This window comes from Typopeltis vanoorti, chromosome 25, assembly GCF_054136105.1.
Source record: "Typopeltis vanoorti isolate ZY-2024b chromosome 25, IOZ_Tvanoo_1.0, whole genome shotgun sequence".
Lineage (NCBI taxonomy): Eukaryota > Metazoa > Arthropoda > Arachnida > Uropygi > Thelyphonidae > Typopeltis > Typopeltis vanoorti.
Window position 1 is genome coordinate 20,674,041 of NC_143573.1, and position 428,460 is coordinate 21,102,500.

Genomic DNA, 428,460 nt, shown 5'->3' on the forward strand with positions numbered 1-428,460 from the left:
TAGTACCATGAGTGGACTAAGAATTTTTCCCCCTCTTTCTCTTATTAATTCATTTCATTTTATTAATGCAAATAATTTCATTGTTCGGTATTCTCATACCGGACAATGAAATTCATCTCTCACCTAAAGACAATCACAAATGCCCATGGCATGATTCAAACCTACAGCCTGTTTGTCAGTTGGAGAGCAGATAATCTAATCACTTGGCTAACTAGTTCAGCATCTTATTTTATCATTTACCATAAAAAAGTAAATGATAAATTTATTACACGAATGTAATTTTATATTTTTATTTTAAGCCAATCTAAATGATGGGAAAATTGCACTTCTGTGCAACTATTTAAGGATTAAATAAAATTTATTCGAAAAAAATTATAGCTAGAATTAAAGTATAACTATAGATATTTCACTGGCTGCTTTTCTCATATTAATAAGAAAATAAGCTGCAGCTAAGAAAATGCCAATTATTTTGCACTGCAATTTCATAAACTAATTTTAGTCTCTGAAAAGTGAAATTTGTGAATAATGAAACTAATGATCCTCCAAAACAGTTCACTCAAGTGCGTAAATCAACAGTTATTTAATGTCCTGATTTTGTAAAGTAACACTTTTCTTAAAAACTTTCTTCTCATGGTGCAGTCATATAAAGTTCATGGTTTATAGTTAATTATTCCTGTACATCATACTTTGAGTCCTTTGCTAATCAGGAAGGCTTCTTGGTTAGGTTCTCGAGTAAGGAAGTCTTTCAACATATCTGATGCATCCTATAAATATTAAAGAAAAAGTAATAAAACAAAATTTTTATCAATCAGTTCTTTCAAATATATACCTGTTTAATCTATATAAAAGTAGCTAGTTGATGCAGCAAAATGTGCTACAAAATGGCACTATTACTTCAATTCTAAGAATACATTTCTCTATACTATACCAGAATTATGACATATGGTTGATGTGTCATAATTTTGTTATCACCAGAAGCAGTAACAAAGCGGCTAATAGTAATCTCCATGTTTTAAGAAAATATTAAAAGTGATGAAGTTGTATTTCCTTTACGAATGCATGATCTGCAATGAAATAAGTGGTTTTGACAAAAGAAATTCTGCCCTGATTAGTCAATCATATGAGATTTTATAAAACAAGAAGCTATATAGAGTTCGCCCTAGAATTTAGACTGTTAGAAAGGTGACATTACCCCCCCCCACACACACACACACCCTATCTTATATGGAAAGCTAATGAAATATGGCATATTTACAAGACCTTACTTCTTACATTTTTCACAATGACATAATTATGAATCAATTTGAACAAAGTGAATTAGCTCCATATTCTACACATTATATGAAGGTTATTTTAGGGAATTTGCTTATGCTCTATACAGAACACTCCTAAACAAATATGGGTGTGAAAAGTCTAAGAGATTGTCATACTTCATTTAAATCAACAAAGAATCTTTGACTGTGACCAGAGAATGTAGTAAAAATATTAAAATAATTGCTTGAAATTCTGTGTTCTTATTCAATTGTTTAACCTTATCTTTATTCTACAAAATGCCCTAATCACTCTAGACAAAATACAGCATTAAAGTATAAATGTTTTACCTATTATTTTGTTAATAAGTCAGCAGAAGTCATTTATTAAGTTGTTCTAAGTGACAGAACTGTCGATAAGGTTTTAAGGAGGATGTTGAAACAAATCTGGAGATATAAACAAGTTGCTGTTTATATTTCCAAAAAAGAAACAACTTTAACTTTCTTCTTGGGTCAGCTGTCCTCCATAATGACCTGAAATATTCATGTAATTTTCTCTCTATTCAAACCTTTGGCAGGACCACAGTCACAAATAAGACTCATTCGCTGTCCAATTTCCCACTACGCTCATTATTTTCGATTACTGCTGTCCAAATATTGTATCATGTAGTTATTTATCAAGTTTCTTAGCTGCTTTTTCTCTTGGTAACATAACACCCAATTATATAAAGCAGTTTTTCATTAATTTATCTGCTCACTCCACTTCTTTTTAATTGATACTTCTACTGATAATGCATATTTTCAGTTCCACTAAGTTTGAGGTCATTTCAGCGACTGGCTTTTCATTTGTCCTAGTTTCCTGATGAAAACAGCACAACATTGTTTAAGTAGACAATGGCCCATCATGTCGTACCATCGTATTTATTTATGGTTTCAGCCAATACAGATTATGAATTGTCTAAGTCCTTTTCCAGACCATCCTTGTTCATTCAAGTGATTGGTCAGATTTATAGGACAGAAAAGGTAATACTGTGCCATTAACAAAGTAACAGCAGTAAGCAAGGTATTAACATAAATAAAAAGCTAATTAATCTTATGTACAAGTATAGGATTTCTGTATTAAATTTCAGATATCCCACAAATTAAAAAAATAAATGAATTGAATTTAAGTTAAAAAGTTAATAATATGGTACTTGTGGAGCTGTTGATTAAATGTTTATTTTTGTATGGCATCCTGCTTAGATATTAGATATTAATGTATAATTATAATTTGGTATGAGCTGTCAAGTTTTGAAAGGTTTGTGCTCTCTGTATGTAGACAAACATTGTTTATGAAATATGTTGTCAATTATAAGAGTAGCAAAAATTAATGATGTATTCATGTTGCATGGATGATTAAATGAGCTTACTTCAGTACAGAAAAGATTGTGAAAGGAAGGAATGTTCTCAACACTACTTGTTTCATTTTAAAATGATAATTAACTAAACTTTCTTAAAATACAATATCATTTTCAAGCCCAGCTGAAAGCAGTAATGGTAACGCACAAGAGTGAACTAGAACAGAAGTTGTTCTAATATATTTCCAAGCATGCACAAAACTGTAAAGTACATTATGGAACATTACTAAGTTTTCAGCTGTTGGGAGTAGGAAAGATACACAGAAGGAGGAAAACTATTGAACTTCTGTGCTTTCAACATATGAAGACAAATTAGAAGAAAAGTTAGAAATGGAATGCCGAGAATAATGCTTGTATAAAGAGATAAGTGGGAAGTTTTTTTTTAGTAGTCATTGATTCATATAGGATTTATTTCAGTTAAAGCTGAAAAGAAACTTTATTGATTTCTAGTTCACATAGAAATGTGCACTGTAAAGTTTCTCTTATTTAATATTCTCAGTCTGATTAGTGATTTCTAACAGTTCATATGATTTTATTTATTTCTTCAGATACTTTCATATACGAGGGCTGTTCAATAAGTAATAAGACTAATTTTACTGTCCCGAAACCACTCATCACAATATTAATTTCTGTGGAATAAAGAAATATTGCTGTCTGTATTAACAAAAGAGGTTGATAGATGGCATATACGAGCTGATGTGCCAGAGTGTCACGTGACTAAATGCAAGCTTGTTTCGGCGCGCCTAAGAGCCACGACCAGTCGTTGAAATGGAAGTGTCCTTGGAACAGCGTTATGCGATTAAATTTTGTGCGCGTTTGCAAAAATCGACATCAGACACTTTTAACATGATATGCAAAACTTTCCACGATGAAGCAATGTCGAGGGCTAAAAATACAGTCTCGAGAACTCAGTTCCAACTATTGTAATACTACAGTGAATTTTCCTCACAATTGCTGTAAGTTTTGCTAGTTGTGAGAGGAGATTTTCTAAATAAAACTGATTAAGAATTGCCTACATTACTATGAAACAGAATTCGATGATTTTGCTAATAGAAAAGCAAGAAAAATAACATTTCTGAATGTTGAAATTAAAGTTTTACTTCAAAAATAAACACAGTGTTTTCATTTATTTCCCTATAAGTCATTTTGACTTTTTGTAGTATTTTTGATATGTATTGAGAGGGGCAGCAAACGCTCTAGCTACACCACTCGTTATAGTTGCTCTCATATAGAGAGCAGCCTTAGTTTTAATCATGTCAGTCCTCCTGTGTGAATTCAAGAAGGAATATAAACTTCTTTAAGAAGTAAGAAAGACAATGAAATTCCACAAGTTTTTACCATATAGGATAACTATTGGCTTATATAACTGAAGGGAAGCTTGTGTGGTTAAAGTGCTTCTAACGTTTGGAGTTTGATTTGAAGATAGTTAATAGTTGATTTGATGTATATATATATTTGTTGGAAGTTTATTTTTCACTTGGTTAGACTATAATAAATTTAGTTTAATCCTTTATCGAGGTGTGAGCAAACAAAGTTTGCACCTGAAAGTATCTTCAGGACTGAGGTAAGGTAGTACAACACCGGGTAACTCGTTGCAAAGGTGGAGCAAGCTAACATCACTCCTATCTCAGTGTCTCCCATAATGCAAAACACATCTCCTTGCAGATATGTCTAATGTTATGCATTAAGGGGAGGGCCACTACTCAGACTAGTTTCGCCCTTTATTGAGGTCTCTTCAGTCAGAGCCAGGCCCGAGTGTCGATACCAGGCAGAAGCATTAGCAGGTCATCTCCTCCTATAGGAGCTGCCAAACGGTGTGCCACCTTTGTGGTGTGGCCCTCCCCTTAATGCATAACATACATATCCGCAAGGAGACGTGTTTTGCATTATGGGAGATACTGAGATAGGAGTGATGTTATCTTGCTCCACCTTTGCAACGAGTTGCCTGTTGTTGTACTACCTTACCTCAGTCCTGAAGATACTTTCAGGCACAAACTTTGTTTGCTCACACCTGGATAAAGGATTAAACTAAATTTATTATAGTCTAACCAAGTCAAAAATAACCTTTCAACATCTTTCTCTGAATCCAGAGTAATTTAATAAAAAGGCGGCACACCGTTTGGCAACTCGTATAGGTAGAGTTGAACTTGCTATTGCTTCTGCCTAGTATCTCCATGTCTGGGCCTTGCTCCCACTGAAGAGACCTCAATAAAAGTCTAAACTAGTCTGGGTAGTGGCCCTTCCCTTAATGCATAACATTATACATATCTGCAAGGAGATGTCTTTTGCATTATGGGAGATACTGAGATAGGAGTGATGTTAGCTTGCTCTACCTTTGCAACAAGTTGCCTGGTGTTGTACCACCTTACCCCAGTCCTGAAGATACTTTCAGGTGCAAACTTTGTTTGCTCACACTTGGATAAAGGATTAAACTAAATTTATTATATATATTTGTGTTCTTTTGCAAATTAAATATTTTTATTTTGGTTATGAGATGTTTGAAGACTCAATCTTTTAATGGGTACATGGTTATTGGATTACATGTGAGATTTCCTGGAATATGAATCTGTGTACAAGCTAGAGTTGAAGTATAGTTACTGTTTTCTTTTTATTCTGAATTTATGAGTTTAAACCAGAGTGTGAGGCAGTAAGTAAAAATACATACCCCCCCCACACACAAGGCAAAACTTTTTGCTAACATTGAAAGGATAGTAGAGGTTGCTGTTTTGGAGAGTGTGGTGATTTGTGGTAGCACATGGTTTCTTGAATGTGAAGGAGGAGTATAGTGTACTCATCAGCAAAGCTGTGTATTGGGTTTATAGTTGCCTGAAGTAGGTCACTGATATACAGAAAGAAGAGAGTAGTAGAGAGGACAGAGCCTTGTGGAACCTTAGCATTAGGTGCACAGTTATAGGATAAGGAACTCTCAACTATTACAGAATACAATTTGCTTAAAAAAAAAATTAAATAAAACAGCTCCCTGGTTTTCCATGTCGACATGAAACTCCTCCCTTTCCCCACAGGTACATATGGCCATCATCCACATTACCACTAGCTCTCCTTTTAGGTAACAGGTAAAATCTGATTTGCTCTGATGATAATGCTCTCACTATAGAGAATAACTAATACCTTCTTAACCAATGGATAAAATCTCAAGCAGATCAACACACACTAAAGCCTTTCTCTTTGCTTCTCTTCAAGAATTTGAACAGGGTAAATGTGTATTGATAGTGCTCATTCATATAATATTTTTGGTGAAATATTTGAGGGATTTAGTGTGTGTGTGTGTGTGAAAGAACTATTGGAGTACGTTTTTATTTTAGTCACTTTATAAATAAATTATTCAAGGGAACCGGTGGTAAACAAGTTAGCAGCTGCTAACTTGTTTACTACTGGTTCCCTTGAATAATTTCATCTTTCAAGGGTTTTCATCAGATGTGAACTTTGGCTTCATTCACCTTGTGAAGTACAAAGCATGTTGAAGGTATTCCTTGGATTACATGAATAGCAGGTCATTGAATAGTGTGATTGGATCAGGAAAATGCACAGAATGCATTTTTAATAAAGGTGGATGAATTGTTGTATACAAACAAACAACTGAGTGAAAGTAGTAAAATGTGGAGTAGCAACATGTAAACAGGAAAAAAGTTGCAAAAGAATGGGAGTGCTCTTGTGAAGTAAGTAATCGAATACAGGTATGTATGTATGTATTGTAAACAACTCAGAGGGAGAGAAAGAGAGGAGAATGAAAGAATATACATAGAATTATAGGAGAGATCCACCCTGTAGAAATGGAAACTGGTAAACAAAGAGAAGAAAGTCAAAGAAAGCAAAACAGTAAAAAGAGAGAAGAATGGTAACAGCATTGATGTGAAAATGACTGAGGATATTAGAAGTAAATTGGAGCCACTGAGAAAGATTCAAATAGCACACTGAGATAGATGACTGGGAGAGGGGTCTAGATGTTGAAAGCATAATAAGGAAAATGCTGGTAAAAGAGAACATCAAGATGAATGTGGGTAGTATAAGGTCAGAAAGCAGCATGGTGTATGTAAACTTCATATAGTGAAATAATGTTAAGACAGGCCAGTGCTGAAGAAGTGTATGGGGGTGGAAAACAAAAGAGGGTCATGAGACTGTGGAAAAGAGAGGAGAGAATGTGCAGAAGAAATGATTAGAACAAATGATTAATAAGGAAGTGTGAATGAGGTAGCATGGCATTTGGACATGTTGCCAAGATACAACAGCAGGGTTGAGAAAGCCAATGATTATGAAGAGCAAGATGTGTTGGAAGAGTGCACTTAAGTATGTGGATAGATGGTATAAATTTGAAGGTAAGAGAGAGAGAAGGAAGTTTACTGAAGAGAATATTAAATATGACATAAATGGATATACATAAAAATGTATACAAATGCAGCACATGCACAGATGGGATATCAAGGATGCCCCATCTGATATTATGTCTCTAGAAAAGTTTAAGGTTTTGTGGGGGATAACCGTAATCGGCATTCTCCTGGTAGATGTTGAATGAAATAATTTTTCTGATTGTGCTACTGGTGCTGCTTCAAGGAGATCTCCTAAATACAGTTTCATTACAGATTTTGAAAATCCTGCCAACGCTTCCAAATGAAGAAGGGTGACATTTTTCCAATTTGACATTCATCTGTTGAGGGTATGTTTAAAAACCATGGTGTATTTTTTCCAGCTTCCGATGTTTTTTTTTTTCCTTACTGTGGTTTGCAGTGGTTGATTTCAGGATCCATAGATAGAATTATGGATTCTGAACCTGGTCAGGGATTGTTGAGGGGCCCTAATAAACAAGTTGATGAAAAATTATTAAATTTCAGGAAGAGCTTGATTCAGTGCTAGTGATCTCTACCCACCACGGACCCACACATGCATGCATGCATACTCTCCAGTAAGCCCACTCAGGAATGGAATGCTAGGGCTACTCCAGATGCTATATGGGCACCACACCTGTTTCCCAGACTATGGGGGAAGGAGACCCATTGAAACACCCTTGACTCTTGCAGACAAGTGCACTAGGCTAGCTGATCCTGGCTGGGGCATCCAAGACCACCCATCTTGCCAAAGTAGTGTGAGATTACAAGAATTTCCCCTTTCTGGATGTCTATGGGTACACAATGCATGGGAAACATGGCAGCAAGGCATTATATCTCATAGATGGTGGTCTGGAACATAGGATAATAAAAAGGACTCAGGAGAACTATAGCAAAGAATAGAGGAAGAAAAGTAAAGAAAATGAATAAGAATGAAAAAGCACAGTACCATCGCTGAGATTTCTCCCTCCACCTAGAACAGATGGCTCACATGTAGGGTAAGATATGAGAACAGGTAACATGACCGAGACATAAAAGTTAGTCAGAGAAGACTATCGGGCACGTAAATGAGAGATATGGCATTGAGTAACATAAGGTGTGAGAATGAGAGATGATCCCAGGAAAATGTATGAATCAAACAGGAAACAAAGGATTTTTTGCACAGCAAGTGGCAAATGAGTGAAGATGTTACTAGAATGGGTGATGAATCTTAGTCAATATGTTGGGACCTCACCTTCTAGGCATTAGCGAGACCTGGTTATCAGAATCAGACATACTAATTGGTATCGAGTGTAAAGGGTACACTATTTTTAGGAAAGATAGAGAGGATAGGGAAGGGGGGTGTGACTTGAATCCAGATAGAGTTCAGACCTATGATTATAGTACTACTACTAACAGTATTCCAGGTGGCAGTGAGTTTGAAGCCATCTGATGTGAGATGGAATCTAACAAGATCAATTATATAGTGGGGTATTGTTACAGACCTGGTGGATTGGTTCACAGTGATGAAGAAATCATCATGGGAGACTTTAATTAAGTTAAGGGGATAATAAATCCCGTATTATTTTACAGCCGGGTACGAAACTCAGAGATTGAAATCTAAGAGTTTCATGCCGAAGAACTATAGGCGAGTCTAAGCGTAAGTCATCACTTGGGTAGTACAACACTATGGCAACTCATGTCAAAGGTGGAGCAAGCTCCGTCATTATCCTTAATATTTTCTCATAATGTAAAACGCAACTCCTAGGAGATGTATTACTGTTTTACATTATGAGGAGAGGTCACTACCCAGACCGGTTTCGACCTTTATTGAGGTCTCATCAGTGAGTAGGTAGACCTGAAATACCAAGGTTTAAGTGAACCAAACTTACATATATACAGGGTGTTCGGGATAAATTTGACATATTTATAATTAATTATATTTTTCCGTAAGTTACATGTATTAACACACACTTCTCTTCATTTAAAAGTTTGGACCCTTCTTCATTCATATACAAGATGTCAGAAAGGATGGATAGCTGGAACCCACCTGAATCATGGAAGAGAATAACTTGTATCATGATTCGTGCCCACCATCAAAATAAGGATATTACGACTGCTGCCCAATGCTCCCTGAATACAGTAAAAACAATCAGGCATGAACTAGAGACTTGCAATGGTGACTACGAGGATGTAGCAAGAAGAAAGATCCCTAGCAGACGATCTGATTGCGTTCGTACAGCAGAATTCCTCGCAAATCTGCAGGAACAGGTGTTGAAGAACCCTGGCATTGGAATTCGGGCTTTGTTCGTGGAGTTGCTAACTGTAGTCAAGCCCTGGATAACAAGGGTAGCCAATGGTAGGCCGTATGTATGGCAGCAGGATTTGGCCCCTTGCCACACCTCTGGGAAAAGTCAAAAATGGTTGTCTGAAAATTTCTACGACTTCACCAGTCCAAATGTTTGGCCTCCAAACTCCCCAGACCTTAACCCCATGGATTATTTTGTATGGGGCGCAGTTGAAAAAGACACCAATCGCACTTCCAGTAATACAAAAGCCCAGTTAATGGATAAAATTAAAACAGTTTTTGCGGCCCTTCCCAGGGAGACTGTAGCATCAGCTTGTTCGAGGTTCCGAAGCAGAATTGAAGCTGTGATCGATGCTAATGGTGGTTATTTTGAGTAAATCTTGTTGATAGTATTGTAATTAACTCTGCCTGTAATGTTTTTTTGTCAATTCATTAAATTTAATAGATACAAAGAAGATTTTCTTTTTCCTTACGAAACTGTCAAATTTATCCCGAACACCCTGTATATACCCTTACTAACGAATTGCCAGACCGGTGTACTCATATATTATTATTACTACAATAAAGAGCCAAGAGGCTATTTTTTCAGCGATATAAATTAAGTTAAGGGGATAATAAATCCCATATTATTTTACAGCGGGTACGAGACTTTAATTATCTAAATATTGACTGGGTAGCAGTAAAATCTCATGAAAAAAAAGGAAAATGTATATATTGATCTATTGCAGGGCAACTTCCTCAAGCAGCATGAGATAGTAGGAACTTGAGGTCAAAGAGTGTTAGATTTGATTATAGTGTCAGAGGGTGTTTCAGTTAAAGATATAACTATTCTGCCTATGGTTGGTGACAGTAATCATGCGGTACTCACTTGAGAAGTGACTAAGCTTATGAATGTTCCATTCAGAAAACGTTATATTGTGACCAATTGAGGAGTATCCTGAGTTCAGTGGAATGGGCTCAGTTGCTGGATGCGAAGAATATCGACAGTACATGGGAAGCATTTAAACAATACTTAAATGATGCAATACCAGAATATGTCCCAAGAGTTCGAAGAATAAATAGGGTGGGAGTCAAATAGATGTGTAATCTTATTAAGCAAGAGATTCATAAGAAGAGGATTGGAAGGAATACCATGTGCATAAGGATGAGGTCCATTATGAATATTATAAGCAGCTGGCTAGAACAGTCACAAATGTTGAAAGGAAAGCAAAGTCTGAGTATGAAAAGAAACTGGCTCTGTGTGCTAAAGTATCAAGAATTCTATTGATATTCTACAAGTAAAAGAAAGAATGAATATGAAAGAATAATTCTCTTCTGTATGCAGAAGATGTTCACCTAATGAGTGCCCATTTTGTTAAAAGCTATCAATCTGGCATAGAGGTAGCAGTGAGCTTAATGCTCACTGCTACTCTTCACTGGATGAAGAAACTCAGATGTATGAGGACGAGGGTATTACAGCTGTTGCACAAACTGAATAAGAATTTAGCAACAGGTACTGATGGATTATTAGCAGCACGTATGCTAAAAGAGTATTCAGCTGAACTGGCTGTTCGTTTGGCCAGGCTGTTTACTTGTGAAAGGGTTTTACAGGATTTCAGTTAATAGAATTTTTCAATTTATGGAAGGTGGAGAAAGTACAAGCGGGCATTCTTGGAATGCTGAGAATGAATGCCGGTAAGAAGGCAGCAAGGGCTAGATTTTTCTCTCATAGGGTGGTGTGTGATTGGAATCGATTGCCATTGAATGTTGTAAGTGAAAGCAGTGTGAATGAATTCAAAAATAAGTATGATAGCTGGTGCATGTAGTATGTGGCCTCCCTTGATGATTCCCAACTCCCTGGAGGTCTCTCTTAATAATAATATAATATTTCAAGACAAAGTATGAATGTGTGTTGTGGTTTGCAGGAGTTTGGCCTGCTGCAATGCGTCTTCTGACCCCATGGAGGCCTATAATACTAAAAATATATAATCATTCCATATGTCTGTGGAACTTCTGAAAAGGTAGCAAAAAATCCTAAAAACAAACAATATATATATATATATAATCTGAAGAATACCATTAGAACACACAAAAAATTCGCTGCATAAAATAAAATCAATTCCTACTACCACCACTACTCTTTCCTGTTATTTATAAAGTGCCCTGGAGGTGCAATCTTTTATACGTGCTTTTATGTTCAGAAATTATAATTCTTACAGGATAGCCAACATTTAAATTTCAGAGCATAAAAAGGATACTATGAGTCTATAAATGAGCACAAAATGTATTCATTATTAAAAGTGAGTCATCTATGAATAATAAGTGAAAAGGGCAAAAGAGTATGTCAGAGGTGTTACATGAGAACTGGTGATATGCATATTATTAGGGAGACAGCAGTGTAGTGAATGTTTGTAAAAAAAGTGCAAAAATATGTGTAGAGACAATAACAAGAGGAATACAGAAATAAGAGAATGTGATGTGAATTAGAAGAAAATTAAAATGAAAGAGATGATGAAAAATGAGGAGAATAGCATGATGGCTTTGAGTGAAACAATGTTTATACAGAGTCCTTCACACAAAAAAGTAAGAAAAGCATTAATGAGCAAAAAACAGTGAGGAGACAATACAGTTTGGTGATCCATCCCAGAAGCATGTTTGATGAGTGTAAGATGAAATCCTGGTGTGAAGAGTAAAGATATTATTAACAATGTCAGCTTTCAAAAAGGAAAGGTAAAGGAGTTAATAATTTTGGCTGTAACAAATCATTTAAATTGCAAAAATATGGAATGTGTGAAGATATGAAAGAGTAACGTAAAGAATCAAAAAAGTAAAGTATGGGAGTAAACTATAAATCTTTTGCTAAGGCATGATGGGAGTGAATGGAGAATGTAAATGAGTGAATACATAGATGGTGTAGGAGGAATGTATTCAGTTTTTAGATGTTTACAGTGACTTTGATGGATGCATGCAGGATTTAATGCCAGGTGGATTATGAATTGGGAAAAGTTATGTTTGGCAAGAGAATGGACATGTAAAAACCAAGGAAACCAGGGCTATTAAAAAGGAATGCAGGTGAGCATATACATAGGCTCTCAGGAAAGATCATAGAATGTTGAATGCAATTTCTTTTAAGTCTCAAATCTAAATGAGGCATTCTTTAAAAGATTCAAGGGTTTGCTCCTGTGGTTATTGTGATGTATGAATACTAATGCAAGAAGTATCAGGAACATAAGTGAACAGTTATTGCTATTGATCATCTTAAATTGGCCAAAATTATAGGTATTAGTGAGATTTGGTTGATAAATGGCAGATATTGTTACAGGAAGGACAGGACAGGACAGAAGGAGGGGTTCTATTAATGATAGAAGTGCAATCTGCACCTAGCAAATGTGGCTCAGTAAGATTATACAGAGGGAGGTAACACATTTGATGCTATTTGGTGTGAGGTAAAAGTCAACTAGACAAAAATATACAGTTAGTTGTTGTTATAAACTGTGTGTGTGTGGGAGGGGGGGCATAAGGAGATATGGATGATATACATTGACAAATTGGCTCAATGAGCAAAGGCTAAGCGATCACTAAGTAATAAGTAACAGACTTCAACTATGGTAAACACCAATTCCAAGGAGGAAAGGGCACATGACAAAAAGGAAATGGAATGCTAAGGAACTGACCATGCTATTTAACTTGACTATTTAATAAAAGTCTTGCAACAGGATAAGTTCACAGAGAGTGGAAGGAGGGTAAGAAATGTGCTATTGCATAAGAGAGAGGGGGGGGGGGGAGGGTGGATTGGAGGTATTAAACCAGTTTCTATTTCTTCTGTGGTTGTCAATATTTTGGAAAAATCTGTAAGAATTTGTATATAGATTTAGGCAATATTATTTATGCAAGGATTCATGGATTCATTAAAGGGTGCTCTTGTTTTCGTAAACTGGTTACTTTTACAATAGAGCAACAAGAGCTGTGGATGAGGATAAGGCACACACACTCATTATTTTGGATTTTTCAAAGACATTTGAGAGATTGCCACATAAGAAGTTGGTATTCAAGTTGCAACATATGGGCTTGGATATGTTGCAGCTTAAATACCAACCTGTTATGTGGAAATCTGTCAAATGGTTTTGAAAAATCCAAAATAATGAGTGTGTGCCTTATCCTTATCCACTGCTCTCGTTACTATTCTCTTTTTCAGGTAATATCTTGAAAGTAGCAGAATAAGCTACATTTCTGGCTTTTCTTACCACTTGTACTATAATCTTCTTCTACTGAATCAGTCTTACAACTGGTAGCTCAGCAGCATTTCCTTCCATTCTTCTCTTCTGTTTGCTTTCCTCTTTATTTCATAGCATGTTTTTAGTCCAGTGCTCATATTTGGCTAGCCAAATATGAGGAATCTGAAGATCCAACTATTGCTAAGGAGCTCATATCAACCCTGGATAAAAACAGAAAGGAAAGATGGATCTCAACCATCAATGAACTCAATTTCGTTACGTCTAGTTGGAGAAGCTGGTCACTTCTGAGAAAATTAGGCAGAGCAGAGCCAACAACACACAAAACAACAGAGATAACTCCTGATCAAATGGCTAACCATTTATTGAAAACCTCCAAGATTCATCCCAGCTCTACCAGGAAAATTGCTGTACTAGCTTTCACCAGATAAATCCTGAGGATGGAACCCGAGTTTCCTGAACTCGTACACCCAGTATCTTGGGAAGAGGTACAAATAGCCTTAAAACTTACCAAGAATGGCAAAGCTGCAGGAGTGGATGGTATACTCCCTGAGTTTCTAAAACATCTTGGTCAACATGGCCAAACATGGCTGGCTGCCCTTTTCTCAGAAATCATCATGACTGGTAAACTACCAAAGCTGTGGCGGGAAGCCAAAATAATTGCCGTGCCCAAACCAGGGAAAGATCCAAATGATGTGAAAAACCTGCGACCTATTTCCTTGCTTTGCACTACCTTTAAACTCTTTGAAAGAATTCTCCTTAAAAGAATTTCACCACTCATCAAAAGAGCACTCCCAACTGAACAGGAAGAAGTTGCTGTGACCAGTTCCTGGCCCTGACAACTCAAATTGAAGCAAGCTTCCAGAAGAAACTTAAATCTGGAGCCACTTTCATTGACCTAATCTGCTTATGACACTGTCTGGATTAGGAGCCTCCTCCTAAAACTAGGAAATATTATAAAGTGTAAAAAAACTTTACAACTTTTTGATTCTATTCTCTCCAACAGAAAGATCCGGGTCCATATTGGAGGAAAAAAGAGCAGGACCAGATTCCTTCACAACGGTCTTCCTCGAGGCTCTGTGTTATCCCCTATATTTTTTAACATCTACGTGTATAATTTACCTCATACCAGATCAAGCAAGTATATGTATGACGATGACCTAGCGATCTTACATCAATCCACCTCCTTTACCAACCTAGAATCAACTTTGAATACAGACCTGAACACCCTGGAAGAGTACTTTAAGCAGTGGTACTTGAAGCCAAATCCAACGAAAACAGTGTCCTCAGTATTCCACCTGTACAATGGAGAGGCGAATTAACAACTCAACCTTTCTTTCTGTGGAAAAATGGTAGAACACGAGCCTCACTCAAAATACCTTGGGGTGAGCCTGGATAGAAGCCTAACCTATAAAAGGCGCATCATCAACCTCTCCAATAAAATTAAAACAAGAAATAATATCATTTCAAGGCTTGCTGGAACAACCTGGGGTTGTGATGCAGAAGTCCTAAGGTCACCTGCACTAGCCCTCACATTCTCTGCAGCAGAATATTGTGCCCCTCTGGGAAAGAAGTACACACACTAACATTATAGACACCCAGCTAAACTCTACCATGCGTACGATTAGCGGGACAGTGAGAAGCACCCCTCTCTCCTGGCTGCCTGTTCTATCTAACATTGCTCCACAACACATATGGAGAAGACAAGCCTCGATTAAGGAATTTAATAAAGCAGTGAACAACCCACTCCTGCCTGTACATCAGACTCTCATAAACCCACCTAGTCTATGCCTCAAATCTAGAAAGCCTCTCTGGTCCATGGACGAATTCTCTTCAGCTGTGCTGCCATCAATATCTGACATACAGAGAGAACACTGGTCCAACAATCTACCAACAAACGGCTTCCTAGTAGAAGATCCCTGTGCTCTGCAGCCTGGTTTTGATCTTCCTAGGAAGATTTGGTCATCAATAAACAGGATCAGAACTAGTCAGGGCAGATGTGGCTACCTTGTACATAAATGGGGGCTGTCAGATCACCCTTATTGTGATTGTTCTCCTGTGACTCAGACGATTACTCATATTGTAAATGCCCAAGGTGCCAATTTCATGGTGGTGGCCTACAGGACATCCACAAAGTGATGGATGAGGTCTTAAATTGGCTTTCCAGCCTGGACCTTGACCTGTAGTTGTGGCAGTGGTTATGGAGGAAACAGAAGATCACAGTCCCGTCTCACCACAAAGACGTTATTCTCGTAGTCACTCTCATAGTCCTTGTCATGGTATCAACAGAACTCTTCATGTTAGAAGATGATGTAATGTGAAATGGACCCTCTCTAATGGATCAAGTTTTCTCACACAAGACACAACTGCTCTCTAATTAAACCTAGGATACAGCTACATTTATGTTGTGAGAACATGCAGTCTTGTCATACTTGTTACAGTAGGACGATAATTGCCCCTGGCTTGATTATGACAATTTACTTTTGCTTTATTTAAAAAAAAAAAAAAAAAGGGAAAGACTTAGAAAGCTGGTTTTGCCTTTTATGTAATGAACTTATATGTTAAGATTTTCATCATCGTTTGTTGCTGGAAATTGTGATTGAACTCTTCACTTACCAGTTTCATGTAGCCATAAGCATAAATAAATAAATAAGTCCAGTGCTTTGTTTTATTTGATCAAAGTATCTTTTCCTTGGTATTTCTCTCTTTCCTTTGATTTTGCCTTCTAATATTCTTCTTGTCAGAATTTCATATCGTAAGATATGTCCAATCCATCTGTCTCTTCCTGTTATTGTCTTTATTAGTGTTCTGAGTTCATTTACTTCCTTAAGCACTTCTTAGTTACATTTTTTGTCTGTCCATTTTATCTTTTGCATTCATCTCCAACACCACATTTCAAATGCCTCCAGTCTTCTAATATCTCCTGTTCCCATTGTCCATGTTTCGCTGCCATAAAGTGCTATACCCCATTTAGAAGTTTTTTCCTTAGTTGTAGGCTAAGTTTCCTTTTAATACCTTTTCCATTTTATTAAATTGGTTTTTTTGCTATGCCTATTCTTGGTTTTTTACTATGGTATTTCATTTATTGTTTTGATTAATTTTTTTAGTCTTCTGCTTTTTGCTATGAATGCAATATCATCTGCAAATCTGAAACAAAATATTTCTTCTCCACCAATCTTTATGCCACTGCTTGTTTTTTCTTTAACGTCTCTGATGGCCTTTTCAATATATATGTTGAAGAGCAAGGGTGGTAATATGCACCCTTGTCTTACTCCACATCTAATATGTATGGTTTCTTTCTTATTTGTTCTTATGTATCCCATTTGTCTTGCATATATCTGTTTGATTACTCTTCTATCATTATAGTCAATGTGAATTTTCTTCATAATATTCCACATCATCTTCAATTAACTATGTCAAATGGTTTTTCTAAATCCATGAAGCATATATATGTTTTTTGGTTTAGCTCCATTCTTTTTTCAATTATCATTCTCAGGCTTAGTAATGATTCTCTTGTTCCTTTTCCTTTCCTGAATCCATATTAGTTTTCCTCTTATATATATTCGATTTTGTATTATTTTTAATAGGATTTTGCTAATGCATGTAATTAGGGCTATTGTTTTGTGTTGGTTACATTGGAGAGCATTTGCTTTCTTGGGGATTGGTATTATCATATTACTCCCATTATCAGGGATTTTGTGAAGACTTCTGGGAGATCTTCATTTTCATATATTTTAGCTATTAGCTCAAATATATCATTTTTTGTTTCCTCATCCAGATTTTGAAGAGATTCACTTGGGATGTTATCAATTCCTGGACTTTTGGCTTAAGTTTCTAAGTGTTTTTTCAAACTCTTCTTTTATTATTGAAGGTCCACTATTGTCTTCAGCTTCTGTGTCATTTTCTTCCTGTTCATCTCCTCGCTACAAGTGTTCAAGATATTTTTTCCATTCTTGTAATATTTCTTCAGAATAAATAATTAGTTTACCATTCTCATCTATTAAGGCATTATTATGTGTGGCCTTTTTCAGTTTGTTGCTGATTTTTTGTTATAAGATGTTTCTAGATTTCCTTTATTAAACAGTTCTTCTGTCTTCTTACATTATTCATAGGTATTCTTCTTTTGTTTGCTTACATTTTCTTGTTATCAGATTTTTTAATTTCTTGTATTTTTCTTTGTGTTCTACTTTTTCTGTATTCTTCTATATTCTCCTTTCCTCCATTAAATCTAATATTTCTTCAGTTATTCATGCTTTTCTTATATTTTGCTTTTCTCTTTCTAGTATTTTGTTGTATTTTCTCTTTCTAGTGTTTCTAGTATTTTGCATTTTCCATTGCATTTTCTTGTGTTAGTTTTTTGGTAGTTTCCTGTTTTGATGTTTTCATTTTTTAGTTTCAATAAGTTGATTTTTGTGTGTTTTTTTTTTGGTGGTTTTTTGAATTATAATTGTGTTTTCATTAATACAAGGTTGTGGTCACTATCAATATTTGCTCCTGGGAAGGCTTTACTAAATTTGACTCTTGGTTTTTAAATCTTGCTTTAACCATTATATAATCAATTTGGTATCTATTTGTGTCTCGGGGTGCCTTCCAGGTGCATCTTCTTTTGTGTGTTTGGAATACTGTGTTTGTGATTATTAATGCCTTCTGTTTGCAGAAATCTACCAGATGTTGTCGTCTATTGTTTCTCTGTCCAAAGCCAAATTTTCCTACAGTATTATCCTCCTTTCCTTCTCCTACAATTGCGTTCCAATCTCCATTATTATTGTGTTGTCTGTTTGTTTGAATATGTTTCATATATCTTCAGTTTGCTCATACATTTCAGCTATTTCTACATCTTTGTGTCCAGTGGTAGGCATATAGACCATTATAATGTTCAGGTTTACTGGTTCAGATTGGATGCTAATTGCAACGATTCTGTCACCGTGTTTGATCGTTGTGGTTACTTTTTTGCCTAAGTGTTTCTTGAGTATTACTGCTACCCCTGCTTTTCCTCTCTCTCTTCCTGAGAATATTATCCTGTAGTCATCGCTCCAGAAATCACCTTGATCTTGTCATCTTGTTTCAGATATTCTCAGTATGTCTATATAAAGCCTCTTCATTTCCTTTTTGATGTTTTTAAGTTTTTCCATTTCTAATAGGGTTTTCCCATTCCATGTTCTCATGTTTGTATAACTTTTTTCCTTCTTTCTGTCTGTATCAGGGTTTCGCTGGTTTACGACCTGAGAAGCATGATTTCTTTCCCTGCTGGGCATGATTCCTCTCATGGAGACTCCATTGCCAATCTCATTCTGATTGTTTCTAGTTTCCATGCTGCTTTTTCTAGGATAGTTTTCCCTTGCTTCCCACATCGCAGAGTTATAACCCTTAGTCCTATAAATTGGTATGGCTTGTAAGTTTCTGGCTATGAGCCTTTCTAACATCAGTTGTCTTCAGCCGCTATCGGCTTAAGCTGCATAAAATAGTTCCTTAAATGTTTTATGTTAGCACATCGTGTGGTACTTTGTATATAATTATTTTACTACTTCCAAGAATTATATGTTTCATACCATTAAACTGTTACAGGGAACTTATTTTTGGAAAATGCAATTATCTATCATGTGGTCTCCGACAACCACCAACTTCACTCTAAACATGGCGACGATGGATGGTGTTGGCACTTGTATTCTCACTTGTGATAGTCCTAATTTAGTAACGTATCCTAAATGCAATCCTCTGAAAAGCACATCACACTAAATGTTTACACTGATTTACGATAAATCCTGATGAAACAGTGGGCAACATCATGAAACAAACAGCAGAACTGACAGGTGTAAGCAAGACAGCAGTATATGCATAAAGAAGGAACTGACCACAACGGGACAACTACGTACACCGGGGAAGAAGAGGCCTAGAGCTAGGACTACACACACGCTCGGTGAAATACGCCGACATTTTGCTGTCAGCAATTCATCAGAAAGTGCACAATTTCTTCCGAAAGAAAAATTGCTACGATATATAAGGTAATGGCTGCTGTAAATGATGATCTCCCTCACATTTCATTAACAACAACTTACTGGTTGTTAAAGGACCTTGGTTTTGTTTATGCCACAAGAAAGCAATCGTCAGCATTACTTGAGAGGGAAGATATAAATTTTATGGCATCACCGGTATTTGCGTTCTATCAGGAAATATTGTCGCGAGGGATGAAAAATTTATTTTACAGACGAAATCTGGGTGAATGCCAGTCACACCTGCACTAAAGTTCCCCAGAACCTGACAGTAAAAAGTGCTCGTCAAGCATTTTCGTTGGGCTTAACAACAGGACTGAAAGAACCGAGTGGAAAGTGGTCTCATAATCATAATGCACGCTGGCAGTGAAGACGGATTTGTACCGGGGACCCTTGAAATTTTATAAACAAGATTACCAAGTTCGATCTCATTTCACTCAGAACTCATGTTTAAATAAATGGAACATACTGTAATAAGAAATCCCAAGGATATATGAATCACTACTGCTTCCAGAGCATTATTAAGCTGGACATGTTGGAAAGGAATATGACTGCCTAATAGGATAGCTACTGCAACAACTACAAGCAGGACTATTTTCTGCTCTGTCCATATAAACAACAGTCAAATGCATTAAGGTGAGGGTTCTCACAGTGTTTTAAATGAATTTCCTGCAGACACAAACAAAAGAGAGTGTTTCTGGATTTGTACATTGTTCGATTTCTGATATGTTGAGGGTTTACCTTTGTCAGGCGTATATTTATCTATTGATTTAGAGAAGAATGGATGACTAATGTTCCTCTCATTATTTTATAAAATGTTTATATAGGTGAAATGATAATTTCACCTATATAACTGTCATCTTCTCAGCATAAGAGAATTTCGGGACAGGTGTTGTGGTGGTGGCTATATTTTTGTTTGCATCCTGATATGATATTTTGCTCTGTTTTTACATTTTGTATTTCTTTTTTGTCCTTCAACTTATGATATGCCAGGGAGTAGGCTGGATGATCTCTCCTCCTGACAGTTAACACCCTTAGATTTTTTTCGCAAAGCAGGATTTATTATCATGTAGTTTACTATCACATCAGGCACAGGTGGTGGAGTCATGACAGGCAATTCGAGCAAGCCAGTATTTCTGACATTTAAAGCATTTTAGCAGATTAGGCTGTGCATCCCTAAGTTGAGATACTTGCTTTTACAGATGTTTACAGAGGTTTAGGTGTATCAATGTTGCATACATGCTGTTTCCACAACTATATCACCAAAACATAGTTTCTTAACTGTTTCAGGAGCTTTTTCATCTGTAGTCAAGGGATAAGAAACAATGGTACATTTATACTGGTGTATAGGAGACGTACTGCAACGCCATTGAATTTTGCAGCAAATTCACAAGCTGACTGATCATGGCTATGTCATCCAAGATCACCTACCCTACAGAAGCAGAGATCAAAGTAGAGCAAGACTATCAGGATTCCTCCTTGTGACTGTATATGGATCACACTGCATAGCAAACATGGAGATAGGACACTGAATTCTAGTGATAAGGTCTGGAAGACGGGATAGTAAAAGACATAAGAATGGAGTGAAGAATATTATAGCAACAACAAAGTCAAAGAACTAGAAGAATGAAAAGGGCTAGTACCATCACATGGAGATTTTCTCCACCACAAACACATGCCCCATGTAGAAGTCAGTCCTGCAAAAGCAAAAAGCACATAAGTTGGCAAATGCCATAAAAGAATACAAAGAAAAATGTAAGAATCTAAGCTATGTGTAAAAGTATCTAAACAAAAATAATGGGAGGATCTCGGTAAGAACAGAGAAAATAAATATCAGAAGTGTGGCAAAATGTTCTGGAGGCTACGAAAAAGCTCAGAAATGGATGAAAGAGTACTGCAAAAAGAATTGATGATGATGGAGGTGACATGAAATCTGAAGGTAAAGATATCCTGGATGTCCGAAGTAATTATTCTGAAAGAAGCAGTGACAGAACAGTAGCAGAACATATTCAAAAAGAATGCAAATAGGTGAACATATCAATACTTGAAGCAGAAAAAGCTATCAGAAGTATGTGAAAAAAGTACATCTTGAGTAGAGGATATTCAACCAGAAATGATGAAATACTATTATTAATGAGAGACACATCCAGAAGGTCAATGACTCATTGAGGGAAGCCACATACTACATGCACGACTCTGTGATTAGCCCTCCCCCCTTCTTAGTGGCATTCATTCTAAGCTTTCAAGTATGTCCTCTTGTCCTTTCCCTACCCTCTATAAAATGAAAAATTCTATCAACTGAATTCCTTATGACCCTTTCATAAGTTTGTATGCCTCAATCATATCACCTCTCTTTTTCTTGTTTGCTAGTGTCTGCAGTCCACAAATTCTCAATCTCTATTCATAAGATAGCAACAACAGTATTCCACAATCCTGATATCATTTTTAACACTCTCCTTTGTACTCTCTCCCCAATGTATCAGAATCACGACAGAAGCCAGCAGATCAGACCAGACCTCTGCACAACAGTCTCCAAGTGAAGTCTTATCAAAGTCTTGTAAAGAAGCGAAATAACATCCTTATCTTTACATGTTAAAGTTCATTTCTGTATTGCAATTATCTTTTGAGTTGTATTTGCAATCTTTGGTACATGGCCTCTGAATTTCAACATGCTATCTACTAACGCTACAATATCATATACTGATCAATTTGTTCTATCATAATCCCACCAATATAACACTACATTGGATATCTAATCATGCCAAAGTGCATGACTTTGCATTTGCTGACACTGAACTGACATCCCTTTTCGAAAGCCCACAATTCCAGCATATTCAAATCATTCTGATTACCATACCTCTCTTTGCTTCAACAGCAAACAGTTGTATATCACCTGTCAAATCCTTCCCAATATAATTAATGTACAGATTGAATAATAGAGGACCAAGGACTGATCCTTGAGGCACACCTGGTTACTTTGAATCTTGCAGATTCACATCACCCCATATACCACTTTTTGATATGTCAGTTGGCCATCCTCTTATACACACTAATCTTTTATAATCTAAACACATAATCTCAAATTTATGCAACAGTCTTCCATGCTGTATTCTGCCAAAAACCCTTATCAAAATCTAAATTATTCCCCTTGTCTAGCTCAATGGAAACATTATTATAGAATGTGAACAAGTTGCTAAAACATGACCTTCTCTTAGTAAATCCCAAGCTGTTCATTGCAAAGTAGAGATTCTCTGTCAACCTATTTCTGGATGCAAACCCTAACCATTTTTTTCCAAAATTTTCACCACCACTCCTGAGATACTGATTGGTCAATATTGGCTACGTTGGTCTTTTAACTAACCTTGTGCAATGGGATTACCATACAGTCTTTCCATTCCTGCAGAATCTTCCCTGTTCTGAGACTCAAATTATATAGCCAAATCAAAGACATAGTGAGTTGAACACACTCTTTTAGCACTTATGATGATATCCCATCAGTCCTATTGCTGAATTCTTATTCAGTTTGTGCAACAGCTCTAATAACTCCTCATCATATACCTGTGTTTCTGCAGAAGAGGTAATAGTGAACTCAATGTTGCATATAGTAAGTTGATAGCTTTTAGCAAAATATGCACTCATTAGGTGAACAACTTCTTTTGCATCTGTCACCCTCACACATCTGCATTCAGAAGAGTTATTGTTTCATATTCGTTCTTTCTTTTACTTGCAGCATATCGACAGAATTCTTGTGGATTGTCTTTAGCTTGCAGAGCCAGTTTCTTTTCATACCCAAACTTAGCTTTCTGTACAACAGTTAGGACTCTTCTAGCCTACTGCTTATAATTTTCATAATGGACATCATCCTGATATAGGAAATGGCTTAAAGGGAGATATTCAGTTGTTTGTCAATGATGCAAAGTTGGGTAGCGCAATAAAAAATCAAGCTGATGTTGAGAGTTTGCAGGATGATTTAAATAAGCTGGTGAAATGGGCAAAAGGTTATGGGTGTCAGTTCAATGTGGAAAAGTGTAAAGTTATGCATTTTGGGATTAAAAGATTACCAGCTGTGTACTACATCGATGGAACGGTACTCCAAGAGATTGATGAGACTAGAGACTTAGGGGTGTTGGTGGATAGGGAGATGAAGTTCAGGGGATACATTGCTAAGATGTCCAAGATTGCACATAGGATTACTTGGTTATTGAGGAACACGCTAACATCCAGAGATAAAGAGGTTATTATTCCCCTTTATAAAGCATTGATACTTTCACATTTGGATTACTGTGCTCAGGTCTGGTCACCTGGATTGATTCCTTGGAGATGAGGAAGTTGTGGAGAGGGTTCAGAAGAGAGTGACTAAGTTGGTGAGTGATGTAAAAAATGCTCCATACATTGATAGATTGCGAGCTTGTGGATTGCAGAGGTTGGTTGATGGGTGGAGAAGAGGGGATATGATAGAAACATTTAAATTACTAAAAGGTTTTTATAAGATTGATGCAGGGGAAATCTTTCAGCTGTGTGATAGTGATGGAAGAACAAGAGATCATCCCTGGAAATTAATGAAAAGTGTGGTTAACAAGGGTGTGAGAACAAGGTTTTTCGCCTGGAGGGTGGTGAATGAGTGGAATGCATTGCCTGTCTCAGTTGAGAGTTCTTTGTCTGTAAATGAATTCAGAAGAGATATGATAGATATTGTTTTGATAGTTTTGGTTTCCTGCGATGAGTCTACTGACTCCATGGAGATACCCGTAATAATAATCCTTATGCAAACAGTATTCCTTTCACATCATCTGTTTCTTATGAATCTCTTGCTTAATAAAATTACACATCCATTTGACTCCTACCCTATTTATTCTTCAAACCCTCGGGACACATTCTGATATTGCATCATTTAAGTATTTTTTAAATGCTTCCAATGAACTGTTGATATTCTTCCCATCCAGCAACCGATACCATTCCACTGAACTCAGTATATTCTCAAATCGTCATAATTTCCTGCTTTGTAGTTCAGCATGCAACCTTTTCTGAATGGAACATTCATAAACTTAGTCACTTCCCAAGTGAGTACTGCATGGTCACTGTTACCAACTGCAGGCAGAATAGTTGTTTCTTTAAATGAAACACCCTCTGACACTATAATGAAATCTAACACTCTTTGACCTTGAGTTCCTTCTATCACATGCCGGCTTGATGAAATTGTCCCGCAAGAGCTCAATAACTTCCGTTTCATTCTTTTCATGAGATTTTCCTGCTATTCGATCAATATTTGTATAATTAAAGTCTCCATTATGATTACTCTTTTTGTGTCATTCATCTCTATTTGGTAATGAATTTCTTCATCACTAGCAGCCGATCCACCAGGTCTGTGACAGCACCACACTATGTAATTGATCTCGTTAGATACCACCTCACACCAGATGGCTTCCAATTTATCACCAGATGAAATACTGTTACTAATACTACAATCATAGGTCTCAACACTAACTGGATTCAAGTCATCCGATATCATTAGCAGCACACCTTCTCCTCTCTTATCTTGTCTATCCTTCCTAACAATACTGTACCCTTTATAATTGATACCAGTCAGTATGTCTGATTTTGATAGCCATGTGTCACTATTGCCTACAATCTGAGGTCCCAACATGTTGACCAAGGCAAAAAAACTCTACTCCTTTGTTTTTGATATTCCTAGCATTTTTATATAGATATAAGCTATCTGCATGTTCTTTTGTATACTCTTGTCTGTAGTCTGCATGACACAGTTGGACAACTTGCATAGCTCTATTCTTCTCTAGTGTAGACATCTTTGCACATGTTTGATGGATCTGAACCAGATGAACAGAAAGTCAAAATCATTTTCTCCTTGTAATCATTTCCATGATAATGCCCATTCCCATCATTAGCATAATTATAAAAACATTATTGCTCTTACACTCATGTTCTCACCATTCCTCCCATTATAATTTAGTTTCCCTAACTCTCTGTGTTATGTCTCCTACAAGTTTTTAGTTTTTCCTGCCTCCTGATACCAAACACATTCAGGTGTAGACCATCCTTCTTATACAAATGTAATCTTCCTCAAACTCTTTCCACACATGCAAAAACTGGCATCCATTAATTCTACACAGCCTACAGATTGAACTGTTTGCCATCGCAGCCCTTCTTAATTCATTTCTATCATACCGAGGTAATATACTCATTTATTTTCACTTTCTCACTCTTTACTCTCACCTCTTCCAATAATCCTTTTATGTCCTCTCTCATACTGATCTTATCACTGGTTAAATCATTAGTACCTACTACAATTACAATCTCATTTACTTTTCTTTTCTGTTTTTGAATTGCATGTGTTATATTTTTAATTTTGCTCCTAGAAAATTTGATGCCATAATCCGCTCATCAACAGCATGCCTTATGATATAGTCATTATACCAAATAAGATCAGTCTTTTTACAAATAACGTTACTTACTTACTTACCTGATTCCGTGCTTTGTTGTTTCTTATTTGTCTACTTAATTTTCTTTTACTCCCTATGTTCATTCAAATGCCTCTAGGCTCTCTGCAATTCCTTCTTCATCTTTCTGATAATCTGCTTTAATTTCACTATTTTGGAGCCTTCTTGTTCTCAACTTCGTTGCTTTTCTTATACTATAAAACACTGATTTTCTAAGGAAAAAACACAATGAAACAGATAAAACTGCCACTTTTACATGATAATTGGAGCAGAGTTCTTCCAGTTTCTATCTATAAAAGGGTAGAACAAAACAATGTGAGAATTACAGAGGAATTCTATCTACTAAGTGAACACTTAGTAGATAGAATTGAACACTTAGTTTAACTACAAAGTGTTCAAGATAAGATTTATGCAAGGATACGTGAGAGGGCTAAGAAAAATTGTGAAAGAGAAGCTTGAAGAACATGCTGAGCTCAAGAGAATTCGAGGTTGTCAAGTTCTGAGTTTCGTGACAAACATTTGGGAAACCACAGGATTATAACAAATATCTGTACCTAAGTTTTGTTAATCTGGAAAAGCATATGACAGAAAAATATTTTTAAAATGATACAATTATATGTGGCAAATAAAATATTAAACTCAACAATAGATAGCCTTTATTAAGTCAGCCATTAGAAGTGAAGGATAGGAAGATTTGATGTAAACTCAGGTGTACAACAAAGGTGCATATTTATCTTCACTCTTATTCATCATCTATATGGAACACATTGTAAAAGAAAGTGGTATTAACCTGATATTGGAGATAGCAAACTTAGCTCTTTGCTTTATACAGATGAATGATGCTATACTCCTAAACAAAGCCAGTGCATGATTCCAGGATTCTTTAACTGAATAACAACTGTAACAAATTTGGCATGAAAAACAAACAAAACAAGTAAAATCTTTCAGATATTAATTAGGTAGTTTTAGTGAAGATGAGAAATTAAATTTGGAAATTGACAAAATAATGAGCAAAGCTAGTATGGTAAGTGGCTGGTTGAATAAAATCATATGGTAGCAAAAACACTAAACTAGCTGTATACAAGTGTGTTCAAACCAATTTCATCTTATGGATCTTTATTGCTAGAAATAAAGCACTTGATCAAAGACTAGAGACCACAGAAATGAGAGTTCACAACAAATTTCTTCAAACTACAAGTGTCCATTAGTGTCAGTTTCTTTGTTAGGCCTTTTCTGAAAACATAGAACTACCTCTTTGCTTCCATTGGATCCTTTTTTAAATTCCTGGTTAGCATACAATTTTTCAATCATTCCTCCTGTTTCATTGATTCATTCCTGAGAAAAATTAGAGAGTGACCAGATGGCATCAATGGCAGAATCATATTAATAATGAAGCTATTAGGAAGGAATATGACATTGCTAGCATTCGATAATAATGTGTGAGAAGAGATAATCCAAGGTGGTATGCTCACTTAAACAAAATGGAAAGGTTAGCAAAAACAGGTGTTTGACAACACCAAAGACAGCAGGAAAAAGGCCCAGAAGAAGACCAAAATCTAGGTGCACTGATTTAGTCAGAAATACCCTAGAAGATGAAAATATTAGATATTAACAATGGAGCACTAAGTTGGAGGAAAATTTTTGAAAGGAGATTAGTAATAATATAAAGATAACCATGTACTACTGTCAGAGTATCCCGTATACTGTTATTTTTTTATTATCAATCCGTCAGCTGCTCCAGTTATTTTAAAAAAATCGTCAGCTGTGCCAAGTTTGTTATATCTCTGTAAAGAGATTGTATTACACTCATTGTTAAGTAATTACACAAGAGTTCAATCCGATTGGTGCAATGCCTTAACTCTATTTTTTTTAGAATTCAAAAAATTGACTTGAGATCAAATAAAAAAAAATATATATTTAATGAAACTGAAACATTATATATATTTTAAATAAAATTAAATAAATAACTACACTTTAGAGACTCTCCTTATCTTAAGAGAATAAAATTATTCACTCTCTGACTCATTCCATTATGAGTTTGTTGAACATATACTTAATGAATGAATATTTTTGTTTTTCACAACAAATTTCTTCAAACAATAAATGTTCATTAGAATCAATTTCTTTGTTAGGCCTTTTCTGAAAAACGTAGAACTACCTCTTCACTTCCATGGGATCCTTTTTTTTTTAATTTCTTAGTTAGCATACATATTTTTCAATCATTCCTCCTGTTTCAATGGAATATAAATATTCTTATCTCTCGCAGTTTAATATGACACAAATTACCAATTTTCTTTACCAGATAAACCCGTTTTTTCCAGTTTCTTCTATTATTTCATACACAACATATCTAAGTAGATATCTTCATGTTAAGCCACTTTACAGTTTCAGATTTTACTAATTTCCATCACTTTTTCAAATAGAATAAATAGATCTAGCATCCTTCAGTCAAAAGATGAAACTTTCGTATAGTGTTTCTTTGAATATTGAATTAAAATGTCTACTTAAATATCTTTTTTTATTTACTAATCACTTGTTGACTGTCTTAACTCTTCCAATTTAAAGATTCACAATGCTATGATTCCTTTACAGAATCATCTATTAATATTCTCCCAACTGTCATGTTTTCTTAAAAACTTCCTAAAAAATTAAATTCCCTGGTCACCATTCTCAAATTTCCATTTTCTCTCTGTTTATTTTCCTCCATTTCCTAGGTACTGAACACGCTCTCTGACAGATGTCAATCATCCATCGACCTCCTCAGTATGCATGCACACTTCGTGTAAATGGCAAGTGAGAAATTAGATAGTAATGGCTGACAAGTCTTCATTAGTGTAAAGAGAATGTCTTCACAAAGAACAAAAGATATCTCAACACTTAATAATTATGAAATACATTAAGATGATTGAAATTATCACAACTATCAGAATCTAGTAAGTACATCAAATCTCAAATGCTTTACAATTCATTTTAACATATCAATATCAGGCACATCATAAGTGCAGATCATGTGTGTTATGAAACCAAAACTAATAATATACGAACATAGAGAAACAGCTGTAAAAATATTCATAATTCTAAATTATGACTATTTTTACATTATTTCTTGAGGTTACATATCAGGAAATTGGTGGTGATGACGATATACAGTCAAATCCACTTTCTATTTAAAACCAGCTGTAATGATATATATATATATATATATATGTGTGTGTGTGTGTACAAACCAGGATACTAACCTTGGAACCACCAGGCTTTAGAATTTTGTCTCTATATTCTTCACCAATATCAGCATTCATTACTCCACTCTTCTTGAAACGAGAATAAAACATGTCCATACTGAAGACTTCACTCCACTAAAAAACATAACAGCATATATGTATATATATATATATATATATATGAATTATCTTATCATCTACTTTATTTTGTTATCATGGAAAGTATTAATAACATATATAAAAACCATCCAAGAGAAAAGTGCATTTCAACCTAATCTTGGTCCTGATTGTCTTTATATGCAGATATTTTTACTGCAACTGTTACAAACAAAAACTTGGGAATAACCTGGCCAGTTCACAAGCATCCTTAAAAATAAGGTCATTCATTATCAAACGAGTGCATGCTCAGCATCTATAATTTGGTAGGATGAAATTTTAGGTGCACCATACAGATTCATATCATTTTGCATAATTATAATAATATGTCACTTAATAATAATAATAATATTAAGTGACACCTCCAAGGAGTCCAAAGACTCATTGAGGGAGGACACCTACTCTATAGCTCTCTGTCTCTACCAACTCAACCCACCAACATCATCATCAACACCAAGGCCATCTACTGCTCACCATCACCGATTCACAGACATTCACAAATATCCATGTCCACAGAAGGATTCGAACCCACAGCCTTTTCACCGGAGAGTGGATATGTTAACTACTTGTTCGACCAGGCCAATATGAAAGTTGTTTATTTCAAACTAATTTGAAACAGCTTGATAACTTTGGTAGATAACAGGAAATACCACATGTCACCAAAATCCAGGTGTCCTAAGTGATGCATATAAACCAAACAGAGATGGGCAGATAAAGAGTTCTTATATGCTAATACAATGTTGTAAATGCATACTAATAATACAATAAAACCATCACAGAGGGCTGCTTAAGAATAAGATAGATTCCAGGAAGGACACCTTTCTCATTTGAAACTTATGAAAACCATTTAAAACTCTCCACAGACTATGGAGAATTTCAAATTGGCTTCTGATCTAGCTCTGATCTCCATCTTCCTGTGATTTTGTCCCATTAACCAGGTATCCACCTGGATACCTAGACAACTCACAGATATGATGGTACAACACAAAATATTATGTCATCTGAGGCACAGTCCAAGCAAACCTTCCTGTGATTTTGTCCCATTAACCAGGTATCTACCTGGATACTAAATAACTACTCACAGATATGATGGTACAACACAATAAAATATTATGTCATCTGAGGCATAGTCCAAGTAAACGAGAATGAAAACACCTGCTGTTTTCATCATGAAACTAGAACAAACAATGAAAAATCAGCTACTGGAATTCTCAGAATCAACAGAAATTAAGACATCAGTATCAGTGTAATCGGTATTACTTAAAAAGAAGTAAAAAAAGATTTGGTCTCCCAGGTTCCAAGGGGATAAAGAAGCTGTGGAAAGGATGCAAAGAAGAGTTACAAAGATTATATCTGGATTATGGGATTTAGATTATGTGGACAGACTGTGAGTATGTGGATTGCAGACTGGTTAACAGGAGAAAGAGGGGTGATATGATAGAGGTGTATAAACTTTTGAATGGGTGTTATAGCATTTTCATTATATGGAAGGCGGGAAGAGAACACGTGGACATCCATGGAAGTTAAGTTTGTTCACAGTCAAGAAAGGGGTAAGAACTAGGTTTTTCTCCCAGAGAGCAGTGAGTGAGTGGAATAATTTGCCCTTAGGAGTAGTGAGTGCATCTAGTGTAAATGAATTTAAGGGAAGGTATGATAGCTGGGTTGGGTTATTTACAGCCTCCCTCGATGAGTCCTTGACTCCCTGGAGGTCTCAGATAATAATGCTAATAATAATAATATAGTAATGTTTTCAGAAAATCAGAAGCAAAGTATCTTATAGATTCTGCTATAATTTTTTGTTCATTAATCTTTTGCCTAAAGACTTAACATGAAGATGTGCAAAAATTTACATAGAAAGAATATACATGAAATAAAAAAAAAGTCTTATTTTATTATTGGTGATAATCAAGATACAAGAGTATACATGGGATTTAAAACAACAATGATCACCATTTAGTTTGCAAAAGGATAAAAATAAGTATCAAATTGAACAATATGTGCAAAAGTTTTAAAAGAAGGTCTATCAGTTTTCAGAATTAAACTACAGAATTCAAATGCACAGATATTTGGGGAGAAAATGAAAATGAACACTGCTTTCAGCTAGGGAAATATATATCAAAACATGCTGAACTTAAAAAATTATAGTAGTAGTCTTGGAAAAGAAAAAAGCACACAAAGCTCCTGGAAAATAATAAATTTTGTTTATCTATATAATTATAGATAAACAAAAGTTTATCTATAATTATACAGAGTTGTGAGAAGAATATAGAATATAAATATCATGAACATGGCAAAATGTTCTAGAAGGTATTGAAAAAGCTTAGAAAAAGGGAAAAGAATACTGCTCAATTATCAGGACTGATAAAGGTGATGACACATAAAAACTCAAGATAATAGTATTCTGAATGTACAGTGATCTCTTAATTATTTGATCTTGAAATAAATTAACTTAACTAAGCTTTAAATGGGTTACCCTTTCAGCCATATTCTGATATAGTACCATATTAGTCTATCTTCAGCTGACTGGCCCTTCAAATAATCCAATCAGCAAGCTGATTTCCTGCTGTGGTCGGAAAATTGAGAGATTGCTCTACTTCAAGAGAAAGTTAAGTGAGATAAACAGCAACCAATTTTACATCATAGCATTCAAAAATATGTTAGTATAGCAAACTAGAATGTGAAGAAGAAAGGTTAGCAAAACAAGAGTTCAATGCCAGAATTGGAAGAAAAAAAGATCCATCCAGAGGATGACTAAAATGTAAAATTCGACATAACTTGAGACTAGACACAAAATATTAATTTGAAAGAAAACTGCTGTAAAAAAGCTAGTAAATGCACTTAATTATCCTACATTCTATAGGCCAGATACAGACTTAATAATATTACCTTCTGTAATATATCCTCATACCCTTGTAAAAAAAACCAGCTGACAAATCTGCACTCAACTACTTCATGTGGCTTGATCAAGGCCTTATACAAGGGAACCATAACCTCTTTGCTTCCTCCTCATCACTGCCAAAATCCATTGTGATGTTCTTATAATTTTAGCAATGTGACTCCTAAACTTATAGAGTCTGTCTACCATCATTCCCAGTTGTCTCATCTCTTCAGCCTTCAAAAATTCCCCATTAATTGTATACTCTGCATACCTTGCCTACCACCATTAAACTAATAGCTCCAATCACTTGCCCACTCACATAGTCTACTGAGACATTCTTGCAAGGCTACATCTGCTTTGCTCCTAACAGTTCTTCCAAACTTTACATTATCAGAAGACAGCTGCATCTCTCCAGTTAAGCCAGTCCCAATATCATTAACATACAAGTTTAACACTAACTGCCTCAAACTCCAGTATCGCTTTGATCACTCCTCCATGCATCTGTTGATACCTGTCTAACAGCTAATCCCCCATACAACTCACTAGTATCTTTCATAGTTAGGTATTTATGGAGATACAACACACGTGTTAAAATAATTACTTTACTTAATATTAGGAAAGTAACATTCGACATATCGCCTCTGTATTGAGGTCATCATCAGGAAAATAGATATGCATAAGAACCAAGCTACATGCTACTGCATTACAAAGGTAAAATGAATCTAACTGTTCATTAATCTTTTGCCTAGCCTGACCTCTTGTGGAAAAACTAAATTAATAATATTAAATTTTAAAAAAAAATTAATTAAAAAAAATCAGATAAGTATAAAAATAAATTAAAAACAGAACTATTAAACATTTCTAAAGTCCTCCCATATTGAGATTTTCTTCTGGGCTTGTTCAGGTTGCTATAAGGGTTGAAGATGGGTCCTCCACATTCTTGGAATGATTAATCTGTCATTTTTGTTCAGGTTTGGATGGTGTTTTAGCATTTCACAGGCTTCTTTAATTTTCTTCAAACCAGGTTTTGGTGCGATGTAGAGACTTGGTGCCTTTCCAGTCAATTCTATGGTATGTTTGGAGTGCGTGGTCTGATAGGCCTGTTTTACCATAATGGAGGTATTTGATGTGTGTTTGTGTTTGTCTTTTATGATTAGGATCATGCATCTCGTTTCCCCTATGCAGGGTAGGTTACATGTACATTGGATTTCGTAAATCCCTGGGTGGCCAGATATGAAAGAGGATCTTTAGAAGAACTGAGTAAATTTTTTAATTTTGTCAGGGGTTTGAAGGTAGTCTTGATGTTGTATTCTGTCTATTTTTTCTGAAATGTCTCTAATAGGGTATGAATAAGCATTTTTTGTTTTTAGTAGTATTTTTGTTGAGGATCTTGTGAACAGTTTTTTTTTTATTGTAGCCATTTTTTACAAATGTATGGTTAATGATTTTGAATTCTTGGTTTAGAGCTTGTTCATTTGAGCAATTTGTTAATGCTCTGTGTTTGAGGGTGCTTATGACTCCCAATTTTGACGATTAGGCATTTTACCTTTAATCTCATTCCTATATCTTGTTAATATGAAATTCCTCATTCTTCATCTTCTGAGATTCAGTAGGAATTATTTCTGCTTTACTAATCTTATAACCTGAACATTCAATTTTCTTTAAAAAGAACTGACATTTTGAACATTTCATCAATAAATTTGCTTCATCTAATCTAGAAAGAACTTTCAACAAGATTTTTTTATGAAATATTAGGTCTTTGAGTATACAAGCAAATCATCTTGAAAACAAATAACTCCTTTAGCTAATATATCTGATAGAACAGAATTCATCGGTGACTGAAAAGACATGGCTGAACTTCTAGCTCCTTGAGAAAGTCTACATAATTAGTGCTTTAGCCATCTTGTTGTGAAGACAAAATATTTTCTGTCTTCTTCTTTAAAGGAATCTAGAAATAGCCAGAGTTCAGATCTAGTTTAGTGAAATACTCTGCTCCTTCTAATAATGCTTCAGTATTACATAGAGGAAAATTAATGGGTTTTTGTAACTTTATCTCTCAGATCTAAAACAAATTTCAAACTTCCATTAGGTTTTTCTATCAGAATAAAAGGACTATTCCATTTTGAGTTACTCTTTTCTATAATTCCTGCCCTTTTCATACTCCTGTATAAACAGTTGTAAATTCTCCATGTATTTCATTAGTTTGATATTGTTTTTCATAAATAGGTGTCTGAGTAGTAAGTTGTACAGAATGTTCAACTGTGTTAGTACAAGACAGACACAACATCTTCTATGAAGACATTAGGAAATAACTGAAAAGCAGACTCAAAGAATGTATTAATTAATTTCTTTTCATTTACCATAATTGCCAACTTCACTGCATTTTCTACTATGACTTCTTTTATTCTTATTCAATCTTCCTTTTCATTCCCATTTATTGCTTCAATTTCAAGTGATTCATTTTGTTCAACTTTAGAGCATACACTTAAATCTTGCATCTTGTGAATAGATTGCTTATTAAGATTATATTCCAATCCACAAAGAGAAATAGTGCCATCCAAGAAATTACAGGCAAACTGATATCTCTTTAGAAAATCAAGACCAAGAATAACCTGTATATTAGAAGTCTCAGGAAGAACAATTAATTCATGAGACACATTCAGAGGAAAACATGGAATGTGAAACAATACATCTATCTTCTTAGAAGTAGAAATTTCAGTATCAAAGATACCTGTTAACTTAATCGGATAATTTTATAACATCAGGAATTAAGTCCCTAATTTTATTAAAGAGTAACTAAGAAATAATAGAAATATGTGCTCCTGTATCTAACAGAATTTCACAAGGCACATCCTCAATAAACCCCTGTAAAACAGTTAAAGGTTTATCATTACAATACCAGGTTGATAATTTAAATTACAAACTAACTTATTATTTTGAGCTAAACTATTTATAGGTTAATTTGTTGTTACTAACACTATATCTGAATCATATTTCATTCCAACATTTGAATTCATCTTATCTTTAAATTTTTTCCTTCTAGAATCAAGCTTTCTCCTACTAAAAGCTTTTAGATATTTGACCTAATTTGTTACAATTATAACATTTAGGAATAAACTTTTCCTTCACTACTTCTTTATAATTAGATTCAGCATCATCATCATCATCATCATCATCATCAAATTCCTGCCATGTGCCCTCAAGGGGTGTACAGGATATGACAGTACTACATGAAAAAATTACATCATTACTAACTTCCTATCTACAATTTTCCTCCAAATCAGTCTGTTACTTGTCAAGACTCCAACATTATCAGATCTTATATTTCTATCATCTAAGGCACTTTGTACCGTAACAATCCACCTATATCTTGGTCTTCTTCTGGGTCGTTTAACTGCCAACCTGGCAGAGAACACTTGTTTTGCTAATCTTTCCTCTCCCATTCTATTTAAGTGACCATACCATCTGAGATTAGCTCTGCTAATGCATTCCTGGATGCTGACAATGTCAAGTTCTTTCCTAATATCCTCATTTTTAATATGATATTGCCATTGATGCCATCTGTTCACGCCTCTAATCTTTCTCAGGACTCTCATATCTGCGGTCTCTAGTCTTTGGTCAAGTGTTTTACTTCTGACCCAGCTCTCAGATCCATAAGTTAAAATTGGTTTGAACACAGTCTTGTATACAGCTAATTTAGTGTTCCGACTAATTTCTTTCTTATTCCATATGAATTTATTCAATTGACTTCCCACGAAACCAGCTTTGCTGATTCTGTTGTCTATTTCTATATTTAGTTTACCATCTTCAGTAAAAATTGTGCCTAAGTAGCTGAAATGTTTTACTTGTTCCACAGGTTCTCCATTCACAGCACGGTTGACATTTTCAATGATTCTGCCTATTTTCATTGTCTTTGTCTTTTTATTGCTGACCTTCATACCATATCTATTACAACAGCTATTCAATTTAGTCAGAGAATCTTGCAGACTTGTAGCGGATTTATTTAGAAGTATAACATCATCCGCATAAAGCATAGAGCTGACATTAACATCTCCAATTTTGATATCAGGTTTAATACCACATTCCTTCATAATGTGATCCATATAGATAATGAATAACAGAGGGGATAATGTACATCCTTGTCTCACACCAGATTTAACATTAAACCATCTTCCTGTACTTCCTTCAATTCTAACTGCTGACTCACAACTCAAATAAAGACTAAGTATTGCTTGATATAATGCCCCATTGACACCATATAACTGCAGCGTATTGAATAGCTTCTCTCTTGGCACCTTGTCATATGCCTTTTCCAAATCGACAAAACTTAAATACAGATCTTTGTTATATTCCCATGCTTTCTCGACTATTTGTCGTAAAGTGAAAATCTGATCCTGACAGCCTCTATTTGGCCTGAATCCAGCTTGTTCTTCACCAAGCTTTTCTTCCACAATTCTTCTCAACCGTTTCTCAAGTATACTTGCATAGATCTTGCCAGGAACACTCAGTAGGGAAATACCTCTGTAATTCTCACATTCAGTTTTATTTCCCTTTTTATATATGGGTACTATGAGAGCTCTACTCCAATCATCGGGAATTCGTCCCTCTGTCCAGGCTTTCTGAACTATGCAGTGCAGCCACTGTAAGACTATTATACCACCATACTTCAGCATTTCTGGTCAAATATCATCTACTCCTGCTGCCTTTCCACATTTCAAGCCTTTGATGGCTTTTTCTACTTCAAGTATGGATATGTATTCCTGACTGCATGCCTGGTCAGTGTTTTTTTTATCACTATGCTGTCATCACTGCTTGTTTCATTTAGCAGTTTTTCAAAGTAATTACTCCATACTTCAAAGATATCTTTTTCTCCTGTTTTCATTACACCTTTATCATCTCTAATTCCTTTTACAGCACTCTTTCCTCCATTCCTAAGCTTCTTCAACAACCTCCAGAATATTTTGCCACCTTCTTGATATTTATTTTCTATATTCTTGCCAAAGTCCTCCCATGACTTTTGTTTAGCTAGTTTTACACACTGTTTAGCTTTCTTACATTTGTCTCTGTATTCTGTAAGAGTAAAAGCTGACTTATTTGCCAGGAACTTTTGATATGCTTTCTTCTTTTCCTTCACTGCCTCTTTAACTTCCTGTGTCCACCAGGGAGTTCTGATTTTTTTATCCTTGCACACAACCTCACCACATGCCTCTCTGGCAGAATCAATCAATGTTTCCTTCAGAGTTTGCCACTGCATCTCCAAGGTTTGATTCCTGTTCTCAAACTCTTTCATTTTCTTTTCAATAATATTTCTGTATTTTAGTCTACAGTTCACATCTGAGAGCTGCTCAACTTTTATTTGCTTTAAAACTTTCTTACATGTCATTCTTTTCAATATGAAATTCAATTTTATCCTGCTCAAGACTAAATAGTGATCACTTCCAATTTCAAATCCTCTGTACACTCTGGTGTCCTGCACCTGGGAGAAAACATCACTATCAACAATAACATAGTCAATGAGACTTTTCTTATTCCTAGCCTCTTCTCTCCATGTGAATTTGTGCACATTTTTATGTTGGAACATGGTGTTAGTAATAACCAGTCCATGTCCTGAGCAGAAATCCAACAGATATTTGCCATTATTATTAGCTTTGCTCTTTTCTCCAAATTTTCCCAAAATATTTTTGTATGTCTCACAATCATTTCCTGCTCTACTATTTAGATCCCCAACAAGGACCAACATTTCCTTTTTCATTGTGTCAGTTGCTTTTTCTAAAGCCTCAAAAAATTCCTCCACTTCTACCTCAGTAGAACCTTCTGTGGGACCATAGGCACAAATAAGTCAAATTGTCCAGTTCCCCATTCTCATATTTGCCCACATTACTCTACTTGAGACTGACTGCCATTCAAGAAGATTAGCCTCGTATTTTGTGTTGAATACTATGGCTACTCCTTCTTTTCCTTGATTGTCATTGCCTGAATATAACATTTTGTATTTATTGCTCAGAAAGATCTCACCAGTTTTGGTCTTTTTTGTTTCAGTCACCCCTATTATGTCGATCTGGTACTTATCTAATTCCTCAGCTAGCTCCATTTCTTTGCCATTCAGGCTTCTTACGTTGATAGTACCGATCTTTAACTCTGGTGATGTTGAGTTGGGGTTTGTTTTCAGATTTGTTCCAGTAACTGACTTTTCGCTGTTCGCCCTGGTTCCCTGGCGAAAACAACGGGGGCCTTGTTTAACCGGGCGACGCCCCAGCCGGCATGAAATTTTGTCATGTTGTACCATCATTCTATATTTTGGTTTAACCAATAAGAATACAATTTGGTCAGCTAAATCCAAAATTGCCAGCCCATCCTTGTTCGTTCAGTATCAAAGTAGATACCCAACAGGGTGCGCCACGAGAAGGTGAGGATTGGACATTAGGTCAGAAGCCCTGTCGGTTCTCCGCATTCCTTTAAAGGCTATGTGGAGGTCTCCTCTCAGCATCATTAAACATTTTATCTGATTTACCAGGGGAGTTACTTAAATTCTGCTAACATTTTAAATAGCCTTTCTAATATTGTTTTTTTCCATCTATCCATCTTTCTATCTCCTCTTTAATAAAAGCTTTAAGGGTTTCTAAATATGAGATTCTTTGCATTTAACTTCAGAATTATTATCTGCACTAATCTCCATAGTTTGATCTGAATCCTCAAATTTTTCTTAACATTTTTCTCCTTTTTAATTAATTTAGGATTTTGACTATTACAGGTTACGTTACTTGCAGCAGAACTTTTATGTTCGAAAGAATATATTTGCTTGGGGTTTGAAGATTGGTATATATCTCTATGCCTTCCCTCTCTTTACCTAACTACTTTATAACATTCTTCTAAATTTTTAATTTTTTCTCCATAAGCCACTTCCTTTAATTCATCTTTTAGACCTACTCTAAACTGATGAAATAGTGACCATTCTAAATGGGATTTCTCATCTGCTGAGACACTTAACTTACGAGCTATGCTTAATCTATTATAATACTCCAAAACTATTTCTTTATTATCTTGAATACACCGATCTAACTTCCATAAGTTTGAACTTACATCCCTAACTTTTGAATATTCCGAGATTAATAAACTCTTAAATGTACTATAATCTATAGTATCTCTTAATACAGATGAAGTATTCAAGAAAGTTTTTGTCTTCAACAGTAAGTTATTTCTCAGAATAATGAACAAGTGAAATTCAGATCATTTCCCTATCTCTTTAAGCTTCTCTACATATTTAAAATATGATTCGACATATTGTCCTGACAGAATTCATAAAGGTATTTTGCATTTTCTGTTTTTACAAGAATATTTTAAAGGAGCCTCTGTAGCTTAGTCGGTACAGACGAAGCTCTTTGGTCAGAAAGACCTGGGTTCAATTCCCATCAGCGATGTGAGGAACCTTCATCTGGTCTATTTCGAAGAAAGGCGAGTTAGCTGGTCTCATACAGTGGTGGCGGTGGGGGACACCTGCCGGAAACTCGGTTTTTTTTTAATCCCAGACAATAATAGGCCAACTGGCCTCCTGAACATACCAGGGGGGGATATGGCTAATCATCTTATCCTCGCATTGGTTACGGTTTAGAAGCACTTAGGACAGCTCTGTAATAGGCCAATAGGCCTAGTACAAAAAAGGAAGAAGCAAAATGTATGTTGTTTACCTTGGAAAAGGAAAACAACAACAGTTTCTCTTTGATAGACCCTCTGATTACATGCCAGCTGGATGATCCCTTGCTTTCTCTGTTTACAGAAAACCTACACATACGGGTAAATACATTCACCAGCAGTCCCTCCCAATAATATGGGATTATAAAAACCCTATATAACAGGGCAAAATTAATCAGTTCAGATAACAATGCCATAACTACTGAACTTAACCATATCCTCAATACCTTCTTAGCCAATGGCTACAACCCCGAAAAATATTTAAACCAGTTAAACAACAACCCCCACCTCTCCCTTCATAACAGAGATTACTCTAAATCTATCACAATTTCATATATCCAGGGTACATCCAAAAAAACTAATAAAAACCCTAAGAAAATATGACCAAATTGGCATTTCATATCTGCTCCACCAAAGACCAGCCATTTCCCCTAGATCCACCTGGAGTATAACAGGTCCCTTGCAGTTGCAAACTGTCCTAGTACTTGATGTAGGATATCTGAACACAAGGACTACAAAGTTCCACCAATACAGCCACCCAGCACTTGATGACCATGCATTGGACACTTGCCACAGAAGATGCTGGAAGGCCACTTTATTACACCACAGCAAGTACAAGTGTGAAAGATTATTTCTTGAATCAGCCTCAGCCTTGAAAAACTTCCCAAATCATAACAAATTTGGGTGCATGAGACTGTCCCAAATTTGGGAAGCTTACATTCTAAGATCGTCATCCCAATTTAGCCTGCTAGGAGGGAACCTTTAGGACTCTAGGACCGACTTCAGTTGCCTTTCTTCAGCTTTATTTGCTTAGTGTGAGTGCCTGTATGCACATATCACTGTTTTGTGATCCCTGAAGATGGCAATGTAACATAGCCAAAATATTAGTTATCAAAGATTTTATAATTAATAATTTAGTTTGCATTGTCATTTCCTAAAAAATTAGAAGTATGATTCATTTTAATTAATACATGATCCCAAGTATGGATTTGGAACTTTCAATCAACAGAAGAGATCTTGCTTATGTCACTTCTCTTTGGACAAATGCACCGGAAGTTTGGGTGATCTCAAAATAGTTACCCTTCATGTTACTAAGGCATATGATCAGTTTTTGGCATGAAGACCTATTAAATAAGTTTCCATCATTGCTTACAGTGGTAGAAGAATCTTTATTCTTACTTTTCAACTATAAATGAGGTCCCAAATGATGTTCTATTTTTTCAAGGTACAACTTTACCTCCAAAGAGTTACAAACTATGTGCAAAAACTGACAGAATACCAACTTCTACAACCTGAAGTTTGAATCTTCAAACTATCTTTCAGCGTTGTTATTATAACTATTAATTTCATTGCTCATAAAACTTGATCCTGTTTTATTTATTTCAAAAACCTTTTCTTTCAGTCTTGCTTTCTGACAACTCTGGATAAGATGGGAGATGAGATTTATCTTCTTGGGATAACTCAAAATTCAATGTTTCTTGGCATTTAACATACTACAAATACGACCTCCTGATCATCAAATATAAGATTTTCTGTTTTGTTCAAGGTACTACTTTACCTCCAAAGAGTTACAAAATATGTGCAATTTCAAATCTGTTCAACCATTGAATACTGTTCACAATTGGAACACTGAAGAGAGCAAGAGGGTTGATCAATGAACAATCTCTCACCAATACATTTCGCTCTCTTCCTTTCTCTCTCTCTCTCTCTCTCTCTCACACACACACACACACACACAGAGGCAATGTTGCAATCCAATATGGGGAAATACAGGAATAACCTAGATAACAATGAACAATGCTCACACATGTAATTTCAGCTAAAAAGGTCCATAAGTCACTGTCCAAAGGTTATCATAATAACCAGCAGCTACAGTATCAGTGGCATGTCAAATGGACACTAGTAACAGGAGGGAAGTGTTTATTCAGATAAGTTTTGGTTCCTGTTGCACCATGCAAATGATGGTGCATATATTGTGCAAATAACATGAGTTGACTGCCCCCTTGTGGATAGTCAAGGGGGTCTGGTCTGGGGGTCTGGAAGAAATATTACATGCACCATGCATGTTCCCAAGTAGCGAGATGGAGCTCTCCAGATGTGTCATATGATCATGAATTGAATCTTGAAGAGATAGTATATTCACTAACTCTTCACTCAAATGAACACCTGTGGGATGTTCATTTGGGTTTTGGATCATGCTGCAGGATGGAAAAAATGCTGCTCCACTTCCATTCATGTTAATGGAAGGTCTTGTAGGTATCATGAGGCATCTACAAAAGCCAATGCAAAGGTAGGTATAGTCAACTCTCCATGTAGTGCAGTCTAACATAATACTAAACAAATAGTCATAATTCAATGTAATGTTAGTGTATTAAAACTGTGGGTCTATTAAATTAGAAACCTTGTTTTAGAGACCAAACAGTTTTCTTTCTTTTTCCATCTTTCCTTCATATCCTAATTTACTGGGAGTCTGAAGCTATCACTTCAGACTCCCAGTAAACAAGATAGTAATTGCAGCATACCTTTTTCAAATAATAAAATTTTTTATTTTTATTATTTGTTAATGTCATACAGTTTTATTATGATCTAGGTTTAGACAGTCTAAAAACATAAAACAAACTAGCAAATAATGTGCTACTTACAGACTTATTTAAATTTTCAGTTTTTACAAAAAAAATTTTTTTTAAAAAAAGAAGAGATATTATTACTAGATATCCATAGTACTGAGCATCATATCCTCCAGCTAGATGGCCAAAGTGAGCAGCAAAATTTGTTCCATCTGAAGGCATGACACCTAACAAGTCAGAATGTATTTTTTCAAATACCTTCTGAGTGTTTGCCTAAAATAAATGAAAACAATAATGTTATACATTTCAACAACAGTTTATTTAAAATGATGAAATTAGAGCAATTTTTCATGATTTTATGATAAAAAGAGAAATACCATGAGGAATAGTATTCTTGCATACAAAATGGATGTTTGTGTACATGTATATGTGTTAGAGTTGTACTTGTTTTCTTTGATGTCCACAAAGATACCATGGCTTAAAAGAATTAATTGATATCAGAGATATCAAGTAGGACAATATGAACATGCTGTACTGGAAAAATTAGGACTGTTAATTTAAAGGTACTACCTGGATGGTAAAGGAAACTTGGATAGGCCTAATAATAAAGTCCGAAAACAGAAATGAAGAATGGAAATATTATTATTATGTGACACCTCCAAGAACTCAGCAAGAGGGTACTCTACAACTCTCCATCTCCACCATTTAATCTACTAACTACACAAAACTGCTGCTACCATAATCATCTACACACAATGCAATCTACTACCCACCACCACTAGTATTTTTTGTTCTGTAAATACTAACTCTGTGTGCAATTTCAAATCTGTTCAACCACTGAATACTGTTCACAATTGAAGTAGTGCCTATAAAAGCACATTAAAATACTTGACTCAGTACCTAAGAGAGCAAAAATAAATATGTTAGATCTAAGCAAACCTGTCTAAATAGGTTATATAGTAAAAGCTGCTGCTTTTATTTATTTATTTTTTAACAACGCACTCAGGTGTGTATATTCCATGTAAGGCAGCAATGTTTGTGAATCCTATTCTGGATGGGTCTGTATAGTTTCTTGCATATACAAAACAACATCATCATTATTATACAGTATGACTCTTAGAAATAATTGGAAGTTGCAATATGATGGGATACTTACCTGGCACCCACTGTGTAAAGAACAGTCACTACTAACTATCCTTACTGCAATCCTTACTATTAAATTTCCTATCAGACACTTTTTATCTTTCATCAAACTTCCATGTATTTTATGTATAACCACTCTATCTCTTATTTCTTAACAATATGAAAACGTTGACTATGTTATGACTTTCCTATTTGTCTTTATGATGTCTAATTAAGGCAAAACTCAGCAAAAAAGTAATAAACATAACATCCAAAAAAATGCAATATAAGTTTCAAATTTTGAAGTGATGCCACTTTAAGTATCAGACATGTATTGTCCAGACAGTAACATCAATATAAAATCTGGTGGTTTTATTTATTGTACCACTTTTAGGATAGTAATTCAATAAAATAGAAAATATTTTACATAAAAATCTTAAAATGTCTTAAGAAAATCTAAAAACTAATCTTTAGCTATTGCTTACAAAATTGTACAACTATTCTCTATCTCAACAATCTCATGTTCTTCAAACCTCTAAAACTTCATCATCATTGCTTTCAAACAGATGTGTGATCTGGTAATCTGTAAACTTAGAGTTTCATCATAAAAGTCAGTGACAGGGTTTTCATCGATATCACTAATGGGTGTCTGTTCGTCTCAGATAGTATCATCTTCTGTATTGTCCACTGCAGTGGAGATACAGCATTAAGTGAAATTTTGTCACAATAATTAGGGGATCCAATACAGCTCAAACATCAAGGATCCAAGGATGTCTTCCTGTTGTGTCATTTTGTTTGCTGAGCTTGTGTTGAAAGTTTAGTGCATCCACTTTGACAAGTTCACAAAATATCTCCCAAAAATCATGTCATACACTGGAATCCCCAGGAACTCCACTTGCTATATAGAAAATAGGACCAACTCAATTTTCCTGCCTAGTAAACTACCTTCAGTTCACTAAGTGGTGATGCCTGTATCTGAGTAACCTCCCTTAGTGATGGTTAAAAAGTGAGATTACCAAAACAAGTCTTAAATTACAAACCATTAGGAAAAAGAAAACCGGGACGTTCTCTTAAGAGATTCAACGATGACTTCTAAGGCCAGAACAGTCCACTCTAGGCCTAAATCCTTGACAAGCATGATGATGATCATTATATTAAGATCTTCTGGAGTGTTTGAAAAATTTATGATATCACCTGCATATCTGAGGTGTGTTAAGTTTGTTATTAATTTTTATACCAAGGTTTGTCCAGTTTATATTATTAAATATTTCTTGAAGGACTGCTGTAAAGATTTTGGGTGATAGAGAGTATTCTTGTCAGACACCTTTTTCAATTGATATTTTATTGCTACTTGTGTGAAGTTGGATTGTTGAAGTGTGGTATATTATGAGGAGGTCCGTATATTGTCCAGAAATGATTGCATTATTAGTTTTGATGGAATCAAATGCTTTTTCACAATCAATAAAGGTTAAACTGAGAGGCAATTGGTTTTTTTCTGCATTTTCTATTATTTTTTGTACTGCATGAATATGATCAATTGTGTTAAAGCCTTTACAGAATCTTGCTTGTTGATTTGAGTCTAGAAGAGGGGTTAACCTGTTGGTTTGTTATTACTTTTGTGAGAATTCTGTACAGATTAGAGAGAATACTAATTGGTCTATAGCTCTTTACTTCTTCTTTGTCTCCTTTTTTTTAAATAACAGTATCAGAGTAGCATTTCTCCAGTTTTCTCTTCTAGGCATAAATTTAGTAAGTTTATGACATGGTGAATTATGTTGTTTCCTCCCCATTTAATACCTCTCCATTTAGTTATTCACCAGGATATTTTCCATTTGTTTTAATGCTTGTTTTATTTCATCTGAAGTGAATGGGGAGATGAATTTCATACGTGATGGGGAAGAGTTATTTATATTTGATTTATCTATTGAAGAATCACTATAGAGTTCTTTATAAAATTCTTCTAGTCTGCTTAGGATTTGTTCTTTGTTCCTTATTGTAGTTCCATTCTTATTTTTTATTGCAGTTATTTGACTTTTACCAACTGATAAATGTTTTCTTAGTATTTTCATATTTTTGTTTCCAGTTGTTTCTTTTATTTTTGTAGTGTTATAAGATCTTATTTCATTTCTCATCTTTTTTTAGTAGTTGTAAGGTTTCCTCTGAAAGTTTATGGTCTTTTTTGTTGTTTGTTGCTTTTGAATTCGTTGGCTGCTGAGATTATTACTTCCGTTAGGTTTTTGCTTATTTTATTTATGTCTTCTTAAATATATTTATTAAGTCTAGTTTTTGATCGAGTTTTTCTTCATAATCTTTCTTCTTGTTTTCAATAGGTTTTAAGTCAAACTTCTTGATTTTTTGTTGTTCAACCATTTTATGCTTTCCAATTTGGGGTTTATTTTAATTTTGGCTCTCACCAGTCAGTGGTCACTTCCTGTTTTTATTTGATTTAGTACTGAAGTATCTTTAACTATTTCTTTATTATTACACAGTATATAATCTATGTCATTTTTTATTTCTCCATTTGGACTTCTCCATGTCCATTTTCTTTCTGGGGCTTTCTTAAAAAATGTATTCATAATGTAAATCTTGTTTAAATAAATTTATAAGGAATAAGAGAGAAATTTGATATTCATGATGTGCGGATGTGAGGAACCTTTATCTGGTCTCTTTCAACTAAAGGTGAGTTAGCCGTTCTCATACTGGGGTACAGGGTTTTTTCACCTGGAAACTCAGGTTTTACATCCCTCAGAACAGGCAAACCGTCCCTGTAAACACATGCACGGATTATAGTCATGAATACTTACGACAATATGTGGAAGAGATAGGGTCCTCACCACATGTCGTTACGCCCGTAGTTAACAATGAGTCACATCATGGTAGTCAACCTCCTAGATAGGAGACGGCACATGAATGGATGGATGAAGAGAGAAATTAGTCAAAACACTAAATTAGCTGTATAAAAGACAGTGTTCAAACCAATTTTGATACAGTATAAAGTGCCTTAGAAGACAGCAATATAAGATCTGATAATGTTGGAGTCTTGACAGGTAACAGATTGATTTGGAGGAAAATTGTAGATAGGAGGTTAGTAATGATGTAAGTTTTTCATGTAGTACTATCATATCCTGTACATCCATTGAGAATACATATCAGGAATTTGATGATGATGATGATGGTGGTACATGTTATCCAAGTGTAGGAAAAGAAAGTCTCCCCACTTTGTTGTGTGAGATATCGCTAAGACTAGACCACTTTGTATATAGAGGCTGCTTTATATTGCGGGATCTCAGACAACCAATGTGAAGTCTATAAGTGGAGTTAAGTCAAGTCTAGTCTTGAAGATAATTTACATGCGATCTTTGTCTGCCTACTCTTTCTTGGATAGAAGATTAACCACGCTACTGCCCAAGATGTCTATAGATGTCAAAATTATCATGGATACGAAGTGCACATTAAAATTTTAATACCTTTTATATTACATTGAAATATGTGATGGATACGAAGCGTATGAGGATGCATATTTGAACCATAATGGCCGGTAAGGGGTTAAACAACAATATAATTTTATATCAAATATAATATACTCTGTAGCCATGTGAAAAAAACTTTCTACAGCTCTCTCTGATTCAGAGTATGTTAATAATAATTATCAACTTATTATTAACATACTCACAATGTTAATAATAATTATCAACTTATTGTTAACATACTCTGAATGTTAATAATAAGTATGTTAATATTATTATTAACATTCAGAGTATGTTAATAATAAGTTGATACATCTTTTTACTTATTGTTATGGAAAATATACGAATTCTGCAGTAACTAACTTTTGCCTGCCTTCCATTGACAAGACTTTTATAAAGGTGAAAACTAGTCTTGTTAGTGACCTTTCCTTTAATGAATAGCAATACATATGCTCAAAACTAAGTGTTTTGGATTATCAGATATTGAGACAACTGATGTAAGATCAACAGCCTCTATATACAAGTAGTCTAGTCATGAGGACACTTCATTATCAAACTTCGTTTGCCAACTGGATAAAGGAATAGACAAGAATATAATTTCTTATCAAGCATAATTTATTCTGTAACCAAATGAAAAAACTTTCTAGAACTAAACAAAGAATAAAATAAAGATAAGGTACATGATCTCATGGTATTATTATAATTAAAAATATTTAACATTAAATACATAAATATGTTTTTGCTTTAAAATGCAATAGATGAATAAACCCTACTTACTGAATCACTAGTATGAATAATATGGTCAAACATTCCAAGGACAATCTGACGTAAGTTGTGGTAGCCAGCATTAGCCAAACGAGAACGGATCAAAGCTTCTAGCGTATGATCTGGCAATGGACTGCTATCTCTGTAATGAGCTGACATACGCTTCAGAGGTACTGGTTCCCAACACCAATTTTCCAGCATCTGAGATGGTGCTTCCACAAAGTCTCGCTCTACATTAGTACCACTAAAAATAAAGAAAAAAAATTTTTAAATTTAGGTAAATATATATATTGTTAATAAAGTCAAACAAAAACACATGAAATAAACATATTGTGAATAATATAATCAATCACTTTAAATTATACTTGCCAATAAATTACATGTGCCTTAATACATTATACAAGTAAGCAAGTAATCAAAGTTTGTGCATGAAGTATCTTCACAACTACATCACTTTTACATTCTTGGCAAGCGTAATTTATTTTGTACCAAGTTGTAAAAGTGTTGTAAAAAACTTTCTACAACAATCATTGTTTCATGCTTTGCTAGGATTGTTACTGGATGTTTTTTCTGTATGGTCTACAAGCCAATACAGTAAAGAAAAGAATTATGTAAAAAATTAATAAAAAATACTAAATATATAAGTAATAAAAAAAAGTAGAAGAAAAATCTTTAGCCCACCTACGGTATTAATGTACTTTTGTTTACATCAGCCACATAAAAACTTGGATCTGAACAGAGCAATTGAATTAGATCTGTAAGGTACTGAAGAGAATTATCAGTAGCTTTGATTTGGATGTTCAAATTGAGGAACAGTACGAGCACAGTTCCTAATGGGTGGAAGGAAATTATTCCATTATACAATGATAGAGCTAGGAGAGAAGCAACAAATTATAGAAAATCATTATAATTAAAATGGCCATTAAGGTGTTGGAAAGGCTTTACATTCAGAAGTGAGTGAGTCAGAATATGGATGAGAGTGTGACTAACAATAGGCATCAATGAGTAACATGGAGGTGTTGAATCTGAGAGAAAGAGAGTGATTAGTGGAGTAATTACTAGAGATATTTGTACTGAGCCATTATTATTTAACTTGCAAATTAATGATATTACACCGGATAACATACAATTTGCCTATGAAATGAAAATAGTGATTCTTTACTAATTTTGATGTGCTGAGCACGAAAGTGACAATAAAATCTGCTGAATGGTTCTTGTTAAAAGAGACTCAGTCTGCACTGTGTACATAGATATCATTAGGCAACGCTGTATTTCAATCTCCTGACTGCAACATACGCATCAGCCAATCATTGCATTATTGGAAAATGCAATGTAATTGAGTCATGACATCAATGTTGTAAGATGATGTAATCATTAGTATAAAATGAATTCTCATATGGTGAGCAAGTGTTAGTGCAACTTTCTGGGTTACACTATCATTTACTCCTGTGTCAATAAGTACTACACAAATGATCTCTGCAGTAAATCCAGCAGTAGTGATGCATTGTACTTGTGTTGATAGTGCAAATAACTTTTGTTACATTTGCAAGCTAGAAAAAGGCCATCACTCTGTTAATAAAAGAAGGAGTATCAGCTTTATTTCGGATGTAAGATCGAGGCCCAGGACAAGGCCTGGCCCCACACATATGCAGCAGTACTTGTGCAAAACTTCAGAAGTGGCTGAAAGGCAGTAAAGTGTCGATATTGTTTGCTGTTCCTATGGTTTGGAGGGAGCCAAGCAATCCTGCAAATGGCTGCTACCACCTGTTTTGGAGGCATCACGAGGAAAAGAAGTGGACAAGAGCATACCTAAATATGCCATCTGCTCTCTGACCAGTTCCACATGGCAAAGGACTTCCCGTTCCTGAAAGAATTTTTCATTGATTCAGAAGACAATGAGGATGGAGACAAACCGATTACAGGTTCTTCTGAGCTTTCAATGTCTAATGATGATCCATATGTCGGCCACAGTGCGTTATTTGTGCCACACATTCTCACACAAGAACTGAGCAATCTTGTTCGCAATCTGAGCTGTCCATGGCCAAAGCAGAGTTACTGGAATGAAGACGTCTACAATGGAATCTTCTCAAGGAAAATGTCCAAGTGGTTTCATTTTGCATTCGTCACAAGCAGTTTGCACACCTACTTCTGAAAGAAGATGACCTTGGGTTCTGTTATGATGAAAGCCCTTTGAATCAAACATGACCCACATGTGTGGCAACTATTCACAGACTCGTAAAAATTGAGTCTCAAAATTGTGTTGCTGCATAATGGAAATCAGCTTCCATCCGTTCCAGTTGGACATGCTGTCCACATGAAAGAAACCTATGACAACCTAAAACAGCTGTTGGACTGTCTTCAATAGCAAGTACGGCTGGCATCTCTGTGGTGACTTGAATGTAGTGTCTGTGTTGATGGGTCTGCAGCTGAGATATACGAAGTACTGTTGTTTTTGTGTGAATGGGACAGCTGAGCAAGGACTTCGTACTAAGTGAAGAGAGACTGGCCTGTGAGGAAATCTCTGAAAGTTGGAGAGAAGAATGCGTAACACCGAGCACTAGCAGAAACGCACAAAATTCAGCTACTACTGCGGCACATCAAGCTTCAATTGGTAAAAAACTTTGTAAAAGTCATGGATCAGCTCTCAAGTACCTGGCTGACAAATTCCTTTGCCTTGGTGAAGTGAATATTAAAGAGGTAGTTTTTGTGGGTCTTCGGATCCAAGAGCTCTTTGTTGATGAGAAAAAAGATTGGAAGGCATTTCATCTGGTGTCAACTTCCTCAGAAATGTCAAGGAAGAAAACTACAAGGAATTGGTTGAGGACTTGTCTCTGTATCACAAACTTGGTTACAATATGTCCTTAAAAATACACTTGCTCCATTCCCACTTGGATTTCTTCTCCAACAACTGTGGCATGAGTACCGATTAGCACGGTGAACTTTCCATCAAGAAATTGGCAATGATACCAGGGAAAGTGGCCCACTTCCATGTTGGCTGACTACTGTTGGACACTCGCTAGTGATGATCCTGAGCAGCCATACAAGCAACAGGCAAAGCAATGTCAATCATAGAAGCAGACATTTACCAGTATATATGATAAGTACATATTACTCGATTATATAAGAAACTATTATGAATCTCTCACAAACCTAGCCAATTTTGCATTTTCATTGTCATATTCGTGTTGAACACCTTGAAATCTATAAGAAATTATTAAATTAACCTGGGGGGACACAACTTTTGTAAAATTTTGTTGTCCAGTGCTAACTGCTGATGATGCTAAGTTAGAAATGGTAATAAGGGAGGGGTTTTTTTTTTTTTTTTTGTCGAGGAATCTGTAGACACAACAAACTGGTTCTATGTAAAGTGCCAACGAATGTCCACTCAATATTTCCAAGTGTTCTTATCACTTGGCCATTTCCAGCTTCTGGTGATCTTGTGAAAACAGGCTCTGCATCTCACTCAGCCTCTGCTTTCAGCATTTGTAATTTCATGCTGGTAAGTTCCCGTATGTTGTTCATCAACTCTTCTGCTATGTTCCTATTCTTTTCATGCCCTAAACATTTCTTAATATAGTCACTGTTTTCAGTGATTCATCTGATCACATATGAGCACTTAGAAGTCAAGGGCAACAAGTAATATTTTGAAAAAAAAACTGAGTTAATTACAGGAACGGTAATTTAAGTAAAAGATAATTTGGTGACTAAGAGATATATAACTGTGGGCCTGACAGGTGCGACATCTAGCCAAGCATAGAAAAACCATTCAAGAAATAGCTCCTGTGCGTGGAGGCTAAAGGGTATGCTGCATTTGTATTCCTTGGCATTCAAACGAGGGTAGAATAGTCTGCAGCACTTTGTGTTTTTAGGGTTGTTTCTTGGTGATTCTATAGTGATTTAATGTAATCACTGCTTTTTTTTTATATTTTATTTATTTTTTTATAAGTGTTAGGTAATTAATTCATTAATACTGAGACAAGTCTTGCAAGATGTCTGATCCAGAAGATTAGACTTCCGAGGTTAAACTCTGAGCTTAACCTCGGTGGCAAGTACAACTCTTTAGCTACTTTATTTTCTGTTTCTCTGTATAGTAAAATAAGCCTGTTAGAAATGTCTTATACTGTATTTATTATGTAAAATGATTCCACAAATGGACTAATATAATCTGATGAGGTCATATAAAGATAGTAACTAAAGTTATTACTTCTTCAGTAATATTTATTGTTTTTTTTTTCCAAGTTTTATCAAAATCATTGTGTTTGGCCTTTGCAGACAGTAAGCTTAGTGCTAGTATATTTCGAGAATCTGTCTACAGTAGACTCATGTTAGGTCTACCTATAATAGAACTTATTTCTTTTTTGTTTCAGATTCCAATAATTCTGCAACTCACAGGCCTGAGCAAGAAACTGGTATTGCTGAACTTAAAGAAGGAAACTCCTGCAGCACAAGTTGGTAAAAAGAAGTAAGAAGAGTGGTCAGTTGAGTGATAGAGCAAAGAGAGCAAGAAATGAACGGAAACAGTACATGAACAGGAAGAGAAAAGTTATGAAAAGAAGTTGGGGAGTGCCACCATTGATGCAGATATAGATGTAACGAGAATGCTAATGAAAAAAAGTTGCAGAAAATCTCTGCTGATTATTGGAAACTGGAATCTTCAAACAGCTTTTATAAACTCAGCAATAACTGTAGAAAAACCTGAAAGGAAGATGAAAAAAGCAATTTGTAGAAGAGTATGTAAAAAATTTTTTCTTTTCAACTCTTCATCTAAGCAATAAATGGGTCACTAATGTCATCAATAAGAAAAAGTCTGCTTCAGGATCAGGTGACCTCTTTTGTTTTTTGAAGACAAAAGAACCAGGTTGCATTTTGAAATTCATTCCTAGTTTGTACCAACACACACACACACACACACACACACACACACACAGAAATTGACCATGAGTCCCTTGCCTCAGAGCATTCCTTTATGGAATGTGGCCAAGATTTTGGGTCAATTGAGAAATGCTAAAAAAGTGAAAAACAACAAAGAGATTTCTGTGCCAGAGCACTAGTGAGGTGCTGTTGTTGATAAATCCAGTTGAAAGTTTATGGTCATTCTGATGAAAGACTTTTGTCACTCTAGATGGGCTTTAGCCATTTTTCAAAAATGCTCTAAAATGCAGTGGCTTTAATTTTAAAAAAAGAACACCATTTCACCCTGTTTTAAAAAGAAACAGTCAGTGAAAATATAGAAGATCTCATACAACTTGATATGAAGGCAGCTAAGTATGGGAAAGAACATTGCACTTCCCTTTCTCTTCTGGTCTACAAAAATGAGTGACCAAAGCTACAGTACCTAAAATAAAAGAATCAGCAGGAGCTTCTCCCATATGTCCCTGCCAAATCTTCCCCACTGTGATGGGCCTGGAAAATGAAAAAAGAAAATGATGAACTTGACAATAATGAACCAATTCAAATTTATGAAAGTGATTCAAAACAGCAAAGGTGTGTAAACTATATTTTTGGCTTCGAGAGTGGGGAATGAGTGGAATGGATTGTCAGAACAGTTGATTTTCCTAACAGTGAATGAGTTTAATGAACAGTATGAGAGATGCTGTGTGTATAAAGATTAGCGTGCATCTCCCGTGATGAGTCATCTGACTCCATGGAGATGCGTGATGTTAAAAATAAAAAATAATAATCATGAATTCAATCCACAGGTCAAGCCATCCATTAATCAGTTCTGCAATATGGAAGTTTTAAAGTGCATTGCAAGTATAACAGAAATAGCTCCCCCAACCCTCATTAAAAGGGGGGGAAATAGCTGATATGTACCCTCAACAGATGATCAGGCTACTATAACAAAATGACATCATTAAGTTCACATTATTAATAATCTCCAATTAACAATTTCCCTCCAAATTGGTCTAATACTTATCAGCACTCTGATATTATTTCTTATTCCATATAAATTTATTCAATTACCTTCCCACCATTGCTTATTCTGTGGTCGATTTACAAATTTAATTCACAATCTTCACTAAAAACTGTGTCTAAATAGCTAAAACATTATACTTGTTCTATAGGTTGTCCATTGAGAATGCAACTGAAGGTTTCTATGTTTCTGCCTATTTTCTTCGTATTGATGATTTTTGTGCAAAATTTGTTGCAGATGTAATTCAATTTAGTTAGAGAATCCTGGGGACTTACACTGGATCTGTTTAGGACTACAATATCATCTGCATAAAGCAAAGAGCTAAGTTTGACATGTCCAATTCTAATATCAGGTTTAATGCCACTTTCTTTCATAATGAGATCCATATAAATATTGAATAAGAGTGGAGATAATGTCCATCCTTGTCTTAATCTTAATTTTACAAACCATCTTCCTGCATATCCTTTATAAATATAAATTAAAGATACTGAGAAATTATACTCTTAGTTTCACCCTTTATCCAAGCATAAGCAAACAAAGTTTGCACATAAATTAACTTCATAATAGGGCAACTCATATATAAGGGGGACTTCACATCAATTGCCTTAGTATCCCATAATGCAATGCACATATCCTTACAGATATGTATAATGCTATGCATTATGGGAAGGGACACTATCCAGACCAGTTTCGACCTTTATTGAGGTCACATCAGTGGGTCTGGCTCCCACTGATGAGACCTCAATAATGGTCAAAACTGGTCTGGATAGTGTCCGTTTCCATAGCATTATACATATCTGTAAGGATATGTGCGTTGCATTATGGAATACTAAGGCAAGTGATGTGAAGGGTAGCCTCTATATATGAGCTGCCCAGTCCTGAAAATATTTCAGGTGCAAACTTTGCTTACACTTGGATAAAATAGTGCAACCAAGAATATAATTTCTTGGCACCTTTAATTATACTATAACCAAGTGGAAAAACTTCCAACAACTATCTCTAATCCAGAGTATTTTAATAATAAGGTGTGACACCTTTTGGCTACTGTATATGCAGATATGATTTCTGCATTATTTCAACCTTGGCACCACACCTATGGGTTTGGTTCCCACTAATGAGACATCAATAAAGGTCAAAACCGGAGATAATGTCCATCTGTTCCCATAGTGACCCTTCCCATAATGCACAGCATTATACTTGTCCATAAGGAGATGTGCTATCATATGGGATACTGAGGCAAGTGATGTGAAGTTACTTCATACACAAACTTTGTTTTCTTACACTTGGATAAAGGATTAAACCAAGAATATAATTTCTTGGCATTTTAATTTAAAATATATAATTGATTGCAGCTATAAATTAGGGAGGTATAAGGGAAAGAGATGACATGCATTGGCAAATTAACACAATGAGAGCAGGTCAAATAATTATTATGGGGACACAGATTGAAAAGAGGAATGGTCACTGAGAAGGAAGGAAATGGAATTTATATAGCTGCTAATAGATAAGGAAAAATTTTGGAGGGAGTATAAAGAAAAGATGTTCACCATTAGTACTGCAAGGCACAGACAAGAAGAGTCACCTGTATGGTAAGGAAGCTTGCTGGTTGGTTGATTTATTGGCATGGCAGCAGCAAAGGTGATGCTATGCCACAGCAGTACACAAGGTCAAAGGTTTCAACAATACATAAATAGTCAAAGATAAATTAGTAAATAATATATATGTACAAAAATTAAGTAAAGCAATGCAGTATCCACATATAAATAAAATTACTGCAATAGACAAGGTCAACGGCTACAGCAGTACATAAATAGTCAAAGATAAATTAGTAAATAATATATGTATGTATAAAAATTAAGCAATGAAGTAACTACATATAGGTAAATAAAATTACAGTCAAATATGCTTGCACAAGTTATTTCTTTGTAAAAATTTAAACACATCATGCAATTTGTCTGAGTCTGATAACATCTGCATGAGCATGGCTTGGACAGATAGGTAAAAATTTCATTCCTCTTTCATGTAAAGTGCTGGCACTCCACCAGAATAAGACAAATAGTAAGATGTGCATTGCATTTTTCACACAGAGGTAGGTCATCAACCCTCTGTAAATAAGAATGTGTCAGATGACTGTGACCTATAAGGAGTGTAGCAAGAACAACTTGCTCTCTTCTCTTTCTATGTTGACTACAATACCAATGCTTAATTTCAGGCTTAATGACATAATTTGCTTGTAAATGCTTCCTACCTGGATGACTGGCATTGGGCAATTAGCTCTGATCTTATAAAATGCTTGTAGTCTATAGATGGTGCTGTTAAAAACAGTATGCTGAAAAAGTATGAGCTGATCTAGCAGCTGCATATGAAGTCTTATTTTCCCCTTAATTCCAATGTGGCTGGGAATCCAGCACAACCAAAAATCAAAATTAAGGGTTTTCATTTTATACAACAAGTGTAACACCTCACACAGGCACTGGATATAATTATACATAAGAGGGGAGAGGAGATAATCTGTAATAAGAGTCTGTATAAATGACACATTTTTGGCAGAAGTGTTCTTTTATGTGCATAAGCGCAAGGTGAATGGCATACAACTCTGCTGTATAACTACTACAATCTGGTGGAATATGGTTGAAAGTAGTAATATCAGGAAACACAACAGTACAGCCTACAGATACCTCTGATCTCGAATCACCAGTAAAGATAGGTAAGAGATCAAAGTCAGACTGCTCTGTGTCCATTAAACAACTGCAGGTAGACAGGTGATGGAGTATGAGACTTCTGTAGTTGACAAAGTGAGAGGTTGTAGGATGGAGTTCAAACCTTCCATGGAGAGAAGCTGTTATGTTTGGTGTAGCCAATGTTGTCAACATTCATGCCAACAGCTTGCCTAGTCTCTTTAACATGCATACCAAAAGGACAATGTGTAATATTGAGTTTCCCAATGCAGAGAAAAGAGACTAGTTGTTGTTGTAGGATAACCTGGAACATACTTTATCTTTAGAGCATAATTAAGAGACAACTGTTCTGGTCTAAGTGATAAAGCCACTTCATTTGAATCATTATAAAGACTTCGAGTATTCAATGTATGAATGGCATCAGTAGCTATCCATACACCTTGATGATGGATGGGATCCAACCATAACAGGTTATTCTGCCTTGAAAAACCATAGAATTGAAGCCCATAATCCAGCTTTGAACATATAAATGCACAATAAAAACGAAGCAATGAAGACTGATCTGCACCCCATTCAGTAGAGGATAGAGTGTGAAGAAGATTCGATGCTCTCTTGCACTTTTCTCTTAGTTGACGGATGGGTGCAAGGAATAAAAGTTTTGTGTCAAAGATGAGTCCAAAGAACTTGGCTTCTTTTGCTAGTGAAATAATGGTTTCTCCCATTCAGAATTCAGGTGGAGAGTGCATTTTTGATAGAAGTATACACAAACACTTTTTTCTGTTGAAAACCTGGACTCATTACTAAGTGTCCATAGAGAAACATGATCAATTTCTTGCTGAGGTTGTCTTTCAATTACCCTCATGTTATAAGAGTGATACGAGGGTGGTCTGAAAATTTCTCGGCCTCGACCATAGATGGCAATACTATCGGCAAGATTTTTTTTTTTTTCTAAGTTGGTACATCTGTCATTAGCATCCATGTGAAATTACAAGTCATTCTATCAAGTAGTTTGTTTTATACAGCTGTCTGAAGCAAAAGTGTTGTCTGTATCACTTGAAATGGATATCGTGCAGTTATAAAATTCTTCATAAAAGAAGGTTTAAACGCCAAAGAAATTCATTCGAAGTTGATAAAAGTTTATGGGCACTCTTCTCCTTTGTTTTCAAAAATTAAGAAATGGACTGCCGAGTTTAAATGTTGCCATACCAGCCTTGATGATGATGCACGTGAAGGACGTCCAAAAAGTGTAACAACACCAGAAATCATTGATCAAGTGCACGATATGGTATTGAATGACCGGCGAGTCAAAGTGCATGAAATTGCTGAGACTATAGGCATTTCAAAAGAACATGTAGGATATAGTTTACATTGAAGAATTGCAAATGAAAAAGCTTTGCACAAGATCGGTGCCACTCTTGCTCACAGCAGATCAAAAACACACTTGCATGAAAATCTCTGAACAGTGCTTGGAGTGTTTTAACAAGAATAAAACTGATTTTGTGCATCGATTTATTACTATGGATGAGAACTGGATTCACCATTACACATCAGAATGCAAACAGCAGTCAGAACAGTGGCAGAAGCTGGTTATTCAGCACCAAAGAAGACAAAGTCGGTTCCATCAGCAGGAAAGGTCATGGCATCAGTGTTTTGGAATGCTAAAGGCATTTTGTTTATTAATTATCTTGAAAAGGGTAAAACAATAACCAGGGAATATTATTCCTATCTTTTATCCAGACTAGATAAAAAACTTTGTCAGAAAAGACCCAGTTTGCAGAAGAAAAAAATCATCTTTCATCAGGACAATGCACCTTCCCACAAAGGTGTTTTGGTAATGGGAAAATTAAGGGATCTGCACTATGATTTGTTGGAACATCCACCCTGTTCCCCAGGTTTGGCTCTCTCTGACTTCTATCTCTTTCCAAAACTAAAACTCTTCCTCGCTTGTCAGCGTTTTTCTTCGAATCAAGAGGTGATTGCAGATGTAGAGGGGTATTTTGCAGATCTTACTGATAACCACTACAAAGACAAGATAATGGCACTGAAACATTGTTGGAATAAATGTATTAGCTTTAGGGGAGATTATGTTGAAAAATAAATATAATTTTGAAATTATAAATTTGTTTTTTCATTGTTAGGTCCAGAACTTTTCAGACCACCCATATAGTAAATTGTGAAATCAGCAACATATAATAAAGTGTTGTATAAAGTGGGAGGAAGATGTTCAGTGATTGAGTTAACTTTGATAGTAAAAAGTATCACACTTAAGACAGAGCCTTGTGAAACATCTCGTTCTTGATGATTTGGCCAAGATAGCAGACTTCCCACTCTGACTTAGAAAATTCATTCAGACAGAAAGTTTTTAATAAATACAGGAAGGTGTCCCCTGAGACCTAAGTTATAGAGGTCTTTTAATATGCCATATCTCCAGGCTGTGTCATAAGCTATTTCCATGTCAAAGAAAACTGAAATCAGCTGATCTTGCTTCCAGAATGCATCTCTTATATGAATTTCTAAACTGACCAAATGGTCTAAAGTTGAAGAATGTCCATGAAAAGCCACATTATGTATTGCAGAGAAGACTGTTGTTTTCTAAATACCAGAGAAGTTTGGCATTAGCCATTTTCTCTAATATCTTACAAAGACAGCTGGTCAGAGCAATAGGTCAATAATCATTTGCTTGTGTTGGATCCTTTCCTGGTTTTTCCTAACTTATGCCAAGAATCCATAAACTCTTTCTCTGCAAGCATTTTGTTCTATATTAAGAGAAGGAGATCCACAGGAGATGATGGTAGATGTTTTAATCATTTCATAATGGATGTCATCAGACCTACTACACTATGGTAAGACAGTAAAAGAGCTCTTTTTTTAGTTCCTCCTTAACAAATGATTGATTGTATGGCTCAAGCCCAATGGTAGAAAAATTTAACCATTGTTTCTCTTGCTGCTCTTTCAACATTAAAAATTCAGGAGGATATGAAGCTGTTGCTGTGATTCTGGAAAAATTTTTTCCTAAAGCCCAAAAGTCTGCAATAGTTTTGCGATCAGAACAGCACATCCATTATGGTGTACGTAGACAAATGGTGTGTTCTATATCAACGTTTCGTTTTCCGGATTTTATTCCATACAATTTGACCTTGTCTATTTGCATTGGCACTACTCCACAGAGTATTGTGGCCATTAAAGTCACGCATAAGAAGTATGGGTTCAGGCAGTTTCAAGATTAGGTTATCGAGATAGATTTTATTTAACCCACTACTGCTTCCTGAGCAGTATTAAGCTAGACATGAATGAAAGGAGTATGACTGCCCACTAGGATAGCTACTCCTCCATGAGCAGGATCACCTCCAGTTCTGTCCTTGCATACAACAGTGAAATCCTTAAGGTAGGGTCCTCACTGGGTCTAAAGTATGGTTCCTATAGACAGAAAGAGAAAAGTTTCTGTTTCTGCAGCAAAATCTTGATATCAATATTCTGGCATAATTTTTTGACAAATGCGTTCTTATCAAATGGAACCATTTTTTTGAGTTGTCTCTTGGAGTAATACCATAGGTCATGCCATTGATGCATTCAACAGAGATGCATTCACGATCATAAAGTTCAGGCATGATGAAATTATCAGATGGTGGAATAGACACACGTGTTTGAAATGCTGTTTACATTTTTGTAGCTGCCATGTTTTCAGCATAAGAGGATCTCAGAACAGGTGTAGTGGTGGTTAACTTCCTTTTTACATCCTGATATGATACATTTTGTTCTGTTTTAATTTACTCCAATGATATACATTGGAGTGAAATGGACGATCCCCTGAGAGTTTACATACTCGTATTTACTTTTTTTGCAGAGCAAGATTTGTTATCATGCTCTTTGCTACTACATCAGGCACAGGTGGGAGAGCCATGACAAGCAGTTTGACATGCCTATATTTCTGATATTTACAGCATATTAGGGATGAAGTATGATCTAACATGTTGAGATACCCTGCTTTTACAGATATTAAGACTTAGGTGTATCAAAAGTAAGGATGATGTTCGTGGTTACAACCAGATGACCATCCCTACGTATCAGGATGTGCCTCACACCTGTCACTCCCTGATCTTCTTCAAGCTCTCAACATATCTCCTCATCAGAAACATCATGGAAATCATATTCCAATATCACTCCTCTAAAAGAATTGTGTTTTATGAGGTGTTACTGTGACTGGTATTCCACCCGCTGATGTTGTTCTCAGCAGTTTCTCGGAATGTTGTAGGCATGATGTTTCCACAAGGATATCACCAAAACGTAATTTCTTAACAGTTTTGGGATATCCTGTCAGTCCTTCTTAACCCTTTTGAATAAAGAATGGTAACATTTTCCCTATTGCCTTTTCACCTGTTGCATGGATGATCAGAAATACTGGTTCATTTATACTATTATCATATATCTTTTGTTTCTTAATTCTGTTACCATGTTATCAGTACTTAGTTGGGATATCATTAGGACCCCTGAAACATCTGAGGATGAAGAATTCACTCACTCGAGTTTTTGGTTTGACACCAAAGTATCCCACCTGCCACATACTTTGCTCTGGGTATTTTGTGTGGCAAAATAATTTCTACCTGCAAAAAGAAGTACAGCCACGGACTCACCACTTCCCTCCCTATAGTTAACTTTTACATGGAAGACCTCGAGCAAGAAGCTCTAGGTTCAGCAAGCCTAAAGCACAAAGTCTGGCTCAGATATGTTGAAATTTTTGCCATTTGGACTCATGGCCGCAAAACATTAAATACTTTCCTAAGTCACTTGAATAAACAACACAAACATATCCAATTTACCATCGAGTCTTGAAAACAATAATTTTTTTGCCTTTCAAGACCCACTTATTACATGTCTTGCCTCAGGATGTCTTTCATTCATGGTCTACTGCAAACCAATACACACATGTCAATACATACACAAAAATTCATACCACCATTCATCACAAAAACTAGGGGTTATCGGCACCCTCAAACAGTGAGCCTAACAATTTGCCCCAATGAGCAGGTGCTGAAGGAGGAATATGAAATTATTAGCAAATGTTTATAAAAAAAATGGCTACAACAAAACAGTTCACAAGATCCTGCACAATAATACCATTAAAATCAAGAATGCCATAACTATACCATATATTACAGGAATATTGGTGACAAATAGATAGAACACCACATAAATACAACATTAAGGCAACCTTCGAACCTCCTGCAAAATTAAAAAGTATATTCTGTTCATCCAAAGATCCCATTGCCTACCCTGCCTTCCCAGGAGTTTTCAAAATTCCATGCATCTGCAACCTACAGGGTGCACCATTCTAAAAAGATAAGACAAACACAAATGCCACATTAAATTCTCCACTATAATAAAACATGCCTGTCAGACCATGCACTTCAAACATGTCACAGAATCAACTGGAAAGTCACTAAGTCCCTACACTGCCAAAACTTGATTTGAAAAAGTTCAAGGAAGTTTATGAAATGCTAAAACATCATCTGAATTTCAACAAAAATGATGGATAAGTAATCCCAAGAATTTGGAGACCTCATCTGCATACTATATGGCATTTAGAACATGATGGCAGAACTGAACCCCAACACAAGAAAACCTTAATATAAGAGGACTGTAGAGATGTGTTTAATGTAGTTCCAATATAAAACTTTTTATTTATTTTTATATTTTTTATCATCAGTAGGGTTTCCCCCCCCAGTTTAACCTGGGGTTTTTCATCCCGCAAAGAAGGCAAACCGGCCTTGAGAACTCAACACTACAGGACATAGGCTACACCGGGGCATAGGGCTGACTACCTTATCCTGTGAACGGTTTGAGTTCTGATGATTAATAAACCCTCGACACCACAAGGTAAAAGAGGGTATAAAGAAGATGAGATGAGATTATGTGTAGAAATATTTTATTTTGTTAATTAATTAATTTTTATTTATTATTATTGTTCTTTCTTTTTTTTTCATATCAGAGATTAGGATAGGGTAAAATGATAAAGCACTTAGATTTATTTTACTTTTGTGTAGTGTCATGTAGCTTGTGTCCAGTGCATATGTATGTTTTTCTGATGACCTCGATACAAGGGGAAAATGTCAAGTGTTATTTTGAAAATTTTAAGTAAAATAATTACTCTAACTAGCCATATGATTACATATCATATCAGCCTGTGTAATCGAGAAATTAGAGAATGTGCAAAGAAATTAGCATCTCCTCTGTCCATGATGCTTAAATTTAAGCCTCAGTTCTTGGAAGGTGCTAATGAATTGAAAGAGGGCAAAAGTCTCCTTTATGCAGTGGGACTGCATAAAGGAGACTCCAAGACAGATGTAGCAATTATAGGACAATCAGTCTCAGGAATATGATACTTTATAAGGGGGGAAGAGACATAGCTTTGTGAAAGATATGCCTTGTCTTAGTAATTTGCTTGCTTCTTATAATCAAGTGGCAATGGAGTCGAAAAAAGAAATGGCTACTCAGTGATATTGCTGGACTTTGCAAAGGCATCTGACAGGATTACACACACAGAACTCTGCTGCATAAACTGAAGGAAATGGATGTGAAGCTGGTGATTTTCACTTAGGTATGTAGAAAATTCACCAAAAACAATTTACTGAAAGATTTTATTGAAAACATGATTAATCAAATAAATGACTAATCGAAAAACAATTCATGAAACAATAGTGAATCAAAACAAAAATGCAGTTCATCAAAAGGCAGATCCTAAAAATAAAAAAATAAAAAAAAAAAAAGACAACAATCGAAAATCAAATTGAAACCTCAATTTATCAAAGGGTAATTCATTGAAAACCAAGAATTCAGTACAACTAAAAATCATCAAATCAACAGTTCAAAAAAATGAATTATAAGGAGCAGATTGAAGTCTTTATCAAAAATAGCATTGTTTATTACTGGATTGGTATAAATGGGATAGTGTTGAAGCTTATGTACATATTATTTACCTCGTTTATTTTATATGGATGTATGTCAAGTTTGTTTTTTTTAAGAAATATTCGTTTTAGTCTATATTATGTCCTATGTATTTCAACATTTAGGTATATACTGTATATATACCTAAATGTTGAACTTAAACTACACCTCATCAACAACTTTCCACTTGTCCTGGGACATACTCAGGAGCTATTTGGAGTTACAGAGGAAGAAGGTAAGACTGCATGGGTTGTGTATTATGTCTATAACAGTGGCAGCTCGTGGCGTGAAATCGTGGGGGTGCTGCAACTTTCAAAATATACATACATACATACATACTTACAGTGTGTAAGTGTATATGTGTTTGGATAAAATATCAAAATGATGGTAAAAATTTTTAAAAAATTAAACATGAAAAAATATTGTTTATTTATAAAAAATATTGATGAAATTATACAGTTTGGTATAATTCAAAATTATTTAAAAATAAAATATATTGTTTATTATCAATAAAATTATACAGTTTAATATAATTCAAAATTACTTAAAAATAAAATCCATTATCATAATCCCAATAATGTTCTAAAATAAAAACTATAACAAATGTTATGTCTTTAATTGTAATGTCCAAATATTTAAAGGGGTGCTTAAGGGTCAAAGCTGTATAACTGAGAGGAGACCTCCACATAGCCTTTAAAGGAATGCAGAGAACCGACCAGGGCTTCTGACCTAATGTCCAATCCTCACCTTCTCGTGGTGCACCCTGTTGGGTATCTACTTTGATACTGAACGAACGAGGATGGGCTGGCAATTTGGGATTTAGCCGACCAAATTGTATTCTTATTGGTTAAACCAAAATAAAAAATGATGGTGGTACAACATGACAAAATTTCATGCCGGCTGGGGCATTGCTCGGTTAAACAAGGCCCCCATTGTTTTCGCCAGGGAACCAGAGCGAACAGCAAAAAGTCAGCTACTGGAACAAATCTGAAAACAAACCCCAACTCAACATCACCAGAGTTAAAGATCGGTACTATCAACGTAAGAAGCCTGAATGGCAAAGAAATGGAGCTAGCTGAGGAATTAGATAAACACCAGATCGACATAATAGGGGTGACTGAAACAAAAAAGACCAAAACTGGTGAGATCTTTCTGAGCAATAAATACAAAATGTTATATTCAGGCAATAACAATCAAGGAAAAGAAGGAGTAGCCATAGTATTCAACACAAAATACGAGGCTAATCTTCTTGAATGACAGTCAGTCTCAAGTAGAGTAATGTGGGCAAATATGAGAATGGGGAACTGGACAATGAGACTTATTTGTGCCTATGGTCCCACAGAAGGTTCTACTAAGGTAGAAGTAGAGGAATTTTTTGAGGCTTTAGAAAAAGCAACTGACACAATGAAAAAGGAAAAGTTGGTCCTTGTTGGGGATCTAAATAGTAGAGTAGGAAATGATTGTGAGACATACAAAAATATTTTGGGAAAATTTGGAGAAAAGAGCAAAGCTAATAATAATGGCAAATATCTGTTGGATTTCTGCTCAGGACATGGACTGGTTATTACTAACACCATGTTCCAACATAAAAATGTACACAAATTCACATGGAGAGAAGAGGCTAGGAATAAGAAAAGTCTCATTGACTATGTTATTGTTGATAGTGATGTTTTCTCCCTGGTGCAGGACACCAGAGTGTACAGAGGATTTGAAATTGGAAGTGATCACTATTTAGTCTTGAGCAGGATAAAATTGAATTTCATATTGAAAAGAATAACATGTAAGAAAGTTTTAAAGCGAATAAAAGTTGAGCAGCTCTCAGATGTAAACTGTAGACTAAAATACAGAAATATTATTGAAAAGAAAATGAAAGAGTTTGAGAACAGGAATCAAACCTTGGAGATTCAGTGGCAAACTCTGAAGAAAACATTGATTGATTCTGCCAGAGAGGCATGTGGTGAGATTGTCTGCAAGGATAAAAAAAAATCAGAACTCCCTGGTGGACACAGGAAGTTAAAGAGGCAGTGAAGGAAAAGAAGAAAGCATATCAAAAGTTCCTGGCAAATAAGTCAGCTTTTACTCTTACAGAATACAGAGACAAATGTAAGAAAGCTAAACAGTGTGTAAAACTAGCTAAACAAAAGTCATGGGAGGACTTTGGCAAGAATATAGAAAATAAATATCAAGAAGGTGGCAAAATATTCTGGAGGTTGTTGAAGAAGCTTAGGAATGGAGGAAAGAGTGCTGTAAAAGGAATTAGAGATGATAAAGGTGAAATGAAAACAGGAGAAAAAGATATCCTTGAAGTATAGAGTAATTACTTTGAAAAACTGCTAAATGAAACAAGCAGTGATGACAGCACAGTGATAAAAAACACTGACCAGGCATGCAGTCAGGAATACATATCCATACTTGAAGTAGAAAAAGCCATCAAAGGCTTGAAATGTGGAAAGGCAGCAGGAGTAGATGATATTCGACCAGAAATGCTGAAGTATGGTGGTATAAGAGTCTTACAGTGGCTGCACTGCATAGTTCAGAAAGCCTGGACAGAGGGACGAATTCCCGATGATTGGAGTAGAGCTCTCATAGTACCCATATATAAAAAGGGAAATAAAACTGCATGTGAGAATTACAGAGGTATTTCCCTACTGAGTGTTCCTGGCAAGATCTATGCAAGTATACTTGAGAAACGGTTGAGAAGAATTGTGGAAGAAAAGCTTGGTGAAGAACAAGCTGGATTCAGGCCAAATAGAGGCTGTCAGGATCAGATCTTCACTTTACGACAAATAGTCGAGAAAGCATGGGAATATAACAAAGATCTGTATTTAAGTTTTGTCGATTTGGAAAAGGCATATGACAAGGTGCCAAGAGAGAGAAGCTATTCAATACATTGCAGTTATATGGTGTCAATGGGGCAATATATCAAGCAATACTTAGTCTTTATTTGAGTTGTAAGTCAGCAGTGAGAATTGAAGGAAGTACAGGAAGATGGTTTAATGTTAAATCTGGTGTGAGACAAGGATGTACATTATCCCCTCTGTTATTCATTATCTATATGGATCACATTATGAAGGAATGTGGTATTAAACCTGATATCAAAATTGGAGATGTTAATGTCAGCTCTTTGCTTTATGCGGATGATGTCATACTTCTAAATAAATCCGCTACAAGTCTGCAAGATTCTCTGACTAAATTGAATAGCTGTTGTAATAGATATGGTATGAAGGTCAGCAATAAAAAGACAAAGACAATGAAAATAGGCAGAATCATTGAAAATGTCAACTGTGTTGTGAATGGAGAACCTGTGGAACAAGTAAAACATTTCAGCTACTTAGGCACAATTTTTACTGAAGATGGTAAACTAAATATAGAAATAGACAACAGAATCAGCAAAGCTGGTATGGTGGGAAGTCAATTGAATAAATTCATATGGAATAAGAAAGAAATTAGTCGGAACACTAAATTAGCTGTATACAAGACTGTGTTCAAACCAATTTTAACTTATGGATCTGAGAGCTGGGTCAGAAGTAAAACACTTGACCAAAGACTAGAGACCGCAGATATGAGAGTCCTGAGAAAGATTAGAGGCGTGAACAGATGGCATCAATGGCAATATCATATTAAAAATGAGGATATTAGGAAAGAACTTGACATTGTCAGCATCCAGGAATGCGTTAGCAGAGCTAATCTCAGATGGTATGGTCACTTAAATAGAATGGGAGAGGAAAGATTAGCGAAACAAGTGTTCTTTGCCAGGTTGGCAGGAAAACGACCCAGAGGAAGACCAAGATATAGGTGGATTGATACGGTACAAAGTGCCTTAGACGATAGAAATATAAGATCTGATAATGTTGGAGTCTTGACAAGTAACAGACTGATTTGGAGGAAAATTGTAGATAGGAAGTTAGTAATGATGTAATTTTTTCATGTAGTACTGTCATATCCTGTACACCCCTTGAGGGTACATGGCAGGAATTTGATGATGATGATGATGATGATGATGAAATATTTAAAGAGCGGAGTAAACAAGATAAGCACTACGAACACTCTACTACTGGCACAAACTGCATATAAACAACAGTGGAACTGCATGACAGACAGTACCGCATTACGCTAATAGCTCACATCTCACTATGACACGCATATGCTTGCACGCGTAGCAAATACTAGCAATATGACACTGTGGTAAACACGGTGCTGCTGGTGTCCTTCGCCCTCCTAAGTGCTACAAGATGGATTTTTATTATTTTTTATTCAAAATAAGAGAATTGTATAGGATTGTTGATGATAAAATTAAATATTACAAGCAAATATAAATAAATTAATAAATATATTTATACATCGAGAAAAATTGGGGGTGCTGCAGTTCTGCAGTGCCTATGCACAAGCTGCCCCTGGTCTATAAACTGCACGTGCTCTTCTGGTAAGTTTGCCTGTGTTGTGGGATGAAAGTTCTCAGGAGAAAAAACATTACTGTCTCTGTATTGCACCCAGAAGTTAAGGCTATAATGCCATCTTCTCCCAGAGTAAAAAACATCCTTTTAATCTTCATACAAAACAGCTTTATTAACAGTTTTGGTTTTAAACTGAACTAATGACTTCAGAAGTTGCATTATGTATATAAATTTGCATCATGTATTATAAAGTGACAGAAATATTAAACATGCTCTTCACTCAATGCCCGTAGAAACATCAAAATGATTGTTCTATTTGAATTTATGATTTCACGCTACTAGAAACATTAGTCTTTATTTTATTATTATTATGATTAAAATCTTTAAATATGGTAATCAAATGAAATCATCTTCATTACACCTTGGTTCAAGGATACATTGTGGTTGGTCGGTGAATTGAGAGCTTGTGTAAAACTGGTGAACTTGTCAATTTTACAGTGTTTTTCCCTTAGAAAATTAGTTTTGTAGTATATTAGTGTAGATTTTAGTGTTTTATAACATATCTTTATTAAGCAATTTCAATAAGTATAAGTTAAAAATGGCACCAAAAATGCACAAGAAACGTAATGCTAAGAAGAGCAGCGCAGGTGAGAACAAGAAGGCTAGCCCTGCTAACAAGGTTATTAGAGATAAAAAGGTTATTGAAAATGAATTAACATCAAAAATAGAAAAATTTAAGCAGATCATCAGAGAGACAACACAGGAATTACAAAATATCAAAAAGCATTTAAATGAACATAGGGAGGAAAAGAAAATTAAGCAGCAAAATAAGAAACAACAAAGCATGGAAACAGGTAAGTCATGAAGTAACAGAAATCAGGTAAGTGAAGTTGTTGTTAGTAAAAAGAAGGATGTTATTTGGTATGGTGACTGTGTAAAACTCGATGTAGCTTAAAAATACCAAAGCGCTTTACATCGATTTTTACAGAGGTCAAGCCTCATGAGAACTGTTACAAAAATAACTTTGTTTGTCTCTATGTAATTTTTGCTAAATATTTAATGTAAATAACCCTATGGGAATTAATTGTATTTACCGTTTTAACTAAAGTTTCTAGAATGTCAAAAACAAAAGCAATGCCTTGCCATCGGAACTTTTTATAATGTATAATAGCTATGTATAAGAGCACAAGAAAGTTGTTTACGATTAAATGCGTGAGAAAGTTGTTTGTAAGTTCTGCGCATGAACACCTTCAAAGCTAGTATCAAAGAGGTGTGCTAGTTTCAGAGAAGTTTCTGCTGCCCAACAAGACAAAGAAAAAAGAGCGCATGGAGGAGAAGAAAGGATGGGCTGGCCTTAACAAAAGGATCAAGAAGAACTGCCAATTTCTTCGGGGTTTATTCTTGGAAGCTGAGAATGAATGTCGCTAAAAATGGGGTGAGGGCTAGATTTTTCTCTCATAGTGTGGTGCGTGATTGGAAAGGATTGACATTGGATGTTGTGAACAAGCAGTGTGAATGAATTGAAGAATAAGTACTTGGGACTTGGGCTCAAGGTTATATGGTGAGTGGTCGGTGTAATTTAGCGCTCGTGTAAAATTGGTGATTTTTGGTGTTTTTTGTGTGTTTTCCCTTAGAAAATTGGTTTTATAGTATATTAGAACGATTTTCGTGTTTTTAGAGTGTTTTGTGTGTCTTTATAACATACTTTATTGGGGCTGTCGCCGCTAGAGGGATTCATAGTGTGTAGTGTTCGTGAAAGCTCCGGATAAGATAAGTATTATTTTCAGTTATCGTTGATAAATTTATTTAATATTGCATAGTTTTGTTTGCCTTGCGTCTCTTAGTGCATCTTTTTGTGTGTTTTTGGTGTGTTATAATTTATAATTTGATAAAATACACTGCAAGTAAGTATGGCTCCAGTACTAGCTGTAAAATGTACACTTTGCGGAGTATGGTCGGAGTGTGGTTAGATGATAATAAAGGAGTGAATGTGTGTGGAAAATGTAGGGAGAATGAGAAATTGAAGAGTATTTCGGATCGTGAGTGTGATATTTTTGTCAAACTTCAGAATGAAGAAAATAGGGATATGACAAGAAACGGTGAGGTTGTACCAGAGAATTGTGAGAGTGTGAATGTAGAAAGTATGAATGATAGTATTAATGGTTTTACTGAGAATAAAAAAGATGAGATAGACGCAATGAGTGAGATCGCGTTGTTGAATGGTGCGATACAAAGGGCAAAACAGCAGCTAGAGCATATGAGCAAAAGTCGACTGAATGAACCAGCCAATAATAAAAAGTATGACAGGAAAAATAGATGTATGAGTGTGAACATGAACAAAATGAAGGATAGAGTGCTGTATGGAGACTTGTTAGTACGAAGTGTGATAGTAGAGGATTTGACAAAATCGTACCAACCTGGTGCGACCAAAAAGGATGTAACTGAGTCTATTAGAGAGCAAAAGGAAAGGGTGAAAGAAATGATTGTTGTGGCAGTTACGAATGATTTGAAAGGAGACAAAATGGAAATGATAGAAGACCTGAATGAATTGTTTGAGGTAGCAAAAGAAAAGAGTGAGAGAGTTAGAATGATTAGTCTTTTGCCACGGTATGACAGTAAAATTTTTAAAAGGAGGGCCATAATTGCGAATGACTTTATGCGTGGGTTATGTATGACGAGTGGTGTGGAATTTGTGGACATGTGGAGTGAGTTCGATGGGCGAAAGGATCTATATAAGATGGATGGCTTGCATTTGAATGGTTATGGTGTAAGAAGACTTGAGAAAGTGTTGCTGAATGTGGTGGATGTGCAAATTCAGGGAAACTAGATTTATTAGGGGGGGGAGTAGATATACAGTCCTTAGGGAGGCAGTTGAATGTAAGAATGAATATAATATGCCCGAGCAAATAAGGACAACAAATCAGAGTGAGATAGTTAATGTAAGGCATCAAGGCAGGGTTGGTGCTAATGGGGGTCTTAAATTCATGTACACTAATGCTAGGAGTATTAGGAACAAGAAGGAAGAGTTTTTGGCCACGGTTGGCACTTCCAGACCACAGGTTATTGGTATTAGTGAAACATGGCTGACTGTAGATGATATAGCTAGTGGGATTGAATGTGATGGGTATAGTGTGTTCAGGAATGACAGGGAGAATAAAATGGGGGGAGGAGTATTGTTGATGATAGCTGATGAGTTGCAGCCAAGGAGATTAGAAGTTGAATTGCAGGATAGAGAAAAGAGCACATTTGAGGCCATTTGGTGTGAGATTGTGGCTAGCAGAACTAAATATACAATTGGGTGCTGTTATAGACCAGGTGATGGAAAAGATGGTGGTGACAGTATGCACAAGCAAATAGAAGAAATGAGTGGAAGGAGGGTGATTATTATGGGAGATTTCAACTATGGTCGCATTGATTGGAGTGAGGAGAGGACACACGGGAGGAAGGAATTGGATTTTATGCGGTTATTAAGGGATAACTATCTGCAACAGCATGTAATGGAAAATACTAGGGGTCAGAGAGTGCTTGACCTAGTAATTACATCTGAGGATTTGGCTGTAACAAATATTGCCACCAATCGGTGAGAGTGATCATAGGGTCTTGACTTGGGAGGTGACTAAAGGTGTAGAATTTTCAATTAAGACAGGGTACATGTGGAATTATCGGGCTGGAAAGTATGACAAGCTTAGGATTTTGATTGGTTCAGTGCCATGGCATGTACAACTGCAAGGACTAGAAGTCGATAGTGCATGGGAGGTAGTTAAGAAGTGTTTGCATGAAGCAATGGCTGACTGCATACCTAGAGTCCGAATAATAAATCAACTAGGGGTTAAATGGATGAATAACACCATTAAGCTTGAGCTGCAAAAAAAGAAACAACTATGGAGGGAATTTAAGGAGAAAGGTGACCGGCAGGCACACGAACAGTATAAAGCACAGGCCAGAAGGGTAACAAGTGTGGTAAGAAAAGCAAAAAAGGATTACGAAAGAACATTGGCCATGCAGGCTAAAGAGAATCCTAAACAGTTTTTTAGATATGTAACACGTAAAAGGAAAAATGTACATGGCAGAATGATTTTAAAGAATGCCGATGGTAGGGAGGTAACTGAATCAGTTGATATAGTTGAGTTACTGAGTGAGCACTTTGCAAGAATATATCATCCAGGTGGTGACATTGCAGAAACGAATGTACCAGTAGATTATACGGGAATTGTGGTGAATGAAGTGGAGGTGAGTAGTCTATTGCATAACCTCAATGTCAATACATCTGTGGGATTGGATGGTATACCAGTTCGTGTAGTACGAGAAACAGCTAAAGAATTGTCAGTACCCTTGACCATTTTGTTTAATTTGAGTCTCGGGTCTAGGTTAGTCCCGAGCGGGTGGAAGGAGGGGAAAATAGTTCCACTGCATAAAGGTGGTTCCAAGACTGCTGTTGTAAATTACCGACCGATTAGCATATCAGGAATCATTGTCAAGGTCTTAGAGAAATTAGTCAAGAAAGAATACAGGATTGGATAGATGAAAATGGGATATTGTATGGGGGACAACATGGTTTTGTGAAGGGTAGATCATGCATCAACTTGCTCACGTTTCATAACACAGTGACGGCTGAACTGGATAGGGGTAATGGGTTTACAGTAATACTACTGGACCTTGCCAAGGCTTTTGATAGGATACCACATAGAACCCTAATCAGTAAACTGGAGCAGATGGGGATAGATATAGGGGTGGTGAGATGGATAGGAGGGTGGTTGAAGGAGAGATACCAGAGAGTGGTTTATTCAGGAGTGGAGTCTAAAAGACGGCTTGTGACTAGTGGAGTGCCACAGAGCTCTGTTCTTGGACCACTGCTTTTCAATTTGTTCATTAATGATATAGGGAAAGGATTTGAGAGGAAGTGTTCACTTGTTTGCTGATGATGCAAAGTTGGGTAGAGCAATTATGAGTGCACAGGATGTCAAAATTTTACAGAATGATTTGGATAGTTTGGAGGACTGGGCTAGGAAAAATGGATGTCAATTTAATGTGCCAAAGTGTAAAGTTATGCACTTTGGGGTGAAAAGAATAGCAGCAGTATATTGCATTGGTGGAACCGTACTCCAGGAGATTGATGAGGCCAGGGATTTGGGAGTGTTGGTAGATAGGGAATTGAAGTTTAGGGGGCACATTGCAAAAGTGACTAAAACAGCTCACCAAATCACTTGGCTTCTGAAAAATACTTTAACATGCAGAGACAAACAAGTCGTTGTTCCTCTGTATCGTGCCTTGATAAGACCCCATCTGGATTACTGTGCCCAGTTATGGACACCAGGGTTTCTTTGTGATGGGGAGGAAGTGGAGAGGATCCAGAGACGAGTGACCAAGATGATAGCAGATCTGTGGAATGAACCTTATGAGAATGTTTAAGATTTGTGGGTTGCAGAGATTGGACAATAGGCGAAGGAGGGGTGATATGATTGAAACATTCAAATTACTGAAGGGTTTCTATAAGATTGATCCAGAAGATATTTTTGAAAATATGACTGGTGGTGGGAAGACTAGGGGCCATGAATGGAAGCTGGGCAAGAGCGTGGTTGACAAAGACCTAATTGAAATCACAACATACTTTTATCAAAACACAATTGTAATCAACGGCACCAAAACACAGATGTTAATAATACACAAACCGAGAATAATGCATCCCGCACCACTATAGATACACCGTCACACATACCGCTGCATTAACAACAAAAAAACCTGCCAATGTCCCGAAGTCAAACCTGTAACACATACAAAATTCTCTTGATCTTTACATATATTGCCAACTTAAATGGACAAAACATGTTAGAGCTAGGTTTTTTACTTGGAGAGTAGTGAATGAGTGGAATAAGCTTCCAGAGTCTGTTGTGGGTGCTACGAGCGTGAATGAGTTTAAGGCAAGGTATGATAGATACTGTGTGAATGAAGAATAGTTCTTCTGTTAGGGCCTCCCTCGATGAGTCTGTCGACTCCTTGGAGTTGCCTGGAACAATAATAATAATAATAAAGTATTATAGCTGGTGTGTGTAGTATGTGGCCTCCCTCGATGAGTCCCTAACTCACTGGAGGTCTCTCTTAATATGGGGAATAAGGGGAATATTGCCTGCAGGTGACCTACAAGTTACCTGCAGTGGTGTACAATAGGCTCGGGTCTTGGCTCTCTGTTGTTTATTTTGTACATTAATGATATAGGAAATGATTTGGCAAAAATATTCAGTTGTTTGTGATTGATCCAAAACTGGGAAGAGTAACAGTTAATGAAGGTGATGTAGGGATCCTGAAGGATAACTTAAATTGACTGCCAGTATGTGCAAAGTAAAACAGCTACCAGTTTAATGTGGTCATATGTAATATGATGCACTCTGGGAGAGACTGCAAGCAGAGTACTGTACTAATGCAACTGAAATGTGAGAAAATGATGAGAAGGCCAGGTATTAGCAGACATACTGCAAAGGAGGCTGAAGCAGTACATCACATTATGCATTTTTTGAAAACAAACTGAAAAAACAGGAATACGGAAGTTACTGTTTCCCTTTATAAGGCCACATCTGGACTATTGTGCAGAGATCTCATGACATCGTTTCTGTGTGGATAAAGAAGTGGCAGAGAGGATCCAGAGGCAAGTGACAAAGATTGTGGTGGGTCTATACAATGCGTGCTATGAGAACAAACTGAACATCTATTGGCTTCGAAAACTAGCTGATAGGAGAAAAAAAAAAAAAAAAGGGGGTGATTAAGGTTCAAAGCTATATAACTGAGAGGAGACCTCCACATAGCCTTTAAAGGAATGTGGAGAACCGACCAGGGCTTCTGACCTAATGTCCAATCCTCACCTTCTCGTTGTGCACCCTGTTGGATATCCACCTGGATACTGAACGAACGAGGATGGGCTGGCAATTTGAGATTTAGCCGACCAAATTGTATTCTTATTGACTTAAACCAAAATACAAAATGATGGTACAGCATGACAAAATTTCATGCCGGCTGGGACATCGCCTAGTTAAACAATGCCCCTGTTGTTTTTGCCAGAGAACCAGGGCGAACAGCGAAAAGTCAGCTACTGGAACAAATCTGAAAACACACCCCAACTCAACATCACCAGAATTAAAGATCAGTATTATCAACATAAGAAGCCTGAATGGCAAAAGAAATGGAGCTAGCTGAGAAATTAGATAAGTACCAGATCGACATAATAGGGGTGAATGAAACAAAAAAGACAAACACTGATGAGATCTTTCTGAGCAATAAATACAAAATGTTATATTCAGGCAATGACAATCAAGGAAAAGAAGGAGTAGTCATAGTAGTCAACACTAAATATGAGGCTAATCTTCTTGAATGGCAGGCAGTCTCAATTAGAGTGATGTGGGCAAATATGAGAATGGGGAACTGGACAATGAGACTTATTTGTGCCTATGGTACCACAGAAGGTTCTACTAAGGTAGAAGTGGAGGGATTTTTTGATGCTTCAGAAAAAGCAACGGACACAAAGAAAAAGGAAAAGTTGGTCCTTGTTGGGGATCTAAATAGTAGAGTAGGAAATGATTGTCAGACATACAAAAATATTTTGGGAAAATTTGGAGAAAAGAGCAAAGCAAATAATAATGACAAATACCTGTTGGATTTCTGCTCAGGACATAGACGGGTTATTACTAATACCATTTTCTAACATAAAAATGTGCACAAATGTGCACATTAAGAGATAGGCAAAGAATAAGAAAAGTCTCATTGACTATGTTATTGTTGATAGTGATATTTTCTCCCTGGTGCAGGACACCAGAGTGTACAGAGGATTTGAAATTGGAAGTGATCACTATTTAGTCTTGAGCAGGATAAAATTGAATTTCATATTGAAAAGAATAACATGTAAGAAAGTTTTAAAGCGAATAAAAGTTGAGCAGCTCTCAGATGTGAACTGTAAACTAAAATACACAAAGATTATTGAAGAAAAATGAAAGAGTTTGAGAACAGGAATCAAATTCCATGGAGATTCAGTGGCAAGCCTTGAAGAAAACACTGATTGATTCAGCCAGAGAGGTATGTGGTGAGGTTGTCTGCAAGGATAGAAAAATCAGAACTCCATAGTGGACACAAGAAGTTAAAGAGGCAGTGAAGGAAAAGAAGAAAGCATATCAAAAGCTCCTGGCAAACAAGTCAGCTTGTGCTCTTAGAGAATACAGAGACAAATGTAAGAAAGCAAAACACTGTGTAAAACTAGCTAAACAAAAGTCATGGGATGACTTTGCAAGAATATAGAAAATAAATATCAAGAAGATGGTAAGATATTCTTGAGGTTGTTGAAGAAGCTTAGAAATGGAGGAAAGAGTGCTGTAAAAGGAGTTAGAGATGATAAAGGTGACATGAAAATGGGAGAAAAAGATATCCTTGAAGTATGGAGTAATTACTTTGAAAAATTGCTAAATGAAACAAAAAGTAATAGCACTTTGGTAAAAAACACTCAAAAGGCATGCAATCAGGAATACATACCATACTTGAAGTAGAAAAAGCCATCAAAGGCCTGATATGTGGAAAGGCAGCAGGCATAGATGATATTAGACCAGAAATACTGAAGTATGGTGGTATAAAAGTCATACAGTGGTACACTGCATAGCCCAGAAAGCCTGGACAGAGGGACGAATTCCCAATGATTGGAGTAGAGCTCTCATAGTACCCATATTTAAAAAGGGAAATAAAACTGAATGAGAGAATTAGAGAGGTATTTCCCTAGTGAGTGTTCCTGGCAAGATCTATGCAAGTATAATTGAGAAACGGTTACGAAGAATTGTTGAAGGAAAGCTTGGTGAAGAACAAGCTAGATTCAGGCAAAATAGAGGCTGTCAGGATCAGATCTTTAATTTACACCAAATAGTTGAGAAAGCATGGGAATATAACAAAGATCTATATTTACGTTTTGTCGTGGAAAAGGCATATGACAAGGTGCCAAGAGAGAAGCTATTCAATATGCTACAGTTATATGGTGTCAATGGGGCATTATATCAAGCAACACTTAGTCTTTATCATCATCATCATCATCAAATTCCTGCCATGTACCCACAAGGGGTGTACAGGATATGACAGTACTACATGAAAAAATTATATCATTACCAACTTCCTATCTACAATTTTCCTCCAAATCAGTCTGTTACTTGTCAAGACTCCAACATTATCAGATCTTATATTTCTATCGTCTAAGGCACTTTGTACCGTATCAATCCACCTATATCTTGATCTTCCTCTGGGTCATTTTGCTGCCAAACTGGCGGAGAGCACTTGTTTTGCTAATCTTTCCTCGCCCATTCCGTTCAAGTGACCATACCACCTGAGATTAGCTCTGCTAACGCATTCCTGGATGCAGACAATGTCAAGTACTTTCCTAATATCCTCGTTTTTAATATGATATTGCCACTGAAGTATGCCATCTGTTCATGCCTATACTCTTTCTCAGGACTCTCATATCTGTGGTCTCTAGTCTTTGGTCAAGTGTTTTACTTCTGACCCAGCTCTCAGATCCATAAGTTAAAACTGGTTTGAACACTGCTTTGTATACAGCTAATTTAGTATTCCGACTAATTTCTCTCTTATTCCATATGAATTTATTCAATTGACTTCCCACCATACCAGCTTTGCTGATTCTGTTGTCTATTTCTATATTTAATTTACCATCTTCAGTAAAAATCGTGCCTAAGTAGTTGAAATGTTTTACTTGTTCCACAGGTTCTCCATTCACACCACAGTTGACATTTTCAATGATTCTGCCTATTTTCATTGTCTTTGTCTTTTTATTGCTGACCTTCATACCATATCTATTACAACAGCTATTCAATTTAGTCAGAGAATCTTGCAGACTTGTAGCGGATTTATTTAGAAGTATAATATCATCCGCATAAAGCTTAGATTAACATCTCCAATTTTGATATGTTTAATACCACTTTCCTTCATAATGTGATCCATATAGATAATGAATAACAGAGGGGATAATGTACATCCTTGTCTCACACCAGATTTAACATTAAACCATCTTCCTGTACTTCCTTCAATTCTCACTGCTGACTTACAACTCAAATAAAGACTAAGTATTGCTTGACATATTGCCCCATTGACACCATATAACTGCAATGTATTGAATAGCTTCTCTCTCTTGGCACTTTGTCATATGCCTTTTCCAGATCGACAAAACTTAAATACAGATCTTTGTTATATTCCCATGATTTCTCCACTATTTGTCATAAAGTGAAGATCTGATCCTGACAGCCTCTATTTGGCCTGAATCCAGCTTCACCAAGCTTTTCTGCCACAATTCTTCTCAACCGTTTCTCAAGTATACTTGCATAGATTTTGCCAGGAACACTCAGTAGGGAAATACCTCTGTAATTCTCACATTCAGTTTTATTTCCCTTTTTATATATGGGTACTATGAGAGCTCTACTCCAATCATCAGGAATTCGTCCCTCTGTCCAGGCTTTCTGAACTATGCAGTGCAGCCACTGTAAGACTCTTATACCACCATACTTCAGCATTTCTGGTCGAATATCATCTACTCCTGCTGCCTTTCCACATTTCAAGCCTTTGAGGCCTTTTTCTACTTCAAGCATGGATATGTATTCCTGACTGCATGCCTGGTCAGTGTTTTTTAACACCGTGCTGTCATCACAGCTTGTTTCATTTAGCAGTTTTTCAAAGTAATTACTCCATACTTCAAGGATATCTTTTTCTCCAGTTATCATGTCACCTTTATCATCTCTAATTCCTTTTACAACACTCTTCCTCCATTCCTAAGCTTCTTCAACAACCTCCTGAATATTTTGCCACCTTCTTGATATTTATTTTCTATATTCTTGCCAAAGTCCTCCCATGACTTTTGTTTAGCTAGTTTTACACAGTGTTTAGCATTCTTGTATTTGTCTCTATATTCTCTAAGAGCACAAGCAGACTTATTTGACAGGAACTTTTGATATGCTTTCTTCTTTTCCTTCACTGCCTCTTTAACTTCCTGTGTCCACCAGGGAGTTCTGATTTTTTTTTATCCTTGCAGACAATCTCACCACATGCCTCTCTGGCAGAATCAATCAATGTTTTCTTCAGAGTTTGCCACTGAATCTCCAAGGTTTGATTCCTGTTCTCAAACTCTTTCATTTTTTCTTCAATAATCTTTGTGTATTTTAGTCTACAGTTCACATCTGAGAGCTGCTCAACTTTTATTCGCTTTAAAACTTTCTTACATGTTATTCTTTTCAATATGAAATTCAATTTTATCCTGCTCAAGACTAAATAGTGATCACTTGCAATTTCAAATCCTCTGTAAACTCTGGTGTCCTGCACCAGGGAGAAAATATCACTATCAACAATAACATAGTCAATGAGACTTTTCTTACTCCTTGCCTCTTCTCTCCATTTGAATTTGTGCACATTTTTATGTTGGAACATGGTGTTAGTAATAACCAGTCCATGTTCTGAGCAGAAATCCAACAGATATTTGACATTATTATTAGCTTCGCTCTTTTCTCCAAATTTTCCCAAAATATTTTTGCATGTCTGACAATCATTTCCTACTCTGCTATTTAGATCCCCAACAAGGACCAACTTTTCCTTTATCATTGTGTCAGTTGCTTTTTCTAAAGTCTCAAAAAATTCCTCCACTTCTACCTTAGTAGAACCTTCTGTGGGACCATAGGCACAAATAAGTCTCATTGTCCAGTTCCCTATTCTCATATTTGCCCACATTACTCTACTTGAGACTGACTGCCATTCAAGAAGATTAGTATCGTATTTTGTGTTGAATACTATGGCTACTCCTTCTTTTCCTTGATTATCATTGCCTGAATATAACATTTTGTATTTATTGCTCAGAAAGATCTCACCAGTTTTGGTCTTTTTTGTTTTAGTCACCCCTATTATGTCGATCTGGTACTTATCTAATTCCTCAGCTAGCTTCATTTCTTTGCCATTCAGGCTTCTTACGTTGATAGTACCGATCTTTAACTCTGGTGATGTTGAGTTGGGGTTTGTTTTCAGATTTGTTCCAGTAGCTGACTTTTTGCTGTTCGCCCTGGATCCCTGGCGAAAACAACTTGGGCCTTGTTTAACTGGGCGACGCCCCAGCCGGCATGAAATTTTGTCATGTTGTACCATTATTTATTTATTTTGGTTTAACATAAGAATACAATTTGGTCGGCTAAATCCCAAATTGCCAGCCCATCCTCGTTCGTTCAGTATCCAAGTAGATACCCAACAGGGTGCACCACGAGAAGGTGAGGATTGGACATTAGGTCATAAGCCCTGGGCGGTTCTCCGCATTCCTTTAAAGGCTATGTGGAGTCTCCTCTCAGTTATACAGCTTTGACCCTTAAGCACCCCACTTAGTCTTTATTTGAGTTGTTAGTCAGCAGTTGAAGTACATGAAGATGGTTTAATGTTAAATCTGGTGTGAGACAAGGATGTACATTATCTTCTCTGTTATTCATTATATATATGGATCACATTATGAAGGGAAGTGGTATTAAACATGATATCAAAATTGGAGATGTTAATGTGCTCTTTGCTTCATGTGGATGATGTTATACTTCTAAATAAATCTGCTATAAGTCTGCAAGATTCTTTGACTAAATTGAATAACTGTTGTAATTGATATGATATAAAGGTGAGCAATAAAAAGACAAATACATTGAAAATAGGCAGAAACGTTGAAAAGGTCAACTGTGTTGTGAAAGGAGAACCTGTGGAACAAGTAAAACATTTCAGCTACCTAGGCACGATTTTTAGTGAAGATGGTAAATTAAATATGAAAATAGACAATAGAATCAACAAAGTTGATATGGCTGGAAGTCAGTTGAATAAATTCATATGGAATAAGAGAGAAATTAGTTGGAACACTAAATTAGCTGTATACAAAACAGTGTTCAAACCAATTTTAACTTATGGATCTGAGAGCTGGGTCAGAAATAAAACACTTGACCATAGACTAGAGACCGCAGATATCAGAGTCCTGCGAAAGATTAGAGGAGTGAACAGATGGCATCAATATCATATTAAAAATGAAGATATTAGGAAAGAACTTGACATTGTCAGCATCCAGGAATGTATTAGCAGAGCTAATGTAAGGTGGTACTTAAACAGAATGGGCGAGGAAAGATTAACAAAACAAGTTTTCTCTGCCAGGTTGGCAGTAAAACGACCCAGAGGAAGAACAAGATATAGGTGGATTGATACTGTACAAAGTTCCTTCGATGATAGAAATATAAGATCTGATAATGTTGGAGTCTTGACAAGTAACTGACTAATTTGGAGAAAAATTGTAGATAGGAAGTTAGTAATGATGTAAATTTTTCATGTAGTACTATCGTATCCTGTACACCCCTTGAGGGTACATGGCAGGAATTTGATTATGATGATGAGGAGGAGAAAAAAAAAAAAAAGAGAAATGTGACAGAAGCATATAAGTTATTAAAGTGGTTTTATAGGCTTGATAACAAAGACTTTTTTTCAGTACATGGGAAAGTAGGAAAAGGAGGGGATCACCGATGGAAATTGTGCAAAAGTGTGATTGGCAAGGGTGTTAAAAACTAAATATTTTACTAAGAGTGCAGTGAATGGATGGAATGGAGCCAGAGGTGGTTGTGTGTGCTTCATCAGTGAATGAGTTCAACAAGAGGTATGATGAGTATTATGTGAATAATGGTTCTCCCACAGTAAGTCTTTTGACACATGGAAATAGCTGTATAACAATAATAATAACAACAATTACATTAATTAGGTAATGGTCTTATATCAAGCTTTGTTCTTCATCAAAAATCTTGAGCATGTTGATCTCAGATATGATGTGCTGTTTTAAACAGGCATTTAACTGATGAACTATTTAACTATTAGCACTGAATAGTAATGGAATTAATCATAAATTCCATTGGCTTATATGTACTAAATACCTTTTTTTTTGTTATCCTAATTAATTAATTATTATTCTCCTGAGTATGTGGAGAATACTACAAAGTATCTGAAACTAAAACTAATCAAGAGTTTTTACAGCTAAAAATTCTTACAGTTAGCAGTTTCAAAGGATATTCCATATCAGAATTCACCAGAAACGTAATAACCAATAAATTTCAAGAAGTCTCCATGAGTGTTATCACATTCACTTTGTGCATGATCTATTAGCTAATCTGTAAAACTGCTTTACTCAATGCAATATATTATCAGAATATTGTTTTACTATTTATTACATCCAGAAATAATCTTCTCATGTCATTATAATATCAGTATTTATCAAGTAATATTGGCACAAATGTGGTTCTATGAAAAATCTATTTTTATTTGAAAGAAATATAATGCATACTTAAAATATGAAGTACTAATCTTACTTGAAGTGAGAAAAATCTGCCTGGGCACAAATCTGATGCATAACATGTCCAAATTCATGAAAGAATGTCACCACCTACCATAACAAAAATAAATACAGAAATGCTCAGCATTTTAAATCAATCTATGTAGAATGTTCCTTCGCCAATACTAATTAAAAATGCTTAAATGAATATGGATTTCAAACTTGTTACTTTTATAACAGTGTATACAGTTCTTATATTATGATATAATTAACTCTCACTGTAAGTGACTCTGTAATGACTAACACATTCATTAATCACCACTGTAAATGTAGAACATTTATTGTAATGAATTTTCTATACAACAGAATTTCACAATTTGAGCTAGGACTTTTCTGTAGTTTGCAAAAAACATCAACGTGTTGGCAATAATAACATTTGCTATAGTGAGGGCAGACTGCAATTTAGAAGACTTTCTCCTCATTATCTGAAATTTCCAGCTTAATATTAAAATAAAAGGCCACCCAAAATACATTTCATTGTGATCATCAAATTCCTGATATGTACTCTCCTGTACACCCCTTGAGAGTACATATCAAATTCCTGATATGTACTCTCAAGGGGTGTACAGGATATTATGAAGGATAGTACTACATGAAGACCTTACATCATTACTAACTTCCTATCAACAATTTTCTTCCAAATCAATCTGTTATCTGTCAAGACTCCAACGTTATAAGATCTTATATTTCTGCCTTCTAAGGCACTTTTTACTATATCAATCCACCTTAAATCACTTAAACAGATTGGGAGAGGAAAGATTAGCAAAACAAGTGTTCTCTGCCAGTTGTCAGGAAATGACCCAGAGGACACTTGTTTTGCTAATCTTTCCTCTCCCAATCTGTTTAAGTGATCATACCACCTGAGTCTAGCTCTGCTAACACATTCCTGGATGCTAACAATGTCAAGTTTTTTTTCTAATATCCTTGTTTTTAATATGATATTGCCATTGATGCAATCTAATCATGTCCCTAATCTTTCTAAGAACTCTCATATATGCAGTCTCTAGTATTTGGTGAAGTGTTTTTTTTTCTAACCAAGCTCTCAGATCCATAAGTTAAAATTGGTTTGAACACTGTCCTGTATACAGCTAATTTAGTGTTTTGACTAATTTCTCTCTTATTCCATATAAATTTATTCAGTTGACTTCTTACCATACCAGCTTTGTTGATTCTGTTGTCTATTTCCATATTTAATTTACCATTTTCACTAAAAATCATGCCTAAGTAGCTGAAATGTTTTACTTGTTTTATAGGTTCTCCATTTTTTATTCAGGTCAGGGAATTCAATTCAATTCCCTGACTAAATTCAATTTAGGCAGGGAATCTTGCAGACTTGCAGTTGGATTTATTTAAAAGTATAACATCAACGGAAGGCACTCCACTATAACATCTAACCATCTCCCCTATTACTTAAGTCTCTTACTATACACAACTACCATCTACTGCCCATTCCACCAACAGTATTTTTTGTTTGTAAATCGCATGTTTTCTGATGACTGATTTGCCTGTATGCAGGATGAAAAACCCAGTTTCCTGGAGGAAAAACCTTGCTACCTACATATGAGATCAGTTAACTCAACTTTGATTGAAAAAGCCCATATAAATATTCCTCTCATCATTACAAAATTGAACTCAGGCTTTTTTAAATTGAGGGGCACAATATTCTGTCATTCTTCCAATTGCAATATGGAGGCACTATGTGATGTGGTATACTGATTTCTCTATACCAGTCCACAGTGACACATTGCTTTCTAGTGATAGTAGTATCACTAAAAATTAGAAGCTTTTTTGCTATTCCCCCACCATTTTATGTATTAGCTCCCCACATCTGAATACAATCCAGATTTATAATACAATCATTTAGAACTAAAAACTGTATAACTTTATTCATATTAATATGTCTAGAACCAAAATGATAACATTATGGCAGAGGAAGGAACATTCCACTAGGTACAAATATAGGAACAAAGGGAAAACAACATGCAATAAAAATGGATACAAACTTATAATAACTTAAATTACTAACACTTTTTTCAAGTATAAAGACTGCCACAAATTCACTTGGAAAACAAGAAACTTAAAAAGTATAATAGATTATATAATATCTAATAGGAAAACAGCTAATATGATACTAGATAGCTGGGTATTTAGAAGTGCAGAAATAGAATCTGATCATTATCTCTTACAAGGAAAATTAAGAATACTCCCAAGATGGTTTAAAATTAACCAAATCAGTGCTCAGAGAAATCTCCATAGAGTTCAACTCTTTAATAATAAAAGTATCAACTATCTTTATTCACAAAGAAAGAATGGAAAACTTGGGTAAATAAAAGAAAATGATGATATAGAGATAGAATGGAATAATTTTTAAAAATGTATTAATAAATGCAGCAACAAAATGCCTTGGAACAAAAAAGTAAATGGAAGAAGAGAAATTAAGTAAGAAACTGAGTTGAAAACATTGAAGCAATAATCAAAGATAAGAAAGAAGCATATAAACAATGGATAAACATAAAATCACTAGAAGAAAAAATTAATTATAAATACAAGAGCAATAACAAAAGAAAGCATGTTGAAAAAAGAACAGAGAAACATGGGATAATTCATAACAAAATTGGAAAGAGATCTCACAGTGAAGAGCCCAAATGCATACAAAATTCTAAGGAATATTAAAAAAGAGGTAAAAGAAAAAGTGAAACTTGAAATAATCAAAGAGAAAACCTGGCTGGACTTTTTCCAAAGCTAATGGCAAGATAATAAAGAATCTAAAACTGACATAATGCTTACTACTAACTATACAGTGGAAGAAATAACATTATAAGAAATCCAATAAGCAATGCAGCAAAGCAAATCAGGAAAATCCCCTTGAGAAGATGAAGTAAATATAGAGCTTATAAAATATGCAGGCATCCTATTCATCAAACAACTTTCAAAATTATTTAGCAACATCTGGCAGGAAGGAAAAATCCCAGAAAGTTGGAATAAGGCAATTACCATCCCAATATATAAAAAAAGGCAATAAGTGCACCTGTGAAAATACAGAGGAATAAGGAAAGGACGATCATGCATTGACCCAGCTTTTACATAAAAAAATCTTAATGGAAAAACATTACGAATACAACAGAAATTTACACAGTATTTGTAGACTACCAGAAAGTCTTTGACATAATCTTAAGGAACAAACTGTGGACCATACTGAAGAATCCAAACATTCCAAATCAGCTGCTTGTTGAAATAACTAACATGTATCAGAATAGCCAAATAGCTGTAGGAATCAATGAAAAAGTTAAAGAATAGAAATCAATAAACAGAGGGATCCGTCAAGAATGTTCAATGTGACCACTGTTATTTAATACCTATATAGATCAAATAGTAAAGAAATGGAAGGAAAATATAAAACCAGCATTTAAAGTGGATCATGGAACTATACTTAATAAGATGATCAAATAATCATAGCAAGAAGTGAAGATGAACTCCAAAAATCAATATATGCCTTAAACATAAGTGAAAAAAAAAAATTGGAATGCAAATATCAACAGACAAAACAAAAATCATAGTTTTTAAAGGACCATATCAGTCAGAAGTAAAATGATGATTGAAAATGAAATTGTAGAACAAATTAACTGCTTCAGATACCTTGAATATGCTGTATCATATATACTGTTAAATTGTGAATGAAATTATTTTGTATGTTTTAATTCTTCATTCACATTTAACATAATCCACCATGTTATAAGCAAGACTTGTAAATATCATTTGTTGTTAGTCTATTACTTATAAATTATTATTCATATACTTGGAGTCTAGTAAATTTAAACGTATATTATATGAACTGTGATATATATATTTTTTTTATTAACATTACTGAAAGAGAAAGTAATTTTATGTAATTCTTCTGAATGCATTTGATTGGCTGTTGTCAAGGAAAAGGAGTTAATTTTAGATAGTACGTGCATGGAGCGTGAGCTATGTATTCGAAGGGAGAAGGAGTTGATATGAGCTGAACTGGCTAGAACCGGATTTTAGTGGGAAGAATGGAGGTATTTTTATTGGAAAATGAAAGTAAACAAGGGAGAAGCATTCAGGACAGCAAGGAGTAAAGTAACGGCGCAGCAAAGGGATTTGGATATGCTGTAAATAGATTAGGAAGGAACCGGGAAATTAATAGGCAATTAGGAATATTTATAGGGAATTCTAAAATTACGACAAATTCCAATTTTTTTTTAGGAAAGCTGAATTTAATGCATAGAAGAAAACAAGGAATAAGTAGATTACCTAAAATGAGTGAATCAAGAGTTGTGAAGCTCTATGCTTAATATTTCAGTTATATAGTGAAGATTCCTTTTGAATAGTGATACTTCAAAGTGATAGTTAACTTCAGTTTTAAGTGTGCCTATAGTGAATCCGATGTGCAAAGGATATAACTCGGTAAGAGCAGTCCATTTTTTTATATTTCAGCGTGAAGAAATAAGAGTTAGCTCCGCCTAATATATCTTAACATTAACTGTGGCATTCTACTAAAATTAGCCGAAGTATGGAGCTTTAAAGTGTTTGTTGACTAAGAGAGAATTAGAGAGTTCTACTATAAGAGTATTTACTGTAAGATTCTGTAACATTGAACTGTGTGAACCATTTTAATTATTCGGAAGAATGTAGAATTGACAGCTGGATGTCTAATGCCTAATGTTTTATGTTTGTTATGAATACCTGAACGAAGTTGATTTACATTATCTTGTTTTCAAAGTTATACTTAATGTACATGTTATATAACCCTGCATTAAATGTTTTGTTTTATTGATTCTAATTTGGTATTTGCCTGATTCTCCTTCATTGCACCGCTCATGAAAAAATATCGGACCTTGCGGAAGCCTTAAATGATAATATTAACCTCGGTCTGTATAAAGCGAGATTGAAAAAGTTAATTGATGATTGATTCCTCTATATTATATAGACTAGTCTGAATATAGGGTGCCGCAGGATAATATAAATTTCTCTATATTCAGATCAGTATCATTCAGCATCTAACAAATAAAAACGGATAATTTAAATAAGAATAACATTCCAACAAGATAGCGGATTCAACGCCAGGATGTACGATCCAACAATACAAAAGAACAGACGTTGACATCAAAATTTCAAAGTACTCATTGGGACAAAAGCAGCAGTACAGAAATACATAAAGGCCTAAAAATAAAGTCAGTACTGAACAAAGTATAACGAATGAAGTGTATTGAACATATCAAAAGAATGGACAGTTCAAGATTACCCAAAAAAATACTCCGATACCACCCAGTTGGAGGATACAGAAGTCAGGGACGAACAAAGAAAATATGGAAAGAGACCGGATACAGGCCAAACTTTGCTCTTCTCTTTAAATTTTTCCAATAAATTCAATTTGTCTGGTAATCATTTCCTACTGTGCTGTTTACATCATCAACAAGGACCGACTCTTTCATTGTGTTAACCACTTTCTCCATTGCCTCAAAAAATTCCTTCACTTCTTTCTTAGTAGAATCTACTGAGGGACAAAGTCTGCAAGATTCCTTGACTAAATTGAATAACTGTTGTAATAAATTTGGTATGAAAATCAGCAATAACAACACAAAGAAAATGAAAATAGGCAGAGACATTGAAAATATCAACTGCATCGTGAATGGAGAACCTATAGAACAAGCAAAATATTTTAGCTACTTAGGCACAATTTTTAGTAAAGATTGTAAATTAAATATGGAAAGACAACAGAATCAACAAAGCTGGTATGGTAGGAAATCAACTGAATAAATTTATATGGAATAAGAGAGAAATTAGTCAAAACATAAATTAGCTGTATACAAGACTGTGTTCAAACCAATTTTAACTTATGGATCTGACAGCTGAGTTAGAAATAAAACACTTGGTCAAAGTCTGGAGACCCCTGATATGAGAGTTCAGAAAAGGATTAGTGGAGTCAACAGATGGTATCAATGGCAGTATCACATTAAAAATGAGGACATTAGGAAAGAACTTGCTTGTTAATATTCAGGAATGTGTTAGAAGAACTAATCTCAAGCAGCATGGCTGCTTAAACAGAATGGGAGAGGAAAAAAAGATTAGCAAAACAAGTGTACTTTGCTAGGTTGGCAGGGAGAAGACCCAGAGGAAGACCAAGTAGATAGATTGATACAGTAAAAAGTCTTAAAAGAGAAAAATATTAGATCTCATAATACTGGAATCTTGATAGATAACAGTTTAATTTGGAGGAAAATTGTTGATCAGAAGATAGTAATGTTGTAACTTTTCATGTAGTACTATCATATTATCCTGCACATGCACATTGAGGGTAGATATCAGGAATTTGATGATGATAATCCCAGCTCTGTACTGGGATCATCATCTGGGGCACTCCTTTCATCATCCTGTATTAATTCCACTCTACCATACACAACTCTCTGATATCTGTCTATCAGCCACCACCCTCATCCATGCCATCAGCCTCATATCCATTCCCATTTGCTCCAACTTATGTCATAGTTCTCCATGCAGTATTCTGTCAGATGCCTTTGCAAAGTCCAGCAGTATCATGGTGTAGCAATTTTCTTTATCCAATTCTGCTGTTACCTTATTATAAAATATGAATAAATTACTGAGGTAGGACCTACCTTTTAGAAAACCCTGCTGATATAGAGTATCATATTCCTATCCACCCATTCCTGAATTTTACTTGGTGGTTAAAGTCTCAAATTGCTCTTAAAGTCTTAAAGATTAAATTAGTGGTTAAATTGGTCTTTTGTAACTTGCTATTTCTGTCTGCCTTTATGTAATGGAATCTTACCCTCTTTCCAGTTCCTTGAAACCTTGCAAGAGCCAAGGTTTAGATTAAACAAATTCTTCAGAGGTGCTGCAAGTCCACTTGCACATTCTAGTAGTATCAAGCAGACATACTATGCAGGCCCAGTGCTGTATTCACAATATTTTTCAATATACTGAGTACCTCCAGTTCATCTACCTCAATACTCATATCAGTCTTTGTCAGCTCAGTAACTGCAAAGTCATCACCTGGATGATATACCCTTGCAAAGCGATCACTTAGTAACTGAATTATTTCTTCTGCTTCTGTCACTTTTCTACCATCAGCACTGAGTAAATTTATCTTTCTGTAATCATTCTTTCTTGTACTTGCAACATAGCAAAAAAACTTCTGGATTTTGGATTGGTCTGCTAGTTAATTTTCTCTCAAAATCTGATTTAGTCTTCCTTATCATACTAGTTACCATTCTTGCTTGTGATTTATACTGCTCATGGGCATGCTGATCACCTTGTTGTTTATATTCCTTCCAAAATACTTTATTTTTTGGTAGTGTCTGCTTTATATTGCTAGTCATCCACTTAATCCATACTCAGTTTATCCTCCTGACTCTGGGTATGCGCTCTGATAATACCTCACTCAAACAATTCTTGCCTGCATCCCATGCACTAATGACATTCATTACATATAATATCATTTGTCATAGCACTCTCCAAGTTGCCTCCTAAGTTTGTCATAATCGCCATTTTTGCAGTTCCGCACAAACCCTTTCATGACTGAAATTTCTATATTTGAGCAACCTCCCAGACAAGACTGCATGGTCACATCCCCGATCAGAGGTAGAGTTACTACTGCAGTTATAGATAGATCTTCTTAACACATGCTAATATCAGATCAAACATGCTCAAACTCCTGGTTCCTTTCTGCATGTGCTGTTTCAGATAATTATCCCTAGTCTATCTCACACCAGACAGCTTTAAACGAACAATTTCTATCAAATCTACAATCTTCTACAAACTTCTATATAATACCCCCTCCTCCTGTCCTATTTCTTCTATCTTCTCTGAAAATACATTTTTCTCTGGCAACCAGGTCTCACTGATGCCAATAATTTTGGGTCAAGTTGAGCTGACTAATGCTAAAATCTCCTCTCCTTTATTTCTGATACTTCAGGCATTCATGTATCTACATTTCAACATCCCTTTGGATTCACAGTTACCCTTACATAATGTCATTACCTGCCCATTCCAATTTGAAACCTGGGAACTGCCCTCATCTCTTCATAATCATTCCTACACTCATATTTATCTATCCCAGGAGTGGCTTCTCTGTATAGTCATTCACGCATTCACACTCATTTTTCCCAGGGGTAGATAGACACATGCTTGTTTGCTCCCCCCCCCCCAAATCTCCAGTTTCCCTGGTTTTGCACTTCCAACCTCTTACTGAAGAACAATTTCTCCAAGCTCCTAACTTCAAACCATTGAAGTGCAGTCTATCAAATTCACTCCACACATCTATAAACTGCACACCTCTGCTCCTGCATAATCTCCTCATTGACAATCATGACCCTTCATCTCAATTCTGTCCTATCATACCGAGGTAGCAGACCCACAATCTTTACTTTCTTACTCTTCATTTTTGCTTCTTCTAACAACTCTTTCACATCTTCTCTCATTACATATTTCTCAAATTTCACATCACTCATACCTGTCAGAACAATTAACTTGTTTGCTTCTTTCTCCCGCAAACTTAAAGCTTCACTATCATCCTTTATCTTCGCACCTGGAAAACATGCTTTCATCACATTCTCATTAAGTATACTTCTTATCATCAAATTCCCATACAATACTATCTCTTATCTCTCAGTTTCTTGCACTTTTATGTTTTTTCCCAATTCACTCTTTCTTTCATTCTCCATCCTTCTGAACCAAACACCAACTGTTTCTCCAGTTGTTCTAGATCACCATGGATCACCACTATTATTCTGGATTACCATGAGTCATAAGATTCAACATGCAAAACTCATCTTAGACAACACAAAGGCACTATCTGCATTTATAGTCAATGACTTCCATGGTCCAATCACCTTCCAAGCAAAAAAGCCATCTGTCATCCTCATACTCACCACCTCTTTTGTAACTTCCTGGGATGGCCTCTTGAACTTGCCCCTCCTCCTTTTTTCTACTATATGAAAAATCTCCATGTCTGCAATTACTTCTCAACCGTTTAAATGTCTCAATCATGTCATCCATTGTCTTCTAACTACCAAATTCTGTTGACAGTATGCTCTCAGTCTATCATCCTAACACTGAAGAGTCCTAATATCATTTTGGTTATCTGCCTCTATACCTTCTCCAGGGTTAGTTTATCCTCTTCAAATCACAGTGACCACATATAGACAAAACAGTCCAGATATGGCCTGATCAGGGATTTATGCAATAAATCTCTACTAGTCAAAGTTCATCTTTGTATTGCAGAACTCCTCTGGGATGTCTTTGCCACTTTTGTAATGTGTCCTAAACTCCAAATTTTTATTGACAATTATCCCAATATCTTTTGCCTCATCCACTTCCTCTAGTATAGATCCACCAAACGAGTACATAGCCTCCCATCTGTGGATCCCAAATTTCAAGACCTTAGATTTAAATTTTCAAGCTTATTCAAATCCTCTTGAAGAGCAATACATCAGCACTATTACTAATACCCCTCTCAAACTTCACATCATCTGCAAATAACTAAGTATCTCCCTAAAATCCAGTCACAATATCATCAACATTAAAAAATGTTAAAAAGCAACAATTCTTGTGGAACAAAACTTGTGACCTTCCTTTTCCTTGAATATAGCTCCCCCATACACAACTCTGATATTTATCACATGGCAATTTCCAATCCACTTCAATAATCTGATATCTAATAATGTGTTACTTTAAATATCAACTTATGTGGTACCCTATGAAATGTCTTTGCAAAATCTCACAAAATGGCAGCATGTGCCTTGTTCTCATCAGCCACTCATCACTTTATTTAAAAGGAAAGCAAATTACTGAAACTAGAGCACTACTCAACAAATCAACAAACCAATACTGATTTTCACAGATAATATTACTCTCATTGTCCTAATCTTTACCAAAATCTTAACAACCATATAAGAAATACAAACTGGTCTATATTTGATGCCTGCATTCTACCACCACCATCACTAATGTGTAACAGCAATATATTACCCTCCTTCCACTCATTGGGCACTTTTCCAGTAGCCAGGCTCTCAATGAACAGCCAGGTCAATGGAGCTATCAGTTCCATAACACATTCTCTCAAAACATGCAGTGAAATCCTATCCAGTCCTGCTGTTTTATTAAATTCCAGAGTATGTAATATTTGAAACACATTCTCCACCAATTCTAAGCCTTCAATCCTTCCCATCCCTCCAAGAATAAAACCTGCTTTTAAGATGAAATGCCACAATAAACCAATCACTAAACAGATCTGCTTATCTGCACTGGTCACTTTATCTCCTTTTCCATCTAATAGGGTGATTCATTCACAATCACCTCTCCTTCTACTGGCCACACAACAAAAGTATTCCTTGGACTGTAGAGCTAATTTCTCCTCATATTCCATTTTTTGCCTTCCTTACCATATTAACCCTTATAGTTTGCAACTGCTCTCCACCCATCCATTTTTATATTCTTTCACCTCTTTTCCATCTACAGTTCCTGTTTAATTTTGTTAGTCATTCATCCACTTTACACAAATCATTTTATCTTTTTCACTTGAGGCATGTATTTGATATTGATAAATATTTCTTCACTAGCCTCTTTGTTTCAGTAACACCTATTATGTTGATGTGGTACTCAATTCTTTTGTGAGTTCCATTTCTTTTCCATTAATGCTGAAGATGACTGAGTTTGTTCCAGTAGCCGACTATTTGTTACTCACCCTGGTTCCCTAATGAAAACAGAGGGTGTGTGTGTGTGGGGGGGACTTGTTTAACTGGGTTTAAACCCCAGCCAGCATGAAATTCTGTCATGTTGTACCATAATTTTATTTTGGTTTAAGCCAAGTAGAATACAATTTGGTCAGCTAAATTCCAAACAGCCAGCCCATCCCATTTTGTTCAGTATCCATATAGATACCTACTAAATGGATGCACCATAAAAAGGTAAGAAATGGACATTAGATCAGAAGCTCCGTTGTTTTGTCCACATTCCTTAAAAGATTATCTGAAGGTCTCCTCCAAGTTATCTAGTTTTGACCCTTAAGTGACTCCAGACAATTCTATTTTATACTTATATTTGCCCTTACAGTGATCTAAGCACAAAATAATATAAATAGATATGCAAAGAAAAATGCCAAATTGAAATAATTATCACTGCATACATCTATTCAGGATGAACATAACATAAAATACATAACAGCAACGATTTGGTTAGCTAACACAGTAAACTGATATAAGATGTTTCTGTTAGTGATTCAGAATTACCAGTGGTAATTCTGAATCACTGAGTTACAGAAACTGTTAGGCCAAATTTCCCTGTCAATACAATGACAGTGGTATGTTCTTATTAAGTCACTGAGAAAGACATTATTGTATTTTTCAAAACAGTTCAATGTGGTGGCTTCTAAAATTGCATTTAGGTGCCATTCATGAACAGGCTTACTTGTTCGTGAATGGCACCCAAATGCAATTTTAGAAGCCTTTTTATGAACATTTTAGAGATCATGTTATCTCACATCACTTCCTACTCCAAGATGGTCTTGGAGAACATATTCCCCTTACCCCAATTCTCGACAGGAATATCTGAAAGACAAATGCATAAAAAATACAGCTAATGAAGAAAGCATACTTGTTTTCATCAGAATTATCTCTAACATACTATACAGAGCAGTTTCCAATTTTAATCAACTACAAATGGTATTGGATGACTGTTGTTCATATACAAAACATGTCTTCCATTAATAGTTTATTTGCCTAACTAACTTACTAGTTAAAAAGTTCAGTGCTCATTCCTATACATCAACATATAGAATAAATCATTATACACTGTTTTTGAGTGGACATGTTTTTGATGTTGGGGAATATCAGCAGACAGAGTATGGGTGTAGCAACATGCATTAGAGGGAAAAAAAAATTTTTTTTTTCCACTATTAGGCTGTGCTCTCCATGAGCAGGATACAGCATCAAACATGATTCAAACTATCTTGCTTCCCTTCAAGTTTCATTTAATAAATACACACAGGCATTCTACACACTTCTTTTCAAGAAATAACTATCATCACATCTTTCCACATTCAAAATCATTCTTCCTCTGCACATTTTAATAAGCAACAGATGATGGAAGTGTTAGATATTTGAATCTGGCCACATGAAGGAATAAGCAATTAAAAATAAATTAAGGAATTGTCTTGTGACTGCTGCACAATAAGACAATAAAAGATGTAGTTTGAAAACTACAAACTGAGCTGAGGAAAGGAAAGAGCAAGAAGAATAGTATGTCAAGAAATGGTTAAGGGATGGCACACTGACTTGAAAGTGCATGTGTGCATAATCCCCCCCCCCCTATAATTCATGATATTATGATCAAATACAATTTTTGGTAATATTTACCTCATTATGGTCCAATAGTGAGGGTTTCTCAGCAGTTGGTTTACTAAAGTTGGCTACCATGGCAGCCACAGAAACTTGTCTGCTGCCATCTGGAAGTAAGCAACCAGGCTGAAAAGTTAAAGGGAAAATGAGAGCAGAAAAGTTTCTTTATAAAGTCAGAAAATAATATTCAAATTCAGAAATATCTAATATTACATTTAAAATATGTAAATACTGTAATGCGAACTATATGCTAATTCAAAATCAAAAATTTTGTTCTAATATACTATTTCAAAACGTTATTTAAAAAAAGTTAAATTTATTTTTATTAACATGTACTTCCTTTGCATATGTATGTTTGCCCCCCTCCCCTCCATTAAGTTATATCATTGCAATACTTTTTTGAATACCAAATGCAGTTAACTTTACAATAATTAGCCTTAAATATTCCTTACAATGGAATAAAATGGTATATTTATTTATTATCGATATTTGTTTCATACTATCAACAGTGACACTAATTCTGATTAATACACAAGCAACATAGACGGCCTGGTTGGCCGAGTGGTTAGCATATCCGCTCTCCAGCCAAAAGGCTGCGGATTTGAATCCTGCTGTGGGCATGGATGTTTGCGATTGTCTGTGAAAATACTAGTGGTGGTGGTTGGCAGTAGATGGTGAAGGTAGTTACGGTTGGTGGATTGATGAAGACGAAGAGTTGTAGAATAGCCGCCCTCCCTTGATGAGCCTTTTGGACTCCCTGGAAGGGTTACGTAATAATAATAATTATTATTATAATTTTGAGAGCCTGTGTAGCTCAGTGGAAATGGTGTTTGCACTCCTCAGCACTAAACCTCCCAAAGATTGACTTAAGTCAAGTCTAGTCGCCGACTAGAGGAATCTTTTCTAAGCCTTTTTAAGGAGCTTGTGTAGCTCAGTAGAAGTGGCATTTGCACTCTACGATGCTTAACCACACGAAGAAAGACTATAAGTTCGAGTCTAGTCGCCGACTGGAGGAACATTTTCTAAATCTTTTAAACACCTCCGTAGCCCAATTGGAAGAATAACGGTATGTTGCGCCCTTCAATTATAAAAGGCCTAAGTTCAATTCCTGTCATGATGGGAGGAATCTTTATATGGACTTTTTCAATTGAAGCTGAGTTAGCCGATCTCATATGGAGGAAGCAGGGTTTTCCCTCCCGGAAACTCAGTTTTTTTTATCCCACACAGACAAATCGACCCGTCAGAACACACGCAATTTACAGACAAAAATACTAGTTGTGGTGGTGTTGAGCAGTAGATGGCAGTGATGTGGATGATTGGTAGTAGAGGTTCAGTGTAGTGGTGGAGACAGAGAATTATACAGTAGGTGTCCTCCTGTGATTAGTCTTCGGACTCCTTGGAGGTATCACGAATAATAATAAGAAGAAGAATAACAATGATAACATGGTCACATTCAGAGAGCAAAAACTTATTTTCCTTTCTTGGATATAACATGAATAAAACTGAGATGATATATTGATATAGTTCTTTTATATATTATAGAATGAAAGATGTTTATAACGTATACATCTGAACTTAGTGGTTATTTTTTTATGTTATCACTTGCCTTGGAAAGAGATTTCAGTTTTGTTCAAGCCCAGTTTGTGATTGGAACAACTTCATTAAGTATTTTTCAGTCAGGGCTAAGTTAACCAGCATAAGATGGAATAGCAGGATTTTTCCTGCTGGTAATGTACGTTTTTGACAAAACATAAAAATCTGTGTGTGTGAACACAGAAATGATTACCCAGACATGCTGAATAGGTATTACATGTTTCTGAAAATGATGATGATGCTACTAATTAAAAATCTGTCCCTTCTCTAGTCAATGCCAGGTAAAGTGGAGCATCAGTTCTTTCTCCACAGTCCTCCATAATTACTAATATCCTCTGTTTGATATATACATACTGCTATCCTCTATCTTTATTGCCTTGCCACTGACTTCATCTCCTGTAGGACATCTTCCATTTCTAATGCCCAAATTCTTAGCATTTAGGCATTAATATATGACCAAACTCTTTTTTTGCCCAGACTTGCCTATCATGGAGTTCTTAGCTTTAGCTAGCACTGTATAGTAAATTTAACATCAAACACTTTGCTTGCCTGGTCTATGCATCAGCTCATCTATATAATTTCATATTTATAATATTTCATGACATCTAACTATTTGCAATTTTTGATACTTTCCCCATCAAGAGATATGTAAGTTTTTATCAATATTTTGACATATTGCTTTATTATTTCATTCTGCATTTAGAAACTTTTTAATTTTTCTGTCATTCAGACTCCACATTCCATGTCATCTACAAATATCTACTTCTTAGACCCTATATTACTAAAATTGATGATTTCGGCAATCTTTCATGAGCAACATTCACATTACAAAAAAAATAAATAAATAATAAAGACGGACATATACAACATGACTGATTAACACCAAAGTAAACTAAAGATTATTACTTACAGTAATGACACTTATGTCATGTGTATTTCTGTGTTTCTCTGAATCCTGACTTTTCTATATATGCAGAGTACTTCATTAAGTGCAAATATTTGCATCTAATGAAGTCCTTTAAAAGAATGATGAAACCATTAGTGCTATTAAAGTTAACAGTTGGCATTAACAAGCCATATAAACAAAACCCCATGTCCAACTATTACTGGGAAAGCCCAGTAATAGTTGGACATGGGGTTTTGTTTACAGTGGTGCCTTGGTTAACGATGGCAATCTGTTCCAGGATTACCGTCATTAACCAAAACCGTCGTTATCCAAGGAGCGATTCCTCATAAGATTTAATTGAAAATTGATTGATTTGTTCCGGCTCCTCTCCACAACCATAGTACATATTAAAAATGCAGATAAAATTCATTTTAAATGTCATAAAAATATGGTAAATATCATTTATTTATTATACAGTATATGTATTTGCTACAAAAAAATTAACATTAATAAAATGAATTGTTCATGAAGACAGTTTTTAATCATCAATCCTCACCAGAAGGACAATTGGGCTCACTTCAGAGTTTTTTGACAAATGGACCTGAAAAAAAACATGTCTAGGGTTGTTTGCTTCTGCCTCTTTTTTAAAATGTTTCTAAAAAACTGCATGGACTTTTCATTAAATAGATCTGCAGTTCTGATAACCTCAGATTTGTTTGGATTCCATTTCATAGCAACATTTTGAACTTCCTCCCACTTTGCCAAAACATTTTTGATTTCATCAGTCGTAATTTGTTCTTTCTCTCTATCCTCATCTTCAGATGAAATTTCCATTTCCTTTTCTTCACACTGCTGCTTGAAAAGTTCTTTTAGCTCGTCAGTAGTCGGTTGTCGGTCATGCATCTCCAATAATTCTTCACCATCTTCTTCCAAGTTAAGATCATGAGCAGTTGCCACAACATCCTTTACCTATTTGTGTCCTTCATCTGAAGTTTCTTCATTACCAAAGGAAGGACACAGTTTCCTCCATGCTGCTTTGAGACATTTCATTGCTACTTCTTGTCAAGCCTTTACAATTAACCTAATTGCTATGACAATGTTGAATTCCTCCTTCCAAAATTTTCTTAGGGTTATGTTGGTAGCCTCACACATTTCAAAGCACCTGGTAAAAAGTGTCCTTGTGTAAAGTTTTTTAAAATTTGCAATTATCAGCTGATCCATAGGTTGAATCAGAGATGTAGTCTTAGGAGGAAGAAAAATCACCTTGATAAAATCTAATTCCTCTGGTAGCTCTTCTTGTATGCCCGTTGGATGGCCAGGTGTGTTATCCAAGGTTAAAATGGCTTTTAGAGGCAGATTGTTTTGCTCAAGATAGGCGTTGACAGTTGGTCCAAACACTTCGCGAATCCAGTCTCTAAATTCTATTCTTGTGACCCAGGCTTTACTGTTAGACTTCCACAAAAACCGAGATTGGATTTAGAGACAAAGAACTTTTTAAATGCTCGGGGATTCTCTGAGTGGTAGATTAACATTGGTTTTATCTTGCAGTCTCCACTTGCATTTCCTGCTAAAAGCAATGTTAACCTATCATTCATTGGTTTATGCTCAGGAAGTGTTTTTTCTTCTTTTGTGATAAATGTCCTGTTAGGCATTTTCTTCCAAAATAACCCAGTCTCATCACAATTGAAGACTTCTTGAAGTAGGTATTCTCCTTCTTCTATAATTCTTGTAAAGCTATTGACAAATTTATCTGCTGCTGCTGTGTCAGCACTAGCTGCCTCTCCGTGTCTGACCACACTATGAATTCCTGTTTTTTTTTTTATAAAGTTGTCAAACCAACCTCTACTACATTTGAAATCATCATCATCTACCTCAGAACTTGATCCCGAAGTCTTATTTTTCAAATCTTGATAAATCTCTTTAGCTTTCTGACAGATTTCATTTTGAGATGTAGTATTTCCCGGCATTTCTCTTTCTTTGATCCAAATTAGTAATAGATTTTCCATTTGCTCAAAAAGAAGCCCTCTGAATTCCACCCTGAAGTTCCCTTAGCAACCTTAACTACCATAAGTTCTTCTTTCTTAGCCAAAATGGTTGATATTGTAGAATGATTGGTTTCATATATTCGAGTTAGCTGCATAACTTTAACACCTTCATGATGTTTTGCTATTATTTCTTTCTTCTGTTCAATAGAGAAAATTTTTCTGTTTTTTTTTCCCTCACTAGCTCCCATTTTGTCGCACGGTGAAAAAAATTCACTCTATGAAAAAAAGATATGCAAAATACGGTATTATTACAAATTGTACAACACTAAGACAAGGAATACAAAGAACATCTCGTCACCTGAAAATAAAAGTAAAAGTTCAAAAAAAAACTTTTTGAAATAAAAGTTAACAGTTAAATTAGAAAAATTTTTGACTTAGTGCATTTTGCTTGTAGGGTGATGATATTAGATACAGCACTTACCATAACATACACTGATTACCAGCATATAGATACAACGATTATTATACAGATGAGATTTGATTTTGCCTTTTGATGGCAAACGAACAATGACACACACCTTCCGATTTATTCTCTATATGAACCAACACAAAAAATAAATGTTTAACATACTCATTTTCATCATAAAACACATTTATAATCACACATTTTAAATAAAGCACAGTACACTACAAGAAAAGAAACAATAAATGGAAAACGTAAACAGTTGGCTATGATGGGTCAAACATATCTGAGCTTCACAGCTATGCCGCGTGGCTGTTCTCTATTCGACAATGTCTTCCCGCACAAGGCTGAGTGCAATCAAAAAATTCCGGTATTTTAGATCTGACAGAGGTTCACATAATCGAGAATGAATATGACCATGTTGCCACCAATTGGTGAGAGTGATCATAAGATCTTGACCTGGGAGGTGGCTAAATGTGTGGAATTTTCAATTAAGACAGGATACATGTGAAATTATCGGGCTGGTAAATAGGACAAGCTTCGGAGATTGCTTGGTTCAGTGCTATGGCATATAAAACTGCAAGGGCTGGATGTTGATAGTGCATGGGAGTGGTTAAGGAGCGTTTGCAGGAGGTAATGGTCGACTGTATACCTACAGTCGACCATTACCGAATTTAACTCCTACTTGATTTACCGAATAGTAAATCAAGTAGGAGTTAAATGGATGAATAACACTATTAAGCTTGAGCTGCAAATCATCCAGGTGGAGACATTGTAGTAACGAGAGAGGCAAACACTTATATGGGAACTGAGATAAATGAAATTTAGATGTATAGCATATTTAAAGAACCTTAATGTTAATACTGCTATTGGATTAGATGGTATACTAGCTTGAGTTTTATGTGAAGGTGCTGGGAAATTGTTAATGTTTTTGACCACATTGTTTAATTTAAGTCTCGGCTCTGGGTTAGACCCAAGGGGATGAAAAGAGGGGAAAAAATTTCCATTGCACAAAGGAATTTGCTCCAAGACTGATGAGCAAATTACTGATCAATTGGCATATCAGGAATTATTGTAAAGGTAATGGAGAAGTTGGTCAAGAGCAAAATACAGGAATGGATAGATAGAAATGGGATACTGTATTGAGGACTAACATGGTTTTGTGAAGGGTAGGTCATGCCTCAGTAACTTGCTGGCATTTTATAATACAGTGACAGCTGGACTTTTCAAAAGCCTTTGATAGGATACCATATAGAATTATAATCAATAAACTGCAGCACATGTGGATGGATATAGAATTAGCAAATTGGATAAGAGGGTGGTTGATGGACAGATATCAGAGAGTAGTATACTCAGGAGTGGAATCCAGAAGGCTTGTGACTAGTGGCCATGACATAGGGCTCTGTTCTTGGGCCACTACTATTTAATTTGTACTTTAATGATATAGGAGAGAATCTGAGAGAAACTATTCAGTTGTTTGTCAATGTAACACTGGATAGAACAATAGTTAATACAGAAGATGTTAAAATTTTCCAGGATGATTTAAATAGACTGGTAATCTGGGCAAAGGAGAATGGATGTCAATTTAATGTGGAAAAGTGTAAGGCTATGTATTTTGGGGTGAAAAGATTACCAGCTGTATATCACATTGATAGAACTGTATCCCATGAAATTGACGAAGCCAGAAATTTGGGAGTGTTAGTGGACAGGGAGTTAAAGTTTAGAGGGCACATGGTAAAAGTGGCTAAAGCAGCTCATCAGATTACCTTGATAAGATCTCATTTTGACTAATGCACTCAGATCTGGTTACCTGGGTTTCTTAGCAATGAAGAAGAGGAGGAGAGGATCCAGAGGCGAGTGACCAATATGTAGCAGGTTTATGGACTGAACTTTATAAGAACAGGTTGAAGATTTGAGAGCTACAGAAATTGGTTGACAGATTTGGAAAAGGGATGACATGATTGAGACACAAATTACTGAAGAGTTTTTACAAGATTAATACGGAAGAAAATAAGTGCCATCCTTGGAAACTGAGCAGGAGAATAGTTATCAAGGGTGTTAGAAGAGATTTTGCTTGGAGAGTGGTGAATAAGTGCAATATGTTGCGAGTCTGTTGTGGGTGCCATGACTGTGAATGAGTTCAAAGCAAAGTATGATACTGTGCAAATGTTGGATAGTGCTTAGCATGGTGTTTAGGGCTTTCCTCAATGAGTTTAAAGACTCCATGGAGTAAGTAGCCTGTAATGATAATAATAAAAATAGACCTAAAACAATTTGCTCCAATGTAAGTTCTCAGGCAATAATTATAAATTATTACCAATCCACTTATAAGCAATGGCTATAGCAAAGAGGCCAACAAATTATTCACAAAACTACATCTAAAAATGGAAATAATATAAAAAAAAAATCAGCTAACGCCTTTTTATTCCCGTATACGGGGAGTAGGCGAGGCCATTTAGCCCTATCTAACTTTTTTATTTCCTGGTTTTTCCTCCTGGAAATAATATAGATTACACAAAAACCATTGCTATTTCAAGAATTAAAGGGCTATTAGAAAAAAATAAATAAAAGCTACACCATTACAACCTTAATGCTACTTTTAAACCCTATAAAAAAAAAAAAAAACTTTTCCTAGAAACCCTGCCCCCAAGCCCACCGATAATGGGATATACCAAATTTGGTGTAGATGTAACTTACCTTATATTGGTGAAACTGGATGCACAATTCCAATCCCTTAAAAAAAAAAAGAACATAAACAAGACATCATGTTTAACAATTCTAGTAAATCAGGTCTCACACCATACCGAATTACTGGAGAGGTACTTAATCCTTATATCATACAAAAACCTGGTCTGAACACAAATTAAAGGAAGTCTGAAATTTTGATCAACCATACTAATTTAAACAAAAAAAATTGTTTTTTTGTTTAATGGCACACATTCAATGGCACGCATTCAGCCTACATAACTACTGTGTCCAAATCCTCCCGCACACCCTCATTTTATGATTCTAAGCAATAATTTCAACTCTTATTTAATATACGAGGGCTATTCAATAAGTAATAAGACTAATTTTACTGTCGTGAAACCACTCATCACAATATTAATTTCTGTGGAATAAAGAAATGTTGCTGTATGTATTAACAAAAGAGGTTGATAGATGGTGTATACGGGCTGATGTGCCAGAGTGGCACGTGACTAAACGCAAGTGCTTATCGGCGTGCCTACGAAGTGCGACCAGTCTTCGAAATGGAAGCGTCCTTGGAACAGCGTTATGCGATTAAATTTTGTGTGCGTTTGCAAAAATTGGCATCGGACACTTTTAACATGATACGCAAAGCTTTCCACGATGAAGCAATGTCGAGGGCAAGTGTTTTTCGCTGGCATAAAACTTTTAAGGAAGGAAGGCAAAATGTGGAAGATCTTGAACGTGAGGGAAGACCTTCAACGTCCATCACAGAGACAATGATCAACACAGCAGCGATTATCATCAAGGAGGATCACAGAATTACAGTATGCCAGCTGCATGTTGTCCTGAATATTTCTGTGGGAAGTGTTCACTCAATCATGGCTGAACATTTGGGACTGAAACATGTTTGCGCCTGATGGATTCCCAAACTCTTGACACCGGAGCAAATGCAGCATCGAGTGGATGTGTGCACAGAATGGAAAGAAAGACTGAAACAAGAAGGCGACAACTTCTTAAAACATATCATTACAGCAGATGAAGCTTGGGTGTATCACTATGACCCTACAATGAAACAACAAAGCAGTGAATGGAAGCATCCATCTTCGCCTACCCTCAAGAAAGCAAAAACTGTAAAATCGGCTAGTAAAGTTATGACCATAATGTTTTTTTGACTACGAAGGCATTGTTTACCAACACGCTGTAGAACCCGGAAATACTGTAAACGGCTCATACTATACAGATGTTTTACGGACAATGGTACAGCATGTCAAAAGGAAGCGTCGATTGCTGAAGAATGGCTTCTTATTGCATCACGATAATGCAAGGCCACATATTGTTACACCTGATATCTTAAGAATGTAGAATTCTCAGCTATCATGGTGTAACATGAAGAGAAATAAATTAAAAACCCCGCAAAAAGGAAATATTCTTGCATCCAATAAAATATAAAGGTGTTTGGTTGAACTAACTAACAAAAAGAAAGAATATATTAATGTTGTAATATGATACAAAAGAGAAAATTTAACTAAATAAGACAGAAAAGGATTATTCATAAAAGATGGTATGTGAGAGGCTAGAGATTAAAATATTAAGTAAATTCATAGAGAAAATTTGCAAGGGGATTAAGTTAGAGGCTAGCACAAGAAAAACAACAGAAAATCGCTTAGGGCCGATTCCCGGATTGAGACATTGTTTGGCTCGCCGACCAAAGGACGTTTGGCAGAAAAACGCCACCCTAATTGGTCGGCGAAGTAAAATCAAGAAGGGGGCAGAGAAAAGAAGTTAAAAAAGGTGCCATTAGGAGAGCAGGTATAAAAGGGTTGGAAACCCCCCCACGAGGCTTTTTGGTTTTTGTTGGTTCTGTTCCTCAGGAGTTCTCTATGAGCTCGGTGGCATAGGTTTCACGCGGTTTTCCTGAGTGGAGATTGGGGTTATATCTCCGTCGTCACAACATGGAAACAAAAGTGAGCGGGATTTCGATTCCGGATTTCCTATGTAAGAAGCGAAGAATGTCATAGAGTCAAAGAAAAGGAAACATATTCTTTATGTTTCAATTTCAGTGACAACCAAGAGAAAGGGAAAGCTATAAAGATATCGATATCCACGTCGCGAGTCCTACAGCCGTCATATAGATGATTCAAAGTGTGTCCTGAATTACGAAAGTTTAAGACCGTGTAAGCATAGTTCAACTCCAAAAGGAACGTAGGAGTAGCAGATTATCGGAGAGGTTATACCAAGCTAGTTCAATCAGAAGAAGGTAAAGACCCATATGAAAAACTCAAGAAAGAAAGGTACTGTAAAATATATCTAATGTTAACTAAAATTTGTCTGTAATAAGTATCATTATTCTAATACAGAACTGTTGAAGTGACCAAGGAAAATTTATACTAGGACTTTAGTATCTGACAGAATATATTAAAAGTAAGCTGGCTAGTGTTAATGTTATGTGAATAATTAAGTGTCCTGAGAATTTTGCATGTCTATTGTAATGTATAGGAAAGTTAAAATGTCATAGTTGTGTGTTAGTGCAGAAAAAGGTTTAGTTAATTTGAATAGTTAAATAGTGAGAATTAATCTTATTTGTCCATGTCAAATGAATTTACGTGTTGAATGTGAATGGCGGCATGATCGTAATACTAGTTATGTGTTAGTGCAGTAAATGGTTTAGTTAATCTACTTAAGTTTGAATAGTTAAATAGTGTGAATTAATCTTATTTGTCCATGTCAAGTGAATTTATGTGTTGAATTGTTATGGCGGCATGATCGTAAGACTCCTTATAGGATCATAGCCTAATTACTTGTAATAAGCTAATGTTAGTTTGTAAGTATTTAGTTTAGCATTAAATTGAGTAATCACAAAAATTGAATTGTACCATGTTAAGGAATTTAATAAACCTTTGTTCAATGATAAAAGAGTTGTCTGAAATTGCTGTCCAATGCACCACTTGAAAAATACGAACCTAATCACGTGGGAAATTAATGTGTTAAGAAACGAGATAAAGTGTCATGACTGCAACATTGTTTCACTTTCAGACATATTTTAGTTCTTTCTCCTTGTTTTTGTACATAATATCTCAAACTAAATATCAAATAAGGCGCAGTATAAATACAAATATTAGGGGTACTAAGGGGAGAAATAACTTAAGTATTAGTAAATTTTTTGGTGATATCTCGTGCGTAGATAATAGTTGAACATAGCTAAGCAGAATTTCTCTAATTGGAATAAAAATCATAAATTGGGACACAACAATATTGCTCGTTGTGTAGTGGATGTTTTGCAGAAGAACAACATAGATATCCTACCACACCCTCCATACAGTCCTGATCACGCACCGTGCGATTTCTGGCTGTTTCCTCAGCTCAAGAAACCACTAAGAGGCTGCCATTTCGAAAGCAACAAAGCATGTGTAAAAGCTGCAGAGGCGATTTTTGAAAGAACTCTCAAAAAACGGACTTTCACATGTGTTTAAGAAGTGGACGCAACGTTGGGACAAATGCATTGCGTCTCACGGTAGTTACTTCGAAAAAGACCATGTAAATGATGACGATTAAAGGTAATCTGTTTTCTGTATAAATATAGTCTTATAACTTATCGAACAGCCTATGTATTAGCCACCATCAATACTGTTTGTTTTAATTTATATGTGGGTAATCTCTAGCCAAACAAATAATCAGTACAATCAATCTGCAGATTAATGACAGTGGGAAGGATTCGACAGAAGACATACATCTAGTTGCTGATGATGCAAAGATAGGTAAAGTAGTCAGGAATGCGGCTGATATGCAGTACTTGCAGAATGATTTGAATAGGTTGGAATTGTGAGGAATGGAAAATGGATGTCAGTTCAATGTTAGTAAATGAAAAGTCTGTACTTTGGCACAATTAGATATCCAATGCCATATTATATTGGTGGGATTATGCTAGAAGAAACTAATGAGGCTAGGATCTTGGAGTGTTAGTAGATAGAAAGTTGATGTTCATTGGCCATGTGGCAAAGGTTGCAAATACAACTCAAAAGATAATTGCAATGCTGAAAGGAACTTTGACATGTAAAGATAAGAATGCCTTTTTGACTAATTACAGGGCCTTGATAAGACTCACTTGACTACTGCATGCAGATCTGATCTTCTGGTTAACACTGTGGTTCTGACACAGTGGAGAGAACGCAAAGGTGTGTGTTAAAAAAATGATATCAAGATTCTACATGATTTGTAGACAGCAGACACTAGCAAATAGGAAAAACAGGGGTGATTTGATTGAGACTTACAAACGTCTGAAAGGGTCATACAGGATTTCAGCTGATGGAATTGTTTTATTTTATGGAAGGTGGATAAAGGACAAGAGGGCACTGTTGAAAGCTGAGAAAGGGATGAGATCTAGAGTTTTTTCTTGTAGAGTGGTGCATGATTGGAATGGATTGTCACTGGAAGTTGTGTGCATGCAAGCAGTGTGAAAGAGTTGAAGAACAAGTACAATAGCTGACTTGTGTAGTATGTGACCACCCTCAATGAGTCCCCGACTACTTGGAGGTCTATCTTAATAATAACAATACTCTAGCTTTCATATAGTTGTTTTTTTCCATATCAGGGCAGTAGTGTGTTTTTAGCATACTATGCATACTTTAATGCAGCTTGTTTCTTTGCATATGTGTGTAATCACATCAATATGCGGAGTATATATGATATGGTTAAAGTGATAAATCTGGTTATTATTAATAATTATTGATTAAAGTGAATAATTAGTATTATTCACTTTAACCGGTTAAAGTAAATAATTCCTAGAGGAGTCTGTTAAATGTAATAAAACCATGTTTATAGGTTTTGTATATCATCATCATCATTATCAAATTCCTGCCATGTACCCTCAAGGGGTGTACAGGATATGATAGTACTACATGAAAAAAATTACATCATTACTAACTTCCTATCTACAATTTTCCTTCAAATCAGTCTGTTACTTGTCAAGACTACAACATTATCAGATCTTATATTTCTATCGTCTAAGGCACTTTGTACCATTTCAATCCACCTATACCTTGGTCTTACTCTAGGTCGTTTTGCTGCCAACCTGGCAGAGAACACTTGTTTTGCTAATCTTTCTTCGCCCATTCTGTTTAAGTGACCATACCACCTGAGATTAGCTCTGTGAACGCATTCCTGGATGCTGACAATGTCAAGTTCTTTCCTAATATCCTCGTTTTTAATATGATGATGCCACCTATAATTTTCTCAGGACTCTCATATCTGCAGTCTCTAGTCTTTGGTCAAGTGTTTTATTTCTGACCCAGCTCTCAGATCCATAAGTTAAAACTGGTTTGAACACCGTCTTGTTTACAGCTAATTTAGTTTTCCGACTAATTTCTCTCTTATTCCATATGCATTGATTCAATTGACTTCCAAATAAAACAGCTTTGCTGATTCTGTTGTCTATTTCTATACTTAATTTACCATCTTCACTAAAAATCGTGCCTAAGTAGCTGAAATGTTTTACTTGTTCCACAGGTTTCCATTCACAACACAGTTGACATTTTCAATGATTCTGCCTATTTTCATTGTCTTTGTCTTTTTAATGCTGACCTTCATACCATATCTATTACAACAGTTATTCAATTTAGTCAGAGAATCTTGCTGACTTGTAGTGGATTTATTGATAAGTATAACATCATCCGCATAAAGCAAAGTGCTGACATTAACGTCTCCAATTTTGATATCATGTTTAATACCACTTTCCTTCATGATGTGATCGATATAGATAATGAATAACAGAGGGGATAATCTACTTCCTTGTCTCACACCAGATTTAACATTAAACCATCTTCCTGTACTTCCTTCAATTCTAACTGCTGACTTACAACTCAAATAAAGACTAAGTATTGCTTGATATAATGCCCCATCGACACCATATAACTGTAACGTATTGAACAGCTTCTCTCTTGGCACCTTGTCATATACCTTTTCCAGATCTACAAAACTCAAATAGAGATCTCTATTATATTCCCATTCTTTCTCGACTATTTGTCGTAAAGTGAAGATCTGATCCTGACAGCCTCTATTTGGCCTGAATCCACCTTGTTCTTCACCAAGCTTTCCTTCAACAATTCTTCTTAACCATTTCTCAATTATACTTGCATAGATCTTGCCAGGAATACTCACTACGGAAATACCTCTGTAATTCTCACATTCAGTTTTATTTCCCTTTTTAAATATGGGTACTATGAAAGCTCTACTCCAATCATCAGGAATTCATCCCTCTGTCCAGGCTTTCTGAACTATGCAGTGCAGCCACTGTAAGACTCTTATACCCCCATACTTCAATTTCTGGTCGAATATCATCTACTCCTGCTGCCTTTCCACATTTCAAGCCTTTCATGGCTTTTTCTACTTCAAGTATGGATATGTATTCCTGGCTGCATACCTGGTCAGTGTTTTTTACCACTGTGCTGTCATCACTGCTTGTTTCATTTAGCAGTTTTTCAAAGTAATTACTCCATACTTCAAGGATATCTTTTTCTCCTGTTTTCATGTCACCTTTATTATCTCTAACTCCTTTTACAGCACTCTTTCCTCCATTCCTAAGCTTCTTCAACAACCTCCAGAACATTTTGCCACCTTCTTGATATTTATTTTCTATATTCTTGCCAAAGTCCTCCCATGACTTTTGTTTAGCTAGTTTTACACAGTGTTTTGCATTCTTGCATTTGTCTCTGTATTCTCTAAGACACAAGCTGACTTATTTGACAGGAACTTTTGATATGCTTTCTTCTTTTCCTTCACTGCCTCTTTAACTTCCTATGTCCACCATGGAGTTCTAATTTTTGTATCCTTGCAGACAACTTCACCACATACCTCTCTAGCTGAATCAATCAGGGCTTTCTTCAAGGCTTTCCACTGAATCTCCATGGAATTTGATTCCTGTTCTCAAACTCTTTCATTTTTTCTTTAATAATCTTCGTGTATTTTAGTCTACAGTTCACATCTGAGAGCTGCTCAACTTTTATTTGCTTTAAAACTTTCTTACATGTCATTCTTTGCAACATGAAATTCAATTTTATCCTACTCAAGACTAAATAGTGATCACTTCCAATTTCAAATCCTCTGTACACTCTGGTGTCCTGCACCAGGGAGAAAACATCACTATCAACAATAACATAGCAATGAGACTTTTCTTATTCCTTGCCTCTTCTCTCCATGTGAATTTGTGCACATTTTTAGGTTGGAACATGGTGTTAGTAATAACCAGTCCATGTCCTGAGCAGAAATCCAACAGATATTTGCCATTATTATTAGCTTTGCTCTTTTCTCCAAATTTTCCCAAAATATTTTTGTATGTCTCACAATCATTTCCTACTCTGCTATTTAGATCCCCAACAAGGACCAACTTTTCCTTTTTCATTGTCTCAGTTGCTTTTTCTAAAGCTTCAAAAAATTCCTCCACTTCTACCTTAGTAGAACCTTCTGTGGGACCATAGGCACAAATAAGTCTCATTGTCCAGTTCCCCATTCTCATATTTTCCCACATTACTCTACTTGAGACTGACTGCCATTTAAGAAGATTAGCCTCATATTTTGTGGCTACTCCTTCTTTTCCTTGATTGTCATTGCCTGAATATAACATTTTGTATTTATTGCTCAGAAAGATCTCACCAGTTTTGGTCTTTTTTGTTTTCTCATCCCTATTATGTCGATCTGGTACTTATCTAATTCCTCAGCTAGTTCCATTTCTTTGCCATTCAGGCTTCTTACGTTGATAGTACCGATCTTTAACTCTGGTGATGTTGACTTGGGGTTTGTTTTCAGATTTGTTCCAGTAGCTGACTTTTTGTTGTTCGCCCTGGTTCCCTGGCGAAAACAACGGGGAGTGGGGCCTTGTTTAACTGGGCGACACCTCAGCCGGCATGAAATTTTGTCATGTTGTACCATCATTTTTTATTTTGGTTTGACCAATAGGAATAAAATTTGGTCGGCTAAATCCCAAATTGCCAGCCCATCCTCGTTCGTTCAGTATCCAAGTAGATACCCAACAGGGTGTACCACGAGAAGGTGAGGATTGGACATTAGGTCAGAAGCCCTGGTCGGTTCTCCGCATTCCTTTAAAGGCTATGTGGAGGTCTCTTCTCAGTTATACAGCTTTGATCCTAACAGCTTAGGTTAGGTAAGTTAAGGTCAGTTTATAATGAAAAAAGTAAGGAAAGTACTTCTTTCGCACTCAGTGAAAGCAGAAATCGTTATAAACTAACCTAACCTTTATTGGTTAGGTTAGTTTATGTTAGGTTAGATTAATTTATAATGAAAAAAGTAAGGAAAGCACTTCTTTTGCACTCAGTATAATCAGAAATTATCATAAACTAACCTAACCTTTATTATTTGGAAATCATTATAAACTAACCTAACCTTTATTGGTTAGGTTAGTTTATAATGAAAAAAGTAAGGACAGTACTTCTTTTGGGTTAGTTTATAATGATTTCTGATTATCAACTAACCTAACCTAACCTAAACTAACCTGGATGTCGCATGTCGAACCAGAGTGTAGTCATAGTTTGTCGTGGGCAGATTAATGGGGATGAAAGATAACATTGTCGTGGGCTGAGCTTAATGATTGCGGGTAGATAAATGGGGATTACAAATAAAAGTTGTTGTGGGCAGATGAATTGGGATAATAAATAAATCAGAGAACTGATCAGTGTTTTTCTCCATTGATGAGGAAAGAGGTACAGTAACGCCGTTTATCTATTTTCCTCATTCATCTGCCAACAACAACTTATTTGTTATCCCCATTTATCTGCCCGCAATCATTAAGCTCGGCACACAACAACGTTTATCTTTCATCCCCATGAATCTGCCCATGTCAAACTACGACTACACTCTGGTTCAACATGCGACATCCAGGTTAGGTTAGGTTAGGTTATAATGATTTCTGATTTCACTGAGTGCAAAAGAAGTACTTTCTTTACTTTTTTCATTATAACCTAACCAATAAAGGTTAGGTTAGTTTAGATTATAATGATTTCCAACTGATAAAGGTTAGGTTAGTTTATAATGATTTCTGATTTCATTGAGTGCAAAAGAAGTACTTTCCTTACTTTTTTCATTATAAACTAACCTAACCTGTTATAATTTCTACTGAGAATGAAAACCTATATATAAAACCTATAACATGTTTTTATTACATTTAACAGACTCCTCTAGGAATTATTCACTTTAACCTGTTAAAGTGATTAATTCTTGTAAATTATTCACTTTAACCGGTAATTATTAATAATAACCGGATTTATCATTTTAACCGTAACATATATACAAGGTCATACACAGAAAAAACAAGAATGTGCCTGTATCTCTTTTTATTTAACAAATTGAGAAAATCAACTACGATCTCCTTCAAAATAATTCCCTTCTGAGTTGACATACAGCTACATACGATGCTGCCAACATTCAAAGCAATTCTGCTTATCATTTTCTGAAAGGCTTTTGAGGATCTCCGTCGTTTTTGCTTTCACATCTTCTACTGACAAAAAATGGTTCCTTTGAGCATAAACTTGATCTTTGGGAAGAGGTAGAAGTCGTAGGGAGCCAGGTCTGGCAAATAGGGTGGGTGCTCAAGCACAGTGATGTTGTGATTAACTAAAAACTGCATCACAGACTAAGCATTGTTGGCTGGCATGTTGTCTTGGTGCAATCCAAAATATCCAACCGTTTTTCCACAATTCTGTCATTTCCTTCTCACGTGTTCGTGTAATTTCATTAAGACTTCAAGGTAATACTGCTGATTTACCATCTGGCCACTGGGAACCCACTTTGCCATTACAATACTCTGGATATTGAAGAAAACAATCAACATGGCCTTGAACTTCGAATGACTCATAAATGCTTTTCTGGTCTTGAATATGTTGCTGACTTCCACTACGTTTGTCACTTGGTTTCCAGATCATATGTAAATATCCAAGTTTCATCACAAGTAATTACCAAATCCAACAAATCTGATTCATCCTTAATGCATTGCAAAAGGTCCAATCAAGGTTCCTTGCGACATTCCTTTTGTTCATCTGACAACACTTTTGGAACCATTTTGCACAAACCTTTTTCATGTTCAATTCTTCCCTTAAACTGCATCGAATACCTTCCCCGTCCAAATGAACTTTCTCAGCTATACCTCGAACAACAAACCTTCTGTCTTTTCAAATCACATCTCCACTTTTTTAATGTTGTTATTAGTAATTGTCGTGTGTGGGCAGTCTGGGAGATCATCACCTTTCATGCTTTCTCTGCCTTCCGAATATCATTTGTGCCATTCAAAAATGAGTGCACAAGATGCACTCTTTTCATCATAAGCCTCAATCAATAATTGAAAAGTTTCCGATGTGGATTTATTCAATTTCACATGAAACTTGATGTTAACTTGCTGTTCACTCTTGCACTCCAACATTTTCTGAACAAGGGTAAGAAAACTATACTTGAACATGCATCCACTCATACTGAATAAAGCGATGGAGTTGAGCCTTGACACGGTGACAGGTTAGAACATACTCTATAACCATCTCTTTGTCTCTCCCCTCCCACTCGCCATTACCAAGCTATAGAGTTAATCTCATTTTTTTCATGTCGGACCTCTGTGTGTGTGCATGCGCGAGTGTATGCATGCAGCAACAATTCATTTCAAAGGAAACATCTCTACTGTGGAAATACAGAGAGGTATAAGACAGGGTGACACAATCTCCTCAAAAAAAAAGAAGAATTATTCAAACTTCTTGATTGGAAAGGTCTGAAGACAAATGGAAGATATTTAAGCCATTTATGGTTTTCAGATGACATAGTTATCTTGACTTCAACCACACATGAATTACAGACTCATATCCATAACTCCAAATTGCTAGCAAAACAGCTGGCCTAGAGATAACCCTAAAGAAGACCCAAGTTATGTTCAACAGCTATGTCCAACCAGAAATAATAAAAATTGATAATGAAGAAATTAAACAAGTAGACCGTTACATATACTTAGGACAACAGATATTAATGGAGCAAAATATCATGGATGAAATTAAAAGATGCACGGTGCTTGGGTGGAAAGCATTTGGAAAATTACATTCAATATTCAAAAGCAAATTACCATTATGCCTGAAGAGAAAAGTTTTTAACCAATGTATTCTTCCTATATTAAGATATAGCTGTGAAACATGGACAGTAAATGCAAATGAAATTCAGAAATTAAGGTGCCCTCCCTCGATGAGTCTTTGGCCTCCCTGGAAGTGTCGTGTAATAATAATAATAATAATAATAATAATAATAACGGGATTACTTTTAGCGGCATCACAGTCGCCATTTTATAGTAGTTCAAATAGCATTTGCTGGTGCTGTAGAATTATTTCTGTATCATGGGATTATTTTATTCTCAGCCTTATGACTGAAAGGTTTTTTTACTTATAATCAAATGCAGAGTTAGTCTTTTTCCCACTTGAGATAATGGTACCAATTCCTCCAAGAGTGCGAACTCTAGGAATTGAAATTGCCATATGTGAAGAAGCGAGACAGGTAACTATGGTTTTAAAAGAGATGGTCAGTGCAAACAAGATTTATTCTTTTACCCCTTATGGAGGAGGGAAATATTTAACTATAGTTAAAGATGTGGAAACAAGGGACAAACTATTACAGGGTTTTACTTTCGAAGGCAGCACATTATTCCTGTTACAGGAATAATCGGGAGCCAGGTATAAACAGTAAAAATTGAAAGATTTCCAATGAAACATATAGAGAACAGTAATGAAATTCTTATACAGACATTTTTGAAATGGGGCAAGATTAGAAGTAAACAAAAGGGTTTATCAAGTGAAGATCCAAATTGGTTTTCTGGTGATGTTACCTTCACAATGGATATGAAGATGCCTATACGAAATTTTGTCAACATCAGTACAATCTGAATTATGGTAAATTATCCCGGAGTACAACGGCAATGCCTGCGTTGTGGTTTATATGATCACTTGAGTGGTAACTGCCCCAAATCTAAATGTTTCAACTGCATAGAGATTAGACATGTCACTAATAAGTGCCTCAAACCATGTCAGAAATGCGAAAGTTCTGAACCCCGCATTAACACCTGTCCGTTTAGAACTTTTGTGGAAAGAGTGCTGGTAGAGCCAATTAGGACACCATATATATCAGAGAGGCATAATGAAGAGCTCCCAGATTTTCATTCTAATAAAGACGGCACTTTTAAACAAACTACATGCAACCAAATCAGCTAGAAATTATCCCCGAAATTCCAGATCTGCGGGAGCAACTTTTCCAGTCAAATACTGACAGAACATCAGTTGAAATTACCAATAATGAACCTCATATAATAACTGAACAGGTACAAAATGAAATGCAAAAACATGCAACTGTTCTACAAGGAGAAACTGGAGAAGAAACAGAAAATAAAGTAAGACAACTGAAAGAACTTATTATGCAGACAAGGTGATCAAAAAAGAAAGATGAATTAATAAAAAAAATTGAAGATAAACAAAAAAAAAATTAAAAAAGGAACTACATCTAAAAGAAAAAGAAGTAGTAAAAAATATAAAGATGGAGAAGGCCGTTGGTCATCAAATGAAAACTCTTCAGGCTCAGAAGTAGTTATGGATTAAGAAGAACCAACTTGTGCTAATAAAGAGAAAGCAAGGGACACAATTAAAGAAAATACAATAAAGTTTACTGATTCAAAGTTTTCTCAGTACAGTTATCACCTACATGAAAAGAAAATAACCAGCTTTGAAATCAAGAATGATAGGCATGAAATTGAAATAATGGAATGCGACTGTAAAAAACTGGAAAACAGTTTACAAGAAGCAGGTTACACAACTGCTCCTTCATAGACTGAAGACCTCATCAGGTTCATTGAAAATTTAGAAGTTAAAGACTTACCAGTTACACTTCAATAATCATAGCATCTCCTTTCTGCATTGCCTCATTAAATGTATGAGGATTCCACAGGCAAATTAAACAAGAAATTATATGGAAACTTATGCTATGCCATAATATCAGGTTTCTGTTTCTCCAAGAAAAATACTTTTTCAGATATAAAGATATAAAAAGTTTAACAGATAGATATCCACTTCTTTCTTATTGGAGCTTTGGAAGATTTAACAGGGCTAGCGTAAGAGTTCTTATTCTTGGCCCTCCCTCTTTGGGTCATTCTGGAATATCCAAAGGGATGCAGAAGGGAGAATCTTGACAATAGATTAGAAATACTGTGGATGTGTAATAAGGTTTATAAATGTTTATGCTACAACCAGTAGAACAGTTAGACAAAAATTCTTCCAGGAATTGGAGCCATATTTATATGGTGTCCACCACATCATGCAGCTGGAGACTGGAATTGTATTGAAAACCCCACATTAGACAAAACAGTAGGACATCCCAGGAGTCGAAAAGCGGGATATGCACAGTCAAAAACATGTCTCGACAATGGAATTGTCGAGACATGACATATGGAGGATTAACAATCCTAATTTCCAGGCATACATGTATATGAATCAAAGTATTGGACTCATATTGATTGAATTTATATCTCTTCTTCCCTTATAAATAGGATAATTCAGATAAAACATCTTGACATCAGCATGTCAGATCATAATCCAGTTCTCTCTTCTGGACCATGAAGACTTCCACCAAATTTCCCATTAACCTTTACAACTAAATTCCAGACCCTCTGTTCAAATTGGAATATGTGGTTAAAATTCAAAGAAACAGTAAAGCAGAATATGATGGAATGGGGAAAGGAACAGGCTTTCCTCAAAAGGAAAACGTTGAAGGACCTGTATAAAGAGAGAAGCTGGTTCGTAACAAACCAACGCAATGGTACCGAATGTAATAACATCATTAGAAACATTAACATAGAGATAGAACTGGAAAGGCAGAAACAAGTAGAAGAAAGAAATTTTAAGATAAGAATACAGCAGCACTTAGCAGATAGCCCTTCAGCTGCATTCTTCAATAGACAAGTCACAAAATTTCGCAAAGAAAGGACCATCATTCAAATCTGCGTTGATGGAAAAGACATGTCCACCACTCAAGACATCCTCGACTCCTTTCAAAAACACCAAAAATCTGTTTGAAAAAAATAGTACTACTGTTGGAAATTATAACTCTCGGAACATTAATGGCTTTCCTGTTCATATCCAAGATGGACTTGACAGACCCATTACAGCATCGGAAGTTTCCACAGCCTATAAAGAATACCAAACAAGAAAATCACCAGGCCCTGAGGTCTAGGGACAGAACTTTATCACGAGGTCTGGGATTTTATTCTTCCCATTTTAGTTACACTATTTAATTCCTTTCTCTCATTAGGACACATACCAAGTGAATTTGTAGCAAGCCATACTGTCCTCATTCCTAAACCTAATAGAGATCACACCTCAATCAGCAGCTGGAGACCTATTTCTCTATCTAATACTGACTACAAGATATTTTTCCACATTATCAATATCATACCCAAGATGGACTCAAAGTGGGAATGAGATACATAATTAAAAGCACACAAGTGTATGGAGTACCAGGTCAAGCAGTAGAATTTAATCTATTTCTGCTACGTGATCTAATCCGCATAGTTAACACGAAAAAGCAATCCATGGCAGTGCTATCAGCAGACCTTACTCAAGCAATTTGATAATGTCCAGCATTTCTTTCTATTCCACATCCTCCAGCAAATCGGTGTAGGTAAAAAACTGCTATCTGTTATCAAAGGGGCCTATTCCAATTCAACCACCCGTTTCCTAGTTAATGGGTTCCTGTAATTGATACCAAAATCTTGCAGCTGTTGACACGAAAAAAAGTTTGCACAGAGAAGGCATGAGATACTCCCAATGGTTATCCCTATTTTTATTTTATTCCTTCGAAAATGTACTATAAGCCACTCTGAAGGAATAATATGTCATTCTGTGTGTTATAAAAACAACTTAAAAATTCGTCTTTCAAGAGGAACTGGAAAGAGTATTTCAGTTCCTCTTATATTTTATTCCTTCGAAAATATACTATTAGACATTTCGAAAGAACAATATATCATTCTGTTTATAAAAACAACTTAAAAAATTCGCCTTCAAGATTTTCAACTGGAAAGAGTACAGTCAGGTAATATTCCTTTCTGCCCAGAAATAAGCTGTAAGCTAACGGAGATTACTAACCCCCACTGAGAAACAGAACAATAGAACATGCCCAGTAGGCAACACACTAAAGAGCTTCAAGCAATATCTGAATATTTTACAGGTAGAAATTTTTGTTTGGTTTTTCCATCTTTCTTTATTCTGATATTGCATTTGTAGGATGACAGTGATTTTAAATATTAATTTCCCCTATTACCTATCCCATAAACTATCCCATAATTTCCTGATTTATAATAATCAGGAAATAATATGTATATTTTCTGATTTAAAATTTGCTAATTTATAATAATCACCACCTAGTTTCTGTATCAAAAAATTAAAGTTATGTGGAACAATAACGAATTAAATAAAAAATATAAAAAATAGAGAAAAATAACGAATTAAATAAAAAATATATCTATGTTTCATAACAGTTTTCGGGGGTGCGATAGTGATGCAGTGTGAGATTGGGGGGGGGGGGGGGGGGTTTGAACTATCAAAGGTGAAATAAAGTTCAATTCTATTGTAAAAATATGGAAATGAAATTTCATTTGATGCATGTGCATACACATATTTTGAATGATAGAATATAAGCAAAAGTATCACTTACTTTAAAAATTGGAGCATAATATCTGAATTGTGCAGAAAATATATACATATAAATTTAAATCATAACTGTTAATTTCATTTTGTAATGATGACCAATTATACAGGGAAACGAAGAAAGTGAAAGTGCAAAGAACTGTAGATTACTATATAAAGAAAAAAATTTAGTGATATGATTAATGAATTTCATGTTATTCTCTATAAAGCAAAGTTGATCAAGCGCATGCTAAAGGAAATCTGTGAAGCATTATTTGATTTTGAACAAAAATAAAAATAATCTGGAACTTTGGCAGCTGGTTTTCTTTTCTTTAAAAAATAATATTTCAAATAATTATCGTGAATTAATTTCTTCAAGAACAAAGAAAATGTTTTGTCGAGTAAGCGATTAGAAAAAAATTAGCACAAAAAAATTTAAAATGAAATTGGTTCTCCAAGGTAAGGCAATATTCAAGTGAAGAAATTATGCAAGGATCTTTATTTTGTCAGGGCATTAAAATTGTATTGTACAATAAAAAGAGAAAACAAAAATATAATTTATATATTTTTAGTCTATCCAATATAACTAACATCCAGTTACCCAGCATAGAACAAGGAATTGCGTTTCTTGTTATAGGCAACTGAGATGCAGCTATGAACATGAGATAATCTGATTAAGTGTTCTCTTCAGTGTGAGGGTTTATCACACCTTCTAAATGGCATCACGGCCAAATTGCACTTCTTATCCATGTTCTTTCAACAGATGGGCTGAATTATATCCAGATTTAGCTGAACGTCTATAGATGTCCTAGCCGTTTGGGAGGTTAAACCAGGTATATAATTTCTTGGTATCTTTAATTTATAAATTAATATGGTTAAAAAATTAGTTCTCTAACAATGACTGATTCTTAAAGAATTACCAGAGCAGCTTACCTGTAGTTCAAACATAGCAGCATGTCCATACTTTCCCTCACGTGGAAAAAGATCAAGAAAGAAGTATCCCAGCAGCTGTTTTGTGCTTGCATCATTCACACTAAACTGAAATTACAAGAATTATGGAAAGGAAAGAAGCAAAGTAAATGTAATCTATAAACAAACATACAGCTATGCCAATAAGTCTTAACAAGATTTCAACAAAGTTTCATCTTCATAAAAGAATAAACATACTAATATTCAATAATAAATTTAGTTTAATCCTCTATCCAAGTGTGAGCAAACAAAGTTTGTGCCTGAAAATATCTTCAGGACTGAATACGGTGTTGTATTACCTTACTAGGGTAAGGTAGTAAAACACCGGGCAACTCGTAGCAAAGGTGGACCAAGCTAACATCACTCCTATCCCAGTATTTCCCATAATGCAAAACACATCTCCTTGCAGATATGTATAATGTTATGCATTAAGGGATTGGCCACTACCCAGACTAGTTTCAACCTTTATTGAGGTCTCTTCAGTGGGAGCCAGGCCCAGAGGTGGAGATACCAGGCAGAATCAATAGCAAGATCATCCTTACCTATAGGAGTTGCCAAAAGGTGTGCCACCTTTTTTTATTAAATTACTCTGGATTTAGAGAAAGATGTTGAAAGTTTATTTTACACTTGGTTAGACTATAGTAAATTTAGTTTAATCCTTTATCCAAGTGTGAGCAAACAAAAGTTTGCGTCTGAAAATATCTTCAGGACTGAATATGGTGTTGTACTACCTTACTGGGGTAAGATAGTACAACACCATGCAACTCATAGCAAAGGTGAACCAAGCTAACATCACTCCTATCCCAGTATCTCCCATAATGCAAAACACATCTCCTTGTGGATATGTATAATGTTATGCATTAAGGGATTGGCCACTACCCAGACTAGTTTCGACCTTTATTGAGGTCTCTTCAGTGACCTCGCTATTGCTTCTGCCTGGTATCTCCATCTCTGGGCCTGGCTCCACACTCAATAAAGGTCGAAACTAGTCTGGGTAGTGGCCAATCCCTTAATGCATAACATTATACATATCCGCAAGGAGATGTGTTTTGCATTATGGGAGATACTGGGATAGGAGTGATGTTAGCTTGGTTCACCTTTGCTATGAGTTGCATGGTGTTGTACTATTTTACCCCAGTAAGGTAGTACAACACCATATTCAGTCCTGAAGATATTTTCAGATGCAAACTTTTGTTTGCTCACACTTGGATAAAGGATTAAACTAAATTTATTATAGTCTAACCAAGTGAAAAATAAACTTTCAATACTAATATTCAGTTCATTAATGCTGAACAAATGTTGTACACACACACACACACACACACACACACACACACACACACACACACACACACACACACACACACACACACACACACACAGGGATTTGGGAGTAGTTGTAGTAGATAAAGAGCAGAAGTTTAGAAGGCATATTGCTAAAGTAGCCAGGATAACTCACAGGATTACTTGATTATTGAAGAATACACTAACAAACAGAGATAAGGAAATTATCATTCCGCTTCATAAAGCCTTGATATGAACACATCTGGATTACTATTCTCAGGTCTAGTCACACCTGGGTTTTGGAAGAGGTGGAGAGGATCCAAAGGTGAGTGACCAAGATGGTGAGTGGTATGTGACTGCAACAGTTGGTAGATATGTGGGAAAAAAAAGAAAAAAAAAAAAGGGGGATGAGAAAAACATTAAAGTTACTTATAGGCTTTTGTAGGACTGATGCAGGAGAAATCTTTCAACACTTGCTAGAACAAGAGGTCATCCCTGGAAGTTAGCAAGGAATAGATTTTTTGCTTGAAGAGTAGTGAATGAATGGGATGGGTTGCCTGAGTCAGTTGTGAGTGCTTTGTCTGTTAATAGTTTCAAGGAGGTATGACAGATATTGTGATGTTAGATTGGATCTCCCACATTGAGTCTTAGGACTCCATGGAGGTGCCCATGTAATAATAAAAATAATCAAAGAAAAAACATGGCTGGACTTTTAAAACAAGAAGGCAATGAAACTAATATAATGCTAACTACACAATGGAAGAAATAACATTACAAGAAATTCAACAAACAACAGAGCAAAGTAAATCAGGAAAATCTCCTGGTGAAGAAAATGAATAAATATAGAGCTTATTAAATATGCAGGCATCTTGTTTTTGCCAGACAACTTTTAAAATTATTTAATAATATCTGGCAGCAAGGAAAAATCTCCAGAAGTTGGAATAAAGCCATTATCATCCCAGTATATAAAAAAGATAAGTGCAACCCTGTAAAATACAGATGAATAAGTCTCCTAAATAATGGTTATCGTCATCATCATTTATTCATGCATGAATAGGAAAATATATACAGAAATATTTATATAGCAAAAAACTCGTGCAGATAAAGTCTACTGGATGAAAATGAGCTAAGTTACTCTATTTTGGTAAATGTTAGATTGTTCATTAGCCTCATCTTGAAAAAGAAGTTTCCTTATGTATTGCCAAAATGGTCTTACTCTTCCTTTGTATCTCACTTGGCTTCTAGAGAGCAAGAGCACTAAACTAGAGTGAAGGTGAATGTCTAAGATGGTGTTCCAACCTTCTCAGTTGACTTTTTTTAATTGTTTTTCTCAGAGTTATTTTGTTGGCTTTCTTCAAGAATGACAGTATTAGGAATGTGATCTTGTCATATATATCCTAGTATTGTTCATATTGTCTCAAACCTATTAATGATATAAACTGCTCGTTGAGTAGTGATGTTCCATGTCTGGGGACCATATGTAAATATAGCTTAACTGGTGATTTTGTACAGATGAATTTTGCTATGTGTGGTGATGAGATTGGATTTCCAGATATCAGTTAGACTTTTATGGAATTAAAGAGTTTTGTGCTTTCTTTTCAATATGTCTATTAGAATATCGATGTAGGAACCAAAGTACTCAATATCATTTACTTCTTCAAGAATGTGGTTATTTAGCCTAATATTTCCTTCTATTCTGTTCTTGAGGACTTTAGTTCTGCTGTTGACAGCCAACCCAATCAGTGCTTCATTTTTACATAAATTATCCAAGTGGTTTTCGGCAGTCTGGATGTTAGAATCAATCAGTACAAAACATCTGTGAAATGGAAAATGATTATGTGGGTTTGTGCTACTGAATCTTCGAGAGTTACTATGGACCTATTTCCTGTAAGTCTGAATACACAACCAAGTGTAATAATAAAAAAGATATGTGGAAAAGAGTCTTCATGAAGAACTCCAGTGGAAATAGGAAAGTTCTCTCATCTCTCCATTAACATTACTCTTGCATTAATCTTGCATAATTCTGGTTCAGTTCTGCTATTGCTTCGATTTTTGTAAGTTTTTCCACTTGGTTATATTATAAATCATGCATGCCAAGAAATTATACTCTTGGTTTCACCCTTTATTCAAACATAAGCAAACAAAGTTTGCACATGAAGGAACTTCATGATAGGGCAACTCATATATAGAGGGTAATGACTTCACATCAGTTGCCTTAGTATCCTATGATGCAATGCACACATATCCTTACAGACATGTATAATGCTACTGCATTTGTGAAGGGACACTATCCAGACTGGTTTCAACCCTGTTTGTGGTCTCATCAGTGGGAGTCAGACTTAAAATTGATACCAAAGTTGAAGTAATGTAGAAGTCATATTCCCATACACAAATAGCCAAAACCTGATTATTAAAATACACTGGATTAGAGATGGATGTTGAAAGTTTTTCCACTTGGTTATACTATAAATTAAAGATGCCAAGAAATTATATTCTTGGTTTCACCATTTTATCCAAGTGTAAGCAAACAAAGTTTGCAAACACAGTTGTCCTGTCATGAAGTTACTTCATGCACAAACTTTGTTTGCTTACACTTGAATAAAGGATGAAACAAATAATATAATTTCTCAGCATTTTAATATCTATTGCTTTGATTATTTTCAAATATATGCCATAATAATTGAGGATTTTAAACATCCTTGGTCTATTAATTGAATCTATCCCGTGTGCCTGTCAGGGATTGAAGTTAATGAACATGAATTGCATGAAATGAGTAATCTATGAAGTTTATGATGAGGTTTTTATCTCTTACTCCTAACAACCTTCTAAGGCAGTAGATGTGTTCAACAGTGCTTCTGTCTTTCAAGAAAGCTGCTAGATTTTTAACTAGAAGAGGTGTTACATATTTTGGTTTGGTTCGTAAGCATCCTGTTGTACAATTTCAGTGAGGTAGTCAATAGTGTTACTATGATGTAATATTCTGGGTTATTTAGCTTTACTATTTTTGGTATTGGTATTATTAGCCCTTCTATCCATTGTGATGGAATGATGATGTAGCTATGGCTGCATTACAGATATTTATTAACTGCTCTTTTCAAAGAGCAGTTGATAAATATCTGCAAAGAAAAGGCAAAGCTCTTTTCAGCCATGTTTAATAACCTCTACTGTTATACCATCCAGTCCAGGTGCATTCTCATTCTTTTGGGTTTTTAGTGCAGTTTCAAATTCTTGCAACATAAAATTTACACATACTGTTACATTTTTTTTGGGGGGGGGGGTTCAAGGCTATCTGGTGAAAGGATGTGCTGTTAGGAAGTTCCTGAAAGATCAAAAGATCAGTGATTTGTGTTGATTTATTGAGTGTTTTTTATATCAATTGGTATATTTCTAGTATATCATTGTAGTTTTTTAGTGTATTTATTGTACTACAGCATTTAATAACATAATTGTCAGTCTAATTTAATCATTTTGTGAGTGGTTTTGTAAAATTGGCGATTTTTATCTATTTTATTGTATTTTTTCATTTTTTAGAGTATTTCATCTCTTTATAAGATTTTTATTGTGATATTGTTGGCATAGCACCAACATAACAAACAATGGCGGCAAAGACCACATTGTCCGGCGATTTGTATTTGCAGGATTTTATTCAGTGCTGTGTGTGTGAAATGTATTCGCTGATAAACTTAAAGAATATGTGGAAGAAAACTAAAACTGGAGAGAGAGAGAGAAAAAAAATATACATTAAGTGTTTCAAAAATGAGTGTCCGTTAGGTGACAAGAATGCAGCAAGTACCAATGGTAAGATGGAAAATGATGGTATTAATGTCGAATGGGTGGCAATGAAAACAGAGAATATCGAAATGGACATTAATAAAGAAATAGCATGCTTAAATGTTATCCTTCATAGAACAAAACGCGAAATTAAAAAATTACATTGGCAGCAAGAGATCAGCAGGCTGAAAATAGAAAGAAGCAGGTGGTCCAAAGGAATGAAAACGATAACTGAACAAACAAGAAAAACAAGTTAAGAAAAAAAATTATGTATGGAGACTCAATGATCAATTTGTGACAAAATCCTGTTTCCCAGGTGCAAAAATTCACGATTTAGCCATGTTATCCAAAAAGGTAAGTCAAAGGAAATGATTGTCTTGGTTAGTACAAGTGATATGAGAGGCAAGAAGATTTCTATGAGAAAGGATGTAAAGGAGTTGTTAGAAGAGGCAAAACTGAAGAATGAGAAGATGAAGATCGTAAGTTTCCTACCACACTATGACTGAGGTGAACTGAGGAGGAGGGTGTTGGTAGCCAATGAAATTATACATAGATTGTGCAGAAGGAATGATGCAGGATTTTTTGATCTGTGGTCTGTGTTTGAGGGAAAGAAGGATTTGTACAATGCTGATGGACTACATCTAAATGAATTTGGTGTTAGGTGTCTGGAAGGAGGTTTGTTCACTGAGAATGCTGAAGAGCAAATTCAGGAAAACTTAAGCAATTAGGGCAGAAGCAAGAAAGTTTGTGCAAATGCACCTATGAGGTGAGTGAGTGTGAGAGTGACCAAGTGTGGAATCTAGTCTCTCAAGCAAAAATATTGAATAGGGTTGTCGGCTCAGGAAGTAAAAGTGGCTGGAGAACTAAAGGGATGTTGCAGTTTCTATATACTGATGCCAGAAGTATCAGGAAAAAGAGTGAGGAGTTTCTGGCACTGGATAGTCCAACCTCGCCAAAAGTTATAGGCGTTAGTGAGACTTGGCTAACAGCAGATGATGTAGTTACAGGGATAAAATGTGAAGGGTTTAGATTGTCAGGGAAGAAAGAGAATATAGGGTGCAGGAATAGTACTGCTGATAATAGCAGATGAATTGCAGCCAAAAAGAACCAGAGACAAGTTGGAGGGTGGTTGTTCATTTGAGACAATCTGGTGTAAGTTAAGGCCAGTAAAACAAAATATACAGTTGGGTGTTGCTATAGGCCAGGGAGTTCCACAGATCATTTGGAATACATGCATTGTCAAATGAATACAGGACAATTGATTATTATGGGAACTTCAACTATGGAGATATAGACTGGAAGGAAGAAAGATCAAATGGTAGTAAGGAAATAGAATTTATACACCTGCTAAGAGATAATTACTTAATGCAGCATGTGATGGAGGAGACTAGGGGTGGAGGAGTATCGGACCTGGTCATAAGATCAGAAGAGCTATCTATAACCAAGGTGCCCACATTGCCTCTGAATGGTGAAAGTGACCATATGGTGTTGACTTGGAAGATTGTAAAACACGAAGAACATTCTGTCAAGAACGGGTATATATGGAACTACAAGGCTGGTGATTATGACAAGTTTGGGAAGAAGTTTAAATCTATGCCATGACATAAAACACTGCAAGGATGTTAGTAGTGCAGAGGATATAGTTAAGGATCGTCTAGAGCAGGTGTGGCAACTTCATTCTATACGAGGGCCAATATATGATGAGTAGCAGCATCACGGGCCACACACTTTTAGACAGAACTTAAATATAAATAAACTGCATTTTTTCAAGACAATAGTTATATGTATTGAATTACTATATTTGTTAAATCATTTTACTACTGGGAGAACAATATAAAATACTTGAAACTGAGTCTCTGAAACTGTTCACTATAACCAGAGCAGAGCAAGTGACTTTCAATGATGCATTACTCTGGAGCGCATCGAAATCTACCACTCCCACTACTACAACTCGCACAGAAACAGCCGATTTTATAAATTGAGTAATCTTTTTAAAGCAATATCGATTCTGTGTTGAGAATATAAATTGTTTCTGTCATCAGAAATAATGAATATAACTAGTATATCAATCAGAAAATCTGCAGTCAAAACTAATGGCTAAATTGATAATACACATAATTTAATATAGTTTTTTATCCTGCCACGGGCCTGCTGTTGGCCACCTATGATCTAGAGGAAGCAGTATTAAATTGTATAACTAGGGTAAGCAGGGTTAATCAGATAGGAGTTAGATTGATAAGTAATATCATTAAGCATGAGCTGCAGAAGGCTAAGGCAAGAAAGGTAACCAACATGGTAAAGAAGGCAAAATCAGATTATGAGAAGAATCTTGCCAAGAAGGCCAAAGGAAATCCCAAAGAGTACTTTCATTATGTGGCAAGTAAGAGGAAGAATGACTATGGAAGTTTAAACTTAATGAGTGATGGTGGTCACATGGAGACAGAAGTGGATAAAATAGTTGATTTACTGAGTGACCACTTCGCAAGGCAATATCATCCTAGTGAGGTTATTGCTTTAACCTATGTGACAGACACTAATGTGGGAACAGAGGTTGATGAATTGGAGGTTCTTAGGATACTGCAGAATCTCAACGTAAATACAGCTGTGGGATTAGATGGGATATCAGCTAGGGTTTTGCAAGAATGTGCAAGGGAACTGTCAATGCCTCTGATGAGGCTCTTTATGTCTCAGCTCTGATAGAGTTCCAAATGAGTGGAAAGAGGACAAAATAATTCTCTTGCATAAGATAATTTCTAAGACTGCAGTAGCAAAAAAAGTATAGACCAATCAGTACCTCAGCAGTGGTGATAAAAGTATTAGAAAAATTTGATCAAAAAGAGAAATCAAGAATGGGTAGATAAAAATGTGATACTGTATGAATGTTAACATGGCTTCCTGAAGCCATGTTGTAAATGTAGAAAAAGTAAATTACTAAGGCCATGCCTTAGTAATTTACTAACTCTTTTTATAATAGAGTAACAGTAGAGTTGGATAAAAGAATGGCTATACAGTGATTCTGCAAATCCATCTGTTAAAATATCACATGGAACTCTTTTATGCAAATTAGAACAAATGGGGATGGATATGACACTAGTAAAGTGGATAAGAGGGTGGCTGTTGGGCAGATCTCAAAAAATGGTGGTTCAGTGCTGGGACCATTGCTATTTTTTTATTTTTTTAAAATAAATGATATAGAAAATAACCCGAAAGAAATATTCAGTAGTTTGCTGATGATGCGAAATTAGGTACAGTAATAGTAAATAGGCAGTCATTACAGGCAAAAGATAATGGTTATCAGTTTAATGTGGAGAAATGTAAAGTTATGCACTTTGGGATAAATAAATTACAATCCATGTATTACATTGATGGCACTGTACTCCAGGAAACAGATGAAGCTAGAGATCTAGCAGTAGTGTTAGACAGAGAGTTAAAGTTTACAGGACATATTGCTAAGGTAGCCCATAAGATTACTTGGCTATTGAAGAACACATTAACAAATAGAGATAAGGAAATTGTTATTCCTGTTTATAAGGCCTTGATACACCCACATCTGGATTACTGTATTCAAGTCTTATCCCCGGAGTTTCTTGTGGATGAGGAAGTGGCAGAGATGGTTCAGAGATGAGTGACCAAGATGGTGAATGGCCTGTGGAATGTTCCCTATGAGAATAGATTGAAGGTGTGTGGATTGCAGTAGTTGGTTGATAGGAGAAAAAGAGGAGATATGATAGAAACATCTAAGTTGCTTAAAGGGTTTTATAGGATAGATGCAAGGAAAATGTTTCAGCACTTGATTAGAGGGACCAAAATAAGGGGTTATCCCTGGAAGTTGAATAAATGTGTGGTTAATAAGGTGTAAGAACTACATTTTTTGCTTGGAGAGTTATGAATGAATGGAATGGGTTACCAGAGTCAGTTGTGAGTGCTTAGTCTGTTGAAGGGTTCAAGGAGAAGTAAGATATATTATGTGGATATATTGGGTCTCCAATGATGAGTCTTTGGATTCCATGGAGATGCCTGTATAATAATAATAATTGTAGAAATATTATTAGTTTTTACTACTCTTAAGGTACCAAAAAATTATCACAATAGGGCAGTGTCTAAAGCTCAAGTTGAAGTTGTTACTACCGAAGAGAACATTTGCCCTGATCAGTAAAAGTGTTGCTGCAGTGATGATAATTTATCCGAGGATAATCTGACATTGAATATATTCTGATTAAAGCAAATTAGTACAAAATCAAACTAGAAAATTAAAAAAAGTGGAAAAACGTTTGAAACTTACACATGATAAGAAAAAGGATCAGAACAAGAAGAGGCAGGAAAACCCTGAACTTGATACTCATAATATTAATAACAAAGTAAGTCAATTAAAATCTAAGAAAAAAGATGTGATATGGTAGGTGATTCAATCTTAAAATTTGAGCTTGCTCAGGAAGTCACTACTTCTAGTTACCTAGGGGCAAAAATTAAAGATGTGACAAATGTAATCATAAAACAGAAAAGAAAAGAAAAGTAAAAGAGATGGTAGTTCTTGCAGGCCATATAGTATGAGAGAGGATGTGAAAGGTCTGTTGGAAGAAAAGAAAAAGAAATGTGAGAGAGAAAAAATTGTGTGTTACCCAGATATAACAGTACCGAGCTAAGAAGGAGGGCAATGATAGTAAATGATCCATGCAGAGGCTGTGGAGGAAATGGATGTGAGTTTTTAGATGTGGGGAGTGCGTTTGATGGCAGAAAAGAATTGTATAAGAGGGATGGCCTGCATTTGATTTCAGTTGGAATCAGGAGCATGGAAAAATTACATATTGGTATGAGACCTAATACAGAGTCAGGGAAACTAGATTATCAAGGGGGGAAAATGTGTGTGTGCAAGTTCAGCTATGGTATATGCAAAAAAAGGGTGAAAAAATATGCTTTGGGTTCAGTATATCTGTGGAGAGAAAAGAGAAAGTTCTACAACAAGGCCAAATAGATTGCATATCTAATTATAAGAATAGGCTAGGTTGCAATTTGTTATGTGTATACATAAATGCCAGGAGCATTAGAAACAAAAAGGGTTTTTGTTCACTGCTTTATCAAATATGATGTGGCCTAAGAATGTTGGCATTCAGATATGGTGATCAAAATTAGATATGGTAACTGAGATTGAATGTAATGGGTATACTATTTTTAGGAATGAAAGAAGAGGTAGGAGAAGAGGGAGAATACTACTAATGATATTAGATGACTTAAGTCCAGTTAGGATAGAAACACAAGACAACAATGGTAGTAACAATGTCCCATGTAGAAGTGGGTTCGAGGCTATCTGATGTGAAGTGGAGGCTAACAAAATGAAATATATGGTAAGGTGTTGCTATAGACCCAGCAGCTCAGTTGCAGGGGACAAAGAAATGTATAGCCAATTTAGCCTTATGGGTACTAAACAAGTGATCGTTATGGGTGACTTTAATTATCCAAAATTGATTGGGTAGAAGAGAAATCTCATGATAAGAATGAAGAGGAATTTATTGAATTGTTGCGAGACAACTTTCTCAAGCAGCATGTGAAAGAAGGAGCACAAGGTCAAAGAGTGTCAGATTTGTTCCTAGTGTCAAAAGGGGTCTCTGTTAAGAATATGACTATTTTACCACCAATTCGTGACATCGATAATGTTGTGCTTTCTAGGAAAATATCTAATTATATTGATGTTCCCATTACAATAGGTTACATGCTGAACTACAAAGTTGGAAATTATCACCAACTTAGGAGAATACTATATATTTGGTCCCATGGTATCAGTTACTGAATAGGATAAATGTCAGCAATGCATGGAAATCTCTGAAACAATGCTTAAATGAGGTGATATCTGAATGCATCCTTAGTGTTCGAAGAATAAATAGGTTGGGAGTGAAATGGATGTGCAACCTTATTAAGTGAGAGATCCACAAGAAGAAGATGATGTGGTAAGAATATCATGAGAATAAGAGCGAGAGGAGTTATGAAATATATAAAGTGTTGGCCAGAAAAGTAACCAGTATTATGTATTATTGTGAGGAAAGCTCAACTGGAATATGAAAAGAAATTGACTATGCACGCTAAAGGCAATCCAAAAGAATTTTAGCATTATGCTGCAAGCAAAAGAATGAATGTGGAATAATAACTTAATTGAATGCAGATGATACTCTAGCATCAATACCTAATGGGATTATTCAATCAATGAGTTCTCGCATTGCTAAGATAGATCAACCAGGTGTATGTAACATGGCGCACAGTGCTAATGCTACGCTGAATGAAGAGTTAGAGGTGCATGAAAATGAGGTTGAAGAGCTGTTGCATAACTTGGATAAAATTTGTCAATAGGGACAGATGGAATATCAGCATGCTCACTAAAGTAATGTTCCACCGAATTGGCTAGGCATTTCACATGTTTGTATAACTTGAGTCTCAGCTCAGGAATGATACCACAGGAATGGAAGTGTTAAATTCTGAATGAAACTGAAATTAAATCCATTTATGTTTCATTCAGATTTAACATGCAATAACATTCCCACGGCCAATATTGGTATATCAGAAGAAATAAAGCTAATTGTAATTTATAAGCAACATTAGTAATTTAAGTAAAACTTGTCTATGCATCATGTTGTAAATAATTATTGTAAATTTTCTAATGTTTAAACTACATGGATTTTGTGCAAATACTTGTGTACTGCCGGGAGAAAGATAATTGGATTAGATAGTGATGGCCTGAAACTAAACACATGCACCAAGTAGGACGTGCACGCGGGTTCCCTCCATAAAGCATGCTAGGGGAGAGTGTGGCGCTAGGTGCTGGAAAAAGTAAGGTGTCGTGGGAAAAGGGAGAGAGCAGGATGACATAGGGAAGAAGCATCAAGCGTGTGATTTAAAAAGCGTAGCGGCGCTAGTTCGGGGCTTCCCCCCCACCCCTGAATTGGAGCGGTCATCGAGATGAAGGTCGTTGAAGCACGCTGAAGTGTCTATGGCAAGTTCGCCAGTCAATGAATAACACAGCAGATCGGAGCTCCCGATCACCATGGAGATCGATAAGCCATGCCAAGACAGTCGACCTGAGAGCCAGATTTACCTTTTTGTGGAGATGTGTCTAGTCCGAGTTCATCAGTCGAATAGTGCAGATGAAATCAATTAAGAGAAGGATCAAGGAAATGAAATTCTGTCGAGATGAATGTGAAGGTCAAACAATTCCCCAGCCTTTGGTAATGTAGAATTTTGATCTGTTATACAATTGTATTGAGGGGAACAACCTGTAATTGTAAAAAGGACTTTAGGTTTATAATGTTTCGATTAATGAAAGGACTTTAGAGATTATGCTTTAGAGGATATGATTTCGCTGTTACGCCGAATAAGGTGCCTATTATGGATTTTTTTCATAACATAGACAGGGGTATTCGATCCTTATCCCAAAAAACAGCCAACAGATTACGTTTTGAATGTGCACAAATTCTTTTTCATGCCAAGCCTCCTCGTCCTAATCTTTCTTACTCTGAATTTAAAGCATTGAAATCACTGAAGAATAACAATAATTTAATAATTACGAAAGCTGATAAGGGGAAGGCTGTAGTGATTCAAGATAGGAAGGAATATGAGAGAAAAATGTCTCTTTTACTTCGCGACTATTCAACTTATAGGCCTCTTACATCGGATCCTACCCGGAGTCAATTGAAGAGACTTAATTCTCTTATAGATAATGTATCTACATGGAATGAAGATCAAAAGAAAAAACTTAAAACCTTCTTCGGTCGTCCACCTAGATTGTATGGTCTTCCAAAAGTTCATAAACCAGGCATTCCGTTAAGACCAGTCGTAGATTGTATAGGTTGCCCAACTTACAAAATCTCAAAATTTTTATCTAATTTACTCTCCTCTTCAACTAGAAGAACTGATACTTATATAAAAATTACTTTGGATTTTAAAAATAAAATTTCAGATCTTCATTTGGACTTTTCTGATATCATGATCAGTTTAGATGTTGTTTCTTTATTTACAAATGTGCCTCTTTCGGAAAGTATTGAATTACTACAACAGGAATTTCCTTCAGACATTGTAAACTTATTTGATTTTGTAATAAATTCTGGTTATTTTTCTTTTAAAAATAAGTTATATCAACAAATTGAAGGAACAGCAATGGGTAATCCTCTCTCTCCTGCTATCTCCAATTTCTTTATGGAACATTTTGAACAACGTATCTTTGACAATATTTCTCCCAGACCTACTCATTGGTTCAGATATGTCGATGACATTTTTGCTGTATGGAATGGCTCTTCTGATGAACTTCAACAATTTCTCAATAAGTTAAACGCATTTCATCCTAGGATCAAGTTTACCCTAGAAGTAGAATCAAATAAGCAGTTAGCCTTTTTAGATCTTCTAATTCTTCGCCAACCAGATGGTAACCTACATTTCTCAGTTTATAGAAAGAAGACTCATACAGGCCATTATATCCATGCGGAATCTCATCACCATCCCAGTCAAAAGGCAGGAACTATTAAAACACTGGTTCATCGGGCCCACTCCTTTTGTTCTACAGACGATCTTTTACAGAAAGAAATACGATATATAACTTCTTCCTTTCTATCTAATGGCTATAAGAATTGCTTCATTAAAAGAACTTTGAGTAGATTTAATATGTCTCCCTCTTCAAACACAGAGGAAATAACGCGCATTACCATCCCTTATATACAAGGCATCAGTGAACGTATAGCAAAAATTTTAAAACCACTGAATATTTTTGTTGCCTTTCGACCTTTTAGAAAAATCTCCACCTTTCTCGCTTCTCCAAAGGACAAGCTTCCACATCTCAATCATCCAGGTGTCTACCAGATTCCGTGCTCTTGTGGATTATGTTATTTCGGACAAACGGGAAGATCTGCCTCCATTCGGCTAGAAGAACACCAATCTTATATTGAATACTTTAAACCTGAAAAGTCTGCACTTGCAGAACATGCCATCTTCACTAGACACAGAGTTCATTGGAAAAAGACAAGAGTTCTTCACAAAAGTCAGTTTCTCATGGAACGCCTTTATAAAGAAGCATGTGAAACTCTACTTCATTCTCCTAACTTAAACAGATCCGACGGCTTACGTCTGTCCCCTTTATGGGAGATAGTACTTTACAAATCAGCTAATCTTTCCTAACTTTTTATTGTATTAATTTTTTTTTTTTTTTTTTTTTTTTTTTTTTTTTTTTTTTTAAGGAAAGTTATTGACCTTTTTAGTTATCTTACACCAGCTACTTAGGTGGCGCTTTTTGGAATTGTCAGTTAATGTTTAATTTTTGTGCCTAATTGTACTGAAGATGCCTGTGACACACGGGCGAAAATTATACCATTAAATAATTTTTCTACGTGAGTTTTTCCGTTATATTTTTATGTATAGTTATGGATCTGAGAGCTGGGTCAGAAGTAAAACACTTGACCAAAGACTAGAGACCGCAGATATGAGAGTCCTGAGAAAGATTAGAGGCGTGAACAGATGTCATCAATGGCAATATCATATTAAAAATGAGGATATTAGGAAAGAACTTGACATTGTCAGCATCCAGGAATGCGTTAGCAGAGCTAATCTCAGGTGGTATGGTCACTTAAATAGAATGGGAGAGGAAAGATTAGCAAAACAAGTGTTCTCTGCCAGGTTGGCAGGAAAACGACCCAGAGGAAGACCAAGATATAGGTGGATTGATACGGTCCAAAGTGCCTTAGACGATAGAAATATAAGATCTGATAATGTTGGAGTCTTGACAAGTAACAGACTGATTTGGAGGAAAACTGTAGATAGGAAGTTAGTAATGATGTAATTTTTTCATGTAGTACTGTCATATCCTGTACACCCCTTGAGGGTACATGGCAGGAATTTGATGATGATGATGAATTTAAGAGAACACATGAAAGCTGGTTTGGGTGATTTATAGCCTCCTCTGATAAGTCCTTGACTCCTTAGAAGTCTCATATAATAATAATAATGGGAAGTTCTTTTTAGATTATCATTTCTGATAAAGCATTTGTAGTGAAGTTCACTGATGAATTATTTAATAGTTTTTCGACATGGTTCTTATACACTAGGAGTTTGTTTTCTTCTTCAGTTATCTTGCCATTTTTAGTTTTTATAATTAGTCATTTGGGCTTCCTTTCTTTGGTGCATAAGGAATCTGGTACATTTCTTTGGTTTTATGGGTATTTTAATATAGTTCTAATTTTTGACAGATAGCATAGATATGGGTTTCATTTTCATTTTGAAAGGTCATATATATATGCTAAATCCTTTAGTTCTTTTAAACAAATAGGTAAACTGTGTGTCCTCTGATTCCTGTGTTGCTGCTTAATATCACTGTGTTTCTTTATAAGTTCTTCTAGAAGATAAAATTTGTGAAGAACAAAATGGCTTCCAAAAAGTATGATCACGTACTGACCAGCTTTTACATTAAAAATCTTAATGGAGAAGCATTGTGAATTCAATATAGAAATACACATTGCATCTGTAGATTACCAAAAAGCCTTTGTCAAAATTTTAAAGAACAAACTGTGGACAATTCTCATTTCAAATCTGCTGGTTGTAGCAATAACTAACATGCATCAAAATAACGGAATAGCTGTAAGAATCAATGAAAAAATTACAGAATAGAAATCAATAAACAGAGTAGTCCGTCAAGGATATCCAATATCACCATTCTTACGAGGGTGGCCTGAAAAGTTCTTGGCCTAGCAATGAAAAAAAGAATTTATAATTTCAAAATTATTTTTATTTTTCAACATAATCTCCCTTAAGAGTAATATATTTATTCCAGCGATGCTCCAGGCCATTATCCCATCATGTAGTATTTCTCAGTAAGATCTGCAAAATACCCCTCTACAGCTGCAATCACCTCTTGATTCGAAGAAAAATGCTGAGCAGCGAGGAAGAGTTTTAGTTTTGGGAAGAAATAGAAGTCAGAGGGAGCCAAACCTGGGGAATAGGGTGGATGTTCCAATAATTCATTGCCAAAACACCTTTGTGGGCAGGTGCATTGTCCTGATGAAAGATGATTTTTTTCTTCTGCAAACTGGGTCTTTTCTCACAAAGTTTTTCATCTGGTATGGTTAAAAGATCGGAATAATATTCCCTGGTTATTGTTTTACCCTTTTCAAGATAACTAATATATAAAATGCCTTTAGCATCCCCAAAAACCAATGCCATGACCTTTCCTGCTGATGGAACTGACTTTGTCTTCTTTGTTGCTGAACAACTGGCTTCTGTCCACTGTTTTGACTGTTGTTTGGATTCTGGTGTGTAATGGTGAATCCGAGTCCCATCCATAATAATAAATCAATGCACAAAATCAGTTTTATTCTTGTTAGAACGTTCCAAGCACTGTTCAGAGATTTTTGCGAGTGCATTTTTGATCTGCCGTGAGCAAACACGGCACTCATCTTGCACAAAGCTTTTTCATTTGCAATTCTTCATGTAAAATATATCCTACACGTTCTTTTGAAATGCCTATAGTCTCAATTTCATATACTTTGATTTGCAGGTCATCCAATACCATATTGAGCATTTGATCAATGATTTCTGGTGTTGTTACGCTTTTAGAACGTCCTTCAAAGTGGATCATTTCAAGGCTGGTACGGCCACATTTAAACTCGGTAGCTCATTTCTTAATTGTCAAAAAAGAAGGAGAAGAGTGCCCATAAACTTTTATGAACTTCGAATGAATTTCTTTTGGCATTAGACCTTTTACAAAGAATTTTATAACTGCATGATACTCAATTTTATCCATTTCAAGGGATATAGACAACACTTTTGCTTCAGACAGCTGTATAAAACAAACTACTTAATAGAATGACTTGCGATTTCACATGGATGCTTATGACAGATGTACCAACTTAGAAAAAAAAATCTTGCCAATAGTGTTGCCATCTATGGTCGAGGTCGAGAACTTTTCAGACCACCCTCGTATGTAATACCCATATAGATAAACAGTGGAGAAATTGAAGAAAAATATAAAACCAGCATTTAAACTTGGTTGTGGAACTATAGTTAATAACCTTATTTGCAAGTGACCAAACGATCATATGAAGAAGTGAAGATAAAATTCCAGAGATAATGCATTTCTTAAACATCATCATCAATTTTCTGATATATACCCTAAAGGATGTCCAGGCTACTATGACAGCACTACATCATTAAATTTACATTATCATTAATTTCCTATCCACAATTTTCACCAAATTAGTCTATTACTTGAAAACTTAAGTCTGTGGTTTAGCAGTTCTGTGAGAAGTTTTTGGCATTGAGACCACATTATGATGAAAATAAAGAGGTTTAGTAAAAATAAGAAATTAAAACCCAAGAAGTTTCTTAAGTTGTAAGACTTACATCATCAGGGGTACTGGTACGAAAAATAAGTTTTACACAACAAAAGACTATAAACAATTAATTACACATATTAGATGTTATGATACCTTTACAACTGTTATATACAAATGAGAAACCAAAATAAAAATGGTAAATTCATTGCTGTATGCATGTTGTAACCTGCTAGTTGTTGCTATCATGTCCTGTAGCATCATGTGTCTCATATCTTAGGTCCATGGCAGTTAAATTTTTGATGAAAGCAGACCATACTTAATGTAAAATTAAGCCCTGATTTTTATTGCAATGTATAGGGATCGCATTTGCAAATGGTTCTTTCAACTTTCTTGTAAAATGATTATGATCAATATATATGACAATTTTGTTTGTTGCCAAACAACTTGATGGCCTGTAGTAGTTGTGTGGAATGCCAAGTCTGATTTATGTATTCTTTGTTCGATGTCATTTACATGTTCAGACATGCACATCTCTTCTGATCTTCCTGTCTGGCTTATATAACAAATGCCACAAGAGCAATAAATCTCATAAATGCCCGGTTTTTTTTTTCATGAGGTGATGTGGAGGTTGTGGATATGTGGAGATTTTTTGTAAAGGTAAAAAAGCCACTTTTACATTGTACTTGCAGAGCAATGTAGCCGTTTTGTCTGTAGCATTCTTGATATAAGGTAGCATGATTGCATTCTTGAAATCTTGTTTAAGTAAGAGAATTGCAGGAGATGTATTAAGAATTTTTTTGATTGTCTTGGGTTCAAAACCATTAAGTGCAAGGTTCTGTTTCAGGTAGTGCAGTTCTTTATTCCTTTTAATTGGCATGTTTGATATATTATATGCCCTATCTCATAAAGTTTTAATTATAAATATCTTTTGTAATGGTTGGTAGTGCGAAGCGGCATTTAAAAATCTTCCTGTTGTAGTAGCTTTTCGGTATATGAAAAAAAGGATAACTTTTTTCCTCTTCGTTTACTTCAACAAGGATATCACCAGCATTTTCTCTCTTTACTGTATCTGTCTATATGTGGGATGAAACCCTACTACTTCTATATGAAATTAGCAAACTCACCTTAGGTAATCATCGTATTATAGAGAGAGACCTGACAAATAACAGATCAACTGAAAACAGCTCATATAAAGATTCCTCTTATGATGAGAACCAAACTTTGGTATTTTCCAGTCAAAAAGCACTATGTCCCATTATTCTTCCAAAAAAAATAAATAAATAAATAAAATAAAATAATAATAAATAAATAAAAATACTATGTAAGAGCTGATCTCAGGTTGCAGATGATATTTTTTTTACTTCTCTTTTCCTAGTGTGAGACCATCATTACTTATTGACGGTCTGTTGAGTCTTGAAAAAAAAGGACTATATTTAGTCTCTAAAGCAGGATTCCCATATTGTCAAATCCTTAGGTAATCACCGTATTATAGAGAGAGAGAGACCTGACAAATAACAAATCAATTGGAAGAAAGCTGTTAACAAGAAAATAGTCATGAATTAATAATTCATAGATAGTCTAGTCAGAAATAGTCATAGGACTAGCATAATATCTGGTACAACCCATGAGTGTATTGACCAAAAACTGATGATGGAGATGTGTTTCCTCTAAATGCTAAGTGTATCCTAGAAAAATGCATGGGCCTGTGTGTGTAAAGTAATTGAGTAATCTTTAAATCTAAATAATTTATAGTCGACTCTCACCATAGCAAACTGAGATAGAAACCACAGAAATAATTTCTTTCTTTCTTTTTTTTTTTTATGATAGTTGTTTTAGCTAATTTTTAGCACATCATTGAACTACAGAGATTTGGTTTCAGTAGGTTTTTACAATAAGCAAGTTTGCTTCAGTGAGAACTATTTCCCTGCTCATATTTTACATATATTAATTACATAAAAATTGTTATCAAGGGTTGCTGTTCAATGATATTTCAGCAACCATTGATAACAATTTTTACATAATAACGAGCTACAAACCAAAAGGTTGAAGAAACAGAAGCAAACCAATGAAATGCTGTGCAGCAACAAAAAACAGGCCACCTGGCCTAGATTCATGAAAGTTGGAAGAAGATGACCAAGGGTTGCTTTATGTTTGCACCCTCAGTTTAATACTCATCTATTAACATCCACACATAATTAAAGGAAAGTTTGTGTATGCTGCCATACTGCTGATCAAGATTATGATGATTAAATTCTATTTTGATACTCATTAATTATATGTGAAAAGTAAAGATTTACTCTGATTAATTAAATGATCATTCGTCCTCATTCACAGTATTTTAATTTTAGTGAATTTTAACATAACAATTAACCATGGTTAATGGTTGCTAATACATTTCTCTGTTTATTCCACATATGAACTGTTTTATGAAACTCCAATTGTGCTTTTTGCATATATTTAAACTGAATCTTAACTCATACTGATTATGCAAAAATAAGAAGAATATATAACAGATGTATTTTAATTAGAACAGATAGCCTAGATATTTTAAGTTATAGATATAAGCAATGCCCATTAATCTCCTAACAAGAGTAAATATGGCTTTTCACAATAAACAGCAGGAATCCAAGACATTATCTGAAGAGACTACAACAGAGAAATAAACAGTACACACACAAGAAATAACAGATGTGATTAAATACAGTAGCTTCAAAAGTTTAATTATGAGGGCATTCTAGACAGGCTGTTAAAAAATAGACACTAGTTGTTATATAGTACAAATTTATCTGAACTTACTTTCTTCTTATATTTTTTTAAATTCAAAAGCAGATTTTGGAATATATTCTTACCATCTGAACATCAACATGCCAAACAGGAGGATTCGCAATTTCAGCAAATTCTAAGCCAAGGAGTTCCTAAAATCATAATGTCATCTTATTAAAATTAAGTTTATATATATATATATATATATATATATTTTAGTGAAGAAAACATATATTAACCAAATAGACTTATTTAGATTAATATATGTCTTGATAATATTTGGTGATCAAGACCAATATTTTGTCTTGATCACCAAATGCATTTTTATGGGAATGAAGAAATATAATAAGCATGTGCATATAAGGCACACCAGCAGAAAGTCTAACATAGACTGACCAAAAAAGGTAGATTCCTACAGTCCTAACTGGTACTGTTTATGGGTACAGTGATGGAATCTTGCTGAGAGTCTCAAAATGATGGTTTCCCAGATTTTTGGTAATGTAATGTAATGCAGCAGAATTTGTTTATGTTTAGAGAATTGTGTAGTATGGAAAAGATTGACATCAACTGGGTTTATATTGGTCGAAGTATTTATTTGATACTAAGTAAAAAATACCGACAAGTTTCGCCAACTTAACTTTTTAGCTTTTTCAGGGTGAATAAAATAGATACAAAACAACTTAAAACACTAAAACTGTCCATGAAGGAATGAAATGAATACAATCATATTTTTTACAAATACAGAAGAACGCATACATCACACACATGGAGCACGTATGATGTCAACTCTGGTGTGCTTAGAGATCTTATGATGGTCTTCCAAATATCAGTCAGAATTAATCCTTGGTGGTTTCTATTGAGGTTATGTTTAGAACGGATAACTTTTATGGCTTCTTTTATGATTTGGGAGCGGAAATCTTCCTCTAAATAGGACATGGAGCTTTTGTCCCATTGTATGATATGGTTTGTCCTTGAGAAATGATGTGCTAACCCTGAATTGTCTTCTCTGTTGTTGTTTACATCTCCTACATGTTCTTTTTTTCTGATTTTCAAACTTCTAGAGATCTGACCAATATAGTTTAAACCGCATGAACAGGGGATGTTATAGACACTGGCTTATTTGAAGAAAGCAAGACTGTCCTTTGGAGATCTTAAAAGTTGGCAGACAGTCTTTAAAAGTCACTCGTATTTCATGTGGCTTGAGGAGTGTGTAGTGCTGTGGAAGATTCCAGAAACAGTTTCTCTGATTTATATATACTTCTGAATAAGAAGTAGGTCCCCCCCCCCCCACTGGATCTGGTGATCTATGGGCTGCCAACCCAGAATGGCTGTAGTGCAGATGATGAACATAGTTTTCGTATTCTTCTAGACGAATATTACCTCTTTTCAGTTTGTCTGAAGTATATAAAGTTGCAGGAACAAGGGACACTGAAAACACTAGGAGCATATAGATGATGAGAGGATCTTATGGTGAGTGGATTCATCATCAGTGGATTTTAACTAACAAGCACTTAAGTGTCCATAGCCTTCCAAGTACCCATGGATTTCCCAACCATAATACAAGGATAAGGTGGTTATCCCTATGCCTCTAAGTATTCTTGTCTGTAAATTGTGTGTTCTACTGGCAGGTTTGTTCTGAGGGACAAAAAACCCAGGTTTTCGGTTGAAAAACTGCCCACCTCTGAATGAGACTGGCTAACTCACCTTTCTTTGAAAGAGACCACATAAAGGTTCCTCACACCACTGATGGGAACTGAACCCAGGTCTTTCCGATCAAAGAGCTTCGTCTATACTGACTGAGCTATGGAGGCTCTATGGTGAGTGGATAAATGTAGCTAATTTTTAGCATGGCTTGAATGAGGTCAGTATGTTTTGCCTTTTATGAATGCATCCAATTTTTTTATGAGGTGCCTCAGATGTAGGGAATTGCAATGTACTTTTTGTGTTTTGGAAGTTTTTTTTCTGGGGGAGGGGGCAGGAGATACTGAGGTTAGCTCTATCTGCTAAGGTTTTGATAACTCTATCTTTCGCTGGAAGGAGTGGGAGTGTGACAGATGATGGATATACCTTCCATTATGTGGAGGTTTTCTGCAGACTGAAAAGGATAAGGATCTGTGGTAAAAGAGATCCTTGGGTGTTGGATGTCAAAATGTGTTAAAAAACATTTTTAATATATCCTTGCCATGCCATATGGAGAACACCATCAATGTATCACAACCATACGTGGCTTTGAGAGGAGCAGATTTAGAGCTATATTTTCAAAATATTTCATGATGACTAGTTGTAGTGGGGGAGGGGTAACATTGCCATGATCCTTCAAATGCTTTCCCCTGCCAAGTAAAATAGAGTGGATGGCATAATGCCAACATGTTGGGGGGCTACATCAAAGCTGCTACAGCTGAGGTTTTGTCATTCACAAACTAAGATCTTGGAGTACTACAGTCCTAATTATTATGACTTGTTTGAACAAAAAATTTACATTTGTAATTTTAAGGCCATGATGGCCTTAAAATTGCAAGAATAGTTGATTAAAATATTTCACATACACAACCCTTTAAATTTCCACTCATGCCAGGTTTTGGTATGATGTAAGGAACAGGTGCACTTCCAGTCAATTCTCCCCGACTAACATACCAAGTGAGGATCAGAAAAACCAGATACAGTCATCTCTCAGCTTATGTCCGGATTCTGTTCCATCTGGCAGGACGTAAGTCGATACATTAAATCAACAGAGTTATAGGGGTTAGGGACTTAACCGTAATAAGTATACTGTCATTTAAATTTTTAAACCTTATTATAAACTGTACTGTGTGTTACTGCCACTATAAAACAGGAGAATAATCACCCAAATCTTCCTCCACAATCACATCTTCATTACCATTCTTGTGTGAACGATCAAGCTGTAGCTCTTCTGGTGTAACCTTTGTTTTTTTGATGAAAATGTCCAATGCACTTTCTTTATTCCCTTTCTTCTTTTCATCATAAATTTGTTCATAGCAAGCAAACACATCATGTACTTTCGTTTCTATTATTAAGTAGTATTCAACATTGGGGTCCATGTCTTCAGCCATTTTGAGAACATCGCTAACTGCAAAGAACATTTCTGCAAGACCCTTCACTGTAAATCATTTAACGACCTCTTCCTGTTTCTCTTTTATCTCTTCCATTTCTCATTTTCATCGTCAACTCTTCAAGGGAACTTTCTATGAATTGAATTATGTCGGCATCATTCACTTCGAGATTCAGATTGTTTGCTATGCCCACTATTACAAACTTCCAAAATCTGCATAAACCTTTTTAATATCTTTTTCCATACGTCACTCATACATTGAGAGTTCACTTCATCCCAAGCCACAGCAATATTTTTAATAGCATAATAAATACTGAATGTTTTCCAGAATTGCATGAGAGTCTGGTCATTTCCTTCAGTAGCAGAAATGGCTTGTGAAAAAGTTCTCTATAGATAATTAGCCTTAAACACTGCAAGAACTCCCTGATCCATCAGTTGGATCAATGAAGTAGTGTTTGGAGGGAGAAGCATGACCTTGAACTTAGTGAATATCACCACTATAAGACGTATAAAATGGATGACCTCGAGCATTATCTAGAATTAATAAAATTTTAAATTCTATATTTTTTTTCACACAATAGCTTTTTATTTCACTTGCATAATAGTTAAGGCATTCTCAAACAATTTTTGAGTCATCTACGACTCAAAAATTGATCGTAGATGACTCAAATCTACGACTATTGCTCTGATAATGAACTGGGAGTATGCTTCTAATGTTTTTGAAGATTTATGGATCCTCAGTGTGCCATATCACAAATGGCTTCAGTTTAAATCCAGCCACATTACCCGTAACAGAATCATAATATGGGCATTAAGAGCTTTGAAACTAGGTATAGATTTTAGCTTTTTGTGGATGAATATCCGCTCGGGCATATTTTTCCAAAACAAGGAAGTCTCATGCATATTAAATATTTGCTATAGCAAATAATTTTCCTCCATAATAATTTTATTCAATTTTTCCACAAACTCCTTGGCACCCTTCTCAGCACTTGCAGATTTACATACATTTTCACATTATGCAGTGCAAAACACTGCTTGAATCTCATGAACCAACCGGAAGAAGCGTTGAATTTGTAGTCATAATCGGGTTCTGCTTTCTCCTTCAACATGTTGAAGAGACTTAGTGCCTTAGCAGTTATGGTCACAGTGAGGGATATGCACTTTTGGTCCAGGTCCTCTATCCATGATGCAAGTAGCACTTCCATATCACCGATAGGACCTTGCCGTTGCTTCGTCACTATCATTGATTTAATGAAAGCAGATCCTTTCATAGCCTCTAAGATTTTATCCTTATTTTTCAAAATGGTCGTCACTGTAGAATGAGACCATTCGAAGTCATGTGCAATCACACTGACGGGCTTACCATGTTGCTTTATAACTTGCCACTGCATTTCAAGATCAATTGCTCGCCTCTTTTTCTGTGATTCTTCACTAGATTTTTTGATTGTGCATGCAGGGGCCATGTTGCACAAAACATCACGAAATATTTAACAATAAATACACGAATAACCCATTTCTCAAACAAAAAATCAACAGAGGAACTGTTGAAGACATGTGCCGACTGCTGAGGGATGTTGCCACTGTGCATGCTTTACCTTACGCTCACATGCGTCTTGTTCAAAAGTATAGCTGAAAATGTTATTTATTCCCTCATGGGATCCGGACGTATCTTCAAAAGAAAGTAACTCGTATGGACGAGTCGAGGGATGATTGTATATCACAACAGTTATTAAATTTAATGTGTTAAGTCCCTTTTTGTGTGGCAAGATACAGGTGCACTGAATATAATATACTCCAGGTTGGAAGATTAAAGATTTTAATGATTTTTAATTATGAAGGAGGTTTAAAGGTGGCATTAAGGTTGTAAATGAGTAGTATTTTTTCTGATAACTCTTTAATGTATCGAATGCTAAGGTTTTATTGTAATATATTTTTAAGTACAGTCTTATGAAGAATTCTGTTGGTAGTATTTTTGCTGTAGCCATTTTATAGGAGAGTACTGCTGACAATCTGTAATTCATGCTTAAGCACTTGTGCATTGATGCAAATCTTTATAGCTGTTTTTTGGTGTGTTAATGACACTTAGTGTTTGTGTTGGATGGTCGTGGTAGTGACGGTAGGAGTTTGTGTGTGTATACATGTACTGGTCGGTATGCTGGTATGTGTAGATTTGTGGTGAACAGTGAGGGATAGACTGCCAGAGAGAAGATAAGTGACGAGTGTATCCAGATGTGGAAGTGTGTTTTGACTCAATTTCAATAGAGAATTGTATGCGCCTGTGTTGTTTATTCAGGTGGCTGAGAAAAGTGTCTGAAGTTCAGTGGTCATGGAGGCAGATAATAAAAATATCGTCAACATACCTAAGTCAAACTTTGGATTTTAAAGTAAAGTAATCTAGAATACATTTCTCAAAAGCTACCTTGTAAAAGTTGCCAATAGAAGAGGATAATGGCAAGCACATGGCAGTTTCTTCTTTTTTGTAGGTAAGCAATTATTTTGACATACAAAATAGCCAGAATGCAGTACATGAATAAAGAGGGCCATGATATCTCAGAGAAATTTACCTCTAAAAGATTTGTATTGAAAGATTTGTGAAAAAAGACAGATACATCAGACATGACTATATTACATCAATTTTAGACAAATTATGGAGACTATAACTAGTCATCATCTGGAGTAAACACACACACATTAAAAACTGAATGACTAGAAACAGAAAAGGAAAAAAAAAATTTAATAGCACAACTAGTTTCTGCCTTCTTCAGGTGTACATTAAAAAAGAAATAACCAGTAAAAACATAGAGGAAATAACTGTAAACACCATGAAAAGTTAGTGTATATATTTCAACGTTGAAGTCTGTACGTTCAAAACTATTTTCTCATTGGCTTCATTGTTGGGCATATGCATGCTTATAGCATCTCGTGAACGCCAGTATTGGATCGTAGCACAATGACAGTCTCAAAGGTTGTAACTCAGGTTGTTGTTGAGATGTAGTGGGTTGAGAATGATTTCTTTAGATTCTATTATCTTCCTTTCTAATTCATCATAGCAACAGAAAATGTTATTAGACTTGTCCCATAAAACTGTATGGCTAAGGTTTTCTTCATTAGAATTGGCTGAGAACAGAACATGACTCGACAGAGCACTGGCTTGTATTCTCCCGTAACTGAAGTTTCTCTTATGTTCTTCAATGCGTAACTTGGTCGATTTCTCTGTTTGGCTAAAGTATGGTATATTACAGTTGCACTAAATCTGGTAAACACCGGGATATTTAAGGTTGTGATGTCTAGGTTTCGGACGGCTCACTAAGGAGCGAAAGGGGTGTAAATAAAGTTCTTATGTTGCATTTCCTAGAACATCTAAATAACCAACATCCAAATATAAAATTTACGGCTGAGTTTTAAGCTAATAGTTCTACTCCTTTTTTGGACATGGCCAATTTGGGTGAGACAGAGCTTATGTATGGTATAGAAATGTCACCTTTCACACTATTGGTCTCTTCATTATGGCGAGGGGTGGATTTAATAGGAATTTGTCAATTGTTTTTTGTGAATAACCATTCAGTTAAAAAGTAGTTCTGAGAAAAGTTCTTTATTAAGTTCTATCTCATCATCAAGAAGAAAGTGAGCACGATGTCCTAGTGTAGAAATGATTCAAAATGTTTGAGGAGGATAATGATGGGATTGACCGTGGAGATATCTGTTGGTGTGGGTAGGTTTACTGTAAATCGAGATTTTTAATTTCTCCGAGAAATGGATCAGTTTAATGTCCAAAACAGGAAGAGAACCATTAGCTTAAAACTCAGCCATTCATGGCCATGGCTTCAAATCAGGAAAATGTCATCAATATATCTTTTCCAAATTCTTGGTTTTTAAAGGATAAGAGAAGATGGCTTTAACTTCCAGATCTTCTAAATAGATGTTCGCAAGTACAGGTGATAACAGATTACCCATTGCAAGACTATAATTTTGTTTATAGATGGTATCCTGAAACTTGAAAGTGTCTTGAGTGGATGCAATGAGTAAGTAAGTAAGGCCATGATCTTTTTAGATAATTTATCTTTGAGTAGTAAAAGAACTTCATCTGTAGGAACATTGGTAAATAAGGAGACCATGTCAAAACTTGCCATCATTTCATCTTCCTTAATAATAATATATTTCGACATGATATAAAATCTGCAGAGTTTTTAATAAAAGATGATGACTTATGGAAAAGCATTTGAGAGATTTAGCCAGATATTTGGAAAGGTTATATGATGGAGAGTCAATTCCTTCTACGATAGGTCGAAGTTCTTTTGTGGTATTTTCCTTATGAATTTTAGGTAGTCCATATAATCGTGGAATTAGTGGATGGAGAGAATGAAGAGAAAGAAACATATGCCTAAGTAGTTCAAAGGTAATTCTCAATAGATTGTTGGTCCGGTTGTGGAGTTCATGGGTGGGATCTCTCTCGAGGATCGAGTAAATGTCATTCCGTAACAATTCCATCATCTCGTTGTGATACTCATCAATGTTAAGAACAACTGTGGTGTTTCCTTTATCCGTGGGAAGAATAATCATATTTTTGTTGTTTTGTAACTTCTTAATAGCCTGCCGTTCCGATGAAGAGTTGTTGTCTGTAGGGGGTTTGCTGTTATTGATGATGAAAATGGATTCAATGAGAAGTAGGTTAGCTTCTTGGGTAGGAAGAAAGGAGGTAGGTTTTTCGATCTTTGTAAGTAATAATTCTTTTGGAATAAATCTAAGAGATAAAACAAAATTTAAACCCTTGCTGAGGACACTTTTATCTGCATTGGAAAGATTATAACTTGATTTGTTAATTACAACTTTGTTGGGTTGGAGGTTTTGACATAGTCTCCTTATTTACCAATGATCCTACAGACGAAGTTCTTTTTACTACTCAAAGATCTCCATGGTCAATCCCATCATTATCCTCCTCAAAAGTTTGGAATCGTTTCTTCACTAGGACATTGTACTCGCTCTCTTCTTGATAATGAGATAGAACTTAATAAAGAAATAAATTTTCTCAGAACTACTTTTCAACTGAATGGCTATTCACAAAAAAAAAATTGACAAATTCCTATTAAATTCACCCGCTCGCCATAATGAATTGACCAATAGTGTGAAAGGAAATATTTCCATATGATATACATAAGCTTTGTCTCACCCATATTGGCCAAGGTTCTTAGGAAATACAACATAAGAACTTCATTTACACCCCTTCCAGAAAATCTGCTCTTTAGTGAGTCATCCGAAACCTAGACATCACAACCTTAAATATCCCGGTGATTACCAAATTTGGTGCAACTGTAATATACCATACTTTGGCCAAACAGAGAAATCAATTGAGTTACGCATTGAAGAACATAAGAGAGAGACGTCAGTTACAGGAGAACACGAGCCAGTGCTCTGTCGAGTCATGTTCTGTTCTCGGCCAATTCTAATGAAGAAAACCTTAGCCATACAGTTCTATGAGACAACTCTAATAACATTTTCCATTGCTACGATGAATTAGAAAGATAATAGAATCTAAAGAAATCATTCTCAACCCCCTACATCTCAAGAACAACCTTTCAGACTGTCATTGTGCCACGATCCAATACTGGCGTTCACGAGATGCTATACACATGCATAAACCCAACAATGATGCCAACGAGAGAACAGTTTTGAATGCACAGACTTCAATGCTTCAACATTGAAATATATACACTAACTTTTTGTGGTGTTTATAGTTATTTCCTTTGTTATTACTGGTTATTTCTTTTTTAATATGCACCTGAAGAAGGATGATACAAGCTGAAACTAGTTGTGCTATTAAACTTTGTTTTCACTTTTCTTGTCGGTTTCTAGTCATTCAATTTTTAAAAGATGTATATCAACCGAGTAAATCAATCTTCCTACATATATATACAGTCATATCCTGAAGTTATGGTAGATGGGACCAACAAAAAGTGCATAAGTCGAATTCGCATACCTTGGGTATAATTTTGCATACAAACATACAAAATATTAGTTAATTGGGACTATAGGTTTGCAAAAACACCTATATTTTTTTAAGAAATATAATCATAATTGTAATTTTTCGTACATAAAAAAAAAAAAGAAAATTATTTCGATGTCAATGGTTTCATAAAATCTAATAGATTCGTCTGACGGCATAATGTCTTTTTCTTGTCATGCAAAATTTCTTCATAACAAGCTAATGATTTTTTTATTCCTTACCTTGTGGCTACAATTCGTTCCTCATTAGAATCTATGTCCTCCAAAATCTGTAAACCTTCCTTTTATGATTGTTCTTACTATGGATTTCTGTAGATCAAACTTCTTTGCTAGCTCACAAATTTTCATTCCACCTTCAAAATCCTTAATAATGTTGAGTTCTGTTTCCAAAGTCAATGTTGAAAGTTTATTTTTCCCTTGGTTAGACTATAATAAATTTAGTTTAATCCTTTATCCAAGTGTGTGCAAACAACGTTTGCACCTGAAACTGGAGTAAAGTAGTACTATAGGTAAAGATGACCTGCCTTGTATCTCCACCTCTGGGCCTGGCTCCCACTGAAGAGATCTCAATAAAGGTCGAAACTAGTCTGGGTAGTGGCCCTTCCCTTAATGCAAAACATCGTACATATCTGCAAGGAGATGTGTTTTGCATTATGGGAGATACTGAGATAGATGTGTTGGTAGCTTGCTCCACCTTTGCAGGGAGTTGCCCAGTGTTGTACCACTTTACTCCAGTCCTGAAGATACTTTCAGGCGCAAACTTTGTTTGCATGCACTTGGATAAAGGATTAAACTAAATTTATTATAGTCTAACCAAGTGAAAAATAAACTTTCAACATCTTTCTCTAAATCCAAAATAATTTAATAAAAAGGTGGCACACTGTTTGGCAACTCCTATAGGTAAAGATGACCTTCCATTGCTTCTGCCTTGTATATCCACCTCTGGACCTGGCTCCCACTGAAGAGACCTCAATAAAGATTGAAATTAGTCTGGGTAGTAGCCCTTCCCTTAATGCAAAACATTATACATATCTGCAAAGAGATGTGTTTTGCATTATGGGAGATACTGAGATAGATGTGTTGGTAGCTTGCTCCACCTTTGCAGGGAGTTGCCCGGTGTTGTACCACTTTACTCCAGTCCTGAAGATACTTTCAGGCGCAAACTTTGTTTGCACACACTTGGATAAAGGATTAAACAAAATTTATTATATTCCAAAGTCAATGTTTTTCTTTTCTTGCTAGCTGTAGAAGAATTAGACTTGCTTCCTTTGGACAAATTATTATTTTTTATGTGATAAAATTTTTATCAAGAACATAACATTAAATAATCGCAAGGGTTTGTAAACTATAAAAATCGTGTATGAATGGAGACTGCACGAAACATGTCAGTGCTTGTTCACAGCATGTGCGACACTGGCGAATGCGGCCATCGCCAGAAAAATACGACTAGTGGTGATGTGTGAAGCGGGACGGGAATACGTACATATAAGAAACCGCGTAACTCCGGATTCGCGTAAGTCGGGGTATGACTGTGTATATATACATATATATATATATATATATAGACAAGCTATATTGCATTTCAGTATATCAAAGAGAATGATTTGATCAACAGCTTTCTACTAACCTGACCTCTAGTGAAAAAATAAAAATAAAATAATAAATAAATAAAATAACTACATCAAAGCTATATTCTATTTCTAACATCATCAGAAGACAATTTCATATAGATAGTTTTATTATAGCAAAAGTGGCATCTTAATTTACCCATTAATTTGACCATTGATCAAATCAAAATGTAATATAGCTTGTCTCTGTGTGTGTGTATATATATATATATATAGGGTGTTCGGGATAAATTTGACATATTTATAATTAATTATATTTTTCCGTAAGTTACATGTATTAACACACACTTCTCTTCATTTAAAAGTTTGGACCCTTCTTCATTCATATACAAGATGTCAGAAAGGATGGATAGCTGGAACCCACCTGAATCATGGAAGAGAATAACTTGTATCATGATGATTCGTGCCCGCCATCAAAATAAGGATATTACGACTGCTGCCCGATGCTCCCTGAATACAGTAAAAACAATCAGGCATGAACTAGAGACTTGCAATGGTGACTACGAGGATGTAGCAAGAAGAAAGATCCGTAGCAGACGATCTGATTGCGTTCGTACAGCAGAATTCCTCGCAAATCTGCAGGAACAGGTGTTGAAGAACCCTGGCATTGGAATTCGGGCTTTGTTCGTGGAGTTGCTAACTGTAGTCAAGCCCTGGATAACAAGGGTAGCCAATGGTAGGCCGTATGTATGGCAGCAGGATTCGGCCCCTTGCCACACCTCTGGGAAAAGTCAAAAATGGTTGTCTGAAAATTTCTACGACTTCACCAGTCCAAATGTTTGGCCTCCAAACTCCCCAGACCTTAACCCCATGGATTATTTTGTATGGGGCGCAGTTGAAAAAGACACCAATCGCACTTCCAGTAATACAAAAGCCCAGTTAATGGATAAAATTAAAACAGTTTTTGCGGCCCTTCCCAGGGAGACTGTAGCATCAGCTTGTTCGAGGTTCCAAAGCAGAATTGAAGCTGTGATCGATGCTAATGGTGGTTATTTTGAGTAAATCTTGTTGATAGTATTGTAATTAACTCTGCCTGTAATGTTTTTTTGTCAATTCATTAAATTTAATAGATACAAAGAAGATTTTCTTTTTCCTTACGAAACTGTCAAATTTATCCCGAACACCCTGTATATGTGTGTGTGTATACTCCATGTGATGACTTTAATATGAAGGTCGAAACATCAGGAAATTAAAGTAATTATTTCTAACATGGCTGTAGTCTTCGCAATTTGTTTGAAAATGTTGATCACTGTGTAACACTCTAAAGAAAAGGATGCCTAATACATCATTTTTGTTGAGTGTGATGTTCTTAATTTTGTTTACCAGATATTGTGTTTATACAGGAGAGAGACTGATCAACCAACTCCCTAACACTAGTTTCTTGGCTAGGTGGTAATTAGAGCTTTTGATATACCTTCAACCACTGGCCAAAGAGGTGCATTCTTCTTGAATGTCTTAGGAAGATCATAAATGCTAGGGGAGTGAACACAGCATATAAGTAGTTTTAGAACCATTTAGTCCTTATTTAGTAATTATTTTTAGTCCAACTGTCCTAGTCATAGGACAGTTGGACTAAATGATGACACCTGTTATAGGTGTCATCATTTGTTAATAACAAACCCTAGCCCTTATTTTAATTATTGATTAGACTACCACTATTGCTGAGTCATTAAAGGTTAATAGAATGACTCTGGCCATATAAAACAGGACTGTAGTTTTGATGCAGTTTTCCTTTGCCAGAGATTAGGCCAGTAAAGTAATGGCTGACAGAGAAAGACAGAGTGCATGCATATCCCAGATGATGATGTTAATATGAAAGTCAGGAAATTTAAGTCATCACTTTCAAAACAACAGTAATCACCATCATTTCAGCAAAATAAATGTTGATCACCATGTAATATTAAAATAAAGCCTTACTATGGTAAACCACCACAGATATTTAAAACCCAAATATCCCCACTTCATCCAATAGCTAAAAGCATAAAGAGAGTCTCGTTCACCGACTTGCCAGACACTTAGCAGAAATTATGTGATGACAGTGAGTCCCCCTCACAGCCAATTTCTCTAAATTAGAATACCAAAGGAACAAACCATTCAACACTGCTATACTCAAACCAATAGTGTCTATGTTGTAGATGACATGTTTGCTATTTAGCTACATGGGCAGGACACATAAGATACTTTTTAGTACATACATTCAACAGCCAAAATCCAAAAAAGACTCATATCAGAAAAATAAACTAGCAACTGGCTTCTCGTCCTAGATACAACTCCTTACATGTTCTCTACACTAATTCCACATCCTGAATGGCTCATTATCTTTTTTGTTTAAAGGAAACCTACACATACTGAAAAATACTTACATAAGCAGTCATACTATAATCCATTCCAATAGTACTTATCCTCTTCATGCCCCATGGCACATAAGGCCAAGATCTAATTTTTTTTTTCAGTTACTTATTTGTCTCTTCTGTAAATAATTCTGTTGCTCACCAGCAAGTTTTCTTTTTTTTTTCTGCCAAGTCAGTTTAGGTATTCCTTTTCCTTTTTTCTTCTGGGATCATATCAAAACTACCCTTGAAATTTCACCCCTGCCCATTCTCAGCACGTCTCATCAAATTCTATCTGCATCTTTTTATTTCATTGGTGGTACTTTTATTTTTTATTTTTATTAGTTATTATTTGCACTGTCTAGTCATAAAATTCAGAATTTATGTGGCAAGGGAGGAAGAATGACTATGGCAAGAAAATTTAATGAGTGCAGATGGTAGAGAGGTAACAGAAGCACAAGAAATTATTGAGCTACTGAGTTATCATTTTGAAAAAGTATATCATTCAAGTGAAGATATTGTAATGCTAGAAGTGAGGCTGATGTGAGAACAGAGGCTGATGAACTGGAGATACTTAGGATATTGCAGAACCTGAATGCAAATACAGCTGTGGGACTAGAGATGGGATATCAGCTCATTTTAAGAGAATGTGCAGGGGAACTGGTGATGACTTTGACTAGACTATTTAATTCTCACCTCTGACAAAGGCTGAAGAGACTAGAAAGAAGGAAAAATAATAATAGGCATAAAGGAGGATCTAAATTTGTGGAGTGGTGATAAAAATAATCATAATAATAATAATAATGAGTTAACACCTTTTGGAGAATGAGTGGACAGTTCAATCTCCACCAGTAGCCAATCAGAGATAGCTTGCCCATGTCTATCACTAATTATAGGTGGCCACCGATGAAGAGACCAGCAAACAAGTGCTGCCATCTCTTGGTACCTAACCCTAACAGGATATGTTACTGTTTGAAATAATGTGGGTTCTATGGTCGATTTTCTTAAGTTTACAGGATGAAAAACCTGCTTGCCCATGCCAGAGATCGACTAACTCGGGAACCGATCGAAAAAAGGTTTAGATTAAGTTCCTCCAGTTGGAGACTAGACTTGAACTATAAGTCTATCTTCAGGTGGCCTAGCGCAGAAGATGCAAGTGCCACTTCCACTGAGCTACACAGTAATGGAAAAGTTGATCAAAAAGAAAATTCATGAATGGGTGGATATAAGATTATGATACTTTATGAGAGGCAGTACAGTTTTGTGAAGGGTTGGGTCATGCCTTAATAATCTATTAACTTTTTATAATAAAGTGACAACTGAGTTAGATACAAGGAATTGCTAAACAATGATACTGGTGGATTATGCAAAGTATTTTGATAAGATATCACAGGGAATACTGTTATGTAAGCTGCAACAAATGCAGATAGATATGAAACAAGTGATATGGATGAAAGAATGGCTGATGGACAGATCCAAAAAATAGTACATGGTGGAGCAGAATCCAGGAGAAGACAGGTGATTAGTGGCGGGCCACAGGGCTCTGTGTATGAACCACTGCTGTTTAATTTGTACATAAATGACATAGGAAATAATTTGAAAAGAGATATTCAGTTGTTTGCTGATGTTGCAAAGTTGGGTAGAGTAATAGTTAATCAAGGTTATGCAGAGAGCGTGCCAAATGATCTGAACAGACTGACAGCATAGGCAAAACATAATGGATATTAATTTAATGTTGAAAAATCTAAAGTTATGCAATTTGGGATACAAAGATTACAAGCTGTATATCACATTCAGGGAAATGTACTCCAGGGTTTGGGGGATAGCAGTAGATAGAGAGTTGAAGTTTAGTGGGTATATTGTTAAAGTAGCCAGGGTAGTTCACAAGATTATGTGATTATTGAAGAATACACTAATAAACAGAGATAAGGGAATTATTATTCCTCTTTATAAAGTCTTGATATGACCACATGGATTACTGTGGTAAGGTCACATAGGTTTCGTGCGAATGAGGAAGTGGTGAAGAGGATCCAGAGGGAAGTGACCAAGATGCGAGGTGTGTGTGTGTGTGTGTGTGTGGAATGCTTCCTAATAGGACAGATTGACGGTTCATGGATTGCAAAAGTTGATTGATAGGTGAAAAAAAACGGGGAGGGGGGATATGATAATAACATTCAAGATAATTAAAGGATTTTATAGAACTGATGCAAGGAAAATGTTTTAGCACTCAGCTACAAGAGGCAGAACAAGAGGTCATCCCTGGAAGTTAATTAAAAGTATGGTTAGCAAGGGTGTGAAGATTATATTTTTATTTGGAGAGTGGTGAATGAATGCACTAGCTTGCCTGAATCAGCTGTGAGTGCTTTGTCTGTTAATGGTTTCAAGGAAAATGCAATAGATTTTGTGTTGATAAGTTGGGTCTCCAATGATGAGTCATGACTCCATGGAGTTGCCTGTGCAATAATAATAATAATAATTTGTAAGTTGAGGAAAAAATCATCATCATCATCATCATATTCCTGATATGTACCCTCAAGGGATATGATAGTACTACATGAAAAATTTACATCATTACTAACTTCCTATCTACAATTTTCCTCCAAATCAATCTGTTAACTGTCAAGACTGGAACATTATCAGATCTTAAATTTCTGTCTTCTTTTTACTGTATCAATTCACCTATACCTTGGTCTTCCTCTGGGTCTTTTTCCTGCCAATCTGGCAGAGAAAACTTATTTTGCTAATCTTTCCTCTCCCATTCTATTTAATTGACCATACCACCTGAGATTAGCTCTTCTAACACATTCCTGGATGCTAACAATGTCAAGTTCTTTCCTAATATCCTCGTTTTTAATATAATATTGCCTTGATGCCATCTGTTCACGCTCTAATCTTTCTCAGGAATCTCATATCTGCTGTCTCCAGTCTTTGGTCAAGTGTTTTATTTCTAACCCAGCTCTTAGATCCATAAGTTAAAGTTGGTTTGAACACTGTTTTGCATACAGCTAATTTAGTATTTTGACTAATTTCTCTCTTATTCCATATAAATTTATTCAGTTGACTTCATACCATACCAGCTTTGTTGAATATATTGTCTATTTCCATATTTAATGTACCATCTTCACTAAAAATTGTGCCTAAGTAGCTGAAATGTTCTATAGGTTCTCCATTCACAATGCAGTTGATATTTTCACTGTCTTTGTCTTGTTACTGCTCACATTCATACCATATCTATTACAACAATTATTCAATTTAGTCAGATAATCTTGCAGACTTGTAGCTGATTTATTTAGAAGTATAACATCACCTGCATAAAGCCAAGAGTCAACATTAATATTTCCAATTTTGATAGCAGGGTTAATACCACTAATGTGATCCATATAAATAATGAATAACAGAGGGGATAATGTACATCCTTGTCTGACACCAGATTTAACATTAAACCATCTTCCTGTACTTCTTTCAATTGTAACTGCTGACTTAAACTCAAATAAACACTGAGTATTGCTTGATATAATGCCCACTGATACAACTGTAGCATTTTGAATAGCTTCTCTCTTGGCACCTTGTCATATGCTTTGTCCAGATCTACAAAACTTATATACAGATCTTTGTTATATTCCCATGACTTCTCAACTATTTGTTGTAAAGTGAAAATCTGATCCTAGCAGCCTCTGTCTGGCCTGAATCCAGTTTGTTCTTCACCAAGCTTCTCTTATACAATCCTTCTCAAGTATACTCGCATAAATCTTATCAGGAACACAGAGTAGGGAAATATCTCTAATTCTCACATTCAGTTTTATTTCCCTTTTTATATATGGATACTATGAGAGCTGTACTCCAATCATCTGGAGTAGAGCTCCTGGAATTTGTCCCTCTGTTCAGGCCTTCTGAACTATTCAGTGCAGCCACTGTAAGACTTTTATACCTCCATACTTGAGCATTTCTGGTCGAATATCATATACTCCAGCTGCCTTTCCACATTTGAGGCTTTTGATGGCTTTTTCTACTTCAAGTATGGATATGTATTCCTGATTGCATGCCTGGTCTGTGTTTTTTACCACAGTGTTTTTTTACCATTGTCACTGATTGTTTCATTTAGTAACTTTTCGAAGTAATTACTCCATACTTCAAGGATATTTTTTTGTCTAGTTTTCATGTCATCTTTATCATATCTAATTCTTTTTACAGCACTCTTTCCTCCATTTCTGAGCTTCTTCACAACTTCCAGAATATCTTGCCTTCTTGATATTTATTTTCTTATGTTCTTACGAAAGTCTTTCCATGACTTTTGTTTAGCTAGTTTTACAGTGTTTAGCTTTCTTACATTTGTCTCTGTATTCTCTAAGAGCACAAGCTGACTTACTTGCCAGTAACTTTTGATATGCTTTCTTCTTTTCTTTCACTGCCTCTTTAACTTCTTGTGTCCACCATAGAGTTCTGATTTGTTGAGAAAAAAAATAATAATAATAATATTTTACACAAACACTTTGAAAACTATTTAATTTAGGTTCTTGCCACTTTTTTGTCAATTTCCATATCTGATTAAAATAACAATACAGCTGTAATAATGCTAATGAGATCTTTATTTTGATTTTATCATAATATTTGAATGATTTTCATATATTATTCAATTTTCTGAAAGTAGCATTTGCTTTGTCAATATCTCTGTGCAACATTCACATTCAACATTATGGGAAGTCAGGAGAGGCAAACTAAACAGGAGAAGTTGATTCAAGTCTGAGGAAGCAGGTAAACAGATCTCGATCTGGTTACCTTAAACAATTCGTTGACTGGCTAGTTGAAACTGCAATTCATTGTGATCTTGAGTGACTCTGGGTTTGAGACTTTTCCATAGATAAGTATACCTGATGGTTAGTAGATTTTCCCTTTTTTTCTCCTTTATTAATCTCAGTAATTTTATTTCCTTCTCTTAACTTAGAATTTATGATTACATTACCAACTTCAAATATGCGATCCTCAGTAGGGAAGCCTAGAGTTCAAGCAGATGTTCACACAGTTCACAAGTTTTTATGAATTCTTGCAATGTTATGACTAAACCAACTGCAAATTGAGCCTGAGTGGCTAAGAGCCACCCTAGACACTGACAACAGACCAGAGCCCAGAGACTTTACACTAACATACAGCCTCAGATTAAACCCAAGAAACAGCCAAACAATACAATGTGTTGGCACTGGCATTGGCAGGGAAAAAAACAATGCAAGAAACATCTATTGAAACCCCTCTAAAAAAATAAGAACAAATATAAGGAAAGAGTTCCTCTGGTAATTCGTGGTCATCTTAACTTGTTTCTTAACTTGGACCAAGTTAAGAAACAATAAACAGAAGTGGTCACAGTCCTCAAAAGCCATGGTGTGGGAGGGGATCAAATATAGCCAGAGATGGAAGACGACTACCATGCACTCAATTAAAGTTTTGAACAATAACAATGTCTACCACACATTCAGAGGATAGAGGATCTAGGTAATCCTTTACTTGTCTTAGGTGGGTAGAAATGTTGTTCAGAGGTTTGTGTCATTTCAGGAGGGAACCTTGTTTATCTGTTGTGCTTTTGATGTAAGGAAAAGATATAGTGTATGTGTAGTCTAGTTTGGGGGGAGGGAAGATTTGTTGTTCTTTTTAAGGAGTTTGGCTATGGGTGTTTTTTTTTTTTTTGTATCCATTTTGTTGGAATGATGTGAATAGAATCTGTTGTTCCAGGTGCAGTGCTTGTCCTGAGTGCACAATTCTCTCTGACCTGGAGTTTTGAAAATTCCAAGCTTCTGGATAGGGTGGTGGTGTGAAGTGGCATGTAGGCATCTTCCTTTCTGTCTGTGTGTGTGTGTGTGTGCATGCGTGCTTATCATAAACAGAGTGTATGGGGTACCCATCTGCTTGCCTTATAACTAAAGAAATATCCAAGAAGGCAACAGTCTCTTCTTTTTCTTCTTCTACAGTGAAACTAATAGAAGGATGGATATTATTGAGGAAATGTACAAAGTCAGACAGCGCCCGTAGGCCATGTGGCCAAATAGCAAAGACATTATCTTTATACAGATAACCCCAGTCTAACATGGCATTCCTACAACACATTCTCGCTCTAACACGGTTCGAGAATTGGAGAAATCCCCGTACAACACGGGATGTGATGAGAGATTTTAAGAGCAAGCACCATCTCATTCGATATTTTTCATTGCAGAGTGTATGTCGTGTCAGATTTGCATACAGAATTTTAGAATTTTAAACTTATTTTAAGACTTTCACTGTTTTCTTCTTTTACTATATGCATACATAGATTAAAAATTTTCGGGTATGTATTATTGAATCTTTTTTTTTAAGAAGTGTTAATTTTTTTTTTTTTTGTGAATTAATCTGTAGCCCTGAACAATGTCTGCCGGAAGTTAAAAAGTATCTCTTAAAAGACATTTCATCTCGCTAGAATTAAAAATACAGATTTTGGATCATCTTAAAAAGGGGGAAAAAGTATTATATTGTTGGATCCTATTTCGTCTTAACCTATACTTTGATCCGTCAATTTGTCACTACGATGTTCTTAAACAAAAAAAAAAATAAGTTGCTAGTTGATTTCTAATCCAAATATAGAGAAAATTTGTATTTATTGGCTGCGCCACTCTATATCTAAATTAGTCCAAGAATTAAAGTAAAACTAACTCTCAACTATTTCCCTTTTATGTGCTGTTATTATGTATACAGGCAGAGTTTATTTAACTTATTTAATCCACTCGCTTTGGTTCGATTATTTTATGAATGGTGCAGTAAAAGAGATTCAGGCAAAGTACAACTTTAGATCAACAAAACAAACATTTAATATAGGCTTACAAATTATACACTTTAGTTTAAGTCACTGAATAAGGTATTACAAACATTTTAGCTCATCTGGTAATATAGTCATATAATTTCAGGCAATGGTTAATCTGTTGTCTGAAATACAGCTTTCACAAAATTCAATTAACTATTTGAAAAAGTTCAATGTTATAAGTTCATTAGTAACCAACTACATTAATATCTTATAGTTACTTAAGTTTCAAATACAATATAAGGGTGGCAACACTTCTTCACAAGTATACACTCTTAAATCCACACTCCAGATATTCTCCGCAAAAGTTACTGTTAATGTAGGGATATTTTAGGAAGAAACACACACATATCTCCGCATAGGAGTAACGAAGTTGGTTAATTCTTACTGGTAAATTTCCTTGTTCATCTACTTATGTACAGACACTTTTTATAACTGTATTCACTTAAAACAATTAACAGCACTCATTAAAAACAAATCCTCATAGTAATAACTGAATAAATTAATGGTCGCAATTCATATAGTTAAAGGTTCTTGCTTGGAGCAAAACGCTTGTACTATCTTTGACATCACTTGACCAATTCAGTATTCTACCAATAACTCATGAACTAAGGTAACACGTAGTAATTCTTTAACTTGAAGTTTTTATGCACAGTTGCCTATTCTTCCAGCATTTAATTAATCTTTTAGGCACTCTATCTCTTAGCACAGCTATCGTTTAAATTTAACCTTGCTGCCTCTACTTATTCTCTTTACTCCGTGCTATTCTTCAAGTTTCTGTGTGCCCCTGAAAGGTCGGTCCTGAATCAAAATCCCAACAAAATTATCGCTAGTCATCCAGTTGCTACTTTGCCATCTTCCGTTGCTTTATTGTTCTGCAACTTACTAGCTAACTCGCTCCTCGAAGTAGACCTTAGCAAGCTACTTGACTGACTCGCCGACTCACTGTTATCTCTCTACTCGCTATTATCTCACTCTGATTCCCCGAATGAATCGTTTTTTCTGTTCTTTGCTTACATATCCCTTCTTCCCGCCGAAATTATTCTCGTGCTCTCTTCTACTAAAATCCTTTCCAGCCCTTCAATACCGATCTGTCACGCTCTGTTCTAAACTCACGCTCACTATCTTACATATGTCTCCATGACAACTAAAACAAAATATAATAAAACTGAGGCATTGCACAACATTATACCGCTACATACAGGAACAAATAAGGAATATTTACATTTCAATTAATATGCAGTTAAAATGTTGAATACAAATTCTTATAATATTAACATAGCAATAAATAAAATAAACTTAATAATATTTTAATACAGAGTCTTTTCACTATTATTATATATCCTTGATTAATTAATTATTAATAGAACTTAAAGGTAGTTACATGAGTATTAATTTATAAACAAGTGATTTACATTAAATAATAATTACAAGTCTAGCTTATGTGATGGAAGATCATGTTGGATTCTGAAGCAAATATTAATTACTCAAATCTCTATATATTCAGAATCCAACAATATGTTGCAAAATCCTTGGATTTAAATGAAGCAACAATCTGGACCATACAGAAAAATGAACAGAAAATTAGAGCTTCTGTTGCTGCAGGTTATTCTATCTCTGCAAATATGACAGCTCGTCCCAGAGCACCAATACTTGAAAAAATGGAAAAAGCTCTTAATGTTTGGATTGATGACTGCTCAATAAAAGCGGATCCCACTGAACACCAATGTTATTAAACATAAAGCTTTAAAAAATTTACAACTACTCAAAAGAAAATGGAGAATCTGCTATTAACCTCCCACTTTGTTGCTCGCAAAGGTTAGGTCAGCCGTTTTAGAAAACGGTTTTCATTACAAAATATAGAATACAAGGAGAAAGTGCATCAGCTGATAATGAAGCTGCCAAAACTTATCCAAGGAATTGCAAAAAATTATTGAACAGGGTGGATATACAACAAATCAGGTTTTTAATGCCGACGAGATGAGCCATTGGTAGAAAAAAATGCCCAAAAGAACATTTATTTCAAAAAATGAAAAAGCTGCACCAGGTTTTAAAGCATCAAAAGACCATGTAACATTACTTATGTGCAGTAACACTTCAGGCGATCACATGGTAAAAACCCATGCTAGTTTATAAATCCCTCAATTCTCATGCAATGAAAAACCTAAATAAAAGTGTTTTACCGGTGTATTAGATGGAAAATAAGAAACGTGTAGAAAAGCTTATGTGTTCGTCATTCATGTTGTTTAATTTTGATGGTATATATATAAGAACACAGAATTATAAGTAAATAATTATTTATTGACTTATTGCTGATATTTCGCAGGCGTTATAACCAGCATCTTCAGAGCACAAAAACACAGTATGCAAGACTACAACAACATGGTGTAGCAAAGGGACTAGTTTAATAAAATCGTAGCAACAACATAAAGACTAAAGTCCTAATTAGGCACCCTTTATCTAAACAATATACATATATATTGTTTAGATAAATATATAGCAATAACACAAAGACTGAAGTCCTAAAAAAAAAACAGAGAGAGAGAGAAAGCAGGCACTAGTTATGTCTTAAGATGACTGTCTCTCAAATCTTAGGAAAATTTATACGCACAGCCATATTTGTTGAGATTCGGAGTATGTTTCAGGGCTTCTGTTGCTTCTAAGAACAATCTCCGTAAAAGCTTATGTGCAGTACTTTGGTTTTCTTCTAGTTGATCCTGTGTGCAGGGTGTATCCAAAGCATGGTCTGCTAGGCCATGCCCGACTTGCCATAGTGATAGTGCCGGATGTATCTTTTATGTTCACTGATGCAGATGTCCACAGTTCTTCCTGTTTGAACGTACTAGGCTTGATCACATGAGCAGGGTACTTCGTAGACTACTGGATGTGATAAAGGAGGGATGCTGTCCTTGGGTGAACAGGCGAGAGTTGCTAATTTGACACACGGTCTTAAATATCAGCAATAAGTCAATAAATAATTATTTACTTATAATTCTATGTTCTGATATATACCATCAAAATTAACAACTGCGCACTGTATTCAGACTGTGTGTCAAATTAGCAACTCTCATCTGTTCACCCAAGGACAGCATTCCTCCTTTATCACATCCAGGAGTCTACGAAATACCCTGCTCGTGTGATCAAGCCTACTACGGTCAAACAGGATCCACATCAGTGAACATAAAAGATACATCCAGCACTATCACTATGGCAAGTTGGGCATAGCAGACCATGCTTTGGATACCCCTGCACACAGAAAACAAAAATCCTGCACAGAAGCTTTTACAAGTCAGAGAGATTGTTCTTAGAAGCAACAGAGCCCTGAAACTTACTCTGAATCTCAACAAATATGGCTGTATAAATTTGCCTAAGATTTGGGAGACAGTCATCTTAAGACATAACTAGGACCTGCTTCTCTCTCGTTTTTTTTTTCAGGACTTCAGTCTTTGTGTTATTGCTACAATATATATATATACACACACACATACATTTTTTTTTTTTTTAGATAGAAGGAACCTAATTAGGACTTTAGTCTTTGTGTTGTTGCTACAATTTTGTTAAACTAATCCTTTTGTTACACCATGTTGTTATAGTCTCGCGTACTATGACAAACCGTGTTTTCGTGCTCTGAAGATGCTGGTTATAACACCAGCGAAATATCAGCAATAAGTCAATAAATAATTATTTACTTATAATTCTGTGTTCTGATATATACCATCAAAATTATATATATATATATATATATATATATATATATATATATATATATTAAACAACAAAATTAAACAACATGGCAAATAAGAAAGCTTGGGTAACTACCGATTTATTTAAAAAATGGTTACTAACTGTTTTGTACCAAGTGTGGAAAACTACTTAAAGCAGAAAAATCTAGATTTTAAAGTTCTACTGATATAGGATAATGCACCCAGCCATTCAAAAGATTTAAATCACCCAAATGTCAAAATAATTTTCTTACCACCAAATACAAGTTCATTACTTCAACAATTAGGTCAGAGAATTATAATTACTTTTAAAACTAATTACATCAGGAAATTGTTGCAATGGGTTTTGAATAAAGTCGATGATGAATCTATTGAAGTCATGGAGGCATGGAAACTTTTTACAATTTTGGACTGTATTAATCTCATAACTTCATCCATCAAAGAAATAAAACCGACAATGTTAAATGCCTGTTGGTAAAATAATATGGCCAGAGTCAGTTCAAAGAGAAAATCTAATCAAGCCAGCAGAAAACAGAATGGATGCAATAATTGAACTTGCTAAGTCTCTAGGAGGGGAAGGTTTTGATGATATGAATGTCAAAGATATTCAAGAATTACTGGTGGAAGAAGAGACCGATGAAGCAAATTTGGTGGAAATGGCATCTGGAATAAACCAAATTAATTCAGAGGACGATAGCACAGATGGAAATGATGAAGTTAAACATTTTACTGTAAAAAGCATAAAGAAAGGCCTAGACTTAGCCAAAGAATTGGAGTTATATTTTCTAAATGAAGATCCTTCCATTGAAAGAAGCACAAAATTTAAGAGAGAACTTCACAAGTGCTTAGCTCCATACAACAATGATGACAAAGAAAACATTATGTATTATGTAAACATTATGTAATAATATTAATATGTAATACTTTTGATCAATTATTGTTTTAATAAACATACATTTCTCTCAGTTATAAAAAGAAAGTAGTATAGTTTTTTTTTAACTTTTGGAACCTAATCCTGTGTTTTGTACTAGTTCTATGTTTCATACAACATGAATTCGCATAATATGGCATTTTTTAGGAACCTAACGACAGTGTTATATGGAGGTTACCTGTACCTCAATAATACTTTGGGCTTGATTGGGGGGGAGGGAGCAAAATTAAGTGCCAAAGGTTCAAATGATTCTATGTATAGCAATGGGGAGTGAAAGTGAGGAGCTTATTTCTATCTTCAATTTATTTAAAGAGCTGGTTGTTCCAAATAAAATATCCTGATTTAAGGCAGTATTAAAAGAGTATGGAAATGTCAGGGGGGGGAGGGGTTGGATAGAAGAAGCAGTGTATTGTCTACTGAAATGTTTCCTTTGATGTGTCCACAACACATCAAAGCTTACTAAGGGATCATTCTTCTCTAATTGAAGTTTTTGCATAGTGCTTTTAAAGTATGTGGAGTTTTTAATATAAGACAATATCTTGCCAATGTGTTTGTTGAGCTCAGATGCCAAGTGTTTTGCCAGTTTATAGGTGGGACAACCAGCTCTTTAAACAAATTGAAGGTGTAGCAATAGGTTCCCCACTTTCAACCCCATTATAAAACTCATACATGGAATCATTTGAATCTTTGGCACTTAATTCTGCCCCTTCCCCCCTCAAGCCCAAAGTATGGTTGAAGGTATGCTGAAAAGTTGTAATAATCACTATGAAGGAATTAGAGGTAGAACCATGTAACTTCCACATTATTCTACATATTCCCCGCGAAGTGTTATACACTTGTCACAATGTTGTTGGATCATTTGCAATCCTCTGAGAAAAAAGTCTTTCCCTTGTTGCAAAAAAAAATAGTCATTTCTGTTCTACGTGTTTATCAGAACTTTCAAGCCCCCCCCCCTCATATAGACAACGTCTGCCACTTGGTTCACATGTGCCGTCTAACTTTGTACATTTCCTCAATAATATCCATCCTCATATTAGTTTCACTGTAGAAGAAGAAAAGGAGAGCTTGCCTTCTTGGATACTTTAGTTACAAACCAAGCAGATAGGTCCCTCATACATTCAGTTTACCACCACAAGCACACATGCATGTGTGTGTGAATGTGTGCGCACGCACGCACACACACACACAAACTGTTCCCTCCTGAAACGACACACAATCAGAAATGTATGCAAACCTCTAAACAACATATCTAAAAAGAACTTTCTTAATTTGATGTGTACAGCATCCCCTGGCAGTGGATGCCGTTCATCCTATTGGTCTGAAATAAAACTCAATATTTCAGACCAATAGGATGAACAACTTTAGTCAGGAGAAAAGAACACAAAAAATATATCCGGAATGGAGAACCAAAAAGTGGACTATTTCAACATGCCATAGAGAAAGACAACTTTATAAGATGGAAGGAAGTCAGGCTACTTTACAAATCCTGGTTAAAATCTGAGAGACTGTTCCTGGAAGCAGCACAAGTTCTACAAAATCTGGTTAACTGTAACAGAATGGATGGTAAGCTTTTAAGCAGATTGTGGCACATAGACTTATCTACCTATCAGCATTAACAACAGGAATCACCACAAAGAGTGTCACTGTTGTCCTGCATGCCACTGTCCTTGTTATCCAGGTCATTTTAGTTTGCCTTCACTGCTTGTGTAGTGTTAAAATGCCTCTGATAATGCTAGCTTAAACTAGCAAAATGTCAGCTGTAAATAATTAATTTAAATGGTAAATTATTTGTTTACATTCAAGTATCTACATAGTTTGATGTTTCAGAAACTTCAACATGAATAAGAGCAACAATTAAAGAAATCTAAAATGGAATTAAGGAGTTAAGGAATTTGGAATGAGGGGTGTGCTTAAGGTTTAAAACTTATAATTGAGAGGAGACCTACACATAGCCTTTAAAGGAATGCAGAGAACCGACCAGGGCTTCTGACCTAATGTCCAATCCTCACCTTCTTGTTGCGCACCTTATTAGGTATCTACCTGGATACCGAACGTGGATGGGCTGGCAATTTAGGATTTAGCCAACCAAATTGTCTTCTTCTTCTTGGCTTAAACCATAAATAAAATTATACAACATGACAGAATTAAGGCGTTTTCAAGCTTTAAATGAGCATTATTTAAAAAGAGCTTTCTTAGTTTGATGCAAATGATTTGTTTATAAGGCTTTACTGGCTTTTTTTTTTTTTTGACAGATTTTATGTCCGGTATACAATTTGATGGTCTCCTTAATTTTAACAGTTATAGATGATATCAACAGCAACTAAGCACAAGTGTATTATGTAAACGGGATTTCATTTATTTTATTTTTTCCCAAATGCAGCTTACCAAATCTTCTAACAGATTTCCAATGCCACAGAAGTTAGCAACTAGCCATTTTAAAGAATAGGCATATTACATTTATCAAGGTTAACACATGTACAAAAAAATTGGTTTTATTATTATTATAACTCCAGTAAACTGCCATTCCAATCTTAACTGCTCTGACTGCATGTCATTCTCAACATGTTGGGAAGTATCTGCCTTTATTACCATTAATTATCCATAATTAATTTTTTTTTTAACATTGACAAAGTTATCTAATTTTGAATTATAGAAGATATCCATTTTGTTCTTTTGAACTCTAATAGTGCATAACTCAGTTGCATCCAAGACATGAGCCAGTAAGCACATGCTACATGACTTGTATCTTGTGATTCATGTTTTGCATGTAGTTAAATAATCTCTTTCTTCTCTGATGATGATGTCCATGTAACACTGGATAAAATATATCAGAGTTTTAATAAATTATATTTTTCTATACATGTGTTAACTGTCATATATATATATATATATATATATAATGTCTAGTACACATGTTCCTGTGGAATGTCTAATCCCAACTTTCATTTCTTTTCTGAGAAATCAGATGTTATCTTAATGTGGATATGAACCCTAGAAAAAGAGTAGACTAAAATGGAAATAACTAAATTACATGAAATAAGTCTCACAGCTTTGAATACAATTATAAAGTAAGAAAATGACACACAGAAATCATGTAGCAAGTATTAAATTTCATCTCACATAAAAATATAATATGGCCGAAAAGGGGCAACAGTGCAAAGGCTGGTGCATACATATACCATCTAATTCCAATAGCTAGCACAATTAAGGCAACAAATACAAGACAAACATACATCTAATATTACAGGGCAATGTTGTCCCAGGTGAGGAACCTGATCCAATGCAAAACAATTTTCCAACAAGGTCTCCAAACAAGTCAAGCAATTTATTTTATTGTGGATCACATATGCAAAAGGTTGGAACCTATCAAACACTAGAACTATGGGTAGGCTAAAGGCTAAACAAACACTCTTGACTCCAATCTACTACGTCATTTTTTTTATTATTAGACACCTCCAGGGAGTCCAAAGACTCATCGAGGGAGAGTGTGCCAACAACATCGAACGATTGGTCCCCTTCCAAATACTAACCTCGCTCAAACTTACTTAACTGAGCCATTAGTAGTAGAGGCTCTACCAATCGACCAACCTTTGCCGGCTAGAGATCAAACATGGATTTTTTTCAAGCCACTTCAAGCCTCCATTGGATGCATCATACCTATTAACATGATTTGAACTCAAGACTTGTTAGTTAGGGAGTAAGAAAAATGGCAGTAAATGTTTAGAGAGCAGCCAGATAATTCCATAGATCTAAATCTAACAGAAACTTCTGGGAAATCTGTAAAGAAAACTCAAAGAATGAATTGTGCTACTAAAGACAAACCTGCTAGAGTTGACTTGTATTATGGCTGAAACAGATAAGACATATTCATATTATGTCTGCTAATATGAATATTCCCATACCAGTCTGCATTTTTGTAGAATGAAAATTCCAAGTGTTCAGGAGGAAAAATCTTGAAACTCCTATCACCTCAGTATGAAACCAGCTAACTCACTCACTTCTGGGTTGAAAATCACTTATATGTTGCATACTAAATAGGAATCAAACTCAGATCTTTCCTGCCAAAGGACTATGTAACAATGTCCTTGCAACTAAAGCTAAGCAATAATGCACACATGATTCCTAAATGGAAAAACAACTACATCCACAAAAGGATAAAGAAGACAAAATATTAAAGAATGAAATGTAAAATATACTATATTTCTGGAAAAATTTTAAATTATGTGCATTATCTGCCTTAATTATATATGATAAAGAATTTTTTTTCCTCTCCCAATCCTCAAAGAATGCTGCCAGCATAGTTAGGTGACAAGGGTGTTTGAAGATGTCTTTAGGTGGTAAGTGAATTTTATTAGTCACTGTGAATCCACCACCCTGCTTACTGGAGGCCTGAAGATGCTTAAAGTTCTGTGTTGTAGAACAGAGTTTCTGGACTATCTAATTCGTAATCCCAAGGTACTAATGCACACCAGGTTGGTTACATTTCATGGGTAGGATGCCCATTAAAAAAAGTGAGTATTGCTTTCAATATGAATCCATTTTTCTTGCTTCCTTAATCATTACATCTCAATCCCAGCATTTTCCAACTTGGAAATACTACGGAATAAAATTAACTGTTTACACTTCATTTACACTCACCCTTGAGAATTCCATGCTATCCTAGCTGTATGAGAGCTATCAACCTAGATGGGTGATTGGATAGCATCTCTGTTCTGAAACCAGTAAGATATGGTGTGACACCATCACCTGACTTATTGGAAATCTCAAGTGAAATGGAAAATGATGGAATGGAAATTGAATGCAAACTGTGATCCAGAAAACAATGTCCTTCAGAGTTGATGGACATTGTGCAAAATGATTATAAGAGTGTGCAAGAAATCAAAGAAATTCCTAATACATATTACAAAATTGTAGCAAAAATTTGTTCACTGTTTTTGGTTTCTGATTTCATTAATATAATCTAATGATTTAATAACTAATAAGAATCTAGTTTTTTAATTTTATTATTGTCCCTTTTACTTTTTTTTTTTTTAATAATAATATTTCCACTTCAATAACAATCTGAAAACAGTCGTCTTTCTTTATTAGTAATGATGCAGAACTCACTACAAAAATCAAGTTTTACTGAAGTTATGAATGAAATTACTCATTTTAAAAATTTCAATATTTTAAACTGAAGAAATTTCCTTTGGTAAACTGATGGAATGCTACACCAAACTTCTATATTTAGAAGAGTAAAAAACTATAGTAGAAATATTTTAAAAATTAAATACCTGATAAATATCTAGCAAACCTCTGGTGACAACAGGAAGAGGAAAATATTCTCTCAGTCTACTTTGGTCCACTGAATACTTTAATTCTTCTACCATTGTTGTATAATACCGCAAATCCCAGAAATCCAGTTTATTGTTAAAAGTCAATGTTAACTTCTCACACTAAAAGAAACAAGTCAATTATAACAATTTTATGAATGTGAAAAGAGAAGAAAACAATTTTATTTAAATAGTTCTGTTTTTCATTCAGGCACATTCATGAAATATAAAATAACAACCAACTTTTAATTTTTATATGATATAATAATTAATAGTGATACTATCACAGCAAGATACACTAAGTTACATGTGATTTTTTTCTCAAATTATTGCTGAATCAACTAACCATATGGGGCCAATGTATTTATGCCTGCCAATTGCATTCTTTCTTCTGGCCCATTTACTTGTTCTGCAGAAAAAAAAAAAAAAAAAAATTTGACCACCACCATATGAAACTTTATAAAGGCTTTTCAACTGAACTCACCTTCATTTGAAATGCACTCATAAAGGTTCGTTGCAACCTAGATGGGAGATTAAACATGCATGTATACCCATATGCATAATGCTTATGACTGCTCACAAGATTATAGAAGATAACAAACATAAATATAGATGTAAAAAAAACCTTACACCAGTTTAATAAATCTAATAAGTCAAATAGTTAACAAATTAGACTGTTTATTAAGAAGAATTATAAAATTATGATTTTAGCAATGCAACATTTATTAATAACAACCTGTCTTAGCACTTGTCCCCCCATCCTCTGATTATTTTACATTAGATTAAAGGCTAAGCATGAGATAAAAGGATCCTCTGTTGATACTAGGTGATTTTCTATTATTATGCTCTTATTCAATAAACTATAGGACATTTCTGTTGGGATTAGGTGATCTGGAATGATGGTTGAATGGTCGGTGGTTTACTGGCACAAGAACAATAAATGTCAATACCATGCCAAACTAATGGTTATAGCAGCATTTAAACTAATAATAAACAGTAATAAAGAGTAAATGATATGTAGAGTAAATTAGTAAATAATGCGTTATGTAGAAAAAGCATTTTTTTTAAAAAAATTAACTTAAGCAATGCAGTATCAACACATAAATAGAATTTATAATCAAATGCTTTTGTATAAATTGCTTATTTGTAAAAAAGTCAAAAACTAAATGCAATATTTTTTTAAACATCTGATCCACACATGAAAGGCCACAAGACCTATAGCACATTAGTGCTGCGTGGGTGTGGGCAAGGGGAATAGAAGAGAGGAGGAGTCTGTTGAGAGAAGTGCTGACACTCCACCAGAGCATGGCAAACAGCGACAAAAGTGTTGCATTCATGTATAGGTGGGTCATCAATCTTCAATCGATAAGAACGTGTAGAATGACTGTGACCTACGCAGACCCTGCTGATTCCCAATGTTTCATTTATGGTCTGGTCACTTTATATGTCAGTGTTTCCTGCCATGATGATTGTCATTGGTTATTTCGTTCTGATTTTATAAACTGTCTGTAGTCTGTATACAGGACTGACAAACTGTACATGGAAAAAGTATGAGCTGATCTAGCAGCTGCACCCAGTCTCATTTTAATTCCAATGTGGCTGGTGATCTAATACAAGTAAATATCAAAATTAAGGATTTTCATTTTGTACAACAGTTGTAGAATCTCACATAGCACTGGATGAGAATTGTACAAAGGAAAGGAGATGGCTTGTAAAGAAATCCATGAATCAGTATGAAACATATTTTTAGTAACAGTTTTTCTTTTATATGTAAAAATGCAAGTCGGATGGCATGCAGCTCAATGTATAATTACTGCATTTAAGGGGGGACAAACTGGAGATAATATGTCAGGAAACAGCAGCACAATAATAAACATCTCAGATTTTGAGACTTTTGGTTGTGCTGTCAGTACAGACAGGTAAGAAATCAGAGTGCTCTGCTCTGTGCACAATTTAAATGACTGCAGATAAATAAATGATGGAGTATGAGACTTCCCTAGCTGACACCGTGATACGTCGCATTGATGAGTGCAAATCTGCTGAGAAGGAATTCAGTTATATTCAGTGCAGTGAATGCCGTCCACATTCATGCCAAGAGCTTGCATAATCTCTTTCACAAGCATACTGAATGAGTGAATGACAGTCTAATGTGTATGATACTGAGTTTCCCAATGCATGGGGGGAAAATAAAATAAAATAATAGTCCACATAGGATGTTTTGGAATAAACTTTATTTTCAGGGCACAGTAGTTAAGAGACAACTGTTTCCATCAAAGTGAAAGGAGCAGATTATTTGCTTTCATGGAAAAGGGTGATGTGTACAACACACCAGTAGCTATATGTATACCCTGATGATGAATAGGATCCAGCCATCTACCTTGCAGAACAATAAACTTAGAACCCATAATCAAGTTTTAATAGAACAAGTGCATGATAAAGTAAAGCAAGGAACATCAAGATGCATCCCATTCTGCAGGGCATATCATGCAGGATATTCAATGTCCTTTTGCATTTTTCTCTAAATGGATGCATGCACAAGACGAGAAAAAAAGATTCCAATGAGCCTGATCAATTTTCCATAAATGTACTTCAAATACAGAAGGTAGTTGACTAACCCCAGGTCTCTACACACACACACACAGCAAGACCACGATTAACGCTAATTTGAAATAACGTGGTTTTCTCCGAACCCTAAAAAAAAGCGCTAAATATTCCACAATTAAATTAATATTCCACAAGTGCATGATAAAGTAAAGCAAGGAACATCAAGATGCATCCCATTCTGCAGGGCATATCATGCAGGATATTCAATGTCCTTTTGCATTTTTCTCTAAATCGATGCATGCACAAGACGAGAAAAAAAGATTCCAATGAGCCTGATCAATTTTCCATAAATGTACTTCAAATACAGAAGGTAATTGACTAACCCCAGGTCTCTACACACACACACACACACACACACACACACACACACACACACACACACACACACACAGCAAGACCACGATTAATGCTAATTTGAAATAACGTGGTTTTCTCCGAACCCTAAAAAAAAGCGCTAAATATTCCACAATTAAATATAATGCAGTTCTATGGAAGCTTAAGAAAGCACTAAATTTACACTGATTCAATTTATCGCTATATTTCCTTTCATTCATATATAATACAATTGTTCTCAAACCTGAACCAATTGGCGAAAGGTGACGGATTCGTCATAGCACTGTAATTCCCCTAAACCCTAAATTTATGTTTGTCCCATGCATTTGTTTTCCCCATACATTGTGTGGTTGTTCACTGACAGTGAAACAGTGTCTATGCTATCAGTATGATTTGAAGTGCCACATAAAACATTATTTATGCACTATAATCATCAATATTATTGACCAAGAAAATCAACAAAAATTCTATCTGTTCATTAAAAATTAATCATTACTGTCATTTTTTAAATTATTCAAAATGAGTGGGTGTAAAGATGATAAAACAAAATTGATATGTAAAAGCATTTCACTCGACATTAAAATGCAGGTGCTGAGGCGATTAGAAAAAGGTGAATGTCAAGTTGACATTGAAGCCACTTTAAATTTATCTACTTCTACCATACAGACGATTTAAAAAAAAAACAAGGACAAAATTAAGCGTTCAGTAACCACAACATCTTCTGCAACAAAGGTAACCCAATCCAGAAGCAATGTTTTAGAGGAAACGGAGAAATGTCTTTCCATTTGGGATTGATGATGAAACTGAACGCAACATGCCATTAAGTCATGCAATAATCATGGATAGATTTTTTTAAATCTATCGAATTGGTTCGATAGATTTAAAAAACTCCAACAATTGCTTAATGAGCAATTGTTGGAGAGAAAAAGATAATGACAAATGATACTAGACGACTTCATCACTAAAAAATCAACAATTTCAGAACAGCTAGAACCTTCAACAGCACAAATATAAACTTTGTTTTATTTTTGTGTCTATATACATACAGTATTTCAGTATGTATGTATATGTGTTATGTATAGTTTGCAAGTTAATATAAAAATTACTTAAAATTAAAGTAAAACTTGTTTATTCTTGGTTGCATTCCCCTATTCCTATTTACTATGTGTTAAAATGACCTCGTTTAATGCTGTTTTGTTTAGCGCTTTGTCTTCTAGGAACGCATCCTGAGTGTTAATCGGGGTATTACTGTATATGTTAACAGTGTGTGTGTAAATACAACATATCAAATAAAATTTTATTAAAACATGGTGGCTCTTCTACTCAATCACTCACATACATACATTCAAAACCTTAACAAACTAGGTCAAGACTGTTCTGAGATTAGTTACAAAATGTCTGCAAAAGCAGAAGTTAACACATTTCAGTAAGAGAATCAGACACCACCAAAATCAGGTGTGGGAAAATCTTGGCTAATTTTGCTCTTGAAACTACAAGCATGTCTTCCACGTCAATTCTTAAGTATTTTGAGTTAATGAATGGTCTGTAAGGGAAACAGCAGCAACAAATCTCCTTACACATAACTATATAAGAAAACACAATACATGCCTATATCTTCAAACATGCCTTAATGCAAGCAGTATCTATTCAAAGTATGTATCAAAAACATTAATAGTTTATTTCATGTGCTCCAATTATCCAATTTATAAATACAGGTATCCCTTGCTTAACGCAGCCAAATTAATTGCAACAATCCCTTGACATACGCAGCAAGAGTTTTAATTAACGCGCCTTTAAATTTACCAAGATTCCACCAAATACGACATCATTGCTACAACCCATGGACATGAGCTTCAACTTTCAAAGTCTATTTTCTTAAAAAGACATTCGCAAAGTCAGTAGAAACAACAACAGGAGAAAATGCAATTATGCTCCAAGAATTTCGGAAAAATTTTAACATTAAACATGCAGTTGAAAACATTCATGACTCTGGGAGCAAGTGTCTTCTAGCTGCATGAGAGCTGTATGGAAAAAACTTTTGCCGGAATGTGCTAATGACTTAGGTAGTTTTCAAAATCCTGTGAACAACGTGGTTGAAGAAATCGTTGCAATTGATGAAGACGACGTTTTTGATGGTGTTGATGCAGAAGATGTTAAAAAATTATTGGATTCAAATTCAAAAGATTTCAGTGACAACGATCTTCTTGAAATTGAACAATAACACGCATATAAAGACAACGAACAAACGGAATGTGAAGATGAGGCTCCAAAGGAGATAACAATTGAAGAACTGGATGGAATATTTCAGTTTAGAATCGCTTAAGCAGCAAGTAATGGATACAGATCCAGATGTTAATCGAAGAATGCCTGTTTGCCGAGGTCTAGAGAGTCATTTTGCTTATTATCGTAGAACTTATGCTGATAGGAAAAAACTAAAACTGCTCAAATGACTCTTGATAACTTTTTTTTAATAAAAAATTGCAGTAACTAATGTAGGTACAAACATTTAGTTTGCATTCATTGTTTATCTTTCCTAAAAGAGTACCATATAAACCAAACTATTAATACAGTAATCGATCATGGACAAATTGTAATTTTACCATTGATTATTATATTCGATTAACGTGACTTTGATATACGCGGTAACATTGAGGGATTAATTAATCACGTTAATCAAGGGATACCTGTATTTCGCATTGGACATTCACCTAGTGAATGTGTAAAAAGGAAAATGGTATAGTTGTATTACTAAATCACTTAAGGAATTGGCAACGTAGAATATAAATTAAATTACACTTTAATAAATATTTCTGATATTTCGGCAACGTCGTGTTGCCATCTTCAAAAGGAACTTACAAAAAAGGCACGTGCACGTAGGCACTACAACACAGTAACTGAGAATGAAGTGATGAAGCTATTGTTCTCCTAAAAGTCCTGATGGTGCCCCCTAGCAGGCTAAGTAGGTGTTCTTGGCTGTTGGGCTGAAGGTCTGCTGATGTAAGCCTCCCAAATTTGGGGCAGTCTCATACAACCAAATTTGTTGAGGTTTGGAGAGTTTCTGAGGGCCGAGGCTCTTTCGAATTTGTATTTACTACGGTGTATTACTGTAGCTTTCATCCACCATATTCTGTGCCGTGTATCCAGAGCATGGTCTGCATGACCAGAATGGCTGTACTTGTGAAAACGGATGTAGTCCTTGTGTTCAGAAATTCTGATATTCGCTGTCTTGCCTGTTTGGCCAAAGTAACACAGTTTACAGCTGCAAGGGACCTGGTATACACCAGGTAGGTCTAGGGGAAGTGGTTGGTCTTTAGTGGAGCGGATAAGGGATGACAATTTTCTGTATGGTCTGTAACAGGAGGTCAAGTCATGTTTTTTTAAGATTTTGGTAATAATTTTTTCTGAGATGCCTCAGATGTAGGGAATGGTGATGGATTTAGAGTAATCCTTGTTGTGGAGGGGGGGGGGGGGGTGTGGTTTGTAGGTTTCAATATTTTGGGGATTTTTTTGGGGGGGGGGGTAGCCATTGGCTGAGAGAGTGTTGAGGATGTGATTTAGTTCAGTGTTTAAGGCCATGTCATTAGAATAGATTAGTTTTGCCATGTTGTATAGTGTTTTCACCACTTCATATTGTTGTGAGGGGAGTGGGGGGTAATTGTTGGTGAATGTACCTGCTTGTATGGGTGGGTTTTCTATAAACTGAGAAAACCAAGGTTCCATAGACTGGCGGGTGACTAGTGTGTCTAGGAAAAGGAGACTGTTGTTTTCCTCTTTTTCCAGGGTGAACTTGATTCTGGTGTTGGTTGCTTAAGTGTGTTAAGAAGGAGAGGAGTGTATCAGAGCCATGTGGCTGGTTTTTGTGGGGCAGAGGCTAAGACTTTTTCTTCAAAGGTCTCCATGCTCTCCAAACCTCAAGAAATTTGGTTGTATGAGACTGCCCCAAATTTGGGAGGCTTACATCAGCAGACCTTCAGCCCAATGGCCAAGAACACCTACTTAGCCTGCTAGAGGGCATCATCAGGGCTTTTAGGAGAACAATAGCTTCATCACTTCATTCTCAGTTACTGTGTTGTAGTGCCTTTTTTTTTGTAAGTTCCTTTTGAAGATGACAACATGATGTTGCCGAAATATCGGAAATATTTATTAAGTGTAATTTAATTTATATTCGTATCTATGTTGTCAATTCCTTAAGTGATTTAGTAATGCATAACCAACGTATAAGCCTGTCTACGGTATAGTTGTAGGTGACTCAGTTGTTTTGTGTGTCTCTTCGTATCTGTTGAGATAGCTATGGTTTATGTACTTGGTAGGGAAGTTTGTTGAGAACTCCCTTGATAAACTTGAGGGTAAAAGAATCATTCTCATAAAGAGAAAGAGAATTCAACACCAGAGCTCTCCATCTGCCATGGAGTCACATATGGATGCCTATTACTGGCAAGCAATGGCTGCACTCAGAAGTGGAGTGCTAGAACTACCCTGGATGCATTAGCACCATAGCAAGCCTTGGAGCCCTTGGCCCATGGGGAAGAAGAATTAATGTAATGCCATTGACTCTTGCAAGCAAACCCATTAGATAAATGATCATAGCTGGGCTATCCAGGTCCACCCACCTTGCCAAAGTAAGGAACAAAATAGAACACGACTACCAGTATCCCCGCTTTCCAGATGGCCATCTAGAAAGGACAGTAGAAAATACTCAGGAAAAGCAAAGCAAAAAACATGAGAAGAAAATAACAGACAAAGGTGAAAAATTAAAAGGGCCACTACCATCAATGTGAGGTACCTTCCACCATGAACAAATGCATTTATATGGAGGAGGTGGGTAATCATGACAGACTAAAGCTCCAGCATAAAAAACTTACATTACTTTAAAAATATGAAGAGGTTTGCAAGACAATGACTTTAAATTGCTGTGATCTTGTTTTGAATTACTAGGACAGCTGATCTGAGAATACTGAAAAATCAACACTGTCAAGCTCTATAAGTCCATTCTCTTTACAACCAAAACAATATCCCAAACATAATATAATGCATCTCTTAGGTGTTATAATAGTCTTTCCTACCCTAGAAAGTGTTGTTTTTCTTCCCCTTCAACTTAGTCTTTAATCAAAAAAGCAATCTGTTCCCTTACTGACAGTCAGCAAGCATATTAATTAATAAAGATAATAATTACAACTACATCCCCCCCACCCCCCAACACACACACAAAAAAAAAATTCTCAATGAACAAGTTTGTTAATTAATGATCAAGAGGAACGGTTAAAAAATCAATCCATCTCTCCCAATTCTCAGGTCTGAATTTTGATAATTTCATGACATAGTCTTTTCAATAAAATGCCCTAATTAACACAGGAGAATGTAAGCTTTCTATAAGACTTTCTTTGCCACATTGGCCATATCAAAAGAATATTAAAATATGCTGACAGCAAAATCATATTTTAAAGATTTTTTTTTATTGTCGTTGTTAATATTCTGGTCTCAGTTCATTTCTAAATTGTTATAAAACCGAAGGACATTTTCTGGCACTTTCTTTTGGAAGTCCTAAATGTATTGCATAATCAGCATTTTTATTCAGCATATAGGAATTATGAGAGAGTGTGGGCTTTTTGCCTTGCAAATTTTGGTATTAGAGTAATAAACAGTGGTTCATCATCCACTTTCCTAGGGTTGACCATTTGAAAAGCTGTTGAAAATGTGAAAGCTTTCCTCCAGTCTTCCAGATTCAAGAAAAGCATCCACATTTTCATCAATGCATAAATCCAGTAAATAATTTATGCACTTAGAGAAGCTACCACCCTGCAAAAAAGCATCAGAAGCACCAATAACACTTTAGTAATAATAAATCAATTTACCATATTTTTCACCTCATAAGACACACCATTGTATTGGATGTATCACATTTTTCATGTTGAATATTTTGGGAGAAAAAAAAATTCTCTGTATAAGATGCATGAATTATGCATCAAATTTTTCATGTAAATATTAATTTTTTTATTTCAAATTTTAATACATGTATTATCTATCCATTTATTAGATAAAAAAACAAAATATTCTTAAAAAAATCATCTAATCATTAAAAAACTAACATGATAATGCAGGCATGCATAAATCGTTTCTCTTTGTAAATCTAAAGCACCATGATGGCAACACTGATGTTATTTCTTTCTGTTGCCAATATTTCTGCTCACTGAATAACCACTTTGTAGATGCACAGCAAATCGATCTTCTTTGATCCATTATCCAAGTGTTTAATTTTCAATTTCTGGCTATTTTACCAGTTTTCTGAGGAGATTGTGCTTGTTTAGAATTTACTTCTATTCCTGCTCTTGTTTTCTCCAAATTCATATCATATTTTTCTGTAGGCAGAGGCCCAAAGTGCTGCAATGCTGCCCTATTGCCATTTTTTTGTGTATTCAATCACACTATGCTTAAACACAATCGCATAACTATGCCTGTACTTCGTAGAATCCATGGGTTATAAAAAAAAATTAAACATAATGTATTGATTACTAGATTAAATGCGACCGTTGACCATTAACGACCGTGCAATTATTCAAACTGATTCTGCATTACTGACAAGCGATGACACACCGAAACTGTGCATACATAAAAAACACAGTGGTTTATAAGATGCATTAAGCTTATAGGGTGTGTCCTAATTTTCAGATAAATATTAGGTGCAAAAAAGTGCATCATATAAGGTGAAAAATATGGTGATTCAAGAAAAAAAATTCAAAGAAGTTTAAATCTTAATATATATACCCAATTCTCCATTTATACATTTTTCTGGAACCAAGTAGATTGGTTCCAGAAAAAATCATGTAAAGGAAAACTGTGTAAAAAAGAATACAGTGCACATGAAAAAATAGAAGAATGGTTCCAGATGCGAAAATCCGATAGGAACAATAAGTTATTTTCAAACACACACACACACACAGTCATCCCTCAACTTACGTTGGGGTTCCGTTACATCCAGCAGGATGGAAGTTGATACGTTAAATCAGGTTTATAGGGGTTAGGGACTTAACCATAATTAGTATACTGTCATTTTAATTTTTAAACCTTATAAAACTGTACTGTGCGTTACTGCCACTATAAAACAGGAGAATAATTACACAAATCTTCCTCCACAATGAGATCTTCATTACCTTCCCTATGTGAAGGACCAGGCTGCAGCTCTTCTGGTGTAACCCTTGTTTTTTGATTAAAATGCCCAATGTGCATTGCTTATTCCTCTTCTTCTTATACCATAAATTTGTTTATAGCAAACAAATGCATTATGCGCTTTCAACATTGTGGTCCAGGTCTTCAACCATTTTGAGAACATCACAAACTACAGAGAACATTTCTGCAACATTTCACTGTAAATTGTTTAACTACCTCTTCTTGTTTCTCTTTTTCCTCTTCCATTTCTCATTCTTCCTCTTCTGCAACACGTTGTTCCTCCAGTTCCACCAATTCTTCTTTGATCAACTCTTCATGGGCACACTCTATGAGTTGAATTATGTTATCATCATTCACTTTGAGATTCCGATCGTTTGCTAGGCCCACTGTTTCTTCACTCAATTTACAAAGGTCTTCATTTTTTTCAAAACTTCCAAAGTCGTGCACAAACCTTTTTAATGTCTTTTTCCATATGCCACTCATACACTGAGAGGTCACTTCACTCCAAGCCAGAGCAATATTTTTAATAGCATGATTAATATTGAATTCTTTGCAGAATTGCATGAGAGTCTGATCATTTCCTTCAGTGGCAGAAATGGTCACAGATAATAAGCCTTAAACACTGCAAGAACTCCCTGATCCATCGGTTCATCACCAGAGTTAAAGATCGGTACTATCAACAAAAGAAGCCTGAATGGCAAAGAAATGGAGCTAGCTGAGGAATTAGATAACTACCAGATCGTTATAGGGGTGACTGAAACAAAAAAGACAAAAATTGGTGAGATCTTTCTGAGCAATACATACAAAATGTTATATTCAGGCAATGACAATCAAAGAAAAGAAGGAGTAGCCATAGTATTCAACACAAAATACAAGGGTAATCTTCTTGAATGGCAGTCAGTCTCAAGTAGAGTAATGTGGGCAAATATGAGAATGGGGAACTGGACAATGAGACTTATTTGTGCCTATGGTCCCACAGAATGTTCTATTAAGGTAGAAGTGGAGGAATGTTTTGAGGCTTTAGAAAAAGCAATTGACACAATGAAAAAAGAAAAGTTGGTCCTTGTTGGGGATCTAAATAGCAGAGTAGGAAATGATTGTTAGACATACAAAAATATTTTGGGAAAATCTGGAGAAAAGAGCAAAGCTAATTATAATGGCAAATATCTGTTGGATTTCTGCTCAGGACATGGACTGGTTATTACTAACACCATGTTCCAACATAAAAATGTGCACAAATTCACATGGAGAGAAGAGGCAAGGAATAAGAAAAGTCTCATTGACTATGTTATTGTTGATAGTGATGTTTTCTTCCTGGTGCAGGACACCAGAGTGTACAGAGGATTTGAAATTGGAAGTGATCACTATATTGTCTTGAGCAGGATAAAATTAAATTTCATATTGAGAAGAATAACATGTAAGAAAGTTTTAAAGCGAATAAAAGTTGATCAGCTCTCAGATGTGAACTGTAGACTAAAATACACAAAGATTATTAAAGAAAAAATGAGAGTTTGAGAACAGGAATCAAACCTTGCAGATTCAGTGGCAAGCCTTGAAGAAAGCCCTGATTGATTCAGCTAGAGAGGCATGTGGTGAAGTTGTCTGCAAGGATAGAAAAATTAGAACTCCATGGTGGACATAGGAAGTTAAAAAGGCAGTGAAGGAAAAGAAGAAAGCATATCAAAAGTTCCTGGCAAATAAGTCAGCTTGTACTCTTAGAGAATACAGAGACAAATGCAAGAATGCTAAACACTATGTAAAACTAGCTAAACAAAAGTCATGGGAGGACTTTGGCAAGAATATAGAAAATAAATATCAAGAAGGTGGCAAAATATTCTGGAGGTTGTTGTTGAAGAAGCTTAGGAATGGAGGAAAGAGTGCTGTAAAAAGAGTTAGAGATGATAAAGGTGACATGAAAACGGAAGAAAAAGATATTCTTGAAGTATGGAGTAATTACTTTGAAAAACTGCTAAATGAAACAAGCAGTGATGACAGCACACTGGTAAAAAAACACTGACCAGGCATGCAGTCAGGAATACATATCCATACTTGAAGTAGAAAAACCCATCAAAGGCTTAAAATGTGGAAAGGCAGCAGGAGTAGATGATATTCGACCAGAAATGCTGAAGTATGGTGGTATAAAAGTCTTACAGTGGCTGCACTGCATAGTTCAGAAAGCCTGGACATAGGGACGAATTCCCGATGATTGGAGTATAGCTCTCATAGTATCCATATATAAAAAAGGAAATAAAACTGAATGTGAGAATTACAGAGGCATTTTCTTACTAAGTGTTCCTGGCACGATCTATGCAAGTATACTTGAGAAACGATTGAGAAGAATTGTAGAAGAAAAGCTGGGTGAAGAACAAGCTGAATTCAGGTCAAATAGAGGCTGTCAGGATCAGATCTTCACTTTACGACAAATAGTCGAGAAAGCATGGGAATATAACAAAGATCTGTATTTAAGTTTTGTCGATTTGGAAAAGGCATATGACAAGGTGCCAAGAGAAAAGCTATTCAATGCGCTACAGTTATATGGTGTCAATGGGCATTATATCAAGCAATACTTTGTCTTTATTTGAGTTGTAAGTCAGCAGTTAGAATTGAAGTACAGGAAGATGGTTTAATGTTAAATCTGATGTGAGATAAGGATGTACATTATCCCCTCTGTTATTCATCATTTATATGGATTACATTATGAAGGAAAGTGGTATTAAACATGATATCAAAATTGGAGATGTTAATGTCAGCTCTTTGCTTTATGCAGATGATGTTATACTTCTAAATAAATCTGCTACAAGTCTGCAAGATTCTCTGACTAAATTGAATAACTGTTGTAATAGATATGGTATGAAGGTCAGCAATAAAAAGACAAAGACAATGAAAATAGGCAGAATCAATGAAAATGTCAACTGTTTTGTGAATGGAGAACCTGTGGAACAAGTAAAACATTTCAGCTACTTAGGCACGATTTTTAGTGAAAATGGGTAAATTCAGTATAGGAATAGACAACAGAATCAGCAAAGCTGGTATGGTGGGAAGTCAATTGAATAAATTCATATGGAATAAGAGAAAAATTAGTCGGAACGCTAAATTAGCTGTAGACAAGACAGTGTTCAAACCAGTTTTAACTTATGGATTTGAGACCTGGGTCAGAAGTAAAACACTTGACCAAAGATTAGAGACCGCAGATATAAGAGTCCTGAGAAAGATTATAGGCATGAACAAATAGCATCAATGGCAATATCATATTAAAAACGAGGATATTAGGAAAGAACTTGACATTGTCAGCATCCAGGAATGCGTTAGCAGAGCTAATCTCAGGTGGTATGGTCTCTTAAACAGAATGGGTGAAGAAAGATTAGCAAAACAAGCGTTCTCTGCCAGGTTGGCAGCAAAATGACCCAGAGGAAGACCAAGATATAGGTGGATTGATACGGTACAAAGTGCCTTAGACGATAGAAATATAAGATCTGATAATGTTGGAGTCTTGACAAGTAACAGACTGATTTGGAGGAAAATTGTAGATAGGAAGTTAGTAATGATGTAATTTTTTTCATGTAGTACTATCATATCCTGTACACCCCTTGAGGGTATATCGCAGGAATTTGATGATGATGATGATGATGAGAATTGTAAGTACTGTGTTTAAGAGCTTTGAAACCAGGCATAGAATTTAGCTTTTTGTGGATGAATGTCCGCCTGGGCATGTTTTCCAAAACAAGGAGTCTCATTCATATTCCCCACAACTTCCTTGGCAGCCTTCTTACTGGCACTTGCAGATTCACAATACATTTTCACATTATGTAGCACAAAACGCTGCTTGAATTTCATGAATCAACTGGAAGAAGTGCTGAATTCATAGTCGTAATCAGGCCCTGCTTTCTACTTCAACATGTTGAAGAGACTTAGTGCCTTAGCAGTTATGGTCCTAGTGCTAAGGAGTATGGACATTTGGTTCAGGTCTTCTATCCAAGATACAAGTAGCTTTTCCATATTGCTAATAGAACCTTGTTGCTTTGTCACTATTGATTTAATGGAAGCAGATCCTTTCACAGTCTGTACAATTTTATCCTTATTTTTCAAAATGATTGTTACTGTAGAATGAGACCATCTGAAGTCATGTGCGATCACATTGATGGGATTACCAGCTTCATGTTGCAACTTGCAACTTCGTTTCTTGATCAATTGCTCTCCTCTTTTTATGCGATTCTTCACCAAGTTTTTCGATTGGCCATGTTGCACAAAATATTGCGAAATATTTATCGATAAATACGCAAATAACCTATTTCTCAAGCACAAAATCAACAGAGGTACTGTTGAAGGTACGTGCCGACTGCCAATTGAGGTTGCTGCTGAATGCACTGTTGCTAAATAGAAATCATTTTATTTTATGCTCACTTGCATAAAATACACATTTTCAACTATACTTGTAAGTATAGTTGAAAATGTTATTTATGGCAGTGGTTCTCAAACTTTTTACCTCTGAGAGCCCCACCTGACAAGAGAAAACACTGTCCCCCCCCTTGCCGCCACCAGTTTTATTTATCAAAATAGAAGTCATACTAAGTTTGACGTTTTATTTAGTATATTTTGTGTTTCTACATACTGTTTAACAGTTTTTGACAGAAAATAATTAAAGTATCACAATATTAGGCCTAAAATAAAAATTAGTTTTTAACATGTGCAATTAATCAAAATATGTATTGAAATGAAACAATATTTAACTAACAAGCATTTAATTTTTCTCTGTAAAAATAATCAAACATTTAAATGTCAAAGTCTAATATGATGGATGGGCCTGCTTTTGAGAACAAAGTTTATCAAAACGTGGTGTAATATCAGAAATGACTACTCTTTAGTGGTCATTTCTGATAGTTCTTTAGTAATATTTCGTCTTGAACGATACTTTGACTTCATAGCTGCCAAAGCAGAAAAGCCTTTCTCGCATAAATAAGTTGTTGCGAAAGGAATAAGGATCTTCAATGCTTTCTGGCTCAAAGTTGGGAATTCCTTGCCAATATGTATCCAGAACTCTGACAAAAACAATTCCATAAATTTACTTTTCAGCGAAGTATCACTAGTATGATCGATGAGTTGTTCTTGCTCATTTACGTTCAGAGATGATGGCCCAGGTGCATTTTCGAATGTGTTTTTAATCCAATAAAATTCATCAAAATCATCACAAAAGTATTTTTCGAAATGAACTTTCGACATTATGAGATGATCAAGTAGGCAGCTTTTTATCTCCATTGGAAGCACTGGATTATCAGTGTCTTGTACCATCGATACTAGAGTAGGGAACATGTCTAGCATGTCGCTTTCCACACTGTCTCCAGAGCTCTAATTTTCTCATGAATGCCTTAACTTTGTTATTCCAAGAAAGTACAGTTGCCTCATTCCCTTGAAGTGAAGTGTTGAGAATATTCAGTTTCTCAAATATATCTGTGAGGTAAGCCGCTTTCAATAAAAAATCCTTATTGCTGAAACTGTCTCCCAGTGAGACAGTTTCAGCAATAAGGTTTTCCCATTTAAAAAAGAAAGCACCTCATGTCTCAACTCAAACATTCTCTTTAATACCTTGCCTCTTGAAAACCAGCGAGCATCACTAAAAAACAACAAAGCCGTGTTCGGCACTCATTTCCTCACATAGCATTTTAAAAAGTCTAAACTTCAGAGGATTTCTCTTGATAACATTGATGGTTTTTACAATAGTCTGCGGCACTTCATGAAGAGGTGGACTGAGTTCTTTAGCTGCCAGAGCCTCCTAATGTATCATGCAGTGAGTATATACTGCTTCGGGAGCAACAGCTTTAATTTTTGCTTGTAATCCAGCATGGACTCCAGACATTGAACAAGCTCCATTTGTACATGTGCCAGTGCACTTATCCCATGACATATCATTTGCATTAAAGAAAGCATTAATCATGTCAAAAAGACTTTGAGCTGTTGTTGTTTTCAAGACAGGCTCACAGAAAAGCAATTCCTCTCACATATTACACTCATCAACAAAATGAATGTACGCAATGAAATGAGCATCTTGATGAATATCAGTCACTTCGTCCACTTGAAGTGCAAAGCAGTTGTTATGCAACTTCTCAATTAACTGCTGACGTAAATCGTCAGAAATATCTGAAATTCTTCTACAAACTCTGTCATTAGAGAGGGGAACATTTTTCAATTGTTGAGCAGAAGAGTCACCCAACATTGCTGATACCATGTCAGTCACTGCTAGTAAAATCAGCGTTTCTGCAATTGTATGTGGTTTCTTACATTTAGCAATTCTATGAGAAACCTGATAAGAGGCTAAAAGGGTCTTGGAAATCACATTTGTAGTTTTAGTAAAGTTCTGTTCGGTGGACTTCAAGCCACTAACCTTTCTAACAAAAAAATCTTTTGGTTTATTTGTAAATTCAGGATGTTTGGTTTTAAAATGTCTCTTTAATTTGTTAGGTTTCATACTATCTGCAGCTAAAATACTTAACAGATTACACATTGCGGACATTCTTCATCATTGATTACAGTTTTCGTAAAGCCTAGTGATAAATAGTTCTCATCGTACCTTCTTGTTTTCACACTCCAAGTAGCTTCTTTTCCACCACTAGTTGAAGGAGCACTGGTATCTTCATTTCTATCACTATTCAGGAAATGCTTCATGATCAATTGTTCATAATCAAGTCAACTTTAAGAGGTAAACAAATCAGCACAATTGCACTGAAACAAGTGCCAATGAGATGTCATTAAGTTGCTGCTTTCAGCTGCGCATGTATAGTGATGCATGGAAGAGGATGCAGCCACTGCCGAACTATCAACACTGTCTCTGGCACACACATTTTATAAGTGCGAGTGAAGAAAATAATTATTAGTTATTTTGAAATTCGTGATAACTGAAACCTGTATCATCAAAATTTTTTCTTTCTGTATTTTTATTTGTTGTTATTTTTATAACTGATTTAGGGCAGTTTTAATTTTTATCTGTAGGAAAGTATGCCGTGCGCCCCCTTTCAAGCTATTCCCCCCCTCCCTGGTTGCACCCCCATAGTTTGAGAACCACTGCCTTATGGGATCACGGATGTATCTTTGAGCAGACATAAGTCGAGGGATGACTGTGTGTATATATATATATGTGCATCTCTTAAAGAAAATAGTGTGTCACTAATAAAAGAGAAATTCGTACAGGTCCAAATACACCCATGCATATAGTTATTAGTTAAATTTTATTTGTCGTCACTTTCTGACAGCAGCCGCATTCTTTTGTGTGAGACTGGAATTAAATCACTTCTATCACTTGAAACTTTGGCCATCTTGTTCATACTGCAATGCCGAAGCATTTTCTTAGGTAAAAGGAACTAAATTAGCAATAATTTCCAATAATTCTGAAGGTTGATTTTTTTTTACCATGAACTCTGTAATTAATGGTTGAAATCCTGTTTTGACTAGATCTTCGCATAATTCTTCACATAGCACAATACATGACTTCGGTTCACGTTTAAACTTGTTTAAACATGAACTGAAAATGACTTTGCAATTTTACTAGCCAATTGAAGCCCTTCTTTAGTTAATCCTGTAGTGAGTAGAATCTCTTCATCATCGTCACTTTTTCTTTTATCGAGATTCTCAAGGACAGCTTCTATTATTTCATCATCACTAACAGCCTTGTCAACTATCAATTCTTCAATATCTTTTTGGATTGCAGATGAGAAATCATCAAATCCTTCTCTGCTAACTGCATGTGCTAATCTGATGATATTGGGATATTCAGATGTATTACAAAGGTAAAGGGTTTTTCTTTTTCACACATTCTGGCCAAGTAGCTTTCCAGCATGCATTTAAAGTTGATAGTTTCAATTCCGATAATGTCAACTTATCAAGTTTGATGTAATCCAAAATAGAAAATTTCTTCCACACATCAGTGACTGTCAGTAAATTATCCTTATCTAGTTTATCCAAAACGTATTGGGATATTCTTCTTATGTAGTAAGTTTTGAAGGTAGCGATCACACCCTGGTCTAGTGGTTGTATTAAGGATGTTTTATTAGGTTGCAGAAAACAAAATTTCACATTTGGATGTTCTAAAAGAGGATGGCCAGGCACATTATCTATAATCAAAAAGTCCAGATTTTTTTCTATCAAATAGCATTTAACTTCTGGAACAAAACATTCACAGAACTATTCATTAAAAATTTCTTTTGTAACCTAACCTTTTTTATTCGTCTTCCAGTGCACTGGCAACTTGTTAAAATCCACACCTTTTATTGCCCTCGGTCTTAGGGATCAATTAATGAGTAATGGTTTTAATATACGATCTCCTGAAGCATTGCTGCAAAATAATAGTCGCACAATCCTTAGCTGCTTTAAAGCCACCAACACTTTTTTGTGATTTCGCTGTATAAGTTCTACTTGGCATTTGTCTACATTCTGTAGCGTAGAGTAATCCCTGATATTTAAAACATTGAGGGAGTTCTCCAAAATTCAAGTATATATGTACCGTACTAGGGAATGATAATTATAATGGAAATACCCTTTCTAACAGAACTGAATTCAAACAGAAATTTTAAAAATAAGTGCCATTTGAACAGACAGTGTTAAATCAAAATATACAGTGTAAAAATAGAATTGCTTTTGTTTTCTAAACAGTGTTATTTCAAAATCATGTAAAAAAAAAGCCATGTAAAAAAGAGAATGAACTGTGTGTGTGTGTATAATATTTAGTAAGTAGATAAAGCACAAAGATTAAGGATTAAAATGGTGAATATGCAATTACAATTCCTAATAAATGAAATTTTTACTTTGGTTAATGCTCAGAAATCTAGTAAACAAGCATGCCAAATATATAGATTGTGAATATTATTTTTAAATATATCTAACTTTGTTAGAAAATTTTAAATCAAAAATTTATTAGAAATGTTGCTTTTCAATTGAAGATGAGTTAGCTAGTCTCATACAGAGGCAGCAATGTTTTTTCTCCTGGAAACTCAGGTTTTTCATTCCACGACAAGCCAAACTAACCAAAACAACACACATGCAATTTACACAAAAAAATATATATTTAGGCATAAGACTAACCACTTTATCCTAAAATTATGGTTCAGAAAGCCATGGATACTTGACAAATCTGAAGGGCCTGTTTAAGTACTGCTATTTATTTATTGTATTATTATTAGAAATGCTTTCTGATACTCTTAGAATTAACATCATAGTACAAAAATAAAGCAACTTTACCTCTTTGTTTTTTAGTTCTAAAAGATAATTTTTTTCATCAGCCCAAAGAGGTTCCAGCTTTTTTGCTAATTCTTTTAAAAACCTGGATACATTATCTGCTGACTTTGCCATACGAAGATCTGTGATATAGGCAGCATGTGTTGGAAAACCTAAAAGTTCTGCTTGCTACAGAGGAAGAGAGAAATTACAAATATAGAAATTATAAATTATAGAAAAAATATTAAAATATTAAACAGAAAAGTATTTTGTTAATCATAGTCAACCTTGGTAATAACAGATCATCTATATTGGCTCATAATAGATGATCTGTTATCATCAAGGTTGACATAAGCCAAAATATCATGACCACCTACTACTTTTTGGGACTCCTTTGACAACAACTAGTTGTTGGCATTAACTCCAATAAACCATGGAAGGTGTTCTAAGATATTCGAACCTACTATACAAGATAACATTCCAGAGGTTAGTGAATGAGCAAGGCAATGATGTTGACGCTGATGCTGCATGGCCAAGAAATCAAACAAACAAACACACACACACACACATGCACAGAACTTGGATACAGTCTTCAAACCATGCTTGAACAATGTGAGCCTTGTGACATGAGGTATTGTCTTGCTGAATGAGTTCAAATCCAATGGCCACATTGTTACCATGTATGGCAATACCTAGTCCAAAACAATCCCCAGGAAAGAAATGGTGGTCAAGGTGTGTTCAGTAGGAATGAAAGAAACCAGGAATATCCATAAGAACAATTCCCATACCAGGATACCGCTAGCACAAGATTGTCTCCAGCAAATGTGCAGTCTGCTTGACTGGAAACCAGCTGAGTAGTCACATAATATTGTGACTCATGTGTTCTGATTTTTCTATTTCCTTGTTCTGCTAAACTGTTTTATAGCAGTTACTTTGGTTGTATTAATTCTGGTTATAACAGATCTATAGTTAGGATGAAATTCAGCACTATTCTCTAAAATAAATTTATTTCTATGTTTATTATGCACAGGTCGTAACCATTACATTATGGTGCAGTACTGGTATAGAGAAATTATGATTTTCATCCCATGCACTGTAAAGTTTTGCAATATATGATAATTCTGCAATTAGTCTGCATGGAAAGAGAGTGTCAAAAAAAAAAAAAAAATGAGATCAAGAAAGAATCGTTAATTATTCCAAGTCAACAGGATTTGCTACTGCTGCAACAGAATAAGTTTTGAGAGATCATTTTACAGATTAACCCCAGCTCTGATTCTAATGAAAACAAATACACTTTTATTATTTATATTCCAGATAAAATTAACTTTAAGTATGCATCCACTGATGGTAATCCAAATAGTCTGATGAAAAATCAGTAAGAAACAGGTGAAATTATTCAACACTTATATGGATCAAATTTTGAAGGAAAGTGGCAATACAATAAAAATGACATCAAAATTGGAGATTTCTACCTCAGCTCTACTCTATGAAGATGATACTATACTCATAAATAAATCTCATAGAAGTCTGTAGGATTCCTTAACAAAACTGAATAACTGCTATAACAAATTTGGTATGAAAATAAGCAATAAAAAGACCAAGACTATCAAAATAGCAATACCAATGAAAACATCAAGTTCTGATGGGAATCTATAGAACAAGTGAAACATTTCAGAAATTCAGACACAATATTTCATGAATTTGGCAAATTAAACATGGAAATAAACAGAATAAGGAAAGCTGTTATGGAAGTGAATCAGTGAATAAATTTAGTCAGTGTGCAAACCAATTTTAATTTCTATTTTGACAGCTGAGTTAGACATATACACTTCATCAATGACAAGAGATCACAAAGGTTTTTTCTGAGAAAAATTATGAGCGAACATGTTGCATCAGTAGGCAGCAGAATCATATTAAAAATGAAGATATTAGGATCTTGATATTGTTAGAAATCAGAAATGTGTAAGTAGAGCTAACCTCATGTAGTATGATGATGATTATTTATACAGGCACTCCATGGAATCAAAAGGCTCATCTCATGTGAGACCCACTCTATCCATTAACACAATACTTATCATATATCTCCTTAAACCTTCACTGCTGTGGTGCTCACAACCACATCTTGCAATCCATTCCACTCATTCACCACTCTCCAAGTAAATAGCCTAGTCCACACACCCTTACCAACCACACTCTTAGACAACTTCCAAGTGTGATCCCTTGTTTTCCCCCTACTCTCCATGTAATGAAAAATTTTTTATGTCAATGTTATAGTATCCCTTTAGTAACTTATATGTTTATATCATTAATCCCCTCTCCTCTGCCTGTCAGCTAAATTCTGCAACCCACACACCCTCATAGGGAATATTCCACAGACTTGACCCAGCTTGGTCACTCATCTCTGAATCCTCTCCACCACCTGATCCCCAAGAAATGCAGGTGACCAAATCTCTGAAGAGTAGTAAACATGTGGCTAAATCTTAGTCTTACAAAAAGGGAAAATAACCTTCTTATCTTTACTCATCATGTGTTCTTCAGCATCCAAGTAATCCACTGGGCTATTTTACCAACTCTTGCAATATGTCCTCTGAAATTAAAATCTCTATCCAACATTGCCCTCAGGTCACTAGCCTCATCAATTTCCTATGCACTAGTACCATCAATCTGATATAGTGTGTAATCTTTTCATAACAAAGTGAGTTACCTTACATTTTAGAACAGTGAATTGACAACCACTGTCTTTTGCCCACACTGCCAATTTATGTAAATCATTCTGAAAGATATCTACATCACCTTTATCAACTATTGCCTCCCTAGTTTTGTATCATTGGCAAATAACTGAATATCCCCTTCAAATCTTTTGTTATATTATTATTGTACAAATTAAAAAGTTATTGTTCTAGTACACAGCCTTGGGGCACTCCACTGTCATCCTCATTTACTTTGGTTCCACTCAACCATACACCACCCTCAAATGTCTATCTGCCTCCCCCCCCCCTCACAATTCATGCCATTAGCCTCTCATATCCATTCCCATTTGCTCCAACTTATGTCATAGTTTTCCATTATTCAGCATTCTGTCAGATGTAATTCTTTTGCCAATTGCATTTCTTTTCTACTGACATTTCCAACAATGATGATGCCTATCTTCAATTCTTCGGATGCTAAGTTTGAGTTTGTATAAATAGCTGACTTTTCCCTGTCTCCATGATGAAAATAGCAGGATGTTTGTTTAACTGAACAATGCCTTGGCTAACATGCCTTTCCTTCATGTTGCTTTACATTAAGGCAATACAGAATACAATATGACAATAAGTCCTAAATCCCCATTTGTTTAGTATCTCAGTGGATATCCACGAAGGGACACACCACAAGAAGGTAAGGAGCAGACCTCATGTCAGAAGTCCCAGTTGGTTGTATCTTTATAGTTTAAATTTAAAAATTGCATATCAATGCTGATGATAGAAAGAATTTCTACATCATTTCAAAAGTTTTGATCTACAGTATAATTAAAAATAAATCAATTTTTTGTTTATTTATTGAGATAACACATTTATTTAGATTATGTTAGATATAGTATTAGGGACAGTGCTGCATAACTAGTCTTATTTTTTTTAATTTTATTTATTTATTTATTTATTTTATTTTTTTGTAAATCATACTCAGAGATCATAAACCTATAATAAGTTTGTATCATGGGTAATTCACAAACTTTTCTCTAGAGACCAAACAAATAAACTTTTTCGAGCCTCCAATTTATAGCACAACATGCAACACTGCCACCACCCTGCATAAGGGTGGTGGTCACATGTTGTGCTATGAATCATTTGCCAGACAGCTAAACCTGCTTTGGCTATCACAATTTTACAAAAAGTATAGGTCCTGCATAACATACCTGATATCTTACCAAGGAAAGAGATGACTGAAGGCAATCATGAAAACGGTGCATCTTGTAACATGATTTTTTTTTTTTTAACAGTGACATCATTCATCATCACAACAAATGAATTTAGAGCCATTTATGGCTAAGTACTGTAAATATATAATTGTTTAGCTTAATTTTTCTAATAAATTTCATTCAAAGAGAAAACATTGCCTATAAAAGCAGCTGAAACCAAAATTGAGTGATGATTTTAGCACACATCCTAAGCATCAAATTTCCTTTAATTACAACCAGCAAGAGAAAAGTTATGGTTTTAAACAATTTTAAAATGTTATACTGAAATTGCATACACAAATAGTTTTGAAATGAAAACTCGGATGGTGTGACAAATTCTTGTGCAGATTCTAATTAGCAAATTTCAATAACTCTGAGCTGAGAAAACTTTTGCATGGACAAGTATACAGACAAAATCAATCGCATATGCCGATACGCAATTTGCAAAATGCTCTTTTATATAATTTAGTAAAATAAGGTTTTACTATATATTACATTAAAAGTTGCTTAATTTAAACTAAAATTTGAATTTTGGGGATAGATTTTAGCGCAGATCTTAAATTCCAATTCCCTTCAAAATCTATCCAACCAAAGAAATTTGGCTAACAACATGCATATAAATAGACAAACAATGCTAATAGCTACCGTATATTTTCACGTATAATGCGATCCATATAATGGGAACTAGAAATTTTGTTTGAAAACTAGCCCTAAAATGCCATGTCCACGTATAATGTGATCTGTTAATCTTGTTCACTAACATTATAAATAAAACAATATGAATTAACGAAAGAAATATTTATTTTAAAACAAAATGTCAAAATCCTTTAAATTCTTCTTCATCTTTTGAGTCATCAAACATTTCATTTATAAATTCATCTATAGGCATTGCATTATCAGTGTAGCAGTTGTCGTCATCGTCATCATGCTCTCCATTTTGTTGTGCATCATCCTCGCTTTCGTATATGACGTCATCTTCGGATCCATCCATTGAATGACTTATTCCACATTTAAGAAATGAGCATTGAATCATTTCAGATGGTATCGAATTCCAAGTTTCTTTAACCCAGCTGGTGACTAGAGTGATCTCAGGCTTCTGAAAATTTCCACTCTTTGTCATCTTCACCAAACCAGATGACATCCATTCTCTCCATTTTTCACGTAAGTGATCTTTAAACGGCTTAATCAAGCTGACATCAAGCGGCTGCAAAACGGAAGTTAGACCACCAGGTATGACTGCTACGTCTGTACGTAGCTCATGTGCTTTCTCTTTGCTTGCCTCCATTAAATGCGCCCAGAACATATCCCAGACTAGCATGCTTTGTTGACGTAACAAGCTGCCTGGGCATATGTTCCATACTTGATCCAGTGACAACTGTACACCTTCTTCATCCATCCAACCTTTCTGATTGGCACGAACAAAGACACCTGGTGGAAATTTCATATGCTTCGGAAGTCTTCCTTTTAGATATCACTGTCGGCTTTAATTTGGTTCCGTCTGCTATGCATGCTAGAACAACAGTAAAATGCGTTTTTTCCATGTCCCATTGTTTTTACAAGGACAATCTTTTCACCAACTGAGTTTACTGTTCAATTCCCAGGCATATCAAAGTACATGGGCTTCTCATCCATATTGCCTATTTGGGAAAGTTCATATCCGTGACACTTCCGTAATTTTATGATAAATTTATGGAAGGACTCCACTTTTTCTTCAAGCTGCTTTGGTAACTTCTGCGCAATTTGTGTTCGGTGTCGTAATGTTAATGCTTTGCGTTCCATAAATCTGTTGCACCACCCAAGCGAAGCAAGAAAAGATGAAATACCTGGTGTATCCTTGAATTTACCATTCTTGAGATGTAGAGCTCGAAAACGAATTGCATTTCTTGTTACTATAATGCCATCTTGTCGTTGCATCAAAATCCATTCATTTAGCTCTTCTTCGAGTTCTGAAAAGGATGCTACATCTCCACGATGGGCACATTTCGTTTTGGGAATTTTTTCAAGACTGTCTTTTTGCTTACACCAAAGTCTAATATTACTCTCTGCTACACCAAATTCTCTCATAGCAACACTGTTATTATGTTCTTCTGCAAACTGCGCAACACGCAATTTAAATCCTGCTTCAAAAGATGAACATTTACATTTCTGTTGGCTCATTTTCAGGCTAGGTTTGTTTAATGAATAATATTTAAAATGAACTGTGGTTAAACTGATATAACTGTGCTAATTAGCACTACTTACATTACTGGCTTTATGCGCAGATATGATGTGCACTCGGTTGCCGAATGTGAGTGGGTCAAGTAGATTTGGTTGCATAGGCATTAGGTAATATATATTGTGTGTGCAAGTCTAATAAGATGTTATATTTTTTAAGATCTGCATATAATGCGAACCCCTAACTTTAGACCATAAATTTTAACCATAATTTTTTAGCATTATACGCGATAATATACAGTAATATGCACTTAAAAATATCTTTTTTTTTTTTTTTTTTACATCTATATCTTACCTTCTGTCGCAAACTCACTAATTCTTCAAGTATTGGTGTGTTCTCATTCATACATCTATAAATATAAAATTAATTCTTAACATACAAAAAACTAGTAATTAATCTTTCTGAAATATGACAATCTATCAAATACCATAAACTTGAATGAGAATGCTGAGAATGATATAACACTAATCTCAGAATCTCTTGACCAATCAGCAAAATGTTAAGTAAATAATTAGTGAACTGGTATTCTACTTATTACAAAAGTGCAACAAGGATGTATCCAGCATCTACCAAACCACCATATCTTTCCCCATTTGGAGAAGTGAAAGTAGCTAGGTAAATGAAAACAAAGACGGATTGGTAGCTTTAAGCAAGGAGAGAGAGAAACTTCCTAATTATTGTTTACATAGCCATTGTACCTATTAATTCCACTGGAAAATGAATGTTGTATTTTGGCAACACATTCTTGACCCTATTGCTATTCTTTTTTGTCTTATTCGGCAATTCTTTAATATTATTTCATACTTACATACATTCAGTGGATAAAACATTATAGATATCTACTTAATAGTAAGTTGGTCCTCTTCTAGCATGAACAGTTTGTACTCTCTCCAAGGCATTGACTTCACCAGATGATGGAGGTAATTCCAGCAATGCCTGTTGAAGCATTGTACACAACTATGCCTTAGACGTCCATCCGAAATACATGGATCATATGTCTCGCTCTATGGCATTGCAGAGAGATTCAATCAGATTTAAATCCAACCTTGGAAGTCACTGAAGGTCCCAAACTCAGATGACTGTGAGCCCAGTGGGGCAGCGCATTGTCCTGCTGAAATAACAGGCCATTGGCTGCAGGATGCGCAAAGGTAATAAAAGTGTGTAGATGATCAGCCAGCACATTCTGGTAGCTCGCAGCATTTAAGGACCTCTCCAGACACACTAAGGGACCTAATGTGTCACATGAAAAGGCTGCCCAAACCATCACAGAGCCAAACTGGCACAACAGGACCACAGCCTCATGCTGTTGATGCCACACCTGCACCCTCCCATCAGCTCGGTACAACTGATAACAGGATTCATCAGACAACACGACCCTGGTTCACTCTGCAAAGGTCTACTTTTGATTGTCCCAACATCAAGAGAGGCGCAATGCCCAATGACAAGTAGTCAACAGTGGTACACCATACCATTAGCTCGCTGATGCTGCTTGGACCTCCGACACTGAAATTGCAGGGCAATGCTACCATTGCCCTGCAGTTGGTCTGTATGAACCCAGACAGTATATGTCAATCCCAGTTATCGATGCTGTGTGGTCAGTCATCACTTGCCCGCAGGGAACTGGTACATCCATTGATGGTATACTCGCAATAGACCCTTGATATGGTTGCCCTTGAGAACCCTAGGGTTATTACTACTCGAACGATAGAATGACCTATCTGTCTTGCACTGATAATACGTCCACAATCAAAGTTGGGTAAATCTGGAAGTCCTAAGACTGCCAGATTTACCAATGTTCATCAATTGCAATACTGTTGAAACATACCCAGACCAATAGTCTGGGTATGTTTCATACCCAGATTTATATATACTTTGACCAGGCTGTTTAATATGAGTCTCGGAACAGGGAAGATTCTGCAGGAATGGAAAGAATGTATGGTAATTCCATTGCACAAGGGTGGTGCAAAGACCAATGTATCCAACTATCAACCAATTAGTATCTCAGGAGTGATGGTGAAGACTTTGGAATGGCTTACATTCAGAAATGGGTGACAGTGAATCTCTACTTTTGCAATGTGCAGCATGGGTTTACTAAGAGAAGATCATGTTTTAGCAACTTGCTCACATTCTATAATAATATTACCATTGAACCAGACAAGGGAAATGGATACACCATGATACTTGTAAATTTTGATAAGGCTTCTGACAGAATCATTCATTGGTAGATTGTTCGTAAATTAAAGAATATGGAATTGGATTATAGAATATTGGTGTGGATAACAGGATGGCTGACTGACATATCAAAAAATTGTATATGGGGATGTGATTCTGAAAGATTTAAGGTAACCAGTGGTGTACCACAAGGATCAGTGGCTGGTCCACTGTTATTCCATCTATACAATAATGATATTCAGAAAGATTTGACAAGTGACATACAGCTATTTGCTGACGATGCAAAGATAGTTAGGGTAATAAGGAATGCTGCAGATATGCAGTACTTGAAAATGATTTGAATAGGCTGGAATTGTGGTATGGGAAAATGGATGTCATTTCAATGTCAGTATATGTAAAATCATTCATTTTGGCATGATTAGATATCCAATGTCTTATTTATATTGGTGAGATTATGCTAGAAGAAACTGATGAGAATAGGGATCTTGGAATGTTAGTAGATAGGAAGTTGAAATTCAGGGTCATGTAGCAAAGATTGCAATACAATTCCAAAGATAATTGCAATGCTGAAACAAATATTCACATGTAGTGCATGTTTGTGCAGGATAAGGATGTCATTTTGCCTCTTTAAAAGGCCTTGATAAGACCTCACTTGGACTATTGTGCACAGGTCTGGTCTCCTGGTTTCTGTTGCGATTCTGATATATTGGAGAGAATGCAAAGGAGTGTGTTAAAAATGATATCAGAATTATGGAATATTGATTAAAGACAGAGTGAGAATTTGTAGACTGCAGACACTACCAAACAAGAGAAAGAAGGGTAATATGAATATGATTGAGACTTACAAAAGCCGTTCAGCAAAGGATAGTATATAGGACAGCAGTCAACCGGACCATCACATATCTTCAAAGCTTTCAGGACTGTACATGTTTCTACAAATTTGTGAGTAAATTCTAACTTCTGAAAAGATCATACAGGATTTCAATTGATGAAATTTTTCAATTTATGGAGGGTGGGAAAGGAAGGACAAGAGGGTGTAAAATTCGATGCGGTGAAATTTTATTAAAAATTTCTGACAACGATTTTACAGAGATCACAAATCATGTGAAAGGAACAAGGTTGTACATTACTGTATATTAACGGTGAAATACTGATTGTAAACTTGTAAAGGTAACTGGCTAAAGAATGAAATAGAATTGTTCATAAATTATAAAAAAATATTGTAAAGGTTAGAATTACACATTAAGTTGATTTAACACGTTCGCTGCCACGCTACTTTGGCATGGTCTGTTCCCCTACGCCGAGCAGTTTTCCTTCTTCAAGGTCAGTACGATAATCTCGTTACCGGAGGTAAACGTCCTACGAGTATACTCGTAGTTGGCTTGTACGGAGCATATACGGTCTATGAGAATACACAGTTTTGATGCTAGCCCCACAAGCCAAGCATTTTGGCTTCTTCATGGTCACTACAATAATCTCGTTCCCGGCGGTAAGCGTCCTACGAGTATACTCGTAGCTGGCTTGTGAAGCAGGTTCACCTACTACGAGTATACTCGTAGTTGGCAGCGAACGTGTTAATATTAAGTTCTGATGTGAAGTTGTAAGGGCAACAGAATGTAAAAGTATTTCTGACCCAAGTTAAGAGGATTAGACAAGATTATGTTGGCGACTTGATAGTGAACAAAGGTAATGAAGGTCATTCAGAAGTGGATGGTCATCATTACCGCCAAAACTGAAGGTCGAGACAACAGTGACGTCAGTTATTTACAGAAGATTCAGTGGTTTCTGACCTTAAAACAAGGAACCTCGGAATTGTATAAAAGAGGTCTTGAGAACCTCTTGAAAGGAGGGGGAGTTTTTCGTCTTGCTGCAGTTCGCTGGCTTGCTCGGACCTCTCTTTCGTCGGATTGTGACCCCTAGGCACAGTGAAAACCAGGAGAGGTTGATCATTCTACAATATGTATTTTCAGTAATGGAACGTGCCACATGCGACGAGATACATGGCGTCTACAGTAGATACAGAACTGATGGTGAGTTATGCCACAATTTCCGGAAGAGGACTATACCAAGACGACCGAACAAAAGCCATTCAGCGAAGGATAGTATACAGGACAGCAATCAACAGGACCACCACATATCTTCAAAGCTAGTAGGACTGTATATGTTTCTAGGAATTTGTGAGTAAATTCTGTTGTATTAATGCTGAGGTAATGAGTAAGAATTGTATGTCTGCTGAACGTAGCTTTGTTAAAATAGTTGTATAAGTTGCTATAAGAAATAATTGAGGCTGAGAATTAGCCAGTATATATAATGAGAAGAATGTTAGCCAAAGACAAGTAACAGCCAATAATTGCCTAGATTTTGTAGAGGACCAAGTTAATCATGTATTGTGAATAGCAGGTCTAAGTTGTAAGGTTACGATTTGAGCTCAAGATAGGTATCAGAGAGAAATTGTTTAATTGTGTATCATATTGTAAAGTTGCCTAAGGTAAAATAAACATTGATTTAGATCATTGGGAAGGATGAAATGAGTAGACAGCTAGAATGAGAAAAACATTATCACTCAGATAAAGAACCGAATAAGGACTGTTCTGCAAGAATGAATTCTATGGACAAAAGCTTGTTGAAAGTACCTAGGAGAATGTAAAGTTGCTCCTGAACAATTCAAGTAATATGTTCTTGTTCTTTATCCAGTTGTGTTAATGTCCTTTTTTTTATGACATGTCAATGGACTGTTATGTATAGTGAAACTAAATTAATGTTGAATGAGCACATGCTTGTTACGTCTAAGTGTTTATTAGTAGAAATAGCTTCTAATTTGTAATTAGACTATGAAGTGGATAATGAGAAAGAATTGTTAGTATATTTACGACTAAGCTTATGATTAATTACTTAGAATTTACTATGATCAGTCTTTTCTTGTGCCTATGTTTATAGTTCAATTAAACGAGCTTCTTTAAATATTGTAAAACAATACAATGTTGCTGCATGAACAGTGCACTAATTCCCCCCCCCCCAAAAAAAAATACGAACCTGAGAGTATCTAGCCAACAAAGGGTAAAGATTTGAGTTTATGTTCTTTATAAGTTTAAGCCATGACTGATGCAAGAATACTGGTTAGATAAAAAGGGAATAACTTTTATTTTGTTATAGTTTCAAAATATCACATATTCACTCATTTAATTAACTGGCACAGTTGATAAATAAACAAGTTAAATAAGAGTGAGGGAATGAGAGGGAGACGAAGTAAGATAATAAAATAAAAAGTTACAATAAATGGTGCAGATAAAATACAGTGGTATCTCGCTAATCTGAACTAATAAAAACCGTGCTCATTCGGATTAGCAAATTCTCTCCCAAGAGACAACAATAACTAGCATTTAAGACAAAAATAATCAGATTCTAATGGTACATCAATTTAATTTTGTAAATAAATGAAGTAACTGAGAGGAAAAAAGCTATTGTACTGTAATGTAAAACTTAAAAAATAATACAGTACACAAGTTTATTTTAGCAAAAAATTTAGTTTGTATGTACCTGTATTGTTGAGGATTCTGATTTAATAAAATTGCACAGTTCAGTATATAACTTAATTTGCATAAAATATATCACTTTCTTGTACACAACACAAAAAAAGTTTCACAAAATAACACAAAAAATTTTTTTTATTTCTTTGTAAAAAAAAAGCACTGATTTTCTTTTGTTTATTGGAAGCCAAACTTTTTTTGAATGCTTCTTCTCGGAGCTGCATTAGCAATAAAATTTTGTGGAATGGCATATCATTCTGCTTAGCCCATTCTATACACATATTAAAACTGTCAACAGCCTCTTCATGTTTTACTTTTTTTTTCCTTTGAGTTCATCATCGTCATTGTCTTCTAATTCAATCTGTAGTGTCATATTTATAATTTCAGCAATTGATTTGATTTCGAATTCACTTTTGGTTCTACTTGTAATCCATTCCGTAACATCTGTTCGTGAAATTTCAACATCTGGATTTATATTTTTAACCAAATTATGCACGTTTTGAATTTCCTCTTTTTTGTGTATCACCATAGTTATCTTGGTAAATTCTAGAAGGTCACAGTTTTTTTCAATGATGCTCAAATTGCTTCAGGTTCAGCGGCTTCCCAAGGTGTAGTACTACCTTACCGCAGTCCTGAAGATATTTTCAGGTGCAAGCTCTGTTTGCTCACACTTGGATAAAGGATTTAACTAAATTTAGCATTGTATTATGTTCTGATCCACTGGTTGCAACAATGGAGTACAGTTTGTAGGCAAAAACATACCGTAAAATTTCCGTCCTCACTAATCGATTCATTTGCCGGAGGATGTCCAGGACAGTTATTCATTAATAAAAGTGCTTTCTGTTCTAAATTCTGGGATTTTAAATTAGTTTTAACAGACAGTACGAAATCATTGTGAAACCAGTATGAAAAAAGTTCGATATTCATCCATCTTTTACGTTGACTTCGGTACAAAACCGGAAGGCAGCAGTTCTTAAATAGTGTTGGGTATTTTAATTTTCCAATCATAAGTAACTTTAATTTATGTTTTCCTGAGGCATTTGCACAAGGCATTATCATGACACACTCTTTGGATATTTTTCGACTGGGTGCTGAGGCTTCATTTCTGTTTTCTCTAACAATCTCGAACAAAGACCACTTTCATCTGCATTATAAATTTGATCATCGGTTAAATTTAATTCAAGAACTTTTTCTAAAAAAGCTTTTTGGAATGGTTCTATGGCAGAAACGTCACTAGACAGTTTTTCCCTATATTAATAGATACAAACTACCGTGGCTTTTCTTAAATTTTTCTAGCCAACCATCTTTCTTGAAGAAACCACGTGTAAACAGCAAAATCAAGTAAAGAAAAATCACTTGTTTTCAGAGTTTGTCTCTTGCTTGGTCCTTCTTCTGTGGTTGAAACATAAGTTAAAATTCTGTCTTTTTTTTTTTTTTTCCACGTCACTGATTATAGATTTGCCGACATTGTATTCAGTAGCAAGTAGTACGGCCGCTTCACCCTTTTCTAGACGCTGAATTATTTTACACTTATCCGACAATGATACATGTTTTCTTTTGGTAGGCTTCGACCCAGTAGCCATTTTAAAGAAATAAATTTTAATGTTAAAAACAGTAAAATAAAAAATGAAGTTAATAAACAATAAAACTCACTTTTAAAATTTATCTGAAAAATAAAATTGCACTTACTAAAACAATCGATAATCATTCACTGAAACTTATGAAAACACAAAACAATAAACGACAACATTTCATTTCAATAACCAAAGAAAAACTGAGCGTTATATACAACCAGGCTTTAGGCTAAGTCGTTGTTGAAGGGACGTAAAGATACACAAACATTATGCAATAGTGGTGAATCAGTTCATTAACAACAGCAGTGATTTAGGCCGACAATACAGTACGTACTGTTCAGTATAAAAAAGCAGAAGTAAACACACAACAAATCAAAATAGGCCTACAGTATAACTGTACAACTGACAGTATGAAAAAAATACTGCACTGTAATAATAATAAAATAAATAATAATAGTTAAAATAATAATTATTAAATAAAAATAATAGTACACAAAATAATATGTAATAAATAAAACTTTTTTTCCCTTTCAAACTGCAGTTAGGGTTACTGGAGGGTTCGGATTACCAAGATACCACTGTAGTTATAACAGTGTGGCAGAAAGAAAGGCTGATGGCCATGAATGTGTGTGAATGTCAATTGAAAACTGGACATGTGAAAAAAGAAATAGAATTGCTGAGAAAGGGGAGATGGAAGGAATGAAAACTAAGTTGAGGAGGTGAAGAGACAAGGAGGCGCTTGAGAGGTTAGCTAGTGTGAGAAGAATGAGAGTAGGTGTAAGAGAAGGGCGTGAAACGGAAAAAAGAAGAAAGTGGAGAAAGTTGAGTGTGTGGAAGCAAGAGACAGGGAAAGTAGGAGGGAGGGTGGAAGGGGGGGGGGAGATGGAGAGAGAGAGAGAGAGAGAGAGAGAGAGAGAGAGAGAGAGAGAGAAAGGAAGCAGAAAGAGTCAGGGATGCCAAGCCAATGAGAGTTGTTCATAGATTATGTGAAGCTTGGGAGGGTTATTAGTAATAGTGCTGATGTTTTGGTTCTGCAAGAGAATTTGAGTAAGTGGGAAAGGTGGGCAAATGAATGGGGATTCAGTTTAATGCAATTAAATGTAAGATTTTGAAATATGGATTCCATAGATGGGATGTTTCATACTCACTTGATAGAGTTATACTGTAAGAAGAGGAGGAAGCACAGGATAATCGTTGATAGTAATTTGAAGTTCAGAGGACATACTGCAAAGGTTGGGAAGATATCTCAGAGAATTGCTGCAATATCAAGGAGGACATTGACAACAAGAGATAAAAAGGGTCATGGTCCTATCTGTATACTGCTCTGATCAGACCACATCTAGATTTCTGTGCTCAGATCTGGTCACGAGATCAAGACTGCACAATCTTGATTAATAGAATATAATAGAAGGATAACCAGAGAGCATGCAAAAATGCTGACTTGGGTGGATAGAAGAGAAGGGAGGGGGGGGGGATATTATTGAGACACTTAAGCATTTGAAGAGTTATTATTAGATTAACACTGAGAAGATGTTTTATATGGTCACAAGACTCATCCCATGATGAGTCTTGTGACTTTATGGATGTTAATAAAATAAGAAAAATAATAAAGAAGTGCCCTAAAACATAAGAAATTTAATTAAACATATAATTAAGAAAAGAGAGATTCCCAATAAAATGGGAAAAAAAAGAGTGAGACAAATCTAAATCCAAAACCTATCATGGAATATACTTAATTGATTAGAATCAAGGCTAAACTATGATGAACAACAAGGATTTCATGGGAGAAAGTCATCCACAGATGCCAGGTTTGTTATAAAGTACAGAACAGAAAAAAACAATAGAATTTAACAAACCAATATTCAATAACCAATAGTCAATGTGTTTCATTGATTTAGAAAGGGCTTTTGATAGAATCAGATTATAGTCTTTAGTCTTAACAATCAAAGATATATACACAGAAAAATTAACGAATAATAAATGTAAAAAGCATTCTATGAGGAAGGATGTAAAAAAGTTGTTAAAATAAGCAAAACTGAAGAGCAAGAAGGTGAAGATTATAAGTCTCCTGCCATATGATAGAGGCAAACTGAGGAGGAGGGCATTGATAGCAAATGAATCGATACATAGGTTGTGCAGAAGGAATGATGTAGGATTTGTGGATCTGTGTGTTGTTTGACGGAAAGAAGGATTTATATAATGCTGATGGACTGCATTTAAATGGTTTTTAGTGTCAGATGTCTAGAGAGCTTTATTCACCAAGCATGCTGAAGTGCAAATTCAGGAAAACTTAAGCAATTAGGGTGGAAGCAAGTGAGTATGTATGAAAGCACCCAGAATATCTAGTCTCTCAAGCAAAAATATTGAACAGGGTAGTCAATTCAGGAAGTAAAGGTGGATGGAGGCCTAAAGGGATGCTGCAGTTTCTATATACTAATACCAGAAATATCAGTAACAAGAGGGAGGAGTTTTGGCATTGGTTAGTGCAACCTTGCCAAAAAGTTATAGGCATTAGTGAGACTTGACTAATAACAGATAATGTAGTTAATTTTTTATATAACGAAACCTGTGGTGAATTCATCACTAAAAACACACGTAATAACCACAGTAATGACTATTTAATTCGTAAACATTTCATCCCAAGTATCTTGGGACATCATCAGTACAGTAGTTCAAGCAATACTAGGAATAACATACAGTTAGGGCACATGATTACAATGGAATCTCAATATGCATGCAGTAATGTGTTATAGAAGTAAATTAAATATAACTGAAAAAAATAAAATAAATAAATAAATAAATAATAAATTAAAAATAAAATAAAAAATATATATAAAGATTATTTTACACAATTTTGTACGACAATTTCCCATACTTTAGGAATAGTAAGAACATCGTTGTGGTTTAAATTTGGTCTGTGTAATAGGGCTTCAGCACTTTCTTTATATAAATGTTCATATTTATATAAAGATCTGTGTAAAAGTTTCGACTTCTCCCAATGGATCCTATGGTTTAGATTTTCAACTCTGTGTTGGGAGAGACCAGATTTCTGCTGTTTGAAAAGACAAATGTGGTCTTGATGTTCCGAGATGCGTTTCTGAACAGACCTACCTGTCTGACCAAACTAAGACAATTTGCAGGAGCATGGGATTTCATAAACACCAGGTAACATCAGAGGTGAGAATTTGTCCTTAGGAGAAGGTAACAAGTTATAGATTTGGTTGATAGGTTTGTAAGTAGATGCAAAATTGTATTTCTTCATAATTTTTGAAAGACGTTCGGAGATGCCTTTGATGTAAGGTAAGGGAAACCTATGGACTTCTTCTTGTCTGGGTTGATGTGTGGAAAGGTGACTGATGATTTTTTGAGTTGTTTTAAGATTATATCCATTTAGTATAGCTGTATTTTTGATTATTTCTAGTTCTTGGTTTAGAGAATCTATAGAGGAGCACAATTTGTGTGCTCTGAAAACTACTGATTTAATGATGCCAAATTTCTGAGATGGATGATGAGCAGAAGAATTGTGAATGTAGCGACCTGAAAACGTAGGCTTGCGATAGACAGACGTGATGGAACCGTCTTCTTTTCTTTGAATATGTAAATCCAGAAAGGAGATACCCTGTGGAGATTATTTTTCTAGCATAAAGTTGATGCGAGGATGAAGAAGGTTTATTTTATCTAGAAACAGTTGTAATTCCTGTTTGGGATGATCCCAGACTGCAAATACATCGTCGACATATCGTAACCAAATTTTTCATTTTTTCTTCAAGATCTTCAAGAAAAAATATTCACTTTTGATCATTAAGCATGAGATGCAGAAGAAGAAAATGCTGTTGAGGGTATATAAGGAGAAATGTGACCACCAAACTCATGATCAGTACAAGGTTTAGGAAAGAGAGAGACCAAATCAGATTATGAGAAGAATCTAGCTGAGCAGGCAAGATTATTTTGTTCTGAGTTCTTTTGTTATGCAGCAAGTAAAATGAATAATGACTATGGAAGATTAACCTTAATGAGTGATGATGGCCACGAGGTTACAGAAGTAGATAAAATAGCTGGGTTACTGAGTGATCATTTTGTAAAGGTATCTCATCCAAGTAAGGTTACTGCTGTAACATGTGACATACACTGATGTGGAAAGAGAGGTGGATGAATTGGAGGCTCTAAGATATTGCAGAATCTCAATGTAAATACAGCTGTGGGATTAGATGGGATATCAGCTCAGATTTTGCAGCCCAGAGCCTAGTACTGGTAATGACTAGGCTTTTTAATTTAAGTCTTGGCTCTGGTAGAGTTTCAGGGTGTGAAAAGAGGGCAAATTATTTTCTTGCATAAAGGAGGTTCTAAGAATGCAGGCGAAAATTATAGACCAATTAGTATCTCAGGTGAGGTGGTAAAACTACTGGAAAAATTGGTCAAAAAAAGAATTGAATAATGGATGGATAAAAATATGATACTGTATGAGGAATAACATGGCTTTATGAAGGATCGGTTATGCTTTAGTAATTTACTAACTTTTAATAATAGAGTAACAGCCAAGTTGGATAAAGGAAATAGCTACACAATCATTCTTGCTGGGTTTTGCAAAGTCATTTGACAGAATACCACATGGAATTCTGTTATGCAAATTAGAACAAATGGGGATGGATGTGACACTGGTTATGTGGATAAGACGGTGGCTGCTGGACAGTTATCAAAACGTGTTATATGGAGGGGAAGAATCAAGGCAAAAACAGGTGACTAGTGATGTGCTGCAAGGTTCAGTGCTGGGACCACTACTGTTTAATTTGTACATAAATGATATAGGAAATAACCTGAAAATAGATATTCAATTATTTGCTGATAATGCAAAATTAGGTAGAATAATGGTTGATCAAGTTGATGTGGAAAGCTTGCAAGACAATTTAAATAGGCTGTCAGTAATTGGACAAAAGATAATGGGTGTCATTTTAATGTGGAGAAATATAAAGTTATGAATTTTGGGATAAATAGATTACAAGCCGTGTATAACATTGATGGAAGTGTACGCCAGAGAATAAATGGAGCTAGAGATTTAGATGTAGTAGTAGACAGAGAATTAGATGACATGTTGCTCAGGTAGCTCATAATAGGTGTCAAGATGTAAATTACTTGGCTATTGAAGAACACACTAACAAGTACAGATAAGGAAGTTGTTATTCCTCTTTATAAGGCCTTGATACATTCACATCTGGACTACTGTGCTCAAATCAAGACTACTGTGCTGAGTTTCTTGGGGATGAGGAAGCTGTGGAGAGGATTCCGAGGCATGTGACCAATGTTCCCTATGAGGATAGATTGAAGAAGTGGGTTGCAGAAGTTGGTTGATAAAGAGGAAAAGAAGGGATATGAAAGAAACATTTAAGTTACTTAAAGGGTTTTACAGGATTGATGCAGGGGAAATGTTTTGGCACTATCAGAGTCAGTTATGAGTGCTTAATCTGTTAGTGGGTAGGATAGATTGTGTGGATATTTTAGGTCTCCTTCTATAAGTCTTCAAGACTGCATGGAAGTGCCCATACAATAATAATAAGATATCACAACACAAATACACAAAAAAAATTCCTGTAAGGAATTTTTTTTGTGTATTTGTAAGGAAAGAATCAGGCAAGGCAATTCTTTAAGACCATGCTTATTTAACCTAATTATAGACAAAATAATAACACAATTTAAGAAACAGAAATTAAACAGAATAAAAATCAACAAAATAAATAAACAAACAAACATCTGGTTAGATATTCAGATGATGTAATATTAATTGCAGGAAATGAAGACTTCCAAAAGTAATTATTCAAATTCTAATAGATATGCAGCAGTTTTAACATGAAAATATCAACAGTGAAATCAAAAACAATGGTAACTGCAAAAGAACCAAAAGATGTAAATTAGAACTAAATAGAAAAATACTGGAACAATTAATGAAATTTAATTACCTATGAATAACCATGAACAGTGAAAATATAACACAAAATGAAAAAAGAACAATTCCTGAAGGTTAATAACATATCAGGATGTCCAAATGCAACTATATATATATATATATATATATATATATATATATATATATATAAAGATCTAGCAAAAGAATAAAAGAAAGAATATATCAATCAGTATTCCAACCAATTACGGACTCATGTATGTGAAACAAAAATAAAAACATCAAAAATAAAATAGAAAAACACATAATGGGAAATGGAAACATTAAGAAAATTGTTATTATTATGTGACACCTCCAGGAAGTACAAGGACTCATCATGGGAGGCCACACTACTCTACTTTTATAAAACAAAACCAAAAACAGTTTGTTTAAAAAACAAAATTTGAGCGAGTAAAAAATGAAAAGAATTATGAAGAATGTCAGTTATAACCCATTAACAACTGGACAAAAAAAAAAAAGAGAAAATCAGAAAATTGACCCCAAATAACAATTAAACTAGCACAAAAACTGAAAATGAAATACAATTAAACCAGTAAACCAGTTGGTAGACCAAGAAAATGATGAACAGAAAGAGTTTGCATTGGTGTTGTAGATGCAACAGCTGAAGAAGCAAGAAAAGAAGACAATATTTGGAATGATTAAACTATTTTCTCTTTGGTATTTAAAAGTATGAACACTCAATTTTCTTAATTGTTAAAGATATAAAATTGCTTTTATATATTTAATTAAAAATAGTGAAAGGGAAAGAATTATCGTTAGCAATATACACATCTAGGATCAAATTATGTGCTCTGTTTTGAGTTTAATTCATTACCACTCACAGTCAATATGACAACTATCATAGTGAAGAGATATGCATTTATATTGGTGTGGTCTACATGACTATCAAGAACACACAGCATTTTTTTTTTATGTTTTCAAGCCACTTTAGGCCTCCAGAAAACAGTAAGGTTACCCTAACCACTCAGCCAACCAAGCTAGCAAGTTTGCTGTCATGTGTGGTATGCTGAAGCACTCATCAAATTTCTAATATAGTACTACTACTTCCAATCACATTTCCAGCAGGAAATGTGATTGGAAGGAAACAAAAAAGGAGGAAACAAAACTGTGCTATCAGCCTACACTAACACAAAAAGATGGGTTACAGGTGTCCCACAAATCATTACATTTAGTCTCTACAGCAGGGTTCCTTGATTATGTAAAAAAAAAAAAAAATTAATAATAAAAAGAATCCTCAGCCAACCCACTAATTATAGGTTTATAATTTTTCATTGGGTGGGTGTCACAATGCTGGTAACACTAATCTCCAAGAGCTTTCTTATACTACCCCTACACCACAACAATAGTAATTATATACCAATTATAAAAAAATTTAAAAAAATTATGCTAACATATAATAAAAAAATTCACAAACTTAATTCAACTAACATACCACCAAAATATATGGCTAAATGATAATAAAAAATTTCTTAGCATCAACTCGTTAAAGTTTGCTATTGATTTGTCACTGCTTGTGACATTGGTAATGACTGCTTCACCCAAAATAAATTGTGAGCAACATTACGGTCAATGTAAATCTGCATATGAGCCAAACAGAAACCACATCAGGGCAAAGAGAAATCTCTGCAATGCTTGTTTTTATTAAGATGTGGATTTTTTTTTTTTTTGTTAATTTTGTATTCGGGCATCTATTTTAAGCGTCAGAATATTTTCTGGTTCTCATTGAAGTCTTCCCATGACTTTTGTTTAGTTAATTTTACATAGTGCTTCACTTTTATTAAAATGTTTCTAGGTATTCTCTCAGAGCACAAACTGACTTATATTGCATGAACTTTCAAATATACGTTCTTCTTTTTCTTTAAAATGTCTAATTAATTCCTGAATCCACCATGGAGGTTCTGTTTTTCTATCCCTGCAATAAACCTCGCCACATGATTCTCTGGCTGAATCAATCGATGTTTTCTTTAGGGTCAGCCAGTGAATCTCCAAGGTTTGATTCTTGTTTTTAAACTCCTTCATTTTTCTTGAATAATATTTGTGCATTTGAGTCTACAGTCCACCTCTGCAAGCTGTTATACTTTGATTCATTTCAAAACTTTCTTAAACTCTTTTCTTTTCAATAGGATATTAAACTTTATCCAGCTCAAAACTAAATGGTGATCACTTATATTTCAAATCTGCTGGACACTCTTGTGTCCTGAACCAGCATGAAGATATTGTTTTGATAACCAAAACGTGAACTATGGAAGTTGTACCCACATAATTAGCACAACACATCTGCAGAACTGAAAGGCAACACAGGATCAGTTATACAGGAGACTAAAGGGAGACAAAATACATGCACATATAGACTTAAAATACCAACGATAAATAAACAATAATCCCACTGTCTTCACACAAGTTTTATCTAGCTTCAAAGCTGGTTAGTTATTAAGCCACACTATAATCTTATTACTACAATTAACTTCCAGGTCACATTACCTTAACCAATATCATCTACAGTACATTGTCCCTGTACTTTACCTTTTAAATATTATTTACTCCTACGAGAATGAGTTTCATTCCTATTTATATACACTTCACTCTCTTTGTGCATATCATAATATTTTTGTCTTAGTCCCCATCTATCAGTATTCTTTACAATTATTTATCTAAAAATGAATTTTTCACTGTATCATGCAGTGCATTAGGTAACATCCTATACTAAACTAAAAGTATAATATATGTATTTTTATATATATTATACTTTTAGTATAATTATATATTATAGAAAAAGTAGATATTTAAAACAAAAAAAAAAGTTTTTTTTTTTTGTTTTAAATATCTACTTTTTCTGAGTTGAATGCGAATTGTATATATTGTAAATAATATTTATGTTGATACTTTATGAAACTTCGTGGAAAAAAAAAGTAATATATATACATATATACACACAGTTGATGCTTGAACAACATCGGTTTGAAACATGTGGGTCCACTTATACACTAATTTTTTTTTCAATAAATATATTGGAAAATTTTTGGAGATTTGTGACAATATGAACCACAAAAAGTTAGGTATGTCATGAATGTATAAAATATATGTAGATACCGGTCTATTTTATCATTTACCAGCATGAAATATACACAAATCTATTATAAAAAGTTAAAATTTATTTGAACTTGCCAACATAAACACTTACAGACTGTACATGGTGCCATTTGCAGTCGAGAGTAAACAAATGTAAAGATGCAGTATTAAATCATAACTACATAAAATTAACTGCAGTACATACCATACTATTGTAATAATTTCATAGCCACTTCCTGTTGCTATGGCAGTGAGCTCAATGTTGTGAGTATCCACTTAAAACACCGTATGGTAATAATCATCTCCATATGAGCAGTTTATCACTCCAGTAAATTGCATATCACAGTTTATCTCTACAGTAAATTGCATATCACAGTAAAAAGCAATATCTCATGGTCCTTTCCTTTAGTGTTACGTGGTGATCAGCATTCATTTTACACAAATTATGGACTCTACAACCGTGTTATAAATAATTTTTTTAATTTCCAGACATTTTGACCTTCATATTAATAGCCCTCTTCACAAATGTCCCAATAAATGACACAATACTTCTATATCAGGACAAATTTCTTCCCGATATCACAGAGATACATTGACGATGTTTTTGCTATTTGGCCGCATGGCTGTCAGACACTACACTTTCCTCAGGCACCTAAACAAACACAAACGCATACAATTCACAATCGAGATTGAAAGCAGAACACACCTCCATTTCTAGATACACTTGTCACAAGTCTTCCTTCTGGCATTGTTTACTGGAAACTGACACATACTGGCTAATATATACACAAAAACTCCTACCACCACCAACAAAAAAAAACTAAGTGTCATTAATACACTTAAAAACAGAGCTTTGAAGATTTGCTCCAATGAACAAGCACTTAAAGCTGAATTAAAAGTTATCAGCAATACCTTCCTAAAAAATGGTCACAGCCAAAATACTACGACAAAATTATGTACAAGACCTCACTTAAAAACAAAAATAAACAAGACTATAATAAAACTGCAACCATTCCATACATTAAAGGGATATCAGACAAAATAAACAGAATACTACAAAAATACAACCTTAAGGCCACCTTCAAACCTCCTGCAAAATTAAAGAACTTACTCAACACATCCAAGGATCCACTCACTCCACTGGCCCACAATGGGGTATACCGTATTCATCGCACCTGTAATTTGCCCTATATAGGGGAAACAGGATGCACAATTTCTATCAGCAAAAAGGAATATAAACAACATATTAAATATAATAACTATGGTCAATCTGGTCTTTCTGATCATGCCCTGAACACTTTACACAGAACTGACTGGAAAAGCACACCCACTGTTTACATCACACCAAAACATGGTATGAATGTAAATTTAAGGAGGCCTGTGAGATTCGTATCACCCTAATCTTAACAATAATGATGGTCTAAAAATCCCAAAACATATGGAAGGGACATATTCTACCCACTTAACCTTTCTCCTTAAGAGTTAACTGTAAATAGAACCATAGGTAATCCAGGATACTAAATCTAATATAACAATTGTTATGTTAAATTAGGACATTATTTTCACTGTAACAAAACTATCCATGTAGTTAATTTATTTTATTTCATTTATTTATTGTAATTTTATTTTAATTTCACTAGAGGTCAGGACAATACAATGACCATTGATCAAATGATTGTCTCATCCGCATACTATGTTAAATGCAATTTAGCTTGTCTCTGTATGTACATGTCTATACTCCAGATGATGACCTTAATATGAAGGTTGAAACGTCAGGAAATTAAAATAATTATTTATAACATGGTTGCAGAGTCCATAATTTGTGTAAAACGAATTTCATGGTTCTCACGTATTTTTCACCATGTTTAGAGCAATCCCTTGAATAACATCATGGGACCCATACGAAGTGCCTAGCAATGCTGGAAGTGCTTCCAACAAGCAGAGAAATGTCATGACATTAAAAGAAAAAGTTGAATTGCTTGATATGTACCAGAGTGAGGTCTGCAGCTGCAGATGCCAGTCATTTCAAAATAAATGAATCTAGCACAGATTTTTATTTTAGACAAATTATGGACTCTACAACCGTGTTATAAATAACTATTTTAATTTCCCGATGTTTCGACCTTTATATTAAGGCCATCATCTGGAGTATACACATATATACAGAGACAAGTTGAATTACGTTTCACACAATATGCTAAAGAGAAAATGATTTGATCATTGGTTATTCTACTGGCATGACCAATAGTGAAAATAAAATAAAATAAAATAAACAAATCAAAATAAAAATTAATTACTTAAAAAAAAAAAAAAAACTACAACAAAGCTATATTCTATTTAAGATAGCATCAGAGAAACATTCTTTCATATGGATAGTTTTATTACAGTAACAATGATGTCCTAATTTAACATGACAATTGTTATATTAGATTTAAGATTCTGGATTACCTACAATCCTATTCATAGTTAGCTCTTAGGCTTTATTAAGCCCAAGAGCTTATTATTATTATTAATAAAACCCTTGATACCGCAAGGTAAAAGAGGGTAAAAAATGTCAAGAAAACAGGAGAAGCACCTTCTGCCAACCAAGAGGCAGCAGACGAATTCCCAGGTGCCATTAAGAAAATCACTGAAGAGAAAGGATATCTGCTTGAACAGCCTTTTAATGCACAAAGGACATTTATTAGTAAGGAAGAGAAGTGAGGACCAGGATTTAAGGCAGGAAAGGATAGGCTAACTATACTGTTTTGTGCAAATGCAGTCAAGTTTATGATCAGGACTGCCCTTATCTATAAAGCTGCTAACCCCCCCACCAAGCCTTGAAGGGAAAAAATAAACAGCAGCTGCCAGTTTTTTGGTTGTACAACAAAGAAGGCCTGGATAACAAGAACTGTTTTTCTGGATTGGTTCCATCGATGCTTTGTCCCTGAAGTCGGGAAGTACCTTGCCAGTAAGGGACTGCCTTTTAAAGTTCTTTTGATATTGGACAATGTCCCTAGCCACCCAGAACCCCATCAGTTCAACACCGAAGGCATCAAAGTGGTCTACTTTCCCCTCAAACATGTCTCTAATTCAGCCTCTAGATCAGGGGTCATAAGGCCTTTAGGGCTCATACTTACACGCAGTACTCTATGGAAAGGATTGTTAATGCTATGAAAGAGAACCCTGATAAAGAGAACATAATGAATATCAGGAAAGATCACACCATTGCAGATGCCATCGTTGTTATAAAAAAAGCTGTGAAAGCCATCAAAGTCAGAAACAATAAATTCCAGCTGGAGAAAACTATCTAGATGTTGTACATGACTTCATAGAATTTATTACTATTATTATTATTATTACTATTATTACGGGCAACTCCAGTATCAATCAATTTACGACAGTATCAATCAAGGGGAAATTATGAAAGAGATTGTGGATATGGCAAAAAAGGTTGAGGATACAAACATAATGAAAATGCATAAAATCTTACATAAAAAGAAGAAACACAATAAATAGATAAAATATAGATGAAAATTGATCGCCTCTTTATTTTTGAGTATTGTACAGATCGTTGATTTCGCCCCAAACTGCATAGCAAGATCCGAGACACGAACGGCATTTCGTGTTTGGATATGATTTCTTTTTTCATCTCTATCGTGGTTCTAACAACTTTTCTTTTCGCTTTGTTGCTATCACTATCCTTCTTCGAGCGTATGCTGGCTTATTTAATAATTATTTATAGAAAAAAAACAACAAAACACAAAGAAAATCAAGAAAACTCGCTGCAAATTTGAGCAGGTGTCTGCACTGAACGAAGGTTGCTGCGTAACTGACGCTTTCCCACCTTACAGAGCACGTGGTTGCCTTTTGCCTGTTCGGGAACCGAAATTCTGTGCGGAAACTGGGGCGTTTTTTGTTCAGAAAATATGTTTGGGAACCGAATTGTTCAAGAACAGAGGCATTCGACAACCGAGGTTCCACTGTACCCTGATGATGGATGGAATCCAACTATCATAGGTTACTCTGTCTTGCAGAACTATAGACTTGGGACCCATAATCCAGCTTTGAACATATAAGTGCATGATAAAGATGGAGCAATGAAGCTCAATCAGCACCCCACTCAGTAGAGGATAGAGTGAGAAGGAGGTTCAAAGTTCTTTTGCACTTTTCTGTCAAAGATGAGTCCCAAGAACTTGGTTTCTGTAGCTACTGGAATAGCAGTATGTCCCATTCTTAGTTCAGGATCTGGGTGATGACTGCGTTTTCGACAGAAGTGTACACAGACACTTTTTTCTGTTGAAAACCTAAATCCATTATTAAGAGCCCACAGAGAGACATGATCAATTGCTTGCTGAAGTTGTCTTTCAATTACCCTCATGTTACGTGAGTGACAGTAAATTGTGAAGTCATCAACATATGGAGCATTGTTTACAGTGGGAGGAAGCTGTTCAATGATTGAGTTAATTTTAATAGCAAAAAAGGTCACACTTAAGACAGAGCCTTGGGGAACACCCTGTTCTTGAAGATATGGTCGAGATAGCGTATTTCCACTCTGACTTGGAAAGTTCACCTGGACATAAAGTTTTTAATAAATATAGGGAGGTGTCCTTTGAGATCTAGGTTATAGAGATCTTTTAATATGCCATATCTCCAGGCTGTATCATAAGCTTTTTCTATGTCAAAAAAAACTGAGATAAGATGTTCTTGCTTCAGAAATGCATCTCTTATACGAGTTTCTAAATGAACGAAATGGTCTAAAGTTGATCAATGTCTATGGAAACCACATTGTGTACTGGAAAGAAGATTGTTGCTTTCTAAATACCAGAGAAGTCCGGCATTAACAATTTTCTCTAGTATCTTACAAAGACAGCTGGTCAGAGCAATGGGTCGGTAATTATTTGCTTGTGTTTGGTCTTTTCCTGGTTTTGGGATAGCAATGACAATTGACTTATGCCAAGAATTTAGAAATTCTTCCTCTGCAAGTATTCTATTGTATAATAAGAGAAGAAGATCCATAGAGAATGATGGTAGATGTTTTATCATTTCATAATGATGTCATCAGGCCCTACTGCACTAGGGTGAGATTGTAGGAGAGCTCTTTTTAGTTCTTCCTTAACAAATGGCTGAAAAATGTTGGTAGAAAAATTAAGCTTTTGTTTCTCTTGCTGCTCTTTCAGTATTAAAAATTCAGGAGAATATGAAGCTGTTGCTGAGATTCTAGCAAAAGTTTCTCCCAAAGTACCTACAATAGCGTTGGGATCAGCAATAACACTTCCATTATGGTCTAAGGTAGACAAACAATGTGTTCTATATTTGCCTTTCATTTTCTGATTTTATCCCATACAATTTTTGGACTAATCTACCCTGTGATACTGGTCATTGATTAATTGATGTAGTAAATTGGATCATGATTGTTTTTGACTCTGACGTCTTAAATAACGTGCTTTGGCTCGAGCATGGTTGAAAGCTACTAAGTTTGATGTGGTGGGTATCTCCAAAATATGCCCCAAGCTCTGTATTGATAACAGTAGGCTATTGGCAGTTACGTTTTCTGGGGAGTCAAGTGTCATACATGGATTTTTGACTGCACAGGGGATGATGCCTCTAACCCCCACATTGTTCAACGGTCAACTATATGCACACACACACACATATATATACATACAGCATATACAACATATATGATATATATATATATATATATATATATATATATATATATATATATAGGGTAGATTGCATGATTACAATTTATATATATATAAACTGTAATCATGTAATGTACACCCTGTGTAACTGAACTATAAACTATAATTGGTAAACTATTACAGTGATTGTAATGGGGAGGGGGCATTCTCATTTGCCTATAATTAGCATTGTAGGCAAAGAATAATGATTGCCAGTTTAATGTTGCAAAACGTAAGGTCATGAGGTCATGCACTTCAGGTTGAAAAGATTGCATAATCTGTATCACACTGATGATACTGGATTGCAGGAAATAGAAGAGGCTTATGGATAATACTGGACAAAGAGTTGAAGTTCAGAGGGCATATTGCAAAAGTTAAGATAGCTCAAAGGATTATTTGGATGTTGAAAAAGAGGCTAACAAGTATAAAAATAAGGAAGTTATTATCCCTCTTCATAAGGATATGATTCATCCACATCTTCACTGCTGTGCACAGATTTGGCCACCTGGGTTTCTTGAGGGATCAGGAGGTGGCAGAGAGGTTTCATGGATGAATGACCAAGCTGGTGACAGGTCTATGGAATGCTTCTTATGAGGACAGGTAGAAGGTGTGTAGCTTACAAAGTTTAGATAATAGGAACAAAAGAGAGGACATGATAGGGTCTTATAATTAAAGTGATTTTATAAAACTGATGCAGAAGAAATTTTTCAATATATGACAAATAGTCGGAGAACTATGGGTTATCTGTGAACGTTGTGCAAGAGTGTGGTTAGTAAGAGTGGGCAGACTAGATTTTTTGCATGGAGAGTGGTAAACGAGCGGAATGAATTGTCAGAATCAGTAGTGAGTGCTCTGACAGAGTTAATGAGTTTAAGAAGATAAATGTTAATGTGATATCATCTTCAACTCTTCTTTGTACTCTCCATACTATATCTGCATCATCTCAGAAACCTGGAAACTAGATGTGCGCACAACAGTCCAGATGAGGTCATATCATTGTAAAGAGGCAAAATGACTTTCTTGTCATTACACTTTCCCTACTCAAAAACATGTAAAGTTGGGGGATGTGCATTCTTCCACAGTGAAAAACCTATAAACGATTTAATTTTTAAGTTACACTTTTAATTATTATTATTATCAACATTTGACCTCCATGGAGTCAGAGACTCATCGTAGGAGGTACTCACTATTGCATACAATGCTCATCCAACGCATCTTAAACTGATTCAATGTGTCCACATCCACAACACACTCAGGCAATGCATTCCACTCACCAACCACCATTTCGGGATAAATGTAATTATTAGTAGTAATGGAGATTACCAGCTTGTCGCTTAGATGAATATCAATTAAATATACAATATTAGTTAAACTAAATGTTTTCTTGAAATCTCCTTTGCTCACACCCTCCTTATACAGTTTCCAGCAATGGCCTGTTGTTCTACTCCCCTCTCCCATTCTATGAAAAATCTCTTCCATGTCTACCTGATAACAACCCCTGACCAGCTTATATGTCTCAATCATATCCCCCTCTTCCTCGTACTCCACATTCCAAAGACCACTGATTACCTTTGTTAATCTTCTCTGTGCCCTTTCCAACATATCCTTGTTACCATGAAAACCTGGCGACCAAATCTGTGCACAATAATCCATATGAGGCCTGATCAAGGCCTTATACAATGGAATCATAACCTCTCTATTTCTGCATGTCAGGGTTCTCCGCATCATTGCCATTATTCGATATGATGTCTTCACAACTTGTGCAATGTGGCCCCTGAATTTCAGTCCTTGTCCACCATCATTCCTAGATGTCTCATCTCCTCTGCTTCTGTTAAAGTTCCTCCACCAAGTGTATACTTTGCATCCCATTGTTGCTTACCAAATCTCAAAACCTTACACTTGGCAACATTGAATTGACAGTTACACTTACCTGCCCATTCTTGCAATCTATTCAAGTCCTCTTGTAAGGCATTAACACCAGCCTGACTGTGCATTGCTCTCCCCAGTTTTGCATCATCTGCAAACAATTGGATATTACTAGTTAAACCAAACCCAATATCATTAACATACAAATTGAACAACAATGGCCCTAAAACTGACCCTTGCGGCACACCACTGGTGACCCTTCTCTTTTGATATACTGCACCCCCATATACAACTTTCTGATACCTATCTGACAGCCAGTCACTGATCCAACACAGAAGTCTGTTATCCAATCCCATTTGTTTCAATTTATTTAAGAGCTTGTCATGTGGCAATCTATCAAAAGCCTTTGCAAAATCCGAGTACACCCACTGTATATGCATCTCCTCTGTCCAAGGTATTTGTCACCTTGTTATAGTACATAAGTAAGTTAGTGAAACATGTTAACAAATCTATGCTGATAACCACAGAAAATACTGCTGTTATCAACCCATTTCTGTATCCTACTTCTCACCAATCCCTCCAGGACCTTCACCACAACTCCAGATATACACAGACCAGACTTATCACCGCCTTTATGCAGCGGAACAATTTTACCCTCCTTCCACTCCCTTGGAACCTGTGCTGTTGCAAAACTCTTATTAAACAGGCATGCCAATTCTACTGCCAGTTCCCTGGAACATTCCCTTAAGATGTGTGGTGATATGCCATCAAATCCTATTGCCTTATTTCCTCAAATACCTCCTGCTCACTCACAATTAAGCTATCCTTTCCTATGTCCTCTACACTTAAGTTCTTCATGATTCCACCCTGATCAGGATGAAACACACTTATAAATTGATCACTGAATACCTCAACAATGTCTTCTGCAGCAGTTGCCATTCTACCACTTTCATCCCTTAACTTCACCTTTCCATGATCATTTTTCCTTCTACTTGCCATCTAAAAAATTCTCTAGTGTTTTTCTTAGCCTGATTTGCAATTTCTGCTCATACTCTACTTTTGTTTTCCTTACTAATTGAGTTACTCTCCTGGCTTGTTTTTTATATTCTTCATGTGACTGATTACAATTATTCATCTTATACTTCCTCCAAAGTACTTTCTTTTTCCAGATTTCATGCTTAAGCTCCACGTTCATCCATTTTCTACTTACCTTATTCAGCCTTTTGGCCTTTGGGATACATTCGTACATTGATGCTGTTATGTATTTCTTTGTAAGTTCCCATGCAGCATTTATTTCCTTACCGCTCAACTCCTCGATCCATGTTATAGCGCCTCCTAATTTTGTCATAATCACCAGCCTCATAATTCCACGTGTATCCTTTCCTTGCAAAAGCCTGCATATGACTACCTACACCACAGATGATTACTGTTACTTCATGATCACTTTCACCAACTTGAGGAAAATGTGAAACCCCTCTAACAATTACATCCTCTGATGAAATGATCAGATCTAGAACTCTTGATACTCGCATGCCTTCTTTTACGTGCTGCCTGAGATAGTTATCTCTCAAGAACTCGAGAAATTCACTTTCCTTATTCTCTTCATTCTAATCTATATTGCCATAATTAAAATCACCCATAATAATTATCCTTCCTTTTTTCACTAATCCAAGTTGTTTATACATTTCTTCATCACCACCTTCCACATTCCCAGGCCTATGGGAACGTCCAACTAAATATGTCTCCCTCTCAACCTCCACATTACACCACACCGCCTCATAACCATTGTCGCTATTTCCCCCTTTCATGTCTACCTTATGTAGACTTAATTCCCCTGCTATCATCAGCAGCAGCACTCTTCCTCCTTCCTGTCCTTTCTATCCTCACAAAAAATACTGTACCCTTCCATTTCTATTCCCATTATGATATCATCTTCATTCAACCATGTTTCACTTATTCCAATGATTTGGGGGCGAATAAACTCAATCACTGAAATCATTTCATCCCCTTTATTTCTGATACTTTTGGCATTTGTAAACAAACACAACAATTCATTTTTAGGTCTATAGCCAGTCCTAATCAAGCCATATGTTGGTTGTGATTTCCCCACTACACCTTCCAAATCACCTTTATCGCTGCTTACCACATATACCTGCAGTCTCCACTTCTCCACCCACATTGCAATATACTTCATCTTCACATTCACTGCCACTTTCAACATTCACTCTCTCTATGCCATGTCTCCCTGTCCACCCAAGCTCCCTCATTTCCCTGTTCCTCTTATATGTTTTGCTTAAACTCAATACTCCCTTTATCATGCATCAACTGGCCCCCCTTTCCCAGCATTGTATCACATCTAGCTTTTGTTCCAATGCTATGGACTAGCACATTTTCCTGCACTTTCAGTAGTACTAACACTTAAAAGCCATTATTAATCTATTAAATTCACTATATTCATTAAAATTGATTACAGTATTATCAATTTAATTAAAAACTGATGCCCATAAAATGTTACAATCAGCACAAGATATTAATTTACATCATAATCTATTAAAATTCATTAATAGCAGCAATTCATAATTAAATTTACACAATTATAGACCATTAATAAAATACATATGAAATACTGTATTAGCAAACTGAAGTCATAATGAATAAAACATGTGACCAAATAGCTGGACATAGAAGAGACAATGACTCTTCTATGAGAAAGATTCCATAGATATTGCATTAAAGATTAGTCATCAGCTGGATTTGCTCTTGCTTGAATCATTTACCAGATTTTTTTCACACGTTCCTAAGCATGTAACTTTGATTTGGGCATGCAAATAATATAAAAATGACTAAATATTAGGTTGCATAAGTTTGAATCCACATAGGCATAGGACTTTCAATTATCTTTAAAAAAGTTTAAACAATTATTGACATTCTTATGAATAACTGTTAAAACACTTTCTTGTACAGTCCTAAGGAATTTTATTATTATCCAACATACTGGCAAAAAAATGCATAACAAGTAATTTTCATGCAGGTAGGTTCCTTTTAATTTGAATGGAGGGTATGTATAAAATCCATCATTCTGAATTCAGCAATCCCAAATCAACTATTAGGATCAAAGTGGTAGAAACAAAAAAACTACACTACAACACTTACTGAGTATTGAATGCATGTTCCAACTGTCTCCTTGTCTCGGGATTTTTGGCTTTCCGCATAATTGGAAAATAATGTGGATATTTTAACGTAACAATCCTTTTTCCAGATTCAGCCTAATAAATAAGGATAGATGTTAAACTTTTTTTAAATTAAATAATTTTTATGACAAATATAGCAGAGAAACTTTTGTAGACATTACATTGATGTTAAATAAACCAAATTCAAATTTTTTATGTTAAGAAGTAATGACTGCTGAAAGAATTACTACTCCAATACTTACTGCCATCAATTTTCTTTTACCAATCCTAATAATGTTATTTTTCAGTGCTTGGGCACATGTTTCTATACACACCTATATAGCATATAGGTGTACATTTTATGGAAGTAACAAGCCTCTATATACCAATGAAATAAGTGGCCAACTGCAAGTAATGCATTAAGGCCAAATCATGAGTTTCAGCTGTTTCAATTTTTACCATTTTGCCTGCAATTTTTAATTGATTTTGATACTCAATTTACATTCCATGCTTAAATCAGTAAATTTTGTTCAGTTCTGGACTTTTAAAACACTACCTCCAATGAACTGAAACATCCTTAAATAAGAGTGAGCCATCCTTTTATCAAATGGAATTAGAGTCATGAATAGAGAATCATCCATCGAATGCTCTAATGGCTAAAAAAGCCATGAGTCTTAAGCATCAGCAATGCATTATATTCCCTGATTTTCTGCTACCACCACTGATTTATCTAGTCACATTTTCTTTGTACACTTGCTATGATTCCATGCTATACCTTTTTCTTTAAAGATTTATTTGGATCTTCTGCCTGAAAATTTCTTATTGATTAGAATCTGGATTTCACCCAGCATTTTCATCAAACCAATCTCGTATTCCTTAGATTGGTAGTCAACTGTTTCTTTGCAGGTAACAAAGATAGCAGATTACACTGCCAGCAATATGCTACTCAACAGTCAAGACATTGATGGAAATAGCTACCCTTTCTGGGATGTTTCAGTGCATGAACAGTAAATCTGAATCTATGTGGTGTTAATCTCAATCCCTTGCAGATACAATCTTGATAATCTGACAGTCATCAGTAATGACTGTGGATTTCATAAGGACTTTATTATAATCATAAGCTTGACAACATAATCAAGTACTAGTAACCCAAAGCCTGTTATACTTAATACAGTTTCCACAATATTTTAAACCTAAGTATACTGATGATGAAAATCATGTTCAGCATACTGCATTATGGTGAATCAAACCCAACTCTGGGCAAGAACAGGTTTATGCAAAACTACAAAGATGGTGATTACGACAAACTTAGGTGGCAGCTTGGAAGAACAGTGGCACTGCATAAGAAGGTAAGAGGAATGAATGCCAGCAGTGCATGGGAAATAGTAATGAATTGTTTGAGAGAGAGGCAGTATCAAGACTGCAACTCAGTGTTAGGAAGATAAACTGGGTATTGATTAAGTGGATGAGTAGCAATATAAAGCAGGAGCTGGGGGGGGGGGGGAACATTGTGGAAGGAATATAAACCAAACTGTGATCACATGGCTTACGAGCAATACAAAGCACAGGCAACAAAGATATTTAATATGATAGGGAGGGCTAAATCAGATCGAGAGAAAATTTAGATATGCACGAAAAGTAAATTCAAAAGAGTTTTTGTGCTATCTAGCAAATAACAGAAAGATGATTATGAAAGGATAATTTTGCCTAGTGCTGATTATATGAAAATGACAGAAACAGAAGAAATAGTTGAATTATGAAGTGGTCACTTTGCAAGGGTATATTATCCAGATGGAGGTAGGTGAACTGGAGGTACTCAGTATATTGAAAAATATCAATGTGAATACAGCAGTGGGCCTGTACAATATGTCAGTTTGCATGCTATGATGAGAATCTGCAAGAGAACTGGTGGTGCCTCTAAAGAAGTTGTTTAAAGTCTCAACTCTGGCAAGGTCCAAGGGGAGGGGAAAGAGGATAAGATAGTTCCATTACATAAAGGTGGTTCCAAGACAGAGGTAGCAAATGATGGAAAAATTAGTATCTCTTGAAGTGTGGTTGAAGTACTGAAAAGTTGGTTAAAGATAAAATTTAGCAATGGGTGAATAGGAATATGATACTCTATAGAGGGCAGCATGGCTTTGTAAAAAAGTAGGTCCTGCCTTAGAAATTTATTAACATTTTATAATAAGACAACAGCAGAATCGGATAAAGGAAATGGCTAAATCATGATACTGTTGGACTTTGCAAAAGCAACTGAGAATGGATATGAGGCTGGTGGCATGTGGAGGGGGAGTAGACAGACACTAGAGGGTGGTGTAGGGCAGAATTTCTATTCTTCCCTACACCACCTACAATAACAATATGCAAATGAGAGTGAGAAAATTTGTATATTAATGGCATATAGTGGAAGATTTAAGGGGAATTATTCAGTTGCTTGGGAGGGAGGATATTCAGTTATTTGTTGATGATGCAAAAGTGGGGAGGGCAATAGTTGATAAAGGTGATGTGGATATCATTCAGGATGATTTAAATAAATTGGCAGTGTGGTCAAAGGACAATGGCCATAAATTTAACGTTGCAAATGTAAGGTAAGGCACTTTGGAACGAAAAGATTACATACTTTGTATTATACAGTTGGTACTGGATTACAAAAAATTTATGAGATTAGTGATTTGGTGGTGATGGTGAATCATCATCAGTTGCATCAGTCTTGGGACTGGAAGCTCAGCAGCAAGGTTTGAATTTTAGAGGACATACTGCAAAAAGTTGTCAAAATAGCTCAAATGATTATTTGGATGTATAACATGCTGACAATTAAAAATATGGATGTTACTATCCCTCTTTATAAGGCTTTAAAGATTCAGGCACATTTTGACTACTGTGCACAGATTTGGTCAACTAGGTTTCTTGGAGATCAGGAGGTAGTGGAGAGGATTCAGAGATGAATCACAAAGCTGGTGATAGGTCTATGAAATGCTCCCTATGAGAATAAATTGAACGAGTGTGTAGATTGCAGTTTAGTTGACAAGTTTATGAGAAGAGAAACTTAAGTTTCTAAAGGGATTCTATAAGACTGACACAAAGGAAATTTGTGAATACATGAGAAGCAGATAGAAAACAAAGGGTCATTCCCTAGAAGTGGTGAAAGAGTGTGTAGACTGGGTTCATTGGTAAATGACAGAAATGGATTGCCAGAGGTAGTTGTGAGTAACACAATGGTGAATGAGTTTAAGAAGAGGTAAAATGGGTATTGTGTGACTAATGGTTAGTGTGGGTTTTCCAAAATGAGTCTTCTGATTTCATAGAGATATCCATATAACATAATAATAAAATTCTAACAATAAGATCACCAAGAAGATTCATTTATTTGGTTTTGGGATGTTGAACAACATAATGTCCAATTTGGCATAAAAATCTTCTTTGGGTATTATTTCTGGGAAAATTCTGATGTTACTCCTCTAAGAAAATATTATTTTTATGACTATTTAGCCTATTTTTGTTTAGGAGTACTCCTCTTTTATAATGTCATTGACTTTTACTCAAATTCAGGGCATTACTGATGTTTTATATGGATAGATATATGGAGAATATACAGAAAGAAAAAACCGGACATACCTTTGTGGGATGTTGCTGGCTGTCTTCTTTTTCAGTGGCATCCAGGTGTATGGCGATATACATTCATTGTTGAAGGAAGGAAGTATGACTTGAACGGAAGGGAGGGGTTGGAAAAGTGGGGTTTGAGAGATTTGGAGAATTACTAGTGAGGCAAGAGGTATGCAAACTTTTTTTGATAAACCCAGGTTTTTTTATATTTTTTAAATTACTAAAAGGTGGGTAGAGAATACTCTACCCACTTTTAGAAATTTAAAATTTTAGAGGAAGGAGAAGGATATAGGATAAGATCAGGGGGTGGGAGGACAGGGTGTAAGCCATTTTGACAGTGCGCCATCTTTAGAGCTCATGGGGGAAGTGAAGGCTAGGTCATGCTGGCTTGGCATATCTGTGTTGTATTCTACTGGTCGAAGTCGTGACTTAATTTTTATGTTATGGAGCTTCCAACTCTCGGAGTAGGGCCGGTGGACGTTTATTGAGTTTTTGTCACATTTCATGGCCATCATTTCTGATATTCTAAGCATTGTTTCATTTTCCTGTATGTCTATTATTATTATGGTCTTGTCGATTTGCAGGGTATGTTTCTGTTCAAGGGCATGGACAATGTTCTGGGGATGTCTACGCAACTTTGCTATACACTAATGTAGATGTCCCCAGAGCATTAGACATCGTATGCACACTTCTCACAGATGACCACGCCCTAGGTGCACAAACAAAATTAACGTCCAGTGATATCATATCTCCCATAATGCAAAGCACATCTCCTTGCGGACATGTATAATACTATGCATTAAGGGAAGGGCCACTACCCAGGCCGGTTTCGACCCTTATTGAGGTCTCGTCAGTGGGAGCCAGACCAGAAGTGGTGATACTAAGGCAGAAGCAATGGATTCTTATTTACCTATACAAGTTGCCAAAAGGTGTACCACCTTATTATTAAATTACTCTGGATTTAGAGAAAGATGCTGGAAGTTTCTGTTCCACTTGGTTAGACTATAATAAATTTAGTTCAATCCTTTATCCAAGTGTAAGCAAACAAAGTTTGCACCTGAAGTATTGCACCAAACTAGTAATTTCAGCAAACTTCTTTAAATATAACAATAACTTTTATATCCAAATGTTTGGACTCCCTATGGGCCCAAATATCAGCGAACAATTAGCTGAATTATTCCTATCACACATAGAATTACACCTACTCAGCCATTAAGTGTGTGTATGTGTGTGTGTGTAATTTATGTAACCTTTGCACCTAATTTCATAACTCACTCTATATTCAATAACTCTTAAGCTCTAAGAGCATGTTCTGCTATTCACTTAGCTGTGACCAAGGTGCAATTTGTACATGCATGATATATGATATGTCAATTTTGAATTCGGTATTTTATCAACCTATTTTATTCTCTCTTTTCTTTTCTTTTTTAATACAATGACAATATCATATTAAAAACGAGGATATTAGGAAAGAACTTGGCATTGCAAGAATCCAGGCATGCATTAGCAGAGCTATTCTCAGGTGGTATGATTCACTTAAACAGAATGGGAGAGGACAGATTAGCAAAACAAGTGCCAGGGTGGCACTTGTTTTGCTAATCAACCAGGTTCTGCCAGGTTGACAGGAAAAAAGAACCCAGAGGAAGACCAAGATATAGGTGGATTGATATAGTAAAAAGTGCCTTAGAAGACAGAAATATAAGATCTGATAATGTTGGAATCTTGACAGGTGACAGACTGATTTGGAGGAAAACTGTAGATAGGGAGTTAGTAATGATGTAGTACTATCATATCCTGTACACCCCTTGAGGGTATATATCAGGAATTTGATGATGATTTTATTCTCTCTCTGAAAATGTCCTTGTAACAAGGAAGAAATATATAGGATCAAATTAATTAAATTTACATGTTTTACAATTCAGAAATTGTGTTAACTGACAATTGTTTCACATATACAGCTTTCATCTTTCAAATGAGGTATGCCAAAATCAGCTCTGGTTTCAACTGTTGTTAAAAGACAACGAACAAAAGAGTGCTAGTGCATTATTGACTACATACCAATACTGCTCAATTAAATTTTTTAAAAAATGTAAGAATTATTATTATTATAGACTATTATTATTATTATTATAGGGAGAGTGTGCCAACAGCATCGAACCATTGATCCCGTCCAACTACTAACTGCGCTCAAACTTGCTTAAGCTATTAGTAGCAGAGGCTCTACCAATCGACCAACCTGTGCTGGCGATAGTGATATAAACATGCTGCTGACATTAGTGGATATTTTAGGTTTATATGATAAATTACAGCTGCCAAGAAATTATATTCTTGATTTCATCCTTTAGCCAAGTGTAAGCAAACAGTGTTTGAACAGGGAGTAACTTCACGACTGGGCTACTTGTATACAGAGGCAATGGCTTCACATCAGTTGCCTTAGTATACCATAATGCAAGGTACACATCCTTATGGACAAGTATAATGCTATGAATTATGGGAAGGGTCACTATCCAGATCAGTTTTGACATTTACTGAGGTGAAAAAGTAAAAGGGTGCTCATTGTAGGCCTAGAGTAGTTACTATAGGGTGCAATAGAGCCTGACAGTATTAGGAGAAAGAAAAAACAGATAGATAGTATGTGAGATAGAAAAAAGGCTCAGCTCTTTTATATTATCATATAGCCAAAAGCTATAAGTTGCCATTTTTCACCAATCTCATGCAGGTTGACAGATACCCAGGTGTCATTAGCCTTATCTGAGTTAACAGCCTTGAGTTGGCCTTCTCTACTTAGGATTGCTCTCCAGTCAATCCCTAAAAATTAAACATAAGACCACACTGAACTAAGAGGATGGAACCATTTAAAAAAACCTCTCCTAGTTAAATGAGACAGAATTTTATCTCCCCATGAGAAATATTGCATAATGTGGGTGGTCTACACCACCTAGCAAAAAAATTGATATCTCCCAGAATGCTTCTTTCTAAATACCAAAATTGTCTGACTGAACAATAAAATTTCACACAACACAATATTATAAAGCATTTGGATGTCATATTGCTGATTTTCAAATACATGTTTCTTTCTAATCTTCCTTAAATAGTATTTTAATTCATTAATTATAAAAATTAAAATTCTCTTACCATTGCTGAGAGGTGATGGGTACTGAAAAAAAAAAAAAAACTGTTCTGTTGTAAGTAATGGAATGACAAACACATTGTGTAATCTGTTCCAAGAATGAATGTTCTACTGTTTCCAATCAATAATGGTTGTCACTGACTGTATCTCCAATGTTAAAGTACCTCCATTCAATGGTATTGACTAGAGGGTGAGAATATGCAGTTCTTCAAGCAAGATCCTTGGAACTTCATTAAGTTATCAACCAAAGTGTTGTTGTCAGTACCCAACTGTGGAAATTCGCAGCAAAAGAGATTAAAGATTTCTTAATACCAAATTTTACTATTTTTTAATGGAAGGAATGTCAATATACCAGAGTGTTGTAAGTCTCAGAGTTAAGCATAAAATGTTGTAGTATACAGGAACAATCTCAGCCTTTGAACTTTTATAATAATTTACTCATAACTGGAGTAAATTAGTAAACTGGAGGTTTGCATGTGTGTGATTGGTCTGCAATATTTTATTGGATTTTTGAAGCTTTATTGCTTAAATAGCAGAATTTTAAGACTGGAAGCCCAAACCCTTCATGCTTGTTTGATAGTTGTAAAAATTCCTTTTTAACTTCTTGGTATCAGCTGGACCAAAAAAAAAATTACATAGATTGACTATATAATTGTTTTTCTTCAGCTTCTCTGATGTCTGTAATATTTATTATGTAGAAGTGAACAGGGAAGATTATAGTTTTGAGAACTATGACTTTAGGAGAAAAAAAAAAAGTAGCCCTATCTTCCAGTCTTCTAAGGTTTCGATGTCCTTGTATATACGAGGGTGGTCTGATGCCTCGATCTTTGCCATAGATCAGTGCTTCCCAAACTTCTGGATGTCAGGGCCCCCTTTGCAAAAATTTAAATGTTTCATGCCCCCCCCTCAAAAAAAATCGTAATAGAGAGATATATTATTATAATATTTATTGTATTTATATTCAATACAAAATATACACAGCGAATATTGCAAAAATCAAATGCATATATTACATTTTTTGCCTCTTACCGTTTTTGGTTCTGAAGACGATGCGGGCTGTTCTGGTAAAATATGAAATACTGTCCTTTTTTTTTTGAGTCTGTTTCTTCTTCTGATTGTTCGCGGGAATTTTTTTTTATTTTTTATCAGCCACTTATACATCTCAGGGTTAAATTTTTTAACATAGAATAGATCAAATAATATCACCACTTGCCGATACTGGCACACCACAGACTGATAACATGAAATTAGTGAATATTACCTGAATAAGGGAATCCCCGGACCAGGAACATTTTTCCCTTTTGTGACTTTTCTCCCTTTACGGTAATTAAGCCTAACGCGAAACAGACAGCAAAGACAGGTTATTAAAATGTGCATACGATTGGTGCGGTATTAACAAAAGATCGCGCAACCGAAAGATAAAAGCATAGCTGACAATTGAGTTGAAATGCTCTCTTCAACCGAATTCCATATGTGAAACTGCCATAACATTCATTATATATATTACTTAGTTTTAACACTTTTACGAATTTTAACACGTTCGGCTGAATTTTATTGCTGCCCTGGGAAAACGAATTCACACACATCTAATTAATAACAATAGTTTTTAGTTAGATACTGTGTTTGCCCATGCAACATATGGTTTTGTTTCAGTCTATACAGCATAGTTTCTGTATGAGGGGACATGTGATTCATTAATTAGTGTGTTTTTATCCAAGTTGTCTCTAATTGCACTATTTGTTGAGAAATATATTACACAGACTCCTCATACCTTATTCACTGGCATAATAAAAGTACTTGTTTTTATTGCCTCTGCAGTATAGTGGCTGTTAGGGAGGGCGTGTTGTTTACCACTGCAAGCGAGTTACTATCTCCTTACATGAACTTGTTTAAGCTTTTTTTCATGCGTGAAGTATATGCGAAACTTTTATTGGTAACAGAAAACTAGCTCGGATGACAGTGATAATATAAAACGAGTTTTGATATGTATATAAAGTCGATATCAACAGTCCCTGATTACGAACGCGTGATGAAAGGGACAGGAAGATTTGGAGCTTCCCTGGAGCATTCGAAGTAAATACAATTAACCACTGCTTTGAAATGAAACATATGAATAAGCAATATTTACTAATATTCATTAAGCACCGAAATATGCAGGAAGCAAAGTTTGTGAACCAACACCAATGTGTGAATTTTTCCATTAAAATATAAAAAATAACAAAAAAGAAATAATAAAAAGTTAAATATGTTTATTTTACAATAAAAAAAATCTACTTAGCCTTAAAATATTTAAAAATTTTTTTCATTATTTCACAGTGCCGAAGGGGGCTGCGGCCAACAGTTTGGGAAGCGCTGCCATAGATGACAAAACTATCAGCAAGGTTTTTTTTTTATAAGTTGGTACATCTGTCATAAACATCCATGTGATATTGAAAGTCATTCTGTCAAGTAGTTTATTTTATACAGCTGTCTGAAGCAAAAGTGTTGTCTGTATCCCTTGAAATAGATAAAATTGAGTATTGTGCGGTTATAAAATTCTTTGTAATTTAACGCCAAAAGAAATTCATTCGAAGTTCATAAAGTTTCTAGGCACTCTTCTCCTTCATTTTCGACAATTAAAAAATGGGCTGCCGAGTTTAAACATGGCCGTTTCAGCCTTGAAGATGATCCACGTAGGGATGTCCAAAAAGTGTAACAACACAGGAACTCATTGATCAAGTGCACGATAAGGTATTGGATGACCGGCGAGTCAAAGTGCGTGAAATTGCTGAGACTATACGCATTTCACACCAGAATCCAAACAGCAGTCAATACAGTGGACAGAAGTCAGTTATTCAGCACCAAAGAAGACAAAGTCAGTTCCATCAGCAGGAAAGGTCATGGCATCGGTGTTTTGGGATGCTAAAGGCATTTTGTTTATTAATTATCTTGAAAAGGTTAAAACAATAACCAGGGAATATTATTCCGATCTTTTAACCAGACTAGACGAAAAAATTTGTGAAAAATGACCCAGTGTGCAGAAGAAAAAAATCATCTTTCATCAGGACAATGCACCTACCCACAAAGGTGTTTTGGCAATGGGAAAATTAAGGGATCTGCACTATGAATTGTTGGAACACCCACCCTATCCCCCAGATTTGGCACCCTCTGACTTCTATCTTTTCTCAAAACTAAAACTCTTCATCACTGGTCAGCGTTTTTCTTCAAATCAATAAGTGATTGCAGCTGTAGAGGGGTATTTTGCAGAGCTTACTGAGCACCACTACAGGAATGGGATGATGGCATGGAGCATCGCTGGAATAAATGTATTACTCTTAAGGGAGATTATGTTGAAAATAAAAATAATTTTGAAATTATAAATTTGTTTTTTCATTGTAGGCCTAGAACTTTTCAGACCACCCTCGTAAGTTCTGGAACTGATAATATTGGGTGAGTGGAGAAAGGAATTCTAAGTATAATAAGGGGTTTCTCTCTTAGGAGTTAATCCAAAAGCAATGCATCCAAGATCCCACTTTCCAAAAACTTTGAATTTTATCTTGTCTGCATTAGTAGTTAACCCACTGATCATGCTGAATTTTTCCAAAATATCAAGATACGTATGTAATCATTATCCTTCAAAGTACCCAGTACATCATCGGCATATGCTAATACCTTATTTTCCTTCATAGTTGAAGGAACTGTTATTCCTTGCACAGCACGTGTAATGTTGACTTCCTGTAAGAAAGGTTGAAGCAATGCAAAGAGCAATAGACTAAGAGACCTTGCTTGACTCCTTTTTTTCATTTTGCCCAAGTCTGACAGGAACCCATTAACTAGGAGGCAAGTATTTGAATTGGCATAGGCTCCTTTGATAACAGATAGCAGCTTTTAACCCGCCAATTTGCCAGAGGATGTGGAACAGAAAGGGATGCCGGACATTATCAAATGCTTGAGTAATGTTTACTGATAGCACTGCCATCGATTGCATTTTCTTATTAACTAAGTGGAGTAGATCACATAGCAGAAACAGATTAAATTCTACTGTTCAGCCTGGAACTCCATACACCTGTGTGCTTTTAATTATGTATCTCATTCCCACTTTGAGCCTGTTATTGATAAGGCAGAAAAATATCTTGTAGTCAGTATTAGATAGTGAAATAGGTCTCCAGCTGCTGATTAAGGCAGGATCTCTATTAGGTTTTGGAATGAGGATGGTGTGGCTTGCTACAAATTCACTTGGTTTGTGTCCTGATGAGAGAAAAGAATTAAACAGTATAACTAGAATGGGAAGAATAAAATCCCAAGCCTCACAGTAAAGTTCTATCCTTAGACTATTAGGTCCCGGGGGTTTTCTTGTCTGGCATGTTTTATAGGCTGCAATTAACTTTAGATGCTGTGCTACATTCAATACCAATTCACTGGCTTGCTACGAACTAGCTTATCTCTTCATACAAGTCTTTCAACATTTTTCTTTTGAGGAAAGCCTGTTCCTTTCCCCATTCAATCATATTCTGTTTTACTGCTTGTTTGAATTTTAACCACATATCTCAGTTCCAGGTAACATTATTTCAATTTGAACAGGAGGGTTGGAATTTAGTTGAAAAGATCAACAGAAAATTTGATGGAAGTCTCCGTGGTCCAGAACTGATCTCTATTTGTTCTATGCAGTGGAATTTAAGTAGAACTGGATTATGATCTGACATGTTGATGTCAAGATCTGAATATCCTATTTATAAGGGAAGAGGAGATATAAATTCACTCTAGACAGGTACCAATATCTCGATTCATGTACATGTAAGTCTGGAGATTAGGATTGCAAATCCTCCATATGTCTATTAGTTGAGTGTCAAGACATGTTTTTAACTGTGCATATCCCACTTTTCCACTCCTGGGGTGTCCTCCTAATGTGGGGTTTTCAATGCAATTCAGTCTCCAGCAGCTATGATGTAGTGGGTACCGTATAAATATGGTCCCAATTCCTGGAAGAATTTTCATCTAACTGTTCCATTGGATAGAGCATAAACATTTATGAACCCTATTACACATCCACAGTATTTCCAGTCTACTGCCAAGATTCTCCCTTCTGCATCCCTTTGGATATTACAGAATGACTCAAGGAGGGGGACAAGAATAAGAACTCCTACTCCAGCCCTATTAAATCTTCCAAAACTCCAATGAGAAAAAAGTGGATATCTATTTATTATATATTTAGTTTAATCCTTCATCCAAGTGTAAGCAAACAAATTTTGCGCCTGAAGTATCTTCAGGACTGGGGCAACTCGTGGCAAAGGTGGACTGACTTCACATCACTTGCCTTAGTATCCTATAATGCAAAGCATATCTCCTTGCAGACATGTATAATGCTATGCATTATGGGAAGGGTCACTACCCAGACTGGTTTCCGTTTAAATGGGGGTTACCTCTCCAAAAACTCGTGTGATCACTCAGATCACCCAACAGTGAGTAACCTGAGTAATCATTTAACTTAACGTTGGCCCCACCCACAAATGCTCCATTTGAGCTATTATAAAATGGTGGTCATGATCCTACCAAAAGTAATCCCATAATGTAGATATTAACAGCACTACCAGCAATCTTAATATTTACTTTAAAAAAAAAAAAAAAAACAGCGCTAGTGGAGGCAAAACAACCACTAGCACCAGTAAAATAAAATCAAAGTGAAAAACAAACAAAAGAGAACTAAAGTACTTGTTTTTCTGAAATCAAATATATCATCAGTCCTTATATAAGGACTGGCTTAAAGGGGCGAAGCAATATTGCTTTTCATATTCCCCATTGTCTGTAGAGGACAGTGTAAGGAGAAGGTGTTATTGAGCTATAAAGCTCTGATCATGGCAAGAGGGTAACAGCAATAGCAGCGCCTCAGTTAGAACTTCATTGGCTACAGCATTGCCATGCATTACCCTCCAAGGGTACCAATTTTAGTCGCCTCGTACGACATGCATTAGCTACACTGGTGCTATTCTTATCCCGGCAACCACACGGGGGGATATATCATCAATAGGAGTCAGATCCAGAAGTCATATTTCCATATACAAGTAGCCAAAAGGTGTCAAACCTTATTACTAAAATACTCTAGATTAGAGATAGGTGTTGTAAGTTTTATCACTTGGTTATACTATAAATTACAGATGCAAGAAATTATATTCTTGGTTTCATCCTTTATCCAAGTGTAAGCAAACAAAGTTTGCAGATGGAGTAACTTCATTACTGGGCTACTTGTATATAGAGGCAAATGACTTCACATCAATTGCCTTAGTATCCCAATAATGCAAAGCACACATCCTTATGGACAAGTGTAATGCTATGCATTATGGGAAGTTTATATGAGTTGAGTGCATTTGCACTGGTAATGGTTTCAAGTATCAGTAACTCTGAACAATGTAAACAATACTTTTGGATCTTTCTAATAAAGGAGTGATTGGATGAAATGATGGATCAAATAATAAAGCAAGGTTGAATAAGCACTTCTATTTGAGAAGATGTTTTTATGTTTCTCTTCACTTCTGTCATGATATTGAAGACAGCTACTTTACATCTCTCCATCTAAATAATCAGATAGCTATTTCTGTTTGTTTTTTCCAGAGACTATTAAGCTTATGTAATACTACTCCTAAACAAATATTGTGTTCTTCCTCAAGTATGCTCTCCTCACTTGTTACTTTTGGAGTCATGACTTAAGCTTATCTAATCTTCATTTCCATTTTCAGCCTCAAGAGCAATTCTGTTTGGCAGGCAAGGGCTAAAATAGAAAGAATTTGTTTATATTCTTTTAGAACAGCTGGAAGATATAGTCCTTGGGAATACTTCATGGAGAAAGCTATTCCAGAAAGAAGACAAAAGAAGCAGATTAGATACAATTATAGATGTAACTGATTTTATTGGGCGTTTTCATTTCTGCTTTGTTTTATAGCAACTTACACCCACTGCTATCAGTAGAATACAATGCACATCCAGCTCAAAATATTTTAACTACCATTAAACTCAACTATGTAATTCCCCATAAACAGAAATATAGGGGGATATATATAATATCACAAATTACATTTGTGATATTCTATACATGTGTGTCCTATAAATTGCTGGGTGTAGTAAATAATGTGACCCTATAACCTGAAGACAAGCATATTTGCATTTATTATCATCAAATGTTATGCTTTCGCACAGGCCTACACATTTTACTGCGTAAGCTTCCGTAACCGATAATCCCGTGGAATAGGTTGGTTGCTCCTTATTCCCGGTAGTATCCCATGTCTGTCAAGGTGTGTGTTCATGGGGCCGGTTTGCCTGCTTTGCAGGAGGAAAAACCCTAGGATAAACTGGAGAAAAAACTCTGCTGTCCACACCCAAGACTGACTAACCTGGCTATGGCTGAGGAAGATCCTTAAGCTCCTCATGTCACCAACGGGAATCGAACCTAGGACACTCCTTCCCCAGCCATGTGGTTGCGAAGCACGTAACCACTAGGCTAACCGCGTGGACTGCATTTATTATAGACATAATTAAAAAAAAAAAAAAACTCATGAGAAAGGGAAAGGGGTTTGCTTGCAAAATATAAATAACTACCTAATAATAAACAGTATAGCTATATTCTGTATAGCTGTGCATATCCATTGGTCACTCAGCAACTACAGGGAGAAGCTAATCCAATGAACTAATGATGTCGATCAGATGATTCATCTAGGTGTGGCAGGAATATGTGGGTTGATGGATTAGCAGATTATCTTCTTTTAAGCTTCTCCACTTGTCAGCAGCTGCCTGTTCTCAAACTCCACACTATAGGATTACTCCATCCCTCATCTCATACACCTCTTTTCTCCATCACTCTCAACAATGATTCCTTTCCATGTAGCCCTTGGTCTTTCTCTTTTTTCTCCTTCCAGGGGTTGACCAGTTCATAATTCTCAATGACGATCATTCTTTTCTCATTCTCTGGACCTGTCCATACCATTTCAAAGCACATGCCTCTATCATCTCCACAACAGGCTGTTCAACTATTATCTCTAATTGAATATATGTATTCCTCAGACGATCCATACGGGTGGCTCTCATACTTTGTCTGAAGTAATCCATTTCCACAACTTCTACTTGTCTCCTCTAGCTGTTAGTCCTACACTCCCATCAATAGGTCATTATACTCTCCATAACCATATGATATGGCATCTTCTTAGTTTTCCTTGAGATTTTATGATTCCATAAAACACTATTCATGGTTCTAATAGCTGTTCGTGCCTGTTCTTCAAAACGCTAGGTCCACTTCACACCAGCTGGACTTATCCATCATAAAGCCAAGAAGACATTCACTGATTTCATAGTTCCCACCTGTATCTTAAGATCTGTTGAACTATCACCTCTAACTACTAAGTACTTAGTTTTTTTTCATGTTAACTTGCAGGCTCCAATGTTTATATATAACCAACAGTTTTCTCATCCGGTATTCTCCATCCTCCTTGTCCCGTGCAAGACTCACCTGATCATCAGTGAAAAGAAGAGAATGTAGGGCTTGTTTGCCTATGGGTGCACTGATTCCACAGCATTGCCTGTTCCAATCCTCCAAGGCCACATCCAAGTAGATGTTAAACCTCATGCTAATAATAAATTCCTCTATAAGTTTGTTACCAATCTTTATACCAGACCTACATTCCTGGTCACCCCTTTGAACTGTCTCCACTATTCCTGCTTTCTTCAATATCTGCCATGCTGTCTTTCTTTGGACAGTATTATAAGCTTTCTCCAGATCTACAAAAATCAAATGGAGTACTTTATCCTTAGTAATCATTTTTTTGGATATATCCCATAAATAAAATATATATTATCCATGCCAGATCTTCCTACTGTAAAATCAGACCGTTTCTCCGATATTACTGAAGGCATCTTAAATTCATTTCTGTCCTTAACGATTTGACTAAATATCCTGAAAGCTGAACACATGACACTTATTCCTCTATAATTTTTAGGGTCTTTCTTATTGCGCTTCTCATGGATGGATGATATATATATGGCAAGTCCCATTCATAAGGATGCTTGAACAGCCCACATCACCTCCTCTAATGTCACTTCAAATGTCTTTTCTCCTTACAATAACCTCTCTTCTCCTTAATATTCCATTCTATCTTCATATAATAAACCTTCATAATATCTCTTAAAATCTTGAAAGGAAATGATCTTCTCGAGATGTATAAGTGGATTGTACCTAGCACTCAAATTGAGAGGTCTTGGAAGACAATGTATCCCACTAGGTGTTCAATTTCACTGCATTTTCTCTCCAAATTTCTTCTTTAACCAGTCTTTTCACTTGACTTCTTAATATTGTTGTACTCCTCTCACTCTCTCTCTCTCTCTTCCCAAAGGATTTTTCCTGCTTAACCATCTACTATTTGCACTCTTCTCTACTATCTTCTCCTTCACTTACTGTCTCATCCATTCTATATTTCCTCACCTCTTACCTTACCTTCCAAAGGTCTCAATGTCTCAGATCTCAGCAATTTCATGTACATATTACTTTAAATGGTCATACAACTCAGATGCAGATCTCCCATCTGGTTAAATTCAATTTCTGTTCAAAGACTTCATATACATAAATCCCATATACTATCATCTTGTAGCAATCCTATTTTGTAATTGGGGATCTCAATAACTCTACCATCATCATGTGATATCTATGGCCTCCTAGATGTAACAGGATACACAATCTTATTTATTACCATATAATGATCTGTCCCACCTTCAACTCAACAGAATGCTCTCGCATCTCACACTACTGCTATTCGCTCCTATTTAGCTATCACCAAATCAATTACTGACTTTGAACCTCTAGATGGTTGGATCCATGTAAACTTATGTATAACTGTGTTGATAATATCCATTTAGTACCTGAATCAACCTGTGTTCACTGTCATTAGCATGATCTTCTCGATAACATCCCACGCCACAATTAGCACTTTGCCCGACTTGCCTATTAAAGTGTTCTAACACTCATAATCTCTTGCATCACTTGCTGATTCAATCATTTCTCTGAGACCTTCAAAATGTTCATCCTTTTCATCAAGTGAAGTATCGTCACATGGGGCATAAATTCCAATAAATAAAATTTCCAGTCTATGTATTTCAAGATTTACTTTTATAAACCTTTTCATTTACTTCTTCCATTTGCTTTTTTTTATAAAAATAGATAGCATATATAAGATATATAAGAACACGTGAAATCGCTGGCTGCTGAGATTATTACTTTCGTTAATTTTTTTTTGCTTATTTTATTTATGTCTTCTTCAAATATATTTATTAAGTCTAGTTTTTGATTGAGTTTTTCTTCGTAATTCTTCTTTTTGTTTTCAATGGTTTTAAGTCAAAACTTCTTGATTTTTTGTTGTTTAGCTATTTTATTTTTTCCAATTTGGGGTTTATTTTAATTTTGGCTCTCACCAGTCAGTGGTCACTTTCTGTTTTTACTTGATTTAGTACTGAGGTATCTTGAACTATTTCTTTATTATTACACAGTATATCAACCTATTTCATTTTTTATTTTTCCATGTCCATTTTCTTTTGGAGACTTTCTTAATAAATGTATTCATAATGTAAATCTTGTTACTGATAGAGAATTCTGTAAGAGCCATTTCTGAGTTGCTTCTTCTTTTTTTTTTTTTTTTTTGAAAACAAAAAGAAGGATTACAAAGAAAAACCCAATCGAAACTAGACTTAATAAATATATCTGAAGAAGACATAAATAAAATAAACAAAACCTAACAGAAGTAATGAAAGCAGCCAATGAATTCAAAAGCAACAAACAACAAAAAGACCATAAACTTAGAGGAAACCTTACAACTACTAAAAAAGAGACAAACTATGAAACAAGACAAAAACTTAACTTCTAAAATAGAATATGCAGAACAATAAGGAAAAAGATGAGAAATGAAATAAGATTTTATAACAGTACAAAAATAAAAGAAACAATTGAAAACAATAAAAATATGAAAATACTAGGAAAACATTTATCAGTTGGTAAAAGTCAAATAATTGCAATAAAAGATAAGAATGGAACTACAATGAGAAACCAAGAATAAATCTTAAGTAAACTAGAAGAATTTTATAAAGAACTCCAGTGATCCTTCAATAAATAAATCACATATAAATAACTCTTCCCCATCACATATGGAATTCATTCCCCATTCACCTCAGATCAAATAAAACAATCATTAAAACAAATGAAAAATGCCCTGGTGAAGACCTAATTCACATAGAATTAATTAAATGGGGAGGAAACAACATAATTCACCATGTCACAAACTTACTAAATCTAGGCCAAGAAGAGGGAAAGATACCAGAAAACTGGAAAAATGCTATTCTGATACTGTTATTTAAAAAAAAAGAAATAAAGAACTATAGACCAATTAGTATTCTCTCTAATCTGTACAAAATTATCACAAAAGTAATAATAAACAGGTTAACTCCTCTTCTAGACTCAAATCAACCTGCAGGACAATCAGCATTCCATAAAGTCTTTAACACAATCGATCATGTTCATGCAGTAAAACAAATAATAGAAAAAAACAAAAGAAAACCAATTGCCTCTCTTTTTAGCCTTTATCGATTATGAAAAAGCAATTGATTCCATCAAAACTAATGCAATAATCAAAGCACTCCAGAATCAGCGAGTTCCTGGAGAATATATGGACCTCCTCCAGGAAATATACCCCACTGCAACAGCAACAATCCAACTTCACATGAGCAGCCAGGACCACATTTACCATTAGATGCATGAGTCGCAAGCAGGGGGCCTCACTCTCTATGGGGCCACATTTTAAAACCTTACTCCTCACAAAGAATAATAAAAAAAAAGCAGTGTAGTTATAGTTGCAAAATAAAATACTTATTTTTAAATATTAAATTCATAATATAAAAATTAGAGGCCGCTTGCTTCCATTTGAAATACATTGTTCTTTCCTTAGAATATAAAACTAACAGGAACTCCTGTAATCCATAAAATTCATGTATTTAAGCATACCATTTCTTTGCTGGACATGTATACACGTCCAGCAAACCTGGATAATATTCTGTCCACCTGTTGAAAGAACATGGATAAGAAGTGAAGTCTGACAGTCCATTAGAAGGGACAATAATCCTTCACGTTGAAAAGAACACTTAACTAGATTACCTGGCGTACATAGTAGCCATGTTCAGTTCCCTACAGCAAGAAATACAGCTGCTTGCAGTTTGCTTGGTAACCGGAATCTAAGTTATATCAGACTAAATACCTATGAGTTATATTCATTTTTGCTGCTTGTTTTTATCATATAGTTATAGTTTTTAATGCCAGAGCAAAATAAGAAATCCTTTTATACTTTCTTCACTTCATATTGTATCACTTTGGAAGATCAATGTCACTATCAATTTTTTTGCTAAGTATTTTAATCGCCAATACATTTTAAAATTCTCCCACAACTTGATTGAAGATAATTATTTTTGTCAAACGATTATTTTATAAATTCACGAAAATCCGAATCTAAAAATTAATACAGCCTCCATCTGTTCCAAATTAAGTTTTCTTTTTTATTTATAATCTTAGTTCGAAGGTTAGTTCAGACTGTGCAAAGGTTCGCACTTTTAAATTTTACTTTATAGAGAATCATACGTAAATCTTGAATCATATCATGTAATGCATAATTTTTATAACGTAATCTGTAGGTTTTTGCATTTCAACTTTGTTGGTTTCCCTCTAATCACTCACTACAAATAAACAGCAGTTATGAAGTCAACTGTTATGTACATATTTTCAGCTAACTTCGATATTATGCGGCAGTTTTGAAGTAGCGATATTTTCCCTACAGTTTATCTTTCGAAACATGTAGGTGCATGCGTCAAAATGAAATTTCATTTCCAAAATTTTCATAACAGAATTAATTCGCCTTTAATGGCTAACTTTTTTTTTTTTTTTTTTTTTTTTTTTTTAATGGCTAACTCTGCACCCTCCCAAAATTATCACCACACACCACACACACACACAAAAAAAAATACTGCTAGATAACATATATGCACTTTCTTTTTGTTTGAATTTGTTATTTTTCCAAAGTAATTGTACCAGAGAACTTTTAATATTCCGATACTGAAATTAAATTGTGATTATTATAAATTAGCAAATTTGGTATATTTTTTCATTTATATTATTTTCTGATAAGTATAAATCATTAAATTATGTAATATTGGGGAAATTAATATTTAAAAAACAGTTTCATCCTACAAAAGCAATATCAGAATAAAATGTTTTGAACTGTTGGATCATGAATGAGGCCTGCCGTTACTAGCCAGACTTTCATTCAGGATCCAACAAGAACAGAGCCTAAATCAAAAGATACCTGTACTGCTGGTGCAAATTGTACTATATATAAAAAGAAAGGGGGGGGGTAAAGTGTATCATGTAAATATTAAATGAGTGCATATCTGTTTACCCAAAGAGGGAACTGTAGGTTATGTTGTATGTGATATGTCAAGGAAAAGGGAGATATATGAATTTGTAGTGAGGAGACATATTTCATGACCAACCCAAGAATAGGCTGTGTGAAACAGTACATACTTCAGTGGTGACTAAGGGCCCTGAGGTACCTTGGCAAACTCATTAGTGATCCTTACAAGCAAGGTTTGCAAAAAGAGACAAACGTGGACAATTCTCTGGGAGGAGCTCTCTCATGCGTTCAAGTGCAACGTCATCGAAACAACCATGACTGAAAGCTGCAGTACAATAGGAGTTAGTGGTCGAAAAAAAAAAGAGGAGAGTGGAGGGAACGTAAAGAAGGAAGGAAAAAAGAGGAATGTGATCGAAGCACGGAGGAAGCGTCGGCCGTAGAACAAAGGGGTGCCAGTGTGGACGGTCGGATGAAGTTCAACGAAAACCTCAAGTGCAGACCGACAAAGAAGCTCAGGACCAAGTGGAACCTCAACCATGATGTCCTTCTAGAAGGGTTCATAAGTCCTGGAGATGCATGGCGAAAAATTCCCACCAACAGCAAAATTCCAGTGCGCATTGACCCAAAAGGGAGAGCGCTCCACAAAGTGAATCAAGTCCAACCAGGGTTTGCACGTGACTCGCACGTGGTGACAAAGTGTGACTATATGCTGCATCAAATGGTAACGTAAAACTTTGCTATATCTAAAATATGTTAATGTTGAAAGGGGAAGCAGCTAAGACTATTTGTCAGAATTGGAACTTATAGAAACCTTGGACTGGTAGTCCGAAGACCCATGTCATGTGATCTTCACATCGTGCATATGTGTGTCACTTTAGCGATCTCTCCAGTGATCCATGTTCAGATAACTGATAATATATGCTTATATCTATAACATTCTTAGAAAATAGCAATCTTGTCCTGTTTGAAATTATCAGTATTACCATGTAGAGCATTTAAATTTTGAAATAACAATTAACTGATTAAATGATTTATGTTTTATGTATCCTAATCTTGTAAAAATTAAACTTTGTGTTTCTTGTTAAATCCTGGTCACTGAATTGTGTTTGACAACGACATTGCCACTCACCAACATACGAACTGTGATAAAAGGGGAAGAGTATCTAAATAAATTTAGTAAGGCTAGGAGAGGGCACGACTGCAAAATCCCTGAACCCGTATACACCGTTCTACCTGACTTGGGTCAAGAAAGATAAACGTCGGATTCAGGAAGGGCCCACGACATTCAAGGGGTGACTCTAACTGGCGCAGAACAAAGAAATTTGTTAGAGTCCGTGATCCGAGGGAGCTTTGGATCCCAGATCACAGGAAAGCATGCTAATAGGCCATATACAAGGCGCAGAACGAATATTCCAGAGTGGTGATGTAACAGAACATCTGTAAAGCAATCAGAAAGGTGAAAAATATATGGAATAATAAAATAAAATAAATTTCTGTGTGGATTCGGCTATTGTTAGGGACTTTTTAGTGCGTCTACTGGACGTGTTTGTTTCTCACTTTCTCAATAATTTTCGTTAGCTTACGGACTGTTACTTGAGCAGAAAGGAATAGGTCTATAACCCTCTCCTCCCCCCATCCCAAAAAAAAAACATAAATGATTATGTAATACATATGCACCTTTTCTTTTAAATAATTCAAATCTTTTTTTTTTCAAGATAATTGTATGCAATTATTTATAATTTTTTGATAATAAAAATGAAACTGATCACTATAAATTAAGAAATCATTTTGGTATAACTGTTGTATCAGCTTGTAAAAGATATGTCAGCTATGGAAATATTATGGAAATGTTGACTTTTATTTTCAATAAACTAAAAAAAAATGCTTATTTTTGAGGTCTCATAATAATGTTGCTCTTAGGGCCTCCAAAAGTATAAATGCGGTCCTGCGAGCAGCAATAAAATATCAATTGAAAAAGGTGTCTGACAAGGAGACTATTACCCAAAATCTTTACAGCAGTCCTTCAGGAAATATTTAATAATATAAACTGAACAAACCTTGGTATAAAAATTAATAACAGAAACTTAACACATCTAAGATATGCAGATGATATAATTTTTGAAAACACTCCAGAAGACCTTAATATAATAATAGAAGACCTATATCATGAAAGCAGTAAAGTTGACCTAAAACAGAGAAAAAATCACATTTAATCCTTTTGTAACAAAAAAAACATAATAGAAAACAATTTCTTGGAAAGAGTCTTGTCATATACATATTTAGATCATCTCATTGATCTAAACTGTCGACTCCAAAAGGAAATAAATAGAAGAGTTCCAACTTGCCTGGAATGCATTCAAAAAATTGAAAAGCATTTTTCAAAACAATGATGTTCCAGTCTGTTTAAACAGGAAGATATTTAACCAGTGTATACTTCCAGTCATCGCATATGGTTGTGAAATTTGGTCTCTAACAAAAGCACTGACAAATAATCTAGCAATAAATCAAAGAAAAATGGAGAGGCTAATGCTAGGCATCACATTAAAAGACAAGAAGCAAAATACCTGGATAAGATGCCAGACTTATATCACCAACATCATTCATCACTACAAGCGAGTAAAATGGAAACGGGCTGGACATATATCCAGAAGAGAAGATGAGCGTTGAACCACCATACTAATGAACTGGATTCCAAAAGAAGGGAAATGAGGTTAAGGACGTCCTAAAAGAAAGTGGAGTGATGAATTGTGAAATTTTGTTGGGAAAAATTGGTCTACTATTGCCAAGAACAGAGAAAGGAACTGGAGGAAGCATTCGTCCAGCAGTGGACAGAAAATGGCTGAAAAGAAGAAGATTCAGGAGGTCACTCCACTCGAAGCTCATATGTTGGTCTGCTATGCAATATAACACTATAACTATTTGTATTTTTTATTCCCTTTAATTTATTTTATGTTTCTGTTATTGCTGCTATATTAATTTTTTTTGTTTTTAGTTGTTTTAATAATTCCATTTCCTTTGTTATGCTTCTTACATTCCACATGGCTACTTTTAAAATGGGCATGATTTCTAATCTATTACCTTTATCTTTTCCTGGTCATAATCCATTTCTGTCTGATGAATTTCAAGAAAATCCAATAGTGTTTCCTTTCTTTCTAACATTTAGAGCAATATTATTTTTTACCCAGACAGGAAGTTGACCTGTGGTAGATCTTCCAACCTGTTGGAACAGGATTTGATTTTAGAGCTGCCTTCACTTAAGCATGTCAATGACCAAGGCTAAAGAGCCATATCTACCAAATCCAGGAATTACGTCAGAAAATATTGACTTTTGACTATTATTGAAAAACACAGAGTGAGAGAATGGGGTGGGAGATGTGAGCTGTGTTAGTGTTATTAATCAGTATATAGTATGGCTTGTTATTGCGAATTGTGCTACATTTTTTCAGTTTGATACAAGTGTCCTTCAGTAGTGTTGTTATTAGAGGTTATTTTTTTTGTTGTTGTTTATATTGTGTTTTGCTGCAGTTTCATTCTTATCGAGAAGATAAGGTCAGAGTCTGACGTGTTCAGAGATAGCAGAGAAGAAAAAGATAAGTTTTCGTTATTTTTATTCGAGTTTTCTGCTTTAAATAATACAACAGGGGTGCTTAAGGGTCAAAGCTGTATAACTGAGAGGAGACCTCCACATAGCCTTTAAAGGAATGCGGAGAACCGACCAGGGCTTCTGACCTAATGTCCAATCCTCACCTTCTCGTGGTGCACCCTGTTGGGTATCTACTTTGATACTGAACGAACGAGGATGGGCTGGCAATTTGGGATTTAGCCGACCAAATTGTATTCTTATTGGTTAAACCAAAATATAGAATGATGGTACAACATGACAAAATTTCATGCCGGCTGGGGCGTCGCCCGGTTAAACAAGGCCCCCGTTGTTTTCGCCAGGGAACCAGGGCGAACAGCGAAAAGTCAGCTACTGGAACAAATCTGAAAACAAACCCCAACTCAACATCACCAGAGTTAAAGATCAATACTATCAACGTAAGAAGCCTGAATGGCAAAGAAATGGAGCTAGCTGAGGAATTAGATAAGTACCAGATCGACATAATAGGGGTGACTGAAACAAAAAAGACCAAAACTGGTGAGATCTTTCTGAGCAATAAATACAAAATGTTATATTCAGGCAATAACAATCAAGGAAAAGAAGGAGTAGCCATAGTATTCAACACAAAATACGAGGCTAATCTTCTTAAATGGCAGTCAGTCTCAAGTAGAGTAATGTGGGCAAATATGAGAATGGGGAACTGGACAATGAGACTTATTTGTGCCTATGGTCCCACAGAAGGTTCTACTAAGGTAGAAGTGGAGGAATGTTTTGAGGCTTTAGAAAAAGCAACTGACACAATGAAAAAGGAAAAGTTGGTCCTTGTTGGGGATCTAAATAGTAGAGTAGGAAATGATTGTGAGACATACAAAAATATTTTGGGAAAATTTGGAGAAAAGAGCAAAGCTAATAATAATGGCAAATATCTGTTGGATTTCTGCTCAGGATATGGACTGGTTATTACTAACACCATGTTCCAACATAAAAATGTGCACAAATTCACATGGAGAGAAGAGGCTAGGAATAAGAAAAGTCTCATTGACTATGTTATTGTTGATAGTGATGTTTTCTCCCTGGTGCAGGACACCAGAGTGTACAGAGGATTTGAAATTGGAAGTGATCACTATTTAGACTTGAGCAGGATAAAATTGAATTTCATATTGAAAAGAATAATATGTAAGAAAGTTTTAAAGCGAATAAAAGTTGAGCAGCTCTCAGATGTAAACCGTAGACTAAAATACAGAAATATTATTGAAATGAAAGAGTTTGAGAACAGGAATCAAACCTTGGAGATTCAGTGGCAAACTCTGAAGGAAACATTGATTGATTCTGCCAGAGAGGCATGTGGTGAGGTTGTGTGCAATGATAAAAAAATCAGAACTCCCTGGTGGACACAGGAAGTTAAAGAGGCAGTGAAGGAAAAGAAGAAAGCATATCAAAAGTTCCTGGCAAATAAGTCAGCTTTTACTCTTACAGAATACAGAGACAAATGTAAGAAAGCGAAACAGTGTGTAAAACTAGCTAAACAAAAGTCATGGGAGGACTTTGGCAAGAATATAGAAAATAAATATCAAGAAGGTGGCAAAATATTCTGGAGGTTGTGAAGAAGCTTAGGAATGGAGGAAAGAGTGCTGTAAAAGGAATTAGAGATGATAAAGGTGAAATGAAAACAGGAGAAAAAGATATCCTTGAACTATGGAGTAATTACTTTGAAAAACTGCTAAATGAAAGAAGCAGTGATGACAGCATAGTGATAAAAAACACTGACCAGGCATGCAGTCAGGAATACATATCCATACTAGAAGTAGAAAAAGCCATCAAAGGCTTGAAATGTGGAAAGACAGCAGGAGTAGATGATATTCGACCAGAAATGCTGAAGTATGATGGTATAAAAGTCTTACAGTGGCTGCACTGCATAGTTCAGAAAGCCTAGACAGAGGGACGAATTCCCAATGATTAGAGTAGAGCTCTCATAGTACCCATATATAAAAAGGGAAATACAACTGAATGTGAGAATTACAGAGGTATTTCCCTACTGAGTGTTCCTGGCAAGATCTATGCAAGTATACTTGAGAAACGATTGAGAAGAATTGTAGAAGAAAAGCTGGGTGAAGAACAAGCTGAATTCAGGTCAAATAGAGGCTGTCAGGATCAGATCTTCACTTTACGACAAATAGTCGAGAAAGCATGGGAATATAACAAAGATCTGTATTTAAGTTTTGTCGATTTGGAAAAGGCATATGACAAGGTGCCAAGAGAGAAGCTATTCAATACGCTGCAGTTATATGGTGTCAATGGGGCATTATATCAAGCAATACTTAGTCTTTATTTGAGATGTGAGTCAGCAGTTAGAATTGAAGGAAGTACAGGAAGATGGTTTAATGTTAAATCTGGTGTGAGACAAGGATGTACATTATCCCCTCTGTTATTCATTATCTATATGGATCACATTATGAAGGAATGTGGTATTAAACATGATATCAAAATTGGAGATGTTAATGTCAGCTCTTTGCTTTATGCGGATGATGTTATACTTCTAAATAAATCCGCTACAAGTCTGCAAGATTCTCTGACTAAATTGAATAGCTGTTGTAATAGATATGGTATGAAGGTCAGCAATAAAAAGACAAAGACAATGAAAATAGGCAGAATCATTGAAAATGTCAACTGTGTTGTGAATGGAGAACCTGTGGAACAAGTAAAACATTTCAGCTACTTAGGCACAATTTTTACTGAAGATGGTAAACTAAATATAGAAATAGACAACAGAATCAGCAAAGCTGGTATTGTGGGAAGTCAATTGAATAAATTCATATGGAATAAGAAAGAAATTAGTCAGAACACTAAATTAGCTGTATACAAGACTGTTCAAACCAATTTTAACTTATGGATCTGAGAGCTGGGTCAGAAGTAAAACACTTGACCAAAGACTAGAGACCGCAGATATGAGAGTCTTGAGAAAGATTAGAGGCGTGAACAGATGGCATCAATGGCAATATCATATTAAAAATGAGGATATTAGGAAAGAACTTGACATTGTCAGCATCCAGGAATGCGTTAGCAGAGCTAATCTCAGATGGTATGGTCACTTAAATAGAATGGGAGAGGAAAGATTAGCAAAACAAGTGTTCTCTGCCAGGTTGACAGAAAAACGACCCAGAGGAAGACCAAGATATAGGTGGATTGATACGGTACAAAGTGCCTTAGACGATAGAAATATAAGATCTGATAATGTTGGAGTCTTGACAAGTAACAGACTGATTTGGAGGAAAATTGTAGATAGGAAGTTAGTAATGATGTAATTTTTTCATGTAGTACTGTCATATCCTGTACACCCCTTGAGGGTACATGGCAGGAATTTGATGATGATGATGATGAATAATACAACATAGAGCAATTTGCAGTTGGGGAAATTCTATGTAGAAACAAAATTTTTTAGTATAGTTGTAGTAGTTCTTTACGCACTATTTGAATGATGGCTGCAGCTCAGTTTACTAATGGCTTGTCACCAAGTCCTCCCCCATTTAAGGACTACATTTTGCATAGCATACTATGGGAGTTTGTGGTATTCAGTGCTTGTGGCATGTATGTATCCCAGCAGTTGGATATGTGGCAGGTGAGAGATCAGGGAGTGCATATATGAGGATAATGAAGGAAATGGAAAGAACTTTGCGAGTTGGAGATTAGTATAACAGATCTCAGCAGTGCTGCATCAGAGACAAGATAATACCAAAGAGAGACAAGTAGTGTGATACAGGGTGAGGATAACAAGTGAAATGTAAATGAAAAAATAAAAGTGGGCAGTGTGGAAAGGTTGAATCCTTGTGAAGTTTTTGGAGATGGTCTTAGTTGAGAAAATGAATGGCGAGCAAGAGTGGGAAGCTTGCAGAGAGAGAGAAGTGTGCTGAAAGAGGAGGTGGAATGTCTCAGGATTGAGTTGAGAAGCGTGAAAGAAGAGATTAAGCAAATGGAAGTGATGAATACAAAGAGAATCAGAGTAGGAGTGAGAGAGTTATGGGAATGATAGAAGGAGAGAGAGAGAGAGTGCTGGAACCAGGGCTAGACAGATGCCAGGCAGCAGGTAAGTAGGAGAATAAAGAAAGAAAGTGCTAGAAGAGAGAGAGAGAGATGCAGGTGAGCAAGGAAGGAACAGAATGGTAAGAGGTGTGATGTATGGAGACTTGAGGATCCCTGGTGTGCAAGATAGAATGTCTGAGGAGTGTGTTTGGCTGGAGGAATGATAGAAAGTGTGGCTATGACAATTAAGCGAAGTGAAAAGCTGGATGAGATGATCAAGATGTGGGCATGAATGACTTGAGAGGTAGTGTGAATCAGGTGGCAAAAGATCTGAAGTTCATGCTTGAGGTTGTATAGAAGAAGACTCAGACAGGAAAAATAGTGTGTGTGTGTGTTGCCCAGGTATGATAATGACGAGCAAAGGGCAAGAAGATTAATAATAAATGGTATGATATCCAGAATGTGTCAGAAGAGAGGCTTGGAATACCTAGGTGCTTACAGGCCATTTGAGAACAGAAAGGAACTATATGTGGGAGACCGTTTGCATTTGAATAAGGAAAGCTGTAGGCATCTGGAGAGATAGAGATTGCTGTTCTCTGAACGAGTCAGTATATCAATGTAAGGAAACTAGAATTATCAGGGTGGATGGTATCAGGGATGACCTCTTGTGGGAATATATACTTCGGAGAAGGTGGAATACATCAGGTAATGCTGAATCCAGCAGGTTTGGAAGGGATAATGATAGGTACAGAAACAGTGACATTTTTATTCTTTATACCGATGCCAGGAGTATCCAGAATAAAAGAGATGAATTGGTGATGCTAATAGCATCAGCTTGTCCAAAGATTATTGGGATCTTCGAGAAGTGATTGGGAAAATGATATACTAACAGGAATAGAAGTAGCAGGGTACAGCATTTTTCAACAGGATAGGAAGGGAAAACGCGTGGAGTACAGTTTATGATAAGTGATGACTTATGTCTTCTCAGAGTGGAGGATTTGGAAGGCATTGGCACTAATGGTTTTGAAAGCATATGGTGTGAGGTAGAACTGGGAAAGACAGGATATTTAGTGGGGTGTTCCTATAAGCCAGGGAGCATAGAGTGTAAGGAGCAAGAAATATCTAGGCAGTTGAACTTGGTAAGTGCAAGAAGAATGATTGTTATGGGAGATTTTAACTATAGCAGTATAAATTGGGAAGAGGAAACTAAATGTAGTAATAAGGGAATAGAATTTCTAGAATTCTTGAGGAACAAATGTCTTAGGCAACATGTAGTAGAAGGAACACGAGGTTTCAAGAGTTTAGGATTTGGTCATAGAATCAAAAGAGCTGATTATAACTGAGATGACATCTCTGTCCCCAGTTGGAGAGAGTGACCATATGGTTTTGACTTACAAGTTGAATAGATATGCAGGAGAATCAAAGAGAAAGGAATGTATGTGGAATTATAAGGCAGGTGATTATAATAGTCTTAGATATCAACTTGCTGGGAAACACAAATCTGGGAAAAAGAAATTTTTGAAAGTTTTTTTTTTAAACCTCAGCAATACCATAGCTATTTGAATTTATTAATATATTCGTGTTTTAAGAGGTGAAGAGAAAAAGGTAAGGGAATATGCAGTGGGAGGTGATAGACATGTTGCTCATACAGCAGGCATCCATTCTTAACAGCCCCCCCCCCCCCCCCCCAAGCACACATAGCTTCTCTATGATCATGATCTAGCAATGATTTTTTTTTTTAACTGATCCCATACATGAGAGGTCACGGGACATATAGGCACATCAGTGCCTGTATGGGGTGCAGGTGAGGACTGAGACAGAAGGTTGTTTTTATGAAGAGGTGCAGGTTGTAACTGTTTCGGAATACTTCTTGAGGAAGGCTGTTCCAGGGGACAGAGGTGAAGGGAATAAAAGAGGATGAATAGAAGCAAGTTCAGTGTTTGTAGTTGCACAGTAAAGGGGTGATGAGCAACTGCAGTTTTTGTATTAATAAGGTGCAACAGAACTTTTTTCTTTTATTTTGACAAACAACACAAACGCACACAGTTCACAAATGAGATTGAAAAACATAACACACTTCCGTTTCTAGATACACTTGTCACACGTCTTCCCTCTGGCAATCTTTCCTTCACTGTTTACCGGAAACCGATACATACGGGACAATATATACACATAAATTCCTACCACCACCCAACACAAAAACTAGATATCATCAACGCTCTAAAAAACAGGCTCAGAAGATCTGTTCCAGTGAACAGGCACTGAAAGACAAATTTAAAATTATCAGCATACTTTCAAAAAAGACAGATACAGCCAAAACACTATTAACAAAATTCTCTACAAAACCTCAATGAAATACAAAGACAAACCAGACGACAGTAAAACTATAACCATTTCCTACATTAGAGGAATATCACACAAAATAAACAGAGTACAACACAAATACAACCTCAAAGCCACCTTTAAACCTCCTGCAAAATTAAAAAGCTTACTCAACTCATCCAAAGACCCACTCCCTCTGCTAGCCCACCCTGGAGTGTACCTATTTATTGTACTTGCAACATACCATATATAGGAGAAACAGGACGCACAATTCCTATCAGACAAAAGGAACATAAATGACACATTAAATATAATAATTATGGTGAAGCTGGCATTTCGGATCATGCCCTGAATACCTTACACAGAATTGACTGGAAAAGCACTAAATGTCTACATCACACTAAAACATGGTACGAACAGAAATTTAAGGAAGCCTGTGAGATCATTATCAACCACCCCAATGGAAGGCATATATTTGACCCATGGAACCTTCCTCCTAGGAACAACTATAAACAGGACTGTAGAAAATCCAGTATCTTAAATAACAATTGTAATACTAAAAATAGGACATCATTGTTTCTGAAAGAAAACCATCGGTATCAATCTTTTTTCAAAATTCCAAAAAGCATGACACCTTATATATTACAATCCCCTACCTGTGGAATGTCACAGCGCAACCAAGCGCCGAAACGGATAATCCATATTTTTTGAATTAATCCAATTTTTAACAGGGACTCTTTCCTTTCCAACTGTCCATTTTTTAACATGGAAGTCTATGGGCGACCGCTGTGCACGTCGTGATGCGTTAGCAGGCGCCTCGTCCTCATTCGCGAACGGAAGTAATGTCACCGGAAGGGGGATGAAGCGGATGTTACATCAGGCAGACGTCACAATGACGCACCGATGTGTAGAGGAGGATAGCTTCTCGCTAATGGAATAATTGCGCCCACCGATTTTGAAATGAACATTCCTTTACCAGAGGAACTGAAGTTACATAGGATATAAAGAAAACAGCTATAACAAATAACAAGCATTTTTGCTGGATGTCACCACAGATGAAACCTGTTAGAGAATCTGACGTATCTTTCATAATATTAGGGGGCGCTGGAAGGGCATATACGGCGGAACTAAATATATCCCATGCACGATGCAATGTTGTCGGTTGAATAGTAGTCGATAACACTTAACAAGCATAAGCAGCACTGAGGAGAATATAAATAAAGCATACCAGAAATGAAGTAAAAATGAGTTGGGTATTCGTTTCGTGTTTGCTATCACCACACAAACGCTATCATAACTCCATATTTTTGGCTACTGTTAAGGTTCCGTCACTGGCGGGAAAATGCAGCCGAACATAGTATCCGCCATACGCAGACAACATCGGTGCGATTGCTGGATGTCATGGGTTGTATGGTATCATCGGTTTCCATACAATGGACAATTCTTAAATACATACATACAGATCCAAACATAACCAATACAAGCAGCACATACTAAGTAAGAGAGGACAAAGTTAGATTTTTTTACAAAACGAATGCGCACATATCATGAACAGAAAGAAACTCCCTGAAGCAGCAACCACCATGTGGATGAAGATGGCCAGTAAATACAATAGCTGTGGTAAGATGGTGCTTTTGGTCATCGTTTTCGCAGGCGATTTATATAGCAGCATTTACAGAGCGATGAACATGATATATTGTTAATATCACATTTTAATCTACGAAGTGCTTATTTAATAGTTACATTTGAAATTAGGAATTCGTGCATTAAATATGTCTGTGATCGTTCTTCTATATATATATATATATACTCTATAATATAAAATGATAATTAAAATAAAGTGATATTACATCCCATTTTGTTCCACTACAAAACTTTCGTATTATATCTAGGTCTACCTACTCACTGATGAGATCTCAGTAAAGGTCGAAATCAATCTGGGTAGTGACCTTCTCTCATAATGAAAAACAGTAATACAGCTCCTAGGAGCTGGGCGACACATTACTTGGGTAAAAACCAAGAACAGTGAACGGAGCCTCCTCCACCCTTACTATGAGTTGCCTCTGTGTTGCACTACCAGGTGGACTATGAGTTGCCCTGGTGTTGTACTATCCAGGTATTTGTTTCATATCAGTTCATATTAAAATTTAAAAAAATAATCACTAATAACTAAAAATAATAACTATTCAGGTTTGCTGGACGTGTATATATGTCCTATGCTTTTTTTTATTGTTCTCTGTGAGTAGTAAGGTTTTCTATGTGCCTCCCATAGAGAGTGAGGCCCCCAGCTTGCACATCATGCGCCTAATGGCAAATGCAGCCATGAATATATATATATATACATATATATAAATAATGATCTTCTATGTATATATATAGAACGATGATATATATGAAAACTCCTTTCGAATGCGGCCATTAATATATATATATATATATATAAATAATGATCTTCTATGTATATATATAGAACGATGATATATATGAAAACTCCGTAGATATGGAGAAAATATATGAGCGATATTCTGCACAGACTGATTCAGAATTTATGCTAATTATGAATATTTCCAATTAACCCTTCCCCCCCCTCTCTCTCTCTCTCTCTCCCATGAATTATAAAGAACTACTCTAATTTTCTACTGAAAGTTTTCACTAGACAGTCATCAATATCTATTTTTTCATTTTAACGTTTATTAAAATAAGAATATTGTTGTATTCGGCGAATTCCAGCGTATTTCTTTGTGGGTGTGTGTTGACATTCTTCCCAGTTAAAAAAATAAAATATATAATAATAAACAAATTCAGTAGTGGAGTGTCAGTTTTTTTCTTAAAAAATTCAAATACTGACAATGTTTCTGCGACTGGAAATAAATTTTTATATTTTCATCATCACAAACACTAGACAATTTTCTCTTCCCAGGAAACACTTTGGTCTCCGAAATACTTGACAATAATGTTCTCAGTTGGAGGTAAAGGATAAAAGCTTAGATTACTCTCAATGCTATTGAGAAAGAATGGTTGTATTCATTCAGAAGTCGCACTAAACAGCCTCAAGCAGTTTCGAATTAATTCATCTATATTGATTGTAGATGCAATTTCATGCTCTATAGATATTATTATTATTAGACCAGTGAGGTGTTCCTGCGCCATCGTAGAGCGAGTGTAATTTTTTTTTTAAGTTTTAATTTTGAGAAACTCGGGGGGAAAATTGCGAAATTATGTAGGATCATCAGCGAGCAGCAGGATGGCTGGACTTATTTAATTTTTTGGTTTTTTAATTAGTAATCAAGGTTTTTACCATTTTTTTTTCAAAGGTTGTAATTTTTCCCCGAAATATGTAGCAAAATCTGGCTCCCAGAAGTTCGCCTAATGGTAAAACCGGACCTTTGCATAAGAATCCAGCTTTTCTCTTTTTTTGTGGGGGAAGGACCCACCTATTAATCTGCTGATGTTAAAAAAAATTTATTTTCAGTATCGTTCATAACACAGTTGTTACGAACGAAAAGCGCTTAGGTTAGGGAGCATACTCATGCATTTTATTGTACTAAAAGTACATAGCTATTTCAAAAATTGCTACCGTTCTTAACTAGCTGAAATATCTTTTAAAAATATGCGGACATTTCTTGTTTGTACTGATATGTCAGATAAAGATGATGATAATAATAATGATAAGAAAAGATGCGGTACTTTCATTGAGTGGAGATTATCAGAATGAAGTAATTTATAATGTACTTTCTTTGTGTGATTTTAGAAAAGTGCACATCATTATTTTCTGGCTATTACTGTCAACTGAACATCAGAAATCACGGAAATGACTAACTATAGTGGATTTGTAATGGTTTTGACCTCCTGACTTAGAAGAGTGAACCTGTGTTACTTTGGATTTCCTCAATTAGGAAATTCAAGCTAATATTTTGGTGATTTCCAAGATAGATGTATGCTTACAGCTTCAGATATACTGCTGCTGTTTGAGAACAACTCTTTTCATATATTTAGTAACTCTTTCCGCTTTTATGAACAAGATATGTTAAATTGCATTACATTCCAAAATCAAGGATAATTTTAAAATATCGCAAAATTATGTTCATTGTTTTTCAAATGAACTCGCAGTTGAAAAACGAAACCAACTTTTATTTATTGCGGAGTGGGTTCATTTCTGTAATAATAATGAAATTCTCGGTTCTTTGTAAAGTAAATTTTCGTGAGTGGAAGCAACATAAATAAATATATATAGGAGGAAATTATATATATAATATATATTTATATATATCTACCCTACATCTTGGTGAGCTTTGACGTGGTAGCACTCTTTATCAACATTCCGACACAAGACGTTCTCCATATTTTAAAGAACAAAAATTCAAATAAAATGTTCTCTCTACTATCTCACTGTGTAAACTCTGACTATTTTGAATTCGAAGGTAAACTTTATAAACAGGACAAAGGATTAGCTATAGGAAGCCCCCTCTCTCCTATATTAGCCAACATTTTTTTTCGAGGATTTTGAACAAAAGGCAATCTCCTCTTTTAGTTTAAAACCAAGAATTTGGCTTAGATATGTGGACGATATATTCCTCATATGGGAGCATGGCATTGAGAATCTTCACAGTTCCTTGATGTTAAACTCACCAAGATGCCTGAACCAATAAAAGTCTCTATATTTAGAAAGCCAACACACACGGACAGATATTTGCATGCGTCCTCACATCACCATCCAGCGCAAAAGTTGGGTATTATATCAACTCTTGCGAATCGTGCAAGATCTGTACTGTCAGATGAAGAAGAACTAAAAAAAAGAACTACAACATCTTAAATGGACCTTTAAAAGCAATGGCTACTCTTTAAAAAGTATCAACAAACAATTATCCCACCATCAACGTAGAGACACAGAACGACTCCAAAGGTTATATCTCTTTGCCATATATCAGCACACTATCCAAAAAACTGAGTAGAATCTTAAAGAAATTCAACATACAAACGTGCTTCTTGACTCTTCCAAAAATAAGATCAAGTTTCAGAAACTATAAACAACCTCACAACCTTCTACAATTTCCAGGTGTATACAAGGTCACATGTGGGTGCAGAAAACCTTACTATGGCCAAACGGAGAAATCCATCCTCCTACGTCTCGAGGAACACCAGAGAGACATTGCTTATAAGAGAACCAGAGCTACTGCCTTATCAGGCCACGTCCTGTTTTCAATAAACACGAACAACGAAAGCCACCAACATGAAGTAAATTGGACAACAACTTCAAGCCTACACATTTGCCATGATGAGGTAGAACCCCACATTGTAGAGTCAAAAGAAATCACCTTGGACCCTCTTCATATGAACAATAATCTCAGCTATAATTTGCCTGACTCTTTCAGCTTTACTATCAGATACTGGAGATCGCATGGTTCCACACATGCACAAGTATACAACAATAGAACTTTAACATGGACTATAGCACAAGTTCATAATAACTATAATTTACAGTCGAATATCATAACTTTATAATTGTATAGCTTTAGAGTGTCTCAATGTTTGTTTCAGTGTCTTTTAATATCTTTCTATGTTCTTAACGCCTGATGAAGTCAATCTCGACGAAACATGTTGCGTTTGCAAATAAATCTCAATTTGTTATAATTCTCAGGTTTATAGTCAGTTTATATTAAAAATGAACATCTACCCTATATATATAAAATGATAAGCTTTTTATGTAACGCTTTTCTGTCACATTTTTTGTCAAGTTATTTGAAAAGTTTTGAAACTCAGGGGCTACCCTGAGTGTCGGGTCTTCAAAATTCGAGTCATCAGAATTCAAGGAGAACCGGCCTACCCGTCCGGAACTCGGGGAGGGTGCCGGGGAGGGCAGTCCCCTCTTTCGAAGACCCGACACTCAAGGGCTACCCTGAGTGTAGAGTCTTCAAAATTCGAGTTATCAGAATTAAAGGGGAACTGGTCTACCAGTCCGGAACTCGGGGGCTGAGAGCCAGTGGGGCAGAGCCCCTAGTCAATATATGTATATGTAAGTGTAGAATTAATTCAGTTCCAACTTTATCGCACAATTATTAAGATTTATTCACCTCTAGCTTTGATTTTTTTAAGTTGCAGTAATAAGCATAATTATTCCAGTTTTAGTTAAAACTTAGAGGCAATAAATAGTAACTTGCTATGATTGCTAATATCAGCTTTGTACTCGACATTTTACCCTGAAATTAGAATAGAATCTTGATGCACAAAAAAAAAACCGAAAAATCAATTTAATTTATAAATAATAATTAATACAAATAACGGCAGCACACAAAAAACCTGTTGTCTCTGGATTAAACTGCTAATTTTGGATTAATAAGTCACTCAGTGTTTGGTCAACGCAAGTCAAACATTTACTAAGAGAAAATTTCCAGAGAAGGAGATTGGAATTTAGTAATATTGATAAGAACAATAGTCTAAAAGTCCAGGTAATCCAGAAGTGAAAACCATATATGACAAAATGAAACTAGTTTATTTAAGTAAAAACACAAAAATACAACCAATATATCTTAGAGTTCATAATTAAAAGGACTAATAATAATAACAGATTTCTACAGATGCGTCTCATCTTGTTTTGGTATTCAAGTTATTCTGAAGCATTATGAATTTTGCTATTTTATTATTATGCCGCTAATATTTCTTCAAATGAGTCACTTTTTACAACAAAACTGGCTATGTTAAGTTATGTCTAATATTTCTCTTCGCAAATATACTCAAAATCCCTTTAACCTAATTAAAACGTAGAATGCTGTTGAAACTTCATCAGCATTTTATCTGTTCAACTGCAATCTCCCCCCCACCGTTAACGGATTATTGTCTTTATGTGCACTGTGTTACTTGGAATTTCTTTATTGCCCTACGATATTTGACATTTTTTGCTGCACAATTTGTTGTGTCTCTTCCCAAAATAAAAACGAATTTCACATGTGCAAAAATAAATAATCAATATGTTTGTTTGCATTGGAAAGATTATGTCAAATATTTATAATTTTTAAATAACATTTATTGAAATAAATATGACATTTTGCTTTCTTTCCTTGCAAAATAAGATTATATGGGTCTCACATTTCAATTTTAGGAACGATTTTTTTTTTATGAACAATAAATGGTGTTAAACTGCATTACTCGGGGTTTCTGATTGCGAGTCTTTTTAATATCAAAAATTTATATCCAATGGTATTTTATTCACAGACTCTTCACTTTTGTCTTTTGCTTAAAACTGCAAGAGTTTTTTTTATATATTTTTTTAGGATCTGCATTACTATAATATAATATCCAGTGTAACCACTGTAGATATGCTGAAAATATAATATGAAGGATATCCTATACGAAATGATTAAAAAATTATGTCATTTTGAAGATTTTCTACTGCATCTACCTCCCTTCTCCTCTCCTGGAACTCAATTACATAACTACTTTATAAATTTCTACTGGTTTGAAAACTTTCAGACAGAATTCGAAATCTGTTACTTCAGTTTACCGTTTTGACAAAAAAATAAAAATAAATAAATGAAATAAAATAAAGCAATAATATTGTTGTGCCGTCGAAGCTTCTAATTCTGTACTATTTCTTTGCAATATGAAATCAGTTGTTCAGTGGTCTGCTGAAACTTCAGTAGTGTTATTTTTGCTATTTATTTTTTTAATTCTAAATATTACTACATGTTCGAAATACTCCATAATAATCCTCTTAGCTTGAGGAAAAGCTAAACTTAGATTACTCTCACAGCTATTGAGAAAGACAAGAGAGAAAGCTTTCCCCAGAAATCACACTAAATTGCCTGGCAGTAGTGCAGAATACATCAAGAATGTCTTGTTTCGTTTTCCATTGTTGATTACAGACATCCTAACTTACATATCTTTTACAGGCTGATACTACAGTTATACCAAAATGATTTCTTAATTTATAGTGATCAGTTTCATTATCGAAAAATTATAATTTGATACAATTATCTTGAAAAAAAAAAGATTTGAATTATTTAAAAGAAAAAGGCGCATATGTATTACATAATAATTTATGTTTTTTTTTTGCGGGGGGGGGTTCTGCTCGAGTAACAGTCCGTAAGCTAACGAAAATTATTGAGAAAGTGAGAAACGAACATGTCCAGTAGACGAACTCAAAAGTCCCTAACAATAGCCGAATACACACAGAAATTTATTTTATTTTATTATTATATTTTTCGCCTTTCTGATTGCTTTACAGATGTTCAAAACATTTTATTTATTCTGATGTTGCTTTTGTAGGATGAAACTCTTTTTTAAACATCAATTTCCCCAATATTACATAATTTAATGATTTATACTTATCAGGAAATAACATAAATGAAAAAAAAATATACAAAATTTGCTAATTTACAATAGTCACAATATAATAATCACAATTTAATTTCGGTTTCGGAATATTAAAAGTGTGTGTGTGTGGTGATAATTTTGGGAGGGGGGAGTTAGCCATTAAAGGCGAATTAATTCTGTTATGAAAATTTTGGAAATAATTTCATTTTGACGCATGCACCTACACATGTTTCGAAAGATGAACTGTAGAGAAAATATCGCTACCTCAAAACTGCCGTTTATTTCGATTTGAAGTGAGCGATTAGGAGGAAACCAAGAAAGTTGAAATGCAAAAACCTACAGATTACATTATAAAAATTATGCATTACATGATATGATTCAAGATTTACGTATGATATGATTCTCTATAAAGCAAAATTTAAAAGTGCGGACATTCGCGCAATCTGAGAACTAACCTTCGAACTAAGATTATGAATAAAAAAGGATTTTCATGAATTTATAAAATAATCGTTTGACAAAAATAATTATCTTCAATCAAGTCCTGCAAGAATTTTAAAATGTATTGACGATTAAAATAATTAGCAAAAAAAAAAAAATTGATAGTGACATTAATCTTCCATAGTGATACAATATGAAGTGAAGAATATATGAAAGGATTTCTTATTTTGCACTGGCATTAAAAACTATAATTATGCGATAAAAACAAGCAGCAAAAATGAATATAACTCAGGTATATAGTCTGATATACTGGCCGCGTATGGTGACATATACCGTAAAGAGCAAACATGCCGCGTGTGCTCGACCGAATATGCACGCAAAACCACAGCCACATAGGAAGACCACGGCCGCTATGCTAGCCGCCGACCGAGAGAGAGACTAGCGTCGGCCGCAAGCGACTGATCGTAACCAGAGGCACATAGGGAGACCACGCCGCTATGCTAGTCTCCGACGGAGAGAGAGATACTAGCATCAGCGTGACGTCAATCTGATGTAACTTCCGTTTCATCCCCCTTCCGGTGACATCATTTCCGATAGCAAACGAAGACAAGGTGCCCGCTAACGCATTAATGCATCCGCTGTGGTCTCCCATAGGCTACCATGTTAAAGAACCAGCCGTTTGAAAGGAAAGAGTCCGATTTTCGAAATGGATTAATTCCCAAACCTGAAATGAGCCCCAATTTCAGCAAGTTGCACTATTCTCACTGAAAGGTAACAAATTGCATGACATGCTAATATCGGAATTTAGATTCGAGACAATCTTTCTCATGCTTTGTTATGCTTTATCTTTTTTTTTAATGAGGCATAATCAGATGCTTCTCCAGCTTTCTTTGAGTTTTGAAAGAAGGACTTGACTTAGCCTTTTCCTGCAATTTAGACTTCAATATTATGAGCAGTAGCTCATCAGACTATTTTCCTCAGTTTTTAATAGCCTCAGTTGAGCTAAAGAAAGCTTCAATGTTTTCAGAGTTTTCTCCACTAAAACTCTCTACAGCTAAGTTTATTATACATTTCATCAATTCTTCAAATTGCAGGCAAGCTGCTGAGTCACCACTAGAAGTAGCCATATTAATCATTTAGGCAAAATACAAAAATGATCGTCTGAAGAAAAACTATATATATATACTTTCTCATTTAAAATAATGAAACTCCAAAAATCTTGGCATAAGACTGCACCATTGTTAGTTTTTTTTTTAGCGAGTTTCTTTTTTTACATATTTATATATTTATTTTCCTCAGGTTTTACAGGTTCTTTCTCCAGGGCTATGTATTTGGTGTTTTTTCACAGTACAACATACATGAAAACTAAGTTTTCTTTTTGTGTATTTTGTTGTGAGAGAGAGAGAGAGAGAGAGAGAGTGTGTGTGTGTGTGTGTGTGTGTGTGTGTGTGTGTGTGTGTGTGTGTGTGTGTGTGTGTGTGTGTGTGTGTGTGTGTGTGTGTAAAATATTAGCATATCTTAGTCAGACATATCAAATTTGAATCGCCTTGAAGAATCTTGATCTGGTTCCAAAGAATGCTGTGTCTAGTATCAGTGGATGGGAAACAAGGTCAGACTTATCACATTCTGAAAATGTGATGTAGTCTTGATGTTCCTGGATTCTAATCTTAGAAGAATGGCACCAGTCTATCCAAAGCAACAAAGCTAGCACAAACAGAGCACTTGATAAACATCTGACAAGAAAGACGTAATTTCTCCTTGTAGATGACAGAAAAGAAGCCAGCTTCCAAACTCATTTGAACCAAGTGTATAGATCGGGGTTTCCCAAACTGTGAGGTGTACCTCCCTTGGAAAGGTACAGACACAGTCCACCAGAGGTGTGAAGAATCTTTTAGTTGTACATTGTTACAATAAATCCACCTTTCCCAAAATACTAGTTTCAAATGAGTAACATGGTGGTGGTGGAGGAAGAACAAACATTGTTTTGGCTTACAGCTAACTTGTCAAAGTCAAACACTTACAAATCAGTTTGGATTTGATGGATGATGCTGATCATCCATCAAATCAGGAAAAACTAAGCAAAATTTCGTTAATCAAAAGATTAACCAAAGATTATCTTGATAAATTCTGGTGTTCCCAAAATGGCTGTATACTTAGTTTTGGCAAGTAATGCTAATTTAGTGTTAATCCATTTGTACAACCTAACTACGTGAATTTGGATTTTCAACATTAGTCAGTGCAAAGACAAAGTTCAGAAATCGACTGAATGCCAGACATGTTATTCACCTAGCACTGTCAAAGACTGTTCCTCAATTTTCTGTCCTAACTGGTTGAAAGCAAAAAAATTCATCTCATTAAAGTGGTTATGAAGAACTATATAATTATTTTATAATTGTTTATGATAAATAATTATTTTTGTTTCATTTCAACATTTTAATTTTTATATCTTTATTAAAAGATAAGGTTCACTGAATTGTTTTCATTGTTTATTTGTTCATTTCAGTGTTTGAATTTTTAGGAGAGGTGTGTACATTAAGATTACACTAAAGAGAGATGTGTGAAGGCAAAAAGTTGGGAAACCTCTGATACAGATTGTACTTGTGAAGAATCCATGCTGTTTGTTCAGATGTTTCCATACCCTACTCTGGCTGAGGGATGATTACTGGCAATAATTTTCCAAAGATGGAAGACTGTTGTATTCACGTTCAACAGTGAATGTGATACCCGAGTGCAATTAGTGGGACGAAATTGCAAAGATATTAACAAAATGAAGCAAGATATAAGGGGAAAATGGCGTGGAAGAGTTGGTTTTCTAGATGTTCCATAAAATAATCAGGGAAAGTTGGTGAGACAGGACTATACATCACCATTCCTTCAAATCTGTTTGAATAACTCATTTTGCCACATAAAGCAACCTGAACTCAATTTAAACAAGTAACTTGCCTGAACATCTAGAAAACAAACTCTTCCATACTATTTTCCCTCCATCTTGTATCTGACTTCATTTTGTTGATATGTATCTGAATTGGACCAATTGTAATTTGGTCCAATTCAGATACAAAATTACTAACATTTCTGGATAAAATAAACTTCTTGTAATCCCAAACCAAATTTACTATTGAATGTGAATCCAACAGCAGTCTTACCTTTTTGGATATTATTGATTCTTAATCATACAGGTAGTATTGAATTATCTTCACATCATTACAGAAGATAGGTATTATCAAGTCTTGTACAAAGAACCCCTGGATAAGTGCCGTATTCATGTCATCTTTGTTACTTTGGACAGACTTTCGTGTATAGTGAAACCTGTGGAGTATTCATAACTATAAAATAACATGTATGCCACAGTAGATAACTTTTTAATATGTAAATATTTCATCTTAAGTATAATAAGACATCTTCAGTACAATTATCGAACAATGATAGGAACTAAATTCAAAAAAACATTAGCATACATGTTTAAATTGGAATCCCTCTATGTATACAGCACCGGATTTATGGATTAAACCTAATTGGACTGTGTGTATATATATATGCACATTACAAAATTGTAAAATTCAGCCAAAAACATCCCAATAAAAAAAGAATGGTAGTCCATGAATTACAAAAGAAACCCTAGAACTAATTGAAAAAAGGAAACAAATTAAAACAACAGATTAGCAAAACCCAAATTACCTGAACCTGAATAAAGCTATTAAGAAATCTTGTCAAAAAGAGATAAAAACAGCTATATCCAAAACATCTGTAAAGAAATAGAAAGACACTCCAACTCTAATGAAACGACAGATTTATTCAAGAAGGTTAAAGACATAATCAAAAAATTCAAAGACATAGCCAAAAGATGGAAACAGTATTGTACCAAGATTTACAAGGACCCAACTATTCAACAAGAAGACAAAGGAGGCTATCAAAAACATGGAAACAGAACCGGAGATCCTCAGAAGTGAAGTAGAACAAGCAATCAAAAAATTAAGGAATAACAAAGCTCCAATTCCTGATTCAATATCAGCTGAGATGCTGAAAAACCTTGGAGAGAATGCAGTCAATTGGATACATGATTTAAACAACAAAATTTGGAAGATGGCCAAATGATTGGACTAATTCCACCATTATCCCAATCTACAAAAAAGGCAATTACAACAAATGTGAAAACTACCACACCATTGTCCTTATCTCACATACTAGCAAGATTTTACTACACATTATTAATGAAAGATTACAAAATTTTATAGACTCAAATCTCAGAAGAACAAGCAGGATTCTGAAAAGGTCAAGGAACTAGAGATCATATATCTAATATCAGACAAATAATCAAAAAAGCAAGGGAATTCAACTTAAGTCTTTATCTATGCTTTATGGATTATTCCAAGGCCATTGACTCTATGAGAGGGGATATTTTTACGTGATATCATGCAAGAATTGGGAATACCAAACCATCTAGTAACCCTCATAAAGAACTCAACAGTAAGAATTGAAAACTCAGTATCCTCTGCATTCCAATTTGAAAAAGGATCAAAACGAAGATGCATACTCTCACCATTACTATTCAACCTTTACAGCAAAACTATAATTAAAAGATCTCTAGAAAAGTGGAAGAGGCATTAAAATAGGTGGCCAAACAATCACTAACCTATGATACTCAGATGACACAGTGATAATAGCCACAAATGAACAGGAATTAAGATCCATCCTAAATCAATTAGAATGGGAAAGCTTAAGCCATGGTTTACGAATAAATAAAGATAAAACCAAAATAATGATTTTAAACAGTGCAGAAGAGAGAGATATAGAAAGAACTGAAACTTGATAATTTCAACTACCATGGAGTGATCATAGCAAAAAAAGATGGATGTAAAAAAAAGAGATAAGAAGAATAGCAATAGCTAAAAAAGTGATGATTGATTTAACTGAAGATATGGAAAGACAAGCACATCTCCAAAAAGGCCAAAATTAAGCTAGTAGAAACCTTAGTTTTTTCAATGTTTCTCTATGCTTCCGAGTCTTGGAAAATGACAAAAGATGATAGAAGAATTGAGGTGTTTGAGTTCTCGTGCTGGAGATGAATGTTAAGATTGTACTGGACAGAAAAACGAACAAACAAAAGTATCCTAGAAGAACTGAATATCCACACAAGCCTGACAAACATAATTGACAAGAGACCTGTGCAATATTTTGGACACATGCAGAAGGGAAGGCAACTGCCTGGAAAAAATAATCATCCAGGGTAAACTGTGGAGAAAACAAAAAAAGAGAGAACCCCCCCCCCCCCCCAACAGATGGATTGACCAAATATCAAGAATCACTGGACTTAAACTAGAACAAACGATAAGAAAGGCAGAGGGGAAAAAGAAATGGTGAAGCTTCATCTGGAAGGTCATGAGTCCTCAGACATGAGGAGATTCAATATATATATATATATATATATTTATAAAATTAAAATTTAACTGACTAGAACCCGAGAAAGTATAACAAAAAACTTGAATAAATCACAATAGTTTCATCAGTGTTCTGACTTCTTCAGGTGAGTAAGAAATAACATAAGATTTATAAAAATAACAAGGTAAGAAACATGGACTTTCCAACTTAATAAAAAGAAGCAGAATAGTAACAGCCATATTTGAATAGGTGACCACGTGCTACTGTTGGCATGAGTTGAATGTGTGTGTGCCAGCTAATTTTATAGCGTCAGTATTGGATTATTGCGCTATGGGAATCAGGCAAATTGTAGCTTAGATTGTTGTTCAAGTGTGAAGGGTCCAGAACTATTTCTTTGGATTCTATAATTCATCTTTCCAATTCATCCTTGCATATATATAAATTGGTTGTGCGGTCCCAATCAACTTGGTGGCCGTTCTTCGAGGTTAGAGTTTGCGGAGAAGAGAACATGACTGGAAAGGGCGCTCGCTCGTGTTCTGCTGTAGGAGATATCACGTCTATGTTCCTCAAGATGAAGTGAAATAGATTAATCTGTCTGGCCAAAATAGGGTTGACCACAGTCTCACATAACTTTATAAACACCAGGAAAATGCAGTTGGTTGTGTTTTGGTCGACACAGAAAAGAACGAAGTTTTGGCAGAGTAGTATAGTCGGTCTTTATGTTGAATTTCTTCGTAATCCTAGATAGCTTCATAATCCTTTATAATTATATATATATATATATATATATAACAGATAAATTTCTTTTATTCACTTGAGGATAACAATTTCCCAGACTCTTGAAATAAGCTGTAAACACATGCTACATAATTCATACCTTATGATTCATGTTTTGAATGCAAATGAACTGATCTTCTCTCCTCTTGGAAATTGTTATCTTCAAGTGTATAAAATATATATATATATATATATTTTTTTTTAACAGCCCAATTAGCTCCTCATCATCATCATCAAATTCCTGCCATGTACCCTCAAGGGATGTACAGGATATGACAGTACTACATGAAAAAATTACATCATTACTAACTTCCTATCTACAATTTTCCTCCAAATCAGTCTGTTACTTGTCAAGACTCCAACATTATCAGATCTTATATTTCTATCGTCTAAGGCACTTTGTACCGTATCAATCCACCTATATTTTGGTCTTCCTCTGGGTTGTTTTCCTGCCAACCTGGCAGAGAACACTTGTTTTGCTAATCTTTCCTCGCACATTCTATTTAAGTGACCATACCACCTGAGATTAGCTCTGCTAACGCATTCCTGGATGCTGACAATGTCAAGTTCCTAATATCCTCATTTTTAATATGATATTGCCATTGATGCCATCTGTTCACGCCTCTAATCTTTCTCAGGACTCTCATATCTGCGGTCTCTAGTCTTTGGTCAAGTGTTTTACTTCTGACCCAGCTCTCAGATCCATAAGTTAAAACTGGTTTGAACACTGTCTTGTATACAGCTAATTTAGTGTTCCGACTAATTTCTCTCTTATTGCATATGAATTTATTCAATTGACTTCCCACCATACCAGCTTTGCTAATTCTGTTGTCTATTTCTTTATTTAATTTACCATCTTCAGTAAAAATCGTGCCTAAGTAGCTGAAATGTTTTACTTGTTCCACAGGTTCTCCATTCACAACAAAGTTAACATTTTCAATGATTCTGCCTATTTTCATTGTCTTTGTCTTTTTATTGCTGACCTTCATACCATATCTAATACAACAGCTATTCAATTTATTCAGAGAATCTTGCAGACTTGTGGCGGATTTATTTAGAAGTATAACATCATCCGCATAATGCAAAGAGCTGACATTAACATCTCCAATTTTGATATCACGTTTAATACCACTTTCCTTCATAATGTGATCCATATAGATAATGAATAACAGAGGGGATAATGTACATCCTTGTCTCACACCAGATTTAACAATAAACCATCTTCCTGTACTTCCTTCAATTCTAACTGCTGACTTACAACTCAAATAAAGACTAAGTATTGCTTGATATAATGCCCCATTGACACCATATAACTGCAGCGTATTGAATAGCTTCTCTCTTGGCACCTTGTCATATGCCTTTTCCAAATCGACAAAACTGAAATACAGATCTTTGTTATATTCCAATGCTTTCTCGACTATTTGTCGTAAAGTGAAGATCTGATCCTGACAGCCTCTATTTGGCCTGAATCCAGCTTGTTCTTCACCAAGCTTTTCTTCCACAATTCTTCTCAACTGTTTCTCAAGTATACTTGCATAGATCTTGCCAGGAACACTCAGTAGGGAAATACCTCTGTAATTCTCACATTCAGTTGTATTTCCCTTTTTATATATGGGTACTATGAGAGCTCTACTCTAATCATTGGGAATTCGTCCCTCTGTCTAGGCTTTCTGAACTATGCAGTGCAGCCACTGTAAGACTTTTATACCATCATACTTCAGCATTTCTGGTCGAATATCATCTACTCCTGCTGTCTTTCCACATTTCAAGCCTTTGATGGCTTTTTCTACTTCTAGTATGGATATGTATTCCTGACTGCATGCCTGGTCAGTGTTTTTTATCACTATGCTGTCATCACTGCTTCTTTCATTTAGCAGTTTTTCAAAGTAATTACTCCATACTTCAAGGATATCTTTTTCTCCTGTTTTCATGTCACCTTTATCATCTCTAACTCCATTTACAGCACTCTTTCCTCCATTCCTAAGCTTCTTCAACAACCTCCAGAATATTTTGCCACCTTCTTGATATTTATTTTCTATATTCTTGCCAAAGTCCTCTCATGACTTTTGTTTAGCTAGTTTTACACACTGTTCAGCTTTCTTACATTTGTCTCTGTATTCTGTAAGAGTAAAAGCTGACTTATTTGCCTGGAACTTTTGATATCCTTTCTTCTTTTCCTTCACTGCCTCTTTAACTTCCTGTGTCCACCAGGGAGTTCTGATTTTTTTATCCTTGCACACAACCTCACCACATGCCTCTCTGGCAGAATCAATCAATGTTTTTTTCAGAGTTTGCCACTGAATCTCCAAGGTTTGATTCCTGTTCTCAAACTTTTTCATTTTCTTTTCAATAATCTTTGTGTATTTTAGTCTACAGTTCACATCTGAGGGCTGCTCAACTTTTATTCGCTTTAAAACTTTCTTACATGTTATTCTTTTCAACATGAAATTCAATTTTATCCTGCTCAAGACTAAATAGTGATCACTTCCAATTTCAAATCCTCTGTACACTCTGGTGTCCTGCACCAGGGAGAAAATATCACTATCAACAATAACATAGTCAATGAGACTTTTCTTATTCCTAGCCTCTTCTCTCCATGTGAATTTGTGCACATTTTTATGTTGGAACATGGTGTTAGTAATAACCAGTCCATGTCCTGAGCAGAAATCCAACAGATATTTGCCATTATTATTAGCTTTGCTCTTTTCTCCAAATTTTCCCAAAATATTTTTGTATGTCTCACAATCATTTCCTACTCTGCTATTTAGATCCCCAACAAGGACCAACTTTTCTTTTTTCATTGTGTCAGTTGCTTTTTCTAAAGCGTCAAAAAATTCTTCCACTTCCACCTTAGTAGAACCTTCTGTGGGACCATAGGCACAAATAAGTCTCATTGTCCAGTTCCCTATTCTCATATTTGCCCACATTACTCTACTTGAGACTGACTGCCATTCAAGAAGATTAGCCTCGTATTTTGTGTTGAATACAATGGCTAGAAGGATTCCAATTTAAGCATGCATGCTAATGATTTTTTGAATTTAGTTCCTATTGTTGTGTAATTTTATACTGAAGATGTCTTTTGATACGTAAGATGAAATGTTTACATATTAAAAGGTTATCTACTGTGCATATGTGTTATTTTAGTTTTGGACGGACTGGATGTTCTGCTAAGATTGGAATCTGATAAGTATAGCCTTGCTTCCTATGCTATTGAAACAGCATTTTTCATTACAGCCAATTCAAATGTGACTGTTCCTTGAGATGTGTGAAACCTAACCACATCATCTGAACATCAACTAATCTGATTGTATGCTTATTTCAAAGTTCTGGGAAATGACTGCCATTAACTGTTCATAATTTTTTTTTTTTTTAAATATTGATTAGGTTATTTAATTTTTAATTATAGAAACTAAATCTATAAAATAAAAACTCCTTTGAACTCATCATTATCATCAAATTTCTGACATGTACCATCAAAGGGTGTACAGGATATGATAGTACTACATGAAAAACTTACATCACCACCAACTGCCTATCTACAATTTTCCTCCAAATCAATCTGTTACCTATCAAGACTCCAACATTATCAGATCTTATATTTCTGTCTTCTAAAGAATTTTTTATTGTATCAATTTACCTATAACTTGGTCTTCCTCTGGGTCTTTTTCCTGCCAACCTGGCAGGGAACACTTGTTTGGTTAATCTTTCCTCTCCCATTCTGTTTAAGTGACCGTACCATCTGAGATTAGCTCTGCTAACACATTCATGGATGTTGACAATGTCAAGTTGTATCCTAATATTCTTGTTTTTAATATGATATTGTCATTGATGCAATCTGTTCACGCCCCATCTTTCTCAGGACTCTCGTATCTGCAGTCTCTTGTCTGGTCAAATGTTTTATTTCTAACCCAGCTCTCAGGTCCATAAGTTAAAATTGGCTTGAACACTGTGTTGTATACAGATAATTTAGTGTTTTGACTAATTTCTCTCTTATTCCATATATAAATTTTTTCAGTTGACTTTCTACCATACCAGCTTTGTTGATTCTGTTGTCTATTTCCATATTTAATTTACCATCTTCACTAAAAATCATGCCTAAGTAGCTGAAATGTTTTACTTGTTGTATAGGTTCTCCATTCACAATGCAGTTGATATTTTCAATGCATCTGCATTGAAATACCACTTTCTTGTTTTCATTGTCTTTGTCTTGTTATTGCTGACCTTAATATCTTGGTCAACTTATATGTATGTTGTAATATCTATTACAATAGTTATTCAATTTATTCAGGGAATCTTGCTGGATTTATTTAGAAGTATAACATCATCTGCATAAAGTAAAGCTCTGAGATTAACATTTCCAATTTTGATATCAGGTTTAATATCACTTTCCTTCATAATGTGATTCATACAGATAATGAATAACAGAGGAGATAATGTACATCCTTGTCTGACACTAGATTGAACATTATACCACATTCCTGTACTTCCTTCAATTCTAACTGCTGACTTACAACTCAAATAAAGACTAAGTATTGCTTGATTGGCACCATATAACTGTAGCATTTTGAATAGCTTTTCTTGTTGGCACCTTGTCATATGCCTTTTGCATATCTACAAAACTTAAATACAGATCTAAATTATATTCCCATGATTACTCAACTATTTGTCGTAAAGTGAAAATCTGATCCTGACAGCCTCTATTTGGCCTAAATCCAGCTTGTTCTTCACCAAGCTTCCCTTCCACAATCCTTCTCAACTGTTTCTCAGTATACTTGCATAAATCTTACCAGGAACTTTTACTTACTATTATAATAACGGAATTAACTCATGTAAAATATTCTTTATTCATAGAATTTTTGCCTGAATATCATAGGCATCATCAGTACAAAGGCTAATTAAACAATAACTGCTATATTCACAAAGCGCCACCAAGTAGCTAAGGTTATTCCTAAATTTATTTAAAAAAAAAAAAAAAATTATATATAATACATAAGTGTATACAATTATAAGTTAGGAAACATTTGCTGATTTATAGAGTACTATCTCCCACAAGGGAGAAAGACGTAGACCATCGGATCTGTTTAGGTTAGTGTAGTGAAGTAACATTTCACATGTTTCTTTGTAAAGCCGTTACATTAGGAACCAACGCTTGTGAATGACTTTTGTCTCGTTCCACTGAACTCTATGTCCAGTGTTGATGGCATGCTCTGCAAGTCCAGACTGTTCAGGTTCAAGGTACTGAATATACGACTTGTGTTCTTCTAACCTGATCTGAGCAGATCTTCCTGTTTGTCCAAAATATAACCCAAAAGAGCAGGGAATCTGGTAGACACCTGGATAGCTGAGATGTGGGAGCTTGTCCTTTGGAGACGTGAGGCATGTAGAGATTTTTCTGATGGGTCAAAAGGCCACACAAATATTTAGTGGTTTAAACACTTTAATTATGCGTTCGCTAATGCCTTGCACATAGGGGATAGGTATAAGCATAGTTTCTTCTGTATTTGAAGAGGATGCTGAAGCATGCCTACTTAAAGCTCTTTTTATGAAGAAATTCTTATAACCATTGGATATGAAGGAGGAATTAATATGTTGTAATTCTTGTTGTAATTCTTTTTGTAATAGTTCTTCTGAAGAACAAAAGGAGTGGGCTCTATGAACTAGTGTTTTTATAGTACCTGCCTTTTGACTGGGATGGTGATGTGATTCAGCATGAATGTACTGGCCTGTATGAGTCTCCTTCCTATAGACTGAGAATTGTAGGTTACTATCTGGTTGACGAAGAATTAAAAGCAGTTAGCCTAGAAAGGCTAACTGCTTATTTACTTGTGAATAAGGTAGTGAACCTACCTTGAACCTGAACAGTCTGGACTTGCAGAGTATGCTATCAACACTAGACAACGAATTCAGTGGAACAAGACAAAAGTCATTCACAAAAGTCAGTTCCTAATGGAACAGCTTTACAAAGAAACGTGAAACCCCTAACCTAAACAGATCCGATGATCTACTTCTTTCTCCATGTGGGAGATAGTACTCTATAAATCAGCAAATGTTTCCTAACTTGTAATTGTATACACACACACACATGTATATATATATATATATATATATATATATATATATAAACCATTTTTTTTTTTTTTAATAAATTTAGGAAATTTAATCTTAGCTACTTAGGTGGCATTTTGTGAATATAGCATTAATTAGCCTTTGTACTTGTACTGATGATGTCTGTGATACTCAGGTGAAAATTCTACGAATAAAGAATATTTTACATGAGTTAATTCTGTTATTATAATAGTAAGTAATATGTCTACTCACGGTATTTCCTTACTGAAACTTATCAGGAACACACAGTAGGGAAATGTCTCTGTAATTCTCACATTCAGTTTTATTTCTCTTTTTATATATGGGTTCTATGAGAGCTCTATTCCAATCATCTGGAATTCATCCCTCTGTCCATGCCTTCTGAACTATGCAGTGCAGCCACTGTAAGACTTTTATACTTCCATGCTTGAGCATGGTCGAATATCATCTACTCCAGCTGCCTTTCCACATTTCAGGCTTTTGATGGCTTTTTCTACTTCAAGTATGGATATGCATTCCTGATTGCATCTATTGAGCATTTTTTACCACTGTGCTATCATCACTGCTTGTTTCATTTAGCAATTTTTCAAAGTAATTACTCCATACATCAAGGATATCTTTTTCTCCAGTTTTTGTCACCTTTATCATCTCTATGCAATATCTTGCCGCCTTCTGTCCATTAAGCTGGTACCAAGACATAAGCTGTAAGCACATGCTTCCTAACTCATATCTTATGATTCATATTTTGAATGCAATTGAACTGATCTTCTCTCCTCTCTGATGATGAAGTACTTAATAAATTCTATATTTTTCTAAACGTTAGCCATATAAGTGTTTAATAATGTGTCAATTGTTTCTGTAGTGGGTTGGGGTTAGTTGAGGACTCCTGATGAACCTGAAAATGAAATACTCATCCTCAAAAAAAAAACAAAGCAGAATTCAGCAACAGAGCTTTCCACCCACCACACACCTGGATGCTCATTATGTAGCAAGCCATGATAGTACTTGTGTGAAACTTGTATGAAAGTAAGTGAAACAGCAGGGCTACCTTAGATGTCAAACTGGCACCACAAAAAAATCTTCGGTTTCCCCAGGCTATGGAAAATTATTGGATTTTTACTACACCGTTTGTTTTCCTTTGTAGACAAGCCTGCTGGCTAAATGAATGTGATCAGGCCATCAAACCCAACCATCTTGCTGATATGGGAGACAAGAACAAGTCAAAGAAGTGCGAGATCAGCAGGATCCCTCATTCTGGATGTCCACAGATCACACAAGAATGGCAGATATAGAAGGACATGGCTCTTTCTATGTCCACCAACTAAAAATGAATATGGAAAGTAAAGAATAGAAACAAATGAAAATTAAAATGGCCAGTACTATTAAAGTCCACTACACAAACACACACAAAAAAAAAGGTGCCTATATACATGTACGGCTTAGTATTAACATAAAAAAGGACAGTTTCTCTGATTTCTAGGAGGAATGAAAAGGTTTAAAAATTTCCTCACATTGAGAGGTTTCGACATTCAATCTTAATTCTTTTAAATAATGAGACATGAATGTCTTCCAAAAATATCTGAAATATCCATTAAAATTCATAGAGGGTACTGAAAAATATCTGAAAGTGTTATTCGGTTTCCAAGTGCACAATATGTCAATACCACAACATCATGACACACATTTTATTCCCATCCCAGGTGGGAAAATAAAATACAGGATAATAAAAAGAAGAAATAATTATAATGTCCTGTAAGGATACATACAATATAAAAAAAAAAACACCATCACACACATGATTAACATTCTCACACAGACTTACATTTAAATTGTAGTATTTATCAACATGCATTAGTTATCTGAATGTGAACTATCTTTAATTATAAAACATTTAAAATGTCTTCTTAATACTGTCCATTTATGTTAGAATAATACATGTGCAATAATTTTTGTTGTTGTTCAAAATTTAGTTAAAATATACAAAAAAAAAAAATTATACCTTTGTTAATGTGTTGATAAAATCTTCAGGAAGACCATCTAATTCATCATCTGTAAATTCTAGTGTAGTATTTTCTTCATTAAGATTTTTATTGAATTGTATACATAAATCATTTGCTCTGCTCTTTAAAGATTTTATCTGGTCTTGAATATCCTTTGGAAGATGAAGACCTTAAAAAAATTATTTGTTTCATATGCATATGTAAATTTGTAGTTTAATGCCAAAACTTTTAACACATTTTCTATTAAAAATTAGGAAAAAAAATTAAAACAAATTATCAGATGATTGGCCAGAGAATTTAAAAAAAGTTGAGAAACATTTAAAGAAATTTAGAATAAGAAAAACCACTAAAACAAAAAGCAGTAGGAAAACACTGAAATTGGTAAGAATAATAACAAGATAAACATTTAAAATATACAAAAAAAGAAGTAATATGGTATAGTGATTCGATCATGAAAATTGTTTTTGGAGACAAAATCACTACTTCGAGTTTCTTGGGGGTGAAAATTAAAAATGTGATAAATGCAACAGATAAAGAAAAGAGATGTCAGTGATTACTAGAACTAACGATTTAGTAGAGACAAATATAATATGAGAGAAGATATGAAAGGACTGCTGGAGGTGAGAAAGTGCTGGTTTATTAATGAGATATGACAATACCAAGTTAAGATGGAGGGCTATGATAGCAAATGATTCAATACACAGGCTGTGTAGAAGAAATGGGTGAGAGTTTTTGGATATGTGGAGCGAGTTTAATAGAAAAACCACGTATAAGAGAGATGGCCTGCACTTGAATGGATTTGCCATCAGGAGCCTAAAGAAATTATTTACTGAGGTTGGATCTAATGAATAGAGTTGAGAAAAAATAGATCATGGGAGGAATAGAGAGAGAGGAAAAAAAAAGTGTAAGTTCAGCTATGGTATGTAATATGATAATGATATGAATGTCACTGAGCATGTTTATTTATCTGGTAAAGAGATGGAAATGCATGATTTAGAGTGTACTGGGGAGAGAAAACAGAAAGTTTCCCAACTGGGCAAAACAGACTGTAAATGTAAGTATAAGAAAAAGACAGGTGGTAACTGATAACCAAGTACCACAAATACCTGCCAGGAGCAATCAGGAACAAAGGGGTTGAGTTTACTGCTTTGGTGAATACACTATAGACTAAGATTGTTGGCATTAGTGAACCTGGCTAACAGAATGTTTTAACTGAGATCAAGTACAAAGAGTATAGTATTTTTAGGAAGAACAGACATGGCAAGGTGGAGAGGGGCGATATTACTAATATCTGATGATTTGAGTCCAGGCAGGGCAAAAATAAATGAAAGCAATAATAGGTCTCACGTAGCAGTGAGTTTGAGGCTATCTGATGCAAAGGAGAGGCTAACAAAACAAAATATATGGTGGATTTTGCTAAACACTTGGTGAGTCAGATGGTGGGGAAAATGAAATGTTAAAATTATCCTCATGGGTACTAAGTAAGTAATATGTAAAATAAATTATCTGTTGATACCTTGATTAGGCAGCAGAGAAAATTTATGATAAGAATGATGGAGAATTTATTGATTTGTTGCAAGAAAACTTTCTCATGGAGCATGTGAAAGGAGGAACTTTAGCCAAAGAGTATTAGATCTGACGATAGCATCATAGATTTGATCTGAAGTAGCAAACTGTACAGATGTTCCAATTAGGACCGGTTACAGTTGCTGAACTAAAAAGATAAAAAATCAAGACAAACTCAGGAGAACGGCATCTCTGTTCCCATAGTAACAGTTACTGAATGGAAAAGATATCAAATCAAAGATATCTGATATCGTGGGAAGCTTTGAACAGCTGCTTAAATAAGACAGTATCTAAATGTGTTGAGAGCTTGAAGAACAAATATGTGAAATGGATGTGTAATCTTATTAAGTAAGATATCAATTAGAAGCAAATGATGTGGAAGGAATATTATGAGATATGAGAATAAGAGTGAGAAGTGTTATGAAATAAACAGCTTGCAAAAGAAGTCAACAGACACCATAATATGAGGAACAAACAGCCACAGTGCCCACCTTAATAAGATGTAGGACCTCCTTTCACTGCAATAACTGTAGCAATCCTATGGAGCATACTTTCCACAATCATACAATAATGATCGATGGGAATTTTGGATCATTCTTCCTGTAGGCATGTAATGAGGTCCTGAACTGTCATGGGGTAGACATCCCTTAACCTCATCAAACACTCCGATTCATCCCACAGATGTTTAATAGAGTTGAGATCAGGGCTCTGTGGTGGTCAGTCAAGTGTTGTGACGTTCATGTCCACAAACCACAGAATTACAGTAGCAGCCTTATGATAAAGTGCATTTTCTTGCTGAAAGAGACAATAGTCAGTTCTATAGAAAGGCCCAAAGTAGGAAGCATTGCATTATCAGAATGTTCAGAAACCTCTTGGAATTTGATATTCATGGCATCGCTAATGGTGGTCTGAGGCCAAAGCAGGAAAAATAGGACCATAACATCACACAACCACCACATCCAAATTTCATAGTTTAGGTTACACATTCTAGTAAGAGACATTCACTGGGCATCTTCCACACACACATTCATTTGTGTGATAGCAGGTGTAGTGTGATTTCTAATTCAATAACAGCTTTCCATGATTCCACGTCTCACTGAACATGCTCTTTGCACCACTAAGGACAATGCTACATGTGATTCAGGTAATGGGGGGCTTGCATATTGTGGTCCTACCATGGAAAGCCATGTTGTGAGCCTCGGTTTTGAATGTTATTATTATTATTACATCATACCTCCAGGGAGTCCAAAGACTCATCAAGGGAGGGCATCTACTCTACAACTCTTCGTCTCACTACTCCACCAACCTTCATCAGCTAACACCAACGTCATCTACCGCCGACTATCACCACTAGTACTTTCACAGACAATCACAACATCCATGCCCAAGGCGGGATTCGAACCTGCAGCCCTTTGGCTGGAGAGCGGATACGCTAACCACTCAGCCAACCAGGCTGGCAAATGTTTTTATGCAGATTCATGGTTTACTCCCCACATATCATGTTCAAGTTGATGTTCAGAATTCTGCATTCAACATCACCAGACAAATGGCAGTTTTTACATATTATCCTTCATAACACTTTATGGTCATATTTGGTGAGTGTAGTGCAGTGGTTCTTAACCTTTTTACTGGCCCATACCCCAGTGAACATCAATTTAACATTAAACGTGTGGGCAGACTTTACAATGGAACTGGAAGCTAATAACTGCCCTTCCTGGATACACTTATCACACGTCTTCCAGATGGTTCCTTATCATTTTCAGTTTTTAGAAAACCCATACATACAGGGAGATACTTACACAAACAATCACACCATCATCCTTCTCAACAATATGGCATTTTAAAAACGCTAACCCATAGAACGAGAGCAATCTGTTCCAATGACAATGCTCTTGCTGTTGAACTGGCTCACTTATGCCACACCTTCTTGGCCAATGGCTATAATCCACATAAGACAAACAAAATACTAAACGCTCCTAAGAAACCCCTCCCACCATCCACCACAGAGAACTACAACAAAACAGTCACCATCCCATACATTAAAGCCACATCCGAAAAGATTTCAAGTATTCTTAATAAACATAAACTACGCACTACATTCAGACCATGTAGCAAATTAGCAACCCTTCTCTGCTCACCCAAGGACAGCATTCCCCCTTTATCACATCCAGGAGTCTACCAAGTACCCTGCTCATGTAATCAAGCCTACTACGGTCAAACAGGAAGAACAGTGAACATCCGCATCAGCGAACACAAAAGATACATCCGGAATTATCACTATGGCAAGTCGGGCCTAGCAGACCATGCTCTGGATACCCCCTGCACACAGGATCAACTGGAAAAACACAAAAGTATTACACAGAAGCTCTTACAAATCGGGGAGATTGTTCTTAGAGGTAACAGAAGCCCTGAAACACACTCTAAATCTCAACAAATATGGCTGTATTAACTTGCCTAAGATCTGGGAGGCAGTTATCTTAAGAAAAAACTAGTGCCTTTTTTTTTTTTTTTTTAGGACTCTAGTCTTATGTGATAGCTGCAATTTTTTTTTTTTTTCAGATAGAGGGCGCCAAAAATCAGAACTCTGTCTTTGTGTTGCTGCTGCAATTTTGTTTAACTATTCCGTTGATTACACCATGTTGTTATAGTCTCGCTTTTGTGACAAACTGTGTTTTTGTGCTCTGAAGATGCTGGTTATAACACCAGCAAAATATCAGCAATAAGTTAATAAATTAATTATTTACTTAGTTTCTGTGTTCTGATATATACCGTTAAAAAATAAACAACACGTTCAATTTACATTCTTGCATCCTTGAAAAATGTGTTTTTTATTTGTTAGAAAAGAAAATTTATTGCAAAACAATTTACTGAAAAATACATATGTATCAACATAAAATCAAAATAACATATCAATTTTTAGTGACTAATTTGTTGTTGCTTTTTTATAATAATATTTTGAAAGCGAGGTTCCTTTTTTGAAAGGGCTACGTGTACATATCATCATTTGCATTTAAGCGATTTCAGGTTTTTGTTTTTTTGTATGCAAAAAAAATTTGACTGTTCAGTCTAAAAGAATTTTATCACTGTGATGCAAGTTAAAGAAAGAATAAGAATAACTTTACTGAATGCAGAAAGCTCCCTTGTGTCAGAAGCAGATGCAATTGTTTAAATAATGAGTGCTCACTTCACATGCCACACAGTGCTATGTCATATCCACTACAGTGAATGAAGAGATAGAAGCACATGGGAATGATGTTCAGAGCTGCTGCATAACCTGGATAAGAATTTGGCAATAGGAACAGATTGGACATTAGCATGTATGCTAAGAAAATGTTCAGCCAAACAGGCTTGCTGTGATTTTATAACTTGTGTCTCAGCTTAGGAAAGTTACCACAGAAATAGAAATAATGTATGTAGTCCCATTTTACAAGGATGGTGCAAATACTGATGTGTCCAACTGCTGACATATTAGTATCATGTCACTGAAGTGTTGAAGATTTTAGAGAAGTCGGTAAGAACTTTATACAGAAATGAGTTGACACAAGTTGCACTTTTGCAAGGAACAGAATGGGTTTACTCCCTACATATAAAAGGCAGGTCATGTTTTAGCAATCTGCTCATATTTTATAATAATGTTATAGGTTAGTGGATAAAGGAGATGGATAACATGAAAGGATGCTGCATAAATTGGAGAATATGAGATTGAAATATAAACTACTGACTTTGATAAGTAAGTGAAGAGACATCGGCATAAAAGGTGACCAATGGTGTACTCCACAGGAATCAATCCTTGGACCATTACTGTTCAATTGATACATTAATGACATTGGAAACAATCTGACAGGAGATATTCAAATGTCTGCTGATGATGCAAAGATAGGCAATCTGGGATGCTACTGATATCCAACACTTATAGAATGATCTGAATATGGAAATGTGAGCAAATAATAATGATTGTCAATTCAATGTTAGGAAGCATAAAGTTATACACTTTGGTGTGATAAAATTTACAACAGCATATTATATTGGTGAGATTATGTTACAAGAAATCAATGAGACTAAGGATCTCGACTACAGTGGATATGAATTTGAAGGTCAAAAGGACACATTGTAAAAATTGCAAATACAATCCAGATGATAACTGTAATGTTGAAACAAACAAACATTGATATACAAGGATAAGGAAGCCATTTTACCTCTTTACAAGGCCTCAATACAACTACGTCAGGAATACTAGAGCACAGCTGGTCTCCTGAGTCTCCAGAGGATAAACAAGCTGTAGAATGGATGTAAAGAAGAGTTACAAAGATTACATCAGGATTATGGAATGTAGGTTATAAGAACAGATGAGAGCGAAATATAGACGCTGATAAAAATTAGAAAGATGACAGAGGACTATAAACTTCTGAATGGGTTATAAGATATTGTCTGATAAAATTTTTCACTATATGGAAGATAGGGAGAGGACAAAGTGATATTCATTGAAGTTAAGTTTGTGTGTGGTTCAGAAAGGAGTAAGAGCTAGATTTTTCTCTCACAGAGTAGTGAATAAGTAGAACACGTTGTCTGTTGAAGTGGCAAATGCATCTAATGTGAATGAATTTAAGAGAAAGTATTACAGCTGGTGTGGGTAATGTATGGCCTCTCTCAATGAGACTTTGATTCCCTAGTAAGGTCTCAAGTAACAAGAATAATGAGAAGAAAAAGAATTACACTAAGCAGTTCACCCAGCTGACCTACCTTGAAAAATCCTTAATAGTTCCTCACATTTTGGAAGATATTCCAACCTAGGTCTTTCAACCAAAAGTCAAATGTTGCATTCATTTAAGTGCCAACACAATGGAGGATAACAATGGGTGACTAGGGATTAAATGAACCAGTAGAGAGTAAACATGGTATCCAATAAGCATGGTTTATCAGAGGTGTAAGTTTGAAGATCACCTTGCTTATAAGGATACTATTTTAAAAAATATCATAATATATTCTTGCACTATTAAAAATAAATAAACAGTGACCCCTTCAAAACCTTCATAAACAATTATGCTACAGTGAAACCTAAACCTGCAACCTGTAAAAGATAAAGCAAAGATGCTACTCATTCAGATTAAGGTGCTAAGTGTATGCTGTACATATATTGCATGAAACTTGAAATATGGAACTCAGATTTCAAGTTCTGTACATTTGATTGGTGCTGCCAATTTTGGAGGATTTCCAATTATTGTTGCAGAACAGGAGGCCTACACCTGTATTTCAAAGTGAGCCTTTTATAAAAACCTATAGTTAAACTACCCACTGGGAAACAAAAACCAGATAAATGAACTACCTGTAATTTTCACTAAATGCATTTCATAACATTTAACATAAAATAACACACAAGATCAATTAAGTGAATAAGCTTATTCACTTAAAAGATGCATCAAATTTTGATATTTATAACAGATGTCTATCCGAATGATCCAGCAGTTTTCAATGGGATTTTAACCTACGGGATGCATTAACCATGGAAATAGATGAAATCTGTAAAATGTTTTTCAAGAACTGCAAAACTGTGGTGGTATTATCTAAAAACAGTCAGAATTGCAATGAAACTTTCACTTAAACCACTCACTATTATCAAATGTATTTACAAGGAACAAAAGGTCCCACAACACAGCTCTACCATCTCACATATCTTGATGCCTCTCACCACGATTCCCCCCCCCCACACACACACACACTAATGTTCATTCAGCGATTTAATTCTTCAGCTCCATGCACCACTAGCCAAATTTCCGTGATGCTATGTGAAATAAAAGTTTCAGCTGCCTGAAACAAAAAATTCCCAATAAAACTGTGGCAATGCTGGTGTTTTCAAATTCTTTTCACTAAAAATGAGAGGATCTTTTCCATGTCTGTTTGAAATTTCAGAAATTATTCAAAAATTCAAAACTAGAACAGTTAATCTTATTTCACTATGTTGAGCTAAGCTAATAAAGGGAACGAATATCACAAACTGTCCGTAAACAAGAGAGGAAGAAAGGATAATATATATGGATATGCGTAAAAGTGCAATAATCAGACAGCATTAATGACACTATATCAAAATTCTATTAGCATTCAACATTTGTCAACTCAATTCTTTCTTCTAATACTATCTCCTACACTTAAGTTCAAAGTTCATTTCATCTGATTATGCCACTCTTTATGATCTGATTTTGTTTTATTATCATACTAATATATGAAACATAGCAATTAGCAGGTCAGGGAGTTTGCCTGCATATGCATTCTTTGGAACTCTCAGCCAAAGAATGCATGCAGGCAAACAATAAACAGGTCTGTGCCAGGACTTCCAGTGCCTTCACACCACTGTACTAGCTCCTATGTACCCATATGCCAATTCAACCAAGAGAAAGCAAGGGAATACTTTGGTAGACTCCTGATGGAAAACAAGTGATACTGAAATAAGGCTTTCAAAAAATCTGTAGACTTGAATGAAAATAATAAAATAAAAATAATGAAAATGAATTAAAATAAATGAAAACTAGAGGACCAACACCTGGCTATGAACCAGTAACATCAATAGATTATTCCAACCATTCACATCTCAAACATCAGCACAGTAAATGTGTATAAATCACAAAATACTGGATATTTCCTCCAGTAATATTATCAAATATCCTGAAATATATTCTTGGGTGATTTCATGAAACACCACAATCTCTGAAGTTACTGTATTCCACCTTCTGGTTCTGCCTAGTGGCAACAAGACTACTGCTTGATTGTGCTTTACATGATTATTAAATCATTCCATTCATCCATCCATCAGTGGTGCTATGACCATGACCTTCCATTCTTCTATTCTTGGACTTCTCAACCATAACTTAAGGATAAGGTGGTTAGTCCTATGCCTCCTGGTGTGTCCTATGTCTGTAGATGCGTGTGTTCACGAGGCAGGTTTGCCTGTTCGGGAATGAAAAGCCTGAGTTTCCAGATGGAAAAAACCCCCTACCTCCATATGAGACTGGCTATCTCACCTTTCATCAAAAGAGATCAGATAAAGATTCTTCGCTTCACAGATGGGAATCAAACCCAGGTCTTTCTGACCAAAGGGCTTCGTCTATACTGAATGCGCTACAGAGGCTGATTAAATCATTAACCAAACAATACTGTAAAGTGCTTGAATATTGTCCTCATAGTCAACATACTCTTTAAAAATCAGGAATTCAAACATCAGCCATATGATCACTTTCAAAACCAAGACAGATGCATACTGACCACAAATAATGAACACAAGAGATGACCAATCAAGCAGCCAAGCACTGTACTTCTTAAAAAAAAGTGTGTGTGAGAAAGAGTAGATACACCATGTCTCTAAACCTTACATTCCTTGAACAATAAATCAAGTGAAGACAACATAAATAATTGATTTTCCTCACTCTGCAGGAAAGTGCATCTTTACATCTCACTAAAGTGAGAAAATCTTTACTAGGATAACAAAATCATGCTTAAAAGAATTAAGACAATATTCCTAGAAGATTGCTCATTCTCAACTTTTCACTATCCAAGAAATTAGAGTAGACCTAGAAGATACATTATTATCATCATCCAGTTTCTGATAAGTATCCTGGAGAAGACAGGATATTATGATAGTTCCATATGAATGCTTACATCATTATCAACTTTCTTATTAACAATTTTCATCCAAATTAATCTAATTAATAAACTAATTAATCTATCTACAATATGGTCAGATAGATATTATATTTCAATCTTCTAAGGTATGTGTCTTACTGTATCAATTAACCTAGAACTTCCTCTCAGTCTTTTTCTGCCATCCTAGCAAAAAAAACTTTTGCTAACCTTTCCACACACCTTGGATTAGCTCTGCCAACAGATTCCTAAAAGCTAACAATGTCAAGTTCTTTCTCAACGTCCTCATTTTTAATATGAAACTGTCATTGATGTCATCCATTAAGTCTCCTAATTTTTCTCAGAACTCTCATCTGTGATCTTCAGTCTCTGCCATACTAGCTTTGCTAATTCTGTTTCCCCATACATCCTGCATGAGAAAACAGAATTAGGACAGACTAGTACTGAATTTACATAAGAATATGACATCCTCTGTATAAAGAGTTTAATATATATCCATTTTTGATGTCAAATTATACAAAAAAGTAATCAAATAAGGGCACATGGAATTCACCCTGAGTTCTTAAAATTTTGCAGTCCTAATGCCATGTAAGAACTTGCAAAATTCCCCTCAGAAATCTTGATATCCTATTCAATATCCAACCAATTCAAAAAGATCATATCTATAATAAAATCTGGTAAAGAGTCAGAATTACTGCAAATTATCACTTCTGAATGTAAATTACAAATTGACTTTTATTATGTAATATGATTTCAAGATATAATAACCTCCTAAGCAGGTGGATTTAAGACAAAGAAGGAATGCTAAAACCAAGTCCTAACAACATATACAGAATCTAAGTAAAAAAAAAATCTGAAAACAGTAGATCTGAAAATTCTCGATCATACTGAAGCTTATGATGCTGTGTGGATACAAAGTCTTCTAATCTAATTCCTGAAAATACTTATTCTTAAACTTACAAACCTAAATAATCAATTACAGATATTTTGGTTTTCAGTAACAGGTTTTCCTGGACCAATAAAAGAGAAGACTGCAAGATAAAAGAGATTCTGCAAGGGTCAAGATTCTGATCCAATATTATTTAAATGACTACTATGTTCTTCTAGTTACAGTTTCCTAATTATTCACATGTATCATTGTATTGGCAATTGAACAAATTTTTACTCTTCGGAATTAGTATATTGACTGCAGATATTCACAAATGCTAAAAGACTACTCCGCCAGAGACTCAATAAACAAGAGATATCAACCTTTATTCAAACAAACTATCACCTGAATGCTACATTTAGAAACCAACTTCTAAAATAGAAAAAAGAATCCAAAATACTGAGGTACATTCTGGACAGGATATAACTTTCAAGGAATTTATTAAAAATTAAAGAAATGAAAATATAGACATTTGAACAGCATACTACAGATGCATTGACTGTTTTGCTGGTACTATACAATGGTATTTGTATTGTACCATTAAAAGCAACTTTCACTAAAGAAAACTCATAGCAATCACAGGAACGGTTTTTTATAGTGCAGTTTGCTACAGTGTATTTCCTTTATTGTAGTACAGCATGTGTTTGAGACTTTTATCAGTCATTTACTGGAACACTCAGATCCACTAAGTGAGTGGGTCTCACTGTTCCAGTAAAATGTCTGACCTATGAACCACCATGTAGACAAAGACTTAACCAATCAATGGAAGAAAATTATAAATAACACTGCCCATTATCGTACTGAGACTAATGAAGATCCGAAATCCCACAATAAGACTGGTAGGACTCAACATCATGAACAATAATTAAGTATTGTACTGTCAGCAGATTCCATTCATGTTTTTGCTCTTTTTTTTTTTTTAATGCATTCTCTTCCACAATCTTTCTCAATCTCCTTTCAAGTAAGCTTGCAGAAATCTTGCCTGGAACACTTAGAGAAATTCTTCTGTCATTCTCACATTAAGTTTTATTTCTTTTTTAGAGATGGGTACTATGAGAGAGCTCTACTCCAATCAGTGGGAATTCGACCATCCGTCCCGGCTCTCTGAATTATGCAATGTAGCAACTGCAAAACTTTTATACCTCCATACTTAAGACTTTCTGGTAGAATATAATCTATTCCAGCTGCTTTTCTACATTTCAAGTTTTTGACGGCTTAAAGAAAACTGAAAGTGAGGCTGTTCCCAACAATGTTTCTAAATCAATGTATATTTTTTAAATTCCTAGTTGATTGTTTCTGGATCGCTTAAGGGTCAAAAGCCAAATGACTGGGAGGAGACCTCCACATTGCCTTTCAGGAATGCAGACAACCAACTGGGACTTCTGACCTAATGTTCAATCCTCACCTTCATGTGGTGCACCCTGGTAGTAGGTATTGACTGGATACTGAACAAACAAGGATGGGCTGGCAATTTGGGACTTAATTGACCAAATTGTATTTATTATTGGCTTAAGCCACAAATGCATATGATGGAAAAACATGATGATGATGATATATATATATATATATATATATATATATATAAACTTTTATTTTGTTATTATTATTTTTTTTTTTGGCATATTTGTATTGTGAAATGTAAGATAATGTGGCCAAGAGTTAATAAAAATGTAAATAATTATTTAGAGTACATACTATTAGTGCTTACTGTTGTTAACATCAAGCAGAGCAGTTCCAAAATTGAAACTAATTTCTTCTCTGCATGGAGGAATTTTAGATGCATAGTATAAAAAATGCTGAAGAAAAGAATAAATAAAAAAACTTCAGCGAAATTTTTAGAAGTTATTTACCTCCAGACAAAAGCACATGTTAAATGTGATATCAGCAAGTAAAGAACCCATATGTAGCTGATGGTAATCACATGACATCACACCGGTCTGCAGCTCTCCAAAAAGTTTCTCCTATTCCTAAGATAGATTCCCATTTTCTCTCTGATTCTTTACATACATTCACCAGTTTCCCAGCTTGATTCATTCCTCTAACATTCCAGGTGGCAATTCTCATGAGGTTGTCTTTTCCTGCAGTAGCATATTTCACATCTCCAACCTGACAGGCCACTGGATCACATTGATGGCAAGTTAGATCGCATGGCATACTTCTTTTGCTTCTGTATCTGTCCATAATACAACACTGGGGCTAATACTGCACAGGGGTCCCCAAGAACCAAGTGTAGAGGAATAAGTTCCCTATTTCATCAGCCGTCCATTTTGGATCAGTCATTGTTCAGGACTGCCTATTCTGGAGCAGACGCTCCTGAGTCTTTTTAACTAGAATTTCCACATATATTGCCTTATGATACTACTCATACCCAATTTACCCTCTGACCTTGGGTATATACTTTGCTTACTCCAGATACTCCTTGACTACCTCCCATGCACTGGGAACATCCTTATTTCCACATATTTTGCTACCTCCCATATAAAGATCTCATGTTGGAGGCTTAATGGATTTTTTAACAACACTCAAAAAGAATTAAAATAGACTTTAATACTTCCTATATTTCGTCCTAGTCACTAGGACATCTACGGGGATTACAAAAAAATTAATGTAACATATGCACAAATAACAAACAATACTAAGCCCAACCACGTGGGTGACACTAAAGTCCTATCTAGCTAGGACCTAGATAGGACTTTAGTGTCACCCACGTGGTTGGGCTTAGTATTGTTTGTTATTTGTGCATATGTTACATTAATTTTTTTGTAATCCCCGTAGATGTCCTAGTGACTAGGACGAAATATAGGAAGTATTAAAGTCTATTTTAATTCTTTTTGAGTGTTGTTAAAAAATCCATTAAGCCTCCAACATGATGTCCTCACAGCACTTAAGCCTCTTCACACGTATCCCATATAAAGACTATACAATCACTTTTCCCAACCAGAAGGAATGTAGCCGCCTTAGTTATGGATCAGTGTTCTAATAAAACATGCTTATATTCCGAGTCCCCCTTACCATCACATTCTGTTTAAATGTAATAATCTCTCAGTAAGTGTATAAATGGCATTTCCTTCCTGTCATGTAGTCTTTCCTCCTTCCAATCTATGTCTCCACAGTTGAAGTCCCTCATAATAATTAATTGACTTGCACTCAATGTTCTAATCTGCTGATGCATATCTTCAACATAATCCCTGGCACCCCCTAGCCTATAGCAGCACTTCAGGCAAATTGCAAAATGAAGATTAAAAAATGTGTGTAATAATACTTCACCTAATCATTTAACATATGAAGATAAATATATATGCACATATAGAAACTTTGAAAGTTTTGAAAACTAACTGGAGAACTTATGAGAATACAATTTTCAACAGTAGAGTTGGCTTAGCTTGCACTACTTAAAAAATGCATGCTGCCAAGGCATCTGTATATTCACTTTTTATTAGTTCCTTTGATTAAGGTTTCAATGGTCTGACAGCTGTTTCGAACTGCTGGTTCTCATTGGAGATCAAGCAGGAGTAAAATGACAAGAATCCTCATTCAATACCAAACCAATTCTGTTTCAGAGAACTGTATTTTTCATAAGTGAACAGCTGTCAGTACTTAAGAATAATCAAGAAGAGCCTAATTGTATTCATTTCAGCACTGTCGAATAAACAGATTAATCCATATATCATGAACAACTTAAAAAACTAGAAAAGTTTCTTTAATAGTGCAAGATAAGGCAACTCCAAAGTGGAGATTTGCATTCTCATAAACTCTCTTTTTTTTTTATTCGAGATAACTACCGTCATCAATGACTTGTGCATGTTATTCACATGCCTAGGAAATATCAGATAATTCTGACTACTGTTCAAAATGTGTGTAATAATACTTTAGTTGACTAAAGTATTATTACACATCTTTCTCATAGTGGCTATTCTAAAAAGACAAACTGCATATGCTGTTTGTCCTCTAGGCAATTCAAAATCACTATCTAGTTTTGATTTCTTCTAACCAACACTCACATAGCCTCGTTCATCCATGGTCTGGCACTGTAAGAATAACTTCATGATTTTTATGCCACATTTCCTTGTCTAGAACAAAACTATTTAGTAATTCAGCATTAAACAAGAAAATGACTAATAGTTAACATGCCTGTTCCTTGAAATAAAGAATACTTTCCTAATTAGCATAACATCCAACTTTTTTCTTATCATAAATCTTAGCATGAATATATGCCACATTTCCTTGTCTAGAACAAAATTATTTAGTAATTCAGCATTAAACAAGAAAATGACTAATAGTTAACATGCCTGTTCCTTGAAACAAAGAATACTTTCCTAATTAGCATACCACCCATAACATCCAACTTTTTTCTTATCATAAATCTTAGCATGAAAACTACAACAATTATGAAGAATGTATTTTATAGCCTCTTGTTTAATAACTATATCATGAAGTACTTGACTATCATCAAAAGGCAATAGAGAAGCAGCTGCAACTCATTCTTATCCTATGAAGGTTTTCATTTGATAGTCCTTGAGAAAACTTTTTCTCTAAGTTTTCTTGATAGAACAATAAGTATTTGGGTGATCTTCATCTATTAATATTTTCTTCAAGCTATCTCCATGTGCTATTAAATCCTTTTACTAAAGTAGTATTTTTTATCCTATTACAAAAAACTGTAAGATGTTTGTTTAGATGTTGTGATCTTGTATCCTGATGTTCACTGGAGAAAATCTCTATTATCCTCAGCAATACTAATGTTCTTCTTTCTAATTTTTCTGCCTCATTCATTTTGGATTTAACATCTAACAATACCAAACTTCAAAGGTTCAAATATTTGTTTCTCCTAAATCTGTTTATGCATTGTTTGCTTTCTTTAGAACTCTATTTACTCTAGGGAAGAAAAAGGTAAGCTATTTTGGTGAAGGAGCAGACCCTTTAATGACTAGGCTAAAAAGTTAAATTTAATAAGATTTTTATTGAAAGATATAAATTAACATACCTGAATAGAAGTCTTGAATGTAAAGATGGTAAAAATTTGACCAAAGACTTAATTAGAGCCAAAACAATATGCAATTAAAAGTGGTAAACAGCAGATAGTGACAACCGAGTCAGAAAATACATTAAGTTAAACTGAATGATTGAAAGTTAACTCTGAAAAGATAAATTACATAAAATTTTAGATTTTGAATGAACTGAGAATAAAAAAAATCTGTTATATACACAGCAAACCAGCAACAAACATGATGGGTACTGGCTATTTTGTTATGTTAAAACATCATCAGATGAGAAAAAAACAGAGAATAACAGAGAAAATAACTGTGGACAAACTGCATGGTTTTTTTGTACATATTAGGAAGAGTTTGGTTTGTTTGAGAGTACAGGGGAGTAATTTATTTTGTTTAACTGCCGTGAAGGGGATAGTAAATAGGATCTTTTTGTCCACAGCACATTGGGTGGTTCTTATTGCTAGAATTCAAAAAAATGTAATTTGGATTTATTTCTTGGAAATCGATAATGATAATCTTCTCGAGTTCAAGGGTAAGTTTCGATTGTATTGCATGCAAGAATATTTCAGTAGCAGAATTTGTTATTTCTGGTACCCCCCCTCCCCAGTGAAGGAAAGCAGATAGTCAGGTATGGGATTATGACAATCTTGATAATGTTCAATTAAGCAGAACTTGATAGAACAAATGGTGGAACCAATATACAGGTGTTGCATCCTGACTTGCAGTTAAACTTATAAACTACATTATGGCATAGTAATATGTCAGCCTGAGTTATTGTGGTTCTATGTTTTAGTGAATTTTGTAGTTGTTAGTAGTGAAAACAATTCTGTAATTTGAATATCTGAATTCATTTTATAACTTTATGGATGTTTTGGATATATGGGAATTTTAAAGCTATATATGGTGTTAATGTGCATCTTTGAGAAGACAACCATGATTTTGGGCTGAGTGAACAGTGTAGTCTAAGAGTTGCTTAGGATAGTATCGTGAGATGAAGATATCTTTCAGATGAGTAATTTCTTGGTTTAAAGCAGTATCAGAAGAGGAATATTTGTAGGCATTTTTAGCCTGGTCATTAAAGGATCTGCTCCTTCACCAAAATAGCTTAGCTTTTTCTTCCATACTGTTAACATTTTAGAAGCATCGCAAAGCACGTGTCCTTACGGACATGTATAAGGATATGGGCTTTGTATTATGGGATACTAAGGCAAGTGATGTGAAGTCATTAGCCTCTATATATGAGTTGCACAGTAATGAAGTTACTTCATATGCAAACTGTATGCTTACAATTGGATAAAGGCTTAAACCAAGAATATAATTTCTTGACATCTCTAATTTATAGTATAACCAAGTGGAAAAACTTTCAACTTGTAAAGGAGCTTTTCCTCTAAATCCTGATATTAATTAATACTGGTGACAAGATCAAGCATAAGTCAGTACATTTCTTTTCATACCATTCTAGAAATATATTTCTCTGATTTCATAAAAATCTTTTGGAAACCTGGTGGCCTGCCAAAGTTGAGTCATGAAAGTTCACCAGTTTATCATATTTTTAGCAACTAAAATCTTAATCTCCAAATTTACCATTATTCTTTTGCTTAATCAAGAATAATAAGCCTTCTTCATCAACATATTATTTCTATCAATATGGAATGCAAGATCGATATACTCCTTTATTATAGATCCTATTACATTTCTTAGTATTAGGTCTCTGGGGCTTTAATGATTCTATGCTTACCTCAATACCTGAAAAATTAGAGACAGTTGTTAGTGATGGTATGCACTTCATTAAATGTTAACACTCAGAAAATTCTATTTATTTATTTTTTTTCTTCTAGGGTCTTCTGTTCAATACCTTTAGTTCCTAAAGACACAGGCAAACAATCTTCTACATTCTTACCTCCAAGAATAAGATATATCTATACCATATTCCTGTATTTATAAAGCCCATTTAATTAGTCTTTGATTTTCACCTGCCATGTTAGCTAAGGAGGGATCATGATGATCAGACTTTAATGCATGATGTTAACTTAAAAGCAAATATCTAAACTTTCTTGAAGAAATAATTATCGCCAGTGCTTCCTTCTCAACAGACGAATAATTTAATTAAGAACTGAAAAGTCTCTACTAACACAGGCTATCTGTCTAAATAAGTTGCCATTTGCTCCAAGACTAAAGAAACACAGTCACAGGAAACATTTGCAGACAAAAATGTGTTGCCAAATCTTGGATGTCCTAACAGTGCAGCTTATGATAAGGCAGCTTGTAAAGATCAAAACACCTCTTGTTCTACATTACCTTATTTGAATCTTGCCCCTTTTAAGTGCATTAAAGGTTTAGATCTGTAATGAATTTTCTATAGAAATTTATCATTCCACATACCTTCAATACTTGCCTTACTGTTTTTGAAGGTTGTGAATCCAAAACTGCTTTAATTTGATTCAAAGGATGTTATTCCATCTGTATTAATTACAGGTATTTAACTTACTTTAAGAAACATCTGCATATTGAACATTTTAAAGAAGATTTGCTTCTCCTTGTTTACTTAGGATTGCAAAAAGAATGTTAAAATGGTCTTCAGTCACTTTTGAATAAATAAGAACATCATCTGGAAAAACAAGAACTCTTTCCCTAAATGGTCAGCCAACAAAAAAAGTTCATTGTTCATTAGACTGAAAGGGCATAGCAGAATTTCTTGCACCATGTGTTGCACCAAATTCTAGCTTTACAGAAATTCTGTAAAGCTAGAATTTCTAGCTTCTTGCAGCAAAAGCAAAATATTTTCTATCTACTTTTTGTTAATGGAATTTGAAAATAACTTGAATCTAGAGCAAGAAGTTTATTTTCTGCTCCAAAAAAGTTATTTTGAAAAAAGAGAAAATCAAGGCTTGGTAATGGTATTGATAGCTCTGAATAATTCCCAATTGGTTTTTCATTTAAAATAACAGGACTTTTCCATTAAGAATTAGAATTTTCTATTATCTCTGCTTTTTCATAATCACCTAGTAGCCCTTCCCTTAATGCATAACATTATACATATCTGCAAGGAGATGTGTTTTGCATTATGGGAGATACTGAGATAGGGGTGATGTTAGCTTGGTCCACCTTTGCTATAAGTTGCCCGGTGTTGTACTACCTTATACTACCTTACCCCAGTCCTGAAGATATTGTCAGGCGGATAAAGGATTAAACTAAATTTATTATAGTCTAACCAAGTGAAAAATAAACTTTCGGCATTCTCAAAAGAAACATCAAAACCTTGTTTTCCTTCAACACACTCAGATCTTCTAAGATATTACTAGAATTCTGTGACTAAAAATTTTTTTTCAAGACTAAATTCTAAGCCACATATTACTGCACCAATTACATAATCAGATTTAAAACCATATTTCTCAAGAAAATCTGAACCAAGTGTAACATGAAGTATCAGCAGTACCATGAGATACTCATAACGAATCATAAAGAGGAAAAGAAGGGGCTTGGATATAGAGATTTACAACCTTTATAGCATATAATTCTGAGTCAAAGATTCACCAGATAACATCATTTAGTATGAAATCTTTTGTTATCATCATATTACTGATATGCACCCACAAGGGATGGACAGGATATTATGATAGTACTACATGAAAGTTACAGCATCACTAACTTGCAATCAACAATTTTCCTTGAAATTAATCTGTCATATGTCAAGACTCCAACATTGTCAGATCTTATATTTCTGAGTTCTAAGGCACTTTTTATTGTATCAATTGACCGACATCTTGGTCTTCCTTTGGGGCTTTTTCCTGCAAACCTGGCAAAGAACACTTGCTCTGATAATCCTACCTTTCTTGTTCTGTTTAAGTGACCATATCACCTGAGATTAGTTTTGTTAATATATTTCTGAATGCCAGCAATGGCAAGTTCTTTCCTAACATCCTCATATATACTACAATACCAAAATTTATGGCATCTGTTCACTTCCCTAATCTTTCTCAGAACTCTCATATTTGTGGTCTCCAGTCTTTGATCAAGTGTTTTATTTCTAACCCAGCTCTTAGATCCATAAATTAAAACTGGTTTGACACCGTTTTGTATAAAGCTAAATTAGTGATGACTAATTTCTCTCTTATTCCATATAAAATTATTCAACTAACTTCATACTGTTTAGAGATAATTATTTAATCTCTGTTAAGAGAAGATCTCTGTTCAACTGCGCCATTTGTTTAAACAGGATAATATTATTAATTTTTATTCAATCTATCCTCAGTTTTATGAGATTTTCTCTATAACGATTATTTCTATTTTCGAGTGTTTTTATTTATATGCACAAGGGTTTAATTCTGATTGGTGCAATGACTTTTAACTGTTCCTTTCATAATCTGAAAAAATCACTGACTCAAGACATACAAAATATGCACATTTAATAAAACAAAAACAATATATACACTTCAAATAAAATTACATAACCACAAAATTAATTGGATCCAAGGCCTTTTAAGATAAACTTACACTTAAGAGATCACCCATTTTCCAACTCATTCTATTACTGATTTGTTTAACATATACTTCATCACATCCACTAGACTAAACACTTTGTTTACACAATAACAAAATGTTCATAGCCAGTTTCTCTGTTAAGGCCCTTTTCTGAAGATATAAGATTCTCTTCTTCTTTTCATAGGATCCTTTCTCATTTACTTTCATGTAGCACATATTAATTCTTCCTGACTCTGAAGTGTAGATATTCTGAATTCACCAAAGTATAATTACTCTCACTTCATGCAATTCAATTCTGCTAAATTTTGTGCCAGCAAAAGCTTTCTTCTACTGCTTTATTTAAGTTGCTAAATTCTGTCTCCTTTTCCAGTAGAAATAACAGTTAGATCTGGCATCCTTAAGACAGATGAAATTTTCCAATCAGAGCTTCCTCGAGCATTCCTTTAGAACATCAATAGCAATATCTTCTTTTATTTACCAATACTTATTGACAGTCTCCCACTAAAAACTCACAGTTCTACGATTCCTTTTTCGGAATATACTATTAATTTTCCTCCAACTGTCACATAAAAAAAAAACTTAATTTCCTCAGAACCCAAATATCAGCTGGCCTGCATTCGCTTTTCTTCCCCAACGCTCTGTTTTCTCCGTTTACCTCGATACTGAATGCTCTCTCTGTCAGCTGTCAATCCCACATCAAACTCCTCGGTGAGCATGCGCACTCAATGAAAGTGGCAAGCGAGACATTAAGTATAATGACTGACACATTGTCTCCGTTAGCGACAAGAGAATGTCTTCATAAAACACAACACTTAATATTTGAAAAACTACAATTATCCAAATTCAGTAAGTACATGAATTTTTTAAATGCTTTACATTTCACTTTGACAAAAATAACATCGATAACGGGCTCGTCGCAAGTGCCGACAATGTGTGTTATGAAACCAAAACTAATAAACGTACTAACATTAACAATTTGTAAAAATATTCAGAATTTTAAATTATGATTATTTTTACAATACCATACCAACTTTACTAATTCTGTTGTCTATTTCCATATTTAATTTGCCATCGTCACTAAAAATGCCTAAATAGCTGAAATGTTTTACTTGTTCTACAGGTTCACCATTTAGAATACAGTTGATGTTTTCAATGTTTCTACCTATTTTCATTGCTTATCTTTTTATTGCTGATTTATAACATCATCAGCATAAAGTTAAGGCTAAGATTAACATTGCCAATTTTGATATTGCATTTAATACAACACCACTTTCCTTCATAATGTAATCATATAGATCATCATCATCAAATTCCTGATATGTACCCTCAAGGGGAGTACAGGATATGATAGTACTACATAAAAACTCACATCATTACTAACTTCCTATCTACAATTTTCCTCCAAATTAATCTATTACCTGTCAAGACTCCAACATTATCAGATCTTAAGATCTTATATTTCTATCTTCTAAGGCACTTTTTACTGTATCAATCCACCTATATCTTGGTCTTCCTCTGGGTCTTTTTCCTTCCAACCTGACAGAGAACACTTGTTTTGCTAATCTTTCCTCTTCTGTTCTATATAATGTGACCAAAAAACCCAAGATTAGCTCTGCTACACTTTCCTGGATGCTAACAATGTCAAGTTCTTTCTTAATATCCTCGTTTTTAATATGATATTGCCATCGATGCCATCTGTTCATACCCCAAATTTCTCAGGATTCTCATATCTGCTGTCTACACTCTTTGGTCAAGTGTTTTATTTCTAACCCAGCTCTCAGATCCATAAGTTAAAGTTGGTTTGAACACTGTCTTGTATACAGCTAATTTAGTGTTTTGACTAAATTCATATAGGTAATGAATAACAGTGGAGATAACCTGCACCCTTGTCACACATCTGATTTAACATCAAACCATCTTCCTGTATCTCCTTCAATATTAACTGCTGATTACTATGTAATGCTTGATACAGTGTCCTATTTACACCATATAACTATAGCGTTTTGAGGAGCTTTCCTCTTGGCATCTTGTCATATACCTTTTCCAGATCTATGAAACTTAAATACAAATCTGTTATATTCCAAAGACTTCTCAACTATTTGTCTTAAAATGAAAATCTGATCCTGACAACCTCTATTTGGCTTGATTCTTCGAGCTTCAATCTTCCGCTCTATAATTTTCCTTAGCTGCTTCTCAAGTCTCATCTCATCTTCCTTTTCCCTCTTTTTACCTTGTGGTGTTGAGAGTTAGTTAATCATCGGACCTGAAACCGTTCGCAGGATAAGGTGGTCAGCTCTACGCCCCAGTGTATCCTATGTCCGTAATATTGAGTTCTCAAGGCTGGTTTGCCTGCTTTGCAGGATGAAAAACCCCAGGATAAACTGGGGAAAAAACCCTACTGTCCACGCCCAAAGCCGGCTAACTTGGCTATGGCTGAGGAAGATCCTTACACTCCTCACGTCACCGACAGGAATCAAACTTAGGACACTCCTTCCTCAGGCATATGGTTGCAAAGCACACAGCCACTAGGCTAACCGCATGGACAATTTTGTTTCTCAAGTATACATGTATAAATCTTACCAGGAGAATTCCAATGGGAGAATTACGGAGAAACATCTTTGTAATTGTCACATTCAGTTTTATTTCCCTTTTTATAGATGAGACTATGAGAGCTCTAAACTATCATATGAAATTTGACTCTCTGACAAGCCTTTTGAATGATACACTGAAGCCACTGTAAAACCTTTAAACCTACATATTTGAGTACTGATGGTCAAATTTCATCTATTCCAGCTGCCTTTTCACCTTTCAGGTTTCTGATGGATTTTTCTACTTTAAGTATGGATATGTATTCCTGTTGAGACTTTGCCAATGCGCTGACACTTCTTACTTCATTTAGCAATCTTTCAAAATAATTACACTAGACATCTAAAATATCTTTATTATCAGTTTTCATGACAACCTTTATCATCTAATTCCTTTTACGGTACTCTTTCCTCCTTTTCTAAGCTTTTTCAATAGTGTCCAGAATTTTGCCACCTTCTTGATATTTATTTTGTATGTTCTTACTAAAGTCTTTCTATGATGTTTAGTTAGTTTTCCACAGAGCTTTGCTTTCATACATTTTTCTCTGTATTCTCAAAGAGAATAAGCTGACTTGCATCTTAGAAACTTTGATATGCTTTCTTCTTTTCCTTGACTGCATCTTTAACTTCAGAGTCCACCATGGAGTTAAGATTTTTCTATCTTGCAAACTACCTCACCACATGCCTTTCTAGCTGCATCAGTCAATGTTTTCTTCAGGGTTTGCACAATGAATCTCCAAAGTTTTGTTCTCTTTGTGAAACTCTTTCATTTTTCTTGAATAATGTTTGCATATCTGAGTCTACAGTTCACTTTTGAAAGCTACTCAACTTTTATTCATTTTAAAACTTTCTTAAACATTCTTCTTTTCAATACGAAATTCAGTTTTATTCTGCTCAAAACTAAATAGTGATCATACTCCATTGAAATTTACTTATTTCAAATCCTCTATATAGTCTTGTGTCCTGAACCAATGGTGAAACATCGCTATCAACTATAACACAGACAATGGGATTTCTTATTTCTTGCACCTTTTCTCTATGTGAATTTGTGCACATTTTTATGTTGGAACATGGTGTTAATAATAACTAGTCAATGTCCTCAACAGAAATCCAGCAGGCATTCCGCTACTATTAACTTTGCAATTTTATCCAAATTGTCCCAAAACATTTCTATATGTCTAGTAATCATTTCCTGATCTGCCATTGAGATCTTCAATGCATATCAGCTTTTCCATGTTTGTTGTGTAAGCTTCCTTCTCTAATGCCTCGAAAAATTCCCCCATTTCTTCCTTATTAGTAGTAGTACCTTCTGTGGGACCATATAGAAAAATAAGTCTCATTGTCTAGTTCCCAATCCGATATTTGTCCATATCACTCTACTTGATATTGCCTGCCATTCAAGAAGATTATCCTCGTATTTAGTGTTGAATACTATAGCTACTTTTTTTCCAAGATAAATCTTATTGTATGAATATAACATTTTGCATTTGTTGCTTAGAAGACAACAAATTATAGTAGCTATAGTATTCACTAATAAATATGAAGATAAACTTCTTGAATGACAGCCAATATCACACTTCTGTTAATATTCGGTTTCCAGTCAATATCAGGTTTCTCTTCATGAGTTGACCTAAACTTCTAGCCTTTCCTGGAACAAATACACCACGTACATTGCCTTCTCAGCTTCCAGAAATAAAAAATTTGGTGTCTTCTTCCACACCCCATTTTTCAGCTATACAAATGTCCAATCTTAGAATACTCTTTTTACATTTGGAAGAGTGCATCAAAAGCTTCTCTAAAAATGCCTGATGCTATCCAGAAAAGAAGAATCCACTTAACAGCTAATCTCTCTCTCTTTATAGATTCCCTTTGATCACTTTCTCACTAACACTCATGTTTCTGCATCATGTTTTTTCTATATGTATTTTCACAGGTGCTGTTCACCAAACTGGTCTGTGACATTTCTCTGTTTTCTTTTAAAGAAGAAAAAACACAAGCAGCTGCTAGTCAACATTCCTACACAATTCACCATCCAACTTATCAAACCAACTTTTTAATCCTCCTCTTTTATTCCACCTATCTGTTCTTTGCAACAGCTTTCCCCATACCATTTTATGCAAAGAAGATAGCTTCCAATTATTCAAGAAACAGCACAAGATTTCTGTTTTTCCATGACCAACTTTTCTATGACTGAAAGTACTAAAAAATTGAGAAGTTAATACTTAAACTGTTCATCTCAAAAGTGACTTAACCAGAAAAAAAGATGGTATATATCAATAAGCAAATGTTATTACCATACTCGAGAAGATGTCAATGATGGAGAGAATGGAACCAACAGTAGAAATTACAAGAATCTAAGCAGACAAATGTTAAAAAAAAAAATAATAAATAAGGTAGTGAGTTTGCAAGGAACTTTGCTGCAATTAAGAATTAAAATATACAAAATCAGGTAGCTTTAAGCTGGGAATATTTTAATGTGTTGCAAGGTTTATAGTATTTAGAATATCAGGTGTGAGAGAGAAGGGCACTTTATGTCTGACCAGGTAAGAGCAAAACAATGAGGCACTCTTGTGTTAGTAGGAAGTTTATATAAATTAAATATATAATATTCGTTTAAAAATATTAAAATATCTTACCATTTCTCTTTCCCAACTTTATTAATCTTTCTAAAAACCTCTTTGCTTCAGGTTTCATATCACAATTTTTCTTCTGCAATATAAGCAACTTGTCAAATACATCCTGCCTCATACTGAAACAAGAAAGTAGAAGTACATTGCTTGTGTCACATTATCTCCTTAATTTACTTGCAATTTAACTGCCAGTTATAAGAGTAATTTCAAAATTTCTGCACGCTGTTTAGGAATGGCCAGTGGAATAATGTAATAGTTTCCACCTTACATCAGTTGTAATCCAGAAACTTAGTAAAAATATTCAGTATTCATTTTCTGTTTCTAGAATTCTTGTTCTACAAAACATGACAGTAAAATGGAACAAGAATCTGACCCAGATTGGATATCATGCAATGACCAGCATCTGCTCATTAAAACTGAAACTTTAGAGTGGGGAAAAAAATGAACAGTGATTCACAATGCTTCATGTGAAGTTTTTAGAGATAGTGCACAGATTGCAGCGTGCATTACAGTGAGCACCTCACTTTTGTTAAGGTTGGACAAGGATTAACCATCCAACTAGCCATGAGGTGTATACAAATCAAGGCTTCCATGGATGCGAAGTGCATTTTAAAATTATAATACTTGATATCACATTGAAATATATGATGGATATGAAGTGTATGAGAGTGATCTATTTTATCCATATTCATGTCGATGTGATTAAAGGTGATCCAAGAAGCAGAATGCCACTGACATATAAGGATGATGTGTCAGCAGTTATCATCAACAGCCTACTGGAAGATACTGGCACAAAATGTAATGAAAGTGATTCTGTTTTCAGAATTCTGACTGAAATTTTGAATAAAAGAAAAGTTGCTGCTAAGTGGATTAACACCAGCTGACAGAAGAAAAACAAGAACTTGCAATTCTCTTGCAAGTTCTTGCAAATGAAACATCACTGAGATATTCTGAAAATATGTTGGTGCAATAATCAAAGATCAAGTTAATGATGATAATGGTTTAAGAAAATAATGAAGCCATAATAACACATCAAGTACCTACAGGGTTGCATGTGATGACAGCAGCATACCAGAGGAAATTTCTTCAACATTTTGTGTCCAAAACTGGCAGCAAAAGTTTCAACGTGTTCATGGCATATCATTTTGCATGACATTGTGAGACCACGTTTTTTCATGTGATGAATCTGATCTCATGGAAAAGTATAAATGGTAAGTTATTTACTCCCACAATATACCCTCTATCCAAAAAGAAACCAAACTTTTCGAGAATAGAAGAAACTAGCGGTGCCACCTGTTGTATCTTTTTGTTGTCGAAAGCGGCAACCTTCATTAGCATTGTGAAAACCATTTATGACATTTGTTTCATTAGCAGCCGAGTTATAGTGCCAAGAGTGACAGGGTGTTTTGACAAACGGTCGGAAATTGAGTTTCAAACAGAGAGCTGCGATTGACTTTTGTGTTAAACTTTGTAAAAGTTTTACTGAAACGCATCAAATGCTTCAAAAAGCATACTGTGATGAATGCTTATCCCGTACTCAAGTTTACGAGTGGTTTAAGTGATTTCAAAGTGGTCATGAGATGCTCGAGGACGACGAAAAGCCAGGCCATCCAAAAACTGGACTGAGCGAAGTTAACATCCAAAAAGTGCATGACATCAAAGAAACCCAAAATCGTCCGTGAGATTGATTGAAGATGAATTGGGGATTCAAAAATCAACTGTAAACAACATTTTGACTGAGAGTTTGGCCCTTAGTAAATTGAATTCGCAATTTGTTCCCCCCCAAGTTGACCGATGACCAAAAAATGTATCAAATTGAATGTTGCAAGGACCTCATTAAACCTGCTCATAAGGACTCAAATTTCCTTGAAACAATCATTACTGGTGACGAAATGTGGTGTTTTGAGTATGAGCCTGAAACAAAACGCCAGAGTGCTGAGTGGAGACCACCAGAAGAGGGGCATCTGAATAAAAGTCGCTTGGAGAAATCAAAAGTAAAGACAATGCTGATTTGTTTCTACAATTCCAAGGGAATTATCCACAAAGAATTCATTCCACCTGGCCAAACAGTCAATGGTGGGTTTTATCTTGAAGCGATTGATAGCAAGAATTCACTGCGTACGGCATGAATATTATCGTGATGCAGGCAGCTGGTCACTTTTGCACGATAATGCACCATCTCATCGTTCGAGCATTGTGACACAGTTTTTCAGCAAAAACAAAGCTTGTGTGTTGGATCACTCTCCATATTCACCTGATTTAGCACCCTGTGACTTCTTTCTCTTCCCCCGACTTCATTTGCCGATGAAAGGAAAGCGATAAGACACCATTGAAAACGTTCAAGCGGCAGTAACCATGACCCTCAACAGTATCCCAATAAACTATATAAAAAAACTCATTTAACGAATTAATTGACCATGCCAAATGCTGTATCGAAGCTGAGGGAGAGTATATTGATTGAAATAAATGATTTGAATACTTATAATTGTCCTGTGTTTTATTTTCTATCAAAAGTTCAGTTTCTTTTTGGACAGAGGGTGTAGAGTCCTGGCATGACTATTGTGGGAGTCCACTTATCAGTGTTACTGAAGTCTTTCCCCATGAGGTGGCTCTTTCAAATTAAGGAACATATTGAGGCTAAACTTCAGAAGAGATTATTCTGAAGCACCCTGTAACTTCTTTCTCTTCCCTATAAATGCATTTTATGAAATAAATGTTTGGTTTTACAACAGAAGTATAATGTGCATAAGTTTTGAAATATCACTCACAATAATGAAATTTTGGGGATAATGGTTAAGATAAATTGCATCTGTATCATTACGTGTGCAATCACTACAAAATTCACATGATAAGAACAAGAGAGAAATGACTCAAGAATTTAAAAAGTAACATTTAATGTAAGCAACAACTATATATAATATCAATATTATATAACAAGATATCACCCTTTGATCTCCTTCCTGAAGCACTAGAAACAGGTTCATAATTATCATAATTGGTACTATTAATACAATTTTGATCCAAAGGTATAGCATAATCTAGCTTGTAAAAGATTTTAATCAGTTAATTATTGAGATTTCAACAAAGCTTAACTGACTGTTAAATCTGAAGAGATCTAAAAACACATTTCTCTCTCTTTCAATGACCTCTCACAAAAAAGTAATGTATTCCATTGATTACAATATTTAAATTTTTATTACCAAAACAAGTTTTTTTTTCTCTCTGCAACTAGTTTCTCACACATTTTAGTGTGCACTTCTCAATAAAATGTTTGCACAAGAATTTTTACACACACACACACACACACACACATGCACAAATTCAAGATTAAAAATGTCTGAAACATTAATGGAATGCAATGTTAAAAAGTACCATTAAACAATGTAATGTCTATATTACATTTCACTTAGGATTTTTTTTAAAGGGACATTAAGTGAAAACAGACCACATAATGTCAGCATATGTATGAGGATCATATCTGAGAGGCAAAATTTAATGTGCATAATATATTTCAGAATAATTCAGAAACTTAAAACTTTTAACCCTAACCCCATCCTACTGGAGTGATGGCATTCAAAATTAAACAAATGAAACATCTATCCGAAACTCCAAAATCAACAGTAGTTCCCTTACATAAAAACTACCCAAATACTTAGCTTAACTGTGGTTGCACCTATCCTTACCAAACTAAAAATTCTGTATACTTTAAATTTTATCTCTCTGATATCATCCTCAAAGATAATGATATATGGACAGTTTGCAAGCCACCATTATTAATGACTGTTGCTCTAAAAAACTCAGAACTAGTTTTTTTCCCTCTTCATATATCTGCTGTAATTAGGTGGGAGGTAAATTTCACTGCCTGGAATAAAAAAAATTCCACTGTCCTGCCTGTTGAAGACCTGAAGTGGATCGAAAAAGTTCCATGTTTGGTCTATAGAGCTTGGTCTATAGACCAAGTAAAACTGAAGAGACCTCAATAAAGGTCGAAACTAGTCTGGGTAGTGGCCCTTCCCTTAATGCATAACATTAGACATATCCGCAAGGAGATGTGTTTTGCATTAAGGGAGATACTGAGGCAGGAGTGTTGGTAGCTTGCTACACCTTTGCAACGAGTTGACCTGGTGTTGTATCACCTTGCCCTAGTCCTGAAGATACTTTCAGGCGCAAACTTAGTTTGCTCACACTTGGATAAATGGATTAAACTAAATTTATTATACTCTAACCAAGTGAAAAATAAACTTTCAACATCTTTCTCTAAATCCAGAGTAATTTATTAAAAAAGGGTGGCACACCATTTGGCAACTCCTATAGGTAGAGATGACCTACGAATGCTTCTGCCTAGTATCTCAGCTTGTCTCAGCTTGGGCCTGGCTCCCACTGAAGAGACCTCAATAAAGGTCGAAACTAGTCTGGGTAGTGGCTCTTCCCTTAATGCATAACATTAGACATATCCGCAAGGAGATGTGTTTTGCATTAAGGGAGATACTGAGGCAGGAGTGTTGGTATCTTGCTACACCTTTGCAACGAGTTGACCTGGTGTTGTATCACCTTGCCCTAGTCCTGAAGATACTTTCATACTTTCAGGCGCAAACTTAGTTTGCTCACACTTGGATAAATGGATTAAACTAAATTTATTATACTCTAACCAAGTGAAAAATAAACTTTCAACAGAGTAGCTATAGTATTCAACACTACAATGCTAATCTTCTTGAATGGCAGGCAATATCAAGTCGAGTCATCTGGACAAATATCAGAATGAGGAACTGGACAATGAGACTTATTTGTGCCTATGGTCCCACAGAATGGTCTACTAAGGCAGAAGTGGAGGATTTTTTTTTGAGGCTTTAGAGAAAGCAACTGACATAATGAAAAATTAAAAGTTGGTCATTGTTGGGGATTTGAAATTCCCAGAGGATCTAAATAGAAGACTAGGAAATGATTGCCAGACATACAAAAAGATTTTGAGAAAATTTAGAGAAAAGAGCAAAGCTAATAATAGTGGCAAATACTTGTTGGATTTCTGCTCGGTGTTAGTAATAACCATAAACTGGTTATTACTAACACAATGTTCCAACATAAAAATATGCACAAATTCACATGGAGAGAAGAGGCAAGGAATAAGAAAAGTCTCATTGACTATATTATTGTTGATAATAGTGTTTTCTCACTGGTGCAGGACACTAGAGTGCAGAGGATTTGAAATTGGAAGTGATCACCATTAAGTTTTGAGCAGGATAAAATTGAATTTCATATTGAATAGAAGAACATATAAGAAAGTTTTAATGCAAATAAAAGTTGAGCAACTCTCAGAGTGAACTGTAGACTAAAACACAAACATTATTCAAGAGAAAATGAAAAAGTTTGAGAACAGGAATCAAACCTTGGAGATTCAGTGGCAAATCCTTATGAACAAATAGGTACGAATGATTTTACAGAGGACAAAGAGCACATCAGAATGGATATCAGAAGGCTGCTTAGACGGATAAAAGAGAATAGTGTGACAGGAAGGGTAGTAAGTGTGTTGCCTAGGTATGACTGAGATGAGGTGGAGAGCAAGGATTATGAATGATATGTTGGCTGAAATTAAAAAATATAAACATAAATAGATTGAACATGTTCAAAGAATGAAAATAGAAAGATTACCAAAACAAGCCTTAAAGTACAAGCCATTAGGAAAAGGAAAACCAGGACGTCCTCTTAAACGATTCAACGATGACTTCTACGGCCAGAACAGGCCACGCTAGGCCTAAATCCTTGATATGCATGATGATGATGATGGCTGAAATGTGCGAGGAGTGGGGAGAACAGTTTGTTAATGTGTAGAATGAGTTTGAACGACGAAGTGAACTGTATGGGAGCGATGGACTGCATTTGAGTGGTTATGCTGTGAGTCACTTGGAGAGACTGCTGCTGGAAGGTCTAGAGAGAATGAATCAGATCGAGTGGGAAGTGACGTGGAAGAGCAGGAGAGTAAGTCAGGAGAGATTGAAGAGGTGGTTATTAATGGAAAAGTGAGTGGCATGAGTATAGAAAATCAGAGAATGGGTGTGCAAGAAGAACAGGGAAACAGGGAGGCTCAGGGGTATACAGCATGAGAAAGGTGGATGCTCCAAGGGGATGTGAGAGCATGTGTAGGCAGGAAAGGAATGGGATGACCTGGAATCAAGAGGAAACAATGGGAATTGAAAAGGGTTCTAAAATGAATAAGCAGAAAGGGAAATGCCCCCAGTCGGGCATGGAGAGATCACATCGAATGAGTGATATCAGTGGAATTAGCTGTACATCCAGAAATGAGCTGTTGTGTTTGTATACAAATGCTAGAAGTATAAGAAACAAGGCAGATGAAATGGTTGCACCAATTGCATCTGTTCACCCAAAGATTGTTGGAATAAGTGAGACATTCGGCTAAGAAAGAGAGTTTCTTATTCAGCTAAGAAATAACCTGGGATTCAATATCCACTTAATTTGAATAAATTTACTTCGCCGAAGTGAAGCCTATTGGCTCTTTATCTCAGTAACTTGGTTGGATGTTGTTATAGAACAACTAATGTGGATGGTGGTGATAATGAAATGTATGATCAAATTAGCCAAGCAAATAAGGAAAGGATGATCATTATGGGCGATTTTAATTATGGCAAAATAGACTGAAATGATGAGATAGCAACTGAAAGTAAAGAAAATGAGTTTCTTGAGGGATAACTACCTCAGACAGTATGTAACAGAGAGCATGCGAGGATTGATGGTCTTGGATTTGGTCATCTCATCAGAGGATGTAATTATAAATGAGGTGTCAAATCATCCACCAATTGGTGAGAGTGACCATGAGGTGATTGCCAGCAGTGTGAGGACCTCTGTGAGAAAAGGGTATATGCGGAACTGTAAGGGGGGGGGGTGATCATGAAGAGCTCAAGAGACAGCTTGCAGGTGTAGCATGGAATGAGGAGTTAGCTGGAAAAGAGATGAATGCAGCTTGGGGAATTTTCAAAAACTATCTAGTAGATGCAATGTCTAAATGTATTCCAAGGGCGAGAAGGTTAAATAAGGTAGGTGTGAAATGGGTGAATAAAGAGATTAAGCATGCGATACAGAGTAAAAGGGCATTATGGAGGCAGCATAAGAGAAGTGGAAATAACCAATTCCATTAGGTTTACAAGGACCAGGCAAGGCGGGTGACTTGGTTGGTGGGAGTAGTAAAGTGAGGTATGAACAGCAGTTAGCTAATGAAGCCAAAAAGAATCCTAAGGAGTTCTTTCGATATGTAGCCAGCAAAAGAAAGAATGATTATGGAAGGATGACATTGATTGGAGAAAATGGTATATAAAGACAGCTGTTGCGGAATGTGTGGTGGAGATACTTAATGAGCAGTTCATAAAGGTCTTTCAATCTTGTCAATGTGACTTCATGAAGAGATTGAGAGCAGTTGATGATGGGGAGGAGAGACTGACTGTAAGTGAGCAAGAGGTGTATGGGGAGTTGAGCAAACTAGATGTTAATAAGGCTGTGGGACTTGATAATATATCACCATTTATTCTGAAAGAATGTGCCAGGGAGTTGACGCCAGTCTTGACATATTTTTTTAATATAAGTCTTGCACTCGGTCAAGTTCCTAAGGAATGGAAGGAAGGCAAGATTGTGCCACTTCATAAAGGAGGTGATCGAATTCAAGCATCAAACTATAGGCCAATCTGTGTGTCAGATGTTGTGGTTAAGTTGTTGCAGAAGCTTGTGAGAACTAGGATCCAGAATTAGGTTGATAACAATGGTATTATCTTTGATGAACAGCATGGATTTGCTAAAGGGAGGTCATATTTTAGTAATTTACTTACTTATTACAATAAAGTGACTGCTTCCTTGGACAGAGGAGAAGGATACACAGTAATATACTTGGATTTCGCAAAGGCTTTTGATAGATTACCACATGATAAGTTGACAGTCAAACTAGAGCAGATGGAGTTGGATATTAGATTAGTGCATTGGATTGGAGACTGGCTATCTGATAGGTATCAACAAGTTCTGTATGGGGGAGTGATATCCAGAAAAAGGAAAGTCACTAGTGGAGTGCCTCAGGGGTTTGTTTTAGGGCCATTACTGTTTAACTTGTATATTAATGATATTGGTGAAGATTTGGATGGAGATAGTCAGTTGTTTGCAGATGATGCAAAGTTAGGTTGAACCATGAAGAGTAGAGAAGATGTTGTGGCCTTAAAGATTTAAATAAATTGAGTGATTGGGCATGGAAATGTGAGTTCAATGTTACAAAATTTAAGGTTTTAAAATTTGGAAAACAAAAATGAGTTGCATAATTTATGCTTGGTGAGGATATATTGTTGAAGGTGGAGGAAATAAGAGATCTGGGGGTGATACTGGATAAGGATCTGAAATTTAGGGGACACATAGCCAAAATTGTGAAGACAACACAAAGGCTTCTGGGAATGATGTAAAGGAAACTGACTTGTAGAAGTAGGGAAATTCTTGTTCTGTTGTATAAGGCTTTGATTAGGCCACACATGGACTATTGAGCCCAGATTTGGTCACCTGGTTTTCAGAAGGATAAAGAGATATTGGAAAGGGTCCAAAGGCAACTGACTAAGGTAGTTTCTAACTCTCTGGAATGTTGAGTATGAGGAAAGATTGAGAAGATGTAATTTGCAGAGTGTGGTGGACAGGAAGAAGAGGGGAGATATGATAGAGACCTACAAGTTCGGAAGGGATTGTTATAGGATCAATGCTGGAGAAGTTCTACAGAAAATAGTGGGAGAACAAAAGGTCATCCCTGGAAACTGTATAAAGAGGATGTGAGTAGGGGAGTGCAAAGCATGTTTTTTTCATGCAGAGTTGTGAATGATTGGAATACCTTGCCCGAGAGTGTGGTGTCTGCAAGGGGTTTCAGTGTGTTTAAGACACGGTATGATGATCTGTGTGTGTGATAAAAGGACCTCCCAGATGAGTCTTTGACTCCATGAGGTCTTGGGGTAATAATAATAATAATCCTGAAGAAAATATTAACTGATTAAGCTAGAGAGGGATGGGGTGAGGTTGTGTGCAGATAGAAAAATCAGAACACCACAGGGACACGGGAAGTTAAAGAGGCATGAAGGAAAAGAAGAAAGCATATCAAAAGTTCCTGGCAAATAAGTCAGCTTGTGCTCTTAGAGAATATACAGAGACAAATGTAAGAAAATTAAACACTGGCTAAACAAAAAAAAAGTAAAACTAGCTAAACAAAAGTCATGGGAAGACTTTGGTAAGAACACAGAAAATAAATATCAAGAAGATGGCAAAATATTCTGGAGGCTGATGAAAAAGCTCAAAAATGGAGGAAAGAGTGCTGTAAAAGGAATTAGAGATTATAAAGGTGACATGAAAACTGGAGAAAAAGGTATCTTTGATGTATGGAGTAATTACTGTGAAAAATTGATAAATGAAACAATCAGTGACAGTACAGTGGTAAAAAAACACTGAACAGACATGCAATCAGGAATACATATCTATACTTGAAGTAGAAAAAGCCATCAAAAGCTTGAAATGTGGAAAGGCAGCTGAAATAGATGATATTTGAACAGAAATGCTCAAGTTATATATATATATATACCTCTGTTGAAGTTGAGTAGATCTTCATGAACTCCAGTAATGTAATGGTAAGGTAGAGGAAAGAATGATGGTATTAATTTATATATATATATATATATATCTACTTTATAATATAAAATGATAAGCTTTTTTTGTAATGTTTTTGTGTCACGTTTTTTGAAACGTTTTGAAACTCAGGGGCTACCCTGAGTGTCGAGTCTTCAAAATTCGAGTCATCAGAATTCAAGGAGAAATGGCCTTCCAGCCCGCAACTCGGGGGGGGGGGGGGGGGAGCTTTCCAGTTTTCAAAATTCGAGTCATTAGAATTTAAGGAGAACCGGCCTACCAGTCTGGAACTCGGGGGGGGGACCCCTAATATTATATATATATTTAATGCCACTGTTCTGTCCTCTACCTTACCAGCACACACACTCTACCAATAATTGTCAGGACACTCCTGTTATTTGAAGTTATGGAATATTCCAGGTTTGTTAATAACATAAAAAACATTGTACAGATAGTAAGAAACAGTATTTCATCTTAGCAGTCTAAAATATAAAATATTAGCAGTCTATAATAGGAGGTATGGCAATACGTGAACTCGGTGATTTTGAGAGAGGTGTCATAGTGGGCTGTCACATTGGTGGCATGTCTATACATGTCATTGCCACTCCATCTGAGTGGCAATGGCATCCACCTGCCAATTTGTTCATGGAAAAATCTAACTAGCATTGAAATTAGTAAGGATGTTATGAAGAATGTCATGCAGATCAAAATTTAAGATAGCGCAGAAGTTTATATTCTGGATGTTTTGATGATTTTTGTGGTACAAGGCATGTCAAATGAAAGAGGAATGCAGTGTAGTGTCATCAGCAACACTGTGTATTGGATTTTCAGTCAACTGGAGAAGGATGATCTTCTCAAGTCATCCTTCTCTAAATTCAACGAATAGGTAAATGAAGTCTTGTGGAATACTGACATTAGGTATAAGGCTTGAAAAGCTCTCTCTGGATGCACAATGTATGCAATATGCATCCACACAGAGAGAGAGAGAGAGAGATTTGGCAACCCAGTTACCAAAATCAGAACACAAACCATTTGCCAAATCAAATGAAGTGTCACATAGATATCAAGAGACCACTTCAGATTCCCCAAACTTTTCAATGGCATACGTCCAAAAGAGGGTACTATAAACAAGAAAATCCCTGACATGTTGATTCTTCCACTGTTGATCAAAAGTGATAGAATTCATACTGCCTATCAGTTATTAGATGAAAGAATTAATGGTAGTGTAGTAGTTGAGTGCTAATGGTTTTCTCCATTACTTTAGAAATAATTTAAAATTGGATAGTAATTAGATGGCAAAGATTTGTCCCTTTCTTAGAAAAAGATATGGATTAATTTCTAAGCTGCTGGATAGAACACCTGCACATCTGAGCACAAATCAGTGCAACTGTCATTAGGACTAAGAGACTTTTTGGTATCTAGTTTGGACAACTCATTTGATATATTTCTGGTGAAAAATCAAAAAGCAGATTAAATGTATCTGGAAAAGAAAGGGCATTTTCCAAGAAGTAATCAACAGTAGATTGTGGTGAGAATTAGCTCACATTCTTATTGTTATGTGAACAAATTGTCTAAGATCACCGGTGATAGCAAATGTCTCAACATCTCAATCTGCTTGATCAGTATAGTTGGATAAAGAAAGTCATATGGAGTAATGTTAAAATGTTTATTACTTCATTAATAGGAAAGATGGACTGGAAAAAATGAATCTTAAAACAAAGGAAATCAAAAAGTTTCAAATGGCTAGTGGCATTAGAAGAGCAACAGAGAAAGCATGTGAATCTGATAGAATGAAGAAGAGATTTTTAGCCAGTAAAGATCAAGAGGAGGTTCTAAATTGGAATCTATGACATTCTATGACATGGTTTGAGATGAAATGATTCAAAGAAAGAATGAAAATTGTGAAAACTACAGTGATTAGTGCATGAAGAAGTTGAAATCTGAGTTGTGTGCAGTTTTGCAAACTTTATGTAAAAATGAACACTGAGATTGGAACTAAGACTGCACCTATCTGTGAAGTGAATCTGGAAGAATTTGAGTGGTTTATCTTTAGCTGCATATAATCTATCTCTTTGCTTGACTTTTTTGTAGTGGTTGTTTTGAGTTTAGTCAAAAATAGGAGAAGCATCAAATATATAATAACAGCTTCTTTACTAAACCATACATGGATAATTTCGCCCAACTTCTCTGCAAATCATGGCCTTGGAACAGTGTCACACATATACCACTACTTGGTAGCAATATTGTTATTATTTGATTAAATCTAGCAGCTGGTCTGTGGAATAACCATTAAAAAACTTAAAATGCTGGGTCTCTCCATGATGTCTGAGAAAATTCTGAAAGCATCATTCATGTTGCCTTCAAAGAGAAATGGTGGTGGTAGTGGGGAATAATTGGAAATCTGCTCAAAGATGTAAACATGGTTTATGGCTTCTTGAAGTGTCTACCACTTGAAGTATAAATGTCTGACACTTCCTCTGAGGGGCATGGATAGTAACATAACATTTCCTGCCTATGTTGGTTCACTCCTAGATTGTTTCTTCTAATTTGATGGTCTAATACATATTGGCTGAAAGATTTTTTTTTCTTTTTTAAATATCTGACACACAAAAGGTCATACAAGATCTACATGCATATCAATGCCATGTGTGGGCAAAATACATCCGAGACTTCTAACATGCACACCATTTGAAGGTGTAGGTAGTTTATTTGTTTGCTGTAGACCAACCACTTCATCAAAGACCAGCATCCACCACATAATGGTAACTAGTATCCAGTGGTATCCTCTCACAGTATATTCTTTCCATTATTTTGGCAACTCCTCCTGTACCAGAAATCCAGGTTTTTCATCCAGACAAAACAAGCAAGCCAGCTAACATGAAACATAATTAAGAGGCATAATTTCATCACTTCCATTAGTATTTTACATTTCAGAGGCCTGGCTCTGCTTGACTATCTCCCAGAAGAATGTCTCTAGCTTATTTATTTATTTAGTTTATACAAACAAGTACATAATAATGAATGATATGGGTATACAACAATGCAATTGAGAAATGCAGCTTTCTACACCTTATATCCAATTCCCACCATGCTCATCTGTAAGTCTAGACTAGTTTTTCTTCCTAACTGCTCATATTTAATAGAACAGAACTGAAATAGTATCTTTTATATCAAAACAGTTATGAACTTACTTGATTTCTACATCAAAAGCTTGCAATTTGCGATCAGCTTCTGTACTTGCATCTCGTAAAGATTTATCTGGTACTACTTGCTGAGGAAAATCAAGCAGGTATCTTTCTGATGTATATTCACATTCAACATCAGCTAAAGTCTGAAAAATAAATCAAAAGATCAGTATAGAATTTTAATATTTTGTATTTAACTCTTAAAAAATATATATTAAAAAAAAAAAAAACTGCATGTGATGTACAAAGCACAGGCAACAAAGCGCAATGTATAACACTGATTTCTGCATCCTAACATAGTCAAAACATGCAATACATAGTCTCTCCTGTGACTGCTGTAGCCTGTTTCCACATAGTGATGATAGAGCTTTCACAGCGAGTACTGCTGCAATTACTGCAATAAATCATTAGACAGGAGATATCCATTATTCTTAAAAACATGCACATATATAGTCTTGGGAATGCTATCAGGCCTTTACTCTCAATTAGATTAGCATATATACAGTCCAGTAGCTACCATCTTTATCCTCTCACACTATATTCCTTCCATTATTTTGGCAATTCCTTCTGCTACCAGAAATCCAGGTTTTTCATCCAGCCAAAACAAACAGGCCAGCTAACAGATGGAACATAATTAAGAGACATAATATGCTAACCTCAGAGTTATAGCTGCTTCAGACATAATTTCAACAAACCCTTCTCCAATACCATGAAAAGTAAGATACATAACAACTGCAACTTGTTGGATAGGAAAATATCCCCCCACAAAAAAATACTAAAGCAACAAAAATTCACATACATTTTGATTACTACAGCAAGATTATTAATGTTGAATACTGTCTTAATACAAAAATAAATAATAACCTACCATTTATACAACCTTCAAAATGTTTTATCAATTCATCAACCCCTGCATGTCAATTGACATCTGGTGCTGTACCATCTAATTGTAATTCAATTTTCTGATCATTCGATTATATTAGAAGCAAACTGCCTTCTCAATTGAGTCAGATAAACTGTAGATTACTGTATTTATTATTGGTCTTCTCCATAGACTTATTGTGGAAGACCCATAGCAAGTACCACCTCCTTGAACTCATTGACAGAAGATGCACTCACTATTCCTAGCAGCAGCTATTCCACTCACACACCATTAAAAAACTACTATGTCAATCTTATTCAGCTTTCTGTTCTTTCCTGACCTATCATGCAATGAAAAATTTGTCTTGCATCTAAAGTCCTCTTACTAACATGAATACTTTTTGTATACTTGACAAGAAATCATATTCTTGTTTTCATAAACTTATTTTTCTTATGATTTACATTCATGTGTTTAGATGCCTTCTTGTGTTCAGATTCAAGGATGCAGCATAGTTATAGCATTATCTTTCCGGTATGGATACTGCTAAGCATTATGGAAAGGGTCACCCCAGACCAGTTTCAACTTTTAAGTTCTCATCATTGGGAGCTAAACTTGTGGAGATGGTGACAGCTAAATCTAAGGCAAAAGTTATGTTTCCATGTACAAGAAAATGGTTTATCACTATATTATCAATTAATCAAAAAAAAGAAACTCTGAATGAGACATAGGTGTGGCAAAGTTTTTTTCACTTGGTTACAAAGTAAATTATACTGAAGAAATCACTTTTTTTTTTTTTTTAATTTCTAAAGCAGGATGAGAAGCAACTTTGCAATAGGCATATGACTCCACATTAAATTCCCTAGTATCTCAGTTATTTAGTATTACCTAGTATCCTGTATACTGGCTGTCATGAAAGTATTTGGGCTTTATAATTCTGTAATTCAGAATTTCTTCTTGAAATATAAACCCTCAATAACATAATTCATGGACTTAAAAAAACACACATGGTTTAGATGATTATATATATATATATATATATATATATATATATATATATATAAACAGGACATGGCCTGTTTTCAATAAACACAAATAACGAAAGCTGCCAACATGAAGTAAACTGGACAACAACTTCAAACCTGCACATTTGCTACGATGAGGTAGAACACTGCATTGTCGAGTCAAAAGAAATTACCTTGGACCCTCTTCATATGAACAATAATCTAAGCTATAATTTGCTTGACTCTTTCAGCTCTACTATCAGATTCTGGCGATCTCGTGGATCCACACACGCACAGGTGTACAACAATAGAACTTTAACATGGACTATAGCTCAAGTTCATAATAACTGTAATTTACAGTCAAATTTATAGCTTTATAATTTTATAGCTTTAGAGTGTCTCAATGTTTTTTTCAGTGCCTTTTAATAGCTTTCTATGTTCTTAACGCCTGATGAAGTCGATCCCGACAAAACATGTTGCATATCCAATAAATCTCAATTTGTTATAATTCTCAGATTTTTAGTCAGTTTATATAAAAAATGAATATATATATATATATTTGAAATTTGAAGTCATATAAGAAAACACAGAAATATGAATGAAATTCAAGTTCAAACTTTCATTCCAAAATTGGATCTATTCATAAGTCACTTAAAATCAAAGAGAATTTTGATACTTTGCTAAAACCTTTCAATTATAGAAAATATACAATTTCTGATGACAATTTGCTTTTGTACACAAAGTACTTGAAGAAACTGAAAAAATTCTGACATACAATTTCAAGAACTTCATAATTCATTTCAAGGATTTCAGTGTAACAAAATGGAGTCTACAACCTTTTCATTATCTAAAGCTGTGTGTTAAGGCTGAAGTAGTGGGAAAAATGCATGATAAAAGTTTAATGAAGTGATACAGCACTAGAAAAGGTTTAAAAATAGTATTTAATTGTTCCAATATTTCATATCATTTACAGAGGCATCGTCAGTACAAAATGAGACTTGTAACACATACAAAAAGGTAACACAAAACTAATATCGAAACACGTGCATGAAAGACTAGAGTTCTAACTAGGTGGGATGATGCCTTTTATGGACACCTATTGGCAGCCTAGCCTAGAATGTGTTTCTTGGTGTTTCCCATGTTTTGGGAAATTTTATGCAACCATATTTATTCAAATTGGGTTGATTTTTAAGAGCAGCAGCAGATTCTAAAAACAGTCTTCTTCTAAATTTACTGCGATGAAGCATCATCAAATTCTTGCCATGTACTCTCAAGGGGTGTACAGGATATGATAGTACTACATGAAAAAAATTACATCATTACTAACTTCCTATCTACAATTTTCCTCCAAATCAGTCTGTTACTTGTCTTTTTCCAATTGATACTGTGAGCTGTATCAAAAGCATGGTCTGCAAGGCCAGAATGACCAGTCAGGACTGCAGATGTATTTTTTTTTTTTTGTTCTTCCATTCAGATGATAGCTGATCTTCCTGTCTGTCCAAGAGGGAGATGGAAGGTGCTGTTTCCTATCTTTAAGAGGCAGACTGTTGCTGAGCATACCCTCTATAACCCCCCCACCTCTGATGTCAGTATGTGCACTACCCCACCATGAAGGCTGTTTAAATCCCTCATTAAAAGTATAGGGGTAGTTTACTGCAATGCGAGATCATCAAGATCTACAGAGAGAGAGATATGTAGATGCAACAGACATCCAACTGAGAATCAGATGGTGACTACATCTAACTCTATGTTTTTGTTGAGTGGGACTTGCTGGAAGCAGGGTATGGTTGCCTACAAGGCCAGTGGTTCCTCCATGGCAGATCCATCCCTCATCGTGTCCTTATGAATGATGGTAACATTTCATAGTGAGGAATCATCACTGGGATATAGATATGTCTACTGCAGGCAGAGATACACTAGTTTATGCTTCTGCAATAGGGCCTTGATGTTATCAGTGTTCTGACAGAATTCAATTATGGAAATGCTTTCATTATTTTTGGTGGAGTCATCTGGCTTCTTATTCTATGAGCTCTATCATTGGTCTTGGAATTTTTCTTTTTTGGAAATTGTGGATGGCCAGTGTCCATTTCTTTCTTCAGAAGTAAAATATCCAAACTATAATCAAAGTGAACTCCATCCAGAAAACTAGATAAATGAACACTAGAATAATGATTTTATTTTTTGTGGGAAAATAGAGCCCCATCCCATCTATTAATGGATCCGGTTAAGGTCACTGATGACACTTTCTTCACAGTTGTCTTCTTGGCATAAGAGGGTTTACCACCATGTGCTATAACTACTACCATGATATGCTGTCTTTCTGTCTCTGATAAGTGATGTCCTGCTTGGTTTTAAATCTCCTTTTCATCCTTCCACCTTTGACATGTTCAGGAGTAGACTAGGTGACTCCCTCTGGATTAAGACATTTTGGTGTTTTCCACGTCGTCTTTGTTCTCGTGCTCATACTGCCACATCAGACAGGTTGCAGAGCCATGATAGGCAGTCTGAGAATGACCATACTTATGACAAAGCAGTGTATCACGTTCTACATCCTGAATCCTTCTGATAGGATTCAGAGCCTAACAGGATAGTTGAGATACCCTACTTCACTAATGTTGCTGGTTTTGGTATGTGGAATATAAGAATATTCCTGTACCAAACTAGATGACCATCCCTATGAGGATTCTCTTTATATCCCTCCTTGGTCCTTCAGTTATGAGCAAACCTCCTTTTTGGGAACATCTATAAGGTCTCCGATATTACTCCTTGAGAAAAGTTCATGAACGTTCAAGATTTATATTTTTCCAAGTGGACATTTGTTTGTTGAATATATAATTAAGAACGTTGGTATATTTGTTGCTTTCTGTTCCTCATTTTTGTTTTCTGGTGTGCAAATGGTTTCTGCACCTGGCTTGGGCTTGTTGAGAGAGGGTCCCTGATAAGCATAGAGATGAAAAATTACTCATTCTCAAAAAGAAGTTAGTTCAGAATCAGAGCCATCACCCACTAGAGCTACACATGGATGCCCACTCTCCAGCAAGCAATGACTATGCTTGAGAACAGAATGCAAGAGCTACCTTTGGGCCCTGTCTCCCAGACCATGGGGAAGGAGATTTACTACAACACTGCTGGCCCTTGCAAGCAAGCCCACTAACTGACTGATCATGCCAGCCCACCCATCTTGCCAAAGCAGGGATCGAAGTAGTGCAGGCCTACATGATTTTCCACTCCAGATGTCCACAGGTCTTGCCACATGACAAACATGATGATAAGGCACTGGATCTCAATGATGCTGGTCTGGAAGATAGAAAAGTAAAAAAGTTCAGCAGAAGTGAAGCAAAGAATATAGAAAAGGAGGAAGAATGAAAAGGGCCATTATTATCACTTGGATGTCCCCCCTCCACTATGAAAAGTTGCCTCAACATGAAGATGACAAATTTCGGTGGTGCACAAAAACTTCCCTAAAAATGATTGATGTTATTATTATTATTATTATTATTCAGGCCTCCAAGGAGTCAAAAGACTCATCGAGGGAGGTCCTTCCTAAGACATAAAGTCTGTCAAGACTCATCGAGGGGAGGTCCCCCCATGAGAAACACAAAGTCTATCATACCACTCTTTAAACTCACTGACCGTTCTCGCTCACACCACTCCATCAGGCAATGCATTCCACGGCTCAACCACCCTCCACACAAAGAAACCACTCCTTACCCTCTTGCTCACAGTTTCCTTTCGTAACTTCCAGGGATGGCCTCTTGTCATCACTCCTTCCCGCTGTTCAACCAAGCGAAAGAACTCCCCAGTGTCAACCCTGTAACCACCTCTCAACAGTTTAAAAGTCTCAATCATATCACCTCTCCTTCTTCTATCCACCAAACTCTGCAGTCCACATTCACTCAGCCGATCCTCATAACTATCCTTGTACAGTCCTGAAACCATCATTGTCATCCGTCTTTGTATCCTTTCCACAGTTAATTTATCCCCTTCAAATCCTGGGGACCAAATCTGAGAACAATAGTCCAAGTGTGGTCTGATCAGAGACTTATACAACGGAATGATAACCCTCATATCTCTGCAGGTCAGTGTCCTTCTCATAATAGCAACAATCCTCTGTGTTACCTTCACCACCTTTGCAATATGTCCCCTAAACTTCAGATTTCTATCAATCATCAACCCCAGATCTCTTGTCTCCCCTACTTCCTCCAGTATAACTCCTCCCATAGAGTATGCAGCATCCCATCGATGTTTCCCAAACCTCAAGACCTTACATTTTGCTGCATTAAACTGACACCCCCATTCATTTGCCCATCTATCTAGCTTATTTAAATCCTCTTGCAGGGCTACCACATCTGCACTATTACTAATAATCCTTCCCAGCTTCGCATCATCCGCAAACAACTGAATATCCTCCTGCAATCCACTGGCTATGTCATTGATATAAAGGTTAAACAATATAGGTCCTAGTACTGAGCCCTGTGGGACCCCACTTGTAACCCTCTGCCTCCTGGAAACTGCTCCACCATACACAACTCTCTGATACCTATCAGACAGCCAATCCTGAATCCAGTTGACCAATCTGACATCCAGACCCATGTGCTGCAACTTAAATATCAGCTTATCATGTGGCACCCTGTCAAATGCCTTCGCCAAGTCTAAGAAAATTGCAGTATATGCCTTTCCCTCATCTAATGTTCTTGTAACTTTATTATAAAAGGCTAGCATATTGCTAAAACAAGAGCGTCCTTTCACAAATCCATGTTGATTCTCACAGATAACAGATAACATGTTAATCAAAAGAGGGCGAGGACAATCCAATACAATAATAATCTCTCTCTCCCTCTCACTCACACAGAAATTCACCTTTGTCACAAGGTGACAAAGGTGAATTTCAACTTTATAGCATAAACTGTGTCTGTAACAAAGTGACATGACCCTTAGGATCCTAAAGAAACATTCACCTTTGTTTCATTTACATACATTCTTAGGAACAGCTTCCCTCGCATTACATTCCCCAAAGAGCTCCCTGCTTTTCAAGAAACACAAGATTTCCACTTTTTCCTTGATCAAAACATGGCACAGATGTAGTATGCATTTTGCAACATTACATGGAAAGGAGAGGGAATAACAGATATATATATCATCTTCTCCCCTTCATGTATTAGGCCTAGCGGCCTGTTGCAGAGCTATCCTTAGCTCTTCTAAGCCGTACCCATCCCGAGGATAAGGTGGCTAGCCCTATGCCTCCAGGTGTGCCCTATGACTGTAGCCTGTGTGTTCACAGGACCGGTTTGCCTGCTTGTGGGATAAAAAACCCCAGATAAACTGGGGAGAAAAACCCTACTGTTCACACCCAAGACCAGCTAACTTATCTATGGCCGAGAAAGATCCTCACGTCGCCGATGGGAATTGAACCTAGGAAACTCCTTTCCCAGGCATATGGTTGCGAAGCGCATAGCCACTCAGCTAACCAGGCGGACTATATATATGTGTGTGTGTGTGTGTGTGTGTGTGTGAATGCATATTTAGGCTTAGGTCCTGGTTTACACTCAAAATTTAATGAAATGAATACAGCACAAAGAGAAGTAATTAAACAGCAGGTGTAACTGTTTCAATATTTTGTCTGTGTTTTCGTGTTAGAGGTTTAATGTAATATTGATAGCACTAGGAAAGGATTAAAAACTAATTTTAATACTTCCAATATTACTTCTCAGTCAGTGAGACATCTTCGGAGAGTACAAATAACACAAATATAACTATTTTGTCTCTGTCACGGTGACATCATCAGGAATACAATATTATAATTATAATAACAAAAAGAAAACAATAAGTGGAAGAAATTAGACTATTTAAAGCTTAGTCCTATGAGGGTGCACACTCTATGGATGTTGTTGACTGGCCTTAGCTGTTAGGTGGAAGCCCTAACAATTACATCCCCTTCCACAACTATGGTCAGGTCTCGGTATCCATGCCTTGGATACCCTGCACAGGATCAGATGGAATAAAACTACTATGCTTCATCACAACGAATAAAAACATGAAAGACACTTTATACACTGAGTTAGCTTTCCATTAGGAACACTCACCTAATAACTAAGAGAGATGCTGGTCCACCTCTCTGTGCAATCATGCGACGAACAATGTCGGCAAAGCATGGTTTCTGGCAATTTGAATCCATGGGATATTATTAAGTGCAGTGTATGTGAAATGTATTCGTTGAAAAAATTTAAAGAACATGTAAAAGGAAATTCAAACTGGAGAGAGTATGAAACTGAAACTGGAGAGCATGTCTTAAGTGTTTTAAAAGCGAGTGTTTATTAGGTGATGAGAATGCAACAAATACCGATGGTAAGATGAGAAATAAGTTTATTCATGTTGAAAGTGAGGCCATAGAAATAGAGGACAACGAAATGCATGTTAATAAAGAACTCGTTTTTTTACAAAATGCAAAACTGAAAAATTACAGAAGGGACAAGAGTTAAGCAGGGCTGAAAAAAGAAAGCAGGTGATCTGAAAGGAAAATAAAGACCAACTGCACAAACAAGAAAAGCAAGTTAAGGACAAAATTATGTATGGAGACTCAATGATCAGGGGAGTACTTAATGAAAGTATGACAAAATCGTGTTTCCCTGGTGCAAAAATTCACGATATTAGCAACGCCATCCAGATGCAAAAAGGTAAGGTCAAAGGAAATGATTGTCTTGGTTGGTATAAATGATTTGAGAATTGAGAAGTATATTATGAGGAAAGATGTAAAGGAGTTGTTAAAAGAGGCAAAACTGAAGATCGAGAAAGTGAAAACCGTAAGTCTCCTTGCTACCATGCTATGATAGAGGAAAACTGAGGAGGAAAGTATTGATAGCCAATGAGACTATATGTGGATTGTGCAGAAGGAATAATGTAGAATTTGTGGATCTGTGGTCTCTGTTTGATGGAAACAAGGATTTGTACAATGCTGATGGACTGCATCTAAAAGGTATTTGTGTTAGGTGTCTGGAGAGAGCTTTGCTCACCAAGTGATGTTGTCTTTGCTGACGTGCAAATTTTCAGGGAAATTTAAGCAATTAGGTGAAAGCAAGCGAGTAGTTTGTGTGAAGGTACTGATGAAGCAAGTGAGTGTTAGAATGACCAAGTGAGGAATTCAGTTTCTCAAGCAAAAAATATTGAATAGGATAGTCAATTTAGAAAGAAAGTAAAAGGTAGATGGGGGGGGTCAAAAGGGATGGTGCAGTTTCCATATACTAATGCCAGAATTATCAGGAACAAGAGGGAGGAGTTTTTGGAATTGATTAGTGCAACCTAACTAAATGTTATACACATTAGTGAGACTTGGCTAACAGTAGATGATGTAGTTACAGGGATTGAATGCAAAGGTATAGTATTTTCAGAGAAGATAGAAAAGATAAGATGGTGGGAGGAGTACTGCTGATGATAGCAGATGAATTGTAACCAAATAATAGGAGACAGGGGTGCTTAAGGGTCAAAGCTGTATAACTGAGAGGAGACCTCCACATAGCCTTTAAAGGAATGCGGAGAACCGACCAGGGCTTCTGACCTAATGTCCAATCCTCACCTTCTCGTGGTGCACCCTGTTGGGTATCTACTTGGATACTGAACGGACGAGGATGGGCTGGCAATTTGGGATTTAGCCGACCAAATTGTATTCTTATTGGTTAAACCAAAATATAGAATGATGGTACAACATGACAAAATTTCATGCCGGCTGGGGCGTCGCCCGGTTAAACAAGGCCCCCGTTGTTTTCGCCAGGGAACCAGGGCGAACAGCGAAAAGTCAGCTACTGGAACAAATCTGAAAACAAACCCCAACTCAACATCACCAGAGTTAAAGATCGGTACTATCAACGTAAGAAGCCTGAATGGCAAAGAAATGGAGCTAGCTGAGGAATTAGATAAGTACCAGATCGACATAATAGGGGTGACTGAAACAAAAAAGACCAAAACTGGTGAGATCTTTCTGAGCAATAAATACAAAATGTTATATTCAGGCAATGACAATCAAGGAAAAGAAGGAGTAGCCATAGTATTCAACACAAAATACGAGGCTAATCTTCTTGAATGGCAGTCAGTCTCAAGTAGAGTAATGTGGGCAAATATGAGAATGGGGAACTGGACAATGAGACTTATTTGTGCCTATGGTCCCACAGAAGGTTCTACTAAGGTAGAAGTGGAGTAATTTTTTGAGGCTTTAGAAAAAGCAACTGACACAATGAAAAAGGAAAAGTTGGTCCTCGTTGGGGATCTAAATAGCAGAGTAGGAAATGATTGTGAGACATACAAAAATATTTTGGGAAAATTTGGAGAAAAGAGCAAAGCTAATAATAATGGCAAATATCTGTTGGATTTCTGCTCAGGACATGGACTGGTTATTACTAACACCATGTTCCAACATAAAAATGTGCACAAATTCACATGGAGAGAAGAGGCTAGGAATAAGAAAAGTCTCATTGACTATGTTATTGTTGATAGTGATGTTTTCTCCTTGGTACAGGACACCAGAGTGTACAGAGGATTTGAAATTGGAAGTGATCACTATTTAGTCTTGAGCAGGATAAAATTGAATTTCATATTGAAAAGAATAACATGTAAGAAAGTTTTAAAGCGAATAAAAGTTGAGCAGCTCTCAGATGTGAACTGTAGACTAAAATACAGAAATATTATTGAAAAGAAAATGAAAGAGTTTGAGAACAGGAATCAAACCTTGGAGATTCAGTGGCAAACTCTGAAGGAAACATTGATTGATTCTGCCAGAGAGGCTTGTGGTGAGGTTGTGTGCAAGGATAAAAAAATCAGAACTCCCTGGTGGACACAGGAAGTTAAAGAGGCAGTGAAGGAAAAGAAGAAAGCATATCAAAAGTTCCTGGCAAAGAAGTCAGCTTTTACTCTTACAGAATACAGAGACAAATGTAAGAAAGCTAAACAGTGTGTAAAATTTGCTAAACAAAAGTCATGGGAGGACTTTGGCAAGAATATAGAAAATAAATATCAAGAAGGTGGCAAAATATTCTGGAGGTTGTTGAAGAAGCTTAGGAATGGAGGAAAGAGTGCTGTAAAAGGAATTAGAGATGATAAAGGTGAAATGAAAACAGGAGAAAAAGATATCCTTGAAGTATGGAGTAATTACTTTGAAAAACTGCTAAATGAAACAAGCAGTGATGACAGCACAGTGATAAAAAACGCTGACCAGGCATGCAGTCAGGAATACATATCCACACTTGAAGTAGAAAAAGCCATCAAAGGCTTGAAATGTGGAAAGGCAGCAGGAGTAGATGATATTCGACCAGAAATGCTGAAGTATGGTGGTATAAGAGTCTTACAGTGGCTGCACTGCATAGTTCAGAAAGCCTGGACAGAGGGACGAATTCCCAATGATTGGAGTAGAGCTCTCATAGTACCCATATATAAAAAGGGAAATAAAACTGAATGTGAGAATTACAGAGGTATTTCCCTACTGAGTGTTCCTGGCAAGATCTATGCAAGTATACTTGAGAAACGGTTGAGAAGAATTGTGGAAGAAAAGCTTGGTGAAGAACAAGCTGGATTCAGGCCAAATAGAGGCTGTCAGGATCAGATCTTCACTTTACGACAAATAGTCGAGAAAGCATGGGAATATAACAAAGATCTGTATTTAAGTTTTGTCGATTTGGAAAAGGCATATGACAAGGTGCCAAGAGAGAAGCTATTCAATACGCTGCAGTTATATGGTGTCAATGGGGCATTATATCAAGCAATACTTAGTCTTTATTTGAGTTGTGAGTCAGCAGTTAGAATTGAAGGAAGTACAGGAAGATGGTTTAATGTTAAATCTGGTGTGAGACAAGGATGTACATTATCCCCTCTGTTATTCATTATCTATATGGATCACATTATGAAGGAATGTAGTATTAAACCTGATATCAAAATTAGAGATGTTAATGTCAGCTCTTTGCTTTATGCGGATGATGTTATACTTCTAAATAAATCCGCTACAAGTCTGCAAGATTCTCTGACTAAATTGAATAGCTGTTGTAATAGATATGGTATGAAGGTCAGCAATAAAAAGACAAAGACAATGAAAATAGGCAGAATCATTGAAAATGTCAATGGTGTTGTGAATGGAGAACCTGTGGAACAAGTAAAACATTTCAGCTACTTAGGCACAATTTTTACTGAAGATGGTAAACTAAATATAGAAATAGACAACAGAATCAGCAAAGCTGGTATGGTGGGAAGTCAATTGAATAAATTCATATGGAATAAGAAAGAAATTAGTTTTAACACTAAATTAGCTGTATACAAGACAGTGTTCAAACCAATTTTAACTTATGGATATGAGAGCTGGGTCAGAAGTAAAACACTTGACCAAAGACTAGAGACCGCAGATATGAGAGTCCTAAGAAAGATTAGAGGCGTGAACAGATGGCATCAATGGTAATATCATATTAAAAATGAGGATATTAGGAAAGAACTTGACATTGTCAGCATCCCGGAATGCGTTAGCAGAGCTAATCTCAGATGGTATGGTCACTTAAATAGAATGGGAGAGGAAAGATTAGCAAAACAAGTGTTTTCTGCCAGGTTGGCAGGAAAACGACCCAGAGGAAGACCAAGATATAGGTGGATTGATACGGTACAAAGTGCCTTAAACGATAGAAATATAAGATCTGATAATGTTGGAGTCTTGACAAGTAACAGACTGATTTGGAGGAAAATTGTAGATAGGAAGTTAGTAATGATGTAATTTTTTCATGTAGTACTGTCATATCCTGTACACCCCTTGAGGGTACATGGCAGGAATTTGATGATGATGATGATGATGATAATAGGAGACAGGCAGGAGGATGGCTGTTCAATTTAAGCAATCTGGTGTGAGATTAAGACCAGTAATACAAAATATACAGTTGGTTGTTGCTATAGGCCAGGGAATTCCACAGATGATCTGGAAGACAACATCACCAAATTAGTATGAATACAGGTTGAGTGATTATTACGGTAGACTTCAACTATGAAAGAAAAAAGGAAATGAAATTTTTAATAAAACTAATGAGAGGATAATTACTTGAGACAGCACATGTTACAGAGGGACTAGGGAAGAGTGTTGGATCTAGTCATAGCTATCCATAACCAAAGTGGTCACACTCCCTCCAAATGGAGAAAGTGACCGTGTAATTTTGACTTGGGAGAGTTTAAAATCATTATGAGGAATATTCTATCAAGAAGGGGGGTATTTGTGGAACTACAAGGCAGGTGATTATGACAAGCTTAGGAAGAAGCTTAAATCTGTCCCATGTCATAAAACACTGCAGGGTAAGGATGTTAGTAGTGCATCGGATTAAAGGTCATCTATAGGAAGCAGTATTAAATTGTATACCACCGAGAGTATGGACGGTTAATCGGGTAGGAGTTAGATGGATTAGCAATATCATTAAGCACAAGCTGCAGAAGAAGAAAATGCTGTGGAGGGTATATAAAAAGAAAAGTGACCAGCAAACTCATGAACAGTACAAGGCTCAGGCAAGAAAGGTGACCAGCATGGCAAGGAAGGCAAAATCAGATTATGAGAAGAATCAGCCAAGTGGGTTAAAGGAAATCCCAAAGAGTTCTTTCGTTCTGTGGCAAGTAAAAGGAAGAATAAATATGGAAGATTAACCTTAATGAGTGATGATGGTCATGAGGAGACAGAAGCAGATAAAATAGTTGAGTTACTGAGTGACCACTTTGTAAGGATATATCATCCTTGTGATGCTTTTACCTATGTGACAGATACTAATGTGGAAACAGAAGGTGATGAATTGGAGGTTCTTAGGATATTGCAAAATCTCAATGCAAATACAGCTATGGGATTAGATTTGATATCAGGTTTTGCATGAATATGCAAGGAAACTGGCAATGCCTCTGACTAGGCTCTTTAATCAAGTCTAAGCTGTGGTAGAGTTCCCATAGAGTGGAAAGAGGACAAAATAATTCCCTTGCCTAAGAAAGGTTCTAAGCCTGCAATATCAAATTATTGACCAATCGGTAACTAAAGTGTGGTGGTAAATGTAATGAAAATATTGGTGAAAAAGAAAATTCAACAATAGGCGAATAAAAATATGATACTGTATAAGGGGCAACATGGCTTTGTGAAGGGTAGGTCATGCCTTAGTAATTTACTAACTTTTATAACAGAGTAACAGCCAAGTTGGATAAGGGAAATGGCTACACGACAGTTTTGCTGGATTTTGCAAAGCCATTTGAAAGAATACTACATGGAACTCTCTTAAGCAAATTAGAACAAATGGGGATGGATACGACACTGGTTAAGTGGATAAAAAGGTGGCTACTGGACAGATATCAAAAAAGTGGTATATGCAGGAGCAGAATTAAGATGAAAACATGTGACTAGTAGTGGGCCACAAAGTTTAGAGCTGGGACCATTACTGTTTAATTTGTACATAAATTATATAGGAAATAACCTGAAAGGAAATATTCAGTTGTTTGCTAATGATGCAAAATTAGGTAGAGTAATAGTTAAGGTGATGTGGAGGGCTTGCAGGTTTAAATAGGCTGTCAGTGTGAGCAAAAGTTAATGGGTGTCAGTTTAATGTTGAGAAATGTCAAGTTATGCATTTTGGGATAAATAGATTACAAGCCGTGTATCACATTGATGGTAATGTACTCCAGGAAAGAGATGAAGCTAGAGATTTAGGGATTAGAGGACATATTGGTAAGATAGCTCATAAGATTACTTGGCTATTGAAGAACACATTAACAAGTAGAGATAAGAAAGTTATCATTCCTCTTTATAAGATGTTGATACACCCACATCTGGATTACTGTGCTCAAGTCTGGTCCTCTGGGTTTCTTGTGGATGAAGAAGTGGTGGAGAGGATTCAGAGGCGAGTGGTCTCTGCAACGTTCCCTATGAGGATAGATTGATGGTGTGTGTATGGTTGCTAAGAGAAAAAGAAGAGATATGACAGAAACATTTAAGATGCTTATAGGGTTTTATAAAAGAGATACAGGGGAAATGTTTCAGCACTAGAGAGAGACAAGAACAAGGGGTCATCCCTGGAAGTTGAATAAAGGTGTGCTTATTAGTGGTGTGAGGACTCTATTTTTTGCTTGAAGAGTTGTGAATGAGTGGAATAGGTTGCCAGAGTCAGTTGTGAGTGCTCTGTCTGTTAAGGAGTACACGGAGAGGTATGACGGATTGTGTGGATAGATTGGGTTTCTTGTGATGAGTCTTCAGACTCCATGGAGGTGCCCATATAATAATAATAATACCAATAATAATCATTTGCCTAGGAACAGATTCCAAAAGGTGTCAAACATCCTCAATGCATAACTCGGCCCATGTCAGCTGCAGCAACTTCATCAGTTCACGCTACATTCCATGGAGGAGCATCAGCAGTTCTCACATCCCATTCTAGCTTATCCCACACATGTTCGATTAGGATATTGGTTATTGACTGGGTTATTAGTCATTTGAGTTTGGGGGGGGGTCAAGGCAATGTGGCGAATTCACTGTCATGTTCCTCCAATCACTCAGTAGTTGTCTGAGTCTGATGACAATGGGCTCTGTCCTGTTGAAAGACGATACTGTGGTCTGGATAGACCTCCTGCAGATATGGATGGAGATGGTCAGCAAACAGGTCCCTGTAGCATTCACTATTCAGTATTTGTGAGATGATAACAAACGAATCTAGGAAAAAAACGAGCCAGGAAAAAGCTCCCCAGATCATAACATCACCTCCAACAGCCTGTTGAACCCCAACTGTGCAACCAGGGGATAGGGCTTCATGTTTTCTATGCCAAATGCAAACCCAACAATCAACATGGTGCAGCAGGAAATGAAACTCATCACTCCAGACAACCTTCTTCCATCTGTTGAGGGTCTTTTGCTGACGTTCCTTGGCCCAAAAGACATTCTTTGCCATGCCTGGCCATCACTGTGGGTACCCTCATTGGTCTCCAGCTGTGGAACCCCAGGCGAAGTAGGGTACACCTCATGGTGCATCTGGAAATGGATCAAACTGTCCCACTGTTGTAATAGCAATTAAGTAGAGCAGTTTGGTTGCTGATACCAGTCATGACACCCAACGCTGCCACCCCCCTCCTCTAGGATCAACCATGCTTGGCTGCCTAATGTGAGCCCTTCCGCTGGATGTCTGTTCATGATTAACCCAGTTCAGATATGGTACACCCTTCATACAGTAGTACAGGAGCAACCAGTAAGTGCAGCTGTTTCCGAAATACTGGCATCTGCAATCCAGACCTCCAGCTATCTACCAGTGGTCAAATTGGTTTACGTCACCATGTTTCACCGTTACTGGTAAACATTTAGTGATTACGTATAGAGGACAGGTGTGTTCATTTATAGTAGTCGCATGTGACATTGACATCACGTCAAATTATCACGACGTTCATTATCACGTTGAATATGTAAATTGGAGTGGGGGTATTCATAATGTAAAGCTAACTCAGCATAGAATCAGCAGCAGATTTCAAAAAAACCAAAATAATCTAAATAAATGTGTTGTGTTGTGTTAAATTTCCCAAGATTTGGGAAACTAATTTTTAGGCCTCCTGCCCAACATCTAACGCTAGCCAACAGCACCCATACAAGGCACTCCTCATAGGGCTTTAGGCTTAAGTAGTCTAATTTCTTTCACTTATTGTTTTGTGTAATTACAATTGTAATTCTAGAAGATGTCTGTAACAGATACAAAATATCAGAACAATTAAATCTGCTGTTTAATATTTTCTCTTTGTGCCGCATTCATTCCATTAAATTTTATTATGATTGATATATATATATATATAAACCAGCCTGGTTGGCAGAGTAGTTAGCATATCCGCTCTCCAGCCAAGAGGCTGCAGGTTCAAATTCCATGTAGGTATGGATGTTTGTGATTGTCTTCTCCCAATATGCACTGCATCGCCATAGGAGTAATAGACACAAAACCACCCGCAATGGGAGAGGCCTTCACCCGCAGTGGGTTAGAAAAATAGGCTGTTAATTTATTTTTTTATATAAAAACACTCTCTACTATACTATTATTATTATTATTATTTGACACCTCCAGGAAGTCTAAAGACTCATCGAGGAAGTGTGCCAACAGCATCGAACGATTGGGTCCCCTTCCAACTACTAACCATGCTCAAACTTACTTAACTGAGCCATTAGTAGCAGAGGCTCTACCAATCGACCAACCTTTGCCGGCATACTATGTCATTGCATTGTATACATTTTCGTGAATACATGTTTCTTATTAACAAATAACTCCTGTACTTTTCAGGATGATTAATCACAACTACTCTGGTTACCTTTACAACACACTACCTTTTTTGGCTCTAAAAAAACTCCCCAAATCTCAACAAATTTATGTGTATGAGACTGCCCCAAATTTGGAAAGCTTGCATCCTTAGAACATCAGCCTAACAACCAAGACAACCCAGTTTAAACTGCTAGAGGATCCTTAGGACTCTAGGACCAACACCAGTTGCCTTCTTCAGCCTCATTTGCTCATTGTTAGTGCCTGCGTGCACATATCATAGTTTTATGTTCCCAGACGATGGCAATGTAACATTGCTGAGATATAGAAAGGTACTGTTAAAGCTTTTTAATTAATATTTTGGTATACGTTGTCATTTCCTAAAAAATTTTAAGTCATGTGTAACTGATGTATAAATTTATCTACAAGAAAGACATACCATTTGATTAGTCTATATTACAAAATAGTGAAAAAAATATGGAAGATATTATTTCTGGATTATTTTTCCTGCCCACTATTTGACAATATACCATATGCAGCTCTCCTCTTACTATTATATAAACTGTATGAAACTAAATAATTTTTCTCCGTGGCTGTTTTTCTTTATTCAAGGCAATGAATAAACTATAATCTTACCTCTTAAAAAATACCACCACCAAGGCCATCTATAAATACTGATTATTAAAAAAATAAGTGTGTCACTTCGTATTGATATACTTCTGCATTGTTTGGGATAAGATCTCACCTATATATAAAACCAGAGCAGGCTATCATTAAAAGAAATATTGTCTGAATAAATTCGGTTTCATGAAACTATTAAACTATATGAAATACTGAATGTACATAGAATGTTATATCTAATATAACACTTCCCAAATTTTTCACACAATATCCTCGAACAGCCGTTATCCTTAGATATTGAGAAAAAGGATAAACGAATTTGCTTAATATACACCTCACCTTTAAAACACTTTCATAGTTTACTTCTTCCTCACTTAAAGCCCCAACTGTGTCGTACACCTTACGACACTCAATTATTAATTCTTCTGCTTTATTAAGAAGATCCTGTGGTTCGATTCCCAAATCCCATGATATTCTAACTCCTGGAACGGACATAATGCTTCTGTAAAAATTAACTAAGTACGTCTTGAAGGGTAATCTGCTTATTGCACTGGGGATTTTGGCACAGACCACTGCTGAGTTATTATGCACCGGTAACTTGTAAGTCTGACCTTTGATCTCTGAAGATAACGTTGACAATACAGATGTCACCCAGCTAAGTTGCAAGTTGTGTGACCAGAACTCTTTAGATGTAAAGTAATTAAAAATGCACGTTTTCTTTGCTATCTTCGTACAACTGTAGAAAGCCACACGCTTCCCATTTAAACAAATAAACATTAACGGTATAATTTATACACACTGAACTACACAACAAAACACACACACATAAACATCAATCAAATCACCGCTAAATCACTTCCCACCTGACCACGAAAACGGATTAAGAAAAAGGACACTGCACTCTGCTAGTGGCAACTATACCATTTGCCCTCTAGTGTTTACAAATTGCAACTGTCATAAAATAATGCACTATTCATATCAATAATTTAAAAAAAAAAAAAAAAGATAATAATTTAACCAGGCTACCGGCCAAGACGTCTATAGACATCAATGTTATCATGGATGCGAAGTGCATATTAAAATTGTAATACATTGATATTACATTGAAATATATGATGGATACGAAGCGTGTGAGGATGGTATTTGATCCATAATGGCGGTAAGGTTTAAACCCTAATCCCCAATAATTAAAAAGCTGACAATAATTTTTCCCAAAAATATGGAAAGTATGCAATGTTCCTCCCTCCCCAAAGGCAGTATTTTTTTTTTGGAAAAAAAGGTGCCGGTACTCACCATGAAGATGTTATTGTAGCAACTTCCACACTTTTAACATATCCTCCGATCAGTGGCGCACCCAGGGAGGGGGAAAGGGGACTTCCCTCCCCCCCAAAAAAAGAAAAAGGAAATAAACACTAGAAAATTTTCCAAAAATCTTTTCCTAATTAAAATTATTATTTTTTCTTTATGTTGTGTCTTCTATTTCTATACTACTTGTCATGTATTGGCGATCACTGAAGATGCTCAGTCATAGGTCGTATGCAATGCGTAGTGTGTATTCGTAAATCGTCTACTCAACTCGTCCCCTCCAAGATTAAATCTTGAGTGCTCGGTCCCCCTCCAAGATTAAATCCTGAGTGCGCCACTGCCTCCGATATACCCTCGTCGTCTCTAGATCTCTTCTTGCTTTTGGTATCGACTGCAGAATGACGACCTGGGAGCAGCCATGAGTTTACATATTTGCCAGGGTTGAACTGAGTGAGAGGAGGTCCTACTGTTCTGATGAACATCAGTGTAGAAGTTTTCCGTACAAGCAGAGATGACCTAGATGAAGTTACTATAAAATTCATCTCAGAGAAACCTCTTTCACATTCACTGGAAGATATTGCAATTGTGCCCAAAGTGTGCTTCAGAGGAAGTAGTATGTCCGGGACTTTATTTTCTTGAAGATATTCATGGAAACCACGAACTGCTTCTCTTTCATTTAAGCGAAATATTCGTGCTAACTTTTGAACTTCGGCTTTACCAAATGTCAGATGCTTCCCAGGATTTTCTGGTCAATACTTGGAATCTAAAATCTTAACACATTGACGCAAATCAGCATTATATCCTTCAAGTAGACGCTTTCCAACAGCTTCTTTCAGATTTTTATAGAATGCAGATGAACTTATTACAGGACTATGTCCTTCGTTTTTGTGGAGCTCAATCCCTTTATAATTCATGTTCTTCTGACTTTGAAGAGAAATACTGTAGTATGGACCATCATTTTCAATTCTTTCTTCAAAAAGTTGAGCTGTATTCTTTATTTTCCTGTCTGCTTTGTACAAGTCAATATTTCTCTCTTGTAAATCTAGACTTAGTTCATTAAGTTCTTGGAGAGCATCACACATAAGGCCCAAATCAAGAACAAACTCGCATAACATATTTTTTTTTAAAGGACCTCATAAAGAAGGCGATCTGTTTTGCTTCTTCTGCTATCTCCTTTTGCCTCCAGAAAGTGATGGACGAGGGCTTTAAAGTCTTGCACACTGCAGAAACAGTGCGAAAGCTAGATGCAACCCAGCGAGTGCTTAAAATTCTGCCAATTTTTAGAAGTTGAAGTTCTAGAGTCGTTGCACATTCCTGTAGTTCCCTACCATTCTTAGGTGAAGCATGATAAGTCACATAAAGTTTGCCCATGAAACTCTTAAAGCGATTCACTCCTGCCACGTTGTTCACTGTGTCACTAACAGACAATTCAAGGCAATGGCTAACACCATGCCAGAAAATAACACTAGGAAACTTCTCTTGCGTTAGCCTCCTTGCTTCATTATGCACACCAAACAACACGGCTGCACCATCAAAAGTTACAGACAATAAATACTCCTCTAAGTAATCTTCAGATAATCCTAAAAACTCAAGATGACTAATTAAAGAGTTTAGAATTCTTCTAGCAGTTACATCTGATAATTCGATCAAATCTAGGAAAAGACTCACAGGAGCCGAAATTTCAGGAAGAACTACACGAACAATAATAATCAATGTTGTTGTGTTACTCACAGCTGTCGATTCATCAATAAGTAACGATGTTTTGTTCTTGGAGTTCACTAAATTGTCTATTATTGTTTTTTCTCATTTTAGTTGCGATATGGCTCACAATGTTAATGCAAGCATTTGAAGAATGAAGAATATATCCCACGTCTAGGCCATTAAGTTCCTATAAATTTATTTCGTCTTCAAAGTTGTTAAATGGTTGATTTCTCCTCACAACTGTGTAAGCCATTCGAAACACTTTTCCTGTTACGTCTTTATTATGAGACAAAGTATTTAGGGAAACTTTCTCTAATCTTTCATTTTTTTGTTCAGATTTTATATTTTGACACGTTTTGTGCGCTGCACTCTCCTTATAATCGTAAATCTTTTTTCTTAATGACATTAACTGTTGTGCGCGAGATTCTCCGTAATGGCTGATTTTACCATTCGCCCATTCCGCTGAAAATTTCGTCCCCATATGTTTATCGACGGCAAGACTTCCGACATCACGACACACTTTGCAGCCCAACATTTTAATCTTGACATACAGCCACTCGTTTCTCTCGCAGAAGTCATTTTTCTGCAAAAGTGTCCCACATTCGGGCCAGTCATTATCAAAATCTGCTTCCGTTTGAACACGTGGATCTTCAGTCTTGGTTTCGTGATCCTCAAATGTATTTTCGGTGCTAGGTTTCTGTTTTACAGGATCACAAGTAGATTCAAAACTCATGTGAACACCTGCCTGTTGCAGAGTGAATATAGAACTGATAAACTGATATTGGAAGCAATCGGAAGTGAAGTTAGTGAACGCAACTTCCTGTTTCCGGTTGGGTATCGACCTATGAGAAAAGCAGGGTACCAACTTATGAGTAATCAAAACTGAAAATTCAATTCGTAATCACAGTACCATCTACCGGAATATTTATAATACATTTTGCTGTCAATAAATCTCTAATTTTTAAAAACTTAAGAAAAAAGGTGCCGGTACTGCGTACTGCCAGAAAAAAAAAAAAAAACCGGCGAAAAGTATTCACAAATATTATTGTAATAAATCTCTTTTGATTACTACGTATATTTTAAATCATTCCATTTCGAGAAAATGAAACAATTCTAGTACAAACCAAAGAATAATTTTAAAAAGTGCACGCATCTTCTGAAAAACTACCATAAAGCTTTTTACTAAAATAAAGAGCTAAAAGGTTTAAATTCGGCGATGCAATATTATATAAGTAGAGTGCATATCAGATCCAGCATTATTTCAAAGCCGAATGTAGAAACTATGAAAGTTTCGTAAAACTAAGTTGACAGAAAACTTACGAGAATACATTCGCCAGCATTCTCGAAGCATCAACCGAGACTTTACTTACGAAATATACACCTCTCCGACATTTCAGGTTCCTTAATACTGAACGAGAGTTTTTGCTGTCTTAAGGTTTCTGACTGGTCTCTGAGGAGATCCAACCAGTTTGAAACAGCTGTCAGGCCATTGAAACTTTATCAAAATGGACTAATAGAAAGCGAATATACAGACGCTTGGGCAGCGTTTATGTTTTCTAAGTAGTTCGCGCTAAGGCAACTGGTGAATGCCGGTGAGTGCATTCTCGCCGGCATTCACGTAAGCTCTTTGGTCAATTACACTACTTTCATAGTTTCTACATTCGGCTTTGAAATAATGCTGGATCTAATATCCACTTAAATTATACCATAAAGTTTCCCGTCCTCTTAAATTGATTCGAACCCAGGCCTGTTTAATAATTGTGAGGTTCTTGTGCTACCTTCAGACATTGATCTTCGGATGTTACCCACTTTAAGAAAACATAAAAGCGTAGAAAAAAGGCAACATACGCTGAAGGTTATAAATATGGTCACAGATAGGCCACCTATTATGCTATATGCATCAGAATGTATGCCTGGCAATATGTGATCTGAAATATGCCATTATGTATTTTACAAAGTAATAGTTTTAAGGAGTTTTTCCAATTTCTCTTATTTTTGTGAATTAGTACAAAAAAAAGAGAAATGAAATTGCTAATCATAACCGCTAAATATTATATTAGCAGTAATTAGCAGTAATACAAGTATAACTGCTAATTACAGCTCTCGATCTCTATGTTCTTTAATTTGCTACTGAGAGGAACGTATCCTCCAACAACTTCAGATTTATTTTCTTATAGGCATGGCGCACATCTTGATGTGAAAGCTTCTATATTAGCATATATTACATAGGCTTCAAAAGTGAAATGCACTTTACAGTTCATTATTATCATTTCTATATCTATCGTTCTAAGATTCTTTATTCACATTTTTTGCAGAAAGAGTTCATTCGTAAAATGATTCAAATGGTCTCTCTCTAATACCAAATCATTGCGAAAAGAAAGTAAATCCATATTTTCTTCTTTACACATTTAAAGGAGATCGATATGGTGCTAGTCTCTTCCTTTCATCAGCACCTGCAGTTAAGTGCATTTCTTCAGTGTGTTAGATTAACTGCTATATCACATATCCTAACTAGTATGCACTGCAAGTACTTATGTTATTCAGTAGATGATTTTGATAAAGTATGGAGTAAAATAAACTCTATTGTTTATTTTTTCTGTAGAAGAAAAAGAAACTTCCAAAACTGAGGGGGGAGATACAAAGGCATTTTTGTTTGGATTTTACCAGCTATCTTATCCTGAAACAGAAGGAACCTACAAAGGGGAAAAAATCATACAATACACATGCAATATATTCCAATGTTAATATATGTGTCATTTATGGGAAGCCGGTGTAGCCACAAGAAAATTGCGTTTTCATCCATAGTGGTAGGAAACCAGAAGAAAGCCAGCTGTAATTGATATAATGGAGGATTATGATAAATAACTAGCACTATCTCATGTTATTAATCTTAACTAACATTATAGCTAACAACTTCAATTACATAAAATCTACTAATGCCTTTCATTCTCCACATGGACTAGGCAATGATGTTTTAGATCTAACTTTTTTGGAGTCTGAGGGGAAGTGAGTCTCCATCCTTATCCAATCAAACAGAAATAGCTGATTCAAATTACCAATATTAGGCTACATCTGTGTTGAACAGAGTACATCAGACACCTGTCGTTACCCCGCTGTTTTTAACCATAAAAGAATATATTACTGTCTGAAATACTGTGGGTTCTGTGGTCGATTTTCTTGTGTTTATGGAATGAAAAAGTCGAGTTTCAGGGATCAAAATCTCGGGAACCTGACGAAAAAGATTACTAGAACTCTTTTTTTGCCTTCCTTGCATGCGTGCATCTTGCACTGCATTTCATTAAGTGGCACTTTCTACTGGCATGGGAATGTGTTTCCAAGTTGGATTCCAAGAGATTTGTTTCCTCCTCATAGGACCAGTAGCAAGTCAGTCATAGTAGAGTCGGTTCTGCCTTTCCAATTGCCATACCACATCCCAGTGGTTTTGTGTGAATTTATTTTTGCTCCTTAGGGTGTTAAGAACCCTTGATTATGTTGTTTGTGTATGTGAGAAGTATTCATTTTGACGGGCTATAATGGTAAAGTCTTGCACATAGGCTGTCAAGGACAGTGCTTGGTAGGAAAGGGTCTAAGGATGAGCTTCACTGAATAGTGTTGAGCCAGTACAGCAAACTCTATAAATTCTATGGCAACCGTGAAAAGCAACCCAGACAGTGGACAGCCTTATTTTGTTCCCCTCTTGAATGGCACTGGTGTAATTAGCTTGTTGTTTATTTTTAGAAATTGTGCATTAGAGTACAGTATCGTGAATCCTTAAATGAAGTTTGGGCCAAACCCATAGTCTTCCAAGGCGTTGAACAGGTAAGAATGCCCAAATCGATCATAGGCTTTCTCCTGGCCCAGTGTTAAATGGCCCATGTTGTCCATGTTAGCAAGACAAATAAGAGATCTGATGAGATGCAGATGGCCATGGATTGATCTATTTGGGATGACAAAGTTCTGATGTTTTTCTATTATCTCGTCAAGTGCTGGTTTGATCCTATTAGTCATACACTTTAATTACTGTAGATTATATAGTAATCCTATTTTCATTTAAAAATATATATATTATCCTTTTTATGGAATTATAAATCCATTATAACACAAACCAAGAATAAATTATTCCATGTATTATTAAAAAAAGAGCATAATTGTAAAATAAAAATCAGCTAATGCCTTTTATTCCCTTATATGAAGTAGGCGAGACCTTTTTAACCCTATCTAGCTTTTGGCGACAGTGGGCAGTTCAGCCTCCACTGGTAGGCATTCAGAGATATCTAGTCCCAAACTATCAACTCATTATAAGTGGCAACACATGAAGATACTTTCAAACGTGCTACCATCTCTTGGCACCTTACCCTAGCAGGATAGGTGCCAAATGAATTTAAGTCTATCTTCGGGCTGCCTAGCACAGAGAAGGAAAGCATCATTGTCGCTGAACTACAGGCCTACAGAGCATAACTACATTGGTTTCCATAAATTAAGGAACAAAGAAAAAATCATAACTCAAAAATTGTATGATGAATTTTTATGCAATTCAGTGATGTGAAAGAAACGCCCACAAAAATTTCAAATAAATAGCTTAATTCAATAACAAATGATACATTAAAACAATGACCAAAAACAAGAAGTCAAAATAAGATTGCTGTAAACAACAATTTATTGCATTTTATTAATATTTATAATGATGTCCAGGAGCTCAGTTGGTAATAATAACCAATGCTGCTTATGGTATATACGGGCCAGTCAGATCTCCTGAACTTAATCCAATTGAGCATGTCTTAAATGCTCTATGTATATGTGTTGCTGCTCTCAACCCTCCTCCCCAAAACCTTCTGGGATTTAGGAGAGCTCTGCAGGAGAAATGGTAATTATTACCAATACTTCTTGAAGATATTGGTCCACGAGCTTCGTTCGATAAGGTCAAGAATTATCGTCTTGCAGAATAAATATCTCCCGTATCACACCAGCATATGTGCGGTCCAGGACTTCATCTATAAAAATTGCAGCACATATAGGTCGGTGCATCCACCCAACAAAATACCTTCCCAAACCATCACACTACCTTCACCATAAATGTCCCTTCACAAATACTAGAAGGATGATAGCGTATCCCTAGTTCTTTCCAAATTAGAGCGCTCATAGTATCACTTTGTGGTGCAAATTGCAAATCGGAATTCATTATCAGTCCTCTAAAATCCATAAAATGCACATATATGGTGGAGTAATGTGATGATTTGGGGAAGCATCTTATTGAGTGAATGCATTGACTTGTATGTGTTTCTTTCCTAGCAGAACCACGAATGCTGCAACTTACAGAAGACGTCCTAAACCCACTATATTCGTCCGTATGCTGGTGCGATGTGGGAGATATTTATCCTTGTAGACCGGTCGTTCCCAACCTTTTTTCCACTTGTGTACCCCTTTTAAACCCATTTCTATAAACCAGTGTGGTTTCGTCTAACCCTCCAGGACTTCATTGGTGCATCAGAAGGAAATATAGATTACATGGTAATAGACATTAGAAATATAATAACTGCCCTCTCAACATTTTAAAAGAATTGGCTTCATTTGAAGCTATTCTGGATCTAATGGTTTGTTGATTACGTGTGTATGGTGGTCGAGGATTATTCGACTACTGAATTGCAGTTGAATAATAATTTAATAAGTTGTAGCTGTGATTTACATTCAAATAGACTAGGTAGAGCAAAATTTCCATTGACTCTGTTATCTTCCTCTCAATCTCATCATAGCATCGGTATATGATTTCTGATGTGTGTCCAATTTTACTAAGTGTAATAGATTAGTTCATAGACTATGCAGAATTTAGAACATGAATGGAGAGACACGAGGTACTGGAACTCTCGTATGCGATATCATCAGCATGCTCTTCCATACGCCGTTCTATAGATATCTCTGTTTGCCTGAAACAAGAACCATTACAATTACAACAAATGCGGTAAACACCAGGATATTTCAAGCAGCCCTGTTTTGGTTACACTGAACGAAGAAAGAATCATAATTTTGTTAGAGGAGTGAATGTTTTTCGAGTTTTATATTTCCCGGGATATTTTTCTGCTTTGGTTGTAATAATGTATAGGAAAGAAATATGACGTTTCATTTCGCTATTAACAATTTCATGGTGTGTTGGTGGTCGGTTGGAGCTATTAATGTTGAATGATCTTCAGTCTTTGGGGTTGATAACGATGAGACTGATCATTAAGGTATCTGTTGGTGTGGAATTATTCTCCGTCTGTCTCTGAAGATGGAGAAAGGCTGACGTCTAAACACTATATATATATATATATATATATATAATCCTTTCCGTAGAAGATCTAAAATCCTTTCCGTAGAAGATCTAAAATCCTTTCCGTATATAATCCTTTCCGTAGACTATCCGTAGCCTAGAAATATCGAAAATGTTAAGCTATGCCATGAATGCATAAAATATATGTAGATAATAGCCTATTTTATCATTTTTACTGCCATAAAATATACACAAATCTATTATAAAAGATAAAATTTATCAAATCATACGCACACAAACATTTACAGACCATATGTGGCGTCATTCTCAGTCAGTTCATACAAACGTGAAGATGCAGTATTAAATCATAACTGCATAAAATTAACTGTTATTAATTAATTGATTGATTAGTTAAATTAAATTAATTAGCATAAAATGAAAATTTTTAATCATTCGTTCATTAGTGCATAGGCTAGGCTACCATAAAGCAATCTTATTGCTTTATGGTAGCCTAGTTATCAATGCATGAATCGCTATACCTGTAAATAAATATGAATTCCTTTTTCACACTACCTTTCATTTTTGATATGTAATGTTAGTAATACGTACAACATCTATAGTGTTTCGTATCACATAAGACAATATTGATGTAGGTACTCAGAGAGAGACAGACGATTCATTTTGTAAACTGACGACGTTAACTTATGGTATCGATAAATACAGTACCGAAAATGTATTTATTCTTCCTTATGATTTTCTTAATAACATTTTCTTTTCTCTAGTTCATTTTATTGTAATAATACAGTATATAATACACATACCATTGAAAATATGGTTTAATCGGATGTTTATGTTATCGGTAAGGCTTCCAGTCAACAGTAGGCTATTAGTAGTAAAGTTTTTATGGAGTCCAAAGTTATATGAGGATTTTCGACCGCGCGAGGGGTTTCTGCCCCTAACCCCTCGTTCAAATGAGTCAACTATATATACAGTATATAGTTGACCTGAATATATATATATATATATATATATATATATATATATATATATATATATATATATATATATATATATATATATATATATATATATATATATATGGCCGACGAATTATGCAAAATTCTACATGCCAGGAAAAAAATGCCTCCCAAGACTCCTGCGCCCCCCCCCACACACACACATACATACCTACCATTTTTTTTTTAATTGATGATATCCCAATGAACCCTATTGACATACGATTTCCATGCAATGATAATTGGTGCTGTATCGCTGTTTGAAATTTTCTTCTTATGTGAGAACCATTCCAAGAAAAAGTCTTTTTTCTTGAAATGGTTCTCCTGAAAAATGGTTCTCCTGAAAAAGAACTTTTCAGGCCACCGAGGGTGGCCTGAAAAGTTCTCGGCCTAACAATGAAAAAACGGTTACAGGAAAATTCATCGAAAAGCGAATTCATCGAAAGACAATTCATCGAAAATGCAATACGTCGAATGAACAATTCATCGAAAGACAATTCGTCGAAAATGCAATTCATCGATAAACAATTCACCGAAAATTTAAAATTTTCGATAATGTTATGGTAAAAGTAATCCATTTAGAACAAAAACTGAACCATGCAGACAGCTTCTTGTACCAACAACTTCTACTAAGTTATTTAAGTCAGAGAGTTTTTGTAATACAGTACATAATTTGGACACGTGATTTCTTTGTCGACCCGAATATAGCTGAACTGAAAACTGGAACGGTTCGACATTTTCTTGTAAAAGTTTCAAATAGCGAATCTGAATAAAATTCATCCCATAATAATTGCTGTGTTGAAGTCGCATATTACTACTAGCGACAATAATAATAATAATGAAGCCCGCATAGTTCAGTCGGTAAAAACCAAGCCGTTTAGTTAGAAAAACCTGGGTAGTTGGATCCCATTTACGCATAATTTTTATCAGTCCTGTTCTGCTAAAGGTAAGTTATAACATAGATACGGCTGGACTTTTCTTCCGGAAACAGGCTAATGTTTCATGTTTGTTCAGTCCCATGAACAAACATGAAACAGTTATCGGACAAGAAAGACTATAAGAACCATATTGTTCTATAATTTTTCCCTATGAAAGTAGCATTGTTATCTCACTCTGCACGGTTCAGTTATTGTTATAAATGGATCACTTTTCTCATAACATTTTTGAAAATTTTAAATTTTCGGTGAACTGTTTTTTCGATGAATTGCATTTGCGACGAATTGTCGTTCGATGAATTGTTCATTCGATGAATTGCCTTTTCGATGAATTGTCTTTCGATGAATTGCCTTTTCGATGAACTCTCCGGATACCGAAAAAACGAATTTATAATTTCAAAATAATTTTCATTTATCAAAATAGTCTCCTTTAAGATGAATACGTTTATTCCAGCGATACTCCAGCGCCATTATCTCGTCCCTGTACTGGTTCTCACTAAGATCTGCAAAATACCCTTCTACAGCTGCAATCACCTCTTGATGCAAAGAAAAACGCTGACAAGTGACGAAGCGTTTTAGTTTTGGGAAGAGAAGAAGTCAGAGAGAGCAAAATCTAGGCAATAGGGTGGATGTTCCAACAATTCGTAGTGCAGATCCCTTAATTTTCCCATTGCCAAAAAGATTTCTGGGCAGGTGCATTGGATATATGTATCCATAGTAATAAATCGACGCATAAAATCAGTTTTATTCTTCTTAAAACGCTCCAAGTACTGTTCAGAGATTTTCATGCGAGTGCGTTTTTGATCTGCTTTGAGCAAGCGCGCACCCATCTTGCGAAAAGCTTTTTCATTTGCAATCCTTCATGCAAAATATATCCTACATGTTCTTTTGAAATGCCTATAGTCTCAGCAATTTCACCCACTTTGACTCACCGGTCATCCAATACCATATCCTGCACTTCATCAATTTTATGAACTTTGAATGAATTTCTTTTGCCATTAAGCCTTCTTTTACAAAGAATTTTACAACCGCGCGATATTCAATTTTATCCATTTCAAGGGATACAGACAACACTTGTGCTTCAAAGAGCTGTATAAAACAAACTACTTGATAGAATGACTTGCAATTTCACATGGATGCTTATGACAGATGCATCAACTTAGACAAAAAATCTTGCTGATAGTATGGCCATCTATGAGGCAAAGGACCTCTCAGACCACCCTCGTATAATAATGAGAGTAATAGCAAAAAAAAAAAACTTGATTTTTCGAAAAATATAACCTGGGAGATTAATTTTTGAGAGCCTGTGTAGCTCAATGGATGTGGCGTTTGCACATCATGGCGCTTGACTGCACGAAAGAAGACTCTGTTTCGAATCTTGTCGTCGACTAGAGGAAATTTTTCTAAGCCTTTTTTCGACCCGTTCCCGAGTTAGTCGATCTCTGGCACAGGCAAGCGGGTTTTTTCTCCCGGAAACTCGGGTTTTTCGTTCCGCAAACTCAAGAAAATCGACCGTAGAACCCACATTATTTCAGGCATTAAATATATTGTGTAAGGGTTAGGGACCATGAGATGGCGGCACTTGTTCAGCCGTCTATCCTTACTACGTGCCGCTTAATTAAGTGATAACCTTGGGCCAGCTATCTCTGATTGGCTGCCAGTGGAGATTTTACTGCCCACTCAGTCTCCAAAAGTCAGATAGGGCTAAACGGCCTCGCCTACTCCCAATATATACAAGAATAAAAAGGCGTTAGCTGATTTTTTTTTTACATTAATTTTTGTTACTGGTATGGCCCTTTATATTACATGTATTCTTCTGTTTACTTACAGTTAAAAATTGTTTAGAAAATTATTTTTAATATGGGCTACGCAAAAAACCGCATGCTATCGCACAAATATCTTTGCATTCACCCAAAGTTACTGTCTGATGTGGATTTACAGCTTCATTTATCATTGGACCATTCTTCTTTAAGAGTATTTGCCAGTTGACTACTGTGACCTGCTCAGTTACTGCTGAGGGGTTTAGCGATATGACAAACAATTTTGTTGTGCCACAGCTACAATAGTGCTTGTGTATGGATTCCGTCATTTTCATGCAGGATGGAGGCCCCTTGCACACATCGGTCGATCCGTACAAGAAGGTCTTCAAGAACATTTCACGAAAGCTAGAGTGATCATCCTTGCGTTTCCTACTACATGGCCACATCGTTCATTTCATCTGATCCCCCTATGATCTCTGGTTCTGGATATTTTTCAGGTGAAATATCCAGAGCCAGACATCATAGGGGGATCAGATGCTTCTTTTGCTTTCCTTATACACACAAAAAATTTACTAGATCTATATTCAGTATATCATACTGTGCCACTGGTGGTGAATTTTGGAACTACTCTTTTTGCCACCTCCGATATAGCTTTAGCACGACGTATAATGTATTCTGCATTTGGATCAGTGGGTGGCGCTCCACAAGACACTAAACAGGAATACTTTACTGATCACCCTGTATATTAATGCTAGATACATTCGAAATAAGAGGTAGGAGTTTGGGGCATTGGTTCAGAAGTCATTGATATTAGTGAGACATGGATGACAGAAGATAACATAGTTATTGGTATAGAATATGAAGGCTAAAGTATTTTCAAGGTAGATAGAGCGAGCAGAATTGGGGAGGGACTTTAATGATGATAGAAGTATTACCACCACAACGTACAAGAAAATAGGAATTGAAACAAGAGATCACCGAAATGAAAATCAATTCATTTGAAGCTGTCTGATGCGATATGGAGAATAAAAAGACAAAATGTATATAGTCAGTTGCATGTTGCTGATATAGACCAGGAAATGTAAAGGATAACATGGATGTTATTCATCGGCAAATGAATTCAATGAATGGAAGGTAGATAATTATTATAAGAGAGTTCGACTATGGTAACATACACTGAAAGAAGCAAAAGTTTCATGGGCGAAAGAAAATGATATTTATGTAGCTATTAAGGAATAAGTACCTAAGGCAGCATGAGATGGAAGGTACCGCGGGGGGGGGGGGGGAAGAGGTAAGAGTGTTGGATTTTGTGAATGCGGCAAGGAAGAGCTGTCATGCAGTTTTGACCTGTGAAGTGGCTAACCGTGGAACTTTCAGTTAAGAAAGGTTACATGTGAAATGATAGTGTTAGTAACACAGGAGTTGCACAAGAAAATAAAAAAAAAGAAACAGAGGAAAGAAAGCTCGTGGAGGAAATTTAAAGAGGAAGGTGGTCAGCAAGTTCGTAAGTAGTATAAAGCAAAAGCTAGAAGAATTATCGATATTGCAAGGAAGGTATAATTAAACTGCTAGAAGAAATTATCAGAGTAGGCAGATTTTTCAGTATGTAGCAAGTAAGAAGAAGAATGACTGTGGTAGAATAATTTTGATGAATGCTGATGGTAGTGAAGTGACTGAAGCAGACGAAACAGTTGAACTATGAGTGATCACATTACAAAGGCGCATCATTACCGTGGAGATATTGTGGTAACAGATGTGACAGAATTTGAGTGAAAAGAGAGACAGATGAACTAATGGTATGCAAGTGTTATGGAATGTTGATATGAATAGAGATATAGGATTATATGGGATAACAGTTAGGTTACTACAACAATGTGTTAGAGGATTGCTAGTGCCTCTGATTATTTAGCTTGAGTTTCATCTCTGGGAGCTCCCATGGGTGTAGGAAGGATATATAGTTCAGTTGCATAAAAGAGGTTCCGTACTAAATTTAAATATTTTTGCATATTATGATATATTGGTCAGGCTTTATCATTGTTCTTACCTCTGCATTTTTAATGTGTGATGCCTCTCCTCTCGAATAATCACTTCCACTAGCAACACAGTTCACTAACTCACTCACCATTCTGTTCATAAAGGAAATAATTCTGATCCTCAGCAGTGCTAAACACACATATTCTTAATAAACTCCTGGTGATAACTCTTCTTTCTTAATCCTCCTTTCTGCAATGTATTGCAACATTTAGCCTGTATTTTTTTTCTAAATCTCTTCATCCCAAGTTATATGTGTTTATTATATGCCTTCTTTCCTCCATTTAAATCTGAGGATATATTGTTAACATATCCACAGATTCAAATCCCGTATGTATAATTCAAATCAGTTTTGTAATATTATATTGGTTTTGGCCTCTGCACACTATATCTTCATGAAATTCGGGACCAGACCTGCTCATTGCAGTCAGTATAGATTATGTGAATCTGGTTGAGCTCTCATAAAGAGAAAAACTAACATCTTTATTAATGTTCGTTAACATATTGCCCAACAAAGCAATATGTCTTCCGATCGTCAACAGTTCCCTATCTGTATATAGCTCCCCCATCCACCTCAGCATCAAGAAGGGTAGTCGTCCCGCCAATGTAATAATGTAATACTCATAGCAATCTCTTCTGTCTATATTCAAAAAACCTTGCACTTGGAAACAAACAAACAGGCATGTATCCTTGAGTGACACTACAACAAAGTCATTTCTTACCCTATTCCTAACTTTGCATTTTCAGCAAACAGTTGTACATCCACCTTTAAATCATCCTCGATATCCTAATAAACAAATTAAAGATGCATTCTTAGCTTCGTAATGACTCTCAAGGAGCGCTAAATCTAAAGAAGAAAAAAATTATCGATTTGATTTCAGTCTGATTAGAAATTTTTTTTTATTGGTCATTTTAGGATTAGTTAATCTCTAAGTATTGGGAGGGAATTCCAAGCAGAAACAGGAATATTTAAGCCTGCAACTAACAAAGATTGACCGAGAAGTCATATAACATACATGCATATAATGTTATATGCATGTATGCATCTATACCTAACGGTGTTAGGATTAGAAATGCAAACTAGTAGCACTCTACTAAATTTTCAAACAAGTGTATATCGCCTATCGATCAATTGTCCGTCTCAATTCCTTTGAATATAGCTCTTTGAGATCCACCCTCTTTATCCATGTCGCCAACTTCTTATTCACCCTAATATACGTAATAATTTATAGAACATGGTTTTCAGTCCTACGTCTTTGCTAAGCCCAGTAATATCGCCTCGTAATGACTGTTTTTATTTTAAATTTTTTATCAATTTTACACCCACGACAGGTTCTGAACCTACCGAATATTATAAATGTAAAATTTAGCGAAGAGTAAGATGATCCTGAAATCCTACTTTTGAGTCCGAACATAAAACTTTTTTCCCCCAAGCTGCTCCAGCTGTCTAGTAACGGACTGATGGTTTCAATCCAGAAATGACATTCACCTACCACCTAAAAATGTTCACAAATATCCGCTGCACGTTTTCAAACCCATGGCCTGTTGGCCAGAGAGTGGAGGCGTCATCCCGGCCACCATGAACCTTCATTCTCTTTAGGAACTATGCATGCAGTTTCCAATCTTTTCAGCACTAAGAATTCCATATTGAGAATATATTCATTCCAATTTCGCGTAGGACGTAAAGAACCTTTATGAAAGTTTCTTGATATAATGATGAGTTAGCCATTCTCATACGGAAGTGAGAGTGATTGTCTTCTATGAAACTCGGTTTTTATTTGCCAAAATAGACAAACCGGCCAGAAGACCACGCAAATTACAGACAAGAGAGCCATTGTCCTAATTGCTCCAACGGTAAATTCATAAATATGACAACTCAATGTATGCATGATCCAAGAAGATTGTGCAAGCCACTGAATTCTCGGTTTGGAATACTCATATATTGCTCAAGACCACACTTAACTAATACTTCTATTATTAACTGTTGATGAGTAAGACAAATGGCTATCTAGAAGAATGTGTTCGTATTACCGATTACGATGAAAATGTTATTAACAAGATCATTCAGAATACTGTGAAGTTCTTTTGTGAAGTTAAATGAAGTGTAAATACAAGATCTATAACTAGCAAATACAGTACATGTAACAGCAAATTTCTTTTCCCATTCTCAGTTAATTTATTTATTGTGTTACTCATATACTGATATGATTAACTGTAAAATATTATACATTAAGAAAAAGCGACAATTAATTCCCAAATGCTTTGAGAATCCTGATTTCATAATATTTTTGAAACTTTCGAAATAATATATAGTGCTTGGAAAGAAGTCAACGGACACCCCCACCCCTCCCCATGGGCAAGGTGCATCATGCCACGTAACGAATCACGTGTTTGTAGCTAGTATTGATTGGAGGAATATGATGCTCCTAAATTAGTGCAACTGTGGCTGGGTAAAATGGCTGAAAGGATGTGATGTTGCAAGCCTATCTGTTCGGCAAACGGCAAATTCTTGACGAAATGAGCCATTCCAGGTCAACAATCAGTGACACTATACTGAGACGGAAGCTCACGGAGTCAATTGCAAGTGCTACCCGCACTGGACCATCGACCACACTCACCGAACATAACCATAGGATGCTGTGAAGGATAATATGCCATTCGTCGTCAGACACGTTGAATACGGAGTTCCGGACATCGACTGGAACACGAGTCTACACAAAATCATTCTGAACCGAAGTTCACAACATGGGTTTACATAGTACGACCGCATAATACAACTCCACATTACCCGAACGAACTTGCAGCGTCGTCTTCAGTGGTGCAAAGAGTGTGTAGAGTAGGATGTGGAAGTTTGGAAAACTGTGTTATGGAGCAACGAACCACGCTACGCCTGCTACAGAGCAGATGGACAGATGTTTGTGTGTTGCGGATACCCAGTGAACGTTTCATAGTAGAGTGCGTAACGCCAATTATGAAATTTGGAGTTGGTGGTGTGATGATATAGTCTGTTTTTCATTGTTTTGGCCTCTGTGTGTGGGGCTATGAACATTGAACTCCGAGAGGTATCTAAACATGTGGAGGTACTATGGAAATGAGAATTGTCTCTCTTTCAACAAGAAAATGCACTGCGTAATACATCTGCTGCTATAAATGTGTCGTTTGTGGACATGAACTTTCCCACACTTGACTGGCCTCCACAAAGACCTGATCTTAATCTGACTGAACTGGAATGAACTGGGGCAGCAGGTCAAGGGACTTTCGTCCCCCAAGAGCAGAACCGGCACTAAGGTCTTTGGCGCCCGCATGCAATTTCTATCTAAGCGCCCCTGTAAGGATCCGGGTGTGTGTGGTTCTTTTACGATAATAAAAATTTAAATTATTTGAAATTTATTAAATAAATTTTGACAGAACATCCACACGTTGGTTCGCTAAATGTAACGAACCGGGGGTGTTGACTAGGCAGGATAATCGTTAAAAACCCGAATATTCAAAAAATTCTTAAAAGTTAAAGCAAATTTTGACAAAGACACTTCACTTTAATCGTTGAATATAATGATACAGTGATTATAGCCTTCTCAACGATCCGAATCGCTAACAAAATTAAAATGAATTTTAATTAAAATTAAAATTTATTCGAACTAAAGTTTAAAAAATTCTTTCATTTTACAAGTTAGTAAATTCTTAGTAACTTGTGAAAAATTTTAATAATTTTTATAAGTGGAACTATCTTTTAGGAAAATAAAAGAAACTCAAGATAGATGAGAAAATAAGAAAAGAATTCAAAAATAATTAGAACATGTAATATAAGTATTAAAAAAATAACATCTTTACAGAATAGCAGAAAATAAATTAAATTACATAAATATACTTGAAATTTTTTTAATTAAAATTTTAGGATTTTTGATTTCATATTCATAAAATTAGAAATAACGGTCTTAACGTCTAATTCCGCACATAAAAACCCCATAAAAACATCATTTTCAATAGCTATTAAAGCCAAACTAACAAGCCTTTTTTCTGACATACTTGTTCTTAAGTAGGTTTTAATCAATTTCAACTTGGAAAAGGAACGTTCACTGCTCGCTACACTGACAGGTAAGGTTAATAGTGTTCTTAAAGCAATCGAAAAGTTAGGGAAAGATGTGGTTCTCGTCATATGGTTCTACTGCATTTACGTCTTTATTATCGCCGTCCTTTAAGAGAATCTCTAAATCGTCACAATTTTTTCGTAAATCGTCGTTAAGTAATCTGTACAAGAAATTGAAATTATCACAATATGTTTTGAGTTGTTCAAAACGTTCTATTAACGAACACATTGCAACGTCGTAGAAGTGTATAAAACACATTCACTCTAAATTTATCTTCTGGCGATTGTGGCGTTTCGTCATGATGCTCGTAGTCAAATTGTCGTGTCTTCTTTCGTCGTCGAACTTCTGTACCAGTTTTAAATTCTTGTTCTCCATCCACCTCTTCACTCAGTTCTTTTGCCGTTTTTAGAACTTTAAAATTTGTATCTGATCGATACTCTTGTAAGAATATTTTTAAGTTTTCGATAGATTCTAAAGCAAGTGTAATGTTCATATTTTTGTCTTGAAGCATTTTACTCACAGGTTTATTCTGTTAAGTAAATCATGCCAAGTTATAAGAGAGCAAATAAATTTGTAGTCCTTTATTTTAGCACATAATGTTTGTGCTTCATGCTGAGTTTCTTTATTAGAATTTTCATTATTTGAAATTTCAAAAAGTGCATCTTAAATGTCTCCCAACTGATATCGTAGATTTTCAGTTAGGAGATGTGAAAGTTAATTTTACTTTCCCATTGCGTTTTTGATGGCTGTTTCAATATTAATTTTTTTACGAACTTTAAAAGGATTGCCCAATGTTTGTAAGAGAATGAAAAGAAATTGTATATTTCTTGAATAATTGCAAAGAAACTAATTGTATCTGCATTCACTTTGGCTGCATCGTTAATGATTAAATTTAGAGTATGAGCAGCACATGGCACATAAAAAGCTCGACGATTTTTGTTCAAAAGGAAAATTTGGAACTCATATTTTTTTCCCTTTCATATTTGCCGCATTGTCATACCCTTGACCTCGCATGTCTTCAATGGGGATGTTCCATTTTTCCAGTTGTTCCATTATTGTTGCACATAAATCACGTCCTGTGGAATCTGATATATCTGCAAAACCTAAAACGTTTTCCCTGATCTTGACAATTCCATTGTCACAGGAAACAAAGCGAATAATAATGGTCATTTGTTCTGTTTTACTTGCATCAGGTGTGCAGTCTAAAATTATGGAATAATATTTAGATTTTCGAATCGATAATAAAATTGTATCCCTGATTGCATTACTTAAAGTTTCCAATATTTCATTTTGACTGTCTTTACTCAATTAGTATACTCTATTGTTTCCTTGCAGGACCCTTTCAACATGATTTTCCATAACGGGATCAAACTTCGCAAACAGTTCGACTAATTTTAAAAAATTGCCGTTATTCCTTTCATATAATTTATCAGATGATCCGCGAAAAGCTAAATTTTGGCTACCAAGGAATTTTATAATTTCAATCAAGCGTTCTAAAACACTCGTCCAATCTTTCTTTTCCATTTCATACATGCTTTGAGTCTGGCAATCAATGGTAGTTTTGATTATTAAATTTTTATCAAGTTCCTTCCATTTTAAGAAATTTTTCATGTGAGTTAAACTAGTCTCATGTCTATGCAAAGTTGACTTACATTTCTCCAATCGTGATAACCCTCTACAAGACTACTTGATTCAGTAGGTGCGAAAAGTTTGCAACAAAAGCAAAAAACAGAATTTAAAGTTTCGGAATAAATGAGCCATGTTCTTGGCACCAGCTCCCCGTTTTCCATTTTTTTATTATAATACGTGTCGCCAAATTTACGACCATATGTATCTCTGGGATATATTATATATTTCTTTTGAACAGGCCCCATTTCAATTAAAACAACTCGTAATTTTTCATCAATATTTCCCCATTCACCTGGATCTTCTAAATTTACAGAGACTAACAACGTGTTAGTTTCGTGGTCAACTAAACTAAATCTTCTCCTAACTGTTTTTCACTTAAATCCTGCGTCTTGTTATCTTGTTCAATAGTTGCAACAATACTTTCATGCAAACTGGATGATGTGCACGGTTCGTCAACTCTGATTTCTGATGTATCGAGTTGGTTACAATCTGCATCAGAATATTTTAATATTTGAATAAATTTATTAAGAGCCCCAGTTTGTTTCTTAACATCTGCTTCTTTCACAGCATAACGCCTACGATTTTGCGCACCGGATAACGTTTTTTTTTTAATTTTTGATTCCATTTCTATTTTATACCCACAAGAAATTATTACACAACACGACACAGAGACGAAATAATAGTCTGCACTGCGCTGCTGTCGGTAGCCTACTGAGATGCGTACCTTATGACTGGCTAACTAGCAACAAATGTTTTGTACGAAAATTCGTTTCTGCGCGTTCACCGTTTCACTTTAGATAGACTGCAGTAGACACAACATTCTGCAGGCAAGTTTAGCCTGCTCTCGCTGCAAAATTGTAAACAGCCGGTTGATCAAAGAGGCGCCAATATACAATTTTTTAAAATTTTTATTCGTTGGATCCGGCCTTATTTATTTTAATATTGATCATTCTAAGAATTTTTTGTTTTTATGATAAAAATTTTGTTTCTTAAAAATGAACGTAGGAACCATGCCCCGCGGGGACGCTCTTTTCTTAGCGACGCCGGCATGCTCTGCATACCCGCTTCCGTCAGCCTTGCACAAGAGTCTAGGATTTCATCTCATGCCTGCAAGAAAAATGGTCCAAAATTTCTATTAATAGCAATCGTAGGCTTGTGGAAATTATTCCCTGTAGGACTGCTGCAGTCATCGTAATGAAAGTAGATCCTACATCTTATTAAACTTGGCGGCATGGTCGTTTGTTCCTCACACTGTGATGTCCATCGACTTCTTTCTAAGCAGTATATATCAGCTTCTTCTTAATTGGTCCATATTTCAATGGATATAGAACTATATAAGTCATGAAGTTTGTTGAAATTCCAAATGTTTCGTTTTTTTTCTCATATTTCTTCAATTTAAATGTACTGCTTTCAGAGTAACTTCACTTTTGTAAATTAAAAAAAAAACTATTTAATTACAATGAGATTGTTTCATTACAACATATACGTTTATCAAAAGTACATTGTGGCCACTGAATTGGAAACTTCCTGCATATGTACGTAAACGTAGCCGTATGCATAATACTTGGTCACATGCTTTACCATAAAAGGCTCTTCTCGAGTTCGATACGGCTTTTTCTGGATACCTGTCTGGCTGGTGTAACGCTTCTGAAAACGGCAGAGCTGACTGGTTTCTGAAAAGGTGAAATATCTCGGGTGTTTATAACCAGTGGAAATGTGACCCATATTGTTGGTCTAAGAGGCGTAACTGTGGTTCTAAGAGTATCAGAAACGAGATCGTGGTCCTCTGAGAAGGATTCTACGGACAAGCAGTACTTCCTGTGCAGCAATTGACTGAAGCGTTTAATGAAGGCAATTACCAACCCATATTTCAACGGACTATGCACAACAAATTGAAGTGGATTGGTATTTGCAGTCGCATTCCTATACGGAAACCATTTATTTGTGAGGTTTCTGAATTCAATGGCCAGTATGTGTATCTTCATGATTGTTTCTATTCTTGACATCATTTAATGTCAGAAAGTCCAGAATATATTTCCGGAAACAAGTGAGCTGCTTTTCTATATTCCATATCTACTATGGTAGGATGCACCACTGTTTCTATCAGAAATACATCACTACGTAATTGTATTGCTTTACTATGTACTGTAAATGTTTTGTAGTTAATAGTGAGGTTCATATTTACATATATTTTGATATTAACCTCTACATAATCATTAATGTAAGCAGGGCTTATTCTACATTGCACATTTTTAGAAGGTTAGCTCTTTGTTTAGAAACAAATGGCAGATCTTGTCATTTACTCTAAATCGCTTAATAGTGCAATTTCACATTTCTATATTTCGATTCATGATGAAGTTTCTGAAATAAAAACGATGTTGAAACAGAAATGAAAATAAGTGATTTAGTGAGTTAAATATTTACAACTGACGTTTACGCAGATCTTTCTAACATTATCGAAGGCGTTTTGAAGAACCAGGCGTTCAACGAAGACTAAAAATCGGATAATCAGAATTACAGTTAGAGGTTATGGCTTATGTTTGATGTATTTGTTTGTTTTATTATAAGTTCAACTCCGATAGCAAACTAGAGGAACTTCTCTGTTCAAAATATTCTGTTAATTAGAAATAATCTATCTTTCTCTCCCTCACTGCGATGCCTTGAAAATTATCATATACCTGTGAATTCAACTATTTGTGAGGGCCGGAGGAAAGTCCACAGACTTCTAAAAAGTTATTTTGGGTTAAACCACCTCCGCTTGCTCCCATTTATGTATTTTAATTTGCAATTATGGTCAGTGTGCCTCTTCAATAATCTCACCAGTAAAGTTAGCTTGAATTTTGTGTAAAAATTTCTGCACTATGATACATGTTTTCAGTTGATTCCTGAGGGATACTTGTTATTCCCAAGATTGTATTTATAGCCTGCTGATTATGATCATCAAGTACTTGATGAATTATTTCCATTTCTTTTGTAAAATTCTAATTGGCTTTTTCCAGTTTTATATTTTTGGATAATTCAGTTCATTAATTTTTTTCTTTCACTCCCCCCCCCCCCCCACACACACACAGAGAGAGAGAGAGAGAGAGAGAGAGACTCAAGGAAATGCTTCAAAATAAAAGGAATTACAGCTCTATTTAATCTAGCCTGTGCTTTCCAAACTTACGGATGCCAAGGCCCTCTTTGGAAATATTAAAATATTTCAAGGCCCCATCGAAAAAAAAAATCGTAATATACACATATATTATTATAATATTTATTGTATTTATATTTAATAGAATTCATATTCAAGATTTTGCGTTTGTAATCATTTTTGTGTTCCTTATCAATACCTTTGAAATGAAACTTATATGAATAAACATATATTTATTAAGATTCATTAATCACCGAAATACTCAAATGCAAAATTTGTGAACCAGCACCAATGTCTGATTTTTTCCATTAAAATATTAAAAAAAAGAACAAAAAAAAATAATCAATAATAAAAATTAAAAACGTTTCTTTAAAAAAATATTTTAAAAAATGAAAAAAATCTACTTCTTCTTAAAACATTTTAAATTTGTTTTCATTATTTTACGGCCCCCAAGGGGGCCGCGGCCCACAGTTTGGGAAGCGCTGATCTAGAGGGAGAAGAAAATTCCTTTTTAATTTTTATTTAATTTTATTTTGTTATTATTATTATTTTTTTTAATTAAAAGTCCATTTCCATTACATTCTTAATGAAAATCAAAAATGTAATGGATGAATGTAAAGAAAATCAGAAGTTGATTAAACTGAACATTAAATATCTCTGGTTTATTTATAAAAAAAAAATAAAAATAAGGAAACAAGTCTTTGATGCGTTTACTCTAATGAAAGACTAGACTGTACAACCGAAAAACAAGATGTGATGAAATACGCAATACATCGAAAAAAAAAAAAAAATCTATTCATGAAAAGTATTGTAGGGATTTTAATGATAAAGGAAGGTATTAAATTATAAAAATAATGAAACGCAAAAAAAAAATAATAAATAAAATAAATTTCTGTGGAAATAAACTTTTTCTTCTAAAATGTATTGCGCATCCAAATTAATTTCCAAAGAAAAAACAAATCTGTTAGATTGCCAGTGTTTATATATTGTTATTAAGAATTACATACTCAAGTGTAATAAAGAGAAACAAACATATTCTAGAATTTTTCTTTTATTGATGTTTTTTTTTTTTTTTAATACAGCTGATCACACACAATTATTTAATCGCTGCTTTTAATCATATTGATCTCTTTCAATGTGACTTTATTATTAATAATAATAGTAATCGGTTGTGTCGATAATCCCCAATAAATGTCACTTCTGTTCTCCGGATAATTCTTTTGCAGTATCGGACAATTCCTGTTGTTTATCAGCTAAAAGTAAAGCATCAATACATTGGGGGAAGTAATCATTTCGGAAACAGTTGGACCTACAATGAAAATAATGATTATGAGCTTCATGATATGGGAACAATCGTAATAAATAATCTTTTAATTAAGTATCGTTTAAAATGAAGCAATGCAATGTGTGGAAATTTATCTAATTGTCCAGATTTCTTGAAGTGTATGCCTGTTGTGTGTGCGTGTTTGTGTGTGTGTGTGTACTACAGAATTGCACCGAAAGGTTGTAATAAATTCGCCTGTAATTATACCTGAATGGGCCAGGGGTTTTTGTTTTCTATACTTTTTTTTTTGTATTTCTTATATAGTTCGCAAACTGTACTCGGTTTCGGAACCAAAAATAGAACTTTTCCATGCCACTTCAGGTCTCCAATAAGCATGATGATGATCTCATTATGGGCGTTAACATTAATCTCTCACGTAAAGACATTCACAAATATTCATGTGGAATTCGAACCCGGCCTTTTGATTGGAGGGAGGATTCGCTAAGCATCTGGTTGTACATTTCTTGAATTACTTCGTGGATTTTCACTAAATTTCCCATCTAAAAACTGGTATTAAAATCCATTATCAAACCTAAGTGTCAACTGAACACACACACGTGATAATTTCATAGATAAGGTAACCTTGATTCGTATATTGCTTACTCAGAGCCTGCACTAACAAAATCCTATAAAAATATACTGAATTTAGTCAAAATCCTAAAATGCAAAATTATATATTATATTTCACATGGATTTATATTAAAGACGGTGATACTCTAATTGTGATAAATAAAGTGTTTTTGTTGATAATACCAAACTAAACGCAAACATCCCCCCCACACACACACACACACATACACACACCTGAAACAAAAGATGGTGTTTAGGAGAAAAGTCGACGTAAGTATAGATGCCTCCCAAACTAGGATGAATGAAGAAAAAAGAAAGCACAGTCTCCTGGAGAGAATCGATGCATAATTAAATTTACGTATAAAATTTCCGAAATCTCTCTCAAAAAAAAGAGTGCGTAGCAGAACAGTGTAGTCATTTCTACAAGGATAAATGCAACTTTAATTTTGATATCGTTACTAATGACGGTTTATGCATAAAGTTCTTTACACCTCTTAATATAAACAAAGAAATTTTCTTAATATAAATTCAGACGTTTCTTCTTATAGAAAAATTAAACACGTTTCTCCATGGTTTTGCCCAAGTAGATAGAACAATCACGCGAAGTTAATTCCAGCTGAAGTGAATTAAGTTTGATTTTTCTGGATTAAGTTGAATTAATGGGTATTGTCCAGCATGACTGTAATGCTAGTTCACTTCAAACTGCAGGCCAAAGTGTGTACCAATATTAGAATATTTTATTTCGTAAATGCTTTAAAGATAAGTAAAAAACAGATATTTTGAAACTTGATATTTTTTAGCTTTTAAATGGTACCGTCCAAAAAGGTTGTTAATGTGGATTTTATTATCGTATTTGGTTGGTAAAAAGTGTTTTGATATTTTATTGATTGTCCTGTTTCACTCCCTCCAAAATTAGTTCAGTGACTACTATGATCGCTGCATTATCCTCCACCTATGTTGCCTGGACTTTGCGTCATCACTCTTCATGCAGTACATACACACAAGTTACACGCTTATGGTGGTACCGGAACCTAACTAGTGAATTTTAGTGTAGATAAGTACTTTTCTCATTAATAAATAATTAAAATTGATTTTAGTGAAAGTTATAAAACCCTTGTTTAAAATGACTGAGCAACAGAAGAATAGGAGATTTTAACTGATACAATGCGAAGGAAACTTAGAAACACTTTATAATGATTTTGAGAATAGGTTTGAGAAACTAAAAAAGTTAAACTCATGTTAGAAATTTCTTGTGAATCCTTTTGTGATTGATGTCATCAACGATGGATGTCCTGTTGTTGCACCTTTTACTACGGAATGTGCTTCAATAGAGACAGAGCTTATTGAGCTGCAGGAAGATGTGGGTTTGAAGCTAGTACATAAAATCTCATCTGTAACTGACTTTTGGAAACAAATCCCAGAAGCAAAGTATCCCAATCTTTAGAAAACTGGCTTCGAAATACTCTCTGTTTTGGGGACAACTTACTGTTGTGAATCTCTCTCTCTCTTCTCTGTAATAAAATTTGTCAAGCCAAGACATCGTGCTATCCTCACTAACAGCCACCTCACGAGCTTCATAGAACAGCTTTGACATCCTACCAGCCAGATTTTAAACTATTAACTGCACAAATGAAGAATCAATCAAAGCCTTCAACGAGTAGAGATCAAACATATTATTCTTTGGTCAGTAGGACTACTATATATCTGTATTTTTTTATTATTTATAAATACAATTTTAAAATAATATTTTCTGCGGCTCTTGAACATTCAAAAATGTATTATACGCGGCTCTTATTACCGATGGATTTGCCCATCCCTGATATACGGAAAGGAGACACCTGCCTTCGAAATATTTCAGATGTAATGCAGTGGAATTGCTTCTTCTGTCTCTTTGACATAAAAAAAAAAAAAAAAAAAAACGTAGTTGAACATTGACCAAAACTTGTGTATTATCAGTAAAGTGAAGAATAAATAAAACGCTAAAATAATGCATTAACAGTATATTACTGAAAATGGAAAAGGGAAAACAACTCGATATCTAGACAATGCATAAAATGTGTGAATAAAAATAAAAACCTTAGAAAAGTATTGTGATATAAAACAGTAAAGCGAAGATTATAATAGCGAAGTTGACTATGTTAGGGTGCTCCTTAATACAATAATAAAATTCCTGTACTTAAATTTACGAGATTAATATATATTGTGTTACAGCACTACAGTTAAATTATAAAAAATTTCAAAAAATATATTACAAAGTCGGCTGTGAGTAGAACATAAGTTATTCGTTTGCAATGGTATGAGGAAACTAGATTCATCAAAGAAAGGAAAGATGTCGAATTTCTCTGTGTGTCAAGCGCCGACGTCCTCCTTCCCCTTCTTCTGATAAAGTATATAACAAGGCTAAAAGGAACTGATAGGAATTTAATCAAAGGGGAAAAAAAGAGAAATCTCTTAAATTTACTGTTGAAGAAAGAGCCTAGAAGGTTTCCATTTGGAGATGTCAAACTACTAAAATGATTTTGATAAAAGAAGTTTGATGAATTATATTAATTAATTATGTTATTAAATGGCGTAATTCCACAAGTAATTAACAGTGAATATGGAAAATATGACTTCTACATTGATTCAGCTTTCAGTATCTCTACAGATCTAACTCTCATTGGCGAAATTTCAAAAAAGTTCGAAACCGCTCAGAGTAATTGACCCTCCCATAATGCATAGATATATACACTGCTTGGAAGAAGTCAACGGACATCATGGTTCATAACAAACGGCCATGTTGCCCACCTTAATAAGATGTAGGATCCCCCTTTCGCTGCATTGAGTGCGTTCCTACGGGGCATACTTTCCAGCGCAGGGTAACCAATAATGGAAAATTTGGACCATTCTTCCTGTAGGCATGAGGTCCTGGACTGCTGTGGCAGGGCCGGTTCTAATAGGTGTGCAGGGCGTGTGTGCACGCAGGCGGCCAAATCTGTAGGGCGACCGATGGAATAAATTCGATATAGCCTATAGTTAATTTAAAAATATTGGCGATGGAATAGGAACGTAACATTGTTAAAACTTATAGCGGTGCTAACTTCGAAATATCTTCTTTGGGTTTCAATCTCTATCTCTTTAAAAACGTCACTCAACAAGGAATGTTCATTCAAGCGAACCATAGTTTTGGCCTACTTTTTTGCTACTAAAAATACATAATTGGGGAAAAAAAATGGAATTACAATATTTGTTTTTTTTTCTAGTACCTGTTATAAAATATACCACCGTCTTTCAGATAGACCTGACAGACAGATAGACGGACGGACAGATCGGAGTTTTTTCGTAATCTATACAGAAAGGCTTAAGTCAGTTTGGGTTATTACAACATTTATTTATTCATTCAAAAGAGAACAAATAATTTGTGCTGATTATCATTATTATTAATGTTTTTTTATTATATGTTTAGATATGTCGGATAGGAAAACTAAACGTCTGTCTGGTGCTTTTTATCGCAAAAGAAAGAATGAAAGTGATAAGGAAAAGGAAAAATTACGAGGATCCATACTGAAATACGTAAAGTTAGACGAAGATAACTCAACAACATCAATCACTTCAGAATCTTTTCCAGACAGTGAGAGTGAAATCAAAGTGGATTGTGAAAAATCAAATGAAAAGTTTGAATTTCGTTCAGAACTGTGCCAGGAGGAAGAGTCAACGCCAAAATCAAGCTGTGGGGATAATTTACAAAGTAGGCCTTCTGGTAATTGTGCTGAATTCACGACAGAATGTGATTTCGAGGATCCTTGTACCTGGCCATCTATTGTTAATAATCGGTTATTAGAACTCATAATTCATAAGGGACCTGTAATAGGTCCCTTATGAATATAAACTTATTAAAGATAACAATGGAAGATCATTTTCCACGTCACAGTTTGTAAGACTCTTACCTAATGGTGAAAAATTTCAAAGAATTTGGTTAATCTATTCTGAAAAATCCAATATTTTGCTTTTGTTGTAAGCTGTTTGCTTTAAAGAAAAACAAACTAACAGATAGTCAGGAGTTTTCAGATTGGCGACATTTGGCCACTAATTTATCACGATATGAAACGAGTGTAGAACATAAGCAAAATTCTAAAAAGTGGTATGAATTAAAAACACGCCCTGACAACAATTGTACAATTGATAAAGAACAGCAACGGTATTTTGAATCTGAAAAAAGAAAAAAGAGACGAAAAAAGAGACAAATTTTTCCGTCATCGTGGCTATCACCATTTTTGCATATGTTCTATTCACTGCTATACATGTTAAAAAAACACTAGCGTAGCCTTACCCTGAAGGGCGGTCAATTATCTTTAGCACGCATACGCCTAACAGTCTAAAACCGGCTCTGTGCTGTGTGTGTGTGTGTGTGTGTGTGTGGAGGGGGGGGGGAAGTCCCTTGGACTTCCCCCCTCAACCCGACGCTCAAGATGTTCAAATGAGATTAGACCTCTGTGGAGGTAGTCAAATTCATGTCCACAAACCACGCAGTTACAGCGGCAGCCTAATGACACGGTGCGTTGTCTTGCTATGGTCAGTTCCGCAGAAACGCCACAAGGTAGGAAGCATTGCCCATTGCATTGTCCATAATGTACAGATACATCTTGGAGTTCGATGTTCGTGGCATCAGAAACAGAAATCGAGGCCAACCCAGGAAAAAAGAGGACCATACCATCACACCACCGCTTGCAAATTTCATAGTTGAAGATACGCACTCTGGTAATACCCTTTGCTCGGTAGAGGGTCTAGCGTGATTCGTCGCTACAGAATAGCACAGCGTTCCACACTTCCACGTCCTATTGTACATGCTTTTTGCACCACAGAAGACGACGCTGCATGTGAGTCAAAACAATGTGGGGATTGCATATTGCGTTCCTACCAAAAAAAAACCCATGTTGCGAACTTCGGATTTTTTTGTGTGCAGATTCATGCTCCAGTTGATGTCCGTAACCCACATTCAACGTGTCTGCCGACCAATGGCGGTTTTTACATATGATCCTTCGTAGCATCTTACGGTAACGTTCAGTGAGTGTGGTGGGTTGTTGTCCACTGCAGGTAGCAATTGCAGTTGTCTCCCTGACTTCCATCTCAGTATGGTCACTGATTGTCGACCTTGGATGGCGGAATTCGTCAACAATTTGCCGAATACTTGCAACGTGGCATCCTATCACAACTCTTCTTTCAAACTTTATCAGTTCTCTTCTCGCAGCCGGTTCACTTAGACACAGTTACACTGACTTGGGAACGTCATATTCCTCCAATTTATAGCGGCTGCAAACACGCGACTCGTTACATGGCACGCACCTTGCGCATGGGAGTGTCCGTAACTTCTTTCCAAGCAGTGTACATGTCTAAAACGAAATGTATAGGGGGAATCTGATGTGAAAATTTTGTTGGTTGGTGAAGATATTGGTTGCTCACAATTGGTAAAGGATTAAAAGAAGAATATAATTTCGTTTTGTATGATTTACATTATTACTACATCTAATCATGCAAGAAAAGAGTCTCTTTCACACTCTTAGCGTTCACAACATATTCAAGAAATAAATACCACTCATTCACAGATATTGTTACTTCTTAATCCACCATTCGGAACATATCTCTCGTGTCTGGGCGATACCTCTCAACAGCTTAAACATTTCATTCATATTTCCCTGCGACTTTCCTCTACAGAACTTTACAGATTGCATACATCCAATCGGTCCTCATAGCTAACATTCCGCAGTCTTGAAATCGTTTTCATCACGTACTCTCAAAGTCCCTTCATGCCTAGTCATCTTAGTGACCATATCGGAGCAGATGAGGTCTGATCAGAGCCATATATAATGAAATGACTCTGCTGATCAATTTTATTCTTGGTATTGCAGTAATCCCCCTGAGTTATCTTTACGCATCATATGCAAATGACTGAGTATCTTCCTGCAAATCCAGCAAAAACATCGTCGATGTCCTTAAATTATTTAATTAAAGCGAGTTTAATTAAATACTTAATATATTAATTATCTCAATAAAATTATAATAATCATATATATTTAATTATTTGAATATAATATTTTATTAATACTCCATTATTATTACTTTAGGATAAATACGAAAAATACAGAATCGTCATAAATTATTTTTTTTAAAAATCTTGTAATAAGCATATAAAAACGGATCGTGCGTATTTTTGAAACATAAAATTGTTTTTAAGGAAATGCATTAAATTGAGCGTTCTTAAATCAACCGCGAGTAAGATGTGAATTCGAATCCTGTCATAACGATGAACCTTTATTTTCAACTAAAGGTGAGTTAGACAGTCTCACACAAGGATGACAGATATCCGTCCTTTTATCAATTCTATTGATGCTTATGGTCTTCGGTAATTGTCTCTGGAGTGGAGGGGGGGTGAGCACATAGGAAACTCACAATTTCAATACGTTCATGGACTTGCTTACGCTGACTAACTTACAACCAACAGAAAATTATGCCATTTTAAATGCTGTTTTTCAAACACTTGGATACTGAAGTTATGCTCGTTGTAGACGAAGCTTTTAAACGAGCATTATTACGAATACGCAGCTGAAGCTTTCCTTTTCCGTTCACTCTTGTTTATTGCTTCAGCTCATGCCAAAAAAAAAAAAAAAAATCTATTTGTAGAAACGCTGAAAGATATTGGGTTATTAGCTACAAGGAGAGTTCTTACGTTCGAAACACCTTGAAAAGCAGAGAGTCAGATATAGAAAATGCTTTCTTTAATTTATCTAGTTATTTGACAATCATGAAAAAATAATGATAATAAACCATGTTTAAATCATTTTATATTGTATATTTAAATCATATTTAAATCATATTTAAATAATTCTATAAAATATCATTGAATACATAACACATCATAAAAGCATTTACGTTTTTATTTACTACGATCAATGATTACTTGCTGTAACTCCAACACATGAAAGTCCGTAAAACTCTTCCTTAGTATCCTTAGTAGATTAGTATCCTATCCTGAGTGTGCTAAGGATTTTCAGTTGTCATTCATTTTTATGTTTTTGCTTTTTTTTTTTTTTTACATAACCAGAAACTCTGCTCCAGAGACAAAAGATGGAACTTACTTTTTCAAGTCACTTCTGGTCTCCAATAAACCTTGATCTCACACCGGCAATAAGATTCATTCCCCCCAACTAAAAACAAACATCCATAAGGACTACGGGATCGATATAAGCCGTTGGTTACGAGCGCATACGCTAATCACTTGTCCAACTAGACCTGCAGTAGTCTACTTGGGATACTTGATATAGCCATGCAAGTGTATAGCAGTACAGCATCCCTAATGGTGTGAACATTCAAGATCGGCTATTTCAGTGAAACACGATGTAAATAATGAGAATTACTGAATTCGCCACTAAATGATACGAAGGCTTATGCAAAAGGCAAGAGTGTTTTTTTTTTCAGCAAAATTTAATAGTAAAAGAGCCTGCACATCATCTGAGGCTACATAACAGAAATTTGATGATGATGATGATCTAAAATAGAATGCAAAAAGTGTGTTTTTTATTTATATTTAAGCCGAATTATATGATAATACATAACCATATTTGGTAAAGATATTATCCAGTGTTTTGTTATTCTTTTGTTTTATCTTTTACTGCATTATCTAATAACAGATACCGAACATACATTTTTGTGTTACATCTTAGGACTAACTCCCAGTGATCTGAAATGTGTTCTACCGCTGGCTTTAATAACCTGAATTACATCACTCTGCTATATGATTATTCCCTTTTGGATGTCATTAATATTGTGACATATACTTCATATGAATAGGATTACTGATACAAGTTCCATACCTGCACATGTCGTATATATTTGTCTCACGATAGAGTTCATAGCACTCTTCGCAGATTCTACCTAGCCGAGCAAATTTCCCTTGGTTATATACTCCGAAGCAGCCGAGACTGGCAAAGATGCGTCTGTTCAATGTCCTGGCTTGGGTGTATATCGGAGGCGTCACGAGAAATGCATCAAAAAGAAGGGTGCAGATGATCATCTGAGTCTTAAAAAGGTTCATCTGAAAGAAGAAAATAATAAAACAAATCATATCTTATATTCATATTATAAGGTTGAGAGCATTTGCCATAAAAAAACTCGGAATTCTTTTGTATGACTATATATATATATATATATATATATATATACAAATTATTTTTAATACTCCAAATGTTTATCTTTCACTTAGAGTATTCAATTGCATGATAGCTCTTGTAACTCTCCTGTACTGTCACTACTGTTACAAAGCATCCCTCATCCCGGATGTTCTTCATCTCGTATAATATGCGTGTATGATAACAAAAACTGAAATGCACTATGTTTCTCGTGTCCTACACAGCATTTGGACTTAGAGCTTTTAAACCCAAGACACAATTATTCTACCAACTGTCGAAGTGCTTCTAGGTTTGCAACAATTGCCAAAATTGGAGTTGAATATTTTATGCATACCGACAAAATGCATATTCTTAGACTTTGGGGAAGAATTCGTTCAGTGAAACTCACAACAGCTAAAGTGAAAATATTCTATCATTAATTTCGAAACGAATTTTATAAGCTAAACAGGATGTTATAAAGTCAAGTGCATTTTACAAGTTAATCCTAAAAGAAACCAGAATGACAGCAACTTACCGTCCGGAAAGTCTTCTGTGGAGATGAGCGATGCTGCAATGGATATTCTACCCAGGTTTATATTGATATATGTATATATACGTATATATACCAGAGAAGATATGTATGTTGGTGTGCGTGTGTGTACGTCTGCGCATGTGTACTGTCAGCGGCATATACCTAGAACAAAACCTACAAGAAAACAAAGAGAGAGAGAGAGAGAGAAGGGAGAGAGAGAGAACTACACGTGCTGGAGGAGTGGCTTCGTTGCGTTTCGAATGAAACTTATTCCCTTCTAACGTCATAAGAGGCCGAATCAAAAGCGAAGTTATAAATGAAAGTTATAATTACGGGTTTTGACAATGGCTACCAAGGACGATCACACACTCGGACTCGTTACTGGACACAAGAGATCTAATGATGAGCCCACTACAGCACCATTAGCAGTAGGGGGTTGTTCGTTTCAAACAGCGAATCATCCCTGTTACTCTTCTGCCCTGAATATCGGGCTAAATGCTTCTCGCACTATCCTTCAAGTTAAAAACATCCGATAGGCAACAGTTGCCGCCTCAGACACGTGTATGATATGTCAAATATCAACCTTTATGATGAGCTTAATGAAGCATCTTCGTTACCACCGACATTATACGAATAGCACTCGATTCACAGTACTTATCGTGGGTGAAAACATATCATTCCTTTTCGAAATCGTCAATCAGGATATTCAAAAATAGCTACTGGATTGTTGGAAGTTGTCGAATAGATAGCATTTATTACTTTTACAGAAAGTGGATTGAACCGGCATTGCACATACAAGACTTTTGAAAAAAAAACAAAAAAAAAACAGGAATCTCCTAATAATTATTTGAAATCAAGCTTCGTATATCATTAATAATAAGACAATGAAGTGCTAATTTATTTATAAATGATTTCCCAAGTCTGTTCTACACAAATCATGTTCATAGTCAAATAATGATTTCACTATCGAAGGAAAAAATATCGGAGATTTCCCCCCCCCCCCTTCTCTGCGACGGAGGCTTCTGTATGTGTGTGTGTGTGTGTGTGTGTGTGTGTGTGTGTGTGTGTGTGTGTGTGTGTGTGTGTGTGTGTGTGTGTGTGGTAAAAATTCATTTGAATACGGTACAGTAGTTTTAGAATAATTTAAACATACAGATCTATTAGAAATAGAATATTTTATCCTATGTCAATGTTTTTTATATTTTATTTGCTAGTGAATAATAGAAACATCATAATTTGTGATGCGACTGGATTAAGCGTCTCCCAAAATGTTTTGCTTGTTCATCAGACTTTTCGACGTAAAAATTTGAAATTGCTTTCAGGTATTATTTATAACCATTGAAATTCGAAATTATAACAATTCATTATCATTTACTAATTCGATTTGGAAGAGCTCAAAAATAATTCCTTTGGACTACAATTTCAAAAAAGAAAAAAGAAAAGAGTCAAATACTGTTTTTAACATCCATGGCACAAACTATCCCTCACGTCGTTTCTTGTGCTTTCAGGTCTTCGTTCTTCAGCTGAAATACTTGGAGCTTTGGCCCTCTCATCCAGATAAGCTTCATCCAGAGCAGTTTTATCACCTTGTAATTTAATTTTGCAAACATTATATGGTTTTATAAGCTAGGAAAGCGAAACTTTATAGCGTATCAAGTAGATGGAAAGCTTAGACTTAGTTTATTATCTAACACATGCATAAACAAGAATGGAAACAAAATAGTGAATTGGTAATTCTAATCACATTTAATGTGGCACTAGGAGTTTACTGACCAGTATAATCAGTGGCTACTGTGAAGATGCTAGGACTAACTTCACTGAAGGTACACGTGTCGTTATTCTTTGCTATCTCTAGGCAGCGGTATATCCAGAAGAGATTGAATCCCCCTCCCTTCTCTTCTTGTAGGCAATCCCTGCTTTTACAGAAGGGCGGTATCTCCAATATTTTCCCTAAACCACTGCACCGAAAATATCAAACTATTCGAAACATTTTATTTATTGTTATTTTTTTTAAATTAACTTGTTTAAATGATACGTTTCTCTCGGAATAGTGCTTGAAAATGATTAGAAACTTAACACTGTAGTCACCAGTGTTGTTTTGATAATAATAAAAAAAGAAATCAAGTGATCTTAATAATTACGTTTTCTCTAATCGATTTATACGACCTCATCGTATACGACCTAATCGTTTTTCTCTAATCGATTTATTTCCTTATAGGAAGTAGGTGAGGACTTTAAATTCTACGTAGCTTTTGGATATATATGTGTGTGTGTGTGTGTGTGTGTGTGTGTGTGTGTGTGTGTAGAAAGTTTTTTACCTTGAGTTTAATATACTTTTAAAAAAAACAAGATTTTTTATACTTGGTTTTAATCCTTTTCCCAAGTAAGCAAAACAAAGTTTTGCGGGTGAAATATATTCACGTCAGAGTTACTTGTATATAGAGACTGATGACTTCATATCACTTGCCTTAGTATGTATCCCATAATGCAAAGCACAACCCATTTCAGGTATAATGCAATGCATAATGGGAAGGGCTATTACCCAGACCGGTTTCGACCTTTACTGAGATCTCTTCAGTGGGAGCCAGATCCGGGAGAGATACCAAGGTCGAAGGTATCTTCGACCTTGGTATCTCTCCCGGATCTGGCTCTAATATAACATCTTATATTACACCCAAGGTAAAAAACTTTCTACATATTTCTCTCATCCAGAGATTTTTATTAAAAACGTCAATCACCTTTTGTCTACTTGTATATGACTTCTTCATATACACCACTATTTAGATGATGATTATGAAAAGACGAATGGTTCATGGTGGTTACCAAGTGTTTATATATATGATCCGTGATTTTGACATTTGATATAAAATGTGATTCAAGGAATTTTGACTAGCAAATTTAATAGTAGTAAATAGTTTTACTACTATAATCGATAAGTTTAATTTAAAGAGGTCCAAATAATCAGCTAACTAGGTAAGTCAACAATTTTCAAAACAAGGGCGATACGCTAGGCCTACTGCCATCAGTATCGCCATTGCTTCATTTACTTCATTAGAAACTGTCTATTATTACTATTGTGGAAAGGGAAAGTCATGTCCTGCTCTACAGAACAAGACTTGGGTCTATCCATGGATGCACCGCACGAAGAACTTAATTTTAAACAGCTTCTAGCAATTTTTAAACATGTAGGAAATCTGCTTCACACAAAATGGCCAGGAAAGGTTCATGAAATAAAATGAAATAAAAGAAGTTGACACAGATGACTCTGAACTCTTAGAACTTCTTCAAGACAGCGCTAGCGAAATAGCAACAACTGCTGAGGATAATCCCCTTACTGACCACACTGATCATCAGGAGGTTCGCGCACGCAAAAAGCGCAAAACTGCGGCCTTTGAACCACCAAATGTGGATGTAATGAAGAAGATGGCTCTGTCCCAGACTCTCCTACCTCCTCAAGGTAAAAGATATCCCCGATTATTCTGCGTGAAAAGAATAAATGGATGTCCCTAAGGACTACGATGTACAACTTACAGATCTCATACAGCCAAGCAAAAAATGTCACAGACGGCATTAAAATCCAACCCAGAACAGTGACAGTGATGGATTATCAACGGTTAACCTCTGAATTGCATACCAGAGGTATTCAGTACCACACTTTTTCACTGGGATCAGAAAAAAACCTCAAGGTAGTGATTAGAGGTGTATCTGAAGATGTTTCCACAGAAGAAATCACTGCAGATCTACACCAGCAAGATTTACTATCCGTAAAGGTCAGCAGAATGACCAGGAGAGACAGCACTCCAATGCCACTGGTGTTAATAGAGATTAGTCAAACCTACAAGCACAAATATGATCTGACGTCCATCTGTGGGCTGAAAATCACTAATGAACCATTAAGAAAAAGGGCTTCAACAGGGCAATGCCATAGATGTCAGAAGTTTGGTCACGCCCAGAAAATATGTAGAGCTGAATTTAGATGCTTAAAATGGGGGTCGGCCACCCAACAAATACATGCTCTAAGTCAAAATCCACCACGGCTAAATGCGCCAACTGTGGTGGTCCTCACACTGCCAACTACAGAGGATGCGCGTACAATCCAAGAAATAGAAAATCAGAAGCAGAAACATTTTCGTCCTCACCTATGTCAGAGACTACTTCACAGTTTCCTGTAGTTCAATATAAAAGGTCAGACGCCCTTCAGAAGAAGTCAGAGGTTCCCAAAAGAGTAACTCCACAACAACAATCTAGGACATATGCTAATGTAACTCGTCCTAAACAGTCATCCTGTGAACAGACAACACCACACACAAATCTGACAGCTATCATTACCTCTTCTCTCGCAAATATGCTGTTGGATTTTAGCAGATCCAACCCATCACCTTCTTCTACCAAAAGTTTCCTAAAGGATACCCAAACCATCATCTCAGCACTCACATGAACAGTAATAAATTAAAACCAGAATCTCTAGAGATCATTGCGTGGAACGCGAACGGCCTGCGGATTAAGATATTAGAACTTCAAAATTTCGTCCAAAGACATCAGCCAGATGTCCTTTTACTAAATGAGACGCACCTAAGACCTTCAGACAACCCCAAAATTTGTGGATACCAACTGTACAGAGCTGATAGACTATCCCACAGACGAGGAGGCACGGCAATTTTCATTAAAAATTTCATCTGTCATCACTCCATAAACATCCCTCCTACCACCAACCTCGAGGTACACTGGCATTGAGATTCTCACGAGTTCTGTCGGCAAATTAAAAATCTTTGCAGCATATCATCCTCCACAAAAATCATTACTCTGCTCAGATTTGAACGCCTTATTCGATACCGGAGAGCCTATCATTGTGGCAGGTGATTTAAATGCCAAGCATTCAGCCTGGAACAGCCGTTCCACCAAAAAAAAATGGACAGATACTACAAAACTATGCTGGTTTCAACAACCTTGTAATAGGTCCCGCTGATCCCGCCCTTCACAACACTTATGGTCGGGCTGATGTGCTGGATATAGTCATATTGCAGCACATCAGACGCCAATACAATTAATGACGATCAATGATCTATCATCAGACCATAACCCAATACGATTAAAATTGGGAAACCTTGAAAGTTATCTCCCCCCCCCACCTCACTCATTCATTCCTTGGGAAAGGCTCTCCAAGGTACTTCCAAAATATATTGGTCCTGTTCCCATCATTAAATCAAAAGAGAACATTGAAACACCTGTTAAAAACTTAACCGAACAGATTAAAGCAGCCTGTGCAGCAGTTACTACTCCTGCAACTACCCGCAAGTCCATCCACTTGCCAGAAGATATTATGAATCTGATTAGAGAAAAAAATAAGGCAAGAAAAAGATATCACAACACCAGGGCGCCGCAAGACTAACGAATCTTGAACAGGTTCAACTCTGCAGTGAGAGATGCCCTTGCAGCCCATAGAACTCAACTCTGGGAAGAAAAACTAACCTCGATCTCTACTGATAACCACTCCATATGGAATCTCATCCGAAAGATTAAAAACAGAAATAAATCTCTTCCCCCCCCTCCAAACAGATTCAGGTCTCATCCACATGGATGCTGATAAAGCTGAAGCAATAGGAAATCATCTTGAAAAACAATGTAAACCTGCATACGATCACCTTGATTTTAACCATATATACAAGATCCACCGAAATGTCAGATACTCTCTCAATTCTGCTCTCGCATATTCCACTCAAATTGCACCCACCTCACCTGCTGAAATATATGCTATTATTAAAAAGTTCAAGAACAAAAAGGTTCCTGGACCCGATGGTATCTCTAACAAAGTAATGAAGCTTCTACCACGTAGAGCTATTGTCCATCTGACAAATATAATTAACTCCATCCTTCACTACAAATATTTCTCTTTCTACTGGAAACTGTCGAACATAATACCGATCCATAAACCTGTAAAAGATCTCAGATTGCCGCAAAATTACAGACCAATCAGCCTCATCTCAAATCTCGGCAAAATTGCCGAGAAGGTAATTCTTACCAGACTTCAAGATTCAATACTCCGATTAAATATCCTGCCTGAGGAGCAGTTTGGCTTCCGACAGTTGCATTGCACCACGCAGCAAATACACAGATTGGTGGAACACATCATCACGGGTTTTAACTGGCGTCAATGCACTGGGGCTGTTTTCCTTGACATAGCCAGTGCATTTGACAAGGTTTAGCATTATGGTTTGCTATACAAACTGATATCATCTGGTGTACCAGTCGGAATCATTCATCTTATAAAGGCATACCTCTACGATAGGCGCATGCAAGTCAGGATATGTGGGGTAGTCTCGACATAAAAACGCATCTTGGCCGGAGTTCCACAAGGTTCCTTACTAGAACCAATCTTATTCTCCTTATACTTGTATGATATACCACACAACCCATTATCTTCAATTAAAACTCTTTACGCTGATGATACAGCGATATTAGCCAGATCTTTAAAGCCTCACCTAGCCATCAAGAAACTGCAAGAAAACTTACTGCTAACGGGACAATACTTTTCTAAATGGCGCCTCCAAGTGAATCCCCTGAAGAGTGTAGCCATCCTATTCTCCAGAAGATCAGTGCTTCCTAAAGAAGATATTCTCCTTTTCAACACTAAAATCCGTGGAAAAATGAGATCAAATATCTTGGTGTAATACTGGACAGAAAACTGACTTTCAGCTCCCATATCAAGACTCTCTGTGCAAACACATCAAAATCCATAGCTCAGCTCTATCCGCTAATTAACAGAAATAGTAAGCTGAGCACCAGAATCAAACTTCTCATATACAAACTGATGATTCGTCCACTACTCACCTATGCTTCACCTAATATTCTCAAACTACAACGTATCCAGAATAAATGTCTCAGAGTGATCCTGGGCGCCCCATGGTTCATCCAAACTGTCCAGCTACATCGGGACACAGATGTCCCCTATATTTACACTTTCATGCAGACTATAGCAATCAAATTCTTCTCAAAAGCATCTGTGCACCCTAACAAACTGATCCAACTGGCTGCAGATTATGACGCAATGGATTATTTCAAACATAAAAGACCTAAAGCCATTCTAAACTTCAACACTGAGGACTAATCTCCTAGCCCACTCAGGGCGAACAATTACCTCATAAACTTTCTCCACTCACAGTTTCTCTCAAGATAGCCGGGAATATGAAAAGTTTTTGCTTCACCCCTTATGTCAGTAATGTTGATAGTTGATAGTACTATTTAGATGATTTTGTTCCTATTATATTAGATACCTCGAAATACCGGCATGATGGTTGTTGTTGCGAAGAATGTTTTTGATTTCAGTGGTGATTAGTGAGTTTTAGATTTTGTGAATCTTCTTTGATAGCAGAGTACAAGGTAAGACTTTGACTTTTGATGCAATTTTCCGGCCCTTGCCCTTTCTCTTCGCCATTATAAATATTTCTCAGGTAAGCATATTTGAGTACTTTTAAACATGAACAGTTTAAGTCCCGACGACTTTGTCCAATCTCTGGATAAGAAGCTGGCACTCGACCTCCTCAAAAAACTGTTGAAGAAATTTGAAGTAGAGTGGCCAGGGCTTCTAAACCTATATTCAGCGACAGAGGACTCCACAGAAGGAGACAACTCAACACCAAGGGAAGATGAACCTGATAATCTCTGCTCACACACCAAAAGACGATACAGAAACCCATGCTCGAAAAAAGCGTAAAACAGTAGAGACTCAGGTAAACGAGGGGTGCCTCCAACACTGACCTCCCCACACCCAACAATGAAAAACTTCCTCCAATTGTACTACGGGAAAAAGAACGATGGACGGCCCTCACGTCTATTATGCAAAACCACCAAATTGCCTATTCATGGGCAAAAAACGTAGACGACGGAGTTAAAATCCAGCCTGCCACAGTAGGCGACTACACACACCTCACAAAAACTATGAATGAGTTAGATATTAAATATCATACTTACTCGCTGAAGTCGGAGAAAAACCTAAAAGTTGTACTCAGGGGAGTAACAGAAAACATCTGCACAGATGAAATAACTGAAGACCTCCTCCTCCACGATCTCCCACCTGTCAAGTTCAGCAGAATGTTACGGGCCGACAAGAGTCCAATGCCCCTAGTACTCGTAGAGATACCCAACACACACAAGAACATATACAACATAACAACGATCTATGGTCTGAAAATCATAACTGAACCACTAAGGAAAAGAGCTTCATCAAGCCAGTGCCACAGATGTCAGAAGTACGGACATGCACAGAAACTCTGCAGACTACAAATGCCTCAAATGTGGACAAAACCACCCCACAGCAACCTGCTCAAAACCCAGGACCTCACCAGCCAAATGCGCGAACTGCGGGGCCCCCACATGGAAAACTACAGAGGCTGCAGTCACTACTCTAAGAATAAAACAGACAACAAAAGGAAAGAGATCTCTCAACCCTGCCCACAGGCACCAGAATCGACGGCTCCCCAGTTGTCTGACACCCAACAAAAAACAACAAAATACTCTCACAAATGGAAAATACCAACAGTCTGGAAAGCCACCGTTGAAGCAGGACATACGCCGAAGTAGCCCTCCCATCCAAAGATATCCAGCAGGACCAAATTCTTCCAAACATGACAACAGTCATCACAGCCTCATTGGAAAACATGCTTCAAGATTTCAGTAAGTCAAACCCTTCACCAAACTCCACAAAAAGATTTCTAAAAGAAACTCAAACCATCTTATCAATGCTTGTTAATGAACAAAACTAGATTTACTCCCAGACTCACATACAGATCGCCGCTTAGAACGCCAATGGCCTAATAATCAAGACACTGGAGCTTCAAGAATTCTCTCACAGATACAACCGTGACATCATTCTAAATAATGAAACTCATCTAAGACCTGCAGACAATCCAAAACTGAGAGGCTACACACTGTATAGAAATGACTGACTGGACTACAGAGGCGGGGGTACAGCCATATTTATCAGCAACTGCATCAGGCACGATGGAATACTCACCCCCCAACCTCTAACCTAGAACTCACCGGTGTCGAAATCCACACAAACTCAACTGGAAGACTTAAAAGCTACGACGCCTACAACTCCCACGCTAAGACCCCGCTATTTTCTGATTGGATGCTGTACTGGGCATAAATGAATCCATCATCGTCGCTGGGGACTTAAACTCCAAACATCCCTCCTGGAACAACAAATAAAAATGGCCGTATTCTCTTCAGCTACACACGATTAAACAACGCTGTCGTAACAGGAGCCACCGAACCAACCCACTACAGCCCAACTGGCACAGCCGACATCCTAGACATCGTTATCATACATAACATCAAATACCAGTACATCATTCAAGCACTGAACGAATTATCATCAGACCACAACCCAATCCTACTTCACTTAGAGAACAAAGACCAGCCACCTACCCCCAAACTCCATTGTCTGGGAGAAACTTAGGAAAGTGCTACCAGAACACATTGGTCCGGTTCCCCATATAAAAGCCAAGGAAGAAATAGACACGGCAATAAAGAACCTCACCAATCAAATCAATAAAGCCATAACAGCAGCCACAGTATCCACGATTACCCACAAACAAAACCGTCTCCCGAGAGAAATCATGGACTTAATAAGGGAAAAAAAACAGCAAAGAAACAGATACCACAACACTCGTGCTCCCCGGGACAAAACAGCCCTCAACAGATTAAACAAATCTGTCCGAGAAGCTCTCCAGAACCACAGGAATCAACAATGGGACAACAAGCTCACCTCCATTTCCACAGCAGATCATTCCATGTGGAAATTCCTAAACAACCTCAGGAACATAATAAATTTAGTTTAATCCTTTATCAAAGTGTGAGAAAACAAAGTTTGCGCCTGAAAGTATCTTCAGGACTGGGGTAAGGTAGTGCAACACTAGGACGACTCCTTGCAAAAGTGGAGCAAGCTACTAACACTCCTATCTCAGTATCTCCCATAATGCAAAACACATCTCCTCGCGGATATGTCTAATGTTATGCAATAAGGGAAGGCCACTACCCAGACTAGTTTCGACCTTTATTGAGGTCTCTTCAGCGGGAGCCAGGCCCAAGTGGAAATACCAGCCAGAAGCATTAGCAAGGTCATCTCTACCTATAGGAGTTACCAAATGGTGTGCCACCTTTTTACCCAAAAACGGGACAACAAGCTCACCTCCATTTACACTTGGATAAAGGATTAAACTAAATTTATTATATTCTAACCAAGTGAAAAATAAACTTTCAACAAAACCTCAGGAACAAGTGCAAATCCCTCCCCCCCTCTCCAAGCAGAACAGCACCTTGCATACACAGATGCTGACAAAGCCGAAGCCATAGCAAGAATCCTAGAGAAATAATGCAGTCCTGCATATGAGAACCTAAACATCAGCCATGTATACAAGATCCACCGTAAAGTCAGGTTCACAGTAAATCGTCCCGATGACAATTCAAGCCCTATAATGCCTACCGAAATAATCGGCATCATCAACTATCTCAAGATCAAAAAAGCCCCAGGTCCCGACGGCATCACTAACAAAGTCATCAAGGCACTACCACGCAAAGCCATAGCACATCTTGCAAACATCATAAACTCCATCCTCAAATGGCTGCACTTCCCCCAATCATAGAAAATAGCTGACATCATCCCAATTCAGAAACCAGGTAAAGACTCACACCTACCTGAAAATTACCCTCCCATCAGCCTGCTATCTAACTTAGAGAAAATAGCAGAGAAAATCATCCTCATCAGACTCCAAGATCATGTCAACCAACTAAATATCATTCTACAAGAACAATTTGGCTTCCGTCAAAATCACAGCACCACCCAACAGATCCATAGACTGGTAGAATACATCACCATAGGATTTAATTGGAATCAGCACACTGGAGCAGTCTTTCTAGACATATTAAAGGCCTTCGATAAGATCTGGCACCAAGGCCTCTTCTACAAACTTATCATCGCAAACCTTCCACTAAACATGATACACCTGATTAAATCATAACTCTCAAACAGGAGAATGCAAGTCATAATCAATGAAATAGTCTCAACCCAACGGAAAATCCTCGCTGGAGTTCCTCAAGGATCACTGCTAGCCCCGATACTGTTCAACATTTATATAGCAGACATCCCTCAAAATCCTCTCACATCCACCATCGCCCTTTATGCAGATGACACGGCTATACTAGCCAAATCCCGCCAACCACATCTCGTAACCAAAAAACTACAAGACACCATCCTGAATCTAGAAAAATGGTTTACAGACTGGCTACTACAATTAAACCCCCAGAAAAGCACAACGATGCTCTTCACAAGAAGACGAGTATCCCCCAAAGGAGACATCACCCTGTTCAACTCTAAAATTTCCTGGAAAACTGAAGCAAAATACCTCAGAATACTTCACCATAAACGATTATGCTTCAACAGTCACATCAAGAGCACATGCACCAAAGCTTCATACATTATCGCCCAACTATACCCCTTCATCAACAGACACAGCAAACTAAGCTCAAGAAACAAAATTCCACTCTACAAGACAGTGATCCGTCCCAAAATTATATACTCCTCCCCAGCCTGGAGCCATACTTCCAAGACAAACATCCTCAAGCTACAAACACTACAGAACAAATGCCTGCGAATGATACTGGACGCCACGTGGTTCATCAGGAACACCCAGATCCACCGGGACATAAATATCCCCTGCATCTCTCCACTACTACGCTCCCTAGCAGAAAAATTCTTTATGAAGACATCTACGCATCCAAACCAACTAATACAACAAGCCGGAAACTCTGACGGTAATGACCACTGGAAACATAAAAGACCGAAAGCCATCCTAACACTCAACGAGGTATAACCACTTCTGCCCACTCAGGGCGAGCTAATATAGCTCACAAATCTCTCCCATCACTGCTCCCGAAACAGAAAACAGGGAATATGAATAGCGTCAAGCTTCACCCTCTGCGCCATATATGTCCTGCGTCCTGCGTCCTACTATTTATCTTAAATCTTGCAGACTTACATCCTCTGTATACCACTTTTTGATATCTGTCAGACAGCTATCCTCTTATCCACTCTAATATTTTATAATCCAAGTCCATATTCTCCAGTTTATGCAATAGTCTTCCATGCTGTGAAAAGCTTTAGTAAAATCAAAGTATCATGGTGTATCCATTTTGCTTCTCTAGTTCAATGGTAACATTATTACTTAAAATTATAATAACGGAATTAACTCACGTAAAATATTACTTATTAGTAGAATTTTCGCCTGAGTATCACAGGCATCTCCAGTACATAAAAAAAGGTTAATTAAAACAATCATTGACAATTCCAAAGGGCGCCACCTAAGTAGCTCATGTAAGAGAACTAAACAAGGGTCATTAAGTTTCCTAACTAATTTAAAAAAACAAACAAGCATATGCCAGCGAAGGTTGGTCGACTGATAGAGCTTCTGCTGCAAATGACTCAGCAAAAAAAGTTAAGCAAGTTTGAGCGCGGTTAGTAGTTGTAAGGGGTTTAAAGAGTTAAAGTACTCTTTAACTCTTTATTCGGGTTAAATAAAGGGGATAGACGTAGACCATCGGATCTGTTTAAGTTGGGAGAGAGTCCTTCACAAAAGTCAATTCCTCATGGAACGACTTTATAAAGAAACATGTGAAACTTTACTTCACTTGTCCAACTTAAACAGATCCGATGGTCTACGTCATCACAATGTAGCACCGAACCCGAATCTTAATGTTAAATGTTTTATCTTCGCTTACCTCTATATTAGCTAAAACTATCTGCGTTGAAAACGCAAATTTTTAGGGATGTTGTTATTGCAAAACTTTGCGAAACATTTATAATCGGATTCGAAATTTTTTGAATGAGATTCAATTCATTTTAAAAGCGTGGATCTGATTATAAAATCTCCGAAAGTGCATTAATTAGCCAATCTTATGCGGAGTTGGCAGCATCGAGAAACACTGACCTTAGATGCTTTGACGTAATCTACATGATTACTACCTGTACCACGAGAAGGTGTTGTTGTCCACCTTCAGCTTCAGCATATAGGAGTTAAAAAAAAACAAAGAAAAACAGTGGCCTTCAAAGTAAAATAACCTTGCCATAATGATAATATTCACAGATAATGAAATACCAGAACAAACATCTCATTTTAACTGCTCTAGGATACGAGATAATGCATGATAAGAGTAAAAATGTGGAGAAGAAAACGAAAAATTCAGTTATATCAAATTAGTTCCATATAGCAGATTAATTCTATATAATAGATTATAGTAGCCATTATCATGTTCAATATATAAAAGGTATTCAAAAAATTATCCTGACTGTCATGTCAAGGAAAATATTCAGAAAATATCTCCCCACTTACGGTATAGTCAAAACCAAAATGTGGGTTCGACCAGTTTAAAGATATTTCACAATTGCAGAAACGTTATGTCTAACGACCAAGTGGAAAGAAGGAAAAGTGTGTATACAGTTATTATTATTATGATTATTATTGTTATTATTATTATTATAAAAAACCTCAGTGGAGTCAAAGCTCATCGTGAGAGGTTATACATACAGTTTTATCATATGGCGCTTTAAATATGTCCACCGTCTCTGCTCTCACCACACTCTCAGGCAATGTATTCCAATCACTCACCACTCTCCAAGCAAAATCCTGCTCCTCACGCCCTTGCTCGCACTTTCCTTATACAGCTTCCAGGGATGACCTCTTCTTCTCTTCCTAACTTTTCCTCTTCTATGCAAAACCTCTCTGACATTAATCTGGTAATAACTTCTTAACAGCTTATATGTCTCGATTATATTCCCTCTTCTGCTTCTATCCACCAATTTTGCAAATTACATTTTATCAATCTGTCTTCATACTCAATCTTCCAGAGACCAGAATACACCTTAGTCATTCGTCTCTGAATCTTTTCCAAACCATCTTCATCTTTTTGAAAACCAGGTAACCAAATCTGCGCACACTAATCCATATATATAATATATATACAGGGTGTTCGGGATAAATTTGACATATTTATAATTAATTATAGTTTTCCGTAAGTTACATGTATTAACACACACTTCTCTTCATTTAAAAGTTTGGACCCTTCTTCATTCATATACAAGATGTCAGAAAGGATGGATAGCTGGAACCCACCTGAATCATGGAAGAGAATAACTTGTATCATGATGATTCGTGCCCGCCATCAAAATAAGGATATTACGACTGCTGCCCAATGCTCCCTGAATACAGTAAAAACAATCAGGCATGAACTAGAGACTTGCAATGGTGACTACGAGGATGTAGCAAGAAGAAAGATCCCTAGCAGACGATCTGATTGCGTTCGTACAGCAGAATTCCTCGCAAATCTGCAGGAACAGGTGTTGAAGAACCCTTGCATTGGAATTCGGGCTTTGTTCGTGGAGTTGCTAACTGTAGTCAAGCCCTGGATAACAAGGGTAGCCAATGGTAGGCCGTATGTATGGCAGCAGGATTCGGCCCCTTGCCACACCTCTGGGAAAAGTCAAAAATGGTTGTCTGAAAATTTCTACGACTTCACCAGTCCAAATGTTTGGCCTCCAAACTCCCCAGACCTTAACCCCATGGATTATTTTGTATGGGGCGCAGTTGAAAAAGACACCAATCGCACTTCCAGTAATACAAAAGCCCAGTTAATGGATAAAATTAAAACAGTTTTTGCGGCCCTTCCCAGGGAGACTGTAGCATCAGCTTGTTCGAGGTTCCGAAGCAGAATTGAAGCTGTGATCGATGCTAATGGTGGTTATTTTGAGTAAATCTTGTTGATAGTATTGTAATTAACCCTGCCTGTAATGTTTTTTTGTCAATTCTTTAAATTTAATAGATACAAAGAAGATTTTCTTTTTCCTTACGAAACTGTCAAATTTATCCCGAACACCCTGTATATATATATATATACGAGGGCAGTCTGAAAAGTTCTCGGCCTCGGCAATAGATGGCAACACAATCGGCAAGATTTTTTTTCTAAGTTGCGACACCTGTCGTAAGCATCCACGTGACGTTGCAAGTCATTCTATTAAGTAGTTTATTTTATACAGCTGTCTGTAACAAAAGTGTTGTTTGTATCCCTTTGAAATGGATAAATTTGAGTATCATGTTGTTATAAAATTCTTTATAAAAGAAGGTTTAATGCCAAAATAAATTCATTCAAAGTTCATATCAAATTCATTCAAATAAATTCATTCAAAGTTCAAAGTTCATATCAAAGTGTGAGAAAACAAAGTTTTGGCCTGAAAGTATCTTCAGGACTGGGGTAAGGTAGTGCAACACGAGGATGACTCCTTGCAAAGGTGGAGCAAGATACTAACACTCCTATCTCAGTATCTCCCATAATGCAAAACACATCTCCCTGCGGATATGTCTAATGTTATGCATTAAGGGAAGGACCACTACCCAGACTAGTTTCGACCTTTATTGAGGTCTCTTCAGTGGCAGCCAGGCCCAAGTGGAGATACCAGCCAGAAGCATTAGCAAGGTCATCTCTACCTATAGGAGTTACCAAATGGTGTAACTGCTATAGGCAGTTGAACAAAGGACAAGGCATTCTTCTGCTTCGATGGGCTGTAGAGTTTAAACGTGGCCGTACCAGCCTTGAAGGTGGTCCACGCGAAGGATGTCCAAAACGTGTAACACCAGAAATCATTGATCAAGTGCACGATATGGTATTGGATGACCGGCGAGTCAAATTGCGTGAAATTGTTGAGGCTATAGGGCATTTCAAAGAACGTGTAGGATATATTTTGCATGAAAAATTGTATATGAAAAAGCTTTGCACAAGATGGGTGCTGTGCTTGCTCACAACAGATCAAAAACGCACTCGCATGAAAATCTCTGAACAGTTCTTGGAGCGTTTTAACAAGAATAAAACTGATTTTGTGCTGTTTTTTTACTTTACTATCGATGAAACGTAGACACCAGAATCCAAACAGCAGTCAAAGCAATGGACAGAAGCCGGTTGCTCAGCGCCAAAGAAGACAAAGTCGGTACCATCAGCAGAAAAGGTCATGACATCGGTGTTTTTGGATGCTAAAGGCATTTTGTTTATTAATTATCTTGAAAAGGGTAATATTATTCCGATCTTTTAACCAGACTAGATGAAAAAATGTGTGAGAAAAGACCCGGTTTGCAGAAGGAAAAACATCAGTTTTCATCAGGACAATGCACCTGCCACAAAGTTGTCAATGGGAAAATTAAGGTAACTGCACTGTGAATTGTTGGAACATCCACCCTATTCCTCCGATTTGGCTCCTTCTGACGTCTCTCTCTTCCCAAAACTAAAACTCTTCCTCGCTGGTCAGAGTTTTTCTTCGAATCAAGAGGTGATTGCAGCTGTAGAAGGGTGTTTTGCAGATCTTACTGAGAAACACTACAGGGACAGGACAATGCGCTGGAGTATCACTGGAATAAATGTATTAGTCTTAAGGGAGATTGTGGAGATTATGTCGAAAATTAAAAATAATTTTGACATTATAAATTCGTTTTTTTATTGTTAGGCCGAGAACGTTTCTGACTTACCTATAATTGTCAGTCCTTACTGCTGAATTTTTATTCAGTTTGTGTACAACCCTAATACCTCCTCTTCATAACGATTGTCTTCATTCATTGCAGACGTAGCAGTGAACTTAATGTTGCATACACCAGGTTGATAGCTTTTAACAAAATGAGCACTCACTAGTTGAACAAAATCTTCTGCATCTGTCATCCTCACATCATCTGCATTAAGAAGAATTATTCTTCCATATTCATTCTTTCTTTTACTTGCAAACAAATCGATAGAATTCTTCTGTGTGGTTTCTAACTTGCAGAGCAGTTTCTTTTCATACTCAGACTTAGCTTTTCGTACAACAGTTGTGACTATTCCAGCCTACTCCTTATAATTGTCATAACGGACATCACACTTATGCGCGCTGTATTCCCTTCTGTATTACTAAAGGAATACAGAGCACATAAGTATGATACTGCTGAAGGGATGGGGGGGGGGTATCGCTATATGACAAACAGTTTTGTTGTGCTGTGCTACAGCAACAATAGACTGTTTATGAATTCCATCATTTTCACGATCGGCCGATGTGTGGAGACTTCTCCACACATCGGTCGATCCGTACAAGAGGCTCTTCAAGAACATTTCACGGAAGCTAGAGTGATCATCCGTGCATTTCCTACTGTATGGCCGCGTCGTTCATTTCATCTAATCTCCCAAGTGATGTCTTACTCTGGATATTCCTCAAAGACATGGTTTATCAGGATCATCCCGTAACTGGTAACGTAGGATGTGGGCAACATCAGTTCTGACAAACTGCGTTCTGTTATTGAACACACTGTGCAAAGGATGCAGTTTGTGACATATCGGAGAAAGTCAGCACTTTAACAGTATAGCCCGTGAATGCATTATAGAAGTGGGTAAGAGTGGGTTATTTATGCTTGTGTTTCTTTTATCTTCTTATACACAAAAAATTTACTAGATCTATATTCAGTATATCATACTGTACCCCTGGTGGTGAGTTTTGGAACCACTCCCCCCCCCCCCCCAGATATCGCTTCTGTACGACGCACAATGCATTCTGTATTTGCATTAGCAGGTGGTGCTCCACAAGGCATTAAACAGGAATATTTTAATTTTAATCAGTTGAAACAAGAGATCAAGATGAAAAGCGGTGCATTCGAGGCTATCTGATACAAGATGGAGGCTAAATTACATAGTCGTTGCTGATATAGACCAGGAAATGTAAAAGATAACATAGATGTTATTCATCGACAAATGAATTCAGTGAATGGTAATAAAAAGGTAATAATTATTATAAGGCACTTCGACTATGTAACATACACCAAGGAGCAAAAGTTACATGGGCGAAAGGAAATGATATTTATGTTGTTACTAAGGAATAAGTACCTAAGGCAGCATGCGTTGGAAGGTACTGCGGAGGCCGGGGAGCTATCATGTAGTTTTGACCTATGAGTTGGATAAACGTGGAAGTTTCAGTAATGGAGGTGTACATATGGAATGATAGAGTTAGTAATCACAGAAGTTGCAAAATAAAAGAAAAAAAAAGGAAAGAAAGCTTGTGGAGGACATTTAAATAGAAGGTGATCAGCAAGTTCGTAAGTAGTATAAAGCAAAAGCTAGAAGAGTTATCGATATTGCAAGGAAGGTGTAATTAAACTGCTAGAAGAAATTATCACAGTAGGCAGATTTTTCAGTATGTAGCAAGTAAAAAGAAGAAGAATGACTGTGGTAGAATAATTTTGATGAATGCTGATGGTAGTGAAGTGACTGAAGCAGACGAAAGAGAGAAAGAGATGAACTAGTCGTATGCAGGGTAGTATGGAATGTTAATGTCAATACAGATATAGGGGTAGATGGGCTATCACTGCGTATTACGAGATTGTGTTAGAGGATTGCTAGTGCCTCTGATTATTTAGCTTGAGTCTCATCTCTGGTAAACTCCCATGAGAGTAGGAAGGATATATAGTTCAGTTGCATAAAAGAGGTACTACATTTAAATATTTTGGGCATAGGATGGCATATTGGTGAGGCATTGTCATTCGACACACTTCACTAACTCATTCACCATTTTATAATAAAGAAAAAACGTTGATCCTCACCCGTGCTTAACACACATATTCTTAATAAACTCCTGGTGATAACTCTCTTTCTTAGTAATCCTTTTTACAAAGTATTGCAATATTTCTCCTTTATTTTTTCTGTAAAATCCCTTCACCAATTTATATGTATCTATTATATATCTTTTTCCTTCCATTTGAATCTGATAACAGATTGATAATATATTCTCTGATTTAAACACCGTGTATATAATTCAAATCAGTTTTGTAATATGATATTGGTTTTAGCCTCTGCACACTATATCTCCATGAAATTCAGAACCAGACCTGTTCATTGCAGTCAATATAGATTATGTGAATCTGATTGAGCTCTCATAAAGAGAAAAAATAACACCTTTATTAAAGTTCGTTAGCATACTGCTCAACAAAGCAATATATCTTCCGATCTTCAAGTTCCATATTTTATAACATCTAGCTTCCCATCCACTCAGCAACAAGAAGGCTAATAGTCCAGCCAATATAATATACAATGCAATCTCTTCTGTCTATATTCAAAAACCTTGCACTTGGAAACAAACAGGTATGTATCCTTAAGTGACACTATAACAAAGTCATTTCTTACCGTCCTAACTTTGAATTTTCAGAAAACGATTGTACACCCACCTTTAAATCATCCTCGATATCCTAATAAACAAATTAAAGATGAATTCTTAGTTTCGTAATGACTCCCAAGAAGCTAAGTCTACAGAAGGAAAAAAATGATCGTTTCGATTTTAGTCTGATGGGAAATATTTTTTATTGGTCAGTCGAATTAGTAAATGTCTGTTAATTATTATTAACAGAGATTTACTAATTATGATTAGAATTATGATTATAATTATATGTATTATGATTAGAAATGCAAAATAGTTGCAACTATGGCAGTATTCTTTTTACTTATCATCTTGTTCAACTTAACGAAGGCAGAGTTGAGTTATTTATCAATTTAGAAAAGTTACGGCTAAAAGAGCACTGTCTGATCCCTTTGATAATGAAAAAAGTCTTAGGAGATTTGTTTAATTGATCATTTGAGTCATAAATTCAACAGCAGTCCAAAGATATTTTACTAGTCTTCAATGTTTATCATTCATTAATGGTGCCAGCTTATCATCAGTTCTCAATCATCCTAAATTATTAATAACTTGTGGTGAGATATAATTGTTAAAGGCCTTCGCAAGTACGCTAATATCACAGTGTTAACAATTCAAGAACATCTTGTCAAATTAAACGGTATTCCTCTTTGTCCACGGTAATAATGTCATCTCGAAGATACAATGCTAAAGCCACTGTCACACTTCTAAATTTTCAAAGAAGTGTATATCGCCCTTCGATCCATTGCCTGTCTCAATTGCTTTGTATGTAATACTCTTTGAGATCTTTCATCCTCTTATCCATGTTGCCAACTCCTTACCCACCGTAATTTCAATAATAATTTATAGAACACAGTTTTCAGTCCTACGTCTTTGCTAAGTCCAGTAATATCGCCTCGTAATGACTGCTATTATCTTAAGTTTTTGTCAAATTTACACCCACGACGAGTTCTGAACCTACCGAACATTATAAATGTAAAACTTAGCTAAGAGTAAGATGATCCTGAAATCCTACTTTTGAGGCCGAACATAAAACTTTTTTTCCCCAAGCTGCTCCAACCATCTAGTAACTGACTGACGATCTCAATGACATTCCCCTACCACCTAAAAACGTTCGCAAATATCCGCTGCACGCTTTCTAATCCATGGCGTGTTGGTTGGCGAGCGAACGGGTCATCCTGGCCACCATGCACCTTCATTCCCTCTAGGAACTATGCATACAGTTCCCAATCCTTTCATAACAGTAATAATTTCATATTGAGAATAGATTCTTGTTTTGGCATCTTGGAAAGAAGCCAACGACACTCCCCATTGGAAAGGTGCATCGTGAACTTAAGGAGTCACGTGTTTGTAGCTGGTATTAATAGGAGAAATATGATGTTCCTAAGTCAGTGCAACTGTGGACAGCTGTGAAATTACTGCGAGAAATGAACTGAGAGTGTTTGTGAGAGGATGTCATGTTGCTGGCCTATCTATTCGGCAAACGGCAATGTTGAGATATTGAGCCACTCCAGGTCAACAATCAGTGACGTTATACTGAAACGGAAGCTCAAGAAGTCAACTACAAATTCTACATGAACTGGACGACCCATCCCACTCACCAAACATAACCGTAGTATTCAATGAAGGATAACATGTAAAAACCGCCATTCTTCGGCAGACACGTTGAATACGGAGTTCGGGACATCTACTGGAACACCAGTCTGCACAAAATCATTCAGAACCGAAGCTCACAACATGGGTTTCATAGTAGGGCCGCAATATGCAAGTCCCACATTACTAAAACGAACATGCAGCGTAGTCGTCAGTGGTGCAACGAGTGTGTACAGTAGGATGTGGAAGTTTGGAAAGCTGTACTATAGAGCGACGAATCACGCTAAACCCGCTATAGAGCATATGGACGGATGTGGGTGTGGCGTATGGACAGTGAACGTCTCATACCAGAATGTTTAACCCAAACTATGAGATTCAGAAGTGGCGGTCTGATGGTACAGTCCTGTTTTTTATGGTTTTGCCTCGGACCTCCGTTTGTGGTGCTACGAACATTGAACTCCGTGAGTTATCTGAACATTCTGGAAAATGCAATGTTTCCTACTTTGTGGTGTTACTACAGAAATAACAAATTTTCTCTCAAAAAAATTTGTAATTTCTGTAGTAATACCACAAATCACCTTTTATTACGATGACTTGGTAAAATCATCGTAATGAAGATAATCAGCGTAATGAAGCTAATCGTAAATCAGCGTAATAGAGCTGACTGTTTTCCGAAAAGGTGGAATATCTCGGGTGTTTATAACCAGTGGAAATATGACCCATATTGTTGGTCTAAGAGGCGTAACTGTGGTTCTAAGAGTATCAGAAACGAGATCGTGGTCCTCTGAGAAGGATTCTACGGACAAGCAGTACTTCCTGTGCAGCAATTGACTGAAGCATTTAATGAAGGCTATTCCAACTCATATCTCAACGGACTACGTACAGCAAATTGAAGTGGGTTTGTATTTGCAGTCGCATTTCTATACGAAAACCACGGATTTCTGCGAAGTTTTTAAGTTCAATGGCCAGTATGTATCTTCACGATTGTTTCTATATTTAAAATATCATTTAATGTCAGATTCGAACCCGCAGACGATACGCTGGAGATCGTATCGGCTACGGTTTCGAATCTTGCCGTAGGCATGGATGTTTGTGATTGTCTGTGAAAATACCAGTGGTGGTGGTGGACAGTAGATTGCTTTGGGGTAGATGATAATGGTAGTTGCGGTTCTTTGTAGTTGGTGGATTTTAGTAGTGCCCTCCTTCGATGAGTCTGTTGGACTCCCTGGAGGTGTCACATAATAATAATAATAATAATAAATATCTGCTATGGTAGTACGCACCGTATTTCTAATGTGAAATGTATCACAGCCTAGTTGTATTTCTTGGCTATGTACCGTAAATGTTTTGTAGTTAATAGTGAGATTCATATTTACATATATTTTGATATTAACTTTTTAATAATTATTAATGTAACCCTGAGTTATTCTACACTGCATATTTTTAGGTTAGCTCTTTGTTTAGAAATAAATGGTAGATCTTTTCATTTGGTTATAAATCGCTTTAGGCTTCAATTTCACATTTCCATATTTCGAATAAAAACTACGTAGACACGGCAATGAAAATAAGTAATTTACTCATTAATTTTCCCAAATCATTCTGGCATTATCAAATGCGTTTTGAAACCTAAGGGTTCAGCGAAGACTGAAAATCTGATAATCAGAGTGACAATTAGAGGATAGAGCTTATTTTTTATTTATTTGTTTGTTTGTTTTATTATAAGTTCAATTCCTATAGAAAACTAAAGGAACTTCTCTGATCCTTTTTTTCAGCCAGTTCTTTAGCCCATTTCACATACAATTTTGCTTTTTTTTCATCTAAACTCAATTCTAAATTCCTTGTCTCAGAAAAACATCGACCGTATAACTCGTTATTTCATGCAATAGTACGTATTTTAACATTCCTGTTGTTGATGGAACTTGTTAGTTTAAAATATTCTGCTAATTAGAAATAAACTATCTTTCTCTCCCTCCCTGCGATGCCTTGAAAATTATCATATACCCGTGAACTCAACTATTTGTGATGGCCAAAAAGAAGGCCCAGAGGCTTTTAAAAAATTAGTTTGGGTTAAAACACCGCCTCCTACTCTCATTTATTTATTTAAATTTCTAATTGTGGTCAGTGTACCTCTTCAGTAATCTCATCAGTAACGTTGAAATGATACATAATGCAGAAATGCATAAACGAATGACGTTTATTTTGAAGAAAAATCCATCTTAACTTTTTGTTTTGTTTTTTATTTTTTATTTTCACAAAAAGACCATTTCCATTGCATTCCTGATGACAATCAAGAATTTAATGGATAAATGTAAAGAAAATCAGAAGTGGTTGAATAAAATGACTATAATTAATTATAGTCATAGAATACATTTGTTAAAAATATCTGTGGTTTATTTATAAAATAAATAAATAAATATATATATATATATTTTTTTTTTTTTTTTCTGTGGAAATAAACGTTTTCTTCTAAAATGTATTGCACATCCAAATTAATTTCGCAAAGAAAAAAAAAATCTGTTAGATTGCCAGTATTTATATCGACAATTATATGCTCAATGAGAGAAAGAAACATGTTCTAGAATTTTGCTTTTATTGATGTTTTTTTTTTAATACAGCTGATTCATACACAATTATTTAATCAGAGCTTGTAATCATGTTGATTTCTTTCAATGTGACTTTAATAATAATAATAATAATCTGTTGTGTCGAAAATCCCGATTAATTTTCACTTCTGTTCTCCGGATAATTCTTTTGCAGTGTCGAACAACTCCTGTTGTTTATCAGCTAAAAGTAAAGCATCAATACATTGGGGGAAGTAATCATTTCGGAAACAGTTGGACCTACAATGAAAATAATGATTATGAGCTTCATGATATGGGAACAATCGTAATAAATAATCTTTTAATTAAGTATCGTTTACAAATGAAGTAATGTGTAGAAATTTATCTAATTGTCCAGATTTTTTTTTTGTGTGTGTAGGCGTGTGTGCGTGCGTTTCTCATAATGTAAAAACACAGCCTAGGGGCTGTGTTTTTACATTATGAGAAAATATCAAGGATAGTGAGGGAGCTTGCTCCACCTTTGATACGAGTTGCCTTGGTGTTGTACTGACAAGTGGTTACTTACACTTGGATTTGCCGATAGTTTTTCGGTATGAAACTCATAGATCTTAGTTCTAGTTCTTAGAGTTTCGCTTACTGGCAGATAACATCAAAGGATTTGTATCCCCTTCATTATTATTAAGGTTGCCAGAAAAATAGCCTTTCGGCTTTCATTCGAAATAAGTATAGTTGCCTCCCAAATTAGGACGAATGAAGAATAGAGAGAGCACAGTCTCCTGGAGAGAATCGATGCATAATTAAATTTATGTCTAAAAATTCAGAAATCTTTCTTGCAAAAATGAGTGCGTACAAGTCTGGTTTTGATATTGTTACTAATAACGGTTTATGCATAAAATGCTTTGCACCTCTTAATAGAAACAAAGAAATTTTCTTAATATAAATTCAGATATTTCCTCCGATAGAAAAATGAAACACGTTTCTCTAAGTTTTGCCAAAAATGATAGTAGATCATTTTTGGCAAAAATGATCTTTTGTTTAGTAGATAGAACAACCAGGCGAACTTAATTTCAGCTGAAGTGAATTGAGTTTGATTATTCTGGATTAAGTTGAATTAATGGGTATTGTCCAGCCAAAATGATTGCCAAAAATGATCTACTACCATTTTGCCAAAAATGATAGTAGATCATTTTTGGCAAAAATGATCTTTTGTTTAGTAGATAGAACAACCAGGCGAACTTAATTTCAGCTGAAGTGAATTGAGTTTGATTATTCTGGATTAAGTTGAATTAATGGGTATTGTCCAGCATGACCGCAAATGCTAGTTCACTTCAAACTGCAGGCCAAAACAGAAGTTATTGAAAATAAAGATACTCTTTCAGACACTTCGACACATTTACCAGTATATGATAGATGTTTCTTTTTTGTTCATTAGCGAGAGAAAGTATTTTATCAGAATAGATTAATATCTTAAGTGGTCTAAACTTTCAATGTCATGTAGCTTCTATTATTGCAGATTAAGGAGCACCTTCAAACAGTCCTCCTAGCGGCTGTTGTTTACTTTATTATAATATGATTACAGCATAAGATGATATTGGATTCATAGATTAGTATAAATTAAGAAATAACATAGTTGAACATAGACCCAAACTTGTACATTATCAGTAAAGCGAAGAATAAATAAAACGCTAAAATAATTCATTAACAGTATATTACAGAAAATGGAAAAGGGAAAACAACTCAATATCTAGACAATGAATAAAATGTCTGAATAGAAATGAAAACTTAGAAAAGTATTGTGAAAAGTATATATATATATATATATATATATATATATATATATATATATATATATATATATATATATATATATATATATATATATAGACAATCTGAAAACAGTATAACCGTTTGCTATACAAATAACCCCACAAATGAAGATAGACACACTACTATTTGCAGATGATCATATACTATTAGCTACATCAGAAGATGATATACAAAGATCATTAAAATAATTATATAATGTCCCAAAACATTATAATATGACAATATCAAAATAAAATAAGAAGTAAAACAGTGATAGATAATAAACTCTTAGAATAAGTAGATACTTTCAGATACTTGGGATGTAATTTGTCATAAGAAAAAGAAACTGACATAGACACTAAAATATCAAACTTTATCAAAATAAATGACATAATAAATATTATATTTAAGCCATCCCTAGTACAAAAACACACTAGAATCAGATTACATAATGTCTTGTCAAAACCAACTCTACTATGCGGAAATGAAACATGGACCATAAAAAGGAAAGATGAAAAACGAACTCAAAGAGCAGAAATGAAATTTCTCAGAAAAACAGATGGATATACCAAGTGGGACCATAAAACAAATGAAGAAATCTTACAATCCCTGAATCTAAAACCAATTAATTTCTACATAAGACAGTATATAAACACAGATGGATAGAACATTTAAATAGAACGGACAACAGCAGACTACCAAAAATATTATACAGATACAAAATAAGTGGAAAAAGAAGAATCGGAACACCAAGAAAAAGATGACATGGGACCGGAACAAGCTATCTGGCCTAAAATCCATGTTAGGAAGAAGTAGAGGAGGAGGGTACAGAATAGGAATATCATACCGGCTGCTTTAAATAACGATAAACCCCTAACCAGAAAATTCATTTCATATTGCACACAACACACATAACCTTTATCAGTTCTGTTGATGCTTATGATCTTCAGTAACTGTCTCTGGAGGGGGCGGGGGTAACCACATAAGAAACTCTCAATTTCTATACGTTCATGTACATCAGGGGTGTCAAACTGGCGGCCTGCAGGCCGCGTGCGGTCCCCAAAGCAATTTCGTGCGGCCCCAGACGCCTCAAGGAAAGATTTAAAAAAAAATGATTGCTTTTTATAATTAAACAGAAATACCGTATTTACTCGAATATAACTCGCCCTCGCATATGACTCACACCTCTCTACCCTGATTTTACTTTATGAAAAAAGAAATTAAAAATTTTTGCATGTACTGTACATCGTACACGAAAATAAAGTTTAACCACTTTCAACTGGGAACAATAACTCGCTCCGCGCTGTAAACAACATGCCTTCCCCAACTGCAATTAGAGACAACTGGTATGAAAACGGCACTAACTAATGAATCACATGTCCCCTCCCACATTAATCATGCTGTTTAGACTTAAGCAAAACCATATGTTTCACCGGCAAACACAGTATCTAACTAAAATCTATTGTTTTTAGTTAGATGTGTCTGAGTGCCCCTCTAACTCAAACACAAAGCTGCAATAAAATTCGTAAACGTGTTAAAACTAAAACATATAGAGTGAATGTTGTTAAGACAGTTTCAGATATTATAGAATTTGGTGTTGAAGAGAATTAGCGTTTCAGGTCAAAAATGTCAGCTTGACTTTGTGTTTTGGTAAAACGATCTTTTGTTAATACCGCACCAATCATATCCACATCTTCATAGCTGTTCTATCTCTATTGTTCTATCTCTAATACCATTGCTGCCTATTTCACGTTCTGCTTTCACTTCTCAGACATTCGTGAAGGGTGTTCATTAGGAATTTAAATTTTGTAAATTACTTGTAATTTTTACTTGGAATAATGGGAAAGAAGATGACGCTATTTGGATAGATGACTTTGACAATGCACACAAGGAAACCGTTCTGGAGGCCGGAAGTAGTTATAACGAAGAGGAGATTCTTGGTACGTCATTCCCATTTTCAGTTTTTTTTCTGAAAACTTTAGTTTCTAAAAATCCCCGCATATATCTCGCACCATGATTATTTAGCTTTAATTGGGGGGGGGGGGGGAGTGCGAATTATGTTCGAGTAAATACAGTATCGATTTATTCGTTTTCATACGCCATTTATAGTTACAATATGAATGCAACGACCTGCTATAATATAATTGCAGTAATAAACATTTATATCGCAATTTCAATGTTAGATCCGATCCTAATCATTCGTAAACTATATAGTTACAATATGGATGCAACAATCTGCTGTAATATAATTGTAATAATAAAACTTTATGTTGCAATTTCAATGTTAGATCCGATCCTAATCAGTTTACAGCACGCTGCTGGTAGCGTACTGAAAAAGTTGAATTCTATTGGCTGCCAGCTGTTCACGTGACGCGCAGCATACGCACTCATGGGAATTCAGCTATGAGTTTATAATTGCCTACTACAGTCAATCAGTGATCTTGAAGTCAATGCGCCGAACACGATACAACGACAATCTAGCAGTGAGAGAATCCCTTTTCTTATTTAAAATAAAGAGCCAATAGGCTTCATTTCGGCGATGTAAACATTATTTAAATTAAGGGGATATTAAATCTCACATTGTTTTAAAACCGAATAAGAAACTCAAAGATCGGAATCAAAGAGTTTCATGCCGAATATAGTAACTATAAAAGTATCGGAGACTACTAGCGTAAGCTAAAGCACGTAGTTCAAGTACGTAGTACAAACCAGGGCAATTCTTTGATTCCGATCTTTGAGTTTCTTATTCGGTTTTAAAACAATTTGGGATTTAATATCCCCTTAATTTAAATAATGTTTACATCGCCGAAATGAAGCCTATTGGCTCTTAATTTCAAATAATTTATGGGTGCACCTTTTCGACAACTCGTATAGTAGAGTATATAAGTTCTTTTCGCTATATCCTTAGTATTATATTTGGTCTAGCTACTCACTGATGAGATCTCAATAAAGATCGAAACCGGTCTGGGTAGTGACCTCCCACCATAATGTATAACATCATAGATCTCCTAGGAGATGGGTTTTACATTATACATTATGTGAAAACACTAAGAATAGCGATCAGAACTTTCTCCACCTTTACTACGAGTTGCCCTAGTTTGTACTACGTACTTGAACTACGTGCTTTAGCTTACGCTAGTAGTCGCCGATAGTTTTATAGTTACTGTATTCGGCATGAAACTCTTTGATTCCGATCTTTGAGTTTCTTATTCGGTTTTAAAACAATTTGGGATTTAATATCCCCTTAATTTAAATAATGTTTACATCGCCGAAATGAAGCCTATTGGCTCTTAATTTCAAATAATTTATGGGTGCACCTTTTCGACAACTCGTATAGTAGAGTATATAAATTCTTTTCGCTATATCCTTAGTATTATATTTGGTCTAGCTACTCACTGATGAGATCTCAATAAAGATCGAAACCGGTCTGGGTAGTGACCTCCCACCATAATGTATAACATCATAGATCTCCTAGGAGATGGGTTTTACATTATACATTATGTGAAAACACTAAGAATAGCGATCAGAACTTTCTCCACCTTTACTACGAGTTGCCCTAGTTTGTACTACGTACTTGAACTACGTGCTTTAGCTTACGCTAGTAGTCGCCGGTACGTTTATAGTTATACCATATTTGGCATGAAACTCTTTGATTCCGATCTTTGAGTTTCTTATTCGGTTTTAAAACAATGTGGGATTTAATATCCCCTTAATTTAAATAACCCTTTTATTATTATTTTTTATTTTTATTTGCAATAGTATCGTGCACTGGTCTACAGTTTTGTGCGGTTTTATTGAAACATTTTTATAAAAATTGTTAATAATATTAATACTATATTTATTCACCGAGGCAATGTCGCTTTCCAAGCCAACAAGAAAAAGAAAAATTGCTCATGAGAGGAGAAAATTTCAACAAAAAAGGAAATTAAATTTCTTCTGCACTGAAAAAGGACAAAATGGTGTGCATTATTTGTAACGAAACAATTAATGTAGCCAAAGAATATAATATAAAAATGCACCACGATAAAATTCACAAAGAACAATATTCACGCTTTGAGGGTAAACTGAGAGAAGAAAAATTAAGAAGTATGAATAATTCACTTTAAAGTCAACAACAAGTATTTTCAAAAATTATGAAAGATAATGAATCAGCAGTGAGAGCCAGTTATGAAATCAGCTATTTATTGGCGAAACATTCCAAACCTTTTAGTGACGGTTCCTTGGTTAAGGAATGTATGATAAAAGCAGCCGAAAATGTATGTCCCAAAAATGTGCAAGTATTTCGCGATATTTCTTTGTCCAAAAATACCGTGATCGAAAGAATAACCGAAATGCAGATAATCTGCGTGACCACTTGCAAGAAATATCCGCAAACGTACAGTGCTTTTCAATTGCACTTGACGAAAGTTTCGATATTCACGACGTGGCTCAAGTTGCTTTGTTTCTTCGGGCTTGCGACGACAATATGAATATTATTGAAGAGTTCTTGGAAATGATTCCCATTCATGGAACCACTACAGGGGGAAGACATTTTTGACGCCGTGTTGGGCATGTTTGAAAAATATTAACTTCCTCTGAACATGCTCGTAGCAGTGACAATCGATGGTGCTCCAGCAATGACAGGCAAAAATAAAGGTTATGTGTCAAGACTTGCCGCAAAGTTATAGGAAATGTATCCAGACATTCCAAAATTAAAATCTTTCCACTGCATTATTCATCAGCAGGTCCTGTGCTCCAGAATGTTGGAAATGAGCAGCGTACTTAAGCCTGTGACAAATATCGTGAACTTCATTCGATCCAGAGGCCTCAATCACCGCCAATTTGCACAATTTCTAAAAGATTTGGAGAGTGAATTTGAAGGGCTACTTTATTACACAGAGATTCATTGGTTATCTTGTCATAAGGTTATAAAAAGCTTTTTTTACTTTTAGAGGAAATAAAATTGTTCCTAGAAATGAAAAATCATGATGTTGCATTTCTTAATGATCAGACATGGGGATCTGGCATTCTTAGTTGATATTATAGGACATTTGAATGATTTAAATGTCAAACTTCTGGGGAAAGATCAGTTAATAACACATGTTTGATGCACTGGCAAGTTTTAGATGTAAGTTAGTTTTGTTTCAAAATCATTTAAAAGGGAATATTCTAAATTACTTTCCTATGTGTGACCAGTTGAACAATAAGAATCAAAGTTTTACCTTTTCTCAATATTGTCCCAAACTAGAAAAGATAAAAGAAGACTTTGATAGGCAATTTAAAAATTTCAAAGAGCAAGAAGAAGTTTTTTCGCTTTTTACGGATCCTTTTCCTTTAATTTCGAAAAAGCTCCTATTTGTATTCAAACGGAACTTATTGATTTCCAAAACGATTCCATTCTAAAAGCGAAATACCAAAACGTTGGTGTACCAAAAATATACAGTTATTTAGGTCAAAAATATCCGGAAATAAAAAAGTTTGCAGCAAATATCCTATGTTATTTTGGAAGCACCTATTTATGTGAACAATTATTCTCATGTATGAAAGGTAACAAAACAGCCCACAGATCAAGATTAACCGACGTCAACCTTTCTGCCACGATTAAGGTCGTATTCTCACAATCTTTGAGTCCAAATTTTGATAGGCTGGTTAGTAATAAACGTTGTCATGTGTCGGAAAAAAAATAAAATACTTAAATTAAATTATTATAATTATATTATGCAAGTATATATATATATATTTTTTTTTAACCCGAAAATATTATAATTTTTCCCCAAAATATTTTCAGTAACATTTAAAAATTCCTTTAAAAATTCAAAATATAGGACCCCCCCCCCCCGCCCCCAAAAAAAATATATATATAGAAGTATTTTATATCAACGCAAACACCAAACTTTTCAAACTAACAGGACCCGTAAATTTTTGTGATGGTTATTAAACGAAAGTTTATACTTTTTTTAAGAATGTATAAATATATAAATATTTGGTTTATTTAAATAAAATTTAATTTCGTTTTAATTTGGATTAAATGCTATCTATTGTAAATATTAATATAATAAAAATATTCTTTATATTATTTTTTTTTTGAGTTGTCATAATCATTATAATATTATTTTTGTCTTGTAATGCTTAGAATAAATAAAATTTTTGTTATTAATTTTCCAATTTATTTATACTCATTTTTTCACTTCCCTTCGATTCTAATTAATGCAGGTATTTTTAGCCGAAAACATTTTGCGGCCCACTTGAGATACAGTTTTATAGCAAATGGTCCGTAGTCCAATTTGAGTTTGACACTCCTGATAGACATGCTTACGCTGACTAACTAATAGAAAATGATGCCATTTTAAAAGTTGTTTTTCAAGCACTTGATTACTGAAGTTATGCTCGCTTTCTAGATCTTTTTTAAATCATTTCACGTTGCATATTTAAATCATATATAAATAATTCTATAAAATATCATTGTATACATAACACATCATAAAAGCATTTACGTTTTTATTTATTACGGTCAATGATTACTTGCTGTAACTCCCACACATGAAAGTTGGTAAAACTTTACCTTAGTATATTAATATCCTGAGTGTGCTAAGGATTTTCAGTAGTTTCATTCATTTTTATGTTTTGGCTTTTATTTTTACATAACCAGAAACTCTGCTCCAGAGACAAAAGATGGAACTTACTTTTTCAAGTCACTTCTGGTCTCCAATAAACGGTGATCTCACACCGGCAATAACATTCATTCCCCCAACTAAAAACAAACATCCATAAGGACTACGGGATCGAAATAAGTCGAAAATAGAATGCAATGGGTGTTTTTTTTATTTATTTTTTAAGCCGAAATTATATGATCTACTTAAACATATTTGGTAAAGTATTATCGAGTGTTTTGTTATTCTTTTGTTTTATCTTTCAATTCATCATCTTTGCGTTACATCTTAGGACTAACTCCCAGTGATCTGAAATGTGTCGTACCGTTGGCTTTAATCACCTGAATTAAATTAAAAGAGAATAATCATGTATGATTATTCTCTTTTTAATGTAATTAGTGCGACTACTTCATATGAATAGGATTACTGATACAAGTTCCATACCTGCACATGTCGTATATATTTGTCTCACGATAGAGTTCATAGCACTCTTCGCAGATTCTACCTAGCCGAGCAAAATTTCCTTGGTTGTATACTCCGAAGCAGCCGAGACTGGCAAAGATGCGTCTGTTAATTATCCTGGCTTGGGTGTATATTGGAGGCGTCACGAGAAATGCATCAATAAGAAGAGTACAGATGATCACCTGACTCTTAAAAAGGTCCATCTGGAAGAAGAAAAAAACAAAAAAAAATCATAATAACAGTATATTAACATATTATAAGGTTGAGAGTATTTGGCGTAAAAAAGTTTCCGAGTCCTTTTGTATGACTTTAGGTGACCAAACAGCTTTCATATTTGAAACTGCGTCGAAGATACTTCAAAAATACTTAAAAATAGAAATAGTTGAAGTTAACAAACATAAATACCTAATTTCTAAATACAAAATTTAATATAAACACATATTCAGCCTGCGTAATAGTTCAGAACATTTACAAATACAAAGGTTCTTCCCAAAATAATTGTCAAAGGATATTATCTAACGTTGATTGATTATGCGAGCTTGGGTGGATGAGTCAAAAGTTTCTCCGACGTACAAGCTGCAGTCTCCCATCGTGGAGTGCAAATTTATGAAAGACATTCATAAATTTCATCGTTAGTGTTTGATCGTTATTTAAATGATTTTCAAAGTGGCTTGAAGACAGTACAGTGTTTGATTGTCACAATAGGGTTTTCAGATAATCTAAGTTTTAGTCCACCCACTTAAATTACCAACTTGATAACTCTAAGTTGAAAGTACTTTTATAGCTTTTAGTAGCAAAAGGTAAAAGTAACAGTCTTTTGAGATTCAAAACATTCTGGTATGTGAGGGCACTCTCTCTAAAAGGTGAGAGTTCGTTTAGTTTCGTTTGTTGGAATTATGGCAGAACCAATTAACACCGCAAGTCCAGTGTGTATTAAACGGAGATTTAAGAAATGAAATTCATTATTTGGAATCTAACCAAAATGTATCTCAATTTTGGTAATAACTCCACTGGATCTCTACAAAAACACTTTTAGTTGGGCAATGCCTGCATGGTTCGTCAAGTAGTTATCATCTACTGTCTACAAACTATGGTTGTGGGTTTACATCAAACTGTTGCATTGCTGTTTGTGCCGATGTTTAGGTAATACATGATTTCTGAACTGATGGGGGACCAGTACTCTACTAACGGTAGGCTGAAGTGGTTAGTGTTGATATCTTGAGCTATGTTTCCGTATTATGTAATCCTTATATATTATTGTGCTAATATGCTATACATTTGCAACCCTATATATATATACATACATACATACATACATCTTCAAGGCCCACTCTTCCTAATTGGGTTGTGGGGGCAACAGCTGCAAGAGGAACTTCCAATGGTCACGATCCTCTGCCACCAAGCTCAGGCGTTCTGGTGGGATTCCCAAACGTGTCCACCCAAGGTTTTAGATATAATCTATCCAGCGAGTCCTTGGCCTTCCACGTGGCCTCCCACCCTCTGGCTTGGCAAAGAGGGCCTGCTGAGGGAGCCTCTCTTGTGGCATTCTGACCAGGTGCCCGTACCAGCATAACTGTGATCTCTCAACACGGAGAAGCAGTGGTTGAGTATTGAGGGTTTCCCGAATTGCAAAGCTTCTGACCCTGTCGAGTTTTGTCAGTCCCACAACCCCTCGAAGGAACCTCATTTCAGCCGCTTGGATTCGTGTCCGCATTCTTTCGGTCATTACCCAACTCTCATGACCATAGGTGAGGATGGGGACATAGACTGTATTGAAGACAGCCAACTTTGCCTTCTGGCTTAACTCCCGCTTCAATACTACCGAACGGCCAAGCTCCCGCAATATTGAGCTTGCTAAGCCAATTCGAGTATCTAGCTCTACGTCCCATTTTCCATCATCCGTGAATATGGACCCAAGGTATTTAAACTTCTCCACCTGTCTCATTGGGACTCCACTTACATTTAGAGTGCACTGGGATGGTTGTCTTGAGACCACAAATATTTCAGTTTTGGCCACACTGATCTTCATTCCGGCGTCTGCACAAACAGCTACAAACCTATCCAGGGTCCGCTGGAGTTCATCTGTGGAAGAGCTAAGCAGAACTACATCATCTGCAAAAAGCAGACGTCCAATGCTACATTTTCCAATCCTGACACACTCACTGCCTCGGCTGTGCCTATCGATCCAGTCCATAAATATTATGAAAAGGAGGGGTGACAGAACACACCCTTGGCAGAGGCCAACGGAAACTGTGAAAGGTTCAGACTTTGTGCTGTTTACCCTGACACAAAACTCTGGGCATTCACACAGGGACTTGATGGCAACTAATAGTTGACCATCCACTCCATACTCCTGTACTACTTGCCAAAGCTTATCCCGAGAAACCCAGTCATATGCCTTCTCCAAGTCGACAAAATATGTGTAGACATTATTGACATATTCCCTAGATTTCTCAAAGACTTGCCTTAAAGTGAAGATTTGGTCAGTTGTGCTTCTACCAGGACGAAAGCCACATTGTTCTTCCTGGAACTTTGACTCAACTATGCTCCTGCACCATCTTTCCAAGCACCTGACATACACTTTCCCAGGCAGGCTGAGCAGAGAGATGCCACGATAGTTACTGCAATCCTTCTGGTCTCCCTTCTTAAAGACTGGTATTATTATGCCTGTCTGCCATTGCTTTGGTGCTCGCCCAGATATCCAAGCAGCCTGACACACTCGAGTCAGCCAGAGAACACCGTCTCGATTTAAGGCTTTTAGCATTTCGGGCCGAATTTCATCATCGCCTGCAGCCTTGCCCGATTTTAGCGATTTTATTGCTAAATGGACCTCTTCTGCTGTGAGAATAGTCATTGCCCCGATCTGCACCTCTTGGATGTCCACAACTGCTGGGCCACCCGGGTTAAGAAGGCTCTCAAAGTATTCCATCCATCTGTGGAGGATATCCTTCTCGGTTGTTAAAAGTGCACCATCAGAGGCCTTAATTGCCCTTGCTGTGCACGATTTCCTCCCTCGAAGGCGGCGGATGGTCTGCCAGAATATTTTCTTTGCATTTGCATAGGATGAGTCATATTTGAATAGGTGACCGCGTGCTACTGTTGGCATGAATGTGTGTGACAGCTAATTTTAGATCGCCAGTATTGGATTACTGCACTATGGGAATTAGGCAAATTGTAGTTCAGATTGTTGTTCAAGTGTGAAGGGTCCAGAACTATTTCTTTTGATTCTATAATACGTCTTTCAAATTCATCCTTGCAGATATATAAATTGGTTGTACGGTTCCAATCAATTTGGTGTGGCTGTTCTTCGAGGTTAGAGTTTGCGGAGAAGATCGCGTGACTGGAAAGGGCGCTCGCTCGTGTTCTACTGTAGGAGATGTCACGTCTATGTTCCTCAAGACGAAGTGAAACAGATTTATCTGTCTGGCCAAAATAAGGTCGACTACAGTGGCACACAACTTCATAAACATTAGGAAAATGCAGTTGGTCGTGTTTTGGTTTTGGTCCACTCAGAAAAGAACGAAGTTTTGGCAGAGTAGCATAGTCGGTCTTTATGTTGAATTTCTTCATAATCCTAGATAGTTTTGGAGTAAGAGAGCTGATAAGTGGTAACTGTATATGAGTGATAGGGTTGGATTCAGCTTCTTGTCGAGGTTGTTTTGGCGTTGTCTCAAACGTTTAGTGATGTTACGAGATGAATATCCATTATTTAAAATGGTGTTTTTCAAGTTTCTGAGGAGGGGAGTGATGAGAAGAGCCATGCAAATATCTATCAGTGTTTGTGGTTTTCCGAAAAATTGAAAATTTAAGACAGTCAGGTGATCTACTGATCTTTAGATCCAAGAAGGGGAGAACGCCGTTAATCTCTATTTCTGAAGTGAATTTAATGTTCTGATGTTGATTATTTAAATGGTTTAGGAAGTTTTGAAGTTCCTCTAAACCATGTTCCCAGATAAGGAAGACATCATCAATGTAGCGTAACCACAGTTTAGCTTTTAAAGTAGCTATAGAAATAGCTATCTCTTCAAAATCTTCTAAAAAAATGTTAGCTAAGACTGGGGATAGAAGGGCTGCCCATAGCTAACCCGCTAGTTTGTTTATATATTTTATCCTCATAACAGAAATAGCCGGATTTGATGCAGTGAGTTAGAAGAGCAAATATTTTTTTAGAAACCTTGTTCTTAAGAAGAGTCAGAACTTCATCTGTAGGTACATTCGTAAAAAGAGACACGATGTCAAAACACCATTCTGTCAGAGTCTATGAGATTTAAATTTTTAATTTTTGAGATGAAATCTTCAGAGTTTTTGATGAAGGAGGAGGAATTTCCAACTAAATGTTTTAACGAAGCTGCAAGATATTTAGACAGATTGTACGTGGGTAAGTCAAAGATTCCTAAGATCCACAAGGCTGACACTCCTCTAAGACCTATTGTAGAAGGTATTGGCTCGTAACATTACTAAACGTTTGAGACCACGCCAACAACTTCGACAAGAAGATGAATCCAACCCTATCACTCATATACAGTTACCATTTATCAGCTCTCTTACCCCAAAACTATCTAGGATTAGGGAGAAATTCAACATAAAGACCGACTATGTTACTCTGCCAAAACTTCGTTCTTTTCTGAGTCGACCAAAACCAAAACACGACCAACTGCATTTTCCTGATGTTTATGAAGTTGTGTGCGACTGTAGTCGACCTTATTTTGGCCAGACAGATAAATCTGTTTCACTTCGTCTTGAGGAACATAGACGTGACATCTCCTACAGTAGAACACGAGCGAGCGCCCTTTCCAGTCATTTGCTCTTCTCCGCAAACTCTAACCTCGAAGAGCGGCCACACCAAGTTGATTGGGACCGCACAACCAATTTATATATCTGCAAGGATGAATTTGAAAGACGATTTATAGAATCAAAAGAAATAGTTCTGGAGCCTTCGCACTTGAATAACAATCTAAGCTACAATTTGCCTGATTCCCATAGCGCAGTAATCCAATAGTGGCGATCTAAAATTATCTGTCACATACATTCTACTCATGTCAAGCGTAGCACGCAGTCACCTATTTAAATATGACTGTTACTATTCTGCTTCATTTGATTAAGCTGGAAAGTCAATGTTTTTTACCTTGTTATTTTTATACGTCATGTTATTTCTTACTCACCTGAAGAAGTCGGAACACCGATGAAACTAGTCGTGATTTATTAAAGGTTTTTGTTATACTTTCTCGGGTTCTAGACAGTTAAATTTTAATTTTATAAATATATACATCCCGAGTAAATCCTAATTACAACAATATATATATATATATATTTTTTTCCCAATTATATATATTTTTTTCAATTATATATATATATATATATATATATGTGTAATTGAAAAAAAAAACACAGCGTTGTTAAATCACGTCTGTTATACTGTAGTATAGATTAGACGCATTTCCTATACGTTATTAATCGATATGAAGATTATCATGCGCACAATTTTGACGTCATTACCTGAAAGTTTATGAACACTTTCCTTTTTATTTCTCCAATTATTTTTAAAAGAGCCTGTGTAGCTCAGTGGATGTGGCGTTTGCACACCACGGCGCTTGGCCGCACGAAGGAAGACTTGGTTTCGAGTCTAGTCGGCGACTAGAGAAAATTTTTCTAAGCCTTTTTTCGACCGGTTCCCGAATTAGTCGATCTCTGGCACGGGCAAGCAGGTTTTTCCTCCCGGAAACTCGGTTTTTTTGTAAACTCAAGAAAATCGACCGTAGAACCCACATTATTTCAGACATTAAATATATTGTGTTAGGGTTAGGGACCACGAGATGGCGGCACATTTGAGCCGTCTCTCTTCACTGCGTGCCGCTTAATTAGTGATAGCCTTGGGCCATCTATCTCTGATTGGGTACCAGTGGAGATTGAACTGCCCACTCGGTCTCCAAAAAGTTAGATAGGGCTAAATGGCCTCGCCTACTCCCCGTATACGGGAATAAAAAGGCGTTAGCTGATTTTTTTTTTAAATTATTTTTAATACTCGACATGTTTAGCTTTCACTTAAGAGTATTCAATTGGATGACAGCTCTTGTAACTCTCCTGTACTGTTACTACTGTTACTGAGCATCCCTCATCCCGGATGTTCTTTATCTCGTATAATACGCGTGTATGATAACAAAAACTGAAAAGTACTATGTTTCTCGTGTCCTACACAGCATTTGGACACAGCATGTGGATATGCATAAAATATTTTGAATATTTTATGCATATCCACAAAATTAATATTCTCAGACCTCGAGGAAGAATTCGTTCAGTGAAACTCAAAAGCGATAAAGAAAAATGTTTTATTAATTCTTTCCTGTTAGATTATTTGCCCAAAATGGCTAAAATTTCATCATCATCGTCATTTCAAAATGAATTTTATAAACTAAACAGGATGTTATAAAGTCAAGTATATTTTTCAAGTTAATCCTAAAAGAAACCAGATTGACAGCAACTTACTGATTTTGTTGTCCGGCAAGTCTTCTGATGAGATGAGCGATACCGCAATGGATATTCTAGTCTGATTTATGCCAGGTGATATATATATGTATATATACCAGAGAAAATATGTATGTCTGTGTGTGTGTGGGTTTCTGCGCATGTGTACTGTCAGTGGCATATACTTACAATAACCTCCAAGAAAACATTGATAGAGAGAGCTATACGTGCTGGTGGAGATGTTTTATGTTGGGTTCGAATGGAACTCATTCCTGCTAACGTCATAAGAGGCCGAATCAAAAGCGAAGTTATAAATGAACGTTATAATTATGGTTTTTGACAATGGCTACCAAGGACGATCACACACTCGGACTCTTTACTGGATACAGATCTAATGATGAGCCCACTACAGCACCATTAGCAGTAGGGGGTTGTTCGTTTTCAAACAGCTAATTATTTCTGTTACTCTTCTGTCCTGAATATCAGATAAAATGCTTTTTCGCGTTAAAAACAACTAAGAGACAACAGTTGCCGCCTCAGATACGTGTATGATATGTCAAATATCATACTTCTGTACCGTATTCAAATGAATACGGTACATTGAAATTCGAAATTATAACAATTCATACCATTTACTAATTCGATTTGGAAGCGTGTCCGGACAGTTCATCGCCGACAATTCATCGCGAGGAAAATTGATCGCGGAGAAAATTCATTGCACAAAAATTCTTTGCAGATATATGTGAAAAAAAATTTCCCATATAAGAGGTATTTTAAAAAATATTTATTTTAAAAATATTTTTAAAATTTAAGAAATATTTTAAACAATTAAGAAATATTTTTTAAAACATTTAAGAAATATTTTATATAATATTTAATATATCAATTATATATAGCTTTTTTTTAAATTTTTATTTATTATAAAGTTATTCATCACGGACATATGTGAAAAAAATTTCTCATAGAAGAAATATTTTTTAAAAAACAATTCAAAAAAATAAGTTAAGAAATATTTTAAAAAAAATTTAAGTCATATTTTTCAAAAAAAAATGAAATAAAATAAAATAAGAAGAAATAGCGGTTATGGTTGGCCGAGTTGGCGTATCTCATCTCCAGCCAAAATACTTCGGGTTCGAATCTCATCGTGGAAATGGGTATTTGTGATCGTCTTGAAAATAATAGTGATGATCGGCGGTAGATGGCGTTTGTGTAGTTGCTGTCAGTTGGTGATTGAATCGTGAAGACGGAGTTCTAGACCAGATGCCTTCCCACGATGAGTACTTGGACTCCCTGGAGTTGTCAAATAATAATAATAATAATAATAATAATAATAATAATAATAATAATAATAATAATAATAATAATAATAATATTTCGATTATACGAGGGTGGTCTAAAACTTTCTCGGACTCGACCATAGAAGGCAACACTATCGGCACAATCTTTTTCTAAGTTGGTACAGCTGTCTGAAGCAAAAATGTTGTCTGCATCCCTTGAAATCGATAAAATTGAGTATCGTGTGGTTATAAAATTCTTTGTAAAAGAAGGTTTAATTCCAAAACATATTCATTCGAAATTCATAAAAGTTTATGGGAACTCTTCTCCTTCGTTTTCGACAATTAAGAAATGGATTGCAGAGTTTAAACGTGGCTGTACCAGCCTTTGAAGATGATCCACGTGAAGGAAGTCCAAAAAGTGTAACAACACCAGAAATCGTTGATCAAGTTCACGATATGATATTGGATGACTGGTGAGTCAAATGTGTGAAATCGCTGAGACTATAGGCATTTCAAAAGAACGTGTAGAATATATTTTGCATGAAGAATCGCAAATGAAAAAACTTTGCACAAAATGGGTGCTACGCTTGCTCACAGCAGATCAAAAACACACTCGAATGAAAATCTCTAAACAGTGCTTGGAGCGTTTTAACTAGAATAAAACTTATTTTGTGTGTCGATTTATTACTATGGATGAAACTTGAATTCACCATTACACAGAACAGTGGAGAGAAGCCGGTTATTCAGCGCCAAAGAAGACAAGTCTGTTCCATCAGCAAGAAAAGTCATGGTATCGGTGTTTTGGGATGCTAAACATTTTCTTTATTAATTATCTTAAAAAGGGTTAAACAATAACTGGGGAATAATATTCCGATCTTTTAACCAAACTAGACGAAAAATTCGTGAGAAAAGACCCGGTTTACAGAAGAAAAATATCATCTTTCATCAGGACAATGCACCTGCTCACTATCTCTTCCCAAAACTAAAAATCTTCCTGGCTGGTCAGTTTTCTTCGAATCAACAGGTGATTGCAGCTATAGAGGGGTATTTTTCATATAATCCGTATCGAAGAACCTGTGTAGCTCAGTGGATGTGGCGTTTGCACACCACAGCACTTAACTGCACGAAGGAAGATTTGGTGTTTCGAGTCTAGTCGGCGACTAGAGGAAATTTTTCTAACCCTTTTTTCCACCGGTTCTCGAGTTAGTCGATCTCTGACATGAGCAAGCTGGGTTTTTCGTCCCGTAAACTCAAGAAAATCGATCGTAGAACCCGCACTAATTCCGACATTAAATACATTGTGTTACGGTTGGGGACCACGAGATGGTGTCATTTTTTTTTTGAGCCTGCCTCTTCACTGTTTGCCGCTTAATTAGTGATTGCCTTGGGCCAGTGGAGATTGAACTGCCCACTCAGTCTCCAAAAGTTAGACAGGGATGAATACGGCCTCAACTACTCTCAATGCGTGAATAAAAAGGTGTTAGCTGATTTTTTATATATATATATATCGGTATCATTTCAATTTTCTAGCGAATAATGCTTTCAACGAATTTTCCTCCCCGATGAATTTTCCCTGCGATAAATTTTCCTCTCGATGAGTTGTCCGTGAACAATTTGGAACAGCTCAAAACTGCTTTCAGAGGATGATTATTTAAAAAAAAAAAAAAAACAGTCAAATACTGTTTAAACATCCATTGCACAAAATATCCCTCACCTCGTTTCTTGTGCTTTCAGGTCTTCGCTCTTCAGCTGAAATACTTGGGGCTTTGGCCGTCTCATCCAGATAGGATACATCTTCATCCAGAGCAGATTTATCACCTTGTATATTCAATTCTGTAATTTAATTTTGCAAACATTATATCGTTTTATAAGCTAGGAAAGCGAAACTTTATACCGTATCAAGTAGATGGAAAACTTAGTTTATTATCTAACACATACATAAACAAGAATGGAAACAAAATAGTGAATTGGTAATTCTAATCACATTTAATCTAGGAGTTTACTGACCAGTATAATCAGTGGCTACTGTGAAGATGCTAGGACTAACTTCACTGAAGGTGCACGTGTCGCTATTCTTTGCTATCGCTAGGCAGCGGTATTTTATATTTACAGAAGAGATTGAATTCCCCTCCCCTCTCTTCTTGTAGGCACTCCCTGCTTTTACAGAAGGGCGGTATCTCCAATATTTTCCCTAAACCACTGCACCGAAATATCAAACTATTCCAAACATTTTATTTATTGTTATTTTTTAAAAAATTAACTTTATTAAATGATACATTTCTCTCGGAATAGTGCGTGAAAATGAATAGAAACACTGTAGTCACCAGTGTTGTTTTGATAATAATAAAAAAAAAAGAAATCAAGTGAACTTAACAATTACGTTTTCTCTAATCGATTTATATGGCCCTGGTAAACCGAGTTACTGAAACCACAGGGAATGCAGTTTCGACGTTGATTCTGATATCAGTTTTTTTTCGGAGGTAGAGTGGGGAATTACATATTCATTTCTTTCCCGTTGTTTTTTTACTTAATTAATTATAACTGTCTGCAGTTTCCAAAGTTTTAAATTCAAAAAATGTGTATATATATATATATATATATATATAAATCAGTTAACCCATTTTATTCTTTAGAGTAGTCGTAGTCTTCAAACCCTATCTAGCTTTTGGAGAGTGGAACTTGTATTTGCAACACGAAACAGATTGGATGTAAAGTGTCATTTTTTTTCTTCATTTAGCGATTCTAGTTTATTTATTTTTCGTACCTTTTGTAATTTCTTCGTATTATCTTATGATGATGATGATGAGAGGGTGGAAAAATACAAGAATATGCCCGCTGCTAACGCTGCTGACGTTTTTCATAGTTTTAAAATGGCTTTAATTCAGGTTTAGAATTTATTAGTGTTGCAAAGTAATTCTTTGTATCACACTGAAGATAGAAATGAATAATTCATCGAAATCGGCTAAGTAGAATCCAAATTTTGTATGCTGAAAATCTTGGACAAAGAAGACTGTGGTCACCAACGAGAGAAGATCAAAGGACCTGATCCCAAGATTACAGTAACTTAGATTCATTCAAACTCATGAATAAAGAGTTGAATTAATACACACATGGAACAAATTAACAAAAAATTCAAGGAATATGAACATTACTTACAGTACAATAATGAGACCCTTCAAGAAATGCTGGGAACTGTGCGAAACATGAAAAAGAAATTAACAGTAGCAACAGAAGTGAAGTAAACCTTAAGCACGAAAATGAAGAATTGTGAAAAGAAGTAAACACCGTCATAGTGCAACTGATAGACATCACCTCTGTTAAGCGAGGCCCACAAAAAAACAAAGAGACCACCACCAATCATCCCTCGTTTTACCAGCAGAAGTCTTTGAGACCGTATTCAAGCACTAAGCAAGAAAACAAAGCCGACAACATCAATCCTAACTGACATGTAACTCCGAACTCCAATCTACATATCTGAACACTGGACACCATACATTAAAAATCTTTTATACCATGCAAGGAAATCAAAAACAGAGAAAAACTACAAGTTCCGGTGGACTAAGGATTCACAGATATTTATGAGACAGGATGAAAACATTCGAGTTTATATAATTGCAAGAGAATCCGACCTATGCAGTCTACCAATATAATACATTAAATCTCCCCTTCCTTAAGAACAAGATTTAAAATTATTTTAAAAACCATAGAGATCTCAAATCAAGGCAAACATATCTAGTCAGAAAATATAAATTTCAAATTCTTTGACTCTTTGATGAATCCAATTTTCATCCAATATCGACTTCTCTATCACACACACACACACACACACACACACACACACACACACACACACACACACACACACACACACACACACACACACACACACACACACACACACACACACACACACACACACACACACACACACACACACACACACACACAAAGAAGTATAAAGAAACACTGGTTTACATTGAGCTGGCTAACAATGATAACACTGCTCAAGTACGCCTTGATAACATAGACATATTAATCCTGACCGAAGTTGCAATAAATGACACAGAAACTTAAGCATACCACATTAATATCCATCGGACCTACAACTTATGTGGACCAAACAAAAGAGGAGGTGTCATCGTGGCATTTATCAAAGAAAAATACAGTGTGAATGAAAATAAACTCGTTTTGAACATACAGAAACACTGATTTCGGAAATCACAAATAGCGACAAACATAGCAAAATACCTTGCAAAACACGCCTGCAAAATACCTTCGCCTTTACATAGCTTGCCACCTTAAATGGACAAAACATATAGAATACCTTCATAATAAACTCTGCATGACTGCAGTAAAACTTTTCCAAGTAAAAGCCATGATTCCATATAACGTAAAACACTTTTATATAACAGTATGTGCTAGTCGCTGCTCAGGTACAATATAACAGTCTATGCGTACAGTATAACACATCAAACACCTATCTAGCGAAAATAGAAATTACTTCGGAAAATTATTTCAACAATGATTTGGAGGCCTCACATACGAGACAATAACTGATCCCTTTATGGCGATGAGCAAAATCCTGAGCATAAAAAATCAGAAACACTACTTAATGATAATAAGAAATTACTTCAAGAACACCTATCATAACAACAGAGACACGTATTACATAACACGACCCACCGCAACTCTTTACACCCCTAGATCCTTCAACGGCTCATAAGGTTCTGCAGTGAGATCACATTTCATACCCACTCTACTCAACAACCTACCATAAAACTTAAAACGTAGACAATTACGGAATATTAAAACACTGACTGTGGAAGTATACCAACACAATTAATATAGCACTCACACCTATTTTCACTTCACAAATCACCAGCTACCAACACTTACATTCCATCTTTAAAGAATACCAAATATAAATAATGTATGCTAATCCCACTCTCTTCGTAAAAGCTAACCCTAGTTTCGAAGTAGGTAAGATTAGCACGGCTTAATCGAATAATTCTCATTAGCCCAATCACTAAGTTAACTCCCAAAGTTCACAATACCTTAACCGATAATAATAATAATGATTATCATAATAATATTAATTATTATTATTATAAGACTACCCAAAAAATAGGACTGTACATTTTTCATATCGACATCAGGAGCATTCAGAAATACTGGCTGACCCTGCATGCTTATCTGAAGGAAGATACAGACAACATAGATATTTCAATACTAACAGAAATATTTACAACAAACGAAGAGGCAACCATCTACGAAATTCCAAACTTTCAACAATACAAACACTGCAAACAAACTAAACGAGGCAGTGGTGTAATACTATTTAGCAAACATAAAATAGAAGTTATCATCATCATCATCATCATCATCATGAAGGATTTAGGCCTAGAGTTGCCTGTTTTAGCCTTAGAAGTCATCGTTTAAGAGGACGTCCTGGTTTTCTTTTTCCTAATGGCTTGTACTTTAAGGCTTGTTTTGGTAATCTTTCTGTTTTCATTCTTTGAACGTGTTCCATCCATTTATGTTTATATTTTTTAATTTTTTCTATTACTGGTTCTTGGTTTAATTCTTTCGTAATTTCTTCGTTTCTTTTGTGATCAAATAGAGTATATGCTTTGCAGTTTTTCTCATAAACTTCATTTCTGCTGTTTATAATCTTTGTTTGTCTTTTTGTTTTATTGTCCAGATTTCGCTTCCATACATTAAGACCGGTAAGGCTAATGTATTGTATACTTTTAGTCTGGTTTGTTTTTGAACTAGGTTTGGTTTAAATATAGAGTTAATTACACCTGTTATCTTTAAATATTTTGCAATTTTTACGTTGATATATTTTTCATTTTCATATGTGATCATGCATCCTAGGTAGTTAAATGAAATTCACCAGTTCTAAGATCTTGTTATCTATTACTACCTTAGTTCTTGCTGGATCTTGTCCTTTAAAAGCATAGTTTTTGATTTTTCTGTTGATATTATCACACCAACTATCTCATTGGTTATCTCATTTAGATCTAAAATAGCTTTCTGAAAGTTATCTTCAGAATTTGTAATTATTATTTGGTCGTCGGCAAAGGAGAGAGTGAGAGTTAATACCTTGATGGAAATTTTTATTCCATTTTATTATTATTTCATTTAGGTAAATATTAAAAAGAGTTGCTGAGAGGGGAAATCCCTGTCGGGCTCCATGGTTTATCTCTCTCGTGTATGATAGCTCATGATTTAATCTTATTTGTATTTGATTATTTTCATATATGTACTTATGATATCCAAAAACTATAGGAAATATTCTCCCCCTCACACAAAGAAATATTCTCCAATAGGACCACAAGCAACCCAGTCGATGTAGTTCCCCACAGTAACAAAAGAAGTGTCACTTGCAATTCAACAAATTAACCCTAACAGAGGACTAGTAATAGACGGAATCAGACCAAAAAGACATCAAAAAACACTCAACTAATCTATGACCTGTTATACTAAAACTGTTAAATGAAATCTTCGAAACTGGGCACATACTTGAAGTACTAAAGATTGCATTAATCACTCCCATATATAAACATGGAAAAAGAAACATTATAAGTAATTACAGACCCATTGCCACATTCTCTGTAATCAACCAAATCATGGAGCGCATCGTGCATTGCAAACGCTCTACATACATTGAAAAATTCCAAATCATTCCAAAAACACAATATGGCTTTCTAAAACTTAAAGCAACAGCAACACTCCTGGAAGATTTTGCAGACCTAATAAACGCTGCATTAGATAAAAACAGAAGAGTATTAGTCGTTTTTATTGACCTAACAAAAACGTTTCACACACTAACACAAAACCTTGTTGAACAAACTAATACATATCGGAATCATAGATCGTTTACTCCAGTGGTTCAAAGCATACATGAAAAACAAAGCACATCACACGCATAGGATCAGCACACAGCAAAGAGGTACCGGTATTCCTGTGGATTCCCAAAAGGAGCCGTTCTATCTCCCATTCCGTGTAACCTATACACACATGATATTGGCCACCTTTCCCTAAAAAGTAAAATCTTCCAATACCCAGACCACATGTCCACAGTATTCATTAACAATGACGCAAAAATCGCTTACACAAATATGCAACACGACATCCATCAAATCACTAACTGGCTAACTGAAAACGGCTTATATATAAACCCAGGAAAAACAAAGCTAATGATATTCAAAAACTTCCAGACCCTACTCATAGAAACTAAATATCTCACTATCCAACATCCATTCTCCTATACACAACGCAATCCTAAAACTACAACCATCACACAGGTTAAAACAAGACGTTATCTCGGACTCTACTTCGATGTTTGATCAAAGATGGAATAGCCATACAAATTATCTATCACTCCCATACATAAACATGGAAAAAGAAACATTATAAGTAACTATAAACCAAACTATATCGATTAAAAGACATTACTCCGACACACGCACACACAAAAATACTAATCTATAAAGCATTATGTGAAAACATTTTAAGATATGCAATCATGTCATACGCATTCTGTGCAGACTACAAACTTAACAGATTACAGTCTTTGCAAAATAAAATGTTAAAACTGATATTCTGGAAACAAAGAGAAGATCCCACCATCACAGGGGCTGCAATGACAGAACCCAAAATATTTAACACTTACGCCACTAGATTGTCATGCGAAATCGCTACTTTAGTGCAACGTACAGAGTCACATAGCATAGTTATATCGCACGATGCATCTTGCCCAAGGGGCGTCCGTTGACTTCTTTCCAAACGTATGATGCAACAGAATCCTGGTGAAATGGGCGTTTTGAAAGAGGCTTTGTGATAGGATGCCATGTTGCAGCCTACCTGTTCGGGAAATTGTTGACGAATTAGGCCATCACATGTCAACAGTCAGTGAGTGATATAGTACGCCCACAGATTCGAGACCCTTCGACACTTCTGCGCATGTCAAAAGAAGGAGAATCCATTCCCATTATAGGGTAATCAATCCTATTGTGGGATGAGTGTTTATTATTACACGTCGGAAAAGTAACTTCTCTTTTACGATCATTGTAGATTTTAAAGTGGTAACTATTTTGACAGGACCGCGTGTTGGTGACCAATTCGTACATCGCTTTATTTCTTTCTCCCCTTCAACATTAATGGATTCTTCTTGGCAGCCTTCCAACGACAGCTCTCTATACTGTGGGCGGACTATACCATAGTGAGATGAAAGCTCGGGGGAGTCAACTGCAAGTGCTACCTGCAGTGCTACCCATCACGCTCACCACCGTGACCATAGGGTTCTACGAAGAATAACATGTAAAATCCACCATTCGCTGACCTACACGTTGAACCGAATTCCGGGCATCGACTGGAACACGAATCTGCACATAAACATTTAGAACCGACGCTCACAACATGGATTTCCATGGCAGGATTGCAATATGCAAGTCCCGCATTACCCGAACAGTCGTCTTCAGTAATGCAAAGAGCGTTAAATCTTAATGGATGTGTACTTAAAAATAAGTAAATAGAATTAGGAAATGAAACTTAGTACAATAACTCTTGGTGTGAGTTATCGTACTGAGACTACTGAGAGGCAGTGTGAAATACGAAGTATCTTTTTTATCATTGACATCTTGTAGACAGAAAAATAAAGGAATATTTAACGAAAAATGGTATGCCTATTATAGATGAGAATGCTACGTTGACATAATATGGTTTATAAAGTTTGAGCTGCTATTTGTTTGGTTATTTGCTATTTGTTGGGTTATTTTCAGATCAAAATATCATTCAGATGATCACAGATAAAAATGAAATAATTTGCATAAAGTACTTAATAAAGCGCATTTAAACTTCATCGCGCTACAAATATTGCAATAATGCAGTAACATACTCTAGTAAAGAGTTCTGTGCTGCTTACCTAAACAGTGTGAGCTGAGTGTAGTTTACATTGTGGTTCCAAATACAGCATAACGTGTACGACACAATAGATTGAACAGCAGTTAGGTTTGATGTTATCCTGCATTTTCAAACTTTATTGGATTTCTCTTTATGATCTGCGCATGAGTTCAGTGATTAGAAATCTATAGGTAGAGTGGAGCAACATTTATTAAACATTCTTTAGTAAGTTTATAGTTTAATTATCCATAATCTATGCAATCAGGACAGGTCAAGTCACTACAAGAAGTTTAGATATTAAACATGTTGTGCGACCTATTTTGTGCGACCTATTAGGGAATAGGTCGCATGTTGTGCGACCTATTCCCTACAGAGAATAAAAGTCACTGGAGGATTTGTTTAAAACAATATTTTAATTAATTATTTGACCACATTTATAATTAATTAAAATATTGTTTTAAACAAATCCTCCAGTGACTTTTATTCTCTGTAGGGAGCAGGCTGTTTTAGCCCTGCTTAACTTTTGGAGACTGAGGGGGCATTTCTGTAAGATACTTTTTATTGATAACTGATTGTTAGTGTTATTTATTGTTTTCAGTAGTAATTTATTGTGCATATAGCAATAATAATATTTGTTTCTACAGGGTGTCCCAAAATTCACGCAAGATTTAAATTTAGTGCCATTTGTGCGGTAAAGTGTTGCCAACGAGGAAAAAAGACAGCGTGACAGCTGGCAGTTCACGGTTATTAAAAATGGAGCGCTACACGAAAGAACAACGCATTTTCATTGTTGAGCAATATTTTAAAAATAACGAAGGTTTGGTAGCTACAGTTCGCAATTTTCGTACAAAATATGGTCGGAATAGTGATTTAACTTCATCAACTGTGAAAAGATTAATTAAAAAATTCAAGGAAACTGGATCAATTAGTGATCTTATACACTCTGGCCGTCCTTCAACAAGTCGTTCAACAGAAAACATCGAAGCTGTTCGTGAGAGTGTTGCTGAGAGTCCAGGAACATCAATTCGGCACCGTGGTCTTGAATTGGACATTTCGAGAACCTCTCTACAGCGTATTCTCACGAAAGATTTGCATCTTTATGCTTACTAAGTTCAATTGACTCAAGAACTGAAGCTTACTGGCCACACACAGCGAAGAGAGTTCGTTGAATGGATTATGGAACAACAACAAGTGGATGCTTATTTTTCGAACAAAATCATCTTCAGCGATGAAGCTCATTTTCATCTTGATGGCTTCGTTAATCGACAATGTCGCATTTCGGGTTCAGAAAATCCACGAGTGATTGTTGAGAAACAAATGCATCCACAACGTGTCACTGTTTGGTGCGGATTTTGGGCTGGAGGCATCATCGGTCCATTCTTCTTCGAAAATGCGGCTGGTAAGGCAATAACAGTTAATGGTGCTCGCTATTGCGACATGATAATCCAGTTTTTTGTGCCTAAATTGCAAGATATGGATGTGGACGACATGTGGTTTCAACAAGACGGTGTCACATGCCATACAGCCCGAGAAACAATTCAATTACTGCATGAGTCATTTCCTGGTCGTGTAATTTCCCGTTTTGGTGATCAGAATTGGCCGCCCAGATCATGTGACTTAACACCGTTGGACTTTTTTCTTTGGGGTTCTTTGAAGTCTAAGGTTTATGCCAACAAGCCCACGACCACCCACGCCTCGAAGGAGGAAATCGAGCGCTGTATCAACGAAATTCAGCCACATTTATGCAAAACGGTCATGGAAAAATTCGACAAAAGAATGCGTATGTGCCAGCAAAGCCGTGGAGGCCATTTACCCGACATGCTATTCCATGCATAACCCTATACTGTATACTTTATGAATCAATAAGAAATTACAATTTTTAATTACAAACCTGTGTTTTCTATCAAAATGACTTCTTGCGTGAATTTTGGAACACCCTGTATGTAGGAAACATGAAGTTACGTTAAATTGAATACTAAATGAATTAACAATTACTAAAACCTAAATTCATATTAACATAAGGTACTCCTGGATTAGGATTGACCGTCCTGTTCCATGGGATTTCCGGTTTCGAATTCGTAATAAGCCACGAAACCTAATAGGTAACCCTAGCAGACCACTATGCCTAATACGTAAAAGGAAGAAGGTATTGATCTCCTGGTGGAATTTTGTAAAATGAATAATTCTGTGATGGGGTACGCTTATTTAAATATAAAGACATATAAAATGACTTCGATATTACATGATAATAAAGTAAAACCTAAATTCATATTGCAATCAAGGATAATTTTAGGAGTAAACGTTTAGATATAGGGACATTCCTTGCTTGTGCCTCAAAATTTACGTCATTATTATGATTCACATAATATAAATTTATGTTGCTATGAAAAAAACTCCTAGATTTATTGAATTTCGAATCCCGCCTTTGGTTGCCTTGGCAGGGCCAGACCAAATGATTTCAAGAGCCTTATACGGCCCGCGGGACGGACGTTCCCCACCCGTGCTATAGAGGAAGTTAAACATTTTACATACTTGGGAGCAAATGTAGATACTGAAGGTGGAACTGATAGAGATATAATGTAAAGACTGGCAAAAGCTAACATTGCTTTCAGAAAATTAAATAATAAATACATGTAAATCTTATGTATGTAAAATGTATATGAACTAAAGACATTGAAACTGGCAAAAAAAAAAAAGAAGAAGAAGAAGAAGAACAGGAAGCTAAATTAAATAGTTTTCAAACAAAATGCCTACGTAAAATGTTAAAAATATTTTGGCTCAAACGTATAACAAAAGATTACTTATATAAGCTGACTGAGCAAAAAAGCATTACCGATGAATTAGATGGGATTTGACATAAATCCCAGAAGGAAAACTGAAAAAGGGAAGACCTAGAACTAACTTGCCAGAGAATGGCAGAAAAGGAAAGAAGAATAGTTGATTGGAAGAGCTGGAGAGAAGCTGAACTGGTGGCTCAGGACAGAGGTATCTGGAAGAATCTCGATCTCATGAACTATGAGAAGGCACGAAGAGGATAAGTAAGTAGTAATAACATATTGAACTCTAATGGCACTTCAGACCCAATTGCACGAACCACATTGCAAAAAAAAATTCATGAGTAGTCTTTTTTTCTCTCCGCGAATTACTACAGATTCTGTCTCTCTCTTTCTCTCTTTATGTATGACTGGATAAATTATCATTCCAAATACGGACTTTTTGGAGGATATAATTTGTTTGATTAATTGCCTTATCTATTGTTCGTGCCTATATTTTTGTGCACGGCGCTATTATGCATTGGATATTGATTTCTGTACAAGTTTTGTACAGAAATCAATATTTGTATTGATTTCGTCATACAATAAGTATTGTATGACGAGGGTCTGAAACGTTCTCGGCCTCGACCATAGATGGCAACACTATCGGCAAGATTTTTTTTTTCTAAGTTCGTACATCCGTCATAAGCATCCATGTTAAACTGCAAATCATTCTATTAAGCAGTTTGTTTTCTACAGCTGTCTGAAGCAAAAGCGTTGTCTGTCTCCCGTGAAATGAATAAAATTGAGTATCGTGAGGTTATAAAATTCTTTGTAAAAAAAGGTTTAATGCCAAAAAAAATTCATTCGAAGTTCATAAAAGTTTATGGACACTCTCCTCCTTCGTTTTAGACAATTAAGAAATGGGCTTCCGAATTTAAACGTGGCAGTACCAGCTTTGAAGATGATCCACGTGAAGGAAGTCCAAAAAGTGTAACAACACCAGAAATCATTGATCAAGTGCACGATATGGTATTGGATGACCGGCGAGTCAAAGTGCTTGAAATTGCTGAGACCATAGGCATTTCAAAAGAACGTGTAGGATATATTTTGCAAGAAGAATTGCAAATGAAAAAGCTTTGCGCAAGATGGGTGCGCGCTTGCTCACAGCAGATCAAAAACGCACTCGCATGAAAATCTCTGAACAGTGCTTCGAGCGTTTTAACAAGAATAAAACTGATTTTATGCGTCGATTTATTACTATGGATGAGACTTGGATTCATCATTACACACCAGAATCCAAACAGAAGTCAAAACCGCAGACAGAAGCCAGTTGTTCAGTGCCAAAGAAGACAAAGTCGGTTCCATCAGCAGGAAAGGTCATGACATCGGTGTTTTGGGATACTAAAGGTATTTTGTTTATTAATTATCTTGAAAAGGGTAAAACAATAACCGGGGAAGATTATTCCGATCTTTTAACCAGACTAGACGAATAATTCGGAAGAAAAGACCCGGTTTGCAGAAGAAAAAAATCATCTTTCATCAAGACAATGCACCTGCCCACAAAGGTGTTTTGGCAATGGGAAAATTAAGGGGTCTGCACTATGAATTGTTGGAACATCCACCCTATTCCCCAGATTTGACTCCCTCTGACTTCTATCTCTTCCCGAAACTAAAACTCTTCCTCGCTGGGCAGCGTTTTTCTTCGAATCAAGAGTGATTGCAGCTGTAGAAGGGTATTTTGCAGATCTTACTGAGAACCACTACAGGGAGACGGGATAATGACGCAGGAGGATCGCTGGAATAAATATATTAGTTTTAAGGGAGATTATGTCGAAAAATAAAAATAATTTTGAAATTATAAATTCGTTTTTTCATTGTTAGGCCGAGAATTTTTCAGACCACCCTCGTATTGTATTAAATAAATTTTGTTCGTTCCTTCAGAATTTTCGTTACTAGAACGGCCGTTTATATTATATTCTTCTGTGTTTTCTTACAGTTAAAAAATATTTTGGTTAGAAAGTTATTTTTTGTTATGTACAAAATATTCTATTTTGTCCAAATCTACTGCTACACGTCAGCTGACAAATTCTACTCTCCACGAGCGAGTGGACGAGGGTATTTGTCGAGTTGACATATATACAAATAGTTCCTTGATAAAAATTAACAACAAAATTATATCGTGTTCTATCTCTTTTAAGTATGATTTCGTTATTACACGCACACTTATTTGTGTGTGTGTGTGTGTGTGTGTGTGTGTGTGTGTGTGTGTGTGTGTGTGTGTGTGTGTGTGTGTGTGTGTGTGTGTGTGTGTGTGTGTGTGTGTGTGTGTGTGTGTGTGTGTGTGTGTGTGTGTGTGTGTGTGTGTGTGTGTGTGTGTGTGTGTGTGTGTGTGTTTATATATACTATATATAAATATATATGAAGTGCTAATCGCTTTATTTTACGTTGCTTTTTAGTAATGCTGAAAAACAACCAATAAAAAATAGTAAGGGCTGATAAAGGCTTCACTCTTTCCAAGACGGGAGGGTGTCACTTAGGAATATGCATGAATAAGTGCCTGTGTAGCGCAGATGGAAGCTAGGCATTGCATCCTTAGGTTGGAAAAGGACTGAGTTCGATTCTCGTCTTCATAAGAGGAATTTTTATATGAACTTTTTCAGTTATGGTAGATAAGCTGATCCCATACGTATATAGTAATCAGGATTGTTCTCTAAATGCCAGACGAAGTACTCGAGGAAACCTCTGGTTTTTCATCCTGCGTACAGGCAAATCAGTCAGAAATCACACACTTTACAAGAAAAAGATTATAAAAAAATAATATACAGGATTATTAAAATTAAGGTATCCCTGTTTAAGGTCTTTTGGCACGCCACCCAGTGATCCAGATGCTGCGAAACTGTAGGAATACATTGTACGTCACGCGGAAGCGACATATGAGAAAAGAAAATAGTTCCAAAATTCAGCATTAGGGGGCCTTGTAAACACCAATGCATGGAATTTGTATATCACGCAACTCGGCAGGTGCCAGTGGGGTTTAAAAAGATGGACATGGGATTTTTCCTTTCATTCTGTTGTTAATACCGTCCACAGTTATGGCATTAACCTTGCCCCAAAGTGCTTTGCTCGTGTAGCTATACTACCAAAACAATTGCAATGCTGTTGCTGACCTGCGCGAATTTCGTCGCCTGAACAAATGCCGACGAGGTCCACTATCTGAATATGCTCTCCGAAGAATGATTACTGGTTTTGAAGAAACAGGATCGTTGGGAATTAGAATTCGTAGTGGTCACAAACCAGTCAGTTCACAAATGAATGAAGTTGCCACTGCCGTTGTGAAGCAGATCATGAATAAGAGCGTTAGTTTCTGCAGCGTAAGTGCTGTATGAAGACACATGGATGTGCCTTGCACAACTGTCTGGAAAATTCTACGGAAATTTCTGCATTTCTACCCATTCAGGATAACCCTGACACATGAGTTGCACTCGCAGGACTTTGAAAGTCGAGTGACATTCGCTTTAACACTCCTTGCTCGAGTAGAGTTGGACTCTGTATGACAGTGGATGATTTTATGGGAGACAAAGCTCACTTTCATCTGAATGGAGCTGTGAATACCCATGGTTGCCTGGTATGGGCTTCGCAAAACCAGGCAAAATCCAACAAATCCCTTTGCATTCACTTAAAGTTACCGTCTGGTGCGTGTTTACAGCTTCATTTATTATTGGGCCATTATTTTTTGAGGATATTCGCCAGTCGGATGGATCATCCTGTGAGTTGCTCAGTTACTGCCGATGGTTAATAAAATTGTTGTACCACAACTACAGCAGCGCCTATACATGGATTCAATAATTTTCACGCAGGACAGGGCCCTTCCACACATCAGTCGATCCATACAGGAGGTTCTTCGAGAAAATCTCCTGGAAGCCAGAGTGATCAATCCCCTACTTTTCTCACTGCATGACTGCCCTCATTCACCTGATCTGCTTAGCTTTTTCTTTTACATTGTAAACATTTTAGTTGCATCATGATTTTCGGTACCATACTATAAAGTAGTATTCAGTTTTTCTATTAAAAATGCATTGTCATCCAGAAACGAACTTAATTAACACACATTATGTCCTACAGTTATCTTCACATAAACACTCTATTCTATTCTGTTTATTTAGACTTGCGTGTAGGCTAGTACAGAAATGATCGATACCATGCCAACAGTTCTGCTTGTACGTACATTGTATTTACCAGTTTCTGTTAAATCAGTACTATATGGCTTGTCTTACTTGTGATTAAGTTCTTGTATTTTAAATCTCAATTTAAAATACAAGAACAATAGCAGTAAATGAGTGAGTAAGATTTAATTCCTATAAATATTTTCAAATAACAGTGAATGTATTGTCATTTGAAAATATCCTCTTCCCATTTGGCCGATCATAACGAAGTCTCCGACTTTATTTGGGAAGATTTGACTTCGATCTTTCTCTACTTTTTTTTTCCAGATATAAATAAATGACGAAATATTTCTACCATTAAAAAGACACTTGTCATGCACTTCAAAAATAATTCAAAATATAGACAAAAACAGAGCATCTTGTTCTCTTATATAACTTACCTGTCTTTGTTGTCCATAAGAACATCCCGTTCGTTACAACCAGGCATTATTCATTATCGACAGTTTCTCACAGACACCCAGAATTCGAACTGAGAGAAAAAAAAAAAAAAAAAGAGCATGCTTATTAAGTTATATTCTTGTTACTACTACATAAAGAAGGTGGCGCTGTTTCACATTACTTAGAAATGCGTGCTTTCGCTTTGTGTACTGGTTGATATCGCAACAATATACATCATGATGAAAGATAAGAAACATACACGAATCTGAGCTTGTAATGTTGCGAATGTTTATTGAGAAAGCGATAAAATCTTTCTCAGAGTTGACTTGTTTTGGTAAGGACTAGTGTGTGATAATGTTAGAAATTCCAATGACGCTAAGATAGATTACATTGTAATGTTTATTTGGGAAGTTGTTTCTTTTATAATATGCAAGTTTTGTCTTTCCAGATGGATACGCTTACCTCAGGAAAATGTTTTTGTTTACAAAGAAAAAAACATTTTTGATGTGCAAGAAGAATTCACTATACCAAGAAAATAGAGCTTTGTAACGTTTATTTAGTCTAAGTTTGCCGTTCTTTTTGAAACGGATATGCTTAAAAATATACGACAGGCTCTATATAAGCTATGCAGTCACTCATCAATCCATAGTGACTTAAGTTAATTATTACTTTCAGGCATATCCTCATTGATTTCATTACAGGATGGGAAACCTAATATCGGAGCTTAATATACTTTTCTGTTAAAGCTCTGCTTTAACCACCTTACCCGCCATTATGGATCAAATATGCATCCTAATACGCTTCGTATCCATCATATATTTCAATGTAATACGAATGGTATTACAATTTTAATATGCACTTCGCATCCATGATAACCTTGACGTCTGTTGCTATTTCCATCTTATATTTAATTTAAATATTTATTATTATTATTATTATTATTATTAATGCTACACATTATCACTCTGGCCAAAGCTCATCAAAGTCTTGGAATCTAATTGTCATGTCTTCTTTCAGTGTCAGAAGATTGGAACAATAACCATCCAAATCTGTATCTAATATTAAATCATCATTTATTATTTGCAGACTTCGGATTTGCAGAAGTTTAATGTTGCTTCCCTGCAATTCGATATTAACCTAATTTAATTCGGTATCACACGATATCACGGGCTACATGCAAACTGCAAACCAGAGTTATCAGATAGGCGTTAGGAAGTAGCAGATAAAGCTTATAAATGTAGTGGATTCTGCTAAAAAAATATCCGAAATTAATTATTTCAATGTAAAAATTCAGACCAAAAAATTTCCCAGTTACTTAACTTTTCAATGTAAAGCGAATAAATTTCAACAGCATCCAAGCATATAATATTCTAAACAATGTTGCCAAACATACACTATAAATAGGGATGCTCGATTTTTGCTTTTATTATATTAGTAGTATTATAACGCTTACCGCCCCCCACTAGCGTTTACATCCCCCAGGAAGGGCACAACCGCCCAGATTAAGAACTACTGTCCTGAACAAAACCACAACTAACTTTTACCAAAATTCAATTGTAATTCAACAGCACCAAAATGCAAATTTTATACATTTTAATTATACATAAGAATTATTGTAAAATGGATTAATCCGTTCCCGAACCCCAGATGATTGCTTTCTAAACCTTTATAACAGTACTTCATGCATAAAATCGTACACAAAGTATAAACACAATAAGTAGAAAAAATATAGACGAAAATTTAACTTCACTTTATCTGCACGGAGGAGAGCTGATGGCGTAAGTGGAAAGTGGCGAGGAAGGGCAGGACTCATCATGCACCTTACTTGGATGAAAGAAATGGACATGAAAAGTTTCAGTGCAAGCTTCGAAAGTGGGGGGGGGGGAGTGAATTAGTCATCACTGCAGCATCCAGAATTACACGGTCAACAATCGCTAAGAGAGGTAATGTACTGCATTAAGAATTTGCATTTGTTAGCGGCAATCTCAGTGCTGCCATCTTTTGATCATACTTTTCAATGCTTAAGTTGATTCCGAAATTATTCTTTGTGCTTTCACCTTTTTTATGCTTTCACTCGTTCACAAAAACATCAGGTAACTGTCTTTCTTTATTATTTTTTCTCTTTCTCTTTTCTGTCTCTTGGCACCACTTGACTCTGCTTGAGACACACCGGCCTTCTGTCTCACTAAAAACCTGCTCAACGAGATTTGTTTTTGACTGCGTTTTAAAATGTTTCTGAAGTCAAACATGGCATAGTCATTGAAAAGGTTTATGATGCGGTTTTCTACAGCTTTGTCAGGGTGATGTCTTTCCACAAAACTTTGCATCTCACCCAATTTTGCATACTTTTCGTTGATCAAAGAAGTAGGAACATCCTCCCTTCCTTCTTCTGCTTCTGAAGACATTTCCTCCACCACCGTCTTTTGCTGATCCTTCTGAAGGTGTTCCAGTTCTTCCGTGGTGAACTCATTCCTGTGGTCCTCCACTAACTCCTCCACATCAGCATTGTCAACTTCGAAGCCCATGTATTTGTGTCTCTGGGCAGAAGCGTGAGCTTGGAAGTCACCTGCACTCAGGCTTTGTCGAGGAAACGTAAGCAATGGAGGATGTTGAAATGATATTTCCAGAATTCTCTGAGTGTTAATTTTGTGTCAGAGGTCACTTCAAAACACCTTTGAAACAGTGCTTTATTGTAGAGTTTCTTAAAGTTCGAAATGACCTGCTGATCCATGGGCTGGATTAGTTCCTGCCGTGTTAGGGGCAGGAACTAATCCAATATGTAATAAAATCAAACTTCTCCACCAACTCGTCCTCCAAGCCTAGAGAGTGAGCAGGAGCATTGTCCATCACAAGAAGGCATCTTATTAGCAACTTTTTTTACTTGAAGGTGTTTTCTCAAATTTGGGGCAAAGACTTTAAGGATCCACTCAATAAAAATTGATTGGTTACCCAAGACATACTATTAGCCCTCCACATAACAGACAATTTACTTTTCATCACGTTATTTTTCTTAAACATCCTCGGATTGTTTAAGGAAGGGAGGATGTACCTATTTCTTTGATCAACAAAAAGTATGCGAAATGGGGTCAGGTGCAAAGATTTGTGGGAAGACATCACCCAAACAAACAAGCAATGGCTTGACTTTGAAGTCCATTGCGTTTCAACATAGCAAAGGAGTCATACTGTCCTTCATTGGCTTGTGTCCTGGCAATGCTTTTTCCTCCTGAGTGGCATAGGTCCCCCTTGGCAATTTTTTCCAAAATAAGCCGGTTTCATCACATTTGAACACTTTGTGGGGAAGAAAACCCTCAGCCATTACATAGTCATTAAATTCTTGCACATATTTCTCTGCAGTTTCTTGGTTTGAGCTCGCATCCTCCTCATGCCTAACCACACTATGTATGCCACTTCTCCTCTTAAATTCCTTGAACCACTCTCTACTAGCTTTGAACACGTCAGTATCAGCACTCGTATCAGGATTTTTCTTTAACAGGTCATCTTGTAATCGCCTCGCTTTTTCCCAAATTATAGCCTCAGAAACACTATCACCAGCTAACTGTTTCGTTTATCCAAATCTCTAACACACTTCTTCTATCATCTGTCATCTTTGTTCAGTAAGAACTTTCACTCCTCTTGGAACATCAGCTCCCCTTGATCACCTCTTTATTTTTGAGTATTGTACAGATCGTTGATTTCGTCACACCGAACTGCAAAGCAAGATTCGATACACGAACGCCATTTTTATGTTTGGATATGATTTATTTTTTTACCTCTATCATGGCTCTAACAACTTTTCTTTTCGCTTTGCTGATATCATTATCCTTGTTCGGCCCATGGTGACTTAATTAATAATAATTTATAAAAAAAACAACAAAACACAAAGAAAATCAAGAATTTGCACTGCAAATTCGAGCAGGAGAATCAGTAACCAGCGCTCTCCCGCCATACATCTCTGCCTGCGGAGCATGTGGTTGCAGGTTTGCCTTTTCGGGAACCGAAATTCTGATCGGAAACCGGTGCGTCTTTTGTTGGGAAAATATGTTCACGAACCCATTTGTTCGAGATGAGAGTCGTTCCACAATCGAAGTTCCACTGTATTTGCAAATCGCTACTCAGGTACGACATAACAGTCTACGCAAACATATCAAACAGCCATCTAGCGAAAATAGAAACATTGCATAGGAAAATTTGTTTCAACAGTAATTTGGAGAACTTAGATACAACAGCCAATAATCGAACTGCTTATGGTGAAACACAGATTCCCGAGCGTTAAAAATATGAAACACTACGTGTTGTTACTACGATATTACTTCAACAACACCTATCGCAATAACCGAGACATACAGGGTGTTCGGGATAAATTTGACAGTTTCGTAAGGAAAAAGAAAATCTTCTTTGTATCTATTAAATTTAATGAATTGACAAAAAAACATTACAGGCAGAGTTAATTACAATACTATCAACAAGATTTACTCAAAATAACCACCATTAGCATCGATCACAGCTTCAATTCTGCTTCGGAACCTCGAACAAGCTGATGCTACAGTCTCCCTGGGAAGGGCCGCAAAAACTGTTTTAATTTTATCCATTAACTGGGCTTTTGTATTACTGGAAGTGCGATTGGTGTCTTTTTCAACTGCGCCCCATACAAAATAATCCATGGGGTTAAGGTCTGGGGAGTTTGGAGGCCAAACATTTGGACTGGTGAAGTCGTAGAAATTTTCAGACAACCATTTTTGACTTTTCCCAGAGGTGTGGCAAGGGGCCGAATCCTGCTGCCATACATACGGCCTACCATTGCCTACCCTTGTTATCCAGGGCTTGACTACAGTTAGCAACTCCACGAACAAAGCCCGAATTCCAATGCCAGGGTTCTTCAACACCTGTTCCTGCAGATTTGCGAGGAATTCTTCTGTACGAACGCAATCAGATCGTCTGCTAGGGATCTTTCTTCTTGCTACATCCTCGTAGTCACCATTGCAAGTCTCTAGTTCATGCCTGATTGTTTTTACTGTATTCAGGGAGCATTGGGCAGCAGTCGTAATATCCTTATTTTGATGGCGGGCACGAATCATCATGATACAAGTTATTCTCTTCCATGATTCAGGTGGGTTCCAGCTATCCATCCTTTCTGACATCTTGTATATGAATGAAGAAGGGTCCAAACTTTTAAATGAAGAGAAGTGTGTGTTAATACATGTAACTTACGGAAAACTATAATTAATTATAAATATGTCAAATTTATCCCGAACACCCTGTATATCGCATAACGCGACTCACAAGACTTCTTTACATCCCTACAATCTTCAACAACTCATACGGTTCTTCTGTGAGATCACATCTCATACCCACGCTACTGAACAACCTACCACAACATTTAAAATACATAGACAAATTACAGAACATTAAAACACAACTGAGGAAGGTATACCAACACAGTTAATATAGCATTAACACCTACATACAATTCATAAATCACCAGCATCCGACGTCTACATTCCATCGATAAAAAGTTCCAAACAAAATAGTGTGTGCTAATCCCACTCTTTTCATGAAAGCTAAGCCTACTTTAAACGTAGGTGGGTTTAGCCCGCCTCAATCAACTAATCCTCATAATCACCATTATCGTTGTTGTTGTTGTTGTTGTTGTTGTTGTTAATGCTATTATTACACCTGATTCGCGACGAATACTGAAACAAAACAACGAAACTGTCGCCATGTATTATCTTCCTCAGATAAGCTCTGCAGAAACTTTATGAAGTGAATGCCAGTCCATATGTAAATACGATGGTTTAATATTTAGTTTGTTTTAAAATATATATTTATATTTATAAAGAATTACGTACTGTGAAAAAAATATTTTTCTTCTTCTTCTTCTATTATTATTATTATTACGTCGCACCTGCAGGGAGTCCAAGGACTCATCGCCGAGGGCAATCTACTCTACTTATGGACTGCACATATATGCAAAGTATAATGTGAAATGAATTCGGAACTGCAACACATGAGATAAATTGTAGTACTATTTCCTAAATTGTATAATAAAGTGTTATTGACATATTTGAAATAAATATATATATATATATTACAATGTAGATGCTTATAACTTATGTGAAAGTACTTGTATGCTGATATTTACACATGTATATAATGTAAATAAGTATGTATGAATAATAAAGTTAATAATGGCTTAATAATACTAGTTTTTAAACTGTAATAACATTTTATTTATCATCATACAGAGTATTTACATATATACAATAAAGCATACTATTATATTTTCTGTTCAGTACAAAATGTGCAGTGATTTTTTTAAATATAAATGTACATATCTTTTTTCAATATCAATATTATAGTTTCAATATCAATATCAATATTATAGTTTCAATATCAATATTTTAATAATAATAATATTATTATTATTATTAAAATAATAATAATAATAATAAGTATTATTATTATTATTATTATTATTATTATTATTATTATTATTATTATTATTATTATTATTATTATTATTATTATTATTATTATTATATCACAAAACCAATATGGCTTTCAGAAAACCAAAAGCACCATCACTTTTTTAGAAGACATCGCCGACACAATGAACAAAGCTCTCGACAAAAACAAGTACGCCGTCCTTATACTGCTTGACTTAACCAAAGCATTTGATACACTTGAACATGACATACTACTCACCAAACTATACTCAATAGGTATAAGATGAACACTGCTTACATGGTTTAGGAACTACCTCTCAAACAGAACAAGTAACAAAAATAGGTACATGCCACAGCCGGGGTATACAAATAAAACACGGTGTACCTCAAGGCGCCATATTATCACCCACTCTATTCAACAATTACATTAATAATGTTCATAACATGGCCATAAGAAGTCAAATATTTCAGTACGCAGATGACACCGCACTACTAGCAATCCACACAGACATCAACATGGCTCTCTGCAAAGCACAAGACCTAAATGAAATCACAACATACTTCTTCCAAAACGCAATTCTAATCAACGGCACCAAAACACAGCTGTTGATAATACACAACCCAAGAATCATGCGCCTCGCACCACTATTAATACACTGTCACACATACCGTTGCATTAACAACAAAAATACCTGCCAATGTCCCGAAATCAAACCTGTAACACCTGCAAAATACCTTGGTCTATATATAGATTGCCATCTTAAATGGACAAAATATACTACATACCAAACTCCAGATCATCGCAACAAAACTCTTCCAAGTAAAAGACATTATTCCATCTAACATAAAAAAAAACTCCTATATCACGGTATCTGCGATTCCCTACTCAGATACGATATAATAGTCTATGCAAACCACATCAAACAGCTACTTAACAAAATTAGAAACATTATACAGGAAAATTGTGTCAACAGTGATTTGGATACCTCACATGCAATAACCAATATCCGACCAGCACATGGCGACACAGAATCCTGAGCATAAAAAACCTGGAACACTACATGACATTAGCAAGGAATTACTTCAACATCACCTATTGAAACAACAGAGACACATATTGTATAACACGACCTACAACAACTCTCTACATCCCCACACCCTTCAACAACTCATACGGTTCTTTTGTGAGATCACATCAGATACCCACGCAACTCAACAACCAACCAAGAAAGTTAAAACACGTAGATAACTACAGAACATTAAAACACGAACTCTGGAAAATATACCAACAAAGTTAATATACCATTAATACTGATATACACATCACAAATCACCAGCATCCAATGCCTACATCCCATGCATAAACAGTAACAACAACATAAATTAGCAGTATTAACAACAGTATGGATTAGCAGCAGTATACCACATTGGTGGAACTGTACTCCAGGAGATTGACGAGGCCAGGGATTTGGGAGTGTTGGTGGATTGGGAGTTGAAGTTTAGGGGAGACATAGCAAATGTGGCTAAATCAGCTCATCAGATCACTTGGTTACTGAAGAATACTTTGACAAGCAGAGACAAGCAAGTTATTGTTCCTCTGTATCGAGCCTTGATAAGACCCCCATTTTGACTACTATGCCCAGATGTGGGAACTAGGGTTTCTTCTTGATGGTGAGGAGGTGGAGAGGATCCAGAGGCAGGTGACCAAGATGATAGCAGCTCTATGGAATGAACCTTATG

At 35.7% G+C, this 428,460-nt stretch overlaps 2 protein-coding genes across 2 annotated transcripts; both read right to left on the reverse strand.

Moving 5' to 3' along the window:
• Nucleotides 1–556: 556 nt before the first annotated feature.
• Nucleotides 557–330,459, reverse strand: LOC150092594 (thimet oligopeptidase-like). The gene is made up of 16 exons (XM_090414823.1): nt 329,917–330,459; nt 311,849–311,988; nt 299,025–299,137; nt 274,207–274,376; nt 221,133–221,245; nt 194,441–194,495; nt 188,019–188,183; nt 168,657–168,818; nt 138,972–139,037; nt 118,736–118,840; nt 94,514–94,621; nt 82,096–82,169; nt 47,808–48,039; nt 42,583–42,714; nt 29,170–29,286; nt 557–764 (listed from the first exon to the last, which is right to left on the reverse strand). Exons 1-16 carry the CDS (start codon nt 330,352–330,354, stop codon nt 681–683), a joined length of 2,274 nt encoding a protein of 757 aa, XP_090270949.1. The 5' UTR covers nt 330,355–330,459; the 3' UTR covers nt 557–680.
• Nucleotides 330,460–387,389: 56,930 nt separating this feature from the next.
• Nucleotides 387,390–420,376, reverse strand: LOC150092595 (ion transport peptide-like). Its single transcript, XM_090414820.1, has 4 exons — nt 420,280–420,376; nt 405,728–405,846; nt 396,257–396,477; nt 387,390–387,656 (listed from the first exon to the last, which is right to left on the reverse strand). Exons 1-4 carry the CDS (start codon nt 420,302–420,304, stop codon nt 387,542–387,544), a joined length of 480 nt encoding a protein of 159 aa, XP_090270946.1. The 5' UTR covers nt 420,305–420,376; the 3' UTR covers nt 387,390–387,541.
• Nucleotides 420,377–428,460: the final 8,084 nt, after the last annotated feature.

Bases quoted from the DNA above. Each gene is read 5' to 3' on its own strand.
- LOC150092594 (XM_090414823.1), bottom strand. From the start codon at position 330,354: ATGTTTATTTGTTTAAATGGGAAGCGTGTGGCTTTCTACAGTTGTACG. The intron at 82,170-94,513 runs GTAAATATTACC...TTGTTATGGTAG, and splicing joins CACTATTGGACCATAATGAG to GTGGTGACATTCTTTCATGA. The intron at 42,715-47,807 runs GTAAGTAGGGTT...CATTTATTTTAG, and splicing joins TTATTCATACTAGTGATTCA to GCAAACACTCAGAAGGTATT.
- LOC150092595 (XM_090414820.1), bottom strand. From the start codon at position 420,304: ATGTTCTTATGGACAACAAAGACAG. The intron at 405,847-420,279 runs GTAAGTTATATA...ATTAAATTACAG, and splicing joins CTTATGGACAACAAAGACAG to AATTGAATATACAAGGTGAT. The intron at 387,657-396,256 runs GTATGGAACTTG...TTTTCATTGTAG, and splicing joins AATATATACGACATGTGCAG to GTCCAACTGTTTCCGAAATG.